The 514318-nt window shown below is 39.0% G+C and overlaps 12 protein-coding genes, 1 long non-coding RNA gene, 1 other non-coding gene and 1 pseudogene across 31 annotated transcripts; 8 read left to right on the top strand and 7 right to left on the bottom strand.

The window, feature by feature from the left end:
- Positions 1-1369: 1369 nt before the first annotated feature.
- On the bottom strand, positions 1370-30436 carry LOC139951564 (uncharacterized). The gene is made up of 21 exons (XM_071950508.1): positions 30237-30436; positions 27981-28081; positions 26797-26931; positions 23782-23889; positions 22115-22228; positions 21340-21564; positions 20179-20295; positions 18230-18496; positions 16479-16586; positions 14904-15146; positions 12930-13034; positions 11483-11710; positions 10751-10971; positions 8840-9068; positions 8231-8341; positions 7538-7728; positions 6234-6356; positions 5235-5346; positions 4955-5051; positions 4070-4169; positions 1370-3474 (listed from the first exon to the last, which is right to left on the bottom strand). Exons 2-21 carry the CDS (start codon positions 28066-28068, stop codon positions 3334-3336), a joined length of 3063 nt encoding a protein of 1020 aa, XP_071806609.1. The 5' UTR covers positions 28069-28081; positions 30237-30436; the 3' UTR covers positions 1370-3333.
- Positions 30437-67482: 37046 nt separating this feature from the next.
- Positions 67483-75247, bottom strand: LOC139951581 (paired box protein Pax-6-like). The gene is made up of 7 exons (XM_071950541.1): positions 75107-75247; positions 72047-72208; positions 71117-71272; positions 70313-70579; positions 69663-69922; positions 68873-68968; positions 67483-68390 (listed from the first exon to the last, which is right to left on the bottom strand). The coding sequence occupies exons 1-7, from the start codon at positions 75117-75119 to the stop codon at positions 68127-68129; spliced, it is 1218 nt and encodes a 405-aa protein (XP_071806642.1). The 5' UTR covers positions 75120-75247; the 3' UTR covers positions 67483-68126.
- Positions 75248-87302: 12055 nt separating this feature from the next.
- On the top strand, positions 87303-89429 carry LOC139951480 (uncharacterized). Its single transcript, XR_011787781.1, has 3 exons — positions 87303-87943; positions 88731-88843; positions 89296-89429. It is a non-coding gene; the product is annotated as an uncharacterized lncRNA (long non-coding RNA).
- Positions 89430-89437: 8 nt separating this feature from the next.
- LOC139951479 (uncharacterized) lies at positions 89438-200419 on the bottom strand. Of its 2 annotated transcripts, XR_011787780.1 has the most exons (117): positions 200252-200419; positions 199874-200028; positions 197717-197830; positions 196770-196997; positions 196041-196391; positions 195243-195407; positions 194231-194512; positions 193761-194000; positions 192664-192825; positions 191242-191409; positions 189952-190185; positions 188851-189009; positions 187647-187943; positions 186227-186373; positions 185248-185340; positions 184479-184655; positions 183215-183466; positions 182354-182656; positions 181458-181641; positions 180486-180643; positions 179271-179402; positions 178944-179090; positions 178179-178376; positions 177407-177602; positions 176760-176965; positions 175878-176114; positions 175254-175457; positions 174463-174630; positions 173728-174010; positions 173046-173296; positions 171325-171462; positions 170323-170512; positions 167820-168001; positions 166476-166700; positions 165869-166012; positions 164874-165002; positions 163981-164149; positions 163527-163621; positions 162954-163118; positions 162264-162416; positions 161406-161585; positions 160745-160966; positions 160015-160362; positions 158735-159022; positions 158055-158190; positions 157368-157524; positions 156494-156797; positions 155841-156057; positions 154673-154851; positions 153497-154027; positions 152942-153079; positions 152195-152350; positions 151627-151842; positions 150992-151177; positions 150122-150499; positions 149178-149497; positions 147560-147908; positions 146792-146950; positions 146085-146316; positions 145255-145448; positions 144173-144367; positions 143799-143900; positions 143124-143324; positions 141952-142209; positions 141142-141354; positions 140121-140399; positions 139757-139882; positions 139510-139623; positions 138949-139080; positions 138219-138596; positions 137250-137473; positions 136181-136345; positions 135164-135346; positions 134476-134593; positions 133622-133922; positions 132944-133106; positions 132103-132291; positions 131588-131771; positions 130879-131021; positions 130413-130550; positions 129631-129741; positions 128409-128527; positions 127294-127454; positions 126560-126787; positions 125869-126204; positions 124772-125023; positions 123073-123240; positions 121622-121792; positions 120781-120932; positions 120327-120467; positions 119452-119593; positions 118634-118767; positions 118079-118255; positions 116824-117024; positions 114847-115030; positions 114007-114188; positions 113208-113327; positions 111777-111883; positions 110683-110848; positions 110289-110544; positions 109730-109842; positions 108867-109088; positions 107048-107143; positions 106131-106373; positions 105118-105297; positions 103720-103839; positions 103037-103231; positions 102242-102406; positions 101159-101322; positions 100340-100502; positions 99420-99636; positions 98222-98443; positions 97292-97680; positions 95321-95533; positions 94777-94934; positions 91261-93622; positions 89438-90712 (listed from the first exon to the last, which is right to left on the bottom strand). XR_011787780.1 is itself a non-coding variant. In XM_071950391.1 (116 exons), exons 2-116 carry the CDS (start codon positions 199983-199985, stop codon positions 93307-93309), a joined length of 22818 nt encoding a protein of 7605 aa, XP_071806492.1. In that variant the 5' UTR covers positions 199986-200028; positions 200252-200419; the 3' UTR covers positions 89438-93306. The 2 variants fall into 2 exon arrangements, 1 of the variants encoding a protein (XP_071806492.1); XM_071950391.1 differs by having other exon boundaries at positions 89438-93622.
- A 478-nt stretch (positions 200420-200897) lies between these two features.
- Positions 200898-247267, bottom strand: LOC139951478 (uncharacterized). The gene is made up of 37 exons (XM_071950390.1): positions 246896-247267; positions 244905-245007; positions 238136-238223; positions 236853-237214; positions 236375-236697; positions 235812-235922; positions 234498-234716; positions 233750-233899; positions 232218-232386; positions 231495-231773; positions 230481-230609; positions 229088-229272; positions 228252-228485; positions 227781-227888; positions 226338-226518; positions 224797-225023; positions 224210-224347; positions 222884-223048; positions 221363-221512; positions 219142-219516; positions 218132-218349; positions 216391-216583; positions 215207-215389; positions 213991-214110; positions 213082-213309; positions 212240-212464; positions 211013-211198; positions 209496-209726; positions 208537-208653; positions 207737-207929; positions 206589-206764; positions 205888-206149; positions 204920-205200; positions 204305-204400; positions 203402-203545; positions 202746-202907; positions 200898-201059 (listed from the first exon to the last, which is right to left on the bottom strand). The coding sequence occupies exons 1-37, from the start codon at positions 247077-247079 to the stop codon at positions 200992-200994; spliced, it is 6963 nt and encodes a 2320-aa protein (XP_071806491.1). The 5' UTR covers positions 247080-247267; the 3' UTR covers positions 200898-200991.
- Positions 237575-237648, bottom strand: Trnas-aga (transfer RNA serine (anticodon AGA)). The gene has a single exon. It is a non-coding gene; the product is annotated as a tRNA-Ser (tRNA).
- A 9708-nt stretch (positions 247268-256975) lies between the features above and the next one.
- Positions 256976-264289, top strand: LOC139951736 (uncharacterized protein CXorf65 homolog). 3 transcript variants are annotated; one of them, XM_071950799.1, is made up of 6 exons: positions 256976-257247; positions 257454-257542; positions 258457-258543; positions 259395-259511; positions 261138-261212; positions 262756-264289. In XM_071950799.1, the coding sequence occupies exons 2-6, from the start codon at positions 257518-257520 to the stop codon at positions 262899-262901; spliced, it is 450 nt and encodes a 149-aa protein (XP_071806900.1). In that variant the 5' UTR covers positions 256976-257247; positions 257454-257517; the 3' UTR covers positions 262902-264289. The 3 variants fall into 3 exon arrangements, with proteins under 3 accessions (XP_071806900.1, XP_071806899.1, XP_071806898.1); XM_071950798.1 differs by having other exon boundaries at positions 256977-257247; positions 257442-257542; XM_071950797.1 differs by having other exon boundaries at positions 256977-257542; positions 262756-264288.
- Positions 264290-266916: 2627 nt separating this feature from the next.
- LOC139951408 (uncharacterized) lies at positions 266917-276075 on the top strand. The gene is made up of 11 exons (XM_071950289.1): positions 266917-266973; positions 267454-267575; positions 268594-268917; positions 270142-270459; positions 270831-270956; positions 271756-271863; positions 272860-272887; positions 273202-273275; positions 273703-273843; positions 274289-274353; positions 275448-276075. The coding sequence occupies exons 2-11, from the start codon at positions 267515-267517 to the stop codon at positions 275697-275699; spliced, it is 1497 nt and encodes a 498-aa protein (XP_071806390.1). The 5' UTR covers positions 266917-266973; positions 267454-267514; the 3' UTR covers positions 275700-276075.
- A 6868-nt stretch (positions 276076-282943) lies between these two features.
- On the bottom strand, positions 282944-293364 carry LOC139951324 (palmitoyltransferase ZDHHC3-like). Of its 2 annotated transcripts, none has more exons than XM_071950168.1 (9): positions 293266-293364; positions 291385-291473; positions 289531-289604; positions 289249-289361; positions 288585-288646; positions 287129-287222; positions 286075-286147; positions 285737-285863; positions 282944-284829 (listed from the first exon to the last, which is right to left on the bottom strand). In XM_071950168.1, exons 2-9 carry the CDS (start codon positions 291449-291451, stop codon positions 284750-284752), a joined length of 690 nt encoding a protein of 229 aa, XP_071806269.1. In that variant the 5' UTR covers positions 291452-291473; positions 293266-293364; the 3' UTR covers positions 282944-284749. The 2 variants fall into 2 exon arrangements, with proteins under 2 accessions (XP_071806269.1, XP_071806268.1); XM_071950167.1 differs by lacking the exon at positions 293266-293364 and adding an exon at positions 292261-292379.
- A 364-nt stretch (positions 293365-293728) lies between these two features.
- On the top strand, positions 293729-307214 carry LOC139951322 (mitochondrial import receptor subunit TOM70-like). The gene is made up of 11 exons (XM_071950166.1): positions 293729-293963; positions 296900-297073; positions 297817-297943; positions 298494-298603; positions 298843-298958; positions 300262-300475; positions 300912-301046; positions 302020-302244; positions 302781-302878; positions 303576-303698; positions 304490-307214. Exons 1-11 carry the CDS (start codon positions 293748-293750, stop codon positions 304647-304649), a joined length of 1698 nt encoding a protein of 565 aa, XP_071806267.1. The 5' UTR covers positions 293729-293747; the 3' UTR covers positions 304650-307214.
- A 230-nt stretch (positions 307215-307444) lies between these two features.
- On the bottom strand, positions 307445-427560 carry LOC139951321 (rho guanine nucleotide exchange factor 11-like). 13 transcript variants are annotated; one of them, XM_071950164.1, is made up of 40 exons: positions 427371-427560; positions 403347-403420; positions 398379-398483; positions 397160-397209; positions 373148-373205; positions 371749-371888; positions 367575-367655; positions 365243-365365; positions 364191-364286; positions 363711-363752; positions 360538-360744; positions 359110-359244; positions 352560-352718; positions 349526-349549; positions 347046-347153; positions 346512-346610; positions 346217-346259; positions 345781-346018; positions 345253-345524; positions 344173-344334; positions 341778-341897; positions 340395-340603; positions 338013-338062; positions 335305-335337; positions 333039-333121; positions 331854-332045; positions 330335-330561; positions 329295-329420; positions 328440-328557; positions 327460-327638; positions 326772-326847; positions 325860-326030; positions 324732-324966; positions 324060-324175; positions 323325-323386; positions 321592-321670; positions 320801-320889; positions 318880-320008; positions 317049-317105; positions 314198-314338 (listed from the first exon to the last, which is right to left on the bottom strand). In XM_071950164.1, the coding sequence occupies exons 2-39, from the start codon at positions 403369-403371 to the stop codon at positions 317050-317052; spliced, it is 5517 nt and encodes a 1838-aa protein (XP_071806265.1). In that variant the 5' UTR covers positions 403372-403420; positions 427371-427560; the 3' UTR covers positions 314198-314338; position 317049. The 13 variants fall into 13 exon arrangements, with proteins under 13 accessions (XP_071806255.1, XP_071806253.1, XP_071806256.1 ...); XM_071950154.1 differs by lacking the exon at positions 317049-317105 and having other exon boundaries at positions 307445-314338; positions 331854-332035; positions 333038-333121; XM_071950152.1 differs by lacking the exon at positions 317049-317105 and having other exon boundaries at positions 307445-314338.
- A 6346-nt stretch (positions 427561-433906) lies between these two features.
- On the top strand, positions 433907-446409 carry LOC139951522 (uncharacterized; annotated as a pseudogene).
- Positions 446410-447136: 727 nt separating this feature from the next.
- Positions 447137-461892, top strand: LOC139951523 (uncharacterized). 2 transcript variants are annotated; one of them, XM_071950455.1, is made up of 5 exons: positions 447137-447267; positions 454715-454803; positions 456012-456355; positions 456931-457035; positions 458672-461892. In XM_071950455.1, the coding sequence occupies exons 1-5, from the start codon at positions 447239-447241 to the stop codon at positions 459200-459202; spliced, it is 1098 nt and encodes a 365-aa protein (XP_071806556.1). In that variant the 5' UTR covers positions 447137-447238; the 3' UTR covers positions 459203-461892. The 2 variants fall into 2 exon arrangements, with proteins under 2 accessions (XP_071806556.1, XP_071806555.1); XM_071950454.1 differs by lacking the exon at positions 447137-447267 and adding an exon at positions 451239-451627.
- A 4164-nt stretch (positions 461893-466056) lies between these two features.
- Positions 466057-483545, top strand: LOC139951769 (uncharacterized). The gene is made up of 2 exons (XM_071950848.1): positions 466057-466327; positions 481377-483545. The coding sequence occupies exon 2, from the start codon at positions 481382-481384 to the stop codon at positions 481715-481717; it is 336 nt and encodes a 111-aa protein (XP_071806949.1). The 5' UTR covers positions 466057-466327; positions 481377-481381; the 3' UTR covers positions 481718-483545.
- Positions 483546-484502: 957 nt separating this feature from the next.
- LOC139951856 (uncharacterized) lies at positions 484503-510039 on the top strand. The gene is made up of 18 exons (XM_071950923.1): positions 484503-484614; positions 486487-487131; positions 490161-490619; positions 491276-491397; positions 492583-492728; positions 493259-493406; positions 494475-494699; positions 495675-495746; positions 496734-496857; positions 497531-497642; positions 499268-499381; positions 501783-501951; positions 502798-502920; positions 503836-503914; positions 504181-504279; positions 505042-505170; positions 506007-506148; positions 507093-510039. The coding sequence occupies exons 1-18, from the start codon at positions 484503-484505 to the stop codon at positions 507163-507165; spliced, it is 3093 nt and encodes a 1030-aa protein (XP_071807024.1). The 3' UTR covers positions 507166-510039.
- Positions 510040-514318: the final 4279 nt, after the last annotated feature.

The following is a 514318-nucleotide window of genomic DNA, read 5'->3' as shown; positions in this document are numbered from 1 at the left end:
ACAAGGGGGTAAGTCCAGTATTTTTATCAAATATTGGCCATTTATTTAAAAAACGACAAGGGGTAAGTCCAGCATTTTTATCAAATTTTGGCCATTTATTTAAAAAATGACAAGGGTAAGTCCAGTATTTTTATCAAATTTTGGCCTTAAACTGAAAAAACTACAAGGGGTAAGTCCAGTATTTTTATCGAATTTTGGCTTTAAACTGAAAAAATGACAAGGGGTAAGTCCAGCATTTTTATCAAATTTTGGCCATAAACTGAAAAAAACGACAAGGGGCAAGTCCAGTATTTTTATCAAATATCGCCCATAGACTGAAAAAAACGACAAGGGGTAAGTCCAGTATTTCTATCAAATTTTGGCCATTAATTTAAAAAACTACAAGGGGTAACTCCAGTATTTTTATCAAATTTTGGCTTTTAACTGAAAAAATGACAAGGGGTAAATCCAGCATTTTTATCAAATTTGCGCCATTAATTTAAAAAACTACAAGGGGTAAGTCCAGTATTTTTATCAAATATTGGCCATAAACTGCAAAAACGATAAGGGGTAAGTCCAGCATTTTTATCAAATTTTGGCCATTAATTTAAAAAACTACAAGGGGTAAGTCCAGTATTTTTATCAAATATTGGCCATAAACTGCAAAAACGATAAGGGGCAAGTCCAGCATTTTTATCAAATTTTGGCCATTTATTTAAAAAACGACAAGGGGTAAGTCCAGCATTTTTATCAAATTTTGGCCATAAACTGAAAAAAAACGACAAGGGGCAAGTCCAGTATTTTTATCAAATATCGCCCATAAACTGAAAAAAACGACAAGGGGTAAGTCCAGTATTTCTATCAAATTTTGGCCATTAATTTAAAAAACTACAAGGGGTAACTCCAGTATTTTTATCAAATTTTGGCTTTCAACTGAAAAAATGACAAGGGGTAAATCCAGTATTTTTATCAAATATTGGCCATAAACTGAAAAAACGACAAGGGGTAAGTCCAGCATTTTTATCAAATTTTGGCCATTTATTTAAAAAACGACAAGGGGCAAGTCCAGTATTTTTATCAAATTTTGGCCTTAAACTGAAAAAACTACAAGGGGTAAGTCCAGTATTTTTATCAAATTTTGGCCTTAAACTGAAAAAACTACAAGGGGTAAGTCCAGTATTTTTATCGAATTTTGGCTTTAACTGAAAAAATGACAAGGGGTAAGTCCAGCATTTTTATCAAATTTTGGCCTTAAAGTGAAAAAACGGTAGTCCACCATTTTTATCAAATTTTTGCTATTAACTGAAAAAACGACAAGGGGTAAGTCCAGTATTTTTATCAAATTTTGGCCTTAAACTGAAAAAACGACAAGGGGTAAGTTCAGCTTTTTTATCAAGTGAAAAATTAAATGAGAATGTTTATTTATAACAATACATAAAAAAACTTCTAAAATATAAAAAAACAAACAGAGGTAGAACAAATAAACAGAAACTTCTAATCTATTATAGAACGAAATATTTATACAAAATGTTAAAATATATGTAAAAAATATACAAAGCAAAGAACCGATATAAAACATATATTAAAAAAAATCATCAAGTAGTACCTAATAAGTATTTCCAGTTACTATTTGTCTTACTTGCATTTTATCCCCAAACTTGAGCTCTGCCTCTCCCCCCTAAAAGGCGATGCAGCCGATTTCAAGAAATGCTAGGATTAATCCTATCTCGAGTTAGGACGAGTAACTTAGGATTAATAGTAAGGTTTGCATGCTACAGTGCAAGGCTGGGACTCGTCCAGAGTCCTCGGGTTAATCCTAGATGTACGTAAGGAAGAGTTTGGTGAAATCGACGGCTGGTCCTATTTGGCATTTGTCATAGACCCATAATCACACTTGGACTATCCAAACATTAAGGCATGAAAATGACAAATTTGTGTAAATTTGGGCTCAATTGGTCAGCAATGTCGCAAGAAAATAATGAAAGAAAAAACAACCTTGTTTCACAATATTTTGTGTGCTTTCAGATGCCCGAGAAATGCTTCAGGCCTGAAGTCTTTCTCAGATTAAAATATTCCAGGGCAAAATTATCTTTCTCAAAAGCTGTTTCTTCAGAGGAAGTTGTTTCTCACAATGTTTTATACTATCAAAAGCTTTCCATTGCTTGTTACCAAGTACATGTTAAGAGTAATTAGAGTAATTACCAATAGTGTTCAGTGCCGTTAAATGTTGGAACAGTTTCCGTGAGGAATCGCAGCGCAAGTAGCGTCACAAACAAAAAAACTGTAATAAAATACAAAACAACGTTCTATGAAAAGTTATTAACTCCCTGCAGTTGATTTCACAAAATGCTAGAATTATACCTACATGTATGATAAATGTGTCCTAATGTATAAAGGATACGGAACTTAACTCTTCCCAAGTGCTAGGATTATTCCTGAGTTAGGATGAGTGAAATCGAGGGCTGGAACAGTATTTGCACAAAACAAAACCTCAATATCTTCAATTATAAAGTTAAAAACTTGACAAATGTAAAAAAAAAAAAAAAACTTCAAACTGACTCTAGATTATCAACAAGTAAACAAAATATGTATTCATTAAAAAATTGCAACAAACTTTCAGTCTCAGCGGTTTTTTGTGTACCCTTCCAGAAGTGGTTTTGCGTGGTTAAGTGGTTTTGCAGCAATTTTACTCTGTAATTTTCTAAAACACTTCCCCTGTATCTGGAAGTGTAACTGTGTGGGCTTGTTACTCCCAGTGTTACTCAGTGGTTTTACAATGCATTTCCAATATTACTCGGTGAGTTTTTCTTTGTACTCAGTGGTTTTACAAAGTGTTTCCAATATTACTCGGTGAGTTTTTCTATGTACTCAGGGGTTTTAAAATACGTTTCCAATATTACTCAGTGAGTTTTTCTTTGTACTCAGTGGTTTTACAATACGTTTCCAATATTACTCGGTGAGTTTTTCTTTGTACTCAGTGGTTTTACAATACGTTTCCAATATTACTCGGTGAGTTTTTCTTTATACTCAGTGGTTTTACAATACGTTTCCAATATTACTCGGTGAGTTTTTCTATGTACTTGGGGGTTTTAAAATATGTTTCCAATATTGCTTGGTGAGTTTTTCTTTGTATTTCCGATGTTACTCGATGAGCTTTTCTTTGTACTGCGAATGTGATTGCGATACGAACTTTGACTTTACAAACTCGCAATAAAATAACTCGCATCAGTTGACTTTCAAATTCCCAGGAAGTATGAACCAGGCTGTACTCTGTTATTTTCTAATACACTTCCATTGTAACTAGGTTTGATACTTTCCAGTGTTACTCTTTGGTTGGCTGATATGTTTCCAATGTTACTTGGTGAGTTTGTCCTTGCCGTTAGTTTTCCCTGCCGTTATGGATTTTTCATTCAGTCCATCTTCATCATCAGACTCTTGACCCGGAGTCATGTAAACGTAGTCGCCCTCTTGGAAGCAGTCCATCAAGAGATATCCCTTTATGGAAAAAAAAAATATTATAACATGTCAGGTTCCCTGTAGACGATGGTAAGTAATGGCTACCATGGCTTACAGGGTACCTAAATGTTGCCACCAAAGCGTATAGTCAACGTAGTTTTCAGTTTGCTGCATCTCATTTATGGAACAATCTCCCTCTACACATCAAACAAGCCACAGCGATCACAAGTTTCAAGACTCTTCTCAAAACGTATCTATTCAATTCATCATAAATATACATGATTATTCTTTAGTTCATCTGAGCGCTTAGAGACTTTCTTTTGGAGGTGTTTGGCGCTATAGAAATGCAGTTGTTATTTTTATTATTTTAGACTACTGTACTAGAATTGCTTCTCTCCACACCAAGCTGGTGTGGGACTCCAGTGGCTTTTCCTTACCCACTATCAACCTCTACCCTAGCAGGTACACATTCATACCCCGAGGTAGAAAGAAGCAATTACAGTTAAGTGTCTTGCTTAAGGACACAAGTGTCACGACTTGGATTCAAACCTGAACAGAAACACCAGAGCTTGAGTCTGGTGCTCTTTCCTGCTCCGCCCTGACACCCCATTTTTCATGCCCTCTTGACACTCACCTGTGCGTTGCTCAGCATGTCCTCGATGCTTTTTCGCAAAACCTGGAATGTTGGTCGGTCTTCGGGGTCCTCTTTCCAACAACTGTACATTATGTCGTAGCTGGAAAAGAAAACCAATTGTTAAAGAAACAGTATTTCATTTTCCTTTCATTGACGAAGCCAAGAACACACTGAGAGGCAAACTTTATCACTATATAAGCTTGGGCGATATCGATTTATTTTATTCACGATATATCGCCAACAATATATCGCGAAGTGAAAGTTGTAGAGAGACAGTCATAGCATAAGAGAGGTGTTCTAATGACCTTTTCTACTTGTTTTACTCCAAACCTAATGGGGTGCAAGATGTCTCAGCTACGAAATACATCGCGATATTTAATCGATATATCGCGATATATCGATATTTCGATTAAAACCAAATCCATCCGATATCGAAATCGTTTCCAAATTAATATCGCGATAATCGATAATATGGTGATATCGCCCAAGCTTATCACTATACTACCTAAATAACCCAATGGGGAAAAGACAATGAAGGAAGTTTCAGTTTTAAATTTGGAGGGAAAAGCAAAGAGATTTAATAGTCCAGGGAAAACCCACAAAGTCAGGCAGAGACTAAACCCAAATTAATGTGTAGTAATCCCCAGCGTGATTCAAATTTTGGTCGCAGAGTTGGAAGGCAAGAAAATATACCAATACACCAAAGAGCCCACAGTCTCAAATCTTGACAAAATCTGGTTTTTCTCTGAAAGATGTGTCACTTGGTAGTGACCAGGCTCAAATCCACACCCTTATGACTTAACCACCAGAACTTGAATTTAATGCTCTTCACCACTCAGCCATGACACCCTAATATTCCTGAGCCTAGAGGCAAGTTCTACTTACATTTCCTGGCTGCAGCAGTCTGGCTTCGGTAGCCGGTATCCATGCTGAACCTGCTTCATGACCTGCTGGGATGACATCCCGGGATAGGGGTGTGAACCTAGAGGAAATCAAATATAATATGTACAACTTATTAGACCTGCTTAAAGGCACAGGACACTATTGGTAATTACTCAAAATACTTGTTAGCACTAAAAGTTGGGGGGGGGGGTGGGTGGGGGTTAGGGGTTGGGGGTTAGGGGTTAGGGGATGTCATTAATGTTCTTCATCCATATTCAAATACCTTGTGTCACCAGCTCCCACATCAGAATCCCGAACGACCACACATCACTCTGGGAGGTGTATGTGTTGTGGAACAAACACTCCGGAGCCAGCCATCTCACTGGTACTCTGCCCTGCAAAGAAGAAGGAAATACAAAAGTTATAGACTCAACATTAGCCAATAAAGTTTTTCCTCCCTTTACTTTTTCAGACATGGGGCGGATTGCACCAAGCGGTCTTAAACCAGTCTATGCGTATAGCTGGCTAACTTTAGACGCGTTTAGACAGTCTTTAATTATAGACTGATTGCAATAGCGCGGTCTATAATTATAGCCAGTCTTAATGAGACATTTGTTCGTATTTCATTACTTTCACCGACTTATCTAAGATCGGCTTATTGCCACAGGCTTAATGAGTGACTAAGCTAAGCTAAGGCCGTCTAAGGCAGATAGCCGGCTATAACTGACTGGTCTTAGACTGTTGACTAAGACCGTTTTATTGCAATCCGCCCATGATATTTGGTCTTTGGGAAAATGTAGGAATATTTTATTTAGCACTAGAGGGCTGACCTACATGTTCACATGGTTGGCACTGATGGACACTAATGAAAAGGGGCAATACAAAATTGCAATTTTTTGTGTTTTTTAACGGCAATACAACATTTTTTTAGAAAGGAATCAGGCATGCAGCTATACCTTCACTTAAAAAGAGGAAGTTACAAAATTTCAATGATTTTGTATGGTATTTTTCAATTTTGAATGGTAAAACTGAGAATAAAAAAAAAGGAAATCAGCTGATCCAAGGAAAAGTTGCATGCCTGAGGAATTTAAATCTTGGGTCACAAATAGAGCAGTTCAAAAAACCAAAGGTATACTTTGCATGTAAGGGTAGGGCTTACACAAAAACATTTCATCTCAAGCACTAAGGTTTTGTGTGCTTCAACGACGATACAGCGCTTTTGCATTTTTGCAAACGCAATTTTGTTGCCAACAACACAAAGGGATTTAAGTCTTAGGTTTACCTTTGACTTCATTTCATACTGCTGGTCTCCCGCTACATCCCTCGCCAATCCAAAATCAGACACTTTACAGACGTGATTTTCATCCAGCAAAATATTCCTTGTTGCCAGATCTCGATGAATACACTAAAGAAAAAAATATATGTACAAAATTAAAAACAATTCCTCAATCTTTAGTCCAGTTTTCTTCAACTGAGGCGACATAAAAGAGGGGGAGGGGCATAGGGATTAACCGCTGGATAATTCTCCCACAAATAAAATCCCAACAACATACAGTGAAAACAAAACAGTAAAGAAAAAAACACAAAATTAAGGAAAATTTTGCTACTTTTTGTGCCCATGAATCAGGGGGAAAAAAAATGAAATAATAAACAGTTTTTATACAGCGCCACCCTAAGGGCGTCTCAAAGGGCTTCCCCTGGTCACTGGGCTATTTAACTCGTTCCTTGAACCATCTCAGATCCCTTGGGAACATACAGGCTGTGCAACAAACTTGCGCTACTAAGCTCCATCAATCACAAGAACTATCTCTGACCTCACGGGTACCCACCCCTGGTCGGGGTGAAGCAATTATAGTTAAGTGTCTTGCTCAGGGACACAAGTATCACGACCGGGATTCAAATCCACACTCTGCTGAACAGAAACACCAGCGCTTTAATTGAGTGAAGTGCTCTTACCCTGGCCACAACACCCTCTGAAATATTCTCTTTTTGTGCTTACAGATGCTATGTCAGATTTTTGGCCAATTTGACTCAAAAATTTTGATTTAAAATTCAAAAGGTATTTTGATGGGGGTTTGATGAAAGTTACAAGCTTTCATTTGAGCCATTGCTCGAAAAAGTCTGCCAATTATTAGTAGCAGTGAAATAAAGAGTTCAAAATTAGTTTTTGTCACGATTCCGACAATATATCACGTGACCAATTATTATGTGTTTTATAAGAAATTATTTTTTTTTTTTTATAGTTCCTGACCATTTAAAGTAAAAGTTGAACTTTTTTCTGTTAGAGCGGGTGATACTCTTTAAAATACCATTCACTCAAAAAAAATCAATTTTTTAATGTTTGGGGCCAAAAACCTGACATAGCATTTGTATCTACTTTTTGTACTTAAGCAGCTCTATGAAATTGGGCACAGAATAAAAAAATGAAATTAAATATTCTCTTGCCATGGACACAAGTGTCAAGACCGGGACCATAACCCACACCCTGCCGAACAGACCAGAGCGGTGCTCTTATCTGCTCGGCCACTACACCCTCTGAAATTTTCTCTTGATGCCGAGAGAGAGAGAAGTGAGCCCAGCACCAACCTCTTTAGACGCCAAGTATTCCATTCCTCTAGCCACCTGTGATGAATACAGCAGAACCTCCTCCGGTTGAATAATACGCTGAGTGGCATCTAGGTACCCCGGATGGTCCCTCTCTTTGCCTGTTCGTACCCTCTGGAGGTACGACTGGATGTTACCATGAGGCATATAGTCTAGGATGATGTAGAAAGGCTCTGTGGACAACAACAACAACAATTGTTTACTTCTATACGTGGTGTTTAAAGCTTTGCACAGTGTTAATAATAAAAAGTAACTTTAACGAGCCCATAGCCTTAGATCTCAGGGGTCTTTCACAGGATCCTCGCTGTTCTCTTCTGCACCAGACCTACAAAATACATGTACCCTCACATTCATTCCTCACATTTATCTACATGATTCCCTAGTGCTTTCAGAATGATGCCAAGTAGTCTAACCACCCCAGGGACTATTTCACTTTTACCTGCTGTCACAGAAAAATGCAAATGCTTGGATGTCATTCCTTTCCCTCAGAGATACTGCCTAAATTTGTTCTTTTTAACTTGGTGTAAATATTCATGAAGGGCTTGGCGCCAGGACCCAATTGGCCAATTTTCTTACAAAGTTCCTCTGCAAGGTTTCGGTACTTTTTATACCAACTACAACCATATCACCAGGCACAGCTTTTAAGGACATGGGGTCAATACAAAGTTAAGATACCTTCTGTTGTGCAGCATCCAAGCAGAGACATGACGTTATCATGCCTATCAAGCATCTTGAAGACGTTCAACTCCTTCATGAAGTCAGTCTTATCCGTCTCAGATGCGGTCTCTAAATTACAAAAATACATACATGTAAGACAATCAGAGCATACTGATCAAAGTGTCAAGTTGAAACCAACAGTTCTTTTCAGAACCACCCCAACCCATTTAGAAATAACCTTATGGTGTTACCGCAAACCTTTCCATATAAATTTACATTTAAATTTAATAAAAGGAACAAAGCTTTCCAAAATTTCTGTGAACAATATGCGAGTGAAAATATTGTCAGCACCTCAAAAAACAAACTACACAACTCTGGGACCTGATCCCCCTCTTTAGATATTTGTAATAGTCCATTCTAGGATATCAAGACTTTTGACCACCCAAGGGCATTGCACTATGACTCTAGTGCATTCAGACCACTCGGCCATGACATGCCAAAAATTGTTCAATCACTTTAAAAATTTGCAAAAAACGGCACATTATCCATTTGTTACAATATTACAATTCTTTTTCAAGAATGACAATGAATATATTATTTTAAACCAAATATTTTATTGCAACTCACTTTTAAGCATCTTGACAGCAACAGTAGACACCACACCCGGCCTGTGGATGCCCACAGCTTCAGCCCGGTACACCACGGCAAACGCCCCCGCGCCGATCTCCTCATGAAACCGCAGCTGATCGCGTGGATACTCTTTGGTCTTGGGATCAACGCTGGACATGGGGGCTACTGGCCCCTTCTCTTTGGGGGTTGACATCCCCCGATTTAAGTAGGAGTTATTGTGACCGTACTGAAAGTAAAATAAAATGGCAGCTTGCCTCAGAAGATGCAATGGATAATGTAAATTAGTACCTAACACCCATTTTATATAATCTCCACTGGCTTTCTGTTAAACATAGAATACAATTCAAAATCTTGCTTCTCACATTCAAGGCCCTCCATGGGTTAGGACCTTGCTGCATTACAGATCTTCTACAACAACATAACATCAGACCAGGCCTTAGATCGTCATCATCATCACACATACTATATGTTCCCAAAACTCATCTACCAAGTTACGGAGACCGTGCCTTTTTCAGCTGCGCACCGCGTCTCTGGAATTCCTTGCCAGACGAGCTGAGGGCCACACCTGATCATTCTACTTTCAAACACAACCTCAAGTCTCATCTGTTTAATTTGTCAGCTTGCTAAGCATCCGACGCCCTTGAATGGTACCATTCCAGATACTGTGCGTCTTATAAATTTGATGTTCTTATTATAATTACGTGCAGAACAGGGTAGGCATGAATGACCAGAACCGAATGAGCCATTTGCGAGTTAGATTTTAATAATGTCTGATTCAATGACTTGCTTATATGAACCGCTTACATTAAACTTGAATAAATTTCCACCTCCAGGGGGAAAAAAAAAATAAATAAATAAATAAAAAAATTCCTCGGACTCTAGAGACAGTGTCAAATGACTCAGGGCATGCTTTTGTATAGCAGCCTCCAGATGAACAAACCCTGGTACCGTTGTGCCATACACATCCATTCAGAATCTTGTATGGGTGTTCATCGCCTCTTACGTAACTAAGCAAAAGCTTGCCCAAATCATATGACATAACAACTGTCTCGATTAATTCAAATTAGTGGTAACTTGTGATCAAGCACGTCATTGTACCACACAATATTCAAATCTAACTCGCCAATGGCTTATTCCATGGCTCTACCCACCGAGTACTGTGTTTACAATCACCATTCTCCACTTACGTGCAAACACAGAATTTCTGCTCCAGCTGTGTAGCGCAAAATGCCAAGTAACTTGGAGTACGCACAGGCAAAAGCCAAAATACACTGCTAACCCATAAAATACGCTTGACGTAGGCGCGGAATTCCCTGCTCCTGCAAGCGCCACATGAATTATTTAATTATTTACCTACAGTAAGCAGAGAAATGAAATTGGGGCATGGTTATAGCTGGCAAGTTTAAATCCTTTGTTATCGCATTATTTTATACAAAAACAATAGCATTTTTTTGACTACTCAATCATGAAGAAAGCTTTTGTTCCAAGGCCATTTTCACATAATAGTAATTTGGGAGGATAATCATCCTTACTCACAGCTAAGGGGTGAATTCTGAAGGACGCCCCGACGTCATGAACGTGTTCGAGAAGCAGGCATGGAGGGCGTTTTTGGCAACCAGCCACATCAACCCATTATGACCACGGAGCACAGCCATAGATTGGAAGTGTTTTATTTTTCTCGAAGGAGAAAAACCTGATGGTCTGGAAAACCCTCGTGGGACAGCAGAGCACCAACACACAACTCAATTTACATAATGGCCCTGGCCGGGTATTGAACCAGGGTCACCTTGGTGAAAGGCGAGCGCTTTATGCACAAGCCAACCGTGTCTCCTTTTGTGACCATGCCCCCTTTTGTGTCCCGTCCCCCCCCCCCCCCTTGCGTCCAAACAGACAACATACAACACCAACCTTTTGGCTCGTAGTCAGCGGAACCTCTCCTCCACCCAACTCCTTGGGTCTCGCTGCCCGCCTCTTGCAGCAGAAATAGAGGAAGATCAAGACGAGGCCAAAGATCACAATCACGCCCACAATGGCGCCGATAACGATGGGTATGACGGAGCTTGATGCCGGCGGCGGTGGTTCCAGTGTGGTGGATTGGGGTATGCTGGGTTGAAAGAGTGTTGTCGATTCTACAGTATATCACAAAATTAAGTTAAACAATATTGGAGTCTTATGTAGCAAATCAATAGGTTGCTCGTAAGAAAAAAGAGAAACACTTTTCAAAACCGATAATGGACAAACTGTTATTGTGACATGGTTATTTGGCTGGTAGCCTTTTTCTGGTAAGTGTAATTTTGTTTTTTCAACTTATGAATTAAGGCCCTGATTGCGTGGAGGTTCCTTTATCATCTTAAAACTTTCACAATTCTTTGTCTTCAAGCAATAGGGGATTCCTTAGGCAAATAACAGGTTACTGTTTCGCAACTTTAAAAACAAATTGTTTTATTCATTGTAATAATTTGTCTCTCTTTAATCAATTATCTCTTAAATTTGTAATAGTTTGAATTTTTTTCTAATTTTAATATACTACTACTTTATATACTTTCCTGTAAAAAGACCTACGGTCACCATGGCAATCTGTTTTTTAAAGAGTAAACCAACAATGAATGAATAAAAAGAAAGAATGCAATTTTTCTCTACCTGTATTGTCGCCAATGATTGTAACAATGGCAGAATAAGGCTCAGCCAAACTCCCACCCCTTGCTTCCCGTAGCTCAATAGAGAAAGTTTCAGTGTCTTCGACAATGCTGTCGTCCGTGAGTGTTATGTAAACTGCAACAGCACTTGCACCAGGCGGGAACATGATTTCTTGGTAGGATAGGTCAAAGTCCTCACCTACCACAGCAGTACCCGAGGTGAAGTATACTTCTGTAATTATAATAATTAATAACAATATTATTCGTAAAATTTTTCTTGTAAGGATTGTAATACAAATTCAGTTTGGCCTTTTGCTGCGACTTTTAAAATGTTAACGATAAACCAGTCACAATGGTAAACAAAAAAGTAATAATAATGCATACATACAAATTTTAACAAAAACAATAGCTGTTTAGCTGCGCTGATCTACGCAACAGCTAATAACATCTTGTAATGCACACAATCCATGTTACTGGGTGTTGAAAACCTGTGACATATAAGATAAAGTTTGAGAAGAGATTTGAATTTTATAGTCCAAAGACAAGATTTAAGATTAAGTGGTGGATTGTTCAGATGCGAGGCAGTGCTGAAAAAAAGACCTGTCACCCCAGGAGTTTGAAGAGGTTACATCTATCTCAAATAGTAAAAACAAATTAACTAAAGCCTTTTATTATGCATCTGAAAACAAATAAAGTAATACCACAATTTTCACAGGTTGATTATTTTAAAGACGCTGGACACTATTGGTAATTGCCAGTCTTCTCACTCAGTGTATCTCAACATAAGCATAAAATAGCAAACCTGTGAAAATTTGAGCTCGATTGCGAAGTTGCGTGATAATAATGAAAGAAAAAACACCCTTGTCACACAAAGTTGTATGCTTTAAAATGCTTAATTTCGAGACCTCAAATTCTAAACCTGAGGTCCCAAAATCAAATTCGTGCAAAATTACTTCTTTCTAGAACTTCTCATTACTTCAGAGGAAGCCGTTTCTCACAATGTTTTCTACCGTCAACCTCTCCCCATCACTCATTACCAAGTTCACAGATTTACACGTAACTTACAGGGTTTACAGAAGGCAATGGTGAAAGACTTCTCTTGAAATATTATTCCATGAAATGCTTTACTTTTTGAGAAAACAGCAAAACAATATAAATTTTGTTAACGAGAATTACGGATTTATTTTAAACACATGTCATAACACGGCGAAACGCGCGGAAACAAGGGTGGGTTTTTCCGTTGTTTTCTCCTGACTCCGTTGACCGATTGAGCCTAAATTTTCACAGGTTTGTTATTTGATGTAGAAGTTGTGGAAAACAATGTGTGGGCCTTGGACGACACTGTTTACTGAAAGGGTCCAATGGCTTTAATGCATAGTTTAATAAGCACACAGTCGACTAAAAGTCGCCTGTGGTTGGTAAGCAAAGAGTTAATCATAAGAATGTCTTACCTACTGACGTCATAGCATTAGTTGCCCCTGCTCGGAGAACTTCAACTAGTAGAATATCTCCCTCCTCCCCTTGATATTGGCTGGAGTCAAGCGAGATGAAAACATCTACAACAAAATAACGACAGGTGCAACAAAATAATTACAAGTTGTAATTATTAATTACAAGTTGTAATTATTATTATTATTATAGACATTTCTTTTGCAACATCACAGCCAGAGACTTGCCAACCCAGGTTGGAAAACTATGGAAAGCCATAAATGCAAACCAAAAAAAGGTCGCTACTGTTTGCAACAATGTTACCAAATTATTCAAAAAATTGTGTTGAAAACAAAACCAATTATGTGAGGTACTTTATTAACTGAAAGTTTGCAGAAAATGTTGCATTTAGTTCAAACATCTGTTAGTATGATTGAGTGTTCTACTAAGATTCCTCCGGCCATGCCAACCAAGGCGTTTTGTTTACCAACAAAAGAAAGGTCTATTAAAGGTCCACAGAGGCTCCAAAACAATGCTGCATGTATCATTTTCTCTAGTGCTGGGCGAACAGTGAAATTTTGATATTCAGATACCGCTGGCCAACTATCCGAAATTAATCGGATATCGAATGTTTTTTTCCCGCCGCTAGAGGGCGCTATTAAAAATAATAAAAACAAATTTTAAAAAAATCTTTTTTGGGCCGCTAGAGGGTGCTGTTCGTTTGTGAATGAGTTCGTATGAGCAGATTGATTTTAGTTTTAGACAGTGTCACTCGGTTCATTCATAAAAATAACCAGATCTAATTTAAAGATGGCGATTTGCTTTTTCTTGATTGACTCTACGTGAAGGAAAACTTTCGTAATCTTTGAACAAATTACGTCAGAAATGTCACTGTTTTAACTCTTCACGGAGGTGAGCATAGTTAAATACTTAATTTATGCTGTTTAATGCTGTCTTAATAGAACTTTCATAAGGATTCAGACAAAACATTCCTATCAGGTGTCTCCCGACGTCAGCGGATATTCGTATATTAAAAGAATATACGGTTACTTGGTTGTAATTACAGAACTATCCGGTTTATAAATACCAATCGCGCCCTATGCGGATATCCGGTTAAGAAAAAAAAGGCATTCGCCGTTACGGATAGGAAAACCTCTCTGCCATTAACCGGATATTCGAATAATTCGCCCAGGCCTAATTTTCTCGCAACCCATAAATACACACACACATACACTCTTCTCCATTAAGTACACTAGCATGACTGGTTATCAGTTAGACAACGCATCACCTTCTTTAAAGTATTCTTTAAAGGCAGAGTGGACACTATTGGTAATTACTCAAAATAATTACTAGCATAAAACCTTTCTTATGATTACGAGTAATGGGGAGAGTTTGGTGGTATAAAACATTGTGAGAAACGGCTCCCTCTGAAGTGACGTAGTTTTTGAGAAAGAAGTAATTTTCCATGAATTTGATTTCGAGACCTCAGATTTAGAATTTGAGGTGGCGAAATCAACCATACGCACACAACTTTGTGTGACAAGGGTGTTTTTTCTTTTATTATTATATCGCAAGTTCGATGACCGATTGAGCTCAAATTTTCACAGGTTTGTTATTTAATGCGTATGTTGAGATACACCAACTGTGAAGGCTAGTCTTTGATTATTACCAATAGTGTCCACTGCCTTTAAAATACTTCCACAATACATTACAGAGTCTCTAAACTTCAATAGACCTGGCCGGAGTGGGCTCTGCTCCAGCCAGAATCTAACAATCTCTCGCACTCACAAAAGGGCAGGGGACTGGTCCGTCTCAGTTGCTGTCCCCAATGCTGGAACTCTCTACCAAATCACATTCGCAATACACACTCACTCCAGACATTCAAGAGTAAATTAAAAACACATTTGTTCTCTTCTTGTTCATACACTTATTTTTTCGTAGCTTTCTTTATACTAGCGCATTGTGTCCGTGTAAAATGCGCTAAATCTTATTATTACCTTCTCTTGGGTCAGGTCTGATGTTGACTCTGACCGTCCCTTCGTTGGGTCGGCCAAGCTGACCACCGGCGAGGACATTCATCCCGACAAGAAAGTATTCCTCTGTTCCTATTTCAGATATAGTATCTTGCACGATGGGAATGCTAAACTGGTATACATCCATGTATTGTGTCATAAGGGTGTAGTTAAACATTGGCTGGTAGTCCGCATACTCCAAGGCAGTTCCATCTAAAGTGTAAATCTCTGTACAAAAAAATATTAAAAAAAAAATAATTGAAGGGAATAGTGTACCATACAAATTTGCTTCTGGAGCAGTTGTATGTCTATGCAGGAAGAATACGTAATCTGCAATAGTAATACACAATCTGAGAACCCTTACTAATAATAATAATAATAATAATAATAATAATAATAATTTATTTTTAATGTAGCGTCTTTCATGAAAAATCTCAAAACGCTGTACAGTGTTTTACAAACGTTAAGCTAAAAAGAGTAAGCAAAATACAGCAAAATTACACTGTACAATAAGAACGACAAAAACAAACAATGACAAACACCATAACGAGACAATCAACACAATTATAACACCATAGAAAAGGCAATGAAAAAAAAACAAAAAAAAAAAAACAACAATAATAATGTTACTCTCAGAAATGCTTCTCAAGACTCCAATTTTTGAGTACTACCATGACTACAGAACTTTGAAGTGAAAAGTTCCTCAAAATGCGTTATATACTATCCAAAGCCGCTATACTCCTTACCAAGTGTTTCTATAAACATGTATTCCATTAAGTTTCAACGTCATTACAATTACATGTACATCTCAAAAACTATGGTTTCAGAGGGAGCCGATTCTCACATTGTTTTACTATCAACAGCTTTCCTGTATGCTTGTTAAAACTATTTTGAGTACAGTAACTAAATGTGTCCAGGGGCCGCTTTTAAAAAGAAGTAAGGTACGTCCTAGGGATATTACAAACTTGGGTTTAGAGGGACTGGAGTGGATTTCACAAAAAGTATTATCTTGAGTTAGGACGAGTTACTCTTCCTAACTTACAAACTTAGGACCACCTTAAAGACAGTGGACACTATTGGTAATTGTCAAAGACTAGTCTTCTCACTAAGTGTATCTCAACATACGCATAAAATAATAAACCTGTGAAAGTTTGAGCTCAATTGGTCGTCGAAGTTGCGAGATAATAACGAAAGAAAAAACACCCTGGTCACACAAAGTTGTGTGCTTTCAGATGCTAAATTTTAAATTCTAAATCTGAGCTGGTCTCGAACTCAAATTCGTGAAAAAAAGTACCTCTTCCTCGAAAACTATGTCACTTCAGAGGGAGCCGTTTCTCACAATGTCTAATACTAACAACCTCTCCCCATTACTCGTTACCAAGTAAGGTTTTATGCTAATCATTATTTTGAGTAATTACCAATAGCGTCCACTGCCTTTAAGGCAGTCCAAAATTAGTACATTGTGTAACTCTTTGTGAAATCCCCCCCCCAGTCATGCCAGTGCCTCTAAACCCAGGCACAAGTGACGTGTGAAAAAAAAAACCTGTTTGAGGCACTTACCTATTTCAGTAGTTATGTTCAAGTCACCGATGCGATATATAGTGATTTCAACCTCTCCCCTATTCTCATTTGTTACATAAGGCAAGGTACCAGCAAAGAAGACAAATGCTAAAGATAAAAAATGTACAAGTAGTATCGATTACCATGCAAAAAAAAATTGCCCGAAGACAGGAGGAGGTCTTTCTCAAACAGCGGCTTGGGCTCCCGCTCCAGGCTTCATACATTTACATGTATATAATGCTGATGTTTGAGCCACCGCAAGCAGGCAAAATACAAGCTGCTTCAAAAATGTACAGGCCCAGAGGTCGGGTTACACTCGCTGCATTTCCACTGCGTAATGCAGCACACAAAGCCCAAGCTGGAGACAGAGCCCAAGCCGAAGTTTGAGAAAGGCCCCCAACATGACATACCAGGGTCAGGACCAGTTAGCTTAGCTTTTCACTAGTCCACCGTCTTTTTCACTTGTCCAATCTTCAATGAAAGATGGAAGCTTTTTAAACTGAACTAGCAATTGAGTCGGATCAATTGGAGAGAATTTTAACGGGTCCTCTGGCGTTTTAATTGGCATTTGGCCAGCAGAAGGTCAACAGCTTCGCTACTGGGCAGCGCGCCAGAATGACCACCTCTCGTCACTAACCCCTGGGAGGGATGAAATGAGAAACAATGCTGATTGGCTCCTGAAATTTTAAGATTAGTTTTAAGATATTTGCATGTTGATCACACTGGTCGGCGTTTTTTATGACACGAACACAGTTTTAAAAAACAAAAATATTCTTTAAGACGAAAGACATGCGTGCGCGCGTAGTAAAGATTGAATATACTATATACGCTCATTTAAATGTGCTTGCATATAGCACATTTAAATTTGCCAATTCCAGGGGTTGGTGATCTTGCAAGGCATGCTGGGAAAAATGGCGTGGCAAGATCGATCACCCCTGGGAACGAGGTTGGAAGGTCAGGTAAGATGAGGGTAGAAAATCAGCTTTAAAAAACTTCACTACCGTGGAGGGAGTTCTTAATTGGTCTAAATGTTTCGACTGGCTTGCTCTTGTCTTCCAAGCCAATCATTGGGGCTTCATCTTGAACGAGGATTTCTGAATTCCGGAAACTTCAATTCTGGAAAGAACTGTCCTGCTTATTTATTACTATCTGGGGGAAAGTTAGAAAATTGGCTTAAAAAAACTACAGAGGAGCGATTTCCTGAAACTGATCTCATCCTAGTCATAAGGTTTATCGCAAACAGCAAAATATCAAGAGAGGGCGCTGTTGAACCCTAAGAAAGATATAGGGCATGCGTGGGCACGTCGTGCATGACAACATACACTGCCGATAGCAAATGCCTCTCTTACCTTTTCAGTCTCCTGACGATGACTAAAGCAAGCTAGTCGAAATGTTGAGACCAAAAGAACTGACCTCGCCAGTCTCCTGATGATGACTAGAGCAAGCTGGTCGAAACGTTGAGACCAAAAGAACTGACTCCGCGATAGTACAATTAATTACGATCCCATAAGCTAAAGTAGTAGTCCCAGCCTATTTTCTATACCATCCGCCCGGGTAATAGTTAAAAAGCAGGAAGGTTCTTTTCAGAACTGAGAAGTCTCCCGAACACCCGAACAATCTACTCCTAGGTAGTAGAATAAAGAAAGACAGTTCTCTAAGAACAAACTCTACCCGGCAAGAAGATACACACATGGTGTTACCGCAAACCAAATATACAGAGATAAACAGATTAATCAATTATTGGGTCTTACTTGAAAGTCCGAATGAGGGTCCATTTTCAAAATCTAGATCATCATCAAGTATCTCAACCTCGACTTGCCCAGAGTTGCCACTTCCGCTGGCGTTGAACACCGAGTACTCCACGTAAAAGAACCTAGAGCCCTGGACTATCAAGTTGTCAGTCAGCAGAACGCGGACCCTCAGCATATATTGCCCGAGCATAAACGTAAAGTTTCTGTTTCTAATCGGGAAGTAGTCCAGTTCCCCTGGAATCAGCGAGACATCCATAGTACTGACAACTGGAGAGAAAATGAAAGATTGGTGATTTTAAAATTTAAAAAATGTCATAGGCTATTGATAAAAAAAAATGAACTGAGCTCGAAGCGCTAAAGCTTGCGAGCGCAAAGCGTGAAAGCTTGTAAGCGCAAAGTGTGACAGCCTGCGAGGGCAAGAAGCTTGCGGGTGCGGGCACGAAGCCTGCTACATACATTTATCTTTGGTTTTGAAAGCCCTTCTCTGCAATATGGGGTTTTCCATATGCTTTTATCTTCATTTTCTTTCGAATTTGACCAAATTATAAAAATAAAAAAAAGTAAAAAAATTAAATAAATTGAATTGTTTATTAATTGTTTGGGGGGTAGGGGTTAAAAAAACAGATTACTGGTTACAAACGGTGAAATCCTTGGAGTAGGGTTATCCTTAATTGGCGGCTACATGTGACTGTGGCTAAGTACATCCTGTACTTCAATGATGCTGCCAACCAGCCATAAGCCATAGCCAGACACGGTCATAAAGGCATATACCCTTTGTTTTTTTTAACCATTTGATTGTTTTAATCTTATACAAATGAAGATGTACACAAATATATAACTAACATCCGGAAATTTCATTTCAAAAAGTTGCATTTTTGAGATAGCCTAAAAGGTTTAAAGTAAGGGAACTAAAGACACTGGACACTATTGGTAATTGTCAAAGACTAGTCTTCTCACTTGGTGTATCTCAATATATGCATAACAAAAAAATACTTGTGAAAATTTGAGCTCAATTGGTCTTCGAAGTTTGAGATAATAATGAAAGAAAAAAACCCTTGTTACACAAAGTTGTGTGCTTTCAGATGCTTGATTTCGAGACCTCAAATTCTAAATCTGAGGTCTCTATTAATCAAATTCATGGAAAATTACTTTCTCAAAAAACTAAATCACTTAAGAGGGAGCCATTTCTCACAATGTTCTAGACTTACTATACCAAGTAAGGTTTAATGCTAATAACTATTTTGAGTAATTACCAATAGTGTCCATACTGCCTTTACCGCACGGTCACGACCCTGCAAGGTGTTTAAACGGCCGATTAAGACCCATTCTCAAATGCCACTTTGGTAAAAAGACGTAATAAAGTAGGAAACTCTGTAAAAACTTATCTGTTGCCTGACATCTAGCACTGTACGTGTGGTGCTTTTTTATGAGATTTGTAAGATATGTATTTATCGTATCCATAGGCTTAAATGTCGCGGCGAGATCGATCACTACTGCAAACAAGGTTGTGGTCTTACCCACACAAACGTATCTGAAAACAACCGGTAATACTCAACTCCAGCTGGTCATTATCAACCGTTAAAACCAAAATGCATTTCACTGTACAAATATATATGTTTTTTTTACAAGTGACAATAAAACGTTATTCATCATATATTCATATTCGTTAAACACCCCCACATGACGCGCTCTCCACCAATAGGGGTTAGAGAAACTGTCTGAGGTATTTATGAATAGAATTTAATGAAATAAATGCAGCTCTAAAGCTGTTTGAGTTGTCCAGTAAACCAAGGAAAGGTATCGAGGAAAAAAAAAGAGCAAACAACTTATTGAAAAGAACCAGCGGTCAACAACTCAGAACACTACTCAAATGAGTTATTCACATGGTGTTATCGCAAATCTTTCTTATAGTTATACTTCCACCATGCAAAGTTTCAAATTCTACTTACATACTGTTGTCGTCATTTGGTCGATCGGACCGGATCTTAGTAATGTAACTTCAGCAAAAATGTCAGACTCTATGGCAAGTACATTGTTCGCCAACGGGAACACTTCTACCGTGTCCACTGCAAAATAAAACAAATTTTTCAAAGAGTTGCCGTTTGTGGAAATTTTATACAAATATAACAGGCGTGTTATTTCATCTTTAAACATGCATGAATTGGCAGGGCCAATTTCATTTTGCAAAGGGCGTTTCCATTGGAAAATCTTAGAGGCAATGGGAAACTTTTTTTGAAGGGCGCCTGGTAAGGCCAAGACCAGGGGCAACTGAGGCCATGTCACAGAATATAATCACAAGTAGGCCTGGGCAACTATTGAAATTACTACTTGAGTCATGCTTTAAAGGCAGTGGACACTATTGGTAATTACTCAAAATAATTATCATCATAAAACCTTTCTTGATTACGAGTAATGGGGAGAGGTTGATAGTATAAAACATTGTGAGAAACAGCTCCCTCTGAAGTGACGCAGTTTTTGAGAAAGAAGTAATTTTCCACAAATTTGATTTCGAGACCTCAAGTTTAGAATTTGAGGTCTCGAAATCAAGCATCAGAAAGCACACAACTTCGTGTGACAAGGGTATTTCTTCTTTCATTATTATCTCGCAACTTCGATGACCGATTGAGCTCAAATTTTCACAGGTTAGTTATTTTATGCATACGTTGAGATACAGCAACTGTGAAGACTAGTCTTTGACAATTACCAATAGTGTCTACTGCCTTTAAATAGTCGCGACTAATTTTTATTTCTACTTAATTACTACTCGAGTCATGCCTCAAATAGTCGCGACTAATTTTTATGTCCCAAGATGCCTTGCGATCATTATGTTTGCAGCAGGCACAATTGTAAAAATCACACTGGAAAGGATTGAAGTATTTTGGCACTGATTTTATTTTGCAAAGGGCACTTCCATTGGAAAATTATAAAGTGTCTGGGAAATCTAAAGGGGCACCAAGGCCAAGACAAGGGCAAGAGAGGTCATGGCCTTTGTGAAACTTCAGGCCCGGTTCTACCAATCAAATTAGGGGTGGGGGTAACAACGTGGTTTAGGTCTAGAGGGGCCATGAGGAATATGCAATGGTGGATGTAGGCAAACTGGCAATACGTACAAGTCGTGTCTAAAATTTGAATGCGGGCAGCTCCGTACGGTGACTGCACAGCTCCATTGCTGGCGTTGAAAAGCACCACCCAGAAGTCAACATTCACGGGCGTAGTACTGTCGATGATATCTATCCCTATTGTCAGGTTCGAGATGAAAGGGTCAAAGTTCAAGACTCTGGACAGCCTTCTGTAATTGACATCCACCACGGCAGAATCATCGGACGTTTCTACGCCTACAGCCAGAAATATTATAATACTATTAATAATAATTGGAGCAATGTAAAATGGAGACCCATTTTGGTTTTTTACTCATACACCAATGTGGTTAGCACTGTATACTCAGTACTTTCCCGAGTCCTGTGAAAAACATATCACAGGCATGTTACTCGGGTGGGATTCGAACCACCGACCCTTGCAATTCTAGAGCAGTGTCTTACCAACTAGACTACTGAGGTTGCCTGGTAGCTAGAGGCAGATTGAATCCTATGTTTTGGCAGCGGGTACCGCAACGATAAGAGACGTTAAATTTGCATCGGGATAATAAATATTAATTTTTGGTTTTTACCCATACACCAATGTGTGTTAGCACTGTATACTCAATACTTTCCCGAGTCCTGTGAAAATATATCACAGGCATGTTACTCGGGTGGGATTTGAACCCACGACCCGTGCAATTCTAGAGCAGTGTCTCACCAACTAGACTACCGAGGTTGCCTGGTAGCTAGAGGCAGTTTGAATCCTATGTTTTGGCAGCGGGTACATCCATGAAGAAATAATACTCACGGACACTTGTAGATTTATCCAGATATCCAGTGCGGAATACTTTTAGTTTGACCACCCTGGAAGTTTCAAGTACTGCATAGTTCAGCTCCTCAAATGATAGATAAGTGGCAGTCTCTGCAATAACAATAATAGTAATCACTGGGACTTTAACATTTAGACCGATCAACATCTAGTCGTCCATATCGTCGCCGTTTTCACAAAGTGGCGAACCCGCCCACGCAGCTGAAACACAACGTTTTGATAAAAGCGCTCTTGAAGTTATTCCAGTTTTGGAAAGTTGTTTTCCCCGGTCATTCAATATAAAAAGTAACTAATATTTATTAGATACTATAGTGTAAAAGTTTTGTTCCATGACTATAGATACATATTTCTTTATTTTGATATACCTTTTAAAGAAATGCTGTTAGGGTCCGAACTTATTCGGCAGTTAGTGAAAACGCTAATTTGCATACGCCTTTGCTTCACCGCACACACAGGGTCGGATTTGTCAGTTCGTAGAAACACATTTAAATGCGTGTGAACACCAATTCGCGTGCGCGTGCCACCCCAGACATCACACACACATACCAGTGCTTGTGTTGGTCTTGTTTGTCTGGTATCTGTGGTTGGCGTGCGCTCCTTAACTTAAGACTACATGTACCACACACAGTGGGAGGCTTTAATATACACATTACATTGTGGCACGAGGTGACAACTCAACACGCGCATTGTAATACAATTTAACCCTGGGGAAAAGGTTATTCGCCTGTAAACGTGAAAACGTGAAAAAAACATAAGATGATTCGCGCGTCTACCCCAGTGCAAAACCTCTGTGTTTTGGCAGCTAACTAGAAAGTGTATACATGCATTCTTATCACAGTGTTAGCCAGAGGGGTGTCTGGGTGTCTTTTGGACACCCTGTTTTTAATTTGGACACCCTGTTTCATCTGTCATTTACATGTAAATTTATTGTAAGTGAACAATTTGGACACCCAGTTTTAAAATTTCCAGCAAATTTGGACACCCTTTTACCAAATCCTGGCTAAAACCTTGATTCTTATGATGCCTCTTTCACAGAGCCCAATTTCACAGAGCTGCTAAAGCACAAAATTATTCTTAAGCAAAAAAATCATGTTTATTAAAATCAGATTACCAGCCAAGACTCCACTCAATTGTTATGCAAAGTAAGCAACAGCTTTATATACCAGTCACAAGCAATGAACATGTCATGAAATTTTGTCCAGTAACGTGTAAAATAAGCAAGCTATTTTCATGCTTAAGGCACCGGACACTATTGGTGCATGTAATTGTCAAAGACCAGTCTCTCACTTGGTGTATCTCAAGATATGCATAAAATAACAAACCTGTGAAAATTTAAGCTCGATTGGTTATCAGAGTTGCAAGATAACTTACTATGAAAGAAAAAACACCCTTGTCACCTGAAGTTGTGTGCTTTCAGATGCTTGATTTCGAGACCTCAAATTCTAAACTTGAAATCAAATTCGTGGAAAATTACCTCTTTCTTGAAAACTTTGTCACTTCAGAGGGAGTCGTTTCTCACAATGTTTGATACTATCAACCTCTCCCCATTGCTCGTTACCAAGTAAGTTTTTATGCTGATAATTATTTTAAGTAATTACCAAATTTTTTGCCTGAGCAGCTCTATGAAATTGGGACCAGGTTATTACCTTGACAAGTTGCACCTGCGAAGTCTGGACTACATAAGCAGGTTCTCCCAGCGGAGGGAAGCTCCACACAGGTTCCTCCGTTCATGCAGCTTGGATCGCACAACTGATCTACAAAGTTAAAGGAACTTTACAGAGTTGGTTTTTGCTAACAAAAAAGTTGCTGACAGTGTAAGCCCTTTAAATGTAATCCACCATTATATATAAACTGACAAACCTGTAGAAGTTTTTTTCTCACCAAGTTTTTTTCTCACCAATTCTGTAATGTTTCTTTGTTTAAGAACATTGAAACAGTGAAAACAAATTTGAATTTTTGAAGTTAGCACGGCTCTGCACTTAAAGACACTTAACACTATTGGTAATTGTCAAAGACCATTCATTTCACTTTGTGTATCTCAACATGCATAAAATAACCAACCTGTGAAAATATGAGCTCAATTGTTGGTCGAAGTTGCGAGATAATAATGAAAGAAAAAACACCCTTATCACATGAAGTTGTGTGCTTTCAGATGCTTGATTTCGAGACCTCAAAATCTAATTCTGAGGTCTCAAAATCAAATTCGTGGACAATTACTTCTTTATCGGAAAACTACTTCAGAGGAAACCGTTTCTCACAATGTTTTATACGTCCAACAGCCTCTCCATTTATGCTTTTGAGTAATTACCAATACACTCTAAGAAAAAAATACCCAATGTTGCGTAAAATTTTACTCTTTGTGGTGTTCAAAAGGGAACATGGTCGTTTGGAGGGTAAAACGGTACGCAACAGGGGTTGCGTCGTAATTTACTCAATTTCTGTGTAAAACGGCTACCCAACTATGCGTCAAATTTCTTACCCAACTTTGTTGTGTCAAAATGTACCCAACAACCGACTACCCATTACTCAGTAGTTGAGCACCATAACCCCTAGTGTTAAGTAAAAAAGAAGTAATGCATTTTGGCAGCAAAACGGACACTACTAAAAAATTAAAAAAGCCATATATACATTGAATTGGACTGGACAGTATAATTTCCGATTAATATATGGTGATCACAACCCTATAACCACCTTGCATAAAACGACCGGAGTGTTTGTGTACATTCAGGGGGTGAAAACGAAAACAAAGTTCTCGCGAGCAGACTATAAGTAAAAATCTCTTTTTAGAAGCGGTGTTGGCTCTGAAAAGAGCCGTTTGGTTTTGCCAAACCTGTTATTGACGAAATTGAAGCTGCTATCCGCGTATTTCCTGGTGATGCATTTCTCACTTCAACAGACTGTTGTACCTCAAACATAATGCCAAAATTCTCTCAACTGTGGTTAAATGAACATCAGAACATCAACGACCTGCAACATCAGAACTATGTCCACCCCATCCACCTTTGATTGTGACTTGTGCCTGCGACTTGTATACGTCCGTGTGTAATGTGCACGTTGCATTATGGGTAAAATGGTTTCCACGAGGAGCAGTTTACCCAATTACGTGCAACATTTTACCACAAAAAAAAAACATGTTCTGCTTTTTTTAGTACGTCGCAAGGTAAAATTGACCCTGTGGCGAGGAAAATGTGTTTTTGTACCCATAAGTTGCTTTCACTGGCGAATTTTTGTATGCAACTTAAAAAGGTACAAATTACCTTCTCGAGAGTACTAGCCAAAAAGCCACATAGCCCAACATTGCGTAAGAAGTTACTCAACTTTCGTACCCAGCACATTTACTCAGCAAGTTTTTACACTTCTTTTTTAGAGTGTAGTGTCCAGTGAAAAAACTGGTCTTTGACAATTACCAATTGTGTCAAGAGGCCTTTAAAGGGACACGTTGCCTTGGATGAGGCAAGTTGATCTATGAAAAGCGTTTGATCCACACAAATATACCTCGAAATTGCCTTTTTTTTTTTCTTTTACTTTGTCAACTAACGCTACTGTCGGCCATTTTGTTGATGCCACAAATAAGCATGCAATGTTATAATAACATGAATAAGGAAAACCACGCAATTTCAAGGCCTTTATGTGTGGATCATTTACATGTATACCTTTTAAAACATCTTTCTAACCATAGGGCCTGCATTAAATAACAAACGGTTTCAACTGCTTTTCATAGACCAACTTGCCCGATCCAAGGCAAAGTGTCTTTACATTTACATGCAATTGGAGAAAGTGACGAGCGTGGACGACAGTAGGCATGTACGTTGGTAATTGGATCAATCAATCACTCAAATTAAAAAATCAAAGTAACTAAGCGGTAATTTAGCCCTAAAAGGTCAATTAACAGTCATCCTGTTTAAAAGCATAAAACACTGGCCACCAAACCCATTAAATACAAATTAGACTTAAAAGGTTGCCATGGCGATATCAAATGAACACCGCACCATATATTTGTCATTGCCATTATGGAGTCAGTTGCAAATTATGGGAGGTAAAGCTCAGCAATTTTTATTACGACTTTAAATCTTCAAGTAATTTCGGCATAATCCTGATCCCAACGCAAAAAATACCCAACTATTAGCACTCAGTCCAACAATAATAATTCTCTAAAACATGTAGTTTGGATTTCCAAGGTTTGGAGGGTTTTTAGGGATTGAAATTAATAATAATAATATGAACACGTGATGCACATGGCGCAAGGATGAAACACAAAATTAATGAAAAGCAGCTGTGAAAAAATGGGTTTTGAGGGCCTCAAAACACTGGACCGCAGGCCCGAGGCAAAGTGATTTCAGCGATGAGCCAGTAAACTTACGAGCATACAAGTCTGGCGGTCTTGTGTTTTTTAATATGAATATTAGCACCTCATTGCATTACACATCTATTGAAAGCCAATAAGAGAAATGACATCTTCTTATAAACGTAGTGCTTGTTCTAAAAGCATTCAATGTGAAATTGTGTACAGATTATAGTGCTCTTCTCATTTTGATTCCATGCTTGTAACAAATTCTCTCGTCCAGTAAAAGTTTTGAGCTACAAACCCTGCATGGTTGTGGATTTTCCCCCCAAGCTCGATCCCTGTTTTTTTAAAAAGAAATACACATTTTTGTAGTTACCTTCACAGTAAAAGCCAGTGTAGCCAACTTGACAAACGCAGTAGGAACCTACAGTCCCTACAGTTACGCAACTTCCACCATTTTGACACAAAGGATCCAGGCCTACTCCCCCACTCTCTGTACACTGTGAAGTAACTGTGGAGACAATAGGGAAATTAGGTTAACCCTCCTACTATGTTTCTGTTAACTTTAAAGGAACGTTACAGAATTTATAAAAAAGAAATCAGGAAGATCACATTTACATAAAACTTACGCGGTCTGATGATGATGATAGTTGAAAACATTCCTTGAAATATTTCGGTCTGAAATGTCATATTTGATGAGAAATAAATAATCTAACTTCGCGTTTGGCGTTTATCACTCAGTGAGCGCTTTATTCATTTTTATTTTGGCATTGATGCAATGCAAAATGTGTAATCGGCTTTTCACTAATCTCTCGTGACCCAGATGGCTGATCGATCTTAAACCTCAACAGGTTTGTCAGTTTATGTATGTTAAGGATTACATAAAGAGCTTAATTTGTGGTGATTTATTTTATAGCTGCTTTTGTCTGTTCATTATAATCAATTATAATCAGCACACAAATGGCACATTGGAAGGGGATTGTAATAACAAAATGAAATATGAATTTTAAATTAGCAATGGGAGTGGACAAAATATTTTCAAATACACTTTGTGCTAGGCCAAGAAAAATAAATAATATGTTGCTCGTCCCGCCCGCTCCAACTTTGGATGCCGCATCAACTTTTTTTTGTTTTTAAGCAATAAAGAAAATAAAAAAATAAAAAACAGGGGAAAAAAAAGTATTAATAAATAAAAAACTTTATAAAAAAATCAATTTTCCGTTTTAAGATTTTCTCACAAGCAAATCTCTTATGAGTGGTGGATTTGTTTTTTAAATATGTGTATCAAATGTTACTACAAACTATCTGTTGTCAAAAAAAATGTGGCTGTAACGCTAAAAAAGAAAAGGTCTAATATGGGGGACCTCCCTTACTTGGTCTTAAGTTTAAATATTGGGGTTTTTTTTAGGCTGCTTTTGCCTTTAGATGGACAAATTTAATGAGCACAAAAGTGTAACATTGGAGGGGATCGAGGGGAGTGTCATAACAAAATGAAGTATGTTAAACTTTAAGGTGGAAAAACATTTTTTTTTATGGTTTCCTGATGTTTCAATCACTTACCTATACTTGATATTGTGCCTACAGATCCAAAATACGACAGGACAACCACAACTGTGCCAACGAAGATGGACAATTTGAATCTTGCCATTGTCGAGGAAAACCTAAAAAACTAACAAAAGAAAAGATAATCTAACATTTTACTAATCATCAATCATTTACAAATCATAAATTTTTACTGTTCTTAAAACTAGTTATTGTCTTTATATTTCCTAGTGAACGCGGTCAGTGATGTTTTTAAAATTTATCTGCTGATTCATTTGAAAAAAATTCACTTATTTTTATTTTATTTTTGTTTTGTTTGGTGGGGGAAAGAAAAGTTCTTACAAATTTTATATTAATTAGTAGATCACTAGTAATGAATACAGTAAAAAAATTATGAAATCCATACAAAATGTACAAACGACCTTTAATCCCTAGTCAACAAAATTGGTGAAATGTTGCCTTCGAATTGGGCAACTTGAGCTGGAATTATGCATTTTGTTCTGAATTTTTTTTATAAATCAATGGCAGGCCAGGTTACTTCACAGAGTAAACGGAAAACCACACTTTCTTTTTTTCTAGATCAATAAAATAAATTGTAAAATTCTTTCCAAATAGATTAAATTGATAACAACAATGCTTTTTTAAGGTCCAATAAATCACTAATCCAAAGGCAACGTGTTTCTTCTATTCACTAAAGCCCAGCATACAATTGGCTGTAGTTAAAATTTGTGTCTATTTTGTATACTTTGTTGCATATTTCTAATAAAACAGTCAATCAAAAAGTGTGGGGGGGCATCCATCTGATATGCTGTGTCCCCCCCCCCCCCTCAAAAAAAAAATCAAAAAAAACCAGGGGACATGCGCCCCCCCCCCAGCCTCTTATGTATGTAGTCTTACCATGGAGCTATACATACGTAGCTCCATGGTCTTACCATGGATGGTGGGGTTAATACTTGTAGGCTACTCAGTTTCAACCACAGGTGCAGTTATTTTCAGAACCACCACTTCTCAAAAGAGATGGATGATGCATGCCTACATTTTGTACATGGATGGTATTACCGCCCGCAAACCTTCGCCCCATCAAAAGTGCAACATACGCTGGACTCTCTGCAAGAAGTGGAGGGATTCCAACCATGCTATGGTCCAACAGATTGGCACGATGTGGCTATACAAACCTCACCTACACATTATGATCTTCCACCATGCCAAGTTTCAATCAAATCTTGCAGATGTTTACAGAAGGTCGTTTTTCTAGCGCCACACAAGTTAACAGTAGCATACACTGGGATGGCCGGCACTGTCTGTATGTAATCAACTAATCTTTCTCAAACAGTCAATTCAAAAGGTTTTCATGCATCAGTGACAACACAAACCCACACAACAATACGACAAGGCTACTGTATACTGCTCCATGAATCAAGGAAGTACATAATATGCACATTTCTACTTATGAGTAAACACAGACCCTTTAAAAAGACACTGGACACCTTTTTGGTAATATTATTAAAGGAACACGTTGGCTTGGATCGAACGAGTTGGTTTAAAAAGCGTTTGTAACCGTTTTTAAAAAATGCATATATGATATGGTTGGAAAGATGTTTTAATACAATGATCCACACAAGTTTGCCTCGAAATTGTGTGGTTTTCTTTTTAGGCCTACTGTGCGAACTAACATGGTCGGCCATTTATGGGGGTCAAAAATTTGACTCCCATAAATGGCCGACCGTGTTAGTCGACAAGCTAAAAGGAAAACCGTACAATTTCGAGGCATGGTTGTGTGGATCATTGTATTCTACTTTTACATTATCTTTCTACCCACATGCATTTTATAAAAAACGGTTACAAACGCTTTTCAAAGACCAACTCGACCGATCCAAGACAACATGTACCTTTAAATACTCAAAATATTGTTAGCATTATAAACACTTACTTTTCTTAACTTGGTAACAACATGTAGAAATAGAATGCAAGCATCTGAGAGTACACACCAGACCTTCGTGTGATTGATGGTGAGACAAGGAAAGGGCATGAAGGGTGTTTTTCTTCTTCCATTAATTATCTCGGAACTTTGACGACCAATATTGCGTTCAAACGTTTACTGCACAAGTTTGTTATTTTGTGCATAATGTTGGGACACACCATGGAGGAAGAAAACACTTTTCTCCATGGATAGGCCTACACCAAGCCGTTGACAATTTGTATACCATTACCAAGGGTGTCCAGTGTTAATACTTAACGTACCGTTGCTACAATGTAAACCTACTTCCAACTCACGGCCAGATCTTCGTCGGTTTCCAACCACTGAGCCAATGTCGTCCTTGCTCTATGGTGCTGTCACTAACTGTCAATGTCCCTTGACTTTCCAAAGTTATTCTTGTTGAACTACAAGTGCAATTACAAGCACTAGACTTCACCAATAACTGGTCACTTGACAGTGAAATGATGTATGAGGAAAGAATATCATGTTTGAAAATTTGTACCTAACTTGGTATGTATTCCTAGATAGAAGTAAGCTGGTATTATTTAATGGCCATCTATTCTATCGAGTGCAGTCAGTCGTGCAAAACACTCGCCACTCCTCAAGTCGTCCCTAGACTTTACTCAAGTCCCTATCCCGTGCCATCACCCGAAAACTATTGTTTTGACGACGGCGCGGATAATGCTTAGGGACCTCTCGCACGAAAACGAGACTTGAATCAAGTCTAAAACGTTGCGGCATGAAACTGCACTATTTTTGCAATGGTAGTTTTCTGTACATTGTGGACACATGTGTGTGTATTGTATAAGATGACGATCGTTGAACAACTCATAAACAACTAAAATGTATGTGCGCTCAAGCGTGGCCACATGGTACCGATACGGATGACCTCATTTCAGAATGGGTGTGGGTGTGGTTCAAATAACCACTATAGTTTGATGACTATCGAGTGCAGTCTACTTCCCTAAAAACTTCATTCGTATACCATGACCTGGGGGGGGGGGGGCAATTTTATGTTATCCTTTTTGTATGTTATAATAGGCCCTTCACAAATCAGGAGACAGTGGGACACTTCGGGCAATCAAGAAGAGGAAAACTGTTGGACAGGAGAGAAAATCACACTTCATGTAACGATTGTTATTCTTTCATGAGAGTATGGAAATAAATGTATTCTTGAATTCAATTGAAATTGAAGTCATTTGGGATTTGGGGCCCATACCCGACAACTTTCCTTTTCACCGATTGTAGTCCGGCGGCGAAACAATAATTTTAAGGCCACACGTCACAGAGAAGAAAAAAGGTCGTCCAAGAGAATAATGTTACAATTATACAGAGGGTTACATTTTCTGTAAATTTGAATAAATTTATTGAACATTTGAAGTTAGTTACATGAAGGTTACACTGAAATAATTTTACAAGTAAAAGGGGTTGTGGTAATTATTGGTTCTCGTAAAATCCATTTAAACAAGAGTAAACGCCAATGTAATTTTATGTAAAATGCAAGTCAAACAAAGCTTTAACACATTTCACATTGAGTGCAGTTTTAAGACTTTGACAAAACAAAACCTAGACTGGGCCCTTGTCTTAACGATCCTCGAAGAATGACGTCATGAGACGTTCAGGCTAAACAAAACCATCCAACAAGTTCAAGAAAGTTGGCAAAAGAAAAAGATTTCAACATTTCTACAATAGAGGGCGCAGTTTACTGTCACCGATTGTGATAATAGACCTTATCGCAAATACCAATGCGCAAGCGCAGACTGTTGAATGAGGTGCATTGTGGGATATATATGAATCAAATTTGTAATCAGATAGACCACAATGCACCAAATTCCAAGCTTTACGCGCGCGCCCCAGTATTTGCGAAAAGGTCTATTGTTTCAACTGCCCAAAAAGTCACAACTTCTTGTGAAAACCAACTCAATGTTATATTATCATCCCCGTAAAAAGAAATGTCTGATGTTAAGTTGGAAAGTGCGTGCCCATCCACAAAAAAATAGATGTAAAAAGAAGATGATAGATGTAAAAAGAAGTGATTTTGTGTTTGAGTACGTCTTATGAACCTGGAAGTGGTATTTTTTCAAAATAAAGCTTTTGTCACTAATATTTTTTATGTGTTTTGATGAGTCGAATGAGAATAAACAGTTAACTAAGGTTTAAAAAAAAAAACAGTAATTGTGTTATTTACAAATTTAAGAGTAGAACCCGACCCGAGAGGGCGCTGTTCGTGACGTCAATCGAGGCAGGCTTTGCCTGTAATGCGTAGAGTAAACACAATTGCAAAGTACATAATATACTGACCAAGTCGTGAGTTTGACAAAAAAAATTACAAAAACAACTGTTTTATTGTTCGTAAGCATTATACTCTTATGTTTGAAAGAAAACAAAATCTATTTCCAGGTGACTTTAAAAACAAAAATTATTACAAACATAAAACATTACTGATTTGCGGGTGGGCAGTTTTGTCGCGTTCAAATAATGGACTTCAAAATTGAAAGTTTAAAACAAAATGTCCCCCAATGCCTTTCGTTCATCACACTCAGCCTAGAGTAATGGCAAAAGTACTCAGTAACAAGTCGGGGTTTGAACATTATGGTGACGATGTTGTGAAGTTCTGCTGCAAGGATTCCGATGGGGCGCTGTGTTTTTTTTTTCCTATAGAAGTGACGTCACACCGTGCACAAATAGAGCGGAACAAAACTGGATGGGGTTTGCTGCAAGGATGATGTCTCTCTGTTTATAGGTCACGCAGATGTAGTAGAAGATATCTCGAGTAGCTTAAAAGAATATCTTTCGGATGTTTGACTCACTGCTGAAGAAATAAGAAAGATAAATCATGGTTAAAACTGACCTGTGTGTCAAATTAAGGCTGCTGGTGACAACTTTAAAGGAACACGTTGCCTTGGATCGGTCGAGTTGGTCTTTGAAAAGGCGTTTGTAACCGTTTGTTATCAAATGCATAATGGTTAGAAAGATGTTGTAAAAGTAGAATACAATGATCCACACAAACATGCTTCAAAATTACACGGTTCTCCTTTTACATCGTCGGATAATACGGTCCGCCATTTATGGGAGTCAAATTTTTGACTCTAATAAATGGCAGACCGTGTTAGTTCGCAAAGTAAAAGGAAAACCACACTATTTCGAAGCAAATTTGTGTGGATCATTGTATTCTACTTTTAAAGTATCTTGCAACCATGAGCATTTTATAACAAACGGATACAATTGCTTTTTTACAGACCAACTCGTCCGATCTACTTTAACACAAAATTAACACCATACAGTGTTAACAAACAACACTGTTTTTGTTCGCAAAAATTTAGTATAATGTTTACACCCTGTCTGTTGTGAATTTTGATTCTTTTTCGGTATAAATGACAGCACCACTAGTGTAACTTTGAACACCCAGTTTTTGCAGTGTACGGGGTTTACTCCCGAACTTTAAAGGCAGTGGACACTCCTGGTAATTGTCAAAGTTTAGCCTTCACACTTGGTGTATCTCATCATATGCATAAAATAACAAACCTGTGAAAATTTGAGCTCAATCGGTCATCAAACTTGTGAGATGATAATGAAAGAAAAAACACCCATGTCACACGAATTTGTGTGCGTTTAGATGGTTGATTTCAAGACCTTAAGTTGTAAATCTGAGGTCTCGAAATCAAATTGGTGGAAAATTACTTCTTTCTCAAAACCTATGGCACTTCAGAGGGAGCCGTTTCTCACAATGTTTTATACCGTCAACCTCTCCCTATTACTCGTCACCCAGAAAGCTTTTATGCTAATAATTATTTTGATTAATTACCAATAGTGTCCACTGCCTTTAATAAAGGTGTTTTTTCCCCCTACATTGATTGATGAATTACCTTGCTCGGTCGCAGATGTAGCCACTATCGGCGAAGTATTTACACGAGAAGCCCATCCGGCATTCACATCGCTCAATCCGCCCTCTACGACCAGGTAATGCAAAAATGCACTTCTCGCCTGGATCGGACACGCACTATAGATGGGAGAGAATTATAGAGAGATAAACAAAACATCTCATGATGTAATAGTGATTTTTTGAAAAGATAGCAACAAACCAACCAGCAGGGTCCAATTTTATAGAGCTGCTAAGCACACTTTGCTTAGCATGAAATTTCTTCCTTGAACAGGATAGCCTATCAACCAACTTTACATTCGTTGCATGTTTTACTATGTTTATGCTTATTGAAGATTGATTATTGATGTACCTTTAAAATATTCACTAGATCTAGGTCTCTTTAATTCATTTCCCAGGCAGATGAGTATCAGTTCCCAAATTGACCAACACAAATGTGCAAAAGGACCCCGGGAAGGTCCACATAATTAGGCAGTGTGAAGTGGTGCCTGAAGAGTGCCCATGAGTGCCCCCGTCAATGTAATCAATTTCCCCAACCACACTCCCCTGATTAGCCTCGCCTCGTCACTGCCGTACACCGTACCGCAGAGACCCGCGGGGAACAGATGACGTTGCGCGGTCTACTCTGCTCCCTCGCGGAAATCACCGAATGATCAATGTTTGTCTTGTTTTTTTTTATTTTGTCGGTAAGGAGTTGTGAAAATTCATGTTTTTTTATTAGAAGAGACTGCTTGTGGCAAGTCTAGTACTGATTGGTTAGCCACGGGGTCCCAATGTAATTTTATGCAAACTGACACAGACTAATATTGTACTCGCGCGGGCACTTGGTAGTCTTGTCTCGAAACAAGTTCTTGTTTTTAATGAGTAGGTGGAAAGGCAATTGAAAGTAACGGTATGGCTTGTGGTTAAACCAATACAGAATTTCGAACTAAATTTATTAAGAGGGAACACTGAATCTCAATGCTGAATGATTGAAGAAATATTGCAACCAATCGTTCAGAGAATACTATTCTAAAATTTAAGCCACGCCCTTTAATTACTAAGAACACAAGAACCATTATTCATGTGTACTTCATTAACTCCTAAATCAACATGTTCAATCAGTCCAGACCGTCAAAAGCCATCATACACCGTCAAGGCGTGACGACTGCAGTGCGAGTTTGTAGTCCAGCCGCCGTCACGACGCAAGGGAATCTATCCTTGGGTTTGATACTCTTTAACCGTCACAGTTTTGACACGGCGTGACAGAAGAGCGTCACTCGAGAAGGATTTGCCGGGTTGCGCTACTTTTGAGATGACTTGTCACGAAGACAGGTTCTGTTAGTTAGAATGATTGCTGCGTACGCTCATGAGACAAACATTAGTGATGAAATCCCGTAATGGAACCATATTTTTTTCGATGTGTGGGTTTAGGTATATTTTCTACAGCAGTGATGACGCATCATTAAATTGGGGGACTCTTCCCATTGGCGGCATACGATAGGTACTTTTCATGTTGTTCTGAGCATGTGGAAACTTCCGAGAAATATTGATGTCATACTTTCAGTCTGCTGCCACCAGCGCCCATAAAGTTTCCACGCTGTGTCTCAAGGCTTCATGATTTTTTTCTATCCGTACATCAGTGCAGTACATTTTTTTTTAAACTTCCAAAATGGCAGACCCAGGTAGACAAATGCAGCTTGTGACGTCATTTCAGGGAGGTATACGTCAACATATTGTTCACTATCTTGCCTCAGACGGAAGTAATCAGAAATGATGAACCAACAACATTTTTTCTTTATAGTGACGCATTTCAATTTGCGCAGAGTTTCTGATCTATTCCACTCACATCATTAACGAATTTTCAATTGCATTTACTAGTCTGAAGCCACAGGCTTAAATAGCCTTATCCGAGGCTCTACCACTTCAGTCCGCCTACATCGGCATACATCCATCTGGCAAGGCCAAACTGTACGTCTTGAGCGAAGTCTAGAGCCTCATCTCATCAAATTGAATGCAGCCCAATACGTGTGAATTATATGATGCGCATAACTTATACTTTGAGCCTGCAATTTTGTTGATTAACACATGCAACGTCCAAAACCTGACTTCATAAAGTTTCTCCATTCTTCATAGACTCGCCACAAAGTCAGACAGCCTTTTCGAATTACGGAGAAAGCTTTGGTTCGGCTCCCGGAAATTATGTTTTAAATCTAGACCGTGTTTGAGTAGAGCCAGATAGCTCAGTTAAATTCGAACAAGACGAGCATTCGGTTTGGGTGGTTTTTATCGAACACGAACAGAAACTGCCTTTGGGAAAGTCTATTCGTCTCACTAATGTTTAGGCCTACTGTGCTAAAAAATTTCTTCTCTATTTTAATTACTGAAGTGACAAAGCATTATTGGTTTTGAAAAGAGAGAATAAAAAACCTTCTTCTGTTTAAGCAGAGTCATGAACTTGTGCCACTGTATTGATAATTGTTTCGATGTGCAGATTGACACATTACTTCTAGACGTTTCGACAAGTGTATTTATTACTTCTCGACGTTTCAACAAGTGTATTTTGCTTGTCTCCATGATGAAGAAGAAAACAACGGTTAGTCTGAAGGAAAACACTTTTCTCAATAAGATTTTATCACATGCTTGTGCCATGCAGGAAGAATTAGCACAATATCTACTCCTTACAACCATACAAAAGCTCCAGAAAGTGGGTCGACTGAATTATAGTATTATTATCACAAATCAATAATTTTAAAATCAGTTTTGCTTTTAACTTACCCCAGCTCGATCAAGCGTCTTGTACATCTGAGAACAAGAAAAACAATAAACATAAGAACAACCACTGCAACAATATTAAGTTAAACTAGAAGACTTCATGGCCAACAGAAAACTGTGTAACTTTCAATCAAACCTATAACACGGCTTTCTCGCTTTCGCTGTTCATTGTTACCAAAAAAGACTCGCCCACAATCGCTGCTGCATAGGCATCGCAATTTCTGACTCGATAATCGAATAACACCCTCCTTCTGAGTCTTTTAAAAAAGCAACCCTCTATTTTCTTGTAGCCTTCACTGGTAACGAACGCACTATAAACTCAACGCTTCCGGTTGAACGAATTCCTGGTAATTTAATCATGCTTTGCGCCAGCAGCAGTAACTGATTTCCATTTTCAACATCAACCCTGAAAATATATTTGCGACTTCTAAAAACAAAACATGGGAAAAACCTCCAAGGAGACACGTAGCTAACGTTTCTTTCCCACGGAAATTTCGCGTGGTGAGAGGAGAGATTTTGTTACAGGCTTTTGACGGGAGAAGCCCGTGTGAGTAAATTGGAAAATGTACCAATAGGAGATTGATAACAGACGACGTTGATGAAGGAGGTATCGAATAGTCACATGCAGAGTCGGGTTTTACAAGGGAAGGCTCCGTAAAGGCTTTGGTGAAGCTGTAAGAAAACTTCATGAATAAAATGTTTTAAACATTTGCACTATTTTGTAAGAAATCTTGAGGAAGTTTGACAAAATAAGAGACATTGGTTATACTTCTTGATGTTCAAAACGTCTTATGGTTTGAAGATGCGAACTAGAATGTCTCGAAGGGACGTCGTTGATGAAGGAGGTATCAAGTAGTCAGGTTAAACGCTAAGTCAGGTTAAAGGGAAGGCTCCGCAAAAGCTTTGTGAAGCTGTAAGAAAACTTCATGAATAAAATGTTTTAAACATTTGCACTATTTTGTAAGGAATCTTGAGGGAGTTTGACAAAATAAGAGACTTTGGTTATACTTGATGATGTTCAAAACGTCTTATGGTTTGAAGATGCGAACTAGAATGTCTCGAAGGGACGTCGTTGATGAAGGAGGTATCAAGTAGTCAGGTTAAACGCAAAGTCAGGTTAAAGGGAAGGCTCCGCAAAAGCTTTGTGAAGCTGTAAGAAAACTTCATGAATAAAATGTTTTAAACATTTGCACTATTTGTAAGAAATCTTGAGGGAGTTTGACAAAATAAGAGACATTGGTTATACTTCTTGATGTTCAAAACGTCTTATGGTTTGAAGATGCGAACTAGAATGTCTCGAAGGGACGTCGTTGATGAAGAAGGTATCAAGTAGTCAGGTTAAACGCAAAGTCAGGTTAAAGGGAAGGCTCCGCAAAAGCTTTGTGAAGCTGTAAGAAAACTTCATGAATAAAATGTTTTAAACATTTGCACTATTTTGTAAGAAATCTTGAGGGAGTTTGACAAAATAAGAGACATTGGTTATACTTTATGATGTTCAAAACGTCTTATGGTTTGAAGATGCGAACTAGAATGTCTTGTTGGAGGGACGTAGTTGATGAAGGAGGTATCAAGTAGTCAGGTTAAACGCAAAGTCAGGTTTTATGGAATTCAATATTTGGGGATTTGGGCCAAATAAGAAACAAAGAAGGTTATATACTTCTTGATGTAAAAGAGTGAAAACAACACTCTTTACATTTCGAGGTTTGGCTCTTTAAAAAGAGTGGTGGTTATTTCACTCTTATACAGGCAGGAGTTTCAGTCAAGGACAGAGTGAAAAATCACTCAAAGATGTAAACTTCAATCTCAAAGAGTGGAACACCACTTGAAAAGGAGTTGTCCCTGATACGACTCTTCAAAGAGTGATTTTTCACTTTTTTGCATTTTAGAGGGTACAGCTTGACATAGATGTGAACTAAGAGGTATCTGACGGACGTCATTGATGAAGGAGATATCAATTAGTCAGGTTAAATGCAGAGTCAGGTTTAAGGGAAAGCTCCGTATGGCTCTGCGGTGTTATAAGAAAGCTTCATGAGTAGAACTGTTGTTAAGTTAGCACTATTTTATACGCAGTTTTGAGGGATTTGGAACAAAATGGGACATTGGGTTATCATTTGTTGTCCAAACTGTCTTAAAGTTTGACCTAAGGTGTTTGTGTTCCTATAAAGTATGATAATCAATTGAAATACCAATACACACTTTACAAAAGATGGTCAGGTAAAAATGACACATGTGTTGTCATGTTATAAATAGTCCAAGAGAGAATAAAAAATAACACTTTTAGGATGTCAAAATGAAAGCAATGTAATTGGTTACTTAAATTTGTTACCAACACCAATGCAATTGGCTACTTAAAAAAATATGTGGTATACCATCACCAATGTAACTGGTTACTTAAATTTGTTATACCAACACCAATGTAATTGGTTTATTTTTGCTACCAACACCAATGTAATTGGTTACTTACTTTTGTTACCAACACCAATTAATTTGTAGGATTTGAAACTTTGCATGGTGGAGATAAGATATAGAAGAGTTTGCGGTAACACCATGTAATAACAATCTCTAAATGAGTTGGGGTGGTTCTGAAAAGAACCGTTGGGTTAACTCCAACGGTTCTTTTCAGAACCACCCCAACTCATTTAGAGATTGTTATTACATGGTGTTACCGCAAACTCTTCTATAACCAATTAATTTGGTTCGTTACTTGACGTGTTAGCAACACAAATGTAATTGACTACTTTTGTTACTACTACCAAAGTTTTGTAAATTTTGATTTTTTTTAAATGTGACAATATACTCACAGGTTATTTCAATACCAATTGCAGTGTAATTTGAAGAACGTTGTTTTTAAAAGCAGTGTTATACAATAGAATACCTGTATAGAAAAGTTAAGTATAAAGTGGGGAGTATTTCTCGAGTCGAAGACCGCGTTCGAAAGATGCCACTTTGGATATGGATACAGATATGGTTTTTTTCTACGAGTACGTTTGGGAGTTCAGACTTTTGGGCCAACTGCAAAAGCCATTTTCAATTTGGACACGGCCGAAGGGTCATCCACAGCCAATTTAAATAATTGATGACACTTTCACAGCAAACACTGTTACTGTCAGGTGTCAAGAAACAAACTAAGCATGCAAATTATCACCCAACCCCAACAGCGCGAAGTCCCCTGAGAATGGTATCTTAAGTTCGGATGAGTGGAATCGGTGTTGTCTTGCCGTGCCGTAAGGGCTCTGGAAGGGTCAGTGCTATGATCCATCATCGATGCTGCACTGACACAGAGTCCAGAATATAAAATTATTGTGCTAAACTTTCTTTGAATCAAGATAAGGTAAATCATCTGTGATGGGACGTAAAGCCGTTGGTCCCATGTGTTGTGTAACGCATGTAAAAGAACCCAGTGCACTTATCGAAAAGAGAAGGGGTTCGCCCCGGTGTTCCTGGTTGTGGCTGCTTAATGCGCCGTAGCACCTTGTAAACACTTATAAGGTGCTAAATAATTGGGTCTCAGAATTCATCACTGCAATAACCTATCTTTCTGAAAGTGTGTATATACTCAGCGCCTTGAATACTTTGTTTGGTAGATACGTGCGCTTTATAAGTCTTCGATATTACTATATTATTATTAATGACAAATTTGTGAAGCTGACACAATTAATAGTTTGGGTATAAACGGTCATTAATTGATTGTGGTTTGTGATGCTCTTAGTAAACATATTTTTCAGTAAAACCCGAAACACGCTGTTTGAGTCAATATAATTGGTAAATCATTTTTGTGGTCAGCCGTTTTTGCGTAACACTGTACAACACTGGAAATGTTGGCCAAATTGGTTATGTTGACCGAAATGGTATTATTGAGAAGTACTGTTTTACCTTTTATTTGAATAAATAAAAGAAAAGTTGGCATCATCAGCCAAACTCCTTGGCCAACTGCCGTTTCTTGCTCTCTTTGAAGATAACAGGTGCAATTAGTGATGATGTCGATCAAAACTGCCCCTAGTAATTACTCCCATGAGTCAAGATAATGTTTACTGTTCGCAAAACTGTTGTTACCGACATGCCTGCGTCTCTTTAGTCAGAACCAATTAAGTTCACAAATAGAGCGTTTACAAATTTGATAACCTCGGGCTTTTTGGCTTGCGTGCCCAATCCGCATTAACCTCAAATGACCGAGTTTGACCGTCAGCCTCTGAGCTGACCAATCGCTTTTAAAATCCGAGATAATCAACTGCTTGCAAAGTGCTTTATCTAATGACTCTCTTGTATCGATGGGCAGTAACAAAGGATGATAATTCAACCCTAAACGTACAGGACACTATTGACAATTACTCAAATTACTTGTTAGCATAAAAAACTTACTTTGTAAAGAATAATGGAGAGCTGTTGATAGTATTAAATTTTTTTTATTCGAAAACGGCTCCCTCTGTAGTTTTTGAGAAAGAGGTGTTTTTCCATTCAAATAACAAACGACTGAAGTCTTTTGTTAGCCATCTGATCGTGTTTTTCGTTCATAATTTTCGTGCTCCTTCGATCATGACCAATGATGTTAAAAAAAAAATCACAGATTTGTCATTTCATACAATAATATTGGGATACACCAAGTGAGAATACTGGTCTTGACAATTAAAGCTGTCCTGTCCAAGACATACTGGTGTGGTTATAAGGTCTAGTTCGAATTAGCGGCTAGTAGCCGTAGCCATTAGCATTAGCCAACAATTCGGACACGCTCTAGTTCTTATCAAAGCCCACGGCAAACCGAACAAGATTCCACTTGCTTTAATACGGAGATCTTAGCAGTGCCATCGGACGAGTTTGTAGTCCACGTCGTCAGCCCTTGTTATCTTTCGGATCTCGAAAAGTTGGAAGGCCCTTCCGGGGCTCCTTACTTAAAATAGTTCGCCTTAAAGCCTTCAGCTGGGATAGGGTCACTTCCCGGGCTACACCTCTCAAGACAATTTGGTTTGGTTCCAGAAAAAGTCAATTTCACTAAATTGGCAAAGTTGTTCATAATCCAATAAATGAAACTGAAACACGACACAATTCTAACGAAAGATATTTACTTGACTGGGGGCATTGTCTTCAAGATGATGCAGCTCTGATAATAGTTTTGAGTGTAAAAGTATTAACAAAGATTTCTGAAACAATTGCTCGAGGACACGGTCAAATACGAAGTTGTGGCAAGTCGTGGCAGAGCATGTGCCTCGAGCTCTGATGACCGAATCATCGGAGCAAGGGTTCGATTCGCGGTCTTTACACTTCTGTCCTTGTGCGAGGCACTTAACCATAATTGATTCTCTTCATCCAGGTGTATAATGAGAACTGCAAGAGTTGAGGTAGTGTATATATGCGCAGCTTGAGGTTGTATACTTTCCATGGGAGTTGAGCAAGTTTGAGGGGTGATGAACATGGATAATAATAATAATTTAAAACACATTGGTCAAACTATACGATAGATTCGATTACTGAACAGGTTTTTAATAGAATAACAAGAAATATCAAAATTCTAAACATCTATGCCATTGCTTGTTATACTATTTCACAAAGTATTTTTTTTCATATTGTATGCCTACTATGAGTGTTTGCCAAATAACATGATTGTGTATTCAGTTTGCGGACCTACACCATTTACTGCAAGTGATGTGTATAGGACTACCGTAAGAAATGGTCGCGATAATTGTTCTTGCTATACCGTGCTTGTATCACCAAAGGCACAAATTCATCACGTGTAGGCTATATTAGTCTGTAACTTAACCCCAAGCAACGCAGCGTTATCCCAGCGCGCCGTAAGCAGTAAAAAACGGGCGTTCCTTTTAACTGAATAAATATCTCGTTTTGACACCTTCGGTGTTTTATTTCACACTCTAGTTTGCACGGTGTTGTGTTTAACACCTTAGGTTTCGCAGTGTTACAGAGTTCAGTGGTTCAATTGATGCATATATAACGTGTTATAAAATAATGGTTAGTGGTACGATTCTAGGCCGTTCTCTTGACAGCCGATTGACCACTACACTGTATTACTCAATGCCCAGTGGTCACGTATCATTAAAGATATCCATATTTTAAATAATAAACACACAATTATTGCCATAATATTTTAACCTGAAGTACTAACCCCGGTCAATGCATTTGTATTCCTTTGAAAAACAACCCTGGAAAGCGACCCTATATTTTTTTTAACGTGGACTTGTGGCGCTGTGGTCTAAATGAAATGGCGTTATATAAAAACCCATTGTATTGTGTTGTATCAGTGAAAGCTTTAATTGAGCATATTTTGGTTAGTGCAAAAATATGACAAAATTAAGTTGTATATGCCCTTTTTCATACGAAAACTGTAAAGTGAGAGCAACCTCCAAGACACGCACTTATGGTCTAACTAGCTTTATTTTTCTAACCCTTAGGCGCCAAAGTCCGCGATTCCACTTTGAGGTGTTGACAGATGCCCCAGTACAGGATAAATTGAAACAGCAGGAGGTCCAGTGGATTTTTTCTCCAGATGTGGCAGATGTAAAACCAATTGGTCAGTGAGCGCTCTCACTGTGGTTACTTATTCGAGGGTATTAAAGGAATTAGTATACGTTTACTAATCGATCTCTTAGTTTTAACAAAATTACAGCAGCTGAAGGTACTATGTTATATCAATTATGTAAAAATTTGAATCTGGGAGAAGCTTTTCTGTCCTTAATGCTTCTCAGATAGTGTATTCCTACAGAGTTTACTCTTCCTGCGTGGACGTAATTCGCTCTGGATTTCAGAAACATTATCTCAACAACGTGACTACCTTTTTGAAATTAAATTTTCACTGTTTAATGCGATTGTTTCATACAACAAATTATGTATTTTTGTAAGGACGAAAACAGTGAGTCAGTCCAACCTTTCCAAAAACCAAAGGAATACTTTGCCTTTAGCTTGTAAAAATGTTCAAGACAAAGTAAAGTGTTTTCAATGGGTTGTTTGTATTTAAGTGTTCAAGACTGTTCGGATTACGTGGACCATGCGTGGACAGACTTCCACCAAGAAAATAAACCGTGCAACCGCATGAAGAGTGCATGCCCCCTTTTCGGTCCGCGACCCCTCAATCCGTTACCGGGGCGCACTGACAAATCAATACCGTCGACTCTTCATCTCAAACGGCAAGCGAACCTCTCAACAAATTGGCTAAATTTATCGATGATTTCCTAAAACGGGTCAATTGTTGCGGGCCAAATTGAGCTTTTTCGTTGAGGTCTCCTAGGAATTAAATAAAGCGAAACGTTAAGGAGATAATCAAGTTTGATTTGAACACAGGGGTCCTGCCAATTGCTATTTATTTTGTGGGTAAATGCAAGCGTTTTCTGATTGAAAGTCCAACTGTCTCTCTCTTTTCTCTCATTTGACTGCCTTCTTCTTTTTACCTTTGAAACGAAAATAAGAAGAAAACTTGTAAGTATTGATACAATTACGTAAATGCAGGAAAGTGCGACTCAGACCCAAGAAGTTTCATTCGCGGGGGGGGGGGATCTCAGATCTTAGCACAAACTTCCAGCAAGTTTAACTGGAAGCCTGCTGTAGATGTCTCCACGTTATTAGAGGGTTATTTGGCTAGGTGTGTAGACAAACTCTGAGCGAAAATATTGTTCAGGCTCTCAAAGAGCAATGCACTCTCGGGAAAACAGCGAAGTCTTTAAATTTTGCATTGACTATGTTACCAGCGCCCACTATTAAGAATCTTAAAAACTTCACTCAAACTTAGAGTAAAGGTGACAAACTAACTGTGGACTGATTGGCCAACTGAGAATCATCGTGAGAAACTGTGCACTAACAAACATGGTTGACACAAACACATAACAATTTTCAATTGGATACATCAAATCCATTTTGGACCACTTGAGAATCGAGGTGAAACACTGTTCCAAAGTGATTGAATGTTCATTAAAACATAAAGCTTTTTTCACGGCTAACACTAAACACAACTATATACGGATTTCCCGACCTTCGTCCTTAGATATGAGAATCTAGAAAAGCTTCTTGACCTCTCTATGTTGGAAATGGACCCAAGCCAATTAATCTATCTGACGGTGTAGCCTTCGTGGTTTAAGTGACATCCAAAACGTAATTATCGGGAACACTAAGGAGGCCATGAAATCTGACAGAAGCTGAGCTGGAAACCTCAGCGTGAAATCCTTTTAAAAAGCCTGTTAAATTATAACCATCTTCTTAACGGTGATTGCACAAAATCATGGCCCAATTTCATAGAGCTGCTTAAGCAATAACATTTGCCAACTAATTTTGTTTCTGCTTAGCAGTAATGAGCAAGTTACCAGTCACAAATTACAGCAGTATTATAATGGCTGGTAATCCAGTTCTGGTAAGCATAACTTTGCCAGATTTCTGGTTTGCTTAGCAGAAATGAGCAGGTTACCAGTCACAAAATGTACATACGGCATAGTATTATGGCTGGTAAACCCTGTTCTGGAACTTTTTGTGCTTAAGCGGCTCTTTGAAATTGGACCTTGGAGATAGAGAGAGTAGACTAGCTACCAGTACTTCGTTGGTGAGTGATGTAGTTTATGGGACACAAATTGATAGTAAACCCATGCCAGAGAGATGCGATGACACCATGTAAAAATCTCTTTCGTGAGTAGTGGTGGCTCTGAAAAGAGCCTGTTTGTTCTGCCCGATACTTCGTTCGGTGTGCTCTGACCGTCTTCTGGAGATTGCTGTTTAAGAGCAATGGAAAGAAGTGTGCTCAATGTATCATTGCGGGACATAACCATTCCCCTTTCACACGAAAGCAATTTAGCAATGGTCCCTTGTTAAATTGTATCATAAGTTGTTAAGTTTTACAACATGTCCCTTCTGTGAAACGACAACCAATATCCAGGGTCCCTTGTAAGATCTTGTCAGACATTGCACACGCATCAGACCCAAAAATGGGTCAACGATATCAGAGAGCAGATCAAGGAAATGAAATGGAGATGGGTCACTTATCAAGATGATGTAATGTTGACCACGAGACTCGACTCCCAAAATGGCGAGCAAGGACAAGCAGGAGAAGACGAAGATGAACAAAATGAAAGATAAAGGGAAAAGAAAACTAGGAGATGATGTCACCATCATGAACACGACCGCATGGAGTATCGAATGACAAGTAACATCTTGCTGGACATTGTTGCACTCATACATTAGATCCCAAAATGGGTCAACGATATCAGAGAGCAGATCGAGGAAATGAAATGGAGATGGGTCACTTCTCAAGATGAAGACAAGATATGTTGACAATGAGACTCGCCTCTCAGAACGACAAGCAATGACAAGCAGAAGAAGACGAATAGGAAGACAAGAAAAGATGAAGAGATGACGCATAATGAGCACGGCACGTGGAGTAGAATGAAAGGTGACAAAAGAAAATGGAGATTGCTGGAGGAGGGTTTCTATAAGCAATAGATGACCACCCTAATGATGATGATGATGATGATGATGATGATGACAGTGTTGATAATGGGGTGTTGGTGATGGACTTCGTAGAGCATGCTGAAGTTGATCGAAATATGCACTTGAACATTACAAGTTAGTAATTGTTTTAATGAGCTATAGTTACACTCCGAATACTCTTGAGAAAAAAGTAGTAAATATTTTATTTTGACTCCCGAATGTCAAATTTGCTGATATTTAAGGCATCCGCCCACGCCAAGATGTAACCTTAAAATTAACCAGATTTTGTTCTCACAGCTCAGGACTTGATCTTTAAAGATGACAAGTCTGGTTTACAAGATACACACACGTTGAGAGCATGTTAGTCTTTAATAACCACTTGGGGCCTTCATGGTACACGGCCTTACCAAGCAAGGCAACCCTAAACGGAACTCTAACTTAACACCACTTGACGCTCCGAGTCACAACACTCCCGGAGGTAAAACATAAAGATCGCTGTGCCAGTCAACCCGACCCACGCAACTTCGTCCTGTTAAGAATTTGGCACACACTGCATTGACAATGGATGCCGGCCATCTTATATGAAAACGTGCGTGTACATGACGTAATATCATTGGCCGAGAGTCGTGCGTTGCGCGTACACGCGTGCAATTTTACTAATGTTTTACATCAAAGATGGTGGTCAACGACGTCATGGTGCAATCCATTATACGTCCACAAAATATCGGGTTTATTTTTAAGGACATTGTGACAGTTCAGTACAGTTTACGTGTACTGTCTGTACTTCAAATGGCGCAGGTCGGAATGGTCCGGATTATATCCGGAATTAACTCAGATTCCGGGACAGCGAGCCTGAACCAATGCCGGTTGAGGCTAACCCGAAGAGTGGTTAAAGTTTTGATTAAAACTCAGATGCTTTGTCAATTTGACCAGTTCATGGGTCATTTTGTCACAGATTCTGGCTCATACTGACCCAGAAATTAGTCAGGCCACACAGGAACCGGATCTGGTCAAAGTTTTTCCAATGCATGAATGAAATATGTAAGGATTATACCAAATAGTGTATGTTATCTTGATTCAAAGGTAGTTTAATACACGCACCGAGAGTGACGAAGGCTTCGAGCTTTCGACACTTTGGCAAAACAACCAGACTTATTAACGAAAAAGCTAGGACAACGCATCTAAAGTTTTTGTTTCCTGACAGCCATGGTGCCTTCGTGCTCCGTGCGCGAATAGAAACAATGGCCGCATCGATTTTAATATGAACCTATAAGGGCCCACTCGAAAAGGAAAACATAATAACGATTTCCGAGACAATTTATTTTGTAGCCTTTCAATTAGTCTCTAGACGTAGACCTGGGCAATTTACCTTGTTTCGAGGACTGGATAGCTGTTGGTTATATAACATTAGAAAGTAGATTTAGAGGAAGAAGTAATTACTCACAAACAGATTTGATTTTCAGGCAAAATACACATGTCCTCTGCTGCAGAGGCTCTGCAACAAGGATGTTTTTTCATATTTTTTGGCAACTCCGACAAATTGAGTCTACATTTCCGCAGTTTGATATTGTATATGCATACTATGTCGGGATACACCAATGGCACTGGTTTTTTTACCAAAATGTATACCTTGTCTTTGATGTCAACACTGGTCTTTATAATCATTTATCCACCGATAAAGCGGAACTTAGTGCGGGCTAACTTTATTGTCCAACTCATCATGTTTAAATCGAGGTTCGTTTATCCACTAACAACCCATAGACCCGTCTAGATTACAAGTTACACACAGCCCTAAAAAAAACTCTACTCGCCGTTAATTAACGCAACATCACCTTTCGGCGAATAAGCCCCTCAAAGGTAATTCCAGACACCGTTAAGTGTTTTACCGTCTCGCCACTTGACTTCAAACCGAAAGGTCCCTTGAAAGCATTCGACAAAACTAAATATTATTATCATAATTGCTCCGGCAATTTCCGGACGCAATGAGCCGCTGAAGTGTTTTATTACTCGTACTTTAACATTTCGTTTTGTTTTCATTGTATACAAAATGTATTCATGTCATATATACTTTCATATCTTTTGGGAAATTTTATGAGACTAAAGAAACTTGAGCTCCTCGCGATGGGTGGTAACATTTTAAAATGGTTGATATCGATGATAGACTTTGTGCGAAAGCCTTTGATGAGTTGGTCACGGATGCGCGAAAGTGCTGGTTTCAAATTTACACTTTGAAATTGCTTAACACTATATACTTTGTTTTCTCTTCTTTTTTTCGGTTTGAAATCTAACACGTTTTCGGTTGCATTTGTATGGCAATACTAAAATGTCATGATTAAAAGCTCTGCTTAAAACAATCTTGATTGGTAGTTTTGAAACATCTACAGCTTCTAAGCTTTTTTTTTTTTTGGTAACTGAATCACGGTATCTCCTGGCATTGAGATAGGCAACGGAGTTTTGGAAGTGTCATCTTATAACTTGTTGAGAACCTGAGATGAAATCTCGAAGATAACGGCACAGTTGGATAGCATTTCCAGACTCCCGTAGATTTGCATACGTTCAATAAACATAATTATGTCTTCTAACAATTCGGAGTGCCATTTTGGCCACAAATAAGGTAATTTCAATGGGTAGTATTAAAAAGCAACAAATTAACAAAGTACATTCTCAAGATTAATAGTTCTTACGTGCGCGCAAAGTAAAATTACGTGTAGAAATTACGTTATAGAACTGTTTTGACGGTACTCATCGCAGGCTCAAATTCATATAATACCGTTTTTCGGAATACCGTACAGTTCAATTTTATCTTTGAAGCATCTTTCCCAACAAGCATTGATCACATTGTTCTCTTGGACACATTTGTCGTTTAAAACTGCCTAAACAAATTTAGAGAGAAAATTTTGACCAAAAACAAATGATTTACAAATTAATGAATTTTTCATGTCACCTGTGTAACGGCTCAAAGGCCATTTTGAGGTATTGTGGACACACAAATATGGCATTATTTGGTAACTTGTCTTTATACACCGAAGCAATGCATTGCACTCATGTTATATAGTCTCCACCAAATCCCAAAAAGGCTTATTCGTTTGAGACGGAAAAAAAATTCCATACTCAAACAAAATCAAGCAAAAATTGATTAGTCATGCCACATGAGATAAAGTGTTTTGTCAATTTAGTTTAGTACTCACCTCCCCATATGTCGACGTACTTAAAGCTGCCAAAACAGCTACCACTAGAAATATTATTGCTGCTCCTCTCGTCGTCATTTTGAAAAGTATAAAAATGCTTTGCGTGTGACTACTTTTCAAAAGGTAAAACCACGAACTGCCGTGATCCGATTGTCGCCAAAACAAGAGCTTGAGTGTTCGCATAAAAGCAACTTCATATAGTGTTGTCGCCCGCGGTTAGCTCATTTACATTGCAAATTCCGACCGACCAATCAAGTTCGACAGCACGCGCATGCGTACTTGTACGGTCAACATAGTGTGGCGTATCACACAGTACGTGCAAAACACAGTTCGTGGTTGATCGCACATTTTGTTAGGCGCCAAAATAAAAGATGAATGTTTGGTTATTTCAAGCTATGTGTGAAAGTGGAGAAAAGATGTTCCGGAAATATATTTTTGGAGAACGAATCAAGCACATCCCATCGAAGTATTGATTTGTTCTCAAGAGCATGCTACCATCGCCAAACACTTTACCAAGTGTTTAGATAAAAAAAGGTGGGAGGTTTTTTTGTCATCGCAAAATGAGCAATTTCCAGTCAAGGGTGTCCTTTAAAGATGCCATGGGCCTTTGGAAAAAAAAGGGTAACATGGAAATAAATTAGCTGTGATGTAGTCATTGAAGTGGATGGTTAAATTAGTGCCGCGTGCCCTCGGGGGAAAATGCTCATAATAGTTCGTTCACCCGTATAGTCATAATTGGGCGGTGAGCTTCTAAAGGAATTTAATTGGGTTGAAAAATATATTTATGTTTTAAATGTGAGTGATTAGGGATTGCAGGATTACTTTTTAGGTTGATACTGTGGATAACTGAAATCCTCAAAATGAAACGGTTACAGAGTTGCTTAAAGGCAGTGGACACTATTGGTAATTACTCAAAATAATTGTCAGCATAAAACCTCACTTGAGAAACGGCTCCCTCTGAAGTGACGTAGTTTTCGAGAAAGAAGTAATTTTCCACGAATTTGATTTCTAGACCTCAGATTTAGAAGTTGAGGTCTCGAAATCAAGCATCTTGAAAGCACACACATCGTGTGACAAGGTGTTTTTCTTTCATAGTTACCTCGCAACTCCGACGACCAATTGAGCTCAAATTTTCACAGGTTTGTTATTTGATGGCTATGTTGAGAAGGCACTACTTTTGGGCTTAGGCTTTTACAAAATCTGGTGTTTCGTGCGTGTATAGCTTTGTAACTCATGTATTAAGTTGTTTTCTCCCTTTAAGATAAGTAAGACATATGTGGAGGTAGCAAAAAATTTGGCTTATTCTGGTTGCGTATTATAAAAAATAAATAAAAACAGCAGATGTTATACAATTCCATCTGACACTTTCACACGTCGGAATAGTCCCAACATTTTGTTCACAATAATTTCATAGAGAATGATATTATAGATTTATTGACTGACCTTTTAGTGGCGTTGTGTGGCACTATTGAAGACGGTGTATTACGTTTCCATGGTAAGTGAATCAAACAGAAGAAGTAGAACTGTCAATGTTTAGGCCCAAGCTAGAAGCTTTAGACATGTAAAGCTCAATTTGATACCAGTTCATCCTGAAGAATTGTTATAACTCACGAAGCTTTTAATTCTATAAATTTTGTTTTTTACTCTATAGTCTGCCTGCATAATATGCAGCAGGGCAAAAAGGGAGCTAGTATTGTGTTCTATAACCAGCTATGGTTTTAGGCGTACACTTTAAACAACAGAAGAACATAGTTTTATCAGCAATGCTTGATATGAAATTTTTTTTAATTTTAAATGGTTTTTTGGTGTAAAATTGTTCTAAATCAGCCTCGTGCTTCAAGGAAAGTTTTTGCAATAAAACCATTCCATCTAAATCTATCAATGCAATATTTTCACGAGACTTTGTACACATACTTTCTATTGGATCACCCTTGTCTTTGATCGGTCGAGTTGGTCTTTAAAAAGCGTTTGTAACCGTTTGTTATAAACATGCATATGGGTAGAAAGATGTTGTAAAAGTAGAATACAATGATCCTCACAAACATGCCTCGAAATTCCATGGTTTTCCTTTTACCTCGACGACTAACACTGTCGGCCATTTATGGGAGTCAAATTCGCAAAGTAACAGGAAAACCACGCATTTTTAGGCAAATTTGTGTCGAACATTGTATACTACTTTTAAAAACATCTTTCTAATGCATTTTATAACAAACGGTTACAAACGCTTTTTTTATAGATCAACTCGGCTGATCCAAGACAAGGGTGATCCTTTAACTTTCCGTTTTTTACGCTGTTTTATGAGCACAAAGTTACACAGGGATTCTGGAAATGTGTACGTTTATTTGTTCTGTTATTTATTCCAAGAACACCAACATTGCACCAATTCTTTTTAAACACTTAGACACATTTTAAAAATCGACACAAATACAAAGCTATTATGTTAACTCGGGTTTGCAAAAAAAAAAAATATGTTGTGTCAGTAAGGATTAATAGCTGTCCCAGGGTCAAACAGTAGCGGGTGTTTCTATCAAATTTCCCCGGTACTCATTGACGAATCATGGGGCGCCTGAAAACATGACGCCGGAGACCGAATCCTTTTCTTGCACCATTGTGTTTTTCCTCTTCTTCCTACAAACGAGACGATCGATCATGGTGTTTGTTCTGAATATAAAATCTTCAGTTTCTACTCAATAATTATTGTTTAATAAAGCGGTAAGGTAATTACTCGAGGTAGACTGGCTGGTTAAAGGCACAGGGACACTATTGGTAATTACTTCAGATAACAGGGACACTATTGATAATTACTTAAGATAATAGACTAAATTGTATTACAATTAAGTCTGTGTCTGTTAAACGAGCAATGGAGAGCTGTTGATTGTATAAAACATTGTGAGAAACGGCTCCCTCTAAAGTAATGGAGTTAGTTTTAGAAAGGGGTATATTCTCACTAAAATATTAAAAGACTTCAGGCCTGAAGCCTTTTATCATGCATCTGAAAGCACACACATTTGTGCAACAAGGGTGTCTTTTTCTTCATTATTTCCTGGCAACATCGATGACCAATTGAGCCAAAATCTTTTACAGATTTTAAATTGTATGAATATTGGGACACACCTTGTGAGAATACTGGTCTTTGGCAGTTACTAAAAGGTGTCCAGGGGTCGATTTCACAAAGAGTTAGGACTAGTCCTAACATAGGACTATTCCTAGGAGATATACAAATTGCATGGATAGTCCTAAGTTAGGACGAGTAACCGGTCCTAACTCGAGATAAGACTGGTCCTAACTCTTTGTGAAATCCACCCCGGTGCCTTTAATAAGCTAAACGGTGAATGTTGACGCCTATACGGGTCGCTTCGGCGGTAGACGTTACAAGCCAGCTTATGCTGCATTTGTGTTATGTTGCAAGGTTGCAAATCGCAGATTACGGCGCTGCTCAGACGAGAATTTTTTTTACTAATAGCGCGAATGTGCGGCACCAAAAGGAAGGCAAATACCCTCATGTATTTGAGGTACTGAATGTAGCCCAAATCACGTGTACCTGTACTTAAAGTAGCCCAAATCATGTATCTCAATGTAGCCCATAGGCTTAAATGCAGCCCTTACAATGTAGGTCTACCTGATGTAGAGCAGGCTTAAATTTAAACCCATTCCAGGGCCTAAATAAAGGCTTAAATGTAGCAATCAAAACAATCTTCTAAAAATCCCTTTTTTTTTTAGGAACGATGAGCCCAACAAAAATTCGCAACTGTATAAAAATTATGTCAAATTCGAATCCTTCGTTATGTAGTTTAGTTTGATCCGAGACGACTCAAAATCCATTCATGCAATCTTCTTCAAAGATACACAGTCTGGTTTCTTGGAGTTAGCTCTTACATTTCCTGGCATAAGACTTTTCGAAATATTGTGTGATGGCCTTCGAAGAAATTAGCAGGGATGCCTTCCAAAATTGTAAACACTACATTACTTGAATAGTTTGTGGGTTACTTCTTTCATCTGGCTATACTCGGAGTTCTATTTTTGGTTGCCTTTTCAAATGTTTGTTTTTTTGTGAGCATGTAATTGTTAGTATATAAGACCTACTTTGGGATACTACCGATACTCTATGTTTTGTGTTTTTAAACCGAAATTAACAAATCAGTACATTTTAAAAACGTTACACGCACTTAAGATAATTTGTATAAGGGCGGAATATAACACACAATTGTTATTATTGAGTATTTTGAACGAGTCAAGATAACATTAATAAGTGTTTGTCCATTATAAATCTTTTTTTTATTTTATTTTTTATAATAAACAATACGAGATAAGGTCCATAGTGCGCTTTAAAGAGAGAAATACATATGTTGAAAAAGTCAAAAAAGAATGAGATTAACTGTGATAACCTTGATTGAAAACAAATGTGTTGCAACCTCGGTTTCTCCTTTCTTTCCTTTGAGGTCTGCATCTTAAACTGTCAGATAACGCATAGGTAGATGCGTCTTTAACCTCCCAATTGAGATACCACACACAGGCGCATGTTACGCCAATTGGAGCCCTCGCTTTCCATTAGGAGGGAAAAGCCAATAAGTCAATTTGGCTGTCTCTGTAGACTTGAGCCTCGTCACTCGGAAGTGGCCAGAAATTTATTGAAAATTATTCTTAAAGAGATTAAGGAGGGAGCTAATTGAATTCTGCGGTCTCTCCTTGTATTTGATGAGACAACAGTAGTATTCCCTGCGACTTTGATATCCACCCCAGTGTCACGGATTTGACGGATTTGTAGCGTAATCCACTTTTCTCCAGTAGCTCATTTACTTGTCATGTTACTTTCACTTTTTGGATGTGTGGCTTAAAATTCTGGATTTGTGACGGCCTTCAAAGTGACATTGTGACTTAGATATCGTCAGCCATGTATATCGTATCTATTGGAGAAGTTTATTCATATCTTAAAGGCAGTGGACACTATTGGTAATTACTCAATATACTTATTTGCATAAAAACCTTACTTGGTAACAAGTAATGGGGAGAGGTTGATAGTATAAAACATTGTGAGAAACGGCCCCCTCTGAAGTGATATAGTTTTCGGGAAATTTGATTTCGAGACTTCAGATTTAAAACTTGAGGTCTCGAAATCAACCATCTAAACGCACACAACTTCGTGTGACAAGAGTGTTTTTCTTTCATTATTATCTCGCAACTTCGACGACCAATTGAGCTCAAATTTTCACAGTTTGTTATTTTATTCGTATGTTGAGACACACAAAGTGAAAACACTGGTCTTTGAAAATTACCAATAGTGTCCATTGTCTTTAATATTAATCAAATAATTTAATTTTGCATTTTATGTAATTCAATGTTTTAACCATCCTGTCATTGGCGCTTGCGCTGTTGGATATACTGAAATAAAATAGCAATATTCCCTTTATTCGCCATACAGCCAATTTAATCAGATTATGAACTGTCATATTTTCTAGGGAACATTGGTTTTGGCAGGGATTTGGAGCACGTCCATAGAAATGCTCAATTTAATTTAGAAATTTCAATCAGAACAGAGCTCTAGGGACAACTCTTACCTCCACTGCTTGTATATGGAGTCATAACGTAGTGGGTTTTTTTTTGCATGATGAAGCACGAAGAAATAATATAGTTTCATTTTAAAAACAAATCAATTTAAAATGATACAGACAAATAAATATTTGCATTTGTCTGTTATACGTTCATTTGATTAACCATCCAAGAACACAATTACCGACTAAAAAAGTGGGAAGGGAAAAAAACCTATGGGAGAATCACACGAAAATTAGATAGGGACTGAAAACCAAATCCACATAAAAAGGCTCAGGTCTGAAGTGGGATTCGAACCAGGGTTCATGTAGGTGCAATGATGGGAAAGAAACCACTGATCTGACTGTTTGTGTATTTATTTATTAAACTAAGCAAGGAAAACGTACATTACGTTGGAAAATTCAACCCATTCACCACAGTGTGTGTGGTCATACACACTGTGGACACACAGTGAAAATTGCACACTGTGAACTGCCACAGTGTCTGTTCACACCGAAAACACGCAGTGAACTCACTGTGGTCATTCCAAAGTGGGAAATGCCACTCCTGTGAACACACTCACCTGTAAAATCACGGTGACCATTTCACATTGTGACCACTCTAAGGCTATGAAAACTGTGTGAATGGTGTGTGATCTGAACATAGTTGATCCACACACAGAAAACACACAGAGATCACACTGTGTTCACACAGTGACCATTTCACATTGTGACCACTCCCAGACTATGGAAAATGTGTGAAAACCCGTGTGATTTAAACATAGTTGTTCCATACAGAAAACACACAGTGACCATTTCACATTGTGACCACTCCAAGACTATGAAAACTGTGTGAATGATGTGTGATTTGAACATAGTTGATCCATATATAAAACACACAGAGATCACACTGTGTTCACACAGTGACCATTTCACATTGTGACCACTGTCAGACTATGGAAACTGTGGGAATGATGTGTGAATGAACATAATTGTTCCATACAGAAAACACACAGAGATCACACTGTGTTCACACAGTGAACATTTCACATTGTGACCACCCCAAGACTATGAAAACTGTGCGAGTGGTGTGTGATTTGAACAAAGTTGTTTCACGCACAAAACACACGGAGATCACACTGTGTTCACACGGCGACCATTTCAGATTGTGACCACTCCCAGACTATGAAAACAATGTGTGAATGGTGTGCGATTTGAACATGGTCATGGTCAAAACAGAAAAACCATAGAGATGACAGAGTAGTTTAAAATATTGGAAACAATTTATTTGTACTGCTATTACATTTGTTGTTATTGGTGTTTATATTTATATTTATACATAGTTTCAAATGATTCCTGTAAGTGGCGGCTTTCCGCTGTTGGATATCAATAATAAACAAATGAAAAATAAAAATAAATAATTGTGATATTATATGCATAATAAAGGTACACGTTGCCTTGGATCGGTCGAGTTGGTCTTTGCAAACGCTTTTCAAAGACCAACTCGACCGATCCAAGGCAACGTGTTCCTTTAACTCAACACCTTAATTATAAGGGTTTACAATGTGCTACAGAGTTGCATGTATATTATTTTCTACAATGTGATGATAGTTGCATTTCTGTTATTGTGTTGTATCGTCACTTTAACCTAGAGGAAGACTCTGCGAGGGTTGGTAGAAAATGTAATGCAATGTAAAAATGGAACCTCCTACCGGACAATATTTTTCTGTACGAACAATAATATATGTACAAATAAAGTAAACATTAACATAACTTTGTCTTTTTCTGAACAGTTTATGAATAACTGGTCCCAGCAATAACTGGTACGCGACACCGTGCCCCAAGGCAATCTATAAATAGCTCAATATTAATAATGATTATAGCAGTAATTGATACCATTTCAACCGAATTAGAGCCCGCATAATCTGAAGAGCATACACGCAATGCGCCGTTTACCAAACGAAGACTTTAAAGGCACAGTCAAGTATGTTGGTGTTTTTGGAAGAGATAACTCGTTAAAACATTTTTTTTTCAACAAACACACAATAATAATCAATAATTGATCTAAGCTGTGTGTTAATGCAGCGGTTAGCAAAGTTTGATGTCACAATACAAATCACTGTGGTGAGAATGAAATTTCTTATTCTTTGTACTACACATTTAGGCTATTTTTCTTGCAAATATTATGATGTTGTTGATTGGATAATTTCCGGATATTGATTTGCTAAGAACTACTTTCTGTTTTAAGTTAAATTTTTAGCCTAATGGTGTACAAATTGTTTATGTTTCGAAGATCGTGTAAATATTTGAGTATAAAGCTAGAAAAAAAAGGCTGATAAACCCACTTAGCACCAACAAAGTGTCTGAAATTGTGGTAATAATATTTTGCTTGAAACTCTACACATTTAAGGTAATATCGCAAACTATTGTAGGCTTAAAACCAAAATTTGTTAATGTCAATAACTCTTAGTGTGATAATATATTACCAAACGTATACCTCCCCTTTAATTTATTTTAGAGTAGACACACCATGCACATGGTGAGTGGTGTGTGAAGTGTTTCGTCAGCAGAGAAGTCAAGTGGACAAACGGCGAGCAATTTCGCTTTCCCTTCCTCCTCTCCAATTTCAAACAAATTGATTTATTTTGCTCTGGGTTTAGTTTTAAGTTCTTCTCACTAATCGACCGTTTCGGCTTATACTTGATGACCGCAACCGGAGAGGGATGGCAAGCTTAGAAGTGGCAAACTGCGGTAGCCCTGGATACGTTTATTATAATACAGAATGGTTTGCGGTATCACCATGTAATGATAATCTCTAAATGAGTTGGGGTGGTTATGAAAAGAATCGTTGGTTTCAATTTGACGTTTCGATCAGTAAGCTTTCTCCAGAAGACGATCAGAGCATACTGATCGAAACGTCGAGTTGAAACCAACGGTTCATTGCTGAACCACCTAACTCATTTAAAGCCAATGGACCCTTTCGGTACAGAAAAAAAAAATCACAGATTTACAAATAACTTACAGGGTTTACAGAAGGTAGTGGTGAAATACTTCTCTTGAAATATTATTCCATGAAATGCTTTACTTTTTGAGAAAACAGCAAAACAATATCAATTCTCGTTAACGAGAATTACGGATTTTTTTTAAACACATGTCATGACACGGCGAAACGTGCGGAAACAAGGGTGGGTTTTCCCGTTATTTTCTCATGACTCCGACGACCGATTAAGCCCAAATTTTCACAGGTTTATTATTTGATATAGAAGTTGTGATACACGAAGTGTGGGCCTTGGACAATACTGTTTACCGAAAGGGTCCAATGGCTTTAAAGATTATCATACATGGTGTGACCACAAACCTTTTTATATCGTATTTCCAGCAAAAGTTTTAAATCCTACTTACATTTTATATAAACGTTTTTCCCCGGGGTTAACTCCTTTAACCCTACCCCTGAGCAGGGTTAAATATTAAGTTATTTCCCGGGAAATTGTTTGTAGTGTGAACAGATCGACCAAATTTCCCGGGAAATACAAATAGTGTAAGAAGGGCTATAGACTTGTAAGATCAAGCGAAAGGGATAGTTTTTAATATAACAATTGATTCTGAAAAAGGCATCGAGCATCTGAAAGTACTCAAATCGATGACAATGGTCCTTTATTATTTCCTTGCAACTTCTATCACCAATTGAGCCGAAATTATTACAGGTTTGTTATACTCTATTTATGTTGGGATAGGGCCTATCAAGTAAGGATACTGATCATTGACAATAACCAAATGTATGTCTCTGCCTTTAAAAACACGTCTTCATGATGCACTCCTTCATGATATGGTACTGAATTGTGGAAACCAGAAAATGCACCTCACACAAAATATGAGCCAAAATGAAACCACATGGTATAACATCTTGTTTTGTTCAATTTCAGTTCAGTTGAATATTCTTTCAATATGGCTTCAGAATATAGCGGACGCCCGTAAGACACTTTGGCATCCGTGTCCAAATCCCGTGTTGTCACCCCTTTTCCAATAAAAACTGCTTTTTAAATTAAATACCCCAAAAGAATAACCGGGCAAGAGCATAAAAAAAAAATCATTGATACCATTTTGGTTAAGTTTTCATTTCTGCCGAATATTTGTTTTCAACTAACGGACGCCCGTAAGCCACTTTTACCATCCGTGTCTAAATCTCGTTTGGTGATCCCTTATCCCCACCAAAAACCTGCTTTTAACGATCTATACTCCAAAAGAATAACTGGATAAGAGTCAGATGAAACAAACATTGATAACATCTTCCTTCGTTAAATTTGATTTCATTCATATTTTTTTCATCATGGCTTCAGAATAATATGACGCCCGTAAGCCACTTTTTCCATCCGTGTGCCAATCCCGTTTTCTGATCCCATCATTCTCCCCACCCGCTAGACAAAGTGGATAAACACGAAGCCTTGCGTGCAAAGCACCCCCATCGCTTCATTACTGTCCATTTATCTTAAGTCAACACTAACCGGAACCGACGGTTATACTTCGCTGAACGAATAACATGACGTGTAACGCTGTTTCACATTTTGACATGATATTATAGCGTACAGTTGTTGAAGTCCCTATTGTATTGTGAGGAAATGAAGTATTGAACAAGGCTGTATAATCAAGATACAACTCTTTGCTTTATATATTTACAGTTGCTGGCGTCGCTACTTTGTGATGGACTACAGTCAGTAACTTTACTAAGGATATAAGAATGTATAAACAAGATACAACTCTTTGCTTTATAAATTTACAAAAGGATCTACAAAGCTGACTTCCGGCAGGCACGAGTTTACAAAAATAGTGAAGAAAACAGATTTTATGAAAACGGTAGCATGTTATTTTGTTTAAACTATATTCATAATGAGGAACAGAGGCAAGTCGACAATAAGCACAAACAAAAATATTTAATTCATAATGGCAATACCATTTAGATCATAGCGCACGCGATAGCAATTCATGATTTATATTTTAACGTAAAGAGTTGAGTCTCTTTTTCAGTTGGGTGCCCTACAGAGACTGACATCTCACACTACATAGTCTTCCGGAGGGCACACAATGTACACACTCAGCTTAATATCATGAAAATCTATTTGGCAAAGGTTCTTTTCAAAGCTTCCAAAAACTGTGATGATCAATTGAGTCCAAATTTTCGCAGACTTGTTGTTTTACACATTAAAATATGATGGTATACAACAAGCGAGAATACTGGTCTTTGACAGTGTTCAGTGCATATAATGTCATTTAACCAATAAACATTATTAGACCTCTGGTAAATTTAAGCTCCCGTTGAGAATTCACTTCCCTCCTTTAATTTCCTGCTACATTTCCATATTGTTATTGGCATTTTAATGAAATTGTCTTCCTCGACGAAATTTTATCAAAATATTAGACAAATCAAATTACCTCGCAAACGGCAATAATTGAATAATGTTCTGAAAACAAAGCGACTTAACCGTCTTGTTCCAAACGGTCCCTTTAGGTTTGACATAATTGAAAAGCAAACATTATGAGTTTATGTCCGTCTATCTTTGTGTATATAACAGGCGAATTGACTTGTAAAATTGTACTTCAGAGCCAACATGGATTTCCGGCAGGCATGATTTGAACACAGCCCAATGATAGGTAATTACATCTATAGTTCGATGACGACGGAAGTTCAATAAATATTTAGACAGAGAAAATGGGCAACGCCTCAAAAGCTTGTGCAGCTTTTTAATTTTATTTTTGTACAAAAACTACTAGGCCTTCTGACCGATAGCGTCAAGTTTTTTGTCTGCCATTCAAAAGATCATTTATTTTATCAAATTGTATGGAGCTGTTCAGCAGAAGATGTGTGTGAGAAACTGGAGGATCAATATAATTCTAGTTTTAACACATCTTTCTAACCTAATGCATTTTATTACCAACGGTTTCAAACGTTTTTGAACTTCAGTACTTCTCCCTAAATGTTGGTACTTGCCTTTTTTACTAATGGCTAGACATGCACGTGGTGGAGACACGTTCCCATTCGCAGTTCGTTCATCCCCTCGTACGTTTGCATGGCACGTATTCATCAGTGTAAAGATTCATCAGTGTAAAAAAAAAAAAAAAAAAAAAAAAAAAAAAAAACGAAGTTAAATGCATCAGTGTTTAGGGGAATACTCTCGTCCCCCGGGGGCATGCATGATATACAAATACACATACCAGGGGGTTCAATTTAATTTACTGCAACAATTTGGTTTGAATGACAGTAAAGTTAAATTGATATTGGACTTTGGGTATTCACACAGGTTTGTAAAGTTAATGTATATTTTTTTTATTTCGATATTGGACGTTGGACATTCACATATAGGTGTACATATACAGCAATGGCCAACCTCCAAATGAAAAGAAGATATTCATTGTATACCAACCATACTTGAATGTCAAATACCGAAATAGCAAAGTAGCTCATTCGCAGTACAAGCCTATATTGTGAATGTCCAATGTCAAAAATCAAACTGTTGTCTATTAATCTTTTGGATTTTACATTTTGTGTGTGTGGTTTTTTTTTTTTTTTTTTGTAAAGTCAGGAGTTTGTCACATCAATTTAAACTGTCACAGGCTGGCAACCAGCATGCCGTCTGGTGACCGCCTCCCCATGATGCCTCCATTAGTGCGCTTCGTCGTTGCTTGAGCGTATTTAAATGCACTGTTGGGTTTTTACACAATAATTGACTTAAAAACCTACTTGGTTACGAGCAGTAGAGAGCTGTTAATAGTATAAAACAATGTGAGAAACGGCTCCCTCTGAAGTAACGTTGTCTTTGAGAAAGAGGTAAGTCCTCACTGACATATTTTAATATGAGAAAGACTTCAGGCCTGAAGCCTTTCTCGGGCATCTGAAAGCACACACAATTATTTCTTTTAACTTCGTTGACCAATATTGAGTCCGAGTTTTTACAGGTTTGTTTTATGCAACTTTGGGATACATGATGAGAATCATAGTGGTGGTCAGTTTGACAATTACCAAAGATGTCCAGCACCAGTGCCTTCAGATTTTAACGGGTTCTGAGACTAAAAAATATCGTACCAGCATCTCCATTTTCGTCCGTCAATTCGACCCCTCACGCCACGCCCTTAACACGTTATTTCAACATAAAAGCGCCACCGTGCAAAATAGCCTACTTGAAAATTTTAATTTTGAAAAAGTACAGAGAAAGGCCTTTTTTGTTCCCCCCCAAAAAAAAAAAAAGAAAAAAAAAAAAATGAAGGTAGGTAAAACGAGGCCGAGATAGGACATGTGTATTCACGATCAAAACCAAACAAAGTATAAGCCTTCGAAACTTTGAAATGGAAAAATGCCCCATGTTTACACAGAAATTATTTTACTATTTTAGTAGCCAACATTTTCGAGTTGGCCTAATTTGCCATAAGGGCTGCGTGGCTGAGTCATGTTTTTCAAGCGGCATCAATATGAAGTTCCACTGTTATGGATTATTTATGTAGCTATTTTAAATGCATCAGTGTAATGCACGATGAAGCAAATAATTGAATGGATATTCAGGTTGGGAGAAAAACCTGGTGATCATTTCTCCGTAAAAAATAACGTCTTTAAATTTAGCTACTTATAATGGGATTACTTCTGCGTCTATCAGTGAAGAATCGATGCAGGAAATGGTTGGGGAATCTTAGAGGGTTGGTGTTTTCTCTGAAAAATGATTGATGTTTTTATTTGGTTTGGTTTATAACGTTGAGGGCGAAGTGATGAAGGAATTAACACTGTAGCAATTTGAATGTTTGGCCAAATTCCCAACGGTCACACACATAACATAAAAAAACATTGCACCCAGAACACTTATCAGTTAAAATTGCAGTCATGACAAACGTATTTGACAATTTATTGTGCGGCAATTTACACGGACAAGTGTCTCTTTCATAAAATTAATATTCGCTGTCAGAGAACCAGATGCTTCCAATGGATCCTCGCGAGATCTCATCTGACTTTCTCGTTGGTTGATTTTATCTGATCGGATTACTAGAAACCGAAATCAAATACTTGCAACTTCTGATGAGATTTTCAATGACCGTTTAATCAAAAAAGTGGCTTGACACTTTTAAAGGCAGTGGACACTATTGGTAATTGTCAAAGACTAGCCTTCACAGTTGATGTTTCTCAACATATGCATAAAATGACAAACCTGTGAAAATTTGAGCTCAATCGGTCATCGAAGTTGCGAGATAATAATGAAAGAAAAAAAACAACATTGTCACACGAAAATTAGTGCGTTTAGGTGGTTGATTTCGAGACCTCAAGGTCTAAATCTGAGGTCTCGAAATCAAATTCGTGGAAAATTACTTCTTTCTCGAAAACTATGGCACTGCAGAGGTATCTTTTTCTAACAGTGTTTTATACCATCAACCTCTTCCCAATACTCGTCACCAAGAAAGGTTTCATGCTAATAATTATTTTGAGTAATTACTAATAGTGTTCACTGCCTTTAAGAGGGATTAGCTTTCGCTCTGGTGCTAGTACACATCGTATGATGTGATAGTTTAATACTCAGAGTGGCATTGACACTTTGAACGCTGTGAGTATTTAGCTAGCTCGTTCCGAGAATCGTATTATTAAGCGATCATACTGAACAAAAATACAAATTATCGCACAACTTACTTTGTTGAAAGTTGTTTTTATGAAAGTTGTTTTTATAGTTTGAGTTGAAAACTACCATGCTCAACACTTCCAACCACTTTCATTTTTAGGTAAGGTAAGGTAAGGAAAGGATGATTTACCTACAACCATAATCTAGTTGGATTTGTTATAAAAAGGACATTAAAAGTTACAAAATACATCACATAAACTTTGAGGTTTTATTTGAAGCAAATTCAATACATACTTTCATAAATCCTTAAAAAGGATCGGCAGCAATCAAAGTGTTGTTAAGACTTGACAGCCATGCCTCATCTTTCATCAGGTCTGTCAACTCTAAAGATTATTCAGATTTGACAAAAAAGCCTTGTTTATCTCTGACTGTTTCTACTTTTTAAAGTAATGTTTTCCTTTTTTATAACAAAGGAGCATACTGTAATACAGCTCTTGTGCTGATTTTTGTATCCTGTATAAAGATCGTTAAATAAATAAATAAATAAATAAATAAATAAATAAATAAATAATTTTTGACAGCTGTTTAGGATTCTCCCTTCCTCTCTTTGTAGATTTTCATTCCCTTCCGTCTTTTACAGGTTCGCATCACCAAATGCCAAGAACTTTTCTAAAACCGAAACCTTCGAAAAACTTCTCTTTTATGTATAGGTTTCTATATGTGGCCAACATTGATTGGAGAGTAAGTCATAAAAGTACCCGATCTTTGTTTCAATGTAGGCCTATCTTCATCTAAAACCTGACCCCAAACTTCTTATTCACCGATTTCCTGCATGTTTATTGTGTCTCTTGATAAATGAATGGTAGAATTGTTTAGTTTTGTTTCCCCAATGATGCACTTCAAAGGAATTGCATGTAGGCCAAGTGCCTTAGGAACTGTTAGGCCGAACATCCAAGACTTATAACAACAAATTGAAAACAACCGCCAATGTATGCAGATAATATTCAGATCCGAAATAGGTCAGCACTTCATTATCCAATTCACAACAGATATGAATAAAAAAATAAGCCGGAGTGTAATTTGCACTTTTGAATATTCTCTTACGTGTGACGTACTCTTTGATGAGATTAGTTTCACATTTTATATGCTCAATCCCTGAGGCCTGTTGATCATAAAAGTCATACAGATACTGAGCCACAAAGTACAGACTGCTGGCAGCTAAAGGCTTCAGCTTACATGATTGGTTTGTCTTTCTTGGAAAAGCAATTCACTGTTTTTTAGTTTGTTTCATTTTTTTTACCGACGTTTCTGGTATTAAATGAAGGTATCCCGAAAAAGAAAAGCAAATGGCACGGTAATCTGTAGGCCCGAAGAAAAAATCTAAATAAAAAAAATCAAGATGTCAAACAAAAACCTACTGAAACGGGGGGGGGGGACAGAAAACCCAGTCTACGACACACAAAGCGCCTATTCATGAGGGGATTCGAATCGGGATCCACAGACTTAGGTGAACAGCAGTGCAATTAGTTCAGTTAGTTTTCAGGATGCAGTAATAAAGGTTTAAAATAACACCTTGTACATGAACGACTTGGGGTGGTTAAACATTTTAATTTCGAGAACTGCTTACTACGCAACAAATATTGGTTATTAGTTTTGGCTAAGCAAGAGCAGGAAGCCATAATTTTGTCTCGTATCCTTTTTCGGTTCGCTGTAGTTTTTTTTGTGGCTAAAGCTACTTAAATTCAGTCTGAAAAGTGAACTCTTTCTTCAAGAAACAGTCACGACTCAGGAGTATAGTTGGATTTGCTGACAATTTAAGTGTCACAATTCTTGCAATCTGACTGGCATAATAGAAATGCTCATTTTACATAACGGTCATACAATATCCCAGCAGGCATGTCACGAGTGATTTATATTTCCTATTTCATGACACGTATATTATCTGTCCATCCCCCGGGGACATTTTTAAAATTTGCTGATAAGTTTTACAGCATTAATGATATTACAACTTTGAGGGGGTGGGTTGGTTGGGAACGAGGTGATCTGTCAGACGGTGATGTAGTCTCGCCCTCAAGGAGGAAACAATGGCGCGGCGAGGGTTTTTTGTTTACAGATCCTGAATTGGCAATCTTTCCTGTCCGTCCCATATCTTTCCATGGCAACAAAGCCACGATGAGAACACCTTAGAGCCAGACGTCCTAGTTAATTTCTTTCCCCGCAGTGAGACAGGACAAAAAAATAATTAGACTATTTGCCAAACCGAGGACATTTTGTCAGATTTGTTTTTTAGTCCTATACTAATATTTAACAAGGCGTACATATACTTAAATTCAACCTGCTCTTCAATGTTAAATAAGCTCAAGCGACCGGTGGCCTGTCTAGCCCTCCATTATGCAGAAACTCCAGTGTTTCATGCAAGAATTTCCATAAAAAAAATATATAAAGGACGCTGTATAGCCTTTTTCACTGACAGTAATAATGTAATCAAGAAATTGCAAGACATCACCAGGGAGGTATTACTATTAGAATTTCCTCGAGGCTGTAAGGAACACGATTGCTTCTGGTGTGGTTTGTGCCGTGGTAATTGGATAGGAGCTGTGCGCAGGGCTAGGGCAGGCCGCGGACCCTCAGCAGGTGATCTTACGGCTGCACGAGAGAGGCTACAAGGTTAGGCAGACGGGAGTAAGGAATAATAAACGACGACTGTTTTATGGAGATATTAAACGCTAGCGTATAACCCAAACCACTTGTCTGACTTAACACATACACAGATTGAATTGTATCTGCTGAAAAGTCTTAAATCTATCATTTTGATATCATGTTAAACTTTTCTGTCTTTTTCCTTTGAGAAAATACTTCAAATTATATAGTTTCAAATTATAGACTTGAGTAGATACATATAGAATCATTTATTAAAAAACATTCCTCACAGTACAAAGGCTGAGTTACATTTTTTTTAAAGTTTATTTCGTTTTCAACAGCCAAAATTCTGTTTTTTTAAGACTAAAGATAAACCATTGTGATGGCACTGGCTTTACGTGGGACGATAACACACCTCCACAAAATACACATTACTCTAAATTGTCTTTTTTTAAATTGATTCCTGGCTTTACTAATCGGGCTAGCTGTTATATCTAGCAGCACTTGCACTGAAAGGGATCTCAAGCAAGTCTTATCAGGTTTCTTTGCCCAGTTGCGCTCCAAGAATACTCGAGAAGGAAGAAAGGCATTTAAGGATTCGATAAAATGTTTGAGTAAAAATTAATCATGCAACGCCAGCGCGTTAGATACTCTCGAACGAAAAATCCACTTGCCAGTACCCGAATATAATCTATACGCTGCATACTCATAGCATTGATTTCTCTCCGAGTTTAACCCCAGGCTAAGTATGGATTTTACAATACACTGGTGTTCTTTTCGAGGGAGATTTTAAGGTTTGCCGAATCGAGCACTAAACGAAACCCCAGTCAATGGGAGTAAATGGCGAGTGCTATCTTCTGAAGAGTGCAGTTGATATCTCAATCGTCAACTGGTAATAAACGTAATGGCAATGCGGATGTCACACCCAGGGGCCTTGTGTGCAGTCAGGGGGCTGTGTTGCAGCGTGTCCCACTGATGGATCGTAATTCTTCAATCCACAGTTTTTTGATAGAGCTGCCGTGGAATTAATTTCAAAGTTAAAGGTACAGGAAAGGCATAGATGAAAAAGTATGAACGTTTTAAACTCTGTGTATGCACAGCATTGTACTAAATTGCGTTAGGTGACAAAAGTCACATTTTGGAAAACAATATTGACATTTAGTGACACGATGTTTCATTGTTATTCGTTTTGTGGCAGTTTGAATCTTGTTAATTTTAGTTAAGTTGTCATTTTCAAGAGAATCAGCATTTTTACTTAATTTTTTGTGCGTTAGTGCCAGTCAACTGTCACAGATTCTGCACGCTATAATGATCTGACAGGCACACAATTAGGCAGGATTGGATAATGGAGTCTTTTGTTTAGGATAGTGGAAGTTACTTGGCATGGGGGGGGGGGGTGGCTCCGGCTGGGCAGTTACGCCAAATCCTTTGTGTGACATTACTATAAGCAGGTTTTTCAACAAACATTTAGACATTTGACACACGGTTTGAATAGATTGCGTTTTTATTGCACAATAAAGAAAAGAGCTCTCAGAGTTACATATGCGAGAGGAAAAGACTTTTAGCGAGTCTATGCCAGAAACGCTTTTCCCCTAAAGCAAATAAATAAGTTAAAGGAATGTCGAGCTCAAAAGAAGAGAAATTTGAATTAAAGATGAAATTGTGATTTTGAAATGTTTATGTAATTGATTGTAAAGAAAAATTATTATAGAAACATAAATTTGGATAAACGTGTATAGGGTAAAGATCATTATTGATGAGGTTTTTATTTCTAAGGCAAGTTAAAGTATGTTTTAAACGATCACATTATTTTGATAATCAGAGACTTTTTGGAGACTTGAGGTGGCAGCAGACTTCAGTTGTTTTCGGAAATGCACACATGCTCAGAATGAAACTGACCAACGTGATGTCCTCTCAACCAATCGAATTAAAAAACTCGGTGTCCCAGGTAATTTTACGAATGAGGTGCAATGAATGCTTTTAATGCACAAAATAATGACAATCATTTTTAGCGCGCACATATTAGATGCTTTGCCAGAGTTATTTACATTGATAACACATTAATATAATACATTGCTTTTTTTAATGAAGAAATCGCAGGTTCCCAGCCAGAGGACCTCTGTTTTCTCAAACACAATAATATATACATTGCTTCTTTTACGGAAAATATCGCAGATTCTCACAGGACCTGTGTTTTTGTTCTCTACGGAGAATTACTCGACGTAGCAGACGTGGTTTGTGTGTGTGTCAATGTAAGCGGTGTGAAAGCAGACGACATGGAAGGCCTGAGAGTCACTTTCCCGCCTTCTAGCTGCATGGCCTTGTATGCCCGCGGGAGGGCGACTGCAGCAGGCGTCTGGTACATGGCACGATGGGAATGATGGTGGGGCAGCAGAGGTCCCGGATGCTGGAGGGTGGAGACTTTCTTGTGGCGGCGCCATTTTGCACGGCGGTTGGAAAACCAAACCTGGGAAAGAAATCAATAAAACAAGGTTGTAAATAAACAAATAAAAAATATGCAAGATTATAACTGTCTTTTATTAAACTTGTTTTTTTTTTACCCAAAATAAAACACCCTTTTTGTTGTAGTAACTCATGAATATTTAGGCAACAAAGTTGTCCTCGGCATTTTCTAGTGCTCGGCATTTTCTAGTTTTATTGTTGTGAGTTTCTTCACATATTAAGATGAAAAGAAAAGGTCTTTACGATTAGTTTTCAATGGTGAATTTGTGTGACTCATGATGAGTTTCACACATGAAAACTATAATTGATTGATCCATTAATGATGAGTTGTGTCTCACCAGTGATGAGTTTTATTTTTATTTCTTAAGGTGAGTGTCTTTAAATGAGTTTCTCAATATGAGTTTCTCAAAATGAGTTTCTCAAGATGAAGTTCTCAATGTTAGTTTCTCATTGTGAAGAGTAATGAGTGAGCCTTACGGCTCGTACCTGTACCCGTGCTTCGGACAGCGTCGTCTTGTTGGCGAGGTCCTCTCTCGTCGAGACGCAGGGATAGTGAGATTTCTCAAACTCCTTTTCAAGAATCTGAAAACAGAAGAAAATCGTTCCCACAAATTAGACGTTGTTCCTAAATCCATCTTAAATAATTTACCACACAACTAGCATTATTATATTATAGGTCGTGTCTGAACAGGCATCTACAGCTACGGCTAAGGTTAATGGCTACGGCTAGATTACCGTGCGTCATTGAAGTGAAGTAAGTCGTTAGTAGCCTTAGCTCTAACCGCCAATTCGGATTCAGCCTTATATTGCAACTGTGTGCAATATAAAAATAAATAGGATTATACACTGAACAAAATCGGGTCTATGTGTCTTAAGGTCCACATGACTTTTGTAGAGGCAGCTTACAAAGCGCCCTCTATGGCTTGATTGAATGAATGTTTGTAGAATGGGAAAACCGAGTGGATGGCAAGCATACCTAATTTTATTGGACTGAATAGAATGGTATTATGTATTTGGTTTGCGGTGTATACATACATAATATTGAATGATATGCTTAAATGAACACCAGCCATGCAAAGTGCCGAAATTATCGGTGCGGAAGAGTTTGCAAGGAGCCTTAGTGACCGGTAAATTATAGTTGCTTTAGGTATTCATATTGGTAAGTGGCAGTACCATCAATGGTGATGTACAGCATGGAGAGATGAAGGTATCCCAATTCGTTTCGGACGAGGACTTAGAATGAGGAGGGGTAATACCGCCCTCTCTTGATGCTCACCTGTATTTGCTCCGGGGTGAATGTCGTTCTGCTCCTGCGCAGTTTCCTCCTCTGCTCTTCTGTGATTGGATCCTTGAAGGGAGAGTCCATCTCTGGAGGATAGTTCATGTTCTCGGAGGAGGAGACGGGTGTATCTGGTGAGGGGGACCTGGCATGAGAACTGGGTAGGGATGATGCAGTTACCATGGAGACGGGGGCATCATTGTTGTAGTTATCAGGGGCTGGGGGAGGGGATGGTGACTCGGAGGAAGGTGCCAGACCTACAGGAAAAAAAGCGGGAACATTATATGTATATTTTTTATACTTTTTGTATACTTTTTATGCGTAGATATCGCCTGACTAACAACAAGGACAGATGGTCACTTAAAGGTGAGGGCTGCAGTAAAGTGACTTAGGCTATCGGCCCAATCAACTACCACAAGGGACATGTTGCCACCTACTCCTGGGGCGGAAATATGATTACCCCCTTCACAATCCGTAAGGGTGTAGGCATGTGTATGATATGACATTTAGCACTGACATGGCAGACAGTATACAAAAATACTGTTTTAGAGGAGCAGTCTGGGACCCCCGTTAGTTGTTTATTTATCTGTTGTTTCTTGTATTTGTTTACTTATGTATTTTCTTTCAAATAAGTGCCTAAAACTTACCGGGTGGATATGTTCCAAAAGGTGGCCCACAGAATAGACCTGAACAGCACGCCCTCAACGATTGCCTAGGATCCAGTCGACTGTCCATTCTCAATCCTGGAACAATGCCGTATGGTGGTGCGTAGTGTGCCCATGCGCTGGCGTAGTCGCTCATGTACGCCTGCTCAGTAGCCCTTGCGTACTCTGCGGCTGCGCGTTCCGCAGCGCGATTGCGCAGTATGCGATTGATGGAAGACACACTTGGTACGGTGGAAGTTGTGCAGACGCCTGCAGAAATCGGAAGAAAACAAGAATATTCAAAATATCAACATAGCCAATTAATTTCACCAATTTGAGTTTCAGCACTTCGCATGGAACTTTTTTGATTATCTGTGTTTTAGAGTTTTGTTCTTTTGAACTATGTAATAAGTTACTTGTATACTTGTTTGTCTACTTAATAGTTTGCATAGAAAGAAACACAATGGGAAACTTTGAGGCGCTAGTTGGCAGAAGACAAACCAGACTGCTGCCACCTAGCGTCCTCGAAAGTGTCTTTAAACAGTGAAGGGTTTACAATGCCAGAGTATCAATTAAAATATTTCAAAAGAAATAATCAAACGAAGTCTAAATAAAAGAAGAAGAAACAAAACGAAACATTTCTGTCAAAAGGACCAGAATAAAATAAGAAAGTAATTTATGTTTTTTTGTTTTTTTTTTGACATTTCTGTCAAAAGGACCAGAATAAAATAAGAAAGTAACTTATGTTTTTTTTTCTTTTTTTTTTCCGAAATAAAAATAAAGAACTGACGAACGTTAATCACTTACCGTCAGATACAAGCTTATCTCTAATCTCCCACGCGAATATGGTGGGATTATCTTGTTTAAATCTCTCGATTTTCTCTACCACTGTGGGCGTGGCTACTTTGGGTTTACTCCCACCGATGGTACCTGGGCGCACGGAACCAGTCTCAAGAAAGCGACCTGTGAGAGAGTATAATATTACGAACACTGTATCAACAGGACTGTCAACAAAACATTAAATTCTCTACATAAAATTAAATGACTTTAAAAAGCTGCTCTTCTGAGAGCGACCAGCCACCACATTTGCTCACAAAGGAATTTTCTGCAGGGTGTTTAATCACAAACCATACGTACTTATTAAGAACGACTTAATAGACTACTAAGAGCAACAACGCCATACATTTTTTCATCGAAACATAATTATGGACAACTTGTCCCTCGAGTTCATAATTTAGAATGGGATAAAAACAAATTGGCGCTTAATAATTACAGTGAGGTAATCCAAAAGTGTTCGTGTATTCCAAGGCTTTCAATTCCAAGGCCTGCGAGTAAAATGTTCTTCCGTGACAAGGCCTGGGGTTAAACACACAAACCAGGTGAGGTTTGCGGTAGCAATAACTGTATATAAATCTCTTAAAGTATTAGGCCTAGTTCTGAAAAGAACCGGTGGCTGACAACCAAACACTACTCGAAAGAGACTTCCGCATGATGCAAACCTCACGTGGGCCCAATTTCATACAGTTACTTCAACACAAAAGGTAGCTAAGCGTACGAGAATTTGCTTACCAGAATTAGGTTACCAGCCAAATTACCAAGTCACATGTTTAATTTGTAACTGGTATCCTGCTCATTTCTGCTAAGCAGATAAGTGTTGAGCAATTTTGTTCTGCTTTAACCCCAGCTCTACGAATTTGGGCTCTGTTCGAAAAGTTTCAAAATCCTACTTACACATACCTAAGATCTTATTGACGCAACCGTGCGACACGAGAAGTTGTCTTGAGATGTCACATGGTCTTGCACCACAGTGAGCCATCTCCACGATGCGATGTCTCATTGTCTCCGGTAGAGGGCGCCCGTTAACAAACATACCCCCAAGCTGGTTGAAACCGCCGTCAGCTGGATGGAACGAGTAGAAACAGGAAATCACTATTAAAACTACGATCAACGACAAATCTGTCGATTAGCGGGTCTTTATAAGTTTGGTGATGGCTGAAAAATGTTATAAAATCTTAGGCCTACGAACAAAGAATAATGCTGACTTTGGATAGTATAACATTATTTGAGAGACATATCACTTCGAAATACCGCGGTTATGGAAAAATATCACTTCCCCCCCCCCAAAAAAAAAAAAAAAAATCAATATATATATTCTTCCAGCATTGGCATATTCGCTAAAGACTATAAACGCAACCATCTTTTAAAATGAAATTTTCATGCGTTAGTTTTATTGGTGTACATAAATACAGGATTAAAACACCCGAACGGTTCATAAAAACGAAAGTATAGTTTTTCTTTAAGAGATAATACTTTCGCCGACACAGAATTTTTGTAAAATATCTCTTACTCTGAATTACTTTTGACAGAGCTGCCGTTTCGAAACGAAAATCACCCCAAAACGTCCGTAGACCACATAAGTTACCATAAATGTAACACGCATTGTTGTACGTGGTCAATGACGGTGGTTAACTGTGTACAAACAATTTTGGATGTCACTTGAGATGTTAGTTTTGTTGTTGTGAGTTTCTTCACATATTAAGATGAAAAGAAAAGGCCTTTATGATTAGTTTGCAATGGTGAGTTTGTGTGACTAATGATGAGTTTCACACATGAAAACTATATTGATTGATCCATTAATGATGAGTTGTTGTGTCTCACCAATGATGAGTTTTATTTTTTTTTGTTAAAGGCAGTGGACACTATTGGTAATTGTCAAAGACTAGCCTTCACAGTTGGTGTATCTCAACGTATGCATAAAATAACAAACCTGTGAAAATTTGAGCTCAATCGGTCACAAAAGTTGCGAGATAATAATAAAAGAAGAAAACACCCTTGTCACACGAAGTTGTGTGCGTTTAGATGGTTGATTTCGAGACCTCAAGTTCTAAACTTGAGGTCTCGTAATCAAATTCGTGGAAAATTACTTCTTTCTCCAAAACTATGGCACTTCAGAGGGAGCTGTTTCTCACAATGTTTTATACCACCAACCTCTTCCCATTACTTGTCATCAAGAAAGGTTTTAAGGTGAGTGTCTTTAAATGAGTTTCTCAAGTTGAAGTTCGCATGGTGAGTTTCTCATTGTGAAGAGTAATGAGTGAGCCTTACGGCTCGTACCTGTACCCGTGCTTCAACAATTTTGGATGTCACTTGCAACTTATGGGCATATGCGAAACATTTTGAATGGTTTTCGTTTTGAAACAGTATATCATCCGTCAAAATTCGTTTAGAGAGAAAAAAATAACATTACAATAAAAGATGTCAGATGAGACCAGTTTCTAATACCTCAAGTGAAAATGTAACGCACAACAAATTTGCTTACGAAAAATAGCGGGAAAAGTCAAACTATTTAAATAATAAGAAACAAGATGCTAATTTGACAGCAGGTAACTACTTGTTTTGTTTTTTTGAGAAATTTTGTTGTTTAACTACCTGCAGTTACGATTTACCTTAAAAAAAGAACGTGATATTAAACAAAACAAAAACGGGGAGAAACCCGAAAGGTTTTCGTTCAATGTTTCTTAAATATTTTCTTGATGGACAAATTGAGACCGAAATTATATCAAAAAGGCAAAGTCGTATGGTCGTTTCAATCCAAATAAGTCAATAACAGAGAATTTTTCATAAGGTGCAAGCGTTTTTGTGATATTATTGCCAGAAAATCTGTTGCGGTAGTGTCCACTGAGGAAAACTTGTTCGTATTTTTATTATGTACAAATTCGGAGAACATTTTAGGTAGAAACGTTTCTCAGATTGAAATACTTTTGAATCCATTTATCTTAAAGGCAGTGGACACTATTGGTAATTACTCAAAACAATTATTAGCATAAAACCTTACTTGGTAACGAGTATCGGGGAGCTGTTGATAGTATAATACGAATTTGATTTCGAGACCTCAGATTTAGAATTCGAGGTCTCGAAATCAAGCATCGGGAAGCACACAACTTCGTGTGACAAGGGTACTTTTTCTTTCATTATTTTCTCGCAACTTCGACATCCGATTGAGCTCAATTCTTCACAGGTTTGTTATTTTATGCACATGTTGAGATACACCAAGTGAGAAGACTGGTCTTTGACAATTACTAATAGTCTCCAGTGTCTGTAACCCACATTCCTTTTAAGGTAAATTCTCAACACGTTATACACTATCAACAACTGCAGTACTCTATAAAGGCAGTGGACACTATTGGTAATTACTCAAAATAATTATTAGCATAAAACCTTTCTTAGTATCGAGTAATGGGGAGAGGTTGATGGTCTAAAACATTGTGAGAAACGGCTCCCTCTGATGTGCCATAGTTTTCGAGAAAGAAGTAATTTTCCACGAATTTGATTTCGAGACCTCAAGTTTAGAACTTGAGGTCTCGAAATCAACCATCTAAACGCACACAACTTCGTAAGACAAGGGTGTTTTTTTCTCTGATTATTATCTCGCAACTTCGATGACCGATTGAGCTCAAATTTTCACAGGTTTGTTATTTTATGCATATGTTGAGATACACCAACTGTGAAGGCTAGTCTTTGACAATTACAAATAGTGTCCACTGCCTTTAACAAGTAGGATCATTAATTTTTGGAGTAAACAATCCCTTTAAACCATTCCTTTCAGTGTTGGAATGATAGGTATAGTCTACATAAACTCGACCAATGTCGAACATTTTTTATATCAGAAACATAATGATACTGTTAGCTTGCCCAATTAATTTCAAGAACTTTCGACACGTGGTTTACCCAACCATCAATAAACTAAAGACCTATAACAAAAACCTCTTAAAAATGCACTAATTCGTTTGAACTTACCGCTAAAATGCATGCCAGTCCTCAGCGACCAAATTCAACAACTCCTGCCGTCCAAACGGTCGTCGTAGCCCGGAGCGATTTCCAACACCGTAAGTAAGCCTCTAACCACGGTATGCCCTGGAGCGATTTAGCCTAGATTCAGACCCGTCTTATCCGATCACTGGAGTTATATCTGCCGCTCCCTCGTGCTTCACTCGCCAATTTAAACCTTATTAGGTGTTGTTAATTACAATCGTAAGGGCGCTGGTAAACAATGGTCAACAATAGAGCGCGTGTTTGGTTACAGAGTGGTCCCCACACACGCAACAGGCTGATTGAATCGACGTACGCCTGCGCAAGTATACACCAAGGAGGTGAAGCCTCACAGTCTACCAAATTCATGGGGCAATATTGGAAACAAAAAACACGGTTAATCTGATACCCTTTTGTAATTATTTTCAGAGACAAGGGTTGCGAGTTGGTGACCAGTCACTTCGGGTTTAGTTAAGTGTTTACGTTAAGTGGGCGTGGTTAAGTATTAATGATGGAATGTTTGCTGTGTTGTAATTGGTCACCTGAGCAAGTGACGTAAGAGTTTGAAGCACGTAGTTTCACTTTTCAAGACGAAACTGAAGTAATCTACACTAAACAAGATACATGCGCAACAAATACTTTAACCAACAATGATGACATTCATTATTGCACCAAAAGGGGGGGGGGGGGATTAACAAAAGTATTCCCTATAGAAAGCATTGGACATTTTTTGTGTAGTTCCATTCGACGAACAGAAAAAGTTTATTTGAAAGCTAAGAGATACCATTGATGATTCTCAACCATTGGTCCGATTATAATGCTTACATCATTAACCGCGCAGCGATCTGATTGGTCAGTCAATCACAGTCGCAGTCTAACTTATTAAAGCTCTCTGATTGGTCCATCAAATCAGTTCTCGCTGTTCTCCCTTCCTTTCGATAAATTTGAACTTGGATGCAATTAGAATACCAATCGTAGTGTAATTTACAGACAGAAAACAAACAAGAGATACGTGTTCATTTCCTTTTTTTTTTTTTTTTTTTTTACCTCCAAACCAAACACGTAACCCTTTTTTAATGACATAATAAAATCCGGCGCGAGTGTCTGTTGCTATTCTGTTCCTTTGTTCTATTTAAACAATTAGCCAATTGATTTATGTATTAAAGAATAACAAAATCCAATCTTATAACTAATTAGCTTCGGCACTACAAACAAGCAACAGAGCTATCGCTTTACTCAGACAAAAGTGTTTTTCAATTGAAATCAATCTGTGTCTGTTTTTTAATTAAGTGTAATGTTTTATTGTATTTTTACCGCCTTTGTTTGTCGGTTTAATGATTTAAAGACAATCCAATTTTAGATTAATAATAATTATCGAGGATTAAAGCTAAATGAATGGGAAAGAACGTGATTGAAAGTTCCCATGCTGTATTTGTCAATATGACCTTTTCTTTTTTAAGCAAAACGTTGTATTTATAGTACTGTCAGATTTGTAAAGGGTAAGTATTTAAATGCAGTGGACACTATTGGTAATTACTCAAAATATTTATTATCATAAACCTTACTTGGTAACAAATATGGGGAGAGGTTGATAGCATAAAACATTGTGAGAAACAACTCCCTCTGAAGTGACGTAGTTTTCGAGAAATTGGTAATTTTCCACGAATTTGATTTCGAGACCTCAAGTTTTTTCGTTCAATATTATCTCGCAACTTTGACGACCAGTTGACCTCAAATTTTCACAGGTTTGTTATTTTATGCACATGTTGAGATACACCAAATGAAAAGACTTGTCTTTGACAATTACCAATAGTGTCCACTGTCTTTAAGGCAGTGGACACGATTGGTAATTACTCAAAATAATTATTATCATAAAACCTTTCTTGTAATGGGGAGGTTGATAGTATAAAACATTGTGAGAAACGACTCCCTCTGAAGTAAAGTAGTTTTTGAGAAAGAGGTAATTTCTCACTAAAATAATAAGAGACTTCTGGCCAGAAGCCTTTTATTCCTATCTGATTCCTATCACACTATTTTATACTTTGGGATACACCAAGTGAGAATACTGCTCTTTGACAATCACCAAACGTGTGTTCAGCCGTCGATTTCACCAAACTCTTCCTAACTTAGGATTAATCTTAGGACTTGGGACCGGTTCAGTTCCGTATTCAAATACGTAGGACGAATTGAACCCATCCCAAGTTAGGACGGGTTACTCGTCCTTACTCGAGTCAGGATTAATCCTAGAGTTTCGTGAAAATTGGCCGAAGTATCTTTAAACTTAAGGTTTAAAGCTTTGCACAGTAGACGAAGTAAGAACAAAATATAAAGTTGACGCTACTCGGCTCGAGGCGTTGTGACCATCGGTTTTTTCTATGATAGAAATTCGTCTTCATCAGGAGAATGACCTTTTTCACAAGGTTGTTTAATACCAGCAAATTTAATCAGTTCTTAATATCCTTTTTAATTTTGTCAATTTTCCAATTTACAGTCATACAAAAAGCAATTGTGTCCTTCGAATTTTCACCATTCAGTAAAAAATGGTGTCCCACACACACCCTCGGTTTGGGTTGCAATAATTTAAGAAAGAGAAAATAAACTCACACAAAGCGATAATCTGCAACTAAATACTGCACAATATTTTGAAGGGGAAAAAGCTCTTAGAGGTAAATTCGTTTAATTTGGGGTCTGTTACCACCGTTAAATTCACTTCCTGCCCCAAGGAGAAGAAAACAGAAAATTGGGGGAAAAACTTAAGGGGTTTAATTGGCAAACGCCTGCATAACCATAGGCTTATTGTAATGTTAAAGCCCCAGGGTAACCACGCCCGCACGTCATGCACTTTTAAGAACTCCAAACCATTTTTTTTTATAGAATCACTGCCGTGGCGAACTTCACACTTTGCCAAAAAATCACCCAACACCGGTGGTGTTCAAGGGTTCAGCGAGATTCGATTTTTAATAAATTGCCAGCGGCTAACCCATCCCTTAAAAAGAGACGAAGAACAGGAAGCGCCTGGCGTGAGAACGTTAAACAATCTTTCAGTTATAAGGCGGTGTGTTTCAAAATGTTATGTGGCATAAGGGAGGAGGCGGGGGGACGAGTGCGTCCGGGCAAACCTCGTCCGCACGGACGGCGTACGTCAAGTTAGCTGTGCAAACACTGCGCATGCGTTCATGGTTTCCTGCCAGGCGACCGGTGAAAATTAATATTGCGTTGCGCATATTAGTTACGATTTGTGTATAAAGGAGGATTTTTGGTGTGGAATTGGTTAATCTTGGTGTAGTTAACGTGACCCATGTGTGAAAAGAATCTTTTTAAACTCTTTTTTTTTTCAACAGCTTTTGTTGAAGCAACAATAAACTGTTGTATGGTCTTTCTTTTGGACTTGGGGTGTGGAAGGGTATTTTGGCGCATGTATCAAATTCTGTTAACGTCCCTAACAACTTTATGCTGATTTGCAGGCCTATATAGGTAAACAAATTGTAACGCCAGAGTCAAATATCTTCTATCTCCTTAACCACTGTATTAGCCTTAAAGACAGTGGACACTATTGGTAATTGTCAAAGACTAGCCTTCACAGTTGATGTATCTCAACATATGCATAAAATAACAAACCTGTGAAAATTTGAGCTCAATTGGTCATCGAACTTGGGAGATAACAATGAAAGAATAAAACACCCATGTCACACGAAGTTGTGTGCGTTTAGATGGTTGATTTCAAGACCTCAAGTTCTAAATCTGAGGTCTCGAAATCAAATTCGTGGAAAATTACTTCTTTCTCAAAAACTATGGCGCTTCAGAGGGAGCCGTTTCTCACAGTTTTTTATACCATCAACCTCTCCCCATTACTTGTCACCAAGAAAGGTGTTATGCTAATAATTAATTTGAGTAATTACCAATAGTGTCCACTGCCTTTAAGAATCCAATGAAAGAAGACACAGAAGGAAGTTTTAGTTTTAGATGTGGGAGGAAAACCCCAGAGAATAACTCCAGGAAAAACCCAAGCAGTCAGATAGGGACTGAAAACCCAATCCACATAGTACCGAGGCGAGATTCCCAGAGGTGGAAGGTGGGAAAAGATACCAAAAGTTGACATCGGTTTCATTGACTTAAGTCGGTTTGGTGAGAAGAACTTTCTCGTTATCTGGAAGAAGCGGTGCGCTTTTATAACTCTTTACATGTATGCTTCCCGTACAAACGCAGATTGAAATTCTAATTTGAAAATCAACATTTGGTTTACTAAAGATATCATAACCAAACTGTTCTACGTGTTTGAATCGCCATTCTCGGCTAGCAGTGCATTGTTTATTATCATTAAACTTTCGCGTCATTCAGGACCACGCAGAGTGTAGATAACCAAACGTGAATGACAAGTCGGTACCTAACGATAACAGTATTAATAAAAATAATACAGAAATAATGATAGTAAAAATACAAAGCGGTTTTTTTTTTACGGTCGTGGCTGAAAACAAACACCATTATTTATAAAGAATCTCAGCATCGCATCCTCGAGATAATATAAAAGGTTTTTTTTAGGGGCAAGTTTTAATTAGTATTTGTCGAGGCGTGAGTGAGGTTGGGGTTGGAATGACGGTGAGGTAATTTACCCGTGTAATGACTTTATTACGAGAGATTGTTTGTCGAGGCGTTTAATTAAAGTTGATAAACGTGTCTTTGGTTTTGCGGCTTGTAGTATTATGTATGTATGTGTATAAATATAGATAATTAATATCAAATCCAATTATTTTGTAAGTGGAGTGGCTCTGAGCAGTTTCAGGACTTAACCAAACCCAGCGATTGGTGGCGGTTTTAAATAAATAAAATAAAAATGTTCAAGCCGTAAAATGGACATTAACTTCGGTTTTGCTGTAGGTGTGAAAATGCTACCTGTTGCAAAATAGTGACTGTGTTTCGAATGCTGAAAACAAAAACAGATTGAAATGTGTACGTCTCAATACACGTAGAGGACATTTTTTTTTTTTTTTTTTTTTTTTGGGGGGGGGGGGCAGAACTGAAGATTTTTATGGTATAGTCCTACACGATATAAATGGACATAGTCTTCAAAATATCACAATTATTTAGGCCTATAGAGCATTGTATACCTTATAGAATCACCAGAAAAATAAGATATCTGAGGACATAGAACCTACAAATTAATATTCCAAAGGTCCAAAGAGAACTTTCGACAAAGGCGAGTGGGCATTAGCTTTTTTGAGGTACGGTGGCCACTGTGGTGGTTTGAGTGTATACAGACAGATTCCCCTAAACCTTACAGTGGTATTTATAGTAAATGATTCCACTATATCTCAACACGGCTTATGGGGGACGGTGAGTCTTGGACACAATTTCACACAGTTTGGAATAGTGTTACATTCGGCCGTTATCCCGTTCAGCTAGTGTTGCATTTTTGCGTGCCATACACAATGCACTAAGTTGATTAATGCAACCCAAACTACAGGAACATAACACACAATACAAAATGTATCTCTCTTTTGTAGAAAAATAACAACCAAGGCTGCACAGATTTTGTAAAGGATGGCTTTGTGTGTAAACCTTTAGTTATTTCCATTGAGTTTTCTAAAGGTCCCACACGTCTCTGAGATACACACAGTGTTTACTTTTTTTACAAAGAGGAAATCGTGCTCCAAGGAAATGGTGGAAACATTTTTATTTTTATTTTTTTAAACGACGGAAATCGGCGGGAAAATAAGACGCACATAAATACTGAAGATTTTGTTTTTTGGGAGAAAATATTCCTTTTAGGCAACAGTTGACTCTTCTCTTATTTCAAAGTTTAGGGTAGGACGGTTTAGGTTGTTGGTTAGGATTGTATTGGGGTAGGGTAGGGTGTCGTGTTAGGGTAGGGTTAAAGTTATATTGTTGATGTTGATGTAACAGTAGTAATGTTGATGTCTAGTTTTCAACAAAAATACCATGCAACCATTTAATAAAAAAAGTAGTTTTTGTTTCATTAATACAGTTTCCAGACGTAGAACGGTTCAGTACAGACACAGTTTACACCAGAGTTTAGACTATCAGATTTGTCTGAGATAAAATGGCGAACGCCCGTCAATGTTTGGGCCAAGCAACCTAGGCCAATTATTGTACTAGATTTTATTTAAAGCAAAACTGTTCAGTCTCTTGACTTTCAAAGTAGTATATGGGTGTGGGGAGAAAGACTACAGCTGGCCCTAACTTTGACCCTTACCCTTACCCTAACCCAAACCCTAACCCTAACCCGCATCGAAGAACTTTACCACACAGCTCAGCTCTTCTGCAACTCGTCCCATACGACTATCCTCAAGACAAAGTTAAACAATAGTATAGACCTAAACACGGCTTACAAACATGCCATTAATTAACCTTTTTCAAGCCAGTAGAAGGTGTGTACTTAAACATACACTGCGACGTCGCCACGTTGTCCGAACACGTTCTTAAGTGAATCTTTTAACAGTTTATCCACGTGCGTCTATAACGGTCACGACGTCACATGTACCGAGCAAATTCAAACCCACTCGCGGGCACGCGGCTGCGGGCACGCGGCTGCGATTGCCCCGTCGCGTGGCTTGGGTCCAGCGTGGTCCTAACCCAAACTACCGTAGTGTCTCTTTATAAAGAAATTAAAATCTTATAAAATAGAAGACGAAGAAAAAGACGGAAACTGAAATACCCTAGACAAGAACTTGGATCAATTTTTGTCTGAGGTAAAATGACGAACGTGGGTCAATGTTTAGTATTTTTTTTTAAATCAAACACGCGTTGCTTTTAAGAAAAGACACTAGTTGAACTTGTGCTTTTCCGCATGATTAAAATGCAATCGGAATATATTAATTAGAGACGTTTTCTAAGGAGAGGATGTGGAGGGAGGGGGGTATTTGAACAAGATATTGACTTGGTGGATGAGTTAAAAGTGTATTAAACAATAATTAACGGACGTGATGGTTGAAGGAAATTGTAGAAAGTCCAACACAAATCAGACACTGCTATATCTAGCCGCATATAGTCCTACGTTTATACACTGCAAAACATTCGGTGTTTAAACTGAAGGCACTGGACACTATTGGTAATTACTCATAATTCATAAATACCTCATACAGTATCGCTCATCCTATTGGTGGAGAGCGCGTCACGTGGGGGTGTTTAAACCTTTGATAATGACCAGTGTTTATAACCGGTTGTAAGCGGATACTACGCGCTAGTCTTGGTACAAGACGTTTCTTGTTACGGGCGATGCGGTGCTGTCGGCGAGTTGGCCGCGCTGCGTGTGAAAGGAAAACAAGAACGTGTTGAACCAAGACTATAAGGGTCGTTGCCGTGTGATAAAAGCCCTCGCCTATATCACACGGCAAGACCCTGCTGCCGGTTCTAAACGGCCGTGAAAGAACGAGTCGCAACCCTTTTATTCCCTTATTAATTGTTGGCATAAAACTTACTTGGTAACACGCAATGTAGAACTGTTGATAGTATAATACATTTTGAGAAATGACTTTCTCTGAAGTATTTACGTAGTTTTCAAGAAAGAAGTAATTTTCCACGAATTTGATTTCAAGATTTCAGAATTAGATTTTAAGATCCCGAAATCAAGCTTATGAAAGCACACAACTTCGTTTGACAATGGTGTTTTCTGTTGCATATTATCACGAAACTTCGACGACCAATTGAGTTCAAATTTCCACAGGTTTGGTATGTTGTGCATAATTATGTTGAGATACACCAAGTAAGAAGACTGGTCTTTGACAATTACCAAAGTTAGTCTCAGATGCTTGATTTCGGGAACTCAAAATCTAGTTCTGAGGTCTAGAAATCAATTCAAATATTTTAGTGGAAAATTACTTTCTCGAAAACTACGTTACTTCAGAGGAAGCCGTTTCTCACAGTGTTTTATACTATCAACCTCTCTCCATTGATTGTTTACAATTATGTTTTTATGCTGACAATTATTTTGAGTAATTACCAATAATGTCCAGTGCCTTCAATCCAATCATAACAAGTTGTCATAATTTCACTCGCAACAACATCCTATCTCCCTCAAAATATTACGCAGAAACCTCGTTTGACACAAAAGCCATTGCTCCGCTCTGTTTACCGAGCATAAACAATTCCATAGCCATAACAATGGGGGGAAATTAATAACGCATTGATAATGACATTACAATAAGGGACTAGGGCATTACATTTCCGCCGACAGCGCGGGCTTTGTTACAGGGCACGCAAGCTTGTCATTCGCCGTGCGTTGGAGACAGTGTGTGACAAAACTGGAGTAGCCTTGCATTTCGTGAACCCAATTTCGTCCAAACGGGCCAGCAGGAAATAATATTGCTACAACAAGAAATCTGCTTGGACCATGCAGTCCTGTAAAAGCAATATTCTTAAAAAATATATGCAGCTCTCATAAAGCGCTTCAGCCGAAAGGCGTTCCAAAACTTACTAGATTTGATGAGCTGACGACCTCCGGACTAATAATGTATACACAGCCGCCCTTAGGCCTACCAACTAAGCTATTTCTAAAATAAAAAAGGAGAACAAATTAACATCATAGTGATCGAGTTAAAATAACACGAGTTAATAATTTCTGCCAGCATTGTTGCATCGGTCTGAAATGGTGTTAATATTGTGATTCTTTTGGAGGATCTATTAAAGTGTCATTTAAAGGAACTTCGGTTTTGCCGTGACGGTTTATAATAACCGTGAGGTATGTTGCGTCTGAGACGAACCGGTGGTGTAACGTCTCGACGTTTCGACCAGCGTACTCTTCTGTGTCTTCATTTATTTCTCTTTCGAGAATACCTAGAGCATCTAGACATTACCAACCCACTTTTTAGAACATCAAAACTTATTGGTATTTGTTACAGTTTTAAGTAAGCTACCATTATACAAAAATACAACTTTTAAATAATAAAAAACATGCCTCAGATTATTTTTATTAGCTGTTAAGTTGTTTATTTTGTCAACTTTGCCTTTACAATAAAAGCTGTTTTAATAATAATACTTGATAGCTGTGTATAAATCTCATCCAGCCACTAATTTTGTCGCATTAATTCGCTTGGTCGGCCTTTGTTAATACGGGTCGTGCGACGCGCAACGCCCGTACACCCGACTGGCTGCAAACACCCCATTCTCGTACACCGTAAACGCCAGAAATGCCGGCACCAACTTGCAGACGAGCCCGAGCTAGATTTGAGAAAAAAATGGCGGCAAGATTGGGCGATTGGTTTACGCATGTTAGGGTTTGTCTGGTTGAGAAGGAGGGGGGTCGCGGACCGCTGCCACGGGCACAAGTCTCGCCTGTCTGCCCGGTGAAAGCCATTTTTTTTTTAGATGGACGTACACAATCAAGCACGTGGTGTTTGGAAGATGGAGGTTGCCCATAGGAATCAGGTGCTTACAATCATGAAAACAGGATAGGCCCTACAAAAATTGGTGTCACTAAACTAAAAAACCGTTATAAAAAGACCATAAAATCCGCGAAAGAGGAAAGAGTTTCTTAAGGCAAACTATACCTTAGGTTTTTGGAACCGTTCGAAATCATTTATATTGTAGATGTATAAAACTAACCTGTGAACAATTCACTTAAAAAGTTTGCGTTTCGGAGACATCACAATCCATCCGGAGCGATTATATCCGGCTACATCGCAAAGGAAGAATAATCCATATAGGAATACACAGTCTGAGAAACGTTATCGCAATTACGCTTCTTATATTCAAAGTTAGTGGCTTATAAACTGATATCTTTTTACGTAGGCATATCATTAACAACATTTAATGTAATACTTTGAAGTGAAAAGTTTCTCAAAATGATTTGTTTTGTCAAACGCTGCTCTGTAGGCTTTTAACCCAAATTTGTTAAAGTTACATTAATTTTAAGAATGATTTCCATACGTATACCTTTCGTTGTGCCCAATATGTGTGATATATAGTTCTCACATTAATTTGCACTGTCGTTCTTTTTATTGGTCGAGTCTTGGTCCTGTTCACATCGATACAATTGAACTGCTCATTCTCGTTAGACACAAGGCGACCAGACTTTTTGTTCTTCTCCGAGCTTCGGTTTGATTGCATTACTTTGTAAAATAAGATGGAAGTTAACTTTCTATTGAATGTGATTGACAAAAAAAAAACAATGATCACAGTTCAAGATCGGACATCGTTTCAGAATAAAATACTTTCTTGCAAGTCAAAATTGAAATTGATAATTTGCTGAGAATGATTTCACTTAATTACAGTTTATCCCCACCTTTGCGGGATGGAAATACCTTTTGTAATTAGTGTACGCACGAACTGAATTAATGCATAGGCACTTGAGATGTGTGTCGAGAGCGATACACACTCGTGCAGCGTTATGCGGATGGTATAAAGTGCCTCATGCAAAACGTACTTTTGCGCGGGAAATTTTCCCGCCACGATACAATAAGGAATCGTCTGTCAGTCAAGTGGCGGTCACACGACAAACCGCAGGCGTTTCCACCCTACGCAATCGCATGGTGCACAGTGGGAGAAACAACCTGGCTTTTGTGTGCGTGTCCTTATTCATAAGTCTGCTTCGATCGTCCGCGCGCGCGCCCTTCCTTCCCATTCTCCCGCGCGAATTGTTGCTGGGCTTAGAAACATGTGACCACACGTGGCCCCGCACAATGGACAAGGAGACAATATGATGGGCTGTGCATGATGGCACACAATGAAAACACACATACTGAAGAGCGTTTTTGTCTTATTAATAATATAACAGGGAACTGTCTCTCTAGATTGGTTCTCACACGGACTTAGGGCCCGGGCACCTTAGGGGCTCCCCATCTCACTCCGCATAGCCAAACCTATATTAATATTACTCATTGATTTTCACCGTGGTGCCGGGCTGTATCTCATGGGAGCTTCTCGACTCATGGCCCCCATCATGGATACCCGTGAGAACTCGGTAGAAATCGATGAAACATGGAGGCCAGATAGAATGTGAAATGGGGGGTGGGGTCGCCAGGGAAGGTTAGGGGGATTTTGGAGCCAGGCCCATTGATAAAGTACTTCTGGAAAATGTATACACTCAAACAGTTTCTAACGTTTAACCTTTGTCTTGCCTTGCTCTATCTCTCTCAGCGAGTTACCTCTTTTTCTGCAAGTTTGACTCAAATTCGGGTGATTTTACCCTCATCGGCCCATTATTAAAGAACACTGACCCTTAAATGGGTCTAGCCCCCCCCCCCCCCCCTGGGAACGGGACCCGGGTCATTAAACGCTGACCCGGATTTTTTTCCAAGATAGTATCGCTATTCTAAGTGAGAAATGGCCCGGCAGTAGCTAGCCCTATGTAATAAGACGTTTGTGTAATTAAGACAAGAAACGAATACTCCAGGGTCACTTCAACCATCGAGAGGTTGCGTCAATGTGAAGGGAGGGGGAGGGGGTCGGTCCTCCCTCTTGAGGAAAACGCATAACGGTGTGGACATTAAGACTGAGTCATGAATACGTCGTGAGTCCTATAGTTTCAAAATTGAGCAATTCAACAATGCCATAAAACACCAAATGTAAACTTGATGCCGTGGCGCAATCTGCAAGCAACATTTATGTTAGTGACATAATAGCGCGCAAGATCCGTTACGTAAAACAAAATAAAGACCTAGCGGCCTTACACTTTCGTATTATACTACAGTATCTGTGTACAGAGGAAGAGTCCTAAATATTTTGAGTTGAGTACACCAATATAATTCATTCACGACGTTACGTCACGAAAAGTTGGTCTGGTTACCCGACCCGTTTTCTCGGTGCGTGAAAATTTGTTTCTGTCACTGAATCTTTTGTTAAAGGAACATTACAGAATTGGTTTTGCTAACAAAACAGTTGTTGGCAGTGTAAGCACTTTATGTAATCCACCATATACATAAACTGACAAACCTGTAGAAGTTTGAGATCGATCGGCCATCTGGGTCACGAGAGAATAGTGAAAAACCGATAACACATTTTGCATTGTATCGATGCCAAAATAAAAATGAATAAAACGCTCACTGAGCGATAAACTCCAAACGCGAAGTTAAATTATTTATTTCTCATCAAATATGACATTTCAGACATAAATGTTTCAAGGGATGTTTTCAACTATCAGTATCATTAGACCGTGTAAGTTTTATGTAAATCTGTGATCTTCACGATTTTTGTTTCTTATACCAATTCTTTAACTTCCTTTAAAGATGGACTATAATGGTACTCCTACATTAAAATCACTATCAGAACTTGTTTATGTTGTGTTCAGCTATCAATTCATTGTTGTGGTCATGTTTTTCTCCAAATAATTTTGCTACAATTTGACCGAAAAAAATTGACCTCGATTCTTCGATTTTGAAATTTCCCGCCCTGGACTGGTTCCCGGCTATTAAACCAACACTGAAATCCAAGCGGATTTGTAAACCAGCGGACGTCATGAACGCGGTCAAAAAATGGTGATGTCATACCCATGAAGCAACGAGAGTAAACAAAGATTACGCCATGTTACTCCGTGTGTTGTGTATGCGTTTTCATCCACACTATAGGCGTGCGTGTGTGCTACGAAGCTTTTTGTTTCTAATGTATCAGCTATAAATACTGCCGACTATTTGGTTGTTTGTGGATACACTAGAAGTTTCAAAGTTTGTGTAAGAAGCCTGGATCGATTCCGAAATTTAAACCTCTAAGCACTGAGAGAATTCAGGGGGATCTTCTACAACCAGGCCCCAGCCAGTGCTGCTTGTGCATGCTACGACGTCGGCGGGGTCCCTCTGCCGTGGCCCTGGTCGCAAGTGGCCGTGGAACAGCAAAAGAATCAAGTGGCATTACAGAAAAGAGAGGGAGAAAAGCCTGGTAAGTACTTGTTAATAATTTTTACAAATCTACTACTGAGAAACTATCTCCATTATTAATTCAGGCCCAATACATGTACATGTAATTGTAATAAGAAAAAAAGTAAACAATCTCTACCCTTTTCATGCAAGGAACAATCATCTTGTTGTCAAATGACACGATGTCATGCTCTGAATCTGACCCGACTACCATAAAATAGCTACGTGTATTGACTCTGTTGAGTGATGAATCCATGTAGCCACCCAAGAGCTTTAGGCATGTTTATGCCCTGGTTTACACTTTCTGGCATGTTCATGCTCAACCATGTGTGAACACTATATTAATCCATTTAAAAAGTTGATTGTTACAGTTAACAGTTTATTGGCCTCGCTGACATGTATTTATATTGGTCTATACTGGATTGCTGGACATGTATTTATATTGGTCTATACTGGATTGCTGGACATGTATTTATATTGGTCGATACTGGATTGCTGGACATTGTTTTTGCCAAAGCTGCCTAAGAATTGTTTGCTTTTTTTTTAAGGCACAGCTCAAAAATATGTTCTAACTCCCATCCATATAATTGCCCATCCATGGTCATTCAGAATTTTTCCCTCCTAATTCAGGAATTACCAATTCCAGAGAAGTTTAGTATGAAGTTTTCCTATAGCTGTGTTTATTGGCTTGGCACGGTTAATTATGGAGTGTTTACTATATTTGCATTTGTAAAATAAGGCCAGTTCTTTTTCAGCACTAGTTTTTTTATTTATTTATTTATTTTTTGTTTTTATATTTTTTTGTACAGAAATAACTCGCAGCTCTACACTACAATGAGAATGCAGGACGAAGACAATGCAGTACAGAGACATGCTAGCCAGAAGAAGAAATGGAGACCTAAGATTCTCAATAGCACTTTAGGTAAGTAGTAGGCCTATGCATGCAAATTTTCAGAGGATCAGATGATTTCTTCATTTTTAGTTTTTCAGCTGCCCCTTTGAAAACTGTTCACGGTGGAGGGGGGGGGGGAGGGGATGGGGTGTTGAATTGCAAGAACCCCCCCCCCCACCCGATCTGTACCTGAACAGTTTTGTACTAGGTGTAGATCTGGGGGAGGGGGGTGGTTGGAGGTCATGTTTTCTATCTGACATAAAGAAAACCTGCCCCCTTGGTTTTGTTGCATGTGGACTCCTTTTGTACTGGTTTTGCGTTAACTCCTGTAAGGTTCTTTTTAAAACTACGCCAACTCAAAGAGAGATTGTCAGTACATGGTGTTACGTCAAACCTTCCGAGATTGTATTTCTGCCTTGTAAATTTTCAAGAAATCCCACATAACGTTTATTTGGTTTTGTTTTTTATTTTTCATTAAACAGATACGCATAGAATGCATGCACAATGCACTTGTTCATTGTCAGCAGGGTGACAAGACATGAAAACAACTCCATCCGCAGCTGATGTGTAACCCCCGTGTCAGTGACATCAACCTTCACCAACTGGAAAAGGATGCAACAGCTTTTTTTGGGGGGGGGGGGGGGGGTGGGGGTTCAAAGGTAGTGGGTTCAACTTTGTTTGAAGAAAGAATGACCTGTGCCCAATTTCATGGATCTGTTCACCACCAAAATGTGCGCTATGATCACGGTTCTCTGCTTACGTCCAAAGGCTAAATTTCTGCGCTTAATACTTTGTAAGCGTAGAATGCCTGGTATAAACCAAGTATGCACCCATGACCCGCAAAAGGCAAAATTTGCTGGTAACCTGTGAAACACGCTTGACGTAAGCACAGAATTTCCTGCTTCCGCAAGTGTCGATTCTTTGTTTACAGTAAGCAGATCCATGAAATTGGGCCCTAGCTTGTACACATTGATGTGGGTTTTTATTTTATTTTTTATATATATTTTTTTTTTTTTGGGGGGGGTAACCAGGGTAGTACAATCAACTTTGTTTAAAAACAGAATGACATGGTCTGTACACAATGATTTTATTATATTCTTTTAATGTACAACTTAATTTACAATTTACAAAGAGAACCACAGCTAACTAGGTACATAACATGGCTTAGGTTTTCTTTTTTTGGGGGGGAGGGGCGTTGACAGGGTTGTATAGTTAACTTTTTTTGATGATGGAATGTTCAGATGATTTCGCTATCACTAGGCAACCTTTTTTCAATTTTGATATTTTAAACTCAAAAATAAACTATTGTCGTTTGCAAATACATACAGTTTTAGTGTTGTCGTTATTATGGAGGTGTACATGGCTTCTGTTTTTTGGTTTTGTTTTTATATTTCTGCTAACCAAGTTGAATGTTGTTACCATGTTAATCATAGTGTATTGTTGACAACAGGGGACAAGTTTATTGCACATAAGTGCTAAATTAATCAATTTGAACCACACACCTAATTTTATAAGTCATAGTAATTTACATTTTGTGTCTTTCAGAGGGGTGGGTGGTTCAAATTAAATTAATCAATTTGAACCACCCACCCATCTGAAGGGAACAAAATGAAATAATATACATGTACATTTATACGTAAATTATTATGGCTTATCAAATTATTTCTCACTCCCTCTGGATCATTATAACTTGGAAAATTGTTACGACTGAAGACAAATAAACCAAAGCAAAGCTGCCTAACCCGTTGGTGGATACGAAAATCCTTCACTGTACTGTACACGAGGGTTTGGAAACGTCCTTCGTGTTGCTGCCATCAAACATGATGTCAGTGGCAGCGGTTGAACGGACAAGATAGTCCTAAGCTCACCACTTGCTGATAATCATCATTGCAGTGTTTTCTGTAAAACAAAACAAAGAATTCATACAAAATTATTAACAAAAGAATTCATACAAAATTATTAACAACAGATTTGTGGGTTGCATGGTGAAGTGTTAATATTGCATGTGTGTACCTGAATTGCTTTAAAACTATACCCATGCCAGAAGGCAATCATAATCCAAAGTAGCAGTTACATACATGTACATGAGATATTTGTGTAGATGCACATGTGTTAACCACCACGCAGTTACTTGGTGGAGAAAAACAACAACATAGGTTATCTACAATATCAGTTTAAATTGATAATGTATGAATTTTGCCAACAAAGTATAAAACGCAAGACAAAAATTACCCCTCCCCTCACATTTCTACTGCCTAAGTCAGTGCATGTGTTGTTCACATACATGTATTATAACGTGAATGGAGGTAAACAATAAACCTTGTCCATCATGTTCGTTCATGTTTTAATTTAGTCAAGGATAGCCTTCAACTATTTTTGGGAGCAGAAATAAACTGATCAAACGAAGCATCATTCAGTATAATTCATGAAACGTTTTGTGGCCTTACCATTCTGTCTTTAGCCGTCGATCATCAGGGTTTGGCTCATCGTCTTCGGCCTGACGATCATCGTCTCCGGGCTGGTTAACTACATGTACTCATAACACGTCTTCGGCTTCTCTCTCGTCCGGTGAGCTCCCCTTATCGCTAGAGCCCTCACTTTCCTCTGAAGTGCCTCCCTGAAATGCCTTTTCCTCATCTATACTGTGGTTTTCCCAAGACCCGCTGCCATCGGACAGTTTCGCTGTTTTTTGTGTCAAAAAAATGCAGCCTATAGTGTCCGATGTTATTCCACATTCAATGTACGTGTAAAATGCACGCACACGATCGACCTGACACACTGTGTACAGAGCTTCGGTACGTGGTGTGACGTCACACACTGTGTATGAATGGTTCGTGGGTCACCGGCTTTTGCCGAAACTGAGTTTTCTGGGTCGGAGTACGCCGCGCGAATTTGTGTTTTTTTTGCATGAAGGTAAAGGTTTTATTGAATACTACTAAAATATCAGTCCTTATTTTACATTTCTCGTACAAAAATAGTAATATTGGCTATATCAATAATCTGTTATAGTCCACCTTTAAGTACTCTGTCATTTTGCATAGGACTTCAACAATTGCAATCATTTTTGTTGGGGAATATTTCTTTTGTTCAATTGTGATCATTATAAAGGTATCTAAGGAAATACCAAAATATCAAAAAAATTCTACAAAATACTATTAGTTAATATCAAATATTCTTCTATATTATGTACACTCAGGTGCTATCCACAGTAATTATACTAAAATATCATTAAAAAAAAATAACATTTCGATGGACGGAGTAAAATGTATTAGATTTGATTGGAAGAATACTTTATCTGGGGCAAAAATGGAAATTCTTGTATAAAAAAATAACCGAGGACGGAAAATGATTGGATGGAATTGAAGTAAGCCACATTTAAAGTAAATTTCAAATACTGAACAAAATTGCTAATATTATGAAAACCCAATTTTTGTTAAAATTTAACAAAAATTAATTGAGGACGGACATTATTTGATAAAATTGAAGTAGATTGATTAGATGAATTTGATTGACAAAAATTACCGAGGACGGAAAATGATTTGACGGAATTAAAGTAGGCAATTATTAAAAGCAAATTTTCGAAAACTGCTAAAAATTGCTTCAAGCTAAAAATATACATAAAGATGCTGTTCAGACGAAATTTCTTGATCAAAATCAAACAACAGTCCCCTTCACCGACATCTCAGAAAGAATCATAATATTGGCCGAGAGTTGTTGGGGCGCGTAAACACGCGCCCATGTTTCTATTGTTCGACAATGGATATTGCAAAATGACTATCAATCGAAAAAAATCTAATTGAAATAATCAAAACGTCATGAGAAACTTAAATTAACTATCTCAAATGTGCAGAAGTGCTCTAATAAAAGAAATCTTTTAAAAAATGAAGAAATAAAGTGAAAATTGAAATTTAAGTAGTAACAGAAATATACATAAAAACTGATTGACAGTGCACACATTCAAATTTAAACTAACTTCTTATATTGAGTGGAAATTCCTGGCCCCTTTCGGATTCTGGATCTTACTTATCTGCTTTCAACACAGGTCTTAAAGTCAAACTAAGAGACCAAAATGTCCGTAGTCTTTTCAAACATTTTTAAGAATTCTTTTTTTAAGAATTACATCTACATAAATACTACAATCTCCACTAAAAACTTCTGTGTACAAAAATACTACATAAAATTAAAAAACAAAAATATTCACAAACGAGAGATTTTTTTAAATCAACAATCTATGTTCTCTAATTGTCTGATTTACTTAAAAACACACTTTCGTAAACATTTTAGTTCAAACATTGTTGATTTGTTCTTGACATCATCTGAGTAAAATTAGTTTCATTTTGATTTCTTGCTCTGTTTAAATGATTACATTTTATCGTTGATTTTCAAAACTTTTCTTCATCTGTTTTTATTCTTTCTTGTTCTGCTGGCTGTCTGAGATCTTGAAGACTTGGATTTCTTGAAGATCTTATTTTTTTAATTTCCTCTTCTGTTTTTTACTTCTTATTTTGTTGGATATTCTGACGATCTTTTCGTTTCTTGGCGACTTCCTCCTCAACTTGGGCGATCTTCTTCATCAAGTTCTCCGTCTTCAACCCCAGTGATCTGAGCTGACCCTTCAAGACCTCAACGCCCTCACCGACGCTTTCGTCCGGCTGGGCCAGACCTTCTTGGATGGTTTGCTTCTCTGCTAGAGCCTGACCAAGCTGAGCGTTCAGGTTGTCCAGCTGCCCCTCCCTGGCACGGATCTGGGCGGTCAAGAAGTCAACCTGACCGGACAGTATCGGCTTCGGGGCACGAGGGGCAGGATCGCTGTGGAATTATAAAACATAAAGACTTTTACAATTTGTCGAATCGAAACAGAGAGACTTACTTTAGGATCCCTGTTAAATAATAAAATACTAGAACTTTTACAATTTGTCCAAACAACAAAAGAAGATTACCTTGGCTTTTACAGTTCAACTTATTTTGGCTTTTCTTAGCCAGCATTTAAGATACTATAAGCCTATAGAACTACACCTTGAATAATAATTATAACAATCAATAACAATAACTACATGAGGGGCAGGATCCCTGTGAAGTTATGAAACATTAAAATTTATCCAAGCAAAAATAAGAAGATGACTTAAAGTATTGATGGTTACAGAAATGGGAAAGGGAATGGCTTTCACTTAGGATTTTCTTAGTAAGCATTTGATATTAAACATGAACAAATAAAAAACTAACATATATAACAATAACTTTAGTAGTAAACTTGTGGGTACAACTATATATAACAATCATTTTGAGAGAACATTATTAATACACATTTCAATACATCCAATAAAAGTAACAATGAATATCAAAAGACAATGAGAATAAAGAATGAAACAGTAACAGCAATAAAGAACAATACAACAAAAATAGCAAAGTGATAACAATAGAAAACACCAATAAACAATGACATCAATAATAGTTTAGTGAGCACAAATTAATTTTTAAATAAACAATGGCTGCACAATGAAATAGATTGGTATCTTTTAAGAACACATTATCAGTGTCTTTAAAAGCACCAACGAACAAGAAGAAAAAAAAGGAAAAAAAACGATTCCATTTATGTCTGGCTTAGCAGCTTAGCAAAACGGCACCTGCTAAGCAGCAAAACATCTAGTTAAGCAGCTTAGAATCTTGCTACGCAGCTAAGCATGTTGTCAAGCAATTTAGAATCTTGCTAAGCAGCTTAACAACTTGCTTCGCAGCTAAGAATATGGTTTAGCATTTTAACATTTTCTCAAACAGCTAAGCTTCTTACTTAACAGCTTAGCATCTTGCTACACAGCTAAGGATCTTGCTACGCAGCTACACATCTTACTATGCAGCTAAGCATCTTGTTGACCATCTTGCTAAGTAGCAAAGCATCTTGCTAAGCATCTTTCTACCCTGCTTAGAATCTCAGCTTCTATGAAGCCCAGCAAAATCAAACTTACGTTGGTTTCTCTTCAGCGGTCGTCATTCCTCGCAGCTCTCTCAAGCGAGATGCAACAAAGTCCTTGGTGGTTATAGCGCCCCCACGGCTCTGCAGAAATTCGCGCAAGCGAGAGTTGTCATGCTTGTCCTGGGCGTTTTCAAGGCGTTCTTTGATTGTCTGAATAAGAGAAACATAAATAAAAACAAAAAATAGTTAATGGCCTGCTGTTAATACTTTTTGCACTTATACCATAGGTCTTTTTGGTTGGTAAGCAGTTTGCAATAGCTTATTTCTATTTTCTTAAAATCAAAAACAATAACAAACAAGAACTGTAAACAACAATCAGTAAATAAATAAAAATATTAACGTAACAATAATAAGCTATCAGACAACCAACGACACAAATGTACATAATTATAAGCAATTAGTAACCAAACAAAACAAATAACTGCCAGTTGGAATAAAGAATTCTTCTAATAACACACTGAGTTTACTGTTCAAACCACTGAGTAATCCTCCGGTTCATCAAAAAATGTCTTTTCCATTTAAATTGAAGCTCTCACCTCTTCGTTGAAGTCCTGCTCGACTGGTACCTTAACCTTCACGTTTACCAGCTCACCGACCACCCCCGTCTTGTCCATGTCAGTCTTGCTGTACTTGAAAGCGTGCTCCAGCGCGGTCTTGCCACTAGAGGGCGTGCTACCGATCAGAGCGACGGAGAGGGGTGATGAGCGAGAACGAGCAAAGAACATGTCCTGGCAGATAACCTTCATAGCCTGTGGATCAATGTAGACAATTCAAATAAAATTCAAAACCAAAACACAATTTCAAAAGTCACTTAAAAATATACTTTAGTAAACTAGCTGAATTAAATAATGTAACTTGCAATGAGCTTATATAATTATTATTATTTTTATTATCCGACAAAAACAAAGCAAAATGAACAATAAGATAAATAAATATACATAGTTATAAACACGATAAAAGAAGAAAGTAAGAAAACAACTTACAGTCACCTGGAAGTGGTATTTTTTTTAAATAAAGCTTTTGTCACTAATATATGTGTTTTGATGAGTGGAATGTGAATAAACAGTTAACTAAGGTTTTAAAAAATCAGTTCTTATGTTATTTACAAATTTAAGAGTAGACCCCGACCCGAGAGGGCGCTGTTCGTGACGTCAATCAAGGCAGACTTTGCCTGTAATGCGTAGAGTAAACACAATTGCAAAGTACATGTACGGACCAAGTCGTGAGTTTGTACGTTTCAAACAAAAAAAAATTTGTTTTTTTCCGGCAATGCCGACCAGGTGTATTGCTGCTGAATGCAGAAAAACACTTTTTGAAATGTACCAACTCACGACTTGGACGTACATGTACTTTGCACGTGTGTTTACTATACGCATTGCAGGCAAAGTCTGCCCCGATTGACGTCACAAAAGGGGTAGGCGGAGTCAGCCCCCAAGCAACTTTATATATTTTTTAAACATATAAATCGTGACAAACAATTACTAAATAAATTGTTTTATTGTTCGTAAGCATGTACTCTTATGTTTGAAAGAAAAAACAATTCTATTTCCAGGTGACTTTAATAAACAAAGAAAGTACAAAATGAACAGAAATACACAGAATCTAAACATCTTAAAATTGACCAATGCAACAACAAATACAAATAACTATGGGCGACAAAATGTACAACAAAATGCACAGTTACACATATACCCGGAGTATGCAGTCCTGCACATAACAAAAGGCAGTGACAGGATGCGTTTATATCAAGCACATAAAAATACAAAAGGTAAAATAATACACTGTAGAGGCCAAGAGCACACATCAAAAAGGCAGAAAAAAACTGTAATGACAATCAACTGTACTTGAAAGAAAGGAAAGTTAAATATACAGAGAATATAAATTTTAAAAAGAAGATAAAAACAACACAATTACAAAATGGTGACATAAAAATTGGTTTAGGAGGAAAAAGAGAAAGCAAAATTTACCTGTATTGAGATAAATTAACTGATAATGCCCAAGAAAGAATGACAAAATTAAAAACAGCGAAAAGCAAAAATGATCATGATCATGCTAGAAAAATGCAAAATTTAGTGATGCATGTGGGACTGCACGTCAACAGCCACATCACAGGTGATTTGTGCAGTAAAAATATCAAGATCAAGATCAAACAGCAGAATCGAGACAAAAGCAAAGTTACATAATAAGCCAGTAGTGTTCTATAGAATAAGGCTTGCAAATGACCCACATAAAGCTGGTAAAGTCAAGCACAGTTGTGTGTTCAAAAAATGATTGATTTGCGTGCATAGCTTCTTCACTGTGTGACATCAACTGGAAACCTTTCTTGCTTTACATGTACCTCTAGCTACCTCTCGGGGCAAGACATCTATTGCAAAATTGTGAAGCAATTCCCATTTGAGTAAAATGCCTGTGATTTTTGTTTAAAGAACTCGAGAAAGTACTGGGAATATAGTATTTCTAAACATTGGTGTAAGGGTAAACAAACAAAAACCAAAAACAAGTTTTACCTTATAGAATGCTCTTAAGAAGAGCGGATCAGCATCGTCCTTCAACTCCCCAGTCTTAATATGAGCCAAGCAGTGCATGATGAGCATCACAAACTCTCCAACGGACTCCAACCTCTCACGACGAATAAACAAGATATTCATCGCACGCTGGTAGAAGAACGAGCGTCGGTACATGTTGCGGTCGTAGTCGTTCTGCGGTAGGCTGGAGGCGAGTAAGAGGGTGACGTTGGGCGTGCCGATGGTCTCCTTCAGGAGACGAACGATGAAGACACCAAAGCGATAGATGACGAACTGGCTCGGGGTGATGCTGTTGATGTCTAGGGGGATTATGTCATGAGCTAGGAGCCACTGGGCATCCTTGATGTCGATGAAGGCATCGGATACAGCTCCTGAAGATTCAGAATGAAAGTAAAGTCAAACTACCTCAAGATTGAACTTCCAAGCAGGGCTCAATTTCATAAAGCACAAATACTTGCTACGCACAGAAAAGAATTGCTTAACAGAAACTGGTAACCAGCCAAATTACATTGAGTTTACATTATTGTGACTGGTGCCCACTCGATTTCAGCTCAGCAAAGAAATTTGTCAAGCAGTATTTTCTGCTGAACAGCTTTATGAAATTGGGCCCTGAAAACTACAAAAAAACTTATACAGGGAACACTAGGTGGCAGCAGACTTAAAACCCCGATGAGACACTCGGAGTCGACAGACACCCAAACAACATGACACTTTTTTGAACGGTACATTTCATAATAGTAATGTTTTTGAAGTGAACAAAATCCCTTTAAAATAGTTTAAACGTGCGATCACCATTCTTCCCTTTACAGGGCAACCACCAACTTTTCTTTGCTAGCTATGTAAACACCCACAGCAACAGTCAAATCAGTAATCGGATATGATAGTAAACAAGACATATCTAAAGACCCTCACCTTTGACCCCTGGTCGCTTGAGCGCATCCGTACTATTAACAATATCCTCAATATCTTGGAGGTCCTTGTAGAGCGGTGAAGCGAGTAGAGCATTAAAGATGGACTCATCCATTCCTGGTGGTAGCTTGGATCGATCCACTGCGTCCTGCTCACGTTGGGCCCAGTCACCGGGAGCATCCGGCGCTGTGGTGGAGTTAATCGTCTGGTTCAGATCAGAAGCACCTGTTATCAAGAAAAAACAAAGAAGTTTAATTTATGTGACTCTTATTTGATCTCTATTTTTTCTAGATGTTCTCTCAGTGCTTTCGGAATGTTGCTAAGCGCTCCAATTGTTATTGTTATCATCGTTTGATGGTTTATTTTATACAGATGAAAACGTGAAGGAAATTACAGTAGGCCTACAGCAACCGATACGTTGTATTGCACTATACAAAGATACATAAACTAACAAATGGAACTAAGGCACGATATAAAAAGATATAAAAACCAGGGGTCGATTTCACAAAGAGTTGGGACTACTCTAACTTAGGACTAGGCCTAGGAGATACTAAAAACGTATGGCTAGTCCTAAGTTAGGATGAGTAACTCGTCCTCACTCGAGATAAAACTAGTCTTCTCTTTGTGAAATCCACCCCAGACCAAACACAATCAAGTGGAAACTAGTCTTCTCTTTGTGAAATCCACCCCAGACCAAACACAATCAAGTGGAAACTAGTCTTCTCTTTGTGAAATCCACCCCAGACCAAACACAATTAAGTGGAAACTAGTCTTCTCTTTGTGAAATCCACCCCAGACCAAACACAATCAAGTGGACAAAAACAAAAATGCAAGAAAATGCACTTAACAGATATACATTCAAATTGGTTATAAAAAAGAGAAAAATAGAACATCAGATAAAGACACATTGCAATCAACTTAAAAAGGGGAAGAAAGGGACCAGAACAGGTAGGAACAACCTTAAATTAGAATATATGACAGATATCACAATCAATTTGAAAAGGACTGCTCATGAGTGAAATGTCTTTATTTTGAATCGTTTTTGGGTATTAGTCTATAATTTGAACAAATTATTTATTACGACAGTCAAGCACTTATTAACTTCAATAAAGCAAATTTTAAACATTACTAGGTAAAGTTAGTCACAAGCCTGGTTCAAGATACCAGTGGAAAGATCAGAGATTTGAAATGACATCCTCACCCTGCCTCTGGACATTATTAAGATGGTCTTGCGTCCTACGATCATCCACTTCAGCTTGGGTGTTAATATCCGCCTTGATCCTCTCCTTCTCAAGGTCTTCCTTCTTCTTGCGTCTTGCGTCAAGACGAGCCTTCGTCTTCTCCTTGTTCCTCTGCTGTTCCTGGAGCTGAGCGTCCTCAAACCGTTTCATGTTCTCCCTGTGTTCGGCCAAAAGTTTCTACGAGGGAGGGAAGAAATTTTAATAAGTGACCCAAGAGTTGAATATTAAGGGATGGTTTTGGCGGTTGTACACAATAACTGTTTGGATCGTTGGCCTGTGATTAACCAATGGGTAGTTCAACCGAAACAGTTATTGGTTATGACTGCCAAAACCCACTCTTAAGTTAACATATTTCATATTCTTGCTGTGTTTGGCCAGAAGTTTTTACGAGGGAGACCCAAATTTTAAACGTGACTCAAGAGTTAAACAATCAGAATGAAAATGAAAGTCTGTGCTATATTTCTGGAAAAGAAAATTGCAGATGTTTTGTATCAGAGTTCAATTCAATTCAACTCAAAAATGGTTTAACAAATAGAACATGTATCGCAATTAAAAAACTTAATTGCAAATGCAAACATCAAATATGTAAAAAATCAAACAGAAATTACCAATAGGAAGATAAACGAGATAGTAATTTTATATACATTGTCAACAACAAAAATAGAAAAAACCAGAAGGCACAAGTATATAGAAAAGATAACAATAACAAATAAGCCCAATCAGCCAAAAATAGGCATTTCAGTTTGAAATCATTTTTCTGTGCAAGCAGTGCAGTTGGTTGCCTCCAAGTTGCCTGAAGATATTGCACCGTGTGAAAAGGTCTTAAAGACTCGCACTTCTTCAGTTTCTGCCAATAGTTTCATCATTCTCTCGCACTTACCTCCTGAGCATCTTTGTTTCCATCAAGCTGTTTCATCTCTTGCTCAAGACGTCGTTCTTTCTCTTGTTTCTGCTCCTCGATCGTCTTCATGCGTTGCCCGTCACGTTCTTGCTGTCTTTGCTCGTCACGGACTCGATCAATCTCAAGCTCTGACTCCAAAGCACTGTTGAATTTGTGGTCAAGAGAAAGCAAAATAAATATCCTTTCCAAATAAGGTTTTGGAGCTTGAGGCCAAATATTTCCAAGGAAGTTGAGAGGAATTAGGAATGGTCTAAGGGATAAGTATGTTGTAAAGTGCCTTAAACTAGCTTCTCTGATATGTATGCTATATAAGAAGCAATTATTACAGAAAAATAGAGCCAGAAAAACATCCAAAAGAAATCTGGTAGAATATAACTGTTAAGAGTTTTCCTGCCGTCGATTTCACAAAACTCTTCCTAACTTAAGACTAATCTTCGGATTTAGGATGAGTCCAAACCCTGCACTGTAGTATGCAGACCTTAAGATTAATCCTAAGTTAGGACGAGTTACTCGTCCTAACTGGAGATAAGACGAGTCCTAACTCTTTGTGAAAAAGACGGCTGAATACCTAAAATGAAGAGTTACTGAAAAGATAACTTTGTGAAGTCGAAGAAAAGACTAAGAGAACTGCTGGGCAAAAGTTTAATTCCTGAATTTTTTTAATATAAAATTGCGCCGTCCAGCCCCCAACAGGAACAAAGTCAACTGCTATTGCATGCGTGAACGAAACAAAATAAACACAAACAAGGTAACTTTATATTAATTCAGCCCTTAAAACATGTTTTAAAAGCTTCTTACTCAAGTTCTTGTGCCATCTTACGCCTCCTCTCATCATCTCGTTTCCGTTTCTCAGCTTTGATGCGTTCGATCTCGGACGTCATCTGACTCATCTTGCTCTCTCTGAACCTCTGGGCGTCTAGGGCAGCCTTGTCGGCAGCCTCGGTGTATTGATGAACGAGAGCCTGATCACGACGAGAAGAAACAGCGAAAAAGAAAAACTCCATCAGTATGATATTTTTTAAATTGTTAAAGGATTTGGGTACCTTTTCAAAATGTCCATAGATTTACATTAAACTTACAGGGTTTGAAGATAATGATAGTGGAAAGCTTCCCTTCAAATATTACTTACTGAGGTGCTGTAGTTTTTGAGAATGAGTAAAACAATTTCATGAAAATACATTTGTAAATGATTAAAATAATTTTCGTCTCATGAGACAAAAATTATTTTCATGACATTGTTTTACTCATTTCCCAAAAACTACAGCACCTCAGCACACAATATTTTCAGGGAAGCTTTCTACTATCATTATCTTCAAACTGTGTAAGTTTAGTGTAAATCTGTGGACATTGTGTTTTTTGTTCTACAAAAGTTACATAGACCCTTTAAGGTGATCTTCTCATCGAGGGAACTCGGTGTTATGTTCAGAAAGCAACTTTGAATCATAAAAAAACACCAAATATGTCTGACAAATTGAATCATGAAACAGTATGAAAGCCAAGTGTCTTGATGAAGGCACTGTTTGTTTTAAGATGATCTTCCCTTAAAGGGAACTGGGTTAACTCCCACAGGAGGGTATAAAAACAAACTGGCAACAGACAATCTCTTCGAAGAATTATTGGTTTAATGTCAATGATTATGAATTGCATAAATCAAGAAATTGTGAGTCAGTAACTCACAACAATATTTATTCATTGTGAAATTAACTGTTAGCTTGGTAAGATTTAAGCCTACAACCTTGTGATTGCATGAACGAGAATTGGTACAAGCTCAACACCAAACCCAGTGGTCTGAATCAAGACCAGTGGGGCCAAGCGACCCCCTCTTCACATCCTTCCAAACTTCACCCAAGGGATCCCGGGGATCCCAGGACCAGTGCCTACCTCCTCAGGAGACAGGTCCCTCATGGCCTCAGCGAGTTCCTTGAGTTGACGCTCTCTCATTGCCAGTCTGGCGTGGGCTTGTTTGACCTCGATGCCAGGCAGGCAGTCCTTGCTGGCTTGCTCCATCCTCTGGTCTTTGATCTTGTCGAATTCGGCCAGTTGTTTCTAAAAATTAAATAAAGAAACAAAAGAGACAATATTAATTTCAGTACAGACCTCTAGCACAATGCGCAACGCACATACTGTTTCCATTTTGGGAGTCAATTTGGATTTGGAATTTGCTCCCAAAATTGTGAAAATGGTGCACAGCATTGTGCACCCGAAGGGCGTCTCAAAGCGCTGAAACATACATGTACAGTATTTCCTGCAAGGTATGTGGGACTAGGTTTTTTAATTATGATATCTACTCCTTTTTACATAGCACCATATGGTTTACTAGGTGCTAGACCCCCTTGCATAACACTACCAGTTAAGCTGAGGTCAAAGGCACATTTTTTCGCACAAAGAACAGCTATCCTCCAATGATCTGTCTCCTTTAGGCCTCAGGGGTGGATTTCACAAAGAGTTAAGACTAGTCTAACTCGAGTTACTCGTCCTAACTTAGGACTAGCCATAAGTTTTTAGTATCTAGAAGTAGTCCTCAGTTAGGACTAGTCCTAACTCTTTGTGAAATCCACCCCAGGAATGGTGCTTTTTGAGAGTGTAACATAATATTCAAGGGTTCTTGAGAAAGAAATCAAGAATGGCAAGGCTGATCAAGATTTACTTCAAGCTTCTTAACTAAACACAGCGTACCTGGTGTTGCTGTTGAAGCTTCTCCTTCTTCTCCGCTAAATTAGCGGCCGACAGCGAGCCGGAGTTGGCGATGAGTTCCAAGAACTCCTTCTGTTGAGCCTCCATAAGGGAGTCTCGGTCATTCTGGCACAGCTCAGCCATCTTGGCTTGAGCCTGAATGATAGCGGCTTCCTTCTCACGATCCATTTGCTCCTCCTAGGAGAAAGGTTTCAGAAAGATTGATTATAGTTTGTAAGAAACGACGATGAACATCTTTGAAATTAGTTTAGATAACAGCCAGTATACCACATCGATTCGATGTTACCTCTGCCAAGAGGTTACCAGAATCTCAAAATTGATTTGGAATAGAACCTGGAAGTTTGGTTAGAAGAAAGGACCAGCCTCTTATCTCTGTGATGGCAGTTTCACTGGAAAATCTTTCATATTTCAGGAAAAATCTTGATAAATCACAGTTCTGTTTGTGAGTTGTTCCCCCTCACTTTTATATTTTGTATGAGTTCCTTATTTAATTTTGAAACGCCATTAACCTTATGCACATGACATCATTTCAGAAGGGCGCCCTCATCTAGAGGTCAAAAAGAAGTTGTTCATTGGCCAATCCTGTGCAAGTGCGTAAAAATCACTGCCTCAGCCCTTGATAACTTTCAGCCTTTTTGTGAGAGGGACAGAGAAAGAAATCTCACCTGTTGCACTTGTTCTTTCATGTGTCTCTGTCGGAGCACTCGGTAGATGATGTTTTCAGCCTTCCCAACTTCCTCTCCTTCCAACGACTGGACTAGGGCTGGTCTCTCAGCTCCCTTCAACTGAAAATTATCAAGAAAAACACAATAAAATCCAACTGTGAAATTTTCAGCTGTGTACAGTACTTAAAGTACTTGTTGAGAAAACAGCAAAAGAGCTTTTTCAAGCACAATATCAACCCACTCGCAAAGGTACCCATTTGTACCCCTGGGTGAAGAGAAGCAATTGTAGTAAAACATCTTGCTCAATGACACAAGTGCCATGACCGGGATTTGAACCTTCACTCAGATGACTTTAACCACAAGAACTTTGATTCGATGCTTTAAACCTCTAAACCATGTAACCCTATTTCCTTATCTATCATTAGCTTCATCCACAAAATTTCAGCCTTTAAAAATTGCAGAATACACAAAAAAATCCTGAAAAATCCCAGGTATGTCATCAGGGATTCCCAAGCAACCTTCTTAACCTACCTGGGCCCTGTTAAGCAGAAAATACTGCTAAGCGACAATTGACTGGGACACCAGTCACAGCAATGTAAACTAAATGTACATTTGGCTGGTAACCAAAGTTTTTGTGCTTACAGGCTTTATGAAATTGGGCCCTGCTTACTCCCCAAGCAACCTTCTAAACACTAATTCTAGCCATTGGACACTTTCGTTACAGAAAAAATTTCACAGATTTACAAATAATTTACAGGGTTTACAGAAGGTAATGGTGAAAGACTTCTCTTGAAATAATATTCCATGAAATGCTTTACTTTTTGAGAAAACATTAAAACAATATCAATTCTCGATATCGAGAATTACAAGTTTATTTTTAAACACATGTCATGACACGGCGAAACGTGCAGAAACAAGGGTGGGTTTTCCCGTTATTTTCTCCCGACTCCGATGACCGATTGAGCCTAAATTTTCACAGGTTTGTTATTTTATATATAAGTTGTGATAAACGTAGTGTGGGCCTTTGGACAATACTGTTTACCGAAAGTGTCCAATGGCTTTAATAAGAATAATAATAGTAACCAGTTTTTATATAGCGCTTTTCACACCCGGAGGGCGTCTCAAAGCACTTTGCTCCCTGGTGGGGAGTATGCAGCCTGTGCAACATTAATATGTGCTACTTGGCTAAACCAATCACAAGAACCATCTCTGCCCTCACAGGTACCCATTTATCACTGGGTGGAGAGAAGCAATTATAGTTCAGTGTCTTGCTCAGGGACACAATTTTCACGACCGGGATTCGAACCGACACTCTGCTGAACAGAAGCACCAGAGCTAGAGTTTGGTGCTCTTATCCGCTCGGCCACGACACCTTACAAGAAACCCTTTTCAACTTACCTGCTTGTTACTCAGCTCGTCTCTCTCCACCTTCTGGGCAAGCATCTCCTGCGTCATCTCAACGTTGTGTTTCTGTTTGACGCGCTCTTGGTGGTGTTTGCGTTTCTCTGCGATCCTCTCCGCCAAGGTGGCCTTCTGTTGGTCCTTCTCTACGTCCATGCTCTGAGAAAGTTTGTCCATCTGGTTTTTGAATGGAGAAGGAGGTTTTAAATAAAATTATAAAATATTAATAATAATAGTCCCTGTGGTGGTTGGAGCACTAAGCACCATTCTGAAAATACTGGGGAAACATCTAGTTAAAATAGGGACAAATGTTAGGGTAGATCTATTACAGAAGGCAACTCTTAGAGACTAAAACTGGTCGGCAATGCAATGGAAATGTTGACCAGACTATCAAAACCTCATCCTCTGTGGCTAGGTTCAAAATATCTTATAAAAAGTTCCTTATTTCCCAGTATGTGACATAGTTTCTATACCTATATTCTCATTGTAGTTTTTGCTTACTTTGTCATTGTCATTTTCTCCAGTAGTTTGTTCGTATGTATATATGTCTGTTTGTCTGTCTGTCTGTTTGTCTGACGGTCTGTCTGTCTGTCTGTCTGTTTGTCTGTCGGTCTGTTTCGTCTGTGTTTTGTCCTAAACATGTACCTTTAGTTTATCTATTTTGTTATGTAAAGGCAAGCCGCTACAAGCTACAAGGCTTATTTTGGGCCTTGCCTCCACGCGTTTTCGCCAGTTTATTATTTTTGTTCTGTCATTTTACTCCTATTGGTTCATAGCCACCAATATTGTTTCTGAAATAGAAACTTTGATTGGCTGTTATTTTCCCGCTTCTTTCTGGATCCTTCCCTTAATCCCTTTCCCCTCTCTTTTTCTATAAATGGATATGTATTTGTTTGTACTTGTTTTATGCCTCTGAAGAAGGTCCGGTTTGGATCGAAAGCTAAGGCCATCTACCCTATTTATTACATATTATTATTGCTTATATATAATTATTTTTGAAGACATCTTACATTCTTCTTGTGTTCATCCATTAGTTCCTTGGACTGATCCTCCGATAGTTGTTTCCTCTTGACCTGCATCTCCTTCTCAAACTCTCTCTCCTCCCTCCTCAAGAGTTGTTTCTTCTGATCCTCTAGCTGCTCCTCGATGGACGAGGTGGCCGAGGTCATCTCAGAGTCTAGCTGCTTGTTTATCTTGCTTGTCTCTGCCTGCTGCGCGAGGTCCAGCTTAGCTTGACGATCTTCTTGTTCAGACTGTGAATGAAATCAAATAAATTTCATTATGTTTTAAAGACACTGCAGCCGATTTCACAAAAAGCTATGATTAATCCTATCTGGAGATAGGACGAGTAACCCATCCTAACTTAGGAAGGGTTCAATGCGACCTAACGTCTCCGGATGCGGTACTGAACTCGTCCTAAGTGCTAAAATTAATCCTAAGTTGAGACCAATAGTTTCCATACAGTGCCTTTAATAGATGGAAATTTTCATCAAGGATAATAAGTATTTGGTTTTGGTTTTCGCCATATACAACAATGTGTGTTAGCACTGTATACTCTGTACCTTTACGAGCTCTGAGAAAAAAGAATCACAGGCTTCTTACTCGGTTGGGATTCAAACCCGACACCTTTGCAATTCTAGAGCAGTGCCATACCAACTAGACCTTTTTATGGGTTAATAATTAATAATTTAATTCTGAGAAAAAGCCGGCCCAATTCCAATGAGCTTATAAACGGCAAAAAATATTACTGGACAAATTTCTGCAAAGCAGAAGTAAACAGGATACCAGTCACGAATTGTATATGTGACATGGCAGTTTGGCCGGTAACCTTTTTCTGGTAAGCATACTTTTGTTGTGCTTAACTACTTTGTGTGCTTAAGCAGCTCTATGAAATTGAATTATTTTTTAGAACATCTAAAATTCTTACCAGAAGTTTTTCTCTCTGTTCTAGCGACTCATCCGCTGTAACGTTGTTGTTGACTGTGTCGATAGCAAGAGCGCCCTCATCTGTTCCCTTTAATACCTGTTGACATAAACCCAACAGGAATTTCGTGGTGATTAAAACATGTTTTTATTGATCAAGAACACCTTGTTTATGAAACACAATGTTTGAATCAGACTTTTGGGCATGCTGGCGCCGTTGCGATAGGAACGCATAAAAGAAATGTCTAACATTGGTGAGACTGTTTTATTAATAAACTTTAACTAATAGCAACATTGAAGCGTCGAGTTGAAACCAACAGTTCTTTTCAGAACCACCCCAACTCATTAGAGATAGTCATTATATGGTGTTACCGCAAACCTTTCTATATTGTATTTCCACCATGCAGAGTTTCAAATCCTACTTAATGACAACATTATTTCATCACCAAGTATCTCTAACAGTTAGTAAATTTTCTGTAAAATTGGTATACAATGTACTTGGGGTTTGGAGGTTGGGTAAATTTGTATCAATTTTTGTTCATTTAAGCCTACAGCTTTTCCTCTCCTTTTTAAGTCATTGTGTTGTTGTTGGTTTTTTTTGTAATTTTTAAATTGATGAATGTAAACACGTCAATTTAAGTCTTTTTAACTTCTTTCGTGTCTTTTTGTGATATTTTTAATAAACCTTATTGAATGAATGAATGAATGAATGAAAAGCAGGGATATGATAGGCTGTTGAAAACAAAACTTAACTGTGAGCACAAAGCGAGGAAGCTTGCGAGTGCTAAGCCTGCTTACAAACATTTCTTTTTGGTTTTTAAAGCCCTTCTCTGCAATCTGGGGTATTCTACAGTTTGTCATCTTCATGTTTTTTTAAAACTGATCTTATTTAAAAAATAATAACAATAATGTTACTGAATTTTTTTTTTTTTTTTGCGGGGGGGGGGGGGGTACCCATACACCGATGTGTGTTAGCACTGTATACTAATAATAATGTTCTTTTCCCCTTTTTCCGGTTCAAAACAGAGAAATGTTGTGCAATGTTTGAATTTGCCTCTTGTCACTTTTTAAACTTTTCGATATTTGTGGTGTTTTCAAACTTGTGCGAGTAATGTTGTGTCTTCTTTTTGAGAGTAATAAAGTTTCTGAAGTGTTTGGGGCCCGACGTTTCTGAAGTCTATGTTCCCAAAACTCGTCTGGCAAGTTACGGAGACTGTGCCTTTTCCAGCTGCGCCATATCTCTGATATTCCTTGCCGGACGAGATGAGGGTCACACCTGATCTATCAACATTCAATCACAACCTCAAGACCCATCTGTTTAATTTGTAAGCTTACTAGCATCCGACGCCTTTGAACGGTACAGTGTACTATTCCAGATACTGTGCCCCTTATAAATTGTATGTTATTATTATTATTATTATTTGTCTTAAAGGCAGTGGACACTATTGGTAATTGACAAAGACAAGACTTCACAGTTGGTGTATTTCAACATATGCATGAAATAACAAACCTGTGAAAATTTGAGCTCAATCGATCATCGAAGTTTCGAGATAATAATGAAAGAAAAAAACACCCTTGTCACATGAAGTTGTGCACATTTAGATGGTTGATTTCGAGACCTCAAGTTCTAAATCTGAGGTCTCGAAATCAAATTCGTGAAAAATTACTTCTTTCTCGAAAACTATGGCACTTCAGAGGGAGCCGTTTCTCACAATGTTTTACACCATCAACCTCTCCCCATTACTCATCACCAAGAAAGGTTTTCTGACAATAACTATTTTGAGTAATTACCAATAGTGTCCACTGCCTTTAAATCTACCGACCTGTTTCTTAGTGATATGATCCAGCTCCTTGGCAACAGCATTCTCCGCCATCACCTCCTCCTTTAGTCTCTTCCTGGCAGCCAGTTTGGCAAGGAGATGCTCCTTCTGTTCATCCCGAGATGATTTGAGTTTCTCTTGAGCACCCTCTACCTCCCTTAGATACTTCTCCAGGATAGCGTTCTTCTCTGATTCCGTTTTCTCTTCTTCTCCAGCCAGCAACTCCTAGAAGAAAGGGGAAGAAATTTTTATTAATATTTATTAATTTAATTCTTCCGTATCCTGTCACCACTTTTTTCATTTGTTATGAAATTAAACAGTTCTAATTAACTTAAATGAGATATTCCTTATGGTAAAAAAGGGTGAAAAAGTGGTAGCAGAATACAGAAAGGTGTCCTTTTAATTTTGTTAAAATCCAAGTTCAACACAAACAGGCCTAAAAAAAACAATCTTTATAAGAACTACAAGAAGACAATATTTAAGATGAAAACACAAAGAAAAAGGAACTAGAGTGAGATTTGAACGCCGGTGTGGCAGGAGATTTTGTCCCACATACTGCGAACTGTGTACCAACTTCTCCTGATAGTGCCCTCTTTGAATCATCATCCTTCAGTCCATGTTAATTTCCCAAATGGGGGACATACATGTAATCCCGGGGCACAGATTTCCCTGTGACGCCAGCACTCTAACTATAAATTTATCTAGCCCTAATTTTGACAGTTTCCTCAATTTATCAGTATCTTTGTTCAGGGTAGACTGAGGCTGTTCATTTTAAAAGAAATTAAATAATTTTGCGAATATGGCCCGAACACAAGACAGATACTATCCATGGCTACACAAAGAAATTTGTTGTTTTTTAGGTTTACCTTGATTGCCTTCTCGTGCTCCTCTTTTTGTTTATCGTTGCCGAGGGTGTTCGCAATTTCCATTGCAGCTTGGATGCTGCGCTCATGGTCTGCAACCAACTGTGACTCCGCAGCTACAAAGGGAAAATGAAAATGAATCCAATGAGGGCGCTGTTTGCAATTGCATCTTTATCATGTATCATCTATAAAAGGGAATAATTGTGGCTTAAAGGCACTGGACACTATTGGTAATTACTCAAAATATGAGCAACTGAGAAATGTCAATAAATATAAAACAATGTGAGAAACGACTCGCTCTGGAGTACTGCAGCTTTTAAGAAAGAGGAAATTTCTGACTTCTCAGACCTTAAGCCTTTCTCAGGCATCTGAAAGTACACAAATTTGTGCCACAAGAGAGTATTTTTTCCCATTATTTTCTTGCAACTTCGATGACCAATTGAGTCAAAATATTTACAAACTTGTTGTTTTTGCATAGGTTGGGATACACTAAGTGAAAATGCTGGTCTTAACTATTCCCAATTCTTTAAAAAAAAAAAAAAAAAAAAAAAAAAACACTCACTTTGGACAAACTGCTTTTCCTCGTCCGTCCCGGGTTCGATTCCGTCCGGTGTGATTGACTTCCTGGAATTACGGCGTTTGTTCAAGCGGTCTTTCATCTTATTCTTCAGGTTGCTGTTTCCGCGGTTGGTGTCTCTCGTCGTCTGCTGGATGGCGTCAACTACGGCCGTTATCTTAGGCCCTCTATTGGCTAGATTCAACAATCTCATCTTCTCTTCCATCTCGGCGTCGAGACCGTTCCTCTTTTTAGCCATAAACTGGAAATGGAAAGTTGACAACAGTCATTAATTTTTTTTCGGAAAGATGAGCAGAAACTGTATAGTTTGGGAGATAGAGGGGAATTGGGGACACAGCCAGAGTTTATCATCCAGGGATGTGAAAGACTGTTTTCTTACCTCTTCATCTGCCTCAGCGTAACCCTTCTGTAAGTCAGCCATCAGCTGCTGCTGCATCAACATGAGTAGCTGCATCTCCTTAGTCACCTCATCCTCATCCTGAAATAGGATGTCTGGTACCACGTCTTCACCCAGACCCTCTTGTTTTGCTTCATCAATGTGTTGACTGTAAAGACAAATACAAAATGAGTCAGGAGCCGATCTCACAAAGTTAACCCTCCTACTCTCTGACCATTCAATATTACATTTTGCAGATAAATTATGCAAGCCAGCAATATTGTATGGTGAATGCAAGTACATTGTCAACCCTCTTACTGTCTGCCCATTTAATTGTATCCACTGTGGTTTTCAATGATAGATAAACTTTACCAGTCTGCAATATGATACCACAAGTTGAATGCATCTACACATGTACAGTACGCGGTCAACCCTCCTACTGTCTGAATATTCCATATCCTCCATGTTGCTTTGAGTGAAAGATAAACTATGCCAGTCTGCACTAAGACACAATATGAGAAATTAGCACAAAGTGCACAGTTAACCTTCCTACTGTCAGACCATTTAATATCATCCTCTGAAGAATTGAATGAAGATAACCCGTGCTTGCCTTCAAACAAGTGTGAGTTTACAAAATATACAGAAGTGAAAAAGACAAATGGGTGACCTTCATTAAAGGGACACGTTGCCTTGGATCGGACGAGTTGGTCTATAAAAAGCGTTTAAAAACCAATTGTTATGAAATGCATATGGGTAGAAAGATGTTTTAAAAGTAGAATATAATGATCCACACAAGTGTCACTCAAAATTGCACGGTTTTCCTTTTACTTTGCGAATTAACACGGTCGGCCATTTATGGGAATCAAAAATTTGACTTCCATAAATGGCCGACCGTGTTAGTCGATGAGGTAAAAAGAAAACCACGCAATTTCGAGGCATATTTGTGTAAATAATTGTATTCTACTTTTACAACATCTTTTGTACCCATATGTATTTTATAACAAACGGTTACAGAACGCTTTTCAAAGACCAACTCGACCGATCCAAGGCAACATGTTCCTTTAAACCCTCCCCATAAAAATAAATCTGGAACTCACGTGTGCAGATTTTTCTTAGCCATGTTCCGTTTTGCGGCGAGCTTCTTCTGAAGTGATTTGAGCTGGGCTTGCTTGCTAGTCTCAATCTCTTGTGACACTCTAGCAGCCTGAAAACAAAACAAGTTTTTATTAATATTCAGGAAAAAAAAGTTATCTTCTTCTGCCATTATGATGTGGCAGTGAACGCAGGGCTCAAAATTAAACGAAAATAATTCACAAAACCCAAGCCATCGATTTTCACCAAACTCTTCCTTGCTTTGGATTAATCCTAGGACTAAAGCCTGGTTCATACTTCCTGCGAATGCGATGAGAATGTTGACGTCACAAGTTCGCAACGAAATTCGCACTGAGTTGAACAGTGCTCAACTCACTTGCGAATATCGCTGCGAAAGGAGGGTTGTGACGTCAAATTCATGTCACGTTCGCTTCGCATTCGCATTCGCAGGAAGTATGAACCGGGCTTTAGGGCGAGTTTAGTACCATATCTGAAGACGTTAGGACACATTGAGCCCATCCTAAGTTCAGACGGGTTACTCGTCCTAACTCGAGATAAGATTACTCCTAGCATTTCGTGAAATCGGCAGATGGGCTTGTACCTCCAAACTTTTACTGGACCAGAAATGTTTTGACAAGACAAGAAACAAAGTGAAAGAAAAATAGCTTCCCAATTTAATGTATCAACTGCTTTTATTTGAACAAGAACTAAGAGAATATTTGTCCTTATATCTAGGAAAATAATCAAGTTTCAATAGTCACCAGAATTGAAATAAATTTACCAGACTCAAAGTTAACGCTCCACTAACAAATTATTCAATTAAAAACACAAGACTGCCCGACTTGTTCGGTTTTGAGTTGAAGCCATTATACACTTTCGGAACAGAGCAAACAATAAAAGTTCACAGATTTACAAATAACATACAGGGTTTACAGAAGGTAATGGTGAAAGACTTCTCTTGAAATACTATTACATGAAATGCTTTACTTTTCGATAAAAACCTTAAAACAATTATCAATTCTCGTTGAATTACAGATTTATTTTAAACACATGTCATGACACGGCGAAACATGCGGAAACAAGGGTGGGTTTTCCCCGTTATTTTCCCCCGACTCCGATGACCGATTGAGCCTAAATTTTCACAGGTTTGTTATTTTTTACATCAGTTGTGTTACATAACGTTTGGGCCTTTTGACAATACTGTTTACCGAAAGTGTCCAATGGCTTTAACTGGCCCTAAAATCACAGGTCTTGGTTTGTGGTTCAGTGTAAATCTTGAGCTCTGTGATTGGTTTCACAACTAACTTAGGTCTCACTTAGGATTTGTCCTAGGATATATTTAGTCCTAAGTTAGGACAAGTAACTCGTACTAACTTGAGATAAGACTAGTATTAACTCTGTGTGAAATCCACCCCTGGACTGACAGAAAAACTTACATTGTCAACAAATTCTTGCATGATCTTGGCTTTCTCGTCATCGGATTCTGCCTTGGCGAGTTTCTTCTTCAGATCGGCTTGTTTCTCTTTCAACGTTGACTCCTTCTTGGCTTCAAAGCTCTGAGAAATCACAAGTTCATAATCTTTAAAGGTACCAGACACTATTGGTAATTACTCTAAATAATTGGTACTTTGTAACGAGCAATGGAGAGCTGTTGATAGTATAAAACATTGTGAGAAACAACTCCCTCTGAGGTAACGTAGTTTTTGTGAAAGAGGTAATTTCTTACTCAAATATTAAAAGACTTCAACTAACGATGATGATAGAAGAAAACATCCCTTAAAATATTTTTGTTTGAAAAGTCATAATTTGATGAGAAATAAATCGGTTATTTATTTTGTTCTTGTGACCCAGATGGTCAATCATTCTCAAACATCTACAGGTTCATCAGTTTGTGTATATTATAAGTTATCACACAAGCACGAGTGGAATACGGAAAACTTTAGCGCTTCGGCCTCGTTGGATATGGGATGCAGACGCGCTATATTTTTTGTACTTCCACGAGCGCGCGTGTTAACGTATTTATCTTCAAGCAAACCTGGCGCGTGACATAGAACACACAGTATGCATGGTAGTGATATTAGCCGTGCAATATAGGTTTTTATCACCGCTCCAATCTGCGAATCTGATGGAGGATTAGCGCGTACTTGAAGATAAGTTGTATTACAGCAAATTTGTTGTTAGCAGAAACCAAATTCTGTAATGTTCCTCTACTTTCTTTGCTCTGTTGGTTCCTACCTGTACTATAGCATTGATTTCTTTGATCTCTCCCTCCCGGAGGTTACTCTCTAGCTTGATGGCCTCTATGGTCTGTCTCTCAGCCATGGACTTAGACATGGCATGCTTGTCATCATCGGTCAGCGACACTAGGTTGTTCCTGACGACCAGATTGCTTCGGATGTCTCGAGAACTTGCTTGGACTTTAAGAAAGAGATGATAATAAGAACAAGGGGATTATTAGTTAAATCCTTACGACCTGACCACAGCAGCGACGCAGAAAGCATGATTGGACAATCTTGAAGAATTTTGGCAGGGTTATTCTCAGGATTATTCAAAACTGTGGGGCATTGTGGACTTTAACATTTTTGAAGTTTGGTCGAAGGACACTGAATTGAAACAAGGTCTTTTGAACGTTTTCAACTTGGGTGTTTATCTTGGGTTTAAATGCCCTAATGTGCATTCTGGGGCATTGCAATTTGTTTTATCTTGGAGATTATTGTGAAATTGGTAACGAAAAAAAAAAACCCAAAAACAATAAGAATGGAATTGTGTCCCCTTGGCCTGAAGTAAGTACATATAGTCAGGAAGAGATTAGTTTTAAATATAAACTTCACAAAAACAAGTGAAAAAACAAAACCCATGCCTTACTCCTTAGGCAGCAACTTTGTATATAACTCTTCAAAATGCTGGGCATTAAGGTCAGAGTAAATCTCTGCGAACAACAATTTCAAAAAAACTAACGGAAAACCAGAAATGATGCCACACTAAACTTGGAGACAACTTTATAATTGTGTTCAGATTTGAGGTAAGAAAAACTCTCTGAAAACTAAAATCAAAGCAATCATTTGGACAACTCACTTGATGCTTGGGTTCGGTCCGGCATTGCGGCGGCTGCTCGTACCGGCTGTACGATGGTAACACCACCAGGCTGCTGGGGCACCTGTAACTGCAGAGTATCCTTCTGAACGTTGACGTTGTACTGATCGCCTTGGACGATGTTCCGGTTGACGGAACCGGCCCCCATGGCATTGGCGTTGGCGAACTAGAAGAGGAATAATTAAAGGTGTAAAAACAGTTTTAGTTACAGTTTTAGTTATAGTTATTGTTGTTGTTGGTACATGTAGCAGCTCCATTGCAGTAATCTTAGTATAATGTTCTAGAGTAGAATGGTTTAACTTATATAAAATAATATTACACATTAATCCGGAGGTCGTTGGTTCGAATCCCACTCTAGTCAATTCTTTGTTCAACCCCAAAAATCATTTCAAAATTTACCGAGTCAGTTTCCCTTGTGGTTTATATTGATATCTGAAACAAAAAGTTGCACCCCCTTAAGGTGATCCCCTGGCTGCCGCTTCCCAGGTTGTATCGTAATTTGGGTGTGATCCCTGGCTACACGGCAGTTAATGGTTGTATGGCTTCTGACTGGCACCCCTGAACAAAGATATTGACAAAACAGGGACACCGCCAATATAGGGCTAGATAGCTCAGTTGGTAGAGCGCCGGCACGTTAATCCGGAGGTCGTTGGTTCGAATCCCACTCTAGTCAATTCTTTGTTCAACCCCAAAAATCATTTCAAAATTTACCCAGTCAGTTTCCCTTGTGGTTTATATTGATAAAATAATAAACCACCAGGGTTTAACTTTAAAGGCAGTGGACACTATTGGTAATTACTCAAAATATTTATTAGCATAAAACCTTTCTTGGGGACGAGTACTGGGGAGAGGTTGATGGTATAAAACATTGTGAGAAACGGCTCCCTTGGAAGTGCCATAGTTTTCGAGAAAGACGTAATTTTCCACGAATTTGATTTTGAGACCTCAGGTTTAGAACTACAGGTCTCGAAACCAACCATCTTAACGCACACAACTTCGGGTGACAAGGGTGTTTTTTTCTTTCATTATTACTGTATCTCGCAAGTTCGATGACCGATTGAGCTCAAATTTTCACAGGTTTGTTATTTTGTGCATATGTTGAGAAACACCAACTGTGAAGGCTAGTCTTTGCTAATTACCAATAGTGTCCACTGTCTTTAAGTTCCAGTTGTGATTGGCAAACTCCTACAAGGGGGTATATTAAAATGCCAATCTCTCTCACAGAAACATTGGTTTAGCGTCTATGATTATGAGTTGCACAAATCAAGTAATTGTGATTCATCAACAAGACGACAATACTTATTCTAACCATTGTGAAATCAGAGGTTAGCTTGGTAGGATTCGAACCCACAACCTTATGCAAGTCATGCAGTCTAACCACTTTAGTTTATGGTTTAAGTTAAAGGAACACGTTGCCTTGGATCGGTCGAGTTGGTCGTCAAAAAGCTTTTGTAACCGTTTTTTTTTTATAAAATGCATATGGGTAGAAAGATTTTGTAAAAGTAGAATACAATGATCCACACAAACATGCCTCGAAATTGCACGGTTTTCCTTTCACCTCGTCGATTAACACTGTCGGCCATTTATGGGAGCCAATTTTTGACTCCCATAAATGGCCGACCATGTTAGTTCGCACAGTAAAAGGAAAACCACGCAATTTCGAGGCAAACTTGTGTGGATCATTGTATTCTACTTTTAAAACATCTTTCAAACCATATGGATTTTATAAAAAAGGGTTACAAACGCTTTTTATAGACCAACTCGTCCGATCCAAGACAACGTGTTCCTTTAACAATACAACTATAGTTTATAGTTTATAATTCATAGTTTATACTTTATAGTTTATAGTTTATATTTATTGTAACAGTTATAGTAATAGTTATACTTATAGTTATAGTTATATCTACAGTTATAGTTATAGTTGACCTGACTGAGATGAACACACTAAAGGTCACTAACCTTCTGATCACCCCCAGCGATCCCTTGTAGCAGCTCGGCCGACAGCGTAAAGTGAGCTCCCTTCTCCAGCATGGCAATAATCTGCCTCAAGAGGGGGATAATCTCCCGACTGGATTGCTCGGCCAAGTTACTGTCACCGTAGACTCCGGTCATTGTTGCGTCGTAGTCGCCGGCTAAGATGATCGCATTGGATAAGACGGCCTGGTAATGGTCAAGATAGAAGGGATAAGTTAGTCTGGATTAAGATGTTGAGAGGGGATTAATGCAATCGGGATTAAGATGTAAAAAAGGGATTGATGTAGTCTGGATTAAGATATCCAATGGATCAATTCCACAACTTAAAGCCATTGGACACTTTCGGTACAGAAACAAAATTAAAGTTCACAGGTTTACAAATAACTTACAAGGTTTACAGAAGGTAATGGTGAAAGACTTCTCTTGAAATATTATTCCATGAAATGCTTTACTTTTTAAGAAAACATTAAAACAATATCAATTCTCGATATCGAGAATTACGGATTTATTTTAAACACATGTCATAACACGGCGAAAGGTGTGGAAACAAGGGTGGGTTATCCCGTTATTTTCTCCCGACTCCGATGACCGATTGAGCCTAAATTTTCGCAGGTTTGTTATTTTATATAGAAGTTCTGATACACGAAGTGTGGGCCTTGGACAATACTGTTTACCGAAAGTGTATAATGGCTTTAAAACCAGATAATATAATGGTATTTGGCCTGCTCCTTAATGCAATTTTGTTTGTTGAGTAAGATAAGCAATTGTCTGAAGTGGGATTCGAACCACCCAGAGTGATATTTAGTTGTATGTACATGTATGTGATAGAATGTCAAGCATTTATCCAAGGTGGAAATTGAACCACCAATAATGGTACACTGACAAGCATTTGTATTAGGTGGGACTTGAACGACACAGATTGGTGGGATGACAGACAAATGGTGTGACTTGAAACGCCAACAGTGTTAGACCGATAGACATACATGTATGTCTGAGATGGGATTTGAACCACCCATAGTGCAGATCTGCCAACATTTGCATCTTGCAATCAATAAGATTTTGTCCAACAATCAGGGAGATATTTAAAATTACATTCAACATAGTAGGGAAAAGTTTCCATAATTAGGGAGGTTTCCAATTTTGTTCACCAGAACATGGAAAGATTGGTTTAATTTCAGGGACATTTCTGCAGAATCAGGGAAAGTTGGCAGCTTTGGTAGTGGTAGAGTTTCTTTCTTACCTTAGCCTCCAAGCTGAGCAGTTCACTTCTCTCTCGGGCATACTCCAAAGCAGAGTGGTCCTCATCTAGATTCTCTGTGCGAGTCAGGAGCTGATCTTTAAGCTCAGCCTGAAGACGCGACTTGGCTTGACGATAGCGCTGCATCACTGCAGACTCAGCGTCGGGATTCAGGGCATCCTTCAAACAAAAAAACAGGTGCGAAGTTAGGATAGATTTTTTCAAGTCATTCTAGCCACTTATTTCTTTGGTACGTAGAGAACAGTGCCCAGGTTCAGAAAGCAAATACATTTGTCATACATAAGCATTTCAGAACAGATTACAATTTTCATACACTCCTAAACAGATTAGTTCTTATATATTATTTGTTTTAGAAATTCAAAATTTGTTTTTCTTCATATGATCAAACTATTTTGAAACCTAAACATTTCCAAATTTATTTTAAAAAAAAATGTTTAGAAATTGAATTTGTTTTCATATAATCAAGTCACCCTGCAATCTTAACAATAATCGTTAGTTCTCAAGTTTGTATTATTATGATTTTGTATGACCCCTGACCTCTAGCTCTGCAAGTCTCTCCTTGTACTTAGTCTCCTCTGCCTGTAGACGGGTGTAGATCTTGCGCACCGTATCCACAAACTTGCGGTGGGAGGCGTGGTGGCGCTCTTCATACAGCTTCTCAGCGTCATCTCCTACGTAAGCAAACAAAATATAAAAATGGTTTTAGCAACAAAATGGTTTCCACACTCCAAATCTATTTTATTTATTTTGTAGTGTTCCACAGAGATTAGTTCTTGGTCCATTTACCAAGTGGTACATGTAGTATAGATATACATGTAGTGTTGACTGTCAGAACATTGTATACGTATGTGCCACAGGGATCACTTCTTGGTCCATTTACCTTGTGTTAATACAGACATGGAGTTCACAGTGTGATGATCTTGTTCAAATATCCCACAAGGATCTACATAAGAGCAACTATAAATATAAATATTAATAGTAAACTTGCGGGTACAACCATGGGTAAAAACTCTTGAAGACGAGCAGAGTATACTGTTCGAAACGTCGAGACCAAACTGGCTCTTTTCAGAGCCACCACTCCTTCAAAAGAGTTTTTACCCATGGTTGTACCCGCAAGTTTACGATTAATATTTATATTTATAGTTGCTCTTATTCCCCACACCACGCAAAGCTTCAAACACCATTTAAGGATCTACATGTACATGTACTATTGATCCAAAGTATGTAGGGTCAGGACATTTTGCAAATGTTCCACAGGGATCAGCTCTGTGTCCATTTACATTGAGTTAGTCTAGATATATAAAACACAGTGTCAGAATAAGAGTCCCACAGGGATAAGTTCTTGGTCCATTTACCTTGTGTTAGTATAGACATAGTATGTAGTGTCAGGACATTGTTCAGTTCTTCTGTAGCCTCAACTCTTCTGGTCACCTCTCGTTTGTTGGCGTCCTCAAGAGACTTGGCCATGTCGTTGAAGGAGTCCAGATCCTCTTCCACCTGTTGCAAAAAAAGATATATGAAAATATATGAAATAAAGATAAACAATAAATGGGGCAGCATGCTTCCGATCAACAGTAATTTGGTTTACTTTTGTTACCCCTGACCCATATGATTTGTCCTTGTTTTTTATCCCTTATGGTTGTCGTTCCCATTTGGTTCTGCTTTCCACCTGCATGCTCCGCCCTCAGCCGCCCTCTTATTGTGTTTTTTGTTTTGCTTTTGTTTTCTTTTTCAAATAATTTATTTAAGTTAATTTAATTTAACCTCATTTATTCTTTTAATTTATTTGGTATTTATTTTCCTTATTTCTTGCTTTTCATAATTGTTTTTATTTTCCGTTAATGTTCTATCTTGTGCTATTGTAGCTTGTTTGTTGTTCCTTGTGTTGGTCGAATAAATAATAATAATAAAAAATAAAAAATAAAAAAAAATAATGATAATAAAAAATATAAAAAAATAACAAAAGACAAATTACAAAACTTATTCAACAAAAGTTCTTAATCAATCAAACATTCCAACTACTTTCAACCTAAAAAGCATCAACCAAGATAAACCTGGAAAATAGTCTGGTCCCTTATGATGAGAGTCACCATTCTGATTCAGAACATGCACATTGGGAATGTGACCAATATGGCTGCATTTCAGAGGTTTACCTGCAGGAAGGATTCTCTTACAATGATCACAACAAAAGTTCGTTCAAAGCGACTTGTTTAGAATTCATCTGTTTTACCTTCTGTACGTCTACATTCTCAATGTCCAACAGTAGCTGGTTGACTAGTTTAGACTCTTGGGTTGTGAGCCCTTCCTCCCGTTGTCGTTGACGACGCCAGTAGCCACGCCTAGCAACAATTTCATCTTCCAACATGGCCACCTGGAGAAAGTTAAAAAAGGTGATCGTACGGCTTAGTGACAAAATGTTATCATTAAAAATTTCAAGTCTTGCTCCATTTAAATTTTACTTTCTAATGTTCAAAAATCATGCATTGAGATCCAGATCAGTGCTGAAAGTGAAACTATTAATAAACTTCCATAATAATAATAATTTAATTTATAATGCGCCAATTCAAGACAACGCTGTTCAAAGGCGCATGACAATGTGCAATAAAAAAGTAAACCATGAAAAATTAATAGTACATAAATGAATAAATAAACTAATCACATGACATGAATCACATGACACTTACAGCACCGAGGGGTGGCTTCTTCTTCTTGTCTGCGGATACAGTTACCGGGACGACAGTCTCTGTTTCTGGGTTGATCCTGACCCCAGTGATGGGGCTGAGGTCACCTGTGACCTCATCGACAGCTTGACGACCAACCATGATCGGAATCAGACCTGTAATCAATCAAATCAGAGATTTGAATCAAATCAAAACAAATCAAATCAAATCAATAGCTAACACTGTCCTCACTATCTTTGCACCAAATTGAGAAAACTGGACAGGGCAAAGCTGACAGAAAACAAATATTCACAGAACTGGGGGAAAGTACCGAGTATACAGTGCTTACATGCAACAGTGTTAGGGTAAAACCAATGTAGTTCATGTATTCTTTATCCACCATGCAAATTTAACACATATTAAAATTGCTGGGGTATCGCTGCTGAAATATAGGACTCAAATTGCCTCTAGCTACCGGGCAATCTCAGTGGTTTAGTAAGACATCTGCAGCTGATTTCACGAAACGGCAGGATTAATCCTACATGTAACTCAAGCTAGGACGAGTAACCCGCCCTAACTTACATAGGATGGGTTTAATGCGTTCTACATCTATGGATATGGAACTGAACCCGTCCTAAGTCCTAAGATTAATCCTAACTTACACGTAGGAAGAGTTTGGTGAAAAAGCCGGATGCTCTAAAACGGCAAAGGTTGTGGGTACGAATCCCACTTTTTTCACTGAACTCAGGGAAAGTATAGAGTGTTACACACATTGGTGTTAAGGGTAAAACCAGAAAATATTAGAAACATTATTCGCAAGAATTATAAGCATCTTAAAAAAGAATTCTCGCTAAGAACTCCTCACCGTCTCCTTCAGGGTCCTCCATGGTTCCTCCGAGGGGAATCAACGCTCCCGTCTTTGAGTTCCTCTCTACTCCCAAGATGGTGACGTCTTGCCCGCTCCCTCCTGGATCAGCCATGTGGGTTCCTACAAGGATAGGTAGGATCTGGCCTGTCGCTGTATGCTCGTACATGCCTGAAAAACAAACCAAAACTCCTTGATATTATTATATGTTACTTAGTTTGAAAAGTTGTTTGTCATCTGTAATAACATATTGTGTAGCCTCTCTAACCATCCACTTGGGTCGTTGTTACAAATTACTTTATATCAAATTACTTTTATGCCCAAAAAGTTAAAGGGAAGTGGACGTTTGATAATTGTCAAAGACCAGTCTTCTCACTTGGTGTATCCCATCATAACCATAAAATAAAAAGCCTGTGAACATTTGGGCTCAATTGGTCATTGAAGTTGCGAGGAAATGATGAGAGAAAAAACACCCTTGTTGGACGAATTTGTGTGCTTTCAGATAGGAATAAAAGACTTCTAGCTAGAAGTCTTTCAATTATTTTAGTGAGAAATTACCTCTTTCTCAAAAACTACGCTACTTCAGAGGGAGTTGTTTCCCACAATGTTTTGTACTACCAACAGCTCTCCAATGCTCGTTACCAAGTCAGTTTTTAAGTTAATATTTAACTACCAAACGTTTACCTTCCCTTTAAGGTACAAAGTTCTGGTTGAAAGGTGGTCAGATGACCAAGTAAATGGCTGGTAAGGACACACTGGGAGCTGTATACATGGTATAAGACCAGAGCCCAGTTTCATGGCGAATTCTGCGCTTACGATCGCGATTCCCCGCTCAAACAAGCTGAATTTCTGCGCTAGCCTTATAAGCGTAGAATGCCTAGTAACCTGGAGTTCGCACGCGCAGAAGCCCTGATTCGCCGCTAACCTGTGAAATGTGCTTTTGTGAGCACAGAATTCTCTGCTTCTGTAAGCGCCGATTCTGTGTTTACGGTAAGCAGAGCCATGAAATTGGGCCCAGAAGTGCATTAAGGTGTATTGACGCTCAAGCTTGCGCGAATAGATCATAACACCATCAATACATATATGGTTCTCAAGGTAAAGATATATTAGAATGCGAGTATACACACAACTTTAAGCATCGCTTGCAATATCACCCTTGGCGAAACAGCAAGAGGATAAGAATTGAAAATTGTAACAAAATGACAAGTTCAATTACACGTTTTCATTTTTTGTTTGACACAAAAAATTTCAATTAAGGATGGGAAGAAAATAGTTGTGTTGTTTATAAAGTACTCCTCCTTTGGCCCGGTCTTGGCACAACCAAGACCCTGCCGGTTTCAACAGCCATTAAAACCTCATAGCCACTGTTTTTATTCCCATATTAAAGTATGAAACTCCCATGCCCATCTAATGTCTGAACAACAGCTCCGTCCCCAGTTTAAGAAACCCACCTGGAGATCCTCCGCTAACAGCCAAGATGGATGCGCGCTCAAGACGTCGTTGGACGTTATGGATGGCTCGGATGTGGTTTACACGGCAACGTTGTCTGGACTTGATCAGCTCCTTCGTGATGGTATCCAGCTGGCTCTGCTCATGACGACAGTTTAGACCCTCTGGACCTGGAACAAGCGAGAAGAAAAAATAAATCAAGTATCAGAATTAAAGGCAGTGGACACTATTGGTAATTACTCAAAATATTTATCATCATAAAACCTTACTTGGTAACGAGTAATGGGGAGAGATGGATGGTATAAAACATTGTGAGAAACAGCTTCCTCTGAAGCGACATAGTTTTTGAGAAAGAAGTAATTTTCCACGAATTTGATTTCGAGACCTCAAGTTTAGAATTTGAGGTCTCGAAATCAAGCATCGGAAAGCACACAACTTGGTGCGACAAGGGTGTTTTTTCCTTTCATTATTATCTCACAAATTCGACGACCAATCAACCAATTGAGCCAAAATTTTCACAGGTTTGTTGTTGTATGCATATGTTGAGATACACCAACTGTGAAGACTAGTCTTTGACAATTACCAATAGTGTCCACTGGCTTTATGAAATCGTTCTTAAACTAACTTGTCCGGAGCAAAATGGGACATTGGAATTGGTGTTGGTGAAAACATGAGAGAAATTCACAGGGCCTGGGTTTCAAAAAATTGACATCAAAGAAGTGTTATCAGACTCCCTGTCCTGGATAAATTTTGACAAGACCCCTTAGTTTAAATAAGAACTTGTCCTTATGTTTATCGGAATAAATATCTAAAATGAAGTGCTGCTCTAGTAATCTTCGTCAGATAATCTGAATAAATATATTTAATAGTATATCAAATGAAATCCTCTTCTATCACAATTCACAGTGCTCGTTACATTTCTCAAGAGTTTAGTACAATAAATTCAGAATAAGAGCTAGGCAAACTTTGGCGAATCTCTCTTCTGGACGGACTGTTTTGAACCTAAAGGCACTCATCAGAGGTACGAAACCGTCTGTCCAGATGAGAGATATGCCAAAGTTTGATTAGCTCTTAACCTGAATTAACAAGGGAATCAATGTGTGGTGAAGAGGTTTTCAACTAGGGGTTTAATCCCAACGAGGCCTGGTTCTTGACGATTTTACCGAGACGAAGTCGAGGTAAATTATCAAGAACCAGGCCTCGGCAGGTTTAAACCACTAGTTGAAAATCGATTCAACACACTTTGATTCCCATTCATAAATACCTTTTCGGTCAAAAACATCATCACTTTTTGGTCAAAAAGTTTAATAAATGCAAAAATTATAATTCAACACAACACCCCTCCAGCTACGAAATGGTAAAGCCCTCCACCACCCTCGGGTAAACAGCTCCTTATAAGGGAATGCTGTGCACAACTGCGTGATGTGGCACAACTGTTTCAACCGTTGCTCTCGACCAATAGGAATGAAGAAACTGTCTTTTAAGAATGCAAGGTCGCGTGTCACGCCCATGAATTAACACTTTTTACCGGTCATAAACAAATGTTTATACACACCCACGTGACGCGCTCTCCACCAATAGCAAAACTGTCTGAGGTATTTATGAATTGTATTTAATTATATATATATTAAATCGTTACGGTGCCAGAAGTTAAAGAAACTTCCTCAACAGCGATGATCCTAAAATAGAATATCCACATACCGACTGCGGCGTCAAGATACGCCTTGACAACCTCCAGAATCTTAACCTGGCACGCCATCAGGTTTGCGTCCAGCAACGTCTGGTACCCGCCACTAGAGGGCAGTGCCTCATTGTCATGGAGAGCTGCGCTTTGGGTCAGCACCTGTAGGTTGCTGAGGGGCTCGACGAAGCGGTCGCCGGTTACCATGGTAATGTAGGCATTGTGGGTACCGTTGGGCGTTTGGAGAGTGCCACCCACTGGGATGACATCACCTGATGAATATTGAGAGAATATTTATTTGCTTATTTAGTTCAGTTTAAAACCATGAAACGTGGTCAGTAGTATCAGAAGACAATAATATAATAATAATAAACAAGACTTATAAAGCGCATTTTACAAGATACAATGCGCTGGTAAGAGAGCTACGAAAAAGAAAGGTTTTATGAGCGAGAAGAGAATAGATGTGTTTTTAATTTACTCTTGAATGTCTGGAGTGTATTGGTGTTTCGAATGTGACTTGGTAGGGCGTTCCAGCACCGGGGACCAGCGACTGAAAAGGACCAGTCCCCTGCCCTTTTGTGAGTGCGAGGGATTGTTAGATTCTGTCTGGAGCGGAGCCCACTCCGGCCAGGTTTGTTGAAATTTAGCGACTCTGTGATGTATTGTGGAAGTACGTTAGAGAGTGCTTTGTGCATGTTCACTGATGTTTTGAAGGTACTAAAGATGAAATGCTTACAAAATAAAGCACTACATTGTAAGTATCACAAAAAAAGTCAAAAGCAGAAACCCATGTGAGCCAAATAAAAGGAATAACAAAATATTACTGCGATCCAAATACAACAAACAAAAATATTGCAGAGGTTTAAAAAAAAAAAAAAATTGTTATGGGAAATCATTTGGTTAAAAGTTTTTTAAAAACATAAAATGTTTGTTTTGTAATGAGCTGAGAGAGAAGTTGGAGAAAGATTGTTATTCGCCCAGTGACCAGGGCACCACTAATACATTATTAATACATTATTATAAAATGCAGCATATCAGAACTTATAATGAAAACTTATAGTAATTATTATTAGGTAACAATCTTAATGATTTCAACAAAATGGGACGAATATCCTACCAGTTTCTGGATCAATAGCAACGCTCAGGACCGGCACCGGTTGCTCACTGCTCGGATCAATCATAACAGAACCAATCTCTATCGGTACGGGGAGTCCAGTCACCGGGTCAGTGTGGGTACCCCCTACTGGGTACGCTACGCCCGATTGTGGGTGTATTGTCATGGCCACGATGGGGCATTTCAGACCTGTGTCGGGGTCGGACATCGGGGCATTTAGTTTGAGATCACCGATTCGCTCGATGGTGGTCAGTTTTGAGTTGACTGGGAGGCCGTTGTTGGGGTCGGTTGGAAATGGGATGTATGGGATGAGTGGCTCATCCGATCGGACCAAATCACCTAGAAAGAGAAGGAAAGTTGTCCGACAATTAAAAGTGATCGAGAAAATGGAATACAGTTCTGAATAAGGGGGGACAGTTGACCATAAACGTCATGGGTGCAATATTTCAGAGGATCTAGCAGAGTCTTTCTCAAAGGCTGAATGACAAAACAACATAAATAAACAGGAATAGACCGTATTGAATAACCCCTGTGTTGCTATGAAAGTTCAATGCAGTGTTTCCCCATTAGAGTTCCAGGTTCTTAAATCTACGAAAACCAATACATTTGACAAATCACATACTTCCTTAAATTCAAAACTAAAAAGTTACCAACAGAACTTTTATGAAAAAAAAAAACAATTCCAGGTTCTTACCAACAGATGAATCAACTGTGTGAATAAGTCTTGAGGAAGTGGGGTCGTAACTGACATTCCCCTGGACGGGGAGAACACGACCCGTGACCGGATGGACGAAGTAATCTGGTGGGATGTTCCTAACGTTGCCGTCGGCCGACAGCATGCGGGCGTCACTGTTTGGCACCATGAGGCCAGTAGTCGTGTTCTGGTGAATGAGATCTGTACGTAGGACACTTCCGTCAGGACCTGTAAAGAGCCAATGGTGAAATATTTACAGAAATTGTCACAAGTAAAAGACTCAAAGGTTACTCAAATATGAAATGTTTAGAGCGATAAATAAAACTCAATGGTTACTCAACTACAAGATGTTTAGAGCCGTAATTAAAAGTCATACACTCATGAACAACAAAATGTTGAGCACTTTGTAAGACTCAAAGGTTACTTAAACACCGAAACATTTTGAGAGATAACAAAAAATCAACATTGATTTCTTAGGTACCAGTTATTTTTAAAAGTAAAAAAAATCAATGGCAACAGAAATATAAAAACATAGCAGCACCATTATTATTTCAAAGCAAAATTCGTAAAAATCAGTGGTAGCAGAAAAATACAAAATATTTTGACTGAAAAGTTCAAAACTCAGAAATTACTCAAAGCATTATTGAGCATATTAAACCAAATAACATCGTTTTGAAATGGTGATAAGACAAAGTGAAAAATAAAAAAAACATAAAAACAAAAAGTTTTCTTACCGAACAGCTCCTCCCTATCTACAGGAGTGTTGTCCGAACCTGTGGCAACTAACTGAGCACCGATTCCCTGCCCCAGTATGCCCCAGGCACCAATACGTTGGGCCTCGGCTGACACTTCACTGGACATCCGTCCCAAGAGGGCACCAACACGTCGGATAACACTGGAGGAGAAACAGATAAGAAAGATGTTATTTGCATTGGGGATAAAGAATGGTATAATGCCAAGGTCTGGTCGTATGCGATATTATGCGACAAACCGCTACCCATCCTCCTTTATCCCCCGTGCAATAACGCACCACAATCTCAATTTTAAACAGTAATTATTAATTATCGCCCAGTCTCCAGTATTTTTCTTATCTCAATTTTACTAATGATAATTATCGCCCAGTCTCCAGTATTTTTCTTATCTCAATTTTACTAATGATAATTATTAATTATCGCCCAGTCTCCAGTATTTTTCTTATCTCAATTTTACTAATGATAATTATACATTTATCGCCCAGTCTCCAGTATTTTTCTAAACGCTTCTTAGTGGTTTTTCTTGTAATTGTAGCCTTTGTCTGTTTTTTATTCTTTTTAATGTGTCGATGTCTTTACTGTATGTCAGCATTTGAATTACCCTTTTTGGGATCTAATTATTGTATTGTATTGTATTTGGTTTAACTCTTACACAGATGAGTGCAAGCACCCACTCTGTACTTAAAGGAACACGTTGCCTTGGATCGGTCGAGTTGGTCTATTAAAAGCGTTTGAAACCGTTTGTTATGAAATGCATATGGTTAGAAAGATGTTTTAAAAGTAGAATATAATGATCCACACAAGTATCACTCGAAACTGCACGGTTTTCGTGTTACGTTGCGAACTATCACGGTCGGCCATTTATGGGAGTCAAATTTTTGACTCCCATAAATGGCCGACCGTGTTAGTCGACAGGGTAAAAAGAAAACCACGCAGTTTCGAGGCATATTTGTGTAGATCATTGTATTCTACTTTTACAATATCTTTCCAACCATACACATTTTACAACAAACGGTTACAGAACGATTTTCAAAGACCAACTCGACCGATCCAAGGCAACGTGTTCCTTAAACCCAAGTTCTTTGTAAGACACTCACTGTTTCTGTGTAGTGTTGTTGAATTCTAGCTCAAGGCTCTTCTTCTTGCCGCTGGTCTTGGCCTCAGTGTACTCGTTCAGCATCCTCACAGCTTCTCGTAAAGCCGACAGGTACGACACCTTCAAAAACAATAATGTGCGGTAAATCGTTAGCAACTAGGCTCACATTCGCAAAGCTGCTTAAGCCTCTACTCTTGACAATTTTTAGGAAATTTTGCGTCATACACTAAGTGTTTTTTTCTTTTACAATTGGTTTACTTCTTTTAAATCATTTAACATTTAACACCATTATAAAGCTTACATGTACATGTATGGTTACATACATGTACATGTATACCTAACTTGTTTAAGTTCCACAAGGTTTTGGACAATTTATTTTGCAAATTTTTACTTCCATATTTTATTATCTGTATCAGTCACCAGTGACTGATTTTGCATATGTTGGTTAGCGTTAAAAGGGTTAAACAAAAAATAATTCCATATCAAGGAACCAGCCATAGATGATACATAAGGAATGGTATTTTGGCTGGTAACCTTATTCCAGGTGAGGATATTTGTTAGTGCTATCAAATGTTTGTACTAGAGCAACTCTATAAAACTAATAATAATATTAATAATAACTTGGGCCCCAGTGTATGTTTTGGTGCTGTAGCTCAGAAAATAGGAAATTAATAATAATAATAATAATAATAATAATAATAATAATAATAATAATAATAATAATAATAATAATAATAATAATAATAATAATAATAATAATAATAATAATAATAATAATAATAATAATAATAATAACAATAAAATAGAAGTCTTATATAGTGCACGTATCTACCAAACAATGTACTGAAGGCGCTGAGTGTATACAAACTTTCAGGAGGATAGGTTATTGCAGTGATGAATTCTGAGACCCAATTATATAGCACCTTAGGGTTTAAAAGGTGCTACAGCGCATAGAGCAGCCACAGCCAGGAACACCGGGGCGAACCCCTTCTCTTTTCGATAAGTGCATTGGGTTCTTTAACATGCGTTACACAACACATTGGACCAACGGCTTTACGTCCCATCCAAAGGACGAAGCAATGGTTAAGTGTCTTGCTTAAGAACACAAGTGTCACGGCTGGGGATTCGTACCCCCACTCTGCTGATCAGAAACACCAGAGTTTGAATTTGTTGCTCTTAATCGCTCGGCCACGATAAAACTCTTAACCGCTCGAAAAACTCACCTGGTGGTCCTCTCGACTCTTCTCGTCCTGCTCTTTGATCTCAAGCTGTCTCTTCAAGATGGTCTCAAAGCGATAACCGAGTTCCTTCCGCCGTTCCAATTCCATCTCAAGCTGAAAAGAAGGATATTCATCAAAGGTTACAAATTGTTTGAGGAATGTAAGCTGGGCCCTCGCTGAGCCCAGCCTAAAGGTTTGTTTCATAAATCAGAAATCTTGTTGATTTATTTATTTGCTACTAAGCTTAACTTAGCAGAGAACCACTCGCATGCAATGTACATCACTGGGCATTTAGGCTGGTAACTTAATAGTGCTTGAACACAATTTAACTGGGCTTAGAAATTGTTTGTGTTAGACTTGCCTTCAAGAACTTTGAAACTGGTCTTTGAAATTATTGATAAATAAATAAAATCTGAATCCCTATTGTCAACATTCCATTCAATTTACAAAAGTACAAAACAATCAAGAAATACATGAACAATCTTCAAGGGACATTAACTGTATTAATAAATAACAATACCAACACAAAATAATCAGTAAAGAAATTCCAGAATAAATTTCATAAACAATTATCAAAATTACCTTGTAAAACTCCCCATTAAGATCATGTTTATAAAATACAACAAAAACACAAATATTAATATATATTGATTTAGGCCAAGAAAATACTTTTTAGAAAGAAAACATTTTTGGAAAGAAAATATTTTGGGGAATGAAACTTTGAAAAGAAATTCCTTTTAATCGTATCTTAAAAGCCTTATTGCCACATAAATCTGGTACCCTACCTCCTCACTCTTGCGTTCATATGCTTCTAGGTCCTCATCAGTAGCCAGGGCACTTTTACCCTTCAGGTTCATCTTGGCTACCCATAATCCTTTGAGGTTCTCCGCCTGGTTGCACAGTTTGCGGTACAGCGCCTTCGCCTGAGATAGAAATTCAATTAAAATAAAAACGACTAAGCAACAACAAATTAAAGGAAAAAATTTGTCAGTTTTCATATGTTGAAATAACCGTTTAAAAAATTTGTTTTATGCGGCCATCTTGGTTTTTGTTTCTCTAAACAAATCAGAGGCACCTAACTGAGGATGGAAGCTTAGAAATAGTATAGCCATTATTTCGTGAACTGGAAAGCAGCACTCTTTAATGTGATAGCAAGACTGGGAACTTTGCAACTGTGGTGCAATCGGCAAACACCCACAACAATTTGTTACGGTTGTTAAAAAAAAAGTAATAATAAAAAAGGTAATCTACCTCTTCCTTTTGTCGTCCAAGCTCGCTTGTCACATGACGTGATTGCTGAGACAGATGACCGTAGAAGTCAGCCGTACTGAACGCTTCAAAGTCCACCTGCTTATCGTAGTCCCAATATTCATCACCTTTGACCTCTACTGCTTCTACATTGACAAGAGAAAAGTTCACAATCAAAACACGGCAGACTTATCAAGCATTGTCTGGTAAAACATGGGCCCAATATAATAGAGCTGCTGAAGCAGAGAATATTGCTTAAAATTTTCCTGCTAAGCAAAAATGAGATGGAAACCAGCCACAGATTGTACATGTGATGTGGTATTTTGGCTTGTAACCTTATTTTACTAAGCATAATGTTGAGCAGTACAATGTATAAACCGGCTATTACAGAGCCACCACTACTCACAAAGAGATTTTACATGGTGTCACCGTAAACCTTACTTACTTACTTACTAAGCGTAATTTTGTTGCGCAGCTACTTTTGGTGCAGCTTTATGAAATTAGGCCCCGTTCGGAAGGAACGCCCACTCTTGAAGGGGGTCTGATAAACAAGAGGTACCAAGAAATTGAACCTTGGTTAACACTGGGGTTTTCCCCGAGTAGTTAGCAAGATTCAACCCTGAGTTACCAAGGTTTTTTTCATTTCACTTTCCTTCCTAACATCCCCAACAATCTCACAGCCTACTATCAAAATAAAAAATTAAAAACTTACCATCAATGACCACAGCGCCCCCAACGCCTTCCCCTCTGCCCTCGATGGCGCGGTTGTATTTCTTGACGGGATGAACTGCAGAGCCCTTGGAGGCGTAATCGTCAAAGTTGTGATTCTGAATCAGGCCTCTGTACTTCGGTCGGATGTAAGACACTTTACCCCAGCCGTACTTACGGAACAAAATCTAGTTAGATAAAATAAACGTTAACAATCAAAGCATGTCAAGAATAAAACTTTCCGGAAAAATAAACGTGGCAGGCCAGAGCATTTCCTTCACTTATTAAAGAAATGAGCAAGGGAACCAAAGATTCTGGCAGCTTAAGAATTGTCACTACCCTGTTATTCCCTTATTAAGAACCGTCTCTCGGAAAGAAACGGAAAACTCACCAAAACGAGGACCAGTAGGATGGTGAAGATGAGAATCAAGCCTAGCACCAGTCCAATGGTTAAGAATGGTTGCTACCCTGTTATTCCCTTATTAAGAACCGTCTCTCGGAAAGAAACGGAAAACTCACCAAAACGAGGACCAGTAGGATGGTGAAGATGAGAATCAAGCCGAGTACCAGTCCAATGGTGACCCAGTCAGCAGCTAGTAGGATTGAATTACCCACAGCGATACCGTTCTGGACGATGTAACGAGGCGTAGCCGGAAAGTAGGGACCGTCTTCTGAACACTGGGCGTTCTTTGCCATCACCCGAACGTACTGTTATGAGATTGGGAATTTAAATTATATATTTATCAAATCATTTAGTAATTATCATTTCCTATCACTGAATGTTTTCAATAAGGTCAACCCCAAAACAGTTTAAAAACAGCTGGAAAAAACAGAGGGTTAAAAAAAATGTACTGTAGGGAAAACATTTACATGTGAACACTAATAATAAAGTTCATTGACAAAAATAAATGTCCCCTTCTGCATCCGTTTCTTATTTGCTTTATCAATTTTGCAGGACGGGGTAAAAAGACATTGTTAAATATCCATGCCAATAGATTTGGTCTAACAATTATAAATAATTTTAAAAAAAGGAAAAATTTTCAAATTCTAAAAAAAGTTTGTTTACAGTTGGCAGATTTTTGCATGGCTAATAGCAACACAAACAAGGATAACAACAACACAACAATAAGAAGGACAACAACAACAGCAACAACGAGTAATTTGTGGCATGGGATATGGAAATATTGTAACATAAATATGCAATTAGATTTGGTCAAACACTTCAAAAAATAAAATAAATCAACTCATTGATGAAACATTTTTACACTTGGCATTTTTTTGGATGGCAAACAGCAACACCAACAACAACAACAACAAGGACAACAACATCAATAACAACAAAAGGAGACTTCTAACTCACCATCTTACGCTCAGAATTGCTGCTAAGACAGAAGACGTACACACCAGGGTCGATGAAGCGATAAGTGAAGAGCGTCGTTGAGGTTCCAATCTGGGTCTGCATCTCCTCCAACTCACGGAAACCACCGTAATCAAACTGCTCATTTGTGTTGTAAAGATTCTCCCTGTTGATGAAGACCATTTGACGAAATGTTGGTGAATAATAAAGTTCTTAAAAAGTTATCATAGCCTTAAAACCCTGTTAATAAAGACTATTTGACAAAATGTTGGTAAACAACCAAGATCTTAAAAAAAGTGGTTGTAGCCTTAAAAACTATCCCGCCTCTTGCACAAAACAGTTAATGGCCAGGACCAAAATTCATAAAGCTATTTAGAAAAAAATTCTGCTCAGCAAATTCCTTTGCTGGGATTAGCGTAGTGACGTGTTCATTTTCATAGAGCTGCTTGAACACAAAAAGTAGCTAAGCATTATAAAATTACGCTTACCAGAATAAAGATACATGTACCAGCCAAACTACCATGTCACAAGTAAATTTTGTGATTGGTATTTTGCTCATTTCTGCTTAGCAGAAAATGTCCAAGCAATATTTATTGAAATCGGCTCTGTTTATAATTGTTGTGTTGTCATTTAGCCTTCTTTATAAAATTTCCTGGTGGATGTAGTTCTAATATTACTCACCGATTATAGACTGGGAAATTATCATTGTCCACGTAGAACATCATTGTCTCACCATACTTCAAGCATACGGCAGGATCTGAAATCCCCGAAAACGATGACCCGTCCACTCCGGACGAGGACAGCAAACGGCGCCCTCTACCTCGCACGGTTGAGTTATCAACGGACAGGAGTCGTCTACGAGACACACTGTAAGTCACTGAACCATTGACTGAGGTGGCATTGGTTAAACCCTTAGCGTTGTCCATAATAACAGTTTCCAGTTGTGAGGGTGATGGGTCGTACACACCCAGAAAGCCGTTGCCTGTAAAAAATAAAAACAGATATGAAATAATGTAAGTAAAACTAAATGATTCTTGTAAATGTTCATTTAAGGGCAACCTGGTTCTTAGGCTGGGGGAGTTTGAGAGGGAAAGGTGCTCTTACTTAAGTCCTAAGATGCACAACCAAATTCTATATATATTTCAAACGGTTGGGCCTGTCAAAACAATGTGTTGTTGTACAACTGTATGCAAGGAACATTTTCGTGGGAGATAAAACGTCTTTGAAAAATCAAGACACTGATTCAGTGATATTAAGCGATTAAATGACAACAAACCACACTTCTAACCCAATTTTCGGTAAAATATAGAGTGAACAAGAACACATTGCTTGACGAAAAACACCTTATTACACATGACGTCACACTCTCACCGAGGCTAAAAAAACGACCCTACTAAGACAAAAGGAGGCAAATCATTTGAAGATACTTGTTCTTTGTGCGTAAAAACAAGCGCTTGACCTCAGCACTCCTGCAGCGTTTAGTATTATGCAAGGGGACTATTATTAATTAAAAACAATTCACTAAGTTTACGTACTGCTCATTTCTGTGACATGAATGACTTGCGTGGTGCCATCGAGGGCGTCGCACTGGTCGGCAGAGATGGCGTTGCGAGCGTTGATCACTTTAGTCAAACTGCTCACCGGAATCTTCGTCTGGAAAGAAATCAGCATTAGAGTTTCAAATTTTAATACAAGAAATGAATGTGGTCGTCACGGAACTAGTTGAGCAAAACGAAAACATTCAGTTTCATTGGATAGGAAATAGTCTTTAATTACCTTATAGCACTGAGCCGGCGACATGCCACGTGTGGCTGCTAAGAAGGTTTGATACAAGCCACAATGGTCAAATTGCTACAAGGGGGTTGTGGCTGATAAAAGCGTAAGCAGCCATGGGCATTTTTTATACAAGCCATTCGTAGACATTTGCTACAAGCCACTTATGGCCATTAAAGGCAGTGGACACTAATGGTAGTTACTCAAAATAATTATTAGCATAAAACTTACTTGGTAACAAGTAATGGAGAAGAGGTTGATGGTATAAAACAGTGTGTGAAACGGCTCCCTCTGAAGTGGAGTACTTTTCGAGAAAGAAGTAATTTTTCACGAGTTTGATACAAGCCATCAGTGGCCGCTGTAACGATTTCAATACAAGCCACTCTTGGCTGATTGATCTTCTGATTAAAAAGCAGACAGACACACAGACAGACTGACAAACCAACCAACCTGTTCACCGGTCGTATACTCAATGCAGACATACGGTGGATCGTCACACACTAGGGTCATTCTGTTTCTCTGAGCCAGTCGACACTCAAGGTCACATATCTCCTGCAGGTCATCGACCTTACACTTACACAACGACAACGTCTGATCGTATCCAAGGTAGTCCTCTGGAGTTGGACATCCACCCTAGGTTACCAAAAAACAAGATTGTTTAAATTTTAAAGACTAAGATTCAGGAACACTCACTTCAATACAAATAAAGTAAAAATTAGTTAATGTAAAAATTAGTTAATGGCCTGACGTTTCGACCCTAGAACGTGGCCCTCTTTGAGTCTTTCTCAAAGGCTTTCAACAAAGTATTACAGCAATGTAGCAGCAATGAAACCACAACTGTTGTATAAGTTGCACGGATGCAAACTTTATGATAGAGTTCAACAACTTTATTTTCAAACCTGTTCTTATATACACTTGAAAATCACTTAACGGAAACACTACTACCATGGGTCTTGTTATACACAAACAAGAACATGCTTGTGTAATGTAAGTACAGATAAGACAATCACCACCAACAGCTTAACAACTACAAATGTAAAAAGCAGCAACGTTTCAATAAAAACATACAAAAAAACAACAAGCATTGAAAACAGTAACAGCAATAACAACAACATTATCAACAACAACATCATCAACAACAAACGTACAAAAAAACATTGTCAACAAGCATTGAAAACAGTAACAGCAATAACAACAACATCAACAACAATAACAACAATATCAACAACAAACATACAAAAAACATTATCAACAAACATACAAAAAACATTATCAACAAACATTGAAAACATAATCAACAACAAACATGTACAAAACAACAACACATCATTTATAACAACAGCAACAGCAACAGCAACAGCAACAGCAACAGCAACAGCAACAGCAACAGCAACAGCAACAGCAACAGCAACAGCAACAGCAACAACAACAACAACAACAACAACACACAAAGAAACTTGCACTCACCCCATCCCTACAATAGTCTTCCCATCCAGTACTGTCCAGACACGCTCCTCCCTGAGTACGTGATGTTCCTTCAGTGCAAATCTCGTAAACTTCCTCCACACAGTCTTGTTCTCGACCCACCAGGGTGATGTAGCCTTGCCTGCATAGACATTTACGGTCACTGGCCTAATGGAGGAAGGGGAGTAAAATAACACAAAATTAAAAATCATGGAAACGTTGCATGGTGGTTAAAATATGAAACATCTTCTTGGAATTTCAGGAAGTTCCATATAAAAATAAAAAAAAAAAAAAAATGGTCTCTTTTTATTATATCTCACAATTATTATAACTGTTTATTTTGTAAAGCGTTTAACTAATAATTAAGTAATTTGTCACTGCTTGGATGAATAAAAAATAAAAAAACAATAATAAATCTTTGTGAAGGCAAGGAGTTGTAGAAAGCGAACTTAATCATTATTCTTGCTAAGAACCCCATAGAGAGAAGAAAAATTTCCAAGTGTTGGTGGCCAAAATCAGCAATTTACCACACTTTGTTGTGCCAAGAACAAGCCAGGTAATTTTTGCCTTCTCAGTAAATGGACCCAAACTCTGGAATAAACATCCAAATCACATCAAGCATGTCAAGGACACAACATCCCTCAACAGATTCAAGACACTTCTGAAAGCCCACTTGTTACAAACATGACAATCAAGACACTTCTGAAAGCCCACTTGTTACAAACATGACAATCAAGACACTTCTGAAAGCCCACTTGTTACAAACATGACAATCAAGACACTTCTGAAAGCCCACTTGTTACAAAAGGCCAACATGAACCATCAATGACTTGTTTATTTTTTCTTTGTCTTGGGCCTTTGAGCAATACTTTGATTTATAGGCGCTTTATAAGTTCTGTACGATTGACTACTATCTCGCAACTACAACGACCGATTGAGCTCGAATTTTCACAGGTTTGTTATTTTATGCAAACGTTGAGATACACCAACTGTGAAGACTAGTCTTTGACAATTACCAATAGTGTCCAGTGTCTTTAATGTAGCTGTAATTTGGTGATGTTTGTTAACTTACCTGGAACTGTTTCCCAGCGCCTGCACATTGGCACTGCGGCTGTCCCATTTCCGTTTGATACGCCTCGGCACCGCAATGAAAACAGGCGTCTTGTCCTTCTAGATGATTGAAGTGGTCAACAGGGCAGTTAAGACAGTCTGCGTCTGACATACCGTATTCGTATTCATTGTACGTCCCGACGTTACACGGCAATGGAACGTAGGAACCTTCTGGACAATAATAACCTACCACGGAAAGGAAAATAACATTTTAGATTGCAATTCTTTTTTTTATAAAGTTCTGCAAATACTTTGCATTATTTCACGGAGTTTTTGCCCAATATCATTGGGCTTATCAAAAGAAATAAATTGCTAAGCAAAAAAAAAAGAGCAAAACACCAGTTGCAATACTGCTGGATAAACAACATTTTACCTGGTAACTGGTTCCAGCTAAGCAAGATTTTCTGTACTAAGCAGAGTATTGCGCTTTACCAGTTTTATGAATTTGAGCCATGGGGCCAATATCATAGAGCTGCGAAAGCAGAAGAATTCTCCTTAGCAAAGTCAAACAGGAAACCAGCCACAGACTGTACGTCTGGCATAGTCATTTGGATGGTAACCCAATCCTAGTGAGCAAAGTTGCTTTGTTCTTATGCTTTGTTTTTGTGCTTTATGCAGCTCTATGAAAGATTACCAAAAACAAAATAATCCATGATTTTGTTTTCCTTTTTTTTAAAACTTAGCTCTTAATTCGTTCATAGATCTTCGATAGGCAAACATAACTGTAATTTGAAGAATAACGATTTCTTAATACGCAAAACTGATGAACTGGAGAAGTTTTAAGTGATTTTTGAAGTTTGCTTGATGTGGATCACAAAAAAAAACTTTAGGATTAAGCTTGCAGGTATTTGGGGTATACAAATTTTATTGGGGGTCGTACCCACAAGTTTATAACTGGTTTTTCTTAGAGAGAACCGCCACAAACACTTACCGACAGGGCATGGATAAGAGTTGGTAACGTTTACTCCATTCTGCGTATCGTTGCCTTGCGGGTTGTCTGTGGTCGCTCCCTGCAAGCACACTACCCCAGCCATGCAGATGGTACAGTTGGCTCGGTCAGGATCGTTCCCATAGGTACCCGCTGCGCAGATCTGGCAGGTGTTTACGAACGTTGAGCGGCGGGAACCGTCTTTCTCTCGGTAACCAAGTGGGCATTTGATTGGCATTATCGCTCCTGGACATGGTTCTGTCTCGCAGCTTTCCCCGCAGTAGTGACCGGCCGGACACGGTACTGGGTAACTAGAGTTGACTGGACAGTAGAAACCCGATGGACAGGCCTCCTGGGTCATCGAACGGTTGCAGTAATAACCTGTGAAAAATAAACATAGTAGAAATGAATCATATATTGCATTTGAGGAATCTTGTTAATATGACAAGTTTGAAAATCCAAAGTAATAGTTCCCGCCGATTTCCTACCGACCGCCCAGGTAGTAGTTAAAAAGCGAGACATTTCATTTTAACAGTTAAAACAACAGCTATTTACCAGTCACAAGCATGACAAGCAATGTACATGTATATGGCATGAAAATTTGGCCAGTAACAATTGTAAAATAAGCAGGCTATTTTTCTTGCTTCAGTAAATTTTGTGCTTAAGCAGCTCTTTGAACTTGGTCTCTGACGTTTCGACCCAAGCAGAGTCTTTCTCGTCCTTTCTCACTTACCTGGCTGGCAATCTCTTTGGTCCCAAGATCCGGCCGGACAGAACTGACCATCCAGACATTCTATGCCGTAGGTATTGGCCGTATCATTCGGACAGTAGTAGCCAGATGGACACAGCAGGCAGTCCTCTTGATCTGTGAAATTTTTTAGTGACCATCATAAATTATTTTGCAGAAACAACTAGCAAGTAAATCAAAAGCGAATGAGCTGTCTAAACAATGCTGATTCATGTCAATTTACGTTATTTCCAATAAAACAGTGACTTTAACCCATTTTTTTTCTAAAAACATTTAGCATCGAGTTACATTAAAAGTAGTTTCCCCTTCTATCCTATAGCTGCATTAACCAACTGTACAGGTTGTGTACTATGGTCGCACAATTGTGTTTACTGTGTAAAGGCATTCACCACACGATATCATATTGCAAGCAAGTATAATTTATCTATCATTCAAAACGAGTGTATGACATTGATTAGTCGAACAGTACAGACAGTACGAAGGTTATGGTAAACTAGCAGATAAATTTTTAGGGATTCAACAAAAACACCGGCCAGCATAACTTACTCTCAGCAGCCTCAGTGTCTCTGTATGTTCCGGGGGGACAGGAGAGTGGTTCCAGGGTAGCCTCGGGGCAGTAGTAGCCAAGAGGGCATGGACTGATGGAGAAGTCTGTCATAGCTGTAAAGACAAAGACCAAGTCAATTAATTAGACAAGGGTACAACAACAGGTGCTTGTTTAAAAGATCTTCCCGCCAAGGGAACTTGGCAAACTCGGCAAACTCCCACACGGCAAGTTTCCCTGCTATCTTACCTGGGATGTTACACCAATACCCAGCGGGACATGGCTGGCAGGTACTCAAGTTCGTTGCTTTTGATTCGTCAGAGAACGTCGTATTGGGACATGGTTTCGGGTCTTGGTTGAATTCACAGAAATAACCTGCGGAAGGTACAAGAAAATAAAATTAAGACATGATTTTGTCAAACTTCTGTACTTCACAAAACAGTGACTTACATAAAAAAAAATCATGAAAGAACATAATAGTTCTGAAAATTTCAAAGCTGTCAACATTTGAATCGTACAACAGGGAGATATTTAGAGAAACATTCAATATATGCAAATAGAACCATCAACATACATGTATGAATATATTTGCATATATAAATATGCTAATTACCTGGGGTACAGGGTTCTGCTCTGGTGCTATCCACGGTGCAGATGTAGCCAGCTGGGCACTGGGTACACTCTGCTGAGCTCTTAGCTCCTGGTTCTGTAATCACCTGTCCTGGGCTACACACAGAAACATTCGTTGCGCCTTCAAGACAGTAGTAACCAATGGGACATGGTTCTCCCATCACGATGTCCGAACCATCGGGAGTAGGGGTGTTTGATCCAGAGTAGCAAATGAAACCCGCTGTGCATGGTCCAGCTACTCTACCACCAACACAATAACTCCCTGCAAAACACAATCAATAATTCATAAATATTTCTGGCAACAAAATACAAGAGTCTTACAGGTGTCTCAAAGCAGACGTTGTTTTGACAGTTATGCAAAGTTTATTCAAATTTTAAGCAATCTTTATGAGTTTTTGCACCGTTATTTACAAAAAAATATCAGAAAAATTATTAAGAAATAGAAATCCTTGGTTTTGTTCTAGAATTCTAAATTCTATGTTAACATGAGAAACATATGATTGACCCTCTCACTTGAGTGGAAGTAGGTCAAATATTGCATCTGTTTTTTTCTTTTTTGGGTTGGGGGGGGGGGGGTGGTTAACCAAAGTGGATTTCCGGTTAAAAACGGAGAAATCACATCCCTCTGTAGTACAATGCCATTACATTCCATGGATTTCTGTTTACCTGTTGGGCATTCCTGACACTGTGATGGTTTCATCATCTCAAGCACATCATCCATGGTGTACTGCCAATAGGACACGGCGTGGGCTCAATGGTAAACAAAATTCTTTGCTCAACCCAAAATTATAGCACCCAAATTATCACCAACCAAAACCCAAATTATCACCCACCAAAACGACATCAACTTAAGCAACAAATTCATCCTTTGAAAAAAAAACATCAGGTCATATCCATTCTTATTGTCTACTTTTATTTTCTGGTTATTTCTGTTTCACACATAATATCCGTAGACAACTCATTCATACTACGAAGCCATTATGTTCCATATGGATTTTCTTTACCTGTGGGGCATTCCTGGCACTGTGACGGGTTGATCAGTTCAACCACATCATCCATTGTGTAAGTGCCGTTAGGACACGGCGTAGGCTCGATGGAGCCTTGTGGGCAGTAGGAGTAAGCGCTGCAAGGCTCTGGGATGCTGGAGTTCACCATACAGAAGAATCCTTCAGGACAGATGTCGCAATCTATCTCTGCTTCGAATGGCTGGTATGTACCTGTCAAGACAAACATAGGATATTTTACATAGTTTTATTTTATCAAGTAACAAACCAAAATTCATAAATACCCCAGAGAGTTTCTCTACTCCTATTGGTGGAGAGCGCGTCACGTGGGGGTGTTTAAACCTTTCATAATGACCAGCTGGAGCTGTTTATAACAAGCTGGCTTCACAAAGTTTTTGAAAAAAAAATGATTCAAACCTCAAATTTTCAATTGTTAAAGTGTCTATAATTGTATTTTTTACGTTTTTTTTCCCCATTTATGAATGGGAATAAAAGAGTAGTGACTCATTCTTAAACAATTTAATTGTGCCTTCGGCTCGGGCCTTTGACCATGCCGGCTTCAAACGGCCGTTGAAGAACTCGTCGCTAACCTTTTGTTCCCTTTAATTAAAAAGGAAACTTTTTTACTTGTTATTTCTGCTTCAAAAACAATATTCCGCAGACAATATATACACTCTTTGAGAGTTTTTGTTTATTTTGCAGAAACTACATTTGTTGAAAGGGGGAAATGGTTTTGCCTCTTTTAACTTTCAATTTACTTTAACATGGATACCAGCCCATTATAAATATTCATATTATTATAATTATTACCTGGATCACAAGCAGCAGGCGTCGCCGTCTGGTTCAGACAGAAGAATCCGGCTGGGCATTCATAACCGACAGGCTCGGGTGAGTCGATAACAGCATCACTTGGGCAGTAGTAGCGCTCAGAGCACACCCCGCTGGGTTGCGACAGTCCTGTACCCTTGCAGTAGTGACCGGCCTCGCAGGGAACGCAGTCGTCCACTGATACCCCGCCCCGGTTTGGGTTCATTGTGCCAGGGGGACAAGGGGTGGCCGAGTGTGTACCTGTGGGGGACAAAAAAAAAACATTTAATAGCTGCTAAAATATAGGATTCAAACTGCCTCTACTAGCTACCTAGACAACAAACTTACACACTTTAAAAATGTCCCAATAGTCAAGTACACATGAGAGTTGTCAACCACCTGGGGCCAATTTCATATAGCTGCTTAAGCAAAAAAAAAATGCTTAAGCACAAAAATAGCTTGCTCATTTTCTACATGTTACTGGCCAAAATTTCATGTTGTATACATTGCTTGTGACTGGTATTTAGCTGTTGTTTACTAAGCATAACAATTAAGTGGAGTCTTGGCCGGTAATCTGATTTTACTAAGCAAGGATTTTTTTGCTTAAGCAAAATTTAGTGCTCATAAGCATCTCTATGAAATTGGGCCCTGTTCTTTTCAGAACCAACACTACGTAAATGGTCTATGTACTTTTTGTAGGACAAAAAACACAATGTCTACGGATTTACATTAAACTTACACCGTTTGAAGATAATGATAGTAGAAAGCTTCCCTGAAAATATTACTTACTGAGGTGCTGTAGTTTTGAGAAATGAGTAAAACCATGTCATGAAAATAATTTAGTCTCAGTGATTATGTGACGAAAATTATTTTAGCATGTAAAAACGTATTTTCATGACATTGTTTTACTCATTTCTCAAAAACTACACCACCTCAGCAACTAATATTTTAAGGTACGCTTTCTACTACATATCAATATCTTCAAACGGTGTAAGTTTAATGTAAATCTGTGGACATTGTGTTTTGTGTTACAAAAAGTACCCAAATATCCTTTAAAAGACATTATTCACATGGTGTTACCGCAAACCGCACCTAATTATACTCCCTCCATGAAAAGTTTCAAGTCATACTTACACAAAACTTGCACAGTCTATAAAGAAGGAAACTTCACCTACCATTTTCACAGTAATGTCCCACTTGGCACGGTTCATTCACTGTATCGTCTGGGCTGGCTGTAGCCGCTCCTTCCAGGCACAAGAAACCAGCGTCGCATTCGCCGGTTGGCCATGACAGTCCGTGTGTCTCACAGTACATTCCTGGTAGGCATAGTTGACATTCGCCTTCCTCAATAAGGGACAGTTGATCACTGAAGGTACCTATGTGGGTAAAGAATGCAAACAACATTGGTAATTGTCAAAGTTTAGGGGAGCGTTCCGCTCATGCCACCATTTGTGCTACTGTTTATAAAATGTGCGTCACACTAACAGTTTCCAGAGCACTCTGTATTCAGAAGCTGTGAGCATGTTCGCTTTAATCTGCTGCAGTATCCATCTGTGTGTTGGGCAATGTTTTTTCGTCTGCTTTTAGAAATATAATGAAATATTTTTCTTACAACTTTGTGAACAAGTACAATTTACATGTACAACCATATTGATTTTTGGAATATTAGTAGGACGAGGTGAAAGCACACATTATTATTTTTTTCTAAAGATGATTTTCCCGTCAGAGGAACTCGGCAAACTCCCACAATGGGATATGAACGCCAAGCTGGCAACAGTCAATTTCTCTCCTATAAATTAGATTATGAATTGCACAAATCAAGAAATTGTGATTCAGTAAGTAGATTCTACCTGGAGGACAAGGTTCACCGTCGTCGTCCGTTCCCTCTTGGCAATAAAATCCGGCCGGACACGGAAGCGTGGTGTTCATCCCAAACTCAGGACAAGTTTTACCTGCAAGAATACAAATTTTATAAATATACTTTAAAACTAGATTTTGAAAAAGGAAAAGAAGTTCTTGGAGGATTGCAGCAGGAAAACCAGATTTTCTCACTTCATTTTAGAAAGTTCTGATAATCTCAAAAATCACATCAACAAAACAGGAAAATTGACCAATACACATACATTTTATTAAGGGTAACGCCAAACCTTATCGTTTTTTTAAAGGCCTAAAAAAGTTTCTATAACTTATTCAAGATGTCAAGAACAGGAGGAGAGAGACTTACTTTCAGGGCAGGGATCGCACTCTCCCATACGTGGGAATGGGGCATACGTTCCCTTGTTACACGGAATCTCGCTGGGTGCCCCCTCCTCACAGTAATGCCCAATTGGGCACTCGTAACCCTTGACCCCATCAGCGGGGGTTGGCGTGTCAGAGCCTCCTGTGCAGATGTAACCGGCTTCGCATGGGGGTGTCACTCCTACAGAAAACACAGAAGTATAAAAGTGTGTATAAGTCTCTTGAAATGTTTAAGTAACTTTTCATTAAAGGCAGTGGACACTATTGGTAATTACTCAAAATAATTATTGGCATAAAAACTTACTTGGTAACTAGTAATGGGGAGAGGTTGATAAAATAAAACATTTTGAGAAACGGCTCCCTCTGAAGTGACGTAGTTTTCGAGAAAGAAGTAATTTTCCACGAATTTGATTTAGAGACCTCAGAATTAGATTTTGAGGTCTCCAAGCATCTGAAAGCACACAACTTTGTGTGACAAGGGTGTTTTCTTTCATAGTTATCTCGCAACTTCGATGACCAAGTGAGCTTAAATTTTTACAGGTTTGTTATTTTATGCATATGTTGAGATACACCAAGTGAGAAGACTGGTCTTTGACAATTACCTATAGTTTCTAGTGTCTTTAAACTAAGGGTAATTCACAGTTTCGTTTTGCTTGTGCGCACTCATTTGGCAGAAATTTGGCGCTTGCACAGTAAGCAGAGGATGTTGATTGTAAGGATGGAATTTAGCGCTGGGCAGAGCCATGAAAGTGGGCCCTGTTCATTCACTGGCCTGTTATTCTGTATGTAGAGCTGTGGTAAATTTATTCAAAGGTAGCGGGGTCAAGTCACAATCTAGTAAATTTTATTTTTTGTTTCGGGTTGAGCACCAGCCTGTTTATCTGGAAATTGCAGGTTCAAATCCTGCTTCAGTCAATTGTCTTCGTCAACCCAAACTGTTATCAAACTTGCCTGTTAAGTTTATTAGTTGGCTTTTAAAACTTGCAAAAAAAATAGTTAATCGCCTGACAACCCTAGCAGAGTTTTTCTCAAAGGCTAAATCAAGTTTTAAAAACTTGATGGACTAACCATTTTGAGAGCTGTTGGCATTGCAGTAGCGTCCAATATCACATGGTGCGCATGATGTCTCGTTGATGTTCCCCTGACCGGATGAGATCGTCCCTGCCGGGCAGGGTGTCGGTTGGTAGCTCCCCTCGGGGCAGTAGCTCCCAGCCGGACAGATGTTGGGGTTGGGGATCGCATCTCCACCTTCACAGTAGTACCTGTGGATATAACGGCAGCCATATTGGAACTTATACATGTGAATCAATGGAGGTCAGATAGAGGCTTGGGTCTAAAATAGTCTGGTGCTCTAAAGTTGACAGTTGATTGATAATCAGGGAATCAAACAACTTATATAAACAGAATTACCGGTCATCAAAGAAATTATTTTTAGAAACCTTGAAAAGCAACAGCCAACGATGAAAACATTGTTGTGCTTTTCTTGATAAATATACAAATTTGTGTTTTAGTAATTGTTTGCCAAAAAATTTAAAAAACTTCTTTTACTACTTTCACTATTGATTATAAGAGGGAGGGATGTCAAATCATAAAGATAATTCTCATAGGATATGTATAACAAATTCCAAATGCCTCTAGCAACCGGGCAATCTCGGTGGTCTAGGTGGTTAAGACACTGCTCTAGAATTGCAAAGGTCGTGGGTTCGAATCGCACTTGAGTAAATATGCCTGTGTTTTTTTCACATAACTCAGGGAAAACACGACAGTGCTAACACACATCGATGAAATGGTAAAACCAAATTAATATTGTTATCATCAACACATAAAATAGTAATGAACAGTACAAAAACACAGAGTCTACCGCCCTCAGTGTCATAAAAATCTCCCTCCATCCTTACCCTCCATAGCACAGCGCTTCCGGTTCATTCAGTCCAGCAGAGAGACAGTAGTACCTGGCCAGACACGGCTGGCACCAGCTTTCGTTAAAAGCATTAGTCAGATTATTGAACGTTCCTGGCGGGCAGGGGTACTCGTTGGCTCGCTTGGTCATCGGTAGGCAGTAGTAGCCGGCTGGACAGTCCGAATCGTTGAGGTGGACGACGGGAGCGACGGTGTTATCGCAAAAATATCCTGATGGGGAAAAGGATGAAGTGGGAAGGCGAATTAAATACCGACAAATATTCAGAGTCGGAACAGAGTCATTCTCCGGAAGATGGTCAGGGTATCCTGATCGAAAACGTCAAGCAGAAACTGGGGTACATTTTGTAAAATTTAACCATGCTACATGTTTCACTTAGTTACCTGTTCATGTTTGTTGTGTTGTCATTTAGCCTTCGAGAAAGACTCTGCTAGGGTCGAAACGTCGGGCCATTAACTATTTTTTGCAACCATGCTACAACTTAGAATGGGCCCCTTGCTAAATCGCTCTCGTGTGAACGGGACTTTTCTACCCGCAATGATAAACTGAGCATACTTGTGGCAACATGCCCCTGGTGACAGTTAAAATGTATCCCTCAACTAAGAAGTGGCCATCCATGGCCTTTGGCCAAAGTTGTTAGACAATCTCTCATTAAAAAAAAATATGTATAAAAAAAGATTGACGTACCTTCTTCACACTGGAGACAAGACGCTTTCCCTTCCTCGTCCTGATAATACCCATCCTCGCAGCGTTCTGGAGCCGCAAAGTTCTCCATACAGTAATGGCCGGCAGGACATGGGTACTCCCCTGGGGTGGGGGTGCTCTGCCCTGGAGGACAGTAGTAACCTGTGGAGAGAGCATTGTAAAGGAATTATTACATTGTTATTCAGTACTTCGAGCTCAGTGAAACAACCCACAGGCATATTACTCCAGTGGGATTCGAACCCAAAACCTTTACAGTGCTGGATACATGTACATGTACAGTACATGTACATGTAGTACACTTATATGGGTAAAACCAAAACTAATATTCTTTAAAAATAATAAATAATAATAATAAATCTTATAAAGCGCTGGTATCTAGAAAAAACTAATGCAGAGTTCTTGTAAATTACTGTTTTTGTTTAGTTCAAGTGTGTACGTGCATTTTTGTTCCTTCATGTGTGTGCTGGTGTTGTGTGTGTCTTGCCAAAGGTGTGTGGTTGCTGTTTAATTTTCTTCCCCTTTTTGCTTGTGAATTTTATATAATAATTTTTGTATATAAATTGTTGTTCTCTTAATGATGTCCTTTTAATCTTTTTAAAATATTGTATCATAGTTGCAACTCAGTTTTTATGCTGTGATGGCTATTGTCAATAAACCTTTTATCTATCTATCTATCTATCTATCTATCTACTCAAGTGTCTCTCTTTAAAATTAATCCTCCATCACGCAAATTATTTTTTTCCCACTTACCTTCAGCACATACACCACTGGTCGTAGAGGCCCCAGTCTCATTACAATAGAAACCGCCCTCGCATGGCAAGCAATCCTCAGGGCCATCCTGACCCAATGCCGGGTTGTACGTCCCGTTGGAGCACGGTATCGGCAGCCAGTTTTCCTCGGGACAGTAGCGACCGACCGGGCACTCGATTTCCTCTGGACTGGACGAGCCTGCCGGGCAGTACCATCCCGGGCTGCAGTTCCCTGACGGTGCGGAGAGTCCGGTGGCATTACAGTGTTTTCCCGCGGTGCAGGGTTCTGGCGCAGCGTTACCGCCGACGCAGAACTCACCTGGTAGGCATACTCCGCCATACTCTGATGGCTAATGGAGATAGAAAGAGTAAGTATTATAACACCAGGGCTTAAAAAGTTCTGCTTAACAAAATTCTTGGCTAAGCAAGAAATGACTGAAGTACCAGTCCCAGGAATGGTAACTGTTTGTAATCTGGCTGGTACCCTATTTTTGCTAAGCATAGGTTTTTTATGCTTAGCAAGTTTTTGGGGCTTACATGCTTTATGAAATTGGGCCTGGTCTTGTGACTGCCGGAGAGATTGTCACATGATGAGAAAGATCTCTACTGAAAAAAAGGTTATGAGATATCGCAAAATTACTAGGCTCTTAGCAACCACTTAAAGGAACACGTTGCCTTGGATCGGACGAGTTGGTCTATAAAAAGCGTTTGTAACCGTTTGTTATAAAATGCATATGGTTGGAAAGATGTTTTAAAAGTAGAATACAATGATCCACACAAATTTGCCTCGAAATTGCGTGGTTTTCCTTTTACTGTGCGAACTAACACGGTCTGCCATTTATGGGAGTAAAAAAATTTAACAACCATAAATGGCCGACCGTGTTTAGGCAACGAGGTAAAAGGAAAACCGTGCAATTTTGAGGCATGTTTGTGTGGATCATTGTATTCTACTTTTACAACATCTTTCTACCCATATGCATTTTATAACAAACGGTTACAAACGCTTTTTAAAGACCAACTCGACCGATCCAAGGTAAGGTGTTCCTTTAACTAGCCCATTGGCAATCGATCCAATGCCTTTGCCATATATTTTATAATCCAACAAGCTTGATTCCTGGCTACTGAACGGTCTACAGCCGTGGTGTACTCAGCTTCTATAGGCTTCTAACCAAGTTAATTTTAAAGGCAGTGGACACTATTGGTAATTACTCAAAATAATTATTAGCATAAAACCTTTCTTTGGTGACGAGTAATGGGGAGAGGTTGACGGTATAAAACATTGTGAGAAACGGCTCCCTTTGAAGTGCCTTAGTTTTCGAGAAAGAAGTAATTTTCCACGAATTTGATTTCGAGACCTCAGATTTAGAACTTGAGGTCTCGAAATCAACCATCTGAACGCACACAACTTCGTATGACAAGGGTGTTTTTTCTTTCATTATTATCTCGCAAGTTCGATGACCGATTGAGTTCAAATTTTCACAGGTTTGTTATTTATGCATATGTTGAGATATACCAACTGTGAAGGCTAGTCTTTGACATTTACCAATAGTGTCCACTGCCTTTAAGAGTGATTACCCCCAAAAAATACCTTCCCTGGAAATCAACCAGAGTGTACTAACCATTGCCTCACTGGTGTTCCCAGAGCAGTAGAATCCTGGGCTACACTCAGCCGTTGGGTTACTGTTCCCTTCCCCCTCGCAGTACCAGCCAGGGGTACACTCAATACACCCAGAGATACTCCCCTGAAGGGTCTTGTTATTAAAGGTACCCGGTGGGCAAGGGTAGGCGTAAGGGTCCGGGGTTTTCAGTGGGCAGTAGTAGCCTGGTGGGCACTCGTTGGGGGTGTAGTCGGTCGTATTGAGGTAACAGTAGTGGCTGATTGGGCAGGGGTTGCAGGAGGACTGCTGGATTTGGTCTTGGTAATAACCTGCCTCGCAACCTGAAGAAGAAAAAAAAATTGAAAAGTTTATTTATCTTACCGAGTACTGAGTATACAGTGCTAACACACATAAAAAAGGAATACTGATTTATCTTTTTTAAATATCGCAAGGGAAACTAACTTGGTAAATCTTTTTGATGATTTGTGGTTAAACCAAACCATTGACCAAAAAAAAAAAAAAATAAAAAAAAAATGTATGATTAATTTTTATTTTTTTTCATTTAAAGTTATAAACCACGAGGGAAAACAGAGGGGTAAATTTGTTTAATGATTTGGGGTCTAACAAAGAAAAATTTACTGGTATGAGATTTGAACTGGCTTCACAACCTGCAATACATTTGATAAAATGTACAATTTGTCTTTTAAATATCAAGTTACAAACCAAGAGGAAACTTACTGGGTAGATTTTTAAAATGATTTAGGGTTGAATAAAGAAAAGAAATACCAGAGGGGATCAACGACCTCTGTTAACGTGCCGACACTCTACAAACTGAGCAATCTTGCAAACAGTTGGTTAGAGAACCGCCAACATAGAGCTAGATAGCTCAGTTGTTAGCATTCCAACACATTTAACCATAGGTTGTAGATTCAAATCCCACTCTAGTCACTTTTCTCCCCACTCACCAGTAGGGTAGTCCGATCCCTGTACACAATAATGTCCCTTCGGACATACATCACCGATGATTGGATGCACTGTCCCCGTCGGGCACTGGTCCCCAGCGAGCATCAACGGATCTTTCTTATCAACTCCAGACACGCAGTAGAACCCTGCGTCGCATTCCGCCGTCGGGCTCGTCAGGTTCACCCCCTGGCAGTACATCCCGGCGTCACATGGCGTGCACTCCGTCGCCGCGGCCAGACCGTCCGTCGGACCGTAGGTACCAGCCGGACACGGTTGGTGATCGTGACCTGTGCCGTTGGGGCAGTAGAAGCCTGCAGGGCATCGGTGATAACTGGTTGCCCCTACACCTTCTATAACCAACTCTGGGATACAGTAAAAACCTGCAGATAGGGAAAGACATTGTAAAAATTAATTTAAGAGAAACTCCTTTGGTCTGGAAAGGATGGCACTATGAATTGTCTTGGTGTTACATTTTGAAAGTTTACAAACTTGTAGATCTTTAGCATGGAACTCCTGAATCCATAAATCCCCAGACAATAGGTGAGTCCCACTACAGACTTGGGGCCAATTCTTCAGCGCCGCTTAACAGTAAGCAAATTTTCGTGCTTACTTTAACAGAAACTAAAGTAATAGCATATTTCACAGGTTAGAAAGAAAAAAAGGTGGAAAGGTTGTGCATACACCATGGACTTTCATACAGTAAGCAAGCAAAGGTTGGCATGCCTTTTCGTGTGCTTACGGTTAGCAGCTCTTTGAAATGGAAATCGCATAGTAAGCACAAAATAGGCCGTTAAGCAGCTCTATGAAATCGGGCCCTAGCACCTGCAACACCGAGTTCTACATTTCAACCTCTAAAGTGCTAACTCTCTTACCTTCGGGACAGACAGAGCACTCCGAAGCACCCTCGTAGTCAACATAAGTACCAGCAAGACAATCCTGGGGTTCTGGACTCTGTAGAGGGCAGTGTTTACCCTCTGGGCATGTGATCTGATTGGGTACGTCTGAGCCCGGGGGACAGTAGAACCCAGCATGACACGGGGCAGTGACCTCTGTATTGGCTGTAGATGAGAGAAAAAGTATTAAAACACAATATAACTCATACTCTTGAGATGTTCTAGCAAGAAGCAGTCCCATACTCTACTCTGGTAAGCCAGAGGGTGTTATTCCTTAGTTTTCTAGCTACTTTAGGTACAATAACAAACCCAATTAAAGGTTTTTTAGACATTTGGGATATGGTAAGCCTGACCTGGTTTGTTAAGAGTGCCTTTCCTTGTTTTTCTGGCTAATTTAGGTCGGATACCAACATGTTGGGTTAAGTACCAATGCCATTTCTAAAATTTCTGGACATTAAGGGGTGAAGAACCAAGTCCATTCCTTGGTTGTCTAGAGGTGAAAGGCCAAATCAAAGTCTATGTTTTCTGGACACTCAGTGGTAAAGTGTTTAAAGTTTCTTTCCCTTTCCCCAACAAATCTGTATCCCCCAAAAACGTGAAGACCGCAAACTTACCCACTCCTTCGCAGTAGAATCCAGCAGTACAACTCAGACACTCTATCTCATTCGCCAGCCCGGTGGCGTTTGAGAATGTACCATTGGGGCAAGGGGTGGGATTGAAAGTTTGCCCCTCGCAGAAGTACCCCTCGGGACAAATGGTCTGGTCAGGGCGTGTGGAATGCTCATCGCAGTAGAAGCGCGGTAGACAGGGCCCACTGACCTCAGTTTGTGCTGCAACAACAAAAAATGAAATAAAATTACTGTTAAATAAATCAAACTAAATATACGCCTTTATTTTTTGAAAACATTTTCAAAATACCGAAGCACAAAAGCAACCCCTGATTTTCTTCACCAGGCCGACATAAAAAAGTCTCAGTTCAGATATAAGTCTAAAAAATCTCATCCATGTAAGAAAAATCTTCGCTAAAAAGATTCTAATAGATAATAAATTTGCATCGGGGTCAAATAATATACACCGATGTTTAGTACGTTGAAAAACAAATCACAGGCATATTACTTGGGTGGGATTCGAACCCCTGACCCTTGCAATTCTAGAGCAATAGATTTAATAGATTCTACTGACCAGTCTCATTACAGAAGAATCCGGCTGTACAGTTGAGACATTCCCCAACGGCTTTCAGCTTAGTGGCTGGACTGAAGGATCCCTCTGGGCAAGCGTCAGGTTCAGTTGTTCCCTCCATGCAATAGTAACCAGCTGGACATTCATTATTCATTAGACCTGAGGGAGAACGAGGTGAATATTCATTAGATTATAGTTCAAACCAATGCATTATTCATTAGCTCTGAGAAAGAAAAAAATGAAAATGAAATGGGTGTGATCGCTACAATTAATACATAACAAAGATACATGATTTGGGCTTGAACAAAGCAAGATGCAATTTTAAAAACTAACTAAAGCTTCAAGTAAATTTAACTTTGTTAACAAAGTGGGCTACTTCACAAAAAGCTTAAAGGCTCTGGACACTTTTAGTAACTGTCAAAAACCAGTCGTCTCTCTCGGTGTATCTCAACATATGCACAAAATAACAAACCTGTGAAAATTTGAACTCAATTGGTCATCGAAGTTGCAAGAAAATAATGGAAAAAAAAACACTCTTGTCACAAAAGGTCTCGAAATCAAATTTGAGGAAAATTACTTTTCTCAAAAACTACCCTACTTAAGAGGGTGCCATTTCTCACAATGTTTTATACTATCAGCTCTCCATTGCTTGTTATCAAGTAAGTTTTTATGCCGACAATTACTTTGAATAATTACCAATAGTGTCCACTGCCTATGTATAAGCAAAACAGATTTTGTTCATCAACTCACCATCATTTGGAGTAGTGGCATTAGCGCCTCCTTTACAGAAGTACCCTGCCTCACATGGCCTGATGGGAAACATTAAGCCTGGCTCATCGCAAGCCATCCCGGGCAGACATGGTGTGCATTCATCCTCACTAATGATACCTGATCACAAAAACAAAGGTTTTTTGTATAATAGGTAAACAATTTAGCTTTTTGGGGGACATTTATACCTTGGTCCTTTTGGTTGCTCAGCAGCTTGCAACAGTAAAAATTGTAAAAACTTTTTCGTCAGGAAATAAATATAGCTGTTGCAACTGCTCACCAACCAACAGAACCTGTGGTTTAGGTGCAAAAATGTAGTTCTAAAAAGGCCTAACGTTTCGTCCCCAGCAGAGTCGGTCTCAAAAGCTAACCAAGTTTCTTTTTTCCTGAAAACTTTTATACAACCACAATTTTCAATTGACCTAGATATAATATCCATTAGAAAAACTGTCATAAAGCTAAAAAAATTATCAATATTTATTTTGAGTGAATTCCATCATTGGGTTCTATTCTCATTTGGGCACGATCAAAACTCACCTGTCAAATTGTTAAACTTTCCATAGGGACATGCAAACTCCTCTGCATAGGTGGTACCATTCGGGCAATAATACCCAGACGGGCAGACGTATGATCCATACCACACGACCGGTCCGATAGTAGCATTACAATAATGCCCCTCGGGGCACTCTTTACAATCCCACCTCCCCGGTGTGTCTTGGAATGTTCCCGATGGGCAGGGTTCGGGATCCCCGTACCCAACCCCGCAGAAGTGCCCGACAGGGCACGTGTACGGCCCGGGCGTGGCTGATATCTGACCCTCGGGGCAGTAGTAACCCTCCATGCAATCTGCGTTGGGTAGAGGGAGCCCTTCGCTGCCGCAATATTCCCCCTTGGTGCAGATCTTACAGCTGGTGTTTTCGCTCTGCTCCAGGGCGTCTAGGTAGTAGCCAATGGGGCAGGGTTGGGGCTCAAAGGACCCTACGGGGCAGTAGTGACCCTGGGGGCAAATGTTGCCCGTGATATTGTCTGTGGGGTTGCTGATGGAAGCGCCAAGGGTGCAGTAGAATCCTGGAATAGGTAGACAGAGAGGGTAATTAGCGTTACAGGAAAGCTCCACTGAAACTAGACATCCTTTTCCTCTGGCAACTCACACCTGTTATCTCCATGTAATTCCTTTTCCGACCAGTGGACTTAGTTAGATCATGCACAAACCAGTAGGGATGCTGACTTCTCTAGGCAGTTTAACTGCTCATCCATTATAAGGTTTAATGAACCAAGTAATTAAATGTAAACCCATTTTGTGTAAAGGATGTACTTTCTGTCTCACAGTGACCCTCATGATGCTCACTGAAAAGAAGCTGGGTTCAAGTCATATAGGCCCTTTCGAGTCCACGGCTTCGGCTTTTGATTCGGCTTCAGGCTCCGTTCTGCCGTCTGAAGCCCTGAGCACAAATACGCAAAGCATGCGCAATTGTCAAAACAACCTAGCCAGCCTGAACCGAATCCGGAGCAAAAGCCGTGGTTTCGAAAAAGGGCTATAGAACCACGCTAGACATACAGACAAACACAGAGATGAATTATTACTCAGTATTGTTGAGGCATGACAAGACTAGGTGAGGTCAAGAAAAAAAATTAACTCACTTAAATAATAAGAACCCAAAATAAACCGAAACAAATTTTTATTTGACATTCCTCCTCAATAAAACCACTTACCCTGTGAGCAAGGTAAACTCGGTATGGCCAGTCCGATCCTTTCACAGTAGTAACCAGGGTCACATAAGATTGGATGGTCAGTACCGCCTGGACAGTACTCCCCAAGACCACATCGGCCGCCGATGGACGGGTCAGTCGGTGTTGGGCTAGACGCACCTCCGATACAGTACCAGCCGTCACTGTTTGGGATGAATCAAGATGAGAAAATAGAGTTAGTTGTTGCAAACTGCTTACCAACCAAAAAGACTTACATGGATGGTATAAATGCACACCAAAAAGTAATGGCCTGACGTTTTGTCTTAAAAGCCGTCACTGTTTGGGACGAATCAAGATGAGAAAATAGAATTAGCTAATTGAAAACTGCTTACCAACCAAAATGACCTTAGGTATAAACTATAAACGCAAAAAATGTGATGGCAAGACGTTTCGACGTACCAGCCATCACTATTTGAGACAAATCAAGATGAGAAGAGAGAATTAGCAAATAATAGTGGCCTGAAGTTTCGCCCCAAACAGAGTCTTTCTCGACGACTAAATGACAACACATAACACACACGAGCGTACATATGTTAATGTGTGTTGTGGAGTCGAAACGTCAGGCCTTTAATGTTTTCTTACACAAAACATGAAGGTAAAAGAAAATTGCAAATTGAATTGGCCTTTTGCCTTCCTCTTTAAAGGCAGTGGACGCTAATGGTAATTACTCAAAATAATTATTAGCATAAAAACTTACTTGGTTACGAGAAATGGAGAGCTGTTGATAGTATAAAACATTGTGAGAAACGGCTCCCTCTGAAGTAACGTAGTTTTCGAGAAAGAAGTAATTTTCCAGGAATTTGATTTTGAGACCTTAGATTTAGAGTTTGTGGTCTTGAAATCAAGCATCTGAAAGCACACAACTTCGTGTGACAAGGGTGTTTTTTTTTCATTATTATCTTGCAACTTCGATGACCAATTGAGCTCTAATTTTCACAGGTTTGTTATTTTATGCATATGTTGAGATACACCAAGTGAGAAGACTGGTCTTTGGCAATTACCGAAAGTGTCTAGTGTCTTTAAGATTGATACACATTTAAGCTGGATCTTAGAGCTTTATAAAGCCGTCTCTCAGGAAACCATTTCAACGATCTGATCTTAAATGAGTAAAACAAAAAAGTTTGAACATTACCTGCAGTTTGTTGTTGGCATGTCGTTACCACTTCCCATGCAGTACGTCCCGGCTAAGCACGACACGCAAGCACTCTCATTGGTCTGCTGTAGTTTATCATTAAACGTTCCCGGTATACAAGGATATTCATTGGACATTGTAGTACCGTTAGGGCAGTAGTGACCCACTGGACAAACGTTATCGACGTAGGTGGTTGAGTTGGCCAGACAGAAGAAACCTAACAATAAAACCAGGACAGAAATTTAATCTCCAAATATAAACATTGTACATAGAATTATGAACTCTAACCACGTTATTTTATGCACACACCCTCCCTACATGTCAAATCTAGTGGGTGAGAGGTACGTGTCGTCGGCTCAGTTTTTCAATGTTTTTCATTCAATAATAAAACGTTGTAAAGAGAAAAATGCATATAAGTTTGATAAAATAAATCGAAATCCACAAGTATATGTTTTTCTTCAAAACTGATTGTGTCTTTATGCCAACAATTACTTCGGAGACCACTCTTGATCAATAAATAAACTCCATTTCCCAGGAGCTCCAAAAATGTTTATGAAATCCATACAACTGCACTAACGTCCTCATAGTCCCGAGTCTACAAATTTTACTACAACATTATTTTATATATGATGAAACATTTAATTCCTGCTTACCTTCAGGGCACTCCTTGCACGTTCCCTGTCCTTCCTGATCCTGATACTCTCCGGCCTCACACCCGATGGGAAGCTTGGTCCCCACCGGGCACCTATAACCCATAGGACACACCCCGCCGACGCCCGTATGACCCCCAAGGATCGGGCAGGAGGCAGAGTAGGTCTCGTTCTCTGACGGGTTGTTTGGGTTTGCTCGATCGACCCCAGAGTCACACCAGTAACCTTCGTCACAGAGGTGCGAGTAGGAGGTTGCGGCTTGGTCAGGGCAGTAGAAGCCACCGGGGCAGTCTATACATTGCTGGACCTGATTGACAGAGGGAAGAAGTGATAACAATAATAACTAGAATATATAGCACATTTTACAATGAGGTATTACTGCACTTTTATTAGTACCCTGGCAGCAATTAAGCAGAGCTGCTTAAGCAGAAAATGATGCTTAATCTTTTTCTGCTAAGCAAAACTAAGCAGGTTGGCAGTTACATTTTGTACATGTCAAATGGTATTTAAGCTGGTAACCTTATTCTGGTAAGCTTCTTTGCAGAATCAGTTTTAATGGTAAACTAGACACAGTGAATGTAGATTCAGAAATCTCTGACATGTCTAACAGGGATGAGACTTGACAAATGTTAAAATTTCGGGAAAATGTGGGCCTGGGTTCCCGCTATTCCATCCAGAACATCCTGGATGTGTTACAAATTCAGGAGGTTTTTGCTCAGTGCATCACCAATAATACAAATCTTAAAGTCTTGACACAATGTGGAGTACCTCTTTCTCCCTTAGGTGACTGCTTAAACTTCCTTCAAGAAAATTGAAAGGCTTAAAGAGATTTTGGAAAAAATCCCACAATAAGGGAAAAAAACGAAAGTGTTCTTACCTTGTAAAAATTAGTCTGGTTGCTGTAGGTACCAGCGGGGCATGCGCTCCAGTCTAAACCGGTTCCATTGGCGCAGAAATAGCCAGCCGGGCAGTCTGCAATACCGGCCTGGAGATCCGGGTTACCAATCGTCTCATTCTCAGGGAGACAGTAATAGCTATAGAGAAATAAAAATGACAATTTGCGTCAGTGAAAAAATGCCAAATCTCAGTTGTATAAAAATGTTGTTCCTTGGTACCGTAAGATCTGTTGATTATTCGAGAAGGCATGCACAGGCTGCCTTTGGCAGCCAGCCACGTTGCAGCAAGCCACAACGACCCACATACATGTATGAAAAATGCTTAACGGCATAGGAAAGAACCATTGCACAACTCCACATGGCCTTAGCCGAGAATAAAACCAGATCAACACTGGTGAGAGTCAAGCGCTTAACAAACTAGCCACCAAGATCCTTAAGACCGGTATAATATTTGATCCTTTGAAAAAAGTAGGAAGGTGTTGTTGAGCACAAAGGACAAAGGTTGTTGAGCACAAGGGCTTGTTTTTGTTCATCATGGTGTTGGCTTAGTTACCTGGTTACTAGTTGAATTTAACCTTATTTCCGATTTTCTAAAGGGCACCAAATTTTGAAATCCAACAAAATTTGAAAAGGACTGTCATGTATGTCAAGAGTTTTTAACTACCTACCCTCTTGGACACAGCTTGCAGGTATACTGTGTTGTTCGGTCAGTGTAGTAGCCTGAGGAACAGGCCTTGGGATCAGGTGACCCCTCAGGACAATGCAGACCTGTCGGACACTCTACTGGATTGCTGACACTAGAGCCTGGGGTAACAAACAATCAAATTATATATCGGATTAGTGTTGGTTTGTGGTAGCAACTTTTTGGAGGGCACATCTTTTTTTACTTTTACCTTTCCCTGGACAGCCTCTGCTTGTTTTTACAATTTTTGTATTTTCTGAAGAATTGAATTGACAGAAAAGAAAAAAAAGAAGAAAAAACTTGTTATAATCTCTCTTCAAAAGTTTGGTTCTTAGAAGAGATTCTTTTTTTAAACTCAACATTCTTGGTCTCTCCTGGGCTCAATTTCATAGCGCTACAATTAAGCAGACATTATTGCTTATGAATTTTCTGCTTAGCAGAAATGAGCAGGGTACCAGTCACAAATTGTACATGTGACATAGATTATTTGGAATCGGAAGATTTCTCAGTTCTAAAAAGAACTGTCCTGCTTATTAAATACTACCTGGGCGGAGGGGAGGAATCAGCCCGGACAACTACTTTCACTTAGTGAATCGAGGGAACTTCTTGTTATTAACTTCATTGCCGCGGAGTGAGTTCTGAATTATTAATTTGAATGCTGCTTACCTTCGGGGCAATAATATCCCTCCAAACACAATCCTTCCTCCTCGGTCAGACCAGTCTGTTGGCAGTACCATCCGGCAGTGCAATTCCTGCACTCTTCAGCGGCCGTCAGCATGGTGTCGTTAGAGTACGTTCCCGCAGGGCAGCGCTCCGGTACCGATGTCCCGTTACCGCAGTACCTACCGGCCGGGCAGATGTATTGTTGTCGGTTGTCCGAGCCTTGCTCGCAGTAGTAACCTGGTAGGCAGAAACCTGCGGGCGCCAGGAGGGCATCCTCATCGCAATACTGGCCTGTTTGTGGTCATAAGGATAACAGAAGGATACTTATAAAATAGTTTTCTAATGGGAGACTTTCCAACGCTAGGTGGCAGCAGACTTACCGGGTAAATTTCCATTGTTCTGATAACAATGGCTTTACCCGGTAAGTCTGCTGCAACCTAGTTGTATTATTATAATTATTATTAAGTTGTATTATTGTAAGTCTGCTGCAACCTAGTAGTATTATTATAATTTAATAATTTGGGGGGGCTACTCATCCTTACTTGCGAAAGACGCAATGGCTTTACCCGATAAGTCTGCTGCAACCTATCGTCCCAGAAAGTATCCTATTCAATTTTTTACTTTATTTTTTTAATATCCCCTAATATCACAGGTCCAAATGGCCACTTTAAGGTGAGGGCTACACTTGACTGATTTGGGCTGTCGACCCAATGAACTGTCACCAGGGGCATGTTGCCACCTACTCCTGGAGCGGAAACAGGGTTAACTCCTTCACAGTCTGTAAGGATGTAGGCATGGTTGGTAGTGCAGAATGCACTACACGTACCTGCCCAACTTTTCACAAAGCACTTAAGGTTAAAATTTGTTCCTTACACTTTGCGTGGCAAGTATTAAATAGAATATGGTCGTTGGTTCACATCCCATCTGAGGCGCTACACTGTTTTTTCCTTTCTGGCTTGGAAAGCATTCAACACACAGTGCTTAATAACTTTATCAAGTAAGAAAACAGCTATAATCACCATGAGACTTAAGAGTATGCATCGTGAAAAATACTATGTATAAGTAAGGTTTGCTGTGACACCATGTTAAAATCTCTTTTGTGATTTGTGGTGGCTCTGAGAATTAGAGCAGGTTTCTGCTCGATGTTTTGATCAGTGTGCTCTGACCGTCTTCTGAGCTTAAGCAAATTTTGTGCTTAAGCAGCTCTATGAAATTGTGCCCTTACTTTATGAGCTATAATCAAAATACTTTAAAGTACTTAAATATTTGAAATGGAAGCTTACCTGCGAGACAAGGTTCACATTCCGTCACGTTCATCAGAGTCTCTTCATTACTGAACGTTCCTCTTGGACAAGCCATCGGTTCCGTAGTCCCCTCCGGACAGTAATGACCCACCGTACACACCCCTGCGTCCGACCCTTGATTGGGTGTGGCCCGCTCCGCCCTAATGCGGCAGAAGTAGCCGGCGGCACAGAGGGTGTAAGGGTAGGTCAGGCCTGGTTGGCCGCAGTAGTAGCCGCCCAGGCACGGAGCGCATTGGTCAGAGCTTGCCAGGCCGGTGGCGTTGTTGAAGGTACCGATCGGACAGGTGAACTCAGTGGCAGCTGTGGTTCCGTTCGGACAGTAGTGACCTGTTTGGGTCGGGAGTAAAAAAAATTCTTACTTCAATGTTTTGTTTTATGGAGAAAAAAAATTCTCAAAATGATCCCACGTTCAGGCTTACACCCTTTGCATAAGCTGCCATTGCTCAGATCAAACAATGGAAACATGCCACGCACATTCTCAGCCACTGTCAGGACTTCCTATCTAATGTTTCTAGTATGAGCTTCAAAATGACTGAGCTTTCAGACTAAAATTTAACAAATTTTTGCGGCGGGTCTTTATTAATGATTCTGTGTAAAAGTGGACTCGGTGTACAGTGAAATATGTCACACTTCATCAACAGGTCACCTACATGTACATGTATTAACACCAGCTCTAGTAACTTCAAACAACAATTGGTTTCCTATTTACCTTCTGGGCATATATAAGAAGTGTAGTTCACAATCGGCCCATTGGTGTCATCACAGTAGAATCCCTCAGGGCAGGTCTTGCACGTCCACTGTTCCGGTTCGTCCTGGTGGGTACCGGCAGGGCAGGGCACCTTATCGTCTACCCCTTCCTCACAGTAATAGCCCGGTGGGCAAGGGTACTCGATAGGGCTCGCAACGATCTGCCCACCAGGGCAGTAGAAACCTGTAAGTTGACAGATGAATTTATTTATTATAATTAAAAATCAATTAAAAACTAAGAATTTCAAACAAAAACAGCTAATCCTCCCCTTTTAATGCAATTTATTTAAGTCTTGTTGTGATACATGTACTAGCTAACAACCAAATGGAGAGAAGACAATGGAAGGAAGTTTCAGATTTAATTGTGGCAGTAAAACCCAAGAACATTATGGTCAGGGAAAACCCCTGCAGTCAGTGGGGACTGAAAACCCACTCCACATCGTGGCCCTGGTAGGATTTGATCTGTAGTTGCAATTTTCAGTCAAATTGTAAGTAGTGTTTTCTGCTTAAAAGCAGCTCAATGAAGTCGAGCCCTGCTGGTTAAAAAAGAAAGTTTGAAGAAAAATAAAGAGTGACAAAAAAAATTTGGAAAAAACGTCAGATTTTGTTTAGGAAAAACTCACCTTGACTACAGTTGCCCTGTGGGTAAGCCAGTGCGCTCGCTCCACAGTACTGACCACCGATACACTCTAAGCAGTAGGACTCGTTCTTGGCCCTCTTGGACGGAAGATATGTCCCTGGGGGGCAATCGTCCTCTGCGCTGCTCCCGACGATGCAGAAATGTCCGGCGCTGCACTCGTTCCCTTCAGAGAAAAAAAATTAACACACATTTATTGGAAACGTGAATAAGTTTGTATTAAGTTTCAAGTAACTTCCCCTGTATACACCAACATTTTATTTCTTTATTACACACCCAACAGAACAATTAGCGCCAATAACAGGATGGACAGGAAACAAGAAGAAATGAGTTTTAGATGTGGGAGGAAAACCCCAAATGGGCAAAACACGCAAACAGTTAGGGACTGAAAAACCCAATCCATATGCAAGGCTCCGGCCTGAGGCAGTATTCAAATTAGGGTCCACAGAGGTGAAAGACTTGTGTGAGGATTGTGTGAGTATGCTTGTTTGAACAGGTGAGATTTTAAGTTTTGTCTTGAATGTTGTGATGGATGGAGATGATTTGGCAGTCAGTGAGAGTTGGTTCCACTCCCGGGCTGATGCCACAGAAAAGGACATATTGCCCCAAAGAGTGGAAGTTCTGGGCTGATGAAGCATCATGAGCTCATTAGAACGCAGTCCGGTGTGTGCTGAGGTGTATGGGTGGATGAGGTTGATGAGGTATTCTGGAGCATTGTTGTGAAGGATTTTGATTTTGAGTACTTCCCCCGAGTCCTGTGAAAACAATCTACAGGCATATCACTTGCACGGGATCCGATATAAGAGATATTAACAAAAAAATGTCGCCCTCTTGTAACACTTACCTCCAACTCCAGATGGAGTGGCCGTGATGGACCCATGGGTACAATAGAAGCCTGCATAACAGTCTCCGGCTGGTTCATACAACTCGGGAACGTCGCAGAATTTACCGAGATCACATGTTTGCTGTGATGATGAGCCTCGAGGGCAGTAGTTACCTGCAACAAGTCAAAGCAAGACAACGGTGTTATTTTTTAATATCGGAAAGAACAAAGGTACTTATTGTCCTAGTATAGGGAAGAACAAAGGTGCTACATGCAATTGTCTAAATACATGTCTAATATTGGAAAGAACAAAGGTGCTTATTGTCTTAGTATCAGAAAGAACAGTGTGCTTACTATCCCAGCAACTAACGGGACAAGAATGGAACATTGGGGAACCATGCATACATGTTTGTCAAAAGCCTCCTGGTAAGTATTCATGTGTTTCAAAAGAAATAATAAAGCACTAGTATGCTGGAGTTTCACAGACCCCTTGCATGAGAAGTCACACGCTAAAAAGCGCCCTCACTCTGGTCAAATAGGGCCACAGGGTCAAAGGAAAAAATTATTGGACGATACGTGTTCTTTTTGTGCATAAAAGCATGCACTGACCTCAAAGTCCCTTTAGCGTTTCGCGTTATGCAAGGTGGTCTATTAGTGTCTATAACCAGTCAAAGAGACTCAAAACGGACCCTTGGGGAACTCTATCCCTACCTGCTTCACATCGGCCTCCAAGTCCAGCATCTGATGGTTGTGCTTCATACGATCCACTGTAGCAGTACCATCCAGGATCACATTGATCTGTTGGGTTGGTGTTACCGTACCCAGCGCAGTAGGACCCAGCGGTACAGGGGACGCAAGCAGATTCATTATGGCCACCTGTAGAGAGAATATCATTCAGTTACAATTACTATAATTCGCTCAAAGACATGGATCTCACCCAAATAAAGTATTTATACATGTATGTATATCCAGGCGCCGCTGCGTTAAAAGGCCTTGAGCGTATCATGCATATTTTGTAATTTTGGAATCTTGTTTGTTTTTATAACGATAACGGTGCAAATATCCGTCACTCAGAGATGCTCAAAGTGTAATGGTTCACTAGGTGCTGTGGTAACAGGTAATCACTGAAGAGTTAAAGCAAAAACAAAAGTGGCAAATGGATGTTTGAACTTTACACACCAGGATCAATCCCTTCAATATGTTCAAGGAAAAATAACTTCTAGAAATGAGACGACAAATGAAGAAAAATAAAACTCAAGAGTATTTTAAGAAACTTAAACTGACCTGTCAGATTATTGAAGGTTCCAGGTGGGCACTGGAACTCTATATCATAGGCTGTACCATTAGGGCAGTAATGACCTTCTGGACATAATGTGTCGCTGAAAAAAATATTACATAAAATTGTACAAAATTATTTTATGAAGAACATTTCTTTCATATAGTTTGTTTAAATAGTTTTACTGTAAACAAATAAAAATGCGGGTTTCTGTTCTTTTTAGGTTTGGAAAAAAAAAAAACTTGGATTCTATATTATACATTTTGTAAGCTGTGCCATGTGAACCTCTGGGCACAATGTCTCACTGAAGAAAACTAAGCATGTTACACAAAGTTTTACTTACAAAATAATTTTTTTTTTTTTTAAGTTTTGTTCTGAAAAATAAAATCTCAAATGTAATGTCACTTTGTCTTTGGATTGAAAAAATAAATAAATTGGTAACAAATTTTGTTTTCAACTCACAGGTAAGTTGTTGAATTCACGAGGCAGTAGTATCCAGCTGGACATTCTTTACACGAATCTTGCCCCTCCTCGTCTTGGTAAGTCCCAGCATTGCACCCCTCTGGGTAAGTGGATCCTTCCAGACAGAAATGACCAGTGGGACAGATATCACCATAGCCAGTGTGCTCACCTGTAGGACGAGAAAGAAGAATTGACGTCAGGAGAGAAAAAAAACAAAGTAGAGCATTGTTTTGATTCTTAAATCCTTGATGCAAGACCTCTCACGATCAGGGAGAGAATAACTTTCTCCGAGAAGCCTATTGCCCCCTTGCCCCTTTCCCTTCCAAATGTCCCCAAACCTAGCCTCTAAGCTCAAATGATGTTTGCACCGTAAAATGGTTCAAAATCCACAGTTAAATATTTTTCTAAGAAACCGACTATTTCTTTTATTGCCAACCATTACTTTGCAGACCACTCTTGATCAATAACCTTCATTTACCAGCCGTCGATTTCACAAAGAGTTAGGACTCGTCTTATCTCGAGTTAGGACGAGTAACTCTTCCGAACTTAGGAATAATCTTAAGGTTTGCATGCTACAGTGCATGGTTGGGACTTGCCTAAGTCCTAAGATTAGTCTTAAGTTAGGGAGAGTTTTGTGAAATCGAAGGCAGGAGCTCTGAAATATTCAAAAGAAGTTTAATGAAACGACCTTCTAGGCCCTTTTTGAATCCATGGCTTCGGCTCCAGATTCGGCTTAGGCTAGCTTGGCCCCGCGGTTGTTTTGACAATTGCGCATGCTTTGCTTATGTGCTCAGGGCTTCAGACGAGAGATCGGAGCCTGACGCCAAATCCAAAGCAGAAGCCGAGGGTTCAAACAGGGCCCTAGTCTTGAGCCGCCTAAGCCAAATACTTACCATCGTAGGAGCAGGAGTCATTGATAAAAGCTGTTGGATTGGCTCTATCTACCCTTGAGGTACAGAAGTAGCCCGGACTGCAAAGATTGGTGGGTTGAATGAGGGTGATACCATCGCAGTAACTCCCTCCTGAAAATTGCACGGAGAAGAAAAAGATGAGTATTAGCTTGAGAATGGAAATGATTTTTGAAAGTAAGAGGTGTTTAAAGCTTTTCATGATGTGAAAAAAAAGAAACAACATTCCTAGAGAAAATAGTTTCTTTGTGGATACAAAATGTATAAAATCTCTTTTATGTGAGTGTTCGCTCTGAAAAGAGCCGGTGTGGTCTCGACAATTCAAACAGTTTTTTCTTAACATCATCAGAAGACATATTCTGAAGATGAGCAGGGTAAACAGTTCCAAACAGTTCTTATTCTGAAGACGAGTAGAGTATACTGTTCAAAAGTCACAACCATACCAGCTCGTTTCAGGGCTAACACTCCCAAAAAAGAGAGGTAATACATGGTTGAACCCACAAGTTTACTATTATTTATAGTTTATTCTTGTAGGTGGTATACCAATGAAGCTATTGTTACCCTAAGGTTGATATTGCCCTACTACTCACACAGGGACGCTATGTTCAGGACAGCTAATTCAAGCTATAAGGTTCAATGACATGGTATTGACCCAATTCACCTGAAGTCAACATCAGAATAATCTTTTGGTGGTCAATGTCAACATGTGTTATTCAGAGAAGTGCGCATTTTAAGCGACGCAGCATTTACACGTAAATCTATTGACCACCAACATGGTGAGCGTGGCATCAGTCGCCTCGTGTCACGCGCGTGCAAGGGGTCAATGAGAGGTCAATACTAATTTGGACCACTTTAGGGGGTACTAAAGATGTGTCCATTGGGAGGGTTGTCATTTCAAAATGGATGCTTCTTTCCAAGTTATAAAGGGCTTACTCAGATTCTTTTAAATGGGAGAAATTCGTAATGGTTTCCATGTTTACCTGGGCAGCTTGTACACTCTCCTTCATCTGGCAGTCCTTTGCGACCTCCGTACGTCCCTGGAGGGCAAGCAGTCCAGTTTAGACCGGTGCCGGCCAGGCAGTAGTAACCCTGAGGGCAGAGGCTGTACCCAGATGTGGAGTTACCTGTACAAGAAATTAATCAGAAATATAATTTTTTTAAATATTTCAGTAACATTAGAGCATTGCTTTTGCTATTCATATATAAGGAAATAAATAACATGCTACACTGAAATAGTAAACAAAAGCAAATATAATTGACATACAATGCAACAATAAATATTACTTCCTTGTTTTTTTTTGTTTTACCAATGCAATAACTGGAACAATTTTGTTCCAATAAATTGCTTGATTCTCTTGAATATTATGACTAGAATACTGACTACGTAACGGTTTTCTTTCAAAGTTTGCCATATTGAAAACAACCCCTTCGCTACCTTAGACCATGGAAGTCACTTGGTCGCCACCACACTGTTTTAAAAAACAAACCAATGAGCTTAATCATGATTCTTGTAGGGGTTACCTAAACATAAACCAGCCCCCAATTCTTCTACCAACTAAAAATGCTGAAAAGAAAGTTCTTTGTTACCTTCGATAACTTCAGAGGGTACACAGTAGTAACCCTCTGGGCATGTCATGCACACTGACTCCTGGGTGAGGTTGGAGAAAGTTCCCGGTTCACAGGGTACAGGAAGGGAGCTACCCTGGGGGCAATGAAGCCCAATCGGACAGGGGTACTCCGTAGGGTTCGGAACACTCTGTCCCTCTGGGCAGTAGAAACCTGGATCGCATTCGGCGACTGGGGCAGTTAAACCTGTGGGCAAGAGAAATTCATAGTAATAATAATAATAAACCAAAACTTATACAGCGCCTTATATAATTATGTTCACATGCTCTAATGCACTGAACATGGCACTAGTCAACAACGAAAGCAGGGGCAGTTGTATGGACAAATTAAAAAATAAGAAACTAAATGATAATTTCATTAAGTGATTCAGATTATCTTTCTTGGTGACGCTTTATTATTAACGTTTGGTTTCTTCTTTTTAAAAGTCACCTGGAAATAGATTTTTTTTCCTTTCAAACATAAGAGTATATGCTTACGAACAATAAAACAATTTTTTTAGTATTTGTTTGTCACGATTTGTATGTTTAAAAAATATATAAAGTTGTTTGGGGGGCTGACTCCGCCTACCCCTTTTGTGACGTCAATCGAGGCAGACTTTGCCTGCAATGCGTATAGTAAACACACGTGCAAAGTACATGTACGTCCAAGTCGTGAGTTGGTAATTTCAAAAAGTGTTTTTCTGCATTCAGCAGCAATACACCTGGTCAGCATTGCCGGAAAAAAACAAAAAAGTATTTTTTGAAACATACAAACTCACGACTTGGTCCGTACATGTACTTTGCAATTGTGTTTACTCTACGCATTACAGGCAAAGTCTGCCTAGATTGACGCCACGAACAGCGCCCTCTTGGGTCGGGGTCTACTCTTAAATTTGTAAATAACATAAGAACTGATTTTTTAAAACCTTAGTTAACTGTTTATTCACATTCCACTCATCAAAACACATATATTAGTGACAAAAGCTTTATTTTGAAAAAATACCACTTCCAGGTGACTTTAACATTGACAATCTCATATTTTAAAGTAAATTTCACCATGGTTTCACTTGAATTTGATAACAGGAACATTGTTTTCAGAGGACAGGAAATTTTCACAGGTTTGTTATTTTATGCATATGTTGAGATACATCGAGTGAGAAGACTGGTCTTCGACAATTACCAATAGTGTCCGGTGTTTTTAAAGGGTTGACTGTATTATGTATTTCTTGTTTTTTCTTCAATACACAAAATGCAAAACGACAGCCCAAATCATAGACAGAGCACTTCACAACAAGAAATTGAGAAGCCGATATTTTGAAAGTCCTACCTGTTTGGTTGCAGAACCATCCCTCATCACACGGACCACACTGGGATACGTTCCAACGGTTCTCCATATCACTATAGGTCCCCAGGGGGCAGGGCTCTGGAACACCAACGCCCGTCGTGCAGTAGCTCCCAGCGGGGCATGTGATGTTTCGTGGATCGGACGAGCCAAGCTCACAATAGTAGCTACAATAAACCACACAAACATTTCATTTTACGGATAGTTTTCTTTATGCAGCTACACAAACTTCACAATAATTTGTGTATGCTTTGAGAGTTGCTTTTGAGTACCGGAAATGTTGTATATTTTGTAATATACACTTTGTCCCCTCAGATAACAATGGGTCCTGGTCTTTGATCTCTATTCTAGCCAACTATTTAGCTAAACACTGTTCACACTACCAACTGACATGACTGATCCTGGGTTCAAACCAAGACCCATGTTCACACTGCTCCAACCTATTTCACCAATCTACCTCACCCTTGGGCACATTGTGCAAGCCCAATTCAACCCAGCTATCTATCTTTAATCTATCTGTTCAAATGCCCATTGCCCAGCAACATTATCTAACTCACCCCTGTTCACACTGTCCAAGCCTCATCCAACAATTTAACTCACCCTTGTTCACACTGCCCCAGCCTCATCAAACTATCCAACTCCATGCTCCTGTTCACACAACCCCAGCCCCATCCAACAATCTAACTCACCCCTGTTCACACTGTCCAAACCTCATCAAACTATCCAACTCCATGCTCCTGTTCACACAACCCCAGCCCCATCCAACAATCTAACTCACCCCTGTTCACACTGTCCAAACCTCATCAAACTATCCAACTCCATGCTCCTGTTCACACAACCCCAGCCCCATCCAACAATCTAACTCACCCCTGTTCACACTGTCCAAACCTCATCAAACTATCCAACTCCATGCTCCTGTTCACACAACCCCAGCCCCATCCAACAATCTAACTCACCCCTGTTCACACTGTCCAAGCCTCATCCAACAATTTAACTCACCCTTGTTCATACTGCCCAGCCTCATCAAACTATCCAACTCCATGCTCCTGTTCACGCAACCCCAGCCCCATCCAACAATCTAACTCACCCCTGTTCACACTGTCCAAACCTCATCCAACAATTTAACTCACCCTTGTTCATACTGCCCAGCCTCATCAAACTATCCAACTCCATGCTCCTGTTCACACAACCCCAGCCCCATCCAACAATCTAAATCACCCCTGTTCACACTTCCCCAGCTCTACCCAACTTTCAAATTCACCCCTGTTCACACTACCCCAGCCCTATCTGCCCATCTCAGCCCACCTTTCTATCTTAACTATCTTACCCCTGCTCACATAACCCACAAGCGACATTGCTCCAACCCATTCAACCCATTCAACCAATCTACCTCACCCTTGTACACACTGTGCAATCCCGACACAACCCAGCTTTTTATCTTACCCCTGTTCACACAGTCTGCTGGTGACGTTGCTCCAACCCATTCAACCCATTCAACCAATCTACCTCACCCTTGTACACACTGTGCAATCCCAACACAACCCAGCTATTTATCTTACCCCTGTTCGCACAGTCCGCTGGTGACGTTGCTCCAACCCATTCAACCCATTCAACCAATCTACCTCACCCTTGTACACACTGTGCAATCCCGAAACAACCCAGCTATTTATCTTACCCCTGTTCACACAGTCCGCTGGTGACGTTGCTCCAACCCATTCAACCCATTCAACCAATCTACCTCACCCTTGTACACACTGTGCAATCCCAACACAACCCAGCTATTTATCTTACCCCTGTTCACACAGTCCGCTGGTGACGTTGCTCAAACCAGTTCAACCCATTCAACCAATCTACCTCACCCTTGTTTCACACTGTGCAATCCCGACACAACCCAGCTATTTATCTTACCCCTGTTCACACAGTCCGCTGGTGACGTTGCTCCAACCCATTCAACCCATTCAACCAATCTACCTCACCCTTGTACACACTGTGCAATCCCAACACAACCCAGCTATTGATCTTACCCCTGTTCACACAGTCCGCTGGTGACGTTGCTCCAACCCATTCAACCCATTCAACCAATCTACCTCACCCTTGTACACACTGTGCAATCCCAACACAACCCAGCTATTGATCTTACCCCTGTTCACACAGTCCGCTGGTGACGTTGCTCCAACCCATTCAACCCATTCAACCAATCTACCTCACCCTTGTACACACTGTGCAATCCCAACACAACCCAGCTATTTATCTTACCCCTGTTCGCACAGTCCGCTGGTGACGTTGCTCTAACCCATTCAACCCATTCAACCAATCTACCTCACCCTTGTACACACTGTGCAATCCCAACACAACCCAGCTATTTATCTTACCCCTGTTCACACAGTCCGCTGGTGACGTTGCTCAAACCCATTCAACCCATTCAACCAATCTACCTCACCCTTGTACACACTGTGCAATCCCAACACAACCCAGCTATTGATCTTACCCCTGTTCACACAGTCCGCTTGTGACGTTCTTCCCAACCTCAGCGCAGTATTCTCCAGCGGGACACAGTTCACACTGAGCCTCCATCTCCAACATGAACTCATCGCTGAAGGTTCCCTTCGGACAGGGAGTGGGGTTGTCTGTCCCCACTTCACAGTAATGACCGTGAGGACACATGTCAGCTTCTTCACCTGTTTCAGCAAAACATTAAAAAAAATCAAAATTAATACAAATTTGTTAAATGTGTGACTGGCTTTGGAAACATCCTAAACTTTGAGTCCATTTTTTTAAAGTGGGACTTAGACATTCATCTTGAAGATTAACAATGTTCTCAAAAAAAAGTTTAAAATTCAGACAGGGAGTGGGGTTGTCTGTCCCCAATTCACAGTAGTGTCTGTGAAGACACATGTCAGCTTGTTCCCCTATTTTAAAAAAAAATTAAAAAACACACTAACAAAAAAAGTAGAATTAGCTATTGTAAACTGCTTACCAACCAAAATGACTTATGGTATAAATGCAAAAACATGTCAATAAAAATATGTGAAATATGTGACTGGCTCTGGCAACAACCTCAAACTTAGAAATTTCTCTTGAAAATTAACTGTTGTACATGAGACTACTTTATCCTGCCCATGTACATGGTACACCACTGTGTTATCTTTCTTCTTATAAAGTGGTATGAAAGAATACCTTGGTCAGGAGCTAGGAAAGCAACCATCGTTTATCGCCTTATATACTTCCTAGACTCATATCAATTCATTAACAATGTTCCAAATAACGTTTACAAATCAGAATCTAGAGAAAATGTTCTGTATGGTGACTGAAATAAATATCTGTAACTGTTTCTTGTGGTGAAAGTCTATAGAAAAGTTTTGGAGGGGCATCTAGGCCAAGACCAGGGCAACAGTGGCCATGACCTTGGTGGCCTTCGTGTAATTCCTGGCCTGTACACTAAGCGGCAACATTACACTGTATTTCTTGGGCAAGTGAAACAAATCTTTACCTTGCTCAGGGGTCGACGTTCTTGCATACTCTCGGCAGTAGTACCCAGCCGCACACTGGTCTACGGGATACGACATACCAGTCTCTGGACAGTAGAATCCTCCTAGACATCCAATGCATTGACTCTCGACCTGACGACCTGTAAAGCCAACAAATATTCCCTTTTAAAACTAATTCTAATTCACCAATAAATTACCTTTTCTCCCTCTGCCCACCTTTGATTTTGTTCGCAACCTCTTGTGGTTAAACCAGCCCCTTCCATCTACTCCAACCTCCTTTGTCACCCGATTCATTATTCATCTCTTACTTTGTCCGAGTGCTTTTCACTTTTCTCTCTTTTCATCTCTTTCCAAGGGTTTACCTGTTTGTGTGAGCTGTGTTGTCATTTAGCCATAACAGGGCCAACTACAGTGCACTAAACAGAACCCAAAGCAGTGCCCCCAAAAAAGAGCCAAAAGACAGGGCCCAAAACAGAGCCCAGCATTAAAAAACACTGAGACTCCCACAGTCTTAATAGCTACAAGTAATTTCTAAAAAAACAGATATCAAGTTTGGCCATGAATGATTTTGATTTCATCTTACATATAGGCAGCCATTTGAAGTCATTTTTTCTTTGGGGGGTGGGGGGGCATTGAGGAACACACCCTTACCATCTCACCCCACACCCCATTAACTTCCCAAGATTTCCCACTGCCACCTGGGCCCAATTTCATAGAGCTGCTTAACGGTAAGCAAATTTTTTCGTTTAACGTAGCAAAAATAATTGCTTAAAACCATTCGGATTCCATGCTAAACGTACACGAGCTTAAGCACGTAAACAATCTGCGCGCGGAGATTTTAGATCGTTTGCTTAAGCAAAACAGAAGAAGGCAGTGTATTTTGCACTGTGTGCATGGCCTAGGGCTGCTCAACGGTAAGCAAATATGTTGGCTTAACGTAGCAACAAAAATTGCTAAAGCGTAAACCTATTTCACCAGCGGTTGCTAGCTTAAGCACGTAAACAAACTGCGCGCGCAACATTTTAGATCGTTTGCTTACGCGAAAAAGAAGAAGGTGCTGACAAAATGGCGGGCGAAATAAATGCGGAGTGCACTCGAGTGGCGATAAAAAAAATTCATCACCTTCTGTGTCTGATATGTATTATTTGTAATGGTTCAAAGTGCCCCTCGAAAGGTTTACACACTAACTTGAAAGTAAACAAGAAGATAATACATTGTACAGCATGATTCTGAAGCATTTTAGACACTCTTTTATTCGCTACACCTACCAATACAAACGCACGTACAATCACCGCTGTGCCGGCACAATAACATCGTTTGCAATGAGTGTTGCACTATGCGCTGTGTGAATAGGGTGCTTAAGCAAAATAGAGGCTTTTTGTTTGCTTACCTATGTAAGCAAAAAACCTTGCTTAAGCAAGCGTATGAAATGAAAAATTTGCTAGGTGCACCCGTTAAGCACAAAATCGACCATTACGGTATGCAGCTCTTTGAAACTGGGCCCAGCGCTTAAACAGGGTGCTTAAGCAATGGGGCTTTAAGGACCCTTTTTGCTTGCTTGCCGCGCCTCGCCGTTTTAAGCAAAAAACCTTGCTTAAGCAAGGCTATGAAATGAAAAACTTGCTAGGTGCACCCGTTAAGCACAAAATCGACCGTTAAGCAGCTCTATGAAATTGGGCCCTGCTTCCTTCTAATCACTACAAACTAAACACCACAGCCTTACCGGTTACGTTATTGAATGTCCCAATCGGGCATGGGTACTCAGTTGCATAGCGTGTTCCAGGAGGGCAGTAGTACCCCGTTGGGCAGACGTTAGTCTCATTGTACTGTACCACCGGCTCCTCCGTGCTGTCGCAGAAGTAACCGGCCGGACACTCCAGGCATGACCCTTGACCTGTCTCATTGTTGTAGGTGCCGTTGCGACAGCGTGTTGGGGTCGCTGAGCCTACCTCGCAGTAGTAGCCAACTGGACATCTGAAATAAAGTGACGTAACAAGATGACAATAATAGAAATTATTGTAGATGGGATAAGAGGTAATGCATGAGGTATCAGTATATATTTTGTTTGCAGTAGTATCTACTTGCCAGGTAGATTATGTTCTTTTGACAATGTTTGAGAACCTGTCTTGCTGTATATTCTATTACAGCAGAGAATTCTACGGAATTCAAGAGACTTCTTGAAGTCTAAAAAGAACTTTCCTGCTTATTAACTGCTACCTGGGCGGAAGGTAGAAAATCGTCCGAGACTACTACATGTACTTTCACTTTAGTGGATCGAGGGAACTTCTCTTTATTAATTTAACTACCGCAGAGAGAGTTTATAGTTTACTTATAAAAAATTGTTTGTAATCCAAATAAAAGGTAAACAGTACAAGTTGTCAATATGTAAACAACAACAAACAAACCTGTACTCCGGTGGTGCAGAAACAATCTGACCAATCGGGCAGTAATATCCTACGTCACACAGCCCCTCCGGAAGGTCCATCCCATTGCCCGGGCAGAACATCCCTTCTGTGCACGGTTGGCAGTCCCCAACTTCATCATTCTGTGTACTGTTCAGGAAGGTTCCATTCTGGCAGGGGTAAGGTTCTCTGGAGCCTTCGGGGCAGTAGTTGCCCTTGGGACATACATCGCCAGTCGTGCCGTCCACGGGGGAGGAAACGTTTGCGCCCAGGGTGCAGTAAAAACCTAAAACGTAAAGTGAGAGGATAAAAAGTTACTGCCACTTTAGGTTAATCCTGCTAGGGATTAACGCGCTGGTGCTCACCAACAGAGCTATCCAGCCCCAACGTTGGTAGTCTCCGTATTTTGTCAATATTTTTGTTCAGTGGTGCCAGTCAGAAGCTGTAGAACCTGTAACTGCCGTATAACCAGAGATCGCATCTAAGTTTACAATACTACCTGGGAAGTAGCAGTGACTTTTTATTTCAATTTTGTCAAGTAATAAACCACAAAGTTCGTGCCAAAAGTAGGGTTGAATAATTAAGTTGGCAGAGCGTCCACACATTAATCCGGAGGTCACAGGTTCAAATCACACTTGCGTCAATTCGTCTTTGTTCAATCTAAAACTAATTTCACTCTTAAGCAAACCCAGCTGACGACCAAATAAAATCAACAACAGTGGAAGCTTTTGACCATACCTGCTGAGCAGTTTCCAGTGGGTTCAGGCAGACCTGTTGTGAGGCAGTACGTTCCTGGATCGCAGGATAACGGTTTATGAGATCTCATTGGACAGTAGGTACTACGCTGGCATTCCCCTCCGTGGGTTGAGTCCATACTGGTAGAAGCGTTAGCCGTACAGTACCATCCTGGAAAAAAATCAAGTTATTATTATTGATACTTGATATAATAATAATCAGTAGAATTTGAAACTTTGCATGGTGGGATTATAACCAGGTCAAGTTTGTGGTAGCACAATGTGTAAATCTCTTTTGAGTATTGTTGGATCTAAGAAAAACTGGTAGAAGACAACGATTGTTTTGATCATCTTCATTAGAATGCTGGAGTCAGTTGCTAGATGCTGCATAAGTAATGCCTTGGATATTAACTGGTACATGTAGTTGGGCCTTCGCCCACCATCGAGCCAAGGAGTGTAGGGGTATAGGGATTTGGCTTGGACAACTACAGAGCTTGAAAAATAATTCTGGTTTTGATAATTTTTTTGCGGGGACTTTTGTCAAAAACATTGTTTAGAGAAATCAACCACAAAATATGGTAATAGTATGGCAACCATTATACAGAAAAGGGTGAAGGGACTTCTCATGATTAAATTCACTGCCATGGTGTCAGTTATTCCCCATATGGACTTTTGCAAGGGTTTGAACCTGGGACACAGTGGTAAGAGGCGCGAGCTCCACGCAATAGCTACCCAAGATCATATCTCTATCTCCAGTCCAGTGGCGCAAATTGCGCTGCTGTGGTCATCACTTACCTGGTGAGCACTGATCCGTGGGCGTGTCCAGCCCCTCCTTATCACAGAACCATCCACCAGGGCAGCCAAGGCAGTCGCTCTGAGACGTGGCATGGGTCGTATTGAAGAATGTCCCGGTTGGGCACGGGTACTGTAACATGGACTCGGTACGTAGAGGGCAGTAGTGGCCAAGTGGACAGGGCTTGTCGTCGTAGGATACTGATTCTATTATCAAAACAAGAATTGTAAATTTAGTTCTGGAAAAGATCCAAAATCTTTTTGCACCACAGATGGCTGACATTCTTTTACATTTATTCTTTGTAAAAAGCATAACATTTCAAATTCCTGTTATTTTTGTATTATAAGTGCAAAAATAGTAGTATTTATTTACTTTCTTTCAAAAACTTCTTGAAGCTTCTGTCATCAACATGCCCTGTGGTATCCCAATTTCCTTTCCTAAACATTTTTTAACATTCAACTTTATGATTTGTTTCATCGTTTCTTAAAATTAACAACATAAAACACAACATCATTTGATCTACAGTGGTTTGACAACATCACGACTTTGTTCTACTAACGTAAGTCCAAGAGTTGCCAAAAATGAATAATTTTAATACACCAACTTCTCCACTAAATCATGCTTACCTTCAGGGCAATAATAACCCTCCGGGCAATCCCAGCAAACAGACAGACCAGTCACATTAGCAAAGCTTCCTGCTTCACACGCTATTGGCATTGACGTCTCCATAGGGCAGAAGTGACCGGCTGGACAGACCCCTCCGACCCCGGTGTAGCCTCCTGGCAACTCACAGGTGCCGTTAACGAGGGACGGGGAGAGGTCGTCAGGTTGGGCACGGTCAACACCGTAGCTGCAGTAATACCCTAATTTTAAAATATTAATAAATGAACATTTAAGATCAAGGATGAGAGTCAAGGGGCGGATTTCATAAAGACTAGTCTTATCTTGAGGTAGGACGAGTTACTCGTCCTAACTTAGGACAGGCCTAAAGTCTGCAAACCATAGGTCCTTTTGGTTGGTACATGGTAAGCAGTTGGTATGCATTAGCTAATTCTATTCTCTCATCTCTAAAACTAAATAAACTTGCTTTATACTACTTTTTCAGACATTTTCACTGGAAGTAATTGTTTCACTGGAGAGGAGTATTTTTCAGGAAAAAAGTACATCACAGGAAAAAATTATTTCACTGGAAAAGAATATTTCACTGGAAAAGATTATTTCACTGGAAAAGAATATTTCACTGGAAAAGAATATTTCACTGGAAAAAAGATTTCGCTGGAAAAGAATATTTCACTAGAAAAGAATATTTCACTGGAAAAGAATATTTCACTGGAAAAGAATATCTCACTGGAAAAGCATATTTCACTGGAAAATAGTATTTCTCTAGAAAAATCAAATCAGTATTATCCCTGGTACACATTTTGATGATTTAATAGAAAGAAAGACAAAATAACACTAAAAACAAACACCACAACTTAATCAAGTGAATGATTGATCATTTATCTCACCAGGATCACAGCTAGCAGTAACACTTGTCGCACCAAGCTGATCACAGTAGAACCCACCCAAACACTGCTCACACTGGTCTACCATAGACAGCCCTGTCTCATTACCGAAGGTTCCATGAGGGCACGGTTGCCAGTCGAACCCAGTACCCAGAGGGCACCAGTATCCCATGGGGCAAACGTCAACGAGGTTGCCCAAAACACAATACCTAGATAATAAAGAAGTTAGTTTTGTATTTGATTGAAAAATTGATGTTTGATAAAGTACTGTATAGTCAGTGCTCCCGACCTTACTTTCAACAAACTTTCAATATTCTATAACGAAATGTTTTTCAAAATCAGAGAATTGGAATGTTCAGAAAACAGAAAAATATAGCGCATCTATATTCCACGAGCCTGCGTGTTATAACAAATTTATCTTCGAGTCTCACGTGCAACACCCAAAGTTTATAATTTAAGAACGTTTTTTTCGTGCCGAATGTATTTTGCATTGTCAGTATACGGAGTGTGATGCATTGACACCCACAATACGCACTGTGCAATAAAAAAAATGGAAGTAGTATATAGGTTTTTTTACCACCCTCCAGTTCGAGCATCTGATTGATGGATTAGCGCGTACTGGAAGATAAAAACATTTATTGTTTTCCTACCATCCTTCTGGGCAGACAAAGCATTCATCTGCATGCGTTTGGTTCATATACGTCCCATTTGCACACGGAAGAGGCTCGGACGAGTTGAGTGGACAGTAGTGACCGATGGTGCAATTGTAGTCATAAGGCCGAGGTGAACTTTGACCTGGTGGGCAGTAGTAGCGTGGCTCACAGGCGCCCGTTGGCTGGTCAAGACCTGCAGAAAGGACAAAGGTTAAAGGTCAAAGATTTTGTGCAAAACACAGTTGCCTGAGCATCTGGGCCCAATTTCATGGCTCTGCTCATCGCCTAATTTTCCACTTACGATCACCATTCTCCGCTAAGTGTGCAAGCACCAAATTTCTGCCCTAGCTGTGTAAGCAAAGAATACCTAGTAATGTGGAGTATGCACGTGCACAAGCATAAACTCCCTGCGAACCCATGACACACACTTGCCCACACATCTTTAAAGAGTCTGTAAATGTTTGTTTTTTGCTGCTATACATTGTACATAACTTCTTACGGCATGTTTTTAAAGACATTAATTTTCAGAGTCATTACCAAAAGTATACAGACCTTTTAAATGATTTTCAATGTTTTTTTTATTGCAACATTCTAGTAATTTGGCCTGTGGGCCAAGACTGGAGTGTGATCAAACCTGGACTGGTCAATATTAACCACACAAGCCTAGATTCAAATAAGACTGGGTGATATTAACCACAAGAGGGCCTTCATGTATATTCAAACAAGACTGGTCGATATTCACCACACGAGGGCCTAGATTTAAACTTACCCTGGGTTTCACAGTAACTTCCCTCTGTACACGGCGTGCATTGACTCTCGTTCATGCGCCCCTCGTAGGGGTTGAAGGTACCTTCAGGGCACGCTGTGGGAACGTCGGATGTTGTAGGACAGTAGTTGCCCACAGTGCAGATCACCTGAGTCCGGGAACTAGACCCGATTGGGCAGTAGTAACCCTCCTGGCAAGGTCCTGAAGAGAAATAAAATGCAACATTTAAAAAAAAACAGAACGAGGCGACATATCTCACATGATAATAGTGAGAGGGCAGTCTTGACTACGTCGTAATAACCAGGGTCCAATTTGAACAAGCTCTCAAGCACAAACAATGCCTTGCACAGAAAAGTCTTGCTAAGCTGACACAGTTACCAGCCAAAACACCATGTAATGTATAATGTGTGTAACTGGCTCCCTGCTAACTTTTGCTAAGCAGAACAAATTTGCTAAGCACCAATTGCTGCTTAACAGGGTTGTTCCCTGCTAACTTTTGCTTAGCAGGAAAAAAATGCTAAGCACCAATTGCTACTTAACAGTGTTGGTGCTTGCCCCTTTAATGAATCAAACTAATGCTCAATAGAATTTGCCTTCAACATCAAAAAGCCCTTGGCGCTCGAAGTAGAAACCAGCCAGACATAATGTACAATAATTGTGACTGATGGCTCCCTACTAAATTTTGCTTAGCAGTAAAAATTTCTGAGCACCAATTGCCGCTTAACAGGGTTGGGTGCTTGCCTCTGTAAATGGATCAAAAGAAATTACCTTCAACATCAAGAAGCCCTTGACTCTCGCAGTAGAATCCGGCCAGACATGGAGTACAACTAGACTCATTGTGAAGACCCTCTGACGCACCGTAGGTACCTGGTGGACAAGGGTAAGGCTCAGCCGTACCCTCAGTACAATAAGAACCTAGCAACAGGAAAGAGAAATATTACAGTAAAAGGTTTGTGGCGTGTCCTGGCTAAGCATATTAGAGCTGGTACAGTATACAGATCTGATTAAATTCTCAAATTTTTTCCCACCCACCAAACATTTCCCACTTTCGTTTGGCAGCCACATTGAGCAGATCTAACTGAAGCATGTTTATACCTTGTGGGCAGACGTCCGCCTGGTCAGCTCCTTGGTTTGGTATTGCCGTCTCAGCGTATTGCTTGCAGAAGAATCCAGCATCGCAGGGAGCTGTAGGTTGCGTCTTGCCTGCCTCCTCACAGTAATACCCACCTGTCAGAAGTTTTAAAAAACAAGTTGACTTTAGCACCAAGTCTTTTAGTTACATTGTGGAATTCATATTAAAAGACCTGCGCTCATGAGGGAAAAATGCAGAATCAAAGGGAGCTTTACCTTTGGTCTTGGAATCACTTGATTGTTTCTATCCTTCATAAATGTAGATAGTTTCTATCCTTCAAAAATGTAGAATTCATATACAATGAAACTACCCTGCAAACATTTTCACGCAGGAAGAATTATCTTTAATTGGGATACACAATCTAAGAAACGTTTCTGACAAAAAAGCTTCTAAAATTCAAATATTAAAAAAAAAATTTTAAAAATTAAAATCTTTTCTTAACCACAAATAGTGAATTTATTTTTGAAATGGTTCATACTACATGTACATAGACCTTTTCGCAGTTACCCATTTCGCAAGCGCAATCTGTTGAACGAGGTGCATGCTGGTCTAGCTAGCGATCAAACTTGATCGCTAGTTAGACCAGCATGCACCTTAAAGGAACACGTTGCCTTGGATCGGCGAGGTGGTCTATAACTGAGCGTTTGTAACCGTTTTTTATAAAATGCATATGGTTGGAAAGATGTTTTAAAAGTAGAATACAATTATCCACACAAGTTTGCCTCAAAATTGCGTGGTTTTCCTTTTACTGCGCGAACTAACACAGTCGGCCATTTACAGTTGTATGTTAGTCAAAAATTTTACTCTCATAAATGGCCGACCGTGTAAGTCGACGAGGTAAAAGGAAAACTGTGCAATTTCAAGGCATGTTTGTGTGGATCATTGTATTCTACTGTTACAAAATCTTTCTACTCATATGCATTTTATAAAAAACAGTTACAAACGCTTTTCAAAGACCAACTCGACCGATCCAAGGCAACGTGTTCCTTTAATCTTCGCCTAACGTGCACATACCGAGTATTTGCGATAAGGTCTACATGTACTATCGAAAAACTGCTGTACTTGTTACCAAGTAAAGTTTTTATTGCCAACAAAGAGCAATAGATTTGTGAAAAATTAAGAAAATAAGAATACTAACAGCACAGTGCTTATTTAATCTAAAACTATGATGTACATACCTGAGCAGGGGATGCAGTTTGTGACATTATCAAACCCAGTGTCATTGCCGAATGTTCCTCGCGGACAACCGTTCTGCTCGGCTAGCTTGGTACCTGCCTCGCAGTAGAAACCTCTCGGACACGTCACTGTATCATTGACAACGACTACACCATAGGTACTGGTAAATATAAAAAATACTCATTTGTGAGAAAACAAAATGTGCATAGTTTTATTTTATTTTTCTGATTATTTGGGGGGAGGGTTTGGGGGGGGGGGGTTACATCTTTAAGCTTCAATAACTTCAGGGGTCACAATTTAGTGGAAACAATTTAAATAAATAGTCAACGGTTTTGTCCTGGGTTATCAAACTTAAGAACTCTTCCTGAATCCTATGTAGGAAGTTGACTGATGGCCGAGGATTGGGGACTGCCGGCCCAAATAACAAATACTGACCAATAGGCCAGACATACCAAGCTAATCCAAGGCCAAACATTGTTGGGATTGAGTGACCATAGAGTAGAGGAAAGTGGACAATTTAGAAGACTACTAATGGGTAATCAAATGAGCACCAGGGCCCAATTTCATGGAAGCAGGGAATTCTGTGCTTACGGCAAACGTATTTCACGAGTAAGCGGCGAAGTTTGGCTTCTGCACGTGCGTACTCCACGTTACTAGGCATTCTACACTTACAAGGCTAGCGCAGAAATTCGGCGCTTGCACGTAAGCGGGGAATCGCGATCGTAAGCACAGAATTCGGCGGTAAGCAGAGCCATGAAATTGGGCCCCGGTTACATGAAGTTGAAACTCATAATAATAATAATAATTAGATTTATTAAGCGCCACACGCTAAATCAACCTCAAGGCGCTTTTTTTCTTCTTATTTAAGACAAGCACAGTGTATACCCTTATAATTGAAATTTAAGTGAGAACAGTGTGATGAAGAGGTTTTTTTTGAGATTCAAAGTACAAGGGTTGCTTGTCACAGTACTTACTTGTCACAGTAGTACGTAGCGGGGCATTCCTTACAGTCCCATCTCGCCGGTTCGTCTTGGTATGTGCCGCTCGGACACAAGATGGGGTCATGAATTCCGCTCGGACAATAGTGACCGATCAGACAGGGAAAGGCCTGGGGGTCAAACTGGCCACGAGGGCAGTAGTAACCCTGGGTGCAATTGCCTACAAAAACGAAAAGATAAAAGCCAATTAAAGTTTGACATATTCTGGAATGTTTTTGGGCAATCTGCACAATGGATGTGTCTTCACGCTTTAATAATAACAAAAAACAATTTATTCATTTATATAGCGCAAATTCCAATATAATTTTATTCAAATGCGCTGAACAATAAAATATTAATAAAAATACAAGAAAATACACTATAAAAATATACCCATAAAATCTAAAAAATTACTTTAAAAAGGTTTGACAAAATCTCTAGAAGTACGATTAGTATGTGGTTCCTACTTACTAACCCTAACCCTAACCTCAACCCTGCACTCTTGTTTTGGTACCATCCAACTAGGGCTGGATGGGTGGCAAGTGCTAAAAGCATTCAATGATTTCTTTCAACACAACACCCCTCCAGCTATGAAATGGTAAAGCCCTCCGCCGCCCTCGGGTAAACAACTCCTTATAAGGGAATGCTGTGTGCATCGCACGTATCGCGTGATGTGGCACAACTGTTTCAGCCGTTGCTCTCGACCAATAGGAATGAAGAAACTGTCTTATAAGGACAGGTGCAAGCTCGCGTGTCACGCCCAATGTTTCAACACTTTTTACTGGTCATAAACAAAGGTTTATACACACCCACGTGACACGCTCTCCACCGATAGGAATAGTGAAACTGTCTGAGGTCTTTATGAATATTTATTATAAGCTGCCACGACTTACCGTTTGTCTCTGTCAGATTGTACTCTCCACAGTAATTACCATCCAGACATGCCAGGCAGTCCGAAACATTGACGTTCTTAGCATAAGGGCTGAAGGTACCCGGGGGACAAGGCTCCGGCCACATTGACCCGACCTCGCAGTAGAATCCTGGCGGGCATTCGTCGCCTTCCACACCATCTTCCGGGGTACCAGTCGTTGAGGCACCAATGCAATAGTAGCCGGCGTCGCAATCGTTAGTCGGGAGGGCAAGACCTGGTGTTTGGCAGTACTGCCCACCGGGGCAAGGTTCGGGGGCTCCAGACCCTGAAAGCGAAAAGCGCATAAATTTGATTTGAAATTGTTTCTATATTTCAATATTCCTGGAGTTCTTGCTTTAGGAAAATATACTTTAGAATAAAGAACACTCAATTTTGCAAACCAGGGTGAAAACTACACTGTTTGTGAATGGCTCCCTGTATACTAATGATAAAGCAAACAAATTTGATAAGTATTAAGGTTGAGGTAAGAATCACACCCAAGTAATATACCTGTGATTTTATTCACAGAACTCGGGAAAGTATACAGTGCTAACACACATCGGTGTAAAGGCCCAGTCCCACTGCAGCGATAACAAGAACGATAACGATAACGACGCAAAGAGAAGGCATTCTATTGGTTGAATTGCTCCACCATGTCCACACAGAATACGCCCATGCTTATTCAACCAATCGAGGGCGTGTATTGATAACGTTGTCGTTGTCGTTCTCGTTATCAAGGCCTGTTTGACCGGCCTTCAGGGTAAAAGCAAAGTTAAAGTTATGTTCTGCTTTACAGTTTTCAGAGATTATACGTCAAACTTATAAAAGCAGATTAACATTTCACCTCTTGGGCAGTAGTATCCGGGTTCGCAACGTCCACCATGTGACGTCGACGTTTGGTTCGAGGCACCTCCCGAGCAGTACCAGCCCTCATCACATTCCTCCGTGTAGTTGGCGTTCCCTGATCCATCGCAGTATTTTCCCATCGGACACGACAGACACGCATCCATGTCCTTTGCGTTCAGATCCGGGTTATACGTCCCAGGTGGGCAGGGATTCTCAATTGGGTCCGTGGTTCCACTTGGGCAGAAGTGACCTGAGAGAACAAAGAGAAGCGAAAAGATTTGTTTCATGAAACATTCGAACTGCCTCTAGCTATCTGGCAATCTCAATTTGGTCTAGTTGGTATGACACTGCTCTAGAATTGCAAAGGTCTTGGGTTAATCGAATCCCACCTGAGTAATTTGCCTGTGATTTATTTTCCACAGAGCTCGGGAGTCAGTGCTACCACACATCGGTGTACGTGGGTAAAACCACCACTAATCTAAGGAATTTTAAATGGTGTCACTGCAAACGTTACTTACTTATGCAAGGCCTCAAGTCTTGTCTTATTTCATTCAACTGGTAAGCGAGCAGAGAGGCTTGCTTAGCAGCAACAAGTTACCATCTAAGATAGCATATCTAAAACATTCCTGCAACTGGTACCCTCTTATTATATTGCTAAGCAAATATGACTCCAAGGCTGTGTCTTTAGGCTTTGGTTTTGGCTAGGAAAACACAACATCTCATGAAGTACGTCAAGTAGTCAATTCCCACTTACCTACAGGGCCCAATTTCATAGAGCTGCTTAAGCAGAAAAAATTGCTTAACCATTGTCTGCTAAGCAGAAATGAGCAGGATAACAGTCTCAGATTATACACATTGAAGTAGCTTGGCTTGTAACCTTATTCTGGTGCGCATAATTGTGTTGTGGTTAGCTAATTTTTTATGCTTAAAAGCAGCTCTCTGAAATTGGGCACAGGGGCCAATTTCATAGAGCTGCTTAAGCAAAAAATTTGCTTAAGCACGAAATTAGCTTGCTTATTTTACACATGTTACTGGCAAAAATTTCATGCCATATACATTGCTTGTGACTGGTATTTAGCTGTTGTTTACTTAGCATAAAAATTGAGTAGAGTCTTGGCCGGTAATCTGATTTTACTAAGCAAGGATTTTTTTGCTTAAGCAAAATTTTGTGCTTAAGCAGCTCTATGAAATTGGGCCCTGAGCTTTGGTTTCAGGTAAGGAAAAACAACATCTCTTGAAGTGCGTCTTTAATTCCTACTTACCTACAGGGCAGTCAAAGTCAATATAATGTGTAGTCTGTGCCAGGCAATAGTATCCCTCCACACAGGTGAAGCATTCAGACTGACCAGTCAGGTTGTTATAAAAGCCCGGAGCGCAGGCTGTCGGCAGGCTGCTATTGACCGGGCAGTAGTGGGCCACTGGGCATACACCGCCCTCGCCTGGAATGAAAAAGACAATCACAAAAGAGTTTTTACAAGCTGTTTTAATTAGACATGGGGTCGATTGAAACATCTAAATAGAAAAAATTATAAACATTTGTGGCGGCCCTGCCACCGTCTCTGCCCCAACCAGCCAATCCCCAATTTCCAACAGTAGTCTGGTAGTAGTCCTGATGACGATCAAAGCTACTGGTCCAAACGTTGAGTCTTTAACCACTGGTTCTTTTCAGAAACAACGCTACTAAAAAGAAAAATTCACAGGGTGTTACCGCAAACCTCTCTTAGTGATACTTCCACCATGCAAAGATTCAAATCCTACTTAGCAGTAGTCCTCTTGAACAACCTTAGTTCTTACAACAAACTACAGAAGAGTGACATCTCAGCATGACAAAATGACACTGAATGATAAACAATGATAAACAAGAGTGTTTATACAGCATTCCAGTAAAAAATGTTTTGCCATCGAGGGGAATAGTAAATTAATTTTTAAAACAATACTGTTTTTTTTTATTCTTTTTTTTATTTTTTTAGAAGATCATCATGTGCATATATTGAAAGCTCAGGATGTCTCTCATGAGTAGTCATGACTCACCAGTGAAGACAGTTTGCTCTGGGCAGGAACAATTAATGGAATCACTGCTTGCTCCTGGGTCTGGGCGATCCACACCAGATGTACAGTAATAACCTACATAGTGGGTGAAATAATATAATAATTGTGTTTATACAACACCTAACAAGTCTCTAAGCGCTCAGAAGAACAAAAAAAATTACATACACAATGAATTGAACAGAAGTGTTAGAACAGAAGTGTTTAATACAAACTTTCAGAAAGATATGTTACTGCAGTGATGAATTCTGAGACCCAATTATTTAGCACCTTCTAAGTGTTTACAAGGTGCTACCGCGCATACAGTAGCCACAGCCAGGAACACCGGGGCGAACCCCTTCTCTTTTCGACAAATGCACTGGGTTCTTTTACATGCGTTACACAACACATGGGACCAACAGCTTTACGTCCCATCCGAAGGACGAAGCAATGGTTAAGTGTCTTGCTTAAGGACACAAGTGTCATGGCTGGGGATTCGAATCCACACTCTGCTGATCAGAAACACCAGAGTTTGAACTCGGTGCTCTTAACCGCTCGGCCACGACACTGTGAGATAGTGGTAGTTTGTTTTGTGTAGATCGAGGGAGACTGAAAGGGAGATTTTCATGTTAGCTCTGTATTAATTTTGGTTTTTACCCATACACCGATGTGTGTTAGCACTGTATACTCAACATCTATTATATCGTTGCGGTACCCGCTGCCACAACATAGGATTCGAATTGCCTCAAGCTATCGGGCAACCTCGGTAGTCTAGTTGGTAAGACACTGCTCTAGAATTGCAAGGGTCGTGGGATCGAATCCCACCCGAGTAACATGCCTGTGATATTTTTTCACAGGACTCGGGAAAGCACCGAGTATACAGTGCTTACACACATCGGTGTATGGGTAAAAACCAAAATTAATATTCTGTATCCCCGATGCAAATTTAACATCTATTATAGCTCTGTATTGTTATTATTTATACCTGGAGAGCATTTGCCAGATGTAGATGTCTCGTGAGGCCCAGTGCAGTAATGGCCCCCATCACAAGCTAGGCATTCTGTTACGTTGCTCAGACCTTCCACTGGGCTGTAGGTACCGGCCGGGCAAGGCTGCCAATCCGCCCCAGTTCCTGAAAAAGAAAACAAGGATTCCTTGTTAATATAATTCAATTTATTTCAATGGGAAACTTTAGACTATCTGCCAATCACCAAGAGAGGGCGCTCTTCACCAGGTAATGTCAACAACTTAGGAATAGGAGAAGCATGATGACGGTCACTGACAGCAAATACCTTGTGTTTTGCGTGTTTTTAATTTTGTATTTTAGATTTAGCCAAACTGTATTTTGTTTCTCATAACACATTGCCATCATAAACCAAACTGTTCTGGAACAGGACGTACTGAACACGAGTTCCCCAAGGATAACAAGCGGTGTGCATGAGTTTTTGGGAGTGTTTCTTCTAGGGTAATTATCAAAAATTCCAAAATGCTGACCTACCAAAAATTGAGAAGAAATCTGAAGTTTAGTTGTATGACAATGTATCTGAGAGATTTTTTTAGTATTTTTGAATTTTTAGCACTTAGCATTGTTTGCTATAGGAGTTGTGCACCCTTACCTGGTAGGTCTGCTGCCCTCTAGTGGCAGAGCTTTCAAAAAGTCTCCCATTCAATTTTCAATTAATTTAGGTTTATTATTAAATTAAAAAAAATAAAAAAAGTAGTTAAAAAGACTATTAAAGGGCGGGTACACGTTTGGTAATTACTCAAAACAAATATTAACTTAAAAACTGACTTGGTACTGAGCATTGGAGAGCTGTTGATAGTATAAAACATTGTGGGAAACGACTCCCTCTGAAGTAACGTAGTTTTTGAGAAAGAGGTAATTTCTCACTAAAATAATAAAAGACTTCTAGCTAGAAGTCTTTTATTCCTATCTGAAAGCACACAAATTCGTCCAACAAGGGCATTTTTTCTTTTATCATTTTCTTGCAACTTTGATGACCGATTGAGCCCAAATTTTCACAGGCTTGTTATTTTATGCTTATGATGGGATACACCAAGTGAGAACACAGGTCTTTGACAATTACCAAATGTGTACAGTGCCTTTAAAGATTGAAGTGTTTACATTTTTCCAAAACAACAAAAGTTAGTAATGTTATTGTAGGGCTCAAGTTGTAGGAGCTTTTAGTTTTAGGCATCAGGGTGGGGGTTCAACTTTTTTTGACACAAATTGAACAAAGAATGAATGTTAGGACATCAATCATTCAATCAATCGTGAGGCATCAGTAGAGCGCCATCTTCTACACTAGTTGCATATCCCGAGCAATTAGCAAAATCAAAGGGAACATTTCAGACAAAAGAGTGTGTTACTGGTAACCCATCCTTTTCTAGAAGTGACATCTTACCATAAGGGCAATAGTACCCAGCAGGGCAGGGCTGATACGCCAAGGACGCATTCTCCGGGGCAACAGGCAGGCAGTAGGATCCCTCAGGGCAGACGCCACACTCTGACGCCCCGATGTAGTCCGTAAATGTCCCCGCTGCACACTCCATGTAGATTCCGCTACCGTTGGGGCAGTGTACGCCCGCGGGGCACCGATAGTTGACGGGATTGGGGGCAGTGTCGGCACCGGGGCAGTAGAAACCGCCCCAGCATTCCTCGATGACTGCGGTCATGCCGCTTAGTGGGCAGAAGAACCCGGCTGCGGAAGAATTGAAAGGAAAAGTACCGGGAATAATTATCAAAAGTAAAATTGATTAGCTTCAATCTGAAAGCTCACAAATTATCATGCAAAAAAAACCTGTCACAGTCAATGCTGCTTATTTTGATTGCTACAATCTAATTAAGCAAGATATTACAGGGATGAGATCTGACAATTATGACAGTTCTTTACTCTAGACCCAAGTCTCCCAGCTGTCACAATTTAGGAGGTTGCAATCTTGAGGTTACAATTGCACTCTGCACATCACCAGAAATACAAAACTACAAGTGTACTATTTTTTTCTCATCTTAAGGCAGTGGACACTATTGGTGATTACTCTAAATAATTATTAGCATAAAACCTTACTTGGTAGCGAGTAATGGGGAGAGATTGGTAGTATAAAACATTGTGAGAAACGGCTCCCTCTGAAGTGGAGTAGTTTTCGAGAAAGAAGTAAGTTTCCACGAATATGATTTCGAGACCTCAAGTTTAGAATTTGAGGTCTCAAAATCAAGCATCTGAGAGCACACAACTTCATGTGACAAGGGTGTTTTTTTCTTTCATTATTATCTCGCAAGTTCGATGACTGATTGAGCTCAAATTTTCACAGGTTTGTTATGTTATGCATATGTTGAGATACAGCAAGTGAGGAGACTGGTCTTTGACAATTACCAATAGTGTCCACTGGCTTTTTTAAGGCCGAGTCACACTGCAGTGACAATGAAAACAATCATAGCGCAAACAGAACGCTTACTATTGGTTGTATGAGCCTGTGCGTATTATGCGTGGAGCAATTCAACCAATAGAATGCGTTCTCTGTGCGCCGTGATCATTATCGTTATCGTTTTCGTTAGCGCTGCAATGTGACATGGCCTTTAGTCAGGAGTATCATCAATGTTAAACTCACCAGTGCAATTGTAGCATTCACTCTCAGACGTTAATGTTTTGACGTCAGACCACGTCCCTGGTGGGCATGGCTGTGGTACGTCGGTTCCCTGCTCACAGTAATGACCCTCTGGGCATTCCTGGTACTCTGCATTATCAGCGCCTGATGCACAGTAGTATCCTATGGGAGTCAAAAGTAATATAATATATAATGGTATCAATATAAACCACAAGGGAAACTGACTGGGTAAATTTTCAAATGATTTTTGGGATTCGAACCAACGACCTCCGGATTAACGTTATCTGAAATAAAAAGTCCCATCCCCTTAGGTGATCCCCTTGCTACCGCTTCCCAGGTTGTGATCCCTAGCTACACGGCAGTTAACGGTTGTATGGCTTCTGACTGGCACCCCCGAACAAAGACATTGACAAAATAGGGACACCGCAAATATGGGGCTAGATAGCTCAGTTGGTAGAACGCCAGCTGTTAATCCGGAGGTTGTTGGTTCGAATTCCACTCTAGCCAATTCTTTGTTCAACCCCCCAAAATCAATATATAATGGTGTTAACTTTGTTTGTTCTTTACCAAAACACTGATGTGTGATAGCACTGTATTACAAGTACTTTCCCAAGTCCAGTAAAAAAATATCACAGGCATATTACCCGGGTGGGATTCGAACCCACGACCCTTGCAATTCTTAAACAGTGTCTTACCAACTAGATTACCGATATTGCCCGGTAGCTAGAGGCAGTTCAAATCCTATGCTTTGGCAGCAGGTTCCTCAACGATATAATATATAATGAATTTTCCCGCTTCTTTCTGGATCCTTCCCTTAACCCCTTTCCCCTCTCTTTTTCTATAAATGGATGTGTATTTGTTTGTACTTGTTTTATGCCTCTGAAGAAGGTCCAGCTTGGATCAACTAAGGCCATCTACCCTTCTCATTCTATATAATGGATTCTTATATAACGCACGTCCGTCACTCAGTGACGCTCAAGGCGCTTTCCATACATATTTACATATTTTGTACTTTTCTCTCAATAGATGGTGGCTATAAATAGAACTGGTCCGTCTGTACTCGACATTTTTGTTTGAAATTAAAAGGTAATTGAGAAGACCTACCTGGGCTACAGAGTGCTCCTACAGCAGTCATGTTGTAGTCGGGGCAATAGTGTTTACCAACGCAGCTAACGCAGTCATCCATCGACACCCTCCTAATGAAAGGGTTATATGTACCGGGTGGACACGCCTGCGGGGTGGCCGTCCCATTCCCGCAGTAGAACCCAGCCGGGCACTCATCGGCGTTACTTCCGATGGTCGGTGTTGGGGTGTTGGATCCACTGGTGCAGAAATAACCTGAGGTGAGAGAAAGAAAGAGTCAACTGAACTTGTCTGGCCAAATGAAACAATTTAACAAGTTCATCGCCCCTGCTAGCTTCCTTTTTTAAGCCGAATCCACTTCTTAAAAAGGTATTCTAAACATTTGGTAGAGCCGACAAAAAAGTTTTCATGTTAGGCCACATAAAAAAAAATTGTTGATTGTCCCCGCCCGACCGTTCAAAACCCCCCGACTCCATTTATTTATTTTTTTACTGCCCAGATTTTTCAGCTGATATTTTTTTCAAAATGTACAGGTTTGAAAAGATGTTTAAAGAAGGTTTTTATTCATGTTGGCAAAGCAAGAACAATTCTTCAAATATTTACTTGGGCTACACTGTGCTTAGTTGTTTGAAAAAGTTTACAGAAAATGTCATCTAGGAGTTAAATTTGTTTGACAAAACTATTGAAAACATCAAAAACACACAAACCCTCTGTTTTATAGTGATTGTGATGATTTCTTTATTCTTGATTTCATATTTGGCATGTCAACAAAACTTAATAAAAAAAAAATAATAATTTAAAAAAACCTATCCGCCAAAAAAAAGGATGACTAAATTTTGTTTTATGTGGCCTTTTGACAAATAACTACAAACCTGTGAAAATTTAGGCTTAACCTGCTTTATGAGTCAGCAGAAAATAGTAAAAAAACATGCACAAATTTCAGTATGAAAAAACAATACTGTCAATTTTGGTTTAACAACCAAAATCAGTACATTCTCACAAGGTTGGACGGCTACTTAAAGGTGAGGGCAACACTTGACTGATTTTGGCTATCGACACAGATCAGCTGCCACCAAGGGCACGTTGCCACCTACTCCTGGGGCTGAAACAGTGTTACCCTCCCCCCTTCACAGTCCGTAAGGATGTAGGCATTGGAATCATCCACTGGCTTTTTTCAATGCATTTAAGCTTTGATCAGCATTAACAACAACTCATCTAAAGTTTAATCTCAGTGCTCAATTATATAAAGCCGTGATCTGAGAAATAATCCAGATTAAAAAACAAAGTCAAGATAGAGATATAATCCTTTACCTGCGTAGCAATCTCCAGTAGGTTCAGATAATCCTTCTGTCTCGCAGTACTGTCCCGCTCTGCAAGGTTCGCAATCCCCAACCTCGTTTCGGTGAGTCAAGTTACCGAAGGTACCATTGGGGCATGCAAACTCTGTTGCGTACTTCGTCTTGGGAGGGCAGTAGAAACCTGCAAAGTTGCACATGAGAGAAAGAGAATAGTTCAGGTATAATATTTGGTCCTTGGGAAAAAGTAGGAATATTTTAATAAGTACAATGACTGACCTACATATAGACGATGTGACCCTTGTTTACACTCAATAACGGTTTTTCTGAACTTTCCAAGGGCAATAAAAAATAAGAAAACAAACTTACATAAAGGCACTGGACACTATGAGGTCGTTCAGACATAGTACTAAAGTTGGTTTAACTCACGGTTCAACCCGATCGAGTTCAACTCTGTGTGTCTGAACTCTGTGTGTCTGAACAGTTTTAAAGTTAGTCCGAATTGAGTTAAACCCACAAAAGATAAACCGTCCAGGGAGGGGGGTTTATCTTTAGACCACTTCGGGTGTATCTTTTAACACTGTGTGTGGACAGAATAAAAAAGTCCACATCCGGTTTAACTCACAACAGACGACCCATTGACCTCCGTAATCATTATGTAAACACACGGTGACCAATGAACAGGCCAATAAACAGGATGTTAGAGTAACGGGGGTCGCGTTTGCTTTGACCTCTTAAAACCAAAGATAAACCGTATCGGGTTTAACTCAGTGCTGTCTGAACGCAAGGGGTTTTATTTTTACGACCACCCCCTGCTGCTCGTAGAAGTTAAACCGGTTCGGGTCTAACTTAGTACGCTGTCTGAACATACCCTATTGGTAATTACTCAGAATAATTGTTAGCATAAAAACTTACTTGGTAACGAGCAATGGAGAGCTGTTGATTATTGTTGATAGTGTAAAACATTGTGAGAAACAGCTCCCTCTGAAGTAACGTAGTTTTTGAGAAAAAAGTAATTTCTCACTAAAATATTTGAACTTACATGTAATAAGAGACCTCCTCTGAAAGCACACAGCTTGTGCAAACAAGGGTGTTTTTTCTGCCATTATTATCTCGCAACTTCGATGACAAATTAAGTTCAAATTTTCACAGGTTTGTAATTTTAAGCATAATGTTGACATATACCAAGTGGGAACACTGGTCTTTGACAATTACCAAAGATGTCCAGTGCCTTTAAGTAGGAAAAATATTACATGTACATGTATGCCTGATAGTTACAGAGTCCTTCAGTAACGATGTAAGATGAGGCCAAATTAATTTTTTTTAAATTTTCATTTAATTAATTGGAGAGAAGACAAGGAAGAACGTTTTAGTTTTAGATGTGGGAGGAATAACAAAAACTTATTTGATAAATATTTCTGATGCATTTTCTACATACCTGTTGGGCAGTAGGAGTTTTGGTATAGTACCACAGGTTCAATGGTGTTATCGCAGTAGTAACCCTCTGGACAATCTTTGCATCCTGACTGACCGATCTCATCTTGGTAGGTTCCGGACTCGCAGCGAAGCGGCTCTGTGGAAGCCTCCGGACAGAAGTGACCTGGTAACAAAAGAACAAGAAACATATTGTTGGATTTAAGAGGTCATTCAGATTTATTAATGCTTTCATAATCGCATAAGATACTTCCCTGTGATTGTGATATGCGCTATACAAGAATAATTCATTACCATCTTTATTTCAAATTTAAAGTAATTTCCTTATCAAAACATTAACTTGTCATTTTCTACTAAAAAGAATTTATAATAAAAATAGGAAACAAAAAATCCAACATAACGCAATTCTAGTTGGCAACTAAGTTAGGCGAGTAAAAACAAATACAATCAACTTACAATCTTTGAGGGAAAAAAACGGTAAAACTTGACACATTATTTTTATATTATGATAAATTAATTTAATTGCAGAACAAGAATATGGAGTTTAAAGGCACTGTACAGGTTTGGTAATAGTCAAAATATATATTAGCATAAAACCTTACTTGGTAACGAGCAACGGAGAGCTGTTGATAGTATAAAACATTGTGAGAAACGACTCCCTCTGCCGAAGTTACGTAGTTTTTGAGAAAGAGGTAATTTCTCACTAAAATTATAAAGGCTTCTAGCCTTTTACTCCTATATGAAAGCACACTATTTTGTACAACAAGGGTGTTTTTTCTTTCATCATTTTCTTGCAACTTCGATGACCAATTGAGTCCAAATTTTCACAGGTTTGTTCATAATATAATGTTGGGAAACACCAAGTGTCTTTGACAATCAACTGGTTCAGTGCCTTTAAAAATAGAACAAAATTATTCTCAAATACCGATAATTTTAGACAGCACAAAAAATTAGAAGACTAGAAACAAATACAATAAAAGTACATCATTAACAAACAAAAGTAAGTTTTAATTTATATTTTTGTTTGACAATTATTGCAGAACTAAGTAATTCAGAGTTTAAACTATAAATAATATTAACATTTATTCTATAAATACACACCTTGTGTGCAATTGTAAGCGTCAGGCGTTGGCTCTTCCTGTCCCGGAGGGCAATAAAACCCAGCATCACACACATTGGTCGGTTCAGGGTTACCCTCCCCGGAACAGTAATGGCCAGCATCACACAGCAAGCATGCTGAGCTTTCATTGTTGTGGGTGCTATTGAGGTAAAAGCCTGGGTTGCAAAGCTGCTCCGAAGCACTCTGGGGAGGGCAGTAGGCGCCCTTGGGGCAGAAGTTACCTGAGGAGAAAATAACATGAGGTTCGTGAGGAAAGATTGTCCCCTCAAAATAGAGAATTTACACAGGGCTGTCTTACAACATCCCGTAGAACTTTTCACTTTGATGCGTTGATTGTTGTGGCCATGTTCAGTCTGTGAGGATGTAGGCATGGGTATTATCCACTTAGAGCCTACAAAGATCAAAGGGGTGAACATTATAGGAGATGTTTGGGGTAAACTTTGTAACTCACCAGTCACCCCATCCTCTGGGTTAGGCACCACAGCCTTTAAGGTACAATAAAACCCAGCGTCACAAATCCCTGATGTCTGGTTCAATCCCTCCCCAGCGCAGTACTCTCCCCCTGGACAGGGAATGGCATAGGATGCTCCCGCTGGGCAGTAGTAGCCAGCCATGCACATGGCACCTCCGTCTCCAGAGGGGGCAGCCTTGGAGGCACCCCCACTGCAGTAGAAACCGCCTTGGCAGATGTCGGTGGGGTTCGGGAGGCCGTTGCTGGCGCAGTATGATCCACCTGTCAATATGAAAAATACAAAACAAATAGTGAATGGCCTGAAGTTCAGAGCCTAGACGAGTCTTTCTCAAAGGCTTAAAAAACAATTTAAAAAATAAAAACAAGAAACAAAAGGAGCCAAACGTTTCGACCCTAGCACGATTTTTGCTCAAGGGTTAAAAAATATAAAAAAATAAAAATACAAAATGCCTATTATAACCATAGGATGCAAAGTGCTGGAAAAAGGAAAGGGAGAGTTAGCCAGAAAAAAGACCGGATAAGAGAGACTAAATAAACACATAAATACATTTAGAAACCAGTGAGACCACTTGATTTCCTAACACAAGTGGGAAGTTTGTTCCATGACCGAGGGGCAGAGACAGAAAAAAGCTTAATCACCAGCCTGGATACAAGACTGACGTCCATTTCAGCTAAAGATAAGTGCTAAGCACAAACTCATTCCAAACTCCTTCAGGAAAAAACGACAAATCATCGATGGGGGGAGAGAAGTTTTCAGACCGCAATACCAAGGCTTTGGAACTCCCTTCCTAAAACTTTTCAAACTCACTTGGCATATTAATTCATAGTACTTAAAGAAGCATTTTGTTAACTCTATTTTCTAATCATGTGATAATACTTTCATTGCTCATTGGTGGTTTTTTGTACAGCAGTCCCATCAGCGCTGCTTGCGGCGGATACCAGAGTTTTAAAAGTCTATTATTAAGCAGTATTATCATACTGGAAATCCTACCTGTGCAGTTGACGCAGTCACTATCGTTGATGCTCTTGGTCAGACTGTTGAAGGTACCGATTGGACAGGGGAACTGAGTGTCGGACTCTGTAGACTCCGGGCAGTAGTGACCGGACGGACAAGGCTTGTCGGAGTACGCCGATGACCCTTGCGGACAGTAGTAACCTGAAATGAGATCATGTTATAAAATAATATAATAATAATATTAAAGTCTTATATAGCGCACGTATCTACCAAACAAGGTACTCAAGGCGCTTGGTATATATATTATACAGAAATATTTGTTATTTGAGTTATGAATTCTGAGACCTAATTATGTAGCACCTTATAAGGGTTTACAAGGTGCTACGGCGCATACAGCAGCCACAGCCAGGAACACCGGGGCGAACCCCTTCTCTCTTCGATAACTGCACTGTGTTCTTTTACATGCGTTACACACTAATTAGACAAACGGCTTTACCTCCCATCCAAAAAACAAAGCTATGTTTAAGTGTCTCCAAGAAGAGAATCCATTCACATTTGATTTCTTGGGAATTGTAACACATTCTTTGAAGTGGTGAAACGTCACTGGAACACTTGTGAGTTTATTCTCCATTTTTCATCCATACATGTATATTGGAATTTGTAAAATGAATATCTTTACAAAAATCTTAAGAACATTGTTTGAAAAAATGTGTGCTACCAAAGTGTTCCTGTAGCATGCACGGCAGTTGGTTGCTTCCAATTTGCCTAGAAAATTTGCCTCCTGTGCCAAGGCCCTTACAGTTAGAGACTGCTTACAATAATTCTTAACCCTACCTGGTTCACATGCTAAGCATGCATCCATGCCTTCATCTGGGGCATATGTTCCCGCTAAGCAGGGTTCTGGATAGATCGTGCCCACTTCGCAGAAATGCCCAATGGGGCACTTCCCTCCGTACCCGGTCTGTCGCCCATCAAAGTACGAGCACGACGTTGAGTTATCCCCGTCGGGCTCCGGCCGATCCACACCGAAGACGCAGTAGTACCCTGCGGCGCACTGGTTGGTTTCCACGCTGAGATGTTCACCGCCACAGTAGTAGCCCGCTTTGCACGGCTTGCACTGGTCGCGAGAGTACAAACCCTCCTGGTCGCTGTAGGTCCCACGAGGGCAGGCTTCCCAGTCAACACCTTCAAAGGGATACACACAAAATTGATTTAACCAGTGATTTAGGAGTTTTATAAACACCTGCTGTAGGAATGTAGGGGTTATGGGTTCCAATCCCAACAGAGTAAAAATCTGAAAGCACACACATTTTTTCTTTCATTATTCTTTTTTAACTACGATGACCAATTGAGTCCAAATGTTTGACAGACATGTTATTTTATGCATTATGTTGGGATGCACCAAGAGAAAGTACTGTCTTTCACAATTACCAAAGGTGTCCAGTGCCTTGAACTTCACACAATATAATGTCATAATTGCTAAATAGTTTGTTTCAAACTTTTGATAAATATCGATGTATTAACACAAGAAGAACTATCATGACAGATGAATATTGACCTTACCTGTACCAGCCGGGCAGTAGTACCCTTGAGGGCAGTAGTGTCTCACTCCAGGCTCAGGGCAGTAGTAGCCCTGGGGGCAGAGATTACAGCTAGAGGACTTGGTCTGATTCGCCTCGGTGTAGTTGGGGCATGGGATGGGGTATGCCACCCCTCCTGGACAGTAATAGCCAACGTAGCACTCGTTGTCTACCGGCTCTTGCTCGATGGTGCCCGGTGGACAGAAATATCCTGAAAGGAAAAACAGACAAGTGTAAATAATAATAACTTATTTATACAGCGCCTTTCTTAGAAGACTTAACTTGAGTAGAATCCTTTCTTGAAGAAAAAAATGTCTGCTGAAAGGCAAAGTACTGATGAAATCTGCAATGTAGCAACGATGTAAATTAAACTATTAGCAACAAATGTTAACACACGTACCATGAGAAAAAAAGACTTGGATCAGTGGTTTTATGGTGGGTTTATACCTTGGGGACTACAGCTAATTTGCATTTTTATGAATGAAGGAATGAACCATTTTCTTCAAAGGGTGGTGCAGACCTTATTACAAGGAACAATAATACAGGGCGAGTCTGATGACTAGGACGAAATGTAACTGTATTTATCTGGCGCCTAACATCTTCAGAAAAAAGTCTCTCAGCACTTTTATATTTATTTTATCATAGGGTGCGTTTGATTAGCTTCCCCGGGTCGACCCCAGTCTGCCCCCGGTACGTTCGAATAGCTTTGACGATTCCAGGGGTTCACCCCGTTCAGCCCCAAGTGCCCTGTTTGTGGAATGGGTCACTGAAGGTGCATGAAATCGTTCGATTAGCTCTTTGACGTCGTTCGATAAGCTCTTGTCAGGGGCTCACCCGAATGAGCACAACGGGCTCGACACAGGGAAGCTAATCGAACGCATCCATTAAACAGTTCAATGAAATATATCTTTGTGGTTGATGGATACATACCAACTCCACACTCTCCCGTTGGTTCAGTCAGTCCTTCAGTCTCGCAGTAATGACCTCCGGAGCAGTCGTAACATTCACTCTCTGCTGCCTTCATCGTATCATTGTTGTAAGTTCCTAGACAACGAAAGACAAAACTCACCCATAATTTGAGACTTCTGAGATTGATTCCACAACGCATTAAGACTCATTTTATTACCATAGTCATTTGCATAATGACATCATTCTCAGCAATTGAGATTGATACAGTTATGATCAATCTTAGCTTTTTATGAAATTGGCTTCAGTGATTTTAAGTCCTTAAATCAAAAACTTGTTTAAAAAAGTTTTTATAAGTCACTAGACAACAAAAGACAAAACCACCAGTAGCTTATAAACCATTTCCAGTCTGTGTACAATGTATGGCTTTGTAAAGGCCTTTCTTGCTAAAAACAATCTCTAAAGAAAAATATTGTCTCTCCAATCCATTTTTTAAAGTTTGGTTTTAATTATGATAGATCGCCTAAGCATCACAAAGGCACCAGGGGCATGTAGCCACCTACTCCTGGGGCTGAAACAGGTTTACCCCCTTCACAGTCTGTAAGGATGTAGGCATAGTTATCATCCACTAGGCAGGAGCCTGTTTTGTAGAGCAGATTGCACTAGGAGAAGGCTACTTCCACCAGGGGCATGTAGCCACCTACTCCTGGGGCTGAAACAGGGTTACCCCCTTCACAGTCTGTAAGGATGTAGGCATAGTTGTCATCCACTAGGCAGGAGCCTGGCTGGTACAGCAGATTGCACTAGGAGAAGGCTACTTCCACCAGGGGCATGTAGCCACCTACTCCTGGGGCTGAAACAGGGTTGCCCCCTTCACAGTCTGTAAGGATGTAGGCATAGTTATCATCCACTAGGCAGGAGCCTGTTTGGTAGAGCAGATTGCACTAGGAGAGGGCTACTGCCACCAGGGGCATGTTGCCACCTACTCCTGGGGCTGAATCAGGGTTACCCCTTCACAAATCTGTAAGGATGTTCATGAAGGCATGGGTTTCATCCACTAGGCAGGAGCCTGTTTGGTAGAGCAGATTGCACTAGGAGAGGACTACTGCCACCAGGGGCATGTTGCCACCTACTCCTGGGGCTGAATCAGGGTTACCCCTTCACAGTTATTAAGGATTCATGAAGGCATAGTTATCATCCACTAGGCAGGAGCCTGTTTGGTAGAGCAGAAAGCACTAGAAGAAGGCTAATGCCACCAGGGGCATGTAGCCACCTACTCCTGGGGCTGAAACAGGGTTACCCCCTTCACAGTCTGTAATGATGTACAGCCATGGGTATCATCCACTAGGAGCCGGGCTGGTACAGCAGGCTTCCCAACTTTTTACGAAGCAATTATGGTTGAGTGCCTTGCTCAAGGGCACAAATATCATGACCAGGATTCAAACCCACACTCTGCTGCTGACAACACCAGGTTCCAGTTTTATAAAGCCTGTAAGCACAAACATTTGCTTAGCATGAAATTTCTTCCTTGATAAAAACAAGATTACCAATCAAATTTTAATTTGTTGCATATTGCTTGTTGCTGGCATTCAGCTGTTGTTTGATTATCCTGAAAATCACATGGAAATTTGGTTGGTAATCCTGTTTTTATTAAGGAATAAATTTCATGCTAAGCAAATTTGTGTGCTTACAGGCTAAATGAAATTGGGCCCTGAGCTTGGGTCTGTTCATCCACGACAAGCCACAGGCTTTTATTTGAACCTTGTTCTAGGAAGATTAAAGGCAGTGGACACTATTGGTAATTACTCAAAATAATTATTGGCATAAAACTTGGTGACGAGTAATGGGGAGAAGTTTATGGTATAAAACATTGTGAGAAACAGCTCCCTCTGAAGTGCCATAGTTTTAGAGAAAGACGTAATTTTCCACGAGTTTGATTTCGAGACTCAGGTTTAGAACTTGAGGTCTCAAAATCAACCATCCAAACGCACACAACTTCGTGTGACAAGGGTGTTTTTTTTCTTTCATTATTATCTCGCAAGTTTGATGATCGATTGAGCTCAAATTTTCACAGGGTTGTTATTTTATGCTTATGTTAAGATACACCAACTGTGAAGGCTAGTCTTTGACAATTACCAATAGTGTCCACTGCCTTTAACCAATGTAGCAGTTTCAACGTACCTCTTGGGCAGTTTGTTGGATCAAACGTGCCATTGATGCAGTATTTGCCAACTGGACATTCAATCTGATCCAGACGGCTTGAGCCCTCTGGACAGTAGTAGCCGCCAAGCATTCTCCAGCCGGAGCGGTCATTGCTTGGTCCGGACAGTACAGACCTGAAGATATAAACAATTATAAAGAATTTGAAAAAAAATTATGATCTAAATATTTTTTTATAATCAAATTATTTTTTTAGCAATACTGGGAATTACGATGTACATGCTAAAATATTTTCGTCTCACTGGCATTGTTTTACTAATTTGCAAAAAGTGATGTCAGTACCTTATGCAGACAAAATGGGGGGAAAAATGAAACTTTCTGACACTGCTTCTCGCGTACCTTTTGTACAATTACTGCATTCTTCCAGAGCCATCAGCTTGGTGTTATCTGAGAAGGTTCCAGGTGGGCAGGGTACCGGTTCATCGGTTCCCTCCACGCAGTAATAGCCAGCAGGGCAGATATTAGCATCTAAAGTCAGGTTAGGAGTGGATGTGAAAGCACCTGTACGGCAGTTAGTACCTGTGAAATGGAAATATGAATATATTTCAATGATAAGATTGACAAATTTGAAAATTCCTGAAAAAGTTCCTCCTTATTCTAGACCTGGAACCTCCAAGATGTTTCAACTCATGGGGTTTACACACTATGTGCATCATCAAAATACAAGAATACACTCTCCTTTTGGTGCGTGCTTTACTTCTATCAAGAAAATTGTATGGCTTTAGGAGATTTTTTTTAATTCCTGAAAACAATTGTAAAAAATCCAAGAAAAAAAAGGGAAAAAAAAACATTTCAAGAGCACTATTCTTGTGACACTCCGAAGAAAATCTTTCTATGGAAATTTATATATATATTTTTTTTATTAATTTTTTTCATTTTTTTTCATTGGATTTCTGATTAAAAACAAAAAAATCACATCCCTGCTAACAAGAACAACCTCAACAAAAACGACAATGCCTTTCTTAACAACTTCTTACCCGGCTGAGCAGAGTTTAGTGTAAGATGTCTGGGCCTCCTCGTCGCAGTAATATCCACCAGGACAGGGGTTGCAGTCATCGCTGGCGTTCATACCGGTACGATTACCAAACGTTCCCCCGGGGGCATTTGAACTCCGTGGCGTAGCGCGTCAAGGGAGGGCAGTAATAACCTGCGGGAGAATCATACATACGTCAGGAAATAAACAGATCTAAGGGCTAATGATGAATTATTCTTTTATACGCCTCTCTTAATATTTATGCATGAGGTACGTCACAATGCTAACTCAAAACGAGGCGATGGGCGCAGCCAATGCAAGTGATGGGGGAAGTGCGCCCATAGCCTCATTTTGGGTAAGAATTATGACGTCATGCATAAGTATTGAGAGAAGCGTATGCTAAGCAAAGTGTGATGTCACAATTGACAATAAAAGTCACTATTGTAATACTGACAAACTCATCTAGTCTTCTAGTTAATTTTTCTTTGTTCAACTCCAAATCATTTAAAATTTACCCAGTCAGTTTCCCTTTTTTATTATTATTATTGGTTTATTATTATTGGTTTCTCTTGTGGTTTATTATTTGAAATTCATCTTAAGACGAATTTTAGTGCTTTGTGAAATCGAGTCCTAGCCTCTTAGCTCCATGGTTACAGCACATTGGGGAGCGTCGCAAAAAACGGGCATGATCTTGACACAAAAAACAACGTCCACAGATTTACAATAAACTTGCACAGTTTAAAGGGAAGGTACACGTTTGGTAATTATTCAACACAAATATTAACTTAAAAACTGACTTGGTAACGAACATTGGAGAGCTGTTGATAGTATAAAACATTGTGAGAAACAGCTCCCTCTGAAGTAGCATAGATTTTGAGAAAGAGGTAATTTCTCACTAAAATAATAAAAGACTTCTAGCCAGAAGTCTTTAGCCAGAAGTCTTTTATTCCTATCTGAAAGCACAAAAATTCGTCCAACAAGGGTGTTTGTCTCTCATCATTTTCTCGCAACTTCGATGACCAATTGAGCTTAAATTTTCACTGGTTTTGTTGTTTTATGCTTATGTTGGGATACACCAAGACCAAGTGAGAAGACTGGTCCTTGACAATTACCAAATGTGTCCAGTGCCTTTAAAGATAATGATGGTAGAAAGCTTCCCTTAGATTACTTGCTGAGGTATTGTTTTGGGGAAATGAGTAAAGCAATTTTACAAAAATAAATTTTGTCTCAGTATGTCAGTGAGACAAAATTTATTTTAGCATCTACAACGGATTTTCTCCTGAATTGCTCTGTGATGTTCAATTTTTTTTCTCAAAACTTTGACGCCTAATGAAGCTGAAACTTCTAAAGGTAAATTATATTACATACATCTTTATTCCCAGTGAGTGGGAATTCATGTCAAGCCAAAAACTTGAATTACAAAAGGAATCAAAACTCTTAAAGGCAGTGGACACTATTGGTAATTCCTCAAAATAATTATTATCATAATACCTTTCTTCATTACGAGTAACGGGGAGAGGTTGATAGTATAAAACATTGTGAGAAACGGCTCCCTCTAAAGTGACGAAGCTTTCGAGAAAGAAGTAATTTTCCACAAATTTGATTTCGAGACCTCGGATTTAGAGTTTGAGGTCTCGAAATCAAGCATCTGAAAGCGCACAACTTCGTGTGACCATGGAGCGACAAGGGTGTTTTTTTATCATCAATTAATATCTCGCAACTTCGAAGACCGATTGAGCTCAAACTGTCACAAGTTTGTTATTTTATGCATATGTTGAGATACACCAACTGTGAAGACTAGTCTTTGACAATTACCAATAGTGTCCAGTATCTTTAAACAGTACAAAAATATAAACGTACCTTCTAAACAAAGTGAGTCGTTGTACAAGAGGACCGGGCTGAGGGTACTATCACAGTAGTAGCCGCTCGGACATCCCTTGCAGGATCCTTCGGCCGTTTCATCTTGGTAATAGCCAGAGCTACATCGTATTGGCTCGTGGCTACCCTCTGGGCAATAGTGACCTGGATGGGAAGAAAGAAATGATTGGATCAGATATGTGATAGGAAGATTTTTTATTTATTTATTTTTTTTTTTTTTTTGGGGGGGGGGGGGGTTTAAAAGACAGACTCCATTAAAAAACTAACAAATCACATGCCTATGGGGTTTCGATCGTGCCAACTTATTGCCTCAGCGGTATAAGGTCATTAATTGCAAATCCACAAAAATCAAAATACCGTTAATTGAAAAGAGCATGTTAATAATCGTTAAGATTCAAAATAAAAATCCACAAACAAAATGTTTTAACCCTAACCCTAACACCTTTGGTAATTACTCCAGAAAGACTTTGTAAAGAAGACTGAAGAGCTGTTGAAAGTATAAATCGTTGTGAAAAACAATGCCCTCTGAAGTAGTGTAGCTTTTGAGAAAGACGACAATTTTCCCCCCAAATTTCTCTTTTACGATAAAAAGAGTAATTCTACTTCCCAATAAATTGTAAATGGTCGGGTTCCTTTACCTTGAGGACAGCGATAGTCATAAGGATCCTTAACAATCTGTCCTGGTGGGCAGTAGTAACCAGACACACATGGTCCGTCTGGGTGGGTGTTTGCGAGACCCTCACAGTACATGCCCTGGGTGCAGTTGTAACAGTCAGATTCAGCTGTCAGGGAAAAAACAGAATTCAAATTAATAATTTTGATTTTTTTTTTTTACAAACCATGGAACTTAAATCTTTGGTAAGAAGAGTTTTGTTAGTAAAATATAAAACAAATTAAAATCAATAAAAACAGGGTTTTTTTTTTGGGGGGGGGGGGGGTCAGGCATTTCAAAACAAGCCTTCCTGGCTTCTGTATATGCCCACATATTGGTTTGCTCCACATCGATAACATTATATTTTTTTCATTTCATTTTTATTAATTATTTTCTTGATCTGTCCTCGACTGTCTTTGACTTAAATAATTGTACTTAATTTGTTTATTATTCTCCTTGATGACCAATATGGAAAAAACTGTTGATTGAATTGAATTGAAATAATCAGGCATGGAACTTGAATCTTGAAAAGCAAAAAAGAAATGAAAAATTACAGTTTGTAACAGATTGAATTTTTGTAACCGTCTTCAAAAATCTTGTCGTGAAACGTTGTTCTCTTTGTTCAAGCACACACTTGTAAAAAGACCCTTTGCTCAATGAAGCAAAATCGCATCTCTTTTTAATGTAATGCAATTCAAATACTCTTTATTACATGTACATGTAAATCCCCAAAAGGTTAATTAAAATGCTGTTTGTCAAAAGCTTGCGTATTTTGTAAATACACAAATTTGATAAACTCAAAATTCCAAAGGTTGTTTCTTGTTCTTGAAACAAGGTTGTCTATCACACCATTTCGTTTTGTCTTCTATCATTCCACTTTCTACCTTACCTTCATTTCCTGTGGTGTTACCGAAAGTCCCGATCGGGCAGGACGAAGGGGAAGAACTTCCTTCCAGACAGTAATGCCCCGTCGGGCAAATATCACCTGAAATAGATCAAAGGAAGACAGCTTTAAGGCAAATTTAAAAAACCTAAAACGAGATCCACGAAATGTGTTCAAGCAACAGGCATTTAAAGACATTGGACACTATTGGTAATTGTCAAAGACTAGCCATCACAGTTGGTGTATCTCAACATATGCATAAAATAACAAACCTGTGAAAATTTGAGCTCAATCGGTTGTCAAAGTTGCGAGATAATAATGAAAGAAAAAAACACCCTTGTCACATGAAGTTGTGTGCTTTCAGACGCTTGATTTCGAGACCTCAAATTCTAAATCCAAGGTCTCGAAATCAAATTCGTGGCAAATTACTCGGGTGGGATTCGAACCCACGACCCTTTCAATTCTAGAGCAGGGTCTTACCAACTAGACTACCGAGGTTGCCCGGCAGCTAGAGGCAGTTCGAATCAATGTTTTGGCAGCGGGTACCATAACGATATAATAGATGTTAAATTTGCATCAAAGACAAACTTACTAGAGCAGGATTTAAACAAAAATATTTACCTGTTAGGCTTCCCTCTGGATCAGCGACCGAAGCCCCGCCCACGCAATAATGCCCAGCAGAGCAACTTCCATTGGGATAAGCCAACTGCGGACTCCCGCAGAACATTCCGGGCAGACACGACAGTGGAAGGGAGCTTCCTCGCGGGCAGTACTGCCCGAGCTCACAGCGCCCTCCTTGGTAGGCTTGGGTCGGCTGGGCGAAGCGGGAACTGTTACGACAGTACCATCCGGCATCGCAGAGACCGGTGGGCCAGCTTAGACCGGGAGTACCACAGTAGTAGCTGAAAGAAAAGGAAATGGTTTTGTTGGTTTAAACACCAAGCTCAACAACTATTAAATCTGGATGTGAAGCCAAAAAGTCTCAGAAAAGCAAATTTAATTACTGCACTAGCCAAGGACCCAATGGAGAAAAGAAGAGGAAGAAAATTTCAGTTTTAGATGTGGGAGGAAAACACCCAGAAAATTAATCCCAGGAAAACCCATGCAGTGAGGTAGGGACTGAAAACCCAAACCAACATAGTGCCCCCCCCCCCCCCCCCCCCCGGCTTGGAAGTGAAAGGCAAGGAAAGATACCACTACGCCAACCTAAACGCCCGATTATCGTGGATTGTGTAGAGGCATTTATCACATGGTATCATATTGCAGGCTGGCATACATGTACATGTTCCCACAGGAAAATCCAAGTGCTAAAATGCCCACACCTTTGGAACTGTCACCCTCATCAAATCAAATCTGCAGAGTCACTGAAACTTTTAAAGAGACTTCTCAAAACTTTCCAGTTCAATGGTTAATTACTAAGGACCAACCGTCTTTTCCATTATTAGTGTCTATATTCATTTGCTTTTAGTATAGTTTTATTGTAAAGCGCTGTAGTACCCAGTGTAAAGAGTGCTCAATAGTGCCTGTTATTATGATTATTAGTTTTACAAATTCCTATCCAAAATAAGAAATATTTACAAAGTACTTACGTCGGGAGACACTCTATACAATCTTGTAGCGACGACCTCCCAGTCAGGTTATTAAACTTTCCCTCGGGGCAAGCGTTAGCGTACGCTGTCTGGGTACTGATGGGGCAGTAATAACCCTCTGGACACTCTGCCGGGTCAGTGGTCTGTTCGATACAATAAGAACCCGCTGGACAATCTAGACAAACAGACTGACCACTCTCGTTGTTGTAGGTCCCCGCTTGGCACTTGACTGGAGCTGGTGAACCGGCCGGACAATAAAATCCTTTTGAACCAAGAGAACAAATAATAATATGAAATTCCTACAATATAGTGCTTCTTCATACCTGATGGGCAACTCAAAGCACTCTATATCCGATTCCTAAGAGGTATGCAGAGATCTGTATGTCACATGAAAAGGTATGCTAACCCTCCGGTGCTTACTTTATGAAAAATTGATGACGTAACAATGAAAATCCATTTTGATTTTAGATATAAAATAATTTAAAAAAAAACTAAAAATATAAACAAATTTAAAAAGTGCTGAAAAAAAAGGATTTCCGGTCAAAACGGAGAAAGAACATCCCATGACAAAATTTCATATTGCTTAACATCTCTCCACTAAGCAGAAATGAGCAGGACACCACTCTCAAATGGTACATGGTGACATGGTAGTTTGGCTGGTAACAATATTCTGGTAAGCATAATTTTATTGAGTTGCTTACCTGGAGGGCATTCACCTCCCTCATCTGCTTCTAGAGGTCTCTGTAAGGTGGAGCCGTTTGTACAATACCAACCAGCGTCGCAATCACCTTTCCATGACGTAGCGTGGTACTCAGGGCAGTACTTTCCAGGGAGGCACACCGAACAAGAGCCCTCGGACGGTAGGTGGGTTGAGTCACTAGCAAGATAATGTCAAATATCGGTGATGAGTATTGAGCAATAAATTACTCGTTTATTAATAACAACTTAGTGACACCCGTTTCAGCCAGTTCCCCTGAGCCGCGCCGAACCAAATAGATTAGGAGTGACTCTGGGTCGAACCAAATAAATTTTGGTTTCAGACGGGCGAACTTATCATAAGTTTTTACATTTACATTGGCTCGGCTCAAGACAAGAACGACGTCTGAAACCAAGGTGTTCCAGAGTGGTTTTGACTGACTGCAACAGTCGATCTTTCAACTTCTAGCACGTCCAGTTTCTCTGTTTCAGACGTTGAACTGTTCATGTACTTATTTTAGAATTTGGTTCGGCGCGACTCTGGAGCGCCTATCTGAAACAGGTGTTAGGTTGGCAGTGACACCATGACAAATCTCTTTTGTGAGAAGTGATGGCTCAGAGAAGAACCGGTTGTCGCTCGAGGTTTCGATCAGTGTGCTCTGACCATCTTCCAGAGAATAACAGTAATACTCAAAAGTTAAATTATTAGCCCAGTTGACTACTGAAAGGCACTGGACACTATTGGTAATCACTCCAAATAATTGTTAGCAAAACTTACTTGTTAACAATCAATGGAGAGCTGTTGATTGTATAAAACATTGTGAGAAACGGCTCCCTCTGAAGTAACGTAGTTTTTGAGAAGGAAGTAATTTCTCACTAAAACATTTGAATTTGATTTCAGACCTCATAATTTGATGTTGAGGTCTCGAAATCAAGCATCTGAAAGCACACAACTTGTGCGACAAGGGCGTTTTTCTTCCATTATTCTCTCTCAACTTCGACGACCAATTGAGCTCAAATTTTCACTGGTTTGTTATTTTATGTATATGTTGAGATACACCAAGTGAGAAGACTGGTATTTAACAATTACCAATAGGGTCCAGTGTCTTTAATAATAAAGCTGAAGGTCTTCATATAGATAAGTTGCTCTTACCTGTAGGTCCCAGGAGGGCACGGACTTGGATGGTCTGATCCTTCAGGGCAGAAGTATCCATTAGGACATATTCCAAAGTCTGGATTGGTGACGTCATCAAAGGGGCCTTTTTGGGTGGCCCCAGTAATGGACCAGAATCCTGCTACGATCAGACCACTGTAGGTGGTCAACCCTGGCTGCTCGCAGTATTTACCTACAGAGGAAAAAATATTTTTTTAAACCATCAGTTATGATTTTAAATTGACATACAGAGCCAGGCTGCTAGCGTAATTTGCCTACGAAGTAAAGAATAAAAAAAAAACATAAGTTCAGTTTCTAAATTGACACCTTCGGGTCACAGCTTCAATCATTCTAATCACTGCATTTCTGAATTAACATTTCCAAAACCCCTTCAATTTAAATTGTTTTTTTTCTACACACTGTAGGTGGACAAGCCCCTCGCAGTATTTACCAACGGACTTAATTATTCAAAAAAACATAATTTCCTTTTTTTAAGTTGATACCCTTTAGGACACAACTTCCATCATTCTAATTTAGCGTTTCCAAACCTTCTTTCATTTTTTTTTTTTAAATCGAATTCAGATTCAGGACATTTCTACAATTTATTTCAGTATGTATTTTTCTTTTTTTCTTTTCTTCACTTTCTTTTTTTCTAATTTTCTTTTGTCTATTTTGATCTTTCCCTCTAGTCTCGTGTGCTTGGTTTATTTTTTACTTCTCTTCTGCATTTTTTATTTTATTTTCAGCTACTAACATGACATTATAAGTCAACCGCAAATTATAAATGGCCTGGTACCTACCTCCTGGACATATAGTACACTCATCTTCCAGGGTGAGTTGAGTCCGGTTTCCAAACGTTCCCGTCGGACAGTCTATGGGGTCTCTATTTGACTCAGTACCACCGATGCAATATTGCCCTGTAACAACAAAAGAAGTTATTTGGGGTTGAACAAAGAAGGGTTAAATAAAGTGGGACTCGAACAAACAACCTTCGGATTAATGTGCCAGCGCTCTACCAACAGAGCTATCTAGCCCTGTGTTGGTTGTCTCCCTATTGTCAAAACCTTTGTCTTTTTTTTAATTTATTTTTTATGCAAGGCGCCAGACACACAAGGCCGGAAGGCCACTTCAAGGTGTGGACTACAATTATTTTATTCCAGTAGTCGTTGCCACCTACTCCTAGGGCTGAAACAGGGATACCCCTTTTACAGTTCATATGGATGTAGGCTTGGGTATCATCGTCTAGTTGTTCCAGTCAGAAGCCATACAGCCTGTGCAACCGTTTACTGCCGTGTAGCCAAGGATCACACCCAAATTTCGATACAGCCTGGGAAGTGGCAGCACCTTACCGCCATGCAACTTTTTTATTTCAGATGTTTTTTAATTTCAGGGATGTGATAGGCTGTTGAAAACAAAAATTTAACTATGAGCGCAAAGCATGAAAGCTTGCGAGCACAAAATCTTCTGACAGGAAGCCTGCTTACAACTACATACATTTATCTTTGGTTTTGAATGCCCTACTCTGCAATCTAGAGTGTTCCATATGCTTTTATCTTCATTATCTTCCGAATTTGATCTTACTTATAAATTATTTATATTAAACCAACAAATTTCAAAGTGATTTTGTTTACCTATTTTTTTTAACTTTTCTTTTTTATTATTATTTGTTTGGGGGGTGGAAAAAAAATGAAGTTGAGGTTAAAAAATGAAGAAATGACATCCCTGTAATTGTTTTGTTATCGTTCTCGTTCATAAATACCTTGAGGACAGGGTACAGGATCAGCGTCCGGCACACAGTAGAACCCAGGCTCGCACATCTTGCATTCAGACAGGCCTTCAACATCCGAGTAGTACCCCTGTGCGCATTGGAACTCGTTTGCCGTACCCCCCGGGCAGTAGCGTCGCTTGGAGCAGACGTGACCAGTGACGTTGTCCGTTGGATCCTTCTGCATGGCTCCACCGAGACATACAAAGCCTGGATCGCAGTCAGCTAGAGAGAGAAACACACACATAAAGATTGAATTATCATCCTTCTGACATTCATGGCTCTCCATAGACTAGCCCCTACCTACATACTGAGCATGCTTTAGCCCCGTAGTGTCAGGCCGGGTCTGGGTCATCAGGCAGCATGCTCTATGTTCCTCTGACCCGTTTATCCAGCTATGGGGACAGGGCATTCAGTAACATTTCGCCCCGCCTCTGGAACTCTCTGCCTCAACATCTTAAGGACACGTATAACATCTCACGATTCAAACATTCTCTCAAAACCCATCTCTTCAGATAAGCCTATAAAAAATATCGAGTGAAATTTTCTTCTTGTTCTTGACCAGCGCCTTTGAATGTTATACAGATAAAGTGTGCTTTAAAAATGCTGTATTATTGTTACTAATATTTTTTCGCATGCAAAAGAAAAATAACACACACACAAAGTTTTCATTTATTTTATTTGTTCTGGAAGCCCAGGATTCTCAGGAAAGCTAAATTAATCACTGTACTCCAATGTAGAGCAGACAAGAAAAAAAAATTCAGTTTTAGATTTTGAAGGAACACTCCAGAGAATTATTGCGGGGAAAACCCACGCATTCGGGCAGGGACTGAAAGCCCAATCCACAAAGTGCCCCCGGTGGGATTTGAACCGGGGCCCTAGAGGAAAAAAGCGAGGCAAGATACTACTATGCCAAACTTTTATGAAAATGAGAGCAATGAAAGCAAAATTCACAAGGATTCAGTACAACCTGTAGAAAGATCTCTACAGACCTTTATCATGGTGCGTCCATCTTGGTCATGTTCCTCGTATCGAATAACAATAATGAATGCTAATAATCATTTTGCAAAAAAAACACAGACTATTTTGTTCTTCCAGCCCCGGTCTGGTAACATTGATATCAATGGGAGAAAGTCAAGATGGCTGCACCATGATAAAGGTCTATACTGAACTGTGCCCAATTTCAAAAAGCTTTCAAGCAGATAATTCTACTGAGCAAGTTTCTTTTTTTTCTGAGCAATTTTTGTTTGCATACAGGCTTTATGAAATCCAGCCCTGGGCACAATTGCAAAAGGCCTGTAAGCACAAGAAACTTGCTAAGCACTGAAGAGTATTCCTTAGCAGAAACAGATTACCAGCCAAACTTACGTTACATTTGAATTGTTGTGACTGGTGCCCCATTAATATTTTAGCTTAGCAAAGAAATTTGTCAAGCAATATTTTCTGCTGAACAGCTTGATGAAAATGGACCAAAGTGTGCATTATCCCCCCAAAATAAAAGAGCTACAGACCTGTCTCCGCTATGGCTCCTGTCGAGTCGCAGTATCGCCCTTCTCCGCAAGGTTTGCAGTCGGCTTCGGATTTAGCTCCCACAAAATCAAGGTAGGTCCCTTTGGGGCACGCTTCCATGAAGGTCGCCCCCTGGACGCAGAAATGACCTTGCGCGCACTGGTCACCCCAGGTTATGATGACTTGACCTGATAGAACAATAGAAAGTAATAATTGAGGTGTGTTGGTGGGGTATGTACAGCGGCTTAGAGAATTTGTAAAATCTTTAAAAATGACAAGTCCAGCACCCCTTTTTGTCCCGAAGCGTAAATCCTCAACTCAAAATAGCTCAATACTGTTTTTGTTTTGTTTTTTGGGTTTTTTTTCTTTTTTTTTATGCAATTTGCCAGACACACAAGGCCTGAAGGCCACTTCCAAGGTGTGGGCTGCTTTTGTATTTTTTCCCAGGGGCCGTTACCACCTACTCCTGGGGCTGAAACAGGGTTACCCCCTTTACAGTCCATAATGATGTAAGCTTGAGTATCATCCATCAGAAGCCTGGCTGGTAGAAAGCAATACCTCTTCAATTTTATGAAGCAATCATGGTCAAGTGTCACGACCGGGACTATCGGTTAACTCACTAGAATTGACAATGTCATGCAGAGCTGCCAACATTTCCATTTTGCAATCAGGGAGACTTTGTACAACAATTACACAGCTATTTAGAATTACATGTACATTCAACACAAAAAAGGGAAAAGATTTTGGTAATCAGTGAGACTTTTAAACTGGCTCACCAGAACATGGAATGATTAGGTTTTTTTCGCGTAACTTTCTGTGCAGAATAAGGGAGAGCTGGCAGCTCTGTGCCATAGCATGTTGGATATGCTCAGGCAAGGTTTTCATTCAGAGTTATATTGGCTAGACTAAGAGCCTAACTACAATAACGGCCAAAATGCTTGGGCCACCCCCTGTCCACTTCCCCTAACAATGAACATTCTCTCCCCTGTACCCCCGCTAAATGTTGACTGGAACGCAGAAGAAGACCCTGCAACAATGAGAACCAACATTGAAAGGGGGCAGGGGGCCCAACGAGATATGGCCGGGATTGTAGGTCTTCTTCAACTCAAAACAACTTTGTCAAGTGGCTCCTTGAGACAACAGCTTCTTGGTGTTGAGGAAGTCGCCAGAAGGAGCAAGACATTGTATTGATTGGGTACGCATAAATCAAAGTTCACGTGAGGACTTACCTCCGGACGAGTCGTTATTGTAGACAGGCGTTGCAAACAAGGCGTTCTTGAAGCAAATATGACCCGCATCACACATGTCTGTCTGCGTTACACCACCTCTCTCACTGCAGTAGTACCCTTGCTCGCAATCCGTACAGTTATCAATGTGCGTCTGATGACTGACGCCCGAGTAGGTACCCGGAGGGCAAAGTTCAAATGTGAAAGCGCCTTCTCCACAGTATTGACCTGAGAACATGGGGGTAGGGGGTATCAGAAAGGTTAGTGGGCGGTTATTGATTACTTGTTGAAGTTGATCGATTAAAACGAGGCGTGGCAGGGCAGGGCCAAGAGGTTAAAGGGGCATGGTAAATCAGTTCACTTACAAGTCCTTCTTGGTTTCAATACCAGAAATATAAACTATTAATAATACTACTAATAATAAAGTAAATATAACTTGGTCGTCAAAATATGCACACACAAAATTGTATTGGTACGAGCAAAGCTGCTTTCACCAAACCCAACCTGAAAGATCAAAATAGTCTGGTATCCCTTTCTTTAAGAGGATGATCAGTATTCACAAGTGGGTTTGCACACAGGGAGCAAGACTTCAATTGTTCTGTAATTTTCTAAATTTGCTTAAATTTTATTCATTGTTATTGGACGTTTGTAATTTTCTTAAGCATTCTAAATCTGTTTATCTTAAATTGTTCTGTACTTTTTTGAACTTGCTTAAATTTTTTTGAACCTGCTTAAATTTTTAATTTCTGTAAGCGCCTCGGGACCCTTTGGGGTTAAGGGCGCTTTATACACATACATACAAGTTGCTTTATTATTATTATTCTTATTATTATGCAATGGCTTACCAGCTTCGCACACAGTCATATTAGTCATGCCCTCGTAGGGGCAGTAGAACCCAGGTTCGCATATGTAACACTCGCCCGCCCTATCGTGGGGCATGTAGGTACCCAGTTGGCAGGGGGTCTCCTGGGTGGCGCCTGACTCTGAGTAATGGCCCGGCTGGGTGACGGTTTGGTTCGGGGTTCGAGCCCCTCCGGTGCAGTAGTAGCCTGGGTTACATGGACCAGATGGACCTGTTGAACGAGATGTAGACAACAATAAGTTAAGACTGGGAAACAATTATATGTGTATTTGGTTTGCAGTAACACCATGTGTATGTGCTACATATGATTGGTATCTGAAAAAAATATGCCCACGGTCTCACCCCCAATTTCATGACGCAATCGTTATAATGGCTTCCTCGGTCATCCCAAATATATCCACCCACCACACCCCCCATGGATACAAAATCAACATAGCGGATACATTAAACTGATATGGACCTCACCCATACACCTTGCCAAAATTTCATTTTTGCAAACCTATGGTATCAAGCCAACAGTCATAAAATGTCACTAAATTGGACAGCGCCATCATTTATTTATCATCAACACAATGTGTATACCTACTTTGCTGTGTACATTTTTTTTCTTTGGGAACAGGCCTAGTTACGTGAAGTATGCTTGCGAACAAACAACCCTGCCAACCCGTGAAACACGCTTGGCCTAAGCACGTAATTTGCTTCGGTAAGTGCCAATTGTTTTTATTTATTTATTTATTTAAATTTTTCGGAAATAACTCTTCATTAGCTGGGGCCGTCAAGGGTAAGGCAAAATTAAAAAAGAAATTCATCAAAGTGATGTGACATCCCAGACCCAGTTAATAAATGGCCGAGCAAAACGATGTGACTTGGGGCCCTGATCATTTCATCTTACTTGGCGTTCTTGCGTTACTGCAGTAGAATCCAGGATCACAATCAAAGCAGTCGTAGTGATTAATGGCACCCGATGTGTTACTGTACGTCCCTGGTGGGCACGGCAGACTGGTGTAGGATCCTACAAAACAACAACAACAACAACAACAACATCAACAATAACAAAAACAACAAGAGAATACACAAAGCAACTTTTAGCCAGGAATCTATTTCATAAACTTTTGATTTCATTACCTTTCTATGAACTGATATTCTCATATCAGGGAGCGTCGTGGCCGAGAGGTTAAGAGCACCGAATTCAAACTCTTGTGTTTCTGATCAACAGAGGGTGGGTTTCGAATCCCCAGCCGTGACACTTGTGTCCTTAAGCAAGACACATAACCATTGCTTCGTCCTTCGGATGGGACGTAAAGCTGTTGGTCCCATGTGTTGTGTAAACGCATGTAAAAGAACCCAGTGCACTTATCGAAAAGAGAAGGTGTTCGCCCCGGTGTTCCTGGCTGGATTGGCAGCATATTGCGCCACAGCACCTTGTAAACCATTACATGGTGCTTAAGGATTAGGTCTTACATCTCAAAATTCGCCCCACTCCTTGCAGTAATAATACCTGGCGCTTTGTATCCTTTGGCAAAAGGCGCGTTACAAATAATAATATAATAATAATAACAGGTATTTAGAAACGCTCCCCATAGAAAACTATATCACAGCGCTTACAAAAACTGAAAAATAAAAGCACAATTAAACAATTGCAAAAACCTATCGAAAAAGCTACATACACAATGTTTGAAAATACGGTTATTATTATTATTATTATTTATTATTATTATTTATTATTATTATATTTAGTTGTTTTCCAAAGCCAGTGAGGAGTAAACATCTTATTGAAATGATTTGAAAAAAACTAGAGCCTCTCACTAATAATAGAGTAAATAGACTTAGCTTTTGTCAACTGCTTACCAAACAAAAAGGAAATATGGAAGCAATGCAAAAAAAATTGTTCAGTGTCTTGCTCAAAGGGTACAAAATTATGAATAACTTTTTGTTTTTTATATTTACATTTCTTTTTTTCCTTTTTTACCCTCGCACAGTCTTTCTCAAAGGGGTCACAACAAATAATAATAATAATTTAACAAATATTTTTTTAATTTGACAAATTAATTTTATAAATAAATTAAAAATAATAGTAAGAAAACATCTTTAGGTCAGGGGTCACTCACCAAGAGGACAGTAACCTCCCGCAGGGCAAACTTCTCCCAATGTCCCATCGGTCGGATCTGATGATGTAGCGCCCTCGTAGCAGACGAAACCTGGATCGCACGGTGCTCTCGGGGTGGTTAGACCAGGGGCGTCACAATACCAGCCTGGATCACAGAGAGGGCAGCTCTCTAATGATGGGAGACCTGGGTAGAAAGAAAGACTTATCTCATTTTTGTCATGAAAATTTTGTCTTTTCCTGAAGACAATCAAGAAATACTTATCAAAACTTAAAGGGAAGGTACACGTTTGGTAATTACTCAAAACAAATATTAACTTAAAACTTTATTTGGTAACGACCATTGGAGAGATTTTGATAGTATAAAACATTGTGGGAAGACTCCCTCTGAAGTAACGTAGTTTTTGAGAAAGAGGTAATTTCTCACTAAAATAATAAAAGACTTCTAGCTAGAAGTCTTTTATTCCTATCTGAAGGCACACAAATTCGTCCAACAAGGGTGTTTTTTCTTTCATCATTTTCTCGCAACTTCGATGACCGATTGAGCCCAAATTTTCACAGGCTTGTTATTTTATGCTTATGATGGGATACACCAAGTGAGAACACTGGTCTTTGACAATTACCAAACATGTACAGTGCCTTTAAGACTGAAATGTAGACACTTTCTTTTATTTTATTTTTATGAGAGATTGCCCAATATTACAAGGACACGGACGGCCACTTTAATGTTAGGGCTACACTTAACTGATTTGGGCTGACCCAATTCAACTGTCACCAGGGGCATGTTGCCACCTACTCCTGGGGCTGAAACAGGGTTACCCCCTTCACAGTCCGTAAGGATGGAGCAAGGGTATCATCCACTAGGAGCCTGACTGAGTACCTCTTTGTTCAATTTTACCCAACCTATGTTATTAATGTTACATGGGTGTTTGGTTTGGGCTCAAGTGGTGTACCTGTTTAGGACTCACACTTATAAGCTTTGCTTCTCAGTGAGCTCCCCCTGCAGTATCATAAAAGTGAATTTATTTCCTCCTGGCTTAACTGTATTATTTGGAACATGTATATATTATTGCCTGTTCTACAACGTTACTGTGGAAACAATAAACAAACCAATCTAACGTAGGTCAGCTCTTTGAGGTCGTTTTTTGACACTTGGACCTGTAAAGACTAGAGTTTTTAAGAACTTACCGGAGGAATTTCCATATCTCCCAATCGGACATGCGAATGCCACGGACGAATTCATCGGACAATAGAACCCACGAGGGCAATCTATTGGAGTGCCGGTACCCAGAGGGCAGTAGAAGCTAGCCGGACAGGGGATGCAATCCTCCAAGTAGCGCCCTCCTTTAGTGTCAATGTAGGTCCCTCCTGGGCATGGTACCTAGGGAAACAGCGGGGGGAAACAAAGATAAGTCAGAAGGGGGGTATGTTGGCAGGGTGAGGGGGGAGGGGCATAACATCTCCTACTGTGTTTGGCAGGATGGCGTAATAAAAATGTTGGCATCAATGTGAAAGAAATGCTTCAAGAGAACTGACTTGTGCCCTTTGCAAAGATTTATGTATCCTGACACCAGCTTTTCACTCATTTTGACCAAAAGGAATATCTCATTTGAGTATTTAGATACTTCTTTATTTCATAACAAAATACAATATTTGCGACAGGATACGAAAATGTTTCCAAGTTTTCATAAACAGTTTTCTTGAATATGACTTCATTTGCAGAGGGAATGTTTCACAGAAACGTCAGTTCTAGTATGAACTTCATAATCAGTAAGCTTTCAAAGTGAACTAATGTTTTTCATTCTTACAAATCCTGTATAATACCTTTTATAAAGATAAAGGCATTTTAAAACTACATTTCAATTGCTCAGATCTATAACGCTATTAATGGCAATTTCAGACTTGTAAAGATCAAAATGTCAAATGGGCCTTAAAAAAAATGCAAACAAATTTGAAGAAAAAAAAAGTCAAAATCAACAAATGAATGTTTTACTTAAAGCCATTGGACACTTTCGGTACAGAAAAAAAAAAAAAGTTCACAGATTTACAAATAATTTACAGGGTTTACAGAAGGTAATGGTGAAAGACTTCTCTTAAAATATTAGTCCATGAAATGCTTTACTTTTTGAGAAAACGGTAAAACAATATAAATTCTCGTTAACGAGAATTACGGATTTGTTATAAACACATGTCATGACACGGCGAAACGCGCGAAAACAGGAGTGGGTTTTCCCGTTATTTTCTCCCGACTCCGATGTCCGATTGAGCCTAAATTTCCACAGGATTGTTATTTTATATATAAGTTGTGATACACGAAGTGTGGGACTTGGACAATACTGTTTACCGAAAGTGTATAATGGCTTTAAATAATGAATGTTTCTTTTTGCTAAACAATTACTTTGAAGACCACTAAACCCCATTCACCACGAGCTCCGAAATATGCAAAAGCAATATTACGAAACCCACAAATTGAACTAAAAGACCATATAGTTCTGAGCAGACAATTTATATGACTATTTGAAAGCATCGTTTTCACTAATACACCATTATCATGCTGCCACCATATTGGTCATGTTCCCTGAATCCAAAAATAGTAATGAATGCTTATACTCGTTGTACAAAAAGGAACCAGACTATTTCTCCTTCCAGCCTCGGTATGGTTACATTGATTTGGATGGGAGTAAATGAAGATGGCCGCACCAAGGCCTATTATCTGGGCCCAATTTCATAGAGCTGCTAAGCACAAAAATTTGCTTTTAATGCATATTGCTTGTTACTGGTGTTCAGCTGTTGGTTGCTTATCCTGGAAATCACATTGAAATTTGGTTGGTAATCCTGTTTTTATCAAGGAAGAAATTTCATGCTAAAGAAATTTTTTTGCTTAGCAGCTCTATGAAATTGGGCCAAGGTAGGGGAATGATGGTGGTACCTGTTGGGGCCCGTACGACCCGATGGTGGCCGGGTTGTTACTGTAGGGGTTGGTGATGTTAGTTGGACAGTAGTAACCCTCAGAGCACTGGCCAGCTGGAGTGTTGGTTTCCTCTAGACAGTAGTAGCCTGCGTCGCATGCCGTACACTGGTTCACGTCTCCCAGACCCGTCGTAGGGTTGTAGGTACCGACTGGACAGTTCACTTCGAAAGGCGTAGCTGCAATGAGAAATTTTAAAGAAGAAAATTTATAAATAGAAGACACCTAGGGAGAACACTTTTACATTAGAGCAAGCGCCATGGGAGGATATTGGTACAAAGGGGATTTGGTAACAATCGTTTTTTTATTCAAGTCCCCAGATACACAAGGCCTGAAGGCCACTTCAAGGTGTACATGTGTAGGGCACAATCTACTCCTAGGGCTGAAACAGGGTTACCCCCTTTACACTCCATACAGATGTACGTGTAGGCTCGAGTATCATCCATCAGAAGCCTGACTGGTAAAGCAGAAGGCGCCAACTTTACGAAGCAATCTTGGTTAAGTGTCTTGCTTAAGCTTAGGGGAAAGCTCCTTAAAAGGAAGAGGTCAAAATAATACATCCTTTTCCTTTGGCATCTCACACCTGTTATCTTCATGTAATTCCTTTTCCAAACAGTGGACTCAGTTAGAAACAAACCAGTAGGGATGCTGACTTCTCAAGGCAGATTAAACTGCTCATCCATTATAAGGTTTAATGATCCAAGTAATACTATGTAAACACTCTCTCAAAGGATGTTTAGTTTCCAAGTTTTGATGGCCAAACCCAGAAATTATTAAAACTTTTTAATGCCTGCCCCTTTTTTATTTATTTTTCTATTTTTAGTTGCTAGATGGATTCCTTTATACAATATTTAGTGTTTTTAAAAATTAATGAATATTTTATATAGTTGCATTTATTTTTTCTAATGAGAAATTGCACACAACAATTTTTTTGCATAAAGCTTTCCCATCATGCTGAAATTCCTACTTACCTTCTGGGCAGTAATGAGACATGGTACAATTCGCAGCCTCAGACACAGCGTTCAGCCCCGTGGTGCAGTAAAGCCCAGCGGGACACTTCTTATTGTTCAGCATATCCCAGCGGGATGTCGTCACGTTGTCGCAGTAGTACCCCGCCTCGCACGTCACGCAGACGCTCTGGCCCGGTTTGGAATACATCCCCGTGCCGCAGTCGCTCGGGTCAAAGGTCGCCGACCCGCACCACGACCCACCGGGGCAATCAAGGCAATCACTCTGGTACTTTGCCGTCTCGCCGATGAGGTTCCCCAAGCTGTCAACACCTTGAGGCATGTACGTGCCTGGAGGACACGCCTCAGGTTCGTTGACTCCATACTCGCAAAAATGACCTGATAGAATCAAAGGGGATCAATATATTTCGTTTGTGGTAACACAATTCGTGTATATACTTGCCAGGTAGACTTTGTTTTTTAGAGAACTGTCTCACTAATATATTCTACTACCGCGGAGTAGATTCATCAGGTTTTTTTCATCAGGAGACTTCTAAGTTCTAAAACGAACTGTCCTGCTTATTATTAACTACTACCTGGGCGGAAAGTATAGAAAATCAACTGGGACTACTACTTAGCTGTTAGGATCATTATTAACTGCACTACCGAGGAGTGAGTTCTTGAAATTTGGTACAACTTGAGTTCTCACCTTGGGTACAATTCATGCAGTCACTGACTTCATCCAGATTGTATTCCATACTGTAGGTACATTGAGATATATCAATATGGGTGCCAATGGGGAAGTAGTAACGCCCTAACCCACCCTATACCCAGTAACCCAAAGTAGCCTAGTTCCATACCTTGTGTACAATTCATACAGTCACTGACTTCACCCTGACTGTATTCCATACGGTAGGTGCATTGAGATATATCAATATGGGTGCCAATGGGGAAGTAGTAACGCCCTAACCCACCCTATACCCAGTAACCCAAAGTAGCCTAGTTTCATACCTTGTGTACAATTCATACAGTCACTGACTTCATCCTGACTGTATTCCATATTGTAGGTGCATTGAGATATATCAATATGGGTGCCAATAGGGAAGTAGTAACGCCCTAACCCACCCTATACCCAGTAACCCAAAGTAGCCTAGTTTCATACCTTGTGTACAATTCACACAGTCACTGACTTCATCCTGACTGTATTCCATACGGTAGGTGCATTAAGATATATCAATATGGGTGCCAATGGGGAAGTAGTAATACCCTAACCCACCTTATACCCAGTAACCCAAAGTAGCCTAGTTCCATACATGTACCTTGTGTACAATTCATACAGTCACTGACTTCATCCTGACTGTATTCCATACTGTAGGTGCATTGAGATATATCAATATGGGTGCCAATGGGGAATTAGTAACGCCCTAACCCACCCTATACCCAGTAACCCAAAGTAGCCTAGTTCCATACCTTGTGTACAATTCAGTCACTGACTTCATCCTGACTGTATTCCATATTGTAGGTGCATTGAGATATATCAATATGGGTGCCAATAGGGAAGTAGTAACGCCCTAACCCACCCTATACCCAGTAACCCAAAGTAGCCTAGTTTCATACCTTGTGTACAATTCATACAGTCACTGACTTCATCCTGACTGTATTCCATACGGTAGGTGCATTGAGATATATCAATATGGGTGCCAATGGGGAAGTAGTAATACCCTAACCCACCTTATACCCAGTAACCCAAAGTAGCCTAGTTCCTCACCTTGTGTACAATTCATACAGTCACTGACTTCATCCTGACTGTATTCCATATTGTAGGTGCATTGAGATATACATGTATCAATATGGGTACTAATGGGGAAGTAGTACATGTAACACCCTAACCCACCCTATACCCAGTAACCCAAAGTAGCCTAGTTCCTCACCTTGTGTACAATTCATACAGTCACTGACTTCATCCGGACTGTATTCCATATTGTAGGTGCATTGAGATATATCAATATGGGTGCCAATGGGGAAGTAGTAACACCCTAACCCACCCTATACCCAGTAACCCAAAGTAGCCTAGTTCCTCACCTTGTGTACAATTCATACAGTCACTGACTTCATCCTGACTGTATTCCATATTGTAGGTGCATTGAGATATATCAATATGGGTACTAATGGGGAAGTAGTACATGTAACACCCTAACCCACCCTATACCAAGTAACCCAAAGTAGCCTAGTTCCATACATGTACCTTGTGTACAATTCATACAGTCACTGACTTCATCCTGACTGTAATCCATATTGTACGTTCCGTTGGGGCAGGCAAACTGCTCAGCGTACTGGGTACCAGTTGGGCAGTAGTAACCGGGTGGACACGGTCCTGTCTCTGTAGGTTCGCCACCTAATCATGACATCACACAAAAGCAAAATTTGATGTGAAATTGTGCAAGAGATTCAAGGCGAGGAGTTTTTTAACACCATAGAGTGAAAAACCAACCAAGTGATAAATTAATTGAGAGGAATTTTAGGTTTATTAATTTGTGAGGCTTATCGTCTAAGGGTTTGGGTACTTTTTGAACAACACAAAACACAAAAGTCTACAGATTTACATGAAACTTACAAAGATAATGATAGTAGAAAGCTTCCCTTAAAATATTACTTGCTGCAGTACTGTAATGTTTGAGAAATGAGTGAAACAATTTCACAAAAATAATGTTCGTCTCAGTGAGATGAAAATTATTTTAGCATGTACAACAGATAAACACCATTCTCCTGAAAACATTGCTCTATGATTTTCACTGTTTTTTTGCTGTTAATAATCTGGATTTGATTTTGTTTAATGTTTTCTAATGTGTGATTTTGAAAGCGTTTGAGTGTAATCTCCTTTTGATATTAAAAATTATATTTTATCGTTGGCAGGGGTCTCGTTTTACACATCTCAAGATGACAGATTTAATACTTCTGTATAACCTTGACAGCCCCTGTCCAACTTGTATAAGTATAGTCGAAAGATTAAAGATTAAAAAAGAAAAAAAAAAAGTCAGTAAGTACATGTACCGATTTAATTGTGAACTTAATGTACACAGTTTTGAGAAGCAATTATCTTTAAAGGAATGTGGTTTTATAGAGAAGGATTCTCAAACACATAAATCTAAGAAACGTTCATGCATGAAACATTTCTCAGATTGTATTTTCCAATAACAGTTTATTCTTCCTGGGCAAACATAACTGCTTTTCAGCAATATGTTTCAAAAATGCCACCACCTTTTAAAATGAAACTTTCACAGGTTTTTCACACAGGCCTATAGAAAGGCCACAGTGGTGAGATGCATGCACTTTATGCACACACCAACAATTAAGCTTGGGCGATATCGATTTATTTTATTCACGATATATCGCCGACAATATATCGTGATATTCGATATAATCGCGATTAATGAAATTTGACATCATCAGTCTTAAAACTCCAAGTGAAAGTTGTAGAAGAGACAGTCCTAGTATAAGAGAGGTGTTCTAATGACCTATTCTTCTGGTTTTACTCCAAACCTATGGGGTATCAGCTAGCGATATTTAATCGATATATCGCGATTATCGCGATATATCGCGATATATCGCGATATATCGCGATATATCGATATTTCGATTAAAACCAAATCCATCCGATATCGAAATCGTGTCCAAATTAATATCGCGATATTCGATAATATCGTGATATCGCCCAAGCTTACCAACAATGCCACAAAAATTTTGGCAAAGAGGTTGTAGTACGTACCAAGGCAGTAGTATGTTGCCGTACAATATGTACACTCCGCTGGCTTGGTGAGGTTGGAACTTGAAGAGAAGGTACCCTCAGGACACGGGTATCGATCAGGGCTTGGCGTCTGCAGAGGACAATAGTAACCAGGCTTGCATGGCTGGGGACCGTTAACAGTATCTCCTGGAAGAGGGAAAATATATAACAATTTAAATTGGGATTTGACTTAATAAAGGAACCTGTTGCCTTGGATCGGACGAGTTGGTCTATAAAAAGCGTTTGTAACCGTTAAAAAAAAAATGCACATGGTTGGAAAGATGTTTTAAAAGTAGAATACAATGATCCACACAAGTTTGCCTCGAAATTGCGTGGTTTTCCTTTTACTATGCGAACTAACACGGTTGGACATTTATGGGGGTCAACAATTTGACTCCCATAAATGGCCGACCGTGTTAGTCGACGAGGTAAAAGGAAAACCGTACAATTTCGAGGCATGTTTGTGTGAACCATTGTATTATACTTTTACAACACCTTTCTACCCATATGCATTTTATAACAAACGGTTACAGACGCTTTTCAAAGACCAACTCGACCGATCCACGGCAACGTGTTCCTTTAAGATTAAAAACAGAACTTGCTCACTGTTGTAATTATTAGCTTTTTGTTCGGAGAACATTTTATTAAACCTTTTGTTACAGAATTGTTTGGGAACAGCAATATTTGACTTATTAAGCATGAAGCAAACTTTACAACACAACAATAAGCTTTTCTTTTAAAATAATTTGGAAGATCCAACCTTCTCTTTCCAATGATGGTAAGCTTGGGTATGGAGGGTGTCAGGGCCAAACAGATAAGAGCACCGAACTCAAGCTCTGGTGCTTCTGTTCAGCAGAGTGTGGGTTCGAAACTTGTGTCCCTGAGCAAGAAACTTAACGATAATTGCTTCTCTCCACCCAGGGTTCACTGAGGGCAGAGATGGTTCTTCAAATTGATTTACAAGTCTGTATACTCCCCACCAGGAAGCTGAGATGGTTTAAGGAGTGATTTAAGGCCCAGTGACCAGAGGTAATAATGTGAAGCACTTTGGGACGACCTCCGAGTGTGAAAAGCGTGATATAAAAACAGCTAATTATTACTGTTATTATTATTGACAAAACTACAGTTTTATTACAAATGGCCTTTGTGCTCAGGCTTGAGTGGGGGGTTTTCTGTGTCAGCTTGGTGGACTCATAGGAAGAAGGAATACAAGTGCAGTCGACTAATGTTGCCGTTGTTAAGAGAGGGGGTGGAGTGCAGTCGACTTAAAATCAATACAGTAAGGAAAAGGTCAATCAATCAACGCACCTGTTGCCCAGCTGCAGTATTTCCCAGCGGGGCATGGAGAGCATTCTTCAGATGAGGCGAGAGCTGTTGATCCAGTGTGGGTTCCAGGAGGGCATGGGTACTGGTCGTTGGTGATGGTCCCGTTCGGACAATAATATCCTGTCACAAAATAGGTATAAAAGTTTTAAAATTTTAGGCGACAAAATATGATAATAGAGAAAAGCTATTTTTGAAGGCTAGCATCTGTTAGGGACAGCGTATGAAAGAATGAAAGATTCTTCCGAAGGTTTTGACTTTGACTAAAATTTATATCGATTCATGGGTTAGACCAAATATTATTTTGTATCCCTAATGCAAAATCTATTCAATCGTTGAGGTCAATATAAAATATTTTAGCAAAATTGAGGTACCTCTTGCAAAAAAAGTAGGACGTTTTACTGAGTACACATGGTGTAAGCTTCAAACAACTGTTCAGGCTATTTAATCAAAATTTTGCATATGTTTTCCAAGGGCAACCAAATCGGAAATCAAAATTAACAAAGAAAAATATCATGCCTGCATGTTCAGAACAGCCACGACAAAATAAAAATAATTGTTTTCCCACTTACCTTCGGCACATGGGTGTGAGCTATTATGCAATCCCGGCAACGGACAGGACCTTCCCTGGTCACACAGCCTGCAGTTATATTGATGACCGGCGCCCTCGTCTGGATTATAGGTCCCCGGGTCACATGGGGTCGCGGACGTAGTGGGGTTTGTCGCACTACCGTGGGGACAGAAGTAGCCGTGGGGGCAGATGGTACATTGGGTGGCGTTCTCGAATCCTAACTCATCACTACAAAGAAAACAAAAATAATAATTTTAATATCATTCAAGTTTGGTTTCTTTTCATCTGAGGAAGATAACAGCAAATTTTCACCAGCTGGACATAAACAATTCTAAAAATTAAATGAGAGTTATCCCTCCAAAAAGTACTTTGCGTTTCTAGGCAGGAACATTGTTGCTGTACTATGACCAGTGGCGTGAAGTGGCCAAACTGTCAGCAGTAGAGTGTGGGTTCGAATCCAAGTCATGCCACTTGTGCCCTAGAGCAAGACACTTAACCATATTTGCATCGTAAAAAGTGGGAAGCTATTGCATTCTTATCTATAATAATAATAATAATAATAAAAATATAATAATTTGGGGGGCTAATCATCCTTACTCGCAGCTAAGAGCTGAATTGCGAAGGACGCGGCTACAACGTGTTCGAGAAGCAGGCATGCAAGGGCACATTCAGCTGCCAGCCACATCAACCCATTATAATAATAATAACTTTCGATTTATATAGCGCCTAATAACTAACACTTAATTCTCTAAGCGCTTTACATTAGTGCCCTAGTCATAGGGCCAATAACATCCCTTTTTAATGTTTCTCAGCTCCCTTGGGAGTATACAACCTGGGCAACAGTTTATATCGCTCCAAAGGCTTTTTCATTCACAATATCAACCTCTACCCTCGCAGGTACCCATTTATTCCCCTGGGTGAAGAGAAGCAATCATAGTAAAGTATCTTGCTCAAGGACACAAGTGTCACGACCGGGATTCGAACCCACACTCCGGTGAAAACGCACCAGAACTTGAATTCGATGCTCTTAACCACTCGGCCACGACACTCTATAAGACCACGGAGCACAGCCAAGACCGAAAGTGTTTTATTTGTTTCCTATCAGCCAGGCTCCAAGTGGATGATACCAAAGCCTACATCCTTATTGACTGTGAAGGAAAATGACCAGGGGTGGATTTCACAAAGGTAGTCCTAACTTAGGACTAGTCCTAGGCAATGCTAAGAGATAGGACCAGTCCTAATATAGGATGAGTTACTGGTCCTAACTTAGGACCAGTCCTATCTCTTAGCATTGCCTATGACTAGTCCTAAGTTAGGACTACCTTTGTGAAATCCACCCCTGTTTCACCCCGAGAAGTAATGTATGTACATGTACAAATAGGTGACAAATGAGCACCCTGGTGGCAGTACCTTCCCGAGTTCTGTGAAAAAAATCACAGGCATATTACTCCGGCAGGATTGTAGCCTTCACTTTAAAGTAGCCGTCCAGCCTTGTGATGTAAGGCGATCTCTCTTTAAAAAAAATTAACAAACAGGACTTACCCGAAATATCCGAGCGGACAAGCGTTGTCGACTCCAGAAGCTTGACCTTCCAAACAGTAGAATCCTCGCGGACACGAGTTATCGTAGTTTGAACTCCCTTGAGGGCAGTAGTAGCCGGCGGGACACTGTTTACACCCAAGGAACTCCGAGGACTGATTGGTCAGGTCGTTGTACGTACCACCTGTGATGAATATGATTGAACCAATCAATATCAGTTTGAAATTGAAGTCTTTGGAAACTCGACATGATTCGGAAGTGTCGTGGCCGAGCGGTTAAGAGCACCGAACTCAAACTCTGGTGTTTCTGATCAGCAGAGAGTGGGTTTGAATCCCCAGCCGTGACACTGTGTCCTTGAGCAAGACACTTAACCATTGCTTCGTCCTTCTGATGGGACGTAAAGCCGTTGGTCCCATGTGTTGTGTAACGCATGTAAAAGAACCCAGTGCACTTATCGAAAAGAGAAGGGGTTCGCCCTGGTGTTCCTGGTTGTGGCTGCTTAATGCGCTGTAGCACCTTGTAAACCCTTATAAGGTGCTAAATAATTGGGTCTCACAATTCATCACTGCAATAACCTATCTTTCTGAAAGTTTGTATATACTCAGCGCCTTCAGTACCTTGTTTGGTAGATACGTACGCTATATAAGACTTCGATATTATGACTGTATCTGCGCAGTGAATTCTGTGCACAGTAGACAACCCAAATCAGGTAACCTGTAATCCTCACCTTTATAGGCCAACCCAACGAAACAAATTGGTAGCGCCCTCTATTGAAAAGTTTCACAACTGCGGTGTCTTTGTGCATAATCTAGTCACTGAAGACACCGCAGCAAATGGTGCGCGGTGCTCAACACTTGCGCGCCCAGTGCGCCCCGTTTTGGTGTATATAATAGATGGAAATTTGCATTGGATTAAAAGAATTTTATTTTTTTGGGGTACCCCTATACACAATGTGAGCACTGTATACTCAGTACTCTCCCGAGTTCTGTGGACAAAAACCACAGGCATATTTACTTGGATGGGATTCAAATCTTCAAACCCACGACCACAAATAGTTCAGGGCCCAATTTCATAGAGCTGCTTAAACACAAAACTTTGCTTAAGCAAAAAAATCCTTGCTTAGTAAAATCAGATTACCGGCCAAGACTCCACTTAACTGTTATGCTAAGTAAACAACAGCTAAATACCAGTCACAAGCAATATATATGGCATGAGATTTTGGCCAATAACATGTGTAAAACAAACGAGCTATTTTCGTGCTTAAGCAAGTTTTTTGCTTAAGCAGCTCTATGAAATTGGCCCCTGTGCACAGTACACATACATGTACAGTTCTGTGCCACCACACACAACCCATGCAGCTGAATGCCTTCAAATGTCAAGTCAACTGGCTAGAAAAAAAATCAAAAAGACGGATTGTAAAGAAAAAGATGGGGTTAACATTCTTACCTGGGCATGGGAAGGCAGTCTCATAGGTTGTACCAATTGGGCAATAGTGACCAGTTGGGCAGAGATTTGTAATGTAGTCACTGTCTCCTGGGCCAGGACAGTAGAATCCTGAAACAGATAGATGGCAAATGTTCAAGTTATGATTAGTAAATTGGTATACTAGTACATTTTATTAATATCATCCCATTATGACCAAAAGGTCAAATTACATGATTTACAAGATTAAAACGTCAAAATCTTAGTAGAAAACAATTAAACAATAATTATAAATTGGAAGTTGAAACCAGTAAGAATATGAAATTATACAAATTGCATAACTAAATACCCCAAATAAATTGTGCTGGCATAAATTGTAAAGAAAACAATTCTGCTTAAAAACTTCAACCATAGTTCACATTTATTTTTACTGTGGGCAAAATAGTTTATTTCATGGTACAAGCAACTAATTGTAACGACAAAAAGCCTGCTAACCTGCTGGACAAGGTATACAGCCAGTAGCCTGTGACGTCGATCCATTGTTTGGATTATAAGTTCCGGGAGGGCATTCATAACGTGTCTTGCCATCACACCATCCACCTGGCTCGCAGATATCGGCCGGGGGGGTGGCCGACGAGGAACCCTCGTCACAGGTGTAGCCTGACTCGCAAGCTTTGCAACGGGTCCAACCGGCCTCGGACCAGGTACCAGGCGGACAAACTTCGGGCACTGTAATACAAGAGTGAAAACATGGTTTGTTTTTAGTTTTTTAATTGTGTAATTATTATGTTACACCATTTTGACGTAAAAAACTTGGAGCAACCTTGATTAAATTAAATGCAGCAGGACTTTTGCCAAAGAAACTTTACTGGCTCAAGAATTACTCGCCGTTACGATCAAAACTTTTTTTATAATTTTAAAAAACTACACAAACCCGAGTGATTTGACTATGTTTTTTTTTTAACAAGTCTCTTGAAAGTACCGATTATACACTTGAATAGTACACAATGGTGTCAGGGTAAAACAGGAATAATACATGTAATTATACTCTTTATCTCTGAGGCAAAATTAACATTTAAACCTTGCTGTTATGCTTGGAAAGGATAGTTTAACTTGCATAGCTACCAGGGCTCAATATCGTAAAAAAAATAAGATTAGCACACAAAAACCTTGCTTAGCAGAAACAGGTTACCAGCCAAATCTTCATTAGGTTTACATTGTTGCAACTGGTGCCCCACTCATTTTTTGCTTAGCAACAAAATTTACCAAGCACATTTTTTGCTTAACATCTTCGTGATATTGGGACCAGCTATAAATCTACATTCACTCACCTGTTTGATCAGAGCACTGGTATCCTGCTTCACATATGGTACAGTTGGGCGCATTGAGGCTGCTATAGTAACCCTTATAGCATTTGATTGGTCCAGAGTAGATCGAAGGGCAGTAGTAACCAGGGTTGCAGTTAGTGCACGATATCTGCGCTCCTAGAGAGTAGGTGCCCGCTGTGCACATATCACTGTTTGGTAACAATGCACAAAATAGTAAATGCCATGACGTTTTGACCATAGCAGAGTCTTTCTCGATGGCTTCAAGACATTTGACACTATTGGTAATTATCAAAGACTAGTCTTCACAGTTGGTGTATCTCAACATGTGCATCAACTTACAAAACTGTGAAAATTTGAGCTCAATTGGTCGTCGAAGATGTGAGATATTAATGAAAGAAAAACACACTTGTCGCACCATGATTACACGAAGTTGTGTGCTTTCAGGTGCTTGATTTCGAGACCTCAAATTCTAAATCTGAGGTTTCGAAATCAAATTCCTTGAAAATTACTTCTTTCCCGAAAAAAATTTGTCACTTCAGAGGGAGCTATTTCTCACAATGTTTTATACTATCAACCTCTCCCCATTACCATCAACCTCTCCCCATTATAAAATAATAATAAAGTCTTATATATCGTTTGTTGGCAACATTATAATGGAGAAACAATCCGAGGCAGGCAAACAGGGAGGAACTTTTCAGGAATTTCTTTGGGGGTAAATTTAACTGCCAAAATGTCTAGCTTAGTTTACATGTATGCTGGCAACTTTCTTCCTGATAAATAACATAAAAAAGGTTCAAACATGCCTTTGTATTCTATACACAACTCAACCTTAAAGGCAGTGGACACTATTGGTAATTGTCAAAGACTAGTCTTCACATTTGGTGTATCTCCACATATGCAAACCTGTGACAGTTTGAGCTCAATCTGTCATCGAACTTGGGGATAATAATGAAAGAAAAAAACACCCTTGTCACATCAAGTTGTGTGCAATTAGATGGTTGATTCCGAGAAACTCAAGTTCTAAACTTGAGGTCTCAAAATCAAATTCGTGGAAAATTACTTCTTTCTCTAAAACTATGGCACTTCAGAGGAAGCCGTTTCTCACAATGTACTCGTCACCAAGTAAGGTTTTATGCCAATAATTATTTTGAGTAATTACCAATAGTGTCCACTGCCTTTAAACCACTTTGTCTCAGCTTCATTCCATTGTATCTCTTGGTGTTTCTACTTTCACAACTTTTGAACTAAAAGTGGTATCAAAATTGGGTTTTATAAGCATAAGTTACGCTCTTTTTAAATGTTTTGATACAAAATAACCTAGGTCAAAAACAACTCATTTTGCTTGGTCGCATCACAATGATTCAGTTGAAGATAAAGTAGATTTTGTTTACTGTACCTGGGTGCGGTCATCTTGTCCGTACACTCATAGCCAGCTGGACACTGGGTGCAGATTGACGAGTTACCCAGGGAGTAGTAGGCCGTCGGACATTCCAACATCTGATCGGAGAAGGGATTCGGACAGAAACTGCAAAACGAAAAAATAAATATGCACAATAATGAAGGTTTCTCAACCTCACAGACCTGAAGGTTAATGAGAAAATAATAAATAAATTCTGAAGGTAGCCTGTAAACCTGCGATTGGGTGGTAGGTTTGGCCTAGTCCTGGCGGCCTTACACTTTCGTATTATACTAATGACGTCCTGGATATCAGGGTCCATTTCTGGGGCGGAGAATTTTCAAAGCTTCATCACTCAAATCTTACCTGCAAGAAGCCACTAATATCAACAGATTCACATTCCATGGCAGCATATATTTTTCTGTGGTGTGTTTTGGTCATCATTTATCCTCAAAAATCCATAATTTTTGTAAAGTAATGCAGCTCCCAACGTTAAGAAATTCCCATACAGAGGAAGAGTCCTATATAGGGATAGGGTTGGCTTAGTGGTATCTTGCCTTGCCTTCCACCTCAAGGACCCCGGTTTGAATCCTGCTGAGGGCACTATGAAGATTTGGTTTGCAGTTTGTACCTGACTGCGTTTGTTTTGCTATCAAATCTAAACTCAATTACTTTACTCAAGACTCAAGATCTAAAATAAATCAAGGACTTTCCCCAGTGCTGCTCCCCAACTTTGGAATTCTCTTCCCAGCTACATCCGCTCTCCACAGAGAATAGAACAATTCAAAACTCTGCTCAAATCCCATTTGTTTTCTATTGCCAACTGTTCAGTTTAATCCTTTTGTTTGCCTATTATTAGTGTATTTATTGTCTATTGGTAGCTAAATTACTTGCCTTTTGTTAAGCGCACTGGTATTTCTTTCAGTTATGAAATGCGCTATATAAGAATTAGCTATTATTATTATTTCAGAGCCACTCCAAAATACCCCCCAAAAAGGGCAAAATTATACTTACAACCCAGCTGGGCAGCCCGTACAGGCGCTTTGCATCCCAATGGAGTAGAACCCACCAGGGCACGGTTCTTTATAGTCACTGTCGGTAAGCGGGCAAGCGTAACCCACCGGGCATGCCACGCAGGCTGTACTCCGGGAGGTACTGTACTCCCCTAGGGTGCAGTTACGGATGTCCAGCCCATCTAGGGTCGGGCATTCTTGACCGGCTTGGCAGACTTGGCATGAGGTCGCTCCGGCCGCGGAGTAGGTACCGGGCGCACAGGGTATCTTTGTGTCGTCACTTAGAATAAACACATAATGGCACCAGTGAAAAAATGTACAATAATAATAATAATATGGGTTTTTTTTCCCACATTGAAAACTAAACATTTCTATCTTGTTTTTTTAATAACAATCGTCGTAATAAGAATTAACTTTGAACAGTAAACTTGCAGTACAACCATGTGTAAAAGCTATTCCGGAGGAGTGTTGGCTCTGAAAAAAGCTGGTATGGTCTCAACATTTCAAATATTATTCTCTGCCACCTGAAGACGAGCGGAGTATACTGTTCAAAACGTTGAGACCACGTCAGATCTTTTCAAAGCCGACACTCCTCCAAAAAGATTACTGTTCATACCTAATTATTATCTTATTTGCCACAACAACCGAAGCTTCAAACACCACTTAATCACCATACTGTTATTGACAATTACGCTGTTGGGTGTGCAGTGAAATAAATACTTACATAGTAGTTGGGCAGAAGCTGCCTGCTGGACATTCCATACAGGAAGTTGCTTTGCCAGTAGCATAGGTGCCTGCAGCGCAAGCAACTCTTCCTTCATAGGTATTGTTTGTACAGGCATAGCCTGGTGGACAGTCAATGCACCCAGTGTCGCCAGCGTAACTGTATGAACCTGAAATCAAATGTTTCCAAAAGTGAGAAGAGAGATTGATCTTTGATATGAAGTTTTCAATGTAGAAAATAAACCGACTTGAACAGGATTAGAACCTGCAAGCGTCCGATTAACACTATTTGGACACTATTTGTAATGACTCAAAATAATTTTTAGAAAAAAACTTACTAAGTAACAAGCAATGGAGACCTGTTGATAGTAAAAAACATTGTGAGAAAGGTCTCCCTCTAAAGTAGTTTTCGAGAAAGGAGTAATTTTCCACGAGACCTCAGAGTTAGATTTTGAGGTCCCGAAATCAAGAATCTGAAAGCACACAACTTCGTGTGGCAAGAGTGTTTTTTCTTTCATTATTATCTCGCAACTTCAACGACCAATTGAGTTCAAATTTTCAAAGGTTTGTTATTTTATGCATATGTTTAGATACACCAAGTGAGAAGACTGGTCTTTTACAAGTACCAAAAGTGTCCAGTGTCATTAAGTTGGTAATCTCCTATTTCATAAAATGCTTTGCCCCGGCAATGTGCAACACAGAATGCACAATGCAGTTGAACTTTAATGGGATTGTAATGTTGGGTTGAACAAAAGAAAACTGGAGAGGGAATTGAACTCACATGCCAGCGCTCTATAAACTGGCACTAATAAATTGTTATAAGTTTACCTGCCCACGAGGCATGTTGTTTTTGTTACTTTATAAGTTTACAGTCAGAGGGATTTGAACCTGTGACCCATGCCAGTTGTCTATCAAATCAACTGAACTATCTACATGTAGCTCTAATTCTGGCGGTTCCCTCTATGTTTTATGAATAATAAAAATAACCAGTTTTTGTATAGTTTTTATATAGTGCTTTTCACACCCGAGGGGCGTCTCAAAGCGCTTGCAACATTATTACCCCTGGCCACTGGGCATTAACTCATTCCTTAAACCATCTCAGCTCCCTAGTGAGTATACAGCCTGTGTGCAACATAATATGCGCTACTTGGCTAAATCAATCAAAAGAACCATCTCTGCCCTCACAGGTACCCAATCACCCCTAGGTGGCGAGAAGCAACAATAAGCTACCAGGAGTCTAAGACGCGGTCTTAGGATCACGTGTCCACAAGGTCACGAGTTCAACATCCACGTCATCCTGCTGATGAAGATTGAAGTGCCGGTCGATCATTTCAGGTACAATGTATGAAACTATGTTCAGAGTTGTGATCAAGAGTTAAACCAAATTGTATCTAACTACCAACACAAATGAACTTTCACGCTAACAGAAGCAATTGTAGTTAAGTTTCTTGCTCAGGGACACAAGTGTCAAAACCGGGATTTGAACCCACACGTTAGACCCTTCTGGTTCTATTACTTGATAAGTTTACTTACCGTCGTCGCAGTCTACGGGACCCTGTGTTGGATCTGAGCAGTATTTTCCAACAGGGCACTTCCGGCAAACCTCGGTGGCTGGTTCGTCGTTATACCAACCCACGTCGCAAGGTACGGGCTCAATCATTTGATTATTGATACAAGAATGGCCTAGATGGAAACAAAGATTTTGCAGTGTCAATTGAGAAAAAAAATTACACAGACAAAGTCAGCAAAAAATATTTTCTACAAATGGTAAATAGCTAAATAATTTTTAATATGGGGTTGAACAAAGAAAATTAGAAGAGAGTGCAACTTGATCTCCAGATTGAGTTCTTAAAGGGAGAGGACACTATTGGTAATTGTCAAAGACTAGCCTTCACAGTTGGTGTATCTCAACATATGCATAAAATAACAAACCTGTCAAAATTTGGTCATCGGTCATCAAAGTTGCGAGTTAATAATGAAAGAAAAAAAACCCTTGTCACACGAAGTTGTGTGCGTTTAGAAGGTTAATTTCGAGACCTCAAGTTCTAAATTTGAGGTATCGAAATCAAATTCGTGGAAAATTACTTCTTTCTCAAAAACTATGTCACTTCAGAGGGAGCCGTTTCTCACAATGGTTTATACTATCAACCTCTCCCTATTACTCGTTACCAAGTAAGGTTTTATGTTGATAATTATTTTGAGTAATTGCCAATAGTGTCCACTGCCTTTAATTGGTCTTAATGTTGCGACTGGCTTACTCTAATGATGACTAGAAAGTTACCTGCAGGACATGCTGTACATGCTGTTGACCTCGCCAGAGAGTAGAACCCTGCACTGCAACTTACAACGGCTGACTTAGTGGAACACATCGAGCCAGCCGGACACTCCAGGCAGGTCTGCTGAGCAACGGAGCTGCTGTAGTACCCGTCTTTACATGCAATCGCTTCGGCAGATCCAACGGGGCAGTAGAACCCTGCCGCACACTCGTAGCAAATGGAATCTATTAGAGATAAAGATTAATAATAATTACAACAAGAGCGCTAAATACAAAAGTTCTAAGCGCTATAACCAGATTGACAAAACAGATGGGTTTTAAGTAGAGATTTAAAAGCTGCTTGAATGTGGGTGGTTAGCTTGTTCCAAAGTGTTGGAGCTATGACTGAAAAAGCACTATCGCTATAGCGTGTCATGGTGCGGGGTCACGGGTAAAGCTGGAAATTCTTCTTCTTATTGAAAAATTGCCTTGTGACATTGAAAGGTTACTGATCCAGACAACGTGTCTCTTTGCAATTAAAAGTGTATTTAAAGCCCTTATACATTATACACTTTCAGTACAGAAAACAAAAAAGTTCACAGATTTACAAATAATTTACAGGGTTTACAGAAGGTAATGGTGAAAGACTTCTCCTGAAATATTAGTCCATGAAATGCTTTACTTTTTGAGAAAACAGTATAAAACCATATCAACTCTCGTACGCGAGAATTACAGATTTATTTTAAACACATGTCATGACACGGCGAAACATGCAGAAACAAGAGTGGGTTTTCCCGTTATTATCTACCGACTCCGATGAAGAATTGAGCTTAAATTTTCACAGGTTTACTATTTAATATCAAAGTTGTGATACACGAAGTGTGGGACTTGGACAATACTGTTAACCGAAAGTGTATAATGGCTTTAAGGCGCTATTCCATCAAGTTCATAGCGCACTAGAAAGCAATTCACATGGATAAAGGTGAGTCTTTCGGAGTAATAGATTCCCTAATGGCAGTAGGGAGATTGTTCAAAATAATTGGCCCAGCCACTCTAGCTTTATAAAATGTTCATTTTTTATTCCATTTGAGTACGTGAATGACCTGGAGGCCAAGGAGACCATGGTCCCTGTTGTTGCCACAAGTCTTTGCCTTGGTGCTCCTTTAAAGTGTCATAATGGAAGTGCCCTTTGCTAAACTTTTTTTCTTCTTTCTTTCTTTTTATATACATGTGTTGTTGTTTTTTTAGTTAGATACTGTAGTTGATATTTGGGGGGTTTCATATTTTTTTATTTTTTTTAAAGGGAAGGTTGTCAAAGCAATTTATAAACATTATACTTACTGGCTTCTGGGCTGTACCACCCGCTAGGGCAGGCAGCGGTTGATGTGTTTGTACAGCTATAACCGGCAGCGCATGTTATACAGGATGTAGCGCCCCCAACGGAATACGTATCTAAAGAAGTAAAATTTGATAGTTGTAGTAGGAGGATTAACAGTGTAATATATGCATTCACCACATAGGTACATATATCAGAATGTAGGCTGGCATATTTTATGTATTATTAAAATCCAGTGGATAAAATTGAAGAGTCATATAGTAGGAGGGTTGAGTATACTCTGAAATGAACGTACTTTTGGAGGAGTACCAGAGCTCAATTTCATAAAGCTGTTAAAAGCACAAAATACTGGTTGACAAATTTATTTGATTTTATAAGCAGAATATAGAAGTGGGGCATCATTTACACAATGCACACTCAATGTAATTTTGGCTGGTAAACTGTTACTGTTGAGCAAAACTTTGTTTGTGCTTGGCAAGTTTTTTTTTGCTAACAGGCTTTGTTAAATAAAGACACATGTCTGACAAATTCTCGCCAACAAATTTAACTGAAACAAGACTCTCATTACCTGCTGGACACGCTTCAACACTTGACGTCGTCGGGCAGCGGCTCCCAGCCGGACACGACTGACAAACCCCGTCCCCAACCATGGCGTAATCCCCCGCAGAGCAATCACTAGGCATCAAGGTCGGATCGTTGCATCTCTTCCCAGCGGGGCAAGGATCACACGCCGTGTGGAGGGTGTTGCTTATCTCGTTGTTTGCGCAGCGTGTGCAGTTGTCGGCACCCTCGGCTGAGAAGTAGCCCTCGGTGCAGGCAACCTGGGAGCTGGCTGGGTCTGGACAAGCGTACCCGGCATCACAGATTGTGCAGACACTTTCACCTTCAGCACTATAAGGACAAACACATGGAACAATCAAGATTTAAAGTTATACATCTCTAGGGAAGTAAGGCTTAATATATTTTCTTCCACAAAAACGCCCCAAGTTGTAGCCGTAGCCTTAGCCAACAATTCAGACAGCCTAACCAGTGAAAATTTATCTTACCTGCGATACCCAAGAGCACAGCTCGTACACACTCCATCTCCGAGTTGACTTTTGGTACCAGCCGGACAAGGTACCGATGAGTTTCGGTCAGGGCATTTATGACCCGCCTCGCACTCCGTACAGGATGTCTGCCCCTCCCCGTTGGAATACTGCCCAAAGTCGCACTGGACGGGCTCGCTGTAGATGTTGGGGCAGAAGTGGCCACGCGGACATTGGTTACACACTGAGCTACCATTGAGGGCGTATTGACCGGCTCCGCATTGTACCGGTGTGCTGGTGCCGTCGATGAAGCAAGCGTGACCGGATGGACACTCGGAGCAGAACTCGGCTGCTCCAACACTGTAAGTGCCCGCTGTGCATGGCTGTGGGTAGGAAACAAACCAGGATAGCTGACTTAAAAACAAAGTATTATAACAAACACACAGGGTTCTTGCCCAAGCAAGACTAAAAGCCACTCGCCAATTAACTGGCCGTCATGACATAGAGGTAGCTTAGTTGGTCCTTGGTTGGTCAAGCACCGAAATGTTAGACTAGAGGTCCTAGATTCTTTATAGCATTTTTATTTTATGCAAGTTTACCACATAAAAACCACTCTTGGTAAGGGTCTCATAAAACCTAAACAACTAAATGGTTAATTTTTGGTTTTTACCCATATACACCAATGTGTGTAGCACTGTATACTCAGTACTTTCCCGAGTCCTGTGAAAAAAATCACAGGGATTTGTACTTGGGTGGGATTCGAACCCACGACCTTTGCTACTCTAGAGCAGTGTCATACCAACTAGACCACCAAGATTGCCCAGTAGCTAGAGGCAGTTCGAATCCTATGTTTTTAGGAGCAGGTACTGCTATTAAAACAATGTGGTTAACAACCAATCATTTGGTTACGTCTTTGGATATAAACATAAACAAATTTCTCTCTGGTCATCCAACAAGCTCCACCAAATTTGACATTTTGTTGAGCAGGAGTGTCATTATTAACAAAGTAACCCATATAAAAACACTGTCAATTACTTAAATGGCATTTAAAGACTTCCAAAATCTGTGACATTATAAGCCATCATCTCTCACAAACATTAAGCCTTTATTCAAAACTTAAAGAGATGGAGACGATAGCATTTCTTTTTTAATGACATCATTAGTAGTTCTAAGGAGTTCATAAGGAGTGGTTTAAGGCCCAGTGACCAGGGGTAATAATGTGAAGCGCATTGGGACGCCCTCCGGGTGTGAAAAGCGCTATATAAAAACGGGTTATTTTATTATTATTAGTAGTTCTGGATTACCTGACATGCTGTTGAGCTACTTTCTCCAGGGTCACCGTTGAACGTTCCTCCTCCACAGGGAACCCTTCCACTGTTTCCACCTGGACAACTGTTGATGATAAAAAACAAAGGATTTAAATTAAAACTGTTAAAGGCACTGTACACTATTGGTAATTACTCAAAATAATCTTTAGCATAAAAACTTGCTTGGTAACACAACTTATTGATAGTATAAAACATTGTGAGAATAACTTCCTCTGAGTATGTATATTTTTTGAGAAAGAGGTAGTTTCTCACTAATATATTTATAAGACTTTGCAGCTAAAGCCTTTTGAATATGAAAGCACACAAAGTAATGCAACAAGAGTGTTTTTTCATTCAATATTCTCTTGCAACTTTGATAGGATACAAAATAATTATTAGCATAAAACCTTACTTGGTGACGAGTAATGGGGAGAGGTTGATAGTATAAAACATTTCGCGAAACGGCTCCCTCTGAAGTGACATAGTTTTCGAGAAAGAAGTAATTTTCCACGAATTTGATTTAATAGAGACCTCAGAGAATTTAAGGTCTCGAAATCAACCATCTAAAAGCACACAACTTCGTGTGACAAGGGTGTTTTTTCTTTCATTATTATCTCACAACTTCGACGACCAATTGAGCTCAAATTTTCACAGGTTTTTGTTATTTTGTGCATATATGTTGAAATACACCAAGTGTGTTTAATATGGAAGAGCTAGAGTGCTTTCTTTCTACAAACAGCAATTTGTTTCTCCAGGCAGACCATAGTCATAGAGCAAGGACCTGGCTTAATTGCTCTACAATTGAATAGCATTTTTTAAATGCCTAATACAAGTTTAATAAAACTGCATCAAACATTTACAAATTTAATAAAACTACATCAAACATTGTAAATTTAATGACAGTTAATAATTAAATTTAAATATTCAGGATCAGTTAAAAAATCACTAACCTAGGGAGTCCAACCCTCTAGTAAATCCTGGTATACTGTGCAAACATGCTTTTGGATGCACACATTGTATTGCATAGTGAGTAAACAAACTATTCATGATCAACAAGTCATGCATGGGGCGATAAGTTTACACAACTGACAGACAGGATTTTGTTTCTAGGGTTGTAACTGTAAGCCATGGGTGGGCTTGAGGTTTTGTTTTTGAGGTTTAAAACTTTGAAACAAATCTTGAGCCATGTTACATTAATACATAGTACATGAAGGCATTATTTGCAGGCATCTACATGTAATGTGGAGGCAACCAGACACTCTGAATTAAAAAAAAAATAGGCTAAACAGACAGCAGACAGCCTTCTATTCAGGATTTTCCAAAACTATGGGGAATTCTGGACCTAAATTTTGGAGGTTTTGCCAGAAGCAGGATGAACTGAAACTTAGTCCTCAGAATGGTTTCTGCTTGGTGTCTTTCATGGTTTTAAAAACCCCAGAGTGCAATCTTTTAAAGCATTCTTAATGATTTTCTATTGATGATTTTTGTGAAAAATCAGCACGCAAATCACGGGAATCGCCCCAATGATGTCGTGGGGGCCAGCAGAGCTCTGTCCCCAACAAGCCTGCACCTATGAGAGGCGGCCTGTTTTTGAAATGCTAGGAGAACCCTGGTTGTGTCTAGTCCCCATATACACGAAAATACACGAAACTAAACAGGCAACCAACAGCAATACATTCAAAAGGAATTTGACAGTATGCAATTATTCATCCCATGAGAATTAAGCCCAAACTGAAACCCAGATAGTTTTTCCGTCTTGGTGCTTGCCTGGAACATGTTGCCTTTTGACAACAAACACACAACATGTAAACCTACATGTAAAGCCATTTTCACATGATAGCAATTTAGCAGGTGTCCCTTTATTTATTTAAGCTTGTATGTGAAAATTTACAAATTACACTTCAGGTGAAAGGACACAAATGTTTGGAATGTGCAACCTACAATGTCTTTTTTGTAGTCCTGACTAACATTGCAATGTTTACATTACTAACAAAAACCTCATGAAAAATCAAAAGGTTGAATGCGTTTCTTCTAGACGCTTGTCTGGAACTAAAAGCCTGTTTTTTCCATAATCTGCTGAGCTCCTACTTTTGTAAAGAGGGAGTGAAGTTACATGTAGGTACTTAAATTTGATGGATCAGCCTTCATTTCTGCCATTGCAGTAGGATACGCTGACTGTTTGTTTACCTAAAGAAGGTTTTTTGTGTGGTTGCTATTAACAGAGAAGCTTTTGATGTTTAATGCCAGTTGCCAATTGTCCTATGGGTTTTTTCTGTCAATTTTATTTGTTGTAATATAAAGTACAATTTCTTTGACAGGGAAATTCCCTGAAATGGCCTAAATATAACCAATTGATCTTGCAAAATAACTCTGCTTGAGTTGCCATCAATGATCATGTGTCTAACCAAAGAAGAAATCTTTGGACTCATTGAACTGTGTTCATTTGCATTGTTGGTTGGTCTTCCGCATTTAATCCGGCAAACCCACAGTAGCACAGTCACAAGGGCTTAGTAATTTTGTTTCTCCAACACAAGGACCTGGTCTGCTGACCTAACACAAAGGCCTCCACCCAGGACATTGTCACGGTCTGCCATGTCTCAATTACATGTTGATCGGAAACCATGGGGACTGTTTGAACACAACTTTGGTTTGAGTTGGTTGCTTGGTAACAGCTCAAGTGAGGGTTGGGCTTGTTGGATAGATAAGAGATTTCATTTTGATGGCAGGCCGGTTAGATCCGGCTTAATGTGTAATTCTGTCATGGGGTGATGAAGTGTTCATTAACTTATGGAGCTCCATGAATGAATGTCTGTAATCAAATTGGAGCAATTCGTGCTCCTGTGTACTTTGAATTTTAACCAAGGTTTTTGCCAGGATTTAGTAAAAAGGGAGTTCTAATTTGCTGGAAACATAAAAACTATGTGACAAAATTGTTCACTTGCAATACATATTTGCATGTATATGACAGACAAACTAACCAATAGGTTTTAGCCAGGATTTGGAACGCGTGCGCGTTGAGTACTGGCAACGCAAACATAACCGAGGTTTTTGCCAGGATCTGGTAAAAGGGAGCTCCAATCTGCTGGAAACATAAAAACTAGGTGTCCACTTTTTTTACTACAATACATTTGTTTCCAATGTACAATGTAGCCCTAAATGACAGATAAGACAAGTTTAGCCAATGTTTTAGTAAGGATTTGCTAAGGGAGTAGCCACATTTGCTTGAAACATAAAAACTGGGTGTACAAATTGTTCACTTACAGTACATTCATTTTGATGTAAATGACAGACAAAACAGGGTGTCCAAATTTAAAACAGGGTGTTCAAAGACACCCTGGCACCCTTGTAGTTAAAATAGTATGGGCATAACATTTTAATAACAATGCCCTTTTATCATGAGGAGAGTTGACTGTATGAAGCTAGCAAAATGGAGGCCCTTTCAATACAAATATTAAGGTCTGCAATAACATGAAGGCAATGGTCTCTGTTCCCCTAGTCTTGGCCTTGGTGCCCCATCAAAAGTTTTTCCTTTGTGATTTTCCAATGGTGTGCCCTTTTCAAAAATAAAAACGACCTTGCCCTCTCAGAGATGAATAATCTTAGGCCTGAATATTACGGTCTGCCATAAACCACTCACAAAGATCAACAAAATAGGGAAACTGATAACATAGGACTATATCAGTTGATAGAGCACTGGAACATTTTCTTTCTCGATTTGAACCAAACATAATTATACAAATTGTTTCCATTGTGGTTTATTTCTCATCACTCATTAGATTTTTCACGATAAAAGATGTAGGCCTACATGAATGCCCTTCAAAGTGTTCATAGAGATTTAAGAGCATAACATTGAGCAAACTCTGAAGTCTTGAATTTCGTGGTTTTGTTCGTTCTTTGTTTTTTTTTCAAAATGCCTCAATCCACTCATAATAGGTACTTAGTTCGGCCGGAAAGTAATTTCATTTGACAATGTAAAAGAGCACTGATATTATTATGCACCTATAATATTACAAAGATTTAAATATTTCGTACAGTGTCGTACTGAATCTCATTTCTGCTTTGTGTGTGTTTGTTTGTTTTGGGGTTTTTTTTTTTAGGAGGTGTTGCTGTGCTCTCACCAAATTCCTACTTGATGTTGAGGCTACAATAAGGTTATTTGGTGAGTCTCAGTGACCTTATGAATGAGAGTCAAATGTGACATCAGCGTCAGAAAGAAACGCCTCAATAATTGAGTCTGGGGTCATCCAAACTTCTTTCTTTGGTTAAAGGCAGTGGACACTATTGGTAATTACTCAAAATAACTGTTAGCATAAAACCTTTCTTAATTATTGGTGACGAGTCATGGGGAGAGGTTGATGGTTAAAACATTGTGAGAAACGGCTCCCTCTGAAGTGCCATAGTTTTCGAGAAAGAAGTAAATTTCGACAAATTTGATTTCGAGACCTCAGATTTAGAACTTGAGGTCTCGAAATCAACTATCTAAACGCACACAACCTCGTTTGACAGGGGTGTTTTTTTCTTTCATTATTATCTCGCAAGTTCGATGACCGATTGAGCTCAAATTTTCACAGGTTTGTTATTTTATGCATATGTTGAGATACACCAACTGTGAAGGCTAGTTTTTTACAATTACCAATGGTGTCCACTGCGGCCCTGCCTTTAAAGCAAAATATCATAACTGCTTCAGTGTCTACCACTTGCGACTCTTGAAAGAACAGCCCAATGAAATTATTTTTACATTACAGGGAACGATTTCATCCAGCAATTTTGCATGCACAATATTTCACTGCACAGTGATTGCTAATATTGAGTAGCAATGATTTTTGAGTAGCAACTGACATTTTGCATAGCATTTCGCTCTGCTAGGCAGTGGACACTTTGGTAATTACTCAAAATAATTCTAAGCATAAAACCTTTTGTGGTAACGAGTAATGGGGAGAGGTTGATAGTATAAAACATTGTGAGAAACAGCTCCCTCTGAAGTATGAATGTAGTTTTAGAGAAAGAAGCAATTTTCCACGAATTTGATTTAGAGACCTCAGATTTAGAATTTGAGGTCTCAAAATCAAGCATGTGAAAGCACACAACTTTATGTTTTTTTTTTTCATTATTATCTCGCAACTTCGATGTCCGATTGAGCTCAAATTTTCACAGACTTTGTTATTTTATGCATTTAAAAAATGTTTGTTGAGATACACCAACAGGGGTCGAAATTAAGTGTATTTCCATGGTAGTCAGCAGGGCTAGTGACCAATAATTTTTAGTAGCCCTGATTAGATTTTGGTAGCCCGAAAGACACATTATGTCTCGCGTCACGGCTCAAACTTTACAATACACCAATAACATAGTTCTTTATTGTTTGTGATGATGATTTTTGCATTATTTTTCCACTAGCCCGTCGGGCTATCAAACTGGAAAAATGAGTAGCCCGGCTGTAAATCTGGTAGTCCCGGGCTAGCGGGCTAGTGGCAATTTCGACCCCTGACCAACTTTGGAGACTAACTAGTCTTTGACAATTACCAATAGTGTCCAAGTGGGTTTAAATTGTTCACAGCATATTACATTTACGGACTTGAGCAGTCCAATAGATTAGATTAGTGCAAGCCTAAAAACAGCATCCACTACAAACCGATCCTTAAGCAGGAAGTCAACAAGGGGCTCGAGTACGTGAAAGTGCCTAAGGTTCCACTTTCCTCCACAATTTTAAGCTGCAATGTAGGACTGGAACCTTTTATCCTCGAGTCATTTTATCTTCAACAAGTCTGGGACTTCTTCAGTCAAGTTTTATCTGATTAAGAGGGCAAGGCCATTCAACAGAGTTTTTCCCATTGGAAGATCAGTATTAAAGGGACACATTGCCTTGGAGCGGGCGAGTTGGTCTATGACAAGTGTTTGAAACCGTTTTATGCATCACTAGAAAGATATAATGCTTCACACAACTTGCCCAATCCAAGGCAACGTGTCCCTTTAAATTCTATGGGAAAGTTTTGAATGGGCACCAAGGACAAGATCAGTGCAACATTAAATGCCTATTTTGTTGAGCTACAAAATTAAAGACAAGACTAAAAAGCTTAATGCCCACCCTAATAAGACATCAAAATACAACTGCTTGTACACTACGTGGCATCTTCGTGAGCCCAATTTCTTAGAGCTACACAAAATAATATTGCTTTTAAACAAATTTCTGCTTAGCAGATGAATAGGATACCAGCCACAGATTGCATGTGACATGGTAGTTTGGCTTGACCGAATTCTGGTTAGCATAATTTCATTGTGCTTCTAAGCTACTTTTTGCTCAGCTCTTTGAAATTGGGCCAAGGCCTAATACTGTTGATCCAATGTGTCAAAAGGCAGTGAAACACCATTGTGGGTAAAAAACAGCAATCGAGCCTGTCAGATTGAATTTTTGAATTGTGTTGGAATTTAAGTAGGATTTGAAACTTTGCATGGTGGAAATAAGATAGAAGAGTTTGCGGTAACACCATGTAATAACTATCTCTAAATGAGTTGGGGGTGGTTCTCGGCAACGTTTAAGGAAGGCTAGGTTATTTATGAGTTTAGAACGTCTTAAAACGATCAGAGCATACTGATCGAAACGTCGAGTTAATCCAACTGTTCTTTTCAGAACCACCCCAACTCATTTAGAGATAGTTATTACATGGTGTTACCGCAAACTCTTCTAATGTGTTGGAATTTGTTTTCCTCTAAAAAGGTTTTTCAGCGCTTAGCGCAAATTCCACACTAAGCAAACTATCTGCAAACTTACTAGTATCCAGCAGAGCACTGTATGCAGGCAGTGGCATTGGGATCCCAGTAGCTCCCTGCATTACATCCTGCTGTGCAGTCAGCACTGTTACAGTCACACACACCTAGGCAGAAGAAAACAGACAAAAGTAATAAACAACAAATTGTAATTAAACAAAATTCTAAAGCCTACAGACCATGCAACATTGTTTAAAACATTTATGATCAATACATAATCAACATCTACTCAGACATATCAATCAGTTTAACTAATTGATATGTAGACAGTACAGTTGGGTGCGAGTTGACTCGGGTATATATACCGAGTTTAAAACCAATATGACTAAGGTACTCATTTTTTTAGTACAAGTTGACTTGGGTATGACGAGTTGACCCGTGTCCGGTTGGACTGTCAGACAATTTGAACCTTTGGGTCACTTTGTACCTAACAAAGTTGGTCACTTTTACCTTGCCAATAATGATCATTTGGTACCGTCAGTCGAGTAACTTTGTACCCTCAGACAAGTCACTTCGTAAATTCCATAGCTGCGTCAGTCTACTGGTTTTTTGTCAGTAGAATCTTACCTTTGTAATATTGCTCTCTTTTTCATCAAATCAAATGTAATTTTAAGTCCCCTTTTTCCTTTTTTGTCAATCCAAACGAGTGTAATTGATTTGTTTTCTGGAGGCTTCTTGTTTTGTTCAGATTTTTAAAGCTAAGTTTCAATAGATTTATACAGTTGTTTGTTAAAAGCAGTGGACACTATTGGTAATTACTCAAAATAATTATTGGCATCAAACCTTACTTGGTATCGAGTAGAGAGGTTGGTGGTATACAACATTGTAAGAATCGGCTCCCTCTGAAGTGGAGTAGTTTTCGAGAAAGAAGTAATTTTCCACGAATTTGATTTCGAGACCTCAGATTAAGAATTTGAAGTCTCGAAATCAAGCATCTGAAAGCACACAACTCCGTGTGACAATGGTGGTGTTTCTTTCATTATTATCTCGCAAGTTCGACGACCGATTGAGCTCAAACTTTCACAGGTTTCTTACTTTATGCATATGATAAGATACACTAAGCGAGAAGACTGGTCTTTGACAATTCCCAATAGTGTCCACTGTCTTTAATCTTGTTGATGCCACCCTTCATAGATTTTAAATGTTGGTGCGTGGCTGTACTGTTTTGTCCTTAAAAAAAACAAGCTTTCTTTTTTAACTGTGTACACAAAACTTGATTGCAATATTTGTTATCATTCATTTTGTCTTTCGTCATCAACATTGTTTTTTTGTTTATGTATTTCACTGACAAATCACTGATTATCTCCCTTATGAATTGGGGCCCAGTCATGCCAACACATTGAGTTCACCTTTTCACACTTTGGTGGCGGCATGACCCTCGCGAAACGAGGCAGAAATCCTAAGCTAGTCCGAAGTACAAAGTGTTCAAGGCATGAAGTGACCTGCAGCCGGTTTCACAAAACGCGAGGATTAATCCTACCTCAGGTTAGGACGAGTAACCCGTCCTAACTTAGGATGGGTTTAATGCGTCCTACGCCTTTGGATACGGAACTTAACTCCACGTCCCAAGTCCTAAGATTAATCACCGTTGTTTTAAGTATGAACATGATGAATGATTAAGATGAATTGATTCATGCATGATCTAGCACTTTGTAAATAAATAATAATAATATTAATAACAACATTAATTAGGGGGCCTATTACTTTGAGTACAATTTTACTCTGAATGAAAAGACAATTTATTTTGCAGTAAAAGATCGACCAGAACTTCAGCCACACAAACAAACAGAAAAAACAAAGCACAGTGGTTTTATGAGCCTCCATGCTTTTAAATCTTTTTACTGCAATTTGATTTGACATGACATACATGTACCTTGTTCAATGTCATTGACATTCCATTGCATTGCATATTATTGTTGTCATTACGAAACATGACACTATTCCAACTAAAATTCGTATTAAAATGCTGTATTTTCTCTCATTACAATAACTCACCATCTACTCCACCAGTTGCTACAACTCCATACACGAACAAAACGACAAATATCTTCCAAAACAGGCTCATTTGCAGTGACGAAAGTTTACATTTTCTGTGCGAATTTGTGTGGGACGGTGCGGTGTTTTGCACGGTACATCGCAAGCCGTTGGCTCCCGTTTCAACGTGGTGGTTGGGCTCCATATTTTTGGTGGCCAACTCCACAGTTTTTCTGAGTTTCAGAGAGTTAAAACACCTCTCTACGTTTCACTTATAATATCCACGTGTCTTCAGTTCATCTTGGTTCCATTTCTGTTGCAAATATCCATCGTCCTGCGATGATTTTCTGTATAAAAGTTCCGTTTGGTGAGGTGGTTTTAAAAAAAACTTGCACTAACTTTACGCACCAATTATCAATGAACTATTTTGAATAGCTTAGGGGGTCACATGTTACGTCATTGTCGTTATGGTTCCACCACGCTATCTCGTGCACACACACACACGTAATGACTTCCAGGCCCAATGTCTTGAATGGGGTGGCAAAATACACAACTTTTAACAAAGGAATGTGAAGTATTGTGTAACAATGAAAATCTAACTGTTGTGATAAACAAGGGATTTTATCATCGACTGGTTTAGTTTATTTTTAATCAATCGACTTCTTGTATTACCAATGGTGATAATATTATTGGAAATAGGGCACTGCCCAAGGTTTGACAAAAATAAATTGACAATCGTGTGAGTGTATGATAGACCCTCTGGAATGGCTTTGTGCAGCTAACTTTATAAGTTATCATGACCAAACATTTTTGTTAATTCGGGTGTGTATTTAATCAGTCAATTTAATGTGTATTTTTGATGGCGCAAAATCAATGTTCAATCCAAGAAAGACTCGGGCATAATGTCTCTGGTACTGTACTAGCCGCAAGGATCAAGAGACCGGTGTCAGATGCAATTATGTCCGCTATGCAATACTGTCCGCTCCGGACACTTTTGCATATGCAATCGTGTCCGGGGCTATGCAAAACCGTCAGGGCGGACATGTCCATGACTACTAAGTTTGTGCGCGCGTAAGCGAGCGTCCATGCACTGAACCTACCTACATGTACATGTATTAATTATGCAGCATGAATATTCACGTAACTTTAAACATTGTCCATTTTAAGACGTTTGCAAATTTTTCAAACATTCTTTCTTCAGCTACCTTGAGCCATCCGCTCATCAGGTACAACTGTAAACAATGTCATTTTTAAGACATTTGCAAATTATTCAAACATGCTTTTATTTCAGCTACCTTGAGCCATCCGCTCATCAGGTACAACTTTAAACATTGTCCATTTTAAGACATTTGCAAATTATTCAAACATGCTTTCATTTCAGCAACCTTGAGCCATCCGCTCATCAGTTACCACTTTGAACATTGTCCATTTTAAGACATTTGCAAATTATTCAAACATGCTTTCATTTCAGCTACCTTGAGCCATCAGCTCATCAGGTACATCTTTAAACATTGTCCATTTTAAGACATTTGCAAATTATTCAAACATTCTTTCATTTCAGCTACCTTGAGCCATCTGCTCATTAGGTACATCTTTTAACATTGTCCAATTTAAGACATTTACAAATTATTCAAACATTCTTTCATTTCAGCTACCTTGAACCATCCACTCATCAGGTACAACTTTAAACATTGTCCATTTTAAGACATTTGCAAATTATTCAAACATGCTTTCATTTCAGCTACCTTGAGCCATCCGCTCAGCAGGTACAACTTTCAACATTGTCCATTTTAAGACCTTTGCAAATTGTTCAAACATGCTTTCATTTCAGCTACCTTGAGCCATCCGCTGATCAAGTACAACTTTAAACATTGTCCAATTTAAGACATTTACAAATTATTCAAACATTCTTTCATTTCAGCTACCTTGAGACATCCGCTCATCAGGTATATCTTTAAACATTGTCCATTTTAAGACCTTGGCAAATTATTCAAACATGCTTTCATTTCAGCAACCTTGAGCCATCCGCTCATCAGGTACAACTTTAAACATTGTCCATTTTAAGACATTTGCAAATTATTCCAACATTCTTTCATTTCAGCAACCTTGAGCCATCCGCTCATCAGGTACAACTTTAAACATTGTCCATTTTAAGACATTTGCAAATTATTCAAACATGCTTTCATTTCAGCAACCTTGAGCCATCCGCTCATCAGGTACAACTTTAAACATTGTCCATTTTAAGACATTTGCAAATTATTCAAGCATGCTTTCATTTCAGCTACCTTGAACCATCCACTCATCAGGTACAACTTTAAACATTGTCCATTTTAAGACCTTGGCAAATTATTCAAACATGCTTTCATTTCAGCTACCTTGAGCCATCCGCTCATCAGGCACATCTTTAAACATTGTCCATTTTAAGACCTTTGCAAATTATTCAAACATTCTTTCATTTCAGCTACCTTGAGCCATCCGCTCATCAGGTACAACTTTAAACATTGTCCATTTTAAGACCTTTGCAAATTATTCAATAATAATAATAATAATAATAATAATAATAATAATAATAATAATAATAATAATAATAATAATAATAATAATAATAATAATAATAATAATAATAATAATAATAATAATAATAATAATAATAATAATAATAATAATAATAATAATAATAATAATAATAATAATAATAATAATAATAATAATAATAATAATAATAATAATAATAATAATAATAATAATAATAATAATAATAATAATAATAATAATAATAATAATAATAATAATAATAATAAGACTTGTAATGCGCACATATCCACCCTGCTGGGTGTTCAAGGCGCAGTAAACCAAAACAAAACAAAACAAAAACACAACACAAAGAAAAACAGACACAACAAAATTAGTCATTGAAAACCTGTGACATAAGATAAGTTTTGAGAAGAGACTTGAATTTTGCGGTACAAAGACAAGATCGACGATTAAGTGGTAGAGAGTTCCAGATGCGTGGTGCGGCTACAGAAAAAGACCTGTCTAACCATGAGTGTCGAGACTTGGGTTCAATGAGGAGAAGCATGGAACTTGATCGAAGATTCCTTGATGGAGTGTAAACTTGAAGCAGTTCAGAAATATAGTGGGGAGCCTTGCCATTTAGAGCTTTGTGGACAATGAGCATCAGCTTGAAGATGATTCGTTGAGAGATAGGGAGCCAGTGTAGTTGTTTCAAACATTCTTTCATTTCAGCTACCTTGAGCCATCCGCTCTTCAGGTACAACTTTAAACATTGTCCATTTTAAGACATTTGCAAATTATTCAAACATGCTTTCATTTCAGCTACCTTGAGCCATCCGCTCTTCAGGTACAACTTTAAACATTGTCCATTTTAAGACATTTGCAAATTATTCAAACATGCTTTCATTTCAGCTACCTTGAGCCATCCGCTCTTCAGGTACAACTTTAAACATTGTCCATTTTAAGACATTTGCAAATTATTCAAACGTTCTTTCATTTCAGCTACCTTGAGCCATCTGCTCATCAGGTACAACTTTAAACATTGTCCATTTTAAGACATTTGCAAATTATTCAAACATTCTTTCATTTCAGCAACCTTGAGCCATCCGCTCATCAGGTACATCTTTAAACATTGTCCATTTTAAGACATTTGCAAATTATTCAAACATGCTTTCATTTCAGCAACCTTGAGCCATCCGCTCATCAGGTACAACTTTAAACATTGTTCATTTTAAGACATTTGCAAATTATTCAAACATGCTTTCATTTCAGCAACCTTGAGCCATCCGCTGATCAAGTACAACTTTAAACATTGTCCATTTTAAGACCTTTGCAAATTATTCAAACATTCTTTCAATTCAGGTATCTTGAGCCATCCGCTGATCAGGTACAACTTTAAACAGTGTCCATTTTAAGACCTTTGCAATTTATTAAAACATGCTTTCATTTAAGCAACCTTGAGCCATCCGCTCTTCAGGTACAACTTTAAACATTGTCCATTTTAAGACATTTGCAAATTATTCAAACATGCTTTCATTTCAGCAACCTTGAGCCATCCGCTCATCAGGTACATCTTTAAACAATGTCGTTTTCAAGACATTTGCAAATTATTCAAACATTCTTTCATTTCAGCTACCTTGAGCCATCCACTCATCAGGTACAACTTTAAACATTGTCAATTTTAAGACATTTGCAAATTATTCAAACATGCTTTCATTTCAGCAACCTTGAGCCATCCGCTCATCAGGTACAACTTTAAACATTGTCTATTTTAAGACCTTTGCAATTTATTCAAACATTCTTTCATTTCAGCAACCTTGAGCCATCCGCTGATCAAGTACATCTTTAAACATTGTCCATTTTAAGACCTTGGCAAATTATTCAAACATTCTTTCATTTCAGCTACCTTGAGCATCCGCTCATCAGGTACAACTTTTAACATTGTCCATTTTAAGACATTTGCAAATTATTCAAACATGCTTTCATTTCAGCTACCTTAAGACATCCGCTCATCAGGTATATCTTTAAACATTGTCCATTTTAAGACCTTGGCAAATTATTCAAACATGCTTTCATTTCAGCTACCTTGAGCCATCCGCTCATCAGGTACATCTTTAAACATTGTCCATTTTAAGACCTTTGCAAATTATTCAAACATGATTAATTTCAGCTACCTTGAGCTCATCAGGTACAACTTTTAACATTGTCCATTTTAAGACATTTGCAAATTCAAACATTCTTTCATTTCAGCTACCTTGAGCCATCCGCTCATCAGGTACAACTTTAAACATTGTCCATTTTAAGACCTTTGCAAATTATTCAAACATGCTTTCATTTCAGCTACCTTGAGCCCGCCCATCGGGTACAACTTTAAACAATGTCATTTTTAAGACATTTGCAAATGTTTCAAACATTCTTTCATTTCAGCAACCTTGAGCCATCCGCTCTTCAGGTACAACTTTAAACATTGTCATTTTTAAGACATTTGCAAATTATTCAAACATGCTTTCATTTCAGCTACCTTGAGCCATCCGCTCATCAGGTACAACTTTAGACATTGTCATTGTTTATGACCTTTGCACATTTTAGTAAACATTCTTTCATTTGAGCTACCTTGAGCCCGCCCATCGGGTACAACTTTTAACATTGTCCATATTAAGACATTAATATGTCGTCGACTAACACGGTTGGCCATTTATGGGAGTCAAATGTAAAAGGAAAACCATGTAATTTAGAGGCAAGTTTGTGTGGATCATTATATTCTACTTTTAAAACATCTTTCCAACCATATGCATTTTATAACAAACGGTTACAAATGCTTTTTATAGACCAACTCGTCCGATCCAAGGCAACGTGTTCCTTTAAGCATGGAAGTAGAAATAGGCACCTACATGTGGTTTAAACAGTGCCAAAGTCGACGCGGGCATTGTATAGCATTGCGAGCTATTATATAGTAGGCCTATACATTCTTTAAGAAAGCAAAGCCCGAAAGTCCTTTATTTTGAAAGTAAGGTACTGGAATAATTGAAAGCCGGTCATTATAGCTTTTGAACGCGATCACTCGGGTATGACCAATAACACGCACACTCACCCTGGGGTTGCCGCTGCAACATTTAAACTGACAAACAATTTTGTAACTCTTAGTACGCATTAGAAATTTCTCAGCCTCCACCCTGCCGCCGTGAGTAATAAATTGTGACAACTGTGTATTCCGTGTGCCACACTTTTCAAAACTTATACGGTACAGTAAAATAACGGTACGAATACTCCTCTCAGTTCATAGTTTGTTAGCTCAATGTATATTTGGTTTGCGGTAACACCATGTGTGTATCTACTTGCCAGGTACAGTTGTTCTTAGGGAACTGTCTTGCTTGTTCTACTGCCGTGGAGTAGATAATCGGAGGTTCGGGAGACTTATCAGTTCTGAAAAGAACTGTCCTGCTTTTTAACTATTACCATGGCGGATGGTATAGAAATTAGACTGGACTACTACTTTAGCTTATAGGATCGTTATAACTGTACTGCCGCGGAGTCAGTTCTGAATTGGTCTCAACGTTTCGACTAGCTTGCTCTAGTCATCGTCAGGAGACTGTTAGCTCAAGATACCAAACGATACGCTTACCAACTGTTGAGTTGAGGCTATGGTCATCATTCTCTTGATCCATCAAGGGGAACGAAAGATGACAATTCCACTATGTTTTCGTTACCTGGTTATAAATTAATTACCAATAACAGAATTGATAAAATTGGTGGTGGCGTTGCCATTTATGTGCTGAATGACATTCAGTATAATATCCGTCAGGATCTCAACTATTCCAATAACTCAATTGAATCACTGTTTATTGAATTGAGACAAACGTCATCAAAAAACGTGATAATTGGTGTCTTATACAAACCTCCACAAGTTTCATATAATGATTTTATGTACCACTTCGATAATATAACTACCTGCATTTCTAATGAAAATAAACATTGTATTCTCTCTGGAGATCTAAATATTAATCTTCTAAATTATGATGATAATACCACTGCACAGAATTTTCTTGATACTATGTTTTCATACTCCTTTATTCCACTTATAGATAAACCCACAAGGGTAACCCGTCATTCGGCAACTTTAATTGATAATATTTACACTAGCATTCTACCCATACCAGACTCTGTTATATTAACTGCAGATATTACTGACCATTTTCCTATTTTAACTTCGATACCAATGATCAATGCTCACCCTAAGATCACTAAGAATGTCAGCTCTCGTTGTTATACTAAGGATAATTTAGAGAACTTAACATGTGATTTGAATTTAGCCGACTGGTCCCCTGTATTTAATACCCTAGATCCTAATATTGCTTTTAACAATTTTACGAATATATTTAATGAACATCACGACAAAAATGTCCCACTTAGAAATAAAAAGAAAAACAAAGCCAATCCTAAATCTCCCTGGGTAACACTATCCCTCCTGAAATCAATACAACTTAAAAATAGACTGTATCATAAATTCCTTTCTAAACGTAATGAAATAAATCATGCGAACTATATTAATGAAAAATATTCTAACCAGTGTTTTACGAACAGCTAAGAAGAAGTATTATTGCTTTCAATTTGAAAAAGAAAAAGCAAATATTAAGAATACTTGGAAAATAATAAACCGGGTTATTAATAAAAATTCCCTTCTACGAAAATTCCTGACATCACTGTTAATGGAAATTTAACTGATGACCCCCAAATTATACCCGAAAGTTTTAATAATTTCTTTGCAAACATAGGCCCTAATCTGGCTAAAAATATTCGTTTGTCTTGTATCTTATTTGCCGATGATTCAAATTTATTCTATAGTAACAAAAATATTAATGATTTGATTGACGTTGTTAATATTGACCTTGTTCTGATATCAGACTGGATAAAAGCAAACAAACTTTCGTTAAATGTCAAAAAAAACTAAGTGTATGTTGTTTACTAATTCTTTACGTTCATTACCAAGGGATGTTTTCATCGATAACAACAAGGTTACTGTAACAGATTGCACTAAATTTCTTGGTTTATATATTGATAATAATTTAACCTGGAACAACCACATCGATTATATATGTAAAATTCTTTCTAGAAACATTGGTGTTATCAACAGGCTCAAGTTTTATATACCTAAATATATCCTTTTATCCCTGTACAATACTTTAATATTGTCATATATTAATTACGGAATCTTAGCTTGGGGAAACTGTATTCAAAGATCAATGACTCGACTAGTTTTACTCCAAAAAAAGGCCCTAAGAATTATAAATCATAGCAGCTATCTAGCTCACTCCGACCCGCTTTTTCTACTAGATAACACACTCAAGGCAAACGACATATACAATTTCCAACTCGCTATCTTCATGTTTCAGTTAACAAAAAATGATCCACCGAACTGCATTTCGTCCATGTTTAACAGAAATAGGGACTTTCATGGATATTTAACTCGACAGGCCTCCGAATTTCATTTACCAATTGTACGGACAGCTCTGGCCAAAAAAAGTGTTAAATTTGAAGGGCCAAAATTGTGGAACTCCCTAGACAATACAACAAAAAAATCGTTATCTATTTCTACTTTAAAAACAAATTTAAACAGATTCTTCTTAGCAAGTATTCGAATTCATGAAATTTACCCATTTGTTATTGTTTGTCGTATTGTGACTCTCGCGTAGCTTATTATCATATTCATTCATTTTTCATTTAAAATTCACCTCTAATCTAACTATTATGTTACGTTATTTTTGTGTATGTACGTATTTTATTTAGCTTTCGTACTGTTTGTTTATAATCGTTCTTGTCATCATGTATCTTCATTGTTGTTTATGTTCACAGGGGACGCGCACTCGACAAGCTTTGCTTTTTGTGGGTCCCCTGCATCTCTAGGTGGTGTTATTCAAATGTTATTATTCTGATCTTTATATTTAAACATGCATAAATCATAATAAGTATAAACTGTATTCTGTTATGCCTTGAGATGAAATAAAGTAAAGTAAAGTAACGTAGAGCCGCCCAACCAATGCGCTCTGCTGCCGAATGCCACAGCAGCCCGGGACTCGAAGTCTGCTGCCGCCCAGGTGCTACGTGGTCGGCCTCACAACAATTCCAAATTCCCGCGGTTCCAATAGACCGATTGCACTACCAACGTTTACATGTGAGCACGTGACCTATAGTTGGTATAGAAAAAAACCCAATAATTCTTAAAGGAACACGTTGCCTTGACAAGCGTTTGTAACCGTTTATTATAAAATGCATATGGGTAGAAAGATGTTGTAAAAGTAGAATACAATGATCCACACAAACATGCCTCAAAATTGCGTGGTTTTCTTTTTACCCTGTCGACTAACACGGTCGGCCATTTATGGGAGTCAAAATTTTGACTCCCATATTGGCCGACCGTGATAGTTCGCGACGTAAAAGGAAAACCGTGCAATTTCGAGTGATACTTGTGTGGATCATTATATTCTACTTTTAAAACATCTTTCTAACCATATGCATTTCATAACAAACAGTTTCAAACGCTTTTAATAGACCAACTCGTCCGATGCAAGGCAACGTGTTCCTTTAAAGGAACACGTTGCCTTGGATCGGTCGAGTTGGTCTTTGACAAGCGTTTTTAACCGTTTATTATAAAATGCATATGGGTAGAAAGATGTTGTAAAAGTAGAATACAATGATCCACACAAACATGCCTCGAAATTGCACGGTTTTCCTTTTACCCTGTCGACTAACACGGTCGGCCATTATGGTAGTCAAAATTTTGACTCCCATAAATGGCCGACCGTGATAGTTTGCGACGTAAAAGGAAAACCACGCAATTTCGAGTGGTACTTGTGTGGATCATTATATTCTACTTTTAAAACATCTTTCTAACCATATGCATTTCATAACAAACGGTTTCAAACGCTTTTAATAGACCAACTCGTCCGATCCAATGCAACGTGTTCCTTTAATTCCCGCGGTTTCACACGCGACGGATCTACACGACGTCCAGCTGCGGTCATTGCAGAATGGTGACTGATATTTCATCAGTCGCCCTCTACGCTGGCAGCGATGCAAGTAGAGCGGGATATGGACCACGTGAAATTGGAGATCGTTGATTCAAATCCCACTCTAGTGAATTTGTCTTCGATCAGCCCCAAACTATTCAAGACAATTATAGCAAGTTCATGTGGTTTCAGTATAACTTTGAGAGTAATAAATAATTTTGTTAACAAAGATAGATGATATTTTACTCCCCCCCCCCCCCACCCAATCATCAAGTCCAAGTCCGTGTGGTTTCAGTATAACTTTGAGTGTAATAAATAATTTTGTTCAAAAAGATAGATCTATTTTTTAATTCCCCCCTCTCAAATTTGAAGAAGGCAAAGGGAAAGAAAAGACAATCCATAAAGACTTTTATAATTATTAAACGTGTTTACAGTTGATGCATTACAATTTCCGATGTACAGCATTATTTTACACCTCTACTCCAAATAATAGAAAGAAAGAAACCAGTAAATTGCTACTTTCGCCTATAGAGGGCGCTCTCACCATTTAACCCAACCCATTACACCTGTCGCGGTATTTTGTTTTGTGACCTTTGCCCGTGCAGTTGTGTTCCGTTTCCAGGCACTGGCTTTTGTGTACAGACTTACGTACTGCAATGTCATCCCACGCTGGGGCTATGGATCGATGGAGGAGTTATGTACAACGATAGTGAAATGTTGCAGACAGGATTTGGCATTCTTTGGCTTCGATGTGTACCCATTCAACTACGACTGTGTGTATGAGTCGGTGTGCTGGAGGAATTCAAAGAAATAGACGTACCACTTTAAAAAGAATGCGCCTTAATTAATTAAGTTGTAAGTTGAACTTAACGAGTACTGCAGTGACAGTGGACTTCGATTGTGTCTTCCAGTCTACCGTAGACCGTCGTATTTCTAATTCCACTTGATTTTTTTTTGTGGTTTGGACACAAACGATCGCAACCATGGGGGAAATTCTGACATCTTCGTGCACAGTTTTGTGAACCCTATAGCTATTCTATTCTTGTCAGTTGTTTTTACAGTAACCGAAAGAACTCATGCAGTTATAGCTTCTGTGCCGTGCCGTTCTGAACAACTACCTGAACAATGTTTATAACAGTGCGATTCGGAGGTAAGTTTTATTGTGATGTATACTTTCATTTTTACAATTGTTGTAATTATATTTGAAATAAAAATAGTGTAAACAATTAATAACTATATAATTAATAGTAATAAATTACAAGATCCTACTTTGTTTTGAAAGTATTTGAGTGGCCACAGAAACTTTTCATTCGATGCTGTTCACTCCCAAAGGAATTGAGAATTAAGATTCAGCAATGCTCAGTATTTGGCCAAACAACCTGGACTCTGTAAGCACCTTGCATCTTGCATCTTGCATTGTTGTACTCTCCCATAAGCATTGCTGCTGTCCTGGAGAGGGTGGGTTGCAATTTCCATTTGCGCTCTGTGCTTGTGCTTTCAAGATAGTGCTTATAAGGTGGTGATAATGTCAATTTGTCCTAAGAGGGATTGGTAGCTCCATCTTTCTTATAGCTGGCAGTGCTTCTCTTTGGAACCCGTTCAGATTGGTTGCAGTGACTGCAGCCACTGGTAGCCTGTTCCAAATCCTAACAGCTCTTGGGAAAGGGCTGTAGAGGTAGCAGTCAACTCTGGCGAATGGTTGCCTGTAGGTGTGGCTATGTTGATTTGTCTGGTTGTGTCGGCTTGATCGTCTGTTCTCTAGGATGATGTTTGGAGGAATTGTTATATTTATTTGGCCATGTAGTATCTTGTAGAGGATTTCGACCTGATGAAGGAGACGTCTGTCATGCACAAAAACCTGCTTAGCGCAGAAAAATGTTGCTAAACAGAAATAGGCTACCGCCCAAAATTCATAAAATAACATTGTTTGAACTGGTACCCCACTCAAGAAATTTGCTATACGCACCATTTTCTGCTTAACAGCTTTTGATTATTACCTTCTGCCGGCAAAAAAAACAATTTTTTTGATTTTTTTTTTTTTTTTCCCTTTCTGTCCGATTTCAGAGAAGGAGGAAGCATTGTTTAACCCAAACTGCCGGACCTTGCTGCTTCTTGAGAACATAAAGCAGAGATGCAATTGTGCAGAAGATGGTAAGACTGCAAATAATCTTGTTATACCTCGGTAACAAACTGTGAAGTTTGATTGGTCTAGAACCAATCATGTGACGTGCAACAAAAACGCATGTTACATGGCTCGGGGGTCGGGTTACATGAAAAGTGATGTACACCGGTGTACATCATCTTGATCGCTCCCAGTGTTGGTCGATTTCCAGCCCAGCGCTGTATACGACGAAACACCCGTGGGTTCGAGGGAACAGTCAGGAATTGTTTCTTGTTGGTCTGCTTATTAAACAATGAATACTCCGTCGTAATAATGTTTGAAGATAACAACAGAACTTTGAGAAGAGGAACATTAATGTTACCAAGGTATAACAAAACAATTGTTGCACGCTGTGATTGGGGTCCATGGGTTTTGTACACCCTCGGGGGAAAATGACACCCTCGGCTTCGCCTCGGGTGCCATTTCCCCCCTCGGGTGTACAAAACGCCATGGACCCCGTCACAGCGTGCAACAATTGTATAATGTTATGGCTTAGCGCTCTAGCGCATCAGACTCGGACAAGGGTATCTGAGTCATTAAAGTTGGGGCTCATATCCTGGCCAAGATGCTTGTGTCCTTGAGCTAGACATTTAACCATAAATTGCTCCTCTTCACCCAGGAGTAGATGAGAGTATAGAAATTTAATATATTTTATTTTAATTTTGTATTATTTTATTCAGTATTATTTTATCTAGTATGCGCAACGCCGTAATCAAGTCCCAAAAATCACTGGACTGAAAAAGGTTTAAAGGTTTCCATGTTGTCAAAATGAATATTAATTTTTGTCATAATGAATATTAATTTTTGTCATAATGAATGTTAATTTTTTGTTTTGTTGCAGTGGACGTTGACCTGTCAGACAATGAAGGGAATGTGAAACATCTCTGGGAGGCTCCACTACGATATGCAAATGAGGTGCTGAAAGAGCGGGAAACCCTCGTACTTGTACGAGTCGAAAGTAAGTTGAGCCTTGAAATCAGACTAGGGCATACAAAGGAAATCACTTTGGGGAAGTTAGGGTTATGAAATTGTTTTTAACCTTTCACCGATGTGTATTAAAATCACCTGGAAGTGGTATTTTGTCAAAATAAAGCTTTTGTCACTAAGATATGTGTTTTGATGAGTGGAATGTGAATAAACAGTTAACTAAGGTTCTCAAAAATTAGTTCTCATTTTATTTACAAATTTAAGAGTAGGCCCCGACCCGAGAGGGCGCTGTTCGTGACGTCAATCGAGGCGCGATGTTTGAAGAGAAAATGTGTAGTCTGCCCCCATACACTACACCTGGGTACCTGATCGGTATGATGCCTACATACAGAACTACAGTCCCGGAGCAGACTGCACGCACTATGGCTGCTGTGCGGACGGTCCACTCGGATTACCCTGCACGATACGATGAATCGCAAGCTAAAAACATGCCCTCAAAGTTCAAAGTTACCCAAATTTTGTCCTGTTTGGCATACGCTCCTTTGGGTTTGTCACATCTTTTAGGTACCTTCTTTGACTTCCCACTCTGGAAAAGTTGTTAGGATGGCGTCATGTTTTAGAATAACTTTTCTCTTCATGTCAAATTGTGGTGCCTCGATTGACGTCACAAAGGGGTAGGCGGAGTCAGACCCCCAACCAACTTTATCTATTTTTTAAACATAGAAAACAGGACAAACGATTACTAAAAATTTTTTTTTTTTATTGTTCATAAGCGTATACTCTTATGTTTGAAAAAAAACAAAAAAACTCTATTTCCAGGTGACTTTAACTTATCTTTACCTTTGCACCAACGTGAATTAAGCACTGTCTCTGTACTTTCCCGAACCTGTTAAGGGAATTAACAAACAATTTTGGTTTGCCAAATTCTGTGCAAAGGCCCCACCACAGATAAACCCGGTTTCAAAAACTTGGAATTGTGAAACAAAAACCCACAGGCAAATCACTTGGGTGGGATTCAAACCCACAACCTTTGCTTTGCTAGAATTTGAACCCATGACCTTTGTTTTGCTAGAGCAGATGTTCAACTAGCAAAGCAACGACCCCCACCCCAAGTAATTTGCCTGTGTTTTTTCACAGGACATGGGAAACTACTGAGTTTAAAGTGCTGACCTGCTGTGGATTAGAACATGATGCAAAAAAAAACAAAAAAACCTAAACAACATAACGAAGTTAGGGTTAAATTGAGTTTCTTCTTTGGTGCTTTGAACTACATGTATAGACGTTGTGACCTGTGACATCACTTGTTTACAAAAGAGCCACCAAGCCTAGACTTCCTGCAGGCACGATTTGTACACAGCCTAATGAAACAAATAATAAAATCTTGCACTGTCTAATTCTTATCAACTTTTGATATGATGAAAGGGGGCAAATCGCAAAACTTGTCCAGCTTTTACTTTCATAATTCTTGGATGTATGTCTATATGTGGAAATTATGACACAAAATGTAAACTTTCCCTAATGACCTGTGCAGTATTGTGCCTGCCAGAATACTCAAACAATGTACAAGGTCACACTTATTGTAAACAAAGTTCACATGGTCTATATCAACCCATGTCTTACCAGTTCATCGTTGATTTTTTTTTCTTTCTCAATGTAGAAAACGAAGGCAGCCAGAAACCCCACTACATTCCACTGTTAAACGACATCCAAGCAATTGATGCAGCCTTTTTGGGTAAGATCTTTCTTCTTAGTTCTTTGTTTGTTATGGACCGTTCCGGCTTTCCACTAAGCTCCACCTACCGCGCACGTGAGCAAGACACGTGTACGAGCACTCCCAATGACATTCTGCACGATTCAGCCGCGCGTGCCAAATATACGCGCACGCATGACCGAGTTTGTCCGACCACAATCATTGCTGTGATTGGTCAAATGGGTGAACGCGCACAGTTTGATTGACAGGCCGGATCGGTTCATTGTGCACGGAACCTATGGCTTAATGTCCACTAATCCGAAGGACAAAACAATTACGGTAAACATCTTTTGCTCTAGGACACAAGCACCACGACCAGGACTGGAACCACTCTGCTGATCAGAAACACCAGAGTTGTGGTGTGCTTAAAGCCATTGGACCCTTTCGGTAAACAGCGTTGTCCAAGGCCCACACTTTGTGTACCACAACTTCTATATCAAATAACAAACCTGTGAAAATTTAGGCTCAATCGGTCATCGGAGTCGGGAGAAAACAACGGAAAAACCCACCCTTGTTTCCGCGCGTTTCGCCGTGTCATTACATGTGTTTGAAATATATCCGTAATTCTCGTTAACGAGAATTTATATTGTTTTGCTGTTTTCTCAAAAAGTAAAGCATTTCATGGAATAATATTTCAAGAGAAGTCTTTCACCATTGCCTTCTGTAAACCCTGTAAGTTATTTGTAAATCTGTGAACTTTTATTTTTTTTTCTGAACCGAAAGGGTCCAATGGCTTTAAAGACACTGGACACTATTGGTAATTGTCAAAGACCAGTCTTCTTACTTAGTGTATCTCAACATATACATACAATAACAAACCTGTGAAAATTTGAGCTCCATTGGTCGTTGAAGTTGCGAAATAATAATGAAAAAACACAAAAAACTTGTCACACGAAGTTGTGTGCATTTAGATGGTTGATTTCAAGACCTAAAATTCTAAATCTGAGGTCTCGAAGTCAAATTCTTGGAAAATTACTTATTTCTCGAAAACTACGTCACTTCAGAGGGAGCTGTTTCTCACAATGTTTTATACTATCAACAGCTTCCCATTACTTGTTACCAATTAAGGTTTGATGCTAATGATAATTATGAAGATAAATGACGAATTACCAATTGTGTCCACTGCCTTTAAGTGTTAGAAAACTAGTTCAACAATAGCACATTATTAGAAATAATCAGATAAAAATGCTTTACATTGGTGCCCTGGTCATTGGGTCAATAACATTCATGTAATATTTATCCGCTTTCTAGGGAGTATATACAGCACTGGGCCGCCATGGCACTCCAAAGGCTTATCAAAAATAATATTAACCTCTACCCTCGCATGTACGAATTTATACTCCTGGGTGAAGAGAAGCAGTTATAGTAAAGCATCTTGCTCAAAGACAAAGGGATCGGGTATTAAACCCACACTCTGATGACTCAACCACAAGAACTTGAAGTCAAGGTGCTAAACAACTCAGCCATGACACCCTAAAGACATTTTGTTCCTTTAAGTAATTGCGTTCCTTTTTTTTCTCCCCAGCACGTCTTTCCACAAAGGAACACTCCGGTTCTGGGAGTGCCAAGGGCTCAAGGAGGAAACATGGGAAGAAAGATGCATCCAATAAAAGTTCCCGCCCTGGTGTCAAGTCGACCACGCCCACTGGAAGGAAGGGGTCGAAACGCTAAGGCCCTCCCCCCAAATCACTTTGTGACTGAAGGACATGCAATCACAAGGTTGTTGGTGCGAATCCTCAAGCTAACTGCTGATTTCACAATGACTGAAATAAGTATTGTCGTCCAGTTACTGGATCACAATTTCTTGATTTGTGTAAAATTCATAATCATAGACGTTAAGACAATGTTTGTATGAGAGAGACATGGCTGTTGCCAGCTTGGTGTTTATATCCCCTTGTTGGAGTTTGCTCAGTTCCCTTGTTTGGAAGATCATCTAAATAAACAAACAAATCACTGTGTGTGTTTATTATCGGATGCAAACAAAAACTGTACTGTTTCAGACTTGAGATCAAGTCTAACCTGCCACTCAAAATCTCTTACCTGAGTGTTTAGGGAAGCTGTCATAATTTTGTGCATATTTTGATGTTGTTTTGTTTCTTACGTTAACAATTTTGTAAAGTGGGTGGATGATGGGTCTATACTTCTGTATCCGTTTGAAAATCTAGTTTTACACTGTTGAATTCCTGGGCCCAATTTCATAGAGCTGCTAAGCACAAAAATTTCCATAGCATCAAGTTTGTGCCTTGATAAAAACAGAATTACCCAACCAAATTTCCACGTGATTTTCAGGATAAGCAAAAAACACCTGAATACCAGTAACAAGCAATATGCAACAAATGGAAATTTGGTTGGTAATCCTGTTTTTATCAAGAAAGAAATTTCATGCTGAGCAAACTTTTGTGCTAAGCAGCTCTATGAAATTGGGCCCTGATTAGTTTGTTCAATGATAGACTGCATATTTTGCATTAAATAAATACAAATTCCGAAACAAAAATACTTCCAAGTCACTACAAAATAGCTTGCTGGTCTGAAAGTACTATTCCTCATTAAAAAATGTATCCAGTGATATCATTTCATCACTGGTTATTTCACTGTCAAAGAAAAATGCAGTTTTGTATTGTTTTTAAGCGGTGGTCCAACAACTATCAAGGTCTGCCCGTCATTTTAAAATTATTACCATTTTGCTCTCGTTTTTCGTGGGCAAAATATTGTAAACTGGTTGTTGGAATTATTAAAATAAAAATAAAAATTATTATGTTTATTCCCCTGTGATGAAGGTAATAAAATAATGTTAATACTGAAACTGAATTTAACCTTTGCTTTCATTCCTAGTTTCAGGTAATTTCGATTTACACGAACAAATTTTACTGATAATATTTCTTGTGAATGTGACCTTCATTTAAATAATGGGTCGTGTAATAGACTTATGAGGGTTCGGGGCTGTTTTAATATCAATCTTAAATAATGTCTAGTCTTCATTGGAATTATGGAATAACTTTAACACTTAACAATAAATCTGGAAAAGTTTCCGTATGGCGCCACCACTTTTTCATTAGATATGAAATAATGTATATTATATAGTATCTAATTCACCTCAATGAGATATCCCTTTTTGTAAAAATGAGTGGAAAAGTGGTGGCGCTATACGGAAAGTTATCTATAAATATTATCAAAGTTACTTAAAATAAATGACTGTATGAGAGCAAATAAATGATCAAAACATTTCCTAAAAGAAAACGACTTGAATAGGATAACTTTCCGTATGGCGCCACCACTTTTTCACTCATTTTTACAAAAAGTGATATCTCATTGAGGTAAATAAGCCCAAAGCTCAATCGGAAGACATTCACCTTAATCAAGATCAAATACACCTACATGTTATGCCCAATTTCATGAAGTTTATTTTTTAGCAGAAAATACTGCTCACCCAAATATATTTGCTAAGTTACAAATAAGTTGGGCTCCAGTCGCAACACTAAACGTTTATGCTTATAGGGCTTTATAAAAACTTGGCCCTGGCCATATGGACTTATAGCCCCTACAACCATTCAGGAGCACTGTACAAATTATCAAAATGATAAACTTCCCTGACGAAGCATGAATCTGTACAAAATTAATCGGCGTTTTGCGAGGCTCTAAACCCCAACCCTTGAAGATATCTAAATAAATTGTGAGGAAGAGTTTCACAAGAGGGCGCCCCGTAAAACTTACTCCGCGTTTCCGATTACGTGTAGATTGAACCAAGAGCTATCCTGTTACATAGCTCTATGGACTGAAACGTTTATTCTACCATTCTCATAACCCCGTTTCATATTTTTATCAACATACAATGTTATGGTTTGCATTGGGATAAAGAATGTATGATGATACATCATGTTGCTTTTCACATGGTGGATGCATATCAGGCACGTGATCTTAAAGGCAGTGGAAACTATTGGTAATTACTCAAAATAATTATTAGCATAAAACCTTTCTTGGTGACGAGTAATGGGGAGAGGTTGATGGTATAAAACCTTGTGAGAAACAGCTCCCTCTGAAGTGCCATAGTTTTCGAGAAAGAAGTAATTTTCCACGAATTTGATTTCAAGACCTCAAGTTTAGAACTTGAGGTCTCGAAATCAACCATCTAAACGCACAGAACTTCGTGTGACAAGGGTGTTTTTTTTTCATTATTATCTCGCAAGTTCGATGACCAATTGAGCTCAAACTTCCACAGGTTTGTTATTTTATGCAGATGTTGAGATACACCAACTGTGAAGGCTAGTCTTTGACAATTACCAATAGTGTCCACTGGCTTTAAAGAAACTCCACCTTAAAATTAAATACTTAAGTTTGGGATAGCTCTCTGTCAACGTATAATGCTGATTTATAAGCAAATTTATCGAGAAATTATAAACAAATCACGATGGTGACATTTTCAGCCGAATACAGTGTCTATACTTGTTGTTGAGAAAAAAACGGCGAAAACCCCTAACCAGCTAAAGGTATTTTAGCAGGAGCATCCATGTACGTTTATCGAGGTGACAGCGGGTACCAACCGCATCTCTGGTCGCAGCATTCACGAACCGGACACCAACCCTTAGACATCTGAGAAACAATTCATGCTTGTTCGACTCTCAGATTCCAATATTTGTATTGACTTCTAATCAACGGGTCATCTTAGATGATGATGGCTTCTCAGGATGCTACTACAACTATAGCGTACAATCTTTATAACAAGAAGACAATCGGATATAAGTTGCACCTTTAAGTTTTGTTTAAAGCCATTGGACACTTTCGGTAAACAGTATTGTCCAAAGGCCCAAACTTCGTGCATCGCAACGTTTATATAAAATAACAAACCTGTGAAAATTTAGTCTCAATCAGTCATCGGAGTCGGGAGAAAATAATGGGGGAAAAACCCACCCTTGTTTCCGCACGTTTCACCGTGTCATGACATGTGTTTAAAATAACTCCGTAATTCTCGATAACGAGAATTGATAATTGTTTTAATGTTTTCTCGAAAAGTAAAGCATTTCATGGAATAATATTTCAAGAGAAGTCTTTCACCATTACCTTCTGTAAACCCTGTAAGTTATTTGTAAATCTGTGAACTTTTTTTTTCTGTGCCGAAAGTGTCCAATGGCTTCAACCAATTACACCAAAGTAAAACCATTAAGGCCTTTCTTTTATAAAGGGTGAGTTGCCTTGGATCAGTCGAGTTGGTCCACGAAAAGCGTTTGAAACTGTTTGTTATAAAATGCATAATTATGGTGGTTAGAAAGATGTTTTAAAAGTAGAATATAACGAGCCACACAAATGTGACTCGAAATTGCGCGGTTTTCCTTTTTGCGAAATAATACGGTCGGCCATTTCCGTCAAAAATTTGACTCGCACAAAATTGCATGCCGTAGTGGTTCACGACGTAAAAGGAAAACCACGCAATTTCTAGGCATGTTTATGTGGATCATTATATTCTACTCTTAAAATATCTTTCTATTCATATGCATTTCATAACGAACTGTTTCAAACACTTTCCATAGACCAAACTCGCCCGATCCAAGGCAACGTGTCCCTTTAATAGTCCACGTGTAAGAACGTAATTTATAGATATTTTAACCTTTAGCTTACGAAAACGAAATGTGATCAGTGAAGTCTAAGTATTATTATTTTAAGAATAGCCTGTGGTTTCATAACGAGTGATCTAAGCGAAGCATACGGGTCTACAAGGATTAATGAGTCAATAATCTTAACAAGGAACACGGTAAGACTCATCGCTAAACATTAGGTATTATACAAGATCGTTATTAGAGCTGATAAAAATAGCCGCTGATGCTGTTCCTGTGTGCTCAACCATGACATAACAAATCTGATGTGAACATTTTGGTGTGCTTCCCGCTGTGTGAGTCGGTAGGAAAGAGTGACAAACTATGCACAGTTTTTAGCATTTGAACACAGTGTCCGTAATAATGTGTTCTTACCAACAACCGAATGTTGCATTTTTTAGGTTTTCAGAGAGAGGTTTCTTAAATATTACTTCATTAAAGAGAAAAGAAATTCACATGGGGAGAAAATGTTTCTTGTACGAACTTTCTAATCAGTAAGCTGTCAAACTAAACTTAAACAATGACATTTTTATTAAAGAAAACAAATTGTAATTTTTGAAATAAAAACCCGAAAAACGCGTTCCAAAGTTTATGTTATATAGTGTTGTAACTAGTTTTTGTTCTTCGCATTATTTCAGAATACTTTCAAGGGTCGTTGAGGTTTATCATCACGACGGAGGTGTAGCGTTGAATATTAAGATGATCGCCATCTTCATTTCGTATCTATTGATAAGTTACCAGGCAAACATTATCAATGGTGGTAAGTCAATCATATAAATTATGTGCGAAAATAAAAAACAAATATATATATATATATATATATATATTGTGTTGTTGGTGTGTTTGTTTGTTTGTTTGTTTGTTTGTTTGTTTGTTTGTTTGTTTGTTTGTTTGTTTGTTTGTTTGTTTAGCAACCGTATACAAACCTTATGGTAATTGAAGGGAAAATTGAGCAATTCATTTTATTAGGGATTAAAGTCACCTGGAAATAGAATTTTTTTTTCTTTCAAACATAAGAGTATATGCTTACGAACAATAAAACAATTTTTTTAGTAATTGTTTGTCATTATTTATATGTTTAAAAAATATATAAAGTTGTTTGGGGGCTGACTCCGCCTACCCCTTTTGTGACGTCAATCGAGGCAGACTTTGCCTGCAATGCGTACAGTAAACACACGTGCAAAGTACATGTACGTCTAAGTCGTGAGTTGGTACGTTTCAAAAATTGTTTTTCTGCATTCAGCAGCAATACACCTGGTCGGCATTGCCGGGAAAAAAACAAAAAAATCTGTTTTTGAAACGTACAAACTCACGACTTGGTCCGTATACATGTACTTTGCAATTGTGTTTACTCTACGCATTACAGGCAAAGTCTGCCTCGACTGACGTCACGAACAGCGCCCTCTCGGGTCAGGGTCTACTCTTAAATTTGTAAATAACATAAGAACTGATTTTTTAAAACCTTAGTTAACTGTTTATTCACATTCCACTCATCAAAACACATATATTAGTGGCAAAAGCTTTATTTTGAAAAAATACCACTTCCAGGTGACTTTAAATTAAATCTGCATTGGCCCGATGTCGAATAAAGCAACAACAGATAACAGTGTTACGTGTTCTAAGAAATCATTAGTTTCTTTTAGTTTTGGTTTTATTTTCTTCAAATTTAAACGCCCCTTTCATAATAAAAATGCCATTAATTACCTCGTAGTTCTGAGCTAGCGATAACTAGATTGGATGTGGTGGTAAGTTCTTACATTGTATTTTTGTTGACGTAGGAGTACTGATGCCGTTAAATGTTTCATCGACCCCGAGTGTGACTGCCTTGCTTGGCGAAAACGCCACACTCGTGTGCCAATGGCAAGAGGACAATATTAATTGTACAACAACAACTTCATGGTTGAACTGCATTGTCTATGATGAAAATTGTACAGATCCAACATTTTTACGAGAATGCAAATTAGAGGCTTCAACTAAAACCCTCGGACACAAGATTTGCAACTGGACGATCACAAACGTTCAGTTGGAAGATGGTGGCAAATACAAGTGTCAAGTAACGGGCTGTGTACCTGAAGAGTCCTTCTCGGAACTGGTGGTTAATGGTAAGAAGTAGCCTTAGATACAAATACAAACACACACAACGGCTAATTTGGAAATGGCCTGAGAAAGTTTCCATTTAAAGTCACCTGGAAGTGGTATTTTTTTTGAATAAAGCTTTTGTCACTAATAATTATATGTGTTTTGATGAGTGGAATGTGAATAAACAGTTAACTAAGGTTTTAAAATATCAGTTCTTATGTTATTTACAAATTTAAGAGTAGAACCCGACCCGAGAGGGCGCTGTTCGTGACGTCAATCGAGGCAGACTTTGCCTGTAATGCGTAGAGTAAACACAATTGCAAAGTATACATGTACTTGTTTTTTCCGGCAATGCCGACCAGGTGTATTGCTGCTGAATGCAGAAAAACACTTTTTGAAATGTACCAACTCACGACTTGGACGTACATGTACTTTGCACGTGTGCTTACTATACGCATTGCAGGCAAAGTCTGCCTCGATTGACGTCACAAAAGGGGTAGGCGGAGTCAGCCCCCCAAACAACTTCATATATTTTTTTAACGTATAAATCGTGACAAACAATTACTAAAAAAATTGTTTTATTGTTCGTAAGCATATACTCTTATGTTTGAAAGAAAAAAGGTTCTATTTCCAGGTGACTTTAAACATAACACATTTTTCTAATTTATTTGCCCTGCAATGGCCTCAAAGTCCCGTATAATTTGATCACATTTCAAAACTTAAAGTGAAGGTACACGTTTGGTAATAACTCAAAACAAATATTAACTTAAAAACTGAGTTGGTACCAGGCATAGTGAGAGCTGTTGATAGTATAAAAACATTGTGGGAAACGATTCCCTCTGAAGTAACGTATTTTTTTTAAAGAAGTAATTTCTCACTAAATATTAAAAGACTTCTAGAAGTCTTTTATTCCCATGAAAGCACACAAATTCTTCCGACAAGGGTGTTTTTTCTTTCATCATTTTCTGGCAACTTCGATGACCAATTGAGCCCAAATTTTTACAGGTTTATTATTTTATGCTTATATTGGGATGAGAACACTGGTCTTTGACAATTACCAAACGTGCACAGACCTTTAAACTTGTTTGATGATGTATGCCTATACTAACGATGTAATAGGCTACTATTTCACAAAACAAACAAGCAAACACCACACAACGCTAAGAACAAACAGGTTACAAATGAGTACGTTTTATAGTAGGTGTAAAATCATGTTTAAATCACACTTTCTTGTAACTTGAACACAGTACCTCCAACCGTCATGGTTCTATCAAACCAAACTCACAACTTTGCGGAAATTGACAACGTCACGTTAGCCTACCCTGGTCCATACCGTCTAAACTGCTCAGTCTACGGCTCCAAACCAGCCGCTGAGATACGCTGGACCCTGAATGACCGAAACTTAACGGAGAATGTGACAAATACGACCGTCGAGAGTGGAGACACGGGTCTATGGAACACTCACAGCCAGTTGACGGGAATTGACGGTGGATCCCTGGTCTGTTTGGCAAGCTTCCCTGCTGGCTCTGCCATACCGCCACAAAAACGTCAGCTACATATACAAGGTACTAGTCAAATAATATCAATAAATACGAAGACATTAAAATAAGTAGATTTGAAATCAAGTCGTTAAAGGTACTGGACACGTTTGTTATTGTCAAAGACCATGATTCTCACTGGGTGTATCCTAACAAATTTTAACAAATTGTGAAAATTTGGGCTCATTTGGTCATCGAAGTTCCAAGAAAATCTTTGTAAGAAAAAAACACCCTTGTTGTACAACATTGTGTGTGTGCTTTCAGATGTCTGAGAAAGGCTTGAAATATTTCAGTGAGTAACCTATTTTCAAACACTACATTACTTCAGATAGAGTTATATAATGAAATGGACTTTCTATTTCGCTTAAAACAATGCCACATGCCATTTCAAATTGAAGGTGATTTGCAAACTGAACAAGCATCGGCAAGTACACATACGTCATCTGATACTACAGGTAGCAGCTATACACACGTGACTACATTCTCAACATCCAAGCCTACGATGATGGGTGACGTAACTGATGGTGAGTTTATGACACAAGCATATGACAAAAGTTGTTCCGGTTTTAAGCCATAATAATTAAAGATTTTTAGAATCCACTTGGTCTTACTATACAATACGCATGAGGAAACGAATCCCCACACTTTAACGGGTCCAGAGTCCGAATACGCGCGAGACCAGTCTATAAGAAAAACAAACAAAAGCCATGGCATAGCTCCCCTGAAAACTATTGCAACAATAATAACTAGACCTTCCACGGAAACTATTGTCGATCTCAGTTACACACAATAATTGTCAATGGAGTTGTTTCATCTGATATATATGTATTATTAACTCAAAAAGTATAGTTGACAGATGTTTCGACTGAAGCAGAGTTTTATTTGTGAGAGGTAATTTCTTAGCCTTCGAGAAAGATCCTTGCTAGAGTTGAAATATTAGGACACAAACTAATTGTTGCATTTATACCATAATATTTATGTCCTTTTTGGTTGGGAAAAAGTTTGCAACCGCTAGTTCTATTTAGCCTTCGAGACAGACCCTGCTAGGGTTAAAAACGCTAGACCACTAAGAATATAACTTTTTGGTTGGGAAAAAGTTTGCAACCGCTAATTTTATTTAGCCTTCGAGACAGACCCTGCTAGGGTTAAAAACGCTATACCACTAAGAATATAACTCTTGCATTTATACCCTAGCTATACTCATAGGTTCTTTTGTCTGGACAAAGTTTGCAAAAGCTATTACTATTTTAATTTCGTTTTTTTTATTTTTATATTAACTCCAGACTAAAATCTCTCCTTTTTATTACTTTCGTTTTTCCTCAGCAAAATACACAGTTTTGCCAATTTCGGTTTCTGCATGTTTCGTAGCAATTGCAGCCGTGGTTTTGGTCACTCTTGTTGTAGTTTACCGAAAGAGAAAGAAGAAGAAACGTAAGTTTGAATTTTTTTCTCTGTAAATGAGGATATTATTCAGGAAATGGTTTCAGTATTAAATAAAAGTGTAGAAAAAGGTACCTACCAATATTGGACGAAATCCCAAAATAACAGGTGCACATGTACATTACAAAAACTAAAAATGTAATTAAAAGCTTATGTTATGAAAATGTGTAAAACAAAATGTGTTTGATAAAGAAATACACTCACATAATCGCAGTAAAAACAAAACAAGTGCTTTAAAGACACTGCACACATTTGGTATTTTTTAAAAGACCAGTCTGTCTAACTTGGTGTATCTCAAAATATGCACAAAATAACAAACCTGTGAAAATTTGACCTCAAGTGGTCGTCGAAGTTGCGAGTAATGAATGACAAAACACCCTTGTCACACGACGTTGTGTGCTTCCAGATGCTTGATTTCGAGACCCGAAATCCTAAATCTGAGGTCTCGAAATCAAATTCGTGGAAAAATACTTCTTTCTCAAAAACTAAGTTACTTCAGAGGGAGCCGTTTCTCAGAATGTTTTATTCCATCAACCTCTCCCCATTACTCGTCACCAAGAAAGGTTTTATGCCAATAATTTTTTTTATGAGTAATTACCAATAGTGTCCACTGCCTTTAAAGCTGTGAATAACAAGTTTCAATAAAAGGACAACTTTGTAAATGGAAATTTTTATTAATTTAAGCCACAGACAAACTAAATAAACAAAATAAACGCCCCAGCAACCCAAATAATAGCCAGTAGCCACACCCACAACAAAAAGGGTAACACTCGAAGAATAAAATATACTGTAAAATAAAAAACAATCACCCCCGAAACATAAAACATAAAAAAAAGTAAACTTGCAGGTACAGCCATTATTATGTAATTCTCTTTTGGGAGAAATGTTGGTTCTGAAAATAGCTGTTTGTGGTCTCGACGTTTCAATCGGATATACTCTGCTGATCTTCAGACAATAAAAACGGTTCGTGTATTTTATATTTCGCAGGTCGTAGAAGACTTCCTTCGCAGCGAATGTAAGTAGTAATTTTGAGGAAATATATAAAGACTGCTAACAAGGTTATATCCATTGTTTTAGTTGACAAGTTTGGAACAACTTCAAAACTATAACGGCATTGTAATTATTTGTTGAGTAAAATTCAAACAAACAACTCAACTGGATTCCGAAGGTTAATGTAAATAGTATTTTTCAAAACATGATAGTACTAAACTTTACACACATTTTGCACCATATTAACTAAATATTTTTGTTTCATTGACGCCCTTTATATTAAAGAGCCAGTATAATTTTCTTATTTAGTTTTTCTTTTTTACTTTTTTTCTTTTTTAGCAGACCGACTGATCCTACTCGAATCAACAGACAGATCCCGACGGTAGTGGGCGCTGTTTTCAACCAAAGTGCAGGTGGGGAAACCTTGATTAACAGTTCAAATCAAAAGGAGGTTGTTCATTCGCCAATCCTATACGCCGTGCGTAGTTTTAAACTATGGGTGCGTTCGTTTAGCTTCCCTGGGTCGACCCCGGTGTGTGGCGGTTTTTTTTTCCCAGGACGAACGTGGGTAATTATCTGCACACGTTCGCCCTGGAAAAAACCCCATTCACACACCGGGGTCGACCCAGGGAAGCTAAACGAACGCACCCTAAATGCATGGGAGACTTTGCCATTGCTAGGTGGCAGCAGACTTACCATTGTTGGCCTTTACATTTTTTTATATAGTTTTTAGCATGCGCATCTCACCGAGAACAATGGAATTTAACTGGTACGTCTGTTGTCCCAAAAGTCTACTAGTACTACATAAGGAGTTTTTTTTATTTTTATTTTATTTTAAAGGAGAGAATGACTACCAAGAACGCGGTGACGTCATCACCGATCATGCGCCTGAGATCCCCGCTAGGGCGCCCCCACCTCTACCGAGTCAGGAACCGGTGAGTGCGGTCCTTGGAGCCCATCCCAGGCTTGTGCGGCAGTATGGTAAGTTCTGCAAATGGTATACCATTACTATACCGCTTTTTCAATCCGCGAGTCGTGGTCCCCAGCATGTAAAACGGAAGTTATGAATGCTAATCTCATGATACCTCAAGTCAAATGGGTCAGACTATTTCCTCTTCCAGACTCGGTTTGGTTTGTATTGATTCCCGCATGACCCTTTACCACCGTGATGCGATAGTACAAAGGTGTGAAATACTTTTGATCTAAGTCATGAATGATTTTTAGGGCAATCAATGGTGAGTTATTTTCAGTTGAAAGATGTTTCATCCAAGTTTCTGGATTGAACATTCACCGTTCAATGATTGGAAATACTCAATCTTTTTTAGACCTGCAGCCGGGGTGAAGAATTATTATAATGTGTTAAGCTACAAAAAAAAACCTTCCAAAGTCAGTTATTTAAATTCCACAAACATATTTTTTACTCAAGGTCACCAAGTTTTGTTCGACAACTTTACTCCCGTGAACAGCGCCACCAACAACGTGGAAATGAAGGTACAACGAAATGTTTTACTAACTTTACTATTTTTGTTTTGGGAAAGAACAGTTAGAGTGGGATATGAGCATGCCACCTCCGGATTAGTGTGCCGGTTTCGCATGCAATTATGTCCTCTATGCAATACTATCCGGAGGACATTATTGCATATGCAATAATGTGCGCCGGACGGTTTTGCATGTGCAATCGTGTCCGCCCGGACGCTGCTGCATAATGCAATTGTGTCCGCCCGGACACATATATGCGTATGCAGTTGTGTCCGCCCCGTGCAAAACTGTCCTTGTAGTAAATTAAACGCCCTTGGTCGACGGAATACGTTCGCAATTTTTTAACAAGCTAAGTGCATGTCATGAATGACATGGGAAATGTTCGGCCGTTGGGTATACGCTGCAATCATACGTGGATATTCATGCTGCATGTATGTAGGTTCAGTGCATGCACGCTCGCTTACGCGCGCACATACATGTACATGTACATGTACAGTCATATTTCCAACGGACGGTTTTTGCATAGCCCCGGACACGATTGCATATGCAAAAGTGTCCGGAGCGGACTGTATTGCATGGCGGACACAATTGCATCTGACACCGGCGATCTACCAACTGAGCGATCTAGCCCAAAATGTTGGTCGTCCTTTATTAGTATTGACCTTTCTTTTGTTGATAAAAAAACCGCCTTGGTGGGTGGCCGGCTGATTGTTAGTAAAACACCCAATCGTAAAAACAGATGTTTTAACAAAATTCAACATTTTCTGCAAACTTTCAATTAAGTAGAATACTTCTAATAATGGGTTGTTTTGTTTCAAACAAAATCAACAAATTTGGTTACTTTGTTACCAAAAATAGCGCCCTTTTCTTGATTTGCACTTATGGCTGTCCATAGTTTTCCAATCTGGGTTGGTAAAAACTCGGGCTGTGACGTTGCAAAAGAAAAGTCTTAAGATTTTTTTCTGGGCATCAGTCATCAGAAAGCCATCTGAACCTGTCACTGCTGCGTAGGCATGGATCCACAGAACGCAATAATGTCACCACTAACATCACCTGATTATAGTCCACGATGCGAAGTTTCAAATTATATTTACGATCCTTTTTAGGCGACTGTTTTAAGTGACGTTCGGAGTCACTCGGCGGAGCTCGTGTACGCCGATCTTGAACTAAACCAACGGGCCGATGTGAACCCGACCGTCCATCGAAGTGCCGAAGAGCCGACAGTCTACGCACGATTCAACTTCAATGAGCAGGGCGACTTCCAGGTATCTTCAGACGAGGACGGAGATGGCGCCCCTCCACCGGTGCCCCCGAGGAGGGTGAGATGGCCGTCACCCCCTCCGGAAGATCAATGGTAGCCAGGTCACATGACCACAGAGGGCGAGGACATGCCTTATTATCTAGAAGAATGCATTTAAAATAATTACAAAGCCCAATTTCATAAAAGCTGTTTAAAAATTCTGCTTGACAATTAATTGGCTTTGCTAAGCAAAAAATGAGTGGGATACTAGTCACAACAATGTAAACTTACTGTAATTTTGGCTGGTATTCTGTTTTTGGTAAGCAATACACTTTCCGTGCTCATCAACACATTTACGAATTGGGCCAAGGTTTTATTGCCGCGCCCGTACATGACGACATAATTTACGTTTTCTGAAAGCGCCATTATCGTACCTTGTACAATTTGTTTTATGTACTCAAAGAGTGTCATCAATCGTCTTTATGCACCAATAATATATATCACCACCTTAGGAAAAGGCGCTATATAAATGGTATTATTATTATTATTATTATTATTATTATTATTATTATTATTATTATTATTATTATTATTATTATTATTATTATTATTATTATTATTATTATTATTATTATTATTATTATTATTATTATTATTATTATTATTATTATTATTATTATTATTATTATTATTATTATTATTATTATTATTATTATTATTATTATTATTATTATTATTATTATTATTATTATTATTATTATTATTATTATTATTATTATTATTATTATTATTATTATTATTATTATTATTATTATTATTATTATTATTATTATTATAAAACCTTTTATCACAAGAGGGCATGACCGCTCAGGAAATACTTTTGACTTTGTGATGTACAAAGCAGCACAAATCTGCAAGATTCATTTTTGTTAAACATTATAAGACTGCTTTGGTTATTTGTGAAACAAAATTTCGAAATTAAAAAAAAAGAAATGGTAGTTTTAGGTTCGAAATGCAAACACTACAAACGGGCCCCAAAAGAGGAATAACATTATTTTTCAGAAATATTACTCTTTACCAAGTAAGGTTTTATGTTAATAATTATTTTGAGTAATTACCAATAGTGTCCACTGCCTTTAAAAGCTGCTTATAAACAGTATTATTAACTGTTTTCTACTGGTCAAAAACATCGATCTCCATAATGGTGAGACTTTAATACTTTTTTTCACACACACACGCGGACCAGTATGTACATACAGTTACTTTATAAAAGCGAGATGCATCACCAATAGGTAGAAGACAATTAAATAGACAACTATATGGTAAACAATAATGACGTCATAGCCTTTCAATTACCATTTTTTAATTATATATAAAAGAGGGCGCCAACATAAAAAAAAGCCGCTGAAAATCGACTCATGCCGTTTTCGAAACTACGGAATTGGTAACGGCTATACCTAGGTATGTTGTCAGGTAATTGGTAATCATGTGCTTTCTTAACGGGGGTAATGGAGCTTGTGGCGTAGCCGACGCTTATGAAGCCGTACTTTCGAGAAGACTAACCGCCTATCTAAGTCCCTTTCTTGAAAGTGTCAACTGCAGGTTCGTCAGAAACTGAGCTTGTTTTGGGGATCCCGTAGTCGTTAACACCAGTCTCCAATGTCTATCAGAGAAAACACACTATAACATGAGTTCCACTCTACACACTCTCCACTTGTTTGGAGACTAACATGATATAACACGAAACAAGTTTTCAGTTTGAAATTATTTGAATCTTAGAAACAACTTCAGACCGGAAGCCTTTCTCAGGCATCTGCAAACACACAGATTTATGCAAAGAGTGGTGTTTATTCTTTCATTATTCTTTTGCAACTACGATGATAAATTGAGTCAAAATTGTCACAGAATTGTTATTTTATGCATGTTGAGATACACCAAGTGAGAATATTAGTCTTTGAAAATTACAAAATGTGTCTAGTGTCTTTAACGATAACAACAAAACACCGATTTGAACATCTTGAGGCAAGACTATTATTCATTACCAAGTATTCGAAGTATACCAGCAGTAACTCTTTTGAAAACACGGCTTGTTTTGAGACCAATAACGAGTAAAGTATTAATTGAACACCTTGAGGCAAGACTATTATAAATTACCGTCTTCATCAGAGATAGCACAGCCCAAGCAATGCCAAACACAACATGCACCAATCAAGAAAATAAGAAGTATCCCAGCAGTAACTGTTTCGAAAACATGGCGTTTTTTTAGACTAAACAACGAATAAAGTATTAATTGAACGTCTTGAGGCAAGACTATTATTAATTACCGTCTTCATCAGATAAAGCACAGCCCAAGCAATGCCAAACACAACATGCACCAATCAAGAACATGAGAAGTATCCCAGCAGTCACACCGACGATGATGTGGGCTTCAACATTCTCACTAAACAGACTGTGGTGACCGTAGGAAGGTTGTGTCACTCGGCCATAAGAGGGCGCTGCAGTAAAAAATATTAAGAAAACTAAAAAAGGGCAGCTTCCTCTAAAAGAACACACAAAAAGCCACACTACCCTTACCATTCCCTCTTCCATCGTAGCCGAATATATACACCGATATGTTTAACTTATAAGCTAAAATTGCAGTTGTCAGAAATGATGTACCATCTTCAAGCTTCGATGACCGTTTTGAAGTGACGTCATAACACACCGTCATGTCACATGAGACAACTTTACAGGCACCAATTTCCAGGGAATCTCCAAGAAGATAAGCCATTCATATTTCAATTAACTATTACATGTATTGTGGATCGTGAGACAATGTTAATAAAAAATACCCATGTGCTACCAAAAATAATTTCCGTAGCATTAACTGCAGTTGGTTGCCTCCAAGTTGCCTGCAAAAATATTCCTCGCGTGACAAGTCCCTAAAGGCCGGCTTTATAGTCCGAGTCGCGCGATTGAAATCTTGACGCGCAATCATAAAAAAACCCACAGTTTTTAGGCCTCGGTCTTAGGATCGCGCGCAAGTTTTCCATCGCGCGACCATCGCGCGACCGACTATAAACCGGCCTCAAGTCTAGCGCATTATTCGAGAACATCATATTACTTTTGTATCAAGGAATCAACCTTGCGCACTGTAGGTCTCAACATGTCTTAATTGTTTGAGTACTTGCGAGACTTCCACTGTCTTTCCAACCGAATGGAAGTGGGAAAACTCACCTTGAATTAACGACGGTAGACCCAGAAGAAGCTGCAGTAACACACAGCCTACCACTGTGCATCGACTGCAACAACGCGCCATCTTTAAATCTGACACTTCATGTGTGTCTGGAAGCGACGTTTAGATAAAACTGGAGTTCGGACCCTCCCTTGTGTAGTAGCAACTATAGTTCAACTTCAGATGAATTTGAAGTGTGTATTTTTCTTTTATAATGTGTATAAACAGAAGGAACAAAGGCACTGCAAGTCAAAAGGTGTTTTTTTTCTTCAAAACTAGGAGCCCGTTAAGTGTCTGGGTAGGGCGTGGTTTGATAGTGGTGGTATGGGGGGGGGGGGCTTGTTTTGATTATTAACTATACTTCTTTTTAGAAATGGTTTACCCATAGAACAAATTAATAATTATTAAATGCTATAATATACTGTTGACTTGGTCCTAGCCCCAGTGTGTATAAGAGACGGTTGTGTACACTCCTCGAACCAGTCTGAGATCATCAAACAAACCGTTGAAGGTTCCTGTAATATCTCATTCTTCACAGAGACTAATATTGCTCAAATTAATTGTTAGCATAACAAACGTACTTGGTAACGAGCAATGGAGAGCTGTTCATAGTATGAAACATTGCATAAATGGCTGCCTCTGAAATAAATGTACTTTTTGAGAAAGATTACGCATTATATGAAAGCACACAAACTTGTGCAATGGGTGTTTTTTCTTCTTCATTATACTCATGCAACTTCGATGACCAATTGAGTCAAAATTTTCACAGATTTTTCATTTTATGCATATGTTGGGATAGGCCAGGTGAGAATATTGGTTTTTTATAATTATTACCAAAGGTGCCCATACAGTGCCTTTTAAATACTTGTCGATAACAGTGTCGGCTGAGGTCTCGGTCCCGGATGAGGAGTGCACAGCTTGCAAGAAGACAAATCAGTCTCCTGACGATGACCAGAGCAAGCTAGTCGAAACGTTGAGACCAATCTAAGAACTGACTCCGCCAGTCTCCTGACGGTGACTATAAGAGCAAGCTAGTCGAAACGTTGAGACCAATTTAAGAACTGACTCCGCCAGTCTCCTGACGATGACTAGGGGGAGCTAGTCGAAACGTTGAGACCAATCCAAGAACTGACTCCGCCAGTCTCCTGATGATGACTAGAGCAAGCTAGTCGAAACATTGAGACCAATTTAAGAACTGACTCCGCGGTAGTGCAGTTAAAAACGATCCTAAGCTAAAGTAGTAGTCCCAGTGGTTTCTTCTTTTCTATACCTTCCGCCCAGGTAGGAAATAAAAAGCAGGACAGTTCTTTTCAGAACTGACAAGTCTCTCGAAAAATCCGATAAATCTACTCCGCGGTGTAGTGTAGTATAGCAAGGCAGTTTACAAACTTTATCTGGCAAGTAGATACACAACACCGCAAACCAAATATTATATAAAACAAATTGAGTTTGCATTTTAGTATTTCAAAGAGCCAAACCCAATCATCCACCTTCACTTAAACAAATAAATCAAACATCTCTTTTTACTCTGGTGTAAACTCTTTATTGATATAACCTCACTTTGCGATAGAGAAAAACAAAGTATGGCACATAAACAAAGATTTTTTTCTTTTAAAACATTGCATATACTTCCATCTCAATATTAAAGTTAATCTTTCAACAACATATACATTTACAAAGGCGGTTTCATACACTAATCGTGAGGAACACATTTCTTAATTTTATACATTTTTTTTTTAAACAAGCTTTTAAAATAGTGACCTAATAAATTGTTTTTCGTTCATATTCAGAATGCCACATGATGGAAAAGTTAACCATAAACACTAAATGGAAATAATTATTATAGCACTATTAAAAATACAACATAAATAGGAAGGTTACTACATTATTACGTAAAAAACTTTAAAGGAACACGTTGCCTTGGATCGAACGAGTTGGTCTATAAAAAGCGTTTTGTAACCATTTGTTATAAAATGCATATGGTTGGATAGATGTTTTAAAAGTAGAATACAATGATCCACACATACTTGCCTCGAAATTGCGTGGTTTTCCTTTTACTTTGCGAACTAACACGAAATGTCAAAATGTTGACTCCCATAAATGGCCGACCGTGTTTGTCGACGAGGTAAGAGGAAAACCACGCAATTTCGAGTGATACTTGTGTGGATCATTATATTCTACTTTAAAAACATATTTCTAATCATATGCATTTTGTGTATCTACTTGCCAGGTAGAGTTGTTCTTAGGGAACTGTCTTGCTTTATTCTTCTTTATTCTAACAAATATACATCGATACCTCACCATGCAATGCCTCAAATCCTACATATGCATTTTATAACAAACGGTTACAAACGCTTTTCAAAGACCAACTCGACCGATCCAAGGCAACGTGTTCCTTTAATAAATGGTCCCTACCTATAAAACAGCCTTCAATTTCACTGAAGTGACAGAAACTTGTCACCCATCAACATTTACCCCGTCAGTTTCACTTGTGGTTTATTACTTGATTATTTGAATTAAAAACTGACATCCCCTGAAGGTGATCCCTATGCTGCCACTTCCCAGTAAACTTGAGTGTGATCACTGGATTCGAGTTATAGGTTCAATGGCTTCTAACTGGCACCCCTGAGCAAAGATATTAGAGAGGTTTCGTTTTCGACGACTGATGGTTCTGCGACGGTAATGATGACATTTGGCGTCATCTGCGCATGCGTCGGCTTTGAGGACAGTCGTTCCTCAATTTCTACGACAGTACTTGGGATGAATCTGCGTTGTGCTGAAAACGACAACGTTTGGCTGAAAAACCGTCGCAGAACCATCCGTCTTCGAAAACGAAAACTCCCTATAGACAAAAAATTAATAGGGAGAGCGCTAACATGAGGGTTATTTGGTAGAGCGCAAGTACAATTAAGTTTTCCTTGGAAATAGACAACATACACTTGCATCATCCCTCCGCCACCTTATAAGTAAAATTAAAAAAGGTTTTCTCATTCTATTTTGATTGGTCGGTGAACCAACTTGTGAACCTATCGAAGTTAGAACACTTGTTAAAGGAACACGTTGCCTTGGATCGGACGAGTTGGTCTATGAAAAGCGTTTGAAACCGTTTGTTATGAAATGCATATGGTTAGAAAGATGTTGTAAAAGTAGAATATAATGATCCACACAAGTAGCACTCAACATTGTACGGTTTTCATTTTACGTCGCGGACTAACACGGTCGGCCATTTATGGGAGTCAAGTTTTTGACCCCCATAAATGGCCGACCGTGTTTGTCGACGAGGTAACACGAAAACCACGCAATTTCGAGGCATATTTGTGTAGATCATTGTATTCTACTATTACAACATCTTTCTAACCATACCAATTTTATAACAAACGGTTATAGAATGCTTTTCAAAGACCAACTCGACCGATCCAAGGCAACGTGTTCCTTTAATGTTTGCAGTTAAAAGCAGGCAAAACAACCGGACAGATTCCCGTATCCTGCCACCACCTTTCTTCACCCAAAGGAATATCTCATTTGAGTCAATTAGAGAAGGTAAAGATTTACCGGGAATCTATAGTTAAACTGAGTAACTCTATGACTTAAAGCCATTGGACCATTTCGGTAAACAGTACTGTCCAAGGCCAACACTTCGTGTATTACAACTTCTATATTAAATAACAAACCTACGGTGGCTGATCTCCGCCAACAAATAAACACTTTTTCAGTAGGGCGTTATAACGCCCTAATTTAGAGCGTTATAACGCCCTAATTTAGGGCGTTATAACGCCGTATAGGGCGTTATAACGCCCTACTGAAAAGGTGTTTATTTGTTGGCGGAGATCAGCCACCGTACAAACCTGTGAAAATTTAGGCTCAATCGGTCATCGGAGTCGGGAGAAAACAGCGGGAAAACCCACCCTTGTATCCGCGCGTTTCGCCGTGTCATGACATGTGTTTAAAATAAATCCGTAATTCTCGCAATCGAGAATTGATATTGTTTTACTGTTTTCTCAAAAAGTGAAGCATTTCATGGAATAATATTTCAAGAGAAGTCTTTCACCACTACCTTCTGTAAACCCTGTAAGTTATTTGTAAATCTGTGAACTTTTTTTTGTTTTCTGTACCGAAAGGTTCCAATGGCTTTAACCCTGGCCTATTTGAAGAACAATGGAGGAAGACATTTATTTCTGCCTTATCTTTTCTTAAATTGCACATCACGTCTAAATGGGATTCAGAACAACCTGAGAACAAGGTTGCCAAAAATATACTATTATTATCTGGAAAGACCAAACAACTATCACTTAAATGACATAATATCTATAAAGGGTTTACCTTGTTTAGAAAAAACTTTGGCTGTAACATTGCAATACAAATAAAAGGTCTATGCATAGCTCTGGCAGTTTGTGCATAATAGCGCCCTCTGTTGGTGATGTTTTGTGACTACAGATTACTAATATTAGAGTGTGGTTGTTGAGCATATTATTTTGGAAGGCCTCAACCTAAAGACAGTAAGGGGGGTTGGATTTCATTTTTTCAAATAAAACATATACAAATTAAAATTATAACAATTATTATGGGGGTGTCATGCCCGAGCGGTTAAGAGCACCAAATTCAAGCTCTGCTGATTCTGTTCAGCAGTGTGTGAGTTCGAATCCCGGTCGTGACACTTGTGTCCCTGAGCAAGACACTTAACTATTATTGCTTCTCTCCACCCAGGGGTAAATGGGGACCTGTAAGGGCAGAGGTGGTTCTTGTGATTGATTTAGCTGAGTAGCACATTTGTTGCACGAGGTTGTATACTCCCCAGGGAGCTGAGATGGCTTAAGGAGTGAATTAAGGCCCAGTGACCAGGGGTAATAATTTGAAGCGCTTTGAAACACCCATTCGGGAGTGAAAAAACGCTATATAAACTCAAATATTATTATTATTATTATTATTATTATTATTTTATAAAATGGAATTCAAGCTTCACAAATTAACTACCATAAATTTTTGCAACTATTTCAAGCTAGAAAAAAGGAAAAAAACCTGAAGAAAAAAAAATTGTTAAACAAACTGTCAACCCAAATGACCAGAGTCCATTTTCATAAAACTAGGGATGAATGTGAACATTCCCTGAACAAATTACTCGCAGGTCTGGGGCCCTCTTATTCTAAACGTCAAAGGTCCTTGAAAAATGTATTTGTCACAATGTGGACTATTTCTTTCTCTCGTTGGACAGCCCCCACGCAAACAACCCAGACCCAAACAAGCAATACAGGGGAGCACCCAAAATTGAATTATCGTTACAAATAAACTTCTTATATTCTAATAAAAATAAACACACAACATTGCATATGATAATCACCGAGTAAAATTACTGTACAAAAAAAAAATAATGAAGGAAAACTCTTGAGTTATTTTAAAAATCTCAACTATGAATGCTAATAGCAAAGTGATTGAATTGAGTGAACCCATAGGATCAACTCTTGTTTTTTTTAATTCCCGTAATTTAGATTCTACTAGAACCCTAAATTGAAGGCATGTGGTTTGTTCGATGGAAACCTGACGTCCTGAAGTCTCCCAATGGGGCAAGTCTAAAGCCAAAGTTTTCATGTTTAAATAAATTAATTGTTTTCTGAGTAATTACATGTATGCAAAACCCTTCAACTGTTTTTATGTTGTATTGTTGCACAACTATTAACTATCTGTTTACTGTGAAGATGCATTCACAACATGATATCATATTGCAGGCGGCCATCATTCAAAAGCACAGTATTGCATGGTCAGACAGTAGGAGGGTTGACTGTGTTCTACGTACACACATGCCTTCATCACATGATACTATTTGCAGATCTATCATTCCAAAACCACAGTGGATGATATTAAAGAGTCATAACGTATGGGGGTTAAGGAACTAATAATAATAATAATAATAATAATAAGACTTGACATGAACTGACTGTTACCAGCTGAATGAGGCGGTGTTATACAACTTCCCAGTTGGGGGGAATGAGAGGAACTCGTCGACTGGAGCGCCAAGGTAGGATCCAACACAATATGGGCCCTGCAGATTCAATTCAACAATTCAACATTTATTTCCAAATTCCTCAATCAACATAATAAAATACTACGTAAACGAGTAAGCACAGCTTGTGTTAGGGAGTGTCCAAACAAAAACAATAACAGTAGAGTTAAAGACAGTGGACACTAATGGTTATTGTCAAAGACCAGTCTTCTCACTTGGTGTATCGCAACATATATATAAAATAACCAACCTGTGAAAATTTGAGCTCAATCGGTCGCCGAAGTTGCGAGATATTAATGAAAGAAAAAACACCCTTATTTCGAGACGTAAATTCTAAACTTGAGGTCTCGAAATCAAATTCGTGGAAAATTACTTCTTTCTCGAAAACTACTCCACTTCAAAAGGAGCCGTTTCTCACAATGTTATATACTACCAACCTCACCCAATTACTCATTACCAAGTAAGGTTTTATACTAATAATTATTTTGAGTAATTACCAATAGTGTCCACTGCCTTTAATACATACAGAACAGACAAAAATACAAAGCACATGACAGATAACCAAATAGGAAATAACGTCGTTGGTTTTTGGAAGACTCCATTCTAGGGCATGAATTTCGATGGAAAAATCACCAAAGGCCCTTTCACAAATTCAATTTAATTCAATTCAAAAAATTGATTATTAAAACATGTACAGCAGTTAAGAAACTGCATGAACTGTAATAAGCAAACATCATAACATGTTAAAAATACATCAAACAGAAACATGCATGGCGTGCAACAGCACTGAAACAATGGATGCATTTGATTATTTCACAGGTGATAATTGTGTCTGCCCAAGTGTCAGCCACCACAGGTTTTTGGTGGCTAAGAGTGTAAATCCCAGGTACACACGGGAAGCTATTCGAAAGCACCCAATAAAATCTTTGCAGTAGGTGTCTCTTACCTTTGCCAAACACCTCTCGAAGCAAGGTCATTTTGTTTTTTTGACCTTTGACCCGATGACCATTGGTAGCGCCACTTTTTAGTTTGACCTGCTCGACCGCCGTTTCCTCTTCGAAAATTGCTTGTACCTATAAAAACAGAGTCATCAAAAACATTCGTTTCAGCAAACCTCTACATTAACTATTTTGTTTAGCTTTAACACCATCAGTTTTTTTTGGTCGGTTAAGTTTTTTGCAACAGCTATTTCTATTTTTTCATTAATTTTAAGAGTGAATCCGCAAGGGAAACCCAGACGCAGGGCTGGGGAGGGAAAAACAAAATTCAAAGTGATCATCTTACCTGGTCACACCCAATAGCTATAACAAAAAGGCCAAACAGGAGAGACAGAACCACTAAGACGATGCTATGGGCTCTGAAAAGAAAAGAGAACATAAATTAATTAATAGCAGCATCTTCTGTAAATTTATGACATACAGCGCTGTGCTTGTATTTGAAACAGTGGCTGCGTTTGATTGGCTAAGCACAAAGGGTAAAAATGTGTGTCAAACTAAGGCCACATTAAAAAAAAATTGTTGATCGTTCTTTTTATTTGCAGATGGAAGAGGGAGGGAGGTTTTTTTTTTTCATATGAAATAAAAAATCTAAAAATCATCACAATCACTATAAAACAGAGGGTTTGTGTGTTTTTGATGTTTTCAATAGTTTTGTCAAACAAATTTAACTCCTAGATGACATTTTCTGTAAACTTTTCAAACAACTAAGCACAGTGTAAGCCCAAGTAAATATTTGAAGAATTGTTCTTGCTTTGCCAACATGAATAAAAACCTTCTTTAAACATCTTTTCAAACCTGTACATTTTGAAAAAAATATCAGCTGAAAAATCTAGGCAGTAAAAGAGATATCCAGACATGTTTTTATGATAAAAAAAGAAGAAAAACAAAAAACAAATGGGGTTGGGGGGTTTTGAACAGTCGGGCGGGGACGATCAACAATTTTTTTTGTATAGTGGCCTAACTGTGGCCATTGAGAACGTTTTTTGTTTATTAGGTCACAAGCAAGAATACTTAGGGCTGATCTTGATGAACCCATGTAGAATGAGCTCAAAACATAAAATTGTTACATGACATACATGTAACAATTAAAATTTATAAGGTGCTATCCCATCAAGATCATAGCGCACTAGAAAGAAATTAACATGGAAAAAGGTGAGTCTTAATAGGACTTTACGAAAAGCAGATAGAGTATAAAATTCCCTTATGGCAGTAGGGAGATTGTTCCAAGTCATTGGCCCAGCCACACTGAAGGCACCAGGGGACTGGACCTGGGTCAACCCAGGGTCAACCCAGGGAAGCTATCTATTTGAACGCATCCAGTATAAGAAGTGAAAACTTACATTCTGGCATTTTTCTGGATCATGTTGTGGCACATTGGGCAGTCATATAACCAGGATATGATTACAATAAGAATGGCATGTATTCCTGCAACACCTGTAAGACAAATGATAAATTATTCATTTATTTTGTCTTATTTAAACCAGGGTAGCCCCACCAGGTGCTCAATGAACTGTTCTCCCTTGGGGACCCTTAAGTTCTATCTATTTGTCATTTCTTCATAATCTATAATCTATAAACATATAGACAAATTAAAAACACTAGTTTTCCTTTATAGATTTTGAATATAAATACAACTTTATGGGTCAGTCACGAAAAACCACAAATCTATGTACTAATACAGCTCAAAAGAAGAGTAATGTATAAATTATAATAACCTTTAAAAGCAAATTTTAGTTCTGACAAAACTTAAACAGTGCCTAAGCAGAAACTCTACCCTAGCAGGACAACATACAATACGACACAACAAAAAGGGACGAACAAAAAAACATAATGCCATGGTATTAAAATACTCATTAAGTCAGGAATGATATTTCGCCATTAGAAAAAAGTAAGACAAAATACAAGGGCTTCTCTATAAAACAATATACTTTCAGGCAAATATTATTACAAATTTTAATAATTTGTCTGGGGAACAAAACAAAAATCGGAACTCAGATTGAATTGGGAAGAATATATTGCATGTTAAAAACTCAGTGTTAACGAACATAAGGGATGTTAAATACAGCATTTCAAAAAGAACAGATCAAAGGATGTCAAACAAACAAAAAGCAATCAAAATCAGGTAATATGAGCCAATCAAAAAATGCCAATCAAACAAAAGTTAAAGGAACATTACATTAATTGGTTTTTGATGACGAAACCGTTGCTGGCAGTGTAAGCACTTTATGTAATCAACCATATACCTGAACTGACAAACCTGGAAAAGTTTGAGATCGATCGGCCATCTGGGTCACGAGATAATGAAAAACTAATTACACATTTTGCATTGTATCAATGCCAAAACAAAAATAAATAAAACAAAACGCTCACAGAGCGATAAACTCCAAATGCGAATTTAGATTATTTGTTTCTCATCAATTATGACATTTCAGACAGAAATATTTCAAGGGATGTTTTCAACTATCATCATCATTAGACCGTGTAAGTTTTATGTTAATCTCTGATCTCCACGATTTTTGTTTTTGACTAATTCTGTAATGTTTCTGTAACCAGTAAAAACTGGCAACTATGGGCCAATAGAAAGCAGACAATCTATACAGTGAAATAATATGAAAATTTGCAATAAAACAAAGGTACCAATCAAAAGCTGTCACACGAAACACTGGACCAATCACAAGCTGTCAACAAAACTGCTGAACCAATCACAAGCTGTCAGACAAAACATTGAACCAATCACAAGCTGTCAGACAACACAGTGAACCAATCAAGCGTTTTTAATCAAAACGATGAACTTACCAACATAGAATAGAAACTGTATGAAATACTTTTGGTTGAATTCCCCTACACAATTATTAATCCTGCAAAACGAAGAATTTTTTTAAGATACATTTATGAAATCTAAAATTGAAGTCTAATATTTATACACATGTAGATGCAACACTTGGCATGCTTTGATTAACAATATAATTATAAGAATTCAAACTGCCATGGGGCTAAATTTGTGGTCTAGGACAGCGCCACTTCTATAGACCTTTTCGCAAATACCATTGCGCAAGCGCAGACTGTTGAATGAGGTGCACTGTGGGATAGATATGGATCAAATTTGGACACCAGCTAGACCAAAATGCACCTAATTCCAAGCTTTACGCGCACGCCCCAGTATCAGGCATGTGAGTAACTATCCATAAAAAAGAACAAAAAAGAACACCAGGCAAGAAAAATAGAGCAAAATATAATTGGCCTATACTTTTGTACACAGAAAGTGAAGAAAAGAAGAGGAAACTCAAAATCCAAAAAGGAAGAAATCAGCTGAAAAGAGGAAGTCTCACATGCCTGCAGTATTTCCGAAAAGGTCTATGAGGACAATTTCAATTTTTTATTGAAACCTTGCAACGGGCACATCAGCAAAAGCACAGGATGGGCTCATGGGAAGGGGTCAGTAACGCATCCTATTCCTTACCAAGGGCAGTGATGATCCATTTTGCGTATACATCGCCGACAGATACGACAGTGGTGTGCCCTCGGTGGCCGATATGCTTCACATTTCTGGCAAACGGTCCAATTTGTTCCATCCTGTTTCAGAAATATCAGTTTGATAATATCAGTTATCAATCTACATGTATGACCATACCTTCCCTTCAACTGCATGTGAACATGGCAACATTTCAGCAAAGGCGACATACATAGTGTGACTGATAAGAATACCCAAAAAGGAACAAGTAACTGGTTATAGGATCCATACCTTATGAACAATCTTTTTCGGAATCTGACCGGACCTCATATTTGCCAAGTCAATGCTGGGCAGTGGAACAATACCTGGGAAAAAATGAAGAAGTGACTCTGGATTATTTCTTTAAAAGTATGAGTGGAATAGGACTTCAAAATTTTGGACAAACTTCCTGGCTCTTCTTAACCCAGAATTCTGAGCTTGCATCCCCCATTCTTCACTTACACGTAAGTTACAGGGCAAGTATAGCACTGAATATCTGCGCTAGCTGTTTAACTGGACTAGGCCTGGGCGAATTATTCGAGTATCCGGTTAATGGTGAATAGGTTTTCCTATCCGTAACCGCAAATGCCTTTTTTTTAACCGGATATCCGCATAGGGCGCGAATAGTTGTTCATAAACCGGATAGTTCTGTAATTACAACCAAGTAACCGGATATTCTTTAATATCCGAATATCCGCGGATGTCGGGCGACAACTGACATGAATGCTTTGTCTGAATCCTGATGTTTTTGTCTGAAACTTCTATTAAGACAGCATAAAACATCATAAATTAAGTATTTAACTATGCTCACCTCCGTGAAGAGTTAAAACAATGACATTTCTGACGTAATTTGTTCAAAGATTTCACAAGTTTTCCTTCACGTAGAGTCATCCACGATCAAAAGAAAAAGCAAATCGCCATCTTTAAATTAGATCCAGTCGTTTTTATGAATGAACCGTGTGACACTGTCTAAAACTTATATCAATCCGCCAAGAAGATCTCATTCACAAACAGCGCCCTCTAGCGACAATTTTTTTAATTTTTTTAAAATTTTTATTTTAATAGGGCCCTTTAGCGGCGAAAAAATTTATTCAAATATCTGGTTAACTTCGGATAGTTGGCCAGCGGTATCCGAATAACAAAATTTCACTATTCGCCCAGCACTAAACTGGACACTATTGGATATTGTCAAAGACAAGTCTTATCACTTTGTGTATCTCAACATGCATAAAATAACAAACCTGTGAAAATTTGAGCTCAATTGGTTGTTGAAGTTGAAAGATAATAATGAAAGAAAAAACACCCTTATCACACGAAGTTGTGTGCTTTCAGATGCTTGATTTCGAGACCTCAAAATCCAATTCTAAGGTCTCAAAATCAAATTTGTGGAAAATTACTTCTTTCTCGAAAACTACATTACTTCAGAGGGAGCTGTTTCTCACAATGTTTATAATATCAACCTCTCCCCATTACTCAGTACAAATTAAGGTTTTATGCAAATATATATATTTATTATTTTTTTTTTTTTTTGGGGGGGGGGGAATTACCAATAGTGTCCACTGCCTTTAAAGATCTGTTGGATTGCAAATGCCTAGTAACCTGGAGTAAGCACGTGAAATTCGCTTGACGCAAGAAAAAGTTGATCCAATTATTACTGTTGAAGACGAACACTGTTGTAAAGCTTGTTGATCTCTGCTGTCAAGGACTCTCAAGACCGTTTGATTCTGGTTTACTGACCCCTTTTTCATAGCATAATCCGTTTTGTTTTGTACAAAGCCTAGACTTGGTTCCAAGTCTTTAATCGTGGCTTTTTAGTCGTCCTGAAAGCTGCTACAAACAGCGCCCTCTTGTGATCTTTCTTCGTCATTTAGCCTACGAGTTAGGGCGCGTGATAGCTAATATTATAATGTGGGGGCGTTTTTCGTGGCTGAGATGCAGAAGAATAACTGCAATCTAAGACTTGAATCAAGTCTATACAAAGCCCAGTCCTCAGTCCAACAGAACCAAATGGTGGATTTTAATGGACTGGGGATGTTTTTTTTTTTTTTGTTTTTTTTTGGGGGGGGGGGGGGTGTTTGTGCTGCCAGAGGAGTTCAGAAATCTTACCTGGATCTGACAATACGGCCCTGAGGTGTGACATTGTTATCATCAACACAATCAGGTTGAATACCATTCCGTGAAAGGCACCCCATAAGCTGTGTAAACAAAAAACACAAAACATGAAATAAATACAAGTTCCAGGCTCAAGCAAGCCTCGTGAACTTCACACTGGACCACACAGGCCTGAGGATGGTAGTGTCAGTGTTTTCGATAATTGTAACCTGGTAACCCTCCTCCAATAATCGTAACCTGGTAACCCTCCTCCGATAATCGTAATCTGGTAACCCTCCTTCGATAATCGTAACTGTCAGGACTGTCCACCCGACGCAACGGTGGAGAAGGGTTAATTTTTTTCTAAAAATCCTAGAACTATGGAGGTTCGTTCGGATAACCATCCTTATGGCGCCACCACTTTTTCACGCATTTTTACAAAAAGGGATATCTCAATCTCATTGAGATCGAATGAAAAAGTGGTGGCGCCATACGGAAACTTTTTCGTTCGTTCCGCTACCGTCTCACTAGCGGAACAAACCTCATAATTATCATACTCGTCATAGGTAGGGTAGTAGGATAGTTCTAGGAGTAATCGCAACTACTTTGTTATTCTCTAATTCTAAACTATTTTGTCATTGGCTAGGGCCTATAGTATAACATTATATCTGACTGTAGCTGTCTAGCTTGAGCTACATCATGGAGGTAGAAACTACATCATCGCTTTGATCACGGTAACTGTGCAAGATAATATGAAGTAATTAAAGCGCCCTCTTGTGTTGACAACATCATCGTCAAAAAATACGACAGACGAGTTTACTTTTGTTTTTTTTCAATCATTATTTTAATGATAAATAAAAGCTTATATTACAAAATTCAAACTGTCAATACCTGTCCACCATTGTTGGTATGATGAGCCATTGTATAACAACATAATCCGCATATAAAACGGCCCCATAAGTAATAAAAAGGCACACGATTCCACAAGGATCGTTCCGAAAGACGACCATTTTGTTTCTGGTGCCTATATTGCCGGCCGGCCCCACACACTAATAAGTATCCGAAAGAAATAGTGCGCGTTAGTGTCAGGCGTTATTACTAAACTTTACTAAGTCCTTTAATGTAACACTATTTAGGAATTATTTCTTCAAGAAGCAGTCCTCAGAACGGATCCTTGTTCCAATCTTCAGATTAATTATTGAAGAATCTAGCTTAATTTAGAGTAATTTTTCGTATTTTTCCAAATTAGTATTACTGACTTATTGGGGCTCGTCATCGGTTTTCGTGTCACACAAATGACGTCAATGCACTGGCAAAAACGAGTCACTCCACACTCCTCTACGGAAACTTTGAATATAATATTTGATACTACGTTTGGAAGGGTTTCCTGGTTTTCAAGAGATATTTGCATGAAAATTTGATGTGACAATGTATCAATTTTACTACTATACCACGCGGGTGCACATACATTTGTAAAAACAAAGGCGAAACGGCAAATTTGATTTATGCAAATTATGCAAATAATATTACCGTACGAGGGTACTTCTCTCTATTTTTTTATACTTTGTTTTGTTGGGTTTCAAGAGACTTTTGCTTACAAATTTGATTTGGAAATATTATCTAAATTTTACTCTAGAGTGTATGCACACAAACATTGTTGAAATATAAAGGTAAAAATTACAATTTTTAATTTATATGCAAATGTCCATAATTATTTCCCCTGCTTACTTTTTCTACTTTTTTGAGGGTTTTAAGAGACTGTTAAAAAAAATCGTTTCTGTTGCATTTTGTTATAGGTCAAGCCAATGTTTTTGTAGACTATGATCACAGATTTGGAACCAAGTATAATACTGTTTGTCTCATGTCAGCGTATGATAATTGTAAGCACATAAATACCTGGTGGGAGGACTGTTGTTGCCAGTTTAATTACTTCGGATACTTGTGCTGTGCAATGAGACCGGCTGAAGTTTGAAGCAAAATGGGCACAAGAAACAAGGGTTATGTTTTGGTCAAATACCGTCAACTATCATCGGTCACTTTCAATATTTTTTTTTACCCAGAAACAACAGGAGGATAATTTTAGTCAACTTAATGTGACCAATACCTATAATTGCTTAATTTTGCCGTCAAGATGTTTCAGGTGAAATCTTGTTACCCAGTTTTTGGAAGTCAATCATAAATAGGTAGTGACGGTTGTTGACAAGCTTTTAAACTTGCCACAGTTTGGTGCTCACTTTCCTTTCCTTCCGAATCTCGTGAACATTTCACGTCGTTTTCATTTTAAGCGGGTTCGAAAATATTGCTAGAGGTTTGCTACGCATAATATTCTTGACATAACATCTTGCGGACAAGGTTGACTCGGAAGGCACGGTTTCAAAATGGCGGGTGCTAGCAAACCGGGCACCGATGTTGGTGGTTCTTGGCCAAAATCATGGCAAGTTGCGCTCGCTATTGGGGCTCCATTGGCAATCGGGGCGGCAGTGGGAGCCTACTTCTATCACAGGAGAAGTTCTGACAAAATTGGCGGGGAAACAGCTGGCAAAACAGGGTCTGATTTGACCGGGGACGATCCCGCACCGTTAACGGAAGAACGGGTATGTGATTTCTATCCAGTGTCCAAATCCCGCAAAACCACCTACTAACTAGGCACGTCCACCATTGGACCACCCCTACCTAAACCTAGCCCCTCCCACATTGAACAACAGGTGGTTCATCATGTTTATCTTGGATATTTTGTTCAAACTCCTTCAATCAACCTAACCATTGCCTCATGGAACCACTTTTCCATTTGATTCTGAATCTGAATATAGGCTAATAATTATTACCGGTAATATTAAAATACTAATTTAGGTTTGGGCATGTTTTTTCATAAACAGGCCTACTTACTTTTAGTTGTAGTAAAAGTACAATATATCTTTGAGAACGAGAGGGCACTTGGCCATTTTCATCTTAAAATCCATGGGAGATTTTTGAAGGGGCACCATACAAAGCAAAGGTGAAGACCAGGGAGGGGAAAGGGAGGCCATGACCTCTGTCTAATCCAAGGCCTTCGTGTAATTTTAGGTAGGCAGTTTCATCAAGTTGATTTTACGTGTACCAAAACACACACACACACAGCCCCGAAAAAAAAGAACGAAATATATTAAATCATAACTCACATTTTGTACAACTCACAACTATGAGACTTGACAGCAGGCAGGAGCATTCTCTCCCCGTGCTTACATTTCAAAAATATTCGAAATCGGATGAATAGTTTCGGAGATATTGTAAAAAAAAGAGAGCAACGACAAAAAACAGAAGCTTGGCCTGGCGTGCAGCGCCCATTCGTTTGTGCATGACGTCAACTTTGAACCCCGTGGACAACGGATTTCGGAAATCTTCGGAAAGCGCCGAAGAAGCCCGAAGACGGTTTTTTGCGATGCGGGAGCACATGTTTACACAAAATGAGATAACGATTACATCATCGTGTAGCCGATAAAATTCCGCACATCGTACAGCTAGTCGCATAGCTTTTACCATAAAAACCTATTTTTGTCGGCGTTTTCCATTTTTTGAATCAAGATTTCTTCCAGAGACAATCATCAAAATTGAATGCGACTTTGTCAGTGCTAATTCCCATACTTTTAAGTTTAACTTGTGAAAATTTGGTGTAATTTGATTATGTTTTCTTCTCCCGCAGAAAGGTTTTGTTAGACCATTTCTTGCAAAGTTGTCCTAAATACGCACGATTGTACATGTACGTCGTACTCGTACATCTTCGTGTTTCCGTGATGTGCCACCACAAGAGGGCGTGTGTTACAATAAGTTTGATAGGCCGGGGCTCTAATAATAGAAAGCTGGAAAGCTGCCCGATCTTGTTTCTTTGATAATTTCTACGTTCTGAATTGATAATAACAGACTGCTCATCTTGAGTCAAAAGAAACTAGTATTGTTATATACTTTTAAAGGCCTATACTAATTGAAACGAAAGTTGAACAAAAAAATTGATAGTATAATTATAGCCATTGGTTTTTAGAAATTGTCTTTGTAAATATAACAAAAATAATCGATGTATACAAATGCCTTCATCCTCAAGTTTTTTAAAGATTGTTCTAATGTTTTACTGTGTTAATGCTACAATTTTAAATCAAAGGATCAACTGATCTTAAATTAAAGGAAACACCAGTCATAAACTCTTTAATTTTATTCCATTCTGGTTAATTCAATAATGCTATTTGTTGACATAATTAATAAAGAATATTCACACAAACACCTGCAAAACTTAACACATATTTAATTTTTATAGTTAACAATTTTCCCCACGATGCCGCTCCTCAGTTTGATTCACAAAATATCACTTTTTGCCGTTCATAAAAAATCATACTAGCGCCTCAAAGCACAGTTTGTAAGAGATAGAGGGCGCTCGCCTAGTGTGCGCCCTCTATTGCCATAGCCTGTGCATTAAACTTGGCCGTGGCCGATATGAAGAAAAACATAAGAATTGAACTTGAACACGGGTACGTTTTTTTCACGATCCACGCTCATTAAAAACGGTATATCTCTGCAACCAAACATCCGATTTCAAAATTTTAAATTGATTTTTACTTCTAAGAATACACCTTAACAGACTACATCTTGTCAGAGAAAAAATCACCTGCATTAAATTTGACTGAAACTGCCTATTTTAGGCCTTGTACTGTAGTCCATAATATGAGAAAATTAAATTAGCTGTTGCAAACAACTTACCAACCAAATGGACCGAGAGTATAAATGCAAAAAATAGTTAACGGCCTGACGTTTCGACCTTAGCAGAGTCTTTCTCCAGGCTAAATGACAACACAACAAACATGAACAGGTAACTAAGTGAAACAAAAGCAGTGAAGTGGAAATACATGAATGGGGTTAGAAAGCATGCATGAAGAAGCAAGGGGTAAACAATGAATAGGGGGACAAGAAAAGGGGGAGGGAAGGGACTGGCTTGACCACAAGCAAGAAGATGGAAACACAAAGGACAACATCAAGGGTGGTGAGGTTGGGTAAAAAGTAATTAATTAGTGAATGAGGCTCAGGCTAAAAGGCTAGGGGGAAAAAAAGGAGACGGCAAAACAAAAGGTTAATTAGTCCTTTCCTTCTTGGATGTTCAGACCATGGGGTTGAATGGTCTGGAGGCGTCTAATCCAGAGTTTCTCCCTACTCAAACGCACAGTCTCTCTGTGGTTGCCTAGTGCTTCTAGTCCATAATACTATTATTAATGGTCCACTGGCACTGCTGACTGTCAGGGTTGTGTTTTCAAGGAAAAAGGTCACTAAAATCTAGTTGTTATAACGTAACCCTCCTCCCGATGGAGAGGAGGGTTGCGTTATACAAATAACTAAAATCAAATCTTGGAGAGTTTTTTTTGTTTTGGTGAAATGAAAATCTTCTCAACTCAGTTTAGTTAAATTTAAAGAAATTATACACAAATAAATAACTATATTTAGGCAGCAAATAAATGTTACAAACCCTATTTAATTATCTTTTCTCTCATGTATTTGTTTTTTCTTCCTGCAGACTCCCGAAGAGAAAGCCCAGAGTAGCAAGAACAAGGGCAATAAGTACTTCAAAGCGGGTCGCTATGAGCAAGCTATTGCCTGCTACAATGAGGCCATTGACCTCGTCCCTCGGGATAATACCAAAGATCTCTCCACTTTCTATCAGAACAGAGCTGCGGCGCATGAGCAGTTGGTAAGGAAAACTAACGGTCCTTACCGACAGTAGCTTTGGTTATAAAATTGCGACAATCTAGGGCTTGAGGTACTCGTTGAACTACTCAGTTCATTAGTTGTTTAAAATCCTTTCAATCCCATTGGCATCTTGAAGACACTGGACACTATTGGTAGTTGTCAAAGACCGGTCTTCTCATTTGGTGTATCTCAGTATATAATGCATAAAACAACAAACCTGTGGAAATGTGAGCTCAATTGGCCGGCGAAGTTGCGAGATATAATAAAAAAAAAACACCTTTGCGTGCTTTCAGATGCTTGATGACGAGACCTCACACACAAAGTTTTAAAGCCATTGGACCCTTTCGGTTCAGACAAAAATAAAAAAGTTCTCAGATTTACAAATAACTGACAGGGTTTACAGAAGGCAAGGGTGAAAGACTTCTTTTGAAATATTATCACATGAAATGCTTTACTTTTTGAGAAAACAGCAAAACAATGTAAATTCTCGTTAACGAGAATTACGGATTCATTTGAAACACATGTCATGACACGGAAACAAGGGTGGGTTTTTCCGTTGTTTTCTCCCGACTCCGATGACCGATTGAGCCTAAATTTTCACAGGTTTGTTATTTGATATAGAAGTTGTGGTACACAAAGTGTTGGCCTTGGACAACACTGTTTACCGAAAGGGTCCAACGGCTTTAAGCAACAGTTCACCATTTGCAAAATTGATATCAAGATTGTTGTCTTTTCCTCGTACAGAAAAACTACGCTCAAGTTGTCTCTGACTGCAGTAAGGCACTGGAGCTGAACTCTCGATACGTCAAGGCATTATTCAGACGTTCTAAAGCATTTGAGAATATGAATCTGAAGATGCAGTGTCTGGAAGGTAAGATTCTGCAGTGCTGTAATGTTTTCTCAAGTCAGAAGAAGTCGCCGGTCATTTTTCCTCATGTCAAGTCAAGTCACAAGTCTTTTTGCTTAACATAAAATCACAAGCCACTTATTGCTCAAGTCAAGTCAAGTCACAAGTCACTTTTGCTCCAGTCAAGTCACAAGTCGTCTTTGACCATTAAAACTACCAATAACAGAGACCACCAGAGACCACCAATATTATAGCCAAGATTGGCGATGCCGGGCGTGCCTGCCGAGAACTAACAAATTTGCTGCCCATTACAGAACCTCCCAGATTGCACTTCAGCAATGATGGCCCCCATATCATTGTTGAACTGCTCACCCTTGGTGGACTAAATTGGATTTAGAGCCCACCACTGAAATTTGTCTAGCTACAACACTAGAGCTCACACTCTGACCACACCAAAGCTAGAGTCCTGTGCCCTAGATAAGACCAACTCGACCACGACGCTCTCTTGTGATGTACACTACAGCAAGACAGGTTCATGACCCTTTTGTATTTTATCTTTGTTTATTTCTGACAGATGCTACTGCGGTGTGTATCTTGGAGAACTTTACTCACGGCCAAAGCATGATGCTAGCAGATAAAATGCTGAAAGAGCTCGGCAAGGAAAAAGCACAGCAGCGATATGAGGTAAGCATTGTGTCGCTGTTGTCTGACTGTGTTTCGTAAGTAAGTTATGTTGTCGTGAATAGTTATGAGCGACACAACTGGTTTACTTAGCAGGTAGTTCCGACTATCTTTGTAATAGTCGTGGCGGCACGATTAACCAAGTATTTGAAAAACAGTAATCGCAATCAATAGCTGTGACTTTGACACTAATCGCACTGGTCGCCCAAGCTTACTGAGAATAAATTTGTTTCATCTTTCAGGAGCGAGTTCCAAGTCTACCCTCAGGGCAGTTCATCCGCTCCTACTTCTCATCCTTCTCGGATGATGGCATCTCAAAATCTGAAGACGGATACGAAGAAAGTGGAGGGGATAATGGGTAAGGTCAAGGGATCCTCATGTGAGCATGCATTGATGCATATCAGATCCAAAGCAACAGTAACCTAAGCAACAGTAACCTAAGCAACAGTAACCTAAGCAAGAGTAACCTAAGCAAGTAACCTAAGCAACAGTAACCTAAGCAACAGTAACCTTAGCAACAGTAACCTAAGCAAGTAACCTAAGCAACAGTAACCTAAGCAACAGTAACCTTAGCAACAGTAACCTAAGCAAGTAACCTAAGCAACAGTAACCTAAGCAACAGTAACCTAAGCAACAGTAACCTTAGTGACAGCCGCAGCAATAGCTACAGCCACCAATAATGTACTAGGCCTATGCATAAAATTTATCAATTGAAAAAACAGTTGCAAAACAAATTGCACGCTTGTACAATTAAATGATGACAAGAAAACGATGCAAGTACAGTTTCCCTTTTGTGAAGACAAAAGGCCTTTTATGGTCTACACATTTTTTCTAACATAAAACACAATGTCCACAGACTTACATTAAATTTACACAGTTTGAAGATAATGATAGTAGAAAGCTTTCCTTGAAATATTACTAACTGAGGTTCTGTAGTGTTTGAGAAAATGAGTACAACAATGTCACAAACATAATTTTCGTCTCAGTTTTACATGTAGCATGAAAAAACGTTTAACCAGTTTTGGTGTGTTATGGTATAATAATACGTGATATAATAATTTTGTCTAACTAAGACGAAATTTATTTTGGGACTGGTTTTACTCATTTCTTCAAAACTACAGCACCTCAGTAAGTAATATTTCAAGGGAAACTTTCCGCTATCATTATCTTCAAACCCTGTAAGTTTAATGTAAATCTGTGGACATTTTGAAAAAATACCCGAATCCTTTAAAGGCAATGGACACTATTGGTAATTGTCAAAGACGAGCCTTCACAGTTGGTGTATTTTAACAAATGCATAAAATAACAAACCTGTGAAAATTTGAGCTCTCAAAATCGGTCATCGAACTTGCGAGACAATAATGAAAGAAAAAAACACCCATGTCACACGATGTTGTGTGCGTTAAGATGGTTGATTTCGAGACCTCAAGTTCTAAATCTGAGGTCCCAAAATCAAATTCATGGAAAATTACTTCTTTCTCGAAAACTATGGCACTTCAGAGGGAGCCGTTTCGCACAATGTTTTATACCATCAACCTCTCCCCATTACTTGTCACCAAGAAAGGTTTAATGCTAAACATCATTTTGAGTAATTACCAACAGTGTCCACTGCCTTTAACCCTTAATCCTGTGTAAAAGCAATCTCATCAAACGTCTTGCAGGACCAACACTGGGTACCGGAAGGCCCTACATCTCTTCACCAGCGGTGAGTACGAGGGTGTGCTCGAAGCTTGCGATGACGAGATCCAGAGGGAAGGAGATAAACTAGCAGAGGCCTTATTAATGAGAGCGACTTTCTACCTGCTGAAGGGACAAGCCACTGAGGCTAGACCCGATCTGGACAAACTTATCTACATGGAAGACGGGAATAAGAAGGTAGGACTGATGTGTACTTTGCTTTTTTTTTTAAAGTATAATGTCATCTCGTTTCTGTGGTTATGCTAAAAAAGTTTATCCAAATAAGGAGTTTGCATTTGTAGGAAAACAACGCGGTTTTGTGGCAGATGGAAACAATGCCTTGTAATTTTTTTTTACTTTTCTTCTTACTTTTCTCATCCTGATCTTCAGCTCAAAAAGTTGATCAAAATAAAGATGAATTTGCATTTGTAAGAAAACAACAAATAACTGTTTTGTGGTGGATTTGCACGTGCACATAATGTCTAGTTATTTTTCTTCTTTTCTTCTTACTTTTCTTATTAGTTAAGAGATTAAGGTCTGATCAAGTGTGGAAGAAAACAAATAACTGTGTTTGTGTCAGATATGCACTATATAACACCTAATGTCTAGTTTTTTTTCTTACTTTTTCCCCTAGTTGCGAGCTAATGCTCTGATCAAGCGTGGAAGCATGCACATGCAGGAGGGCAACTCCACTGATGCGATGAATGACTTCGCTACGGCTGTCAGGATTGATCCGGATAATGCTGACATCTACCACCATAGAGGACAGGTAAAGTCATGTCATGTCCCCTGTATGCTCTACTAACATTGATTAGTAAATCTCCTTACATTGAAAAGGGATCAGACTATTTTACCCTTCAAGCCATTGTTTGGTTTTACATTTGTTTGAATTGGGGTATTCGGGAAATCATGTTATAGTATAGCAGGCCTTGAACTTCCCTCTTAAGGGGGCACAGCGATTTTCCTCTGGTAAGGGACACTCTATGAGGGAAATAAATTTGCAAAGGGCACCACAGCAAAAGCAAAGAGCACCACGGCAACTACTGTGGGTGCCGTAGGTTATTTCAAGTTCAGCTGTCAATTTCACCAATCTCTTCCTAACTTGGGATTAATCTAAGGACTTATGACGAGTTAAGTTTTGTAACCATAGATGTTAGGACGCATTGAACCCATCCTAAGGTAGGATGAGTTTAATAATAATAATAAGAAATGCTTATATAGCGCAATTCAGTACTGCAAGTACTCTCAATGCGCTTTACAAAACAAATAAACACAATTAAACAATAGAAAGCAACAAATAAACTAAACAATACAGTTATTACAAAAAAGATTGAGTGAATAAGTGAGTTTTGAGACGGGATTTGAAGAGGTCCGGGTTTATCTGGGAACGGAGAGCAGCAGGAAGAGAGTTCCAAAGTGTGGGTGCGCTGAAAGCGAAGGCTCTTTTACCGTACGTTTTTGTTCTGTATGGGGGAACTTGTAAGAGAAGCTGTGAAGAGGATCTATAAGTGACCTTGTCGGGGTGTATGGCGTTATCAGTTCAGAAATGTAATGAGGGGATAGACCATGGACAGCATTGAACGTGAGGAGCAGGACTTTGTACTGTATGCGAGCATTGACAGGAAGCCAATGGAGTTTATACTGGGCCTAACTCAAGATAGGATTAATCCTAGCATTTCATTTACACGAGCTGTTGGTAACAAATAAACATGACATAACTATACCTCTTTTGCCACCCACAGCTCAACCTCCTTCTAGACAGAATCGACGACGCGGCACAAGACTTTGAGAAATGCAACAAACTGAACAGCAATTTTGCCCTGGCCCATGCCCAGTACAGCTACGCCAAATACAGACTGGCCCTCGTACACCAGAGCCCAATGCAGCTACAGGCAGCAATGCAGCAACTAGAGAATAGCACTAAGACGTTTCCTACGTGTGCTGAGGCCTTTGCATTATACGCTCAGGTTAGTGATTGGAATGCATTTTATTGTTTGTTTGTTGTTTTGATGATCTTTAACAAGCCATTTGCAAGTTAAATTTGAATAACGTCTGGTGCAATGACTTCCTTAGTTCAGTGCACTCTTACATTTGAATTCCTCTGACTATCGAGACAGTTGGTACACCTCGTGGAACGGGGCAAGCTTTTGTATAGCAACCTCCAGGATGAGCAAACCCTGGTACCATTGTGCCATACACATCCATTCAGAATTGTATATGGGTGTTCACCGTCTCTTACGTAACTACGCAAAAGCTGGACCTTAATCGCGTGGCGTAGCAACTGTCTCGATAGTCTGAGGAATTCAAATGTAAGCGGTTCATTGTGACTAAGCGAGTCATTGTACCAGACGTTATTCAAATCTAACTCACAAATGGCTTATTAGCACCATGAGTAAAAATCTATTTTTGGTAGTGTTGAATCTGAAAAGAATCGGTGGTTGACAATACTTGACGATCTTCCTGTCAAGGAAACTCTAATTGTTGATTATTTTTGGTTTTCTAGGCCCAGAGCGATCAGGGACAGTTTTCCGTTGCTGACGAGCACTTCCAGAAAGCTATAGTCTTAGAGCCTGATAACCCAACAGCTTATGTACATAGAGGGTAAGTGAAACATTGTTAGTTGCATGTCGTGGCCGAGAGTATGATGCGTCACCTCCCCTCCCCATTGTGTCTCCATTTCGTTCTGGTTTTCTCAGGAATTCTTTTGAGGATTTTAGCAGAGTACTTCCTTCAAGAATCGTTTCTCAGATTCAAAATGAATTTTCTTTTTTTACAAATTATCCAAACCATATTTTTTTTCAAATAGTTTGTACTATCAACGGCTGTGAGCCTCTAACCAATTAAGTTTGTTTGGTCATTTCTGGGAGGGAGTAATCTATGGCCCTTTCAGATTCGGCTCGGCTAACTTGGCCCGCGGTTGTTTTGCTTTGCGTGCGTGCACACTGCACAGGGCCTCAGACGAGAGAACAAAGCTTGAAGCCGAAGCCGTGGATTCGACCTTTTGTTAAAAGATTGGGTTCTCCTTATGGGGGTTGAAGCCTTTGTAGGGACACATAAGATTGAAACAATAATTGTGGAGAGCCCACGTCAGTAAACAGCGCCCTCTGTTGCCGGGTATAAACACAGATATTAAGGGCCTTTCTACACGCTACTCCAAAATGCATAAATGCTGAGCTGCGCTTCACTGCGTGAGCGCAGCACGCTGTGCCAAAGTCGGAGATGTAGACCACTGAGGTTTGAGAAAGGCCCTTAATCTGGTCTGATGACATTTGTCTCATGTTTTGTTTTGTTACTCTAGACTTCTACACCTAACTTGGAAGAAGGATGCTGACGGAGCTATAGGGATGATTAAGAAGGCTTTGGAGATTGACAGCAAGTGTGACTTTGCGTATGAGACACTGGGGACCATTGAAGTACAGAGGTAAGGCAAAACCGCCCACTTCTTTTTAAAGCCATTGGACCCTTTCGGTACAGAAAAAAACAAAAAAGTTCACAGATTTACAAATAACTTACAGGGTTTACAGAAGGTAGTGGTGAAATACTTCTTTTGAAATATTATTCCATGAAATGCTTTACTTTTTGAGAAAACAGTAAAACAATATCAATTCTCGTTAACGAGAATTACGGATTTATTTTAAACACATGTCATGACACGGCGAAACGCGCGGATACAAGGGTGGGTGTTCCCGTTATTTTCTCCCGACTTCGATGACCGATTAAGCCCAAATTTTCACAGGTTTGTTATTTGATATAGAAATTGTGATACACGAAGTCTGGGCCTTGGAAAATACTGTTTACCGAAAGGGTCCAATGGCTTTAAGGCCTTGAGGCATAAAATTGCGGGAATGCCTGAAACATTTGCAAGTGGAGATTAAGTGAAATTCCTTGGCTTCAGAATATTGACAACTTGTATTTCTCATTAGCGTTCATCAATTCTGTCTGTTGAACCTGTGTGTCTGTACTTTCTTGTTTCTGTTTTTATTTCGTTTGTCCGACCGGCATTTCACCACTTGCCCATGCTTCTTAAAGATGCTTGGTTGGTTTCTTGTAAAACTGGATTAATTTTTACTTCTTTGTTTTTGTAAAGTTCTGTTTAGAATTGTTTAATGAAGTATGGAAAGAAATGCGAGTATTGAATTGAACTGGGTAGGATTTTGGCTGACCAAGATAAAAGTTGAAGAAATCAATTTTTTTATTTGATTTTATTTTCAGAGGCAACATGTCCTCCGCCAAAGAGTATTTCGAGAAGGCAATTGATCTAGCTCGGACGGAAATGGAAATGGCTCATCTATTCTCTCTAAGCGTGGCAGCTGAAGCTCAGCGCAACGTCACCACAAAGTACAACATTCAACCACCAGCTCCAATCCTGTAAAGACCACTCTAAGCTGAAGATCAGAGCTCAATTTCATAGAGCTGCTTAGCGGCTGATTTTGTGCTTACTGCAGGATTTTCATTTCATAGCGATGCTAACCATAAAGACACGAAAAGGCGTGTTAACCTTCCAGTGCTTACTGCACGAAAATTAATGACGTCACATTGCAGATTCATGGTGATCGAGCAATATAGCCCCCTGAGTTTTCTGCTAACCTGTGAAATACGCTTGCACCCTAGTAGTATTCTGCAACAGTAAGCACAAAAATTTGCTTATCGTTAAGCAGCGCTATGAAAATGGTCCATATCGCTTTAGTCTCCTTCATAGCAATCATCAACCGATTTGAGATAAGCCTAAAGATCCACTGAGCACCGTAAATTTTGCTAAAGCTACGACTGTACTTTTTGCCCACTGTCAGTTTGCAAACTATTAGTTCAAAAAGAAATAATGTTTCTGAGTACTTTGAAAGCAAAATACACCGTAATGAAAGGAAATTACTGATCCTTCAGAAGAGTCAAGCAAAGAAGTTATGGAAAACCTCCCCTTTGTGGACAATTTTTATGATTGCCGCCTCCACCCCAAATAAAATGCTTGCAACAGTAAACGATCTTTTAAACCCAGTACTCCAGTTGATATGCATTTATAAGAAATTTGAAGTGTGTTAAGATCGCCATCTGTTGAACTTTTTGAAAAAGCTTTTAAAGTACTGGGCGTGTGTTTTTTGTTTTTTTTTTGGGGGGGGGGGGGGATTGGCCTCAACCTTTTAAACTGTGTTTTTGTTTGAATGGACGCATTGCACTGGCTATACTGTCTGCTACGCTTGCCATTTGGGCGTCAAATTGCACACTCAAATCGTGGTAAGCATAACCAATAATGTAATGCTGCAAAATCCAAAAATGCGCACTACACTGTATAACACATAAGCCTTTCAAAACGATGCAGCCAAGATTATTGGGGTGATGATAGGAACTGATCTGGGCCCAATTTCATTAAAACCTGTCAGCACAAAGACTTGATAAGCAAAGAAAAGTATCGCTTAACAGAAACAGGTTACCAGCCAAAATTACATTGAGTTTACAATGGTGTGACTGGTGCTCCATTAAATATTTGCTTAGCAAAGAAATTTTTTCAAGCAGTTTTTTTCTGCTAAACAGCTTTTATGAAATTGTTCCCCGTCAGTGTGAACTTCATCCTCAATTCAAGTACATTTTGATCGAGACTCTATGAAATAATCAGAAATATTTTTCTGTACATACTATCGCTTATGTAGATAGGTCACGCGTTGTCTAAAGTTGACCCATTGGTGAACAGATACCACTTCTGGCTCCCCCATCTTCAGAATTAATAGACCTTATGCATTGACGTCATCAATAATAATAATAATAATAATAAATGGCTTTTATACAGCGCCCTTAACCCCAAAAGGGTCCCGAGGTGCTTCACAGAGGTTAAAAAATATTAAGCTAATACAGACCAATTTACGAAAAACAGATTAAAAATGGTTAAGAAAATTACAACCGACCAAAGTCAAGTAAGCAAGTAAGAACAATGCTGGACAATTTAAGACAAACAGATTAAAAATGGTTAAGAAAATTACAACCGACCAAAGTCAATTATTAAAAAAGTTCAGCAAGTAAGAACAATGCTGGACAATTTAAGATAAACAGATTAAAAATGCTTAAGAAAATCTGGAAAATCAAGCCACCATCTTAGAGGTGAACCGACGATGACACAAGATTTGAACGCAAAGCGCACAGAATTGGTCAATAATTAACATTTTGACCTCGAGGTGAGGGAGTAATACTCAAATGACGTCATGCGCTAATGGTCTATATCATAATTATCTCCAGGATTTTGTAACCTCAACTTTCCTCACTTTATTACAAAGTTAACGAAGCGGCGACTAACTCTCTTCACATGGTGAAACTTTTTACACTTTGTTCATAGTTATGTACAGGGCCAACTTACATGTCTCTGCTTGCTGCCAAATTGTGCGCTTACGATCACCATTCGCCGCTTACCTGCAAGTGCCAAAATTCTGCGCTTGCTGTGTAAAGCGTAGAATGCCTAGTTAGGTGGAAAAATTCCTTTCTTACCCCTGACATACGTTGACGTAAGCACAGACTTCCCTGCTTCCGTAAGCGCTGATTCTTTGCTTACGGTAAGGAGAGCAATGAAATTGGGCCCTGGGGCCAATTTCATAGAGCTGCTTAAGCAAAACATTTGCTTAAGCACGAAAATAGCTCGCTTATTTTACACAAGTTACTGGCCAAAATGTCATGCCATATACTTTGCTTATGACTAGTATTTAGCTGTTGTTTACTTAGCATAACAATTGAGTGGAGTCTTGGCAGGTAATCTGATTTTACTAAGCAATTAAATTTTTGCTTAAGCAAAATTTTGTGCTTAAGCAGCTCTATGAAATTGGGCCCAGGTCTTAGCCACTCATTGTATATCAGCAATTATTTAAAGTGGTGGGTCCAGGCCGGGAGTTTCACTTTTGAAAGGGCAAGGCCTTACAAGACAAGATATTCTTCCTACTGAAGTCTGCTTAATACAAACTTTCTTGTATAATAGATGTTAAATTTGCATCGGGGATAAAGAATATTAATATTTTGGTTTTTACCCATACACCGATGTGTGTTAGCACTGTATACTCAGTACTTTCCCGAGTCCTGTGAAAAAACATCACAGGCATGTTACTCGGGTGGGATTCGAATCCCACCCGAGTAACATGCCTGTGATGTTTTTTCACAGGACTCGGGAAAGTACTGAGTATACAGTGCTAACACACATCGGTGTATGGGTAAAAACCAAAATATTAATAAACTTTCTTGTAATTACTCAAAATAATTATCGGCATAAAACTTCACTTGGTAACCAGTAATGGGTAGAGGTTGATAGTATAAAACATTGTGAGAAATGGCTCCCTCTGAAGTGACATAGTTTTCGAGAAAGAAGTAAGTTTCCACGAATTTGATTTCGAGACCTCAAGTTAAGAATTTGAGGTTCGAAATCAAGCATCTAAAAGCACACGCATCTTGTGTGCAAGGGTGTATTTTCTTTCATAGTTATCACGCAACTCCGACGACCAATTGAGATCAAATTTTCACAGGTTTGTTTGTTTATGCATATGTTGAGATACATCAAGTGAGAAGACTGGATTTTGATCATTACCAATAGTGTCCAGTGTCTTTAATACAAGTTTGTTGTATTTTCTTTTTCAAACCTGTTCAGGGCAAAAGACTATATTTTCTTTAAGTCCAAACCTGTTGAAATGATTTTTACCAGCATTTTATTTCTCAGATATCACTTTGATATTCATGTTATGTTTCTATTAATAACCATTTTATAGTATTCAAACATTTTAAACTGTTATTGATAAAAACAGAAGTCAAGTGATTTTTATTTCAATGACATTTGAAATTAAATTTCTCGCCAAATAACAGCAATGTACTATCCACTTAACTATTAATAGATTTAATAGTTTTGAATTTGTTATTTTGTTGGATCTCACCTATTCATATAATGGACTAATCCATTAAGCCCCGCCCACTGTAATGCCCCCAAAAGTCCATTTAAAGGGGGGGGGGGGCTTAACAAATCATTCAATTCTAGGTGGGGTGGATATTTATTACTAAAGTTAATCAATATTGTTAGTATGAAAACATACGTCTGTTTTTAATTTTTTAGTTGAATCTGTTGAATCGCTTTGTCTGATTTTGGTTATGATTTGGAATATAATGACATAAATGCAAATTTTCAGTCTGTGTTATTAACTTGATGAAAATTCAATCGCCATGAACTAGTAACCACCAATAAAAACAAAAATGAAGTAGTTGTAAAGTCCTGAGGTTAGTCTCATTTCATTTCGCTCGAGTTCAAGATTGTAGTGTTTTGATTCCTACTTTTCTTAACAGTTTCCAGTGGAGTTGATTAACCATCATTTATTTGCTTCCAAGATAAACAAGAACGTGGTGCTTAAAGGCAGTGGACACTAGTGGTAATTACTAAAAATTGTTATTAACATAAAACCTTACTTGGTACAATGAGTAATGAAGAGCTGTTGATAGTATAAACCTTTGTGAGAAACGTAGTTTTTTCGAGAACGAAGTAATTTTCCAAAAATTTGATTTCGAGACCTCAAAATTAGATTTAAAGGTCTTGAAATCAAGCATCTGAAAGCACACAACTTTGTGTGACAAGGGTGTTTTTTCTTTCATTATTATCTCTCAACTTCAACGACCAATTGAGCTCAAATTTTCACAGGTTACTTATTTTATGCACATGTTGAGATACACCAAATGAGAAGACTGGTCTTTGACAACTACCAATAGTGTCCACTGTCTTTAAACATCACTTGGAAAGCGCCGCTGACTTCAAACAAAGAAAAGATCACTACAAGTAATAAATAAATGAATGTCACACTCATCTATTATGAGCAGTTTTTATTTCGTTAAATTTCTCTTACAACTCTGAACCAAAAAAAGTTGACTCCAAAACATAATCGGGAATTTTAGAAATTCACAAAACTCAAAAAAGGAAAATGACAACTGAAGACGGTAACTACAAAAAGACTTATAAATAAAAAAATTGTTACCATGGTGTTGCCATCTTGGTTTTTTTCTTCCCTTTCAAAACCGAGGCTGGAGGGGCAAAGTAGTCTGGTGCTGGGTAAAAGATAGCTAAATGTACATAGGGAACTAGACCAAGTTGGTAGCAACATGACACAATGATCTTTATTCTGCTTTAAGTCACGTTCCCTGACTGCTAGTAGCAAAATATCACCTTTAAACATAATGGAGGCCAGACCAGCTTTGATTTGGTTGCACTGATTTGAACAAGGGCAAAATAAAATGGTCACACCATGATAAACATCAATAGAATTGTTATTAACACTTTTACATTTGAGAGAATACTTGTCAAGGAGCAATTTTCAACACCTCTAATTCCTTTAAAATTAGAAAAAGGGTAAATAAAAACAGCTTACCAGACAATAGTTACAGTGGTTTTTAGGTCATTACATTTTACGAAATATGTAGCATGGTTGTGAGTTTTGAGTACTATAATAGAGTGTGCAACAAAGCAAGTTCGTCGATCGTACAGTGGAACTCAAACTCGAAAATCCTTACTCACAAACTTTTACTCACTCAACTTTAATACTAGGATGTATATGAACTCATGATAATGTACACAGCTATTACTCATGTAGAACTCACTCGTGAGTAGTTTTTTCCTGGACTTAAAAACACTAGACACTATTGGTAATTGTCAAAGACTAGTCTTCACAGTTGGTGTATCTCAACATATGCATAAAATAACAAACCTGTGAAAATTTGAGCTCAATTGGTCGTCGAAGTTGCAAAATAACAATGACAGAAAAAACACCCTTGTTACACGAAGTTGTGTGCTTTTAGATGCTTGATTTCGAGACCTCAAATTCTAAATCTGAGGTCTCGAGGTCAAACTTGTGGAAAATTACTTCTTTCTCAAATACTACATTACTTCAGAGGGAGTCATTTCTCACAATGTTTTATACTATCAATCTCTCCCCATTACTCGTTACCAAATAAGGTTTTATGCTAATAATTATTTTGAGTAATGACCAACAGTGTCCACTGCATTTAACATATTTACCAAATTTCTAGGGATTGTGTCCAAGTGTTTCTGCTTGCAGTCCTGAAACGTTTTTGACTAACAATATTTGGTTGTAGGTCTCGTACTAAAATGCTTTTTGTTTGTACTCGTATGCATGAAAACTTACTCACTACAACTCCATTTTTAAAAAATGCAGTAACTACTGCAGTTTTTTGTTTACTATCTGTTTTCTTTACTCCCCTACATACTCCTTTTCTATAACAATATTCTTTATGAGCTGTACATATTAACAACAAAAAATTAATCAATATTTACAGATTTGGTAGTGGTTGTCACAACTTCTGTGGCGGGGAAAAATCTTAATTTGTCTCAATACAATGATGAGCTTTTACACAAATTCTACTTAAAGGTGTCAACAGTTGAGACATTTCTCAACAGGAAAGCAAAAAAAAACAAAAAACAAAACTACATTGTCCTTTGAATCTTTTTAAAAGAAAATCAAGGCAACATAGTTTGTGCATTCTTTTAAAATATTGTACTCATTTAAAATCAAATTAGTTTGTTTAATTTTGAAAAGATGCCTGAGCCCTAGTCATTCAGATTTTGAGAATGTTTGACCAGTTCCGAGTAAATCTGGTTTGAGGCGGTTCAAACTGGTTCAAGCCAGTTCTATCTTTACATTAATGCAGCCAGCTGCATATGAATCAGATGCATGAACAAGAAGTGGTTTCATCCAGTTCCAGCTGGTTTGTACAGGTTCATTTGTATAGCCGACAGTAGCAAATATTGTCACTTTTAACACTCCACACAAAATTGTCTTCCACGTAATTAGGCTTGATTTTATTGCAACTGCATATCCTTTCATTTTTTGTTGTGGGGACCAGGGGTTGATTTCACAAAGATAAGTGACTTCGGACTAGTTCTAGTAGTTATTAAAAACTGAAGGCTGGTCCTTACTGGAGATAAGACCAGTCTCAGGGTACCAGTTGACAATAAACAACACAGTGTCTTGGCCGGTGACCACCTTCTTCTGTGCTTAGCAAATATTTGCGCTTATCAGCTTTATAAAAACCCTCCCTCCCGAAAGGCAACTGGAGCAGAACACATTGAAGTTTTTTAAAAAGCTATGGAATTATTTTTTTTTCCTTGCAAGGTAGAACCATCAACAGCAAGTGCTGCACACAAAACACCCAACATTTAGCCACAGCGTTCTTACAGCAGAAATTGGCATTTAAAAAAACTGCGATACTTTTTTCTTCTTTTTCATCCATTAAGATCTGTGAGACATCTGCTTTAAATTAAACAAAATATTTTACACTTAATTTGAAAAATTTCATCACAGTTTTTTTTTTTTTTTTAAACGGTAAAAAATTTGAATCTTTATAAAAACAAATTTACAAAGAGAGTGTGTGTAAAGCATGCTATAGTTTTTACATAATGTAGTTTAATATTCACAATAAGTGATATTCAATGACATTACTACATACAACGAGGCTTTTGGTGAAAACTACAAAATCTTTTGAAAGATCTTTGCTACGCTGCAAGAGAAAAAAAAAGCTTACTTAATTTATTTCCCTCCAAACTCGCACATGACTAAGGAAAAATGGATAAACACAAATGCATCAATGAATAATATATGTCATACATAAGTACGTAGTTTACAAAGCTGAGGGGAGGGGGAAAACTTCTTGCAATTCTTCCTATAAATCCCAGCCCCTTTAAAAAATTCAAGGATTTATTCTTGGCAGTAGTATTTTTAAACTCGTTGTCAAATATTGTTCATAAAAAGTGAAGAGCAAGTTTTTTGGGACCCAAAATACCACTACCTTAAACATTATTTCTCTCCCTAGCCTTATATGGGGAAAGGCCGAGTCACGCTGCAGCGATAACGAAACCGATAACGATCACGACGCAAAGAGAAGCATTTTATTGGTTGAATTGCTCCACACCGAATACGCCCACGCTCTTTCAACCAATGGAATGCGTTCTCTTTACGACGTTTTCATTTTTCGTTAACGCTACAGTGTGACTTGGTCTTAAGAGTGCTAGTCGTTTATTTGGGTTCCTGTGGTTTTATTACCAAAAAGATAAATAACCAAAATGATAAATTAACGGTTGTATGGCTTCTGACTGGCACCCCGAACAAAGATATTGACAAAATAGGGACACCGCCAATATAGGGCTAGATAGCTCAGTTGGTAGAGCGCCGGCACGTTAATCCGGAGGTCGTTGGTTCAAATCTCACTCTAGTCAATTCTTTGTTCAACCCAAACAATCATTTCAGAATTTACCCAGTCAGTTTCCCTTGTGGTTTATATTGATAAAAGATAAATAAATACATAAAAAACAGAAAAATAAAATAAACTAGTCAAGAGTAAGGTGGCTGTGTTTTCCCCTCAATCTTAGCTTAGCAAAAACACTTCCTAAGCGATTTCTATGTGTGTTGCATATCAGAGGAAAAAGTGTCTCTTAGTTTTGTAATAACTATTTATTTTGCATAAGGGAGACTTCATGTGACAACACGATCTATCGTGCGTCAATGCATACATTAGGGGATCATTTGACAAGGTGATTTTTGTGTAGCTTCAAAGTGACGCTTCTCATAGGCTTAACGATATTTATGTGCAGCTCATAACAAAGAACAAAATTATGATAAATACGTACTCGTTAATTTATACACGTAATCAAGTACTGATGATATAATAATACAATTCTCTTTTTTTTTAAGTACTACGTATGTTTTTTTTCTCACAGAGTATCTGCTAAGCATACACTAAACATGCTTAGCGAACATAAGTTACCTGCAAAAATGCCATTTAATTGTTGCAACCAGTGCCCCATTATCTGCTAAAGCTTAAGTAGCCGCTAAGCAAAGACTAAAAATGCTTAGCAAACATAAGTTACCAGCCCAAATGCAATATCATTGATATTGTTGTTGCAATCGGTGCCCCAATATCTGCTAAACAGTTTGATGAGATCGAGTCAAGATGTTACTTTTTTGTTTTAATGGGAGAAGATGCAGAGTGGTTTAGGTTGATAAGAAGCTGGAGCGGTCAAAACATTGTTCTGCTTCGCAGAGAGACACTTGCCTCCATCCAACGTCTTGGTGCTATTCAAGAAGTTCATAAAGGATATAATTTTCCCGACGGAAGTGGATGTGTTCTTTTCTCACTGGAGAAGAACGCCAATGTACTTCCAAGACTTTAAAAACAAAGTCCGCACAACACCATGCCACAAAGAGCTAAGATGTCATTATAAGATCGCCTTTCTTAATTTGCACCGTGTCATCATCACATTTTCAGCAATTAAGAACGGTGCGTCGGATAACAAGCCCATCACAATATGCATCATGGTGCTCCGCGAATATCGGGAACGGTGGAAACTGTTGAGACAGCGTGATCGCAGGAGAGGTTTTTGGGGATCTTGGCATGACGAGATTATGACAGGACTATTCCATTATTTCACAGTCGTCCTCATACTTTGCACTGTGACATCATCACACTTCCAGCAATTAAGATTGGTGCATTAGATAATGAACTCATCACAAGATGCATCTGGGCGCTTTGCGAATATTGAGAGCGGTGAAAACTGTTTTGGGAATGGTGAAAACTGTAAAGGCAGCGTGATCGCAGGAGAGGTCTTTAGGTCTTGGTGGAAGAGATTCTAACGAGAGGACTATTCCATTAGTTCGTAGTCGTCGTCATCGTCATCACCACTGTCCTCCTCATCATCTCCTTCGTCATCCTCTTCTTCGTTACTGTCCCCATTGTTGTCATTATCGTCCTCGATGTCAGAGTCATTGTCATCCTCAGTGGCATCTACATCTTTGTGTTTATTGGCATCAACATCTTCACTGACGTTGTCACCAACGTCTCGACCGTTGTTGTCACCAACGTCTTGACCGTTGTTGTCACCAATGTCTTGACCGTTGTTGTCACCAACATCTAGACCCTCATTGGCATCTACATCGACACCCTTATTGTCACCTACATCTTCATTGTCACCTACGTCTTCCTTTGTTGGCTCTTTACCATCTCGATCCTCCTTTATTGGTTCAGTGGGTCTTTCATCTTGTAGATCAACCTCCGGTCCTATATCAAATCAAAACAAGATTTTAAAGTATTATCAAATGTTCTTCAATCTATAGATTTTAAAGTTGATTATTGTAAAGCGGTTTAACTTATCTTTAGAACAATCTAAGCACTCGCAACCTAGTGCTATCTCTACATAGCCCGAAACCTTAGTGGCCTCAGGTTCCATATTACAGCCTCAGGTACTATCTTTACAGCCTCAGGTCCTAACTTTACTTTTGAATGTATAACTAAACAGTTGGTAACTCAAGGTTAGCCTCTCGTTGAAGATGTACGGTGCTAACACACATCGGTGTATGGGTAAAAAAAAAAACTAAAACAAAATAAATGTTAGCCTCTCGGTTTTCAACCAGGGTTTTAACCTCGAGTTACCTTGGATTACCACTAAGTTTAATTCTGCAAATTACTTCTTTCACTAAAAGATGCCAGCCACCCTAACCCAGAGCCCCACCCCTGCTTAAACAACTATAGAAAACACTGGTTCGAACAATTCAATATTCAATGTGGTTACAATACAAAATCATGCATTAATATTTAATAGATGGAAATGTCAAAATGCTGTAAGAATTAAAAATGGTAAAATAAAAAAAGAGGAAAAAAAATGAAAACAAAATCAATTATCAAGTTCCCAAGCAATGTTCTTTAATAATTGTGGGATAAAGAATACTTTATATAAATGTTTTTGGTTTCCCCACACACCAATATGTGGAAGGCATGCTTAGTGGTTTAGTGCTGGAGATATCTACCCTTGTAGAATGTGGGGGTGGTGGGTTCGAATCTCATCAAAGTAGTATGCCTAATAATGAATATTACTAAAGGACTTTGGGGAAGCACTAAGGTATAATTATCACACATTGGTCTACAGGTAATTATACACAAAAATTACTTCACAATATTCTCGTCTCCAGTATCATTTTACTTTGCAAAATTATTGGGGGAAAAGGAAAAGGAAACTAGGAAAAGCGTGACGAGCAAGCAAGTGTTACAAGAAGACGAGAAGATGGTAGGCGTTGCAAGTCTCACACCCATATTCAAGCATTTTGGAGAAATAATACTGATTTCTTATCAATTGCTTTATCACACCCAATGAGCGTCTCAAAGCTCTCATTTTTTTTTCTTCATGCAATGTATGCTGAGCTACATGTTGTAGTATGAGACCTTTTCCTTCATAGCACCTGTAAGAGGGCATGTCGGGTCGAGTGGCTAAGAGCACCGAACTCAAGCTCTGGGCCCACCCTTCATAAAGCCTGCATGCATAAAAACATGCTAAGCACAGGAAAAGTATTGCTTAACAGAAACAGCATACCAGCCAAAATTTCCTTAAGTTTACATTGTTGTGACTGGTGCCAACTGATTTTTTTGCTTAGCAAATTGGCAAGCAATATTTTCTGCTTTTAAAACAGGTTTAAGAAAGAGGGCCCTTGTGACTCGACTCCCGAAACTGCGCAAACAAGATTTTTATTTTTGGTGACACCGTCAGACAAATTGGGACAATACGTGATCCTTAACTTCTCCAATACGTATGAGACTTGCACCGTCTACACAGAGACGTTATCATAGGGTGCGTTCGATTAGCTTCCCTGGGTCGACCCCACGGTGCTCACTCAGGTGAGCCCCTGACAAGAGCTAATCGAATGATCACTCACCCTCTCGTGGTGACGTCATGCACCTGGGGCCAGCCCCAAGTGACCCACTCCACAAGCAGGGCACTTGGGGCTGACCCAGGTGAGCCCCATGGAATGACGTCAAAGCTATTCGAACGTACCGGGGGGAGATCGGGGTCGACCCAGGGAAGCTAATCGAATGCACCCTTAGAAACGACACAGGGCAACATAAATTGAATATAAAGGATGGAAAAGACATGCCAATACTGCAATACTTTACCCTCTTTGATTCAAGAGAAAGTACAGATCGACAAAACTGAAACTCAAAACTATCTTCTGCTTTTCTTCCTAGGGCAACAATCACAATTCTCTATTACTCTTAAAAATAATGTAAACAAAAGTTGTCTGCTAGCTCTGTAGCATAGTACATGTACATGTAACAGCATGCACTGTACGCAGTAAACGGTACAAACACAGAGCAGTCAAAGTACAGTACAAATATGTCATCAGGTCAGGGGTCAAACTCCACCAATCGAAGACCTTTTTATAAATTTGTGGATTCTTCAAACAGGTTTGGTCTTTTGCCATGATGATCTTAGTATCAAATTTCTTTGCTGAGCAGAAAATGAGTGGGGTACCAGTTGCAACACTGAAACTTTATGGAATTTTGGCTGGTACCCAGTTTCTGCTAAGCGAGATCTTTCTGTGCTTAGCACATTTTTGTGCTGACAAGCTTTATGAAGTTATGATCCCCATTTGTTGTCTACTTGATTGCTACATGTAGTGGGCGGGCTAAATGGCTCAGTCCATTCATTTTGAGGGTAGAAAAAATTGGATTGAATCCCAATTCGAACTGTTCCGATCTCCAGGCATGCTCATGGAAGTTTCACTTCTTAAAACTTTGAACGATCCATGTTAATTTATGCGAGTGTTTGAACCCCGACCTGCAATTTACATATTCACCACCACAGAGAGCACTACCAAGCAATGTACAGTATGAATGCAAGAGACATATAGCAAACATGCAAATTTATGCGGATGACACAATAATGACATGTAAATAAGTATGCAGATGTACTGATAGCTCTAGAAAAGCAAGTACATACATCAGACAAGGTATGGTGGGTGAGTGAAAGTGATGTTCTTTGCCTGAGAAAGAATTCCTGCAAGAGAAATATATCAATAATCAGGATCCGATAAGGAGGCTCCGATTGGTTAGTTAGCTTGAATAATTAAGCATCAATATTCATAAGTTATATAAAGTTCTTTAAAGACCTGAACACTATTGGTAATTGTCAAAGACCCGTCTTCTCACTTGGTGTATCTCAACATATGCATAGAATAACAAACCTGTGAAAATTTGAGCTCAATCGGTCGTCGAAGTTGCTAGATAATAATGAAAGAAAAAACACCATTGTCACACAAAGTTGTATGCTTTCTGATGCTTGATTTGAGACCTCAAATTCTAAATCTGAGGTCTCAAAATCAAATTCGCGGAAAACTACTTCTTTCTTGAAAACTACGTTACTTCAGAGGGAACCGTTTCTCACAATGTTTTATACCATCAACACCTCCCCATTACTCGTTAACAAGTAAGGTTTTATGCTAATAACTATTTTGAGTTATTACCAATAGTGTCCACCGCCTTTAAGTTCTAAAAGAACTGCATCTTGAAATTCTAGCCCCTCTTGATTTAAATATTCAACAGTAGAGAAATAGGTTTATGAATAAACATTATGCATTAAATATGCAAATGAGATTGATCACTTTAAGAGCTTAAGTATTAGTAGAGCCTACGTCCAATGAATAAACATGAGACGTAATTATTTAGTCATGAGTTAGTAAGTGTGTTTACAATAAAATGATACATGAGTGATGTCACCTAGATGCTTCCAACTCTTGTTATTGAAAAAAAAAGGTGACTTTAAAATTAACCCCATCCGAAAAAAACAAATAAAGAACTTAAAACTCTAAACTTCTCCCATGGTTTTTTCAACACCCCATTCCTAACAAGCAAGCTGAATTAACATGGGGGGAAAAAGACTTTGTCTGGACAGTACCTATATTTTATTTTATTATTTTTTATTTTACTTATCCACTGGTTGCCGTGAACTAATGTTGACATGGTCAAACTAATGTTGACATGGTCAAAATGAAACCAACATGTAGCAACTACAACTCTCTAAACACGTAATATCAACATTACCATTCTCTAAAAATGTGTGATAGCAATTTTGACGATGTGGCAGAAAAAATGATGAAGAGTAGTGATGTAAAGTCATACATAGATCATCTACACATCATCTACATGAAACTAGGCGTTGAGAAACATCAAAGAACCACATAGAACACCAAATCTTTCCCGCGCAAGGTTTAAGCTTTCATGTCTCTGCTCACTGCAAAATTCTGCGCTTAAAAAGTCAACTTTGAAATGGGTTAGCGTCAAATGTCTGTGCTAGATATGTAAGCGAAGAATGCTTGCAAGTTCTCGGCAGATGCTCTTTAAGAAATATTTAGAACCCTTACCCACCAGCCACAAGATCAATGTCAAACTCTGAAAGCGCAAAATTTTCTCTTACAATAACCAGAGCCATGAAACCAGCCCTACTCCATTAAAAAATTTTGCGTCAGACCTCCCCTATTTTTGATAAATAAGCTTGCTTATTACGTTTTGACAACGAAATTGACACTCAACAATTAGTTTCTGGAATAGTTTCAGCTCAAAAACTGAGATTGAACTCCTGAACTAAGTCCCGAGTCTATTGTTGGACGGACAAACCCAACACCATTTTATGGGCTTGCTTATATCGTTATGTAATAAGCTTGACAAGTAATGTGTAGAATATCTTCAGCTCAGTAACTCCCAGTTGTTTTGTTATTAAATTGAACTCTGCAACTAAGTTTATTGTGTTGTCCACTTTCCTCAGACAAACTCACCACTATTTTTGGTTTCATCAGCTGATCTTAAGACTGTAACCTCCTCCAGTCTACCGCCCTCGCTCCCATCATCGCAAGCTAAGGAGTCCACTGAGACAAGACTTGTTGGCCGACTCTCCCCTGACGACACATCAAGTAAGGTCTGTGGCGGCGTTGATCCAACGTCTGTTAAAATCATCGCCGTGTTCCCAACGACCTGCGAGTTCATCTCAACATTGACGACATTTTCCAGACTATCCTGATCTAACTGGTCCTGATTGGTCGTCTCCGTCCCATCGTTCGTACTCCTCAGTATTGCGTTGGTATCGCCGACTGACGACGAATCAATTTCAGGACTGGTGTTAAGGAAGCTCCCACTGGGGACCACCGTCTCCTGGTCGCTTTCACTGTCTTCGTTTAAGAGGTCATCTAGCCTGGTGGCCATGACCACCGTGTTCTCTAGCGTGCCCGGCAACTCCACCGTCGTGTCCTCCCAGTGCTCCGTATTCGGTAACTCTTCTGCGATCTCGGTCATACCCACCTCCTGATCGAAATCAACCATGCTGCTTTCGGTTTGCGGTTGCCTCACCGATGACGCCTCCTTAGTTCCAGACGTGACGCCATTCACGGTCGTCTCAGCGCTTATGCCGATTCTTTGCATGAATTGATCGATCTCAGCGCTGTCCACGTCCGTGACCTTACGCACCTCTGCCCTCTGCAGGGTGACCAGTCCTTCATTAGAGACCGCCACAGCCTCCTGTTTCTCTGCTTTGTGGAAGTCAGATACCAAGGCAGCCATCATGGTCACCTGGTCTCTGGGTCCTTCATCGACATCCACGACCAAACTACTCGGTCGTTCCTTAGGGGTGTACCCTTCCTCAGTCTCTGATGACTCTACAACACCGTATTCCTCCGAGTCCGTCGAGCTTCCACCGGACTCACCGGACAGTGATATTCTGTTCTGGGCTGCCTTTGCTTTCTCTTCCGCTGTGCGTTCGCTGTCCTTTGACCTGACATAGAGGGCTTCCTGTCGTGACCGCCGTCGTTGCTCTTCTAGATTGCTTTCCGGTTGTTTAAGGAGAGCTTGCTGGACTCGTCTCAGCTCTTGAGTGGCTTGATTGAGGTCGAATTCTAGGCGAGAAACGTCATTCTGTGTCAAGACAAAAAATAAAACAAGGAAACTAAAATAAACTTTGCTTGCATAATCAGGCCCTTTCCTTTATCTCTATTAAAGGGTCTATGTACCTTTTCCTAACACAAAACACAATGTCTACAGATTTACATTAAACTTACACAGTTTGAAGATTAGGATAGTAGAAAGTTCCCTTCAAATTTTACTTACTGAGGTGCTGTAGTTTTTGAGAAATGAGTAAAACAAATAATTTTTCTCTCAGTTTTAGCATGTAAAAATGTATTAACCAGTTATGCTATGGTTTTGGTATAATATAATAACTGGTTAAGGGGATTTTACGTGCTAAAATAATTTTCGTCTTCCTGAGACGAATATTATTTTGTGACTTGTTTTACTCATTTCTCAACAACTACACAACCTCAGTTACTAATATTTGAAGGGAAGCTTTCCACTATCATTATCTTCAAACCCTGTAAGTTAAATGTAAATCTGTGGACATTTTGAAAAAGTACCCGTTAATTTTTGTAATGGCCCAACTTCATAGAGCTGCTTATGCAAAACAAAAATGCTTTAATTGCTAAGCAAATATGAGCAGGATACCATTCCCATGCTGTACTCTTCAAATAGCAGTTTGGCTGGTAAGCATTCTCATCAAAACGTTCTTTTCAGAATCAACACTACTCAAAGGAGTGTTCACATGGTGTTACCACAAACCTCTCTTAGTTGGTAAGCATAATTTTTATGTGCTTAGCTAGAGTTTGTGCTTAAGCCGCTCTAAGAAACTAGACCCAAGTTGGAATAGTGATTTACCTGAAGGTGTTTACTGAGCTGCTGAATCTTGTCGACTGCTTGTAAGACCAACTCTTCCCTCTTAGTGTCTCGCTTCTCAAAATTAGTTTCTACATCGACAGGAAAATCAAGTCAAAAATTCACAAATTTATGATAAGGAAATAGAGGCGGGTGAAAAATATGTTTGAAAGCTTTGAGTTTTAGAATTGTTTAATTGTTTTAATCCCACATGTATATGAGTGTAGATTTATTCAATAAAACTAACATGTGAAAAGGGCGGTACTGTTTTTGAGATATTGCAGACAATCTGGTAATTTTTTTTGCCATTATTTTAGGAGTGATAACCAAACATATGAATTCCCTTTAAAGGCAGTGGACACTACTGGTAACTACTCAAAATAATTATTAGCATAAAAACTTACTTGGTAACGAGTAATGGATAGTATAAAACAGTTTGATTTCGAGACCTCAGAAATAGATTTTGAGGTCTCGAAATCAAGCATTTGAAAGCACACAACTTCGTGTGACATGGGGGTTTTTTCTTTCATTATCTCGCAACTTCGACTAATTGAACTCAAATTTTCACAGGTTTGTTATTTTATGCATATGTTGGGATATACCAAAGAGAAAGACTGGTTTTGACAGTTACCAATAGTGTCCACTGTCTTTAAGACAGTTTTTTTTCTCCTACTCAAATCATTGTACACCAAACTGAGGCTGAAAGGTCTAAATAGTCTGGCCTTTGAAATATAATGAGAATAAGTATCCACAAATGCTTATTGCATACAGGGAACTAGACAACAAATACGTACTGAGAAGAACTTGTAGAGGATCGCTGAGTGCAACAATACCGTTGGCCTTCTCACTTGCTCTGGCTTCGGTAGATGTATCCTACAAAAATTAAAACGCAAAGGTAAAAATAGTAAAAATCTGCACTAGAGCGGATACTAACGAGGGCTCTATTTGTATAAGAAGTTTAAAAGTTTCATCAAAAACAAATACGAGTTTTTATTTACGTTTTACCCATAAACATGAATAAGAGAAAAACACGAGTCTGCCCTGTGAATAAATAACTTTACATTTGTTTTTCTTTTTTCTATGGCAAAATAACACAAACAATTCTAAATAAAGGATATCAGCTAATCTGGGCCCAGCTCCATAAAGCCTGTCACAAAAACTTGCTAAGAACAGAAAAGTGTAACTTAACAGAAACAGGTTACCAGCCAAAACTACCTAAAAAGTACACTGTTGTGACTGGTGCCCCATTTTGCTTAGCAAAGAGATTTGTCAAGAAGTATTTTCTGCTAAACAGCTTTGTCAAATTAGACAAAGCAGATAAATTATAGGCCTGGAATATGATCTTTGAGAGGGCTAGTTCGCTTTCATATTCAAAGGGCACTTCTAATCGGAAATCTTAACGTCTTTATGCAACTTTTAAAGGGGCACCAATGCTAAGACAAGGGGCAATAGACCATGGGCAACGACATTAGGCAACAGAAGCCATGACCTAAAGTCGCATGCCTGATTACAAACAAACCCTTTCATTTAAATTTAACTTGGTACATTTCAAAATAAAATTATGTACTGTACTGTAATCTAAGGACTAAAGAAGAAGAAGAGAACTTTAATCAGATACAGTATGCAAACTACAGCTAAAAAGAGAGGCACACAGAAATATATGCACAAAACATTTGAAACACTGTCAAAGAATTAAATAGAATAAAAGTTAACTAGAAATAGTCAGACAATAATATTGACAGGCTACACTATACAAAAACAGGAATAATAAAAAGCACAAATATATTAAAATACCAAGTTATCAGTAAGTTCATTCAAGTATCACGTGATGCGTTACAGAATGTGCAAAACATTGGTAAGAGTAAAAATATAAATTGTCAGGAATTTGAACAAAAACTTACATGGTACAAAGATGGTCTGGGTGGAAAGCTCCCTTTGAAACATTTTTGCTTGAAATGAGTAAGCAAAATATTTTGATATTGCAAGTCCAAAACTCAATGTTTGAAAACATTGAAAATAAGGTTCTTGCGACTCCTCTTACCTAAAGATGGCCTTAATGGAAAACTCCCTTTGAAACATTATTGTTTGAAATGTAATACATTTTGAAAAATAAGTTAGCAAAATATTCTGGTATTGCAAGTTCAAAACTCAATGTTTGAAAACATTGAAAATATATAGAACCATTGCATATGACGTCACACTCTCAAAAAGGAGACAGATCATTGGACAATAACTGTTCTTTGTGTGTAAAAATGTGCGCGTGACCTCAGCGTACCTGTAGCGTTTCGCGTTATGCAAGAGGGAGCTATTGATGTCTTACACAGTACAGAATGCGTCGCCAAACAATAGGCGTAATTTTGGGTTTCATCTCTCTTTTGTGCATGTTTGTATACGATTTTGACACCCAAAATGACACCCAGGATAGGTACATGTGAGTACGCTTCAAGTATTGCAAGGGTTCTATTGGTTTCTTGTGATCCATTGAAGATTGCACAGGACCAATCAAGACACATTAAACTTCTCTTACCTCTTGTAACGTCTTTGACAACGATGATAACATATCCTGTGGAGAGTCTTGCCTTACATCTTCTGAAAAAAAATAGAGAAAAAAAAAATAAATAAATATAACATTTGTAAAATGTTTGGTGCATTCGTAAACTGATCATGCTTTACATGGGATCAGGCATACCACCATAATCAGAGTCCAACAGTTTGGTTGTTGAGTTACTGAATGGCGTTGGACTGACGACTGCACTCGTAAACTGATCATGCTTTACATGGGATCAGGTTTACCACCATAATCAGAGTCCAACAGTTTGGATGTTGAGTTACTGAATGGTGTTGGACTGAGGACTGCACTCGTAAACTGATCATGCTTTACTTGGGATCAGGTTTACCACCATAATCAGAGTCCAACAGTTTGGGCGGTGAGTTACAAAAAATGTACTGTATGGTGTTGGACTGACGACTGCACTTGTAAACTGATCATACTTTACACGGGATCAGAGTTCAGGCATACCACTAAACTCACAGTCCAATAGTTTGGTTAGTGCAGAAACATTGTATTTCAAGTTTGCAAAAACTTTATATCTCGGCACGTACTTGCTTTGTGCATACAACATTTTAACAATTTCAAACTTGTGCATAACGGAAGAGCTACTTTAGGACAAGACACTGACAAGACAACATGGTATTTGATTTATGAAGAAGGATCCCACTAAATAACCCAAAAGGTTTTAGGTGTTAACAAATCCAAACTCACCGGCAATCTTGGTGCTTTGTGTAACCACCTCTGGCTGGCTGACTTCTGGTGGATTGCTGATTTCAACGCTTATTGACTCCTCTTCCATCACCTTAGTTGGTCCACCCTCCGCAGATCTGGAAAATAAAAAAAATAATACAAAAATCGATGCCTTTCCTCGAAAAGATCACAAGTGTGATTGAGTTGGCGTAGTGGTATCCTATGATGCCGACTTAAGGGATGAGAAAGGCTGTTGAAAGCTTGAGAGTGTGAAAGCTTGCGAGCGCGAAAGCTTCGAGCGCGAAAGCTTGCGAGCCCTAAGCCTGCTTACATTATTATTTTTTTTTAAAAGCATTACTCTGGAATCTGGGGTGTTCCATTTGGTTTTATCTTCATGTTGTTATGAGTTTGATCTTAGATATAAACAAATTTAAAAAATCCCCCCCCCCCCCAAAGAAAAAGAAAGAATTTCCAAGGCCCAATTTCATAGAGCATGAAATTTCTTCCTTGAGAAAAACAGGATTACCAACCAAATTTCCGCGTGACTTTCAGGATAAGCAATTAACAGCTGAATACCAGTAACAAGCAATTGCAACAAATGGAGATTTGTTTGTTAACCCTGTTCTTATGAAGGAAGAAATTTCATGCTAAGCAAATTTTTGTGCTCAAACGGGGAATAAACAGGGAACTTACGATTTTGATGTGACATCTTCACCTTCTTCTTCGTGCAGATCGGGCATGCTGTTCAAGATAGAAATGGTGTTGGTATTGACCGGCGTGGTGCCCCCTCGAGCCGCCTTCTTGGCTTCCTCCTGGGTCTTAAGGATCATGTCCATCCATGTCTGCCGTTCCGACATCGAGATGGTTGTAAGCTCGTAGATCTGGGGTCCGGCCGTCGACGTACTGACCAGGAAGAAGGCTCGTTTGTCTACAAATGTCAATAAAAGATAGTTAAAGGAACATTAAAGAATTTGTAAGAAGAAAACTTGTCTAAGACCACAGATTTACATAAACTTACACGGTCTAATGATGATGATAGTATAACAAATCTGAAATGTCTGAAATATAATATTTGATGAGAAGTAAAAAAAGAGTTTGTCGCTCAGTGAACAGTTTATTCATTTTTTTTAACAATGTCATGCAAAATGTACTATCGGTTTTTCACTATTTTCTCCTGACCCAGATGGCCGATCGATCTCAAACTTTCACAGGTTTGTCAGTTTATGTACATGTATATGGTGTATTACATAATGTGCTTACACTGCCAGTAACTGTTTTGTTAGTGAAAACCAATTCTGTTATGTTCCTGTAAAGCCATTGGACACTTTCGGTAAACAGTATTGTCCAAAGCCCCACACTTTGTGTATCACAACCTATATAAAAAATAACAAACCTGTGAAAATTTAGACTCAATCGGTCGTCGGAGTCGGGAGAAAATAACGGGAAAACCCACCCTTGTTTCCGCGCGTTTTGCAGTGTCATGACATGTGTTTAAAATAAATCCGTAATTCTCGATATCGAGAATTGATAATTGTTTTAATGTTTTCTCAAAAAGTAAAGCATTTCATGGAATAATATTTCAAGAGAAGTCTTTTACCATTACCTTCTGTAAACCCTGTAAGTTATGTTTCTGTGAACTTTTAATTTTGTTTCTGTTCCAAAAGTGTCCAATGGCTTTAAGCCAGATTCATATTACGAATGTAATACAGATTTTGACGTCACTGGACTATTTTTGTATTGCCTTGTGTAACAGGGTCCTAAAGACTGCAAATAGGGCTCCCTCTATCTTTGCAATGGCGTTGGGGGAATTGTGATACTTACTTGTAGCGACCTCCCTGCACAACACGCTGTTAATCTTAATGATAGGGCTATGAGTATTCTTCTTCTCTTCAAGCTGGGTCGGTACCGTCGTGGAGTGACACTTCATGATGTAACGATCATCTTGCTTCTGGAGTAAGACTAGAATATCCTCCAGAAGAAGTGCATAAAGATCTGCAGAAGAAACAAAAACATATTATTATAAGATGTTGCTGGGGTGGATATACCGACAGAGTCCAGTAATTTTAGCATTGGGCCACAAACCTTAACAAATCCAACAAGTCCAGTCAGGGTATCGACCACTGTGTGCGTTTTTGTGTTTTTACTATTGTTTACTTCCTTAATTTTACTGTTTTTATAATGTTTAATATTAATATTTTTATCCATCCTGTAATTGGCGCTTGCGCTGTTGGATGTTGGATAATAAAAAATATAAATAAAATGAAAAAAGAAAAAGAAAAAAAAAAGTACTTTTACTGTGGATCAATAACCAAAAAAGTCCAGCCAGGGATTGAAATACCATTGGACCACAGTCCTGGCCAGAGTAGTCATTTTAGCATTGGGTCACAACCCCAACAACCCAACAAGTCCAGACAGGGTATGGACCACTCTGGCCAGTACATGTAGTTTTACTGTGGATCAACAACCAAAAAGTTCAGCCAGGGATTGAAATACTATTGGACCAATGGCCAGAGTAGTAATTTTAGCATTGAGCCACAAGTCCCAACAACCCAACAAGTCTAGCCAGGGTACCAGCATTGGGACAGCAAGTTCAACCATGGATATTGATCTACCACAGGACCACTGACCCGAGTCCAGTTAAGAAGTTTTAGCAATGGGCTAGTAACACATACTTACTGGACCAGAGTCCGGTAACTTTACCGTTGTCCAGCAGTGTTTTTTTCTCGAGCTTACCTATAACTTTTGTTTTACTGAGTTTCCATGTGACTGGTCCGTCGTGAAGGAGCTTCCGGGAAGTTAGCGAAAGGTTCTACAGGGGGCAGAAAGAGGAAAGAATATAATGTCAGTACCAGACATATTATAACTTTTTTTGTATTATCAATATAAACCACAAGGGAATCTGACTGGGTAAATTTTGAAATGATTTTTGGGGTTGAACAAAGAATTGACTATAGTGGGATTTGAACCAACGACCTCTGGATTAACGTGCCGGCGCTCTACCAACTGAGCTTATCTAGCCCTATGTTGGCGGTGTCCCTATTTTGTCAATATCTTTGTTTGGGGGTGCCAGTCAGAAGCCATACAACCGTTAACTGCCGTGTAGCCAGGGATCACACCCAAATTACGATACAACCTGGGAAGCAGCGGCCAGGGGATTTTATATGCAAGGCGCCAGACACACAAGGCCTGATGGCCACTTCAAGGTGTAGGCTACAATCAATAATTTTTTTCCAGGGACTGTTGCCACCTTCTCCTGGGGCTGAAACAGGGTAACCCCATAAGGGTGTAGGCATGGGTATCATCCATCAGAAGCCTGGCTGGTAGAGCAGAAAACACTACGTCCCAAACTGTACAAAGCAAACATGGTTAAGTGCCATGCTTAAGGACACAAGAAACATGCTCCACTGGATACGACACCAACCTTGTACTCGGCAGCAATAGGGTGGTTGGAGCGTTCAAACGGTCCCTTCTCAAGATGACGATTGATGTCCAGCAATCGTTGATGATTCTCGCACTCCTTTACGGCTTGATTGACGTTTGCTAAGAGTTTCTTGGTGCACACAAGCGCCCTTTCTAAGGCAGCGTACTCCTTCAATTTAGCTGAGAGGAAAAAGCAATATAAATGTTTTATATCTTGTAGCTCAGCAGGAAAGGACTGGTTGGCCCTGTTTGTATCTCAAAAGATCCCATGTCGAGAAAAATAAGGTTTCAAAATGGAATAACTGCCTTTTTATTTTGGAGATGGGATTGTGAAGTTTTTTGTTTTGTCACTTATCTAATCAAAACAGGACCTTGGTCACACATAGACGCCACTCCTACTACAACGTGGCTGAGAGCTTGGCCTATCGTGGTCCAAACGTGGGAGGGTCTCCATGGCTAGGTCGAGGTGGGATCTCCTGTCGGGAAGCTGCACTCTCACCCCATGGGGAGATTCTTTTCACAGAACTCGGGGAAAGTACCAAGTATACAATTCTTACACAAATTAGTGTACGGGTAAAAAACAATTAATAAAAACCTGAGTAATTTACGAGCGAGTAAATGAAACCTGAGTAATACTCAACAAAGTATAAAGAAACTTGAGTAATATTTTGTTTTTTGTTTTTTAACCATACACCGATGTGTGTTAGCACTGTATACTCAGTACTTTCCCCCGAGTCCTGTGAAAAAATATCACAGGCATATTTACTCGGGTGGGATTCAAACCCACGACCCTTGCAATTCTAGAGCAGTGTCTTACCAACTAGACTACCGAGATTGCCTGGTAGGTAGAGGCAGTTCAAATCCTATGTTTTGGCAGTGGGTACCATCTGGTTTAACATCTACTAAAACTTTATTAATTTTTCAACGCAGTAAATAAAGCGTGAGTAAACACAATAGAATAATGAAACATGAGTAACTTACGTTGAGTGTATTTCATAAGGTTCTCAATGAGGAGTGGATACTTGGTTAGTCTCTGCATACCAGTCGTTATAATGGCCTGCAACGGTAGACGCCTGCATAACGTATTGCCCTCAGCATCCTGCAAAAAACAGATAAACAATAGTAGCGACTTGAAATACAACTATAATTTTCAACCACGTCAGGATTTCGGTAAAGGGTGACAACATTTGTCTGAAATTTAAAAACTGGGTGTTCAAAATGTTCTTGTACATGTACAATACATGCAAATGACAGATAAACAGGGTGTTCAAAAGCCACCCAGACAACCCTCTGACTAACATGTCTTAAAGGAACACGTTGCCTTGGATCAAGCGAGTTGGTCGTTGAAAAGCAGCTGAAACCATTTGTTATAAAATGCAAATGGTTAGATAGATAATTTAAAAGTAGAATATAATGATCAACACAAATTAGCCTCGAAATTGAGGCCATTTATTGACTCCCATAAATGGCCGACTGTGTTAGTCGATGAGGTAAAAGGAAAACCACGCAATTTCGTGGCATATTTGTGTAGATCATTGTATTCTACTTTTACAACATCTTTCTAACCAAATAAATTTGATAACAAATGGTTACAAACGCCTTTTATAGACCAACTCAACCAATCCAAGGCAACGTGTTCCTTAAAACTAAACCAAGTCCTACAAAACAAACTTTTTTTTTAATATAAAAACATGACCACCAAACTTAATTTTTGAACCATTTATTTAATTTCACTTTCACAAAACCAACATTATTGTATCCCTGTCATGCCTGTAAGTGGAGGGCATAGAAATAAAACCCAGAGAATTGCAACAAGAATTTTTCTTTTTGACTTACGGCAAGAAATTGACTAAGTTTGCTGTCCTTCTTGCGTCTGTTCTTCAACATCTCAAGAGCCGCTTTCTGATTCTGACAAAACGTGGCGCACACTCGCTTCGCTGTCTCACCAGACTCACCGTCAAACTGTGCAGAAAAAAAGAAATAATAATAAATGGTTCTTATCTAACACACATACTATACCCTAGTAGCTACATCCAAGGCTCAAAGTTTACACTAACAAATTATGTTCAAATGTTAATCTTGAGTCTGGAATAGACTTGCAATTCTGTTGAGTAATGAACGAAATACACTTAACACCCCAAAAGACAGATGAACAAAATCTTCTCTTACGTGTCTTGGTGCATAATTGTTCAAATAAAACAGTTCAATGAAACTGTGTCAGGGCCCAGGAATTGTTTTTTTTTACAATTTTGGTTCTAGTCTTTAACAAATATTTCTGGTTCATTAAACATTTTGTCTCCCAAATTCAAGCCCTTGATTTCACAAAGAGTTAGGACTGGTCCTAACTTAGGACTAGTCCTAAGAGATATTAAAAACTTAAAGGCAGTGGACACTATTGGTAATTGTCAAAGACTAGCCTTCACAGTTGGTATATCTCAACATATGCATAAAATAACAAACCTGTAAAAATTTGAGCTCAATCGGTCATCAAACTTGCAAGATAATAATGAAAGAAAAAACACCTCAAGTTCTAAACTTGAGGTCTCAAAATCAAATTAGCGGAAAATTACTTCTTTCTCGAAAACTATGGCACTTCAGAGGGAGCCGTTTCTAATAATGTTTTATATCGTCAACCTCTCCCCATTACTCATCACCAAGAAAGGTTTTATGCCAATAATTATTTTGAGTAATTACCAATAGTGTCCACTGCCTTTAAGGCTAGTCCTAAGTTAAGACGAGTAACTCGTCCTAACTCGAGTTAAGATTAGTCTTAACTCTTTGTGAAGTCAGTCAACCCCTGTACATCCAAGTTTTTTACAACCAAAACCTTACTTCCTTCAACGTTTCTTATCTACTATAAAATCTCTTGAACTTACCGTCTTGAGCAGAAACGATCCCACCTCCTGGATGATTTGTGATGTCTTCCGCTCCTTCTTCATGATGTCATTAAGCGGGCCATGGATCTGTAACATCTCACTCAGATTGGGGAACACAGCATGGATAAGCTCCTTGCTTAGTATCTGCTCCCTTAGCATAGGTCGGTAGAAGACTCGGTCCAGAACCTTCAGGTTACGCACGTGGGACTTCTCCGTGTGGAACAGCTCTGTTAATGGAGGGGAAGCGGAGCTTTGATTAAACATGGTGTAGTTTACGGGGAAAGTAAGCACTACAAGTATGGAAGTGTCGTGGTCGAGCGGTTAAGAGCACCGAATTCAAGCTCTGGTGTTTCTGATCAGCAGAGTGAGGGTTCAAATCCCCAGCCGTGACACTTGTGTCCTTAAGCAAGACACTTTTGCTTCGCCCTTCGGATGGGACGTTAAGCCGTTGGTCATTTGGTCCCATGAGTTGTGTAACGCATGTAAAAGAACCCAGTGCACTTATTGAAATCAGAAGGGGTTTCGCCCCGGTGTTCCTGGTTGTGGCTGCTGTATGCGCCGTAGCATCTTGTAAACCCTAACAAGGTGCCACATAATCATGTCTCAGAATTCATCACTGCAATAACCTATCTTTCTGTAAGTTTGTATACACTCAGCGCCTTGAGTACCTTGTTTGGTAGATGCGTGCGCTATATAAGACTTCAATATTATTATTTGTTACAAGTAATCCGCATTATACAGAAAGCCCTCTTTAGATTGTGCAGTCACTGAGAGTGACCCGGGGTGCGTTTTCGCAGTCGTAACCAATAACTTTTTCAGTCAATGGCCAGTGATCAACCTAAGGCAGAAACAGAAACAGTTCTTGGTTGAGACTGCGTAATACACCCCTGTCTCTTAGCCTTACCATCTGACATCACATTTTGAGGCTCGTGAATAATGCCAGATACTCATTTCACATGTACTGTGAATGTCGGCTTAATCATACACTGTATATCTTCATTCAATTTTTTGTTTATTTTTGCTGTCCTTCATTTTAATTCTTTTTAACTGTTGTTCATACATTGTACATGTATGCAATGCTTTCCAGATCTGGTTAGGGACTATTCTGTGATTTTTATGTTTTTTGTGCAATTCTGGGTATTTTGCTCTGTTACTTTTGGGGTCTTGTGTCGTTTGTGCATTTTAATGTACATTTACATGTAACTATCTTTTTCTTGTATTAACTGACAAATTGTAAATATAAATATTGTTGAATAAATAAACCATTAATAATAATACACCACAATTATTACACAGTGAATATAAAACAGTAGAATAATTTTTTCCAATGAAATCATTGGGCCTGTGAGACCAGTGCCTTGATAGAGCCAGGGAAACAGTCTAGTCTTTGACAGCCTGTGAGTGTTTCTTAAGATCAGGTTGGTTTTAAGGTCAAAGAATTTGGTATTAGGAGATAATCCCACAATTTCCAGTTCACCCAACACACCAATGAGACACATCTGTTGACCTTTGCCCTTACCATTAATGACCTCTTGCCGTTTGACCTCCTTAGGTTTGAGACGTTTGACGATGTCCTTATCCACCAGGTCTTGCCAGTTGGGCGGGTCCGTCTCGGCCTCCATGTCTGAGTCCTCTCCCTCGTCCTCCTCAATCGGTCGAGACGACAGTGAGTCGTTCGACGCAGACGGGGAATCTTGACTCCTGTCATGCCAATAGAGGGGAACAAAAACCGTGGGAAATTATTAAACAAGGAAGGTAGTGGTAGCGCTTTAAGACTAACTAATTACATAAACTGCATGAACTTTCGTAGCAACAACTACTCCCAGGCCTAGAAAAAACCCACGGCACCCACAGCAATTGCTGCGGTGCCCTGTGCTTTTGCTGTGGTGCCCTTTGCAAAGGTTCCAATACAAGTTTAGATTTTCTTCATAGAAGTGCCCCTCAGAGGAAAATTGCTGTGCCCCTTTAAGAGTGAAGTTCAAGACTTGTACATGCACTTCATCAGATGCGAAATTATCATTTAACAGAGTATAAATGGAGTATGAGGTGAACATTGACCAGGCAATTTGATCTTTTGAAAAAAAGTAAGAATATCAAGAACAACGGCTGACCAACATGTACACATTCAGGCCTTGAATTTTATTCTTGAAGGGGCACAGCAATTTTCCTCTGGTAAGGGCGCTTCAATGAGAACTTGTTTTAATTTGTATTGGGACTTTACAAAGGGCACCACAGCAATAGCACAGGGCAACACTGCAATTAACCGATCCAGTAGGCTCCGCCCATGACGCACGTGTGTGCAAGAACACGTTGGGGCTCTCCAATGCCTTTCTGCACAACTCTACTGCACGCGCCAAGATACGCGCACGCATGTCGGATCTTAGTGTCGGACCTTCGTTGCGTTGTGATTGGTCAATACGCAATGGGGCAGAGCTTAATGGATCAGTCTATTACTTGGTGTTTAGCTTGGTTTGAAAAGTCCCACTGTGCAATCTGGTGCATTCTATATGAATTCGTTGATATTTTTGTGAAATTATAAAAACATAAAAATAAATTGTATTTTCTTTCCTTTTTTGTGTATCCGCCAAACAACATTTACATTTTAAAAAACCCATCTAAACAGAGACATGAAATAGCGACATACATGTATAATACATAGAAATAATAGGGATAAATATATCTAGACATGAAATAGCCACATACCTCGTTGACAGGCTGGAAGATGAGCTGGCATGTGATGTATTATTTAGAGCTGTGACGACGCTGTGCCCATCCACATCTACATCACTGATTCAACGAAGAAAAGTAAAAAATGTAAGACATTTTTCCCTTTCTTCACAATCACACAAAGTTCAGCTGATGGAAACGACGGTTTATGATCAAAATGTAAATTCGCTTGCTAAAAAAGAATCTGCTTAACATGTTACCAGGTTACCAGCCAAATCGTCATGTAACATACATTGCTTGTGAGTGGTACCCACGTATTCTTAAATTAGCAAATTATTTTGTTAAGCAAGATGTTAGTGCTTACAAGCTTTGCATAAATTGTTGACAGTGCCTCACTTCAAACACTGAAGCTGACCAGCAGCCGATTTCACAAACGCTAGGATTAATGCTATCTCGAGTTAGGACGAGTTAGGACGAGTTAGGATGGGTTCAATGCGTCCTAGCGTCTATGGATACGGAACTTAACTTGCCAAAGTCGCCAATATGGACCAACCAAATAAACTCAAAAGAAAACATTTTCAAATTTTAAGATTCTGTTGACAAAAAATCACCATTTGGGAATCTACATTTATTATCATTAAAATCTTAAAGTCTTCTTTTTGAAAGTGATAATGCAATGTGAAATCTGAATAACAATGATGATCTAAATCATGTAGTAGTGGTTAATGAATGTACGGTGTGACCAAGTACAAAACTTATCTTCTCTAGTTTTGTTTTTAAGGGGCTGTTGTGCTTTGCACAGTTCAATAGAAATAGTTAACCCTCCTACTCTTGGTCTTACATTTTCTAGCGAGTTTAACCAAACATTCAAAATGCTTAACAAAAACAGCTTACCAGCCAAAATTACATGAAGTTTGTGAAGATTGTTGTGAATGGCCCTCCACTCAACTTTTGCTCAGCAAAGAAATTTTTGAAGTAGCATTTTCTGCTTGACAACTTTATCAAACTTGGCCCATGTGTGTACTGGGCAAACACTACATGGTATCATATTGCAGGCTGGAATACTTTATATACACCACTCAAACCAATAGTGGATGGTACTGAATGGTCAGGCAGTATGAGGGTTAACCTGTGCAGAGCAGTGTTGAGGAAGAACACTGTATAATGTGTTTTAAGGGATTTGGGTACTTCTTCAAAGGGTCCATAGATTTACATTAAACTTACAGAGTTTGAAGATAATGATAATGGAAAGCTTCCCTTCAAATAATACTTACTGAGGTGCTGCAGTTTTTGAGAAATGAATGAAACAATGTCATGAAAATTTGTTTGCAAATGCTTAAAATAATTTTGGTCTCATGAGACCAAAATTATTTTCATGACGTTGTTTTACTCATTTCCCAAAAACTACAGCACCTCAGCCTGTAATATTTTCAGGGAAGCTTTCTACTATCATTATCTTCAAACTGTGTAAGTTTAGTGTAAATCTGTGGACATTGTGTTTTTTGTCCTACAAAAAGTACATAGATCCTTTAACCCTACATCCTATAAAATCAAACAGAGATAAGTTCTGCCCTTGGTTACAAAAGACCCTTTCACACGACAGAAATTTAGCAAGGGTCCTTTGCTAAGTTTGAGCATGGTTGTGAAGTTTTTCAAAAAACGCACCTTGTGTGAAAGGAACGCAAAGTTCAAATCGCCATCAGGAACAGCAAATGCTAAAATACAGTAAGGGTCCCCTTCTAAATTGCTCTCGTGTGAAAAGGGGCTAAAGAGTGTAACTACATGAATAATGACACGTTGCCAAGATCCAAAACACCCAAATGATAATGATAAAAATGAATGGAAAAAGGTGGCATTGAATAAAACAAAAAACACTTGCAAATAATAAAGGAACATTGAGCAAAACAACAACAACAAAAAAGCAGAAAGTGCAATTTTGGTAAAAGATAATTTTTAAGATTTTTGTCAGAATGACCTCATAGTGAATGGGGAATAAATGTTTTGTATGTGTTTACCAACCAATGTGAATGGGTACCAATCGGTGACCCTTGACCTTACAATGCGCGAGTACATTAACCTTTGACCTTGATTAGACATCAAGGAGCAAGTTCAATCAGGGGACTGTAGTTGAATATTGTTCACCATTGAGCCATTTTGCCAGGCACCTAGGATGTATTTCATTCATGGAAACAGTGACTAGTGGCTGACAAATGGTCGTCGATCAAACTGGCCCAAGTCTGAAGGTGTCTAACCTTTAACCTTTAACCTTGTGTGTTAGTGGAATGAGGTGATGTCAAACTTACTCTGTTGATTGAGATGGAGTTCGTTCGTTGGAGCTACGTACATGGACGTTATTCGTGAGGAACAGGGAAACCAAAATCAAGCACAAAGAAAAACAGAAAAACCAAAAAAAGAAAATCAAAATGCAAAGTCGGACGAGCGCTGGTTCATGGCTCATACAGATCACAAGAGGGCGCTGCAACTAAACCAACTGGGAATATTGGTCACACAGAACACAAATATTGGTTGAAAATGTATCCCACTTCCAACACCAATTGTCACAAACAGCGCCCTCTTGTGACCACTCGTAAGACCTACCAAATACCAATTTCCTCAGTGTGTGTCACTTGTATACTCAATTTAGATTAGGCTGATTTGATATTATAAAGCAAACAGGAATTTGTGTAAAAGAAAGTCATATACTTTTTCACTAAATAATAGTTCACAGATTATTATGTAAGAAGTCCAAAAGGCAACAAAAAATCAATTTATTTGTGAATACAAGAGGGTTTTCGGTCAAAACTCTTAACTATTTTGTGGAAATGTAAGGTGAGGCACAAACATTTCAATCATCTAGATTACTAAAGTACTATCTTCATTAAAGTTAGGGGTCTAACATAAGGGTAAGGTACTATCATGAAGTTCTCTACAAACTTAATGTTGAGACATTGAGTGAGAAGGTGCCTTTTTACTTAAGGAAAGGTCCTAACAGAAAAGGTACCTTCGCTCTATATTGTTCATGCTGAGACAGTGATCTTCATTAAAGTTAAGGTCCTAACTTTAGGTTAAGTTCCCGATTCTCTAGATTCTTAATGCAGAGACATTGAGTGCTATTAAAGTCCCTTCTCTGTTAAAGGTCAGGTCCTAACATTAGGGTAAGGTATCTTCATTCCGATCCTCTAGATTGTTCATCTTGCAACAGTGAGTGATATTTAAGTGCTAACTCATTCTAGTTAAGGTCCTAACTTTTAGGGTATGGTGCAATCATTCCAATCCACTAGATTCCTAATGGTACACAAGACATCAAGTGCTACGTTCACTAGAAAGGTAAGGTGACAAGTGCTTATCTAGTGGTACCTTTACTATAAAGGTGAAGTAACAAGTGCTAGGTAAAGGCAAGGTAAAACGGAATATTTGTACCACTATTGTTCCAATCCATTTTATTCCTAAGGGTTCATGAGCCTTGCTCCCACAACAAAATTATCAACATTTCAGCGTCTTGAATTTCAGGATACACTTGTAGGTCGGGTTTCAAAAACGTTATCATGCATCACATTTCACCACAAGTTATCAAACGACGAAAGAGAGATGACCTTTTTAGGACCCCCCACCCCAAACTCTCAGTATCAAATAATTCACCACATTAAAAAAGGATGCAACAAATCAGTTATCAAATGACACAATTGACTCTTAACACATTGGGGAAATTGGTATTAGGAACATGCAAATTCAACTATGGGTCAAACGCTATCACTTTAAGTGCCAAGTGCTCTTATTGGAACCTATTGGTCCAGTGGGTGTGAAGGTCAAATCTGTATAGTGGGAACACATGTTTATTGCTATCACGTTTAAGTGCTAATTGGAACCTCAGATTCATTTGTAGGACTATGTGCAAAACTGTAAGGTGGGATGACAAAAAGTTTGAGTGCTATCGTGTAGTTAAGTGCTTATTGGAACCTACATCCTTATAGGTGAATTGGTTCCACTAAAAATTTAAAGTGCTAACTGGAACCTATGGGTCATTGGTGGAACTGAAGTTCCAAATCTGTGTGGTGGGAAATACGAGTATGTTAACTGCTATCATGTTACAAATGGATATAATATTTAACATTTTTAACGACAACATGACATTAAGTGCTTCTCCCAAGTACTAAAGTGCTTCTCCCAAGTACTAAAGTGCTTCTCCCAAGTACTAAAGTTACTACATTAGAACAGTCAACTCTAGAGAAGAATGCATAGCATGACTTTTCGAAAAGTGTGTTATGCGTGTTTCTGGCTATAAACCCTCGGCTCTAACTTTACAATGTTGCTTGTTCTTAAATAAGAAAAGGGACTTGGTGCAAAGATGATCTGCAAAAAGTGTAACTTTATTTTGGTGAGAACAGTCATGGAGAACTTCAACTGTGCGTGCCATGATTGGACGTCAAAAGTTGGGAGTGCGAAAACAAAATCAAGTGGAACTTACGGGCCAAGAAAACTCCAGACACAAAAGATAAAAAACGAGCAATCATGCATAAATTAAATGTGCAATAAAATGAATACAAACATTTTAAAACAGTTTGTAATAAACTCGTCAAAATTACCACTTGGTGCAAGTCAGTGCTGCCAACATTTGCATCTTACAATCAAGAAGATTTTGTACCACAAAGTCAGAAATAAATTCAACATGGTCGGTCAAAAGTTTCCATAATCAAGGAGATTTTAAAATTTGTTGATCAGAACATGGAAAGATTAGTTTATTTTCGGGAATTTTCTGCAGAATTAGAGAAAATTGGCAGAACTGACACGTATGGTGACAAAGACAACCCTGCAACCAAAGTGAAACTGAGAAAAATTCTCACAAAATCTGATATAAAATAATTTAAAAATACCATCATAACAGATAAATTTTAGTTCCAACAAACAGTCATGCACAATTGATTAATTAACAACAAAACACAAACCCAAACCATTCCAATAAAATTAAAAAAAAATAAAAAAAAAAATAAAATAAAATAATACATGTAATTACCTTCTGGATCGACGGTCACCTGGTGGTCGTCTTTCCCGTTTCTCCTCACCCTGAAAAGATAAATGCAACTGAGGGTAAGAATGCTATCTCAAAAAATAAACTGGACTCGCAAACATTCATGTATGCACCATTTTCAAATTGAGTCCAAATTTTCACAGCTTTGTTATTTGAGAAAATAGAATTAGCTGTTGCAAACAACTTACCAACCAAATGGACCGAGAGTATAAATGCAAAAAATAGTTAAGAGTCTTTCTTGTAAGAGTCTTTCTCAAAGGCTAAAAAAAAGAAGAAAAAAAAAAAAAAAGAAAAAAAAAAAGAAAAAAAAAAAGAAAAAAAAAAAGAGAAAAAAAAGGAAAAAACTTTGTTATTTGATACATGTTGGGATACACCAACAAGGAGCTGCTTGCAACAGTAAAGAAGAGGAAACTGATGTGGTATGGTCACATCACCCGGTAAACATGACTCTTAAAGACCATACTCAGACCTGCCAACCTTGTAATTTATTTTTGAGTACCACATTATCGCAGCGGCATAAACCAGATCGCCCAATGCACGTCGCCATATGGCACAATGCCAACGGTCAGTCAGCAAAAACCATGGACCACTTCATTTTAGATGAACCATTCATTTAATGTAATTATATATCATATTCACACAAAATACAGGCTACTTCATAAAAAAAGTTTTATCATGATATCAGTGTTTATCTTAGGGGTGGTTGATGTGGCCTTTTCTGACTTTTTGTGCTGTGACCTTAACAGTCTGGGGGAAAAAAAAGAAAAAAAATAACCAGTTGACTGCTGGAACAATGTTCCAAATGCTAAACTGAAGATGCTAAACTGAAGGGGCCATAAAAAATAAAACTAAATTATATCAAAAAACAAATTGGCCAGGGGTTTCCCTACGGGCGGCGAGCCCATTTTGACACATTTCTGATCCAATAACATATATTAATTTCATTGAAAACCTCTGTTGAATAGTGTTCCTAAATTATTAGTAACTTAAACTCGGCATGCAAATATTATAACTTGGTATCCATCTTTGGTCGCCCAGTAAACGGACAAACGAAAGCCCACCGTAGAGTTTTCCAGTTCCACTTCAATTCAGGCATGCTTCAATTCATCATTTGTTTCCCTTATCAGGCTTATACAAAGATTACAGGCCATCAAATTCCCATTATTCTCCCCAAATTCTCAGGAGTTGGAAAAAATCGTGACGTAAATAATAACATCAATGGTACCTCCTACCTAAACTGCTGCCGCTCTTTGAGATGTATCAATGTGTGCACTGCCGACTGCACACGTGCACTGTGCAAAATGCATTATTTTCCACGTTGAGGAAACTTCTTCGGAGCATGCATTCTCTTTTTTTTTTTTTCGGGTGGAGTACTTTTCCCCCCATCACTGACACTTCGCCTTCGATCGGCGTCCATATTGCATAGTATAAACACACGGCGATGCCAAACGAATTCGAGCCGAACACGTGCGTTGTGTGCACGTACATGTACATTTACATCCATGCATAAAGCTGTACATGTACTATACCAGGTTGACCGAACTGGTATGCGCCATTCCCACCCCCTCTGTTACGCATTGGTTTATTAGTTTTCCAGCGGGAGTAAGAATTTAAAAAATAATTCTAAGCACAACCGTTTTTTATCGAAGCGCATAATGATGACTCAGATGTGGGGTGTTTTGATCTGTTGTTTTTGCACTTGGGGTCGAACGAATACCAGTTGATTAAAAATTGAGAACAAAATTGTCCGTTCGTGCTGCAGTTTTAAAACACCGCGATATAGATTTAGCTTTTTGCGTACGTTCTGGAGAATATCTCGTACCACCGTACTCAGGGGTGAAAATGCGTACATGGAACGCAAAATGCGTACAGGTTGGCAGGTCTGCATACTACAAGGCACAGTCCATGGGAAAAGAAAACAAGGAAGGCAAAGGAAATGTTGGGACGACAACCTCCAGGAATGGAGGGGCCTGGCATTCAGCACCTCGCAGAGATTAGTGGAGGACCGCATAAGATGGCGCACAATCATGAAAAAAGCAGCTGTGGTGCCCCTACGACCTTCAACAAGGTTACGGGTACAAGGGATACACCAAGTGAGGATACTGGTCTTTGACAAAAACTAAATATACCCTGCCAAGTCTTGAGCTTCACTCGTGAAGGGGCTCAGCAAATTTTCCTCCGGTGAGGGGCACTCAATCAGAAAAATTTTTATTTTGTATTGGAGCTTTGCAAAGGGCACTACAACAAAAGCACAGGGCACCACGGCACTTGTTGTCAGTGCCGTGGGTTTATTCAAGGCCTCACCCTGCCTCTTCAGGGCATCTCTAAGGACAAAAACTAATCGTGAATCATCTACAATTACTTTACCTTGGTTTTTAGGCTTGCTGATCTCGCCAGGAAGGAGCGCTTACTCGATGCCGATACCTCTCCTTCAGCGACGTCTTGTAACCGATCAAAACTTTCTGAGATGCCGCTGTCCGTCTGGAGGGAGGTACGTGAACTCACAAGAGGGTCATCTTTCTTGTCTTCAAACTGCTTCACCAAATTGTCGACGTTGATCTTCTCTTTCAGTTGAGCTAGATGTTAAAAAGAGAGTACAGAAATTGTGTTCATAAAACCTAAAAATAGTAAAGGTGGCTTCTTACACATATATAGCGCTCATATCCATCACTAACATGACTAAGGCTCAAGGCGTTTCAAACCTTCAGTGTTTTCCTTTAAGGTATTATGGGGCTATGCTTGAAGTATGAGACTGTACTCCTGTTACGTAGCACAATTTAATAATGGTTTACAAGGTGCTGTAGCGCAATATGCAGTCAATCAAACCAGGAGCACCAGGGTGAACTACTTTTTTTTCATAGCACCATGTAATTGTTTACAAGGTGCTGTGGCGCAATATGCAGCCAATCAAAGCAGGAACACAAGGGCTTTTCTACAAGTGCACTTGGATCTTTTACGTTCGTTACACAACAAATGGTACCAGCAGCTTATCGTCCCATCCAAAGGATGAAGCAATCATTAAGCGTCTTGCTTAGTGTCACAAACCCACAATCTGCTGATCAGAAACACCACAGCTTAAGTTTAGTGCTCTGATCCATTCGGCCACAAAACTTAAGGATTTCTCATTAGAAAAAAAAAATATAAAAAAAATAATGTCAACAAATATTCTGTCCTCATATATGTTAATATTTCTCCAGCCACACCTAGTACCTCATTTTGATTTGCCTGATTTGCATGGCTATTCGTCTCCATGGTAAGAAACTTAAAGACAGTGGACACTATTGGTAATTGTCAAAGACCAGTTGCCTCACTTGCTGTATCTCAACATATGCATGAAATAACAAACCTGTGAAAATTTGAGCTCAATCGGTCATCGAAGTTGCGAGCTAATAATGAAAGAAGAAAACACCCTTTTCACACGAAGTTGTGTGCTTTCTGATGCTTGATTTTGAGACCTAAAATTCTAAATCTGAGGTCTCGAAATCAAATTCGTGGAAAACTACTTCGTTCTCGAAAACTACTCCACTTCAGAGGGAGCTGTTTCTCACAATGTTTTATACCATCAACCTCTCCCCATTACTCGTCACCAAGTAAAGTTTCATGCTAATAATTATTTTGAGTAATTACCAATAGTGTCCACTGCCTTTAAGGGGAAAAAAACCCATGCAAAGTCTTTGAAGTTTCAATCTGAAAGCTCACTGATCATCAAATTTACAGAAGCAATTAATACTCGAGAGAACACAAACTTACTAATCTCTTCATCCTCAGCATTTCCAGCTCTGACATTAATCCCTGGAGGGATCGGACTGGTGGCATTTGGTGATGTCGCTGGCTTCTCAATCTCATCCTTCTTATCACCTGTGAAGAAGACTGCAGAGGTGAAAAAAGAGTCAAGGTACCACACACACACCATGCATCAAGCTGTTAAACGTCTGCATGCAAGCACTTCATTCATGGGCGGGTGTTACACACAGCAAGCAACAGTCTGTTAGGGTCATCATGTGTTGTTCAAAAAAAAGTTGGGTAGAGAACTGAACAAAGTTTACCAATCTGCAGGGAATGCTGTGCTTACGGCAAGCGTACATGTATTTCACGGGTTAGCAGCGAATTTTGGCTTCTGCGCTTGCGTACTCCACGTTATTAGGCATTCTACCCTCAAAAGGCTAGCGCAGAAATTCGGCGCTTGCACGTGATCGTAAGGCGCAGAATTCAGCGGTAAGCAGAGCCATGAAATTGGGCCCAGTCTGTTAGGATCCAATACATGCTTTCCATTAAAGTTGAAACCGGGTATTACACACAGCAAGCTCAAGTCAGTTAAAGTTAACATGTTCCTACGCGAGTACGACAGGGTCCAAACAACAACTTAGTTAAAACTTTAGAACCATCAGTAACGCTCAGCCACAAAATCACATTATTTATTTTTCACTGAAGTTTGCAGCATGTTAGCTACAGAGGCTGTTATTAATATAGCACTGGCAACATAACTTTTAAATCATACATGAATGTGGCAAATAAACCAAGCAAGCCCCAAAGCGCTCAAATTAACCCCTTAAAGAATGTTTGTTTCTGTATCGTCGTGTCAGTGTAAAAGCATTGAATCTCCTTAAAGGAACACGTTGCCTTGGATCGGATGAGTTGGTCTATACAAAAGTGTTTGTATGCATATGGTTGGAAAGATGTTTTTAAAGTAGAATACAATGATCCACACAAATTTGCCTCAAAATTGCATGGTTTCCTTTTACTTTGCGAACTAACACGGTCGGCCATTTATGGGAGTCCAAAATTTGACTTCTATAAATGGCCGACCGTGTTAGTCGACAAGTAAAAGGAAAACCGGGCAATTTCGAGGCATGTTTGTGTGGATCATTGTATTCTACTTTTACAACATCTTTCTACCCATGCATTTTATAACAAACGGTTATAAACGCTTTTCAAACACCAACTCGACCGATCCAAGGCAACGTGTTCCTTTAAAGAACACTAACGCTGGACGTGTGAGTTTGAATTGTAAAAACATCAAATCTCACTTTTTAGATTTGCCCAGATGTACACACAAAAGAAGTCTTGTTTAAAGGCAGTGGACACTATTGGTAATTGTCAAAGACTAGCCTTCACAGTTGGTGTATCTCAACATATGCATAAAATAACAAACCTGTGAAAATTTGAGCTCAATCAGTCATCAAACTTGCGAGATAATAATGTAAGAAAAAAAAACCCTTGTCAAACGAAGTTCTGTGCGTTTAGATGGTTGATTTCGAGACCTCAAGTTCTAAACCTGAAATCTCGAAAACAAATTCGTGGAAAAATACTTCTTTCTCCAAAACTACGTCACTTCAGAGGGAGCTGTTTCTCACAATGTTTTATACCATCAACCTCTCCCCATTACTCGTCCCCAAGAAAGGCTTTATGCTAATAAATATTTTGAGTAATTACCAATAGTGTCCACTGCCTTTAACCATTTAGCAGGCCTCCAATTAACCCACAGCACCCTCAGCAATTGCTGTGGTGCCCTTTGCATAGTTCCAACACAAATTTCTTATTTTCCTCATAGAAGTACCCCTAACCTGAGGAAAATGACTGTGCCCCTTCAAGAAATTAACGCTCGACATGTTTAAAGGGCCTACATACTTTTTGTAGGACAAAAAACACAATGTCCACAGATTTACATTCAACTTACACAGTTTGAAGATAATGATAGTAGAAAGCTTCCCTGAAAATATTACTTGGCGAGGTGCTGTAGTTTTTGAGAAATGAGTCAAACAATGTAATGAAAATCCTTTTCGTCTCAGTGATCACGCGACAAAAATTATTTTAATTAGCATGTAAAAATGTATTTTCATGACATTGCTTTACTCATTTCTCAAAAACTACAGCACCTCAGCAACTAATATTTTAAGGTATGCTTTCTACTATCATTATCTTCAAACGGTGTAAGTTTAATGTTAATCTGTGGACGTTGTGTTTTGTGTTCAAAAAAGTACCCAAATCCTTTAATGCTTGAAAATAACCGTAGATGCAAAACTCTTATCCCTAGTAATGGTTAATATGGTAGCATCACTTTCAAATGATCGACGTCAAATAAAGTGAATAAACAAGCTCCCCAAAGCCTTTCAAGTTAATGCACAATGCACCAAGATGCAGATACCTGATGAAGGGAGGTACTGACTCATTCTGTCCGATGTCCGTCGTTGACCGCCGGGGATCATCCGTCTCCAGTCTCTTTTCATCTTCTTGCCTTCTTTGCCTTGGCATTGGTCTTCGAGTTGGTCTAGGCACAGACCCGTCTTGTGGATGTTGAACTCGCAATCTGCAAGACGGACAGTTTGTTATAATGTAACATATCAAAAATCACAGAGCCATTCTATAAAACACGTAGGCACATAAATAGTAACAATAATACTGGCTGGCTCGATGAACTAGTGGTAAGACATCTGCTCTAGCAATGCAAAGGTTGTGGGTTCGAATCCCACCTGAGTGATTTGCCTATGGATTTTTTCTTAGTTCTCGGGAAAGAAACATCGGTGTAAGGGCAAAAACAAATTATATTTTTTATCCCCAATGCAAAATTGACTTGCATTAAATAATACTACTTTCACTTTCAATTGCCAAAACTTTTGAAGATTTGGCAGGTGAACGTCAATGTAGTCCCTGTGGTTGTTGGAGCGCTTAGCACCATTCCCCCCAAAACAAGGGAAACATCAAGATGAAATAGGTACAATTGTGAAGGTAGACCTATTAATTAAAGAAGGCAGGGATCCTGAGAAAGACCCTTGAGATCTAAGGCTAAGGAACATAAGATCTTTCTTTTGCTGTTTTTGTCACACGGTAGGCATAAAAAGAAAAGAATTCAGTTAAAAGTCTCAAATTTTACGTGACCAAAACTCTAGCTACAAGGTTTCAAGACACATTGGTATCAAGGTCAAATGTGATGTCAAAGGTCAATGTACTTTGGCACTGGTACCCATGGAAGCCGATCCCCCACAGTACACCGTTACAGTGACTAAGAAAGACCGTACTCTGGTAGTGCATCTTTTGGGAACATGGCAAAGATCCTGAGAAAGACCCTTGAGATCTAAGGCTACTGAACATATGACCTCGCTGTTTTTGTCACAGGGTAGGCATAAAAAGAAATGATTCCAGTTAAAAGTCTCAAATTGTACGTAACCCAAACTCCAGCTACAAGGTTTCAAGACACCTTTGTTATCAAGGTAAAAGGTCAACGTACTTTGGCACTGGTACCCTTGGAAGCCGATCCCCCACAGTAGACCGTTACAGTGATTACAGAAGACTGTACTCTGGTAGTGCATCTCCACAAACTGATGTCCCTTGATGTGCTGTTTCTTGTTCTTGGCCCATTTTGGCCGTTTGTCGCGCGCTGTGAAGCTCGGACATCTCTCGAGGGCGCTGTTGCTCGTCACTCTGACGCCAACTTGCTTCATGAAGGTGGTGATTGCGAACGCCATGGCGACGTTCTTGTCCTCGCGCTCTGCTTCTAGCCTAAGAAGATTAAAACAAACGCAAAAATTCAAAACTTTTCTTGTTTATTACAGTAACAGACATTCCAATCTTATCCAAGTTCAAACTTGGTTTAGAGTAACAAAGATGAGGATATTAAAGGATTGAACCCGACTTGGAGTATGGCACTTGAAGTTACTATACCATTGCCAATGGCGTTAATCCAAAACCTGCAGCTTAACTTCTCCTATTAAGAGGAAGAGTTGCGGAAGAGGGAAAGGGGGGGGCAGAGACTTACGTGGTTAGTCGATCAAGATGAGGCATAAGAGTCTGTTCAACGATCTTGAGTTCCTGCAACCGATCCATGTCTTCATTATGAAGTTGCTGATCTCCGAAGATGGAGCCGAGACCCAACGCTCTCTTGGCTCGGAAGTCAGCAAGTAGCTCCTGCACCTCGGTAGTGGCGCCGAGTCGAGCAGCCAAGAAGACACTTTTCATCGCCTCTTCGTTTTGCAGCTGTGTGTTCATTGTGTTGTCTGTTTCAAAGAAAAACAAAGACTAGTTATGGCCTGACGTTTCGACCCTAGCAGAGTATTTCTCGAACGACAACACAACACTCATGAACAGGTATAAAGTGTAACATAATCAGTCCAGTGGAAATACACAAATAAAAAGTTTTCATTCTGTTTCTATTTTATTTTCATAAAAAAAAACAATCTAGTTTTGACACTTACCAATATTATGCACAATGGAATCACTGACTTGTATCCTCAAGGGCTGAAAGATAAAAAGAAAAGAAAAATGTTGTTACAACCATAATCAATTGTTACTGTATTGTAAATTACATCCCCTGACACATCTTAAACACCAGATGGCGCTATTTACTTGCAACCTCCCACACTCTAATCATTCAACTACACAAAAAAAGCAATCACTTCAAAAATATTATCAAACAAAAACATTCAAGCTAGAAAAAACGTAATAAATCATTGTTCTATTGACCACCACAAGAGGGCGCTCTCCACTTACCGCTGACGGCGCAAGGAAGGTAGAGAATATTTCATACACCCATTTCTTCATCTCTTTCAGACTCCCGGTTCTGTAGTTATCTGTCACTAAGTAAAAAAACTATGTACAGAGAAACAAAAAAGTAAGCGTTAGTTTGATTATTTTTAACAGATGTTGAAATTCCATCGGGGATACAGAATACAAATTTGGTTTTACCCATATTCACCGTTGTATGTTACAACTGTATACTCAGTGCTTTCCTGAGTTATGTGAACTAAATCCAAGCATAAGACTTAACAAACTTTTAGTTCCCTCCAAGAAAATTAAACTGCAATGCTCGTGTAAGCTTAACAAAATTATAAAGATCAAAAGGTAACAAAAGGTATACAAATATAGCACAAGAAACAAGGCTCAAGAATATATACAATGTAAATAAAAAAATATAAACAAATAAAATGTATTAAAAAAAAAATATATATAAATAAAATAATTAACAAAATAAAATGAAATAAATAATACTTATTATAATAAAAAAGAATAAAACAAATAACTCACCAAGCTGGAAGGGTCGCTGTTTGAGATGAGATAATGAAGGAAAATTGACATGTGGGCAGGTTTTTTCTCTAGCTGCTCCAGACTGATGAATGGTCCGTGATCCTCAAACTATAAGATGGAAACAAGAGAGATAGGAGAGTCTTATATTGAGTATTGGTGAGAAGTCCAAAGGAGTTGATGCTATAAATAAGAAAGCCCTTTCCTACATTCCATCTCACACAAACATTGGTTGAAAGGAACACGTTGCCTTGGATCGGTCGAGTTGGTCTTTGAAAAGCGTTCGTAACCGTTCGTTATGAAATGCATATGGTTAGAAAGATGTTTTAAAAGTAGGTTATACTTTTACTTTGCGAACTAACACGGTCGGCCATTTATGGGAGTCAAAATTTAACTCCCATAAAGGGCCGACCGTAGAGTCAACGAGGTAAAAGGAAAACCACGCAATTTCGAGTGATACATGTGTGGACCATTATTTTCTACTTTTAAAATATCTTCCTAATCATATGCATTTTATAACAAACGGTTACAAACGCTTTTCAAAGGCCAACTCGACCGATCCAAGGCAATGGGTTCCTTTAACATCTATGATTATTAATTACACAAATCAAAAAACTGCGATTCAATACTAGACGAAAGTATTTATTCTAGTCATTGTGTAATCAGAGGCAAGCTTGGCGGAATTCGAACCCACAACCTTGTGATTGCAAGTGCTGTGGTTGGCTTGAATGCTGCACGGTTCCTTGATTTGCTGTAGTCACTAGTGACTGCTTTCATTTGAATTCCCTAAAACTTAAAGGCAGTGGACACTATTGGTAATTGTCAAAGACTAGCCTTCAAAGTTGGTGTATTTCAACATATACATAAAATAACAAACCTGTGAAAATTTGAGCTCAATTGGTCATCGAACTTGCGAGATAATAATGACAGAAACAAACACCCTTGTCACACGAAGTTGTGTGCGTCAAATTCGTGGAAAATTACTTCTTTCTCAAAAACTATGGCACTTCAGAGGGAGCCGTTTCTCACAATGTTTTATACCATCAACCTCTTCCCATTACACGTTACCAAGTAAGGATTTATGCTAATAATTATTTTGAGCAATTACCAATAGTGTCCACTGCCTTTAAAAATTTGCAAGCTTTTCAAAGGTACGTAAGAGACAACAAAAACCCATACACGATTCTGAATGAATGTGTAGTGCAATGGTACCCAGCTCAATTGAAACGATTTAGAAAAGCATGAAAACTCTTATGGTGCGCAAAGAAGGAGAAATTTTAAAACATAAATAAATGTTAAAATGTAACATATAAAAAAAATAGAGTGAAAACTTGTGGTAGATCTGTCAGTCACAGGAGAAACTCTTTGCATCGGTGCAACAAGGTCAAAACTCAGATTGGTTAAAAAGATTGTAACTCAATATTGCATAGTGGTCGTATCCATGAATACCGTTGTAGCGGTATGGCTTAGTTTAGAAAGATATGACCCTTGTAGAGGTATTGAATGAACTGTGATTGCATCAAGATTGAATCTTATTTAGTCACCTAAAATGCAATAACAGGTCAGCAGGTCACCCTGTGTGAAACAGACAAATTTGTATGGTGAAACAAGTTGACACAGTCTTAAGAGATGCGACCTTGATGTATGGGATGAGATATGACCTTGTACATTGTTGTATGACTGTATATAACCTTGTGTATGATCTGCAACCGAGTAGGCAAAACCAGAGATGCGACCTTGATGAGATATGACCTTGCATAGGAGACAGGACCTTTTAGGCAATACAACCACGGTGTAAGAGATACGACCTTGATGAGATACGACCTTGTATAGGAGTTGTGACCTTTAAGGCAGTACAACCACAGTGTAAGAGGTACAACCTTGATGAGATACGACCTCGTATAGGAGTTGTGACCTTTAAGTCAGTACAACCAAGGTGTTAGAGATACCACCTTGATGAGATACGACCTTGTATAGGAGTTGTGACCTTTAAGGCAGTACAACCATGGTGTAAGAGATACGACCTTGGTGAATGAGCAATGTTTGCACTGACATTCAAATAAAAGTGATGTGAAGATAAACTGTGTAATGGCACACTTTCCCTCCATGCAATAAAAAAAATAAAAAATTCATAACACATTACCAGTTATATATTATTATTATTATTATTATTATTATTATTATTATTATTATTATTATTATTATTATTATGTACCCTGATTAAATTGTTGCAATCTAAAATCATCAAAAACACAGGATTTAGTCTCAAGAAAGAAGTCAACATGTATAACAAAGTAAATAAAAACATTTTGGAAAAAAGGTCCCCAAAAATCTGTTGTAAAAAAAAAAAAAAAAAAAAAAAGTCCCTAAAAATAAAAAATTAAAAAAACCATGCAAACGAATTATGCAACCGAGACATAACAGCCAGGCTTGCACGGCAATGGATGATGATATGATGATTAGTGTGAATCAAATACACTTACGTATTGGCTAACGTTTCCATGCGGCTGTTAATAGAAGGGAAAGAGGGAGGAAAAGACACAATTAAATGACCACAGGATAACGGAGCCGAGACATCATGAAGGTTGAGGAGAGAAGAAACAGCATGATGTGTAGAAAAAAATAAAAATAATAATAATAATAAAAAAACAGCCGATGGAGAGGAAGGTGATGGAAAAAAAAACAAGATTTCAAAAAAGTGTGGGTGTACATGTAGGTAGCGAAGACGAATATAGTGTTGTAGCAATTTAAGTACATGTAAGTCCCCCCGTAATCCCACAAAAAAAACAATGCTGGAAGAAAAGATTGTCTGGTGTTCCTTTTTTCGCGTTCGCAACGAATAATTGTTTTGGTTGAACTTGCCATTGATTGATCACTACCAAGCTAGACCTGCAAGGAAAACAGTTTGATCCTTTTTGGGATATATGGAACCAGTGTAAAGTATTGCGGCTGTTATTTTTGGCTCAGAATTTCAACTATACATGTAGCTCCCTGAGCGTAAGCGTAAATTGCTTTGTGATGTACAGATTGCATGCAAAGAATCAAAACTCCCTTGGTAATAACCCGGAAAAAAATACCCTTACATTCAGTTCAGATTTTCAAGTGCTGATTTTTTCTTTTACGGTAAAGGTTAAAAGGAAAGAATAATAAGATGTGAAGATCCTGAAATGGGCACAATCCTGAAATGGGCACAATCCTGAATCACAGGCTTGGCTGATGGTTCAAGACAGGGTTAACAAAAGATTGAAATGGGTAGACTTAGACATTGTGTGGTGACTTGTGGCAGACAGACAACAGGTTGCTGGAGTTCCATGGACAGTAAGTTAGCGAAAGTTCTGCAGACGGAGTTCAACAGACGGTCAGTAGTTTGTCAGAGTTCAACAGAAAAACGGTTCAACAAACAGACAGGCAAAGAACAAACAGATAGAGTGTAAGAGACAGAGAGTAGTTTGCTACCATTCAACAAACAGACAAACAGTAGTTTGCTAGCATTCAACAAACAGACAGACAGTCGTTTGCTAGCTTTCAACAAACAGACAAACAGTAGTTTGCTAGCAGTCAACAAACAGACAGACAGTCAATTGCTAGCTTTCAACAAACAGACAGACAGTAGTTTACCAGTATTCAACAAACAGACAGACAGTAGTTTGCCAGTATTCAACAAACAGACAGACAGTAGTTTGCCAGTATTCAACAAAAAGACAGACAGTAGTTTGCCAGTATTCAACAAACAGACAGACAGTAGTTTGCCAGTATTCAACAAACAGACAGACAGTAGTTTGCCAGTATTCAACAAACAGACAGACAGTAGTTTGCCAGTATTCAACAAACAGACAGACAGTAGTTTGTCAGTATTTAACAAAAAGACAGACAGGCAGTTTGCTAGAATAGAACAAACAGAGAGTAGTTTGCTAGCAGTGAACAAACAGACAGACAGTAGTTTACCAGTATTCAACAAACAGACAGACAGTAGTTTGTCAGTATTCAACAAACAGACAGACAGTAGTTTGTCAGTATTCAACAAAAAGACAGACAGACAGACAGTTTGTAAGAATAGAACAAACAAACAGAGAGTAGTTTGCTAGCAGTGAACAAACAGACAGCGTGCAACCAACAGATAGTATTTACGAGAAATCACAGAAATTATGAGACAAAGTGGAGATGAAAATGAAACAGAATAGGTGGGAGAGAATCAAGGAAGGTTATTTTGTTAAAATGTTTATGATATGGGGGATTATTTGGGAGAAGGGAGAAGGGAGAGGGGCAGTTTTTCACATTTTTGTCATCAGCTCATACTACTTATAAAGCAGGTAAAAGCACAAATGAGAACTTTAAATTACAGTTTCAGCAATTCAAAATGCGCATTCTACTGGTTGTGCTCACGGGTTGGGTAGCAGGATTTAACAAAAAATAATAATAATTAAAAAAAAATTAAAAAGCTTTGCCACTTTTCCATATAATCCTTAATTGCATTACAAATGTTTGTTTTTTTCAACAGTGTTTTTTTTTTATTCTGTTTTGTTTCAAGGGAGTTGGGACTAGGGGCTTTGGAACCAACTATCATATCAAGTCATCAAGACAAATTTAACGCAAAAAGCCCTTTTTTTCGAGCTTCGTTTTTGCATTTAACCCAAAAAGACCCACTCAGGAGAGAGTAACTGACTGTAACTTCGAAATTTTTTCAATCACAGAACAACGCTCTTGAGATGTAAGCAGGGGCCAATTTCATAGAGCTGCTTAAGCAAAAAATTAGCTTAAGCACGAAAATAGCTCACTTATTTTACACATGTTACTGGCCAAAATTTCATGCCATATACATTGCTTGTGACTGGTATTTAGCTGTTGTTTACTTAGCACAAAAATTGAGTTGAGTCTTGGCCAATAATCTGATTTTACTAGGCAATGATTTTTTCGCTTAAGCAAAATTTTGTTTAAGCAAAATTTTGTGCTTAAGCAGCTCTATGAAATTGGGCCCTGGCCATAGAGAAATCAAGCTGAGAAATCATAAAAAGCATCAACAAATTAGGCACCATCATTCTCTACTTGAATGTGAATTTGTGTGCATCAGGGCCAAATTTCATAAAGCCTGAAAAACTAAGCATTAAAACTTGCTAGGCACAGACAGATTTGCTTAGCAGAAACTGGTTACCTGCTTAAATTCCATAAAAATTACACTACTGCCACTAGTGCCCTGCTTATTTTTTTGCTAAGCAAAAGAATCTGCTCAGCTATATTTTCTGCTTGACAGCTTAATGAAATTGGGCCCAAAGTAGTAGACGTTACCGTCATAACCAAGGGTCTGAGGTTTGAAACCTACCCAAGGTTTATTTCCCCTTCTTTTAATTTAAAAGCCGAGAAATCATAAGAGTCAACCAATAGGATTCATCAGTCTACACTTAAAAGCATCTTCCAATGCATCAAGCAAGAAGACATGACCCACAGTAACATAGGTCCGAGGTTCGAAACCTTCCCAAGGTTATAGTAAATTATGTTTAGTTTGTAAAACAGCTGGCCCACCGTTTCATTGTCTGACTGGAAGTCATCATCCTCCATAGAGATGATCGGAACCTGGGGTGTCGCGGTGACCTGAGAGGAGGAGATCTCGGCTTGGGAGAATGGCTCCACCGCACCGACTGTCGCCGTCTTGAGATTATGGTTAGACGCTGAAGGGTTGGTCTGTGGAGAGATAATAATATTTGACAAGGTGATGTGGCACACTATGCTGCCAATCAAACCACGAACACCGGGGCAAACCCCTTCTCTTTACGATAAATGCACTCGACCTACACAATGTACAACTAGAATTGTGTCTTGCTTATGGACACAAGTGTCATGACCAGGACTCGCACCCACACTCTGCTATCAAAAACGCCAGGCAGGAACACCGGGGAGAACCCCTTCGCTTTTCGATAAGTGCACTGGGTTCTTTTACGTGCGTTACACAACACATGGGACCAACGACTTAACGCCCCATCCGAAGAACGAAGCAACAGTTAAGTGTCTTGCTTAACGACACAAGTGTCACGGCTGGGGATTCAAACCCACACTCTGTTGTATCCTGGTGTCATGTGTTTTCAGTAGGATAACAGGAAAATTGTTCACTCAAAAACTTAATATTTTTTTTCAAATCATCTATCCAATTTTTTAACAATAACCATTTCACTTCATGGTGTGTTGAAATTTTTAAAGTTTTGGTTTTACGTTGCGAGAGACAGTCCGCCATTAAAAGTGCTTATGCATGCACGACATTGGAGCATTGTCATATGTTTTCACACCTTTCATTGGTTGGTATTTTATTGAATATTCAGAAGCTAGTATGGCGTGCAAAGTAAATCAAAAATATTATTCAATTAGTACTTAAGAGTCAGTTCAGGTAAATAGTTGACATACTTGCTCACGGTCAAAAAATGAATTTTTTTTATACTTTGTTGGTGGAAGGGCCTTGGGGTGCAAGTAAATCAAATTGCATTTTCAATTCTATATATAGCCCGTTGCCATGGTTACGGCTCATTTTGTTTTTTGGCCATTTTAGGCCGATTTGGGGGTCTGAAAAACTGTTTTTTAGCTCATATTTACAACTCCACCCAACCAAAATGCAACATTATTTCAAAAAACCTTTTATATCACTACAAAGTATCATCCTTGGCCTTCCTTGAGATAAAAAATTATTGCTTTAAATATCACCCTTGTGCTATTTTTGCATTATGCATTACAGTATGTTTTTAGAACTTGCAAAATCAGCATTTTTACCCTATTTTTGGACCCCAAAATGTCAACTTGCCAGGGGTCTCAGAAAATTTCCCTTTCGGCTGTGATTAGGGCCAACAGTGGTCTTTCCATATCTGGTGTCAAAAACTTGGGCAATTGTATCCTGTTGTGACAGTACTGCCTCAAAACTAGACTTTTTTCCCCAAAACATGAAAAATGCCTTTTTAAGGGTCTTTTCACATAATATCGAAATACGTGTCCACGGTAAAAAAAAAGAAGAATATTTTTCATTTTTTTGTGGATAGTAGGATGGTAGGGACTTGGGGTCCAAATAAACAACATTTACATTTCAAATCATAATATAACACGTTGCCATGGTAACAGTTCATGTGTGTTTAGGCCACTTTAGGCTGATCTTGGGGAATGAAAAACTGTTTTATTTAGTTAATAATTACAACTCCACCCCACCAAAAAACAAAATTATTTCATAAAACCTTTTACATCACTACAAATTATCATCCTTGGCTTTACTTGAGACAAAAAAATATTGCTATAAATTTCCCCCTTGTGCTATTTTTAGAACATGCATTAGAGTATGTTTTTAGAACTTGCAAAATCAACATTTTTACCATATTTTTTGCCCTCAAAATTTCATTTTTTTTTCAGGGGTCTCAGAATATTGTCCTTTCGGTTTTGATCAGGGCCAAAATTTGTCTTTTTTATTTCTGGTAAGAAAAACTTGGCAAGTGTATCCTGATGTTAACAGTACTGTCTCAAAAATAGACTTTTTTCCTCAAACAGAAAAATGCATTTTGAATTGTTTCTTCTTCATATTGAATTTCTAACATTAAAAAGTAATAATTCTATCAATCTTGCAGCTTTTCCTTAGCACTAGTGGATTACCCAACATTGATCAGGAACTGTTGATGACCTTAATTTTACAATTTGCCCGGCCCAGCCCCAATCATATTTCTTGACATTGCATAAAACAATGTTTTGTGAATAGCGCCTCTTTTTGTGAAAGTGTTCGGTTGTTATTGGTGTTTTCATATCTTCTGGGTAGAAACACTGTGTTTATTGTATCCTGTTGTGACTGATCATGCCTTAAGTATAGTAATTTTTCCAAAAACATTGCATGCTTGTTAAAAATCTGGAACTGTTTCCATGCCCTTTGAGTAATGAATACAAAGTTTTTATTTAAACATAATGGTATCCAACCAAACCATAACCAATGCTTTGCCACTGAGAGTTCTTGATTTGGCTACTTTACCTATTGTACAGGTATGATTCCCATTGCAAGTAGAGTGCGATGAGCATTCTTTACAAGTTGTCTTTAATACAGGGCCTACTCTCCTTGGTCCCTGCCTGCTACCAAATGTAAAACTTTTCTTAGAGATAGAGATCATAAACAATGTAGTTTCTGTGCTTGCGGCAGATGGTTTGGAGCATCCAATCATATCCAACACAAACGTGGGAAATTAAAAAGCCCGCTTAAAAGTGTTGGAAAAGTTTGCCAAGATCTTATTAAAAACAATGATACTAACGATTTGCAAGATGAGCGTAAGAGATTATTTAAAAGGAACACGTTGCCTGGGATCGGTTAAGTTGGTCTTTGAAATGCGTTTGTAACGGTTTGTTTTAAAATGCATGGTTAGAAAGATGTTTTTGAGTGATACTTGTGTGGATCATTATATTCTACTTTTAAAATATCTTTCTAATCATATGCATTTTTTAATAAACGTTTACAAACGCTTTTCAAATACCAACTCGACCGATCCAAGGCAACGTGTTCCTTTAATGAAACAACATTGAAAGAAGTTGTAAAAACTTGCACCTGCTGAACATAAATAAGTACAGTAAGATGCATTTGCAGTGACAAAAGTCTATTCACGCTAGTTTGATATTTTTTCCATTCACTATCTTACTAATTCACTAAAACATTGAATTGTTTATCACATTAAATAAACCAACTCTTTTATTGTTTGCAACAGTACAATTGAAAGGAACCCCACCATAGATGGGGGAACTGCTTACAGAAGGCCAAAGCAGGTGAATGGCCATTTAGCCCTTTAGTCCCTGCACCGCCCGAGTTTGCTGAAATCCAATTTCTCAAGAGTCTTGCAGTAAATTACTGGAATCATAGTTCAAATTTTAAAAGATAGCCATGGCTTAATGTGTATGCACAATTTTTTACCCTTTTGGTAATATTTGTATAAAAGTTCTCATGGGAACAATAAATGCCTCTCGTTAAACGGCTACGGTAATTTTTATGGCGAATATTTTTGTGCACGGATAAAATGAACACAATAGCTTTTCAAGGCTTTTTTCTGGCTCAATGCTCATACTGATTAAATGCGAAGGCGTTAATTTTTGACAATATCATAAATAATGAACAGTTTCCTGTTTACAAATGAGCGTTTTATTTTTCGTAAGAGCTAAATTATTTCATATTCATCATTAGCTTCGACAAGTCAACTGTGAAGGGAGAATTAATAACGATCTATAACAACTAGATATATTAACTAATGCATAGACCTACTAATGACTATCAAGTTTTCTTTTGATGTTCCTTTTTTTCTACAAACACAAGCTAGCGAGGTTTCCTCGTACCGCATACAGCGTATCGCTATAATGCGGCTGGGCGGTACAGCGGCTAAATGGTTAGATACTTTGGATACAGTACTTGCTCACTTTTAGAGCCTCTTTGTTCTGATTAGGATGATAATGTTTAGTTTGGTAGCGGGCAGGGGACCAAGAAGACTGTTATAAGGCCATGTAAAGACAAGAACAGTAAAGATTGCTCATCGCACTACTTCTCTTCTTGCAATGTGAATCATACCTGTACAACTAGGTAAAGTAGTTATGACAAAACTAGAACTCAGTGGCTTAAAGAGCATGGAAACAGTGCCATATTCTTTTAACAAGCATGCTCGTTTTTTGTTTTTTATCAATTCAAACTAAGGGATAACTTTAAAATGCATTTTTATTGTTTTTGGAAAAATTACCATTTTTGAGGCAGAAGTGTCACAACAGGATACAATAAACCAAAGTGTTTCTCCCCAGTAGACATGCAAACCATAATGATAGCCCATCAAAACAAAAAGGGAAATATTCCGAGAACCAATAAAACATTAAAGACAGTACAAACTTTCTTGATGTGCAAGGGGAATTAAAAAATGTGACTTTCAAAAAAGAGGCGCTGTTCACAAAACTGTTATTTTATTTTATGCAATGTCAAGAAATATGATTGGGCCAGGGCTGGGGTGGGGCAAATTATAAGATTTAGGTCATCAACAAGTCCTGATCAATGTTTGGTAATGCACTAAACCTACAAAGTGCTTATACAAAGCTGCCAGATTGATGGAATTATAGCTAACTTCTTCATGTTATAAATTCAAAATGAAGCAAATATTTCAAAATGCATTTCTCTATTTTTTCGGGGAAAAGGGTCTATTTTTGAGACAGTTCTGTTACATCAGGATACAATTGCCCGAGTTTTTCTTACCAGAAATAAAAAGACAAATTATGGCCCTGATCAAAACCGAAAGGAAAATATTCTGAGACCCCTGAAAAAATGGAATTTTGAGAGCAAAAAATATGGTAAAAATGTTGATTTTGCAAGTTCTAAAAACATACTGTAATGCACGTTCTTAAAATAGCACAAGGGTGAAATTTATCGCAATATTTTTTTTGTCTCAAGTAAAGCCAAGGATGATACTTTGTAGTGATGTAAAAGGTTTTATGAAATAATTTTGTTTTTTGGTGGGGAGGAGTTGTAAATATTAACTTAAAAAAACAGTTTTTCATTCCCCAAGATCAGCCTAAAGTGGCCTAAACACACATGAACTGTTACCATGGCAACGTGTTATATTATGATTTGAAATGTAAATGTTGTTTATTTGGACCCCAAGTCCCTACCATCCTACTATCCACAAAAAAATGAAAAATATTCTTCTTTTTTTTTACCGTGGACACGTATTTCGATATTATGTGAAAAGACCCTTAAAAAGGCATTTTTCATGTTTTGGGGAAAAAAGTCTAGATTTGAGGCAGTACTGTCACAACAGGATACAATTGCCCAAGTTTTTGACACCAGATATGGAAAGACCACTGTTGGCCCTAATCACAGCCGAAAGGGAAATTTTCTGAGACCCCTGGCAAGTTGACATTTTGGGGTCCAAAAATAGGGTAAAAATGCTGATTTTGCAAGTTCTAAAAACATACTGTAATGCATAATGCAAAAATAGCACAAGGGTGATATTTAAAGCAATAATTTTTTATCTCAAGGAAGGCCAAGGATGATACTTTGTAGTGATATAAAAGGTTTTTTGAAATAATGTTGCATTTTGGTTGGGTGGAGTTGTAAATATGAGCTAAAAACCAGTTTTTCAGACCCCAAAATCGGCCTAAAATGGCCAAAAAACAAAATGAGCCGTAACCATGGCAACGGGCTATATATAGAATTGAAAATGCAATTTTATTTACTTGCACCCCAAGGCCCTTCCACCAACAAAGTATAAAAAAAATTCATTTTTTGACCGTGAGCAAGTATGTCAACTATTTACCTGAACTGACTCTTAACAAATTTAATTACATTTTTGTCCTAAGGCATTATGGCTACTATATTAGAATCCAGAGATATCATAAGGCATGAAAGTAAAACACCCCACCCCCCCCCCCCCTTGATGCACTCACACTTCATAACAATCCGTTTTCCCCCATTTCAGACCAGTAATGTTTGGTTTCAGGAGATAAGAAACCAATCTATGATATTTTCTCTTAAATGTAGACTTAATATTTATTACACTTATCGGAATTTATAACAGTTATGCAGTAAATAAATAACAAAAATTGTTGTCATTTTCACTTAAAATATTTTAACATTTTCCCCACGTTTGCGCACCATAGAATCCCAAATAGTAACCACCTAACGTGATCCATCTAGTGACTAAAGCAGAATGAAACTCAATCTAGCAGATAGTAATTTTGTTTTGAACTTTCGAGGTTGGATGATGTTCCTTTGACTCACTTGAATGTTGGCATAATAATGCACTAGTGATTAGTACCAAAAATCAATCATTTTATAAATGTTTGAGCATAACCAACGACAGGAAACTTTGTTCTCAGCATGATTAAGACTGATGAAAATACAGACTGTGAGTAAACTGCATAGCTTCTGTCACCGGTACAGCTTGCACAATTTCGCGGTAAACGGGAATCAAAGTTGGGGACCGAAAACATATGAGGGTCGATAACGTATGACGCTACGATACAGAAACACCAGAGTTTGAATTCGGTGCTCTTAACCGCTCGGCCACGACACTTCCATATAAACCGGCCTGTGACATTTGTGACTTACCGAGGAGGCGGAACTGTCGAATGTGTCGACGCTGGAGTCGGTGTCTGTCCTTCTCTTGGTAGGGGGAGTTGAGTTAGGGGAGCTGTCTCCCATGTCACTCTCTCCTCCACCAGGCTCAGCTGGTAATGAATAACTCTGTCAACAAAACATTTCAAAACAAATTGTCAGAATAATAGTGAAGAGCATTCAAATTACCGAGTTTCAAAACCGCACTTGAATCACTTTGCCATCAGGGCCCAATTTCATAGAGCTGCTTAAGCACAAAATTTTGCTTAAGCAAAAAATTCATTGCTTAGTAAAATCAGATTACCGGCCAAGACTCCACTCAATTGTTATGCTAAGTAAACAACAGCTAAATAATAGTCATAAGCAATGTATATGGCATGAAATTTTGGCCAGTAACATGTGTAAAAAAAAGGGAGCTATTTTCGTGCTTAAGCAAATTTTTTGCTTAAGCAGCTCTATGAAATTGGCCCCAGAACTCGAGTCCGATGTGCTAGACCACTCTGATGATGCAAGAAAACTGTCATTGTCAGTAGCGTTGTCAGTACTGTCACTATTAAGAATGTCATTGTCAGGTTTGTTATTGTCCGGATTATCACTGACAAGATTGTTAGTGTCAGAATTTGAAAGTCACTGCTCTAGAATTGCAAAGGTCGTGTTCGAATCCCACCCGAGTAATATGTCTGTGATTTTTTTTCTTCGGGAAAGTCCCGAGTATACAGTGCTATAATTACTGTTAAATCATTGTGGTACCCACTGGTAAAATGTAGGATTCGAACTGCCTCTAGCTACCGGGCAATCTCGGTTGTCCAGTTGGTATGACACTGCTCTAGAATTGCAAAGGTCGTGTTCGAATCCCCCCTGAGTAATATGCCTGTGATTTTTTTTCTTCGGGAAAGTCCCAAGTATATAGTGCTACAATTACTGTTTAATTGTTGTGGTACCCACTGGTAAAATGTAGGATTCGAACTGACTCTAGCTACCGGGCAATCTCGGTTGTCCAGTTGGTATGACACTGCTCTTGAATTGCAAAGGTCGTGTTCGAATCCCACCTGAGTAATATGCCTGTGATTTTTTTTCTTCGGGAAAGTCCCAAGTATACAGTGCTATAATTACTGTTAAATCACTGTGGTACCCACTGGTAAAATGTAGGATTCGAACTGCCTCTAGCTACCGGGCAATCTCGGTGGTCCAGTTGGTATGACACTGCTCTAGAATTGCAAAGGTTGTGTTCGAATCCCACCCGAGTATTATACCTGTGATTTTTTTAACAGAACTCCCGAAAGTACTGATTTTACAGTGCTAACACACATCGATGTGAGGGTAAGACCAAAATTAAATCTGTCAGGATTGTCATTGTCAAGATTGTCAACAACAGCATTGTCACTGTCGGGATTGTCATCATTAGTGTCATTGTCATCTTACCCTTCCTAACGCCTCGATGTTATCAGACCTCTTCCTGATCTCTGCTTCAGCACCAACCACAGAGCGAAGGTGCTTCTTTCTAGCAGCGTCTTTGGACTGTGCGTCTGAATTATTTCTCTTGAGGTTTGTTCCCGGCGGGGCGTCGATCGTAACACCAAGACTCTCTGGGCTGGATCTCTGCCTAGCATGGACAATACCATGAGGCAACTGTAGAAAGGGAATGAGGACAACATGTTTTATTTAGATGTGGAAGACTAAAATTATAGAAAAACTAAATGGCTGTGTTAAATTAGTTTTACACATGAGACTGGATGATTCATTAAGGGATAAAACTTAACTGGTAGGTCAGGAGTGTTTCCATCACTGCTCCTGCACCCTGCAGTTTAATGCGCCATATTTTTGACAGCGTGAGGGCACTCTCAACCATATTTGTATCACTTCCGGAGGTTTATTCATTAATACCCAAAACGGTTATTAAAGACTTGGAACGCATTACCATCACACACATCATATCCATCCTGGACAATAAGACCTTTAAAGGAGCTTCACAACCCACCTCTAAAGCAACTTAAAACTACGGCGCAACAAAAGTGACTGAACCCAGAATTAAACCTGGATGCAGGACGAATCACGTATATACCCCGGAAGTGATAAAAACACTATTAGGAGCGCCCTCACATGGTCAAAAATACAGCGCATTGCTGGGATCAGAGAAACTAACGAGCCTCATTTCTTCTCCAGTTAATCCACCCTAGGCGATTGACTTCATCCTGTTGGCCGCAGGACCTTGTGGCCCACTTACAAACATCGTCAGGATAAATACAAATGTTATGCTCGCATGGGTGATGGGTCGGCCTGCTTACTGGCATTAGAGCGGGATGGCTACAGCAGCTGAGGTCTCGAATCAATGAGCCCTTTGTAACATAAAGGGAGGGTCATAGATTGGTTTGTGCTTTTATTTAAGCAAGTCGAGGAGTAAAGCCCGGTTCATACTTCCTGCGAATGCGAATGCGAAGCGAATCTTGACGTCACAAATTCGCAACGAACAATTCGCAGCAGTTGAACTCTGCTCTACTCCCTTGCGAATAATTGCTGCGAAAGGAGGGTGTGACGTCAAATTCACGTCAAATTCGCTTCGCGTTCCCATTCGCAGGAAGTATGAACCGGGCTTTAATGGGAGGCTTTTGTGATAACCAGGGACCCAATTTTATAGAACTGCTTATGTACCAAATATTGCTAAACAATTTTTTGCCCAGCAGTATACCAGTCACATAGGTAGCGTTCGTTTAGCTTCCCTGGGTCGACCACGGTGTGTGGCGTTTTTTTTTCCCAGGACGAACGTGGGTAATTATCTGCACACGTTTGTCCTGGAAAAAAAACACGCAACACACCGGGCTCGACCCAGGGAAGCTAAACGAACGCACCCATATTATGACACATATGACTTGGTCGGCTGAACTTTGGGCTCCATCATCAATTTTGAGACTGTGTACATTTTGCTCAAAGTTTCCAACATCAAACGGAGCCTGATGCTGCAGCAAAACTCTTCTATGCAGAGCTTTTTTAAAGTATTTTTTAGCTCTATAAAAATGGACCCTGTTGTTTATTTTGGACAGTTTCAGGATGCCCTGCTTTCGGTGCCGTTTACATATAGAGCGAAAGGGTTGCAAGTTAGCAAATTGGACTGGGTTGAATGTGGGTGTGGCAGGCGATTCTCTCCCCCCTGACTGAAGATTCGGTCCGCCATACGCCGAACTGTGAACAAGCTTCTTCTGATAGCGCCCTCTTTTGAATCATTCTCCTGTTTTGCAATATATTGTACAATTCCTTGTACATACTAGGATTGTTTTCTTCAGAATCCTGCTGCGTTCCTTTGTGTCAAGAGAACAAAATAGTGCATCTTACAGCAAACGGACAACATTGGTAATTGTTAAAAGACCAGGGGTGGATTTCACAAAGAGTTAAGACTAGTCTTATCTTGAGTTAACTTAGGACCAGCCATACGTTTTAATTGTCTCATATAGGACTAGTCCTAAGTTAGGACTACTCCTAACTCTTTGTGAAATCGACCTCCGCACTCACACTCTGTGTGACTCAACATACACAGTACATTATAAATAACTTGATTTGATTTGTTTTCCATTTGTTTAATGTTAGGATCGTGTTCCCTTGAGGAGCCAAAATTACACATCTACATATGTATTTACTGAACTCCGAAACAGACAACATTCACAGGCGGTAGTGAGTTCGGGAACTGGGCGGTGCAAGTGACAATGGATTGGCAATGTTTCAGCCAGGTGCAGGTAAGTTCTCCTGTTAATGTGAGGTAACATTTTCAGCTACCAGACTACTTTGCCCAACTGCAGATAAAAACAAAAAAATCATAGGGACTTTCCAAAAACCTCAGCTTGGCCCAGCTCCAGCTTGGGCTCGGCAATAAATTTTTGGAGTACAGCGAATAAATTGGACTGGTGGTTCCAACATCAATAGGAGCCTAAGATGGGGTTTGGTAAAAGCCCCAAGTGATTAAACATTAGGCCGTTTAGGGAGCGTCTCAAAAGTCGGGCACGTTCCTAGCGCAAAAGAACGTTCCTGCGGGCATATGCCCGCAGGATCGCAACATCATGACAAAGTATACGCCGAGCGTTCCAAAAGACCGGTCCTGTGGAGCGGACAAAAGCGGCGGGGATACTCTTGCGATCCAAAAAGAACGTTCCTACCGTTCCGACTTTTGAGACGCTCCCTTACCAAACCCATTTTAGGCACCATCCACCCTGTAGTAAAAGTGTACAGCTTCAAAATTACTGGCAAAGCCCCAATTTGGGGTCTAAGCCAAAGTTGCGAAAAGGACCTTTGCTTAAGTAGGAAAGTTAATTTTTTAACAAAATCCATTTTGCCTTTGGTAAAAAAAAACCATGAAGATCACATGATATGGTGACATTTTCAAACCGTACCAAAAAAGTCACCTTGAATTAAAATTTAGCACTACCATTGGCACTGTGTAACACAGGGTACCTTCAACCAACAAAGATTGCCTCACAAAAATTTAGAAAAAAGTGTCCATGAATCGTTGATTCTGCAGTTGGGCTAAGGAGTCTTATTCGTTTTAGTACCACACCCAAATGATTAGTACCACACCCTGTGCCACGCCCTGGAAGGCTGGCTTAACTCACCCACGATCTAATTTCTGTTGTTTTACGCTTTTCTTTATGATTCTGCAATATTAAAAAGTAATTATGCAAAAGAAACAAAAATGAACAGTCGGAGCTATTGCCTTGGGAATATTTAAAAAAGAGATAATAAACAAAATAACATTTTCTGGAATAATTAATCGACAAGAGATTCTTCCAAGTAAAAAATGCAAATTTGTATTTTATTTTTTTGTAGAAAAAAAAACAAAAACAAAAAACTCACTTGCGCCTAACTTTTCAAGAGCTCTTTAGAAAACCTAGTTGCCTAGTTAGGTAAATTCTGGCTTAGCAGAAACAAGTTACCAGCCAAATTTTCATATAAGGTTATGAATATGACTGGTCCCATGCCTTTTTTCACAGGGCAGACAAAAATACCTCCTTAGCGGCATCTTCTGTTACACAGCACCACGAAACACTGGTGTATTGTCTTGAAATTTCAAAACAAAATTTGTTCAAACTTACATCTTGACTGTTCTTGTTGCTTCGTTCGTGCCTGGCGTTCCGATTCTCAGGTTCCTGATCGGGGTTCACCCCCTCTCTTGCCTCTGTCATCTGTGACTGGACGAAAAAAGTAAAACAATTCAAAAGGTGAGAAAAAGTATTCTAAAAATAATAATCAGCTTGTGCATGTGAAGAATCCCTGGTTTGTTTTTTTCTGAAAAGTACTGTAAGTGTAAAAAAAAATGCTCACATTTTACAGTCAACAACATATTCAACAACGTCTATTTCCATTCCACAAAAAATATTACAAGTACAATGTATCATACAAAATAAAGATTTAGATGAAAACAGCTAATGAAAACTAAATAGTAATAGTAGGAAAATGACAGAGTAAGTTAAATGGTGGCAATCCCCGGTAAACGTTTGCTTGATTTGGGGATGCCATACAGGACAAGACAAACAACGGACACAAAAGACAAAAACATGACAAAGCATGACTGTGAAATTATTGAGTTGTTTGGACAGCCCACTAAATCCAAGCCACATTATTTAACCCATCTGACTGAACCAATACGTCCTCCCTTACCACCTGGGCCCAATTTCATGGCTCTGCTTACCGTAAGCACAGAATCGGCTAAGGAAGCAGGAAATTCTGTGCTTACGGTAAGCGCATTTCATGGGCTAGCGGTGAATGTTGGCTTTTGCGCGTGCACACTTCGCGTTACTAGGCATTCAACGCTTACAATGCTAGCGCAGAAACTCGGCGCTTGCACATAAGCGGGGAATCGTGATCGTAAGCGCAGAGTTCGGCGGTAAGCACAGTCATGAAATTGGGCCCTGGTGCCAGAACAACCTGGAGAGCCTACACAAGGAAAGCCTGAAACAATTACGACGCCGAACGGAGACTGAAGGACCTTGAAAGGAGAGCTCGTAGCAACTTCAAGATTCGGCGATGAAAGCCCTTGTCGGACTATGCCCCCCTACTACTACTACCACTGAACCAATAATACACAAACTCAAAACTTTGTAAACTACAACCACCCTTTCCCCTTCCTAGATGTTTAAGATCTCACCTTTGGCTGCATGCTGGCAGTCTTATTCAACTGGTGCTCCACAACCTTAATACGAGTCTTGATTCCATTGAGTTCCTTGAGGAGTTTCTCTGTCGGATGGATGTCGTACTCGGCTTTGGTTTTCTAAATTTTAATGGAAAAAGTAAAACAAAATTAATAAATGAAGGGCTGGAAAATTCAGAAGACAAATCTACAAGACCACTGATCTCAAAATGTTTTGGTGGACCAGAAATTTTTTACCAAACCAGAATCATCTTGAGAACACACTCTTTGACAGTGTATACATTTAACTTTGTCCATTTAAAGACAGTGGACACTATTGATCATTACTCAAAATAACTATTAGCATAAAACCTTGTGAGAACGGCTCCCTCTGATGTCACGTAGTTTTCAAGAAAGAAGTAAATTTCCACGAATTTGATTTCGAGACCTCAGATTGAGAACTTGAGGTCTCAAAATCAAGCATCTGAAAGCACACAACTTTGTGTGACAATGGTGTTTTTGATTTATTTCATTATTATCTCGCAACTTCGATGACCGATTAAGCTCAAATTTTCACAGGTTTGTTATTTTATGCACATGTTGAGATACACCGAGTGAGAAGACTGGTCTTTGACAATAACCAATAGTTTCCAGTGTCTTTAAACAAGAAACTAAAGAGTTGTTAGAGAAGATTTATCGCCATAAGTTTTTCTTATGTGTGGTAACTACTACTCCATTATAAAGAATTTAAAGGTATTTTATCAGACATATCCTATTACGCGCTTAGCTGTATAACATTTACTAATGTACTCCTGAAGAATTACATGTAACTGGTAACTTATCAAAACTGAAACTCACTTGAATAGGTTTCAAGTATCATTGTCTGAGACAAAAGCAAATATAATGTGTGAAATAAAATGTTTACCTTTGGTCTTTGGTAAACAATAAAACTAACATCTAAAAATGTCATTTCAATAGGCAATATGTACTGTACATAGGGTGTACAAATGTAGGTGGTCACGTTTTTCAGATATATAATCATAAAAGATCCAGAGCGAATATGTCCACACCGGAAGAATAATCTCTAATAGGAATACAAAATCTTTCTCAGATTCAAATTTTGGGGCATAAAACTTTTATTTCTTACATGTCTCAGTGAAATGATTCTCAACATGCTTTACACTGTAAAACACTACAGTGGCTTCTAAACAAAGATTTTTAATGCAATTAATTGTAAAAGTGCTTACCAATCATCTTCCCTTTAAAGGCAGTGGACACTATTGGTAATTACTCAAAATAATTATAGCATAAAAACTTACTTGGTTACAAGCAATGGGGAGTTGTTGATGGTATAAAACATTGTGAGAAACAGCTCCCTCTGAAGTAATGTAGTTTTCGAGAGAGAAGTAATTTTCCACGAACTTGATTTTGAGACCTCAAGTTTAGAATTTGAGGTCTCGAAATCAAGCATATGAAAGCACACAACTTAGTGTGACAAGGGTGTTTTATTTATTTCATTATCTCGCAACTTCGATGACCGATTGAGCTCAAATTTATGTTTGTTATTTTATGCACATGTTGAGATACACCGAGTGAGAAGACGGGTCTTTGACACTTACCAATAGTTTCCATTGCTTTAAACAAGAAACTAAAGAGTTGTTAGAGAAGATTTATCTCCATAAGTTTTTCTTATGTGTGGTAACTACTACTCCATTAAATGAAGAATTGAAAGGTATTTTATCAGACGTAAAATCAACATTTTAACATTATTTGTTGTTACACCATTAGGTATTTCTATTGAAATAGAAAATAGAAGACCGCCGGGCTTATCTGGTTACGAGTTTACTAGCCTAACACTCAAACTATTGGCCTCAGGGCTGTGATCCAGTGTCAAATTTGAGCTCTGAAGCCGTAGTACAAGTTTAATTGATAGACTTAAAGGGAAGGGTACGCGTTTGGTAATTACTCAAAACAAATATTAACTTGAAAACTGAATTGGTAACGAGCATTGGAGAGCTGTTGATAGTTTAAAACATTGTGGAAAACGACTCCCTCTGAAGTAGCATAGTTTTTGAGAAAGAGGTTATTTCTCACTAAAATAATAAAAGGTCTTTTATTCCTATCTGAAAGCACAAAAGTTTTCCAACAAGGGTGTTGACCGATTGAGCCCAAATTTTCACAGGCTTGTTGTTTTATGCTTATGATGGGATACACCAAGTGAGAACACTGGTCTTTGACAATTACCAAATGTGTACAGTGCCTTTAAAAGCATTTCTGCAACTGATATAGAAAATCAAACAAGAAGAAAATCATGACAGTTCACAAAATGATAGAAATTGTTAATACAAACCTCGTACAGCTCCAACTCTTGGTCAAGCATCCTCCTGAAGGTTGTCATCTTCTCACTCTTCAGCTCTGCATCTTTCTCAGGCTGAAGACAAAGTAGAAGAAAGAAAACACGTATCATCAATTACATGTATAACGAACATTTGTATAGTAGTGCAATGATGGGCAGAATTTGACACGCACGGCGCGTGAACAATATCAACCCCAGGGCACCGCCCCATTTATGTCATTCCTCGAATCATCTCAGCTCCCTGGGGAGAATACAGCCTGTGCTGCCCAAGTATGTAGATCACCAACTTAAAATCTCTGCCATCACAGTTCCTATACTCCTGGGTGAAGAGAAGCAATTAAAGTCTCACTTACATACTCAAGAGACGAGAGAGGGATTCAGATTCTAATTTGTTCTGCGTTGGAGTAAATACATTTGGAACTCAATATTTACTAGGTGAGGTTTGCGGTAGTGTTGGTTCTAAAAATCTCTTTTAAAGGCAGTGGACACTATTGGTAATTACTCAAAATAATTTTTTACATAAAACCTTTCTTGGTGACGAGTAATGGGGAGAGGTTGATGGTATAAAACATTATGAGAAACGGCTCCCTCTGAAGTGCCATAGTTTTTGAGAAAGAAGTAATTTTCCACGAATTTGATTTCGAGACCTCAGATTTAGAACTTGAGGTCTCAAAATCAACCATCTTAACGCACACAACTTCGTGAGAAATTGGTGTTTTTTTCTTTCATTATTATCTCGCAAGTTAGATGACCCATTGAGCTCAAATTTTCACAGGTTTGTTATTTTATGCATATGTTGAGATACACCAACAGTGAAGGCTAGTCTTTGAAAATTACCAACAGTGTCCAATGTCTTTAAGTGTTGATTCTGGGGTTTTCAGAAACAACATGAAAAGAACAGACGTTTTTTCAGAACAAACACTGATGAAAAGAGATTTTCACAAAGTGTTGCCGCAAACCGCATTGATACAGTATAATGAAATGAGGTCCAGGCAGCTCCTTGGCTCTGCTAGCAGGCTAGGGGTGTAGATTCTTAAGAGTCTGGTGTCTGGGAAGTCTGCCAGCAGCAAACCTTGATTAATACTCCACACAGAGGTTTATATTGTCACCCTTCCAGGAGTCCGAATACACACATGGGCGACATCTGTTTAAAGGGTCTGTGCGTCTCAGTTCAGGCTGCGTTAAAACTAGGACGTTAAAACTAGAATGTACTGCAGCACTCCTCAGGACAATTCCACGGTTACTTACATCACGTTTTTGATGTACCTCTGGGATTCCTTAGGCTTTAATTACCTACCAAAAAGGTTTAACAACTGTTATCGTCGTGGAAGATAGAGTAGACCTAGACCTACTTACATGGAAGTACCGAAGATGCCATCCAGAAAAACGCCTCTGGTACGGAAATTTGCCATTCATCTCTATTTTCATGGACGAAAGTTGTTGCTGACAAATAAGCAGCCTGAAATTAAGACCCAGTTTTCAGGAGTTCAATGTTGAAATGATGGCATTTCCACTTTTTGGTAAACTCCCTGGGTATAGATTTCACAAAGGTTTTAGGAAAATCGCCTCAGCAGAAGAGCAGTACATGAAAGTCGAAGAGCAGTAGGTTCTCAACAGCTGATTTTCTTTACTTTGAAAGTCTTTTATAATTACAACATTTCTCATCCTCCTATTTCTCCTTTTTCTCATCCAGTTTTTTATTAGTACAATTGCTACTTTTATACATCTAAGAAATCCATCTTTGTTGTTAATCAGTCTTAGCTTATGTATCATCCACACATGTCTAGAAAATTCCTCTCCTTTAGTCGCCTGTTGATGGCTGAAGCACACTAGCCAAAAATGTACAAATGAAAACCAACTGGCTCTTTACAGAGCCACCGCCTCTTAAAACACAAAACGCCATAGATTAAAATTCCATTCGATCATATTCCACCATGCAAAGCCTCAATTTTTCCAGACTCTTTCAGTCTCCTGAAGACAGTAAACAAACCAACTGACTCCTTACAAAGCCGCAGGTTCTTCCAAAAAGTGATCTTTACTTGATGAAGCCACAGACGAAACTAATTCTTCTTCTCCGTGTTCTTGGTTGCAACTCTGTGTCCATGAGTTTGCATTTCCTCCTGCCAAGCCCGTGTACATACATGTAGCTCCTTTTTAGATTAGTTTACAGTCCTTATGTGTAAAGTTTTATTCATATATCCTATTTTATTTAGCTGTACATAAAGATTCGCCCATGAACTCCTAAGGCATTAATCATGTTAACTCGTAACTTATCAAAACTGAAACTCACTTGAATAGGTTTCAAGTATCATTGTCAGAGACAAAAGCACACACTATGTAAAAGGCAAAGTTTTACTTTAGGCTTTGGTACACAATAAAATTAAAGGAACACGTTGCCTTGGATCGGACGAGTTGGTCTATTAAAAGCGTTTGAAACCCTTTGTTATGAAATGCATATGGTTAGAAAGACGTTTTAAAAGTAGAATATAATGATCCACACAAGTATCACTCAAATGGCCGACCGTGTTAGTCGACAGGGTAAAAAAAAAACCATGCAATTTCGAGGCATATTTGTGTAAGATCATTGTATTCTACTTTTACAATATCTTTCTAACCATATACATTTTACAACAAACGGTTACAGATCGATTTTCAAAGACCAACTTGACCGATCCAAGGCAACGTGTTCCTTTAACATCTGAAAATTTCATTTCAATAAGCAGTAGGTGGTGACATCACCAAAGATCCAGAGCGAATACATGTATGTCCACGCCGGAATAATTATTCCTAATAAGAATACACAATCTTTCTTTGATTCAAATTTTGGGGCACAAAACTTGTTACTCCTTACAAGTCTCAGTGAAATGTTTCTCAAAATGCTTTACACTATAAAACACTGCTGTGGCTTTTTTAACAAAAAATGTTGTTGCAATTAATTGTAAAAAGTGATGACCAATCATCTTCCCTTCAAGCATTGAGTCCTGTTTTGAACAACAGTTTTATGTACATGGAGCAGTTATTGTACCAAGAAGTTGAATGTTCATAAAATATATTTGGCAAGCTGACATGCCCTTTAAAATTAGTTTTGGTTTTTAGCAATTCTCTTAAGTCGAACACCCGCCAGTCTTGGTTAATGCCAGCTTTGCTTTCCGTTTATTTCACTGGTTGTATGTTTATAGTTGCCAACTATCTCTGGAATGGTGAATAAGGGGAGTCCCACAGAGGAGAAATTACTCTTAGTCTAATGTGGACGGGTGAGGACATTTTGAAAGACCCATGTCCCCGATGCCATGACCCTTTGAAAGGTTGCGATATTAGTTTCTGTTGAGACTTTGGCCAGGATTATTTGTTTGGATGGAGAGTTGTGATATGGGGTTTGAAGATGGTTCAGTTTAAAGGGAAGGTACACGTTTGGTAATTACTCAAAACAAATAACTTAAAAACTGACTTGGTAACGTGCATTGGAGAGCTGTTGATAGTATAAAACATTAAGAGAAACGTCTCACCCTTAAGTAACGTAGTTTTAGAGAAAGAGGTAATTTCTCACTAAAATAATAAATGACTTCTGGCTAAAAGTCTTTTATTCCTATCTGAAAGAACACAAATTCGTCCAACAAGGGTGTTTTTTCTTTCATAATTTTCTCGCAACTTCGATGACCAATTGAGCTCAAATTTTCACATGCTTGTTATTTTATGCTTAAATGTTAAGATACACCAAGTGAGAAGACTGGTCTTTAACAATTACCAAACGCGTTCAGTGCCTTAAATCGACTCGCGATACAAGTTTGTACACAGGTTTTGAGGTAAGGATTTAGGTAATCAGGGCCCAATTTCATAAAGCTGTTTACAAAAGCCGAAAATACTGTTGACAAATGTCTTTGCTAAACAAAAATTGATGCAAGCACCAGCCACAACAATGTCATATTAGAATAACTAGGGCTGGTAACCTGTTTTCGCGACGCAGTACTACTCTGTGCTTAGCGAGTTTTTTTGTGGTTACAGGGTTAATGCAACTAGGCCAAGATGACTTACCAGACTTACTCAGTTTACTTTGAGTGACCAACAATTCTTCACTGAGTTCTTTTACATCTTTGGTTTGCCCAACTCATGATACGAGTTTGCTAACAGGATTTGGGGGTAAAAGGATCGAGGTTCTAAGATGACTTACCGTAACTGGAGTAGGTTGCGTTACTGGTCTCCTCTGGTTAGGCTTAGAGGTTGTAATAGCTTGGTGTGGCGGGGATAGCGGAGATTGATTCTTCATGCCTGGTGGTAGGCCGAGTAACGTTAAGGCAGCATATGAGGCAGCTAGATGCAAAGAAAACATGAGAATGTAAATTAACTTTGTGTGACCATCAAGTAATGTCCCAATAAAAGGACTTAAATCAGGCAGCAAAATTAAAAAGGGATGTCTTGGGTTTTTTTTTTTTTACCAAAATAAAAAGTTGGTCCTTTTGGTGTATTTTTTTTTTTTTTTTTTGGGGGGGGGGAGGGTTAATTATGGTCAAATGTTTTTGGACATCATAATGAACGACAAAAAAACAGTTTGCAGCAACCAAAAAAAACAAACATTTTTAGATTTTTTTATATTTTGTCGCCTTGCATCATGGGCTTTTTGCTACAAAGACATTGTGATAAATCCACTTGGCAGAACAACAGTTTGCTGATCTTTATCTTGAAAAATTACTTCACAAAAATTCACAAAGAATATCGCAAAAAGTGCATCATACAATAAACCAAATAGCCGTGAATTAGATGGTAACAGATTATCGGTAACAGGAATCAGTAACCAAATAAGTGAAATCAGATCATCTTCATCCGTGAAATAATCCCAGGCCACAAAATAATTAGTTTTGTTCTCTTTTTCCTTTTAAGAGCAGATTTGTCAATTTAGTAAAAGTAGACGTTTGTCATCGAGCCATTTCCTTTTTTCTTTGTCAGTCAATAAGAAGAAACATCTGATATTTCACCCGCAACACAGGTCCTAGGGTTGCAACTCTCGGCTATGAAATAATTACAATTCAATTACAATTTGACACCATCTTACAAACTTAAACATCCGCAGTCTTAATCTTGGTGTTTTTAAAACCAAAGGCAAAGAACAAAATGACAGGTAACTGAGTCAACTCAAACAGGAAAAAAAGATGTTTTATCCTTTAAAACAAAAACTGGTTCAGGATTGTGTTAATAATTAAAGGAACAAAGATCTGCCATTTCAGAAGAAGCTCTGCCTCCTATAAAGCGGAGAGTGAAAAAGGTTTCATCTGAGACACTTTTACAGGCAATAAGTAAATGATATTCACCTTGAATTCCTTTCACCAGTTTATCATGCCTTAGAGGGGATTACGAACACATCATAAATTTCAATAATTTTTCATTTTCATTCAATTTTTTTTCTTTTCTTTCCACAAGGCAAAAGATTTTGTCCTTGCAACTGTCCCCTGGTGACAATTAAGTCGCTACGGTGCACTCGCCCTCAAATGAAAACGAGCGCCTGAAGAACCGGGCTCTTTTGTAATAAGCAAGAAAATAGCTGGTATTCAGAGTAATGGTAAATAGATACTTACATCTGATGAGCTTGACGACTTCTAGATGATTGCAGTTTGTCACCAGGGTACCGTTTACCTGCAGGAACAAAAAACAGATAGCAACCACATAATTATTAAGGAATTTGTACTAGCACCATGTAAATGTGTCAAAATTTGCTGGAAATTGAAAAAATTGGTGTCCAAATTGTTTGCTAGGGTACCTGCGGGAAACAAAACCAGGTATTCTACTTGTACATAGGTTTAAGCCAGGATTTTAAAAGTAATAACAGGTATTCATAGAGAATTCTAACACAGGGTTCCGCAGCGCTTTACAAGAAACAGTACAAATCAAGGAAATAAATAAAGGCACTATAAATGGGAAAAACATTTGGTTGGTCCTTAACAATCAAACATTGAATAGGAAAGCTTTGAGATATTTCTTGACAGGGTGTACAAATTTGCTGGATATTTAAAAACTGGGAGTCCAAATTGATCGCTTACAATTAGTTTACCAGTAAATGACAGATAACACAGGGTGACCAAATTTAAAACATGGTGTCCCAGTATGTTTTATTTTTGAAAGGGCAAGGGCGCCAAAGCAGTTTCTACTAGGTAAAGGGCACCCAATGAGGATTTGTAAATTTCTACTGCAGAGCATTTCAAGGGCATCAAGGCAATGAACAAAGGGTATGAGGTATCAGGCCTATCTGTGTGTCCGAATTGTTCTTTTACAAATAAATTACATGTATTAATGGCAGATAACGACTAGAAATTAGTAGTACTGCCATGCAGTACTAAGGAATTAGGCACGACCGAGTAAAACAGAGTGTCCAAATCTGGCTAACACTTTGAGCTAGTAGTACTGCCTAGCATTAAGGAATTATGCACCACTGAGGAAAGCTTCGCCGTTTAAATGAGCGAAATAAAAGAGGAACAGCCGCACTTTAGAATACGCCGACCAACTCACACAATGTGAAACGAGGTTCATTAGAGAGTAAATGGGGGAGGAAAAGTGTCGGGGTGTAAGCTTGAGAAGGGGAATTGGACATGAATGATCTAGTTCATTCAATTCAAATAGGCGCATCGCACAAATCTATCACGTCTGTATATTACTGGGGGGGGGGGGCTTAAGGTGCCACATAGGCACGTACTTTGCGGTAGTGGAATCTAAAGCAAGAACATTTCTCAAAGGAACATAATCTACCTGGCAAGCACATGTACATCCTGTAGATATACATGTGGTGTAATACCACAAACCAAATATAAACTGATACCTCACCATACAAAGACTCAAATCCAATACAAAATGTTCCCTTTTTATGCAGTACAGTTGATTGCCTCCCGGTTGTTGCCTATAACTATAGTGTTTCCTTTTTATACAGCTCTATATTGGTTGCCTCCCAGTTCCCTTTACAAAACAAATGCCTCTTGTGTCAAGGACCCTATCATTTCTTATCTACATGTAGGGTTGTAAATCACATGTAGTTAACAAGTGTACATTACTACAGGACTCATACTAATAATAGTAATACAAAACTGATAACAGATTGGGCACACCTGCCCTGATTCCCTGCGACTTTGAATGTTTTTACAAAAAAAAGTGTGCCTTACAATTCAAGCCTTGAATTACACAGTGGCCTCTAGACCATAAAGATGCCATGGACTCCATTGCCCTGATCTTGGCCTTGGTGCCCCTTCAAAAATATTCCATAAACATTTAAAGCCATTGGACACTTTCGGTAAACAATATCGCCAAGGCCCACACTTCGTGTATCACAACTTAATATATAAATAACAAACCTGTGAAAATTTAGGCTCAATCAGTCATCGGAGTCGGGAGATAAATAACGGGAAAACCCACCCTTGTTTCCGCACGTTTCGTCGTGTCATGATATGTGTTTAAAATAAATCCGTAAATCTTGATATCGAGAATTGATATTGTTTTAATGTTTTCTCAAAAAGTACAGCATTTCATGGAATAATATTTCAAGAGAAGTCTTTCACCATTACCTTCTGTAAACCCTGTAAGTTATTTGTAAATCTGTGAACTTTTTTTTCTGTTCCGAAAGGGTCCAATGGCTTTAAAAATGGCCTTGACCTCTCAATGTTGAAATTCCAGGCTTACAAATGCTGTTTTATTAAACAGTTTCAACGGAAAGAACATCCAAACTCTCTGCATGGATATCATTATGTTCATTGATGCAAAAGCAATACCCAGTGCAAGTTTCCCGAATTAACCCCAACAATAATGTTAAATCTGTCCATAAATTTGACAAGACTTCACTAGGGACCTTGGATAGTCCAAACATTACTGTCTTTTCACAGAGAAAAACTCACTTGTTAAAATTTCACAACCATGCCAAAAGCAATACCCAGTGCAAGTTTCCCGAATTAACCCCAACAATAATGTTAAATCTGTCCATAAATTTGACAAGACTTCACTAGGGACCTTGCATAGTCCAAACATTACTGTCTTTTCAGAGAAAAACTCACTTGTTAAAATTTCACAAGCATGCTAAAAATTAGGCAAGGGACCCATGCTAAACTGCCATCATGCGAACAGGGCTAGAACATTCCAGCAAACCTCAGAACCCGTGCCACCTCAACCATGGTAGGAATGCAGCCTGCTGCTAAGGTTGGAATCTCACACTAATGGTAACGGTGATGAGCGAACGTGACTCCTGGATCCAGAGACCCAATGATAAACAAAAATACACATCGTACCACCCATGGTATGTATGCATGCGCTCAACTGAAAATGACAGCCAGACCCGATACAGTACTTCACGGAGGCATCCAAGGCGATTGCCTCTATGCCCCCAGTAATTGCCTGTGCTCTTGAAATGCTCCAGTAGAAATTTACAATTTCCTCATAGGGTAACCTTTACTAAAGAGAAAATGCATTTGTGTCCTTGTCCTTAGATTTTTTTTTAAGCATAAGCCTGGACGGGGGATCGAGTCGAACTCTTGAAGAATCGGTGAGATAAATTCATATTGATAAGAAGATTAGAGTTATCGTGACATCAATTTTCTTCAACATCAAATTATCTGGAATGAGGGACAGTATTGATTATTCAACTGGAATACATGTACGTACATGTATGTACAGATGCATGCAGGAGTAAGTATGGATGCATGCAAGAGTTGTTCAGTTTAGTTGATGCAATAAAAGAAGTCATTGCTAAGAAAAAAAAGGTTTTTCAGTTTTTATGACCCCACAAAGTAAAGATTAAAAAAAGGGAAATCAGTGACACGCCTATTTTAATTTTGTTTTAAATTTTTATTGCTGTATGCAACCTACGTAGACGAATGTCTTTACCAAGAAGTACAACAGCTCTTTTACCACTTAAAACCTACATGTATAGGACCAACATTCAAATCAAAAGCAAAAATAGCTGCAAGAAATGTTGATGCAACATTCTTAAGACTTATCAAGCCCAAGAAAAGAAGAAACTATGAGACAGCCGCCCAAAATAATGAGTTGAATTATGGAGAAACCAGCTGGTCAACCAAACAATCGTTTCAGTCACTCCACTTGAAAGGTTAGAGCCCCAATGTGTGTTGTGTCAAGTACTTCGCTTAGGCAGCGTAATGAGCCCCCAAAAATAGAGTAGGTAGGTAGGGATTTTATTTTCATTTTTTTCCCATCCCAGCAACGAATATGACATGTTTTCTAATTGTTTAAGCCGGTAGTATACACAAAAACAATTACGATGACAATTACCAAATGTGTCCAGGCCTTTAAAGGCACTGGACACCTTTGATAATTGTCAAAGACCAGACTTCTCACTTGGTGTATCTCAACAAATGCATCGTATAACAAATCTGTGTAAATTTGAGCTCAATCGGTTGTCTAAGTTGCGAGATAATAATGAAAGAAAAAATACCCTTGTCACACGAAGTTGTGTGCTTTTAGATGCTTGATTTCGAGACCTCAAATTCTAAATCTGGGGTCTCGAAATCAAATTCGTGGGAAATTACTTCTTTCTCGAAAATTACGTCACTTCAGAGGGAGCCGGTTCTCACAATGTTTTATACCATCAACCTCTCCCCATTACTGGTTACCAAGTAAGGTTTTATACTAATAATTTTTTTGAGTAGTTACCAATAGTGTCCACTGTCAGTTTCAATAGAACTAAATTCCAGGTACAACATACAGATGGAATATTTACATACATGGTGCTTATTTTGATTGCAGCAGGCTGCAAAAACAACTTCTTTTTATTATGAAAGTTATAATCAATAAGTTTTCATATTGCAAGTGACCAACTGTGTATTCAGGTAACGATTCCCCCTGTACAGCAGAGCAAAATGCTACAAAAAATGTTCAAATTGCAACTAAAAAAACATGATTTGCTACTCAATTTCAGCATTCAGTGTGCATAAGTTCAGTCTAATTTTCTTGCTATGCAAACTTGTCGGACAAAATCAGTCCATGGTAATTTTCATTTTGTTGATTATCACCAACCTTATCTTTCATGTCTTTAAATAAAAGTTCCCAATTTGAAACGTTATTAATTCCATCCATCTCTGAAAACAAACCACAGATGAGTCTCAGGTAGCATTGAATCTTTAGAGTGGAAAGAAAATCCTCCATCATCTGACAACTTCGGACAAGAGCACGTACGAGAGAATCGTCGGCCAATCCGTGCCGCTGGAGGCAAGCATCGAGCCGTGCATCTGAATGCGATGAGGCTTGTTTGTCGGGTAAATAATCCTAACTTCCCTTCAAACAGACATTCACTCAAACACCTTTAATAGAGCAATGTGCCGACATTCAATTCCACTAAAGAAGGAAGATTTATATATGAAGATAAGTTCGGCCCTAACAGAGTAAATGCGTCTAAATAATGTAAAGCAAAAAAACTGCGATGTCATCATAAAAAAATCATTAACCAATAACAAATCAACTTAAATTTTTATACAAAGATGAGTTCAGCTCTAACCAGTAAACTGAGTAAATTGAGCCGTGCATCCGAACACGCTTATTTGCCGGAATAAATACTCCTAACTTCACCTAAAACATTACTCTTACATCTTTAAAAGAGAATTGTGCTGAAACTCAACTCCACAAAGGAAGATTTATACAAAGATGAGCTCGTCCCTAACAACTACATTTTTATATGTAAATGGATCTAAAAATGTCAAGCATAACTGTAATGAAAATCGGGTAACTTTTATTTGAAAAACTGTGAAAATGTAATGCCTGCCTGGAATTTCACATATATGTAGGCCACGGAGGCCATCGTCTCTGTTGCCCTGGTCTTGGCCATGGTGCCCCTTCAAAAGTTTCCCATCGACTTTTAAGATTTTCTAATGAAGTGTCCTTTCAAAATGAAAATGGCTTTGCCCTCTCAAAGATGATGTCATCAAGAAACAACCATTAACAAATCAACTCAAATTTTTACGAAATCTTGCTAAGATGCCCAACTTTGACTCAGACACTAGACTCTTTCTCTAATACACTGTGTACAAAGTATCTGAGGAACAGTTTGTAAATCTTTCAATGGTGTACGATAGCGCCTTTACACTTTGACATTTCCCTACCCCCTAATTGTGTAGCATTACATTACAGATCTTTGGTTAGCAAAATCTTGACAAAGAGACTCCGTCATCGAAGGAGAATCGTGTAATTGGGCGACAGCGAGGGCAGGCACACTTTTTAAAGAAGCGCAGTCTGAATTTATGTGATCTACGGCAGGCCTCAAATTAAGCCAAAGAAGGCCCACCATTAAATTTGTCCGCTTGCCCCTCATTGCGAGAGATTGATGCAGTATTTGACATATACAGATGGTGCATTGTGCTTTTACTGTGGTGCTCTTCGCTAAGTTCCAACACAAATTGACATTTTCCTCATAGAATGTGACCCTAACCAAAACAATGTTGCTGTGCCCCTTCAAAAAGAACGAAATTCAAGGCGTGCTATAGTGCACCATAATCAGACATGCAACTACACATTTTCAGAAAAACAGAGGACATTTCCATTCATTTTTTAAACAGTGTTTTTCTGGGTATTTTTTATGCCACTCGTAGATAAGAAAAACGAGGACCCATTCGATCAACTGCAAGCCTGCATATAAAGCAGAATTTTCTCTTAACATTTTTCTCCATCTCCCAAGCCAGGCTTTTCAGGAGTTCATCAGAATTTTCACGCCAGATCAACTATTTTTTGGGTCACGTCGATAACTCAGTCCAGATACAGGTATTCCCATGGCACAGACAGTGGATAACATTTTCAGAGTATTTTGTAACCATCCTGTGCACTTCAAGAAAATGTGACGAAATTTATCCGAACATTTATGTACATACGCAGAAGTTAACCCACGGAAAATGTTGTGATGCCCTGTGCTTTTGCTGTCGCGCCCTTTGCAAGGTTTGAATACCAATTGACATTTACCTCAAAGAAAATTATTGTGCCCCTCTTCAAGAGTGAAATTCTAGGCCTGCATACATATGTGATTCATGAAGTAATTTTCGAGTCAAATTGACAATTTGGTTTTCTACAGACAAATCTGACTAGTTGTCTTGTAAAAATTGTCAGTACAGGAAAAACACTAATGAAGAAAACACAACTTCACACAAACCTAATGACTTAATACAGTCGTTTCGCAGATTATTAACCTGCCTAACACTTGGAATAACAAGCAGTGAACCAGGCGCAAACAATTACCATCTTTATGGCTTTTTGGTTGGTAACATAATACTGCCTTTCAACACGTAAGAAAAACAGCTTTGTAAAAGAGGTCCCTAAATTAAAAAACTCACATAACCCAATGTATTAACACAGTGCTTCTTTGAAGAAACAGAACAAAAAGAATTGTGACTTACGGGAAGGGTGACAGCGCAAACCAGCGGGTGTCGGGTACTGGGAACTGGTGGATGTCCTTCCCTAACGCCAGTAAATCAACCCCGGCACTCCTAAGTCAACAAAGAACGCTTGGAAACCAGCACGACAGTTCACCATCAAAAGCACAAAAACATCTTGATAAGTCAACAACGAACACCAAAAAACAAGCACGTCGATCCAACATCAAAAGTCGCAAAACATCTCGGTTACTGTTTCATAATCCAAAAGCGTCCATAAGAGTAAAGCCACGTACACCTCTTCATCGACACCAAGACATTACATTACTAAGACGAGGCCCAAAGGAGGAAGACTTGCAGCAGCCTCCGACTGGGTACGGCAAAGCGGAGAATGGTTGGAAACTATTCTCGGAACAGGAGCTGAGTGACAGACGAGATGGAGTTATGACCACATAGAGAGACTCCGAATCACAGACGTCACTCCAGACAAGTGCAACACTGTCAGACTTTTTTTATTTTTCTTAAAGGGGTTGTAGGAATTCAGCGATGTTGGAGTTCAGTTGTAGCAGTGGTACTTGGGCTTCTAAGAGGGCATGGTAATGAGATTGTGTTGAAGGGGGTTGGGGCAGGTTTGAAATGGGATGCAATTTGGTGCAGTGATGATGTAGAGTGTATTAAAGCGCCTTGAGTACCTTATTGGTAGATATTTGCGTTATATTAGACAATAATATTATTTAGTAATATTATTCAAAAAAAGCTATCACCTACATTTTTTCCCATAAAGGGTTATAAATGGAGGAATTAGAGGTACTTCTTACTTTTCACCCCTATTTTTATGTTTTGCTTGTTCGGGGGGGAGGGGGGGGGGTGTCAACAACGGCCATGGGATAAAGAGGTGTTATAAAGCGCAAGTGTCAGGTGGCTTAGCCTTTTATCACAAGTCAAATAATTTGTCGATTTTTTACAAGCTAGCTTATCCTCAGTTACACAAACACCCATCTGTTGCCCTACAGCACATGTGCATCACTTAATGCTTGCATTCAGGATCAGTTCAATGCAAGGGTTGAACTGGGGGGAACAATCCACAAGACCGGAGGGAGTGTTACTCAAAATGCGTTTGAGAACTGGAATTGTTTTTCGATGAGAAAAGAAAAGAACTTTGCAACAGCTTTTGTTTAAAATTACAACAGAGCAGAAAAGAGAAATGGGTTTTAAAGCCATCGGACACTTTAGGTAAACAGTGTTGTCCAAGGCCCACACTTCATGTATCACGACTTATATATATAAAATAACAAACCTGTGAAAATTTAGGCTCAATCGGTCATCGAAGTCGGGCGAAAATAACGGGAAAACCCATGTTTCGCCGTGTCATGACATGAGTTTACTATAAATCCGTAATTCTCGATGTCTGGAATTGATAATTGTTTTAATGTTTTCTCAAAAAGTAAAGCATTTCAAGGAATAATATTTCAAGAGAAGTCTTTTACCATTACCTTCTGTAAACCCTGTAAGTTATTTGTGAATCTGTGAACGTTTATTTTTTTTTTCTGTTCCGAAAGTGTATAATGGCTTTAAAAAGAGTAACAGTTTGGAAGGATACAAGAGGAGAAAATCTTTTTCTAGCAACTGCACTCTAAAGTAGCATTTAATATACATATTTTTTAATTGTCATTCTCCTGATAACGATCAGAGTATACTTATCAAAACAATGAGTTTCCAACTATCGGTTCATTTCAGAACCAACACTACTCAAAAAGAGACTTTCACCAGGTGTTACTGCAAACCTCTCTTAGTAAACAATGTTCACTTATTATCACTGTTAGTGAAACAGCAAGCTGGCTAGTGACTGGAAGAGTTTTAACATAGAGACTTGCCCTATATAACCTACATTGCACACCCCCCCCCCCCCTCTCAAATCACTTCTAGAAAGGTTAGCACAGCCGTGAGAGACTCTTAACGAGGGACATGTAGAGCTAGGTATGGACATCACGGTCACTGACATTTAAACATCACAGGTCGTACACTAAAGCGTTTATTCAAATATATTCTGCTTTCTTGACAAATCCCCCCATCACACCCCTCCACTCCCCCCAATAAATACACATCCTAGACTGACCAAACATCGTGTCACATTCCCCAACACTACGGGCTGTTCATCACAGGCAAAAGTACCCCAGAACTTTTACTAATATTTGCCAGCATGACATTGCGCCGCACTCTTAATATTCACGAGACCATTAGAGATCAGGAATAGGAAACCAGAAATAAGCCCACACAGATAAAAATTTACAAGGGTAAATAAATAACAAACGGTTTCGAAGACCAAAACGACCGATCCAAGGCAACGTGTTCCTTTAATTCTCATTCCCAACCATCCACCTTTAAATGTCAGCAAATATTCACACCAAAATGTACATGTTCCATCCCATATAAAAACTGCATCTGAATGGAACTTTAAAACAGGACACGCCGCAGTCCACTGCAGTGAACAGAGCTTCTCCGAGAAGAGGAATGCCACTTCTTCAAAATACAAATAAACATTTACAATGTTCGTTTTGTAAAAATCCCCCAACCTGACATGCAGAGGCGTTTACAGCGTTTTAATTTGTTGAAATTTTATTTATTTGTTCATTTCACGAAGATCACCGTAACTTGTTTATTCAAGGGGGGGAACTAGGGGAGGGAAGTGCATTATGATGACATATCAGAGTGGGAAAGAACAACTCGGGATGGGGGGGGGTCAAGTGAAGGTCAAGTTTACACGTGGAATAACTAAGAATGCGTGGATGATGACAACTAAACCATCGGGACCTCACAAGTTTGTGAAAGGGTACACATGAGATTTCTTCTGAAGCGTGTTTACAGTTATGTCTTATGTAACCCATGTTCGAGGGGGGAGGGCAGCTATTGTGTTTAACACACTCTATGAATCAAGATAAGGTACAACTTCAGTCAATTGGTCATGCGTGAGAGACATTTTTGTTGTGGCAGGAGATTCTGCAGCCCCCCCCCCTCAGTAATCAATAAATTCTGACCCCCATTCTGTGCACAATTTTCTTCTGATAGCGCCCTCCTTTTAATAATTTTTCTTCAGCCCAATGGTGTTGGATTTTAGTTAAGCGTGAGAAAGGATCCTAGGAAATAACTGAGAGTTTTATTTTTTCATTATGAGGAGATTGGAGGGCTGTCTGTCAAATACCAAATCCATCAAATGCAAGCATAGTCCAGGAATATGAAGGTATTCAGGAGTGGATAAGCGGAGTGGATAAGCGGAGTGGATAAGCAGTGTTAAAGCCACTGTGGACGGTGCTGGGCAAGCCTCGCCAGAACCAACAAATTTTGCCCAGCACTTTGAGCAAAATACACTGGGCTTCCCAGCACAGATTTCCCCCAGATTGCACTCCAGCAACGAAAGCCCCATATCTAAACATGAATAGTTTTGTTGAAACGCTCGCTCTTGGTGGATTTATAATAGCCCACCACTAAAATTGGTCAGCTACAACACTGTTGATAAGCAAAGTAGAGCTACACAAGTTCAACAACCAGTCTGGGGTATTTAACGTGATAAATATCCAGAGAATTTGCCCAACCTGAGCCAACGTCTCAACACCAACCATCAGTAATCTCCTTAATAACCTGAAGACGTCTGGATCCATCCCGACCCCCCCCCCTCTTCACCCACTGCGTTTCCTTGATAGCCCTCCATCGCCACGGAAACAGCATCTTGTCTGCTCAGTTTTAAGTTGAGTCAGTTGCTGTGGCAACTGTAAGACATTGATTCCATATCGAGAGGTGCTTCTTGACATTCTAGTTGAATATTTCAGGGGCTGCTCTCGAAATCCTCAATCAATCTCCAGAAATCTGTCCAGCTTTCTCGTTTAAAGGTATAGGACAAGGCTTAAGATATCCGCACAACTTACATGTTAAAAATGGGATTTGAGGCATTGCATGGTGAGGTCCCCTCAATCCACTAAGCACAAGTAGTAGCCCCAGCCGATTTTGTTCCTTCCGCCGAGGTAGTGATTAATATGCAAGTCAGTTTTTTCAGAACTATAGGCATTATCCATTATTGCTCTTGTGATGTTTATTTAGAATGTCTTTTAAAAAATTGTATTTAATATTATATTTATTTTTACAATTTTAATAAGGTATGTCATATTTTTGTTTTATTAACATGTATTTAAATTTCAACTTACTTATTGTATTAAATTCCATATATCTATTTGATTCATTTTTTTATTCATTTGAATTTTATGTTTAGTGTTTGTTTTCTTCCTTTTTTTCTTTATTGCTTTTTTAATAGTTTTTTTTGAGGGGTTGTGGTTGTTAGCTGCCATAAATACACTGCTCATGTACTTGCAACCAACACCATAAATACAGCATACATAATCTCCACAGATGCCTTACGTTACCACACACACAAATCTTAACACCCAGACGTAATTTGTATCCAACCAGGGCCCAATTTCATAGAGCTGCTTAAGCACAAAACTTTGCTTAAGCAAAAACATCCTTGCTAAGTAAAATCAGATTATCGGCCAAGACTCTACTCAATTGTAATGCTAAGTTAACAACAGCTAAATACCAGTCACAAGCAATGTATATGGCATGACGTATTTGCCAGTAACATGTGAAAAATAAGCGAGCTATTTTCGTGCTATAAGCATTTTTTTGCTTAAGCAGCTCTATGAAATTGGGCCCAGGTGACAAAAAACTTTGACAGTTATAAAAAGCAAACACAACCAACCCATAATCCCACGAATCCATCACACCATCATCTGACCTTTCTCCTTCACAACAACCCATTAATAGATCTTTAAAGAGCTCTTAATTACCCCTAGAACATAAGACTCGGGAGACGAGAAACAGAACTACAATCCGAGGTGGCCGGTCCCTGAGTGCTACAGCCTTTTCGATGCTCACAGCCCATCCTCCGGCCTGTCCACTAATAGTCTAATAGCCACCGTGGGGTAGTCGAGTCGTCTTCAAGTACGATGGTGACGACACCCGCTGGGAACCACAAGCTTCTTCAGTCAAACCTCTTGGCTAAATTATATTGCATCTTAAATTCACCAGCGCCCAAACTGTTTTGTTTTACACAGTACACTTCTTCGTATCGGCGTAGTCTCATAAGTGTTTTTTTGTTTTTCATTTCGTTTCAAATGCTGACGAGTTGACATTTTGCTTTCTTCTAAAGGACAGTGTTAAAATAGCACTTGGCTTGCTAGCTGCTCCGGATGAACTTAGGATGGACCTGGCATTCACTTTTGTAAAGGTACAGATGATTACACAACGCAAAAAAAGGCATTGCTGCAACCCAGGATGTGTACAATCAGACAAAAATAAAGCCCTGAAAATGAACAGCAAGCACCTCTCATAATAGCATTTCCACACTATTGTGCCAACAAAGACAAAAACTCCATGATTTATTTCAATCATTTCAAGAAAGTTTAAACCAGAAAGGAGATCAAAACAAATTTACAAATTGCAAATTATCTCCAAATTATTAAAACAAAACTTGTTAACGCAATTCTTGTCACATTCCATGCTACAGTCTCTGCATTCAAAAAACCTGTTTTAAGCCGTTGGACCCTTTCGGTACAGAAAAAAAAAAAAAAGTTCACAGATTTACAAATAATTTACAGGGTTTACAGAAGGTAATGGTGAAAGACTTCTCTTGAAATATTAGTCCATGAAATGCTTTACTTTTTGAGAAAACCGTAAAACAATATAAATTCTCGTTAACGAGAATTACGGATTTTTTATAAACACATGTCATGACACGGCGAAACGCGCGAAAACAGGAGTGGGTTTTCCCGTTATTTTCTCCCGACTCCGATGTCCGATTGAGCCTAAATTTTCACAGGTTTGTTATTTGATATAGAAGTTGTGATACACGAAGTGTGGGACTTGGACAATACTGTTTACTGAAAGTGTATAATGGCTTTAAAGGGGGTGTTTACCTTTGGTATTGAAGGAACACGTTGTCTTGGATCAGTCGAGTTGGTCTATAAAAAGCGTTAGTAACCGTTTTTTTAATAAAATGCATATATGATTGGAAAGATGTTTTAAAAGCAGAATACAATGATCCACACAAATTTGCATCAAAATTGCATGGTTTTCCTTTTACTTTGTGAAAATTTTACTCCCATAAATGGCCGACCGTGTGAGTCGACTAGGTAAAACGAAACAGTGCAATTTTCAGGCACATTTGTGTGGATCATTGTATTCTACTTTTACAACATCTTTATACCCATATATGAATTTCATAACAAACGGTTTCAAACGCTTTTCAAAGACCAACTCGACCGATCCAGGGCAACGAGTTCCTTAACTCCAATATTGACTGACCATAACATTTACTCGGTAAGAAGCACTGCAGATGTTGATAGCGTAAAACATTCTATGAAACGATTCCCTTCAAAGGAATGTAGTTTGACAGAAATAGATTACAAAAAATATCAATCTGACCACAATTCATGCATGAAACGTTTTTTTCAGATTACGTTTTCCAATTATGGATTATTCTCGCTGCGTGGACATAACCGCTCCATTTTTGTGGCCGATGTATCTCAGAAACGCTACATGTACTACCTTGTGAAATGAATTTTATACATGTATACAGGTTAGTTTTATTGTAGATCTACATTTATGTGGAATTGAAACAAGTGTGCAGAATCAAAAAACTAACTAATTCTTTGCCTTTAAAGGATCGTTACATGGTCTAAGGAGTATGATAGTTAAAAACATCCCTTGAAATATTTCTGTCTGAAATGTCATATTTGATGATAAATAAATAAATAACCTAGCTTTGCGTTTGGAGTTTATCGCTCAGTGAGCCTTTTATTAATTTTTATTTTTGCATCAATGCAATGCAAAATTTGTAAGCGTTTTTTCACTATTCTCTTGTGACCCAGATGGCCGATCGATCTCAAACTTCTACAGGTTTGTCAGTTTATGTGTATGGTGGATTACATAAAGTGCTTACACTGCCAGCAGCTGTTGTGTCAGCAAAACCCAATTCTGTAATGTTCCTTTAAAGGAAGAAGAAAACACATGACGAAAAAATTCTGATTCCACAAAATATTACAACAGATCACAGTCCACATTTTATAAGAACATCTTAAACAAGCCAAATCCACGCTGGAAGCAAACACAACACGACACAACACCGATCGTATCTGTATCTCCTAAGCCAATAATAAACCCAATGTACTCAAGACAATTTGCGCCTGTCGGTTATTCTTGATCAAATGTCATAATATATGGATTGATAGCCAGGGGGAAAAATTGCACAAATGAACAAGTCGTAGGCTAAAGGAAAGCTCTGTGCCAACTCCGCCACTGAGCGTGTTAGAGAGAAGTTGCTCGTTAGACAAATCTGAGATGTTCACAAACAGGTGAATATAGAGGGTCAAGAGCCCCCCCCCCCCCCCCCCCCCGCATTTTTTTCTTAGTGTCCAAACCTCCCTCAGGGTGAGAGAGCCGAGACTGAAGTGGTTATAATCCGGTTATAGGTTTAGCTTCACGCCGGGTAAAGCGATTCCCTGGGTTTTGCCTGCCGGAGATTGGTTACCATGGTAATCAAGCGATGGAATGCAGGTTATGATCGGATGAATTGGTGCGGGCTTTTCATGAATATAACAACCGTTGGAATGCAGGTTACGTGTGTCCGCAGTCTTGATTATAGTCGGGGTGAATTAGGGCGGGCTTTACATTGATATAACAACAGTGAAGTGTTGAAACTGTGTCAATGTGAAGATGATGCCGGGTGCTTTGGGGGCAGTCGAGTGCCTACAATTACACAAAGACCTCACGGGCCACGACCTTGTGTGTATAACGCCCAGATCTTGGGCTTGGTTGCACAGATCTTGGCCTTTGTTCCCCTTTTAAAATAGTCCAATAAAAATACTGAATTTTTGGACAAAAAGGGCATTTTCTCTTCAAGAATTAAATATTCATACTGTAATAATATGAAGACAACAGCCAAAGCAAAAAACAAAACAAGGCACCCCTCAAACAAAGTTCAAATGAATTTAAAGACACTGAACACTATCGGTAGTTGTCGAAGACCAGTCTTCTTACTTGGTGTATCTCAACATAATGCATAAAATAACAAACCTGTGAAAATTTGAGCTCAATCGATCGTCGAAGTTGCGAGATAATAATGAAAGAAAAAAACACTCTTGTCACACGAAGTTGTGTGCTTTCTGATGCTTGATTTCGTGACCTCAAGTTCGAAATCAAATTCGTGGAAAATTACTTCTTTCTCAAAAACTACGTCACTTCGGAGGGAGCTGTTTCTCACAATGTTTTATACCATCAACCTCTCCCCATTACTCGTAATCAAGAAAGGTTTTATGACGATAATTATTTTGAGTAATTACCAATAGTGTCCACTGCCTTTAAATGATTATTTCTTGAATACTAAAATACACAAACATACATCAGAGAACGAATCTGTCCAGCAAGTTTGCATTTAGCAGCATATTTTATATACTGAACTTGTTTCGTACATTCTAAATGCTAATAGCGAGTGTTTAAATACTGCAAACAAGTTATTACATGCGCCTTGGCCACGCATAGTCCTACTCGTACTAACAGTCAATCAAACTGATAATTAGGCCAGTTTAATTACAATCAATAATTAAATGTTAGGTTTTCAATTATCACTTGAGTTGTATTTTTTTTTTCCAACACATTGTTAAAAATGATGCACAACCATATGGTGCAAACCCAGCCATTTAAACGACATTACATAAATGGTTAAAAAATTATCCCTCATTACAATACAAATAATACGTGTGTTGGAATTCTGAGCAATTACTCGAGACATTCCTGAGCATGACTGATACTCACACAGCGATCAGGATGATGAGCCTGCTAAAAGGTCACAAAAGGTCACCTCTCAGGCTGCCGCGGCAACATTGATGGGCACCAGTGGGAGAAGCACTGGTTCCCTGTCTCTTTGGCCGGGGCCAATTGAAAAAAGCTGTTTACTGGTGAGTGAATAGACCATTGCATTGACGTCATCCAGCCATCATCTTTGGGGGGAAACGGTGACGAAACAATCGAAACGCACAGATTTGTACACGCAGCGCACAGGATTGGCCAATGAACAACCGCCTTTTGCCCTCCAGGTGAGGCGCCCTACTGAAATGACGTCATATGCATCAAGGTCTATTGTTCTGCTTACTATAGCTGAAAAACATGTCTATGAGCAAAAGCATATTTCATAAATGCATGCATGATATTTGGTCCCTGGAAAGCAGTAGGAACATTTTATTTAGTCAAGGGCTGACCTTTGTATGTGGTATAGGATTTAATTTTGACTCTTGAGGCTATTTTTATCACATTGTCAGTGAAACGACTAGCAAGCTAAATGAAAAAGTTAATAGGGCAACGATGTTAGTATAGCTTGATAGTACATGTATACATAAGGCCTTGAACACAGCAGGCAAAGTAATATAATTCACAATGTTGAATATATAATACACCAATCAATCAAGCTCTATACACTGCAAAATTGCATTTAATAAACTTGCATGTGTGGGGAGACAGTTGTATTTATTTTTGACTTGTCAATGGTTGATAAATCACGTAATACCGAACGAACGATTTCAGGAATTCCTTAGCTTCTGTATTACCTACAAATACGCATGAGCGAAAGTACATCATGTAACTTATATAACATTGCTCCTACATCTGCCAATGTAGGAGGCCGGGCTCATTGTAAGGTCAGGAATTTTATCTTTTTTTTTTTTTTTTTTTTTTGCCAATACACCCACTTACCCCTATTAAAAAACCTTTTGACTGAAATTTCCACAGCAAAATTTTGAGCGGTTTTGCCATAAAATTTGTGTTTTTCACCCTACATGTATACACAGGTTTATTAAGCATTGTATACTCTGTACATTCCCGAAGTCAGTAAAAAAAAAAAGCAAAAGGCAAGTCCCTCCTTTTTCCCATTTCAAGTTGAAAACACTAATTTATTTCCTGAGACAAGGACTGTTTCGGGTGCTACAGCACAGTCTTAATAACTCCTCTCGATAAAGTCGGTGTGATGCAAACAACATACAAAATTAGTCCCAAGCTCGTTTTGAAAACACAAGATGAAAAAGGATTGAGTTACAGAAAGTAAACACTCCTGGCACCCGACTCGAAGACAAATCACGAACGCCACTTTCCAAGAAGAGTTGCAATTAAACACTTTAAAAGGAACCGATTTTTTCGTCACCTTACACCAAAATAAAGGTACAATTTACTGAGATGTACTTAGCTACAATTGCTGAAATTGATCGAGTACCAACTTGAATTGGCGACACCCCTCCTGCCTGCCATGACTATACACAGATATCCTGTAGGGTTATTAGCCCACTGGTCTCATTGAAGTATCGCATGGTTATTTTTCTCCCCCAAGACAAGTGTACTTCAGGCGTATAAATTCTCCTAAACTTTACAACAACAACTGTACTCTAGATTACCTGATAGTTATTTTCGGTGCGAATTAGGGTTAGATTTGCTGTAAACTGAAAAACAGAGCATCCAACACTTAACCATGTTAACAGAGCATCCATCTTCACTAATCTTATCTTTATAAAAACTTTAGAAGATGTAAGATGAAAAGATAGAAGATAACATCAAAGAAGTAGGGCTGAAAATGTTCAACTTCACGAATGTTCCTTAACAGAAGATTTAAAGAAGATTACAAAGTAGAAGATAACATTGAAGAACTACATACGGGGGCTTTATGTTCAGAACAGAACATGCTCAAACCTGATGCTTCGTTTATGAAAGGCCAAGAGCATCAAGGCATTTTCTCTTTTTTAAAAAGCGCCTCTGTGAGTAGATTACTATTCGAACGGTTAAAGGAGCACGAAGGCATACGTGGAAGAAGTAGGGCCTAAAATAAACAGATTCAGAACAAACTCAGGCCTGATGCTTCGTTCTTAAAAGAGAAAGGGCACCAAGGCATTTTTCTCTATGAGTAAAATTACTTTTGGAACCTTCAATAAAAACCTTATTCAATGTCCTCAGCAACTGGTCATTAAAAAAATATATTAGCTTAATTCTAAAACAACACCGAAGGTACGCCAACTCTTTAAAGGCAGTGGACACTATTGGTAATTACTCAAAATAATTGTTATTATAAAACCTTTCTTGATTACGAGTAATGGGGAGAGGTTGAGAGTATAAAACATAATGAGAAACAGCTCCCTCTGAAGTAACATAGTTTTCGAGAAAGAAGTAATTTTCCAAAACTTTGATTTCGACACCTCAAGTTTAGAATTTGAGGTCTCGAAATCAAGCATCTGAAAGCACACAACTTCGTTTGACAAGGGTGTTTTTACTTTCATTATTATCTCGCAACTTCGAAGAGCTCAAATTTTCACAGGTTTGTTATTTTAGGCATATGTTGAGATACACCAACTGTGAAGACTAGTCTTTGACAATTACCAATAGTGTCCACTGTCTTTAAGGACACTGCTGCGAGAAAATATATTCTTGAGACACCTCAACTGTTTATGGTCAAACTAATGATCTTAACCCATCATCTCAAGTGGATAAAAAACACTGCACAGCACACAGTGAACCCAAGAGACTGATTTTAATGGTGTTTAATGAAGAAACTCAAGACTCAAAAAAAAAAAAACCTTCCGCAAAAGCACCAAAAAGCACCCTGAGGGTGTCAACTGTCGAGAGGGTTTTTAAGTTGGGAGAGATCAGTAAAATGAACTGCACAGAGTCGTCGCCCACATGTGTATTCAATCAGAGTGGACTTAAAGGCACAGGACACTATTGGTAATAACTGAAAATTATTGTCAGTATAAAAACTTGGTCACGAGCAATGGAGAGCCCTTGATAGTAATTTAGTGAAAAGGGGGTATAGATAGTATTTATAAAACATTGTGAGAAACAGCTCCCTCTGAAGTAACAGTTTTTTTGAGAAAGAGGTAATATCACTCAAATTATAAAATACATCATACTTCCGCTGAAGTCTTTTTTATGCGTCTGACAGCACACAAAGAAATGTATCAAGTTCTTTTATTATTCTCTTGCAAATTGGATGACCAATTGAGCCCAATTTTCACATGTTCGTTATTTTCTACACCAAGTGAAAATACTGGTCTTTGACAATAGACCCTTCCCATGAAATATGTAAATTGCGCATAGCGCTTGCGCACTAACGTTTTGGTTGGCAAAATGAGGGAACATCGCGCTGTTTTGTACACAGCTAATGGGTGCGTGACGCAGACGCGATTGCGCGTCTGCTTAGTGCACAACTCTATGGTGTTTGCCAACCAACAGGGTCTGTACGCATGCATGAATGTAATTAGCGTATTTCATGGGAAGGGTCCATTATCGAAGGTGCCCTGTGCCTTTAAGAACTTCCTGTAGTTGGAAACATAGAGCTAGCTTACAGCTATTATTTAAGTGGAGCAGGTCACACAGGGGAAATTCCCTCTGTGCCCAGAGTGCCAGCAAGTTCAGCATTCTGAGATGGTCGCAGATAAGTAAATCAGAGAGAGTTAGAGAAGACAAACTAAATGCACTGATTTAAAGGGGGTGGGAAGTGAAGATTTTATCAAATCTCTTAAAATATTTACAGAATAGACAATGTAAAATTATTTTATTTAGGCCTACTACACCATGCCAGATGGAAGCCCTCCCCCAAAATTGTTTCCTCAACATACCCTAGAGCCCCTTTCACACAAGAGAACTTTATAGCAAGCCTCCCTTGCTATTAAATTGTAGCATGGTTGTAAGATGTTAACCTCAGGTGAAAGGACGAACAATTGTTTTACTGTTCAAGTTCAATTGTATTTTTATGTAAATTACCAAAGAAATAATACTAATAATTGTAAAATATTGTCAGACATTGTGCACATTTTACAACCATGCTCAAATTAATGCAAGGAACCCCAGTTAAAGTGCTGTCAGTGTGAACAGGGCTTTACCCTCTTGTACATCTTGTACCATCCTTATCACCTCCAAATAAGAGGGGGTGTTGAGTTACCATTATAGAGTGGAGTAAATTGATGGAATCGGGACAGCGTCTAGACATGTGTTCTGCGCCTCTGATCATTTTGTATGTAAGGGGTGCAAAATAAATTTTAACTAGAGATTGAGAGTTTGTGAACAAACTCAAGGTGTTCGGTTTCCGGGAGTAAAATCCTGGATTAAAAAACAAATATTACACCTTGCTTTGTTCTCAAGATTTGTAATAAATTATTCAAATTGCAAAAATTTTCAAAACAACATGATTACTCCAGTAAAAAATGTTTGGTGACGTCGTCGGTAATATTTGTTTTAAACCAGACCTTTGCCAGACTTGTATGCTGTGATGGTAAAGCATCAAAGGATGTATTTGTTTATTCCTCCATGATTTCAACCTAAAAGGCAATAAACAACGCCCTTTCAAATCATTTCACAGTCACTTCCGGTTTAAACAGGTCAAAAGGTCAACGAAATTTCACCAACATATCCATTTCTGTAAAGTACGTAAAGCCTTTTCATATGATGTATAGATTGTCAAAATAGCTTATGTAGTTTAGAAAATAATTTATGAACTTAGGAAATATTGACTACTGTAGAAAAGATTGTAATGGGCATGTATGTTTTAACCGCCTTGAACGAAGACTGTTCTTCATGAAGCTTTTTCGCGCTCTACGGATAATCACTGGAGCGTGACTCTGCTGCACCGCTAATACACTACACGTTGTGTGTATGCCTACGTGCAATGGGGATTTACGTTGTTCTTTAGACGTGAATTTTGAAATTTTCAACCTCTTTTTTGAGCCAGAAGACAACATCGAAATGGGGTCATGTCTGTGGGGCGTTTACGGAGTTTTCAATAACGATTCCGATGATGTTTCGATTGTAAGAATTCCTTATGTAGATCAAAAGTTATGATTTTTTGAATTAATAAACATTGAATATTCATAACTCAAGAATTGATGACGTCATCATGACGTAACTCACACGGTTTCTTCACCTAATAAATATCTAACTGTGTGAAGTTTCAAGTTCATACGATGTTTGAAAAGATGTTTTTGTAGGGGGACAAGGGACGTACAGAAGAAGAAGAAGAAGAAGAAGAAGAAGAAGTATCAATAAAATTAAAAAAAACGAACAAAAATAAGAGGTGTTCCGGGCTGTTGGCCCGAACACCTAAATATTATTATTATTATTAGACAACAAGGCAAACTGGGTTCTACATCTATGAAGGGTTTAGATAAATCTCCACCAGGCTTCATATACATGTAGACTTGAATTTAAATCTTAGTTTTAGAATTTACTGCATACAGAACTTTCAGTTTCTTGTCCACATAATGTAGACCTATTAGGACCTACAACCTTCCTATAAAGATGGCATGTATACATGATTGGTAGAGCTGGCAAAATAGTCACAGACAGTGTTCATATTTTGTGTGATCAACCATGAAATAAAATCCTGTAAAAATGTGGGCTTTAAAGGAACACGCTGCCTTGGATCAATCCAGCTGGTCTTGAAAAGCGTTTGTAACCGTTTTTTATACAATGCATGTTTTATTAGTAGATGTTTTATTAGTAGAATACAACAGGCATGTGAGTAACTATCCATGAAAAACAGAGGAAAAGAGAAAACCGAGCAAGAAAAAAAGAGGAAAAGATAAAATTCCTACTTTTTTTGTACACAGAAAGTGAAGGAAAAAAGAGGAAAGTCAAAACCCAAAAAGAGGAAATCAGCTGAAAAGAGGAAGTCTCACATGCCTGATACACTGATCCACAAACAATTGGCTCGAAATTGCGTGGTTTTCCTTTTACTTTGCGAACTAACATGGTCGGCCATTTATGGGAGTCAAAAATTTGACTCCCATAAATGGCTGACTGTGTTTGTCGACGAGGTAAAAGGAAAACCACGCAAATTTGAGTGATACTTGTGTGGATCATTATATTCTACTTTTAAAATATCTTTCTAATCATATGCATTTTATAACAAACGGTTACAAAGGCTTTTCAAAGACCAACTCGACCGATCCACGGCAACGTGTTCCTTTAATCCATTGTGAGACTGACAGGCTAAAAAAGTGAACAGCCATGCACATTTTCCGCATATTGTCCCTTTTTTTTTTCACCCAGTTCAATTTTTCTGGAATATGACTTCATTTCATTGGGAAACATTTCACAAAAAAATGCTTTGGTATGAACTTCATAATCAGACAGCTATCAGACTAAAATTAAAAGTTGTGTTTTTTATTCACGCCAATCTTACTTCCTTTAACTTGAATTTGAATCCACGCCAAAATTTCTTTTACTGTTTCAAATGACATGTAACCCTTGACTGCCATTGAACTAACAGCTTTTCTGCCTTCTCACTACATGTATGTTATTTATAGGGAAGGAAAAAGCTACCACTAGGAACACAACAATGTGTGGCTCGGGTTGCCCAATGTTGTTCTAGGATCCCAAACACGGAAATGAATTGGTAGTGACATTGACAATGTGTTTGTGTATGTATTACAGCGACGATCACAACTATACAGAAGAGGGTGTGGTGACTTTAAGGAAGTTTGAATGTTTTAATAAATATTCTGGACGTGTACTTAACCATTCAAACAGGATGTTTTAGGGAATACGATACAAGAAATCTCCAAATGTAAAATATATTAGTGTTGCATCCATTTGCAGATATTTCTTTAAAAAAGATATATTGTTGAATTTTTTTTTTCACAAGGTCATTATGGTGGTATGCCCTTAAAAGCAGTGGACACTATTGGTAATTACTCACAATAATTATTAGCATAAAACCTTACTTGGTGATGAGTAATGGGGAGAGGTTGATGGTATAAAACATCGTGAGAAACGGCTCCCTCTGAAGTACCATAGTTTTCGAGAAAAAGTAATTTTCCACGAATTTGATTTTGAGACCTCAGATTTAGAACTTGAGGTCTCTAAATCAACCATCTAAACGCACACAACTTCGTGTGACAAGGGTGTTTTTTTCCCTTTCATTATCTCGCAACTTGGATGACCGATTGAGCTCAAATTTTCACAGGTTTGTTATTTTATGCATATGTTGAGATGCACCAACTGTGAAGGCTAGTAGTCTTTGACAATTACCAATAGTGTCTACTGCCTTTAAATGTAAAGCATGATCAGTTTACTAGTGCAACTGGTCCTCAGTCCAACACTATTTACATGTGTAGTAACTCAAATCTTAAACTGTTGGACTCTGATTATGGTGGTATGCCAATTACCGATATAAAGCATGGTCGGTTAATTAGTGCAGTCCTCAGTCCAACACCATACAGTAACCCAACACCCAAACGGTTGGGCTCTGATTACAGTGATACGTCTGATCCAATGCAATGTAAAAACATGACAAATTTACTTGGGCAGTCCCCCATCCAACATTATCAAACAACACATGTGAAGTGATAGTGTTGTTAGAAACGTCAGGTTATGAACTTCTGAGGAAACACATTTTTTGTGACAATAATATGTAGACTGAATAATGTAGAGAGAGTTAGTATAGTCGTGCAGTGGCACTGCAAGGAACTGGTGGGCTACATAAAAAACAATTTCGTCCGCTTAAGTCTAAACAGCATCGTACATGTACCTTCTCTTTAAAATATGAAAGTGCAGCCTGGCTTGCTGGTGCGCACAAATATCTCAGGGGTACTTAAGACATGCGCAACACTTTTAAGACTCTTGAAATGTCACCTGCCCTGTGCCAGTCAGGGCAAAACGCCAAATTTAATTTGTTGTCTTTCCGCGAGCAGTGCCATGTATCGGGTAAATGTTGATGGCAAAGTCCTAAGGTGGGTTACATCGGAGATATATTTTAGTGTTGAGTGTGTGAAATAGTTAGTGTGTGTGATTCCACTTGCAAAAAGCTATCGAGGGCCCAATTTCGTGTAACTGCTAAGCAAATTCATTTGCGAAGCACCGATCAGCAGCAATTCATATGGTATTTTGACAGGTAACCAATATCTGCTGAGCACAATTGTTTAAGCTGTTCCATGGGTTATTTTGATGACTGCTAATGTCATCGATTTAACTTGTGATCACCTTTTTGGGAAGAAAACATTCAATCAAAATGTTTTGTCGTATCTAATTTGTCTCCAAACAATTCTTATCTTTGCCAATAAACAAATCCACTAAAAAAAAAAAGAAATTAAACTAAAAAAAAATCCAACTATTCAATTATTGATTATCAATACTCAATATTGATTATCATTAATCAATTTTGATAAGTCCTACCTTGATTATCCTATCCCCTTGCTGGACCCCAGCTCTGGATGCAGCGCCATCTAGAGGGCAAAGAAAAAAGAGACAAGGAGCGTGATCACTGAGAGATGAGTCACAGAGCTATAAATAAAATCTGTCAAGATGCATTCTATTCGAGGCCGGTTCAGAGAGATGGCAATATTAAAGAGGGTCGTAGCAAAAAGTACCGTTTAATAAAATGTTGGTCAGGAATAGTTGCATTTTATCTGTTTTTTAAAGAGATAATGCCTAACAGCAAAAGGGGGGTTGGGTTGGCCACTTCAAGGTGAGGGCTACACTATTCACTGATTTGGGGGGTTATGACCCCAAGCGACTGGCACCAGGGGCATGTTGCCACTAACTCATGGGGCTGAAACAGGGTTATCCCCTTCACTGTCCATAAGGATGTAGGCTTGGGTATTATCCACTAGGAGCCTGGCTGGTAGAGCAGAATGCACTACCTTCAGAAATTATAAGGTTAAGTACCTTGCTCAAGGGAACAGGGGTGCGTTCCACTCGCGCAAACGACTCGCAACTGTTCGCGCAAACATTTTGTTTCTTCTTTTGAATGACTGGTGCGTATACGCGATGTCAATATGGCGGAGCCCTAAAATGATTATGGCGCGCACTATACGTAGTTTTTTTTTTACTTTGTTTTTGCTGCAATAGTCCTCTTTTTGACATCATTACATCAACTAATTAACTTTGTTATTCCAAATCTGCATTATCATCCACCCAAACCACAATGTAATTATGTTTGTGACAAAGAAATAATACCGTATGCTTGTCCCCCATTTCAAAAACCACTCGCCAACACCTCAGGAGTATGTTCGCCTAAAGTTGCCAACAGTCGCCAACGGTGGCGGCGAACAACTCGTTCCACTTGAAATTGTTGACGAACGTACCCCAGGTGTCATGACCAGGATTGGAACCCACACTCTGCTGCTAACAACACCAGAGTTTGGGTCCGGTGAACTACACCACTCGGCCACAACACGCCATAAACCAATAATGATAGAACAGGCCTTGCGTGTAACCCAGAGCACCCATAGCAACTGACCTGGTGCCCCATGCTTTTGCTGTGGTGCCCTTTGCATAGTTCAAAAATTTCCAAATTGAAGTGCCCCTTAAAGAAGGAAAATTGATGTGCTCCAACAAAATTCAAGGCCTGTAGTATCAAAACAAATATTTAGAATTTTGAGATTTTCTTTACCATCTTTGACGCTCTGTATGAAGACAGGATTGTCTCCGCTCACTGTTAACCCGTAGCCTTTCTCATCTTTCTGGACAATTACACATCGTTGTATCAACTGGGCAGCTGTAAATCATCACAAAAAGAAAAAATATTAATTTTACCATAAATTTCTTAGAATATCAACTCTGCTTTATGGACTTTGTGACCGTTCAAGACCATCCACTGTAGTTTTGACATTGTAAACTTACATGTAAGCCCTGTTTGTACTTTAAATGTACTTCCTGCGAATGCAAATGAGATAAAAATTTTGCTTTCACAAATTCGCAATGAATAATTCGCATCAGTTGACTTTTGCTGAACTTCTGAAAACAGCTGTGTCGTAAAAATTTACATTTGCATTCGCAGGAAGTATGAACCAGGCTTAAGCCAGCCTGATATAATATCATGTAGTGAATGCATACACAAAACACAGTAAACCCTTTTCCCGTCTGACCATTCAATATCATCCAGTGTGGTTTTGAATGATAGTAAAAATAAACTACATGCATGCGAGAGCCTGCAATATCATATCATTTGGGAAATACTATGCATTCAATATCATTCCAAGTGGCTTAGAATGATAAACTATGCCAGCCTACAATAGACCTTTATCATGCTGTCACCATCTTGGTCATGTTCCCATTAACAGTAGAGAAAAATTGTAACATTTATTGCGCATGGTACCAGACTAATATTTCGTCCAGCCACAGTTTGGTTACAATGAGTTGGAATGGAGTAAAATCAAGATGGCCACACCGTGATAACGGTCTACAAGTATAATGTACAGTGAATGCATATTACCAAGTAGACATCTAACTCTCCGATAATCAGACCATTCAATATCATCTACAATTTCCATCAATCGTTTCCAATCATGGATCATAATTTTTTTTATACAGGTACCAACCTAACTGCCTTTAACCAGTTTGTCCCCTTCCTCTTCGAGCAGTCTATTCAAGTATCGAGCCTCTTACAAGAACTTAACCATTTTTCTTTCCTCTCGAGTCTGAGACTGAAAGATTCAATCGATGGAGTGCTGTAAGTCCTTAACATTGCCAATGACAGGCACAGAGACCATTTGGAGAGAGAGAAAGGGCCCACGGGGGGGTTCTGTTAAATTATGACTGAGAGATGTCATTTCTTACTGACGTATCTCTAGAAGTGTGATTGCTAATGGCGCAGTATCTTAAACCCTTTCTCTATGCCTAAACCTACATTGTACATCTCTTTCACTAATTCTAGTTAGGGTGGTGCATAATTACAGGCCAGCTTGAGGAATGATGTACTGTGCTAGTAAATAATAACAATAACAATAACAATAACAATAACAATAACAATAACAATAACAATAACAATAACAATAACAATAACAATAACAATAACAATAACAATAACAATAACAATAACAATAACAATAACAATAACAATAACAATAACAATAACAATAACAATAACAATAACAATAACAATAACAATAACAATAACAATAACAATAACAATAACAATAACAATAACAATAACAATAACAATAACAATAACAATAACAATAACAATAACAATAACAATAACAATAACAATAACAATAACAATAACAATAACAATAACAATAACAATAACAATAACAATAATAATAATAATAATAATAATAATAATAATAATAATAATAATAATAATAATAATAATAATAAAACAGCACTTTAAATACGCTCTACTTAGAAAACTAAATCACAGCGCTTACAAAAATATTTAGTACAGGAAAATAAATAAATAAATGAAAAATCAATTGAAAATGAAATGAAAGCCACCTGAATGCAATAAGTTGATTAATGTTGAAATAGGTTATGTTTTGATCATTTTCTTGATTTTTTCAGTTGACATTTTGAGCTACATGTTTAAGCTGCAGTCTACAAGTGCTTTAATCCCCAAAATCGAGCCTCATTGCCTCCATGCCCCCAGGTCATTGCCTCGGTGCCCTTCAAATGCTCCAGTAGAAATTTACAATATCCTCATAGGGTGCCCTTTATCAAAAGAGAAAATGCCTTGGTGCCCCTGCCCTTTCAAAAACGAAGCATGGTAATCTAAAGTACAATGTAAATGTAAGTATGCAATCTGCAAAGCATACAGTTTAATACCATTGTACATGCACAATCCAAGTATACAAAAATAAATATTTGTTTACATTTTTCAACCAACAGAGGGCGCTATTTTCAAAGCTTGATCAAGATAAGTGCATGCACCCTGCAGATGACGATAGGGGAACCTTTAGACAGAATCACTCAAGTGTAATCTCTGTATCAACAATGTCACTGTGATCTGGTTGTGACATCAGCTACGAGGGAACCCAAAAAAGAAAAAGAAAAATAACATGGAGAAGGGTTTGGGGGAACTGTTATCGTACACCGGATATTTACGGTAGTCACAGGGGAGTTGATGGAGCAGCAAATTGTGATTGTTAAAGATTATTTACACAGTGTGACCTTTGCAAAATAGGTTTTCAATCTGGGCTTCAGGACAAAAAAAATCACCAGGGCAATTCTAGGAAGGCCAAAACATGCATACATGACGAGTTAAGCCCTTTTCATACATCAGCAATTTAGCAGGGGTCCCTTGTTTAATTTGAGCTACATGTAGATTGTCCAAGGTCCCTAGTGAAATCTTCTAACATTTACCATCGTTTATGGACAGTATAAAAAATGAAATCCTTTCACACAAGGTGCAATTTTTTTTTTTTTTTTTTTTTAATGGAGAGCCCCCTGAAAAGACAAGCATAATATCCCATAGGGATAGCTAAGAGCTCGTTTCAACATACCATTCCACGATAAAAAAAAAAAAAAAAACAAGAAGAAAAGAAAGGAGATATTGGTTATTGGACTATGCCTCACTCACTAGAAAGTGATGAGAGACACAACAACTAGCATCACCGGCAATCATAATTGCCGTAAAACAGGACGTTACTTAAGGTATTTATTTACTCTACATTTGAATGACTGCATGCCCTGGGTAGTAATGTAAATTCTACAACCATGCTAAAATTAAGCAAGGGATTCTTGCTAAATTGTTGTCATGTGAAAAGGGCTAAGAGAACCAATTTACATCTGTCATGTAAGGTGGTTTTCCAGTTGTTGTAATTTCTTTTTAAAGTACCTTTAACCATGAAGGTAGAAATACCCCAAAAAGTGTTCCCACATAAGAACTGGCATAGAGGGGCGGATTTCACAAAGAGTTAAGGTTAATTCTGAACTGCGAATCTATCCTAATTGCTAAGCAAACTTTGATGTCACAATACCAATAACTTTAGAAATACAATAGTAGTACCCCTCCATGGTAATACTGACAATTGTTTGCTTAGCAGCAATAAGCAGAATACCCAGTCACAAGTTATACATGTGACATGGTATAATGTAGCTTGGCTTGTAACCTTTATTCAGGCAAGCATAATTTTGCTGTGCTTAGCAAATTGTTGTGCTTAAAGCATTTCTGGGAAATTGATCCCTTGTATGTCACAGATTGGTTTCATGAGCCACATCATCTGCAGTGCAGCAAATCCCAAACAAAATCAGAACGCTTTGTTCGCTGTACAGCTATATTGACATAATCAAATGATATCCCATTGTACACAAACAATGGATTGAACAAGTAGGTCAAACTTGTGAACCCATGGGTTGACAAACATATAAAGTAACACAAAGTAATACAAAGTACACATGGATCTTTGATATTTGATACAAAGTAATACAATGTATCATTTCTGCACTTGGCAATACTACATTGTAAATGTACATTGTTTACAATGGATGAATCTTATGTTTACAGTACCCTTAAAGGAATTGTATAGACATGTGACCTGTGACATCACATGTTTACAAAAGAGACACAGAGCCTGGACTTCCTGCAGGCACGATTTGTACACAGCCTTATGGAAGAAAACATAAAGTCTTATATTTTATGTAAATTGCATTGTATTATTCATATCAAATTTTGATATGATGAAATGGTCACATCCCAAAACTTGTCCCGCTTTTACTTTCATAATTCTTGGATTTATGTGGACATCATGACACAAAATGTAAATTTTCCCACATGACCTGTGCAGTATTGTGCCTGCCAGAATACTCAAAGAATGTACAAGGTCACACTTATTGTAAACAAAGTTCACATGGTCTATACCTTTGGTAACTAATATAATAATGTTATTATTTCAAAATTGTAACTGAAACACTGTGCTTGTTTCAATCCTACAAGTGTATACACATGTAGTTTATATACCATCAAACTAATCTGTGAAAAATTCATTTCAAAAGGTGGTCACGTTTAAAGATGCTATGTCAGATTTTTGGCCGATTTGACCCCAAAATTTTGATTTAAAACTCAATGGGTATTTTTGATGGGGGTCAATCCTAAGTTACAAGCTTTCATTTGAGCCATTGCTCAAAAAAGTCCGCCAATTATTAGTAGCAGTGGAATAATGTGCCCAAAATTAGTTTTTGTCAGGATCCCAACAGTATATCACGTGACCAATTCTTATGTGTTTTATAAGAAACGTTTTAAATTTTTGTCATGGTTCCTGACCATTAAAAAAAAAGTTAAAAAAAATTCTTGTTAGAGCGGATGATACTCTTTGGAATACCATTCACTCAAAATCTATTTAATGTTTGGGGCCAAAAATCTGACATAGCATCTGTAAGAGATATCACTGAAAATCCGGTGAAAATAATAATGTCTGAGCAGGAAGAATATTAATAAGACTTCACAATCTGAGGCGTATCTTTCTTGAAAACTACGTCACTTCAGAGAGAGCTGTTTCTCACAATGTTTTACACCATCAACCTCTCCCCATTACTCGTCACCAAGTAAGGTTTTATGCTAATAACTATTTTGACTAGTTACCAACTGTATGTACACCTTCCCTTTTAATAATAGCTGTGTGCAAAGAAAGTGAAATCTTACCATATGGATCTTGTATGGTTTCCATGGATCTATAAGAACGTTTGCAAATCCCTGGAGAAACACGAGCTGTTATCCTGCACATTCAAATAGAAAACAAAGACCATAAATTTGTCATCAAAATTCAGAAAATTTACAAGGGGGAAAAATCACCACATTCTCTTGAATTAAACATGAAAACATACATTAAATGGTCAATTGAAGGTACCCTCAAACAAAGAAATTTACATTTTTTTACACATTTAAAAAAAATGTGTTTAAATGTGTTTTCACATTATGAAAATTATAACATTTTAAACCATGGGTGCATAGTTTATGACAAGGTTTTAGCCAGAATTTGGTAAAAGGGTGTCCAAATTTGCTGGAAATTTTAAAACTGGGTGTCCAAATTGTTCACTTACAATAAGTTTACATGTAAATGACAGATGAAACAGGGTGTCCAAATTAAAAACAGGGTGTCCAAAAGACACCCAGACACCCCTCTGGCTAACACTATGGTTTATGATAGACAATATCTGGGATCTAAGAAAGCCATTTTGAATCAACAAACGGTTGTTCTAGTGCCCCACTTTAGAGATTTTCCGTTTTTCGACGACGGATGGTTCTGCGACGGTTAGTAGTTTTCAGCCAAACATTGTATTTTTTCAGCACAACAGAGATTCGTCCCAAGTAATGTCATAGAAATTGAGGGACGACATCCTCAAGGTTGACGCATGCGCAGATGACGCCAAATGTCACCATTACCAATGTAGAACCATTCATTGTCGTAAAAAAAAACTCCCTAATATCTCACTCACAAAGACATGATATTAAGTCCTTGGAAAAATTTGGAACATTTTATGGAGTATGAAGGCAGACCTACATGTACAGGTGTATTGTATGTAACATGAGCATCTGATTATTCAATTCCTTTTTTAAATAGAATGCGCACACCACCTGTTATTACCCGCCACGCCCTCGTCCACCCCCCCCCCTCCCCCAACACTTGATTGTCTACACTTGAAGGCAGACACCAATAACAGCTCCCTTAGTCTCGAGTCTGCCGATGTGGAGAAATCCATGTTCAAATTACAACAGACACTCAAGCATGCATTGCTAAACCCATCCCTTCAAATTCCACAAACCACAAAACCACAAAGTTTAATAATCATGATTTAATGGCAATCATGTAAAGCATAGAGTAAGTGTAATGGAGGGAGGTAGGGGAAAGAGCGTTTGTAGGGATGCATATTATAATAGTAATCCACACTACACATGCCGCCACTATGCATTATACATGATGGCAAGTTAATCATTAGAAAACCATATTGCTCGGGATAATACTATACGTATAGCTGATGGAGTGATTCGAGGGATTGTAACGCACACGAAGGACAAACGAATCAACACACACATTTCCCATGTGTTTTTTTGTGTGTCTCCTCTCCCTATCACTCTTTCAAGTGGCTAGCTTCATCGGAAGCCCACTGATTACAAGCAGTAATCCTTGCAAGCGTGGAGTGAGCATCAAGGGTAACACTGTTATTATGAACAACAGTAGAAAAAAAAATGTTATTGCTTTTTCTAAATTGTAGAAGCACTCATCCATATGGTGTGTGTACAACATGTTGTTTGTGTACAATCAGGCAGCCGGAGGGGCATCTGATTGATTTCTCATCACCTTGTTCTGAACTTGTAAACCCTGAACTCAATATTTTGTGCTAAGCCAATATATCTGTGCTTACGGTTCACCCTTCTTCGCTTACTGTCTAAGCACTGAATTTCTGCGCTAGCTGTGTAAGCGGAGAATGCCTAGTAAGAATAAAGTATGCACACACACAAGCAAAAATTCCTTGCTAACCTACATGTACAATGTATGATGGTATGAGATACGCTTGAAGTTTAAGCGCGGAATTCCTTGCTTCCGTAAGCACCGATTTTTTTCCTTACGGTAAGCAGAGCCATGAAATTGGGTTCAAATATCATACCACTAGACCACTGAGCTAGCCCGATGGATATAAGCAGTACGAATCCTTAACAGCTTTTACTGGAATGATTTAATAGATAATAATTTTTTGCATCGGGGATAAAAAATATAAATTGGTTTTTAATCTAACTATGAGTTCTGAGCCAATGTCATCAAACCTGAAGGCATAAAAACTTGCAACAGAAGAGAAAAATCTTTCTCAAAACAAAAACAGGTTTCCAACCGAAATTCCTTTAAGTTGACATTGTTGCAACTGGTACAAAGAAATATGCTTTAGAAGCAGCTTTGGGCCCTGGGTCCAATTTCATAGCTCTGCTTAGCGGCCGATTTGGGGCTTACTGTGCAATTTCTATTTCATAGCGCTGCTAACCGTAAGCACACGAAAAGGCATGCTAACCTTCCGGTGCTTAACGCACAAAAATAATACTGTTAAAGCCATTGGACCCTTTCGGTAAACAGTATTGTTCAAGGCTCACACTCCGTGTATCATAACTTCTATATAAAATAACAAACCTGTGAAAATTTAGGCTCAATCGGTCATCAGAGTCGGGAGAAAATAACGACAAAACCCACCCTTGTATCCGCACGTTTCACCGTGTCATGACATGTGTTTAAAATAAATCCGTAATTCTCGCTAACGAGAATTGATATTGTTTAACTGTTTTCTCAAAAAGTAAAGCATTTCATGGAATAATACTTCAAGAGAAGTCTTTCACCACTACCTTCTGTAAACCCTGTAAGTTATTTGTAAATCTGTGAACTTTTATTTTTTTGTCTGTACCGAAAGTGTATAATGGCTTTAAGGCCCATTCACACGAGCGCTGCAAACGAGGGTCCCTGGTTAAGGGCGCCAGCCGTCTGTCACCTTTACCGCGTGCGATTTTTTAGCGAGCATTCACACGACACACACACACACACATGTAAACATACGTCCCTCGTTTGGGTAGGCTTGACTGCATGGACTAAAGTCTACAAGCGATTACAGTTAAAAGGAATAAAATAATACAATTTCATTGAAATCAATTTCATTTTAAGTCACATAAAATGTAGAATATTTTACAAACATTTGCGATAACGTAACTCTCATCCCGGCGGCCGGCGGGAAGGGGGTTACGTTTTCGAAGCTAAAAAAAGAAAAACACGATTCAAATAGCTTTTTGGACGTTAAAAATGCTACATTGTTGAATGGAAATGCTTTATAGATATGAAGTTAATGATGACACATACCAACTAATGAATTAAAACATCGAAAAGCTTAACCAAATGACGTATTCTGCTTCCGAATGAACGATGTTTTTGCTTCAAGGTTTGAGCTTGTCTTGAAATGCAGCGATCCAGCAACGTCAAGTCATGTTCGAGTCGAAGAAAAACACAAAATTTCACGATTCAAATAGAGTTTTTGACGTTAAAAACGCTACATTGTTGAATGAAAATGTTTTGTAGATATGGAATTATTGATGAGACATAACAAATGGTGAATTAAAACATCGAAAAGCTTTGCCAAAAAACGTATTCTGCTCCCGATTGAACGATGTTTTTGCTTCAAGGTTTGGACTGGTCTAGCATCCGGCCACAAAACCCACCAGCCAAACGATCGTTGTCCAGCGTTGAGCAGATATACATCACGTGTATGTACATGTACATGTATATGCATGCTATAGTTCGCCCATTTCTTCCTCCATAGTTCTACACGTGTCAACGCAGCGGTCCCTCGTTACGATCGCAGGCATTCGGTTCAGACGATGGCTCCCCATGATTATAACATCGATGCGATTTTTTGGAGGAGGTCTCGATCTGTGTTATGAACAACACGGGACCCAGGTAATTTCGTAACATACATAGCATTCACACGACGTGGATTTGCGATTTCATAACATCGATGTTATGAAATCGCACGGGACCCTCGTTTGCAGCGCTCGTGTGAATGGGCCTATAGGCAGCACTATGAAAATGGGCCCGGATGATTCACACATTTCATTCTATTCCTCCAGCAATTGTCCTCGTGTAAGTACAAGTACAACATTATGCAATAAAGTGACACCTTACAGTGGTACATGTACCCACCAGACATGGGACTGATTAAGCAGTAATTGATACATCAACAACTCCTAATGACTGTTCCATTAGAAGCTTATCTTATTAGGGGGTGCTAGACACGGATTATCATCACATTAAGACCATGTGACCTGTGACATCACATGTTTACAAAAGAGCCACAGAGAATGGACTTCCTGCAGGCACGATTTGCACACAGCCTTATGGAAGAAAACATAAAATCTTATATTTTATGGAGATTGCACTGTCTAATTGTTATCAACTTTTGATATGTTGAAAGGGGGCACATCTCAAAACTTGTCCAGCTTTTACTTTCATAACTATTGGAGTTATGTGGAAATTATGACACAAAATGTCAGCTTTCCCATATATGATCAGTGCAGTATCTTGCCTGCCAGACTAGCCAAAGAATGTACAAGGTCACACTAATATTGTAAACAAAGTTCACATGGTCTATCAGGCCTCGAACTTTGTGTTCAAAAGGGCACGGCAATAATTGCCTTGCTTTTTCTAGAGTTTGAAGGGCATCACAGCAATTTTGTAAGTGTAAAAAGGGCACCACGGCAATTTTGTTGAATTTGGGGGGCACCATGGCAAAAACTTAATTTACCAAGACAGGTGAGAAACTACATGCAAGACAAAAGTTGAGGCTAAAACTTTGTGCTTCCTCTCGATGACGAAAAATAATTAGCACTTAAATGCTGTACAAATCATCATCTTCATTTATTTGCTATACGCATGCTTTACGTTACCTAATGTTTTTCTGATTCCACGCTGCACTTCGTGATGAAAGTGACACTAACTTCATTTTAAATCACTCTTCGTCGATCGCCCACATCATGGAGGCATCGAGCCGTGCATCAACAAACGCACGTGAGGGACTGTCAAACTTGCTACTAAACACACAGATGGTGTGCCGCCATCTTGTTCATATGTATGTGTGTTGGCCAACTTCTACTGTACGGGTACCATTGAACGTGCACTTCAACACACACCGTCACGCGTGGACACCGGCGGTTTAATTTTAGGGTTTTTTCAATGCAGTGCAATGCAGTGTGCACTAAGCTGTTACGTAGGTTGCAACGTGGGGACCTGTGAACCGATTTTACTAAAATTAATATCATGATGTTACGGGCACCAACGGTAAGCCAATTTTCTTGTCGATCTTGGAGCCGGGATCTTATGCGTACGTCTTTTATGTGTATAGTGTGACTGTAGTGTTAGCGAAATCAACTCGGGTAGATTTTTTAAATGTTTGACAACAGCGAAAAGATTGTTTTTTTCTCGCCTAATTGCGTCTTTCGAAACGAGTCTTTTGACATTTAATATATGCATGTAAATTTTACAATTTAATAAAAGGCAACCGACGGCAGTTGGATAAAAAGGGCACGGCAATATATTGCCGTGAATTGTCGGTAAATTTGAGGGCATCATGGCAATGGCACAAGGCACCGACGGCAATTGCCGTCGGTGCCGTCGGTAATTTCGAGGCCTGGTCTATACACTGTACCATACAATGGTCCAGCGCTGCCAACATTTGCATCTTGCAGTCAGGGAATTTTTGTTCAACTATTTTTTTTAAAATAAATTATATAGAACGACAATGTGTTCAACCTAACAGAGAAAGTTTCCTTGCTCAGGTAGACTACCAAATTTGTTTCATCACAGCATGGAGTGATTGGTTTGGTTTCAGTATTTTTGATCGCGTGAATGAACCACAGAAGCAACAAAAGTACACGAGTATTGCAAGCTTTTTTTCTCCATTTTTGTAATTTTCTTAATTGATATATTCGGCCACAGAAAATTAGCGGTTAAAAGCCCCCTACGAGTCTATCCTCAGTGATTTGCACTGAATTATATATAATACAAATCAGTACAAAAATATGATGCAGCCACATAAAATAAAAATGATATGAAAACCGATGTAACATGAGTAACGACCAAACTGCTCCACGTGTAACACAGGTGTATAGAATTTCACAGTTACATGCCTGTGATTTTTTTTCCAGAAGAGCTCGGGAAAACACCGAGTATAGAGTGCTACGTGTATCAACACAAATTGGTGTATGATGGGCCCAATTTCATGGCTCTGCTCACCACCAAATTCTACGCTTACAATCACGATTCCCCGCTTACGTGCAAGCGCCAAATTTATGTGCTAGCCTTGTAAGCGTAAAATGCTTAGTAATGTGGAGCGCGCACACGCAGAAGCCAAAATTCGCCGCTAACCCATGAAATATGCTTGCCGTAAGCACAGAATTCCATGCTTCCGTAAGCACCGATTCTGTGCTTACGGTAAGCAGAGCCATGAAATTGGGCCCTGGTAGGACAAGTGAACATGTTTTAAAAGAAGAGTATGTTTAACAAAAACGTGTAACACAAGTGTTTTTATGTACGTGTAACTTGTACTGTGGCAAGAGCTCGAACATTAACATGCACACCAGGGACTCGGCACTGAACAGAATATCCATTACACGATCAACTGACCCAAAATAAAAACCCAGCCAATCTAAATGCTAACTATCAATAAATTAAATCAAGCAACTGCAAATTGGTACTTAGTACGATCATTCCAAATGTCAACCGCTGCATGAACTGCACTAAGTAGACAGTGTTCGGCCCCGCCTGGCCTGTACAAAATCTAGATTTTGCAGTTTAATATCGAAGGATGAATTTGTAAAACTAGGTTGAGTCTACAATCTGGTAGGCCTGTATGCTTTGTTCCTGTAAGGGCAAGGGCACCAAGGCATTTTCTCCTTGGGAAAGGGCACCATATGGGGAAATTGTATTAATTTTTACAAATTTCTACTGGAGCAGGGGGCATGGAGGCAATCGCCTTCCTTGCCTCTTTGAAGTATCAGGCCTGACGTTTTTTCTTTTTGCGTTTTGAATATAATTGCCCAGCTTTTTAAATTTTTCAAAAGTCGTGTTATTAACAAAATATTTAAGTCTTTCTCACCAAACAAAAGTTGAAAGATTTGCAAATAATTTTGCAACAGACAAGTGATGCTTCTAAAAATTATTATTGAAAACATTGTTAAAATATTTATATATTTTTTTTCAAACAATAAAGTAATATTTGTCACACTTCTCTGAATAACTCTGATGTTCTCAAGCAAGGTTAATAAAGAGTGAAGAGAAGTACGATTGTATACCCACTCCTAAAAAAAAAACGTGGTATTCACATGGTGTACTGCAAACCCTAATCCCGTACCAATCCATCACCGTCACAAAATACTTGAGTGAAAAAAAAAGGGGAACAAAAGTCCGCCTCTTTTGAATCCTACAGTATCTCTTCCGAGAAACAAGACTTTTTAATAATTAGCCAGACATCAACACAAGAACACGGACCTGTCAGTGTTATCATCCAGCATCTATCAACGATAACCCTGGAATTGACTTGGTTAATATTTAAAGATGCCGTACACTGTAAAGTGAGGTGATGGTTCATTATAATGTATATGTACTTTCACTTTATGTACCACTCAGAATCTGATGTACTTTGCAACAATCATGCCACTTCTGACATGAGGAAGTGGGCCTACGCAATATGTATGTAGAGCTGTCTAGTCGAAACGCTGAGACAAATAATACCAGTAAACATTGAGTAGCAAATCCTGTGTTTTCAGTAGCAATTGAAACATTTTGTGTAGCATTTTACTCTGCTATTAATACAAGAGAAATTTTTCACTAAATCTCTTTCCGCAGCATGCAGTGAAGATGTTGGAAGTGTCGTGGCCGAGCGGTTAAGAGCACTGAATTCAAACTCTGGTGTTTCTGATCAGCAGAGTGTTGGTTCGAATCTCCAGCCATGACACTTGTGTCCTTAAGCAAGACACTTAACCATTGCTTCGGATGGGACGTAAAGCCGTTGGTCCCATGTGTTGTGTAACGCATGTAAAAGAACCCAGTGCACTTATCCAAAAAAGGAGGGGTTTGCCCCGGTGTTCCTGGCTGTGGCTGCTGTATGCACCGTATTATTATTGTTATTATTACGTTACGAGAATACCCCTTGATCCACTTACCCTGACTAAGCAGAGGTTGTAGTCCCTCAATATTTCCTACATGAATCTATTCACAACAGAACCATCACAAGTTAGAAAAAATGGTCAAGCAAAATCAAGAAAGTATTATGTAAAGAAAGATACAAGAAAAGTCGTCTGTGAAAGTTTCCGCTGAATACAGTCCCCCAGTTTTGCTGAGAGAACAGCCCATAACTGCCGTCAGTATTTTCAAAAGAAATGTAATTGAGAAATAACCTCTTTCTCAAAAACTATGTTACTTCAGAGGGGGCCATTTCTCATGTACCGTGCTTCATGTATCAACAGCTCTCTATATTTTTATATTTTTTATATTTATTGGTTTATTTCATAAAAACATTACAAAGAAATTAACAGTATGACAACCGATATGGTTGAATTGCACTAGAACATGTACAGTATAAAAATTTCCTTAAAAAGAGCTAAAGGTAAAAACAGTTAAAACACACAATAGATAATGAGCAAGTATTACAAACAACCAATACAACAATCAACCAGCACTTAACCAAAAAGAATGAGACTTACACAAATAGACGTACATGTAATCAAAGGGACAAATTGTGGATAACAGCCAGCATTAAAATCCATACGGTTTAACTTGAAAGAACTTAAAAACAAACAAAAGCACACCAACAACAGCACGCCTTTAACTGCCACATCATCATACGTTGTATTTCCAAGAAATTCCCTACATTGGCAGGGAGCCTCACAAGTCACATACTTAATATTAAAGTAGATTTATCTAAGGGAAATCACATTCTTATAAAGTTCATGAATCTATTTAAACATCTGCCCATACGCGAATGTTCACAGTGAAAGAAAAAAACCTAATGTGCGAACAAATATTTTTGTTCCAGGAGAAGAAAAAAACAGTCAGGAACTTAATGTACCGAAATGATTGAAGGCTTCAAAACAAGACGTTGGACAACTGCCACCAGGCTGATGAAATCTGCTCCTTGTCACATCTCCATAAATCGCGAGCATCACCTACGTACACGTATCATAGCAACCCATCCAGATGCTGTTATACACAAAAAATTCCCCCCCCCCCTCGATATCGAAATATTGATACCCTAACCTAAGATCAGGCCATACTTCATAGAGGCAACAAAGGCAATTGCCTCCATGCCCCCTGGTCATTGCCTTGGTGCCCTTGGAATGCTCTAGTAGAAATTTACAGGTTCCTCATAGAGTGCTCTTTACCAAAAAGAAAATGCCTTGGTGCCCTTAGTGCACAAAAACTTGCGCTCAAAACTTGTGAACAAAATGTTTGTTTTAGAGTGAATAAAGAATTTGTCACTGTCAACTTCAAGTAGTAATAATTCAATGCAAATTTAATTACAAATATTTACCCCGTTTCCCCTTGTAGAGTACTTGACATTTGAAATAAGAAGTTGCATTCCCTTAAGGTAATCCTTGTCCTGCTGCTTCCCATGTTGTGCATTAAACTTGGCCTCCACTGCCCCTAGTCTTGGCCTTGGTGCCCCTTCAAAGGTTTCCATCAAGTCTCCAATGGAAGTGCCATTTGCAAAATGAAAATGGCCTTGCCCTCTCAAAGATGAAATACCAGGCAAGATTACATTCCACCTTTAAGATTAGAAGCACAAGATGCCCCAGAACAAATATTTGAACCTTCAGCCTGATGGATTTGCTCAAACATCGTGGCTACATCAAAAGCATACAGCGCATACGTACGTGGTCATTATTTATAATAAAGACTGAGATATACAAATATCATAGCCTTTGGATTCAACACAGCCTTTTGTAAGAGGCACAGACAACGTACAAACTTCTCAGATCTGATACAACTTGACAGCCGGCAACAATGGCCTCCATGCACCTGGCAACTGCCTTGGTGCCCATGCATTTAAATGTGGCTACTAATCTCTCCATGCTGTCTAAATGTACGTTAAATTTGGTCCACAACCTGTCCAACAAATTGTTTTCTGAATTTGTACTAACAAATTGTCAATCAAAATGAAAGAGGACGAGCTGCTGATGAATTGAATCAAGACTTTGTATTTCATGACCTCTATCTGCTCAGCAAGATTTTTGTGTGCTAAGCAAATTTGGGCCCTGGAATTACGCTAATGCACATCATTATGCAAACAGATAATTCTAGGAATGGTCTGACTATGTCCGAGGGAGTCTGTCTTATTGTGCACAGTGTGTACACAACGCTTCTATTGGTATAGCAGTTGCTTTGAATAGAATTCTGATTGGAAGATAGAACATGATTACAATGCCCACACATTAAATCAATATCGGACCAGGCATGTCTACGTGTGTCTTTTGACAAGTGATTTCAAATGTTCACACCTCGTCTTTTAACTCTCGTTTATAATGTTGATCAATGTGAAACTATCAAGGGTGGTTCAACAATTTCACAAGCGTGTACAATGTACAAACCAATTAACCCACATCCCCACAGCAATTGCAGTGGTGCCCTGTGCTTTTGCTGTTGTGCCATGTGCAAGGTTCCCTTATTTCCACTTCTAATACACTGTAATGTACTGGTTTAAATTTTCCTCCCAAAAGTGCCCAGACTAATACCGCAGGAAAATTGCTGTGGCCCTGCAAGAAATAATTCAAAGCCTATTATCAGCCAATTTTAAACATTGTGAACCAAATTTTGTAACGCAAAGTTTACATATATTGTATAGGCAATACCAATAGTTATGTGTATTTTTACATGCATATCTGTCAGTTTTGTGCACAAAAATTATGCACACAAGTCTTGGGAATTGGTAAATTGGTGTACATTAGAGCTTCAATTAACTACCATACGTGTACATAGTGTGTTAAACAAAATGTGTAAAACATGCATATGTACCGTACTGGAGCAACGTTACGCTCCAAAGCTTTCATAGCTGAACAGTGGGAGAGTGAACCCTCCTACTGTGTGACCATTCAATATTGTCCACATGGTTTCGTTTGATGCACTATAACCAGCTTGCAAAATGGTGTCATGTAGTGATTCCATGAATGTACACAGATACAAGGCTGCTACGATTCTGTACACAGTTGCTATCTGGAACTCCCTACCCTTTAGATCTTGTCTTTGTACCACAAAATTCAAATCTCTTCTCAAAACTTATCTTATGTCACAGGTTTTCAAGGACTAATTTTATTGTGTCTGTTTTTCGTTGTTTTTGTTTTGTCTGTTGGTTATTACTGCTCCTTGAACACCAAGCAGGGTGGATATGTGCGCATTACAAGTCTTATTATTATTATTTGTTACTTTTATGTGAGCCAGTTCCCTATTCAAAATGTAACAATTTTGCTGTACATTCTGTGCACAATTGCTTTGTCAACCAATGCCCTACTCACAAATTGTATCCATTTTGGCCGAGGTTTAGAGCAAAATAGTTTCAATAACACACACACACACTGGCCATCATCTAACCTAAAATTTACAGAAATCGCATAAAAAGCCATACATGTAAGCTGATTTTGCCATGGACTGCATTTACAACATGAAGTGCCTTCAATGAGGGCCATGTCTCATACAAACAAGCAGTTACACGCAGTTCCAAATGAGAATAATTATACTCTGTTTTCAAAAATCTTCATGCGCGGATAGAAAGAAACACTTTAAGACAATGCCAATTGCCCAACCAAAACAGAATACCCCTATCCTGCCTCAATTGCTCAAAGAACAGTGTAAATAGATTTTTTTTTTTATTTCCCCTGTATTTGTACAATGTACAGCAAGGCCAATATCAAAACAAAACTACCTTTTTCTTTTCATAGAAGTTCCCTTTACCAGTGGGAAAAGAATGGCTGCATTCAACAGGTTTATCACAACTGATTCTTTACTGTCAACTTTTTGTTTACACCGATCAGCCTTAGCTGTTACATGTACTTAGTACATCTGAAAAACACTTGCACCTGCCTCTAACCCCAAAGTTTTACCAAAGATTGAGAAACGAAACTTAAAAGGTGTTACTTCGGGCACTAAACCTCAACCATGAGCATGGCATCTTGTCAAGTTTTACCAAAACAGAATAGAAATGAAATTTAAGGTGTGACTAAGAGCACCATTCATTTGTAATTAAACTAAAATTAAATTAAAATTAAATTAAAAGATGCGACAACGATCACTGTACACCTCCATGGGTGGGGCATCTTTTACCAAGTTTTACCAAAGACTGAGAAATGAAGTTTAAGATACGACTCAAGCACTGTACCTTAAATTAAAATTAAATTAAAATTAAATTAAAAGATGCGACAACGATCACTGTACACCTCCATGGGTGGGGCATCTTGTATCAAGTTTTACCAAAGATCGAGATGTGATTACGATCCAGGGTGCCCTTTACCAAAGAGAAAATGCCTTGGTGCCCCTGCCCTTTCAAAAAACAAAGCATACATCGCACAGGCCCAACAATCACTATACTTCCATGGGTGTGGCATCTTTTACATAGATTAAGAAATTAAAATTCTAAGACCTAACTATGACCACCATACCTCCATGGGCGTGGCATCTTGATCTGACTTGGCATTCCTTCCGTCCCACGACACACCTGAGTACCTCCGTTAACGCCACAATCCTCTCAAACTCAACAGATATCCAATGAATAACAAACCACAAAGAGATCAACCTCCATGGTGGACGGTCGGATTACGAGATTCCATCAGCATCCATTACTAGAGACAGCTGTGTGTTGACAAACCAGCAAGCAGATGCAGCAAGTCACTCTGCTGTAACGCTCCTCCTAGGCGTCTCAAAGAAGTGATAACTCATCCAAGTCGGCTGCCTAAGAATCCGAGGATAAACCACCAGCGCATCTTGTATGACGCGGCCGAAGATGAAATCCAATAAATAAAACCGAGAAAACTACAATACTGTACACTCTACGGTTTTGACTGCACTTAATTAACCAACCAGTCTGAGGCTGTGGATTTTGTTTAAAGGCACTGTACACTATTGGTAATTACTCAAAATAGTTCAGGCCGATACTTCACGGAGGCAAGGAAGGCAATTGCCGCCATGCCCCCGGTCATTGCCTTGGTGCCCTTCAAATGCTCCAATAGAAATTTACAATTTTCTCATAGGCTGCCCTTCACCAAGGAAAAAATGCCTTGGTGCTCTTGCCCTTTCAAAAATTAAGCATATTTACAATTTCCTCATAGGGTGCCCTTCACCAAGGAAAAAAAGGCCTTGGTGCCTTTGCCCTTTCAAAAATTAAGCATTTATATTTACAATGTCCTCATAGGGTGCCCTTCACCAAGGAAAAAAAGGCCTTGGTGCCATTGCCCTTTCAAAAATGAAGCATACAGGCCTGATAATTGTTAGCAATGGAGAGCTGTTGGTAGTATAAAAGGAATTCCGTATTAAACATTGTGAGAAACGGCTCCCTCTGAAGTACAGGTTTTGGAGAAAGAGGAAATTTCTCACTCCAATAATAAAAGACTACAGCTGAAGCCTTTTATTATGTTTAATGAAAGCACACAAAGTAATCAACGAGGGTGTTTTTTTCTGTCATTATTTTCTCGCAAATTCAATGACCAATTCAGCCAAATTTTGTCAGATTTTTAATTTTATATGCACCTAGTGATTACTGGTATTTGACAATATTACCAAATGTGTACACGTACAGTGCCTTTAAAGATAATTTGGCAAAGCACAGCCAACAGCAAAGACAATGAAATTGGGGCGGAAGGAATCCCTTATTAAAGACTAGACTGGATATTTAATTAATATTTTCTGGAACCGTCTGGGTTAGTTACAGATAATTGAAAATCCTTGATTCTTGATCTATGGATGTCGTAGGAGGTTTAGAAACAGCAAAGGTTTGTGAAAGAGAGCAAAATGAGAAGAAAAAATATATTAACATTTTGGATTGTATACGTGCTAAATTTGAAAAGCAATCCAGTGCCCCCTTTTTTCTTACATGACAGGTAAGAAAATATATACATTGCTTAGGTTGTGAGCCAGCAAGTAGAATACAAAATGTATTGAGTTCTAATCTTGAGTAAAAAAACACACAGGAAACTGAATCAGAATTTTGTTCATATTTTTGTGCTAAACAAATTTAAATTTACTAGAGCAGGACCTGAGCCTGTAACCTCTGGAAAATTTGCTAAGCAGAAATTCTACGCTTAGCAGTTTGGCATTGATTGCTGAAACAAGGGTGTCAAATGCTTGACTGCATACAATTCAGATGATGCGTCCCCAGATGGTACTGAGACCAATATGAGATGTGGCCAGAGATCAAGTCTCAACAGCTGTTTCATGTAGTTATTTTTTAAATTGCTTCTTTTTTTCTTTCTAATTTTTAATTGAAAAAAAGGGGGGGGGAATGCTCACTGCACATAATGATGCAGAAATGATTGAGTGGATCCTATTGAGTGTGAATATTAAATGTAGAGGTTGTAGTGCACTATTGAGTGTGATTTCCCATGTGGGTGTGGGCTCAAAATACCCACTGGACCACTGGCTTAGTTCAGTGGTTCTACCATTGGGCCAGTAACCTCACAACAGATCAAACCAGGCTAAAAATCAAGCTGGACCACTGGCCAGGGTCCACTAATTTTAGCAGTTGTCAATCACCCTGCAACCAGGGTTTGAAATACACTATACCCACTTAACCACTGGCTAGAGTCCAGTGGTTATACAATTTTGCCAGTAAACTCACAACCAAACGAGTCCAACCAGGCTAAAAATCAAACTGGACCACTGGCCAGGGTCCACTAATTTTAGCAGTTGTCAATCACCCTGCAACCAGAAGCCAGGGTTTGACCAACTTCACCACTGGCCAGAGTCCAGTGGTTCTACCATTTGGCCAGTAACACCACAACCAACAAGTCTTGCCAGGGTTTGAAATAACCACTTGACCCTGCCAGAGTCCTTGAGTTTTACCATTGAGCAAGTAACACCACAACAAACAAGGCCGTTTAGGACTCAAAATACCCACTTGATTACTACCAAGGTCCAGTTATTTTACCATTGGGCATGACAGAAAACCGACAACCAAACAAGTGTAGGCTTGAAATACCCATTGGGGTCCATCCAGTTCTTGCACTGGGTCAGCAACCCAACACAAATCTTAACATCAAAGGTTTTTGTCCAAACACACTCTACAATTTCCACACAATTCAGACTAGTGTACAGAATGCAATAAAGAATTTTATCTGCAGAATCCCAGTCCGCAAGACTCAAGAAATTTCTGCAGTGCCCTAAAGGTGCTTTTTATGTGGTGCCCATTGCAAAGTTCCGATACAAATTTACAATTTCCTCATCATAAGCGCCCCTTACCAGATGAGTGAGGTCCGAGTACAGCTGATACAAAATATTTAAACAAACATAAAACAGCAGCATAAAGAATGCGCTTTGAGCCATCAACCCCGGTAGTGTTGTAATTATAAGAGCGAAAAGGAGCAGCGAGAAATTTGGCAATTTTTGGCGAGCATCACACCAGTGATCTAGATCGTGCGGCAGATCGAGTCGTAAGATGCGTCGTAAATTTCTGAATTTTACGGTGACCGAGGAGAGCAGGTGCATTTTATCTGACGCAATATAAGTATGGATTCTTTCGATGCCCTGTCGCATACAAAACAACCCTTCAGGAACGGGAATGAAACTTATCTTTTTCTCTCTGTAATCTAGGAACGTCCAATGAACTATACCGTAAAAAAAAAAAAATGGGGTAAACAAATAATGAACGCTTACAAATTTTCAATGGAATCGTTTTCAAGAGGTTGACTTGTGGGGGATCCATAGAGTTGAGCAGTACAGTGTACCTCTTCAATTAAAGGTATAAATACAGGATGTGTAGAGCTGACAAAATACAGGCCTTGAATTTTGTTCTTAAATTCAATTTCAATTTTCTTCTGGTAAGGGGTACTTCTATGAAAAATATTGAAACTTTGCGAAGGGCACCACAGTGAAAGCACAGGGCATCACAAGAATTGCTGTGGATGCAGTGGGCTACATGTATTTCAAGGCCTGTACATGTAGTCGCAGGCAGTGTAGATCCTATTAGATGTTTTGTGTGATCAACCAATACAAATCAAACAACAAACAGGCATAGTGTTACCCTGAGGAGTGTCTGGGTGTCTTTTGGACACCCTGTTTGGACACCCTGTTTTATCTACGTAAATGTATTGTAAGTGAACAATTCGGACATTCAGTTTTTATGTTTCAAGCAAATTTGGACACCCTTTTACCAAATCCTAGCTAAAACCTTGCAAACAGGCTTGTGCAAATTTAATACGAGTGCCTTTGCGATCTCTTTTTGCCTTCGACCAGTCATGCCAGTTGTCACAAAAATCGAAAATTGTTGTCACAAAAAAAAAAACGCTTTAATTTCTTAAAAGCATCTTTAGCATCTAAGAACATTTCTGAAATTCCCAGAATAAGCATTCCAGACCGTGTATGACCCCCATTGTAAGGTCAAAGGCAAGGTCACCCACTGTGTCACCAAGGTCACCTGCTGTGTCACTTGCTGTGTCACCAAGGTCATTTGTAAATGTAGTTTGTATTTCAAAATTCTTTGTTGTCAAGATGGAAACGTGTGCTTCAAATTACAGAGTGGGCTTAACAATAGAGAAGCTTTCAGATTTTAATTTATGTAAATTTTAGAAATGTTAACAATATTACAGAGAGTTTGTAGGCTATCCATTTCATAGTAAATAAATACAGTACACTCCTGTACAAAGAGGTTTTGTTCAATGCACTCTATTTCAAACAGCCTTCAAACTGCAAATGAAACATTTAAAGATGACATTTCTTTTCGTTTCTGTTCCCAATATTAAATGGACAAATAGGGCTCGAAACGGTCTAAAAGCAAATTGCAAAGATTCATCTTAATAAGATGCATTGTCAGTATCACCATAGTGATTTGTATTGTGATTGTGACATCACATTTTGCATAGCAACTCAGATACATCATACACAGTTAAGAAGATCAATCTTAACTCTTTGTGAAATCAAGCAATGGTGATGTACAATGTAAACAGACCTTATAAATGCATCGACAAAAGAGGTAAATTGATAATGAAAAAATTCAAAATGTACAGATTAGTTAGAGTGGCGCAAGTGTAAGTGTAGCCATTAGACAGCGTCCTTTTGACATCTAATAATGTAAGCCAGAGCGCCCTATTCAAATGACGTCACAGTTACTGTGCCTTGAACACCAAGCAGGGGGGAATACGTGCGCATTACAAGTCTTATTATTATTATTATTATTATTATTATTATTATTATTATTATTATTATTATTATTATAGAGTATTTTCTTATTTGCAAATCCTCTTCAAAAATGTACATCTGGCTTGCTTCTTGTAAAAAAAAATAGGCGTGGTTCATATTCTTTAAGATGTACTTTTCCACTGTCCAGGGTCCAGAGCTCGACACTGATAGATTGATTTGAATGATAGTGAACCTGTTTCTTTAATATTGGCCAAATCACAGTTCACTGGTCCCAACTGAACCATACACAACATATCACATGCAAGCGTTGATTATTTGCTTACGGTAATCAGAGCCATGAAACTGGTAGACGCTGAAAAAAGTTTCGGGCAAATTCTGCATATTGTATCAATGACAATAACTTCAGCTTGTCACTCGTGTTTTCGACAGATTTTCACGGAAATATTAAAGATTGCAAATTCATAATGTACCCATTTCTTTAATGTCACAGATGAACAATCACAAACGAACCATTTCTTTGGGCATTTGACATCTGTCCTACTATCGCCACATCTTCCAATATCTTTGACTCATTGTTACAATTAATCCCGAGCAGAAGGGGGTATCAAACCGAGTGTGAAGAAACAGCAGGAAAGAGATGGAGCTTCAATAAATGCAGCTTGTTAAAGGGGATATTATTGGACGTTAAAGACACTGGACACTATTGGTAATTTTCAAAGACCAGTCTTTTCACTTGGTGTATCTCAACATATGCATAAAATAACAAACCTGTGAAAACTTGAGCTCAATTTGTCTTTGAAGTTGTGAGATAATAATGAAAGAAAAAACACCCTTGTCACACGAAGTTGTCTGCTTTCAGATGCTTGATTTCGAGACCTCAAATTCTGGGGTCTCAAAATCAAATTTGTGGAAAATTAATTCTTTCTCGAAAACTTCAGAGGGAGCCGTTTCTCACCAAATAAGGTTTCATATAATAATATTGAGTAATTACTAATAGTATCCACTGCCTTTAAAGGCACTGCAGCCGCTTTAACAAAACGCTAAGATTAATTATATCTCGAGGCAGGACGAGTAAACTCATCCTTACTAAGGATGGATTCATTGCATCCTAACGTCTCGGATCAGTCTTTGGATACGGAACCTCCCAAGTCCTAAGATTTATCCTACAGTAAGTGAGGAACAGTTTGGTGAGGAAAAGTTTGGTGAAGAACAGCTTGGTGAAATCGAAGGCTGGACATCTTTGGTATTATGTAGGCCTGGGCGAATTATTTGAATATCCAATTAATGGCGAATAGGTTTTCCTATCCGTAACCGCGAATGCCTTTTTTTCTTAACCGGATATCCGCATAGGCGCGAATGGCTATTTATAAACCGGATAGTTCTGTAATTACAACCAAGTAACCGGATATTCTTTAATATCCGAATATCAGCGGACGTCGGGCGACAACTGATAGGAATGTTTTGTCTAAATCCTTATGAAACTTCCATTAAGACAGCATAAAACAGCATAAATTAAGTGTTTAACTAAGCTCAACTCCGTGAAGAGTTAAAACAATGACATTTCTGACGCAATTTGTTCAAAGATTACGAAAGTTTTCCTTCACGTAGAGTCAATCACGATCAAAAGAAAAAGCAAATCGCCATCTTTAAATTAGATCCGGTTATTTTTATGAATGAATCGAGTGACACTGTCTAAAACCAATATCAATCCGCCCATAAGATCTTATTCACAAACGAACAGCGCCCTCTAGCGGCAAAAAGAAATATTTTTTAATTTTTTATTTTATTTTTTTTTTTTTAAAGCGCCCTTTAGCGGCGAAAAAACTATTCAAATATCCGGTTAATTTCGGTTAGTTGGCCAGCGGTATCCGAATAACAAAATTTCACTATTTGCCACCACTAGTATTATGTTATCGTCAAAGACCATTTATCTCACTTGGTGTTTCCCATCATATGCAGCCTGAACACCGCTTTTGTTATTAAGAAATGTAAGAGGACGTCCAGCAAAACAACTAAACACAAAGTAGAATGTTCTATTTATATAAAGGGGACTTTTACAGAAAAAGTCATTCAAACAGACTGTACTCATGCCTGATATTTCAAAGTAAAGAACACTACTTGGAAACAGGAAGTAAAATTACAAAAACAGACCAGACAATGACCATTTTCCGCAATATATTTGCTTTACGTTTCTGGCATTAGTACCGGCTGAAATGTGGGTGTACCGGCTGCATGGATCTTGTTCGTTGCGCGTATCGTATGCACGTTGCGAGTATCGGCATGCAATTTGCGCAAATCAGTCAGATACACTAGCTTGCATTAGGAGAACTAGCACTCTCAAAGACAGAGAAATGTTAGGCCTGATGCCTACTGTCTGTTGTACAAGTAAGTACATTAGGCCCTAACCTGTACTTGCGTGATTATACTTGTGAAGTCCTAGACACTATCACCATTCATCCTCATGCACAATGTACACAAATCTCACCCAGGTCAATCAGTGACAGTCTGGTAATGATCACCACCCAGCCTACAGTACACACTTCAATACACACAGTACATGATTGTATGTATGTATAAGACAATCTGAGCCCCTGTTGTTGATTTAGCCAAATGTGACTGGATTAAGGGCTTTCCTGTGACATCTGAAAGTCAACTACATTGCTCTGATGTACTTACTAGTATGTGAATCATGTGATTTCACTAGTCTTTTACTCAAGCCTTGAACTTCACTTAAGTACATTGTAAGTCAGGTTATGTGGTACAAATGTAGCTGGGGTGACTCGTGTACACTAGTCTGCTCACTAGTCTGCTCTCAAGCCTGTAATTCATACTCTGACAATTTCTATTAGTAAATAGGGCAAGATACTGGTAAAATGTTATAGCCTAAACCATGAAGGAAGAAGCCAGGTATTGTACTTGGTAAAGACTTTTTAGTCAATTGATCTGGCACAACAACTTGTCTGCACCAAGGCATTTTCTCCTTGGTAAGGGGCATCCTATGAGGAAAGTGTAAGTTTCTACTAGCACTTTAAGGGCACCAAGGCGATGACCAGGGGCATGGAGGCAATCGCCTTCATAAAGTATCAGGCCTGTTCCGTGCATCTTAATTGATAGAACCTTTGGACTATTTTTCTTCCATCCTTTTTTCTTCCTATCCACACACCCACCAGTCAGACAGCAGGACTGCCTAAGCCTCCCATCAGGGGACTAAAGCAATGTTCCTTATTTAGACACCAATCAGTATACTCCAACTGCTCCTGAATTATCAGGTTATAAATAAAATGAGCGTTGAACTGACGCACGTGAAGTTAGGGGGGGGGCTGGGTTGGCGAATGGCAACGTGAAGATGGCAAAGGTCATGATGATACATGATGAACTACAAAATGCCACAGAGCACTAGGATTCTCTTACTAGTACCAGACCACCAAATAACCCACGGCACCTGCGAAATCCAGCGTTACAGCCTACAGGTAGCAGGTTCTAACACTTAAAACCTTGAACCTCTGGAAGCATTGTACACACATTTTGTACAAGAAACAACTTTTTAATCACAATGGCCACCTTACATTGTAGGTTCCTAGGACAAGAGGAATATATTAAAAATACATGTAGCAATTCTGTACATGAAGTGTTTCTTTGCTAAACATTAACCTGCCAGCAAACTCATCGAATATGCAAGTTGGTTGATAGAAAAAACAAGCTGGTCAACAACAACTTCCGACTTGCTAGCCCTTGAGCCTTTTGCAAGCAGAGAGCTTGCACAGGGAAAGATTTAATCCAGCAATTTTGCACAGCAATGCATATATGATGTTTTTGAGTAGCAACTGACACATTCTTTGTAGCATTTTGCTCTGCTAATCGTTCACTGTTGCAGTTAGCTTTTCTTTGCAGGGAATCAGATTAAGTTAACAACGAATACAAACTGTGCACGCATCTGAATAGAGATCACGGGGCAAGCTGTGAGATAAGCAAATTGAGGCTTGAATATAACTGTCACAACTGCGAAGCTATAAATGTAGGTCTAGGAGGGATTAACACAAACTGCATGAACCATGTTTTTCTTATTTTTGTCGTCATTGACATTGGACAAAATATGTAGTTTTGGGTCAAAAATATAAAAAATCTGCCATGCCGGCATGGTAAAATTTTAAGATATTGGGTAAAAATATTTTTGGTTATTTTATGGATTGAAATGATGTAGACGCTCCATTCCTAACTTGAACACCTTTACTGAGTATTATTTACACAACAATTCTGAGAACAAACTTCTTTTTTTATTTCAACACATTTCTAAACACAAGGTCTTTCAAGTCCTGCCAACGCCTTGCGCTTGATTTCCGCAAATAAGGTTTATCTATTTAATGAGTTGTCGACATCGCCATGGTGATTTGTATCGTGACGTCAGACTTTTGCTTTTAGCAGTTAAGATTCACACACACTTAAGATCAATCTTAGCTTGTTGTGAAATTGGCCCCTGGTCACCAATGGTTCATTTTCGTTTCTTCCGGTAAACATTCAGAGAACCTATCATATCAACAAATTACTCATTATCAAGCATTGTTCGAATCAGAATTTTTGTTGTTGTACCGTGACTTTTCTGTTGAATGACAAAATTAAATCCAATGGGGACGCATAGTAAACTGCCCTCCCTGTCAACTTACGATGACCGCGAAGTAAAACTAACGTGCCAAAAGAGGTTGCGAAAGACTTCCGCGCAGCCATGGTAACTCAGCAGGGCCGCTACAAGGTCCATCGATGTAAACCACGCTGTAAAACGCTATGCAAACGTCACAATAGAACTACACCAAAAACAGCCACAGAAAATTACTGCATGGCAGCGGAAGAAGAAAAAGTCCGATGGGAACACCGCTTTAGTCAATTTGTAAACAAACTAGTCTTAACGAAATTACTGCGCTAAAAATGTTCAGACTATTTGATTCACAAACAGAGTTAAATGTCGGTAAACAGATTTTAACCGGCCAAAGCAGGTTCTTCCGTTTTTTTTATTTGATTAATTTGCCTAAATTTATCTAGGCAGGTGACAACTGGCTGGCATTCGGCCTGCGGCCATCGTGCTGAATTGACTCTGTCCAGAGTCCAAAGTCAAGCAACATCCATCTTTGACGGACCGTGTCTCCCGTGTAGGCTCGTGGGGATGGAGCTCCCCTGGCCCCCACAGGCAGTTCTCTACAAAGGCCTCAGACCCCGTACCCCGAATTTGTCAGTTTGTGGCGCGACCGTTGATGCTACTGCTGAGATTTAAGCTTTTCACTCCATTCACATTGCAAATGGTGTCTGAAAAATATGCCTGAGACAGATGGGTAATGATTGTTAACAAAATACGTTAAGTCCTTCATCACAGCATTTTGAATTTTTAACCAATTGGAGGAAAACAAACAAAAACTATTCGTAAAAATAAAATTGGGAACAAACAAATCAGTGTCAACCAATATTTTTAGTACGTCCAATGTATCCAAAATGTTATCAATTTCATAAAGTACAGTCTAAACGTTCAGTAGTTATTCGTAAACACTGTAACTAAAATTTCCTGTGCTCTGGATAATGGTGCAGATTGATTTCGCGTGCTAACCAGCGATACCAAAGCTGTGTGCGGCCTTTAGTGGGGGCCCCAGTAGTGATTTCCTGAACATGGGCAGTCGAGTGTAGTCTTTGATGAAGGCGTTGTTGTGTAATGCGCTGGTATTGTATTTCACCAACAGAGGGCATCCTCTCATCTTATTGCATTGTTCTGAAAACGCCATCTAGAACTCAATATTTCTTACCTTCCTCGCGATGTACTGAGATAACACTTTCACGATTTGACTACCTTGTGTTTCACATGGATGTGCATGTGCATTGTAGGATGTCAGACAACTCGTCCGTCAAACAACTCGACCGTTCTGACAACTCAACCCACCCCCACACCCGGGGGACACCCTGCGCCAACACAGTCGGTCCCCTCCCTCCCCTGCCCTGTGAGTGCCCCATGCCGGAGGCGCCGGCCGTCACGGTCTCCGTAGACTAGCTAGTCCAAACGGTCGAGTTGTCCGACGGAAGAGTTTGCTGAACACAGCGTTGTATCATGATGGCAAAGGGGTCTGGCAGTTTGGATCAAACTTTTTTTTATTATTCAAACCATAATTGTTTTATTTAAAATGTATTTGTGTTTAGACATTTGGTGACCACTGTAAGGAAACTGTGTAATTTAACCGTGTAATTTTAAGTGTATTGAGTACATTTATTCAAAATGTTGGGGGGAAAATGACAAGCACATATTTGCCAAATTTGAACACAACATTGTTTGTCATTCTGCTATAGACTAGAAAGTTATGATTAGTCATACAAAGGGCATACCATGTTCGCTGCTGTCAGTGTCAGTCATCATACATTAAAAAAAATAGCAACACCATTTTTCAATAAATTAATTGTTAATATTTTTAGACAAAAAAGTCATACTATTTTGAAATAATTTCTTCTTTTTTATTTTTAATAGTTACTAAACTAATAAAAATAAAATAGAAAACTGAATGAAAAGACCTTTTTATAGTTTTTAAAATGTCATTTACTAATTTTAATTTACAGACAGTACACTTAAAAACACTGAAATTAATAAGGTTTACCAACGAGTCGTAGTGGTGTTAAAAGGGTTAAAATGTTATAATTGTTATCGCTTGCTAGCTTTAATTCACACACACAACACAGACTGAACATGTATGTACACAATTTTGTGTACACTATTGATATACACATCAATTGACGTATACGTTTAGCAAAGTTAATGGACTTTCCTTGGAACGTTGAGAACTTACCGTGGCCAGACACTTGCAAAAAGTCCGAATGTTGAGTTGTGCCAACAGTTTCAGCCCAAGAAACTATCTTTAATTGTATTCCTCATATACCATGTATAATAGTAGCGTCATTCTAGTCGATGTTATCAATCACAATTTAGTGAAATTTAAACAAAATTCGCTAAATTTTTTGCAGTCTTATCGCCCTCTTTTCGTCTTGGACACTTTACTCAGAAAAAACTGTACAACTACGCATGTATATAAAGTAGTTCAAAATATTACATATAATTTAAGAATTTGCACTTCAAGCTTATCAGTAAACAGCTAATATGTACCTACTGTATTTTGGGCACAACTTTAAGTAAAACTTATCGATAAAAATTCTTTTACAATTGTATTTATCGCAAACTGCGGACTGATACTGTCAGAGTGACTCACAGATTTCCAACATGGCCGCGTTTCAGCGGTGACCAACAGCACCTCCCATTCTACAACGTTAAATAGATCAATCTGCACTACCAGTGAAGCACTTCAAGGTCAAAGTTCAGACAGTTTTCGATGACCTCAAAAACAAAACAAAGCTGAATCATTGGTTTGATCCTCGTCCCCAAAAATTGGCAGCGGACTCACAAAGACGCTCTCCATTCAATAAGAGATCGAGTTAAACCATAGAGTTATACATGTATATAGCTCTGAGTTAAACCGAGGAGGGAGCGAGTACATCATCATTGCGGTTTGGAGAACGTTGATGATTCCATTTTTTCTGGGGGGTTTGTGTGCGGCGCCCTCTTGTGAAAGAAGGCGGCAGCAGTTTGTTGTTGGCACTATAGAATGACATTCGCTTGAAGTTGTTTTCAAGATCTAGCGGGAAACACTCATCTATTTTTGAACAAAATACAAAACAAAATACGAAACATTAAAACAAATTGGGTAATATTGTCAAAGACCAGTAGTCTTCTGACTTGGTGTATCTTAACAAATGCATAAAATAACAACCTGTGAAAATTTGAGCTCAATAAAATTGGTCGTCTCGAAGTTGCGAGATAATAATGAAAGAAAAAACACCCTTGTCACACTATAGTTTGGGGGTATGCTTGTTTAGATGCTTTCGAGAACTCAAAATCTAATTCCTTTCGAATAAATTCGTGGGAAATTACTTCTTTCTCGAAAAACTACGTTACTTTAGAGGGAGCCGTTTCTCACAATCTGTCAACAACTCCACCAAGTAAGGTTTTATGCCGATAATTAATTTGAGTAATTATTTACCATGTCCACACTGCCTCTATTTATACCTCCATGCTTTAAAGTATAACGATTTTTCAGGCGATCAAACAGCCCAGGCCTTTCACCCGGGCGCCCTTTTTTAAAGGAACACGTTGCTTTGGATCGGTCGAGTTGGTCTTTTAAAACCGTTTGTTATAAAATCGTTATGGTTAGAAAGATGTTGTAAAAGTAGAATACAATGATCTACACAAATATGCATTGAAATTGCGTGGTTTTCGTTTTACCTCGTCGACAAACACGGTCGGCCATTTATGGGAGTCAAAACTTTGACTCCCACAAATGGCCGACCGTGTTTGTTCGCGACGTAAAATGAAAACCGTGCAATTTTGAGTGATACTTGTGTGGATCATTATATTCTACTTTTAAAAAATCTTTCTAACCATATGCATTTCATAACAAACGGTTTCAAACGCTTTTAATAGACCAACTCGACCGATCCAAGGCAACATGTTCCTTTAATCTTAGGAACTTAATCATTTTAATCATGTGCCTACATGGCGTTATTATTTTTAGCGGGTGGGTCCTTGCTCTATGTAAGGATTAACGGCAAAAGTTCGTGTTTGCATTCTCAACTGGCCAAGGTCATGGGCAACCTTTTTTTAAGGTATTTGTTTTAATAGTTTTTTTCCCACAGACATTTTTGGTTGTTGTTTTTGTTGTTGTTGTTACCCGGAAATAATATTAATATTATTTAATTATTAAAGATTTTTTGTTCAACCCCAAAAATCATTTACAAATTTACCCAGTTAGTTTCCCTTGTGGTTTATATTAATTATTAAAGAACACATTATCGATCAACAGAGAATCGTATGTTTAGTTTTGAAGCACGCCCTCGTTTGACTGATGGAATTGTTTTTTTAGCTTTGGTAAAACCGTGATAAGATGTATAGCCTGATAATTTTTCCCAAACAACACACTTCCAGTTCATCAACATCGGGATTCATGATTTGAAGGGCTCATGATTGCTTCTCTTTTTTCCCTGATAGGCCACGGGCCGAAGGGCAAAAAGTCCTCTAGAAATAGAATTGGTCTATTAAGCAACATGATTTCCTTTACATTTCGTCGCACTGAGCTGAGGGCACGTTGTTGTGATTTCACCGTGTAACAAAGTTTTCACTCTAAATAAGCACCTGTTTAAAGACACTGGACACTATTGATTGTCAAAGACTATAGTCATCACAGTTGGTGTATCTCAACATTATGCATAAAATAACAAACCTGTGAAAATTTGAACTCCATCGGTCGGTCGTCAAAGTTGCGAGATTATGAAAGAAAAAAACACCCTTGTCGCACCATGGTCACACCATAGAGCAAGGAAGAGACACGAAGTTGTGTGCTTTCAGATGCTTGGTTTCGAGACCTCAAATTCTAAATCTGAGGTCTCGAAATCAAATTCGTGGAAAATTACTACCTTCTCGAAAACTACGTCACTGCCGAGGGAGCTGTTTCTCACAGTTTGTTTTTATACTATCAAGGTTTATGCCGATAACTATTTTGAGTAAACCAATTAGTGTCTACTGCCTTTAAACATCTGTTTATATTTGACAAGACAAGATCATTGGCATTATATTACAAGGGCCATCGACGGAGGAGGTTGAATCAAAGGAGGGCGCTATCAGATCATAGAGCAAGGAATACCTTACTCTATGATCAGATGAAGTAATGGGTGCATTCGTTTAGCTTCCCTGGGTCGACCCCGGTCTGCCCCGGTACGTTCGAACAGCTTTGACGGGGCTCACCCGGGTCAGCCCCCACGCCCTGCTTGTGGAGTGGGTCACTTGGGGGTGACCTGAGGTACATACCGTCACCACAAGAGGGCGAGTGTGATCGTTCGATCAGCTCTTGTCAGGGACTCACCCGAGTGAGCACTGCGGGATCGACCCAGCGAAGCTAAACGAACGCACCCATGTATACACAGTGTGCCGTACGGAGGACACACTCCGTACAAAATCTCCGTGCCTCCTAGCCTGAACATCTGACGTCAGACTTCGAGGCTCGTTTAGTATTTGCCAGAGACTGGCCTCAAAACCGGCGTGTAACCTTTGACCCATTTCAAGGGTGCGTTCGATAAGCTTCCCTGGGTCGACCCCGCGGTGCTCACTCGCATGAGCTCCTGACGACAAGAGCTAATCGAACGATCACACTCGCCTCTCGTGATGACGTCCTCGGGTCACCCATGCCCAAAGTGACCCACTCCTAAAACAGATCACTGGGGCTGACCCGGGTGAGCCCCTGGAATGACGTCAAAGCTATTCGAACGCACCGGGGAAAGGACCGGGGTCGACCCAGGGAAGCTACGAACGCACCCAATATTTTATCAACATGGGCTGAAGCGGGTTGATTTAAGGGTGCGTTCGTTTTTCTTCCCTGGGTCTACCCCGCGGTGCTCACTCGGGTGAGCCCCTGACAAGAGCTAAACGAACGACCACTCACCGCTCTCGTAGTGACGTCGTTTACCTGATGGGGCCAGCCCCCAAGTGACCACTCCACAAGCAGGGCACTGGGGGCTGACCCGGGTGAGCCCCTGGAATGACGTCAAAAGCTATTCGAACGCACCGGGGCAGACCGGGGATGACCCAGGGAAGCTAAACGAACGCACCCACTAAAGAGGGCGCTATCATTAGAAGTTTGCACACAAAGCCGTTTTGGGCAGAATCCCCTGTCATAATTGTGTCTTAGGGAAGTCTGTCTCCCGGAGATGCATGTATGTCACCGTTATTGGAAATTAACATGGGCTGGAGGAGGAGGATTTTAAAGGCAGTGGACACTATTGGTAATTACTCAAAATTTTTTTTAGCATAAAACCTTTCTTGGTGACAAGTAATAGGGAGAGGTTGATGGTATAAAACATTGTGAGAAACGGTTCCCTCTGAAGTGCCATAGTTTTCGAGAAAGAAGTAATTTTCCACGAATTTGATTTCGAGACCTCAGATTTAGAACTTGAGGTCTTGAAATCAACCATCTAAACGCACACAACTTTGTGTGCCATGGGTGTTTGTTTCTTTCATTATTATCTCGCAAGTTCGATGACCGATTGAGCTAAACTTTTCACAGGTTTGTTATTTTATGCATATGTTGAGACCCACCAACTGTGAAGGCTAGTCTTTGACAATTACCAATAGTGTCCACTGCCTTTAAAGAGGGCGTCATCAGAACATAGAGTAAGGACAGTATCAGAAGTAGTTTGTATAGTTCGCCCGGGGTGGGGGGGGGGCAGATTCTCCTGCAACACCTGTTCACCTTATAGGAAATTAACATGGGCTGATGAAGGAGGTTGAATCAAAAGAGGGCGCCATCAGAAGAAGTTTGTTGTCGTATGGGGGAAGAATATCGGGGGGCGGGGGGGGGGGCGGGGGGACGCACACATGATCTCCGGGGGTGAGGGTCACGAATCTATTGACACACCGTCTGTCACGGTGATGTGATGTTGTACAACGATTGACTGCCATACAACTGCAAAACATGTCAACAAGTCATCCATTGGGAAGCAGTCATCCATTCATGTACAAGGGGCATTGCCAGAGATAGGCACGATTGCCCTCAAATCATTCAAAAAATGCAAATTTAGCTTACAACCATGGTCTTTCAGACACAGTTCTATACTGGGTTTAAAACTCGCACGGTTAAACCTGGGCTCATTTTCATGGCTCTGCTTACCGCCGAATTCCGCGCTTACAATCACGATTCGATCCCCGCTTACGTGCAAGCACCGAATTTCTGCGCTAGCCTTGTAAGCGTAGAATGCCTAGTAACGTTGAGTACGCACGCGCAGAAGCCAAAATTCACCGCTAACCCGTGAATAAGCTTGCCGTAAGCACAGAATTCCCTGCTTCCCTGAGCGCCGATTCTGTGCTTACGGTAAACAGAGCCATGAAATTGGGCCCAGATCGAGTTAAACTCTGTGTGCATGAACGGCTCTGAAATTAGAAGCCACTCGCTCTCCCGTTCCTGCCGCTTGGGACCGCGGCTCTACGAATTTTTTACAAGCTTTGACAAAAGGCTAAAGTTAGACCTAATCGGGGCCCAATTTCATGGCTAACCGTAATCAGCTAAGAATCGGTGCTTACTGATGAAGCAGGGAGTAACGAAGTGCGAACTCTTCGTTATTATACCAGCATTCTTCGCGCACACAGCAAGCGCAGGAGTTATTCGGGACCTCAGTGTAGTAAAGCGGATAATGGTGATCGTAAGCGCAGAATTCAGCGGCAACCAACTGAAGGCTCGATTTCACGAACCACCGAGATTCATCGTAAGACGAAGTATCACCATGATGGAGGAAAAAGTATTACCATAGCGATTTGTACAGCACCCTTTACTAAGCAACTATTAGCCTTGATCAAGGCGCTACAGCCAGCCGCGATCTGCAAAACCCCAGTCCCCATCACTGAATTCCGCCAGCGCACCCCCATACATAACACAGTGCATATAATACGTGTACAGCGTATTTACACATACCATGGAGGAAGGAATAGAAGGAGCTCGAACGACCCGCAAAACCGCAGAGTAACAAAAGAATACCCTGACAATGCCTCATTCTAACCAGTGGAAAAAGATAGGAGACCTCCAGCTGGACGCCCGATTAACGAGCAGGATTAGATTTCTTTGTACAGAACGTGCGGTACCGCCGCTCTGCACCGTTGCCTTCGTGTAAAGTTGAATCATTGGAGACAAGAATTGTGAATACACACGTTTTCATATATCGTTTGTGGTGTTTCACTGAACCATCATGGCATATTTTTTCATTTTTTTTGACTTTCCAGTCACTAGCGGTGGTTCAAAATTTGGGTATTAGCACACGAGGGTGCTTGGTGAGCACAAGTGTACACAAATTTTATCAGGTCTCAAAAAAGTTGTTTTTCTGTATTATATCCATACGACATACGACACCATGGTTGAGTGAAGAACCAAGTGCGCACGCGCAAACTCACATACGCCAGGTCGCCCATTGTCTGTATAAGGTATGTCGATGATTACGAGGTGTTGTTAAACGACCGCGGTACCGCAGGTTCGACTTTTGAAGTCCCTTCGTTCGAGCTCCTTCCATTCCTTCCTCCATGCACATACGTTCTGTACATGTACATGTACCATCTGTATACGGTACACTTACGGTACATGGGTACTTCCTAAGTAGCTTGAGCCACGTGTACGAGGTTGAAAGTACAAAGACACGACCGTACCCACGACTACGCGATACTGTTCTCGCTGTACAATATATGGTAATGTACATTTGTGTATGCACTGCATGCGTGTGCAGCGAACCGGGCCGGGGAACAGTACGTCAACAGCCTTGATCAAGGCTAAGCAACTATCAAATTGATTTCAGGTTAAAACCAATCGGACCTCTTTTTGTGAACTCGTCCCATAGAGCCATGGAATGAACCAACAAATTATAAACCCAAAGCCAACCACTGCACTCACATTGAAATAGAGGCAAGGACAATTTTTTTGTCATGGTAATTTGACTATTCGGTCTGATTTTCCATGCTTGGATAGAACCCACCGATTCGTGAGAGGGTTTTAAGTGAGACTTACGGCGTAGACCAGTGGATGTGTCTGTCATCCATTCATTATTACGTTAGTTATACCCCCTCTCTGCTACTGATGGGACAATCTGGCGTAGCCATTATACGGAACATCAGGGTAAGTGTTCATCATTGAAAACGAAAAATTATAAACAAAAATGGACAAGTTTCCAAGCTTCTGTATCATGCCACCACTTTTTCATTGGGTTGTAATAGTCTAGAATGATGTCTAATTTATAATTAAAAAAAAAGACATGAGAATCTTTTTGGTAAAATTTACCGAAATGTGCTTGAAAGTTTACCAGAGGTTTCTCACTAAATTGTTTGAATCTGAACAAGACTTCAGACATTAAAACTTGTTATGCATCTGAAAGCTCACATTGCGCAACAAGGGTGTTTTTTTTCTCTTTATATTCTCTTGCAACTTCGATGACTAATATTAAAAACACGTTGTCTTGGATCGGTCGAGTTGGTCTTTGAAAAGCGTTTGTGTGTTATAAAATGCATATGTAACCGTTTGTTATAAAATGCATTATGGTTAGTAGGTGATTTAAAAGTAGAACACAATGATCCACACATATTATATGCCTCGAAATTGCGTGGTTTTCCTTTTACTTTGCGAACTAACACGGTCGCGGCCACTCCCATAAATGACCGACCTTTGTCGACTAGGTAAAAGGAAAACTTAGAGTGCTACTTGTGTGGATCTTTACATTCTACTTTTCTAATCATATGCATGCTATAACAAACGGTTTGTTCAAACACCTTTTTTCAAAGACCAACTCGACAGATCCAAGGCAACGTGTTCCTTTAAAGGAACACGTTGCCTTGGATCGGACGAGTTGGTCAAAACAAAAGCGTTTGTAACCGTTTTTTATAAAATGCATATGGTTGGAAAGATGTTTTAAAAGTAGAATACAATGATCCACACAAGTTTGCCTCGAAATTGCGTGGTTTTCCTTCTACTGTGCGAACTAACATGGTCGGCCATTTATGGGAGTCAAAATTTTGACCCCCATAAATGGCCGACGTGTTAGTCGACGAGGTAAAAGGAAAACCACGCAATTTTGAGGCATGTTTGTGTGGATCATTATATTCTACTTTTACAACATCTTTCTACCCATGTGCATTTTATAACAAACGGTTACAAACGTTTTTCAAATACCAACTCGACCGATCCAAGGCAACGTGTTCCTTTAAGCCCAAACTTGCACAGGTTGCCCCTCTGCTCTACTCACTTGCGAATATCGCTGCGAAAGGAGGGGGTCGTGACGTCACATTCACGTCAAATTCGCTTCGCATTCACAGGAAGTATGAACTGGGCTTAACTGATCAAAACGTCGAGTTGAAACCTAGGTTTCCTCAGTACCACCCCACCTCAATTACAGATTGTCATAACATGCGTGTTACCCCAAACATGTATTATTTTTGAAAAGGCCAGCCGTCGATTTCACCAAACTCTTCCTAACTTAGGATTAATCTTAAATCTTGGTACTTTGTTCTTGGTATTTTAATCCCTTAACAGCCCCATTTGGGCTAAACTGGGATGGTGGGAAAGTGACGTCAACAGCTAGGTGGATAAGGTGCCAAAAGAAAAGATTAAAGGTGCACTTTTTACAGGTGCAGAAAAAGAAGGAAAGAATTTAAAGGGCGATATTGCCATGCAGAGGCTGCATTGCTCTGATGGCAGGGATGGCTGATGTTTGGAAGACCTGTATGGATGGAGTTATGTGTAGGACAGCAAATGTGGGAGCCTGTTCCAAACTGACATAGCCCTTGGAAAGAAGGCATATTTGTATACATTAATGGTTGGAATTGTTAAGGAGGTGTATTTCAGTGGGTGATCGACTCGTTGTGAGATATGAGTAGCATGTTGAAAGCACTGTGGGAATAATATTGACTAGGTTGTAGTGAATTTTGTAGTACAGTGTGCATTGTTGGATTAGGCGGCGGGTGTGAAGTAGATCCCAATTTAATTGTTCTACAAGCGGTGTAACATGAGTAGTTGTACGATAGTCAGAGAAGACGAATCTGGCTGCTCTCTTTTGAATCTGTTCAAGATGGTTTATGTCGGTAACAGTGGGATTCCAAACTTCACTTGTATACTCGATTTGTGGACGAACTATTGCTGTGTAGGCTCTTGACTTCACCTGTTGGGAACAAGGTGACAAAAGTTCTTCTCAGGAGACCTAGTGTACGACTTGCTTTCTGTGCAACTTTGGAGCAATGATCTTTCCATCTCAAGTCATGTGAGATCGTAACTCCAAGGTAGTCATGTTTTTGTACACGGGTTAATTGCTCACCCAAGAGAGTGTACTGGTGCGTCTTCGGGCTACGTTTGCGGGTGATGGTGAGAACTGCGCATTTTTTAAAATTTTTTTTAATGCTTATTAGCCACTTATTTGACCACTCTGTATTTAGGCCATTCTAGAATCTGCTGGTCGTCTGCTGTCTTTATCTCCCTGTACACAATGGCTGATCCTTGGGGAACGCCAGATGTAACATCGATCGTTGAGGAGTGTGTTCCATTGACGGGGACGGCTTGTTAGCGAATTGAGAGAAAATTATTGATCAAACCTAGGGTGTTGTGTGTGATGCCATAGTACTGCAGCTTCTCGGCTAAGAGCTGGTGGGAGACTTTATCGAAAGCCTTACTAAAATAAAAAAGGATGACATCAGTTTGACCTTTATGGTCGAGTGATTCAGACCAGTCATTAGTTGAGTTTACCAGTTGTGTAACCGTTGATAGGCGCTCCCTGAATCCATGCTGTTCGTCAATCAGAATAGTATTTGAATTAAGATGCTTGGCTACATGGCTTAGGATAATGTGCTCCATCACTTTACAACAGATACATGTCAACGAGATGGGTCTATAGTTACATGCTTCAGCTTTTGGTCCACTCTTGTAAATTGCTGAGACCATAGCTTGTCGCCACTCGGTTGGAACTGTATTGGTGTAGTAGGACTGTTGGAATAGAGATCTCAGGACTGGAGCTAACTCATGAGCAACTATCTTTAGGAGACGTGGAGACATTTCATCTGGGCCAGCTGGTTTGGATGGATTGAGTTTGGAGAGTTGTTTGGCCGGCACGCCTTCTACACCGGTGTGGAGGTATGAAATAGATTCATATGGTGACTTCCCCATGCTCTGTACCTGTGAAGCATTAGTGGTTGGTTTATTGAAGACATTCTTAAATTGCAGATTTAATGTCTCAGCCTTGTCAAAGTCTGAGCTGCACATTTTGTTGTCCGATTTCAATGTTGGAATTCCTAAATTTTCAGTTCGCATAAGTTTAACATAGGACCAAAAAGACTTGGGGGTTCTCAGTTAGATTATTACCAATGACATTGTTGACATAAACACGATGAGAACTCCGCACAAATGTGGTGACATAGTTACGATATGAGCGGTATGATTTCCAAACTATTATGACGGGATTTCCAGGCTATTATGACGGGTTCAGTTTCGTATCCAAATACGTAGGACGCAGTGGACTCATCCTAAGTTAGGACTGGTAATCTCGAGATAGGATTGATCCTAGCGTTTCGTGAAATCGACTGCAGACCTTGTACAAGCTAATTATGCTATTTGTCTAATGTCCCATATACTATTATTAAGTTTCGATAAGTAGTTTTCCCTCATTTTGTACTGCCTATAAATTGTATAGAAAATAACCTGAAACCTAACACATTGAATTGAACCGCAGGAAGTGAATGAAAGCATATAACTCTGTATTGCAACAGTAATGTAATGGCACTCCCACCACAATAAGATAGTACAATTGAAGAATGAAACGGCTCTTAAGTTGGCCAGCACAAGCTCTACGGCCTTGCACTTCTATTATAAACAGTGCACATCGCACAAGAGTCTTTTTCAGGGCTACAGCAATAACCAGAGTGAATTTTAGCACTGCTATAATTATGGCGCTCTTAAACTATTGTCGAGGGAACATTGCAGCACTTTATGCTAGATTCTTTTGGGCTCCTAGTCGGTTGTTTAGTAGTAACATGGAGTCATAACAACTTCACTTTTACAAAATAGTAGTGCTATATATATGGATAAATTTCCGTATGGCGCCACCACTTTTCCCCTCATTTTTTTACAAAAAGGGATATCTCATTGAGGTAAATTAGATACTATATTATTTCATATCGAATGAAAAAGAGGTGGCGCCACACGGTGACTTTTCCCTCTTAGTTTTTCTTTCTTTTAAAATCTGTAAAATCTTTTTACTCTGACTGATAATTTTAAAGTGATGTTTCTCCTTATTCCCAATTTGAAGAAACGGGTCCAGTATGTAAAACAGACTTTTTGCTGATAATATTTTGCAGATACAAGATGGCGCACCCCATTCGCTTACTTAAAACACTCGTGGCTGGTGGAGTCTTCGTTCTAATTATCTTTATATTAAAGACAACATGTAAGTTTACTTCACAGCTTCTTAACTTTGATAGTACATGTACTCACCTTTTCACATTTGACCTTTGACCTTTAACTGGTAGGAATCCACTGAATCTCTATTTAACTGTCAGTATATGAGATCAGTGGAGGAATCCCGTCCGAGTTGGCCGATAAGGTTACCGGGTTACGGCCAGGGCCCAGTTTCATATAGCTGCTAAGCACAAAACTTTGCTAAGCATGAAATTTCTTCCTTGATTAAAACAGAATTACCAACAAATTATCCATGATTTCCAGGGATAAGCAAACAACAGCTGAATACCAGTAACAAGCAATATGCAACAAATGGAAATTTGGTTGGTAATCCTGTTTCTATCGAGGAAGAAATTTCTTGCTTAGCAAATTTTTATGCTGAGCAGCTCTATGAAATTGGGCCCTGATCATCGCGACCGTGCGTTGTACTCTAACCTAAGGGATAAATTTCTTCACTTGCTTGTGCCCCTCTCCATATAGAGCTAACACTCGAAAAACTAAAAAGTTGAATCCAGCACTTGCATGAGTTTGGCGAGTGACTACACTTTGAAAGTGTTGGATGCAGCGTTTTGTTTGTTAAATCTAGCATTTTAAATTTGTGATCCAACGCAAAAAGGGTTAGTTTCAACATTTCTCAGAAAAAAAAGCTCCTTTGAGTTGTTGGATCAGCTTAACTGGTTCTTAAATTGTTGACCGAATACTTTGAAATGCTGGATTTAACATAAATATAAAATGCTGGATTCAACACTTTCAAAAGTGCAGTCACTTGCAGAAGTCATGCAAGTGTTGGATTTGACCCTTTAGTTGTTAGAGTGCAGGTAACCAAAATAGTGGAGCTATATGCATGTGAACAACAGCAGACTCTGCTCTCGCAAAAATATTACTAAGCTTTGGAAATGAGAAGTAATTTAATTTCCATTTTTCCCTAGAAGACGATCAGAGCATACATACTGATCGAAACGTCGAGTTGAAACCAACAGATCTTTTCAGAACCACCCCAACTCATTTAGAGATAGTCATTACATGGTGTTACCGCAAACCTTTCTGTATCAATTTAATTTGGTGTCTTTGTCCATGAGTGAAAGTGTCACAAGTGGGGCTCAATTTCATAGATCTGATAAAAAAAAGCAAAACAAAATCATGCTTACCAGAATAAGGTTACAAGCAAAAATAGCATGTCACTTGAACATTTTGTGACTGGTATACTCATTAATGATAAGCAGAGATTTGTTTAAAGCAGTATTTTCTTTCACAGCATGAGCCACCTACATTGGGCCAAGAATAATACAGCTAATAAGAGAAGTTCTCTTATGGTGATGAAAATTTAATGCTAGTTTCCCAGTCCCAAAGGCTAAGGTTATTAAACACATGTATCAATTCTGTTCACAGACAACTCCCAAACCGACGTGAATCACGTGCAAGTTGTCAGCAAATCAGAGGAGCGGATTATCGGACATGCTCAGGCAACTCAAACCACAGCTTCTTCGAACGTCTCAACCAATAATTTGTCTCAAACAGCGTCAATTGTCAAAAATGACCACCCAAAAAAGTCACCCGACCAAACCTCATTTGGTTTTATCGACACGGAGCGAGGCATGATGGACCTGGACGCCCTCTTTCGGCGACTTGTGATTGTCGCAGCAGTTTCGGACAATCACGTGGGTGAGGTCATGGGGATGATTGCGTCTGCGCAGAATCACATGCCCGACACACCAATTTATGTTTACAACTTGGGGCTCAATGAAAAGAATTTTAAAAAGGTATGCCATCATAACCACCCCCCCCCCCCCCTTCCCATGAAAAGAAGAAGAAGAACAAAAGTAAATTAATATAGTTACTTCTCAACTTCCAGCTTTTAATCCGTGAAAAGATTATTCCTTTGTCAGATAGTAAGGGGAAATATATTCGTTTACTGTGTTGTTGTGTTGTTTATATATATATATACATTATTGTAGCTACTATGCAGTAGTATAATACAAAGCAAGACCAGTTTCCAAAAGAACATAATCAGTCTACACAGCAAAGAGATTCGTCAAGTGGTTAGACTGCAGGACTTGCAATCAGAAAGTTGTGGGTTTGAATCCCCCCAGCTAACCGCTGATTTCACCATGACTAGAATAAATATTGTCGTCTAGTTAATGAACCACACTTGCTTGATTTGTGTAATTCATAATCATAGACGTTAAACCAAAGTTTGTATGAGAGAGATTGGTTGTTGCCAGCTTGGTGTTTATATCGCTTGTGTGAGTTTGCTGAGTTCCCTTGATGGGAAGATCATTCAAACAAACAAACAAACAAACAAACAGACTTGGTGTTACCGCAAACCAAATATACATATCCTCCCGAAGACGGTCGAGCACACTGACCGAAATGCCGAGCATGCAATTTGGCCCTTCTCAGAGCCACCACTATTACAAAGATTTCACATGTTGTCACCGCAAACCTAACTTTTTAAACGTTGTTCCAACATCAGTTGGAACAGCTTTTGTTTTCGTCAATATTGTAGTTCTGACATAGAAGTCGGAACAGCTTTTTAATGTTTTCGTCAAGATTATTATAACCTGTTCCGAATATACAACTCGGAACGGCTGTTGTTTTCGCCAAGATTATTATCTGTTTTTCTTCCATATATTATTTTGTACTATTTGTTGTTGTTGTCAAAGCCCCAAAGGATTGGTACAGACAAATTCACATGCCGTGTTGCATGAATGCTTGCAATGGTTCATTGTCTGGCACTCATACAACTTCGAAGTCTAGACATTATGTTTGTGTAAAAGGCCTACATTTCGCAATTTTGTACAGTCACTAAATTGAGATAATGTACATTGAATGTATTCAATTTGATTTCAGCTTTAAACGCATTTGCTGCATGCGTGCGTACAGAGGTGGCTTCGTGCTGGCGACGGTTCATTATCCTTTTGAAAAAAACACCTGCAAGCGATTTCACGATACACTAGGAGTAACGTCGATCAAGGGACTATAAGTTGGTTATAATACACCACTTGCTTTTTCTGTATTCGGTTTGGCTGAAACACAGTCTAGTGATCGCGCGCGCGTGTTTTGCGGGAATAGTGCCCGCCGGGCACTAGTCTTTGACAATAGTGCCTTTTTACAGCGCCCTCGATCTTGACGTGAACCGTGAACAGCAACTACAAAACTTCTTTTTTTCCCGAGATTTCTGTTCGTATTTCATATTTTAAGATCGAGGTGTTTTATAAAACACACATTGACTGGCATAATTCGGTAAATAGTGGACTTTGGGTGACCAGAAGAGGGACGAGAATAGGCCCCCCATTGCCAGTCAATATGTGTATACTATTGTCGACCATTGGGCGATGTTGCCTATTGACTAGTGGTTGACAAATGGTCGCTGGTCGAACTAGCCTTAAGATAATTCCTTTCTTGAGTTATACCTCGTCCTAACTTGGGATCCATCTTAAGGTTTACATGTTACAGTGCAAGGCTCGGACTCGTCCTTAGTCCTAAGTCCTAAGATTAAATCTAAGCCTGCACCTTCAATATCCAGTGAGGAGTGAGCCGGAGCCCAAGCCGTGGTTTGAGATAGGCCCCTGGTTTCGAAAAGGGCCAATAATAATATGTTTACCTGCTAAGCACTCTGCTGCCACCTGGCGACCGTGGGGTCCCCATTCTGACATTATGGTTTCATGTGGCATTTTCATGAACCTTTTAAAAATGATAATAATAGTAACAATAATGTGAAAATAACGTAATAATGTACCCTTTGTAATGAGCCAATTCAAAATGTTTCTGTTTCCATTGCATAACAAAACCTAAAATGAATCCTCTTTTTGTTTTATTTACTAAAAGGACCAATTCAATAATGTTTCTTTTCATTGCATAAAAAAACTTAAAATTTCCTCTTTTTTTCTTTTACTGTAATCAGCTTAGCGCAATGTGCAACGTGCACATGCGCAGACTGGTTTTCCGGGACTATCCCGCGCACGTGAGAGACCTTCATATGTACGCATGGAAAGTTGTCATAATGCGCGTAAGTATAAAGTAGTTCCGTCTAGCTAGTTTCTCTGCTCCATTTCGAAAAGCACTGAAGATTAATCTTAGATAAGTTGTCGATATTGAAAAACTAACAACTTGTAAAATCGAGCCCTTAGTAGACACCTTTTGTAATTGTCAAAGACCAGGGCCCAATTTCATGGCTCTGCTTACCGCCGAATTCTGCGCTGACGACCACAATTCCCCGCTTCCGTGCAAGCGCCGAATTTCTGCGCTAGCCTTGTAAGCCTAGAATGCCTAGTTACGGGAAGTACGCACGCGCAGCAGCCAAAATTCGCCGCTAACCCGTGAAATACGCTTGCCGTAAGCACATAATTCCCTGATTTCGTAAGCACCGATTCTGTGCTTACGGTAAGCAGAACCATGAAATTGGGCCCAGTTTTCTCACTTGGTGTCTCAACATATGCACAAAATAACAAACCTGTGAAAATTTAAACTCAATTATTGGTCGTCCAAGTTGCGAGACAATAATGGAAGAAAAAAATTCTTGACACACAAAGTTGTGTGCTTTCAGATGCTTGATTTCGGGACCTTAAAATCTAATTCTGAGGCCTCGAAATCAAATCCGTGGAAAATTACTTCTTTCTTGAAAAAGACGTTACTTCAGAGGGAACCGTTTCTCACAAATTATGTTATACCAGCTCTCCATTGCTTGTTACCAACGGTAAGTTTTTATGCTAACAAATTATTTTGAGTAATTCCCAATAGTGTTCACTGCCTTTTTCAAAGGGAGTGCATATCTTTGGTAATTACTCAAATTATGAATGACCGTAAACAGAACACTGATACTTGATCAAGAGCACTGGAGGACTAACCTTGCAGAATGTAGGTTTGAATCCCCAGTGCACTTATCGAAAAGAGAAGGGATTCGCCCCGGTGTTTCCTGGTTGTGGCTGCTGTATGCGCGGTAACCCTTATAAGGTGCTCAATATTGGGTCTCAGAATTCATCACTCCAATAACCTATCTTTCTGAAAGTTTCTATAATATACTCAGCGCCTTGAGTACCTTGTTTTATATATTGATACTCTTTGAGAAACGACCTCTTTGAATTTTATGTAAAAAAAATAGTCATTTTCAATCCCGAAATGTTATTATGAGAAAGGCTTCAGGCATGATTTCCTTATAATTTGGGCTTGGTCAGTCCCAGTGAACCAAACGTAGACAGACATTCCCTTAAACGTCTTTAGATAAGAAACCAAGGAAGATAATGAAATTCTTCGACCTTCTTAAGACATACGATTTCATCTTCTCAAATCATCCCTATAAATTTATATTTCGTGTTATATTAGAACAAAGTACTAAAAGTCAAGTGATAACGACATCGCAAGTCAATAATACCAGACTTATTAACTTGTACACAATACATTCTGTCTACACAAGCATCGACAGAATTACTAATGACTTCATTACTGCCCAGTCATTTATATTGACCGGAGAACGTGATCCATTTGTTGGAATTAAGAGGGGCCATTAGTTGACACCGGGCAGGGAAGAAACGGATAGTCGTAACTTTATTCTGTTTGTTCTTATTATAACATACATCAATAACTACGAGCCATCGACAGCACTATTTTTCATTTCGCAAAAAGTGTGTTGACTTTAAAGATACTTATTCACTTCTTGCAGACATTAAAAAGTGCATTAAGAGTTGCTTTTAAAGGCAGTGGACACTATTGGTAATTACTCAAAATAAGTATTGGCATAAAACCTTACTTTGTGACGAGTAATAGGGAGAGGTTGATGGTATAAACATTGTGAGAAACGGCACCCTCTGAAGTGACATAGTTTTAGAGAAAGAAGTAATTTTCCACGAATTTGATTTCGAGACCTCAGATTTAGAACTTGAGGTCTCGAAATCAACCATCTAAACGCACACAACTTTGTGTGACAAGGGTGTTTTTTCTTTCATTATTATCTCGCAAGTTCGATGACCGATTGAGCTCAAATTTTCACAGGTTTGTTATTTTATGCATATGTTGAGATACACCAAGTGAGAAGACTAGTCTTTGACAATTACCAATAGTGTCCACTGCCTTTAAAGGGACACGTACCCTTGGATCGGTCGAGTTGGTCCATGAAAAGCGTTTGAAAGTGTTTGTTATAAAATGCATATGGTTAGAAAGATGTTTTGAAAGTAGAGTATAATGATCCACACAATCAAGTCTCGAATTTGGTTGGTTTTCATTTTATTTTGCGAACTAACAGGGTCGGTCAATTTATGGAGTCAAAAACTTGACTCTACATCAATACAAAATTTGACAAAATGGCGTGCCGTGTTAGATCACCATGCAATTTCGAGCCATTTGTGTGGATCGTTATTATACTTCTAAAACATCTTTCTCATCATTTTGCATTTGATAACAAACTGCTTCAAACGCTTTCCATTCACCAACTCGCTAGATCCAAGGCAACGTGTTCCTTTAAGGTTTTAACTCAGTCAGTAATCAGTATACTTTATAGGACCTTGTCACACGGTGTAAGTTTTACGGGGACTTAGAGGCAACCAACCGCAGTATATGTTACAACCATTTTGGTAGCACATGAGTCATTCATTGGAAAATATATTTCAGCCCCCAAGAAAAATATGGTGAACAGTGAAATGGCATAATAGTCGCAATACTGTCGGTCATGTGCTTTATGCTTTGTCTGTGTCTGTCTGTTTTGTATAAACTCATGCGATTGTTTTTGTATGGGCACACCCTAACACAAGCTTTGCTGACTTGGCTGTGCCCACAATTCACTTAAGCCATTGGACCCTTTCGGTAAACAGTATTGTCCAAGGCCCACACTTTGTGTATCACAACTTATATATAAAATAACAAACCTGTGAAAATTTAGGCTCAATCGGTCATCGGAGTCAGGAGAAAATAACGGGAAAACACACCCTTTTATCCGCACGTTTCGCCGTGTCATTACATGTGTTTAAAATATATCCGCAATTCTCGATATCGAGAATTGATATTGTTTTAGTGTAATCTCAAAAAGTAAAGCATTTCATGGAATAATAATTCAAGAGAAGTCTTTCACCACTACCTTCTGTAAACCCTGTAAGTTATTTTTTAAATCTGTGAACTGAACTTTTTTTTTCTGTACCGAAAGGGTCTAATGGTTTTTCCTCTGGTATCACTTTGTTTACGTTGTACTTCATATTAAGTGAGGAATTTGCAAATAAACATTGTTGTTGTTTACCTCGTCTAAGGCCTAAGTTGAACTTGTTTGACCCCAACTTTTCGATGTTACCATCCGCAGGAAACCCTGACAGAATTTGGCGCCATTTTCTACGGTGACGCGTCTGTGCGGTTCACGGGGTCACTGCGCACGCTCTTTCCATACCTCCACCTCCACCACGGTTACATGTGCCACATTCACGGCTTCGACCCCAAAATCAAACAGAAGACCACGCACCAATATTTTAAGACACACATGGATATGTATGCTGAATTGGGAGTTGACAGAGAAAAGTATTTTAAATCGGTCAAAGAAGCCCCTCACATCTCAGCCGGGAGAATTCTAATGGTGAATAACTCAATCATACGAGAGCGTCTCTTGGTACCTCTGTACGAGTGTGCAATGAGGAAACAGTGCATTAAACCCAAAGGTGCTAAGGTTGGGGGCCACCGTTTTGACGCGTCCGCCCTGGCAATTATCGTCTACAAAAATCTGAGGAATGAGTGGACGGAAGAGAATAATAACGTCAAGGAGTTTGACGAGATTGTTGATATAAAACGAACCACCAAAGACAGAGACGGCGTAAAATATTGCGGAAAACTGCCAGTGGTCCCAGTTTAAACGATATGTTTTTACGGACGCTAGGTGGCAGCAGACTCACGATTGTTCACAGAACTATTATTATTATTACTACTATTATTATTAATGGCTTAATTGGTTATCAAATTTGCAAGAAAAAATATGAAAGAAACAACACTCTTGTTGCGATACTTTGCGTGCTTATGAGATGCATCATAAAAGACCTCCAGTTGACAGAAGTATTTTATTATTTGACTGAGAAATTACCCCTTTCTCAAAAACTAGTTTAATGCAGAGGGAGCCGTTTCCCACATCGTTTTTTTTTTTTTTTTTTTTTTTTTACTATATCATCCGCTCTCCATTGCTCGTTACTAAGTAAGTTGTTATTAACAATTATTTTGAGTAATTACCAATAGTGTCCACTGCCTTTAAGCACTATAGATATTCCAATAAATGCGTCTTGCAGCTGAAAAAATGTGATAGTCTTGCCAGATCGCTTCGTCGTGTTTTGACTTCTTACAGTTAGGCAAACAATACACGTCACATTTCATTATGTAACACATTTCCTTTGGATTGGAATATCGACCCTTGGTAAAGATGTTCTTGCCATTGTGTCCATTCAACCATGCCGTACTATTCTTCAATAGAACAGCTATCAGAAGAAAGCTTTCAAAATGGATTCCCTGCGATGTAGAGGTAGAAAGTAGAGAACATAAAGTCTGGATAAGGTAGTCAGATTCTAAACCAGCGACCCTTTCTACTGTGTGATGCGGGTGTTTTGAATGGGCAGAAGGCGCCACACGACGGACAACTGTTCAAAGAGAAAGGACCATAGGATCTTAAGGGTGACCGTAGAATCTGTTATTACAAAATGGCGAAAATAATAATGAGTATCGCAAGGTGAGTGCATGGTAATTTGTCGCCATGTTGTCCGTGTTTTAAAGACATGGACACTATTGGTAATTACTCAAAATAATTAGTAGCATAAAAACTTACTTGGAAACGAGCAATAGAGGGCTGTTGATAGTATAAAACACTGTGAGAAACGGCTTCCTCTGAAGTAACATGGTTTTTGAGAAAGAAGTATAATTTCGCACTAAAATATTTGAATTTAATTCGAGACCTCTCCTGAGGTATCGAATTCAAGTACATGTAGCCCTATATAGGACTCATCCTCTGAACTAAATTCTAAATAATAGTAAACTTGCGTGTACAATCATAAATAAAACTCTTTTGAGGGAGTGTTGGCTCTGAAAAGAGCCGGTTTGGTATTAACGTTACTCTGTTCGTCTACGAGAAACGGAAGAAAACAATACACAACTGGCTAAGATATGAAAAGTTGTGTGTTTGTTTAAGACGGATAAAGCCATTAAAAACTACTGATGTAGAAAACCTTTGACCTCAAACATTAGGCTAATTCGAGACATTACTTGAATCTCTATCAGTGTAGATTTATGAAGCCATTCAATATTTAACAATCGAAACTTAGGATGGGAGGTGGGTATTTTCTAATTTTATTCAACATCGATTGTTCTAGGTGGCCACTACAAGGTTTGTCTCAACTACCGCCTGATTGGTTTTGCATAATGGGCAAACCGTGGGAAAACAGAAGGTACAAAGTGTACACGAGTTTCCTCCTCAAATAATGCCCTTCAACCATTGTGCGAAATCAACCAGGCAGTATTTTCCATGTTATAACAAACCTTTGAACAAGTCATTAAAGTCACCTGGAAGTTGTAATTTTTCAAAATAAAGCTTTTGTCACTAATGTGTTTTGATGAGTGGAATGTGAATAAACAGTTAAATAAGGTTTTAAAAAATCTGTTCTTATGTTATTTACAAATTTAAGAGTAGACCCCGACCCGAGAGGGCGCTGTTCGTGACGTCAATCGAGGCAGACTTTGCCTGTAATGCGTAGAGTCAACACAATTGCAAAGTACATGTACGGACCAAGTCGTGAGTTTGTACGTTTCAACAAAAAAATTTTTTGTTTTTTTCCGGCAATGCCGACCAGGTGTATTGCTGCTGAATGCAGAAAAACACTTTTTGAAATGTACCAACGCACGACTTGGACGTACATGTACTTTGCACGTGTGTTTACTATACGCATTGCAGGCAAAGTCTGCCTCGATTGACGTCACAAAAGGGGTAGGCGGAGTCAGCCCCCAAACAACTTAATATATTTTTTAAACATATAAATCGTGACAAACAATTACTAAAAAAAAGTATTTTATTGTTCGTAACCATATACTCTTATGTTTGAAAGAAGAAAAAAAATTATATTTCCAGGTAACTTTAAATGTTTTGTTGGCGGTCCGACATTCCCCGCGATTCTCACAACACTGGCGATGTTCTCGCGAGACTGCAGTCTCGTGCGAGAGCAGCGATCTCCTATCTGTGCGACATTAACGACTGGAGCACAAGTCTATATTTGCGAAAGATCTTATTGTGGTATTTTCTTAATCGTTGTTAAATAGTTGTTTAAACCATTATTCGTTTAATGCCCAAGTCTTTTATAGACTGAAAATAGTATTGGTGGTTGTAAGCTGCTAACCAAATAAAGGAGCTACGCAACAACACACATGTCAGTGGCCCGCAAGCAACGAGACGTGGAATACACCGATCCATTACGCCCCGCCTCCTTACCAGTTGACCAATCTCAACCGCGAAATCTGATCACCATTTGAACCGTTTGGTGATCTTTGCACTAACGGTCATCGGGTTTCGCGGCTGTGATTGGTCAACTGGTAAGGAGGCGGGGCGTAATGGATCGGTCTCTTAATCTTATCTCGAGTTAGGGCGATTAAATCGTCCTAACTTATGATCCTAAGGTTTACATGTTACAGTGTAAAGCTGGGACTCGTCCTAAGACTATAACCCTAAGTTAGGAAGAGTTTGGTGAAATAAACGGATGTCGTTTAACTGGACAACATTGTCATTTGTTGAAGACCAGTATAAAAATTTTTCACTTGGTGTATCTCAACATATCGCACAAAATAACAAACCTGTGGAAATATGAGCTCAGTTGGCCGTCAAAGTTGCGAGATAATAATGGAAGAATAAACACCCTTGTCACACGAAGTTGTTTGCTTTCAGATGCTTGATTTCGGGACCTCAAAATCTGATTCTGAGGTCTCGAAATCAAATTCGTGGAAAATTACTTCTTTCTGGAAAACTACGTTACTTCAGAGGGAGCCGTTTCTCTCAATGTATTATATACTATAAACAGCTCCCCATTGCTTGTTAACAGGTTAGTTTTTTATGCTAACAGTTATTTTTAGTAAATAGCAATAGTGTCCACTGCCTTTAAACCGTAGCGGAGTCTTTCCCTATTAAAGAGGCTAAAATAGTCAGGTATACAAGTGTAACTTATGCAGTCAAGTGACCAGCTGCTTATAGAGGGGGAGGGGGGGGGGGGTCAGAAAGCAAACAGAAAAACAAGGGGTAAACAATGAGTCAGGTGGGTGGGGTCGGGGTGGGGGGGGGAGACCTGTATTTCCTTCCTCCTTGGTTTGACCAAAATATTAAATATGAACTTCTTTCAATCTTTATGTCAGTTTTTACTCTTCTATTATTTACCCAGTAATAATAAAGTATGTGTTTTTTGCCCCACGTAAAACAAAGCAACATCATACGTTTTACCTATTATGTTATTGTCGCCCGTCTTTCTCGCGGCTGCCATTGTACAATAGCTCAGGCATAACTGTCCCAATCGCAGCATTGGGAATGATGAAACCCAAAAGACTATACAACCAAGTTTTCTATTGGCCAAGTTTCTGTATTGTTTAATACTATCAAAATGTTAAGCCAACCACCATTTAGCTTTGAAAGCGCCCGAAGCAAAAATCGACCTCACACGTTTGATGACGTCTATTGAACAATAGACATTTCTATCAAAACATCACGGCCCGATGGGTTTTGCCAACCAAGGTTGAAAAGCTATGGAAAGCTATAAATGCTAAGCAAACACGTATAGTCATAGTTTGTAGAAATGTTACACAAATATTCCAAAATATGTTGAATTTGTTGAAGAACTTTCTATTGCAACGTCACAGCCCGTGTTTTTGCACAGGGGATGGAAAACTATAGACGATGTGACCTCTGACGTCACACGAAAACCATAACATGATTCGCGCGCATACCGCCGGGCAAAACCTTTGTGTTTTGGCAGCCAGCTAGAAAGTGTACGCAATCTTACTGTGACTGCGCAACTCAGTGCCCGGCGAAACATGACGTGTTTTGTCAACAGAGGGCGGTTTGAATGTAAACATAGGTCACATCGTCTATACAAAGCAATAAATGCAAACAAAAAACAGATAGCCATTAGAATAGTTGCACAAAAGATTCACAAATATTATGTTGAATTTATTGGAAACAAATCAACAAATAATAAGAGATATTTCAGCTCATGGATCATCACAGAAAATAAAACAATTGGTATGATAAAACATGAGAAACGGCTCCCCTGAGGTAACTTAGTTTTTGATGAACTAATTTTCTTTCAAATTATAAGAGACTTCAACTGAAGCCTTTTACCATGCATCTGAAAGCACAAAAAGTAATACAACAAGGGTGTTTTTTTTTCTTCTTTCATTATTCTCTTTCAAATTCGACGACCAATTGAGCCCAATTCACAGGTTTGTTATTTTATGCAAATATGTTTGGATACACTAAGTGAGAATACTGGTCTTTGAAAACTACCAAACGTAACACGATTGAGTGCTTTGCCAACACTCGACCCGGCTATGCCAGGCTGAACAATGGAAAGGTCTATGGGAACATACCTTTGCGGGCGTGCCTACCTGTTTCATTCATAACACTTCTCTGTCCGCACTCGATGCACATATATACACAATCGTGCAAGTATATATGTATGCTCATTCAACCATACAGTAAGAGCTCTAGAAAATAAATCTTTTTAAAATGGATTCCCAGTGATGTATAGGGAGAAATTAATATGAACTACACACGAAAGTACGAACCAGTGATTGTTTCTGCCGTCTGGTGTGCGTGGTTTGGAGGGGTCGAAAAGGCATAATACACGGTATACGGTGGTACACACACAGCGCTTTATCCACGGTGTTTCGGACCTACTCGTTTTGTGGTATTGTGTTTAGTGCGGGAGATTCCAGTGTTTTCTCTGTATGGTCGTCATATAAAAGACCCAACACCTGTAGGACTTACGGCTGTATGCTGAAGAATTTGTTGTTGATACAAAGAAAATGACGAAAATAACGAAAGTAACAACAATTGTTGCAAGGTAAGTGGTGTCCCATCATGGAGTGATATCCCATCATGGGACTTTGTCGAGTAGGGAATTAGAAGTAGAAGTGCCGTTTTGTCGACCATATTTTTGTATAGTTTACTATATGCATTTTGTGGTATCATGATTACTGCCTATAACTGCGTTGGTCCTGCCTTTAAGCATGGATGGATCGGTAACCGTACAAATTGATCATCTGAAAAGTAATGAATAAAACTATGTGGGATTTCAATGATGACTAATATTAAAGTAATGATATGCAGAAGTAAACTTTAACTGCAACAACAACAACAGATTAACTTTAATTTTTAAAGCTGTTTGATTTGAGGGGCATGGTGAAATTTGGTCCGAACCCGTTCAAGTCCTACACCATACTGAACCGTATAACGTACGCCTTACTATAAAACGTCAGTATTTTGGAGGAAAACATACTTTAAGGTGCGTTTCCTTCCTTAATATGTATGAAAAATATTACCACATATTTTCGTCCGTCAGTTGTTTTGGTAAATGCATCATTGGTTTTATCCTACATGAATACATAAAATACGTAGCGAACAGAAACTCATCTCTTTTAAATTTATTATTAATGTTATATAAAAATCTATCTTTTTAAAACCGCTTTTTAGCTTTTTAATGTCTATGGTCACCTTGCCAGTTAGTTTAGAATTTCAGCATAGATAGGCGTCTATTTCTTTTTAAAGAGATAGGCCTATGTAATAAGTAACTAATTAGTTCTCTTTTGGCGGGACAGACGTATCCCCATACTTTTGTTCGGGCATGGCCTGGTGACCAGTCTTTTTTCTTCCACTCTGTGCTTTTAAACATGTGTTCTGCGCCTCTGTTCAATTTGTATGTAAGGGGCGGAATATAAATGCGAGATAATAATGAAAGAAAAAAATATCCTTGACACACGAAGTTCTGTGCTTTCAGATGCTTGATTTCGAGACCTCAAATTCTAAATCTGAGGTCTTGAAATCAAATTCGTGGAAAAATATATCTTTCTCGAAAAATACGTTAATTTAGAGGGAGCCGTATCTCACATTGTTTTATACTATCAACCTCTCCCCATTACTCCCCATAACTCGTAACCATTTGGTTAGAAGTTTACATCACATTTCAATCGTATTTTATAGAAAATTTCACTTCGAGTAGAAATGTGGTTTTAATTTAATAAAGACATTTTTCAGGGCCCCCAAATTGTGAATCTTGATGCTTCATGTGCTTTCAGATGCATAATAACAGGCTTCTAGTATGAGTAAGAAATTACCCCTTCCTTAAAAAGTACCCCATTCAACGGGTGTCGTTTCTCACAATGTTTTATAGTATCAACGGCTCATGCTTGTTACCAAGTAACTTTTTAAGCTAACCAGTACTTTGAGTAATAACCAGGTTTCCAATGCCCTTTAATTACAATGACACTTAGCAGTTGGTTCGTCCTTTCGGATGGAACATAAAGCCGTTGGTCACGTGTGTTGTGCAACGCATGTAAAAGAACCCAGGGGTGGGTTTCACAAAGAGTTAGGACTATCCATGCATTTTGTATATCGCCTAGGACTAGTCCTAGGTTAGGACTAGTCCTAACTCTTTGTGAAATCGACCCCAGTGTACTAAACGAAAAGTGAGGGGGTTGCCCCGGTGTTCCTGGTTGTGGCTGCTTAATGCGCCGTAGCACCTTGTAAACCCTCATAAGGTGCTAAATAATTGGGTCTCAGAGTTCATCACTGCAATAACCTATCTTTACGAAAGTTTGTATATTCTCAGCGCCTGGAGTACCTTGTTTGGTAGATACGTGCGCTGTATAAGACTTCGATATTATTACTGTATGGTTATTTATTGTTCAGTACACTGAGTATTTGGTTTGAATACAAAGTATTTTGGTCATGATCTGAAATTCACACAAACAAACGATTTATCGTCAACATATAGTTTTTTGACCTTTCATGTTTACCTAAACTAGATGCGTGCCAGTAAAACAGGTTTGCAGAGAGCTCCCCACCATGACGTCGAGATGGATTGGGAACGAGGTGACCGGATACAATTGAACTTCACCTCGTCGCAGCACCCGCTCCTAAAGTGTCCCTAGTTGGCCCCCGGGGTTAAGTCATTAAACAAAATTGGGATTTTGTGTGGACGCTTAGCTTGCTCTTTCATTTTCTGATTGCTATTTTTATGGGAAACTCCGGATGGAACTGCCCAAAAGAGGTTCGGTTGCCCGCTACCCGAATTACAGCTAAAAATGTCTTGGTGGATTTCACAAAGAGTTAAGACTAGTCTTGTCTCGAGTTAGGACGAGTTACTCGTCCTAACTTAATAGGACTACCGTAAGTTTTTGTTTATCCCCTAGGACTAGTTCTAAAGTTATATGACCTAGTGCTAACTGTTTGTGAAATCGACCCTTGCTTACCCCGTCAATTGTTGGTGTACATTTTGGTCTGCCCCCAAAGCATGACGGTTACGCTTACGCTGCAAATTTCAAGCAGTGAGAGGGCGCCCTATGCTCAATTTCCATAATTCGCACGACCAATGTACCAGTTTTTTACTAGATTTTAATTGTTTATGTCAAAGACGAGTTGACTTTGCTTCTGCAGGATGACCAACAAAATCATTCGGCAAAAAACAGCGAAATTAAAACGTCTTAAAAACCAATACCAAAAGCGGATACAATTGCATGACCAAATTGACCAAAGACGAGTCTTTAAAAGTTGGTATCTCAACATATGCATAAAATAACTAACCTGTGAAAATTTGAGCCCAATCGGTTGTCGAAGTTGCGAGATTTTAATGAAAGGAAAAAAAACACCCTTGTCGCACGTAGTTGTGTGCGTTCAGATGCTTGATTTCGAGACCTCAAATTCTAAATCTGAGGTCTCGAAATTAAGCTCGTGGAAAATTACTTCTTTCTTGAAAACAACGCCACTTCAGAGGGAGCCATATTTCACAATGTTTAATACCACAAACCTCTCTCCCCATTACCCGTTACCAAGTGAGGTTTTATGCTAATAATTACTTTGAGTAATTACCAATAGTGTCAACAATGCCTCGGAAAATACTCACACCTTTTCTTTGTTTTCTTAATATCACCAGAAACTTTCTGCTAAGCCGTTCCAGGAAAGTGTTCCTCGTGTTTGTTCTTGGATTGGTTGCTCTCATACCACTCCTTGTATACCGTGACAGTAAGTTCACCCCCCCCCCCCCCCCCCAGCCACACTCCCATATTCCTCATTTGGCGGCCAGCGCCCAACTTCATAATACCGGATATTAAACCAGCAACCAACTTTTTTTTTAGAACTGCTTAAGCAAAAACTTGCTCAGCGCAACACAAATGTGTTTACCAGAATAAGGTAACCAGCCAAAATACCATGTACACATGCACCATTTGTGACTGGTAGCCTGTTTACTTTTCGCTAAGCACACAATTTGTAAGCAACATTGTCTGCTTAAGCAGCTCTATGGTATTGGACACACATACGTGCTCTGTTGAGTGAACTAAACAATGATTGTCTACCGGTTACAAATTTCTTTTTTTGACGATGTCACTTTAATATAGAACCTCCTTGGACAGGATTGACATGGATTTCTCGTTCCAGGTGACCCGGAAGTGGTTTTAAAAAGTGTGATTTGAACTCAGATTCTGCGAAATCTTGACCCATGTCTGCTCGGTCATTTTGACACAAATTTCCCGGTCATATGATTCAGAAGTAGGTCAATTATGACCCAGAAGTATTGAGTGCTGGCGTGGTTGAAAAACACTGCCGTCAGTGTGATTTAAAGGAACACGGTGCCTTGGATCGGTCGAATTTGTCTTTGGAAATTTGTAACCGTTTGTTTCAAAATGCATATGATTAGAAACATATTTTAAAAGTATAATACAATGAACCACACAAGTATCACTCGAAATTACGTGGTTTTCCTGTTACCTCGTCGACAAACACGGTCGGCCATTGGGAGTCAAATTTTTGACTCCCATTTTATGGTCGACCGTGTTAGTTCGAAGAGTAAAAGGAAAACCACGCAATTTCGAGGTAAATTTGTGTGGATCATTGTATTTTAATTTTAAATCATCTTTTTTAACCATATATGCATTTTATAACAGAAGGTTACAAACGCTTTTCAAATACCAACTCGACCGATCCAAGGCAACGTGTTCCTTTAACTTAACACTTATAAAGACGCATCTGTTCGGAACATTGAGTTGTCAACCACCGGTTCTTTTCAGAACCAACACTACCCAAAAGAGATTTACAAATGATGCTAATGCCAACCTGACCTAAAAACTATAAACATTGTTGTATGAGCTATTGCGACCACTGTCTGTAATTTTAACATAATTGCCAGCATTAAAAACTAGCTTAGCAGAGTTTGTTTGTTATTTTTTTTATAGATGGTAACCGATCCGTCCAGAGAAATGTCGACCAAGTGCTCATTGTCGCCAAACCACAAGACCATGAAACGGGACAAGCTGGTCAATCAAACACCACAACCGCCATGACAAAGACAACTCGACCTGTGCCAGAACTCGACCTCGGTAGACCTCCGAGCCATCTCACCAACATGAGTGAAATGACCGACCTCGACGCCATGTTCGAACGAATGGTGATCGTGACCGCCGTGTCTGACAACCACGTAAAGGAAGCCATGGGTATGATCGCGTCTGCACAACAGTACATGCCGAACACGCCGATCTATCTATACGACTTGGGCTTGAAGAACAAAACCTACAAAAAGGTAACACTTTTTATTTTTATGGAAAGGTTTGCGGTAACACCATGTAATGACTGTCTCTAAATGAGTTTGAGTGGTCCTGAAAAGAAACGTTGGTTTCAACTCGACGTTTCGATCAGTATGCTCTGATCGTCTTCTGGAGAAAGCTGGACTCTGATGCTATATGTTGCTTAAGTCCTGTGGATGCGGATTGTCTTGGTGATGCACTTTTATTTTTCGTTCCAGGAGCAAGACACCCTTCTATAGTTGCTTCTCTCCTCCACCCTTGGAGATTGTGATTGATTTGATTTATAGTGCGCTACATATTCGGCAGCACACAGTCTGTACACTATACCCCATGGAGCTGAGATGGTTTAAGGAATGAATTAAATGGCCCACAGTGACCATTGTATGTTTGCCATTTTTATGTTTTTAGACGGGCATTGAATTTAACTGTAGGCCTATTAGTAAATCAAGTGTGACGATAAAACACAGACTGTTGACTATTATTTGATATATTAAAAAGCCTAATGCTAACCAGCCTCGTGACCATGTTCTACTGTAACTGACTTGTCAAACTGCCGTATTTTCTTTTACAGTTAAGCACAATGTGTAATGTCAAAATTCGCGGGTTCGACTTCAGCAAGTACCCACCCCACGTACGGACCGTACACACGTACACGTGGAAAATCATCATCATACGCGTAAGTAAAATGTAAAGGCACTGGACGCCTTGGGTAATTGTCAAAGACCAGTATTCTTATTTTGTGTATCCCAACATATGCACAAAAATAACAAATCTGTGGAAATTTGAGCTTAGTTGGTCATCGATTTGCAAGAGAATAGTGAAAGAAAAAAAACCCTTGTTGCATTCCTTTGTGTGCTTTCAGATGCATAATAAAAGGCTGAAGTCCTGAGTGAGAATGTACCTGTTTCTTAAAGGCAGTAGACACTATTGGTAATTGTCAAAGACTTGTCTTCACAGTTGGTGTATCTCAACATATGCATAAAATAACAATCCTGTGAAATTTTGAGCCCAGTCGGTCGTCGAATTTGCGAGATAATTAATGAAAGAAAAAAACACGTACCCTTGTCACACGAAGTTGTGTGCTTTCTGATGCTCGATTTTGAGACCTCAAATTCTAAACTTGAGGTCTCGAAATCAAATTCGTGGAAAATTACTTCTTTCTCGAAAACTACGTCACTTCAGAGGGAGCTGTTTCTCACAATGTTTTATACCATCAACCTCTCCCCATTACTCGTAATCAAGAAAGGTGTTATGATGATAATTATTTTGAGTGATTACCAATAAATAGCGTCCACTGCCTTTAAATACTTCAGAGGGAGCCGTTTCTCACAATGTTTTATACTCTCAACAGCTCTCCGTTGCTCGTTACAAAGGAACTTTTTATGCTGGCACTATTTTGAGTAATTACGAACCCGTCTAACAAAGCCTTCTAGCTGCTACCACGTTTGTTAACCGCAAAATCCGGAGCGGTTGACGGTCGTTTTGTGATTGATTTCAAACGCGTGTCCGATTCGCATCAGTTGTATGTTCAACTAAGGACGACCACATTGTAAATGGTGTCATTTTTGTAACGGAGAGAATTTCAAATCCTGAAGCGATTCATCAGAAGTCATTTTTGTTTAAAGGGTTTTGGCTCACAAAAAACACATTGTCCACAGATACACAATAAATGGCTTATGTACTTTTTTTCTAACACAAAACACAATGTCCACAGATTCACATAAAATTTATGCACATTTTGAAGAAAATGATAGTAGAAATTTTAGGCTACCTTAAAATATTATTTGCTGAGGTGCCGTAGTTTTTGAGAATCGAGTAAAACAATGTCACGAAAATTAATTTTCGTTTTAGGAGAAGAACATTATTTTAGCATGTACAACGTAATTTGATTTCAGCACGGGATACGGAATTTCATGTTTTTATATATTGTGACGAAGAATAATTCACGAATGAAACATGAAAGAATGTACCAATACTAGTGGTTAAAGCCAGTGGACACTATTGGTAATTGTCAAAGACTAGCCTTCACAGTTAGTGCATATCAACATATGAATAAAATAACAAACCTGTGAAAATTTGAGCTCAATCGGTCGTCGAACTTGCGAGATAATAATGAAAGAAAAAACACCATCCGTCACACAAAGTTCTATGCGTTTATATGGTTGATTTCGAGACCTCAAGTTCTAAACTTGAGGTCTCGAAATCAAATTCGTGGAAAATTATGCTAATAATTATTTGTAACTACCAATAGTGTCCACTGCCTTTCAATACCATTAATTTTGCTGCTTTAAATTTTCTTCTTTTATCAACAGGAGGCTTTGAAAGAGTTTGGCGTCATATTTTACGGAGATTCTTCAGTCCGCTTCAAGGGTAACCTACGGACCCTCTTCCGGCTTCTTCGCCACAACCACGGCTTCATGTTTCACATTCACAGCTTCGACCCCAAACTCCCCAAGAAAATAAAGCACCAATATTACTTCACAAACGCCAAAATGTATGCTGAGTTAGGCGTGGATAGAGTGGAGTACTTTAACTCTAAACAAGCCGCACCCCACATCTCGGCTGGGCGAGTTCTCATCGCCAATAACTCGATGATTTGGGAGAAAGTCTTCGATCCGTGGCTTGAATGTGGCATGAAGAATCAATGTATCGCGCCGGTAGGATCAAAGTATGGAATACATCGTTATGATGCTTCGGCGTTGGCCATTATCGTCTATAAAAATCTCAGGTACACGTGGACTGAGGAGAACAATCACTCTGATGAATTCGACGCCATTGTTGAAATAGTACGAGGAAAAAGTGATGCGAACATTAAATATTGTCCGAAAAATGCCCCACACTGAAAATTGTTGTTATTTAGATTATACTACTGTGTGTTTTGTTCTGACTTGGGACTGTTAATAATAAAAACAAGAAGCGTGCGTATCCGTCCCCCAGTGACGCTCTACGCGCTTCAATTACCGTATAGGTCTACTTCCCTGTAAGGTATGTTGGACTACGTTATGTAATGCTCATGTCCGTCTCTCAGTGACGCTCAATACGCTTTAAAGGCAGTGGATACTATTGGTAATTGTCAAGACTAGCCTTCACAGTTGGTGTATTTCAACATATGCATAAAATAACAAGCCTATGAAAATTTGAGTTCAATCGGTTATCGAACTTGCGAGATAATAATGAAAGAAAAAACACCCTTGTCACACAAAGTTGTGTGCGTTTATATGGTTGATTTCGAAACCTCAAGTTCTAAATCTGAGGTCTCGAAATCAAATTCGTGGAAAAATACTTCTGTCTCGAAAACTATGGCACTTCAGAGGGAGCCGTTTCGCACAATGTTTTAAACCATCAACCTCTCCCCATTACTCGTCACCAAGAAAGGTGTTATGATAATAATTATTTTGAGTAATTACCAATAGTGTCCACTGCCTTTAACATACAGTGTTTTCCTGTACAAGGTATTTGTGACTACGATTGAATTATGAGACCTAATCCTTTTACATATAACCATGTCATGGTGTACAAGGTGCTGTGGGGCATTATGCAGCCAATCAAACCAGGAATACGGGGGCGAACGCCTCATCTTTTCGCCGGATTGTACTGGGTTCTTTTACGTGCGTTACACACAGCACACGGGAACAACGACTTTAGGTCTAATCCGAGAGTGTTCGACAACAGATTGAATTCAGATTAAACTTTTATGTATAGTTTTCTTTAGTCAATTAACTAATTGCACTGTTCCCTTAAAGGTTGGGTGGTGGTTTTTTTTTTTGTCAACAATGCTGATATAATACACAAGATTATCAAGAACGATAGAACAAAGTCACACATGAAAGTTGAATACAGTGTCTACTTGTTAAGAAAAAATACTGTTATTTTATTTTAAATCTTCAGACATAACTCTGTTGGTAGGGGACGTACAGTGTAAGGCAAAGGTAGAAAGAACAAAAATCATCTACGTGATGTGCCCTCCAAGACCCCGCCATCAAAATGGCATAAATTATATACAAAATGTAGAAAATAAAAGGTACGAATATTGCAATGCTTTCGTTTCAACCCTTAGGAATCTTTGTAGAGATTATTTATGTTTTAGAAAGAAAAAAACTTATCAAAATCTTTTACTTTGTAATGGGAATCATAGATAACAATTGATTAACATAATTAAGAATACAAATTATTTAGAGATTTCGATGTTATTTTTTAATTTGCCAAATAGAGGTATGGCATTTTTTGTTTAACAAAATAAACCATTATATTAATTATTGATGTATGTTATTTGTCTGACGATACACAGCAATTATTATCCAGTTCAAATTGTAAGGCCTTATTTTTAGCCATGCGTCGTCGGCCTTTAAATTAGCAGAGTGTATAGACGATGTGGCCTGTGACACCACACGTTAATATTGAGCCACAGAGACTAGACTTCATGCAGGCACGATTTGAACACAGCCTAATGGATTAAAACATACAATCTTATATTATTTTTTATGGAGATTGCACTGTCTACACTGAAAACTTTCTCTTGTCAATTGACTAATAAAAATTAGTCATGCACACTGTCTTATTTTACTAATCAAAAGATAGTCATGCATAGGTAGTTTTGACTAATTATAATTAGTCATGAAAAAGTGTCTTATTTGACTAATTATTAAATTAATTAGTAACGCACGAAAATTAATTGGTAATGCAAGAAAATTAGTTAGTATTGCACGAATATTAATCAGTCACGCGACTGTTAAAGTTAGTCAGGATTACAAATTAATTCCCCTCACATAAGTCAAAACTACCTAGGCATGACTCTTTTAACAAGTAAAATAAGACAGTGTGCATGACTAATTGTTAGTCGTTTGACTAGATACAGTTTGGACATTAACACATTATGTGTGCACTGCACACACAAACGAAAGGCCTTTCGTACAAACATCATGCAGCTATAACACGACACATGCCTATCGTTTTTGTGATTGCGTCCGTACACGTACATTGTATACACGCAGCTAAACTAGCTCAACAAGCTTTTGTTACTCTTTCTTTTGCTGTCGTTTTATCTTTAAAATATTCAAACTATACACCACAATATTCTACATTAAATTCTTATTCTACTAGTATAAAATACAGGGTGAAATTCGGAGAAGTTTAAATTTATTTTACTTGATAAACGTCGCCAGTATGCTGCAATTGAAGACATTAAACGAAATACCCAACACTAACGTTTTGTCAAACAACACAAACTTTTCCACGGTGCAATGTTTAACGTTACACATCATTGTTTATATCTTATTATAATGGAATTGCTATGATCGCAGGCTACAGACTCTATTCTTTACTGGCAAGTATCATATAATTATTCCAATGATTAATGCTCACCTTCACCAGTCAACTTGAGCTGTCATGCCCCATCTCAAAACAACAACGCGATATGACAATCATCCGATTCTGTGCCACGCCCCCAAGAGGGCTTTTGGGAAACCCGGCACAATCAAAAGTCATCAAAAAATAAGTCAAAAGTCATATTGCCACCCAAAAACAAATTGGCGGGATCGCGCGCTTAATTAGTCGTAACGCAAAAAGTTAGTCAGTTGGATTGTCATGAAAAATTATACTTCGTCATCTCTTGTTTCGTGACGATACTTATTTGTCAATTGACGAATTAGCCCGCCCTTCAAATTAGTCCATTATTCAAAGTAGTCTTTAACTTATATTAATTAGTCAAACACTTTAAACGATTCGTATTGCACTAATTGTAATTTGTCATTCCCTCAAAGGAAATCGTCAATTGACTAATCACTCGCATTACTAATCATTTTCGCCCAGTTTGACGAACTTTTCACTATGTTTGACTAAATAAAACTGTGGGTGTAACTCATATCAACTTTTAGTATGATGAAAGGGAGCACATCTCAAAACTTGTCCAGCTTGGATTTATGTGGAAATTATGACACAAAATGTAAACTTTCCCATAGGACCAGTGCAGTATCTTGCCTGCCAGACTAGCCAAAGAATGTTAAAGGTTACACCATTTATAGGCGCGTATTATTAATCTGCAAAAGCTGTTGCGAATTAGGACGCTGTTCGACCAGTGCATTGTTAAATCAAATACACGTACATGTACACTGCAAAATCTGGGATGCTAAAATTGGCACCATGGACGTATAAAGAGAGAATCAAAACTGACATGATGGATATTAGAATAATGCCGATTTACACATGAATTTTTATTTTTTTGCAGAAACTAGTTTATGTTATAGTTTGACACCATGTACGTTGCCAAAGAAAATTATAAAAAGAAATCTGCAGGTTTTAGTGGTAGTCTGAAAATACACTTGATAGGTTTTCAAGAGGCTGAGATTGGTCTTCAGAGGTGACCTCAGACCAATCAAAACAAAATCAGCTATGGTAGCTTTAGTCACTGCATTAATCCAATGATATCATTGTATCTAATGGCATCACTTGATCCGAGTCGCAAGGACCTGTCTCTATCCTTGCGGACAAAGACAGGGGCCCAGTCTACCCTTTCGTCTGCTTCAAGTAGACATTCTGCCCTCTGTTGACGATATGACACCAATGATTAGACCAAATAATAATAGTGGTGTTACCTCATAATTCATTTTGAACAAATGAAAGAATTTCCAGCGTTGTTCCCTCACACGTCACAAAATCTCCCCCAAGTGGCCATTTCAACAGGTCGCTGTCTGAAAGTACACGTCATTAACCACGTAATACTCACAATAAATCAACCTTCAAATGACATCTTTTTTAGGACCAAGGACGTAAACGTTTAATACAAATCAACGGGAAATAGGGTCATAGACTTGATGACTTTTTGTTATACCTTGAAAAAGTCTCGATTTGTTTCACCATTACGTCTTTTTGTACAAATTCACCGAGCTGTAAACAAACGCGTAAATTTTTGGAATGATTTATTAACCCGCATTACAGTTGTCAAATGCATCACACTTAGTTGTGTATCCTGTGTCCATTACACGGCGCGTCTGTTAACGGCGCGGCGGTTAGACAAGTTAGAGTACCAGTTAAAGGGTCTCATTTCATTTCATTTCAGGACATTTATTTCCATTCCAACAGATAATCAAAGTATTAAAGGCAGTGGACAATATTGGTAATTACTCAAAATAATTATTCGCACAAAACCTCACTTGGTGATGAGTAATGGGGAGAGGTTGATGGTATAAAACATTGTGAGAAACGGCACCCTCTGACGTGCCATAGTTTTCGAGATAGAAGTAGTTGTCCACGAATTTGATTTCGAGACCTCAGATTTAGAACTTGAGGTCTAAAAATCAACCATCTAAACGCACCGACTTCGTGTGATAAGGTTTTTTTTTCTTTCATTATTATCTCGCAAGTTCGATGACCGATTGAGCTCAAATGTTCACAGGTTTGTTATTTTATGATTATGTTGAGATATACCAACTGTGAAGGCTAGTCTTTGACAATTACCAATAGTGTCCACTGTCTTTAATAACAAAGAACCTGTCTTTAATAACAAAGAACAGTATTGTGGAGAATTGGGAATGGGGCATAACCAGAAAAGTCGAAGCTTGTGGTAGGCATTGCCAAGACAAACAAAAAACAGTGGACTAAACATGAACATTTACAAGTGTACTTATTGGTATAATTATATTTAACTAAAAGACAGAATAGAACGTAATAATGCGGTTTGGGTAGTTTTTGAACGACAAAAAAACACCATGTCCACAAATAACATTAAACTATAACACGCTTTGAAGATAATGATGGTACAAAGCTTCCCTTAAAATATTACTTGCTGTAAGCTTGTAGTTTTTAAGAAATAAAACAGAGAAATTAGTCTAAGAAGACGAACATAGCACGTACAACGTACTCTACGCGACTCCCCTAAAAATAAAAAAGCTCTGATGTTCACTTCTTAAAAAAACAAAACTTGACGACTATTGAAGGTGAAACGTGTACATGCAGGTAAATTTTTATAACATACATCTTCGTTCATTGTGAGTTGGGATCCGTGTCATGGCCAACAACTTGATATTCAAAACGGATCAAACCCTTTAAAGGCAGTGGACACTATTGGTAATTACTCAAAATAATTATTAGCGTAAAACCTTTCTTGGTGACAAGTAATGGGGAGAGGTTGGTGGTATAAAACATTGTTAGAAATGGCTCCCTCTGAAGTGCCATAGTTTTCGAGAAAGAAGTAATTTTCCACGAATTTGATTTCAAGACCTCAAGTTTAGAACTTGAGGTCTCGAAATCAAAACGCACACAACTTCGTATGTTTTCTTTCATTATTATCTCGCAAGTTCGGTACCGATTGAGCTCAATTTTTCACAGGTTTGATATTTTATGCATTATGTTGAGACCCACCAACTGAGAAGACTTGTCTTTCACAATTGCCAATAGTGGCCTTAACGTTGAGACAAAGTAATGGGGCAACATGATATGCAAAAGTGCACCCCAGCCCATCGCGCAGGATATTCAGCTAATGGCAACAGGCTCCACAAAGTGTCTTTAGAGTAAATTCTTAAATAATGTTTCAAAAAAGACTTAGTAATCTATTTCCACACTGGATGATATTTACTGTATTTGATGGTTCACCCAACGCAGACGCACACACGTTTGTGAGACTATAGTCACACCGCTAATTGATTGACGAATGCTGTTTTTGTGAGTACCTCTTTATTAAAAAAGTTAGATCCATGAGGCAGAAGCTTCAGACGCTTCTGGTGAACTAGAAGATGATTAAAGGTCATGTCGGGCAGATACGGCTTTGGCTGGTAGTCCTAGCAGATAGCCGTAGCTACAAACAGTGTATACAGTCCCATCATTCAATGAAATCTAGCTGCTAGTTTCCGACTTAGCGGCTATGGGCGTGGCTATTTATACTCCCCTTAGAAACACTCTTAGCACAAGCCATAGCCGCAACTTTTGACATTATTCCGTCTCCAAAACCTCAATGAACCGAGGTGTAAAGTTTCATGGAAGCTTTTAAACTATTTTTGGAATGGCGGACTCATGTCATAGATGTGGAGATTGGCTAGCCAGGCTGCTTCTAGTTACTTGAGGTTTATTGAGAATTTGTGGTTAACCTGTAATTTATGAGTATCACTTGGGACATACAGATCAGTAGCATCATAACAGCTAATTAAAATGAAACATTTTGATGAAGCAGTGGTGATTAATGAGGTTACAAAATGACAAGGCGGTGGGGGAACTCTTTTCTACACTTTATGTCCTTGTACATAGAGTGACTTTCATGTACGACAAACCATGACAAAAACCGGTGTTGTGTAAGAACCCGACGTTTTGATCAGTATGCCTGTTCGTCATCAGAACCTACCAATAAATTAGTCACTTTGTGATTTAAAAGCTAGGCAGGCTGATCGTGCTATTATTGGATTCGCCCCCTCTGGCTCCAGTACTGAGACAGAAACACCAATTGATTAAGCCAGTTTTCACACTTCATATTAACGACTGCGTCACAATGCTGTACTCTCAAAATATATAGTTCCAGTGATGTATTATACGGTGACAACCGGAAACTGTGGGTGTTTTTAATTACTTGTGTATGTATCAAGTGATATCAATCCGCCGACATAGGTCATGCGCGTGCGCGCATATGCCATGGTGTCGTAAGCATGACGTCATAACCATGCACATATTCAAATCACTTCAGGGTAACCTTTTCTTTATAAAGTGGTGCAAGCTTTCCAAGCAACAACACTGTCGATATTGTTCACACACGAAACGCCATAACGAAGTTGCACAACGCTTGTAACCCGATCCACGTAGTTCATCAACGCATATTGCTATCTAATGTACCATCGCAGTTGGTACCACAGCCTGGTCGTGTATACATACAACTTGAGATCACAACAGTCGCGTGGATGAGAATTTGAAAGAAACACATTTGGAGAGTCTTAAAACTGCTTTTTTTATTTGCTGCTTCGCACCAACTGCTGGCTTACACCGACCAAAAGGTAAGCACACTGATAAACTGTGTTCGTAATTATTGTTCACTGGTATTCAACGTTACGTCTTCCATATTTTGTTCTTAACCAATCGGTCCATTGACAATACATGGATGTATTCATGGATAAATTGAAAATAGAGGGTGTGGTAGAGGTCTAAAAAGGGGGTGTCAAGTAAAGACCATTATGACGCGTGGCAATAAGTGTATTAAATAACGTTTTTAAAATATCACCTCTTTCTTAAACTACATTACTTCAAAGTCGTTTCCGATGTTTGTTACACCAAAAGCGCTCCCCTGCCCTTAAGGAAGTCTTTTTTTGTTAATAAACTTACAGAATAATTATCAAAGTTCACCTTGATAACACATTAAATTTTAGGTCTAAATGTGATTGGGCTGTAATCCGTATAGGTCCCGTGTGTTGTGTAAAATGTACCTAAAGAACCTAGTGCACTTTAGAGAAGGGGTGCCAGGTGTTCCTGGTTTGATTGACAGAATATTGGGCCACAACACCTTGTACACCATTCTTGATGCTGCGAAAAGGAAAATGGTTTCATATATATATATATATAGAAGAGTTTGCGGTAACACCATGTAATAACAATCTCTAAATGAGTTGGGGTGGTTCTGAAAAGAACCGTTGGGTTAACTCGACGTTTCGATCAGTATGCGCTGATCCACCGCCTAGTACTTAAGCAGCATGCAGCATCAGAGTCCAGCATTCTCCAGAAGACGATCAGAGCATACTGATCGAAACGTCGAGTTAACCCAACGGTTCTTTTCAGAACCACCGACGATCAGAGCATACTGATCGAAACGTCGAGTTAACCCAACGGTTCTTTTCAGAACCACCCCAACTCATTTAGAGATTGTTATTACACGGTGTTACCGCAAACTCTTCTATATCTTATCTCCACCATGCAAAGTTTCAAATCCTACTGGTTTCATATACTTCAATACGTATTTCCACATCTTGCAGGAAGGAACCAAGCTAAGCGCTTTCATACGCCCATCGGGTGTGATGAAGCCTTAATAAGAACTCGGCATTATTATTATTATTATTGTTTATTACCAATAACAATATTTGACAATCAGAGCAGTGTTAAAACAGTGGCCTTAATTACTGATGTCCGCCCGAAATTGCTATATTAATTCCTAACTCACTACCCTAGGTTCAGTCAGTCGGTAAATCCTTGAATCATGGTGCGTAAAGAAGTTATGAGTATAAACAATACCAAATGAATGTTTAATTAGTTTTGTGTAGTATTACAACTGCAAATTGTGGTTTTAAGGTTACAAAATCACACGTGGAACGCATTGAGGGATAACAAATTAAGAATAAGGCTTTAAAGGGATTTAATACGTTTGGTAAGTGGAGCCCCATTGGGACCAGTTAAAGCAGGTGTCTGGCGTCCCCGTCATTCACACACCTCAAAGTGTGACTGAAGCCGTGGTTTCGAAAAGGCCACACAGTGGGGACACTGTAAAAGCAGTTTTTAGATTTCAACACATGTCTAAGCGTAAGTCTTGTACCCATTTTGAGCAGGTGTAAAATAAAATAAAACAGTGTGCATTTGACGACAATTTCACTGGTTTGTAAATAACGTCTGGATTGTTTCGTCACCTTAACAAGATGATCTGCAAATGTCATTTTCAATGTCCTTGTTTCTTCTTTGTTGAACCATGATGCCTGCTGATGCATGAATGATGTAGAACCACATTATTAGATAAATCATGTGCTTAATACATTTATTCAATGACATTATCCGCTTTTCTTTACATGGCGGAACTTTATCAAACAAAACTCATCTTAAGTAGGCCTTTGATGGTATTTTTGCATCAGGTAACAAGAATATTGTTTGATTAATTTTTGCTTTCTGTCACACCGATGTGTTTTAAAATTGGTCTATTTCCAATGTATAGTATTGAGGCACGAAGCTGTTGCAAGTATTACAAATTCGCACTAACCAATTAGCAGTTTTAAACTCATTTAAAAAATAATGCAACGTACGAACTTATTGGGAAGGATTAGCTGGCCTTATACCCGTTTAGCTGCACGTTACCCGAGCAAACACGTAAACGTAAGCGTCTAGGTGACGTCACCACTTTGGGCTTTCTCACGCATGACGTTTGCACGTACCCGACGTTAAAAATGGTTAGTTCACGTACGCTTAAAACGTGACTTTTTTGAATTTGTTTTTTTTCTGACGTTCACGTTCACGTATGCTCGCGTAAAGGCCCGGTCAACAATAACAACGTATTAAGAGAACGCATTCTATTGGTTGAATTACTCCACGCAGAATACGCGCACGCTCATTCAACCAATAGAGAGCGTTCTCTTTGCGGCGTGATCGTTCTCGTTCTCGTTATTGCTGCAGTGGGGCGGGCCTTCACGTGCAGCTAAACCATTTTTAACCCGTTTCAGACTCAGCTTGACCCGGGAGTGGGAAATGGGTCAGACCCTCAATAACCCCTAGTACTATAACCTAACGGTTAGTTGTAGGTCTTCATAATGTTTTCAGTTGTTTTATTGCCTCTAGTTTTGAATGACTTGATTTTTGTTCATATTCATGACAAATTTTTAACTATTGGTTTGCTTGACGTAAATATTTATTTAGGCATAACTTTTATGTCGTAAAATAATGTGCGTCAAATCTTTCCAAGGACACAAACTTGCTCCATAAAGATCAACCCAAGCGGAAAAAATGTTTCCTTTAAGACTGTGATTGATTTTTGACTCAGACGGACTTCATCTCATCGTTGTAAATTAAACCTTGTGAATAATATGCTTACATAAAAATCGAACTGGGAACTGTGCAGTTGTAATAACATTCACTAAGAGCTTAATAGATTGTAAAGGGGAAAAAAAAATCAGTAATAATTTAAAATTAAAAATATTTTGAGACAACTTTTGCACGTAGACCCTGAAGGTATGGCCTTACAATACCTTCTGTGAGTACACTTTTAAATAATCTGAATACATCGTGGCAACATCTTTGCATTCACAAAGAAATTCAAACAAAACTTTGCGAAAGTAGTATTTTATTTTGAATCAACTGGGGATGTCAATGTCACAGCTTGTATTTTGTGTAAAGGGTAGTTTACTGGACACCAACGTTTGTGCGGGGCCGGCACACCGGTATGCTAAATTGTTTGAATTTAGTTGGAAACACGTGACAAAGGGGCTACCCCCTCCCCACCCTAAAATGTTCATGTACCCTCCTCCTCTCTTGTACAAAATGCCCCCCCCCCCGTCAACCCCCTGAAAATCTTCTGAAGATTTCTTCGATTCTCGGAACAAAGAGAGTGTACAATTGGATGGGTGGTACATCATGCCACATTATCTAGCACCAAAATGCAAAACCCATACAAAAAAAAAACTGAACACACATAGACCCAGACAAAAGAAATGCAGAAAAATCAAGATATCAATCATCATGATACACGTTGCCAAAACGCATAGCCATTCTAGGGGTAGCCCTACACAACAGCTCAACTAACACACGTGGGCGAGAAGCAATATCCTGTACATTTCCGTCGAAAAAATGCTACTTAAGTCTAAAAGGTGGCGGGAAAGAAAGCAAACATTGGAGTCATTAACATCGATCACCACCCCCGTACCCCCCCCCCTCCCCATCCATATTGTAAATTTTACAAAAATGACGTGTTTTCTGAGAACATTTAAGGCACTGGACACTATTGTTGGTAATTGCTCAAAACAATTGTAAGCATAAAACTTTACTTGGTAACGAGCAGTGGAGAGCTGTTGACAGTACATTGTGAGAAACGGCGCTCTCTGAATTAACGTAGGTTTTGAGAAAAAGGTTAATTCTCACTCCATTAATAATAAGGGACTTCAGCTGAAGCCTTTTATTGTGCAGATAAAAGCGCCCAAATGTGTGGAACAAGAGTGTTTTTTCTTTCATCATTCTCTTGCAACTTCGATGACCAATTGAGCTCAAATTTTCACAGGTTTGTTATTTTATGCATATGTCGGGATACATGTAGTGAGAAGACTGGTCTTTGGGAATTACCAAAGGTGTCCAGGCGTGGATTTCACAGGACCAGTAACTCATCCTAACTTAGGACTGGTCCTATCTCTTAGCATTGTCTAGGACTAGTCCTAAGTTAGGACTATACCTTTGTGAAATCCACCCCTGTGTCTTTAAAGACAGGTCATACTTTTTGTAATTACGCCCTAAGCTACTCACCATAACAACTTTACTTGGTAAACAGCACCGGAGAGCTGTTCATACGAAGCTTACAACACATTGTGCGAAACAAATCCTTTTGAAGTTATGCAGTGTTTTTCTTCTTCACCCATTTGAGTCTGAGAATGGCTTTAGGCTTAAAGGAACACGTTGCCTTGGATCGGTCGAGTTGGTCTTTGAAAAGCGTTTGTAACCGTTTTTTATAAAATGCATATGGGTAGAAAGATATTGTAAAAGTAGAATACAATGATCCACACAAACATGCCTCGAAATTGCGTGGTTTTCCTTTTACCTCGTCGACTAACACGTCGGCCATTTATGGGGGTCAAAATTTTGACGCCCATAAATGGCCGACCATGTTAGTTCGCACAGTAGAAGGAAAACCACGCAATTTCGAGGCAAACTTGTGTGGATCATTGTATTCTACTTTTAAAACATCTTTCCAACCATATGCATTTTATAAAAAACGGTTACAAATGCTTTTGTTTTGACCAACTCGTCCGATCCAAGGCAACGTTTTCCTCTAAAGCCTTTCTACGGCATTTGATGTAAGCACACAATGTCATGCAACAAGGGTGGGGTTTTTCTTTCATTATTTTCTTGCAACTTCGATGTAAATTGAATGTTTGTTTTGCCAAACCAATACTTTGAAACCACCCATGATCCACGCCATTTACCAGGAGCTCTAAAATATTCGAAAAAATTGCATAAAGTCCATACAAATTGCACTAATGCCCTTATAGTCCTGAGCAGACGATTATGGACCGTGGAGCATATTCGATATGGTGAATCTTCAATATCGTATTCAGTATCAGTGTTATATATCAGTCGTTCCATGTTTAAAGGGAAGGTACACGTTTGGTAATTACTCACAACAAATATTAACTTAAAAACTGACTTGGTAACAGGCATTGGAGAGCTGTTGAGAAACATGTGAGAAACGGCTCCCTCTGAAGTAACGTAGTTTTTGAAAAAGAAGTAATTTTCAACTGATTTGATTTCGAGACCTCAGTTTTAGAATTTGAGGTCTCGAAATCAATCATCTAAAAGCACACAACTTCATGTAACAAGGGTGTTTTTTATATCATGGTTTATATCTTGCAACTGCGACGACCAATTAAGCTCAATTTTTCACAGGTTTGTTATTTGATGCACATGTTGAGATACACCTTCTTCCTCCATGGATACACCAAGTGAGAAGGCTGGTCTTTGACAATTACCGATAGTTTCCATTGTCTTTAATACATCAATTCCAACGGCCGTTGCTCATTCGCCGTGCAGAAGCCATCGATGAAAATATTCGATATGGAGAAGAATATTCGACATATGGCGAACCATCAGTATCAATTTTAAAAATGTATTAGCTGAATTTCATAATTGGAAAATGGATAATTTGAAGACTATTAAAGCCATTGTACCCTTTCGGTTCAGAAAAAAATGAAAAGTTCACATTACAAATAACTTACAGGGTTTACAGAAGGCAATGGTGAAAGACTTCTCTTGAAATATTATTCCATGAAATGCTTTACTTTTTGAGAAAACAGCAAAACAATATAAATTCTCGTTAACGAGAATTACGGATTTATTTGAAACACACGTCATGACACGGCGAAACGCGCGGAAACGAGGGTTGCTTTTTCCGTTGTTTTCTCCCGACTCCGATGACCGATTGTTATTTGTTATAGAAGTTGTGACAACACTGTTTACCGAAAGGGTCCAATGGCTTTAATATGGGCGTAAACCAGACCATACGAGGGCGATATGCTAACTCAAGGGTGAGCGAGCGGCGGCGCCCACTGCGAAACTCTAGAAATGATATATACAAGTGACGTTACAAAACTCGATGACTCTTTCGTATAGTCTCCAGTCAAGGTGCTCCTGACAAAGTGAGTATACGCCTTACTCGAATGTGACAACATGCAGTGAGACTTACACTAAAGAATCAGTGGAAAGTTTCCGTCTAGAGAGCGACACGAAAACAGGCTAAGAGCCCTTAGACTCTTTTCATCCCGAGGCTGTCGTCCAGACAAGCTGTCTTGGTGGATTCCGATTCTGACGTCTTGAATAACGACTATATACTTTCTAATCAAAATGATTATTGAATATCTACATCTGTAAATGCTACTCCTGCATATTTTGATTGTTTTTCTTCGGAAATTGTCTGGAACTAATTGCCTTTTACATTTTCCCTGTGTGAAAAGGCCCCGTAAGTCATTAGTACCGTCTATTAATTTCCGTTTTTACATCGGTGAGTACCGGTGAATATAGATAGAGTCATTAACCAAATCAAATAAACATGATAATTCCAGGAACTTGTTTATGTTTTTCTTTTTGGGGTAGAGTTTGCGCAGTGGGCGTTTAAAAAAAAAACGTGTTTCTTCACTTGTTCCCTTGAAATTACTACGAAGTGGAATATCCCAGATCCTCATGTAAAGCAAGGTTTCGTTTCACCCAATGAAAGTCGCGAACGTACATTTTGTAAAATGACACCCTCGTCCCCGGGGTCCATTACTGTTTGATCGTATCATCCGTCACAACCCCCGGCAGCTGTGTCTTCTCGTATTGGGTTAACGCGTACCCAAGGTTTTCCCGCTCCTCGTCGTCGAGAAAAAAATAGGGTAACACTTACTCCACCCGGTAATCAAATTACCTAATTGTTCTGGATATCAGATATTTTTGACACGCATTATAATCGACAAGTTTCAATAAGTTTGAAGTCAGTGACTCTTGTTTTCACAGCTACAGTACGACAGTGTGTTGTGTTTTTTTGTGCGTTTTTTAATGTCAACAAATAATACACCACAAGGGACACTTACTGTAGTAGACTTGGGACAGTAAAACACAAATCATTTCAATTAGTTGTGTCCCTACAGTCATGTAAGAATTAAAGTTAAAATAAAAACATAATTGTGGGTGAGAAAAAAATAAAATCAATTTGGAAGAAGGTATGACAATCAATGCCACACTTTTGTAGCAGCCGTGATGGTAGTGCTGTCTTTTCCTGCCTTTCATTCCAGTGGACGAGGTTCGAACACTTAGAGTCTAAACGAATTGCCTTTATAGTCACTAATTTATTGATAGCGATTCTGATCTAATATAAGGCCGCATGCAACTTGACGGCTGCATTTATGGCTACGACTTTTGCTGAGGTTGTTCCTTTAACAGCAAGAGAGCGAGAGCCGTTTTAGCACAACGCAAGAAGTTTACCGACTTGTCAACAAGTCTAGTTGCTCATTTGCTTGTATTATTCTAATACCCCCCCCCCCCTCCATCCTTCCATCCGGAAACTAATTAGAGAAGTAACATTTATTATATATAGTACTTCATTTACTTTTAAGTGATAAAAGTGTCAGTAACGCACGTAGGTATATTCATGACACTGGTTATAAATTGGTATCTTAATTACAGGGTCTATCTCCCCTACTCCAATCCAAATTTCGGCGAGGAGGAAAAAAAACCCTATTTTTATCATTTCAGTGGATGAAGTCTCTTGAGTGTTTCATCATTCATAAAAAAAACTAGAGTTAACGTGAACAAGTAGATTCTTCATTTCCAAGCGATCATAAAAAGGGGGCGATTACGACAAAGGTATAGGTTTATACCGGTTTGTTGAAAGGGTAATAAATCAAATCTCAAAATGGTCTTTTTTTGATTGCAGGTTTTGGTTAAACAGTAACTAATCGGCACTGTGAGGCATTAGGGTATCTTACGGTAGATATTCCGACTGCTACACGTCGTCCGTAAAATACTCCCAGAATAATTGTTTACTTTGGAATGGTTTCGCTTATCTTTACCCGAACCAGTGTTAATAAGAGTTGGAATTGGGTGCCTGCTGCGTTCAATGACATTTTGTTTGTCTCAGTCCACTCTGTCTTTTCTTGTATTGTACACTTTTCATGCTGTATGAAGAGTCCATAAATCAAAATGATAAAACATTGCAGCAATAACAAATAAACCAAATCACCGTTCTTTGTTGAAATTTCATGATGTATGAAGAGACCATAAATCAAAATGATAAAACATTGCAGCAGTAACACATAAACCAAATCACCGTGCTTTGTTGAAATTTGTGATTGATGGTTGGGTTGGCGCAAAGTGGTCTCTTTCCCGGCCTCCCACCTCTATTATTATGACCCGGTTCGAATCACGCCGGATTGAAATTTTCTGTCTCTATCCTGACTGTGTGGGTTTTCCCCGAGAATAGTTCTCTGCCTTCAACCTCTACTGACCCCGGTTCAAATCACGCCAGGGGTCGATTTCACAAAGAGTTAGGACTAGTCCTAACTTAGGACTAGTCCTAGGAGATATACAAATTGCATGGATAGTCCTAAGTTAGGACGAGTATATGGTCCTAACTCGAGATAAGACTAGTCCTAACTCATTGTGAAATCCACCCCTGGGCAGTTTGTGGAATGATGAGTATCCATTCTCTACATGACTGCATACTTTCCCGAGAAAAGTCCTCTGCTAGCCACCTCTATAAGACTACGGTTCGAATCACGCCTGGACACTATGTGGAATGAGTTGTCAGTCCCTTCCTGCCTGCGGGGTCTTTCCCTGGAACAAATTGTCGGTGGTTCCTTCCACAATTATGTCGTACCATAGCTACTTTCATTAGACAAACATTTTATTTTGTGTGTATGGTCTATTAAAGATGCATGACCTTATTGTGTTTCAGTTGAGTGATTTGGAAGTGTCTATAAGAACATAGATTTGTAAAATAAAGTTGTTGAAGTCTATCATCCGGCTCGAGTAATTACTTTGCGTACATTCTACATACAAACTTCCTTCCTCGTCGTCTTCTCTCCATTTGGTTCTTCGCTCTAAAGTGATTAAGTTTACTTTTTCTGAGAGTCCCCCGGCTTCAAAACCAGTATAAATGAAATGAAAAATCAACATGAAATAATTATCACCCACAGCTCCGTCATGGAAGTGTTCCTGTAAATCTTCAGAGAATTCGACAAGTTCCAAGCAGTCTCTGACGTCATGCCGATAATGCCAAAAACACAAGTCGTAATTGTACCGCTGTAAAACTAAGAAAAAGGACAAAAAACATAATTCGTCGAGTCGCTTATTAGTCTCCAAAATCAAAATGCTTTCCTGTAATTATAATTAAGAAACGAGATACCGCGAAAAATGGGGAGATTTACAACAAGCCATTAGGCGAATAGAAATTGAAGATGGAATGACGAGGGAAGGAATTAAGATGCAGCCACAGCTCTCATCGTTCCTGAGGGGACGATGTTTTTGATTGGTTATGTTTCATACATTGATATTTATGACTCACAATATGAAAGATAAAAGTTTCACCGATCGGTCACAGCTCTCTCATTGACCCACCCAGCCCCCTTCCCGCCCGACCCTCTTCAGTCCCAGATAAACCATGCCGTATGGCAGAGCCTGGCATTCCCCCCCCCCCTGCGCACACTCACACAACCTTAAGGATCCGGTTGGTGGGTAACTGCTATTGTTGTTCAATTATTACCTTTTCTAAAGTATTCCCTTACGTTCTAATGTGTAAAATACCCCACAAGGGCACTTTAAGAAAGCCCGTACTATGTTCTTCTTGTACATTGTACACCCTAATTCCCTCTACAGAATTCCTAAGATTCCAAGAACACCGTAGTGAAGACACAATAGGGTTTGGGTGGGAGGGTTTGGTTTGGGGGGGGGGGGGGTTACACCTTGCCACATATCGAGCACCAATGCACAGACGAGAGGGTATAGGGCCTATCGGTGGGGGGATTTTAGTTCTGTACACCAACAGTGTAACTGACGTAGTGCTTTTCAATTAAGGTTTTTTTTTGTGGAAAAAATGCCATCAGGGGAGTAACTACACTATGGACAACTCTAGCTTGCACGCACGTCTCCCTTCCCCGCTTCGCCATGCCACACCCTGCACTCACCAACCCATCATAATATGCCTAACCCCTGTCTACAACCTCGTACCCACACTCCAACATTGCCTACACGTCAAGTTAACAAGGCGATATTCAAACCCCGCCATTTTGACTCGAAAGGAAAAGCTTTTCAGACGGAATTCTGTCTCAATTTCGGCAAGTTTTTAGTTAACCTAGCAATGTTTTCATCAGTCAGTGGAATTGACATAAGTGATTTGTTTGTTATTCTAAAAATATTGTGTTTTACTTATAAATGGTTCGCACACCCTCATCAAAACACACTTACACATCTCTGTGCTGCAGTCACTCGCTGTAAAACTAAAAACACTGTGTGGACGTGTGGACTTTCACAGTGTTTCACGTCACTACTTCATGTGGACCTCTTCATCAGGTCACACTTCGATAAAGCATTAAAGCACCCCATACATCAGGTCCACATTTCGATGAAACATTAGAGCACTCGGATCTGTTCAACAACAATTATCTGAAGAAACAGAAACGGTAAGCAAATTTGCGTGTTCACTGTAGCAGAAAATTTTTGCTTAAGCCTTAACGCATTTCACAGGTTAGCAGAAAAATTGGGCGGCCATAGTGCGTGTTTACCGTGATTTGCATTGTGACGTCATTTATTTTCGTGCGGTTAGCACCGGAAGGTTAGCATGCATTTTCGTATGCTTACGGTTGGCAGCGCTTTGAAATAGCCACTAAGCAGCGCTATGAAATTGGGCCCAGTTAGGTCCTAGAAGTTTGATTACACGCGTGACTCACGAGTACCGTTTATTCCAAAACTCCCTGCCGTCTTTTTATCGCTTGCGAGAAAGAACTTCTTCAAAGTGTGTTATGAAAATTTACCCCTGGTGTACCGTCTGTTGTAAGATTTTTGTCTCAGGATCATTATTGAGCTGTCAAAGTATTCAATATAGAGACAGCAGTCCCGGAATCTCTAGCTTTCAGTCAAGTCACTCGAGGCAAAAGGGGCGCAACAAATCACTCATCTCGAGACGGAGACTAGCACGAGACGATGTTTTGCAATTATTGCGGTTCCAATTACGACTTGACTAAAGGCTATCGGAACACGGCTGAAACTTCGTATGCAGTTAAAAAGGGATCGTTTTATAATCACTAGCAGGCTTGACTTTAAGCTAACCATATCCGATAAATCAAACTAAGATGAAGTGAGATTATCCACAATTGTGTTTATACCTTAAAGGCAGTGGAGACTATTGGTAATTGTCAAACACTAGCCTTCACAGTTGGTGTATCTCAACTATGCATAAAATGACAATCCTGTGAAAATTTTAGCTCAATCGGTCATCGAAGTTGCGAGACAATAATGAAAGAAAAATAACCCAAATCTGAGGTCTCGAAATCAAATTCGTGGAAAATTACTTCTTTCACGAAAACTATGGCACTTCAGAGGGAGCCGTTTCTCACAATGTTTTATACTATCAACCTCTCCCTATTACTCGTTACCAAGAAAGGTTTTATGCCAAAAGTTATTTTGAGTAATTAACAATAGTGTCCACTGACGTCGATCGATCCGTTCAACTTTATTTCTGATTCTCACACCTTTGGATTTCATTTTATTTTTAAATAACTTCTGGAAAATCATTTATCTTTCTCTCTTTTTCTTTTTTTTCAAATTCCAGACGAAATCAATTTGCGGCAATTGCCTGATATCATATTGCTTGAAATATTTACGGTTGAGTGTCGACGCCTGGGGGATCTTTTTTGGAATTACTTGTCATTTCTAAAATCCCTTTCTGACATCTTTCCCCCTGCAAACTCGTGTTCGGACTTAAATGGCGGAATTTGATATAACGAGAATGCTTTTTAAAGGCAGTGGATCTTATGGACACTATTGGTAATTACTCAAAATAATTATTAGCATAATATGGGACTCCCATAAATGGCCGACCGTGTTAGTCGGCGAGGTAAAAGGAAAACCACGCAATTTCGAGTGATACCACTTGTGTGGATCATTGTATTCTACTTTTAAAATAATGTTTATAACCATGTGCATTTTATATAAAAAAAACGGTTACAAACGCCTTTCAAAGACCAACTCGTCCGATCCAAGGCAACGTGTTCCTTTAAGTTGAATTAAAAAAAAATTGAACTTTTAACCATCCTTTATCGCCACTGTCGTAGACTTGATTAAAGTCAAGTTCTCGTGCAAGAGGTCCGTAAGCGTCCGCCGTCAACGGGTTGTTCATGCGGCACAGCAGGTTGGGGAGTTTCTGATATTAGGCGACTGCATGTGAATTGAAAAAAATGCACTTTTAACGATCCTTCATCGCCAATGCCTATTAGGTCGTTAATACAACACGCGTTCTCAGTCGTAGACTTGATTAAAGTCCCGTTCTCTCGTGCGAGAGGTCCGTAAGCATCCGCCGTCAACGGGGTGGTCATGCGTCACAACAGGTTGGGGAGTTTCCGGTATTAGGCGACTGGATGGGACTGAAAAAAGCACTCTCACGGGATTTGGACTTGCGTCAAGTCTACCTCAGTCATAACTCTAGAAGTCATTAACCTCGGCGCCACTTTTCCGTAAAACTTGTCCACACATTAATTGCGAAAACCAAACTAAAATGAGTCGAAAACTATGACCAACCATTAACACACCACCAATCTGCCATAATAGTAATAACAAGTTCTTATATAGCGCATTTCACAATAAACCGTATCAATGCGCTTTACATTTGTCCCCTGGTCATTGGGATCAAACATACTTTGCATGCACCGTGTGTCTAATAAACATGTAATTTTCCCGTAAAACTTGTCCACACACAAATTGTGAAACCCAAAATAATAGAGGTCGAAAACTGTGACCAATCACTAACACATCACCAATCTGCCATCAAACATACTTTGCATGCACTTTTCGTTCAATAAAGATGTAGGCTTGCGTCATTAAAACGACCGTCTCGGTGAAAAAAAGAACATTTTGCGATAATTTATACTGAAGGCTTTTCTCTGTCCATTAGGGAAGACATCACTTTGATGTAACAAAGTTAATAATTATGGATCCTTCAGCATGTAATGGTCATCCCAGGCTTAATCAGTGTTTACTTTCAAGTGAGTACCCATATTGGATTTACATGTGTTATTAAGGATCTCCTGCGGGGATGCGTCATTATTGAACACTTTTTCACCGCCGGGTATGCGATGTGGTATCATTGCAAATCATTATAAATGTCACCTAGACCAGTCACATTATTCGGTTAGAGCGAAGACCACTGTACCATTAATTACAATGGGACATTCGGGCTGCTTGTTTGAAGTTATTGAGTCAGACTTTTTGCACAGTGGCGGCAGAATCAACCAAAATGCCCTTTATTGACCTAGTACACGTTGTCATCATCACAGTGTCTTAGTTGTGCCATTTTTAGTAGCGTCAATGTCCAAAATGGGTTAAAGGGTGATTCGTTGATTTCTGCGCCTACATGTACGTACGTTACTAGGCATTCTACGCTTATACAAGGCTAGCGCAAAAATTCGGCTAGCACATAAGCGGGAAATCGTGATCTTAAGCGTAGAATTCAGCGGTAAGCAGAGCCATGCGATTGGGCCCAGGCAGGGACACGGCAAACAACCATTCTGAAGGACAAAACACTCATTGGTTATAGTTGCCTACTTGCCGTGCCCAAAGACAAAGACTGACAGATACTAACTGAAACAGCATTTACCATAACAACTACAATACGTGTACTCTTATAAGCGTAATGAGAGAAGAAAAAAACGAGAGAAAAAAACCTGTAGTAGAATTTTAAAATAATACAAGAACTTATAATTTGACATGTGACCATACCAATGGGTATAACTGATTATCCTTCATTGATCGTGTCTATCATTTCACGATTTTCAGACTAAAAATTATGCCCAAAAGTCACAGCTACATGTGTTTAGTTTCATTGTACAGCGTCTTGGCTCAAAGCCCCCGAGCGTTCTAACACACAAGAGTCATATTAAAATAGCCCAGGGATTTTTTTCCCTTGATCTTCTGAAAAATGAATAATTTGCGATCGTTTTAAAATGTAAGTGGTGCCCTGATGTTTTGAGTAGTTCCGGAGGCGCGAAGATTAGCTTATACGGCACCAGGATCGCTTATGTAGCAAAATGATACAGTATAATTATGTAAATATCACAACTTGTTGTTTAAAGCCAGTGGACACTATTGGTAATTACTCAAAATAATTATTAGCAGAAAACCTTACTTTGTAACGAGTAATGGGAAGAGGTTGGTGGTACAAAACATTTTGAGAAACAGCTCCCTCTGAAGTGGAGTAGTTTTCGAGAAAGAAGTAATTTTCTACGAATTTGATTTCGAGACCTCAAGTTTAGAATTTGAGGTCTCGAAATCAAGCATCTGAAAGCACACAACTTCGTGTGACAAGGGTGATTTTTTCTTTCATAGTTATCTCGCAACTCCGACGACCAATCGAGATCAAATTTTCACAGGTTTGTTATTTTTTGCATAATGTTGAGATACAGCAAGTAAGAAGACTGGTCTTTGACAATTACCAATACTACTGGCTTTAAAGGGAAGGTATACGTTTGGTAATCACTCTTCAAAATAATGGCAATAACAACTTTATTGGTAAGAAGTACAGCAGCTTTCGATAGTATAGGCCTATAGCATTTTGAGAATCATTTCACCTCGAAAAAAAAAATGCCGATCTGGAAGAAAGTACATCCCCCCACCCCAAAAAAATGTTATATGGGTAGCGTTACTGACAGTAACGTTGTGTATTTCCATGACCTTTGTTGTCAGTCATGTTTACTCTTTCTGCTGAAGACAACCAGACCATACTTATCGAAACGTTGAGTCGTCATCCACCGGTTATTTTCAGAGAATCATCAAGCAATATTTACGCACGGTGTTAGCGCAAACCTCCACCTTGCAAAGTTTCAAAACCTGCTAAATATTCCTTTCTTTTTTACTCAGACAAAATGTCGGCATCTACAATCACAACCCTTCTGCTCTCACTCGCCGCACTTTCAGTCTTTCTGACTAACGCCTCAGCAGAATGGTCACCCGACAACGACAACAACAACGACCACAAGAGGGCGCAAATGTCAGCCCATGATTGGCTGAACAGCCTTTTGGCGGGAAATGATGTCGGACACGCAAAGACCAAAAGGATTGCCAAAGCATGTGCAATTGACTGTTTGAACTGCGGTATGATGTTCCAGGTTCAAGCCTACTCACAAGGAGATTGCCTCACAGCTTGCCAGAATGATGACAACCACAGGGACCCTAGTTGCCATGAACACATCACAATGTAAAAGAAACTATTGGACAATATCCATGATTGGGAACTTCTTAAAAAACAACAGCAGGGACCAACATTATGTCATCGAGATATTTGTTTTATTGAGGGGGTTGAGCACTAATAGTGGGTTTGCTGAGACAGCTATGAGCCCGTCCCGCAGTACGTTTTGTTAAAAGCACTATTGACACTATTGGTAATTACTCAAAATAATGTTAGCTTAAAAACTTACTTGGTTGCAAGCAATGGAGAGCTGTTGATAGTATACCAATTGTGAGTAACGGCTCCCTCTGAAGAAACATAGTTTTCGAGAAAGAAGTATTTTCCACTAATATTTGAATATGATTTCGAGACCTCAGAATTAGATTTTGAGGTCCCGAAATCAAGCCTCTGAAAGCACACTTCGTGTGACAAGGGGACTGTTTTTTCTTCCATTGTTACCTCGCAACTTCGACGACCAATTCAGTTAAGATTTTCACAAGTTGTTATTTTGTGTAATGTTGAGTATCTGTTGAGAGACACCAAGTGAGAAAACTGGTCTTTGACCATACCAATGGTGTCCAGTGTCTTTAAGCTGTGACCTAATCGCCTTGTCACACGAGACAACTTTTACAGGTTGAATAACTTGGAGGCAACCAACTGCAGTGCATGCTGAAAGACCACTTTGGTAGCACATAAGTAGTTTTTTTCTCAAACAATATCTTATGATCCAAAAGACAGTGTGAACATTCAACTATACGAATGCAGTTTCTTATGGATTGCCTGGAACTGGTTTCCTGTAAATTGCCTTGTATGACATTGCCTAAGACTACCAGCCAAACTATATAACTTATGACGTAGCAACAGACTGTATGCGTTAATTATGATTGTCACTGGTTTCCATGATTTTCGCCTTATATTATATCAGACATTATAATATCTGCCAAGCAGAAATTGGGGAGGTAGTGCTTTCTGCTCTAACGGCCAGGCTTCGAACCGATGATACCCAAGCCCAGATCCGTATGTAAAAGGCGTAACCCTGTTTCAGCCCTAGGAGTAGGTGACAACGGCCTCTGAAAAAAAAATTGTAGCCCACACCTTGAAGAAGTGGCCTTGTGTGTCTGGCGACTTGCATAAAAACAAAACAAAAACAATCTTGTGGCAGGAATTGAGGCCCCCAGATCGAATTGGTGAGTTTTTTGCCGAATTATATGAATCTATCATGGGCACACTCATGATCGAGTGTTTTTGCACGGATTGTATGGCTTATGAACTCAGTCTTCGTCTACAAAAGATCTTTATCACGGTGTGGCCATCTTGATTTTACTCATTCCAAACTCATTGTAACCACACTGAGGCTGGACGAAATAATAGTCTGGTGCCATGTTTGCACAAAGAATGTTACATTCATTACTGTTCTGGAAACAGGGAACATGACCAATCTGGTGACAGCGTAATATAAAAGGTCTATATACCCCATACGTAGGCGTCACAAAACCAAACGACCTTTCTTTTGCAACATCATAGTTTGCCATCCGAGGTCAGAAACTATGGAAAGCCATAACTTAGGTAAAACTAACATTGCAACTGTTACAAACACACATACAAACATAGTCTTGTATTTGTTGAAAGCTGATGAACAATTAATGATTCGTTGGATGTATTTTATTTAATTGGATGTTAAATAAAGAATTAATGTTAAATAATAATATTGGTTAAAACCTTATTTTGTTAACACGACTGCGTTTGACTAATTCTGCAGTCCGTGCCAACCAGTGCAGTTTCTACCTTGCAGTGACGTCAAACACCGAGGTATTAAATTAAATCTACGTGTACGTTCGTTTAGCTTCCCAGGGTCAACCCCGGTCTGCCCCGGTGCGTTCGAATAGCTTTGACGTCATTCCAGGGGCTCACCCGGGTCCGCCCCCAGTGCCCTGCTTGTGGAGTGGGTCAGTGGGGCTAGCTGGCCCCAGGTGCATGACGTCACTACGAGGCGAGAGCGGTGAGTGATCTTGTCAGGGGCTCACAAGAGCTTGCCAGGGGCTCACCCGACTAATCGAACGCACCCTGTGATGAAAACACACGCAGCGATGCACAGGATAAGCAAAAGTGGAGACCCCAACGGACGAGTTGTCTGCTGACATTCTGCCATTTGACCCATAGGCGAGAGGGCGCCCTACTCGAATGCCGCCAGCTAGGAGAGGTGCACGTCTGTCCCGCCGGCGCGGCGCGGCGGTCGGAGCCGGAGATTCTGCACAATTATGGGAAATTAGCATGGATAGGATGAGGGTGATTCAAAAGACGGTACTAACCTCTGAGACCCGTTTCTAGACATAATAAATTGAAAACATATAAATTGCCAGTCTCACATCTCAACCTTTTAAAAACCTTTACAACAGAGTTCAGTTAAAAACCAAGAAGTAAAATCTGTTCAAAAAGATGAGTTTTCCCTACTCCTGGAACTAATTTATTTCGGTTTCGTCCGGCTATCGTCTCCCCGATAGCCAGACGAAACCGAAATAGTACTAGGCGTGCTATAGAAGCCGAGAGACGTGTGGATGTAACTGCAACTCCTAAAACAAATGTATAAAGTCTCCTAAAATAAACGCTGAAGATCCCAGGTCATAATACATGTAATACACAATTTTTTTTTGAGTTGCAAATTTGTGCATATTTTATGGATGACTCAGCGTACCACCACCTGAAGCCGCTACATCATTTTTTAGCGCATCAACTTTAGCATAGTGTGGTGTCTCCCCGCTGGTTGCGGAACCTAGACGTCTAGCAATGGTCTAGTGTTGAAGAATCCGAGGGTCGTTTCTATGACAATAGCCGGGTTGCGCATGCGCTTCAAACAGATATTATGTCGCCTGCAAATAGGAAGTATTTTCAGTGAATTTTGTTTCAAGGAAAACCTTTTTATTGCCACTAGAGGTAAGTTATTTTTAATTATACAAATATTTACAGAAAGATTATAATCTTTTAAAGCCGTTGATGTAATTTTAAGTGAATTTTGTGCCCAATGGAAGGGTTTAAATTGTTGATGAATTGTGAGAAAAAAATTATGTTTTCATGACCCCCGTTTGTGTCTGTCTCTATGTGTGTGGAGCGTGTCGCGCGCTCAATGCCCCACCGTTCAAAGGCCCGCTGTGACCCATGGGCCGAACTGCAAAACACGCTGAATTACATTATGGTGGTAGTGGATTGTGTGAACATTTTATCAGTAATTTTTTATAAAATAGAGCATAAAATAGCTAGAATATTACAAGTTTAGGTTTTGTTAGGCCTTGATGTTTATAATAATTTATATAGGCCTAATAATAAATACTTTTTAGTGGTAAACCTTTGTGATTTTTGTTTTGTTAATTAAAAATAAAAAGACACCATTGTTTTTGTGACTATTGTCCATTCTGCCTTCATGTTATTGTTCACATCTTTGAAGACTTTGTAATGACAAGTATATAGATTGGTATTTTTTGTTGTTTTATGAACAAATGAGAAAGATTTTAGTGAATGAAATGACTTTGATTCATTTTTTATTTATAAAAACATTTTGTTTGTGTATAATTTATTATAATTTGTTTTAACTTTTACTAGTTTTGTTTATTTCAGTTTTTTACATTATTTTTTTATATTTCTTATTAGCATTTTTTCATGTCATTGTTAAATCTGTGTTTTTTTTAATATTTTAAAGTGTACTTTTTTTCCATTTTTTATTATTTATAAAGAACTGTATTGTAAACTATTTTTTTTCTTTAAGAATAATACTTAGTGTGTGAAATTTACTGAGCTTAAACCTATGTATTCCCTTACTGAATGCATTTTAATTCATTTCTAACACACTAATAAAAGTAACAAACATTTATATTGCTACTGACTTTGCACTATGAAATGATCTAGCCACTTTGCGTATTTAGCCTTGTGCGCATGCATGTTAATTTATACCCGTATCATTCATCTTATAGTGCACTTGATGGAATTTATCTATAATGATTTACAATCCACAGTTGATCACTGATGTCTTGGGCCAAGACTACTTGTAACTTTGTAGGACAAAAAAACACAATGTCTACAGATTTACACTAAACTTACAAAATTTGAAGACAATGGTAGTAAAAAGCTTCCCTGAAAATATTATTTGCTGGGGTGCTGAAGTTTTTGAGAAATGAGTAAAACAATGTCATGAAAATAATTTTTGTCTCAGTGATCATGAGACAAAAATTAACTTAGCATGTACAAACGTATTTTCATGACATTGTTTTACTCATTTCTCAAAAACTACAGCACCTCAGCACCTAATTTTTTTAAAGGTATGCTTTCTACTATCATTAACTTCAAACAATGTAAAGTTAATGTCAATCTGTGGACATTGTGTTTTGTGTTACAAAAAGTACCCAAATCCTTTAAGCCCAAATATCCAAATTTGGTATTTATTTAAATACCATTTATGCTTGGATCCACTAAGCGAGGATACTGGTTCTTGACAATTACCAAAAGTATACTACGTGCCTTTTTTAATGCATCCCTCACCTCATTTACATTCCAAGTTAACCCCTTTTCTATTTTCAAAGCTCTCATTCCTTACTTTCCTAAATGTTGTTAAATGTTCCTGTTAGTGTTACATATTCCCATCACCTGCATGATTTTCATAGTCATTACTAACATCACATCTAACGTCGTCCATTCTTCTTCCTTCCATACTCCTCTAACACCACAGTACGTATTTAGCAAATTTGTTTAGCAAAAACAAGAGCGATCAGTCGAGCAACTGTAAACTAAGCCACTGTGTTTGCTGAGAACGTTTAGCCAACATTTTGTACTTTGACTATATCCGCCGTCCCTCTGACCAAAGGGTAAGCACCACCAGCCCAGGCAGAGTGGATACGGTGAGGGCCGAAAGGCCACCAAAGGGGAGGGTATGCAATGTCATCCGCAAATTCAAAAGAGCATCCTGTCTGTGCGAACCAGACGTCGTACCTTCAGAAATTGACCTCAACAACCAGGTCAACGGAGGACCGGTCGCAGGACCCACTGCGAGCGTCAAGGTTTTGGCACATACCAATCCCAATGTCGAGATTCACGAGGACCATGTGAATCAAGACGTAAGTGAACTGAAGGAGGAGGTGGCTATCGAGACCAAGCCACCCTCCAAGAAGAGTGCTAAGAGGGCTGAGAAGAAAGCTGCTAAGCAACTTGCTCAGCAGAAGGAGAAGGAGCGGAGAGAGGTAAAGGAGGCAGAGCGACAGAGGAAGAAGGCTGCAAAGCGGTACGCTAAGAATGCAGCCAAGGAGAAGGAAAAGGAAAAGAAAGCTCAGCGACGTGCTGGGAAGAGCACCAAGAAGCACTCAAAGAAAGTTCACTCCCCAGAAACATCGAGCAGCGGTCGTGAGACGCTGACGACAGAGTCCATGTCTGACCACTCAAATGAGCAAGGCAAAAAGCCGACTTGTGGTAAGCAACAGTTTAAAGAAAAAACAAACGCTTCGTCTTGCAAAGCCCATCAGTTTTGCTAAACCTCGAAATTATCATTTGCAATAATAATGATCATCTAGGTGTAGAACTGTAGATGGTATTTTTGTCAGCATTCTTTGCAAGGACAAAATAGAATTAGCAAATTTTGCAAGGATTTACGTGATTAGTGTGACTCTGAAACAATAATGAGGAGCCTTGAAGGACTTTAATTTGGTTTCTCTACTTCAGTGAAAGCAGTGACGTACCCAATTAGCGTCATCAGCGGCAAGCTCGCCTTGGAGTGACGGATCATCAAACTATGTGTGCGGTATTTTTGTCTATGTGAACACTTTCCGTTTCAGAGATAAAAAAAACAAGATGACTATGGATTCTTAAAAATGTGAGAAAAATACATCAGGAGGAGGTCCAGTGCATCCAATATGGTTTACCTGCAGATCAAGCCTTGGATCAAGTTTGTTTGAAATTGTCAAAACATCTGAGTCGTTGAAGTTTTGCTTTCCTCTTTCTTTTTCTTTGTGTTTTGTTTCTTTTCACTTTCAGCATCATCTCCCAACTGACATCCATTGTTCTCACTTGTGTACATACTAATCATTCTCAGCTTCTTTGCATACAAGATTAAAGACACTGGACACTATTGGTAATTGTCTAAGACCAGTCTTCTCACCTGGTGTACATGAACATATATGCATAAAATAAAAAACCTGTGAAAGTTTGAGCTCAATCGGTCGTCGAAGTTGCGAGATAATAATGAATTAAAAAACACCCCTGTCAAACGAAGTTGTGTGCTTTCAGATGCTTGATTTCGAGACCTCAAATTCTAAACTTGAGGTCTCGAAATCAAATTCGTGGAAAATATTTCTTTCTCTAAAACTACGTTACTTCAGAGGGAGCCGTTTCTCACAATGTTTTATGCTAATAATTATTTTGAGAAGTTACCAATAGTGTCCACTAGCGTCATTGTCTTTTGAACAAAGGTAAACTTCACAGTTTGTTCCTTTGTTCCTGTTTCTTTCTGAAGTTTGTTAGTAGGATAAATGGGTCAGCTTTACTGGAAGGTGGGATGGTAGGTTGATGCCAATGATAACATTGTCACTTATTATCTGATTTTATATTTACACACAAGCAGATCCTTGTCATTAGATTGGAGGATTGTATGTCACTTGATGGCAAATAAAAGTACCATTGCAGGCTACGTCATTCACCGTGCATTTTTCGTTCCATCCGAAAAGTACTATTGCACGCTGAGTAAAACATCACTGCGTGCGCATGTCTAGTAATTGGTAACACAGCAGTGTTACAAGGCACATACTACATTCAGCATCTGCGTGTCTCAAAATAGCTGTACAAAACGCACTTTGTCACTGTTGAATCCAACATGCCGACCCAAAAGAAACGGGTGTAATTTCACAATTAAAAATTGTAGGCCTACACTTTATTCGTTTTGAAAGTTGTATCCTCCAATCAAAATGACAAAGATCTACTTGGATGTTATATAAAACAAATAATGAATAATTTTCATTCATGCAATGGTGAAAATATTTTCATTCGTCAAAAGATGGAGTGCTCCATTCAACTTGGCTCCGCCTCCTTGAATAGAACATTCCATCTTTCAACTCATGAACATATTCGCACCATTGCACTCATAAACATTCATTATTTTGTATAATAATCACAAGGTGTACTGTGGACTGTTCCATTTCACAAGGCGAACTCAGGTAAAATGGAAGAGCTGAGATTTCATTGAGTCCGCGACAAAGCAAGATCAAAATGCCTTCAGTAGGCCTAGTTGTTTTAATAACTTACAAAAAAGATCCTGGTCATTTGAAATTGTTATAATAAAAAAAATAGAAAACTGATCCACCCGTCTCGACCCCCACTCCCAAAACCACCTCTAAACAACGTGGACAACTCCATACGTAGACACGACACCGACCAACTTTTGTCCGCTGTGACACGACTTTATACCGACCTAAACATGTTTGGAATTTTCGGGGAATTACCCTGTGAAACTTCCTATATTTATCCATTAAGTTTTGGAACACTGTGGAAAAAATTGTGGCAAAACAAAAGATGACACATGACATGTGTCTTCACCAATCAAATGATGTGATGGTTTATATAAATAAGGAATTAGTGCACTTTTTGGTTTCAGGTTTTAGTAAACATGTAGGCCTAAGAGAAAAGAGAACACAACTTTGATAGTAACTTTTGGCGAAAAACCCTATTAGTTTTTGCTTTGTCATGTTTGTGCACAGGTACTAACACATGTTTGGTCAGTCCACTGTTTTCATGCTTGCGTTCACCACTAACGTTGGCCTGTTGTGTTCTTTGTTTTAATGGCAGAGTGTCATGGCATTTGTAAAGAAGGCAGGCTGTAATCTTTCATCAGAGTAGGCCAAATATATTTTACCAAGTTTAAACAGTTCAGGGTACAATGAGCTATCGAGGAAAGCCTGTAGAAAATAGCCTTATTTAGTGCATTTAGGTAGATTTGATGTTTAGACTTTTGAAATAGTTCTCATGATCATTAATATCTCAAAACAGATTGTTGTTGTTTTTGTCCCCTATTGTATAAGCTGGATTTATACTTTACACATGATCAGTACTTGAAGCACAATACACGGATCCATTAGGCTTCGCCCACGGCGCACGTGTGAGCAAGAGCTCACGTCTCTCCAATGCCATTCTGCACAACTCTGCCACGCGCGCCAAGCATTGCGCATGTATGCCGGACTATATAGTGTCAGACTTTTGTTGGTCAATACGCCGTGGGGCTGAGCTTAATGGATCGGTCTATTACTTCATCAACGATGTCTAGGCATTCGATTTTGAGAGAATAAATTTAGCTGAACTTATAAAGTGCTTACCAACCAAATAGACTACATTTTGTCAGTGTCCACTAAATGGTATAAATTCACCAAATGGCTTGACTTTTTGACCCTAGCAGAGTCTCTCGAAGGCTAAATCCACGAATATTTTGATCATGTTTTTTATTTTTGCTTCAAAAGGCTTAGATGAGGCTGTAGACAACCCCCATTTGTCTGCTTCGTCCGACTACTACTCCGCCAGCTCGTCCAGTCACGACCCGACCCACCCTGGATGTTTCCTCCCCGTCCAGACGACCAGTCCCAGCCATCGCAGAGTAACCACCACACCCATTGGAGGTTCTCTTGACAGTCAGTCCGCTGATGCCGTCCCTAGCGTAGAGGACCCAGTGAGCACTGACGATGTAGCAGGAATGTCGTATCGATCTGAGCGCCATTCCCCCGTCACGGTGCATCAACAATCCAGAGCGTCATCCCCTTCCCCGTCGTCGTCATCCGTGACGAGGGCGTCGCCAGCTGGTACGAGGACCCCCCGCCCTCCCAGCGGCCACCCACGTACGGATTATACACCGTCGTTGAAAGCACGTCCACCGTCATGGCGTGCTGTTCAAGCTGGAAATAACATCTTGGACAACAACCAAGGTTTGTCTTAGAGCCTAGGTTGTACCATAGAGCCTGGTTCATACTTCCTGCAAATACAATATGAATTTTGATGTCGCAAGGCTGTTTTTGCAGCAAATGTTTTGCAGGAGTTGCTCACAAGTCCACTGATTGGAATTATTCATTGTGAATTTGTGACGTGAAAATTTATATCACATACGCAGGAAGTATGAACCAGGCTTTACTCACTGTGGTCCAGTGGTTTTGACTTGCAATCACAAAGTTGTGGGTTTGAATTCTCCAAGCTAACTTCTGATTTCACAAGTATCGTCGTCTAGTTACTGAATAACAATTTCTGTATTCAGTCCAATTATGTTCATAATGATAGACTTTAAACTAATGTTTGAATGAGAGACATTGGCTGTTTGCCAGCTTGGTGTTCATATCTCCTTGTGGGAGTTTGCCGAGTTCCCTTGATGGGAGATCATCTTCCTCACCCTTAAGACCCTTTTACTCTACCGACATCTGATTCAGGTCGAAACATACACGGATCGAGTCCATGTTAAAATACAAAACTATTTTACGTAAACTTTTGTAAATGAGTCTATTTTAATTATTGGTAAACTGATAAAAAATTGTAACAAACTGCACACCAAATAATGTGAATTGAAATTTTTAAACTGTATCTGATTGGCCAGGTCACTATTCACGCTATGGAGAAAAAGATGTCAACGCCAACTTGCGCGTCAAATCCCCGCCGAGTAAGCCACAACACCAAACGCGACAGCAGCCCGTTCGTGCAGTACACCCACAAACCGAGGTAAGAAAACTCAGCACATGTGCTTAAATTGTAATTGTGTTCTTTTTCTAGTCATGGAAAAAAAATTCTTTGGAAGAGCAATGGATAATGTAAGTTTTGTATTGCAACATCTTTTGGGGTGGAATCATTAGGGGTTGCGCATAAAGCGTTCACCTCCATCTTGCCGATGTGGCTCTGGTTGGATCCCTGGCTATGGCATGTGAGTAGAGCTGTGCCTTGGCTCTCTACAATGTCAGTGTTTTTCTCCAGGCCATCCGGTTTTCCTCCCTCCACAAAAAAAAAATCTCTCACTTCCAATCTCTGGCTCTGATTCCATGAAAAAATGGGTCGATGTGGCTGGCTGCCAAAGGTGCCCTCGCTTGCCTGTAGCTTGCGGACAATCTATGATGACCAGGGCTCAATTTCATAGAGCTGCTAAGCACAAAAATTTGCTTAGCATGGAATTTCTACCTCGATAAAAACAGGATTGCCAACCAAATTTCCACATGATTTTCAGGATGAGCAAACAACAGCTGAATACCAGTAACAAAAAGTATGCAACAAGTGGAAATGTGGTAGGTAAACCTGTTTTTATCAAGGAAGAAATTTCATGCTAAGCAAATTTAAGTGCTTAGCAGCTCTATGGAATTGGGCCCAGGCCTTGTGTTTTGTTTATGAAGGGGCACAGCAATTTTCCTCCTGCCCCGCGCGCCTCCTGTAACAGTTCTACCTCCAGAGTTGGGCCTATTTCGTCTAGATGTTTCCCCAGTACTTTTAGAATGGTGCCAAGCACTCCAACCACCACAGTGACCAGTTTCACTTTCACCTTCCAAATCTTATGAATGTCAGGTCTTGAAATAATCCACGGCACCCACAGCAATTACCATGGTGCCCTGTGATTTTGCTGCGGTGCCTTTTGCAGAGTGCCATTGCAAATTGACATGTTCCTCTTAGAAGTGCCCCTTACTAGAGAAAAAATGCTGTGCCCCTTCAAGAACAAAGTTCAAGGCCTGAATTGTTATAAATGTTTGTAAATTTTTAATATTTTATGTCATCATTGCACAAGCAGTCTTCTGTCTTTTCATCACATAATGTTTTTCTTTGTCAACAGGTTTGATTTGAAATTGTTGTAAACTTTGAATATTTCTTTTGCATTATCAAGCAGTGTCTTCGGTCTTTTCATTTTCTCATGTTCTTTGTTGTCAGGTTACATCGCATAATCCACCGTTTTCTCGTCGACAGCTGACTACTCGCCGTTTCCACAGCATTGAGGATCTTTACGATGGCGTTGATAATCTGCAGTTTGAGGATACGTCCGGGTCTCTGTCGCCTGGGTCATCGACTGCTAGCAGGTAAGATTGGAAGCTTGAGAATTTGTTTTCTCAAGTATCTTTTTTTTTATGAGAAGTCGTGAAGTGAGCATGTTGCCACCTACTTGTAAGGCTGAAACAGGGTTACTCTCTGCACAGTCAGTAAGGATGTAGACATAGTATCATCCACTAGGAGCATGGCTGGTAGAGCAGACCAGAAAACACTTTTTTTGGTGTGAGATATCGCCTAACATCACATATTCAAAATGAGGGAGCCTTACTGATTAGGGTTATCGACTCAAAATAAACTGCCACCAGGGGCCTGTTGTAAACTGCCACCAGGGGCACGTTGTCACCTACTCCTGGGGCTGTAACAGGGTTACCCTTTTCACAGTCCCTTGGGATGTAGGCGTGGTTGGCACTAGAACGCGAGGGGAGTTGGGAGTTTGGGTTTGGTCTTTTTGTCAGAGTGCCCACAAAGAAGCCAAGCATTTCCTGCATTTTTTTGCACACAATCAAATTCCTTGATTTTTCATCAGTGAGGTCATAGTCCATGTCTTTTTTTTTCACAGGCGCTCCAGTTATAGTTTGGGTCAAAGGGCAAGGGTCGGCTCCGCCGACCTTAAATGTCCGCCCATCCCTGGAGCCTCTCCTCCAGAGAGAGCTAGCCATGTCAAGGTGACAGGACGCGGTTCAAGTACTGACTCGAGCAGTTATGAGGTGAGTTATTCAACCCATGTCCTCTTACTATTATTATTATTATTATTATTATTATTATTATTATTATTATTATTATTGTTATTGTTATTGTTATTGTTATTGTTATTGTTATTGTTATTGTTATTGTTATTGTTATTGTTATTGTTATTGTTATTGTTATTGTTATTGTTATTGTTATTGTTATTGTTATTGTTATTGTTATTGTTATTGTTATTGTTATTGTTATTGTTATTGTTATTGTTATTGTTATTGTTATTGTTATTGTTATTGTTATTGTTATTGTTATTGTTATTGTTATTGTTATTGTTATTGTTATTGTTATTGTTATTGTTATTGTTATTGTTATTGTTATTGTTATTGTTATTGTTATTGTTATTGTTATTGTTATTGTTATTGTTATTGTTATTGTTATTGTTATTGTTATTGTTATTGTTATTGTTATTGTTATTGTTATTGTTATTGTTATTGTTATTGTTATTGTTATTGTTATTGTTATTGTTATTGTTATTGTTATTGTTATTGTTATTGTTATTGTTATTGTTATTGTTATTGTTATTGTTATTGTTATTGTTATTGTTATTGTTATTGTTATTGTTATTGTTATTGTTATTGTTATTGTTATTGTTATTGTTATTGTTATTGTTATTGTTATTGTTATTGTTATTGTTATTGTTATTGTTATTGTTATTGTTATTGTTATTGTTATTGTTATTGTTATTGTTATTGTTATTGTTATTGTTATTGTTATTGTTATTGTTATTGTTATTGTTATTGTTATTGTTATTGTTATTGTTATTGTTATTGTTATTGTTATTGTTATTGTTATTGTTATTGTTATTGTTATTGTTATTGTTATTGTTATTGTTATTGTTATTGTTATTGTTATTGTTATTGTTATTGTTATTGTTATTGTTATTGTTATTGTTATTGTTATTGTTATTATTAATATTATTATTTCATCTTATCACAGCATGCAAAAGAAAGATCGAGTCGGGTTACGTCCTGTAGCCTTAGATTTGCCCTGGCTAATCAATTAATATATGGAATTTTTTTCTCCTTTAACAACAGCCAACTTTTGCCTACGCTGCCCAACCTTCAGCATCCGCCATCCGGATCCCATCTGTATCTCGCAATGCCTCCATGATGCAGGAGCGATCAGTCAGCGAGATCACCACCGTGGCCCGGGCGAAAGCGAAGCTGCAGGAAAGATCAAACAGCGAGGGCGACAAGGATCGGAAGTTGGTTCGACAGTCACGCTTCAGCTCAGCAGCTCAGCACTCTGTTCTTGGCACCGTATGTATCTTTAGTAGTTTGGCTACCCTTCTACTGCCTGAATGTACCAGGGCTCGAATTCGAGTGAAAAATCCATAAGACCAAAGGGCTTGTTATTAAAAATATTTACTAGCCCAGGGGTCGATTTCACAAAGAGTTAGGACTACTCCTAACTTAGGACTAGTCCTAGGAGACGTATGGCTATTCCTAAGTTAGGACGAGTAACTCGTCCTAACTCGAAAAAAAAGACTAGTCTTAACTCTTTGTGAAATCCACCCCTGAGTTGTTCTAGTAAGACCAGGGGTCGATTTCACAAAGATAGTCCTAACTTAGGACTAGTCCTAGGACTCTTTAGGAGTTATTAAAACTAAAGTTAGGACGAGTTACTCTTTGTGAAATCCACCACAGAACAGTTTATTAAGCATACTGTTTTTATTTAAACAAGCATTTATGTCATCCAGTATAACTTTTAAGAGAATATTTAGTTCAATTGTATAGACGATGTGACCTATGACATCACATGTTTACAAAAGAGCCACAGAGCCTGGACTTCCTGCAGGCACAATTTGTACACATCCTAATGGAAGAAATCATAAAATCTTATATTTTATGGAGATTGGCACTGTCTAATTCTTATCAACTTTTGATATGATAAAAGGGGGCACATCTCAAAACTTGTCCAGCTTTTACTTTCATAACTCTTGGATTTATGTGGAAATTATGACACAAAATGTTAACTTTCCCATTGGACCAGTGTAGTACAGTGCCTGCCAGAATACTTCAAGAATGTACAAGGTCACACTTGTTGTAAACAAAGGTCACATGGTCTATAATTATGGGTATAGGCCTACTGTACTTCATTGCTCAATATAATTGAAAGGTGTTTATCAAACTCAACGTCAAAATTTGAACACAAAATAAATAGAAACAGGACTATTTGGAGTATCTGTGGTAAATCACTGAAGTGGATCGTCCTATCGTTTGTTCTAATTCCAGGGAAGAACAGGAAACAACTCCAGCGGCTTTGACAAAGGAGGCTTGGTTGGTCTGATCAACTTGGGCAACACCGTAAGTAGCCGGAACATCTTTGAAACATACAAAATAAAATAAATGCTTTTATAAGGTGCTTCACCCTTTCAGCTGCAATGGTGCTTTACATGTACGACTGCACTTCAACCTCATCCCCAGGGTGTGTGGAGCGGTTACAAGGTTGACCGCTCTCTCACCCTGGTATTGGATCATTCGCATATCCAAAATTTGGGGATCCGTATGCAAACTAAAATAGTCTGGCTCCTTTTTGAAATTCACATCTTCGTCATAATCTCGTAGTACGGTACCAAGTTTAATAGCTTTTTTATACATTGTTGGTTGCCGGCGGCTGGCTGTACCTATGAATATGGAACATATTCTAATGTAAAGTCGTAAGGAGTTTCCATCCCAGGGGTTACTATTGTAAACATGTATATTTGGTTTGCGGTAACACCATGTGTGTATCTTCTTGCCAGGTAGAGTTTGTTCTTAGAGAACTGTCTTGCTTTATTCTACTGTCGCGGAGTAGATAATCGGAGGTTCGGGAGAGTTCTCAGCTCTGAAAAGAACTGTCCTGTAAACATGGTTGAAAATAAAGTAAACCATGGGGACGAGGTTGTCTGCACTATACCCTGCTTGGGCCTTGATGGTGACTTTAGTTGCCCAAGATAAAAACACACACAAGAGTCGCTCGAGTACAAAGGCCATTTGTTCAAACTGTATTTGTTAATGTTCACCCTCAATACCCAAGCTTACAATCATTGGAAAGAGAAGTATCAGATCTTTCTATCGGATCTTTCCGTCGGATCTTTCCATTGATGTTAAAATAAAATTGGGTTTCTATTTTGTAGTCACTTCAAATTGGAGTCGAAGAATCTGAAATGCCAAACACCTACAGAGCACCATATGGTTGTGTGCATTTGACACATTTATCTGGTGTATCATTTGGATAGGCTACACAAAAGAGAAATCACTCACTCTAACATGGCTTCCTGTTTTTGTTTGTTATTGTTCTTGCGTCCACAGTGCTACATGAATTCCATCTTGCAGTGTCTTGCCCAGATCGGAGAGTTGAAGGATTACCTCCTCTCTGGTGACTATCTGAGAGACATCAATCGCAAATCGGCCGGTGAGGGAAACCTCATCAAAGGTAAGGTCTCCATTATTTTATTTTATAAATTCCCAGTCAAAAGGTTCTTTGAAAATGAGTGATTGCCCTTCTGCCCCCCACCCCCCCCAACAAATTTTTTTTTTTTTCTAAATAAAAAAGGCCCCTAGGCTACCATCTGAAAGCCATTTGCAAGTTAGATTTAAAGAATTTCTGGTAAAATTACTTGCTTTAGTTACAGAGTAGTGGTAATAAAGTCTGTTTTGAGCAAATATGGCTCATTAGGTCAGTGTTGTTTATTGCAAGTTGAAAGTGTTAGCAGCTTTGATATACCTGTTTACGTGTATTGTGTTATGTTGTCATTTGAGAAAGACTCTGCTAGAAATCGAAATGTCAGGTACCAGACAATATTCAAATCTAACTCGCAAATGGCTCATCGGGAAAGCACCATGTCTATTTTGAGAAGTGTTGGTTCTGAAAAGAACTGATGGTTGACACCTCAACTTTTCGATCAGTACGCTCTGATTGTCTTCAGGAGAATGCTGGACTCTGTTTCTCGATGCTGCTTAAGTCTGCCTTGGAGATTAACTTGTAGTTGGGCTTGGCTCAATGGTACACGAAGGAGGGAACAGGAACAGAATAAGCTTAAGTTTAGCTCAGTGTAGCGTGTAGGCTGGAGCTTGGACTAAACCAAAACTGATTTTTTTTTCTTCAGGATTTGCGGATTTAATGAAGCAGCTGTGGGAGCCCAAGAAGAGAGAGTCTGTGGCACCCAACAAGCTTCACTTGGCCTTTCAGAAGATCTCAAAGCAGTTCCGTGGAAGCAAGTAAGACAATTGCCAATGGTTTCTTAAATTTGCTAAGCACAGGAAATTCCTACTTAGCAGAAAGCAGGGTGCTGTTTTTTAAGGTTTAGCTGCATAGCCATTTTCAGATAGGGAAGACATATTGTACTTTAACACCTGGGCCCAATTTCATAGAGCTGCTAAGCATACAAATTTGCTTAGCATGAAATTTCTTCCTTGATAAAGACAGGATTACCAACCAAATTTCCACTAGATTTTCAGGATAAGCAAACAACAGCTGAGTACCAGTAACAAGCAATATGCAACACAATTTGGTTGGTAATCCTGTTTTTATCAAGGAAGATATTTCATGCTTAGCAAATTTTTGTGCATAGCAGCTCTATGAAATTGGGCCCTGGTTTGGTTAGGGTAAATTTGTATGTATACACCCAAACCAGACAGGGCACTCATATATAGTCCACCATGCCTCAACAAGGATAGTTGCCCATGGTTTCATAACTTTGCTTAGCACAGAGAATTCCTACTTTAAAGGCAGTGGACACTATTGGTAATTACTCAAAAAGTTTATTAGCATAAAACCTTTCTTGGTGACGAGTAATGGGGAGAGGTTGATGGTATAAAACATTGTGAGAAACGGCTCCCTCTTGCCATAGTTTTCGAGAAAGAAGTAATTTTCCACGAGTTTGATTTCGAGACCTCAGATTTAAAACTTGAGGTCTCGTAATCAACCATCTAAACGCACAGAACTTCGTGTGACAAGGCTGTTTTTTTCTTTCATTATTATCTCGCAAGTTCGATAACCAATTGAGCTCAAATTTTCACAGGTTTGTTATTTTATGCATATGTTGAGATACACCAAGTGTGAGTACTGGTCTTTGACAATTACCAATAGTGTCCACTGCCTTTAATAGCAGAAAGCAGAATGCTGTATGTTAGAGCTGACAAAATAGCCTCTGATAGTTTTAATGTTTTGTGTGATCAACTGTATAAATGAAATAACAAACCTGTGAAATCTGCAGCTGTTTAAGGTATAAACTAATTTTTTGAAAGTTTTCCCTTCAAAATTATATAATGGTAGTACAACAGAACTTGAGCCTGTGTTTGAGACCGCTAGACCACTCAGCTGGCCTGACAGGCCAGGGGTTTTCTTCCACTGTAAAATCTTTAGAGTAAATGAGAAACTTTTGAAGGGACTTTTTTTTCTTTTTTTTTAAGTTTAATTTATTAAAGCAAATTATGTGTTCAGCCAAATAAGAAAATGATCAGTGTGGTCATCTGGGCCTAATTTCATAGCGCTGCTTAACGGTAAGCAAATTTGCATGCTTACTGTATAGCAGAAAAATTTGCTTAAGCCTTAGCCTATTTCACCGGTTATCAGAAAAATTGGTCGGTCATATTGTGCGTTTTCCATGGATTTGCATTGTGACGTCGTTTATTTTCGTGCGGTAAGCACCGGAAGGTAAGCATGCCTTTTCTTGTGCTTAGGGTTAGCAGCGCTATGAAATGGAAATCGGAGAGTAAGCACAAAATCGGCTGCTAAGCAGCGCTATGAAATTGGGCGCTGGTAGGCCAATCAACTGCTAAGTAATTCCGGGCCTAGTCTGACTGTTTTTTTGTTTTTGTTTTCTTCTCTTCTCTGCTTCTAGGCAGCAAGATGCACAGGAGTTCCTCCGTTACCTACTGAGTGAACTTCATGATGAGACCAACACTGCTGCTGGCAGCAAGAAATCTAAAGAGGCTGACGTTCCTGATGATATCTCGTAAGTTACTACCAACTGAAATTTTTGTTTTTATAAAAATAAAATGGACGAATGAAAGAAAGATATGTAACAAATCAACTTAGGGTTACCTTTTCAAAATGTCCATAGATTTACATTAAACTTACAGGGTTTGAAGATAATGATAGTGGAAAGCTTCCCTTCAAATAATATTACTTACTGAGGTGCTGTAGTTTTTGAGAAATGAGTAAAACAATGTCATGAAAATATGTTTGTAGATGATTAAAATAATTTTCGTCTCATGAGACGAAAATTATTTTCATGACCTTGTTTTACTCATTCCCCAAAAACTACAGCACCTCAGCACGTAATATTTTCAGGGAAGCTTTCTACTATCATTATCTTCGAACTGTGTAAGTTTAGTGTAAATCTGTGGACATTGTGTTTTTTGTCCTACATAAGTTACATAGACCCTTTAAAAGCAGGGTACACTTTCTGCAATTGTCAAAGAAGGTGAAGAAAGTCTAAGTAGCATGGAGTACACACGTGCACAAACAAACAAACAAACATTCCCTGCTTACTCTTGAAATACGCAGGACGTAAGTGTGGAATTTCCTGCTTCCCATGAGTTTGGGCCCAGATACCGTACCTGGAATGCGTTTTGGCGACCCCAACCAAAAACTGTTTCTGACGTCACAACCAAAACGGTAACCGAGCTCACAACTCGGTTGTTGTTCAGTCTGAACAGCAGAACCAACAACCAACAACTGAAACAGTTTTTGGTTGGGGTCGCCAAAACGCACTCCTGTAAGTGCTTGGCACTGTGTGATGTCACAATACAATTTTTGTTATAATTGTTTTTTCCTACTTTAAGTGAACAATAGCTTGTAGTATAGTTGAACTACAGCTAGATTTCATAAATTTTAAGCATGTTATTAAGCAATTTTCGTACACTGGATTTGAAAGACTGTGCTGATTGGGCTACGATGGCAGAAGCAGGTAGTGAGTTCCAGAGCCTAGCACAGGATGATATGAAGGATCTCTGATTATGAGAGTGTCGTGGTCGAGTGGTTAAGCGCACCGAATTCAAACTCTGGTGTTTCTCAACAGTAGAGTGTGGGTTCGAATCCCCAGCCGTGACACTTGTGTCCTTAAGCAAGACACATAACCATTGCTTCGTCCTTGGGATGGGATGTAAAGCTGTTGGTCCCATGTGTTGTGTTAACGCATGTACATGTAAAAGAACCCAGTGCACTTATCGAAAAGAGAAGGGGTTCGCCCCGGTGTTCCTGGCTGGATTGGCAGCATATTGCGCCACAGCACCTTGTAAACCGTTACATAAGGATTAGTTCTTATATCTCAAAATTCGCCCCACTCCTTGCAGTAATAATACTTGGCGCTTTGTATCCTTTGGCAAAAGGCACGTTATAAATACGGTTATTATTAATATTATTATGTTGAGAAGTGTGTGATTTGGGGATGATGACAGTATTTTGATGTTGCGTACATGTTGCTTAGTAGAGCAGCATGCTGTTTGTAGGGGGAAGTTTGAAACTGTCAAGTGGATGAGGTAGAAGAGATCACTGGTTTCTTTTGAAAACCCTTCTAGACCTTAAAGGCAGTGGACACTATTGGTAATTACTCAAAATAATTATTGGCATAAAACCTTACTTGGTGACGAGTAATGGGGAGAGGTTGATGGTATAAAACATTGTGAGAAACGGCTTCCTCTGAAGTGCCATATTTTTAGAGAAAGAGGTAATTTTCCACGAATTTGATTTCGAGACCTCATATTTAGAACTTGAGGTCTGGAAATCAACCATCTATTAATGCTTGCAATGTGTAACAATGTTTTGCATTTGAGATTTTAGACCTAATTGCTTTTTTAATACTTTAGGATTTCTATTGATTAAGTTTGTTGTTGAATGTTTTTAAGAATGTTTACTCCCGTTGTTATAATTCAGTATTTTCTTATGTTTTAGTTTGTCTATTTTTCCATGTTCAGCGCCCTAGAGCATGTTTACACATGATTAGGGCGCTATACAAGTTTTGGTGTTATTAATCTGTATGCACACAACTTCGTGTGACAAGGGTGTTTTTTCTTTCATTACTATTATTAAGTTCGATGACTGATTGAGCTCAAATTTTTACAAGGTTTGTTATTTTATGCTTATGTTGAGATACACCAACTGTGAATGCTAGTCTTTGACACTTACCAATAGTGTCCACTGCCTTTAATGCTTTGACGTCATCCAGCCACCATCTTAGAGGTAAAACAATGACAAAACAATAAAAACGTACAGATTTGTACGCGCAGCGCACAGGTTTGGCCAATAAACGGCCGCTTTTTGACCTCTAGGTGAGGGCGCCCTACTCATATGACATCATGTGCATCAGGTCTTTTGTAATACTGACAACTCGTTGATTCACCTTGTTTCCATAGTGAGGAGGAGAAGGCCGAGATCTACTGGGAACGCTACCGCGCCCGGGATAACTCCATCTTCTCCCGTATCTTTGTGGGTCAACTCAAGAGCACCTTGGAATGTCAAACCTGCAAGAGTCGCTCCGTGACCTTTGACATCTTCTGGGATCTCTCGGTTCCTGTACCAGAGGCAAGTTTGATTCAATCCAGGGCCTAATTTCATAGAGCTGCTTAGAGGAATGTTACAGAATTGGTATGAAACAAAAATTGTGAAGATCACAGACTTACATAAAACTTACACGGTCTAATGATGATGATAGTAGAAAACATCCCTTGAAATATTTCTGTCTGCAATGTCATATTTGATGAGAAATAAATAATCTAACTTCGCGTATGGAGTTTATCGCTCAGTGAGCGTTTTATGCGTTTTTGTTTTGGCATTCATGCAATGCAAAATTTGAAATCGATTTTTCACTATTCTCTCATGACCCAGATGGCCGATCGATTTCGAACTTCTACAGGTTTTTCAATTTATGTATATGGTGGATAAAGTGCTTACACTGCCAGCAACTTTTTTGCTAGCAAAACCAATTCTGTAATGTTCCTTTAGGCACAAGAAGTGGCTAAGCACAACCAAAATATGCTTACTAGTACAGAGTTACCAGCCAAAATATCACCTCACATTCACTACCAATCCTAGGACTAGGACAAAGAAATGATGGTTTATTATTATCTTGCTCGGAGACACAATTGTGCCATGACTGGGATTCGAACCCACACTCTGCAGATCAAAAAACGCCAGAAGTTGGTGCTGTTAACCACAAGGCGATGACACATGGAAAATCACATTGTGATCACACTTTTATGATATAGAAATATTGACTGCTATGAAGGGCACAGTTAAAACTAAAGGCCCAAGGTGATTACAAAATAATGACTAGGCCCAAATGTTTAACCAATTAGAGGATTCTATATATGAGGTATATAAATACAAGTATTAACTTTGTTTTGATTATTATTATTATTATGATTTCAGAGGAAAGGAAGCGGTTTCCAGAGAAGGACCAGCTGGGATCGGGAGAACCCTGACTCCTTTGACATCAAGGACTGTCTGAATAAGTTCACTGAAGCTGAGGTACTGGATGGTGAAAACATGGTGGTAAGTCCCTCAACATTACGGGGTTAGGTCTCAACGGTTAGGGTGAAGGTCAACGAGTTGGACAGTACAAAACGATTGATTCAATGTAGGTGTAATTTTTTGCATCGGTAAAAAAATCATTGCCTTGGATGGCCTCTAGCCACCGGGGTAGGTCATTGGGCTGTCAGTAAGACATCTGCTCTAGCAATGCAAAAGTCGTGGGTTCGAATTCCACTCGAGTGATTTGCCTTTCACGGAAGCCTGTAAAGTACTGAGTATGCTGAGTACCGACTATACCGAGTATAGGTTAAAGGGTCTATGTACTTTTTTTTCTAGAACAAAACACATTGTCCACAGATTTACACTAAACTTAAAAATTTTGAAGATAATGATAGTAGAAGGCTTCCCTTGAAATATTACTTACTGAGGTGCTGTAGTTTTTGAGAAATAAGTAAAACAATGTCACAAAAATAATTTGTGTCCTAGCTTTAGCATGTAAAAACGTATTAACCAGTTATGGTATGTTATGGTGTAATATCATAACTGGTTAATACGTTTTTACATGCTAAAATATTTTCATCTCACTGAGACGAACATTTTTTTGTAACTTGTTTTTCTCATTTCTCAACTACAGCACCTCAGTAAGTAATATTTGAAGGGAAGCTTTCCACTATCATTGTCTACAAACTGTATAAATATAACTTAAAGTTAAATGTAAATCTGTGGATATTTTGAAAAAGTTCCAGAATCCTTTAAATAATAAAAACAAATTATAAAAAACCAGTGGTAGGCCTACAAAGTAGTACAGGACGGGGTCCTTACCGACGATGGGTTCGGGAGGGGGTGGGGCCTAAACAAAATGTGATGTGGGAATTGAATGGTCAGGTAGAAGGAGGGGTAGAACATGAGTCTCTTTTCTTTCTTTTTTCTCAACAGACATGTGACAAATGCAAGAAGAAGTGTCCGTTCATCAAATGGTTTTCAATCCAGCGCTTTCCAAAACATCTTGTGCTTCGTATCCTTTTTTGTGGTTAGCTCAGTTTGGTTCCTTTGTTTCAACCAGAAAACTCTGCTTAGCAAATTCCATTGCTTAGCAAGAAGTGAGTTGGGTAAATGTACGGTTGTTTGGCTGGTAACCTATTTTTGCTTAGCAAGAGTTTTCTGTGCTTAGCAAGTAATTGTGCTACAAGTTTTATGAAATGGGCCCAGGTTTTGATGATTAGAGTGTGGTTTGTCAGTTTTTAAACGAGAGTTAACTTCCTTGACCAATCAACATCTCAGATCTGAAAAGATTCAGCGGTCTGCGCTCCAAGTTGACCACTCACATCAACTTCCCTGTACAGGGGCTGGACATGACAAAGTACTGCTCGGAAACAACAGGTAAGTGTCTGGTCCACACAAAACTTGTTTAGCGCAAAATGTCTCCAATAAAGCAGGATTTGACTTTTAATTTAATGCTGTATCAGCTTCTGAGTTCAGGGGTAAAATATTTTAAACTTCCTGTGCCAATATTGACAGCTCATCTTTAAAGGGGCTATGTCGCCTGTGGCTGCACTTTGATTTATGAACTCTCACCCAGCCCAAGACGCAGCCCCTTTAAGTTAAGCCTTGGTGTTTTGTAAAATCTGACCCAGCATTACTAAAATAATCTAAGCAGAATTTAGCTGTCATTTTCTATATTGCTAACGATTTGCATGATAATTAGTTTGTTTTGTTTTGAGTTTGTGTTAATTTCTGGCACTCATTTTCTCAGTTCATTGTATCTCTCATTATAATCCCAATGTTCCATTTTTCTGCTATGTTTATTTTCTTGCTGTTTCACCAGAATATATGTATCTGCTTGTTACATTTCCTTTATGTTTTTAACTCCGTAACATGATTAATTTCATAAAACCTGTAAGCACAACAAACTTGCTATAAAAGCATAGTGAAAGGAAACACCCCAGTTCAATTAGAGATTATCATTACATGGTGTTACCGCAAACCATACTATATGCTATGCTTAGCAAGCTTGTCGTGCCTACCAGCTTTATGAAAATGGTCCCTGCATGTTTTCCTCTGACCCCACCATTCATGTTTCTTCCATCTTCCTACTTCTCGTTCCCTTCATCCATCCTCTCCGCTGTGCACGCTAACCCACAGCTACCCGTTGCATGTACTCACTGTCTGGTAGTGCTAGCCACATCGAGGCCAGCAAGGTGGACATGTTCCAAACAGTGTGGAAAACGTACAGCCAGCCACCCTTGTACGATTGGGACCACCTCCTTGAAGGTGACAGCTTAACACTCAAGGAAAAAAAAAAACCTAGTACACCCTTGGAGCTAAGAATCAAACACTTCTAATTTTCTAACTACCACTTCAGCTGGTTTAAGCTTTTGATTTAAAGACCCTGAACACTATTGGTAATTGTAAAAGACCAGTCTTCTCACTTGGTGGATCTCAACATATGCATACAAAAAAACCTGTGAAAATTTGAGCTCAATTGATCGTCGAAGTTGCAAGATAATAATGAAAGAAAAAACACCCTTGTCACATGAAGTTGTGTGCTTTCAGATGCTTGATTTCGAGACCTCAAATTCTTAATCTGAGGTCTCGAAATCAAATTCGTGGAAAATTACTTTTTTCTCGAAAACTGCTTCAATTCAGAGGGAGCCGTTTCTCACAATGTTTTATACTCTCAATCTCTCCCCATTACTCGTTACCAATTAAGGTTTTATGCTAATAATTATTTTGAGTAATTATCAATAGTGTCCACTGCCTTTAAAACATAAACTCAGCCTTTGACTTTTGACTTGATTAACCTCTCAACCAGTGATTTGCTTTTAATGCCAGCAAAACTAGTATCTTGGTTATGTTTTGGCGGTCGTAACCAATAACTGTTTTGGTTGAATTGGCCATTGGTAAATTAACAGGCCAATGACTGAAACAGTTATTGGTTACAGCTGTGCGAAAACAGAACTCTTGTTTCTTTCCTAAAAAACAAAAGCAAAAATATAACTAGAATTTGCAACTAACAACTTTCCCCTAAAAAATATTTTTTGTTTAATAACATGTCTTCTCACATATATTTTTTAACTGACAAGATATTTTAAAATTTTTGTTCCCAGGTGAGGGAGATTTGAACCGTAGACATGGGGACTACAATCTGGGCGGAGTCTCACAGCATTCAGGATCAATGTTGGGGGGTCACTACATCGCATATGCCAAGCATCTGAGCACCAGCAAGTGGCATATATATGACGATAGTAGGTAAGTGAGGGGATTCACTGGTACCCATTGCAGGCCCCCACTGCCCACCGAAATGGCCAGAGGCTGTCCCATCATAACCTCCAAAATACTCCACTCTATTGTAGCTGAATGCAAAATTGCTTAGACGCTAATAAAATTGGCTTATTTTGCCGGTGGTGTCTCCCCGTTTTGCATCCCCAAGAGGGGCTGGTACCTCTTTAACCCCATGGCTTGGGTGGGTCGGGTGCCCCCATCCAACATGCAGTGCATCTGCTCCCTAGTACTTGGCTCTTGGTTATATCCAAGTGTTTAGGACTCTGGTATTGAGCCTGGCCCCTTAAAGACAGTGGACACTATTGGTAACTACTCAAAATAATTACTAGCATAAAACCTTTCTTGGTGACCAGTAATGGGGAGAGGTTGATGGTATAAAACATTGTGAGAAACGGCTGCCTCTGAAGTGCCATAGTTTTTGCGAAAGAAGTAATTTGTCATGAATTTGATTTCGAAACCTCAGATTTAGAACTTGAGGTCTCGAAATCAACCTTTTAAACGCACACAACTTCGTGTGACAAGGGTTATTTTTCTTTCATTATTATCTCGCAACTTCAATGACAGATTGAGCTCAAATTTTCACAGGTTTGTTATTTTATACATATATTGAGATACACCAACTGTGAAGGCTAGTCTTTGACAATTACCAATAGTGTCCAGGTTGGTGTCCACTGCCTTTAAACTAAGATTGGATTGATGGAATTAAATTGTTGGTTGAATCAAGTCTTTGATTTGAAGCCAAACCACGACTTATATTTAGTGTGGAGAACTATAATATGATTAGGGTTTGTTAACCCACATCTTAAGGTTCCTAAGTTGGGGCTTCCCACAGCCTGCGAAGCAACTTCCAACTCAGAGACAAATATTGCACAGAGAAAAATTAATGTTTTTTTTGTGTGTGTGTTTTGCAGGGTTGATACCATCACCGAGACCAATGTCCCGAGTTCCTATGCATACGTTCTCTTCTACCAACAAGCCATGTAGGAGGAGTAAGCCAAAGAACAATAGCCACATCTTGCCAAGCGAGGGGGTGAGAGCGAGAGAAATTATCACCACCTCTATATAATAAGTCAGTAATCATCATCTCTTAAAACCCACCTGTTTTTTTAACTTTTTATTCATTTCATTCACCAAATTCATTCATTAATTCTTAATTAACTCACCTGGTATTAATTAGTCATCTATTGTTTTCATCACTAATTAATCTTGCAGAACACCTGTTGCTAATTTGTCACAACATCACTTGTGATCAATTAGTCATTTATAAAAATTATAGTCGTCACTTTCACCAATTAATTAGTCGGGATAAATTTCATCCACTGTGCCAACTCTCTCTCTCGCTCCCCTCTCTTGTATGCCTCACCCCTCTGGCATCAAATGGAGGAGTCCACACCATTCATCGTGGGCAAATCCACTCTTCTGAGGGAGAGGTATACCCTCTTGAATTATTTAAGATACTTTTTATATGAAACAGATAATCAACCTGTATCGAGAAGCGATACATTCTTAATTTTGGGGAATTAAGAAATGTGTTTGTGGTTTTTTTGTCGGGGGGCAAAACTCGATGGAGGTTTTATTGTAAATCATTTTTAATCTAAGTATTTAAATATTCACATGGTATTCAATTGTTTTAGTTTTAAAGACCTATACCCAGATATCAAATGCGTGTAGCCAATCAAACAAAAGTACTTAACAAAAAAAATCTGATGTTCCTGGAGTTTTTTGCAAGTACGATCTGCAATGAATGTCCTGTCGTAGAGCTTGTCATACAGTCTGCACAGCCCAGGACCTCACTTGTGTACAGGCTGTTGTTCTATATCAAAAAGTTCTTTTGAAAACTCTACGTAGGATAGTCGGACGAAATCGGTTGTCAGTCTTAACAAGGTCAAAGGTCAAAGTGGACAATTCTTGTTCAGGGGATTTCTGCGGTTGGGGCGATTAGTTTTTGTTTCTGATGGGGTGTTTGTATATTCTGTCTCCGGGGGGAGCAAGTGACAATTGCGTCAAACTTCACAGTTTGTCGCCCGGTCACTTTCTTGTTGTTAATATCCTCAAGCCTTTTAGAACTCGCAATCTAAATTTAGATTGCCTCTCTATTGGGTCTATTCGGATGTTTGTCCTTGGTTCGCTGTTCTTCCCATCGCACTTTTAAACAAAAATCAGAAAATATGGCTCCCATTCTGCGTTTGTCTGTGACCTTTTGACCTGAGAACAATGATTGACAAGGCCTAGGTACCTCCAGGAATATCGCCCAAAAAAATGAAATCGTAAAAGTTTCAAAATACAGAGTAATGAGTTTTGGAAAAATTAGGTATTGGGAACAGAAAAGACCATTTTTCACCCTTTACCGTTTTTTTTTTATTATCAGGATTCAACATCACCTTGATCTCACTTGACCATCCAAAAAGATCTTGATTCCTCAAATTGCTTAATAAGGTCATGGGTCAATATGCGGTCAAAGGTCATTCCTAGAGTAACCCTTTATCGTTATTGGAAGTCGATCAGTTTTTGAAGCCCTCACATTTCAGCTCTTTTTGTCTGTCTTCATTTTGTCCAATTGTTTCTTCGTCTGTCTAATCATTTCATCCATAGATAATTAAAATAAGTTTAAAGCCGTCTGGAAATTAGTTTGCCCGCGAAGTCCCTCTCTGATGTTGGATGGGCCAGAGGCGGTGCATAGTTCTCTTTAACCAACAGTTCTTCCTTACTTTCCGTTATTTTTTGTTGTCGTTATTCAACTGCTTGGGAGACGACTATGAGTGAAACATTCACCAAGCGTTCTGTATTTCATATCAGCAGACTGGTTTCTTGCTGTTCAATCATGCCATTTGTGTAGTGGATGGATTAGAAAAGATCAATAGAAGAGTGGGTACCAGACTCGATGTAAAGGCACCTGGCTGTGTCAGCCATTTTGCTCGGCATGGAGCCGAGAAAATGACAGCCAGATAGCATAAGATCTAGTGATTGGAGTCTGGGTACCGGATATTATAGTTCCACTACATGGTGTGATTGGGCAGGCTTTTCCTTTTACGTTGTTGATTTCTGTCTGTTGCCATGGATACATTTCTGACCGTGTGAATGCCATGGACGAGTAGTTCCTGATAAATGGGTATGCATTTAGTTTCTGACTGAGTTTCAGAATGGTCATAGTTTAGTTTTTAAGTAACAATTTTAATGATTTATAGTCATTAAAAAAAAAAAAAAAAAAAAAGGTCTGAGTAAAAATTACTTTTTAAATATTTTAGTCTTGTTCATTTATCCGATTGTTTTCGTCGTCTATCGCCTTATTTCATTCCATAGATAATTAAAATAATTTTAAAGCCGTCTGGAAATTAGTTTGCCCGCGAAGTCCCTCTCTGATGTTGGATGGGCCAGAGGCGGTGCATAGTTCTCTTTAACCAACAGTTCTTCCTTACTTTCCGTTATTTTTTGTTGTCGTTATTCAACTGCTTGGGAGACGACTACGAGTGAAACATTCACCAAGCGTTCTGTATTTCATATCAGCAGACTGGGTTCCATGCTGTTCAAACATGCTGTCATGTAGTGGATGGATAAGATAAAATCTATAGAAGAGTGGGTACCAGACTCACTGTAAAGGCCACCTGGCTGTGTCAGCCTTTTTCTCGGCATGGAGCCGAGGAAATGACAGCCAGATAGCATAAGATCTAGTGATTGGAGTCTGGGTACCGGATATTATAGTTCCACTACATGGTGTGATTGGGCAGGCTTTTCCTTTTACGTTGTTGATTTCTGTCTGTTGCCATGGATACAGTTCTGACCGTGTGAATGCCATGGACGAGTAGTTCCTGATAAATGGGTATGCATTTAGTTTCTGACTGAGTTTCAGAATGGTCATAGTTTAGTTTTTAAGCAACAATTTTAATGATTTATAGTCATTAAAAAAAATTAAAAAAAAAAGGTCTGAGTAAAAATTACTTTTTAAATATTTTAGTCTTGTTCATTTATCCGATTGTTTTCGTCGTCTATCGCCTTATTTCATTCCATAGATAATTAAAATAAGTTTAAAGCCGTCTGGAAATTAGTTTGCTCGCGAAGTCCCTCTCTGATGTTGGATGGGCCAGAGGCGATGCATAGTTCTCTTTAACCAACAGTTCTCCCTTACTTTCTGTTATTTTTTGTTGTCGTTATTCAACTGCTTGGGAGACGACTATGAGTGAAACATTCACCAAGCGTTCTGTATTTCATATCAACAGACTGGGTTCCATGCTGTTCAAACATGCTGTCATGCAGTGGATGGATTAGATAAGATCATAGAAGAGTGGGTACCAGACTCAATGAAAGGCCACCTGGCTGTGTCAGCCTTTTTCTCGTCATGGAGCCGAGAAAATGACAGCCAGATAGCATTAGATCTAGTGATTGGAGTCTGGGTACCGGATATTATGGTTCCACTACATGGTGTGATTGGGCAGGCTTTTCCTTTTACGTTGTTGATTTCTGTCTGTTGCCATGGATACATTTCTGACCGTGTGAATGCCATGGACGAGTAGTTCCTGATAAATGGGTATGCATTTAGTTTCTGACTGAGTTTCAGAATGGTCATAGTTTAGATTTTAAGTAATAATTAAATGATTTATAATCATTAAAAAATACAAAAGTCTAAGTAAAAATTAATTTTCAATCTATAGGTTTGCTGTGTTTCAATACACAATTTGTACCTTCTTCAGGTATTTGGTTAAAAAAACACATACTTTTTCAGCATTTCTTATTCATTTAGTTCGGTAGATTTATTCTATCGGAATATCTCTGAGATTTATTTCTCGTTGGTTCTTATGGGTGACCCATACCCTGAATATTCACTATACAGTCTTTTCAAACAGACTGTAAATCTCTTCAATATAACAGTAATTTATTTAAATAAGATAATTAACATATATTTAAATTAAGTAAGTAGCATATTTTTTATAGTGATTTTTTACTGATATCTGGGTGTAGGTCGCCAAGGTTTTTCATTTAAAAATCCGTCCAAATAATTTCACCTTTTCAGCATTATTTGTCATGTATTAAAAATATCTGTATAAAAATCTGAACTTGAAGATCAAAAAAGTTTAAAGGGGTTGTTTAATTTACAGGACCTGCAATGTGACACATTTAAATAATCCCTCGCTATAATTCAGTTTAATTTTTACCAACAGGCAAGTTATTATTTCATAAACAAAAAATCTCTCTTTTGAACCATTCATCTTGTCGTTAAACCTTGCAACAATTGAATACCATTTTTATTACCAAAAAATTGTTTAAATACTGTAAATAATTTTGTATATTTGTGTATAAATGTATGTATATATTGTTTTGAATTGTACAGCCTATAATAGTTTTTATTTATTGATTACCAATCACAATTGTATTCTATTTCCACTGGTTTTCAGTTAGTAGGTAGTAGGGACACGTGTGTGCGATTTTTCTAGATTTGATGAGTATTGGAATTCCAATTTCATAAAATCTCTCATCCTGTCTATTGCATGCACTTTAAAGAGTCCAGATCTGGGCATGTCCAGGACTGGATGTCTCCAGGCTTTGGCGTGTCCAGTCCTTGGCGTGTCCAGGCTTTGGCGTGTCCAGTCCTTGGCGTGTCCAGGCTTGGGCATGTCCAGGCCTTGGTGAGCCATGCTTGGGCGTATCCAGGATGGGGCGTGTCTAGGCATGGGCGTATCCAGGATGGGGCGTGTCTAGGCATGGGCGTGTCCAGTCCTTGGCGTGTTCTGGCTTGGGCATGTCCAGGCCTTGGCGTGTCCATGCCTGGGCATGTCTATCCAGGCCTGGGCGTGTCATGCTGTCCGCTCTCATCTTCTCAGGGATGGTCTGCATTTGACCTTCATTTCACAATCATGTGACGCATCGACTAGGGGATTCCCGTATTATGTCATCATGCTGCCAGCATGGTTTGTTTTTATAGGTCGGGGGCGACTAGATCTGTGACAGGGTTGTGAGGTTTAGGTTATGTGTAATGCATTGTTGGGGTGGGGAGTGGTGGTATGCCCGCCACTTTAAAGAGGGTGGGTTGAGAGGTTCTGATTTAGACCTAGGGATCAGTGGAAATGAAGGTTGAATCTGATGATGTTTAGCTGTAAGGTTTTAATTTAGTGAAGAGGTAGTAGAGTGAGTGAGGGACTAGAGTTTGGGTTATCTGAGTGAGTGAATCAGTGGGTAAATTGCAATAATTTATCAACCGGAACTATTAGTGTTATTTTTGTTTTGAACAAATCTTTGCTGTGTTGGATTTCAGGTCGGGTCAGGATAAAATATCAAGAAGCAACTTTTTTTTGAGAATTATCAGAGATTGATCCAAATTGATTCAGATCATTGTTTTAAGATCTCAGTGATTTCTGATTCATGCTCACATTTTGATTGACGACACAGCGTTGATATTTACTGGAAGCATTAAATTAAATTGGACTGCCTCCATGGTTTTTTTTTAGTTGTCAGTTTACAGAGGTCATGTATGTGGATAAGTTTTTACAAGCACGCTAATCTGAGAGATGGTAGGATGGAGGAACCAGTGTGTCTGCGCGTGGTCATCTTTGCTTTCATATATTGGCGGGAGGGAGGGGGTCCGGACAGAGCTGGCCTTGGTTTGGTATAAAGCCTTGGCTACCAACTACTACCTGAGTAAACACAAGGGGGTCACCCTGGGGTTAGCGTGTGCGCTTTGTAGAACTATTCAAATAAATTACCTCTACTTATTTTTCGTTATGTATGCGTTTTTAATGTGTTTGTCACTTAGTGTTAGGAACCGCAACAACAGAGAAAGTCACTTCTATAATTAGTCTTCACACACCATCAGGTTCCCTGTGGTATGATGTAAGATCACAGAGCAGAGTGGCATAACATCTTTTGGCACCAGTCTATTTTTGACAGATAGCGTCATTCTGGTTTGGAATTAACCTCACCTGCATTGTGAAGATCTCTTATTTCACCTAGAAGATTGTCTTGTCAAAAAGAAAAAAATCTAAATAATATCTTGGAATTTTTCAAAAATGACTTATCTGTTTTAATATTTTGTGAGAAGAAGGGAATAGAAAAACACCAAACAGGTACACGCAAATCTAAGAGTGTATCAGACACAGAAGTACAATTTTCCAAATTGTCTCTTTTCAAAATGAGCTTTTCTGAAGTGGAAAAGAGTTCAGATAATACCCTGTGGAATGGAATTCTTCTTCTGTCAAGTTGATTATTTTGAGATGCCCTTTTTTAATTGACCACGGTATTTGATCAAACCAAAATGGAACAACAAAATACCATAAAACATCTTGGTAGTTTGGTTGTTCCTGGTTTGGGAGTTCGTGGTTTATTTCTTGGACATAATTCTAGGATGGAAAGTGATGTTTTCTTGAACTACGTTTTCAGACATTGTAATTCTAGATCTTACTTTCATTTGTTTATTTTTTTTCCGCACACACTGAAATCACACTCGTATTGTTTTGTCAACTGTTACTGTTTCAATGAATTCTATGCACTCCAACTTGCATATTAATTAAATAACCGATGAACTACTTAAATTTGTTGTTGCAGTTTGTGATTATTCATTGTCTTGAAAAGCATTGTAAACTCGTCGTGACTCACCCAGAAAATAATATTTTTGACAGTATTTGGACTGGGTACAGAACTTTAAATTCAAGTTTTAAAAACTCACTCAATCATGCATACATTTTCTTTGCAATGAGTACTATGTTCATAAAATAGTATCTTTCGTTAAGGGTGTGGGGGCCTTCTTATTAGTTGTAGTTGGTTGTAATTAAAACTCATGAGAAAACAGAATCAGCTGTTGCAAGCTGCTAACCAACCAAAACGAACTATGGAGCAAAATGGAAAAAATAGATAATGTCCTGAAGTTTCGACCCCATAATAGCAGAGTATATCTCGAAGGCTAGACACTTTTCAACAAAAACAACGATCGAGAAGTAGTCGGCCAAAGGCCGACACGTCGGGCCATTTTTTTTCTCGACCCCCATAATAGCAGAGTATATCTCGAAGGCTAGACACTTTTCAACAAAAACAACGATCGAGAAGTACTCGGCCAAAGTGCGACACGTCGGGCCATTTTTTTTTTTTTTTTCTTCAGAGTTAAACTTCATCAGTTGTCGATACTATGCGATATGCTGACCTCAACCCGCCTGTC

The sequence above is a fragment of the Asterias amurensis genome, chromosome 19, assembly GCF_032118995.1.
Source record: "Asterias amurensis chromosome 19, ASM3211899v1".
In the NCBI taxonomy this organism is placed as follows: domain Eukaryota; kingdom Metazoa; phylum Echinodermata; class Asteroidea; order Forcipulatida; family Asteriidae; genus Asterias; species Asterias amurensis.
This window is presented reverse-complemented; position numbering and strand designations above follow the sequence as displayed.

What these genes read in the sequence shown, in the direction of transcription:
- LOC139951564 (XM_071950508.1), bottom strand. Translation starts at nt 28,068, where the DNA reads ATGGCAAGATTCAAATTGTCCATCTTCGTTGGCACAGTTGTGGTTGTC. An exon ending in CACTGGCTTTTACTGTGAAG is followed by an intron (nt 23,890 to 26,796) that starts GTAACTACAAAA and finishes TTAACTTTGTAG; the next exon opens with ATCAGTTGTGCGATCCAAGC. An exon ending in GGATAAATCTACAAGTGTCC is followed by an intron (nt 21,565 to 22,114) that starts GTGAGTATTATT and finishes TTCTGGCTGTAG; the next exon opens with GCGTAGAAACGTCCGATGAT.
- LOC139951581 (XM_071950541.1), bottom strand. An exon ending in TTGCGTCAATAAGATCTTAG is followed by an intron (nt 71,273 to 72,046) that starts GTATGTGTAAGT and finishes ACTCTCTCACAG; the next exon opens with GTCGCTTTCTTGAGACTGGT. An exon ending in TGTCCGAAGCACGGGTACAG is followed by an intron (nt 68,391 to 68,872) that starts GTACGAGCCGTA and finishes TTTCTTTCCCAG; the next exon opens with GTTTGGTTTTCCAACCGCCG.
- LOC139951479 (XM_071950391.1), bottom strand. Translation starts at nt 199,985, where the DNA reads ATGCTTGGCGGCTACTACTGTCCAGAGGGCTCAAGCCGTCTGGATCAG. An exon ending in TACTGCTAGCTGTGATCCTG is followed by an intron (nt 176,115 to 176,759) that starts GTGAGATAAATG and finishes TTTTAAAATTAG; the next exon opens with GGTATTACTGCAGCTACGGT. An exon ending in AACAACACTACACAGAAACA is followed by an intron (nt 127,455 to 128,408) that starts GTGAGTGTCTTA and finishes TTTCTCCTCCAG; the next exon opens with TGTTATCCGACGTGTTGGTG.
- LOC139951478 (XM_071950390.1), bottom strand. Translation starts at nt 247,079, where the DNA reads ATGGAGCCCAACCACCACGTTGAAACGGGAGCCAACGGCTTGCGATGT. An exon ending in AGCTTCTGCCCAACTACTAT is followed by an intron (nt 231,774 to 232,217) that starts GTAAGTATTTAT and finishes GTTTATTCTAAG; the next exon opens with TGACGACACAAAGATACCCT. An exon ending in TGTCCGCTCGGATATTTCGG is followed by an intron (nt 225,024 to 226,337) that starts GTAAGTCCTGTT and finishes TTTTCTTTGTAG; the next exon opens with TGATGAGTTAGGATTCGAGA.
- LOC139951736 (XM_071950799.1), top strand. Translation starts at nt 257,518, where the DNA reads ATGTTTATAACAGTGCGATTCGGAG. An exon ending in ATGCAATTGTGCAGAAGATG is followed by an intron (nt 258,544 to 259,394) that starts GTAAGACTGCAA and finishes GTTTTGTTGCAG; the next exon opens with TGGACGTTGACCTGTCAGAC. An exon ending in AATTGATGCAGCCTTTTTGG is followed by an intron (nt 261,213 to 262,755) that starts GTAAGATCTTTC and finishes TTTTCTCCCCAG; the next exon opens with CACGTCTTTCCACAAAGGAA.
- LOC139951408 (XM_071950289.1), top strand. Translation starts at nt 267,515, where the DNA reads ATGATCGCCATCTTCATTTCGTATCTATTGATAAGTTACCAGGCAAAC. An exon ending in GGCAAACATTATCAATGGTG is followed by an intron (nt 267,576 to 268,593) that starts GTAAGTCAATCA and finishes TTGTTGACGTAG; the next exon opens with GAGTACTGATGCCGTTAAAT. An exon ending in CCAACAACGTGGAAATGAAG is followed by an intron (nt 274,354 to 275,447) that starts GTACAACGAAAT and finishes GATCCTTTTTAG; the next exon opens with GCGACTGTTTTAAGTGACGT.
- LOC139951324 (XM_071950167.1), bottom strand. Translation starts at nt 292,379, where the DNA reads ATGGTCGTCTTTCGGAACGATCCTTGTGGAATCGTGTGCCTTTTTATT. An exon ending in ACAGTTTCTATTCTATGTTG is followed by an intron (nt 287,223 to 288,584) that starts GTAAGTTCATCG and finishes TTTGTCTTACAG; the next exon opens with GTGTTGCAGGAATACATGCC. An exon ending in TCGAGAGGTGTTTGGCAAAG is followed by an intron (nt 284,830 to 285,736) that starts GTAAGAGACACC and finishes TTGAATCTGCAG; the next exon opens with GGCCCATATTGTGTTGGATC.
- LOC139951322 (XM_071950166.1), top strand. Translation starts at nt 293,748, where the DNA reads ATGGCGGGTGCTAGCAAACCGGGCACCGATGTTGGTGGTTCTTGGCCA. An exon ending in GAAGATGCAGTGTCTGGAAG is followed by an intron (nt 297,944 to 298,493) that starts GTAAGATTCTGC and finishes TATTTCTGACAG; the next exon opens with ATGCTACTGCGGTGTGTATC. An exon ending in ACAGCTTATGTACATAGAGG is followed by an intron (nt 302,879 to 303,575) that starts GTAAGTGAAACA and finishes TTGTTACTCTAG; the next exon opens with ACTTCTACACCTAACTTGGA.
- LOC139951321 (XM_071950152.1), bottom strand. Translation starts at nt 403,371, where the DNA reads ATGGAAACCATACAAGATCCATATG. An exon ending in CAACAGAAATTAGATCGTGG is followed by an intron (nt 360,745 to 363,710) that starts GTGAGTTAAGCC and finishes CCCTTTCTACAG; the next exon opens with TTGCCTCATGGTATTGTCCA. An exon ending in CTATTGCTGCCGAGTACAAG is followed by an intron (nt 326,848 to 327,459) that starts GTTGGTGTCGTA and finishes TGCCCCCTGTAG; the next exon opens with AACCTTTCGCTAACTTCCCG.
- LOC139951523 (XM_071950454.1), top strand. Translation starts at nt 451,590, where the DNA reads ATGACGAAAATAACGAAAGTAACAACAATTGTTGCAAG. An exon ending in AGAACAAAACCTACAAAAAG is followed by an intron (nt 456,356 to 456,930) that starts GTAACACTTTTT and finishes TTTCTTTTACAG; the next exon opens with TTAAGCACAATGTGTAATGT. An exon ending in GGAAAATCATCATCATACGC is followed by an intron (nt 457,036 to 458,671) that starts GTAAGTAAAATG and finishes TTTTATCAACAG; the next exon opens with GAGGCTTTGAAAGAGTTTGG.
- LOC139951769 (XM_071950848.1), top strand. Translation starts at nt 481,382, where the DNA reads ATGTCGGCATCTACAATCACAACCCTTCTGCTCTCACTCGCCGCACTT.
- LOC139951856 (XM_071950923.1), top strand. Translation starts at nt 484,503, where the DNA reads ATGACAATAGCCGGGTTGCGCATGCGCTTCAAACAGATATTATGTCGC. An exon ending in TCTCGGTTCCTGTACCAGAG is followed by an intron (nt 501,952 to 502,797) that starts GCAAGTTTGATT and finishes TTATGATTTCAG; the next exon opens with AGGAAAGGAAGCGGTTTCCA. An exon ending in TTGGGACCACCTCCTTGAAG is followed by an intron (nt 505,171 to 506,006) that starts GTGACAGCTTAA and finishes TTTTGTTCCCAG; the next exon opens with GTGAGGGAGATTTGAACCGT.